The sequence below is a fragment of the Hippocampus zosterae genome, chromosome 19, assembly GCF_025434085.1.
Source record: "Hippocampus zosterae strain Florida chromosome 19, ASM2543408v3, whole genome shotgun sequence".
Lineage (NCBI taxonomy): Eukaryota > Metazoa > Chordata > Actinopteri > Syngnathiformes > Syngnathidae > Hippocampus > Hippocampus zosterae.
The window spans coordinates 7221350-7787730 of record NC_067469.1 but is presented as its reverse complement, the minus strand read 5'-3'; the positions used below and the strand labels follow the sequence as shown (position 1 = coordinate 7787730).

Sequence of the window (566381 nt, the reverse complement as noted above, 5' to 3'; positions counted from 1 at the left end):
AGTTGGACAGGCTTCCTTTTATGCTCCGGCTGGTCCACTTCTAACGGGAAAAATCGGAACAAGCCAGCCAAGATCTAATAGCTTCTTCTTCCACTTCCTCATGCACACGCCTTCCTTTTCCATCTATTTTTTTTTTAAGTGTTTTATCTTTTTTCCCTCTCACCACCTCTGTCATTCTCTGTCTAAACTTGCTTCCCTTGATGAGTCCTAGCAGGGAATCACAGGCTCGGAAGAAAGGCAAGGGGCCTGACAGAGATTGATGTCTGAGCGTTCCCCCTGATTCGCTGATTAAACCCATCAATCAATATGCAGAGGAGGTGTCCAATGCAAATGGATCCAATCAGGCGGAACCCGCCGCTATTGTCTGGCGAGCGCTGACGTCGAGAGGTGGAGGACGGACGGGCACCTCTGCCATCGTCCCAATGGAGAGGACAAAACAAAAAAAAAACCATAAGGATGCGAGAGCCAAACCAGAAGTGCCCAATGAGCACTTGAGCGAAGACGGCCTGAAACAACGCCTTTGTGCTCGCAATTGCTCGGGAAGAAACGGCCCCATCAAACTCCAGCTGCTAATTTCACATCTGGAAAAAAAAGGGACATATATCATCAGGGCAACGTTCTCCTTGTACTGTCCCCCCCATCAGCTCATTTTTTCCCCACGTCTCCATCTTCATCCAATCTTGCAGTAATGGTGCAGCAGGGACCGGGGGATGGTCCCCCCCGCCCCCCACCCCCCACCCACCCTCTCTGGGCTGAGGATGCTCCCTCAGGTACCCAACATGCCCCTCATTTGAATACATCCAGGGCCATTACGTTCTGCGCAATTGTCATTGACATCATATGCGCGCTGCAGGGGGAAGTGACTGGCGACATCACCGGGAGTATCGGCCGGTCCGGTTAAGGACAGCACGGTACAGACAGGATGGGTAAATCCCAGAGGCGGGTCCCAAAATGCGCAAGTCAGAAGTTAAGTAAAGTGTCCTTGGGTGTCTTGAAAGGCGCTTATAAATAAAATGTATTATTATTATTATTATTATTATTAAGTCTCGAGTCTTTTACGTTTCAAGTTTCAAGGAAATCCCAAATTACCGTGGGGTTAACAAACAAGTCGAGCATCAGAGCAAACTGGCGGACTTCTCGGTTTGTGTGCATTCAAAGAAAAAAAAAAAAATGAACCCGACCCAACCTAACCTAACCCGAATGGATTTACTCCTTGAAGGAGCTTTAACTGGGGTCCAGTTGATTCGGGAAGATTATGGATGATTGCTGCCTCAGTATTGCCGGGCGATCGCTCTGGAGGCGCGCCCCTCTCGTCAAGGGAAGGCGACGCAGGGTCATTTTTTCCCATAAATGACACCTGTGTCTCTCCTTCAGCTATAGACTTATTCCTCCTCTTTCTAGTCGGCGGAGGGGTGGGGGGGGCGCATGTGAGGGAATGATACCGTCACACTCTTCCCTCCCTCAACCCCCCCCTCCTCCCCCCTCGCCATCAAAAATGGCTGCCTGGGTGCCAAGGGGACCACAGGCTGCTCTCCCCATCTCCCATAATCACCGGGGCGATGCTCGGATGCCTCCCCCATTTGCATAATGCCATCCTGACACTTTCACTTCCGCCATCCATCACCGGCGGCGTGAGTCCCGCGGCCTGCTCCGTCGCTCCGTCTCTCCCTGATTGCGTCCTGTGTTTATCTGCCCAAGCACAAAAGATTGATTCCCTGCTGTCTCTCGGCCTTATGTTCAGCAGATAGGGATTTTCGCCGAATGATGAAGCACCCAGTCAGCTAATGATAAACAGAAAACACATATTCAAAAGGACGGTCTTCGCCCCCCCAAACCCCCCGCACGCCCCCCCTCGACTTCCCCTCGTCCGCCGCCCGCCTTCCGCCTCCTCAATGCGGCTGCAGCGTGCCGCTCCCGCACTGCCATGTGCGGGGAAGAGAGGATGTCAGGTTAAGGAAGTGAACACACTCTGCAGGGAGTTCAATTTGAAACGCAATTGTTTTCCTGTCAGTCCTTTTACATTTTTTGCTGTTGATTTGCTCCGGGGGTAAGGGGAAACGAAGGACCGCAAGGGGAAGGGGGAGATAGCAATTAAAATAAAACTGTCGTCTTGATGGCTGCTCTTGTTCTGCCGGGCGCGTGCCTGACAGCGGCGTGCTTTTTTTTTTTTTTATAAGAGCCGGCAGATAAAAGCATACGCGAGTGCGGCCCGGTCGCTTTTTTAAGAGGACGGGATTGCTACAAGAGGGCTCGTACCACGCAGAGGCAAAGTGCGTTTAATGAAGCACCTAACAGGATGTTGCGTTTAACCTTGAAAAGGAGGCCAAACGCGTTAGCTGAGCGGTTCTCAAACCGGGGCCCGCGAGCAGATGCTCGCAAGTCATGATGTTGGATCCGTTTCAAAAGCGCATACCGACATGTTGGACCCAAACACATAAAATACCAACGACCACTCACCATTCAAGCTGTATGACACAACACCACAGAAATCTGACATTCCTCCATAATTGATTTGAAAAGGTACATTGTATCAAGAATAACCATATGCTTTTCTTTCTTTGCTCGAAAATAGGCATCTTTTGATTTCCATTGCTATTTGGAGGACCACGAAGCAGCTATGTAAAATTAATGTGACAATTATGAGTCCATCCCCGGAAAAATTACGCCCCGGGACCGGGAAAGTTTGAGAAGCCCTGCGTTGGCTCACCTGAGCAAACTGACTGTTGTGACACCACGGGAGACGCCATCTACACCGCCATCACGTGCCAAGCGTTTGAGCCCCGCCGCACTAAGTCTGCAAAGTTTCACTGGCGATAACAAAATACTATTAGCTGCTGTCACGTACAGGAGAAGAGAGATTATTTTATTTATTGAAATGAGATTGAAATGATAAATCTCCCCTCCCCGCGATACAAGGCTGGGACTCATAAAGCAAGCGCGGGGGGATAGGGATTAGAAAAATATTGGGAGGCGGGCGACAGAAGGAGGGAGGGGGATAGAGAGAGAGTGAGAGAGAGGGAGGGCGGAGTAAGAGTGGGAGAAATTCATAATGCATAATAAAACAAAAGGTGTCGTGGGAAACATCACTGATATTAAAATCAGAGGCAGACAGATCTATATGAAAAATGCAGATTTGAAAATGTAAATAAGGCCGGCCCTGAGGGGGAGGGGGGCGCACGAGTGGTGGTGGTGGTGTTGGGGGGGGTTGATTCACAGATAGCATGACAACATGAAGAGAAAGGCATTTATATGGCGCCTTTGATGTTGCGCGCATCCAAATTTATGCTGAGCTCAAACAAGACTACCGAAAGGCCGCTTGAGACGCTGCATGCTGACATGGAAGCCAACACTTGCAATTCCCTGTTAAGAATATCATTCCTATCGGACCTCACGGATGGTGGGTGCGCGTATGGGGGCATTTTAAGACACCCTAGTATCCCCAATTTTTATTTTATTTTTTTTTAAACTACGTCCTGCACACAACACAAAGGCATTTGCTACCCGGAGGATGGCCCTCACTGCTTTCCTCCAGCTGTCAATCAACAAGCGTGCAGACAGGCTTTTTGTAATATCTCCGCACGGGCACCCTAAAGACAACCAGAGGCCGCGTTGATGCCACACGAATCCAATTTAGACTCAATATGTCTAAGATAAAAATTAACTAGCCCAACTGCAATTCGGGAAGCATCCAAATCAATGAAAAGCTGTGATGTGCTTGTTGGGGATTTTTGAAAATAAAGCAAGCATTTAAGGCCTGAAGAAACAATTTTTGTTCAACTATGATTTTCCACATCGCTTATCTTAAACTGGTTGCAGGAGGGTGCTGGAGCCTGTCCGAGATGACCTCCGGCGAAAGGCGGACTATACCCTGAACTGGTCGCCAGTCAATCGCAGGGTGCAAGACACACAAACATTCACAACCACACTGACGCCGTCACTGAGTGCGAACCGGTCCCACGCGGCCCGATGTACAAGTCAGGCGAGTACACCACTACACCATCAGCGACTATCACAACATGGGATCCTCCAAATCCCATGTTAGTCTGTAAAACTGCCATCAGGGGCTAACGCTTAAAAACAATGCGTGAAAGCCAGTTCATCCAAGAACGAGCCTTGGAATTCAAATGGCTGCTTCAAATCAAAATGGCCGACTCCCTGTTCAATTTCAAGCTTGGGTTCTTGAGACTTTTTGCACGCATCCTGTTATGATGGACATGTCTTGCTGTGCTGTCGTCCGTTGCCGTGGAAAGTGGGAGGCGATTGCCAAATAAACAAGAGAGCGAGACAGCGGTTGGACTGCAGAGATGGCTGTATTTATGGCACTCGTTCCCAATGCTCATAAAACTCAATGCAAGATACTTATTTTCATTCTCAATTGCACAGATACGCATACAAACTTCAGAATTTTTTGTGTCAGGCAGCCCGCAGCAAATGGGTAATGAATATTCAGTATGAAGGTCGCATTGGTCGCATGATAAGACCCCCGACCACAATTTATTTGTAAGAAAAGTCACGATAAAAAGCGCTTCCAACGTCTAAACCAAATGGGAACGGTGTCAGTTGTCGTGTTAATCCGCTTGCGAATCCAACAAAACGGCGGCCACACAACACTAGGTATCGGGGAGCCGCTTCCAAATTTAGCTTCTCGACCAGAAGGCTCGTGGGAGAGCGAGAAAACTCCAGTTGGACGAGCGGAACAGTCAGGAAAGGCCCGATTAACCTTTGTAACACTTTGCTGCCATTAGGGAGCTCTCATGGAGCCATCATTATTCCCATCAATGCCCCCCCCACACTCTTTGCACTGAATAGATAAAAGCTTCACGAGGAGTTACTCCAAGTCTCAATAAGCTGACTTAATAGCTCTTTAGCCCAGCCGCGTCGCGCTCCGTGACCAAACAACGTTGAAACGTTGAAATGTGTACTTATGCGTATACATATGCAGATGCCGCCATTTGTGCGCCGCTTATGGATATGAAGAGCGATCGTCTTTTTTGTTCAACGATTATTCTGTCATCCAGTCAAATATATACTATACAAATGCACAAAGTGATTTTGCAGGATTTTTTTGGAAGGCGGGGAGGCCATTTTAATGATAATTCTGTTTAATGTTGGTTAGAATTGCTCCAAATCATTGACAAAATTAAAAGGTAACGCAAAGTGCTGGAAATGAGTCGAGGCCAATGCAGAGGCTGACCCAACAGTTAATTCATCACATTGCGGGGTTGCTCTCATGGGAATTTTGAGGGATTTTCAACAAAATGGACTTCACCTAGTCCAAATCTTCTTTTGCTAATCCAGCAAACCAAATCTTTTAAGGTCAGATTTGTACGATTTTGCAGCTTTTGATTAGCCCAAATTTGTTCTGAATGGATTCTATGCAAAAAAAATAATAATTACAACCTAACTACTTGAAAAAAAAATTCATACAGCGTAGATGCCCTCACAAGCGCCATTATGAGTTTGACAATTTTGTCCCAAAAAAAGGTTAAGTTAGTCAAAATCTTCCAAATAAAAACATGTAGCTGCTTGAAATTATGATGAACGTTTACATCAAAGTGATTCGAACACAATGTGATGATGACATTACAAAATGTGTTTTTTTTTTTTCAAGAATTATCTACGAGTTTGAACAGAAATTTAATCAAATGAGTCCAAACTTGTTCTTAATAGATGCTCTAAAAATACTCATCTTCTTTAGTATTTGAAATTAGAGCCTGGGATTGGCCAATGAGCCCTCCACCACTGTAAATCCGCCTTTCGGAATGTAATCTTGCGCTCCACTTTTTCCAGCCATTTTCTCGAGCCAAGAGTCCAGACTGAATGCGCTGCAGCTTCTCGACGCACGTAAAACTACAAACAGGAAGCTCTTAAGTGATTAATAGCGAAGCACGCGCCAAGTCATGGACATCTTAGCACTTCCATGTGCGTTTCTGCTGAGGTCAGTCGTCTTGAGCCCTTGAACCCTCCCCACCCACCCCAAACCAAACCCCCCCGCACCCCGCCACTACCCTCCCATCAGCCGCCCCACAGCTGCTTTTACTCAGGACCCTCCAGCCTTCCATCCCGCCGCTTTCTGTTCTCGTGCCAAGGCTGTAATCAAGCCTTCAGCTTGTGGTCACAATCCCCCCCCCCCTCTCCCACCCCTTCCATACCACAGCCCCCCAGGTCCGAAAAGCCACCAACAGACTAAACTGTGAGAGCTTAAAGGGGCGCAAACAGAAGGCAACATGTCGGGTGTGAGCAATGACACAAGGACTGAATTTTTATTTTTTATTTTTTTCATATAAACTAAAATATATCAAAGATATTTGTTGGGTAACACGCTCGACCTCCAAAGATGGCAGAGAGGGACAAGTATATACTTGAGTACAAACAGTGGTCCCAGATGAAAAACACATGCACCTCGAATTCCGTGCATAGCGTGATAGCATGATGCTATTACGGCTTTTGTTATAGAACCAGACCCACATGGAGAGGTGCCATTTAATTATAAATACGGTGTCACCGAGTGCAAGTTGAACACCAAACACTCGATTCTCTTGGCCTGCAGACTGGGTCCACCTTGGGAGGTTGTACCAGTTTCCTAACAGAGGCGGGATGACACCAGCAAGCAACATTGTGGTGAAAGCAATTGCCATTACCAAGGACATCTTTGCATCTGCCGGATCGCTGGCACGTGCTAGGTTTTTCTAGCTTTGGATGTTTTCTTGGAGTGGAAACAAAAGCCTGGAGTGGGGAACCAATTTGGTGTTGAGAGCAGTTGTCATTCCCAAGCACAAGAAGCTTTTTAACTTATTTTTTGGGACAACACGGGTAGTATTGAAATCATGACACCCCCACCATCTGCAAGATCGAGTAGTTCCTCAGACCTGCCACTTTTCCAACTGTAAAAGTAGAATGAGGAGAGACACGGAATGGGTCGAAAGTAATTGTCACTGACAAGTATCTCCTCCACCATTCGCTCTGGGGAATCTGGGTAACCAAAACCAGTAGTTTTCCCAGCTTTGGAAGTAGTATGAAGACGTAACAGAGGCCTGGACTGAGAAAGCAATATTGTGATGAAAGCAACTGCCACTACCAAGCACAGGTAAGCCCCCCCCCACCCCCACTATAGCTCCATCTGGTGGCTCAAAAGTTCAGATGATTTTCCGACTTCGGAGGTAGAACTTGAGTTGTAAAACTGAAGCAAATGAGTTTTTTCGCGCACATGCATCCATCCATTTTCCCATCCCTTTATCCACAGAAGGGTCACAGGGGGTGCTGGAGCCTATCCCAGCAGTTTTCGGGCAGACACAAACAACCATCCGCGCTCATACTCACACCTCGAGACAATTTAGATGGTTAAATCAGCCCTTGTTTTTGGAAGGTGGGAGGAAACCAGAGTACCCGGAGAAAACCCACGCAGCCCCGGAGAAAACATGCAAACTCCACACAGCAAGGCCGGCGCCGCAATGGAACCCTGCACCTGCGCACTACCTCGCCTGTTGCACACCAATGACTTTCCTGCACATCTGCCTGATCTGCTGATGCTCCCTGACCTTGCCTATTGTGTCAATAAAAGAGGCTTTCTGCAATTTGGGTATGAAAAGTGTGTCTGAGCGTGATGCGCTCGGTCGCCAGTGGCACCTGTCAAGGCCCGGTCCGCTCGCGTGCAGGCTGGCCGTCAAGGTCACTGACAAACAATGACCAGCCTCATTGCGCTTCGAGCCGTTTCCTCTGGTGAAACGCTCCCCATGTGATGGCAGTTCGACTCCCACTCCAGAAGATTAGCAGCACGGAAGTCAATGCCAAATATTTGAGAGGAAAGAAAATCAAATAACGAAAGTTGGGTCCTTACTTGGAGAAGATTTCCGGCGTCTAAATATTTGTTTGGCTTCTCAAAGCGAATTTAAATAAAATAGGTTCACTTTATTTTCTAAAGACATTTGTCAAGGAAAATCCATGGCAAGAAATCCGCCCAAATCCTTGGAAAATCCAATAATATTTGCATAGAGCTTAAAACATGCAAAGTCTCGGCGTATGAATTAAGCCGGGAAGGAAAAGCCCTGCTGGTGATGCATTAAAATGGATTGGGGAGACGGGCTCGACTGGTACAGGTAAAAGCCCCGCAGAGACGATTCATCCCGCACAAAAAAGAAAAAAAGAAGGTGTCAATGTCCCTTCAAGTTGTCGCCGTGCCGCCAGATAATCTGTTTGGCAACTCGGTGACCCTCCCCGCCATTCACATTCCATCCCCCCCCCCCAACATTTTTAAGACGAGGACAAAAGAAGGACGTGGACGCCGCACAATGCAGACGTACGCGGAACTGCGGTCCCGCAACATCACGTCCGAGAAGAGAGGCTATGGATTACTTTTTCTGCCTTTTGCTCATGCCAAGGCCGCTGAAGACAATGACAACAATGCGGAACCCAACACCGGAGGGAAAAAAAACAAGCCCAAAAACATAAAAAAAATAACCCCCCCCCCAAAAAAAACAAACAAACATGGAATTTATAGCACATTAAGAATTCAACAGGCAATTTATTGAAGCAATTAATGGTGTCTGAAAATAAGCCGCGTTGGTGCTGAAAGCTCTCAACGAGAATGTAGGCCACTGCTGTTGTGCGCTTTTGTTTTGTTTTCCCTCTCGCCCTTGAGGATCACACTTGCCGAGCTCGTCGCAAAGCTTCTTCGATGCAACTTTTGCCAGGCCACTCCCCCCCCCCCCCCCCCTTGGGAGCGTTGGGGAAAGTTACTTCCCAAATCGAATCAATTAAAGCAATCATAATTAAAGCCGCGAGGAGCAAAGGGTCGCAAAAGTTGTCCACCTGGCTCTTGATCTGCTTTTACTCGCTTCTCAACAAGACTTGCTGAAAATTGTAAAAATGTGAGAAGAGACCCCGCCCTGTTTTTTTTTTAAACAATTGGCTATCCATTGCTTCCTTGACTCACTTGACTGTATTTTTTTTTTTTTTTTTTTGTAGAAAGCATTACGTTCGCTCCCAAAACATTGTCTCGCTTGATCAAGTATTTTAGCTTAGATTTGATGCATCGATTTTTTGGTCTGTATTTTCTGAAGACAGAGTTCTCTGACAGTTCCATACAAATGAATGCCCAGGTGCCCTTCAAAGAAGAAAAAAAACGCAGACCCATAAGATAGTTTGTCTTAGAAACCTAAAATTTGGGAAGTAAATCCTTCATGACCATGAAAAAAAATATAGATTTTTTTCATCGATAAAAACAAGGAATGCGTGCGCATAAGCACTCTGGAAGTCTGCCATTTTTGTTATGTTTTTCATCTCATTTTGGCCATTTTTGGTCTCCTTCCAAAACAAATTTCCTCTCCATATTTTGCCCGATTCTGACCAAATTTAGACCACCAACCAAGTCAACTCCACAACATCAGCACTTCACCAAACATCAGTGTCATGACATTTTGCTTCGCATCTCATTAGACGGTGTGTGTGGGGGTACCTAATAAAACGTCTGGGAAGCATAAATATAGCATTGAATTCTTCTGCAGTTACAGACGTGTAGGTGGTTGCGCTGACACGCCTGCAGGTCGGAGGCCTCCGGGGCGCGCACGTACAGTACAGAAGACGACCGCTGACGTCGCCATGTTTGCCTTGCATTACGCCGTTGTCACTCACGCTCGCATTCCCGGCATATTCCCGCGGTCAGGTGTCGACTTAAAAGCATTTTAACGCCCCCCTCCTGCCCCTTCGGCAATTACCACCATAACTTTGAGGAACTAAGGCAGCTATTTGTCGGCTGTCTAGTAAAAAAAATAAATAAAATAAAACATTGTGTGTTTTTAAAAAAAATGACAAAGGTCACTTCCTCATTCATCATTGAGGAATTACTAAACAGTAAATCTGCCGGGAAAATCTCGGGAAAAGACATATCGAGTCGTGACCCGACCCGTGTGAGGGATTAGGAGGACGTTTTGACAGCAGCCGACTTCCAAAACAAACACTTCGGCCAGGAATTTCACTCAAGATGAAGAAGGAATTTACCTACTTTGGTGCCTGGAGGTGCTTCTCTGAAGCTCAACCACCAGAAGCTCCATAAGGCGGAAAACCCAAGTTCCAAATGCACCCCCAAAAATTGACAATTTGGAGTTATACATAATTATCGTGGAGGAGGGGGGGGGACACCTGAAGTTCATTTAATTCCAATTTCATTCCTGCATCGAAGGGTAAATCTCATTGTTTTCTGTTTTTGCGACCCCTAAACTGCGTTGATGCATACGAAATGAAATCTACAAGGCTGATGATTTTAGCCCGACTATTATCACTTAAGGCTAACATCAAATTGTTCCGTTAACGCTACAATTTCCCCGTCTTGCCAAACTTTGACTATTGTGTGTAAATGCCGAAAGGGGAGTTTATCGACTCAACAGCGTTGTTGTTAAGTGCATGTGCACGTATTTGTTTGCCCACGCGTGGTGTCAAATCGGCTCACGCTAAGCTTTAGTTAGGTTAGCGCGCGAGCTACTACGATCGATGAGCGTGATGTTAAGGTGGTTTGTTTCGCATTGAATGAATTAACTACTGAATACAGTTGTTTACAGTTACTTGGTTTTGTGACTGCGTTGACGTTGCGGGCGTTGATGCTTTATGAGCCTCTCTATTTTAAGTATTCTGCCGCCATGTTGTGACATCTACACCACAACAAACCATCTTTGGGGTGTCAATTATTTGCTAGTCGCAGCAACAATCATTGTACTGAGAATGTTTGACAAAACTCGAACCTGAGCATTTTGCGAATTCATGGCTGAAAGGAGTAACATCGAACAAGGCTGGAGGATTAATGAACAAAAAGTGGAAGCAATAAAAATCTCGTCAAGTGGCTTTCTTCTGTTCCTAAATTCTGACAGTCTTTGTTTTATGAGCTCGCGTTCCTGGCGGCGATTCCGGCCATCCGCTAATGACACCTAGCGAACGTTTCGGCACTTCACGTGTGCCACATTAGCATCGTATGTTAAAAGCTCAAAGAAGAAGAAAAAAAAAATACATGTCCAGTTGATGCCTGTCTGACATGCAGGCGAAATAAATCCGATTTGGATTCAAGTGATCAAAGTGTAATTAATCACGTGGGGAGGCAAATGATGCTTGACGCCGCTCCAGCTGCGAGACGCCTCCGTTTGGTCCCGTGTGGTACCCGTGGTGGATGGGTGGATATATGGGGGGGCAAGGGAGGGTGGTCCACCGGGGGTACATTAAGAGGCTTTGTGCCAATGTCACCTAAATTACAGTCACTTAACACAACAGATGTAGTGAATGTCGCGCTTTATGTCGAGGGAGGTGTGTGTGTGTGTGTGTGTGTGGGGGTAATATCTACATGCATGGAATAAATTTCACCCCCGCGGTATCTTAACAATGTTTTCTCCGTGCGTTCTCCAATTTGCATGTGTGCCGCATCTTCTCCGCTAAACCACCGTGTCGCCGCCGTCACCATCTGCAAACAAGTCGCCGCTATTATTAGCTGGCCCTTTTATGGCCCCGCTGCGGCGGCCTAAAGAATAAATAAAGAAATAAAAAAAAACTTAAACCAAAAAAAGAAAAAGGTAAATGAAGCCTATTTATTTGTGGCCTGGTCCCCCCGCACCCCCCCCCCCCCCCCTCATTTGAAATGAATAAAAAAAAGTGTTTTGAAATGACAGCGCTGTTTTTATCAATGTATGTTCAAATAAAAAAAATCCAAATGTAACGAAATAAAATGTTTTTGTAGATGGGCAATTTAGTAAACTAGTGGAAGGAAAAAAAACATGTAACTAGAAGAGAATAGAATGGGGATTAAAGTTAGGAGTAATGAAATGAAATGGAATATTAAGAGCACTAAAGTGAACATTTAGGGATAAGCAGCGCATTTTATAGAAAATAATTAATGTTACAAGTCTGGAATTTACAAGTATAGTTTGCTAAATTTCTTGGATATTTGCAACCGTTTTCTCTTCTTTGTGCTCGTATTTCTTTCATTCTCTATTTGAAGAATCGTACGACAACACAAACGCAATCTGAGATAAACAGCTTTTTTTCTTTCATGACAATTCTCAGATTTCTTTGACATTCTTCGTTTCTATGAAGACAACATTAGAAATGTACTAGGTTACAGACACAACAGTGTTACAAATTACAGTGTATATTACACTGTTACAAATGACAAATAGTGTCATTTGTAACGGTTTCAAATTCTCACGTTACAAATAGTCTGAAGTTTGCAAACTTGCCAACTTATCCCAGTGACTCTTTCTTTACTTTCTACGACTTCGTTAGCAAGATAAAATAAAAATGATGTCGCCATTGAGACGAGGGGGAAGTCGACCGGGCCATTGTGGAACAGCGCATCCTCCTTTTTTGCAGGTACGGATACAAAAAAAAAGAAAAATGACATTCATCAATTCCGTCAATAGCAAGGCTTAAGCCAAGCAGCTCTGCCGTATTCCCGCCTCCCCCGTAAGTCTTTGAATGCTCGAGTTATTCCCGCATAGGCGCCGCGGAATGCGTCTCATTATGCCTCCTTTGCTGTGCATTTTGTTAAACCAACAGTGCTTGTGCCGTCGCTCTGGAAACAATCCCCCAAACATCCAGGAAGGATCTCATCTCCCGCCGCCGCATAAATACTCAAAGAGATGACACCCTTCAACAGTCTGTAATTGTACTTTACCGGGGAGGAGGAAGAAAGTGCGGGGCCAAATCATAAGCCATTATGCTCCGGGACGGCGTGGCGGGCGGAGCGGTGCATCCGCATAAAGCACCGGCGACAACCTCCAGCAAATTACCCGGCAGGCCCCGCAAGGAGGGGGAAATATCACTAATTGCCCTCCATTCTGTCAGGTCAATTGACTCTAATTGGAAAAATAATAAAAAGCACACTACCCCAGGAGCTGCGAGCGAGGCAACCGGCAGGGTCTCTTTTTTTTGGAAGAAGGGGGGGGGGGTGAAGTGGAAGAAAAAGAGGAGGATGAGAAAAGAGGATGAGGAGGGGCTGGGCATATTCCTCTCCCCCGTTCCCAAACAATTATGGCACCCTCGCCGTAATTACAGGAAAAGAGGGCACGGGTTACATGGCAGGTGAAGCTAATAAAAAGATATGTGATGAGGCATTTACACGCATAATATGCCTCTTCCTGGTAGTCCTTTCAAGCGGCGTATCGGTGGGTACGCGTGATGCGCGGCGGTCACAGAGTATAGGGACAGCTCGGCGGGAAAAGGGCCTGGACACGGCGCTTCGTGTGCACGTTCGACACATTACGGACGCGTTGTGTTGACATGAGAAGTCGCGTTTGATTTTGGAATGTCAACGAGTACATAAAAAGAATCCAAATGACAAGCTGCACATTGAATGGTGCCCTCGTGGCAGTAAACTTTCAGATTCCGGTTGACCGATATAAAAGCTCCACGGCAATCTATAAATGCATAAAAAATATATAGTCGGGGCAACCCTTCTCCTGCTTTCAAACCTCTGAATGGAAAATGGCTCTGAAATAAACAGCCTGGCGCGAATACGCTGCCACCTTTGACTGCCACTGGCGTAGTACGCACACTGGATGGCGCTCTTATCAGAAACAGTTGGAAGTGGCGACAAATCCGCTGAAGAAGAAGCAAACAGAATTTCCCTCACTTCCCTCGAACGTGAGCACCTCTGCCTCCGTTTGGGCCGGGGAAAACAACCGAATAATAAGGATGACAGCAATCGTGATAATAGGGCTACAATAGTGGCTTTGACAAACGTTATAAGATGTGCACCCAGCTATGATGGCCATCTGCCACTGTGGGGGTCCCGGTTCAATCCCGGCAATCACCCAGCAGAAAAATTTGGGCCCGAGAGCAATGGGCCATCTACTTACATCGCCACCCACACTCATGCGCGTGGCATTTTTGGGCACCCTGAGCCGAACTGCCGATGGGTTAAAAGCAGCCAAAATATTGCAGATATGCATATATGTCATAACAATACAGATGATTCTCTAGGGGTGGCTCTTGTCTGGACTCTCGGTACTTTTGAGGAGATCAGCACTCGTATTAGATGTCATTAGATAGCTGCAGGTGTGCCTACGGTTTTGGTTATTCTCCGGTTTTCCCGGAACGCCGCTGACAAATTGGGGCGGCGTGTAAAAGTGCGAAAGCTTCCGGATGACAAAGACATCCTCCTGGGAGAGCCGCGTCCCTCCCTCCCGCGCAACCCGCCCGCCCGTCGGCGACATCTTGCTCGGAGTGGCAAATTCGGGATTATACGGGGGGGAACGTGGCGAGAGCGTCACGATATCAACCATCTGATGAAAGGCCGCGTCGTTAGTGACCGCCTTTGATGGGTTTTGAAATGGAAATAGCGGCAAGAAGGGGGAAAGGAGTTTGAACGTGGAGGAGAGAACCGTGGGGGGTGGCGGCGGCGGCGGCGGCTGGGACGCCGCCTCCCTCTGGGGAGATTAACGCCACACGAGTCAGGCGTGTCAAGTGGGGGGGTGTGCATTAGAAAAAGAAAAAACAGGTATGGAAAAAAAAAAAGAAGAAATGCAGGGAAAAGACAAAGAAAGGCCTTTCTCCTCCTTCTCTTTCCTTCAACTCCCAATGTCTCAGATCATCATCGCCGCCCTTATTCTGTCAGCCGCCCGCTTGATGCTGGCTGTCAGAGGTGCGCATCTCCTCCTCGCCTTGTTTTCTTGCCTCTTCCTTCCTCTGCATATGCACAAGTAGGCATGATGGCGGTGCGAGGTGGTGGGGGCCACCGGAGTTGTGCGCTGATCCCGACACACCTTTTGAGGAGAGGGGTGGGGGGCTTGGGGGGGGGGGGGGATCAGGAAGCAAAAGCTGAGAGGAGAGGAGCTCAGGGGAAAAGCTAGTTTCATGTGGGAGAAAGAGTGTGATGGAGGCGCTCGGGTGGACATGACACATGCTCGTGATACACTCGACGCTTTCATACAACTCAAGTAAGACGCCGGATCACGCCGCCTGTCTTGTTCGACCTGACAGTTGCTTGTTTCATACTAACGGTTGGCAACTGATGTGAATCCATCCGTCGACCCACCTTCAGCAGCGCACTTTCTCATTAGGGTGAGAGACGTTCCGGAGTACAGCGGTACCTCTAATTACGAACGACCCTTCATACGAAATTTTCAAGTTACAAAATGCCTCAACAGGAAAACATTGCCTCTTGTTACCAAAGAAATTTCAAGATACGAAAGGTAAAAATGCAGTATGGGCTGCTACTCGTAGCTCCGAGGTTCCTGAACGCAACATACTTCTTAGCTGCTCTGCCATTGGCTATAACCTAGTCCGGCAATCGCTCACTACGCTGATGTTTGCCTCAGACATTTTCGAAGGATTGTTAAAAGCAGACAAAAGCAAACCTCCTTGGATCAGTTCTTGACAAAACACAAGGCAAAAACCACTTCTGTGAGAGAACATGAACTAGAGGGCAAAAAAAACAATGAGGACGCAGTAAAAAGTTAAATGACCATCATTTTTATCCTTCACTCTATACTTTGTTGGCACAACTCTCATTTATTGTACAATAATCTAGTTGTAACATATTTGTTACATATTTAGATGCATTTTTATGCTTTAGAAAACATTTTATGTCTGAATTTTGGGGGGGCTTGGAACGGATTAGGGCATTTACATGGAAAGTGCGTCTCTACTTACACAATTTTCTAGTTGAGAAATTTCTTCCAGAACCAATTAATTTCATAAGTAGAGGTGCCACTGTATATCCCTGATGACCGGTTTCCAGTTTCAAGGTATACCGCATTTTTTTTAAAACTGCGGTATAAGTGTTCAAAATCGGGAAACCTTTACATGAACCCTCCCCGTCCCTTATTAGTATGAGCAGTCAAGTGACCCGGATGACATTATCCCTCATTTCCAAAGTCAGCCCTTTCTGGAATGTTTTCCGGAACCGCAGCTTGATAGAGGACGGATACGCAAAACATGCTTACAAAGAATGTCTGTTATTGGAGGCATTAGAGAAGACCACCCATCAATCACTCTTAGACAAATTCAAGTTAAGCTCAGTATCTTAGCACAATTATTTTTGGAAATGCACGTTTGCAAGCCGCAACGAGACTTGGCGTGTGTACAATTGGTGAAATGACTACTATAGCCTAGCGACCGGGACTTGCTAGCTGGCTAACAGCTAGCAAGTTGTTCTTTTTTCCACCTGCCCCACTCACTTTTTCCATCTAAGAATATCAGGAGGACATCTGCTGTCAGGCTTCCAGTTTTGTCTATTGCATTCTATCCAAGCCAGAATATTCAAAGAGACTGAATAAAACAAACATTCAAGGATTTGGGCGCATACATTCGTCTGTTTTGGCGTGAATTACACTTAAAAAAGAAACCTCTCTCTCAGTGGGGTTTTATTTTCCGGTAAAATCAAGTTTTTGATCGATCGGCTTCAGTACGCAACAATTCAAGCTCGATTCAACGTCACCGTCAATGAGATATTTCAAGCTCGGCGTGCGGTGGTCACGTGCCGTGTCACCTTCCTGCTGACATGTTTTTCCTGCAACACTTGAAGGCATCGCGGGCCGTTGCATCACTTGGAGAGGCGATGAAAAAGAATGGCTAAATAACGGCCCAGCAGGCGACCGCTCGCAGAGATGATACAACCTCGTAACACACAAACTAATGGCCAGCTGTCTTATAATGAGGCCTGCTCGTTACTATACACCCCCCCCCCCCCAACCACCACCAGCCGCCCCTAACCGCTTTCGTCCCATTGCCATCATCGGCGCGGGACATCACAAAGGGACGCGGGGAGGGGGGCGGGTGGGGGGTGTGGGGGGCATCGGGATATTTCTCGCCCTGAACCCTCTCGGTTAACGAAGCGAGAGTTGCCTAATTAGAGCTCAAAAATTCATGAGGGTCCTCATTAATATTGAATATCTGTTGTGGGCTGCAACTTCAAAATAAGCCCAGGCGTATGCAGATGGGAAAGGTGCGAAGGGAGAGAACGTAAGGTGCGCCGAGATAAAGGTGGCGGCAAGGTGGGAGAAAAGGGCGTCGGGGTGGCAGAGGTAGGCGGGGGGCCGGGGGGGGGGGGGGTGCAAAAAAGGAAGGCGAGGGACGGCGAGGGTTGAGGGGGACGAGATGAGAGGGAGCCAGGGGACCCTAGAGAGCTGTACCTGGAGAAGAGTTGTAATGTTGGAGGACTCTCCGGGGAGAATATGCACGGTCTTTAATGAGGAGGGTGGAGCACGGCGGCGAGAATAACAGCAACAAAAAAAAAAAAAGGGAAAGAAAGAAAAAAGGAAAAAACATTGTGCTCTTAATCCCTCGCTGAGGGGGGAAGAGAAGCTTTCAAGCAGGTACGCCGAGGTATCACTTTTCAAGTCTCCTTCTGCTCCACATAAAAAGATCCACCAACAAGCAGCGTTTGCCTTTGAGATCATTCCGTGTATTCTGCGTCGGATTTAGCGGCGAGGGGGAGGACGGCTGCTCTACATTAACTATATGGCAACCCCTCATTTGCCTCGCACTTTTCTTAAGTCACTTAAGTTTTTCGGGTGTTTTTCTTTTTGGATCACTGCCTCTCGCTTAGGTCGGGAATTAGGAGGGCCTCCGAGTAAAATATGAACGCTTTTTTTTTTTCTCTCCGTCGGGCCCATGTTTCGCCGAGACAGTGTGTTAAAAACTCCCATTTGTCACCCATTAGCATTGCCCATCTGTCGAGTACAAGTGGTTCCAATTTAGTGGCAATCACAGAAAATCTCGGGGACAGGTCGGTCTTGGAAATGGCCAAAAGGAACCGAAAACGGCCTCGTGTATTTTTGTGAAGGCTTCTTCAGGCCTTGTTTGTTGAGCTACTCGTGATACGCATGCCCGCCAAATACGTTTTCAAAGTGAAATTCGCTCCACACCTCAAATGAAATTCAACTTCTCAAGCGCACATGCATTCTTAAAAACTGAAATTTGGACAGCACACTTTTCCATCACCTGGTTCAAATCGTTTAGCAATTGGACAAAACCGCTCGTGACAAGTCTGTCTTGAGCGGACGCTTGGAAACGGCCCAAATTGAGACTAAAATGGAAACGCAGACTGGAGCTGTGTCGAAATTTGTAGGCCAGGGTGACCTGAAGGCTACTCATGTAGCCTCCGATGACCGCCTAAAATGTGGCGACTTTGGACAGGCCTGCATTTCAAAGTAAACTCCGCCCAGTCCGAATGCGGGGTGCGCACGGGTACCTCCTGTTTTAATGGTGGAAGAAAAGTGGAGTAGAGCAGGGGGGCTCCAAAAGTGGGCTCTGAAGCATCCTTTGGTCAGGGATGTTGCCCCGTCTCCATGGAAACGAAGGCCAGTTTTGGAGAATGGATAATAATTTGGGTGGCCGAAGTTGTGACACGTTGCCGAGAAAGTCGGCCTTTGGAGGACACGCCCCATACGAATTTGGACACAGCTTGTAGTTCTTTTGCGAAGGCTTCTCTAGAACTTTCAGTGGATTTCCTCGTGATCATGTCAACCAAATTTTATGAAACTGACTTTAGGGACAGAATTTTTGAAGATCACTTGATCAGAGTTTTGGTTCACGTGCCCACAAGCAAATTACAGTACAGTCACCCCGTCTGATCACAATCAGACAAAATCCTCTCAATGTATTTTGACTCAAGACTTTTTTATCAATTCATGATAAGACAAAATCCTGCTGTGAGGGCTGAATTTTTCTCACTTACCTTATTGGAGTTTTATGTTTTAATGAGGAACGCAAAGACAATTCGGCGCCATATTTTGAAACAAGCGTGCAACATGACGGCAATATTTGGTGAAAAACAGGGAATTTTTTCAAACATCCTAATGTAAAAAAAAGCCAAGTCGCAATCAAACATTTTTCCAGCCAGACTTTCTTTAACACTTTAAAAACTGTACCAAAATCCTGTGAGTGCACAACATGCGTGTGTTGTGCTTACCTGACTGGAACGGGAGTGTCCCTTTAACATGTCCCTCCCGGGCATCTACCCTACAGAATAAACAGATGGGCACTAGATGGGTCCCAAGTGGGCCTCATCGGACCCATGCGGGACCCCCCCCCCCTCGCGCTGCACGCGTGTCTGGAGACGGTAAACAAACAAGAGGCCCGAGCGCAGGTCGCCAGCACTAGTGGGACGCCAACGTTTTTCCCCCTTCTATTGTGCCACACATAGGATGTTATCTAAATAATAACGTCAACATCCCGTTTGTCCATTCACACACAAAACAGACCTTGGAGGACGTCCGAGCCGTCCACGTGGTGGAAACTTGGGAGGCCATTTCCCGGGGCGGTCTGGCGGACAAGAGGGGTGACAACAGGGAGTCTCAGATCCGATGCCGCTTGTGATGACCTGCAAGACATCAGATGTTTTGAGAAGCCGTGACGCACCCGCAACAAACCCCCTTTCATCCCCCTCTTCTTCTTCTTCTTCTTCTCCTTGCATCCATTTGTGTTTGTGCGGTCAAATTTAATCAAGATGGCATCTGTTGGTGTTTAACGTGAGTAATTGTCCTGTACAGTGGCTGCGTGTATAAGTGTGTACATGAGTGCGCGCGGGTGTGCGTATATGCATGTGTGTGTGTGTGTGTGTGTGTGTGTGTGAGGGGAGTGTCTTCTGGCTAATTCTTGCATTTGCCATCCGCTGCATAATTTTGCACCATATGTTGTCGTCCAAAAGAAAAAAAATGGTCTTCTTTTTTGCGGTCTTTTAATTTGAAGCACAACACTTCATTGATTAAAAAAAAACTAAACTGTTCTTCTCACAAATTGAATGGCCAGAGTTTGACGTTGTGCGTCCACGCGTGTGTTGGGCCACATAACAATGCCACGCTAGCAACGTGGAAATGAATTTCCACCTTGACGACAAATCGAGATTTGATCTAATCCCGCCGTGCATCTTCCCCGCACTGTGTGAAGACATGCAGCCTACATGTGAGTGTGTGTGGTCAAATAGCCTTTGTGTAAGCGTGACAGCAGAGACGGCATTCGAGAGTGTGTGTGTGTGCGTGCGTGCGTGAGGCCATTGTGTACTTGAAAGGGATTCTCTTGAGGGTTTTAATTACGCTACTGCTTAACTTGGCAGAGGAGTAAGAGAGCAAAGACGAGCGCGTCATTTGGGCTGAAGCCTCAATAAATCTTCGCCGGGTTCGGCGAAGACGCGCCCGGCGACCCGCCAAAGACCGGCACGGACCTCCCACAGGGAGACTTGGGTCAGCTCTCAAAGCAGGCAGGCACCTGGACCTCCCGGACGCACTCCGAGATGCTCACTTTGCAGCCGCGTTGAAAACATGACGGGCACATGTCAGCGTGATGTGCGCGGGCGTGTGTATGTGTGTGTGTGTGTGTGTGTTTCGTATTTGTGTGTTTGAATGGATCAATCTTGTGATGATCTAAGTGTAATGGTCAGACAGATCGTGATACTGTGCCTGTGCGACTGTCAAAACGTGTTCAAGATCACGTGTGTAGATTGACAGATGTTGATTTCGTGTGTGGCTGAGATATACTGCTTCTGCTTCTTCGTGCGTGCGCACTCTTTTGCCCTCGCAGCCCTCGACTGGAACATCAAAGTGAGAAATTGTGTCGCTCGGCGGCGGCAAGGTTGCGAAAGTCAAGATAGATGCGTGCCCCCCGGACCCCGAGCGCCGCACATCAAAAGTGGCAGTCCTGCTAATACGATCACAGTGGGAGTTCACAATGCCAGCTAACCGGCTCTTTAAAGAGGGGGTGGGGGTTGCGGCGGGGGGCTTACGGGCGGTATGGGGTTCTTATCCGCCATCGCCTGGAAGCGGCGCGCAGGCTCGGTGGAGGCACGCATCGATAAACTCATAAACAAACGGTAATTACCAGGCCATTAGAGTCACAAGCTCACAAACACGCGGCCTCGTAATCCCGCGCGCTGGAGGGACGGCGGCGGCTCGTCGTTTTCCACGCCATCCGCCGCGCTGCAACACCCCAGCCAAGCACTTAATGATTTGTGACTAAGGGTGGGGATGCGGGGGGTAGTAAACAAAGCATTTTGTCATAAGGAGCTTACGTCCTCGATGGAGACGCCAACAAGCGGCCCTTGTTTGAATTTTGCTTCATTTACAGGGAGGATGGAGGCGGGGCGGTCGGGGTCTAAGTTGAGGTTTCATTTGAGGTGGATAAACAACAATTCCTCTCCTGGGACTCATCGGCGGCATTAATCGCTTCGCTGCAAATCACGCCGCACTTCTAGTTCTTCTCTTTGTCCTCACCAGTCAAGCCGAGGCGGCGGACTGACTCGTCGACTGGACTAGTCTGTTTCGAGCTCGACTAGTGGCCAATCCCGGGCTTTGAAGAGGACGCAGACCCACTTGCCGACTGAAATGAATCCATCACCCTTAATTGACTGAAAGCAGTCTTCTATTTCTGTCTGCGATGCTTTGGGAAGTGAAAACCGCCTGGCTCAAAGCAGGATTCTGAACGGTTTCTCAGACAGCAAACACACAGGAGCGGTTGAAAGGATGATTCGGTTTTCGACGATTCTGTTCAGAATAGTGTTTACCGTTGCGTACAAAGCACTTCAACAGACAAGGCACATTGTTTTTCACAACAAGAGCAACTCAAGGTAACGACACTCTCGGTCTTGGGACAAACACATCCTGTCCAAGTACAGGACCTTCAAAATAAAAGCAACCCGAATAACCACAGCTTTGACCGCACTTTCTCGGCGTCTTATTTAACAGTCACACTCGATGCCGAATATACTTTGAGTCGGACTTTTGAATTATTCTGCGATTTATTTTGAATCATTAGACATGACTGAAGAAAAATTTTGAGTCCCTGATGTTGTTCATGCTAAAAGCTGCTTCTCGCACAACCCACGACCAACGAACTGTTGACTCGAAATAATTTTGTGCCTGTCGCTATATTATATTTCAGGCAGAATTCCCAAGCTGGAATGACAAATCGAACGCCCAGCAGGATGCAAGCGGGCCGTGGGGGGATCGCGCACTTCATTCATTATACACAGCCTACAACAATCCCTTGCGCCTTTTTTGAACGCGGCTTTCCTCTGACATTTTGGACATTAATATTGCAGGGAATCCATAAATCCCGAACTCCATATGCCTTCAAAAGGGACTGGTCAGGTCCTCTAACCTGTGTGTGTGTGCGTGTATGTGTGTATGTGTGTGGTCGCTCACCTTCAGTGAAAGATGCCTGAAGCTCGTCTCTATGGTGACATTTCAAACCAAGCACCCCATTGGTTAATTCTGCAGGCACACAAAAAAAAAGTAATAAAATGTTATTTGACTGGAACAACATATCAGCGCATAACACACACACACACACAAAATGCAAATAAACGTCTCTGTTTTGACAAAATGTGCCGATTGTGCACTTTGTGACAGTGGCGCTTTGGTGGTTCTATTCTGGTGTTCTTCAAAGGACGCGTGCATTAAAAATGTATTGTTGTTGATTTAAAAAAAAATAATGCAGTGCTAAATGTATTCGTTTAAAAAATAAAAAATAAAAAAAATACTCCAGCTGCCTTTGATCTGTACTGGGAGTCTCATGGAGCAAACAAATATGTCACGTTGGTTTACATGTTTAGCTTAGCCAGGAGATTTTTTTGGGGGGTTTGTTTTTAAATCAACAATGTCCTTGGGGGTGGTCTTGATATTTTCTTTCCATTTTCAGTTTGAGTTTTTTTTTTACATGCTGTTCCATGACGCTTAAAGTATGTTTTTACATTTGGAACTATTTCGGCATCCCATAATATGACCATTGTCTCTTATATCGTGTTACCACACGGTATTGTGGTTCGACCACCTAACTGGGGCATTTTAAATCTTCCTGACAAATATTTCAGACATATTGTATGAACGCTACGCTCAGTACAAGTATTCTTTCATAGAACCAATGCGTCGTCAAAAGAACTTTGTTGTCATTTGATGGCTACTCTCAAGCTGCTTGCCATTCGCCCGACAAGTCGTTTCGATGCCACGTTCCAATAAAGATGGCCGCAAGATGACATCAGGCATTCAAGCAGCGCGAGTTTCATCTGATTAATGTTAAAGGGCTCCACGCACTCTGGAGGATTTGCATGGGCCCTGTTTTCATCTCCAAAGTTGCACCTTGCGGCTTCTGTCAAGCAGAGAATAGCCGGCGCCAAGGTGTTGCCGCCGCGTCTCATTTTCCCGCCGCTGGCAGACAGATGTTGGCATTTGAGGCGCAACCCTTAAGGGACCCGCCGGAACCTCCTCCGGGTCCAATAGCCCGGCAAATTATATTGACAAACATGCATGAGATTCAGGCAACCTTTTCAGACCGTGCAAACTTTTCAGTGCATTCGACAGGACATAAATATGCTCCGTTTTTTTGTGTTGGTTTTAATAGCTCACCCTGCATTGGCTTTTTCTTTTGAGTTAAAGTCGTAAAAGAATTCACTTTGAAAAAAGATCACGTTTCAGATTTCAGGAGATCCACTCATTGCCTTTGACGGAACATCGGGCAGGCCTTCAGTATTAGTCGCTGCTCCCACAGAGCACGCAGAATATTTGACTTTAAGTATTGTTGTATGCTTTGCTACTCCATGAGTTAAAGTAGAGAGTGATTACCAGAGCATTTAAGCTAATTTCTGTACGCCTGTGTGACATTTTGCATTGTGTGTCTGTATTTTTGCTGGATGAAATAATATGCGTTAGTTGAACGTTTTGCTGTTTCAACAAACTATGCTTGATATTTGTTTTCAATCGACTGAAGCAAGCACACTAAGCTTCTAATTTGGAGAACTGTGGGAGCAAGAGGCATTCAGGAATCCTATAAGAAATGTGTAACACTTTTACGCCTGCGGCAAACAGCATGCTGTATCCAACGGCGTGAGTGACCTCGCAATTTAGCACGCGCCAAATCGAGCCTTCGTACTGTAAGTTGGACTTCACTTCGTCTGTTGTCTGACCTTTTTACAAGCTGAAAGAAACTGCACGAGTTATTTGGTCTTCCGAGATTCATTTCAGCAAATCTCTGTAATAGAAGGGAGTATTTTCCCCCACAACAGCGGTGTCGCATTTCATCGTCCCAAGTGAAGAGGGTTGAGTCTAATCTGTGGATAAGTGTGCTGGTGCGCCTCGTATCGCCCTCTCCTCCCTCCTCTGCGCACCCCCACTGATGCCTCCCTGGGGGATGTCCTGGCTTGGCCGTCAGCTCAGGATTAATTAGAAGAGCTGGTTTTCCCCGCGGACACATTAGAGAGCTCAGTGGCGGTCAAACGGCAGCTGCATTAGCCACGCGGGCTAATACGCTCAACTATCAGCAGGTAATTAATAGCCTCCTCGCCGCTCCTTATGTAATGACTCCGAGCGGAGACGGCGCGCTCCCGCGAGTTTTAGCCGATTGCAAAGTTACGATCGAGCTGAATAATCTTCTGGTTTGTCGGACAGCGGAATCACAGGCTTGCATAGAAGAGACTAAAGCACGAGAAAATGCAAAAATACATACTACTTGTGACTACTGTTTGCAATGCACAGAAAGCATCGCGATGGTAAAATTGGCATCTCGCGATCACGGCGTGCATGATGTCACTCGGGTTGGCTGCGGTGGATGAAGGTTTCCTGACAGACGTTCGATTGTCTCTCGATGAGTCACACTCATTCAGAAGGAAACCTCCTGATCAATTTCAGGGCATGTGTCCAAGAAATATTTTCGTGTCACCTGTTATGACAGATATGTTCATCCAAATTCTAATTGACCTGTAAATCAGGTCCAACCTGGAACTTGGACTTCTTTTAAGGTCTGCGGATCCAACCGTCATTGCGCAACTCCCAGGAGCGGCGCGCACGCAAGCCCCACACCACACGGAGACAAAGTGGGTATAACATGGAGAGGCCGTCACATCACAGCCCCACATAGCGCTCTACACCTTTGCTTTCATCACGCTGTCATTTTGAATTACGGACGGCGGCAAACTGGCAAGGATGAGCGACACGCTCGCAGCCTGGCAAGCTTTCGGCCGCGGCCCTGCCAGAGCGAAAGTGTCTGGCCAAGGGGGGTGTGCGCAAACACTCAATAAACGGAGAGCTGGACTGAGAGGGGTAGTGGGGGAATCCCCAAGCCTCATGTTGGCTGGGAAAACAATGGCCGTGAAACCACAGGTGTCAAACTGGAGGCCCGTAGGCCAGACGCGAGACACAAAAGTCAAGAGGGTGCGCTTGCTCGCTTGTATTGCACACATGCACACGCCAAAATAACAGCAATGCATATGTTACGAAAAACTGAGAGGTTCAGTCAGAGACCAAGGATATATTTTTGCTCAGGTCTGCTCTAAATTAACACACAGGCAAACAATAGAAAGGATCATGGGAGGGATGCAGTTGGGAAAAAAAAAATCGCAGGGTATGAGATTGGCCACCATTTGCATTTCTGCATGCGAGCGAAAGCATTTGAGCCAGAAATAGTTGGCACAAAACAGCCCGGGCAGCGGCCTCGGAGAGCTTAGAGACAGCGGGGGGGGGGGGGGGGGGGGGGGGGCGACATGACAATAGAGGAGGATTAGTTCAATAAAAGAAAAGGTTGCGTGGAAACAAGAGGGGAAGGATGGCGGTACAGTCGGGGGCGGGCGGCGGCCAAGGGGCCTTGCGGGACACGACTCTGGGACAGACTTCAAGCAGCCAGCATGGATCACAGCCATGATTCACTTTGTTGCCTGAGATGTCACTGACTCATTTATGGACTGGCATGGCAGCTCAATCGCTCTCGGTTTTTCCCCTACGCGCAGCCATTTGTCCGATCAAGAGGTGCAAGAGGGACCACCCGGATGCAAATACTTCTGAGTCTGAGTGCAGCAGGCTGATGCGGTTCCACTTCACTACTGTAGGAGGCATACAAGCATATTACAATGCCTTGACTCTACACGTTTATTCCGATCTACAGCAAAAATTAAACCACTGTTAGATTGAAAATGTCTCGTAAAAGCTCACCTGCATTTTTCTCCTTCCGAGGACATTGCAATAATCGTAACACTACAAAGTCGTATGGAAGCACGCCAAACTTTATATCAAACTGAACGAGGTTAGCGAGTGATCACTCAATTAGTTAGGAGATAAATTTGATCAGATTAGATGAGATTTGCTGCCTTTTATCAGCCAAACAAATGAGGCCAACGAAGGAAAGTTGAAGCGCTCGTATCTGGAGGCTAATTGGATAATTGGCAAACGGAAATAAACAAGTAAAAGGGCAGCTCGGGTGAACGGCGTCCACCGGGAAAATAATGACTTCAGTGTGTCCCTTTTGATATTCCTTGACAGCCTGAAGCTGGTCACCTCGAAAACAAATTAACAACAAAAAGTGAGCATGCTCACAGTGCGCAAATATTCTTCGCCAAGACCTCTGACCATTCATTTTCTCAGACGGTGTTCCCCCACCAAATCATACGTGTCCCTCCCCTCCCGCATGATGTGAGGCCTTTAATTTTGGAATTGATGTCTGATTCCATAGAAGTGGACTTGGCTTGCAAAAGTAGAGTGAAGTCCTGCAAGGACAGACAACGGTTGGTGAGCACGGTCAAGTTTTGACTTGAAACAACTGGAAACATCCCGACGCCACTTAATTGTTAGTCTGAAGGTTACCTCCCCCCACCCCACCCCATCCACCATCCCCAGCAGTGTTCTCCCAATCCCGTCTAATACCTCCACCTCTCACCATCTTTCACTCCTTTGTGCCAAACAATGAGTGTAATTCTTCAAGGAAACATGCAATGCCGAGGGTGAAAGGAGCAAGGAGATGGGAGGCAGGGGCGTATGGTAGCCATTATCTTGTTTATTAAAACCTCTGTGCTCGTTGCCGCCTCCACTCTATGCAGCCGACTGCACATATTTCCAAAGTCTGGGCACATGTGCCTCTGCTGCTGTTGGAGGGGTCACCCAAGCTGAAGGCGGGTTTGCGTTTCATGTGAAACGCAACTCTCAGAAGGTGACGCGCATACTAAAAACAAAGTTGAACCTGCAGTTGTAAATACTTGTTTACACTACTTTATACATCAAGTCATATATTCTTCATAATCTGAAAAACAACTGTAATATTGTTAATGCATACATGCTGTGGCGTGTTACACAGGGTTCAATTTTGAGGCCCCTGCTGTTTTGAAATCAATGAATCATTTTTTTTAATCATGATGTCAATATCAATTAAAATAATGTTTTTTAAAATTATTTTTATTTAATCGACCAGCCCTAATTAGCTACACCAGTGTCAAATCCCAGGCCCGGGGGCCAGAGCCGGCCCGCCAGATCATTTTCTGTGGCCCGCGAAAGCAAATCATGTGTGTCAACTTACTCAAATCTGTACCGAAATGTAAAATTATCATGTGTAAGAAATAACGTTGAAATTTCACACTAATTTTGTTTCCCAGTTTACACTCGAACAATAATTGAACAATTATAACTGATTTGACAGATTTCAAACATAAGAATCTATGAATTTGTTGTGTACAAGCAATAATTTTGTGGTTTCACTGTATAACGGTGAAGACGAAACTCCAAATTGGCCCGCGACGAAAATGAGTTTGACACCCTTGATCTACACTATCTGTGTACAATGTAGCAAGACATCAACTCATCAGCCACGATTGCTAGAATTACTGGGCATGATTGTGTTAGCTTTATTTGAGGTACGCGTGGTCTTCGTGTGGCTGACCTGTGTTTGGATGTCTCTGTTCACGCTTGACACACATGGATCCATAAATAACAGTACAGCAGGTTCAAATCTATTTGAAACGGAGGTCAAACCCAACGGGACACTTATACTCAAGTGTCTTGGCTTTCTTATGTCGCGCAGATTTGCAGGAGGCGGCTCCTCGTGACTTGATTTATTTAAGAGGGGAATCCATATGTTGTCCAAATGTTCACCCGCATAATGACTAGCACCCCTCACGCCGGCTGTGGTCTGGGCTTTATCTCATTCCCATACAGTCGACGCTAAACAGTATAGCGTGACCATGTGCGACCCGGACGCTACTGGATGACATTCACTGTAGTTTAACGGCTGCCGAGGTGCCCCGTAAAGCGCTCTTTATTTCTTTACATCTCTTCATTTTACGAGAGAGGCGACACGTGGCCGACATAAGAATGGCACATATCCACCCTGAACTCGAATGTGGGCACACGTGTCTGGGTGTTTTCCCCAAAACAAATTGTGCACAAGAATTAGTTCATCCCATAACTACAGATTATGCAAGAATACACAAGTTGTTGTTTTTTTTCCTCCACCATGTCGGGTCAATGGTTTGTTGGGGTCAAACTAACTAACTAACCAACTGACTAACTGACTGTGAATGAAATGTGTTCAAAGCTTTTACCAAATTACCACAAACTACATTTTATTTCCATCTGCTGGAGCAGCCACAGGTGCAAATAAAATCTTGGAAATTTTGTGAAAATAGGTTTTGAAGATGACGGCTAATCCTCCTACGACCATTCGAATAACAAATACACTAAGCAGCTGCGCACCACAAGTAGAGTCGATTTTCGTGGAATGTGCCAAGCTTTTGCGTAATCCTGCCTACGAACCAACTAACAAATAAACCGAATGCGAACCAAATTTCACAACTTGCGTTTGAAGATTTTAGATAACCGCACTTTTTGCCCCCCGCACCACAGCACAATCAGATGGACCAGGTGGGTCACTCTGCTCCACTTGGCCCCTCTTTCTAATTCGAGTCATCTTGCCAACCAACAAATCAACTAATGACAAGTCAACAAACTCTGAAAAAAATGTCTCAACTAATGTTTGAAGAGTTGTTTTTTTTAATGACCACAGACAAGATTCTTTCCTACCACAGTACCACCTGCTGGACTTGTTGCGTCACTGGCCCACTTTGATGCTAATTCTAACAGTCAGTTGCAGTTAAAAGTGGAAATAAGCCCCTCCAAGTTCGGCAGAAAATCGTTTTGTAGCTTCTGTGAAATCCTCATAAACAACCAGCCACGAAACTTGCATTTTAAGCTTTTGGCGAAATGAAAACAACCCTACGCAACAAGCTTTAAAAAAAAAAAAATCATAAACAATGTTTTACACTCTTGGCATCAGTATAATTAAACATTTTACAAGATACACAAGCTCCCCCCATCCCCCACCACAGTTTCATCAACTGGATCTGGTGTGTCAGTGACCCACTAGGGCCCCAATTCAAGCGTATTTTGACAGTGCAAAATAAAATCTAAAATTGGCCCTTAATGCAAATGGGTTGCAATGGACAATGATGAAAAAAATTACTGGGGAGTCATGCAAACTAATGTTATTTGTGTGAAAAAACCTACAGATCATAGCTTATCAAAGTGGGTAATTTTATGGCCCTTTGCTAGGTTGCTGTTCTCTGTGAAATTGCATAAACACAGTTTACAGCTGCTAAAACGTCCCATTAAAAAAAATAAATCCTTCCATCATACAAGAAACTCATATCCGACGTAATAACAGTGCAAATCCATCCTGAATCCAGATGCACGTGTCTTTCTTTGCGTTCAAGTTCTTTAGCGCATTCACTAAACAAATTGTGCACATGAATGAGTGAATCCTGTCGCTCCAAATAAGTCGGAGGGGCAATTAGGCGACCTCGTGTATATTCCACACCGATGAAAATTCGACAACGCAGAGCAGAAGCTTTTTTTTTGCCTGTCTTTCTAAACGCGTTGCAGACTTATTTCTAATGTGGTCGCGGAGGGTGGAAAAAAAGAATCCGAGTTGCGGGGGATAAGGAGGGGGAGTGCCAATCACTTATTGAGTGCAGCGATGGCGGCGGCTTCTTCATACCATATGTCATGAACGCTCATAAACATCCCAAATTAACATCCTGGTATGTGCGGTGGCGGCTTTTCACAAGAGACTCGCTGGTGTTTGCGTACATGCGCCACTTGGCGTCAGACGCGGTTTTTGCCCGTGACTTGCATGCGCCCTATTGGGTATCCCCGCACACTTAAATTTCATAAAATGACATACACAGCACATAAAAGGAGTTTTACACGCATGCATCGTAGCTCATCTCCAACGAATGGGTCAGGGGGGCGGGGGATATGCTCTAAGGCAGAGGGACCGTTTTGAAGGGCAAAGCTAGCGGCGAGTTATTATAAAAACGGTAATACAATCGACAGTTTGGCTACATTCGGTAACTTTATCTGATTTCTGTCTCAAAGCACAGTTCGACAAGAGACAGACTCGCCGATGAATAGGTGGCGTACATCTCGCTGTTATACGTCTGTCCATTATTTTAGGTTCTGGTACCGGTACTTATTTTGAACAAGTGCTCTGGCGGCAAATATCATCAAAACCGCCGGACAAAGCTTGGGAAAACGACTACCGGACAAGAAGGCTTACCACGCTAGTGCTAAAACATATCACTCATACGCTGGCAGAAAATGTGACCTAGAAAGGTTAATATTCAGACTGAAACCCCACCGGCAGACCCCTGATCCTTAAATCAATGTGATTAACGCTGGCCAGCAAACAAGCATGTCAAAGCCATGACAGTATGACAAGTTGACAAGGGGGGGAAAAAAATGGGCCAGAGCTTAAGGAACGTTCCGTTCTTCTGTGGTGCAAACTGGACAAGCTCGTCCGGAGGAGGTAAAGTCAAATTCAGCAGCAGTGATGTCATTCTTTCAAGTCAGCAAAGCTTGTGACCACAGTTGGAAAAGCGAGAGATTCTCTCTCTTTCTCTCTGCTCAGGCAAAAGAAGGTTTCGCATTACTGCCCCATACGTTGGGAGGATGTGCCATTTTTGCATTAAAAAAAAAAGAGGGTAAAGCAAGGGGAGTAAAAATCAGCAGGTCAAGTCAGAGTTAGCAATAGCATCAGCCTGGTTTCGATGTCCGTCCGTCAAAATATTTTACGACATGAAAGCAGTTCATGGCACATAAAAAGTTTGAGGATCAGTAGTTTAGACAGTGGACGCGACTGTATGACAACATTCAGACATATGCAGAAAGTTGGAATCAAGAAGGATCCAATTAGCAATGTTGGCCTTGGCAGAGTTCTCAACTTAGCGCTCTACTTCACTTACTTTTGGACTGTTTACTTCTCCTCGCCGCCGTTATTAACGTGAGCCGAGCCTCCAAACAAGCAAAAACAAACAATTAAAGTCATGAGTCACAGACGAGTATGGAAGTAATCTCGGCTGCTTCACACGTGCAAACATGGCCGCTTGCTTGTTTGTTTGGAGTTCAGCAGAAAAGAGCGCCCCGTTGCCCAAGGTGCTGCGTTACCGTTGGAGCTGGCCGCGCAAAACAAAGCGACACATACACATGCGCGCAAACACTAACAAACAATTAAGAGCAGCGAGTGAAACCCAATAACAGGGAGAATGACAGCCATCGTGGCCGCTTGACCGAGTTCGCTTCTGCGGCGACTGGTGCGAGGGCACCCTTGCGAGAAGGTGAACCGGACCATATTTGCTGCCATTCCGCCCGCCGGCATCTGTTCCGTGGCTTACATTAGCAGTTTCGCAGCGCGCCAGTATTAGTCATGGGCCCCGGAGTTGTGTAATTCAAACTTAGCAAAGCGTGCCATCCAGCAGCGCGGCTCGGCTTTGCCAGCCCTCCAGTCGAGCGCCGATAGGCTAATGTGGGCTATAATGATGGCCAATTAGAAGGGATCAGCAAGCAGGACATGCAAACACTCCGGACCAGGCGGCTTAGGGCAAATTAGCACCCCCTCGACCCCCCCACACACCCCTTTTGCTAGTTTTATGCTTCATTGTGAAGATAAAGTGATTTGAAGTCGACGTTCTGGAGAGGAATCGCCTCGTATCAGGGGCACCAGAGTCATGGATTGTGTCGGACCACCCACCCTGGTGGTGCAATGTCAGGAATCATTGTTGCGGCCCTTTCGAGTGAATCTAACTGAGGCGATATGTTCCACATTGAAATGTATTCAAACGCACATACATATTGCATATTTAAACAGAATCCATATCACTCCTCTCCCCCCCAAAAGTCAACTAGCTTAATGCTAACATGTAATCTGAAACGCGTCAAGGCAAACTAACAAAAATGAGCAAAGACGTTACTATAATTGTGAACATTTTCGCTTAGGCTAAAGCGTTCTTTAATAGCAACGGATTGCTGTGACGTCTTGGTACCGAGGAACTATGTTGACGTAAGGTGGAGGAGCTTCATTAAGACAGGTGGTCATGCCAATGAAAAGGCGTGCTTGGCTTTTGGCTATTTTGCAGGCAAATCGAAACCTTTTTTTGAGCGGTGTCAAGTACTTGTCGATTATTGCTATTCCCAGTAAGGGCTCGTTCCTGATCACCAACTCGCAATACTCACGGGGATATAATCTCTGTACTCGAAACGACTGATACTAAAATAGCAAAAGTTAGCACATGCAATACTACACAGAATTTGTGGTACTACATTGAAACCACAAAACTCTCAAATTCGGGCTTGCATACGTACTGTAAAATCTTGTAACAAAACAATCTCTTAAAAATCTGCAACACAACAATAAACTGCGACTGAGCGCTGTATCTTTATTATCTGTACGGTGCTCCTGCCTGGCGACGTGTTCGAATTGCAGCCTTGACCCAAAAGTGCATCGAGGGGCCCGCCGGCCGGGTCTTTTTGGTTTATAGCGCGGCGCATTGTAGAAGATCGGCGCCTTGCATCCATTGAAATAATAAGCTGACCCGGAGAGCCGTTCGCCTTTGAGCCGCAGCCAAGCCATCTGAATCCACTCTGCCCTTCAAACCGGGGCTTGTTTTTCAAAGGGCTCTCCAGTATGTGCGGCGGGCGACCATGCCGTGCTCCCAACTCGCCAAAAGGGGCGGCGTTGGCGGAGGTCGCTTTTGGAAAAGCGACGCATCGACATGTCCAAAAAGTTTTGGTCTCTCAGATTGGCGCAAACTCACTGCTTGTCATCGGTTCAACTGGGATAATCGGCTGTAATGGACCACATATCGTTTCAAGATTGTCCGACTGTGAGCCCCGGGCAGAAAAAAAAAAATGGCAGCCGTGGCCAAGAGAGCTCAGATCATCAGTAACAAACAATCACATCTTGGCTAAGAAATTGACATCCAAGTAGGGCCAGGGGATTAAGACCTCAAGGATTTTTTGCATAAAAATCTAATTTGTACTTTTAATCTTATTTTTTGTTGTTTTTAAGGGTATTATTTTAAACAAGTTATGCTTTATGTTTCCCTTTAGGAACTTGCTTTCTAGCTCTTCATCAGATTTGTTTGAAAATGATTTTGCTTAAAATGTCTTTTTTTTTAATTCCTTTACAGGAATTAAAGTTACGAGTCTTTTTTTTTCAAATAGTGCTAAAGTTACTCGGCTGGCACCGGTGACTCTTTGTAAACGAGCTCTTCTCTGTTGACAATGTTGTCGGTACACATCATCAGCGACGAGCTTTGAACTACAGAAATCACAATTAACGGAATCATCGCAAGAAAAAATATAATGCGTCATTCAGCCCTATGTCAGCAAATGTATTTTAGAATCGTAGAAGAAAAAATATATATACTGCAGACTTTTCCGTGGTCAGTTTTCACATTATACAGAAAATTCAGCATTTTATATATTTGTTCCTGCTCATTTTGTTAAAACAGCAATTGGTGTTGTCATGGTTGTATAATTGCCATCACATCGATGCCAATTTCCGTAAGCAGTAAGCGAGCAGAGTTTAGGAGACACGAAATGCTACGGTTTGAACATTTTCAATGCTCGCGTTTGTTTTATGGGTCAGTTTTAAAAGTAACTTTCAACGGGGACTGAGTACTTGGGACAATGGTGCGAGATGTGATGAGCACAAACGGGTGTCACTGTACAGTATTGTGGTTACCCTCTTTAGCTAGCTGTTCGTCTGACCTTTGTCTTTGCCCTCCCGTCGACTTTGTTGCATGACCTGATCCAGTCAGTAACTCCAGGAAAACGATTGGCGTTATTATTGGTAGCTGTCGCATGAAGGGGAAACGCACAAAGCTTTGCGATGCAAGACCAGTCAAAAAATTTTCCACTCGTATATCATGTAGGACGTCGTATAGCAGGCACGATCCAAGGTCAGGACGCGGGAAAAATGTCTTTCGAGGAGACTTATTTATGTTACCACAACTTCTTCAATGCAAGTAGCTAGCAGGAGAAAAAATAAAATGGCAAAGCTTAACTATTTTAATCGAACCAACTTGAACGCAATGTGTACGTTGTAATGGTAGTTCGTCGTAAACATTTTTTCAATAAAATGTCCGGTAACTATATTGTAGGAATATTTATAGATGTAAAAACATGAACAATTAATCCAACGTAAACATGTCAAATATAAACAGTTTGAAGAGAAAAATTATTTCACTAGACAACGACGGCCTTTTCACGATTTTGCGGGGGGAAAAAATCTGTTTATGTTATAAAGGTGTGCCTTGTCAGCAAAATCGGCAAATGGAAATTGAATTACGTGAAATTGGGAGTTTGAAATGTGAATGTTAGACAGGTGGAAACGTAAACAGGGTGTATAGAAAAGCGGTTCGACCTTACCGTTAACTTTGTAAATGACTTGACGTTAAAATACCTTCAATGTAAATGAATGCGATCGAGTTTTACCGCAACTAATGGGGCCACACATCTCTCCACGAAAAACAATTACATACAATGCTCGATATACATACGATGCCATTCAAGGATGCAATGATTTAAAAATGTACGGATTCGATCTGATTCAGTGGGATTAGGATTGAATCATATATGGTGCAGCTGTTGCTTCGATCGCGATTATTATTTAATACGCAACGTGTAGAAGCTCTCCGAAGACCAAACTATCCAAGATAATCAAATTCCAAGAAACAAATCATCAGCAACGTCATTTTAAAATGTGATGATTCGATTGGTCAAATCGAAACAGATTTTCATATTTGAATCGGATTTTGTTGGACCGCAAACAACTAAGAGTAACTTGAACCAACGTGCACATACTAAAACAACCAACTTGAACTGATCCTGAAAGCAAATTTTTAGAGTTGCCCTCCCCACAAATTGAACGTCAACTACGACTCATTCGCCGCCATGGATCTTTCTATTGTTCAGCTGGAATCCAACCATTTACTGCCACTGTCAAGTATTATATATATTATATATTCTATATTATATATAGAGAGTCATATTTGTCAAGTATGTCCGTCTTATGATCGTCTGCAGTGACTTTGCAGAAACTGTGTGAAAGAACCACGGGTGGGACACCGATTGCGTGTAACGGGATTGGACTCTGGCGGTGTCAACCCTCACGTCTTCAGAACATTTGGCTGTGATCGTCTGCGTTTAAGAGGCTCGTCTAACATCTGACATTCGTTTTGACTTGCAAAATGGCCCGTTTTCCTCCGTCTTTGTCGGGAGTCCGTTGTCCCTCGCGGCTTAATGCGACCGATTGCTGACGCACAGTAGCTCATCGGCATCGGAAAAAGGAGCAAAGGACGACGACATGTGTCAGCCAGTGGTCACCTCGTGGGACGAGGACGCCCAGAAGAAGGAGAACAAGCAGAAGGAGGAGGAGGAGGAGAAGAAGAAAGACGTCAGTTCGCAATCTGCTCCCTCAGCACGCTTCTCCTTCAGATGTGGTCTGGCTGATAGTTCACAAAAGACACACACAAACACACACACACACACGCATTGGACACACTAAAGTGTGTCGCGTGTGTGTGAGATGAACTCAAGTAAACTGATCTGAGCCAGCGCAGACAAGAGGGGGGTGGGCAGGGGTGGGCCGCCTTCTCTGAGTGGAACCAGGCCCGCTTCACCCCGACCCTCGATTTTCTTGTCTCACACACACACACACACACACGCACACACACAACGTTCCGTCCAGACGCGTTAGCAGATGCCTGCTGCCCTCTTTTGTCAATTTCACAGCTGCACTGGGCGCTCTTTGGACCACTCGCTTGTTGTTGCTGTTCTGAACACTTGTGGTAAATATTAGGTTATCTTTTATCGTTACGTGTGGTCTTTTTTTTTTTTGTATAAGCAGGCAGAGTCACAATTTCTCGAATCATTTATTGATTGGTTTTTGAAGGTGTGTTTGGATCCCCAACAGCGTTTTATTTTTGAACCCGTGAGGGAAATCAAGGATGATTTGGTCAAGTGAGTCATTTTTAAAAAGTGAAGTGACAAGAAAATTAAAAGAATTTCTTTGTCACTTCATGATTTGTATCCTAAAGTCTGCCTGAAAAGGCGGTACACTGATGTAAATTTTTGACTGACACCACCATAAAGGTATTATTATAAATCTGGGTCGACCATGCATGGCAACTAATTTTGACTGTATATTAAAGCTACACGAGGAACACAAAGAATCATTCTTTTAATTACACGACACAGATGTGTACAGAATATTTTGGTAACTTCGCAGGATTTACCAAAAAAAAAAAAAAAAAAAGGTACTTCCATTTAGATACGCATGGCCGATTTGTAGTATTTTGACACTCAATAAACAGAGGTGTGTAGGGTGACCAAAAATTGTACATAAGATGGTCGTTACTTTCGAATCATAAGACTCAAGTCAAACTTGAAAGTGGTCCTCCAAAATAATTAGACAGTAAATTAGCAAACAAAAAACAAAAAATTTAATACTGAGTAGAAATAGGAATGTGCAAATTCCAAAACTGACTAACTAAAAACAACAATAAATTAAAATTGCGCAAAAATATCTTGAACGGAGGCAAAAAAAAAAAAAGGTTCGGCAGTGACAGCACCCAGGAGGCAAAGGTCTCTCGAAATAACCGGAACGCTCTACAAATCTTGTCTCTCTTTTGAACAAAAACACTCAAGTAAAACCGATGTTGCATTAAAACTATTCTGGCAAGTCCACAGGAAAAAATTTAAAACAAAAAACAATAATAATAATAAGATCCTATGGATGTACTTAATTCGAACATCAGTTGCACATCATTCAACTGTGGTAATCTGCTGTACTTTTTTTTCAGTGTACAATGTATCCCAAAAGCGACTTATTTAAATGTAAAGGGAGTAAATGTAGCATATTCCTCCCAACCTCTGTCCAAATCTTAGAAACACTTTAGCTTTCGCTTTCAAGTGGCATCGTGACCGAAGGAAACCGTCGTAAAAATGCGGTTTTGTTGAGGCTAATTGAAGTCCAATTAAAAGCAATCCTTTTGATATTTTAATGGCTTCGACTTAGCGTGTGAAGTATTTTGTAATCCTCCTCGGTGAAGGGAAGTGATGTCTCTCCTCGTGCGTCAATCAGAAAGCGGGCGTGGAGGCACAATCGTTCTCCAACTCTCGGAGCAAATGAAGCGCACGGTGACATGTGAAATATGTTTATTTGCCTCCCTCGGCACTCCGGCGATGGTGTGATTGTACATAAAACATTTTTTTTTAAAGGAATATGCTTAAACCGCTAGCAGAGCCGCCTCGTCCCCCCCCCCCCCCCCCGCCCCCTTCTTTCTTTACGAGCCGGCGAAAGGAAATAAAAAGCGATATTAATACGACGTCTTGTTTTAACGAGAGAGCAAATCGGGTTGCCGGGGTAATTGCTAAGTGCCCCGATCATTAAGGTCTTAATGCGAGACCACTTCTTTCGGAGGCGGCGCCCGTTTAAGAGACGACGAGTCTAATTGGTGAGTTGTTGAGGAGCACCGGCGCCTCCCCGGAGATCGTTTCTCAAATCATATAGAGCATAATTCTCTTTCAATTAAAAGCTACACTATTCCAGGTTTGATTTAATTGAGTGTGTTTATTCAAATGGTGGGGGAAAAAAAGGGGTGAGGGCGGACAGGAGGAGGGGGAGGATCGCATTAAGGCAGGCCGACCGGAGTAATATTACAAGGCCGGTGTCTGTCTCGGTCAAAATGGGAGCAATATCAGGAATAGATTGCTTGAAAAACAGAACACTCCGAACGACAGGCGGAGGGCCGGGTGCGCAGATTGAATACGCATAATTCAGAATCAGGAAGAACCTGCCGACATCGCGTTTGAATATTATTGGAATTAATTTGTCAGCTGATGCTCAACACTGACTCCTGAGACGGAACGCTCTTCGGAGCGAGGCGGGCGCGGCATAAAGCAAACGTCTTTTGAGTGCAGATGCGTGCCGGAGGCCCGGCTCCCAGCGGAGGTTGGGGGGGTCACGTGACAACCCCGCCCCCCCCGTCCTCCTCCGTGCAGTCCCAACAACCAGCGTTGTCCCACTTAAGTACAGCAAGCGGCTATTTATGCGTCTACGTTAGATACGCGTTTTGCAATAGAAATTTACCGGTGTCTTGGTGAAGCAGCATGCAGCTCATGACTCAAGGTTATTCTCCTACGTTACGTTGCCGGTAAAGGTTCAAAATACAGCGTCAAGTAAATACCCAGTTTTAAGTTGACATGTTTGAAGATAAATTGCGGAAAAGGTGCAAAGAGTATTCAATTCCGGCAATATGACAGACTGCTTTTCACAATTCTTTTGGGGAGGGGGTAGAGGGGGGTGGGGGCGTTAGTCACCACACAGCCCACTACATAAGTGCATTCTTTCACATCAAACTCATCCTTGCTATGCCTCCAGTCGGAAAATGCATCTTTCCTTTGGGCAGTGCACTCCCGAGGGCGCCTTTAGAGCGCCTCGTTGTCCAATGTGATTTTGCTGAGGTCAAGGGGGAAAGGCGGAATCTGGAGGATTCCAATCACAGGGCCAATGAGCATTCACACTTTTGGGAGGTGGGGGTCACCAACCTTCATGAAGATGAGAGCTACTTGGCACCTGATTGGCACTCATTTCAAGCCTTCAATTCACCGAACATGCACATTTTTGAAACGTTGGAGAAAGTGGCACCTGTACGTCAAAAGGTAAAGACAAAAGACTGGATGCTACAAATTTGACCAAGTGAGGATTTCTCAGATCTTCGAGGCAGCTAAATTGCTAAGCTAAGCCTGCCTTACAGCATTTAACGTGGGCGGCGCACAGCATCAAAGTATGACATCTGGGACCGGGGCGTACCTTTAAAGAGGCTACTTGGAGACAAGTTGACACCGTTTCCAATCCACACATCTAATTTTGTACGTACATCCAGCATAAGTTAGGAAACCATATCTGAACGTCTTCTATCCGTCACCCCAAACGCCAACACCCAGCGCATTCCCTTCCCCAGCAGGTGTCACAAGCCCCAGCGTGGCCTCCTGCTCCGAGATAAGCGCACTTCCTGCACGAGGTTTGGGCCTCCTCCATTTGCGCCCGTACGACCGCAGCTCCTGCGTCTTACCACCCCGCCCCACATCCCCTCCGCCCCCCCAGCCCCAAACCTCCGAGTCGCAACACCGGTGAGGACGGAGGTTGCGGTTGCCAGGTGCAGACCTGAGAACCTCCGCCACAGGCGCATCTCACCGTGGCGAACAAACCAGGTCGGAGAGAGGGAAGCGGTTGGGGGGGGGCGGTTTGCAGTCGTTGCAACGTCTGCGAGGCTCGTCTGCCGTGGTGGGAAGTAACCGCATACAATTATTTTGTGACTGAAGGAGATTGTTCAGGTACAGTGGGACCTTGTCTTACAGGTTTTCGTCCTGTTACTGACCAAACTTGTAACTATGCCTCAACGATTTTAAAGCGTTTCTCTGTTTCAGACCAATGGTTAACTTTCAAAACAATTTGACGTGCCCTCTTTGAAGGGTTCACTACGACGACGATGGCAACATTCTACCAAACGACCGAGACGTAAACATCAGTAGGTAAGTCAGTACGATTACGACAACAATGCAAAGAAATCTGTGGCTATTTCACTTCAAATAGTCAGGTTTCGTTAAAACTATGATATGGACATGTGGAACGTGCTGCTTAAGCATTGAACTTAATAAAATATACATATGCTGTGTAATAACTAAATACATTTAAGAAATTGCATACCGAACAAGATAAATCAAGCAGCATTTTTTTTGTTTGTTTGTTTGAACTTGCAGCCTTTCGATTTGCAATGTCAATTTGAATTTGGTTCGGCGATCAGTCCAACGCTCCAGTCAAGTGAAAATAAATAAAAATGGAGCAAATACGGTTTCGTAATGCCCTCGCATATGTGTGCAAGAATGGTCGTACCTTTCGGCGTTGGCCGAAGCGGGCAAAGAGTCAAACACCAAATACAAAATGAGATCAACCTACAGATCACGCCTATCAAACTCGAGGCCCGGGGGCCAGATCTGGCCCAACATATCATTTTGTGTGGCCCGCGAGAGCAAATCAAGCATGTCAACTTTTCCATGATGCTTGCTAAAGTCGCAAGCAAAATGTAAAATTGTCATTTGTTCATCCAGCATTACATCGAGATATTGCAAGCATTATCTCGTTATGTACTCATTACGTTCACGTAAACAATGGCAGGACTAACCATTACTATAAAATTGTGAGATCACAACATAAGTGAAGACTTATTTTTTATGCAGATTTTTTTTTTTAATATTAAGAACATTTCAAAGTCTGTAATGTAGTTTTAATCTTCAAAACAAGGAGTTAAAGAAGTACTTGTACTTTTACCAAAGTCTTGTTATGTACTGTACTTCTACTTAAGTACGGAGGGGGAGCACTTTTACGAACTCCACTTGTCTGCGGTTGCGCTATGCTCGACAACACCAAACGCTTTCCCGGTCTTTGTCATTGTCACACATTCTGGGCTTCCTCATGCTGTTTGGTGATCAGAGGAGGTGCGTGAATGCTGCGGTGGCGTCGGGGAGGGTGGTCTATGAAACTTTTTGATGGGCCCCGGACTGAAACCGAAGTGTAGCTTTCAAAGAGGAAGTTTGAGAGCAAAAAGTTTTCGGCCTTGTTTGTTTCGCTCATCTTGGCACAGCGACGCCCTCTCTTGGAGAAATAAGTAGACACACCCAGCCCTTCCTTTTGGTTGCTGGGGGAACTGGGTGGAGTCTACATTTGTGGTTCATCACACTGGTGTTGACACCATGTGAAAAGACGAATCGCAAGTAATCGGCTTGCTGTGAACTCACATAACTGCACGTGTGATGGCCAACATTTGGATTGGTCTCATGTCTATGAGAATTAGTCTAAGTTGAAACCCTTTCACGCACCCTGTAACCTGATAACATGATAAGCTGTCCATTGTAGTCACCACTGAACCCTGAAAGGGTTCATATGTTTCAAGACAATCGCACACCTATCATCTTCGCGTCAAAGTTCCAAAGGCCTGATGCAGAACTTTGTACTTTGGTCCAGTCCCGAATTTATGAGACTTTAAGTCCAGTCCCAAATGTTTAACTAATGTGCAAATCCAGTACAAAGACCCTAAGATTGGGTCCAAGACTGGTCCCAAGTTAAGTTCCAAGTGTCATCACACACTTTTGAGTTTGGGATTCAAATTCCAAGGTCTGCTGCACATTTTTGGGCATTTTGGTCTCGTCCCAAATTTATTAAGTTCTTTGAATGTGGATCCAAATCCAGTGTCAAGTTCAGAGCTATCGTCCAAAATCTGTCAGCTATTGTCCAAAGTCTCTCAGCTTTGTTCCAAGTCAGGCACCGAAGCCTTAATGATTGTGTGCGTTTGTGTGTTTGATTTGTTGTCTGTTGTGAACTTAAACATTTAAGGAAGTGCATGTATGTGATACATGCACTTATTCGACAAAATCAAAAATCGGCTATTTTGCTTGTCACGTTTATGCATGCTTGGCACATGCATATTGGCCCACACGCACACACAAACACACACACACAGAGGATATTATCTACAGGCCATCTCACAGGCCGTCCCATCAAAAAGAGCAACTATTCCTCCCTGTCTGTCCCCCCACCCCCACCCCACCCCTCCCTCTAAATCTGACACGCTCTCATAATAAGCAGTCTTGCATATCAGCTCCTTGGAAAGAGATGCAACTGCTCAACTGAAGGGAGGAAGGTGGCGGTGGGGTGGGGGCAGGGATGCTGGCGCAGGAAGGGGCGGTTGAGGGGGGTGGTGGGGGTAGGATAGAAAACGGCGTTGACTTCTGTCACTTCATGAAAAATAGCTTCCCCCTTTGGACGGAACTTCACAGGCCACAATCAAGCGGTGCCAAGGCGGCGCAATCGCGGCAAATCAAGTCGGCATCTATTAATAATATTTCTGGGGCTGTGGCGGTGAGTGCCGCGCCGTGTCCTCCCGCTGTCACAGCCCCCGTTGATGGAGCGCTGCCTTTATCTCGGGCCTGGCACGCTTCTGTCACCGTGATAAACAATTCACACACAAATATGAAGAAGGATCCTCCCAGTAGGGCCCTCAACGCACGACCCCCCCCCCACCGCCCAAAACTCCCCCCTCATTTTCTTGATGGGGGGAATCTAATTTTCCGGCTTGGTCTTCCTCTTGCTCTGTTTCCTCCCTTTCTCCCTTCTTCCTGTCACCCACCGCCCGACCCCTCGCACCCCCTCCCACCTCCGCTACCCCCCGCCCCCCACCTGCCGCCCTCGTCGCTCCGGTCCCTCCTTTCTCCTTCTTTTCAATCTGCCTTTCAAAGATATGTAAATGACCCGAGATGGGACCCCAGTGCGTAGGTGGTGTAGCGTGAATGTCAAAGCCCGGGCCCGTGAACCCGACACACAGACACACGTATACGCACACCTATGCTGTTGAGATGTCTGCATGCTAATTCGCTGCATGCAACTTGCTTAGACACGTTTGTAGGTGAAGACGGCAGAGGGTGGGGTGGGGGGGGACTGCGATGGAATTTCTTGGAAGTCACACTTTTCTCGACAGTGGTATCTTGTTTTGCTAATTGAGTAGGTTCCTTGACCAAGATCGTCAGATTACAACGATAATGCTGACAAATTGATGGCTTTGCCACTTTTTATGTTTTATGAAACAAGGCTACATTAACTCGTGGACTGCGTTGAATTTATCGAGACACGACATACGCGTAGAAAGGACAAATTAGGGGTGCACCGATCAATCAGCGCTGATTTCCTCCATTTTTTTTCTTTAATGAAATGAAAACGCCCCCCGCATTGCATCGGTACCGGCCCATCCCTAGTTGTGCCCTAATTGAAATACAGCCAAACCTCCGTTTTCGAACGTCTATGTTTTTGACCATATCGGTTTTCGACCAAAAATTTCAATTTTTTTTTTATGCCTCGGATTACGGACAAAAATCGGTTCTCGACCAAACTGAGCGCACTTGAATGCACCACTTGAGTCCTCTCGCCTTCCTTACATGAGGAAGTGACGCTTCCTCGTGTAGCATTCCATTGTGAGCAGACGTGTTCAATGAAGATTTTTTTTAAGAGCGTGGTTTCGGTTTTTGAACAAATTGGTTTTCAAACAGCCTTCTGGAACGGATTATGGTCGAAAACCGAGGTCTGACTGTCCTATGAATCCTTTTCAGCCTCTCTAAGCCTCTCTAAAAAACAAACACATTCCAGTATTCATGTGTTAGCGTGTGCCTTGAGGGGAGGGGTCACCAACACGGTGCCCGCGGCACGGACCAGATGAGTCGCCTGCAACAACCACTCGAGTCGCCCACGGGCTTGTTTTCGAAAAATAGCACAACTCGCAAATGAGCTACGTCAATAACAATTTTTTCCTACTGTTACTTTTAATCCAGACAATCCAGCTGCGAGACTTCAAATTTAGGACTAAAACCAAGTTTTTGCGATCGGGTCCAAGTCAAGTTGCAAAGTTTCATTGAGGTCTAACGGTGCCTTCGGTTGACTTATAACCCTTTCATACACCCTGTAACTTAATAACACGTCCACTATTGTAACCGCTGTGCCTCAAAGGGTTCATTCATATACTTCACACAAGACTTTGGACTCGCTCAGCGTGTCAACTTAATTCTTCAGGCTTTGGAATTTGGATCTCGATTAATGCTCCAAAACATTGTGACAGGTAGTTGGAGACTGAGTGCTTACTAAACACAGTGTCTTTTTCTCATCATTATCATCATTCCAGAGCATTCGCACCTAGTCTGCGCCTAATTGCCAGCTCAGAATCGCCTGCTGAGGTGCCGCCCTGAGCGTGTCTGCGAGGTAATTGCGTCTCTCTACCCCGAAACATGCAAAGAGGTCCAAATGAGATGTCGCCCAGCGGGGACGGAGACCGCGGTGCTCATGACGAATGATTGATTAGCGCCACCGACAAGTGTGGCGGATGTTGGCGACCAGTGTTTAGTGTGCGCGCGCGAGCGTACGTAGAACAAAGAGCTGAAGTTATTGGTGTGACCCAAAGGTGTGACAAGTGCGAGGTCGCTGTTGTTTGCAGTGGGTGAGAAATGAGACGCCATGGGAAATCTGAGGGGTGACAAATCCGATCCCCCCCCTTCCCCCACCCCAAAAAAAAAATAAGATTGAATTAGTTGGGAGCAGTGATCAACAAGGCACTTCCTTTCCAAATGACCATTAAACTCTGATGCCATGAGGTGTCCACACCAAGGCCAATTTCGGAGTGCAAGATGCACCCAAACGACTGCTTGAAACCAAAACGGAAGAGTTCCGACTCGATCTCAGCCAAAGGTTTTTGTGACTTTTTCGTGCATCCTGTCACGTCAGACATGGTCATTAAAATTCGTGTTAATTGGAAAAACTTTGTTTCCCATGGTACATGCTCTTCATGCCCTCAAAAATTATTTTCTAATCTCGTATTACACTTTTATTATAATACGTTTTTTTGAGGGTTTCTGTCGAATTGAACCAAAATCATCTAACAGAACTTAATTTTGAAAAAAAAGTTACAACTTCTCTACTGAAAACAAACAAAAATAGATTCATGCTGAAAATATTTTCTCTGAAGACTTCTAGGGCGGCTCTGTGGTCAAGTGGTTAGCACGTCGGCTAGGTGTGAGTGTGAGCGCGGGTGGTTGTTCGTCTCTGTGTGCCCTGTGATTGGCTGGCAACCGATTCAGGGTGTCGCCCGCCTACTGCCCGAAGACAGCTGGGATATGCTCCAGCACCCCCCGCGACCCTAGTGATCAAGCGGTTCGGAAGATGAATGAATGAATGAAGACTTCTATTTCTCTCTGAAAAGTAATTTTTCCCACAATTTTCTCAAAATAACACTTTTTTTAGAAAACTTTTTTTTGTTGTTGTTGAAATATTTGTTGTTCTATAAGAGACTAAACGTATTTGTCAGAAAATTAAGACTTTAGAAAAGACTAAATAAGACCCCCCCTCCCCCCGAACAAGGGAGACTTATCAAAAACAAAGGATTTGGGGGGAATAGAACTTTTGAAAATTAAATTTTCCTTCTAAACTTCGGATTTTTTTTCTCTTGGAAAATAACTATTCTTCTTGATAACCATTTCTACTTTTTACTCGGAAAATGACATTTCCCTCCTCCAAAAATGTTTAAAAAAAAATAATGAAATGCTTCGATCACAATTTCATATAATGGTTAAAATTTTAACTTCCACTTAATTGCATTCCGTCTTTTTACCCCCTGTAAACGTTGTTAAATTCAGACTTCAATCTGGTCACAGCACAATTTTTCTGTTATGGCGATAATATGCATATCTTACAGCGCAAAAAAAACCCCCAAAAAAACATTGAGCTGCTTTAAGTCGAGAGACAACAACGAGCTAACGAGTTTGAGTTTTAGTTGTTTGTTGAGTTCTAAATCTGCCAGTGACTTTCAGTAAGTGCGTAGCAAGTGTCAGGTTCGGTGCGCCGCCGCCGTGATCATCGTGCACTCAATCTTGATTTCGGCTTGAAACAAATCCGACTGGTGCGGGCTGTCACCCGGCTTCAAGGAAAACGAGAATAACAAAACATGAAGAAGTGATGCGGATGTTTATTAGCTTCAATGGGGAAGGGGGAGTTGCACACTTGAAAAGTTACTATTTTGTGTCAGAACTTACTTGTTGCGGATATAGCTTAGCATTAAGAGGCGGCGGTAATGGCACTTAAGCTTTGTGGCAAATGTCGATTATATCAAGCGGGCCTGTATTTCCGTGCTTTCATGCACAGCGTGTGGTCGGCGTCAAAATGCCAGCGTTGTAGCGCAAAGCTGATGAACAAAGAAGGGCAAATTGTCGGAAGCGCAATTAACATAGCGCAAAAATCCCAAACGCCATCGCAATGTGTTATTTGGAACAAACGTGACGAGCGCGGCTCACCGGTAAGTGCATTTTTTCCTTTCGGCGTTTGTTCACCTCGTCGACTCACAAAGCACTTTAAGGACGCCTCCCAAATGTCCAAGCTGTAAGAGCGCAAACGCGAGAAAAGGACAAATCGGTACAAAGAAAGAAGACTAAGAGAATCAAACTGGTTGCATACTTAAACGTTAGAAAATGACTTGATTCAAGTGTAACGTGACACATTAGATTTTATTTTATTTTTTCATATCAAGGATTGCTTCGTCTTGTTCGGTTGCAAGTGATTTCTCAGAAAATTGGAATAGAAAGAATGAGATGAAATAAAAAGTTAACTGCATTGTTATACATTTGTTTTTCTTGAAAACTGACTTTTTTTCTCAAAATTATGCCGCAGCGCTTGAAAAATTATGATTTTTTTGTCTTCTTCAAGAATGATCAGAATTGCGTGGTCTACTGGCTAGCGTGTCGGCCTCACAGTGCGGAGGTGCAGGGTTCGATTACGGCTCTGGCCTCCCTGTGTGGGGTTTACATGTTCTCCCGGGGCCTGCGTGGGTTTTCTCCGGGTACTCCAGTTTCCTCCCACTTTCCAAAAACATGCATGGCAGGCTGTTTGAACACTCTAAATTGTCCCTGGGTGTGCGTGTAAGCACGGGTGGTTGTTCGTCTCTGTGTACCCTACGATTGAAACCAGTTCAGGGTGGCCCCCGCCTACGCCCACGCAACACTTGAGGAAAACTGGATTAGAAAATGGATGGATGGATATTGTACACTCACTCTATTTATGACCCCCCCCCCTTCACAAAACAATATTCTCTGCATACTGAGGCACTTTCGTCATTTTTCCCCTGAAGCAATATATTATTAATATATGACTTATCAAATTAGTATGACTTTTTGCTTGAAAACCTATGACTCATATCTCCCTCCAAAATCGCAACTTAGTTCTTGAAAAATATTGACTTTTTTTCTGGAACAATTCATATTTTTCAATAAACACTACTTATGATACGAGATAATGTAGACAAGTGTACATTGTCACTCTATTATATCCCACGTGTTTTCTCACAACGCATACATTCCTCAAAAGAGGACCGGTCGCATAATTCTTATTTCCTTGTTGTCCGGGTCACAAAATAATCCGTCTTTTATGCTCGTCGCCGGCATCCAAGTGCCCTCCGATGCCACTTAAGCTTAGCGACGTCCCAGTCGGGCCTGGCGAAGGATCGACGACAGAGCCAAAAAGCAGATCGACGCGTTGCGCCAGCGTGTGTGTGTTTTAATGACGGTACACAGAGGCAATAATCATAAAAGGCCGGGGTCTCCTCCTGAACGGTAACTTGACATTCGTCTCCGAAAGTAACTGCAGCCCAATGTCGGGCAATTTCCTCCCGACGTGCCAAACGGCGGGGACGAAATGTGGGAGCTGCCATTCTCCATGCATATTAAAGACACTTGTCATCAAGACGTCACCCAGGAGCTATGAGAACAAGAGGCGCAGTTCCTCCCGAGACACACTCGCTCGCCATCAAAACCATGAAATTAGAGCCCAGGAAATATCCTTGTGATGGGAAAAATGCTACACTTTAGTGCATTTTGCATATAAAAAAAAGGGGGGGGGGGGATGCATGTAAATTGCCTGTGCCACAAAGACAAATTGGTAATTCAGGATTGGAATGAAAATGACTCTAAAGTGCAAAAAAAAAAAGGGAAAACGGTGGGAGGAAAAAAAAGGGATATAATGGTGCAGTGTGAAAGGAATAAGGGTTGTTAAAATGTCACATTTGAGATTCCATGCCTTTAGGAATCGAGATGTATTGTCGGGAGGAAATGCGATAATGTACAGGCGGCAAATAAGAGCCGGCTGCACGTTGCCTTAGTCACCGCGCTCCGAGCGACGCCCACCAGTCCAACGATGCGGCGACTCTGACACGCACAAAAAAACCCCCCCAAAAAACGTATACACGGACGGCACCACGTTCCCGCACAATGACACTCAAAGCCCAGATTCGCGGTGAATGTGGACGCTTTGATAGGAAACGCGCAGCCGCCGCCGCCTTCCTCAAATGACCGAAATCCGCGGGAAAATATGTTAATTCAGCATTGAACACGCCTGATAATGTCGGAGCCACTCGGCAGCCTTTCAGCCGCTGCCAGCTCGCAAAGCCACATTCCCACCCCCCCCCACACTTTTTTTGTGAGCTTGTTTGCAAAAATTTGCATATATACCGTCATAAACAACTTTTCCTCCAGCTCCCCTAACACCACTCCAAACCCCTCCGTCGCGACAAGCCCCATTTGGTTTGTGGCAGGAGTCCTCGAGGGCCCCGGACCGACCGCTGCCCCCCAACCATGACAAATGGCCTTAATGAAATTGGACAAGTCAGCATACATGCATAAAAAGGTCTTAAATATTGATAGTGAAGATCAACGTTGCGGTGCATATTCTGCTCTTTAATATTTTAAGTGTCAGACGGGCCTATTGTCTATTACTGGGCGAAGGGGGGGGGGGTTCAATCGCCGTCTGCGACAGCGGACGCTGTCACTATGCGGTGACACCTCCGTTTATTATTCTCGTCAAGGAGCTTTTAAAGAGCGTACCGATATAGTGGACACGCTACATTTGTAGTTGAACCCAATACGTCAATCAAAACATGCTCCTAAATTCAAGCAAGAAGCCAAAACATCATGAACATTCTTTAAACCTTTTCACGCACCCTGGAACCTGATAACATGATAAGCTGCCCACTGGAGTAACCTCTCGCCCTAAAAAGATGAATGTCATTGTTTTAAGTTGCCAGTCGTTTTCAACTAATCAGAATCCTTTGGCACACTTAACCAAATCGGATTAACATCATTTTACAAAAGCCTGTTAGCTTAATGCTAACACACAACGTCATACACGGAAAATACCTTTGATAAAAAGTTCAATAGGAAAAAAACCCCCACAAAAAATCAGGAAGCAAACACCAACATTGTGCGTGTTGTTGGCAGCAGGCAGCCGACTCCAAATGAGGAAGTAGCTCAACCAATGACGGGCACAAACTCACGCTAGACGACAGCGTGGTGTAACTTAGTTCAAATAAATGACTCATCGACTCAGTAAATTGCGAATGCACGTACTGCAAGAGACTATTAATTCACAACGTTGATATTGTATGAAGGCGATTGTAACTATCAACGACACTGCGTTGGGCTAGCATCTAACACAAATAAACATTAAGAGCAACTTGACACGTTATGATACATTCCAATGAACAAAAAACACTCATTTTAAATAGGTCAAATAAACAAACAAGTATCAATATTGACTGACATGAGACTGACATGAAACTTTTTTTCCCCCGAAAGCTGCTGGTTTCATCCTTCAATTGACTTTTTCACTTTTTTGACCTCTTATTAAAGGTTAAGCAACATACTGTATATACATATCGAGCGAGAGCGATCGACAAATGTGAAATAAAAACAGGACACCGGACTATTCCCACTTCCATTACAGTTTCAGCCGTGCGATCGAGGGTTCCGCACTCGGTTGGTCTGACCGCACCATTCAGGAAGTCCAAACGGGGGCATAGTTTACGAACCCCTTGAATGAGGGTCAAAGGTCATTATTTAAGAGTGCACGATAGTGACCAGAGGGATACAGATGGGCTTAATGAATTGTGCTTCAAAAAACCCGTACGTTAAAATAAAAGTAATAAACTCGGGCTAATTTTATTCAAGTCATGTCAAGTCAACAGTATTTACAGATCACTTTCAAACAGCCATCGCTGCATACAAAGTGCTGTACATGGAGCAATTTAACATGCACAATAAACAGTAAGACAAATCGGTAATAAAGAACAAAAAACATTCGTCTGGGCATCTCTGCAATCATCCCAATCGCCCGAATCGTCTAGTTCACCGTTCTATGATATGTTCTGGTTTTGATGTAAAGGTAATTCGTATTGTTTTCATAACAGACGACTTTACGTACATTGTGACGATTGCAGGATTTTGGGACAGGTGCGATACCGGTTCGGCCCCCGTGTGCATGCCTGACGTTGCTCACCGTGGTCCAAACCACTGCTCAGGGAGATGGTGTGAATGCTCTGACGGGTGAAAAATTAAAGGGAAGATTGATCGTGATGTACTTTTCAGTGATATCGTCCAGCTGTAGGACTGTTTCACGCAAACCGTGACATCTAACGCTCATGAAATGAATCCGACTCTAAAAATATTGTGATATTTTTAGCTTTGGCTTCATGGCAGCGCACCACCTTGAGGGCATGCCGCCATGCTGTGCAAAGATCACAGAAATAACCATTATTCAAATGAGGACAGGGAGGGGGGTTGAGTGGGAGTAATCGGCTAATATCCAAAAAAGAAAATCAATTCCACTCCCATTTGGACACAATTGAATGTGTCTAAAGAGGCCAATTATTAAACATACAGATCAGATTCATAATTGGTGTGATTTGAGGGGAGGTGGGGTGATGCGCTTAAAAGGCTAATGCATTGAGTGTGACATGCTAGGACGGGTAGGGGTCGGCGGGAGGATGGGGGAGGAGTTTGGGGGCTATGGCAGATACTTTAATCCTCTAATCCATTTACATTACCAAGAGTGCTGCTATATTTTGTTCGGTTCATTGAGCAATTTTTTTCCTCTCAAATCGGTCAGTTAAAATGTAAAAGTTGATTTCTAGTCATGTGTTATTAATTCTCATCAGTTCATTTTTTTTTGGGGGGGGGGGGGCGGATAATGCGCTACTTTACTATATCAACAAAGCAATTATTTAACGGGACGTTAAAAAAAAAAACGCCACAACCATTACATACATTTTAGGTCGCCGAACAAATGCAGCTAAATTAATCAACAACACAAAAAAAATCTGTAAAATCAAATTGAAATTGATATTTCGTGACACGATTGATTTATCATTTGCCGTATTGACGGAAAAATACAATTTCAAATGAGCACGAATTATAGTTGCACTACAATAAACCGTTGAAATAAAAACAATTATAAATGGAAAATATGAACACAATATTATTAAAATCTATATTTTAAAATATCATTGGTGAATGAGTTGGCCCATCTGTCCATTAAAAATAAATAATTCAATAAATAATCTAATATGGCACTTGAGCACCAAAGTTTGCCCACCCACCCCCATGCGCTTGGTGTGAGGCAGGAAGCGGGACCTGCCGGGCTGATGGGTGGTGGTGGTGGTGGGGTGTGTTCCACCCCAGCCCACCTGGGGAATCATCCAAGCGGGGGCCCATTCTTCCCCTGCAGGCACCCCCTCCACCCATCAGCCCCTGGAGAGTGGCTTCGGTACAGGTCCCTGACACACCGGAGGGATGACCCTGGGAATCTCATTATGCATACAACCAAAGTGCACCCTCCCACCACCCGCCACCACCCTCAGCCGCACCAGAACCGCCGTACCCCAATTCACCGCCCCCCACAGCCCACCCCACTTACCCCAACCGCTTGAGCATTTGCATAGAGAAGACAGAGCGAATAAGGCAATAAATCAGCAGCCTATATTCAAATGCTTTGCGGGGAGATTGAAACCCATGCTGTGCGTACCCCGCCCCCCCACGCACTCTCAGCAACCCTTATCCGCCACCCTACCCCAAATGAATTTCCATTCACGATCCCATTCTCATCAGTGGACACAGCACCGGACACGGCCATATAAATATATTGCTAAAAGTATAACCTCATTGCCCAGGGACGCACGTGTTTCAATATATCAATATAAATATGCTTACATAGCATGTGCCCAAGGCAAACTAACTGGTGAGGTTATGGGTTGTGGGAGGGGGTCCACATGCCCCCGCCGAAGGTCACGGCTCATACCAAAGAGGGTGCGAGGGCGGGAGGGGAAAGAGGTGTAATTTAAATATCGCAATTAATGTCAAGCTTTGGCCACACAAACTCCACCGGCGCCAATTCGCTCGGCCTCCTCAATGATGAAATAGTGGAGCTGGTCCTCACTCTCGCTTGAAATTATGTCCATTCTTTTTTGGGACGGCCAGTATTTCCGCACAAGTCGAATCCCGATGTTGCATGTTCGATTTAGCGATAGGGGTCGACAGAGACAACAATATGTGCGATACGGTTCTCATTATCAAGAAAAACATTCGTTTGGGCATCTCTGCAATTCAACGGCTTTTGATGTTTGTAATTTCATTGAGGTGACTGTTCGAAAAGAGGAATTTCACTCCCTCCTTACTTTGTTTGCAGGCTATTTAAAAAGAGGAATATTTGCATCAGCTATGGACGATGACCTTAAACAAGCGTCGACTGTTTCATTATCTTTTTCCATGAGGTGTTGCTGCAAAAATTAGTGGGGTTTTTTTGGGAGAGGGGGGGGGGGGTGGAATCGTGGCGAGTTTTAATAAAAAAGGATTTGAATATTCAAATGAACGCCTGTGTGATCTTTTGTTTAAGCTTCTCGCCGTCGCCAGTTATTAGCTCACGGTGGCGAAATGTATTGTTCCCGCCCCCCCCCCCTTTTTTTGGACAAATTTCACGTCTGACTTCCGCTACCGAACGAGGCAGAGCGCTTATTAAAGCGTTATTTACATTGACTCATCAACACAAAGTTCCAGCTTGACATTTTCCCCCACAAACTTTTTTTCCCCCCCACTTCTTCTTCCGCTATTGACTTTTATTATAGATTGGCAACGACGCTCGGCGCAAAACGAGACTCGCCGCTCGCTGTTTACCGAGATGTAATTGGCTATCTTGGAGCAGATTTTTTTTCGTGTGTGTGTGTGTGTGTGCATGTGTAGGTAGCACTTCCTCTCCAAACAGAAGTCGTTGCCTGGCGATAATTATCCAAGTGATGTGCACCGCCGCCATTGTTGCGCGGCGATCAAAATAATGACATGTCGACACGCGAGAGGAAAGGATTAAAGCCCTGATGGATTTGTGGTTTTTTTTTGTGCATGAGCAATGTTGAACAATTTGGTGTCGCGGTTAAAAAAAAAAAAAAGGAGGGGGCAAGTTACCCTCTTCATGAGGCGCGTTAAACAAACCAAGTAATAGTGGCAGACTCCCCATTAATTAAGCTTGAAGGATTCCCCTTTCATTCCACGTTTTGTTGATGGGATTGCATACTTCACAGCCTCTGCCCCTTTGATGGCAGGTTTGGGACCAAACAAATTGATTGATGGAGCGTCATTTGCATTTTCTTAAAATGTACCCCCCCTCCCCAACCCCCATTTTTATTGGATTAAAATAGGATGGAAGTTACCGTGCGCCCATTAATTTTGCCCCCCGATCATGGTGCAATCGGCCTTTATTGTTGCCCAAATCCGAGTGCGTTTTAAGATCCCTGATGTTGTTATTCCGTCTCGCTGTGTTCTATTCGAGCGTACGCACAAGCCAGACACCTTTATTTATTTATTTACTTCCTTACTCTCACACAGTTTGAACCTCACCAAGCGTGTGACATGTACGCTTCCTGACCCCTAAAAGACAAAAACAGGGGGGGGGGGGGGAATTACGATGTCCGCCAGGTTTTTAAAACATTTAAAAAACGTACACTTGTGTTTTTGATCGTTTGCATTTGCACACGCTCCAAATGGAAACAACTGACTATTGTGATAAGCGGTTCATGACTTTCAGACATTTTGAAATGACTTTGTGTGAGATCAAGAGAAGACATGAACAAACATGCGCTTCTACTCTGACATTTTGCCTCTGACATGGCTAAATCAGTAGCGGATGTCACATGAATGAGAGCTCAAGAAGTAGCTTTTAGTTTTAAAAATTTCTTGTCGCGTGATTTTTGCTTCACTGTTGGATATGTGGTATTGTTTAATATTATATCATACTAAATCGTCGTCAGTCACAAAACTGTCACGGTTTTTTTCAAGTGTTACATTCCCTGACATTGCTATGAGTATTATTAGGAAGCACAGGCTTCGTCTCTCTCTGTTTCTTCCTTTCATGGTGCTACAGTGCCACTTCAGGCCTGGCATATGAACTGCAGATTTTCATCGTGCGGACACAATAGTAACTTCACGTGTTTGTGGGAAATTTTTACAAAACAGGAAAAAGATTGGATTGGTCTCCATGTCGACAGTGCCGTAGAGATAGACCGTAAAAAGAAATAGCTGAGATAGTAGATAGGTAGAGATGAGACTTTACATGATGTGATAGTGTAAAGCCTAGTATAGAAAGTGAAAACATAATTAGTACAGATGTAGTCGATACAGACAGACAGAAAGACCCATCCACCATCCACCAAAATATTCCACCATTCACAGACAACGAGAGATCAATCAAGTTCGAGTTGATTGTCATTCGGAATCCTTGCTTCCCGCCACATTCCTAACAACAACTAGGGACTATTTAGCTGAACCCGTGTGTCAAAAGAAAATGAAATAGAATATTTACTCGACGGTGTGAATAAAAAGCAGTCGTCACCGGGCAGGAAGTGATCTTGATGAAACTATCAAGCGGCTCGAAAAAGAACGAGGAGAGGAAGGAGGAGGAGGTGGGCAAAAAGGAGGCGACAGAGTGAGAAGAGAAAGCAAGCGAGGAAACGCAAAATGACTAATTAGCAAACAAGACACAGGTGAGAGAACACAGTGGGTGAGGGGGGCTGAAAAAAAAAGGTGGGTGGGGGGTCTTGATGAGGACTGATGACACACAGGTGACGCTAACAATCAGAAAAGCAAGAATCCAATCAAACCACAAAGGAATTCTTGGGAAGACACAATTTCACCAGTTTGAACTTTACTGTTTAACTCGGTCAACATTATTTTTCACTACAGTGCCATCTGCTGGATGGGGTGTGTCACTGCCCTCCACTTGGCCCCAACGTAGAGGACCGTAATGACGGAAAGTGGGAAGAAAAGTTCGCCTCAATTCAATATCTTCCTCCTCAGTTCCTCATTTATGATACTTTTAGATTTCCAGAAATGTTTGACAGCATTCGTATTATGTGGATTTGTTACATTTCGAGACCACGGGCCGGAGACGGCACGGAAAGGCTGCAACACGTCCGCGGCCCTCGTTAGGATATGCGGCTCGAATAATGGATGGATAGACGCCAATTCCTTTAATACGTGTCACAATTTATATCATTCTTCAAATAAAATAAGCGCAATGACCTGAAATGACATGACAGTTGAGGCATTCATTGAACTTGCTTAATTTAATTAGATGTAGTTTATTCCTAAATGTGTTGCTGTGGCGAGCGCCTGACAGTCTGAAGTGTATTTTTGTAGTCAGATGCATAATTTTTTGATGCCATAAGCTTGTGGCGGAAGGGAAAAAAATATATTTTTTAAAAAATGTAAATAAAAGAAAATTTAATTTTAAGAAAGAAGCAAGAATTTGAAAAAAATGACCGAAAAAATAAAACTACTTTTAAATGTTTAAAAAATCCTTTCGATGAATAATAATTGGTGTGATTTTTTAAAAATGCATATTTTTTAAATAAGAGGAATAAATTGTTAGGGATTATATTCCATATTATAAATATCCAAATAGTTCATACAAAAGAAGAGCAACAAATGACATTTTAAGGAATTATACTTCCAAATACATACAGTTCAACATTCAGTGGTGTGTTCATGTCAAACGCATGTACCAGATATAGCAAAAGTGAAAGAAAAAGCCACGCTCAGAAGGACTTTTTTTTTTTTTGGCCTGAATGAACAATCAACTTCCTGCCGGTGCGCTCACTCACTTCCTGTCAGACATTTTCAGAGCATTTACCTCCCAAAAACAAAACGTTTGATCATCGTCTTCCTGGCGTCCTGACACTTGTGTTGTTGTGATACGGTCTGTCTCATTGTTACCACATGTCTCTCTCTCTCTCTCTCACACACACACACACTTAAATCAAGGCTTAAAAAAAGAGGCAAATGTTTGAGGATAATCAAAAGTCACCCGTGACGAGGAAAGAGCAAATGTGTGGTCTCAATTGGGGGCTCAAGGCCTCCGCAGTCATAAACAAAGTGATTTATTCAAACTTTTCCATATCACAATTCGGCTATCTAATTACTTCAGAGGAGTGGGGGGATGAAGGGGTCTGGGGGGCGGGGGGCGAGTGGGGAGGAGGAGGGCCATCATATTCCCCTTCACCCGTGAGTTATGGAAAATCTTCTTTATGAGTGAAGTTGATGGAGGATGTGGCGAAGAGCTGGTCATAAATCCTCAATAATGCAAACGTTTGAGGAATATCTCCAAAATAAAAATGCAAATGTGATTAAGGACGCGTTAGGGCCGTGCTGATACGGCAGCTCCGAGGAGGTACTTATAGGGGGGGGAGAGCCTTCAATAAACAGGCTTGCGTGGATGCCGCCCGCCCGCTCGTAAAGGCGCATATGTCCCGCACGTGTGGCCGGTGGAGGGGGGGAGAGAAAAAAAAAGTGTCGGCCCGACGGTTTAATCCCGCGGTCCTAACGAGGGGGCATAAAGTTTTAGGAGGTGGGCTGGAGTCGCGTCTCGTCGATGCAAATGGGCGGCGGGCGGCACAATGTGAGAGCTTGTTAGTGCACGAGAGGACGCCGGCGACACCTCGTCACACGCCTTTTATCTCTCGTCATTCGCACATGAAAAAAAAGAAAAAAAAATCGCCGCCGATCTGCCACATCCGTCCGGATTAGCATAACAAAAGGCGGGAGCGAGTGAGGGAGAAAGAAGAGGAAGAGGGAAAGATTGAGAGTGAGGGGGAGGGACGCCGTACTGACCGTCCTTCTTGACAAATTCTCAGACGATTATCTATTCTTATTTGGCCCCCGCCCCGCGAGCTTTATCGTGTGGTGAGAGCAGGTGCCCGACGGCCACCTTGAGAATATCCTCGACATCACCTCATCTCGTCAAAACGGGACTCAACTTTTTTTTCAACACTCCTGCCACCGGTTCTCATCGGAAACAGTCAGACATTCTTGCCGCATATTTAAATTTCTGCCTCGGAGGACTGATTTCGGTGGAGGGAGAGTATCAGAACCAAACACAGTACAACAACAAAAAATGTCTTGGAATTACGTACATTTTGCAAAATTCTGCGAACCAACCAACAGTCTGAATGTGTCATTCAATGGACAGATGAATGAATTTATTTATTTCACTTCCTTCGGTTGTCAAAGTCAGCTTGCATTGGGGACAGGTGAACCCGGCGATTCACTTGCTCATTTGCATCATCTACAGCAGGGGTGTCAAACTCATTTTTGTCGCGGGCCACTTTGGAGTTACGTCTTTCCTCGACAGAAAGCGAATTAACTTTTCATCATCACATTGTATTATTATTTGGACACACACACACACAAAAAAAAAGATGGCCTTCGAGTTTTGAAATCAGTCAACTATTTGTTTCTTGTTTGTTCAAATCAGTCTAAACAGAGTCGTAAAATTATTACAAAATCTCAACATATTTATTACACATGACAACACGGTTCAGATTTTCGCAAGCGTCATGGAAGGTGACAATTTGCTTTAGCCGGCCAGATAAGATGACATGGCGGACCGAATCTGGCCCCCGGGCCTTGAGTTTGACACCAGGGATGTACAGGACGAGTGGAACGCGTCGGTGCGACTTCTCAATCACAACAGTTTGACTTCGGATTGTGAGGTTTGTGGCCACGGGATCTATCTGCGACATCCGTCTGAATTAGCATAACAAAGGAAGGAGGCGGGAGACTTTCGACTGTACTTTTTTTCAACAAATTCTGCACTGAATTCGATCTAATCAATTTTTTCCCCCCTAATTTCTGTCACAGAACAGGAGTCGGGCAGCCACCTTGAGAACTTCCTCAACATCTTCTCACCTAGTTGGGAGCCACGACAGAATTATTCCCTTGGAATAAAAAGGGGGGGGGGGGGGGACGCAACTCATCGACTTTCTGTTTCAATCACTCAGATTCCAAACCTTTGCCACCCCCCCACAAGCGCAATACAAAGCTTATTGGGTGGAAAGAGAGTGAAATGGGAAGGCTCTAAGAAGAAGAAGAAGGGGGTGTGTGTGTGTGGGGGGGTGACATTATGCATATGAAAGTATCCTGAAAGAGGGCTGTGATTTATGTATGCATTAGATGCAGATTCCATTATGGGCCAGTGGCTCAAGTGAGATCTTCCCAGGGAACGCTGAGGCCAACCTGATCAAACTCCGCCTTCATTACCGGCCATACGGGCAGGCAGAGCGGGGTGGGGGTTGGGGGGGGGGGGTGTTGAGGGGCTGGGGGTAGGGAGAAGGGCGTATTTACAACCAACACAGACACATGTAAATGCACATACACACATAGCTCCTACCCGGGGGCTGGCGGGGTAAATTGCAATCTGCCCTCGAAGGCAGATTTGCACTGGAGGATCCTGATGGTCAAGGCCTGTCAGCCATTTTACTTCTCATTTCAAAAATGTCTCATGACCTCCGCCAATCCGAAAACTGATGTGGTGTGACAAGTGACACACACTCCAGTCCTGTGGCTGACACTAAGGCGCATCAAAACAAAAAAGAATAAGGACTGCATGGTTGATCGAAATCAGATTAACATGTGTACATTCTTACATCTGTTTTACATACGTGGCTTGCTCACGAGTGACTATGACCGATTCGAATGATGATGACGGTTGTAGTTGCGGGATAGTTGCAGCAACTTTTTGCCTTTCACAGACTTTCCCTTGACCCAAGTTGCCCCTTTCCATGGTGGGTTATCTCGCTCAAATCATTTCAACGGGCGATATCGACTGCCATGAGGAACTGGCATTAGCAGCCTGGTCATGAAACAAATTCATATCAGAAGTTAAGCTACCACTTCAACATCGCTTTCCGAGTTTTCCAGTTACCAATTGGTTATGTAGCTGGCGACGTTAAAAAGTCCAAACGGTGCAGACGAGCAGAATGCTGACGGGACATTCAAAAAAAAGTGCATCTATGAGGCAAAACTCGCAGTGGTGGGAGGACTCAACGCTGCTGTGGAGGAGGAGGATTGTTTGACTTGATAATCACGTGGCGGCCCGCGATAAGGAAAAAGTGTTTTGCGCAAAGAAAACACAGGCGGCGGGAGGGGGGGGGGCACCTTGGCGCGCGACCCCGCCGCCGCAGCCCCGCGTGATTGGGGTCAGCCGGGAGATTCCTCTCTGGCCAGCTAATGTGATTGCATCGCAGCAATCCCCCTAAACGCCATCACGTCTGATCTGCATAGTAATTGGCTGCGCTCTCCTTGGATGTGACCTTGGGGAGGGGGGAGCCGTCACTCCCGCTGCTCCCCTCCTGTATCACCAATCATACATACATATAGAAATATACAGGTACACACACGTGCACACGCTCACACACACATTTACATGCACAATGTCCACGTGGAGGTGGGCCTGGACAGACAAGGTGAGACGCTTGTGTCCTACATGGATGGTTGGGTCCTGAGTGGATATGACAAGATGGTAAGAAATGTAGCCATGTCGCCGGCAAGAAACATGCGGGGAAACATTTTCAAAGTGCGTCGGATTGTTGGGGTTCCTTTATCGGGTCAGCTAGCATAGAAACAAAGACAGAGGTGACACCAGGTGACTGTATAGCGGTACTGCTACTTACAAGTATGTTAATTCGTTACGTGACGAGTATCATGACTTATTTACTCGCGCACCAGATGTATTGTCCCCCGTTACAATGAACTGTAAATGTTTCTAGCCAGTGACGATTTGCACATGCCTCATTGGCGCCCCCTATTTGCAGAAACGTACTACAAGTTCTCAGTCTGGAACACCTCCCCACCGCCCCAACAAAATCCTCTATGGTTCAGTTTTAACGACAGTTTTTTTTTCTGTAAACAGCTGTATGGTTGCCACGGCAACGGCCGTCAGTCATTTCTCACCCCCAAAAAAACCCCAAAAGCAGCGAGGCGTGGCTGCGGCATCCAAAAGCCAAAGAACGGGAACGCCGTGTAAAATAACGTTTGCATCCGTCTTGCCACACCACTTCCACTTCCTGGCCAGCCAACTCTGACGGCACAGCTGCTCGGTGGCTTTCGAAGGAGATGAAGGGGGGGGGAAGACGAAGAAGAAATAAAGGAAGTAAAAAGAACTCACTAATGCATAGCCAAGCTGTGTGCTTGGGCATGCCCTTCACTAAAATCAGATGTCCAATTTGATTTATATATATATAAAATCAGATTTCCATTTTGATTTTATATATATATGCACACACACACACACACACACACATCGCTGTACATATATATGTATTTTTTTTTCAAAGCCTGAGCGGATTTTTAAAAATTAATTACCTCATCAATTATTCCATCTATTGCATTAAGTAACAAATAGCAATATGGTGCAAGTATTATCTTTTGTGGACTTAGGGTCACCGTCCTCGTGTTCTGTATGCTGCAGTATCTATGACTTTGAATTTGTGTGGCTTTACAGGGCGGGGCTGGGACTGGTGAGTGACACGGGAGTCACCCAATGAGAGAGCAGTTGGCTTGGCATCAGTTCCGCGGACACTTTAGCCTCTGATGTATTACTGTTTTTAATTTGTGTTTCGTTACTGTCTTTTTTAAAAAGCAACTGTAAGTGCACCGGCGGCTGTGCTTTGACGTTTTTTTTTTTTCAAATTATTTGAAGACACGCCGAAGGCCTGCTTGAATCAATCAATGCAATCGATCAAATCAATCACCCAGCCCCACAGGGCAGCCATCTTGGAAGCCCTTCCAATGAACGCTCGCAGGTTGTGCGCTGTACGAGATGTAAAAGTACAGTTAAGTTTGGGGTTAAGTCGCTGTTCAAACACGGCCGCCAGCGCCGCTCGTTTACTCTCTTCTCTTCTCGCTTTCCTCGCATCAGCGCTATTTGCGGAAGATCTTAACGAAAGACAAAGAAGCCAATGTATATTTTATGAACGTGCGCCGCCGGTTTATCGGGCTTTCTTTTTTTTTTTTTTAAGTATTATTTGGCGCGTACGCCTTATGTACACAGCACCGGGGCGGCCATGAAAGAGTGCGTCGCCTTTTTTCTTCCCCTGAACCCCCCCCCCCCCCCATTCCCCCGCCCCCATTGTCTCCCCCAACACGATGTCAGCGACAAGGTAACTTGTGGCATTTTCATATGCATTTCAAACAGGCCAAACTTCACAACCCGGCGCGAAGGCTAATTTGCAAGGGAGATTTGTCGTCTTCGCCGCCTCCTTTATTATTTTTATTATCGGCGCGGTGGTGCAAACGTGTCAAGCGAGTGACGAGTTTGTTTTGCTGTAATGATCTGCGCAAACTTGAGGTCTGTTGTGTTTTGTTCCTGAGACAGTTTTGACCTAGTTGGAGTGCTCGAGCGTCCCGTCCCCTCTTCTCGCGTTTGCCTCGCTCATGCATTGTTAAAGAGGCGGGACCACCCAACACACGGATACAGACAGAGAGACAGGGGACGGAGAGACGGAGAGAGAGAGAATTAGGCTGACAGCTAATCGACGCCACACCGGAACATCGAAGGTCCAACGTGATCTGCTCCCAGACCGCCAATTTGTTAACAAGTTTTCCCAGAGGAGATCAGCTGTGCCGGCATTTTGACTGCCAATCTGTTAGCATGCGAGGAAAATGAAGTGAGGTGTAAATGAAACGGCCCCGCTTAACCCAGACAACCCCCCCCCCGCACCCCCAAAATGATTTTTTTTCAGGAAATGACAGAAATAACTTGTCATTTGAGAGTTAAACACTGTTAGGAGCATAACATCGTCGAAGGTTAAGTATTACGTTATGGAGCACGTTACCTTACAGTTGCCTCACAGTTGTGGGTTACGTTTAAATCTTGGCTCTGGCCTTCCTGTGTGGGGGCTAGCATGTTTTTTAGTGTTACCATCAAAAGCCCTGACATGTTTAATTTCACCCTATTTTAAAAAGAAAATCTCACTTTTTGGTGAGAAACTGCTGTTTTTGGTGAACACAATCAACCCAAGTTCTACTGCTATTCATTCAAGAACTGAAAAAGCTTGGTTGTTTTTTTTTTTTCTTCGAGTGAAAGCTTGATTGGTGCTTTTATCGTCACGGACCCCAATATTTAGTGGTTCTCTAAAGATCAGCGAAAAAGAGCTTAAAAACCGGCAGCATTATGGGGAACTTATTTGAAAAGGGAATGAGTTCATGACACCTGTGGGTAAAAAAATAATAAACGAGCACCGGCCTTCAAAACTTTATCACCCTTTTTTTTGGGGGGGGGGGGTGTGCATAAAGTTTACAAAGCATCAATGTGGTGACAAAAGTCAACAAACGAGGCACCCCTCCCATCGCCCCTCCGTTCCGCCCTCCTCGCTTGCCTCTCGCCATGACACCCAACGGAAAGACGAGGCTCCTCCGGAGAGCACGGTGCGCCTCGTTGTCTCCAGGTGACAGATATGTCACCGCAGCTAAAACCCTGTGGCACAATTATACTTCTGTCGGTCTGAGGGGAGAAGGAGGGCGGGGAGGCAGGTGGGCGGGTGGGCGCTGGGTAGTTTGGGAACAGAGTGACTGAGAAGTGTGTGTGTGTGTGTGTGAGAGAGAGAGGGACGATTTACTCCTGGCTTATTCAAAGAGACAGCCCAAGGGATGCCTCTCGCTCTTCTAACAAAGCATTTCTTTTTTTTTCCTTGATTATTGCTAGGTGTGCTCCAGTCAAATCCTCTGGGCCTCAGTCAGTCACCACACCCACCCGATCATCACCGCCGTCACCCCCCCCCCCCCCCAATGCAGCTCAGCCTTTTAAGAAACTTTTTCAAATCCATTCATCTGTGGCGCCAGGTTTAAGGTCACACGGGTGGCGGAAGCCATTTGCATTGTTGATGTATTACCTACTTTTTCTCGTCACACGTCAAGTAAGAGTTATTTGAAGACAAAATGGACGCCCTCAATAACTGGTTGTGCGACGACTCCTGACCAAACGGAGGAAGTCGGCAGATGATTCATCGCATCTGTGTAAATGAGAATATGGGAGGATGTTCTTTTATTTCAGTAGTTTGATTTTTTTTTAAAAAGTGTCCAAATTCATAGACCACGCCCAGGATGCTCATCCCCACACGGCTTCTAAACAATTGTTATGCTGAACAAAATGAACTTTCAAAATGCAAAATGAAGTATAAATACCGGCACTGTAAATCCCACTTCATTGTCTTCCATTTAGAAGACAAAGAAGAAGAATATTCGTCATGGCAACTTGCATTTGGTTCCTACAATAAGAATTTATTGCACTAAAAGGCGCATTAGCCCACCATGATTGTACCTCCGACTGGAATGCAACACAGGATTCTCGTCCAGGTAAGCCATTTTAAACTAAAAAGAAAAAAACTTGAAGGTAGTGATAGAAAGGCTCTGTCGGTGCTCACAATTTATAAATGGAGCATGTAATCAGCAGCTCGTGCTTCAACCGTTTTCTTTCCTCATACTGCCTGACGTACTGGGCTCTAATACTCAGTTTTTTTTTTTTGAGGGGGGGGGGGGGGGGGGGTTGGTGCACCCAAAAAAATAACCGAACACCATCTACTGGTTTGAGTAAAGCAGTGCGCTCGGAGCATATTTTCGAACGCAGAGTTTTGAGGTCGACAAAGGCACAGAATTTTTGTCAACTTTAAAAGGAAAAAAAAAAGTTTGTATTGGGACACAGGAAGGATGACACCCTTTCTGCACTCCTTCCACTGCCCCCCCCCCCCAAGTGACATTAAACGCAACGACGCAGGTATCGGCGACACCGCGTACATCCAAGACAATATGTCTGCCTGCTGTCCTTCCCTGAGAGGCTCGCCTCACTTCAATTTGAAAGGAGAGAGGGGGAAAAAAAAGTGTCATTTTTACATAAATGATGAGACGAGTCGTCCCTCCTTTCGCTCGCCCTCGTACTTCACAGCCAAATCAGCAATTCTGTTGGCAGTGAAGTCGATTGAATTTGACAAATCCAAGAAAGACTTTCTGGAGGAGAGTTTTTTTTTTTTCATTTAATGTTATTTATTTTTTTATATATTTTGGGGTGACCTAATTGCACGCTCCCCATGGCTGCTCCTTGTGCGGTCTCTCCCTCACTCCCTCTCTCCAAACGGCTTCATTTCCACATTCAAATTATTCATCATCGCCCGGATTTATTCTTTCCTTTCTTCACTTTTCATACCTTTGGTGTTCTCTGTGGGGATTTGAGAAGTAGAAGAAGGAGGGAGGAGGAGGAGGGTGATGCATCAAAAAAAAAGTGCTTTTGTTTTTTTTGGGGTGGGGGTATTTTTTTTTCTTTTTTCTTCGCAAGCTATTGTTGAAACACCTTAAGTCTCTGGTGTGTGGCAGGAAGTGAAGTGATAGACAGGGCTGCCCTATTTACAGCCAGATTAAAAGGAATCCGACAGCAAGAGGCTGCTAAATGATGATTGTATATGACATTTAACAATTGATTAAAGAAAGATAAGTTTTAATAGGTGCGGCAAGCTGGCGGCGTGGGCGGCGGCGGCAGCTTTTTAGGGGAGAGGAGGGGGGGGGGGCTTCTTGTCGTCTCAAACATGCCACGGCCGTACAATGGAGGAATAAAGTCATTTAGCACCCAAAAAAAAACAACTTGCGATTGAATTCAGTTGTTAAGACAATGTAGTGACTTTTTTTTGGTTTTCAACAAATCCAATTAGTTGGTGGGAAAAAAGTGAAAGTTTCATATTGGCAGAGTTAAAATGTGTGAAATGGATACAGGAGGCGATTTAAGCACGACCAAGAGAAAGCCTGAATCCGGATGAAATGCAATTAATGAATCGGTTTCTCTCTCTCGCTTCTTTTTTTTTTTTCTGAAACACATACGTTTTAAACCATTCGACAAGTGGGACGGTGGCGGTCAGTTGTGCTCGCCGTGCGGGAATCGAACATTGGCAGCCGAGGCGAAGGCGAGAGGGCAAGAAAGAGGACAAAGACGAGTGGGAAGGGGCACTTGAGTAGAAATCAGTCTGCTAAAGTTTGTTGAACTTGACAACTTCTGTACATTGAGGCGGGTAGCATTAGAAAAGACATTCATAGCTACAGATTTGTCACAATTCTTTTTTAATTTATATTACAGATATACTGTATATATATATATATATATATATATATATATATATATATATATATATATATATATATATATATAATATAAACACAGGTTTACCATAAGTGACATCAGCTAAATGTTTTTGCGATTATTTCCACGTTTACTTTTTCCTCGCCTTCAAATTAAGAGATTTTTTTTCATGATCATTTAAGATCCCAATTTCAAGCTTTTTTTTCCCAGCACCTTGCACTCTTGCGAGCAATGACATATTTTTTCAAAAAATGTCACATAGGCTGCGTATTATAAATAATACATATTTCAACGTGTTATTTCCCCATATCGCGCGCATATATTAGGGAGGCAGATGAAATGAAAGGAAATGAAAAGAGTCTGGAAGAACACTTGGCTTTGCTGACTGATTTGATAAATATTCCACATACTGTATGAGAAATTCTTAACAGTGTTCTAACACACTAACCTAAATGCCGGCATTTAGGTTGGAGCTCAAACAAACGCCTTTTGAAATGAGAATTTTTCAAAGAATCACAATCACTATTTGAGAAGACAACACAGTCTTCAGAACAAAGAAACACAAATCAACATTTTAGCTATCTACGTCATTATCTACGTTTCTCAGAAGATTTTTCATCCAGACAAAGTAGTGACAAATGAGATTTTTTTTTGGTTTCACTTTTTGGTGCCACGAGAAAGTGTGGTTCAAAATAAGATGTATGTAAAATATTTTTTGTGGGCCTGGTCAAAGACAGATCAAGATGTTGCAAAAAAAACAAAAAATCAATCATTTTGCTCATTGTCATTCTTCACGGGAAATCATTTTAGTAACTACCGAGAGATACTATGAGAACATCCATCCATCCAACCGTCCGCCCGTCACGAAAACAAATGCCTGCTAACATCGCGTCGAATTCAAGCTGATGCGTTTCCTGTCTAGTTGTGACATCTGGCACACGTGCACGGACGACACGGCAACTTTTCCAACTTTACCCACCCGGCCCCCTCCTAAATAATGAAAGGCAAGTGCGCATAAATACTGCGGAAACAAACAAAAGTTTTCGGGGGGAGTGCAAAGAGTTTAATGAGTTGCATCGTATTGTGCCGTAAATAGTGCCTCTCGCCGGGGCTGCGCGTTGGCCTGCGGACGCTCGCTGGCGCGTCTGTGAAGTGTGGCGGTGCCCTGTGGGGACGCACACACGCGCATGCACACACACAGACACGCACACACGCGCATTCACAGACACACACACACACCATCCCCGCCATCATCCCCCTCACAACAGCTGCCATGCTGCGGGAGGCAGGCGCACCCCTCGCTGATCAAATCTTGTCCGTCACATTTCCCCTAATTAACGGGCATCTGCTTCCCCCGCGTTTCCCAACACGGCGGCGATGCGTTCTGCCCGTGTACTTGCAATCATCCGACTGGTGCGACCTTTCACCCCCATGCCGGCGCAAACCCCCCGCTCCTCCGCCGCCATTCCCGAACCAGCTGCGTACAGACGCTCGGGTTTTATTTGCCCGAACATGGGCTGAAATGTTTTAAGATGTTATGAGCTATAAAAAAGGAGGGCGGGGGGGATAAGAAATTAACAAATTAACAGTAATGCATGATGCTGTAGTCAATGGTTTTCATGCGAATACGAAATAACCCGGCATCTGGATATGTGGTCCACATTGCAGAAAGTTTGTTTTTGACAGAGATGTTTAAACCTGCATGGAAATAGAACGATAATACAAGTAATATTTATTTTTCTCATCTAGCTAGAAGTGTTGGGAGTAGCGGGAAAAAAATTCTGAAAGTGGACTAGTTTGGGGGCATTTTTGTAATCTGTTGATCTGGGTTTTTTTTTTTTTTTAATCTGTTGCTCTGACTTGGACGGTACTTTTCATTTCTGCGTTACAAAGTCTAAGTTGAGAATGGACTAGTCTTTAAATAAGACACAAGAAAGTTTTTATTCGTTGTTTCGCCGGTAGCCTTGACGGTAGGTATGATATAACAGCAACACTCACGGATGAACTGTGAACAGCCATAAAAAAAGAGTTTTTACTGTGTTATTGTTATTTTCTCAAACTAGCCATAAAGTGTATCGACGTGGTTATCAAATGATAATGATAAGCAATAACCAAGCATGCGTACATCGTGCGCGCTGTAGTACAAGTTTGTATTGGACATTTCAATGAAGAAATTGCTATCGACCGCTAAGCTAGCTAGAACTGTTGAGCGTAGAGAAAACAACAGATGTTTTTTTAAAAATCAGATAATGACAACACGCACTGAGATAATAGAAAGCTGTATTTAACATAAGCTATAAATAAGTCGAAATAACACGACCGCTAGTCTCAATCTTCAAACTAGCTTTGAAGTGGTTTTGGGGTGTGCACTTGAGGTTCTAAGCTTGAAAAATTAGCAACGTTATCTGTAAAATCATTTCCCGAGTAGTTTGACTTGTTTTCAAATTCAACTTTGTCGGCATGATTCAAGACGTGTGTCTTTAGAGTGGACGCTAACGGAAAACAGTTTTACTGGATATTTCGTTAGCCAGGATTGACAGGAGAGAAGAAAACGAACATTTCGATTCAAGTTTTGCATGTTATTCGATTATTTCCCTCTCACACATACACACGCACACGTAATTTCATTATGTAATGTGTCATTAATATTTTTTTTTTTTTGAAGGAATGGCACGTTTGAGTCTTAAAGTATAAAAGCATATTTGAAGAGCATTTCTGGAGATACCTGTGAAAAATATGACCTAATAAAACACATTTTATTGATCGCCGTGACACTATAAAGTGACGTTAGCGCAGTTGAAACATATAAAAAAAAATAAATAGACGACCACAAATAATGGAGTGGATTGACATCATGAAAGTGTGCTTGCTAAAAGCCGGGATTAACACCAGTCACTCTCTTTGTTGAGTGCGGGTGCTAAGGAGTGAGGATGAGTGCGTGTGTGTGAGTGTGTGTGTGTTGGTGTGTGTGTGTGTGTGTATGCGCGCATTCCGTCATTCACAACACAGACGCACCTGAGCAGGCACCAGCTGGCGACGTCGAGAGGTGCGCTCTCATTTAAAATGCATCTCATTAGAAGAAAGGCTTTGCCTGTCACATTGCAAGACGACGACGACTCGAATTAATGATTCTCTCAAGCAAAAGGAAAAAAAAATCTATTAATTTTTTGGAAATCCAAGATATGCAGGATTACAATGAGATATTTCACTTTTTATTGAAAAAAATATATTTGTGATTTGTCGCAGTTGTTCGACCTTGGGGGGGGTGACGCGTGCGCGCTTTCCAACGGAGTCGTCATTGAAGGCTTTTGTTTGTTTGTGTCCATTGTTTAAAAAAAGAAGGAAAAAATTCCCATTTGCAGGCGAAAGCCAAGAGAAATATACTTAAGAGAAAAGAAGTGTTTATTCATTTGTGGCAATTGCGCGGCGCCGCTGCCAAAGAGAGGGGACGTGATGGAAGCTCAGATTCATTAAAACTTAATTAATATGCATCATTATGTAAATGAGGGTGCAGTTAATGAGTTTTTAAAAGAAGCATTCCTTAATTAGTTCACTTTTAATGGCATCATCATTTATCTTTTTCTTCTTTGAAGCAGAATGATGCACGGGACGCGGGCACTTTCTAAAATGCTAATCTACGTTTTATCATCTTGTTTTTTCGCCACCCCCCCCCCCAACAACCACCCTCGGCCCCTCCTCCTCCTGACTCCTCACGTGACACAAATCTTGTCACTAATGAGCGACGTTTACACGTTATAATGTTGCTTTTTTTTTTTTGTTCATGGCGAAAAAAAAAGACACTGCTTTTTTTTTTACGTTTTTTGGGGGAGTGGTGGGAAAGATTACAAATGCGGATTGCTTATCCCACCACCTCGGGGAAAAAAAACAAATGATAATTAAAAACGTATCTGGTCCAAGTTAAATCTAAACCCTTAGGCAACTCAACTTTTTTTTGTACTCCCAATCCTATTTGGAGCTGGTAAAAAAAAAAAATTATATATATATATATATATATATATATACTGTATATTAGTCCTTCCTGAAAAACAACAACTGACAAGGTGTCAGGGAATTTGACGGAGACTTCTGACAGCACGATACTTTGGGGGATAATTGGTCGCTGCCACTTCGCGCCAAAAAGTCGGCAAACTTCCTCGTTTAGGGAGCGCAAAGCGATAATAGTTTGGTCGCGACGTCGCACCTCCGCCGACAACTAAGAACTGCTCCGCTGTCAGCTCACAGTTGCAAAAACAACATGTCTTAGGATATAAATATACAGCAAAGTCTTTCAACTGAACCAAGAGAGTCCAATTAACCCAAAGAAGGAATTAGTTTATGTTGCGCATGAAATATTTGACAAAAAAAATGGCCATGTTGCGCTTGTAGAATGCATACATCGTGTTACGTTAAAAACAAAACGCTCTTAAAGTGGCATTACTTTATGGAATAATATAGTATAACTACAAAAAAGGACACTTCTACTGGCCGTTTAGGATCATGTTAAAAAAAAAACAACTACAAAAAAAATACTGCGTTTTGGCAGCCAATGGAGATCCGTCCATCCATTATCCGAACTGCTTCTCCTCATGAAAGTACGACGTAATCAAACACTTATCAGTGATTTAGCTTCGACATTATACTTGCTGTTTGGGTTTCAAAGAAAAACAATCATCAGTCTCCGATAGCAGCAAAAACGGATGGTTATGATTTCTGGCTACGAGAGACTTGTTAAGAATAGCAACAACCTTTTGAAATCGGCAAGTACGTGTGATGTTCGCATTATGTTACAAACAACGACAAAAAAAAAAAGCCTCGACTTGGACTTAATGTTTTGTTACATTTATATTTTTATATATAGGACTACAACAAAGTGTATCAGAAAAGATTCTTCAAAGAGTACTTCAGAAAAGACATTTTTCCTGAATGTTGTGTTTTTAAAAAATAAAATGTAGTCTGACAGTGGACATACATGTTTTTTTCTTTCAATGCTATTAAAGAGGGAGATCACAAGGAGAGTGATTTTTTTTTGCAAACACGGACAGCAAATGGATTTTTTTTTTTAAAACTGCGGTTTAACTTTTGACAGTGTCTTTGATGCGCAAGCTACGGTAAAAAAAAGTCGAACTACTATGCTTAAAATGGACTTACATGCTGTTCATGGGATCGCAACAATACGCGTTTGCTATAAATTTCTGAAGCTTCAGCTTTTCTTCTCGCATACACACACACGCGCACGCACACACACACACACACATCCGGATTGTTCCGCCTCAGAAGGAATCAGTTGCATCATTCCTCCCAGGGCATTAGCACTGGGCGCTACAAGCCTTTTACATTAACAATAAATTCTTCATGCATGAGGATGGGTGGTAGCGCACCCTCCCTCCCCCCAGCCATAAAGTACCGTAGATAGAAGAGAGGGGACCGCGAGGTCGCCGCCACACCGAGAAAGTTCAAGTCAGCTGTCGCCACTTTGGATTCGTCACCGCAATGGAAACATTCCGTTACCTCAAAAAAGAAGCCAAAATTGTACAACTCTAGCTTGATTTCTGCTTTGTTGACCTTCTATAAAAGTTTGGGCTCACAAGCCATATTTGGTTTTTATAAGTGACAAAAGATGAGCGATATAACCTTCTTCATATGGCAATATTGCATTTTGATGGATTTTGTTTATCACTCAAATGAAATGAATCCTGCCTTTGTTTGTACCACCGGTTCAATAATTGTCTCGGAAAAAAATAAAAAATAAAGCTGCTGCATGATTAAATGTTACCGTAATTGTTTACGTTACATTTTGAACACTTAATCCAGTGACTATTGGATTCTTTTGCGTACCACTAGAGGGGAGCCCGTGACTACTGGTGCTCATACCAGACTTTAAGAATCACTGCAGTACACCAAGTGAATTCCAAAATAAGTGTCAAAAGACAAGAGAAAAAAAGAAAATATATATATATATATATATATAAAAAAGAGAGAGAGAGGGAGAGATTTAGAATTGTTTTTCCCCCAGCATTCACAACCTAACAATAGTGTTGATGATGATGACGATGACCAAGATGAATGCAACAAAACAATGAAAACGTTATTTCAGGAGTCTCGATGATCAAATGATTGAAGGGCAGAACGCTTCATATGTCACCCCGCGGGGCGTACTTTGCCCACTGGTAGCGGAGAAGTTCGTTAAACTAATTTCAATAGTGGCCTCCGTAAATATCACTTTTTTATTTTTATTATTATGATTATTGCGAGCGCCACTCTTGTTGTTGTTGTTGTTGTTGCGAAGAGGAAAAAGCCGCCTTTGTTTCGCTATTATTATCCCCAGCGCTGCGGCGGCTTCTTATAGATGAAATGCAGCAGATTCTCTCATTATTTAGATGTGCATTCCTGTGGAATCAATTCTCATAGACACATATAAATTATTGTTTAACGAGAAGCTGTATCCCATAAATTATTCAAAGCACCTGGGATTACAATATGAGATCAAATGATAGGAAAGAAAGAGCACTCTGCTGGAGGCGGCCCGCACACCAGCCAGCGCCGTCGCCGGTTTGATGTTGCACACAATCTGCTTATGCAGGAATAATTGGGAGGGGGGAACACACACCATGTGTTACGGGGGGGGCATGTTCGGCGGGAGGTAATTGGGCTACCGGACATGGTCAGCAATGTCAACCCCTGACTGGTATGACATTTTGTTTTTCACCTCTCCTCTCATAGAAACAACAAGAAATCATTGCTAGATTTATTCCGAACAAGTTTGGGAGGTGCGCCATGTTTACAACTACATACTGGGGGGGTGAGAGAGAGAGAGAGAGAGAGAGAGAGAGAGAGAGAGAGAGAGAGAGAGAGAGAGAGAGAGAGAGAGAGAGAGAGAGAGAGAGAGAGAGAAAACAGTCGTAATTTTTTTCACGGCCACTCTGGCAGTCTGGGCCAATCCAAAAAGTGCAGCGGCTCTCGAATACGCAAGCAGCAAAAAAAAAAAAAAAAAAGGAAAGAAAAAAAAAAAAGAAATTTACGGCGCGTTACGGCGCCCTGAAGTGCCATAAAAAAAGGGACACTCGTGCAGATAAGCAGGAAGCCATTGTGTGGCGTGTGACTGATGGAGGGTGGTGAGGGCGCGAAGGTGGGGTTGGGGGTGCGAGGGAGGGGTGGGGGTGGTGGGGGGGGGAGTCTTCGATGGAGTCCTCGGCCATAAAGTAAATAATGTGCGTGTCACCCAAGCGCCGAACAGATAGAAGGAGAAAAGATGACAATGATCTGCTCTCACGGCACACCCAGGGAGGGAGCGGGAGGAGGGAGGGAAATGAGGGGTGGGGTGGAGGGGGGGCGGGATGTATTCCAGCGCCCGACGCTGACGCGCTGGCCACATAAGGCTGGAAAAAGTCGAGCATCATTTTTTAGGATCTTGACGGTCTTGGTACATGTCACGGCGGTACTTGACTGACAAGCTGAAATCGTTCTTTGACCAAGATCTAAAAGATTTTTTTTTTTAATCAAATCATTAAAATGAATCGAAAAACAATTCATCTGATGTAGCATGCCGGATGTTTATATTCGTACGAGGTGGTGAATTTTCAGCTTTTAAGCTCCAATTTACTGGTAGACAAGTTGATAGGCGTGTCGCACTTGAAAAAAGTACATATAGATGTGCAGACGGCCCTTTCCTCTGTCTTTGCCGTTTTACAATTCAAGGTGTCATAAAAGCTAACAAAATATATTAGTCATGTTTGACTGCTGATCACTAAAGAATTGGAAAAAAGTAGGAAGCAAACGTCTTCTGGTGAAAGAAGAGAGTGTCAACTTGCTTTTGGCGATTTCTTTGTGTATTGCGCCATCGGCAGACGTCATCCATCCATTTTCCATTCTGTGTATCCCCATTCAGGTGACAGAAGTGTGAATGGATGTGGGACGAATAAAGGATATCTTATCTTATCTTATCCTATTCGTCCGATTTAATTTGTGCGGGGGCCAGAAGAGTACAAAACCGTGGACTGAGCCAGGCTTTTGGATATTCTGATGAAATGTGGATCTATTGACATATAAAATTTGGTGACCGCCGCCGCCTCCCACCAGCCTCTGACAAACTGCCACGCTGCTCCCCGATGTAATTCACTGGGGCCGACTGTAATGCAAGCATTAAATTAGGAACTTTTGGAGGACCATCGGAATTACCGTCTCATCCCTAACTACTGTCATACGGTGTAACTTATCAGGGCTATACTGGAGCGTAAAACTGCGGCGTGAGTTTTTACATGACGATTAAATGTTGACCTAAATACAGGGTTGTTACTGCGACTGCCTCCGCTTAATTTCGGGCTGCCACCGCGCTCTAAACACCCCCCGCCCCCAAACCCGACATCATTCATCTATGCATCTGCAGACATGACAGGGCCCCGAGAGTTTGGCCTTGGCGGAGGTCTGCGTCGCTCGACTTGTTTTACACTGCCGGGACCATTTTCAGAATGTCCCAGTAAAATATGACAAGACAGAGAGAGAGAGAGAGAGAGAGAGAGAGAGAGAGAAATAGGGCGATGTAAATTATTCTGCGGCCGCAACAGGACGACGACTTCTTTTTTTGCTTCGTTTCAAACTGACAGGCACACACACAGTCAAGAAATTTTTTTTTTTTTTTTTCCCCCAGCACAAAAACTTTGCATTTTCCCCTGGAAAATTTAACTTTTGAAGGACCCTGGCAACTACTGTCTAAGTTTACTTCCAGTGGGCTCATCCAAGATTCTTCTATGTTGATCGATGCACACTTTTTTTTCCTGCAAAATTTGAAGGTAGTGCTCTAAAACCTCTCAAGCACCACAAAGCCACCCGTTGCAATTTAGTGGGGCCAAAGCGACGTCAAACGGTGGCGTAATCCATCTTTTTTTTTTTTAATATATAAACGATTTTTTATATGGTGGTTGGACAGAAGACAGCAGACGTGATGTGACCCGAGCGTAAACCCTCGGCCGAGGTCTACGCCGCACCACTTTGAGCACTTGTTTCACTTTGTGGGGAAAACTTCCAGACTGGAGAAACATCCCAATAAAATAGTGCGAGAGAAAGGACGAGACGTGTCCGCTATAAAAAAAAGTTATGAAAGATGGAAATTATTCTGCTTCACAAAGCGCAGGTGCTGAGATACCCACAACAAGACGAAGACGACTTTTTGCTTTACCTCACTCCCTCTCTCGCCCCATTTTTCTCTCTCTCTCTCTCTCTCTCTCTCTCTCTCTCTCTCTCTCTCTCTCTCTCTCTCACACACACACACACACATACACACACACACACTCACGTAGACTTAAAAAAAGTAAGTAAAAAAAACGGCAGCAGCGGTAGCGACGCCGAGCGAACACACAGAGGAAGATGAAGCGAGGACGGGCCATGGGGAGAGACAAACCGACACAAAGATAGGGGAGGAAGCGGGCGAGTGGGAGGGAAACAGGAAGCGAGAGATCACAGCGACGGAGAAGAAGAGGAGCCAAAGATCACAAGAAGAAGGAGAGCGGCGCGCCATTTGCACACGAGAGGGAAACCGGCGCGAAAAAGGAGGAGGTGGGAGGCGACAGGCGGGGAAGGGAGGCCGGGGACCGTTGGGGACTGTCCTCATTCCGGCACCCCACGCTGAGGCTCGGCCCTGGCCCCCATGACGGGTGGCGGTACCATCTCAAGGCTGGATCCCCTCTGAGTATGCCCACACGAGAAGTTTTATGTATTTATTTATTTATTTGGGGGGCTGGTGGAGGTGGGGGGGTTGTTTGTTTCAATTACAAGCGCTCACCCAGGGCCTCGGCTGCTGTCCTCTCGCCGCGTCATCTGGTGTAACTCAGGCGGACGACATGGTCTCGGGATATGCTGACGTGCCATTATTTGCATATTATATGTCGACGGGTACATTAGCGGATACAACGAAGAGGAGGCAGGAGGAGGTGGTTAGCATGAGCTGGGGAAGGAGCGCGCAGGCACACGCAAAATAAATTTATGAGGGCAAACGTGGAGAAAAAAAAAAATTCAAACTGCCACGATGTGTTCTGAGTACAAGGAGGACTGGTTCAACAAATGCGCCAATGTCACACACAGACCGACGATCGCAATCTGATCAGATCCTGTTCCTGTGACTTGATCCTTTGGATGACCGAAACACCACGACGCCTCCTGACTGCAAGGACACAAAAATTTGGTACACCTGTATCCAAAAGGAGTTACCAGTACTCTAGTTTCAACCCCATATTGGCTCAATGAGAAGGTTAATGTATTAGAAACAGCCCCCCCCCACACACACACCCACACACACACACACACACACACACACACACACACATTAGGTGCATAAACAATGAGGATAATAAGCAAGAAATTAATTTATGTTAGCTCTAATAAAAAAGTGGCTTCAAATCATTTTTTGCTCGTTTATAATATTAGTCACGCCAATGCTGGCCATCAAATTAGGTGCACCTACATAAGAGTCGTGATCACATCCAGATGTCAAATCTCATGCGGCAAAATGAAGACCATGAAAATATTCCGCGCCGCTTTGATATGATGTCGTGCAAACCTTGGAGCACATTAAATCAACATTGTGAAATTCATGCCATCAAAATCAAGCATTCTTATCTTTGCAAAGGCAAGAATGTCCCTATTTCGAGAGCGCAGGTGTAGCTAAGTCGCGTCCGGTGAATTTTGGTTGATCCACGAGTGCTTTTGCTCGATGGATTAGGGGTAAAATGTGTATTTGTTCCCTTCTAACTGAAGTCTTTCACTTCCGATAATCTTGACTTCAATTCCGACGAGCCCCCACCCTCTTTTTGGAGAGGGGTGTGGGGGGCGGCCTCGACTTCCTTTGGAGAAGCCTGGCTCTTCTCTGTGCCTTTTATTTGTGTTTATGCATATGAATGGCATACGCTGAATGCCAATGATTAGATGGCTTAAATTCCCCTTCAGAGTTCATATCCTCCATAAAACTGTCCAATTATGTGTGAATGTGTTCGCGAGACTGCCACCAAAGCACGCGCAACAGTGCCCCCTAGTACCCAAATATGCACCGCAGTGTTGTCTTGATATTTAGCGGAAGGGGGGGACTAAAAATACTGAATGATACGTCACAAAAAAGAAAAAAAAAGATATTTTCTCTGACAATTCCGTTTCCTAATCACTATGATCGCGCACACACACACACACACACACGCACGCACGCACACGTACACGCACTGTGGTGAAATTTCCAGCCGAGCACATAATATGCATACCTTGTCGGCGGCGCGGCACAATACCTCGCCGGGAGCCGGTGAGTAATTTTTCGCTGTGTGAGTTCGACGGTAGAGCAGGGGGAGTTATTCGGCGGGCTGATAAGTGCCAAAATAACAGCAGATAATTAGGCCCTTTAGAGTGCGGGGGTGTCTCTTAACAAAGGCACCTGCGTCCCTCCCTCCCTCACCGCACACCCTGTCGAGGCGTCGCTGTGCAACCCCCGACTGATTGTCATTTTTAATCTGCCTCTCCCCCACTGAGGCTTTGTCGGTGGCGGCCTTGTTTGTAAGGTGGCGGCGCTACCTGTACGCGGAAGGCTTGAAGGGGGGTTGGGGGGGGGGGGAGTACGGCATGTATGTGCAAAGGTATGCGGCGACGGAACATGCCATGAAGATGACAGGAATCTTTTCAGACCAACCAGCGATAGGTGAAAATACAAAATAACCAGAGACAATTAAACGTAGCTTTGTGTATTTAAAAACTACCACATCACTTTGCATTCGGATAGTCCACTTAGCTCAATGCTAAAACAATGCAACCCGCCATTGACATGCTAACGGTTGGCATTGATCGTCGTGGTTTGACGGGTATTCCGACACAAATGGTGCAGCAAAACATGTAGATAGATCATTTTCAGTCTCATATATTCTTTGAAAATGACAAATATTGCATCTTACTGAGTCACTTATAGTAGCAGTAGATGAAGAAGCACTAATTTTGTTCGTTTGTGTCGACATGACTGCATTTTACTGCCTCCCGGTGGCCAAAACCAGGCAGAGAAAGGTACCAAATCTGCCTTTGCGTCTCATCTTTTGGTCAACCTGAGTGCTGCCTGGTATGCAGCCTGCCTGTATACAACTACAACTTCAGGACCGACAAGTGCCAAGACTGGGATTTGCAAAACATTGTTTTGCAAAAGAAGACCCTGCAAGAGGCGTCTGCATTTTCAAGAGGTCCCGAAACCTCTGAGGCAGGGTCTCCATTTCTGAAGATGATCTGAAACTTTTAGTTAGATGAGGTTACAAGGAGCAAGACGGTGTAAATGGTCACCACTGTGCAATAAGCATCATACATCCTTGAGACAATATGTTGTCATGAAAGAAAAAAAAAGGAACTACATTCTGACATCTTTTGTCAAATCAATCACAAAACTAACGCAGAACTTCCGCCTACACACACACACAACAGCCTTCAGCTATGGAATGGAGGCAGCAAGTTTGATGTGGTTTTAGCGTGTTTAGAGCCGACAGCCACCGTTCTTTGTCTCAATAAAAGAGATGCTGCAAAACAATACGATAAACAGACGGTTGTTTGCCGGCAAAATTAAAAATAAAAATAAAAAAGATTTTCTGCCCTATTTTGCACCATAATACGAGGATAGGTAGTGAACCACAAAGTTGCGATGGTCCACTTCAAATCAAGTCTGGCCTTGTGGGGCGTTTCAAGGGGTGAGACTACAAATTATTATTTTTTTGTTAGTTTTTTGGTACACACCTTGATGTTTAGTTGGTTAAAATTCTCGACAGCTGTTTTCAAAGTGCAAAATGATAGAAGACTGAACACCAAGTCAGTTCGAGTCCAATTGGATTTCAGTGCAGCGTTTGTGTCCCAATACTTTTGCATTGGCTGTTGAAACTTGTGTTTGCAAATAACGCGGGTCCAATTTTTTTTCGGGGAGCTTGGCATGAACGAAGTAATTTCTTCTAAGCATCTTCCCTCATTCGACAACAAGCTTGCCTCCCTCCCCTTGGCTGACGCGCTCCCCTTTTGTCTTTTTTCAAACCCCCCCCTCACCCCTCCATCTCTCTCACACTCCAATAAAGAAACAAACGGCGTGCCAAATAAACGCAATTCCTCTCCAGTGCAGCCGTCCACATCCCGGACTGTGCCAGAGCTGGGAAATCATTGGGATTGTTTAGCCCCTTCGTACCCACCCCTCGAGCCCCCCGCCATCTCCCACGACTACACCCCCTCAACGCACCTCCCCGCCTCCTTCTGCTCTTCCGCACACACAAAAAAGAAAAGAAGATGCTCGCTCGGTGATCGTCAGAGCCAATTTGCGGGGCCCGCGTGGCACCCTTCCCTTCAGACGCGGGCATTGTGCCTGGCGCTCGCTTGGCAAAGAGGCGAGGAATTATTTTTATCCCCCAAACACGCGGGGCTACGCGCCGATGATTTCCAAAAGGCTCGGCCCTATTGTGCGGACCGTTTCGGGCCAGGTGCCAAAGCTATTATATTGATCTCTCTTTTCTCTTGCGTTTCAATGCAGATTTAGCGCGCCGAGCATATTAGGGGGAATACAATCAAGGCGCAAGAAAGCGGTGGACGAGCGGTGAGCACGTCTGCCACGCAGTTCTGGGACCCGGGGTTCTAATCTCCGCCCTGGCCTCTCTGTGCGGGGTTGGCATGTTTTCTTTCTACCTCCCTCCAAAAACACACCTGCTGGCATCATCGAAGAGTGTAAAGCAGCGGTTCTCAAACCTTTTGGGCCCAGGGATCCCATACAAGGGTAACAATTGAGGACCCCCTCAAAATTAAGAGCAGTGGTCCTCAAATTAACTGCATCCCACAGGCCATAGATTTTAGGTATACAAAATTCAGAAGGTGGATGGACAATCGGACACATTTATGTTTTAAAACATAAAATAGCCACACAAATTTCACATCATTAAGTATCACGACATCTGAGCTATTATTTTTCTTTCCACTTCTGGCATTATAGCTTTGGCATCTCGCCGGTCTCCTTGGAGTGCGTCGCTGGCACACATCGCAGGCGACTTTGGTTGGAAAAAAATAATAATAAACCACGAGACCGCCGATGTTTGCCGAGTCGCGTGGGGGAATATTCCAATGTTGAAACTGGCAGTGTAAAAAGAGGAAGAAGGGCGGGTGGGTAACGAGAGTGTGGCTAATGAGCATGTCTATGAGAAAATGATTTGCTTGTTTCCTGAAAAGGGAATCACAGAGAACGGCTAAATGGGAGCTCTCCGAAGACCCGGGCGGTGGCGGCGGCGGCAGGCCTTCGTGTTGGGAGGCCGTCGACTGGATGTGCCAATGTCATTAGTGCGGAGAAGCGAGCGCTCACGGTAACTGCCGGGGGGGTCGTGTCTGCTTGCCATCAGAGAACGCCGAGGGACAGTCGTTCAAGCACATGCTATTGTGGATTAAAAATTTTATTTGGGACTGTCACAATGTGGACAGACATGGGTTGGCGCTAACGCTAACGCGCCAAAATTATCTACCGTGGGAATGCTGAGGGTCAAGCACACAAAACCATTTTAGGTTACGTGAATGCTGAGAGACTGCCACGGTGCAAATGTTCAAACTAATGCAATGTTGTGACAAAAATATTATTTCTTAGAGGGTAAACGCGAAGAGACATTCATTTATGCTAATCATAATGTTCGTCACAATGTTACTGGGTACATACTGAGAGTCAAGCTTCACACACATTGCAATTTTCTGTTGAAAATGATATTTATTCCGTATAAACTGAGACAAGCATCGTGTCAAAAGTATACACCGTGGGAATGCCGCGACTCAAGCAATTATCTGTTCAAAAAATACATTAATAAATCGCCTTGCGCGCCTGCTAAGAGACAAGCGTTATTGCTGAGGGATTGGTTTTAAGGTTTTCAAGTGTGAATGCTGAGAGTTAATTACTTCCGCTGACGCTCCTGACTAACATTTATGATGGGGAAGGTTGAGAGACACCGTTTACACCCATTCGAATGTTTGCCAATACCGTGTGTTTCCTCACTCTGGGAATGCCGAGAGACGAATAGTCCAACTCACGCTGATGCCATCTTTGGTGCCGGGAGGCTCGTCCGACTGGACGTGCCAATGTCATTAGACCATCAGAGACGCTGGAGCCAAACACAAAAACAGGCAAAAACAAAAGGCTTCCCAAATTGGATGAGGAGTCGGGGTTACGCCAGGCGTTTGGCGTCCTTTTGGGGCCAGCGCATCCTCAGCCCGTTTGGCAGGCGGCGTGCGGCGGCGCGCCGACAAAGCCAAAGCATAGCGTATCAATCAATGCATTGATCACACGTGTCAAACCCCAGGCTGGCAGGACATAAAATGTGAGCTCGGGTTCAACAAGCTCGCGTGTGATCATCTTTTCAGCGCTAATGTTTGTCATTAGCCTTCACCTTGGAGCCCAATCACAGTCATACTCCCACCGGTGGACGGCGCTAGCATCACAGGCTTGGAGAGCTGCTAACGTGGTGCGAACCTGGCTGCCCACAACACGATTTTACTCAGGCGGTAATCAAATGAGTCTCACAAAATAGTTACTGGGCGAATGGCGAGTGTCACACAGTCAAAATAAAGCAACTTCCTGTCAAAAGTGGTATTTCTATTGTGTGAAAGCTTTGAGAGAGGCTTTGTTATTGCAAGAATGTTAAAGGATCAAACATGCTAATTTGACCAGTGTATCAAAATTATCATTTGGCATTGTGTGAAAAAAGAGACACAAATTCATACTATTGCATAAAATGTGTTCAGCGGTCTGGAGACACGGGTGGCCAAGTCAAAGTACCACTGTACCGAATTGGTATGCGGTTCTTTCATTTCACTCATCATTTACATGAGTGATTGACAGCCTTGGACTGGTTTTAATTGGTCCTAGGGGCAAAAAGGTGATGTCACGCACCCGTGGCCTCTGGTCAGCATTCGGCACCGTCGGAATAAAGATTGATGACACTGAGATAAGAAGGGTCATGAGGGTATCACAGCAATTTGAGAAATGAAATCAAATCACGGCGAGAAGCAATTAGCGAGTGCTCCGGCATCCTTGACGAGAGACAAACTTCTTCTTGTTTGGCCTTCCGTTTGTGCCGCGCGGTTTCCAGACAGTCGTCCTGCGCTAATTGAGGTCAAACCGTTTACACGAAGCCGCACTTGATTTTTACAATGATACCTCTCATAAAGTTTTTTAAAAATTCATTACAATTTAAAAAAAGCAGTAAACCTTCCAAATGGGCCTTATTGCCGTTTAATGCCTTTCAAGTGCCTGCGGTAAGTGAGGCAAAGGATTGGATGTCAATACAACAGAGGAACAATGGGATTTTTTTTTCCTTATTTTTAATTTTGTATTCACGCACCAAAGATGAAGACTATGCTGGCTAAACTTGACACGTAAGGTTATTTGAAAAACCTGCTCAAACAATGTAAGCCACGAAGGCGTTTTTGCAACAATGTCAAAAAACAGGCAACTGATATACCATCATGCATGCATGTTTTTTTTAGTGACTTGTCACCAAAGAATTATCACGTCTATGCTAACGCGGAAATTAAAATTGCACATTTCTCCATTACGGGAGTAATACAGTTGATCTTATCTTGGAGTCTCATTTTCACCAAGTAGTAGATTTCCGTTCAGTTCAAAATTATCTTCTAGAAAATACGGATCTCTGCCCATGTGTTCAGACTTAAGGGACACCCCGTAGACAGACATAGCGAGACGGCAGATTTTTAAGTGGTATGGAGGAGAAAATGGGCCAGCTGGCAGTAGCTGAAGTCCAACAAAGCAAGGTCTTCCTGCTTCCTGGTGATCCCACAAGGCTCCTCTGGCTGGCGACCCATCAGAACCCGCACTTCTCTCTCGTCGTTCTAGAGACGGCGGGATGGTTGCTCGGATGGCGGGAGTCGTATTGTCAGAGGAGCGGCATGTGACTAATCAGGAGTGGGCCCGCCTCGCCGTATCGCACCGATTCAAAAGGCCACTGAGACCGAGCGGTAATGGAAAAGCATGATGGGGGCCATCAGAGGGAGTCAACAAGTATTGCGCTCGCTATTGCTTTGCTTTGCATCCAATGGCGTGCGCGGTAATATATCAGCGGCGTCCCTGAAAGCCATCATGGGATTCATTACATAATGTAAACAAGTGATTGATCCCCCTCTGCTGTCAATAATCTGCTTTACAAGTCAAGCGTGTGGGATTTGGGGTGGTGGTGAAAGGAGGAGGGGGTGGGTTGGGGGGGCGTGGACGCCATGTGTCCCCGTCTCCTGCCTCCATCCTTCTCCCACTCCCTTGTTATCTCTTATTTCTCTCGGCGGTCATACGGCACCTCCACACGCGCACATAAAATGGAGGGCGGCCAGGTTCCAATTCAGATCTCATTTGCGGCGCCGCCGGCCCCCTGCCCGCGCCGCAGTCGCCGAGAGGACCCGGGGGAGCCCTATCGCGGCTCTATATGCAAATGCGCCTGCACCTGGGCAACAGCGTGACCATGCTGTGACGCCGAGCTTATTTATGCAAATCTGGCAGAGCGCCACACGAAGCCCCGCGCGCGGATGGCGATGAATCTCCACACGGCGGGCGGAAAACGTGCAAAACATGAACGATATCCTCTGAGGGGGGCAGGACACGAGTATATGGATACGGAAAATAAGGGACGCTCGCCGGACACACGTTTGTGACAGCTCGACTTCAGAATATCGCACAACTCAGAGGTTTTTAATAGTTCTACCTGGTTGCGCTTTATTTGAAAATGCACGTTACCAACGAAATGATGACATACAAGTTGAATTGATGACAAACTGACTTTGTACTTTTCTATCCTTTATTTCTCCCTTGTAGAATGAAAACTACAATAATAATAATTAAGATTACAACTTTTTCAAGATGGCCAAATGTAACTCCAATATTTTTCTTGAAAACCAAAATTTCGCAAAGATTTCTAGGAACAAAAATTTACTTGTTTTTCCAGGACGTTTTTTGTAGGAAAAATAAAATAAAATTGTACTTACTGTAAGTGGAAAATTTTACATCTAGTAATATTAAGAGTTTAAAAAAACTGAAATAATTTGGGGACTGTTTGTATATTTTTACTTATTTAACTTTAATTAATAACTTTATTTAACGTAACGTAAGTAATGACTTACTTCCTGTAAAAAAACTGAGAAGTAGAACTTTAACCTCATAATATTACAATTTTTTTTGTTGAAACACGATGACTTTCTTCTCTCAAGAATATGACTTTTTCCATCATCAAATATAATTTGCTAAAATTCAGACCTCAATGTGATTTTTTTTTTCACTCGTGACTGTCACATTTTTCTCTACAGAATTGACTGAGATAAAAGAAAAAAAATATTCTCATAATATCAAAAGTGCTGGTCTTAAAAAAAAGTCTTGGAAGATTTCTGATCAGCATGGATCTACTCAAAAATAATAAGAATACAACTACGAGTATGATGAAGTATGACCAGTGCAAAGAAAATGACAATAATAATAGTATCATTCGATGATGTACTTATTGAAGTAGCCACTAAGGTCCAATCAAGGCGCCAGTCTACCGATCACAAATTTGAGTCTTAGGAAAAAAAACACAGCATCAACAACAAGAACACACAAGTAGCGCAGATGATCTGTTTACCCGCGTGTCGTCAACAACAAAACTGAGCGTGTCAAGATGGCGGAAGCAGTGAGAACAAAACCAATCTTTGTGTGTCAGGCGTTGCCGATGTCCCGCCTGGGCCATCACAGGGGAAAACACTCCCTCGGCAAGCGAGGCGGCCGCATTAATGTGCAAATGTATGCAAGAAATGCCAAAATGACTATTGAGCCAAAAAGCGCCACTCAAATTGTTGGGATTATGAATAATTACAGGGGTGGGGTGGGGGGGGGGGGGGGTTCATTGTGTTTTTTTGGGGGGGGTTGTTTTTTTTTTCCTTGAAACTCCTCAATTTCGGTCTTAATTGAGCCCAATCCGAGAGCTCCAAAAGACAATCGACATGGTTCTTCAAGAACAGGGATGCCCAAAACCCATTTTAGCTTTGCACTGTTTTTTTTTTCAAATCACATTTAACGTTGAAAATTTGCAACTAATTTCTGACGTCAACTGTCAGTATGGCTCTAATATTCCCGCAAATTCCAAGCTAACCAATTCCCATGTATTAAAATCATCTATAACGAGAGGCTTTTTAGGAATATGTGACAGTACTTGCAGACATCTATCAATCGGGCCGAGTCAAAAAGGTTCACGTCTTTCTGGGGACGAAGGGCAAGAAACCTGAAGAATTAGAGTGACTGATAATTCCTGGGGCAGGCGCATTTAAATCTTGACTTCGGCGTCTCATTGAGTTCTTATAGGATCACGCGCACTCGTCCGAATTTCATCAAGGCGCAACTCCACTATCAGCGCTGACTGATGAACGCAACATTCTGATGATTACAACCTGGAGATGAGGATCATAAGTCTCGCATACATACCAGCATCTGTTCATTGAAATCTACGAGGGCGAGTGGGATGATAAAAAACACATTCTCATCTTTGTGAAAATTCTAAAACAGCTCCAAATCTTTCCACAGCAGGTCCAGGTGCACAATTACAATTGAATGTCCATTACCAATTTTTTGAGTGTCCATTTCAAGTGACACACATGGAATGACAGTGGTTGGGTATCAAGGTCGGGAATCGAAACTGCGCCGTTTTCATGAAAGAGCTCGGAAGTGAACAATAATACGTCCAAAATATAAATATTAATTAGCCTATCCAAGTTGACTTTGGGCTAGAGGTGTGGTACAGAACGTGGGCTGGTTACCAACCAAATGAGATATATTCGGAATTCATAGGCTGCGTCCTCATGTGGCCCTTATGGACCGTATACACTTGTCAAAGTCAAGGCCCGTGGGCCAGATCTGGCCCGCCACATCATATTATGTGGCCCGCGAAAGCGATTCAGGCATGTCAACTTCCATGATGCTTGCTAAAGTCTGAACCAAATTGCTGTATACAATGTAATAAATACAATGTTTGGACAATTCATTATTGTTGACTTCTGATGTCACTACAACTACCGTATTTTCACGACTATAAGGCGCCATTAAAAGTCTTAAATTTAAATGGACAGGACGCCTTATGATGCGGAGCGTCCTTTATATGCGCTGAGTTCCAAAATCTGACTGACAGCTGACACGCTGTTTATATAGAGAAAAGGCGGAAGTGACTGTGGCCAGGCATGCGGGAAAGAAGTCGGCCAATCAGGGAAGGGTGGGCGTGTATATATACATATATGGAGAGGGAGAGAGAGAGAGAGAGAGAGAGGGAGAGAGAGGACAGGCAAGCTAGTCCGCCAATGGTGAAGGGTGGGCGTGTAAGTGGACGCCTCAAGCCAGTACCAACACTTGTATAGAGTGTGGCAATGTGCATTGTTGCAAAACAACTCCGGTTTTGGTTTTTAAGAACCCCTGAAAATAAATTTGACAAAAAGACACGCCTACGAAACTCAGTTCAAACTTAAAGCCACCGGTTATGCTTTTGGCATGCGTGCCCATCTCACAGCAGCGGTGAAAAAACAAGTCAAGCAAATGAACTCTGAGCTTGCCGTTATTCCCGGAGGCTTGACTAAAGAACTCCATTGGCATCAACCGGGCGTTCAAAGTAAAGTTGCGAACGGCATGGGAACAATGGATGATTGGTGGCAAACACAACTTTACAAGGAGTGAGAGGCAGCGCTTGGCGAGTTACGCCACAATACGCAACAACGAGAGGGAACGCGGCGTTTTTGATGGATTACGGTACTTGCACAATTGTTCAATTCTTTCTACACACACACGCGCTGCCACCATGTTTCGCTCTGTTCTTTACTTTCAAATGTGGGAAAGCTTCACACGAGAGAAATGTTGACTTTGCTGTTGCTACTCCTTCTTTCCGCTCGGCAATGCGTAGCAACTCATACTAGCATGTGATGCATTCAATGACAACTGAGATGTGCAGTCCTCTGCTTCTGATACAGAGGATGAGGACTTTGATGGGTTTCTGGGTGATGATTGATCGAAAAACGTGAGAACATTGTACGATGGCTAAATAAAATACACCCGAGCTCAGTTCCGCTTTCGTTGCCTTTTTAAAAACGTGTTTTTAGCTTATCTGTATGTCTTGGCACGCTACCGTATGCTTCAAGCTAACGTGTTAGAGTGCGCGCATGCATGCCGTATGTTTAAGCTGGCGTATGTTTTATCACTGTAAAACTGCGGCCATTCGTACGGTGCGTCCTGTGTATGTGTAAAATACAGAAATGTCACCCATTAATGAGACTGCGGCCATTAGTACGGTGCGTCGAATAGTCGTGAAAATACGGTAGTTATCTATCTATTTGTTGTTCATTGTGTCTGCAATACATGGAGGTGGTTAAACATTTATATGGTTTCACAAAATTCACAGTCATAACAGTCCTCCAAGGGAAACCGTGACTACAATGTGGCCTGTGACAAACATGAGTTTGACACCCCTGGTATACACTGTGGCAAATTTGGAAAGGCCGAGCGACTCTTGGCACCACAAGATATCGGCAACACCACACGTGCGACGCAAAAAATCCAAACTCATCACCAGAAAACCGGAGCCCAGATTGGAAGCCAGAACCTCGAAGCTGTCAGACAGGGATGCAAACTACGACGCAAAACTGGGCTGCCGTCACTTGAACCATGCAGTGGAAAGCCCAACTTAGAAAGCCCGCAGTCCAAGTATGGGGAAACCAGGCGGCAACAGCTGGATAGAAATCGACCTTTTGATTATCTTATCATTTCCTCAGACGGGGACTTTCTAGCTAATGGATAACGGGATAAATACCTGAGACAAGTGTGACCCAAAGAAAGCCACGTCTCCGCGGGTATAATCCATGTTTTCCCCCCCCCCCCCCCCCCCATCAACAGGGGCATCACCTTAACTGCATATTCCCAATCACACTTGCGTTCATTTGCGCGCGCGCTTGTCAATACAAGGCAGCTCCGCTCAAGGGCTGACTGGCAGCTTTGATGCTCGGATCACCGCGTTTCCTGCCTAGCGCCTTCTGGTTCAAAACCCCATTCGACAAAAGGACTCTCGCCGTCCCCACAGGGCGTGATTGAACGCGGCAACGCGCCGTGACGTGGCGCGCAGGTAAGTTGCCTTTAAAGAATGTATATGAGTCCATCGTGAAAGGCACATGAAAGCAGCCTTTGGAGATGAGGACCAAGAAAGGGAAATGTCAGGGATGGTATTAAAGAAAGCACGCAAAAAGGAAAGAGGGAGGCGGCGGCGGTGGAGTAGGGGAGGGGGGTCGTTGCTGTTGTTATTGTGTTTGATGTACCGCTTGACAAGGCAGAGAGTTTAGACGTCCTCATGTCATACAATATGCACACCAGGAGAGGTTTCATTTAAATGCGCGCTCACTCGGAGCATGCGGCGGAGTGCTGGTCTGCCGGGGATTCATCACGGCCTCGCCGATAAAGACTCTCAGCAGATGCCGATCGCTCGCTCGAGGTGAGATTGGTTTCCGAATGGACACTTGTTATGTCGGAACACGCGACCCTGGCGGGTATTACTGCCGCACTTGTGGACAAGCTGGGCCGCCTGTCCGAGGATTGCATCGCTGCTTTTGCTACAAAGCGTTCAAGTGGCCAATTTGGCGGAACGCTAAGTATCTGCTTAAACATGGGGAGGGGGGGCATAACCACAACTGAGAAGAAATAAAATGTTGAAGCTGATAGAGGTCTGATTGGAAGCGGAAACAAAACAGCAAAAACTGAAAGGAAAGGACAAAAGATGAAATGTTACACTAGGATTAGAATCCTTTTGTCTTCTGAAATATTGATACATGTCCATGTTGCCCGCATGGGAGCTTGATAACATACAGCGGTACCTCGACTTACGAACGTCTCTTCATACGAAATTTTCAAGTCACTCCGCAGGAAAATATTGTCGAGTTACGAAAGAAATTCCAAGATACAAAAGGGAAAAATACAGTACGGGCTGCTTATCGCAGCTCCGACTTTCCTGAACGCAACATAATTCTAGCTGCTCTGCCATTGGTTATTCCTGAGCATCATCCTCATATCTCATTGGCTAAGAGGGACCTCTTACCCAATGTGTCTATGTGTGTAGATAGATCGAAATATGTGTATGCAGCGTAATTCGCCCTGGAGGTGTTTCGATAGTTGTACGTAAATGTGAATCATACAGAAAAAGTCTTGACCAGTCGGGCGATCGCTCACTAGGCCTTGGACATTTTCGAAGGATTATTAAAAGCAGACAAAAGCAAACGTCCTTGGATCTGAGAGAAAACATGAACTAAAGAGGGAAAAAAAACGATGAGGACGCAGTTAAAAGTGAAATGACCATTATTCTTAGTTTTTTACATTATGCACAACTCTCATTTATTGTGCAATAATCTAATTTGTAACATGTATTGCATATTACAATACATTACATATTTTGATGCATTTTGATGCTTTAGAAAACATTTATGTCTGAATTTTGGGGGGCTTGGAACGGATTAGGACATTTACATGGAAACGCGTCTCTATTTAGAAAATTTTCTAGTTCAGAAATTTCTTCCGGAACTAATTAATTTCGTAAGTAGAGGTACCACTGTATCCGTATCAATGGTGAGATGTTTGAACAGGTGTACCGAAGCAAGCGGTATACAGGAGTGCCACCGACAGCATAAATGAACAACATCAATTAGCTATTGAGGAGCAATTAGCACAGATGTGCAAACAAGGATTGGCTTTAGGGGTTGGCAGGATTCTTTTAATTTGTCTATTGAAGCTTTACCTGCATGTTTACCTTTCAAAAACATAACACGACACTTCTCAGGACTACTCCAAAATGATTTTATGATTTGATTTTTGGTTAACAGAAGAACCATCTTGAAATGACCCCTCATTTTAAAGGGAATTTCACCTTGGTGAAAACAGCTAACGGCTGCGGTTACGACATGAGAGCACCGCAAGTTCCCCCCCCCCCCTCATGTAGACGTGCTAGTGGTGACGCGGTATGCTGCAGGTGAGGTTGAGCATAAGCTGAATCAGCAAACGGTTCCCGAGCAATTAGGGTGACGACTCACCATGGTGTCCTTGGACAAAACCGCATCCTGCCTCGGTACATTTGCACAATAAATCTCACAAACATACTAAAAGAAGCTGAAATTTCCGCTTCCATTTCCCAACAGGTTACCCATCGCTTTGCTTTTAAAAGAAGCTGAAATTTCCGCTTCCATTTCCCAACAGGTTACCCATCGCTTTGCTTTTATCTCACAGGTGAGAAACGTTTTTGGGGAGTGCAGAAGCGGGGGTGGCGGGGCGGCATGTTGTGGTGCCGGTGGTGGCGAAGGAGGCAGCAATTAGCGCTGAGCTAATGAACTGCCGCTCATTATCGGCGAATCAACAGGGCCCGCGCTAATTACGGCTAGCGGGATGGACCGGTCTGTGCCGCCATGGGCCCTGGGGTCCCTCTAGAACTACGACACGGTGGATTCAACTGCCACGAGCTACAGGTGCTTGCTGATGCCGAAAACACAACATGATGGCGGAATTGACATCACGCGGACAACGATACGAAACCAGAAATGAAGCTCTCCAGCGACCACTCTGTAAAATATTTTCTTAAACCTTCGATCCAAAGCAGACCCCCGCAATTGCTATTAGAATTGCCTGTATTACTAGTTGAATCCACAAATGTACCGCAAAGCACGAATGAGCATTTCAAACACTTAAAACATCCTTAAACATTGATGAATCTTGAACAATAGAGTAAACACCTTACATCTAACCACGCGCAAACCAAACAGGCCGTAATAGGACCCAAACTTGATGAATTACTGCAGTAGTGCAGTCCGGCATAAAACAACAAACACTGGACTAGACAGCAAAGCGCGGGAGTTATGCTAAATCCAAGGCGTCGACACTCCGAGTCTGTGATTGTGGCTTAGGAGACCTTAAACCGAAGGTTCGGGCGACTTTCACTCGAACCCACACCATCTTAAATCAAACCTTCACCTATGACGTACAATTCTTACACCTAAGTCTAATTACCCTAAACCTCAACCGAAACTTAAGGTAACAACTGTCCACGCATCCATTTTCCGATCCGCTTATCATTACAAGGATCGCAGGGAGTGCTGGAGCCTATCCCTGTCACGTCGCGTGTCCGCCAGCAGGTGGCGGGTTTTCTCACCCGCCATCTGCGCACCTGTCCGTAATTTCGGGCTGATTACCCTCCTATATTAATGAGACTCCGGCAGTTCTCCCACTGCCGGAGAATTCCTCACCGTGCCATTGATCTCTCGTGCTAACTCCTCTATTTGTAGATTACTCGTTGCCTTCTTGCCTTGCGGCCTTGACTCTTGCCATTCGCGTTAGTCACTAAATTGAATACTTAGATATTGCCTAATCAGTAGCTCCTCGCACTTTGTTTTTCAGCGAGCGTTTTCAGTTGTTTCCTTATTTCTTCCCTGGTCCTTATTTGACCAGCGTTTTGTGTTTCCGTTTTTTCCCTGTCGGGCTCTTTCTGTTTTTGTCATTAAAGACACTCTTTGCTTTGAGAAGATTCTTTCGTTGTCTGTTTTCCGGGGATCCAATCCTCTATTTTTTCGTTCTGCACGGAGCGATCATTATCGCTTCGGGCAGATCGTGACAGAATTCTCCGGCCACCATGGATCCCGCAGACATCGAAAAAATTTTTTCCGCTCTTTCCCGACAAGAGCAACAGATGAGTCAGCAGGGCCAAGCCATTAGGGAACTCCGTGGCGCGGTCTCCATGCTGGCTCATCGGTCCGATGATTTAGAACCTCGGTTGGTCCGGGTGGAAGAGCGGAGACCATCTCCCCCCGGGGTTCATTCTATTATTCCCGAAGCGCCCTCCTCATATCCCGTTATGACGAGGGAGCCATCGCTTCCACACCCCCCTCGCTACGGGGGCGAGCACGGGCAGTGTGGACACTTCCTCCACCTGTGCTCTCTCATATTCGACCTACAGCCTTCTACCTATGCTAATGACGCCGCCAAGGTGGCTTATGTCATGAGTCTGTTAACAGGTCCGGCGGCATCGTGGGCGATTGCGACCAGTGACGCCAAGCCGAATCTCCGTACCTCGTTCCCCGACTTCGTGGCTGCGTTCCGCCGGGTGTTCCATCATCCCGTGCGAGGCAGAGAGGCAGAGGGCCGGCTACTCGCCCTCCGCCAGGGAGAGCGATCGGTAGCGGATTACTCCATCGAGTTCCGGATCCTGGCCGCCCAGAGTGGATACGATGATCGGGCGCTGTGTGGCCTGTTTCGCCGCGGGCTAAACCCTCAACTCAAGGACGAGCTGGCGACCCGCGACCACAGCACCAACCTGGAGGAATTAATCGACCTCTCCCTCCTCATGGACAATCGCCTGAGGGAGCGAAGCCGGGAGCGTGGAGGTGATCGGTCCCAGTTCCGACGAACACCCACGGAGGAACAGGTGCAGCTGGGAGGCAGGGACGCTGGTGCGGAGGAAAGAAAGCGTCGTTTCAGCGACCGAGCGACGACTGACGGCGTTCCACCATCTCCTCACGCCGCAACCAGCCATCCGGGGTCGTCACCCCCTGCCCACCAGGAGTACTGTGAGTCACGACCGCGCGCGCCCCCCTTCGAGTCTAGGCGAGTCGACTCGCGGCCTGGACACCCCAACAGACTCGAACTCGAGGGGGAGATATTAACGGGGTCCCGGTCGTGGCGGGTTCGGGCTCTGGTTGACTCGGGGGCTGATGACTGTATAATGGACACCGATCTCGCATCCGAGCTGGGTTGTTCCGTGGAGAGGTTGATAGATAGGAAGCGGGTTTGTGATCTTGATGGGCGCCTCCTGGCGGTAGTTACGCATAGGACAGAGCCGTTGAAACTTCTACTGTCCGGCAACCATGTCGAACATCGCCGTTTTTACCTAATGCCGTCTCGCAATGCCCCGATCGTTCTCGGGTTACCCTGGCTGAAGACACACAATCCCGTGATTTCCTGGGCGCGCCCAGCGATAGACAGCTGGAGCCCATATTGTTACCAGCACTGTCTTCAATCGGCCGTCGGGAAGCATGAACGTGTCACGCCCCCCGAGGAGATCTGCCTTGACGGAGTGCCGGATTGCTATCGGGATCTAAAAGAGGTGTTCAGCGAGGATCGTGCCCACTCTTTGCCCCCACACCGCCCCTACGATTGTGCTATAGACCTGCAGGCGGGCGCTCCGTTGCCGACCTCGCGGCTGTATCAGGTGTCCCAACCCGAGCGCGAGGCATTGACGGAGTACATCAACAGCTCGCTCGCCGCAGGTCTTATTAGACCATCGCGTTCACCGTTAGGGGCGGGTTTTTTCTTCGTAGGGAAGAAAGACAAGACCCTGCGACCCTGCGTAGACTATCGGGGATTAAACGAGATAACAATTAAGAATAGATACCCGCTACCCTTGCTGGACTCCGCCTTCGCCCCATTGCAGTCAGCCACCATTTTCTCCAAATTAGACTTGCGCAGCGCTTACCACTTGATTCGCATCCGGGAGGGTGACGAGTGGAAGACGGCTTTTAAGACCCCTCTGGGTCATTTTGAATACCTGGTTATGCCTTTTGGGCTCACCAACGCCCCTGCCGTTTTTCAAAATCTAATTAATGATGTGCTAAGGGACATGATAAACATCTTTTGTTTCGTTTACCTTGACGATATTTTAATTTTTTCCCAGTCACTACACGAGCACCAGCAACACGTTAGGCTGGTGCTACAACGTCTACTGGAGAACCGGCTCTTCGTCAAGGCAGAAAAGTGTGAATTCCATGTCCCCGTCATCTCCTTCCTAGGGTTCATTATTGAACAGGGCAGGTTAAGGGCGGACCCCATTAAGACGCGTGCAGTCACTAACTGGCCAGTTCCGTCCAATCGCAAGGAACTGCAGCGCTTTCTGGGGTTCGCCAACTTCTACCGACGCTTTATCCGCGGTTATAGTCAGAAGGCGCTCCCCTTAACCCGCCTTACGTCCATCAAAACCCCATTTAAGTGGGATTCGACCGCGGATGCGGCGTTCGCAAACCTGAAGGCGGCGTTCACCAGTCCCCCCGTACTACAGCACCCTGATCCTGATCTCCCCTTTATCGTGGAGGTGGACGCCTCGGATTCGGGGGTGGGGGCTGTGCTGTCCCAGCGCTCTCCGGTCGACCAGAAGTTGCACCCCTGCGCCTTCTTCTCCCGTCGACTCAGTGCCGCTGAGTCCAATTACGACGTGGGCAACCGTGAACTGTTGGCAGTTGTGACCGCCTTGCAGGAGTGGCGGCACTGGCTCGAGGGGGCAAAGGAACCCTTTACGGTCTACACGGATCATAAGAACCTCGCCTACCTCCGCTCCGCCAAAAGACTGAACGCCCGTCAGGCCCGGTGGGCCCTCTTCCTTACCAGGTTCGACTTCATCCTCACCTACTCTCCCGGGTCTAAGAACACCAAGCCCGACGCCCTCTCCCGTCTCCACGAGCCTGCGGGGAGGGATCGATCCCCGGAGACCATCCTCCCGGCCCGGTGCGTCGTGGGGGCCGTTCAGTGGGAGGTTGAGCAGCGGATCCAGGCAGCCCTGGAGGGGGTTCAGGTGCCGACGGAGTGCCCAGCAGGGAGGCTATTCGTACCTCCTCCCTTACGATCTGAAGTTCTGCAGTGGGGACATGGGTCCAAGGTGGCGTGTCATCCCGGGGTGAACCGGACTGTGCAACTCGTCGCCCAGCGTTTCTGGTGGCCGGAGCTCCGCAACGACGTGACGGAGTTCGTCAAGGCCTGCACCTCCTGCGCCTGCGGCAAGTCGTCCCATCAGCCGCCGGCGGGACTGCTCCAGCCGTTGCCCATTCCTCCTCGCCCGTGGTCCCACATCGCCCTGGACTTCGTCACGGGTCTCCCGCCTTCCCGGGGTCGAACTGTCGTACTCACGATCGTGGACCGCTTCTCCAAGGCGGCTCATTTTGTTCCTTTGTCCAGGTTGCCGTCGGCGCTGGAGACCGCCGACCTCCTTGTCGAACACGTCTTCCGTCTCCACGGCATTCCACTGGACATTGTCTCGGACCGGGGGCCCCAGTTCGTATCCCGCGTCTGGAAGCAGTTCTGCCGGTCCCTCGGGGCCACGGCCAGTCTGACCTCGGGGTACCACCCCCAGTCCAATGGACAAGCCGAGCGTGCCAACCAGGATCTGGGGGCGGCCCTCCGCTGTGTGTGCCTTCACCGTCCCTCATCCTGGGTCGACCACTTACCCTGGGTGGAGTACGCGCACAACACCCTCGTCTCTTCTGCCACTGGTAGGTCCCCCTTCATGGCCGCCTACGGGTACCAGCCGCCGCTGTTCCCGTCCCAGGAGGGGCAGGTGGAGGTCCCCTCTGTGCAGCACCACCTCAAGCGGGCCCATCGCGTGTGGAAGGAGGCCCGGGCTGCGTTGTCCCGCACGGCGGCCAGGAACCAGCGGATCGCGGATCGTCGCCGGCGCCCGGCTCCTTCATACGTGGTAGGACAGAAGGTGTGGCTGGCGACTAGGGATCTTCGGCTGGCCGGCACGTCTGCGAAACTGGGACCCCGATTTACTGGACCGTTCGAGGTCGAGGCCGTCATCAGTCCGTCTGCAGTCAGGCTCCGGCTGCCGCCCACCATGAAGGTTCACCCCGTCTTCCACGTCTCCCTACTCAAACCCGTGTCTTCCAGTGACTTGGCTCCTCCTCCCACGCCGCCGCCCCCTCCGCGGGTCGTCGACGGTGACCCGGTGTACACGGTTCGTGCCATCCTGGACTCTCGGCGCAGGGGAAAGGGGTTCCAGTATCTGGTCGACTGGGAGGGCTACGGGCCTGAGGAGCGGCAGTGGGTGCCTCGCTCCTGGATCCTTGATCCATCCCTTTTGCGCGACTTCCACGCTACACATCCATCCAAGCCGGGTAGTCCGCCGGGAGGCGTCCATTGAGGGGGGGGTACTGTCACGTCGCGTGTCCGCCAGCAGGTGGCGGGTTTTCTCACCCGCCATCTGCGCACCTGTCCGTAATTTCGGGCTGATTACCCTCCTATATTAATGAGACTCCGGCAGTTCTCCCACTGCCGGAGAATTCCTCACCGTGCCATTGATCTCTCGTGCTAACTCCTCTATTTGTAGATTACTCGTTGCCTTCTTGCCTTGCGGCCTTGACTCTTGCCATTCGCGTTAGTCACTAAATTGAATACTTAGATATTGCCTAATCAGTAGCTCCTCGCACTTTGTTTTTCAGCGAGCGTTTTCAGTTGTTTCCTTATTTCTTCCCTGGTCCTTATTTGACCAGCGTTTTGTGTTTCCGTTTTTTCCCTGTCGGGCTCTTTCTGTTTTTGTCATTAAAGACACTCTTTGCTTTGAGAAGATTCTTTCGTTGTCTGTTTTCCGGGGATCCAATCCTCTATTTTTTCGTTCTGCACGGAGCGATCATTATCGCTTCGGGCAGATCGTGACAATCCCAGCCGTCTTCGGGCAGTAGGCGGAGGGCACCCTGAACCGGTTGCTGGCCAATCGCAGGGCACACAGAGACCAACAACAATTCACGCTCACGCTCACACTCACACCGAGGGACAATTTCGAGTGTTCAATCAGCCTGCCATGCATGTTTTTGGGATGTGGGAGGAAACCGGAGTAACCGGAGAAAACCCACGCAGGCCCGTGGAGAACATGAAAACCAAAGAAGAGTCAACTGTTTTCATCGACTGCTACGTTCAAAGTCGCGTCCTTCCATCACCCAAGTTCCCTTCAAACGGAAACTAGTGCACCATTTCCAACATGGCAAACAAACGTGTTTTCCCAGCAAACACGGCCTGATATCGGGCATCAAACGCCCGCTGTGAGCCCACTGCAGCCTCCTATCTATCCGGCAAAAAAGTTCTAAGTGCATTAATGAGGAGACTAAAGGCGATTTAAGCGAACCACCAAGGAGGGCAAATAGAGAGAGGGAAAAAAAAAAAAAGGATTCTCGCCGTCGAGTCGAAAGAAGAAGCGACCTGGGCATATAAAGTAGCCCCCCCGCCCCCTTTTGCGTTTCCTCCCATAACTTAAGCAGAGATCAGTGGCTAACACTCTTAATCCCAAGGGGGTGCTTTCTGAGCTGTAATTTAAAAATAGCGTTTTAATAACACACCAGTGCTACAGTACATTAATCTCGGAATTAATTATCTCGCCCACCCCCAGCCTATTTGCTTGAAAGCGACTCGTTGCCCGCATTTTCTTGTGTTTTTAGCTCTATTTATTCCACGAGCCAGCGGATAAAGAGATATTTCGCCGAGCCGCTGCCGTGCGTCGCACTAATTACGCCCCTGTACATTAGCGCGCCGGCGTATTAAATATTTAAACCGGACGAGGAAGCGGCACAGGCGGGCCGGCGAGGTGTGAATTTCTTAAACGCCGCCCAATCTAGCACGAGCCATGCAACGTAAACAGGAATCGATTCGATTAAATGAGGGTAAACGCAAGCGTAATCCAAAGATATTGTCGCAAACGGCTCCATTTTGACACTGCGACGCCTCCTTCCAACCCCCCACTCCCCCCCCCCCCCCCCCAACCACCCCTAATCAAACGTCACTCGCAGCCATAGGAAATCAATTCCACGGAGAAATTAAAGAGGACGACATGACGGCGCGAGAGGCCTAAAGGCAGTGCAAATATTCAAAAACAATATTAAAGTGCAATAAATAAAATATGAAGCTTCTTTGGCAATATAACACCGGGGGGCGTCAGGGGAAGTGGGCACTAAATGCGGCTTAATGAAAGACGCTGGCGTTTAAAGGCGCAGTAATCACCGTGCCAAAGGTGGCGCCGTTCAGCCCCTCCGGCGCGAGCTGCACCCTGACAAGCACCAGTGAGTATTCGGGCCACACACTGAAGAAAGGAAGGAAAAAAAAATACATATGCCGGAATAAAGATAGATTTCTTTTGAGGGGAAAAAGAAAAGTCAATCTGACAAGAATGAAACAAAAGACATCATTCTCATAAATTACTTTCATGTTGTGCTGCTCATTATAGTATTCTCAAAAGAGTCCACCTTTTCTTTCAAGAAAGAAAATCTAAAGAAAGACATTATTCCCTTCCGAAACTTTACTCGTGTAACATTACGTCAACTTGGCAACATTAGGGGGAAAAAAAAAATCTATAAAATGATGACTTCATTCTCGTAGGACTGTGCCCCTTTTCCAAGGTAAATACAAATTTTACCTTGAAATTTTACAAAGAAAGTGCCTGATCTTAACGCAAAATTTAAGATTTAATGAGTGTATACGATTTTTTCCTGAATAAATACAACTTTTATTTTTGAAAATTAAGACTGGTCATATGATACTTCTCACGAGATTACACTTTAAAAAAAAGAGACAACATTCTCAAAAATTAATTTGAACCAAAAAAAAAGATCAATGAGCAATCAATAAAATTGTATTACTACTTTTTTCCTCACAAAAATACAACTTTACTCCCCAAATTAACACAATACTTCTTGTTTGATTAAACCTTTTCGTCCTCATCAAACTATTCTTGAGTAGGACTTAATTTTTTTCCCCCTTGCATGGCTCTGACACTCTTTCATAGACAAGCGATCAAGTCCAACGTTGACATTTCTGATTTGTATATGAGGAAGCATGTTCATTTAAAAAAAAAAAAAAAAAAAACATCATTCTTGTCCCCTCCCACCTCCCCTGATGATTGACTGACTGACTGACCTCTATTGTCACGTCGACAGCGATGTCCCCCGCGCACGCATCACTTTGTACGTCCTCGGCTGAACGGCGCCGAGGTGCGCGAGGCGGGGGTGCCCCCCCCGGGTCTGTGTACGGCAGATAACCTTTAAGGAGTTGCGGTTCACGCCTCCTGGCCCCCGGCACCTCGACGGCTATCGCTCCGCGGCATCGCCGCGTGCTAAAAATGCGCAGAGTGGAGGCTCGCCACGCATGATTGATGTCGACTGCGGGCTCGTCCGCTATCGTGCGGTGTAATGCGGGAGATAGCGTTGGAGTGTAAGATTGCGTTTGGGGAGGAAATAGGAAAAAGTGCGCGGCGATAGCGTCCTCTTCTTTCACGTCCGAAAAAGAAATAAAAATCAAAGCCTATCTGCGTGGGTTATACGCAAAACGGTCTTCGACGCCCGTCCGGAGACATCGTCCGCATTTCGATTACGCAGCTTGGAAGTGAACCAGGAGGAAAATTTGGCCTCGGGCCGATGAAATCCGAGTTAAGTGCTATTTAAGTTTTTTCTCGGAGGAGGCTGTACGGAAACAAAACGAACGCAACCACATCGGACTAGAAAGGAAGTCGGATGCGTTTGAAGGATATTTCCGTCCGCCATGTCACTTACCCAGACAGCTTTGACATGTAGCAGAATATGGACGCGCTCGCGCTATGCTAACGTGTCAAAACCGCGGGTACGCTAGCACTACGACTAGCTACAAATAGTTTTAAACGTTCTAATTAGGCTTGATTGAGTTATGAAAGGCGAGCAGCCAAGCACGACAAAAAAGATGATTGAAAAAAAAAAGATGACACCTTTGTTGTATTTTTTTGGGGGTGACACGACGCGACACGGCGTCCTCCTATTCGTTTTGTTTACAGCGAGGCAGGTGGTCGTCAACTCAAGTCATCTCGTCAATCTTTTTTTTTTTTTGGTGCGCGCATGCAGGACTGACTATTTTTTTTCCAAACGGCAAAAATAAGTTGCTAATTTTGCCAGTGCTCTTTCTAGACACTGCAGGTTTAATTGCTAATTGTTAACTGGGAATGAATGTATTTGCATATTAATTAGTTCGCCCATTTGCATTTTTAATTTGCCGCCTTCAAAGGGGGGTGAGATAAAAGGTCGCACAATTCTGAATAATTTAAATAATTTATGCTCCATTGGTGAAAAGGAGGCGAACAGAGAAAGTGTTCCGCAGATATTAACCCCTGAGAGCTTTTACCGAATAAAGCACTCCAAAAATTGTTTTAACAAATCTAATTAAACGGAAAAAGGTCTGAACACACAACCACCCGGAGCACCAGCAGCTCGAGTGTGTCCTCGGGACCAAAACAACGCTAGGGAGTGAGCGGCGGCGGCGACGATGGCGGCGGCGGCGAGGACAACACTTCCTGTCCTCCGTGCGGATGTGAAGGCCCGCGCGACTCCTTTCATCAGTCAGATTGATCAAATATCCCTACAGGAATGCTGATGGAGTTGCCGCTCGCTAATCGGAATTCTCTCTGAAGTGAAGCTGCTCTCCACTGAGCGTCACCCTCCATAAGCAATCAAAGACCGCCGTGCATCCTTGAAAGTGAACCAGGACAACTTGAAGCGATGAGGGGGCCTAATGAATCGCGAGCCGTCCAAACGCAGTCCAAGCACGAAAGCCCGTTGAAAAGAAGAAAAAAAAAGGCCAACTTTTACAGTTTTGCATCATTTTTACACAGTTCTGTCGCTGCTGCTGCTGCTGCTGCTATATTTCTCTCTCTGGTGTTCACGAAGCTAAGGCCGCTTCGAATCGGAGCATATCCACCTTCTAAAATTTAGATTGATCTTTTTCGTCACCAGCGAACGCTTCCTGAGAATCAACGCCGAGCCAAATAAAGCGGGCTTCATTCCAGAGGGAGTTAATTGAAGCCGATAGACACCTGTTCTTGGATGCCACTAAAAGTCACACTTTACACTTTTTACCCCCCTGAGCCTGTGACTTGAATGTTCGTTTTCTTTCTCTTAAGGTGGTAAAGTCCAGAAATAAGCCCAAGCGAATTTTAGCATGGGTGGTTTATTTATTTTTTCCACCATTTTTAATCTGCATGAACCTAGCGCGGACTTTTTCCAAGCAGGCAAGTACCGCGCTGTGGAAATGGGGTTCCCGAGAACTTTGTGCTGTTCTCTGCTGCCCTGGGACCATCAAACGAGCAAAATAAATAAATACAGAAACATCTTCTATGATGAGACTGATCCCGAGCCAACTTTTGCCAGCTCCTCTTTCCTCTGCATCAAGTTGCCGAGTACTTTGCGCAACACTCGCAGAACATAAGCTCCTTCTATGAGATCTTCCTGTGAGTCAACGCCACACTAAAGTCGACTTTTGAAGGCCATATGAGAGTCCACTGGAAAAAGTGCCAACTTCGACATTTTTTGGCGTGCCAATCGTTAAAATCCCCCCCCCCCCACAACCTCCCTCTTCTTGATCGAGGTTCTGAGCTCTTTGTGAGTCTGTCTTGTCTCCGGTGTCCTGGTGATCTTAATTACAGCCCCTGGAACTGCAGCGGAGAGGCCCATTAGAATCAGAAGACATCCAGCTTCCATTATGGGCTTGGCATTTGGTCTTTGTGCCCGTGCTCTTAAATTACACGTTGCCAATCGTGGTAGGCACGGGCGAGACGAGGATGGCTAAGCGATAAGTTGAAGGAGGGGGTGGGTGGCGATGAGGTTTTTTGGCCCGCACTTGCCAACTGTACCCCCCCCTCCCTCCCGTGCCAGTCTTTATCGCCAGATAACTTATGCAAAACAGCAGATGAAACCCATTCCCCATTCACGTCGCGCTGATTGTCAGAGTACGCTCGCATTCCTTTGAGAGCGTGATTGACCGTCTGAAAGGCGACAAATTAGGGGGCCTGCGCTGTCTTTTCTTCGCGTCGGTCGCCAGGTTTATTTGCGGCAGATTCACCCGGGCCCAAAATGAAGTGAACTCAGGCACCCGCTGAATGGGAGAGCTATGATTGAATAATTGATTTCCTTTGTGCGGCCTGTGTTTAAGAGGGATAACTCGAGATCCTTTAGAGTGTAATGATTATAATTACCGCCATGACTGGTCATGTCAAATATGACACAGGAAAGGACTGTTATTAACCTTTATTCTCCACCAGGAGACAAAAAAAAAAAAAAACCTCATGTCGCTTTGCCTTCTGCGTAGGGTTTTTTCCAGGCAGGCGTAGGTTGGAACGCTTGGACGAGCTACTGGTGTCTGCCTGCCAAAAGGTTGACGGCTAATTGAGTGTGCAGTCAGGAGTTAGTGCAGTGTCGGCGACTTGCTTTTGGGATGAGCGGCGAATCTACAACCTACTCGGCTGGAGATGGAAGCATGATCCTCTGTTACCTGAGGTCCTTCGGTTATGCGGATGGGGCGGCGGTTTTTCAGTTTGAGTCAACAGATCAGAGACAATTTTACTCCAGTCTGGAAAGACCATGTCCCTGGCATCAGGCCCCAATCCTCCTTTGTCTGCAGTTCATCATTCGTGGCCTTGCAATGCACTTGCAATGTTCTCTCACGATGAACAGTGGTTCACTGTACATTTAAGAAATCCCATCCAGCCCAGCAGGACATGTGACTTTTTTTCTCTCTCTTTTGGTTTTTAAACAAGACCGCCGATTAGTCTGTCATGCACTCGGCCACGTGGAAGTGAAGCCGCTCATCGTCTGGAGTTGCCTAATGACTTCCTAATTCCTCAGCGAGGCATGAATGTCCTCCACAGCAGGGGGACCGGGCACGGTGGCAGGGTGCCATCCAAGAACAGGTGCCGTGCACCCGACGTCTATAGGCCTCAATTAACTCCCACCGGAAAGAAGCCCGCTCACCTACTTGCGGCTAACGCTAATCATGCTGATTCTGACAGCTGGCGGCGAAGTTAGCTGGAAGACTTGCCTTTTTGGGGTCTTATTAGTTTATTTTGTAGGAAATAAATGCTTCTAAAACGTATACAATATGTGACAACTAAATGTCTGCCAACTTTCAAACACCATGTTCCATTTGATATATCTTGTCAATTGCAATACGCATTAATACTGGCCATTTGGACACTTCAATTATTATATTTTAAACATTTGTCTTTTCTAACTTAAGCTCTTGAAATGCATAACATGGTATACAGTTGACATCAAAACTTACCTTTTAGTTGTCTCATGACCAGCTTTGGCCATTTAAAACCCACAAACATGTTTGAATTCCTTGTCTTGAGCTCTTGAAATGCATACATGGTATACAGTTGACATCAAAACTTACCTTTTAGTTGTCTCATGACCAGCTTTGGCCATTTAAAACCCACAAACATGTTTGAATTCCTTGTCTTGAGCTCTTGAAATGCATACATGGTATACAGTTGACATCAAAACTTACCTTTTGGTTGTCTCGTGACCAGCTTTGGCCATTTAAAACCTACAAACATGTTTGAATTCCTTGTCTTGAGCTCTTGAAATGCATACATGGTATACAGTTGACATCAAAACTTACCTTTTGGTTGTCTCGTGACCAGCTTTGGCCATTTAAAACCCACAAACATGTTTGAATTCCTTGTTGTACACAGAACTGAATCACGTCTTTCTTTCTGGATTCTACACTTGAAATTGTTTTTTGTTTTTTTTCCAACCACCAGTATTGACATCATTATTCAATTTTTGACCAAGGGAGCAATTTTAAGAATTTCTAATTTCCAAAAGAGGCGTTTCATGAATTACTGCACTGCACGAAGGAAAAGTAGCTTCTAATATAAACGAAATAAAATGTATTCACAGCAATAAAACACAGCAACAACAAAACCCAGATAACTTCACCACAAAGCGTGTCAAAAAGGAATTAGACACCAACATTCGAACATTATGTACCCAGTAAACAATGCCATTTATATTATATCCCTTCAACTCAGCAAAAATCAATGACAATATGAGCCGTACATTGGATTGAATCCATGATGCTAATGTTAAAAATACACGTTCACAAAGCTAAATGCTAATTACCATTGACTTGTACCGTATTATACAAGCTAGCATAGCTGCCTACCTGGTGCGAGTTGCTGCGAATGTCTTGAAAACGTCCTCCAGGTGAAAACGTGAAAACCGTCCTACAAACACAAATGGCAGTAAATTTGTGGTAGGCAGTTGGACTAAAAATGACTCTTATCCGACATTTTGTGGCATTGTCGGTATTGCTTACCTCGACGCACTTCTTTGCGTCAAACGTCACCCGAGCAGGTGTACTGCGGTGTTAATATGGACAGACGCCTCCGTGTGGAGAAACCTAAAAAGTACATTTCGAATGTATTTTTGTCGGCCTAAACGAAGTAATGTAAAAATGTAACCTCCCCTCAATGTACGTTATTATTTATTAATTTATTATCTTTGTAAATGTATGTTGTTTGAAATTTAAAGGTGAAAGTTTATCGTCATCTAATTTGAAAAAAAAAACGTTCTCCATATTAAATGCTTGATTTTTTTACTACATTTTGCCTTCAGCTTTTTTTATTTTAGTGCTGTCCCAATAGTTTTACATCCAGCAGCATTAGCCATTCATCATCCCCCGAAGCCTTGTTGGCATCGTGCCGGCAACCAGGGCTGTGGTCGAGGGGCGACCGTGGTGGTGGTGGTGGGGGGGTCCAAATCGCTCTGTCACTCACGGTGGCGCCACCGTCATCCAGTCATCAATCGCGGCATGTAAGCATGCAGCCAACAGATGGAGACCCAGCAGGAGTAACTGAAGGGATGGGGGGGGGGGGGTGCATCGCCCTCAGCTTCCAGCCTCACACATCGTGCAGCAAAGAAGGGCCACCAGGAGTCACCCTGGCCAGGCCCTCCTGCAGTTAAGTCCGAATGTCACCTGTGATTAAGTAGTCCCCAAACTGACGTGGAACAAACTCGAGAACACAAGGTGCTCATGTCCCCGCCACACAGGAAAAAAAAAGAGGCGGGGCCACTTCATCTTGTGCTTTTGGAATATGTTAAAAATAAATAAATCAATACGCTCAATGTCAGTAGCAATAACATAATTAAACACAATAAAACATTTCTGCATCATGATTTATTAATTCAGACTCCTTCTGCTGTGTGTGACTTCACCAGCAGGGAGACCATGATGACTCAAACCAAGGAAACCGAGGATAAAGAATATAGGCATGGGACTATTGGCGGAGGCCTGTCTTACTTTTATTTTTAATTAAAGAAACTAATTTTTTGAAAATCTGTCAACTTTCCAATTCTTTTTCTCACCATGTTTTTATGCGGTCCTTGTATAATTGGCTCTACGATATTATTAGAATATGTTGTGGAACAACAAAATTAATTACTTTGGACGCCCCTAACATGAGAAGAAATAAACCCCCTTGTGCCGGATGGAGAGCTAAAATAGCGATTAATACGGAATAAAGATGTCTCGCTGTCTCGGCTGAGATTTGTAATGATATTCATAAAAGAGACCACTGACTGGGGGCGGGGGGCTTAAAAAAAGTGTTCCTAAGCAACAACAACATACACGCTCACAACAAGCTGCATCTTGGGAAATTTTGACCGGATTGGGACGACACAAACGGGAAAAGCTTTTTCAAAGTAGGCCATCGTTTGTGTGTGTGTGTGTTTGTGTCTGTGCGCGTGTGCATCTAGTCTTTGCAGGCGCAAACATGAGCCAGCTAGCATTGATCAATTAAACATGAGAGCCTTAATAATCAGCCAAAGGTTGAAGCACAGAGCAACAACCCTCATTAAGGATTAACTGGTGCCTTAAGATACGATTGACCCCCACTTCGGAATTTTCCAAGATATGAGCCACTGTTTTATTAATTGTTCACTTTGTCTTGCGAGCAAACGTTTAAGATACGAGCGCCGCAGCGGTGGGAGTGAACTCAACTCACCTCACAGCGAGCAGCATGTCGTCCATGTTCATTCTTCATAGCCATTTAGCATTCCTTAGGAAAAGCTAACAAATGCTGTTGACATGCTAACATTGTCACTCATGGTTTTGAACCCCTTTAAATAGTGGATATTTGACCACAAACAGTGGAGCAACACGTAGATTGAGATAACAGGCATATATATTCTTTAATATTATCATATTCAATCACAGTAATATCACAGTAGCTCAATACAGACTGATATCTGAATTACAGTATACCCAGGTGGCCATGGTGCATACACACACACCATACATTCAATTGAATTATGTCAGTACTGTTTTTAGAAGCTAAAAGAGTTGTACGTTGAACGACTATTTATTTAAAAATTAAAAATAATTCTCGCTCAAAGGAACAGACAAACTTTTCCCAGAAGCAACAACATATACTGGTACTTTAAGAAACCGACGAGTAAAGCAATATACAAGCATGTGGATAGCCGCTGTGTGTGTAAAACTGTTAAGCGTGTACTTTTAAGTGCTGGAGCGGAGAAAGGGCCACTGGAAAGGCTTTGCTGGCATCTTGTGGCTACATGTTCTAATACAAGCCTGGATTCACATGTGTTGCGAGTTATTACAAACGTATACTGTTTATGTATGCACACACACACGGAACTGTATACATATCAAATAAAAGTCATTGTATTCAAACAGATTCATTCAAGTTTATAGAAGGTGAAAACAAGCATATTTTTAAATACTACAAACAGATAACAGATCGTATGCTTCACCACCACTCACCTGCCTTTTACTCTTAAATTGTTCGCGACGGCCCTGTTGGAATAGAAACACATAAAAAACAAACAAAAAAAGTATTCAAATCAACTGCAAATTCAATCCATCCAGATAGAAATACATTTTTTGGATGTTTTTTTTAAACATGGGCATTTCTCCTGAAGTCAGGTGAATAACATTCAGTTAAATCACACACCAAATAGTGGATGCATTTTAAATGGTGCTTTTATTGCAATGTGTTGCATTCCCACATTCATATTCAGATGTTATAGATTTGTTAGTTCAAAAAATAAAAATAAAAATCATGTCCTCACCTCAGAGTAGGAGCAAAACAAGAGTCACGAATAACGAAAACATTCATAAGAATTGTCTTTTAAAAATAGCAAGGGATCAAAAAATGATGCACGAGGTGTTTCGTGTGTACTCGACAAGTGTGACTTTCTTTAGTGTGTGTAAACTTGAGCAGCCACAGACAAAAAAAGTTCCAGCAGTTTTTGTTGTTGTTTTTTTTTTGCACAAATGAGTCCAACAAGAAGAGGGAGAGGGAAAGGGGCACTGAGGCGGCCCACACTGATTGTCTAGAACACCCCAAAAAATAAAAAAGAGATACTTTTTTGTTGATCAAATCACACCTGAACAGATTGGTGGTGGTGGACGGGGATTGTAAAAAAAAAAAAAAGATAGAGGGAGGAAGGTGGGTGAGAAAGACAGAAAAACTCCCAACATGCATACTGTCACTTGTCATATTGTAGCTGCTCCCGTGCCTCTTCTTTACAACCAAACCTTACATGAGGGTCATATCACCAAAAAAAAGGAAAATGTATCATATATTTATATCTCCAATATATTTATTTATATTAATTTGTACAAGGGGAGAAAGTGGAACCTCGGCGCTTGAAAGCGGAGAAAATGCCACCAAAATCCAGACCTGACCTTTATTTTTTACTAATATATATAAAAACTGTACACAAAAGTGAGCTGACGTAAAAAAAAAAAAAAAAACGGTCGAGAGAAGCTCAAAAGTAGATTGGTGCCTGAACACCGCCAGGAAACTTTTTTTCTGGAATGTTCTGAGAGTTTGAGCGGGGAACAAAAGAAAAAAATGAAGCTGATCGAAGATTAATTCTACCAGATTGTTTAAAATGTAGTTGTCCAACGAGAAGGAACTATTTCCATCACTATGATTTTGAATTTCAAACATCAAGAAAAAACCTTTTTGGTACAGAAACAAATGTAGGTGAGACACATGTTTTTTTGGATGATTTTTGCATAAATGTTTGGCAAAGGCAAAACGTCTTTTTTTGCGACAGCTTGACAAATTGTTAAATATGTTGCTGTACAGTGCTAATCATGTATTGTTAATTTTTTTAACAGTCTCAAATACGAAGAAAAATGTTTGTTTCTTTTCTGATAAAAACAAAATGTTCACAAAACCTGGATACATTTTAGGGGGATGATATTTGCATATATGTTTTGTTTTGCATATATGTGCAAAGACGGGGAAATTGTGAATAGCAATGGTAATGGACTCTTTTTTTGCAAATTATTAAAAATATTTTCCAGTCCTAAACATGTCATTTTAAAATCTAAAAGGTAAAAAAATGTTTTTTAAATCAGTTGTTCAAAATAGGAACAAAAAACAGCTTCAAATGTGGCTTTTCATGTTTTTTTTGCCGATATTTGAATTGTCAGTCGCAAAAACATGAAGTTCGTGCTAACCAGCATTTTTTCCACCAGTACTTTGACTAATGATTTAAAACATTGCTGGTTTTTGAAATCAGAATTATTATTATTTTTTGCAATGAGGTTGGCAGCGATGGAAAAAAGAAAATTTGATAAAGCAATCGTAATCATACTTTTTTTTGCTACAATTTTAAGCTGCTCTCAATTCTGCTACCCACTGCTAAGCATGTATCTTGTTTGTTCAAATGCATTATTTTAGTGAAATTCTTTTGATTTAAAAAAAAAAAAAAGCCCAATTTAAACATTTTCCCAATTTGTCATGACTGCAAAAACAAGGTTTGGATTTTTTGGAACTAAGGCAAGCAAAATGCTAACGCTTGTGAATTGACGTGAACGGATTGTGGCTCGGGCAACATGGTGGTTGGTAAGGTAATCGTATGGCAGGTAAATGGAACACTCCTGAGGTGTAATTGCAAACGTGAATGGCTGTTCTTCTCTGTGTGCACAAAGATTGGCCGGCGACCAGTTCAGGGATAGGCTCCAGCACCCCCACGACCCTTAGGATATGCGGATTAGCAAATAGATGGATGGATGGATGGATTGTGGCTAATTCCAGTGAGGTTTTTTAAACACCCTTTCTTTCCTATGGCAAAAAGGTGCATAGCTAATGTTGACTTTGGGCTGTTTCTGTTAAAAGACAGGGGACGCTAACATCGTAATGAGGTTTGCATACAAGATCTTTTGAGGCTTTGTACATTTGGGGGGGGGGGGGGGTTCTGGTGGTGGTTTCTCCACCCTGCCGAGGCTCCACCATCCCACGTCCGCTATGACAATGAGAGAGAGAAAAAGAGAGAGAGAAATACAATATGGCCTTTTTTTTCTCTTTTAAAAGAACCCGTACGACGACGATGACAAATAAAAACAAAGCCAGTCCACACTGCTCGTCGCTCAGTAAAAATCACATTCAGCAGTCGCTATAGAAACCATTCTCTGGCATCAGATACGTGGAGCAGGAAAGGAGAAGATCCATAATAATAATAATAATAATATACAGTATTCATCACACGCACTGATAGTCATATACATACGCATCATCATCACCGAAAGAATCAGAAAAATAAAAAGTAGAAAATCTTTAAAAAAAAAAAAGGACAGAGGCGAGTAGTTATTTACCACAAACTTGTCTTGATGATGATTCTCCTTACTATTATTATTATTCACATTTGTCTATGTACATCATGTTAACAAAAAAGCCTGTACCTTTCCACTGAGCAGCTGTTGCATAACATCCGGAATTTCAATGTGCATCGCTAGTTTTTTGTCTTTTGTTTTTTGTAGTGTGGAGTGAATAGAGGAAAGGATCCATCATCCCTGCAGGAAAATACATCACCCAAGGGACTGGACACAGGACAAGTATTTTAAAAAATATATAGGTATATATATTAATAAACATTCTCTCACTTTGCATGTGCCAGAAAGAAACAAATTCAACAAAAACAAAATGGTTCTTCCGAGCTGTGTGTATGCCCAAAATACCTTTTTTGTTTTTTTTAACAACATGGGAACATCAGATATGGGAAGTTTCAACGCCAAACCAAAAGAGAAGACACAAAAGATGCAAACGCTATCATCAGGGGTGGTACACTTTTGGACTCATTTCAAACAAAACAAAACAAAACAAAACAAAAAAAAAAGGTCAAATTTACATGTCTGATTAAATATTTCATTCTCATTGTTCAAAATTTTTTTTCAAATGTCAAAATCATGAGAATTAACCAATCATTTAATAATGATACGTAAATGAATGAAAGCATTCACATCTTCACTTTTCACATTTTAGTAAATGAGAAAAAAACCTAATTTTGCCCCCCAAATTTTATACACAACATCCCGTGACAACATGAAATTTGCACGTTTTTTTTTTAAATAGGGCGCGACTCTTTTATTTTAAATACTTTTTTAAAGCACAACACATTATAGCCTAAGTCCAATATAATGACATCAATGAAAAGAAAGCCCCGCCCCAAAAATGTGGCCGATAATCTTATCTCTTAAAGTTAAAATATTGTAAAAATAGAGAATATAGTGTAAACATTGGAATTTTATTCAACCAAATATTGAAATTGGCATCAGCCTAAAAATAAAATAAAATAAATAAAACTTACACACATTTCACATTGTCATTTTGGGATGTTGTGAGTAAAATTTTTGAGGATTAAAAAAAAAAAAAGGATTTTAGAATACTGAATACTTTCTGGATGGACTATATAAAATAGTTTTGACTAATATTTACTTTTTTAATGACAATGATTAAGAAAAAAATAACAGCATCTTAATGAACCAATTTTAGGACCCTTATCCCACCGCTGTGCTATTTGGACAAAAGTATTGGGACACATCTTTTCCGGCCTGGCCCAATACTTTTGTCCACATAGTGGTTCAAATAGAAAAATTCGGCAAAGTGGAGAAATGGTCGTCAAAAGGAAAAAAAAAACCCTCAAAATCGTCTCTAAAGTTGTGCGAAAAGAGCATGTTGCGGTTTTGCTAGCTCGAGACTGCATTACCAGAATATAAAAAAATAAAAACTGTATAAAAAAAATTAAAAATAAAAACAAAATAACCGAAGAAGAAACTGCTGAGTTCACAGTGTGAAACGAGGTCCGAAAACCAGGCGCCATGCGCGTCCGGTAAAGAGGAGGATGAGGTAATCGTAAGAAAATCCAAGTAACATAAAAGTGCTCTGAGGTAGGGCGCGGAATGACATCTCATGATGGTGGCGTTCGATTTTGAGGGAGGCAGAAGTGCAGGATGCGAATACCCAGGGCGTGAAAATATCCTAAACAAACCGGTTTGGCCGGCGCGTGAGAGAATGTTTGCCGCCGATTACGACCTCCAAAATACGCACATGATTCGGCGCGGTGCCTGAAGTGCTTCCTTGAAGGCTTTAAAACTACAAAAACAGCCACGTAGGGTTGGGGTATATTTGAACATTTTGCAGTTCTTCACATTTTTTTTTTGAGGGGCAGGGGAACTACTTCCTCCTCGGATACAACATTTTTTTTTGTTTAAATATCAGTATGGTGACTCTGATAACTGTTGCATTTATAGCCTCCTTTCACACGGAGCCGGTGGCCATCTTGGGTCGGTAAAATAGGGCTCAAGTGCTTGTGTCGGATTCAGGGAAAAAAACAAAACAAAAGAGAATAACCGGTGCTAAAACACCCGCGAGACGTGAATAGCGAGACGTTTATGACCCCTTTTACATGAAGGAAGGACCAAAGAAAGCTGCTTTGGTCAATACCAAACAGGAAGTCTGAATTCCATTACTGGTGCCGGATTTAGTCAAATGTCATAGCACCGGTGCTTATTTTGCCTTGTCAGCACCGCGTGAAAGGGATGGTGCCAGGATAGCTTGTTGAGTTTATAAAACGGTGGCTGAATGTTCGTGCCGTATTCAGGGAAATGAATAAACATTTGAGACAATTTTTGCATCGAGAGCTGATGTTTGTTGCCATCTTGGTTAATCGCTGTGTTACATCGAGAGTCCTTAAGAGGGCAGTCAAATCAGGCAAACATAAAAATAAACTCGTTTCCTTGCTTCGACTTGCCGGCACTGAGTGAAAGGGGCATTTTCCACTTTTTTTTTGTCATGAGTCACCCTTATTGTCCTTCCTTCTGTACTGTACAACGCCACACACACACCAGCGTGGCAAACAACACTGATAGGCCGAGTTAGCGCGGGATAGAAAATGAGAGAATCAAAAGAGAGAGGGGAGGCCGAGCCGGCCTCATATTCACAGCTGCTGAGGTGAGGGCTAATAAACACGCGACTGATAAATGATCCCAACAGTTTCTCACGGGTTTTGTCTTCGATACTCGATACAAAAAAAAAAAATAAGAGAGTAAAGAGTTTCAAAATAAAAAGTGAGCAGCATCCCATCTGTCTCCCATCCTTAAAATCGTCACCGTGCCCTTTGCGGGCTGTTGTCAGATCGAGTTAACGATGATGAAGAGAGTAGAGCGACAACGAGAAAAACATAAAAAATTAAAAATCGAATAATCGTGTGTGTGTGTGTGTGGAAGAAGAAAAACGAAGGAGAAGAAGCTCAAACTTCCACCAGGCACTGTGTAGCTGACAAAGAGAGAGCGTCGCAGAACCAGCTGATACCAAGCTTCCGTCGTCACATTCCCGGAAAAGCGAACGGAAAAGCCCAGACGATGGGGGCACCGCCCCTCCGAGGTACTCCCGTGTCCTGATTGGACAGAAATCAGGAAGCAGGTGGTGGGTGATCACTGGGGTGGGGGGTAGATGAGCAGCAAAGACAACACTGCCTATTCAATAGGCTGAGGCAGACAGACAGGTTGTCAGACAGGCAGCTCGCCGGCGCCCTCCCACGCCAGCCCGTCCTCGTGGGCGTCAGCGGCGCGGGAAGTGGGTCCACGCCACCCGCGGCCAGACGCCGTCCATCCATCCTGAAGTTAGCTGAGGCTGTCACGAGTCCAGAGGAGGCGTACGAGTGAAGTGGGAGTGGTGGTCTGTCTGCTGACGGTTTGAGGTGGCTCCGGGGGTCACTCGGTGAGCAGCTGCTGGAGAAGACTCTTCTGCTGGGCCTGGCTGGTCTGGGGGCCCTGTGGGGGTCCGGAACCCTTCTGGGCGGCGGCTGCTATGGAGCCCTGACTCAGATACGAGTCGCCCCCCACCAGGTTGACGGTGCATTGGACGTCGGCAAACACTTGCACCTGCTGCAACTGCTGAACCTGCTGCACCTGCACATGGGGAAAAACATGCTTACAAGTGGACATAACGCACAAGTGATTTTTCAGGCTGTGGAACGCAGGTTCCCCCTAGTGGTAGGCAGAAGAATCACTGCCCATGCAGAGCTCAGTTGTATTTAGGTTTTAAGTTCAAGACAAATTAAATATATATTTTTTAAATCCCCTGGAAGTCGTGTTTTGTTCAGGAAGAGGAAAATATTTCATAATAGTAGAAAATCATTCCCGTTCTTTGTTTCCGACCTGCTGGTCGCCACACAGCGGGCCTACGCCGCCGCCGCCGCCGCTGGTGTTCAGGCCGCCGACAGGCTGCCCCAAGGAAGGTAAGGAGCCCACGCCGGCCGAGCCCCCCGCCATGGACACTGTGATGCTCATGTTGTTGTACACTCCCTGCTGGCCAAACGCCCCTCCCCCGCCGTGCTGCGATGACGGACTGAACAGGCTGTGACACACACACAGAACCAGCAAAAATAAACGCATTGCAGTTTCTGCAGGTGGTAAAATTTGAGGAGGGGGTCATAATTACAACATCTCGGCAGTATTTCTGCAACGCTCACCTGTTGCTGGCCTGCTGCCAGCTCTTCATATCTGGAGACTGGTAGCCAGGGGGTGGAGATTGTTGGAGCAGAGGACTCTGGGAAGTGGAGTTCTGAGGCGACAACAATGGACTGTTGGGTCTGATCTCAGGAGGAAAAGGCGGGTCCAGCTGGGCCATGGCTGCAGGGAAGTCAAAGTAAATGGTCATTATTTGTCTAAATGTGGGCTGAGCCATTTTTCCATTTATTAGAATTTAGTTGTCAGGACAGGGTTTTTTTTTTGTTTTTGTTTTTTGGATATAATTTTTTTGTGGCTCCCATAGTTCCGTGTCTTCTCATTTCAAAGCTTGTTTGGATTTGGAAGAAAAGAAGCAAAAACAAATACATTCAAATCAGGAAATTGGATTTAATCGAGATGGAAAATTTTCCAACGCGGATCTTAAATCGAACCGTAAATATGAGGACGATCATTTTGAATGTAGGCGGTGGTGTTTGTACTGACCTGCGCCCCCAAACTGCTGCATCGGGGAGCCGCCACCGAAGGGAGGAGCCTGCACGCCGCCTAGCAACGTTGCCTGGCTATTCAGTTTGCCGTCCAGGGGGCTCCCGGGGATGGGCGCCCCTCCCGGCATGGGGCCACTGAATTGACCGGGTGAGGTAGGAGGGTTCCCCGAAACCGGGATGTAGCCGGCAGTGAAGTTGAACTGCGCTTGCTGCTGAGGTGCCGAAACGTTGTTGTTGTTGTTATTGTTGGCCCCTTTCGGGACCCTGGCGACGACTGCGGCCGGGGCGGCGAAGCCGGTGCCCCCCATGGGGGCGGCGGAGGCCATGTTCTGTCTCATCAGCATGACCTTCTGCTGGAAAAGCTGACGCTGGCGGTGCTGGATGCTGTACAGCTCCCTCTGACGCTGAGCGAGCATCTGAGCGTTTAATGGCGGCTGGGGACCGAAGACAAAGGCAAATTTAAGACCTTTGCTAAACATGAACACAAAAGGAGGTCATACTTTTATTAAGTTCCAATCAAAAGATATGAAACAGTCATTCCTGAATCAATTCAGTCAGTGGAAACTAACATCACCAAAAATCTACACTTTAACATTGAGTGACGCTGTTTGTATTGAACTATAGAAAAATATGTTGCTGCTTAAATTAAAATATGATCAAAGTCAAGATTCATTGAAAATTATTTTCACAAAGCCAATTCTTCCTAATTGAGAAAAAAAATCAGAGTTTTTGTTATGTAATACAGGACTCCAGTTTCTTGTGTGATTATTTTTCAAATACCAAAAAAAAAAAAAGAAAAAACTATTCCAAACTGTGTGTAATGTATGTTGGTCAATATGGATTTTTTTTAGGTCAAAATGAGAATCTAATATTTGTCAGAATGAAATTCCAGCCACAGATTAAAAAAAAAAAAGAAAAGAAAGAAAGAAAAAATACAACTGAGGAAAATCAGGGAAAATGGTGGAAAGCCCTCATCTTTTGTTGTAATGTGCTCATGGGTTAAATAAAAAAATAAAAATAAAATAAAAGTTGGTACACTCTTCTACTTCCAGGAGCTGCACCTCCATACAGTGTAACAACCTGCAGTATTGAAAAGTGCAGAAGTCACGTTCAAAAGGCAAACGGCTGCACAGGTGGCTCACCTGTGAAGGAATTTGAGGTTGCGGCGCCCCCAGACGAACGGCTATGTTCGTGTGCTGGCCTCCTCCTCCACCTCCTGGGAACGTATTCAGTGCCAGACGGGTCTGGAGCTAAGGATGGAAGGGAAAAGCGAGATATCACACATGGACAGGATAATTTAAGGACCTTAGGAGGGACAGAAGAGGAGGTCAATTAGGCCTTTGTACACTCTGTACATACCCATTTTAGTCCCAAAATGTGAATCGCGTCTTTGCTCTCACCTGCTGAGGACCCTGCAGTCTTTGCTGGAGTTGCAGCCGGAGCTGGTTGGGTGGCAGCCTCGGCTGGGGGCCCATCCCTTGCGGAGGACGGCTCATGCCCGGCCGGAGGCCCGCCACGGCCGCGGGCGCCCCGCCGAGGAACGTCCCCCGGGCGGCCCCGTAGCCCAGCGCCTGCTGCTGCCCCACGGTGGCCAGCTCGGCCGGAAACTGAGCGGGCGGCGTGAACTGGGGGGTGTAGGAGGGCAACTTGGGGTCCAGAGAAAGTCCGGTGGCGGTGACTTGCTGAGTTGGGAAGCTTTGGGGCATGAGGTCATAGCAGCCACCCTGTAGGCGAGGGACAAGTCAAGCAGAGATGTCAGGAACTAAGAGACCACTTGAGAATGGTGCAATTTGTGTGCAAGCAGAAAGCATTCACGGTGTTTCATATTTCATCAGGATTTTTGTTGGTTCCAGCCTCATGCCAAAAAAATGCAATCAATGATTTTTAATCTCTCAAATGTGTGCACCAAATACAGAAAGCCACTTGCTCTTCACTGGGGTTTTTTAGAGGAAAAAAATATCCAGATGTACTTTCCTTAAATGTAAATAAACAACATGCAGATGTGGCAAACACTCTCGGGAGCAACCCAGGCTCCTTCCTGACATACACAACTGCTTGATACTTTCTTGGATCTTTTTCCTTTACGTCATTAGCTTCCCATTTAGACAGGGCTTTGGCGCCATCTTGTGGCACATGACAGTGTTTCAGAAATATGAGCTTCCAATCATCCGGGGTTGTGTGTTAAATTTTGAAGAACAGACTACATTTAATGCATTTTGAAATATGGCTGGAACATAAAACAAAATGGGGGGGGGGGGTGAAACGCTGTGAATAACATTCCAAGGCATACAGTCAGACACTCCGCACCTGCACCAGCTTATCAATGCCCAGGGCTTTGTCTAACTCGGCCAGTTCACTTTCATCAGTGCCGCTGAGGAAGGAGACCAGCTGCTCGAGCAGAGCCTTCTCATCATTCCGGGCCTCGGGCGTGGGCTGCGGACCCAGGACTTCATCCAGCGTACAGGGTACGCGCTGCCTGCTCAAGAACAACAATGCGTTTAGATGTTTTCATAATCGTTGACAACAACGGGGCGTCACCGTACTTGCGGGTGGCACTGAAAACAATGTCCATGCATTGGCACTGCTTTATTATATGCGCGTGTGCGATGCTCACTCTTGGGGCGAGGTGAGGGGCGTTTGCAACGGCGTTCCCAGGGCATCGAAGGACAACACGTCTGACAGAGAAAGAGGCTGGAACTGCGAGTCAGCCAAGTCCAACTTGGTCGGGCCTGAGTGGGTGAAACAACAACAAACAAGTTGGAAAGGGCAACCATAAACAGGGGCGATCCAAAGTAGGCATACAATGTTTAAATTGACTTTTTTTCTCTCGTTTATTTTTTACGGGTACTGCGAACAAAATTTTGAAAGTCAAGAAGAAATAAAGAGATTCTAAAGCTGCATTGTTTGTTTTTTTCTACCTATGTATATATTCATGGCTAATTAAGACTGAGAATGTGATTGGTGGGATGTGCACACTTGTGCAAACATATTTTCTCAGTTTAATTGTGCTTTTCCTCTTAAATATTTTTTTTGGGGGGGAGCAGTAAAGACTACATTAATGGTGGGAAAAATTGCTCGTTTGGGGTTTTTTTTATATACCACAAAACATTGCATTTGATGTTTTGCATGCGCTGTAATCGTCTGTTTGGTTTGAGGCAACGTAAACCTTGTTTATCATTAGCGAGGCTGCCGCTGTCAACACCCAGGTGCAAATGAGCGCCAGGTTATTGTTGTTGCCCCACATGGATGTGACAGAATGCACATCTGCCTCACAGTGATCCCGTGCATGCAACTTGAGATCCACCTCATTGTTTCTTGTTTTTTTTTCCTTCGTTTCCCCAGTGAGAGACAAAATGTGTCAAATTACATACCAGTGCTTGAATTAAATGGATTGATAATTTCTGCCTCGGGGAAGGGGCTGCCGCTGTCTTTGGGGGCCTGGAAGAGGTCTCCCTGCCCCTTTCCTTGGACCTGGCTCGGAGTCAAGGGGCTGCAGAAATCGAAGACCGACTGATTCTGGAGATTGGAGGCTGAGGCGGGGCCGCCATCATTACTGGCTGGGGAAACACACGCAGGGTGCCATTTGGAAGCGTTCACTCATTTCCTAGTCATGAAATGGGGATTTTTATAGAGTGGACTACATCGTTCACAACAAATGTCTACTGAAGTGACTCGGGAGGAGGAAATGAGTGAATGTCCTTATTTTGTTTTCAGATGAGAATGCTTCACAAAATGAATACAAACAGAGGACTGTCAATGTGAAGCAATTGCGGGATGGTCTGGCGGAGGTTCACCGTCATGACGCTACTCTGGTTCTTGTCATATTTGACAGCTAGAATACCCCCCCTCCCCTCCCGCCTCCGCCTCCCATTATCCACACCAGAATTAAGGTCTACCTCTGTTCGGAGTGCCAGGTGGTTCCCTCTTCATGCCGCCGCCGGCGGGCTGCAGTTGGGTGGGCGACTGTAGCTTGAGCTTGGGCGACGGCGAGTGGAGCTGTGGCGACGGCGACTGCAAGCGGGGCTGTGACAGCGGAGACTGCAGCGGAGGCCCAGGGGATTGGAGCTGCCCCGGGGTGTGGGGGGCCGGAGAGTGGAGCTGGGGGCCTGCGGCGGGAGCGGCGGCCGTGTCGTCGGCACCTTGCTTGGCCACACTCTGGCCTCGAGGGGCAGGGGGCAGCTGGACTAGGGTCTCTGTGTCGGAGGCGCCGCTGGACAGCTGAGGGGCAGAGGGTGAAAGGGCAAAGATACGGCGGATGAAAAACGGCAGGAGCGTGAACAGTGGAATTGTGTGAAAATGAATTTAAGGAGATCGAATCGAAATGCAACTAATCCATTTCAGCCCCCAAATAAACCACCATTTTTTTTCTTAGAGCTGCACCGCTACTGCTAATTCCAAACATCATAGCCATAGTCAGCTGACAAAAAAAAGTTACCGCCGAATCTCGGCTATCTCGCCGGCTGTCTCGGCGGCTGTCTCGACGTCTCTCCCCAATGGGAGTCGATTTGGGGCTGACGCAAGCCGGGACGGCCGTCTTGGAGGCGAGGCCCGCACCCACGGCGGCCGTGCACGCCTCCCCGGCGCCTCGCTTCTCCACCTTCACTCGTACCGTCTGCAGGCTTAGAGCCGAGGGGGGAGGGAGGTCTCCCAAATCCTGCAAAGACAAATTAGCTTGCAGTCAACATAGTCGGTGGTGGCTGTCAGATTAGTGCGCAGATATTTGTTGCGGTGGAGGTCGGGACCAAGACAGGATGAGAAGAGCAAATAGTTTGCTTACGAAAATGGCTTGCTGCTCTTGTATATTAAAGAAACAGTTGTTCGAAGGCGTGTCATTACCGCATAACATGTATGCTAATTTGTGTTTGCATGTCTATGGTGTTTCCTGTGATATGTTAGCATCAAGCTAACTGCATCTCATTTCATGTGCGGGAGGAGTAAAAAAAATATTTTGCCAGACGATCTCTGTATCACTCTACTAACAATTGAGGAGAAAAAAAAAACGCTTGAGAGAAGCCGGAATTGTTACTCTCACCTTCTCGTCCGTGTCGAGCAGAAAGCGCAGCAGCTGATGGTCCTGCGGCTCTCTGGAAGTCGAGCGCTGCAGCGCCGCGCTCACCAGGGGACTGGATGGCGGCTCTTTTTTGATGTCCACCTCGCTTCTGTTGCCGACGTCCTCGCACGTGGTGGCAGTGGCGCACGACGATGAGGATGAGGAGGTGGTGGCGGTGGCGGTGGTGCTGGTGGAGGTGGTCGTGATGGCGGCAGGGGTGGGTGAGTCGCTGCTATCCTGGAGCAGTCGATGTAAGATCTTGTGCCGTTCCGTCAGTGTGCTGTGGGAGGCGGGACACTGAGGACCGGGAGGGGGTTTGGGATGAGGCAACGAGGTGCAGTGGACGTCACTCGTGTCACTTCCTGTCCCGTTGCTGTCCAGCGAGTGATGAAGTCTGAGATGAGCCAACGGCGTGCTAGAGGGCAGGGGGGCTTTAACCGAGTCCTGTACCCCTCCCTCCGCTCCAGGCCGGGAAGAGGAGAAACCGGCGGGGGTCCCGGCTTGTCTGGACAAGCATACTTTTGACCCGACCTGGGTGGCGTTGCTAGCGTCGCCGCCAGAGTTTTGTCTGTTCAGTGCACCCGCTGGCGAGTGGAGGCCCGGCACCCTCGGGCTCCCGGCCCGCGACACGGCGGCCGACATAAACGAGGTAGGGGCGGCTGTGGCGGGGCTGCTGAGAGGCGACGGGCAGTTGCCCTGCTGGGGACGCGTCCGGCTGGGCGGCAAGTAGCCGGCGGCCGGGTTCAGTCGTTGCGAGGAGACGCTGCTGTTGCCCGGGTGAAGCCCCGTTGAGGCGGAGGGGGCGGAGGAGGCGGCGGCGGGGCCTGAGGTTTGCTTTGAGTTGCTGCCGGCGGCGAGAACCGGCGAGGGCGCCTGGGCGAGGTTGCCCAGAGTTGGCTGAAGGCTGGGGTTCGAATTTTCCTGAGAGCTACCAGTGTTGTGTTCCCTGGGGACGGCGCAATATTCAATAAAGTTCATCCAGGCAGATAAACACAAAGGTGAGTGTCGGTACCTGTCAATAGTGTGAATGCCCATAATGAAGGGCTGAACGTCCGGGTTTGGGGGGCAGCAGAACTTGCAGCGGGTCTGAGCGCTGAGCAGCGTTCCGTCGCTCAAGGCGAAGCGGTACAGCGGGCTGATGGCGGTGCCGTGGCTCATCACTGGGCGCCAACAGACAAAAAAGTGGACTCAGCATTGGCATTGCAAAGTTCTGTGAATTCTGGGAAACATTGCTTTGAAATTAAGGACACTAAAATAAGAATATCTAAACTTGAAAACTGGCTCTTGTTCGAGAACTTAAAAGCAGTTGAGGGAATACATTTGGCAGCATCCTGACTTTCATACAAATACAAAAAAAATGGCTAAAAAGTCGACACATCCCTTTTCAAATTTTTGCGACGGAAAGAAAACCGAGATTTACCGGTCATTTTCCGCCCCTTTGCAACCCCAGCATACAACGACGTAAATACGAAAGACTGGCTCAAGCGGATGGACTCTCACCCTCATGCAGCAGCTTTTTGGCATGGGAGGGCTCTTTGCCCTGCGACTGGAAGAAGGCGTAGATGCACTTCCGGACCAGGTCCTCCCAGCCGGGCCGGCCTGTCGCCCGCAGAGCACTGGTCTCGATGGAGATGATCTTCCCTGAGAGGACCAACGACAAAACACACTTTGATTTTTTGTCACCCCTCTCCCAAAAAAATCAAATCAAATCATCCTTTAATGCTATTTTCATACAAGGGCTTAGATCATGGGTGTCAAACTCATTTTTGTCACAGGCCAGATTTGAGTAACAATTTCCCTTGGAGGGGCGTTATGACAGAAACCATAAAGAAGTCAAGAATAAGGGTTTATTCATCAATTGTTTAAGTTACTGTAATGAGGGGATTGGGAGCAAGAAAATGCTGACAGTATCAGTGTTATTTATTACAAATGACAATTTTGGGAGAGATTTTAGCAAGCATCATGAACGTTGACAACTTTGATTTGCTTTCGCGGGCCACATAAAATGATGTGGCGGGCCAGATCTGGCCCCCGGGCCTTGAGTTTGACACCTGTGGCCTAGATGAAGATGGTACCTGTCGGGTCCTGCTTGGTGATAAAAGACTCTGTGCTGACAGGCTGGGCACGAGGCATTCGGCAGGCGATGCAGATCAAGCAGCTTTGCACGTCTGAATCAACAAAGTGGGTGACTGATTAATAGAAGAGAAAAAGCCATTCAAAAACAATCGATAAAACAATTGGGCCGTTTCCGCACCATCGCCCTCCTCCTGCATGGCGGTGCGGGGCTGCGACACGGTGAAGCACTGCATGATCTCGTACTGCTGCCGGGCCTCCTGGTTCTCCGAGTCCATCTCGTCGGGCGGCCTCTTCAGCATGCGGCAGTTGAAGGTATGGCTGCTCCTGTGGGCGGACTCCTGAGGCCATGGCGAGCCGTTCACTACACACGCGCGCACACAAACGATAAGTTCATGAAAAAAAGTCATAATAAAGACATGAGGAAATGAACATTTGACTCCTGGACAGTGATGACACCCTCTGTATCTAAACAAATTATGATCCAGGTTTATCCACCCATCCATCCATTTTACGATCATCCACTTTATCCTTACAAAGGTCGCGGGGGGTGTTGGAGCAGTAGGCGGAGGACACCCTGAACTGGTTGCCAGCCAATCGCAGGGCACACAGAGACAAACACTCACACCTTGGGACAATTTGGGAGTGTTCAATCAGACATGCATGATTTTGGATTGTGGGAGGAAACCGGAGTACCCGGAGAAAACCCACGCAGGCACGTGGAGAACATGCAAACTCCACACAGGAAGCCGGGATCGTACCCGCGACCTTTGCACTGTGAGGTTGACGCGCTAACCACGCGATCACCGAATCCAGGGACAGAAGACATTAAATATGAAGTACACGACACATTCGAGGTGGGACGTTCAAAATCATGTCAACTCATCAACGCTCACCCAGACTTTTGGGCAGCAGATTGCGGACAAACTCGTTGTGGTCTCCCACGTGGAGGATGCTGTAGACGCTGGACATCATCAGCTCCTCTTGAGGGTAGCCCAGGTAGCTTATCACATTCTCTGAGACAAAGACGATACGTCCCTCGCGATTCACCACGAAGAAGAAGCCATCCAGAGCCTGGATGCGAACAACACGTCGTTTTATTTAGTCGTGTTCCCCTGAACTAAACAGGGATTCGGTTTACACGGACACGCTCACCTCGAGCAGCATGGGTCCCAGGGCTTCTTTCTCCAGCAGGCCCTGGCTGCTGGAGGAGATGTCGCTCTTCTGCACCGCGTCATCCGGAGAGCGAAGAGCCGCTTTCTCTGCGGAGGCGGGACGAGCACTGAGCGTCAGCAGCCGGTGGTGAAAATGCGGAACGAAACAGGACGTGGAACCGCGGTTTTACCCAGCTCGCGTCGCTTCATCTGTTGGATTTGGTCCACGGTGCTCTTGAGGATGTGGCACTTGTCGGGCTTGGCGCTGAGACTGGCGATGTCGGCCATGTTGGAGGAGAGCAACTCCGCCAGCTCGCCGATGTAGCGACTTTCCAGCTCGCGTCGCCGCTTCTCCAGGCTTGCCGGAAAAAAAAAAAAAAAAAAAACAGCCGACCACGGATTGACTTTTTCAGACTCCCCGATGGACCCTGACAATGGCCGCTTTAACAACCCATGTAACAGTCACCATTTTATTGCGCTTAAAAGGGACACATTGCCCGCGCCGGTCGACCGCATGAAAGCCTGCGCTCAAACCGAATCCCTGACCAGACCAAAAAGACTCACACTTCACAAAGAAGTGAGCCTGTATTTAACATGAGGCTTTCAAACGCGGTCAGAGAAGTGCACTTTTTTTTTTTTTTGCAGCGCATAGAGCCACTTTTGGCAGGGAGCAAACATTCTTACATATTGACATCCCCTCTTTCATAGCTCACAGATTTACTTTTTTGCCAAAGCCACCGCTCCACTGCTGATCAAACAATCAAGCTTTGACAGACAATAAATAAATAAACATCCGTCGACAAAGAGATAGATGAGAGATTGAGAGATAGATAGCTCGAGAGAGAGATCAAGATCGAGACAAAGAATTAACGGCTCTGATTGCTGGCTGCAAGTGACTTCTGACCGTTGTCAACTTCCTGCCATGCGCCACCGGAAGTTAACTTCTGGGCCAAGTCTTAAAAGACGTTTAAAAACGTCTTTGGGAGTGAATGAGTTAATTAAAGGTGACCTCCTTTTAAACTTTTTTTTTTAATTTCAAAGACTTTATTTTGTGAAAATGAGCGTGTTGGACATAGACGCGACTGCACATGGTTAAAGCACTTACGTCCTTCAACGCTCTGCACCGCGTGCCCCACTCACAATGAGCGACTATAATATGTGGTAAACGTGAAAAACAAAACGTGTGAGCGTGCGCGCATGTGTGTGTGTATAAGCGAACGAGGACAACAGCAGCAAAAAGTAGGTCAGTGCATTGGACGGCCAAAACATACAAGCATGGTGGCCCAGAAAGGGAGGGAGAGAGAGAGGGGGAAGGGGTGAGGAGGAGGGCGCAGTTTGAACGCGCAGGTCACTGGTTGCTTTTGGAAATGCGAGCTGGGATGTTACATCAGCTTACATCAGCTATTGGGCCTTAAAAGGCTCACAAGAGCGGGCGCGCTGATTCTGGGAGCTACGAGTACGTTTGTATGTGTGTGTGTGAGAGCGTCCTCGCTTCCACCTCGACCCTTCGGCTAAACTTTGGCTAACCCGTGATCTGAAGAGCCGTCTGCACACACCTTCCCCAGGCCAACATAATCCACTCATGTTGTTAAACACGGGCAGAAGGCTCGGGAAGCAATGAGATGTAAACACGGGAACAACGGAGACCACCGAATAGAATGTCAACTTGGCACTACGGAGGCAAATCTGCGTCAAAATGAGGACGATATGCTATGTGTTGGGCGCAGACATGAAATGCAATGTAAACGTGCGATAGGAGAAATGCACACAAATTGGTCAACGTCCCTTCACGGTCAGATTTTTTTGTATAGAGGAGTAAACATGATTTATGGTACAAAGAAGGTCGGTATATTTTTAAAAATGTAAACTTGCGTCGCAGTTATCAAAAGTAAGTAATCGGATACAAATACATTTTGGTGTATTGAAACAATAATATCAGTACGAAATAAATTAAAACAAACTCATGTGTGGTTTTGGTATTATTTTTGTCCATTTGAGGCTGCCATCCTCACATTTTTTCACTGTCGTATCTAACTGAACGTGTGTGGCTTTAACATGCAGGAGCAGGCCCGGTGAGTGCCGTGGGTGTCAGCTCACGAGAGCGGACAGAGCAAGGAATAATATATAAATGCGGTACACTAAACATGCATTGACGTTAAATATTAAGTATATTTAAAAAATGTAGTCATGATCGACGATGTGAAGATCAAAAAAATTAGACGACTCCCCCGCCGAGGTTTATGAACATGAAATATGGCCAATTAGAGGTGTGTAGATAAATATTCAGTTCATGCTAAATTACAGGCGTACAGACACTAAATGTGAAAACAGAAGAGCAAAGAAATTAAAACATTAAAACATTTTTACTCAACGTGACACCGGAAGGGGTCGACGTGAAATATGATCTCTTCGAGATTACCTTTGCGCTGACGTGTCGCATGGTGAGCCTTTCCTCTTGCGTGACTCGGCCGTGTCAGGGTCCAGGGGACTCTCCCCGACGGCGCTCATTTTCAGTTTTGACTGACCTGCAAAGAGGGTGGCAACAAAGATCGATGCTCAGCAACAACAATTACACATTAAAAAAAAAAATTTTGCTTGGGGAAAGGCTCAATGTCGACTCCAGGTTAGCCCGACAGCACTGAAGAATAACCGCGGTGAGCGACAAATGGAAAGTGATTAAATGTGAAATTCAGACTTGCCTGGGCAGACTTGACAGAAAAAATCATAATATTAATAATAATAATCCATATTATGACAAGGTGTGTGAATAATGAACTGTGACATGCAGTGTGGTCGGCCGCATTTGTCCGAGGACGCGGTGGAAATTCCTCCTTTAATTTATGGACGGGGCAAACAGTTTCGGCGACGGATATTTCAAAAACCACAGCGTGACGAATGAAAACAGTCTACGGAGAGAACGTACGAAAGAGAAGCATATACATGGAAATGTGCTTGAGCTCAATTGCGGCTCAAGGGGGTGGTCGGGGTGGGAGTCTTTACAGGACGCGGGCACGGTGTTAATGCACAGCGGGCACCTTTCTTTTTTTTCCTTTTTTCCCCCGGCGCTGCGTGTTAGTAGCGTGTGAGAGGGGTGATCTGAGGTCGGATGCAAACAAGGCTAGTCAGGAGGGATTAGCGTCGCTGCGACAATAGCTGCTTAGCCCCCCCCCCCCCCCCCCCCACCCCCAAGCCCCACCATCCCTTCGTTCTGCGCCCTCGCCACTGGTGGTTTTCAGGGCTTTGCCGTGCGAGTGTGCGTAAACGTTGGCTTTCTTAAGACATTTCCAAAAGGGTCAAAGCTCAGATATTTTTTTTTTAAACGACTGTATGCGAAGTGGTATCGTTGTTCACACAGAGCAGAGATTACATGCTCGCGGGTTATTAGCGTGTTTCTATGCATTGCTACGCCGCTGAGTGTTAAAAGGAGCACTGGTCTGAAGGATTATAGCGCAGTTAAATTCTGCTAGCCCGTCCGCGGCGTTTCGCGTGGTATGTTAGCGCAAAGGGGCGGCCCGGTAGACCAGTGGTTAGCACGTCGGCTTCACAGTGCGGAGGTACCGGGTTTGATTCCAGCTTCGGCCTCCCTGTGTGGAGTTTGCATGTTCTCCCCGGGCCTGCGTGGGTTTTCTCCGGGTGCTCCGGTTTCCTCCCACATTCCAAAAACATGCGTGGCAGGCTGATTGAACACTCTAAATTGTCCCTAGGTGTGAGTGTGAGTGCGAATGGTTGTTCGTTTCTGTGTGCCCTGCGATTGGCTGGCAACTGATTCAGGGTGTCCCCCGCCTACTGCCCGAAGACAGCTGGGATAGGCTCCAGCACCCCCCGTGACCCTAGTGAGGATCAAGCGGCTCGGAAGATGAATGAATGAATGTTAGCGCAAAGCGCGCAGACTTGAAAATTGAAATGAGATGCTTCTGGTGTTAAAATACACAATGTTGAATTGAATTTTGTTTTATGTTTTGTTTGTGTGCGTTACCGATCCATGCATGTGAAGGTAGCAGTTGTTACAACATGCATTTATTATTGCAATAATGATGCTAACTTCCGTTTCTTGCTATATACAATACAATACAATACATGCTGATTTATATAGCGCTTTCACAACAGCGGCAGCTGTAATAAAGCACTTTACGGTTAGAACTGCATGACTGTTCGTGTTTTAAGTTATGTGTTGTGTTTGTTATTTTACTTTGTTAACTGTTTTGTAACCACTTTTCCATCACACGCTTTGTTGTTTGAAGCGGTTTGAGATGAAAGAGAAGAGAATCAAAGTGTCCTTTAACCAGTGGATCAGAGACGTCATGCTCAAAATGTGCACACGTCGGGTACAAGCTAAGTTTCAAAGTCAACAAGAAGCTGTTCACTTCTCCTGTCCCATGGAAATCCATATCAATTCCAAGCGGCGACTCGCGGTTCCAAATACGCATCGGCGCTCTTCGCCAACGCTCCTCTCTCCTCATCCTCAACTATGTTATGTTAGCATTACGCTAGTACACCTTTGGACAAAATAATGTCTCAGGTGTCAGTTTGACAGTAAAAATCCTCGGCGAGGGGATAGACGGCTTAAAGCAGGGGTCCCCAAACTTTTTCCTGTGAGGGCCACATAACTTTTCCCTTCTCTGATGGGGGGCCGGTGTCAGTTTGTAACATAAACGATCGTAGGGGATCTTAAAAATTTTATTGTTTCCCAGAAAGCCACACATAACCAAATAACCCTTTCCAGGTTCTTTAAAGAAAAAAAGTCAGGAAACAAATAATAACACTATTAATGAAATAAATAATAACTAAATAACCCTCTCTGAGTTCTTCACAGAAAAAACTGGATATTAACAACTCTCTCTTTTTATAGCCCCTTGAAATCCACAAAAAAAGAGTTCTGCCATTTACGAGAACGCCACCTATCTTGTCTTGTTTATGTCTGCTACCGTCTTGTTCACGTGTTCTACTAATTGATCTGAGACACAACTAAAACACTGAAACATTCTATGGTGTGTAAATAACTTTGTAACCTCAATTTCAACCCTATTTGCATCATGGGTCATTTTGCCCCGAAGATCACCTTTGTACTTTTTTTTGTACAGCTTCCATTTCAATATTTCTGCAGTTGGGGACAATCTCGGAAAAGTCATAAAGTTTAAAGTTACAAAATTATAATTTAGGGTTTTTTGGGGGCATTTTTAACACAGTGACGGGTCATTTAGACCCAAGGTCAACAGGAGGGTTAGAGGGCCGGGTCAAATGTGTCCACGGGCCGTAGTTTGGGGACCCCTGGCTAAAAGCAATCACACTTGGCTTCTAAATTGCAAAACTGCCAACGAGGGGGGAATAGGTGCAGAAGAATCCTTCCAAAAGGGTTTTCATATATTTAAGTCTGGTTCAAGCACTTGGGACAGGCACACTAATTTCACAAGTCAGTCTGTGAATTCAAACCCGTCTTCTGGTTTTGAACAAGAATATAAATTAGGCCCACCGGCTTGTTCGGAGCAGATCCACCTGACTCCCCCCGTCCCCTTAACACAAAGAAATGTATGGTCAACGGGAGGGGGGCGAGTGGGGAAAAGACCACCTGGTAACTGCAGCGCGAAATCAACATCGGCGGGAGGGAGGGGAGGAGAGGAGGGAACCTGCACACACACGCTGCCACACGTTGTCCTTATTAATCTTTTCACTGTACGCTGAAAACTTTCAATCGTTCCCAGTTGATGATTTAAGCTCCTTTGGGGCCCAGCGTGACGTTGGGGGGTGGGGGAGGGGGGGTGGCAGAGGGCAGGATGCCTGCCTGGTTTCTATAGAGCCCACTGACGTGCTTATTTACGAACCCGACGGTCAACACACACCACATGTACCCGCGATAGTAACTTGAAGTACAAGGTCTGATCATGTGCAATTAAAAAAACAAACAAGTTAATACGTTTTCAAAGCAGTATTGAAAATACTTTTATTCATATCGATTTCTTTCTTGTCTTTGTAGGAGTCCCGGCCGGCATTTGAAACCGCAAAGTATCGTTCCTTTTTCACAGTGGGGGTATCGCGCTACTTTTCGAGTACTTTCTTACCGTACAAGCCTAGTTCGGATGAGCGTTCCAAGTAGGCGTTGCGAGTCAGACAGTAACGGCGGGAGCTGCGGCGCCGCCCGTGAGAAGTGTTGCTGAGGCCCGCCCTCTAAGATGGAGGCCATATGGAACGCATGCACGGCCCCAAAGCTACTCCGCACCCGTTGACTCCCCCTGCTAGCAGCTCACGCGATCAGTCAACGGACTTATCTTGCCGTTAGCCCGCGATTGATAAGCGACTCAAACGTTTACCGCACGGCAGTTGTTGGGGGGGAGACAACAAAGATGGAGGCGAGTCGAGAAGATCTCGATCGCGACTTTCCCGCCATTTTGGGCGGCTTCGTTGGTAGCGTGAGGTACCTACGGTGGTCTAGGTCACCAGGGGCTGAGTCATGTGGCGGCCAGCTTGTGTCCAGCGCAAAAATGGCGACCGGTCCGTGGAGCAGGAGGTGGGCTTCGAAGTAGATGGGAGTCCAGGAGGCTTACGGTCGCTTCGCGGTCCCTCCGTCACATGGCAACATGGCGGGTGCAGCGGGGAACACTGCACCTGAGGCAGAGGCGGGAAAGACAACGGCGTCAAGATGCTGCATCGTTGTTTAAGTCACACACAAACGTGCCGACGTCAATTTTAACTCTTATATAACGGATTTTCCGGACTATAAAGCGCAGGATTTTTTTCATAGTTTAGGGGGTGCGATTTATACTCTGGAGGGATTTCCGTGTGAAATTATTCACGCGTCATTGTATCATTTCACATTGGGCCGCAAGAGGACGCTCTGGGCCGGAAGCGCTAATATCACTACCTCTAGATTTGGCGGTGTTTTTTACAAGTGACACCGAGGATGAAGATTTCATTGGATTTCGTGACTTGGAGAGATTCTGATGGTTTGGTTAACTTGTTAGGATGTTCTTCATGCTCTAGTTATCGGAATAACTCTTCATTTGTTACGTGACGATACCAGGCACGTTCTCAGTTCGTTTTTTCTGCATCATGTAACGTTAGCATATCGTACATTTATTCAGCCTGTTCTCTCTTTATTTTATTTTTTTAACTTATTCAGTACCAGTTAATTCTAGACCCAGTCAGAAAAGACGTTTAAAAACGTCTTTGGGAGTGAATGAGTTAATTGCCTTTCAAGATGACACGTCTGTTCTTTGTGTTGCGTTTTATCCAATACAGTTCCCGTAAAAATGTGACTTGCACTGTGATGAAAATATGTTTTATTTCTTCTTTATTATGCATTTTGTGGCCGGTGCGATTTACGGAATACGCGAATAGGCGAAATTATTTCCCCCTCAAAAAAATGAATGGCAAACAATCTGTCCGTTTTCCGACGTGCTTATTATAATCCGTGTTGGAGGTGTGACGTCAAATTGAAAAAGTATTTTACAAACGTTAAGCCGCGTACGCATGACTTGTCCCATCTCGCCCATTTGATTGCATAATCATTTATCTAATTAGATAATCGTCGAGCACAGTCATTGTGGCCGCATTTCCTCAAGGCGTCGGCGCACTTTTTATGCTTGTTTATTGAGCTAAGGATAGCAATTAGAGCTTTGAATGCGTGCTTTCTTTCACTTGATAGGAACCCGCGCCGCGTTTTAGATGAACTTTGTGAAGAATTCGCCGTCAAAGGAACAACCTGATTGACACCCCTTGACATTTGGTATTTCGGTGACGTGTACTTCGGAATCAAACGGTACAACTTTTCAGGAGTACTTCAAGGTACCAAGATACTGCCCTTGAAGCGTACTTTCGACTCCCAAGGTACTCAATCTTTCTGAGTACTTTTGTTTTCGAAGGTCTGTCAGAGGGGTCGCCGACCTTTCTGCTGTCCTCGAGATGAGCGCAAAGGGCTACCGGTTTGATACACGCCCCTGAAATGACAAATAAATGACCTTTAATTGGACGTTGTTATTTAGTCATTAACTGCCTGCTTGCACATCTAACTGAGCACCACATGAGCGCACAAAAAAAACAAAAAACAAAAAAAAGGGTTTATTGTGTGTGAAGTCACGCTTCTGTTGCGGATAATGAGGTTAGCCGAGCAAACGCAACTGCATCAATGACGGCGAGCCCTGGAAAAGGTCCGACTGTACGATTGAGTGAGTCTGCACTCTATTCTACCTCGGGCGATTTTATTTTTTTCTGTCTTGAGGGGTTCAAGCATGACGTGAAGTCTCCCTCCAATGCCGCATCGATTTGGATTGATGAGGTGGCCAATTGTCGAGGGGTTTTTTTTGGACTGCGAAGGGAACAAGAGGACGCCCAAGTGTCGCGTTTCTTCATCTCAATCAGAACCCGCACAACTCGCTCCGTCACAGTTTTACAATCGTTTGTTTTGTTTCGGTAAGGTCACAAAGGGGCCACTAATAAAGCGAGCGCTGATAATCTCGGATAAGGACGTAATGTTGCAAAACCGAAGCGAACCACTTGACGCGTTTGACTTTGGCAACGGGCCTACTGAGCTGAACGTGTCCCGAAGCGTCGTCGGCGGGGTTGCGACAGAAATACGGAGACCGCGAGAGTCACAGAAAGGAATCGCGGGCATCATTCCAAATGTTGCCATTCTGCTAATTTGAGAAAAGAAAACAGCAACCCGCGCAAAAGTACTGAAACATTAGAAGGTTCTGAGGTCAAATGAAGTTCACCTGTGCCGCGGTGGTTCGTCGTCGCTTCGTCGTTTACGCCCGGCGCGACGGTATATCGCGAGTTTGTGAGCGAACATTTTTAGCAGCGAACATTATTAGCATCAAGCTAACAAACGACGTTAGAAATCCTCTCGCGTGACGCGAGAGCTTGACGGTAACTTCAAGCAGGCGTGAAAAAGAAACAGCGCGGCTTGCTTCTTATTTGGAGAATGGCGCGAGCCAGAAAAGAGGAGGAATAATTTAGGTTTTTTTTTTCCAAAAGAGTGTTGGAAAAAGAGAAAATGGGGTTTGTGGCCATGTTTTTTTTCTTATATGGCCTCGGTATCATGGCGTCGGTTTACGTGATGTATTGAGGGTCAACTGTCGTGCCTCTTAGGCGCAGAAAGAGAGAGAGAGAGTATTGTGTAAGATCGAATCTATATTTTGTCCCCTGGCCCAGCAGCGCATTCCAACCGTTCAACCACTTCACGACTTCTGATCTTGTTTACTGTGCCGGAGCAGCACATACGTGGAGGCTTTTTCGAGGCAACAATATGTCACGCCGTTGTCTTCAACGGCCCGATCAATTTCTCCGCCTGCCGCCTCGCTTCCTTCGCCGTCCTTTTATTCCCCCCCCCCCCCCCCCCCCGCCTCGCATGCCATCAGTCTCGGGCTGACAATGACGGCCATCGCTTATAAACCGCAGGAAAATAAAGTCGCAAGGGGGCTGCGGCACGCCATTCTTCTTCGTCTTTTGCGGCTTTGTGCTTTTGTGCGTCTTGGGGTGTGTGTGGGGGGGGGGGCTGTCTCACACTGAATCCGAAATGGAGAGAGAGGGCATACCACAACAACACAACAGCAGCAAGCCATGCTACGAGAAACCGATCGTGACGGGCGGGACCCGGGCCTCCGACATAATGAAAACACTCGATAGTGTCCCGGCTGGAAAGTGCGGCACCAATAAAGCCATCAAGCCTTTTTCCCAGGATGGAAACAAAAATAATAAAAAATAAATAAAGGCCAAATGACGCGTTTGGCTCATCTACTAAACAAATAAATTCCAAGAGGATTCACGTCCGAGCCAAATCCGGTGCAGGCGTAGGGGGGAACGGCACGTATGTTTTTCTGCGGCGGTCAAAATAAAACATAATGCATCGATGGCAGGTTCACGCGAGGCGATCATGTGGTCGGGAGAGCACAAGCCCATAGGGGAGAGAGAGCATAGGACACTGGGCATACTGTAGTTATCATATTGCTCATAATCAGAGTCATAGGACACTCATGATAACGCATTTAGACTTCAACTCATGCCTTGGACGCTGGACATACTGCGGATGCTATTTCGTTCCAGCTCGTTCACATCTGGTGACAATGCGATCAACCTTTTTGTGGCCTTCCCCTTGGGAAAGGCGTTGTATCAACTAATATTTATGTCCCCATTTTATTGTAAAAGGGGGACAGAATGAGTCATTTCCACAACGTTGAGAAATTCCCATCGCAATGGGCCGCTATCACATTCAGTATGCTAACCGGAAGCCAAGCTAATGTGTCAAAACTTTAAGCGCATAAACAATTGCTTTTTTTTACTCAATAAAATGTCGTACGACAGTAGAAATACGTTTTTCTTAGAAAACGGTAGCTCTGTCTCTTCTCTTCTCCACTTGGAAAGTTACACAAGCTGATGTTTTGCCTTGCTAATTAGCTTGTTAGCTAGTTAGGAACAAGGCGATACTGTACTGGAATTTTACCGGTTGTAGACGCACCAACTCTCGTAGCGAGTTGCAAACATTCATTTCGTGACAGAGAATTTTTTCAAGTATGCTAACCGGAAGCCCAACTAATGTGGCAAAATTTAAGAACATAAACAGTTGATTCCCCCCCTCCCCCTTCAATAAAATGTTGTACCGACAGTAGAAATATTTATTTTTTTAGAAAACGGGTAGCTCTGTCTCTTCTCTTCTCCACTTGCAAAGTTACACAAGCTTGCTGTTTAACCTTGCTAGTCACCTTGATGGAATTTCACTTGATATAGCCGCGCTAACTCTCGTAGCAAGTTGCAAACGTTCATTTCGTGACGTTGAACTTGTCGAGGAGTAACGGATGCCGCTTTCCGAAATGTAATTTTGTATTGGAACTATTAACACATCTTCCTGTACGCAACAGCCGCACCTGGAAAATTGACCCCAAAAAAGCCGACTTTTCGACAAGGGCAAATTCGTGGGACTACCGACTGCTCTCACCACCAAAGATCAAACCGCTGATGTGAGGTTTCGGTGGGTTTGAAGCAGTCGACTTTTTTATTTTAAACGCTAACCAGCCAAAAAGCCGAATCATACTACATGACTCCAAATCATCATCATCAACATCTTCATTGCCGGGACGTAATTACCACTGATGAATGTCTTCTGCGTTGTCAGCATTTTGTTGCCTTGTATTTGTGAAAGGCGTAAAGACAATCAATTGCTTGCTAATCGCGGGGGATTTACCGGACCGACCTAACATCTGACATAAGGTCACGTAGCAATAGCGTCGCGATTCAAATGTCCCATTCATAACCTTCCAAAGGCTGCTTGAGAGCAAACTAACTAACAGCGGGCGCAAAGTTTTCCATGTTCACGTCCGGCAGATGCCACTGCAGTCCGACTTAACTTGACACGGCACCACGCAGGCCGGAAGCCGCTGCGGGCGATTAAAGCCGCTGAGTCAAGTGTGGCCAAGTTCTGGCGGCGAGACTCGGATGCTGATTGAACGTGTTGATTTAAAAAAAAATAAAAAAAATCATAGTGACATGAAGGGCAGCTGGCCTCCCTGAGACTATGGAGTCAGACTGCTTCCTGGAGTCAAGTGACACACAGGAGAAGCTGCAGGACTCCGACGGTGAGAGTGCTTCGTTTTTGAATGGATGGCCTTGGTGAAACGAGGGCTGCTGTTTCACAGATTTAAAAAAATAAAATAAAATAAAATAAAGGAATAGAACCTCAGATTCTGTGGTAGTCGTATCTGAGTGCATTTTACACTCTTGTGTATGACTCTTCCAAGTAGTAGTTGAAGTACTACGGTAGCATACTTCAGGTTCTTCGGGTACTAGTTTCATATAAGTATGCTTGGGTACTCGTCTAGAACTACTTCAGGGTGTAAAGTTATTGAAGTACTCAGGATGTTATGGTACTCATGTTTAATTGGACCTGAGGTACTAAAATAGTCTTCAACTGTCTTCAAGAGTACATCAGGTTCTAAGGTACGAGTTTGAACTATTTTTTTAATACTTTCTAAAGGTGCTCGTCTTAACCAATACTTCATGTTAGTCTTCACGCTAATGTTGATTAAAAAGCGTTGTGACTTAAACCTTGGCTGGCGACCCTCGGCCACAGTCTACTTCCTGGGAGTCAAGTGACCTGACTGCAGGTGTTCACTGCGTTCTCGCCGAATAACACGACAAGAGCCCGGGCGAGGAGGAACGCTTTGTTTTAAAATGAACGTCCTCGGTGGGCCGGGGTGACATTGAGATGACAAAAACAACAACAACAAAAATCACCAGCTGCTCCAAAGCTCCATCCCAAGAGTAACAGTAAATCTCCCAAGGATCCAAACAACGACTGGACCCTGCGGAGAGATCCACTTAACACAACCTCACGACGCCCCCCAGCCCCAGCTTTCCGTTTGGAGAGATTAGTGTGGAGGAATTCCACAGCAGATATCGCTTACCCACTCAACTTTGCTCACCAATGACATTTTTGCTTTGAGCGGCCGCTCACATAAAAAAAAAAAAACGGGTGTCGGATGAAGTCGCCGTCTCAAGCTCTCGTACACCTTTTTGCGCTGCAGATAGCTGAACACATTTATCTGACGACATCTTAACCTCCAGAGGCCCAGCGAGACACACACACACAATCAATCAAAGGCGCACTTGACAAAAACAAGTCGGCCATATCGCGTCAACACAACCTTTGTCTTGGGCGTCTTTGATAATACTCACTTCAGAGCACCCATTTTAACGGTCTACGGTACCAGTCCCCTAAGTGCAGGAGGCGCTAGGTACATGTCTCTGTGTTTGATACGAATTCCTCGATATCTCATTCTTGACCATTTTACAGGTTCGAGAACGGCCCCGACAACACACGTGGACTCGTGGTCCTGAGGAAAATGATTCCTTGAAGTCTTCGAGTATTAGCCTTTTAGTGCACCACTGTTGTCTCATGAAAGCTCCTCAACTCACCGCAGCATAGTTCTTTGGCACCACGACGCCACAAACGATACCTTTGTGGCTTCGGCTTGAGGACACAAAGAGTAAATAAGATTTGATTGAAACATGCCAAACTGCAAAATTGCAGGGTGCTTATTGTGCAATACTCATATTTTAGAGAACATTAACTAAGTAGACTTTGGGTCGCGTATTTTTTTTTTCTCTTTGTGGGCACCTCGGGTACTGAGCTACTAGTCTTGAAGCGTTCTTTATCAAATAAACGTCCACAACAATCCATCAGTGCCTCTTCAGGAGGCTTTTGAAGCCAATTAAGGTATCCAATGGCTCAATTAGCTGATGCTAACACCATGCCTGCACACATGCAAATGTTGCAAGCGCCTCTTTCTCCCACAGCACAGATTAGCCTCGAACCACAACAAGCCAAAAAGAAGGTCAAGAAGACGAGGGAAAAAACAGCTTAAATTCTGGTGGCAAGGACAGGCTGCTCGGGTGCGCTTATGTAAGAATCTGATTAATTTACAGGTGGGCCAAGAGGAAGGGGGGTGTGGACGTACACGCGCACGGCGTCCAAGCTAGGCAAGGCATCATCCGTGGGAGGCCGCGCTGCAGCGGCCGGATCCCATCGTGGATGTCAACAGCACACAGCAGCCTTTGCTCAATTGGCTTACCTTGTTGTGGCACAAGCAGGCGTCGTCCTCCCGGTGTGCTCTCGCAGCCGCTCCACGGTTCTTGTTTTCCTCCCCCACCCACCAACCCACCTAAGAGAAGTCCGCCGCGCCTCCTCGCTGTTGCGGGGCGTCCAACAACAGCCAGTTAGCCGAGGTAGCTCCAACCAGCTAACTTAACTTGCGTGACGGATAACGTTGGCCCGTTTTTGGGTTGGTTGTCTGTTGCTAACTTTAGGTGGGTAACTTTACACTCGCTCGGCAGTGGCTGACACGTAACATCCGATAAAAAATGATTCGTCTAAATTGGGCTTTTTGTTGTGATTAGCAGGTTGGCTAGCAAGTTGCCATCGGCGTCTGTTGACAAACAAGCTTGCGTGGAGGAGGAAAGGGGGGGGGTGGAATCACACACACGACTCGAAGCCAGCGAGCCTCAACGTCAGTTAGCTTAGCCGCAGCTAGCCAGCTTGGCTAAGCAACCAGACCGCGCTGGACCCCGCTAAAAATCCCCCGTAGGCCCGCCTGGAGTCTTCCAGTCCGCGCTGCTGGTGGTGGTGGTGGGGCGACTCGGCGTGTCACTCCCGTATACGTCCAAAATTGCGCGGGCGTCGTGGTGGCCCAGGTCGCGAAGCCAAGTTGTCACTTTGCTCGGCGCTCTCCGCCATTTCCAAGCTCTCTCGCTCTCTCGCTCCAACACAAACAAACAGGGCTGCGGGAGCGCGCGCGCCGAGCCTGCGTGCGCGCTCATGAGCAGAAGCATGAGAAAAAACGTTACCCGACTCATGTAATGCGTCGAAATATCACGCGAGAATGTTGAATTCGAGACCGTGATTGGCCGTCATTTAACAAGATTATTTTTATTGTACCGACACTATTGAGTCTTAAAATTCTACCGCAGGAATCCAATGTTACATATAAAGGGACTATTTGATGAAATGGAAAGTACCAGAGTGCCTTGGAAACCAGAACACACTTTCAAGAGTGCCTGAGAATCTGAAGTATACTTACAAGTAGCTTACAAAAACAACCTGAATCTGAAGCACATTTAAATATGGTTACCTTAGAACCTCAAGGTCCACTTAAAGATGAGCACCTTCCGACCTTAAGTACACTGAAAAAACAGCTACCTTAGAACATGAAGTACATTTAAACATCATATAAACCTGAAGTACACTTACATGTACGGTAGGACGTTACACATGTTTAACAGACTCGTCCCCTTATAATGCAAAGGTACACTTGAAGACAAGCACCTTCGAATCTGAAGTACGCTCAAAGACAAGGAACCTGAAATCTTACCAATTAGGTATTATGGTTGGTGGATCTCAGCAGCATTTTTGCAGAAAAAAATCTGTATGAGTATCAGCCTTTCTGATGCCACATCGGAATAGGGTGTCGATTTGAGATGAGGCACTCCACTGTAAACACCACTTTTACAGATGCCACGTGTGCTGTGCAGACCGTGTGTGTTATCGTAGTTTCCCAGGTTCAAATAAGTTATCATCAACAGAACGGCGGACATTCCAGACCATGTGAGCGCACCCAGACAAGCGTCCTGGATCGACGGTGAGAAAGTCATTGCTGCGCTTCTTTTAAAGTTTGCAAATGACTCTCATCTTATTGGTTCCCACTTGGTTTCCGGCCCTCTTGATGTTCCGCTACCATTCCCGTCAGGCCAGGATTGAGATGCTTTTGAATTGATCTTTATTAAATAAAATGAAGCGTTAATTAAAACAAGAATACTTCATGTATTGTGAATAATTAAGATGTATTCATTCATGAAATAATTGATTTATTGCTTGACCACACTTGCCATGCAAACTGCCTTTTACACCTTGACATCAGGCCTTTGGCCTGTTTTACTGCCACTTTTCTCCCCTCTCCGACAGAGGCCGAGATGGCATTGTTCGATATCATGCTTCTTCAAAGAAGACTTATTCGTGTGTGGCATCGCTACATGGAATACTCTTAAAAATCCCTTTATGTTTAAGAGTAAGGCGATTAGATCCTGAAAGTAAGGGATTTTAAGACGGGCAACTCCATGAGGGGGAAGAAGCGGCTTTTTCAATGTTCATGTATACAGTTCAGTTTATCCGGGAAAACTTGTATATTCCAGTCACAGGGATGCGGTAACAATGGCTTTCGGGCTTTTCCAATAAGAGTCAATGAGACGTTGATGGGCAGGTAAGATCACTTAAAGAGTTTGAACTTGCGGAGCAGCGGCTGCACTGTTTCTTTGGGGTATGGCTTCAGGGCCAGACAAGTGGGTATATTCTCAGGCTGCTCGATCCAAAGCTTGTGGGCCACACCAGCCTGGGTCAGGCTCTCAGATAAGCCTGAAAGGGCGGCTTCGTCGGGAGCCTGAAAGACACAAGATGAAGTGTGAATTTGGTTCATAGTCTGATGTGGAAACAACTTGTGACTTTCAGCATGTCCAAATCAGCAATCGTCATATCTTATGAGTTTGGGCCACAACCGAAAACCTGTACATGGAATCTTGCTTCATGAATTTAACTCCTTTAATATGTTCTAGTCGCAGGGTTTTAAAAAGGCCATGTTAAGGCTGCCTACATTTAAGAAGAATAACGTAGTTCAAAACAAAAAATATTTCCCCAACAATAACGATCTTTAGTTGTGACTTTGGTTCGGCTCTAGTTTTACTCCCCACTTGTAACACGTTCCTACTAAAATAGAGAAGAAAAACATCAAAATATTATACGGACACAACTCGCAATGTAACATTCCGACAGCAAGCCTATTAAAAAAACAGCCTCAACATTTTTAAAGCAACAAAAACGGCATTAGTTATCAACGAATGATACATACTGCGATGCAACAATGTGTAAAACACCTATAAGGAGGTAAATCCATGATAAACACGTTTTAAATTGTAGTAGGCTGAAATCTATTACTCGTCCGATGGAGTTCGTCGCGACTCACCCCGAGCACTACTTTGTGCATGGAGTCGAGCTCAGCCAGGTAGCTTTGCGTGTCCCCATCGGCGTAGTGCAAGTGGACGGCGGCGGTAGCGGCGTGGCACGCTTGCGTGATGACGGCTCCCAGCGGCCATGACAGCTTGTGGACCAGATCCGAGCGGACCACGACGTACTGGACCAGTCGGCCCGGGGAACCGGCGGCTCCGGTGGCAGCCATTTGTTTTCGCCACAGCGTGTGTTTATTTTCCGGGTCAAAGATCGGGTGCTTGGATTAACACAAATGGTGATGCTTCCCCCTAGCGACAGATATCTAGAATTGCAAGTCGATTAATCTGGTATGTTTAATAAAGCCGTAAAGATGAATTAAAATCTCACACAAACGCATAGTTTTTAACATTTAAAGTGTTTAGTTTTATCAAAATGATCTGGAAAATTCATATTATATCGCTATTAAAAATCTAAATCCGATTATTTTAAAATATAAATGTGGTGAAAGGAGCAAAAATAATTTTCACATTGGCAAATCTGGTGAAAACAGTTGCATTTACAAAATAGGAGACGGAAAAGGAATAAATGTCACAATAATCATTTATTCAGCATACACATTATAATATAAATATAAAACGCTATTTTTTTCTCTTAAAATCAGTGAGACATCATTGTATCTGTGTAGACAGACAAGCATACAAACAAGAGTTTTGTAGTCTACCCAAAAAGATCACCATCCTCATCCTCATCAGCAGCATCATCATCATATTCTTCAATCGCGAGGATGGCGCCCCCTGAAACGGACCGACTAATCTGGCGCCTAACAGAAAAGCAGCTTTTTCTTTTCTTTTTTACTCCTATTATTATTCTTATTATTTTTTTTCTTTTTTTGGGGAACGCACAGAGAAGAGCAACAAGGACTTCTAAACCCCACACACGTCTACTTCTCAACCCCCCCAAACCCTCCCCAAAAAGAAAAGAAAATCTGAATGATGAGCATTTATTTCATATCTTTGATTTCAAGATGCCAATGCCGTTTGAGCATTTCCTCCAAATCCTTAAATCCATCTTGAAGACCTTGTAAAGTGAATTCGGAAATTCGTTTCAAAAACATCTTGCATGGTTGAAGATAACTGCTGACAACGTGCCAGATTTTTGAGAGGGTGGCGGGCGGGCGTGGTTGAGTGACACACAGAGCTAAATGACATCCCCCGTGCTTTCGTTGACACGCCGTTGGCAAAGTAGCGATGCTTACACCCCGAAAATGACCCTTTCAGACAGTCCGCTGGCACGGTCGCTTTAGAGCGCATCATTGTCAGCCGCGAGTGTGCGCACGTCTTGCAGGAAAATGCAAAAGAGCAAAGAGAGTGGATTTTCTTACATATATATATTTTTTTTATTTAATAGCCAGTGGGTGGACCAGGACTTTGGACTGACCACTTTAGAGCGGGTCGTTGTAGCGTTGAGTGCATGCATGTCATGGAGAGATGGCAGAAGAACCAGACACATTTTTAAAAATTCAAATTCAAATTCAATGTGACAGCCGACAAGTAGAATCCACATTTTAGATGTGTAGCAATCTTTTTTTTAATCATTCAAAATTTTCAGTGTTGTTTATGATCTTCTCTGTATTGTATCCAATTTAGAAGAAACTCGTTTTCACTTTACAGGGACTTTAAGTATAACTGTCTCCCTAGTAACATTTTACCATTACTTTTTGACATTTGGACACTTATAGGACATTTTTGGCATACTAGTTGGACAAGCACATGTTACTAGTGGATATTTTGGTCCCACTAGTCGAGTCCGGGACATTATTAGTGTGAGGCATGCCTACGAGTTTGGCCAAATAGCAGTACACCACAAGAGTTGACCAGTCAAGTTTAATTGCGTGCTAAAAAGTGGCACTCGTTTTGGGAAAATTGTACTAGTAAGACACAGACGTCCTTCTAGAAAAAGAACGCACAAGTACATGGACCTGAAGATGAATGACATCATCTCCTCAAGCTGCCAATCATTTATTTCATAAACTGAAGCAAGCCCGAATAGTTTTTTTCCCGAACAATATAGAAAACAAACACTTTCTCTCTCTTTTTTTGTAGTAGTTTAAATCCAGACATTTTTTGAAAGTTTGGCTGACATGCTGCTGAATCCTAGTGTGTTTCTGGCTGCAGGTTTGTGTTTATGTGTGTGTGTGTGCATGTGCATGTAAATGTGTGCATGTGCATGTAAATGTGTGCTGTCAAATCAAAAAGAAAAGTACTGAGCAAACCACTCTTGCCGCTGAGCGTCCGGAAGGTCGATGGCGACGTCCTTTGTCTCAGGAGGGCTGCAGGGAAGAAAAGTGACCACAAAAAAATGTTTACCTTATACTGATGTGTATTAGTTTTACCTTCAGAACTGCGGGGAATTGTAAATATGAATATATCGATGAAAATATATAGTTGATCCCCGGGCCTCCCAAATGTGTTAAGAATATCTAATATGAGATAAATTGTGTTATCCTTTTAATCATTTATTTGAATCTTCCAATAATCGAGAAAAGTTCTACGTACTTGGTAATGTAAAAGTTCTAAGTACACCCTCCCTTCTCACTCTGCCCATTTTCACCTTTTTAACCAACCTTGTGGTCCATGTCAAATGTCATTTTTAACACTGTATTATATATATTTTTTGTGAAATTGTGGACCACTGGAAAATGGTAGGTGGGCCGCAAATCTAATCTGTCTTTTTTTGTGTGTGTGTAATTCTTGATTTTGTTTTTCACTTGTGTATAAGGCTTGAAGAAGGTAATACATTAAAATGATGGAATTAAAAATAAAAAGATTTGATTGGAAACTAGTTAGAAATGTTTTTCAGCTACCTTGGTATTTTTTAATGATATAATGATAAAATAAATATTTTAATCTATGTTGAAATAGGACGTTTTGCCTTGTATTTTATTGATCTTTGTGAGTACTGTACGAAATGCTACATGTTATAAATTTAAAAAAAACACATACACAAAGTAATAATGATTCACCAGATGCGTGACTCTGCTCCATCTTTATCGCCAAATTTCCATATATTTTGATTGATTTATGAACTCCACAACCGAACTACATCAAAACAAACGAATGGGAAAAAATCCTAGTTGAAAATCTCAAATCTGTGATTAGTTGAACATCGTCGCTCACAAAGTGTCGTCTTGTAGTTCAACGGCTGTCCAGCGGAGGGCAATAAACCTCTGTTTAACATCAACGATGGATGACTCCACACTTGCCTCATGATTCCGCTCATAATTTTTGCATTTCCTGAAACTTTTCAGGGTTCAAAATATTCCCTTAGCGTGCACCGAGTCCTATTTTAAGATAATGAAAGATTGATGAAAATGAACGAGGTGACTGACGGATTTAGAAAAGGGGAGTGTGGAGCCAACGCTGGGGCAAATATGAACTCAGAGTGGATGTGTTCTACTGTATGTGACCTCATACTGTCAATGCTGAGTTTGTGTGTATTGGGTGTTGAGGAGAAGAGTGTGTGTGCATGTGTGTGTGTGTGTGTGGTAACGTAATACTACTGAGGGCATAATCCAGCACTCCGAGCATTTACATTACCAAGAGTAGTTGACTTCATTTAGCTCCACCCCCTAAAACGAATTAATGTATTTATGTCTTCCTCTTTTTCTTGTTTTTCATCACTCTTCCCCCTTCCATTTGTCCACACATCCCGAATTATCATGAAATACCCGATAAGACATATCAGCAGAGCGGCAGCGTTACTCCATGCAGTGGAACAAACACCACCACGCACATGCACCCGCTTGTTTTTGTTGACGCCGCGTGTCCTTGTGGGCATGCAAATGCGCTCGTCTGTGTGATCAGCGATCCTCTTTAAGGCACATTAACGAGCACCGCCCCCCACTCGCTGACGTCATCGTCGAAAGCGGAAAAAAATCATTCAAGAGGTGAAGATGAGGATGAGCAAACGACAAAAAACATACAACGGCAATAAACAACAACCACAAAAAACATACACGCATACATGCTCCTTTTGCGTCCCAAAGCCATTCTTTGATGCCTCCTGTTTTAAGTCACAACAAAGAGCAGACCCTGCCCATCAACAGCAACCATCCAATCACGTCGCGGCGAGCAGTTTCTCGGCTGCCGTCTTCGTTTCCACTCTGCTGCGTTTCAAGGCAAGTGGGAAATTTCACACCTCCCAATGCAAAACGACGAGTCTGGGGTGTGGTGTAATCGACTCACTTGATACCACGACATGGGCTACACTATTTACGCTATTTGCTTAACTCTTGGGTGTTTATGTGAAACAAAAAGATGTTTGTGAGGTGAGGTGTTTATTATTTTTTCATTCATTTCAGTCATTTTAAAGGAGTGGTTAAACGACATTTAACCGACTGCCGTAAGTACTGGCATTGACGAGAGAGGAGGCATTTATTTTTACCTCAATCGTTTTATTGAAAATAGTTGATAACAGGATAGATTTTTAAAAATGATTCATTTCGTTTGTCCACTGGTAATTTCACATCATCGAGAGGTGTTTATTTTTCAAGCGCAGACAGTGTCCTTTAAAACACCTTGGCGGCACGTTCCAGTTTGTTTCAATTTAAAAAAATCTTTTTCAGAGGAGGCATGGCGTCTACTAGGAGGGAGGCCATTATTTGAGGAAATGTGACATAACTACACGGATTTATTAGCTGCACTTCATCGTCATCTTTTAAAGGGACTTATTATCTTTACTTTTAATTTGGGGGTTGTCATGTTTCCCAGTTTTCCTGAATGCAGCATTTGAAGTGATGGAACGGCCTGGAGACTCACTGCATGATAGATATTTTTTAATTAGATTTTTTTTTTAAGTTTCACACCTCTCAAGGCAGCAAGAGAGAGTGAAGGCCAATCAGATATGGAGGTTTTGTTCTTCGGGCTAATCGAGCTCTGTGATTGGATAATTGATGACTGGCCACCGCCCACCGGACCTGAGACGCTCTCGCTCTCTCTTTCTCACCTCGTGAACTTCTTGGGTTCTGTGGGAGGGGTCGGCGGTGGGGGAAGAGGTTTGTTGGCGTTCAGCTCGAGGTGATGGAGGAGGAGGGGGGAGTGGGGAAGAGGTTCGAGGCGGCCAGGCTGGGCCGGGGGCGGCGGCGGAGGCGGCGGCGGCGGCTGCTGCTGCTGCTGCGGCTGCAGGCCGCCCCCGGGGCCCACCGGGCCCGAGCCGGCTGCCTCCAGAACCCTGAAACCGGCGGACCTGCCGAATCTGCTCGCTGCCACTTTCTCATTCTTTCGCTTTTGCTACACAGAAAGAAAGGAAGGAGGGAGGGAGCACGGGGAGGACAAAGGGGGAGGAGGGGGGAGGGTTCAAAGCAAAAATCAGGGTGGAAATAATCCAAAAGAGGCAAAATTAACAAGGTAAAGAAAAAAGGGAAAATGAGGAAAGGTCCCAAAGACACGGGAATGTGATCATCCCCCAACTTGGAGCCCGGCGCTGCTTGTTGGGCTTGCGACATCCAAATGGCTTGGAAAGCAAAGTGAGGCGATCAGGAAGGACACAACGCCACACACACACACACACACACGCGCACACACACACACACACACGCGCACACACAAACACACAAAACGACAAAATACACAGTTACGCATCCATGATGAGCATGCGGTGAGGAAAATGGCACTCCCGAAACCCCCAAAGTCATTTAAATCGCTCATCGCGAACAGAACATTTGATTGGATGATGGGTTTTCAGAGCGAAAAAAAAAAGGCTTTGAAAATAATTTCAAACATGTTAAAACTGGAGGAGAATAAAGTAAAGTAAAATGTATTAAAACGTCTAAAAATGTCAAACTTAAGGTCTTACTTGTCAAAATAAAACGGTTAGTTTTTTTAACTAAAAAGTCAAGAAATAACCAAGTAGAAAATATAAAAACATATTCAAAGTAAAAAGTATTACTTGCAAAAAAAGGAAAAATCAAAAAGGAAATATGTTAAAAATAAAGTAAAAACCATGTGAATAAGTCAACAAAATGCAGTCCAGTAAAAGTAGAAAAATAGAAAGTATCAAAAGTAGAAATGATCTAAAGCAAAATGTATTAAAAACAAAGTAAAAAATAAACACGTATTAAAATGAGAAAATTATAAAGACAAAAAGTTCAGTAAAAATAAATATCACAAGTACAATAAAAAAGCTATCAATTTACTGTATCATAAGGAAGCAGTGAAAGTTAGTAAGCTAGTAAGCAAACAAAAAAAGTAAAGCACAAAAAAAAAATTGAGAGCATAATTGGAACTTGAAATATTAAGCACGTATTTGTGACTTTGTGAACTGTTACCGTTTGCGATGACAAGATGGCGCCGTGACGGGCAGCGACCGCATAGCTCTTACCTTGATGAGCGGGTTGATGACGCCAACGTTGGGACTGGCGTTGAACACTTTGTTGAAGTTGCTCTCTCGGTTGACCAGCTCCAGCTGGTAGAACTTCTTGTCATCCTGTAGTGGCGGCAACGAAACGGCTCAGCATCTCACACATCGGCTTCACGGATGCCTTGTCTGCCCTACACGTGTGCTTGCTAGCATCTACTGAGACACATGCTAGCGTGATGTCATAGTGAAGGTAATTACACCCTCTAGTGGCATCACTCGGTATTTCCCCTGAAGGGGAAGATTGACGTGTTTAATTGAGGTCAAGCATCTATTTATTCCAGTTAACTGTCACACCCCCAGAAATGACCCCCCCCCCCCCCGCCCCCCAACACCCCACCCCCTGTGAGGGACCTACCACCAGCTTCTTGACAAGAGATTCCCTCTCGGACACCATGTCCTTTAGCTCGGCGATCATCTGCAGATCTTCGGGGCGACTTTCCCTGTTCCTGAATTTCTCCTCGGTGCCTTCCAGCCTGTCACATAAAAAATAATAATAATTTTAAGCAAAAGTGAAAAAGAAAAATGCTTAGATGCAATTTTTCATCAAGTGTTAAGCAATAACCACAACTCCCGCTAAAGGTTTCATAGTAAGAATTAAAATGAACTCTCACAGCCTTTCATTGGAATTTATCTCCATTCTGTGACAGAAATCGATTAGTTGCTGATGATGAATGTGTGTGAAATGTTGCTGTGTAAAAAGGAAACAGTTGATGGTGATTTAAAAACTGACATTGAAGAAGTATGCCATTTAAATGCCTCCCGTACGGGAAAAGGCACAAAAATCATCAGCGATGGCCTTTTTAAAAAACATATCAAGCGTTTGATGATAAACCATTCATCAACTCCAAGGTGAGCGCTTTATTTACACTTGGACATTGCCGGGGAAGCAAAATGAAAACGTCACACTTATCATATGACAGTGCACGTGGAGTACGGACAAGAGTGAATGTGAAGTATGAGGGGCGCGCACGTACAGAATTTGCAGGGCCGAGATCTTATCCTTGAGGACCTCCTGCGCTTTGTTGAAGTCGGCCAACATGTTGTGCGTCTCTCTGCTGTGGACGGCGTTCAGCTCCGACACGTCTCGCTCGTGACGCTTCTGTAGCTCCTGCTCGTGAGCCCTGAGCACAACAAACACACAATGTTGCCTACGGACACCCATTTCACTAATGATCTATTCAGCCGGTGAAGAACGCTGTCTATGTCTCTCGTAACCCCCCCATGCATTTGATGTGCCGTCACGGCATGGGAAATGAATCTTTAAACACAAATGGCGGAGCAACACACAGACGCACAATCTGATTCTTTATCCTTTTTGAAAACCAACTCAGGTTTCCGCACTTGTAGACACCAGAAGGAGTCACAATGAATTAACGTGGTCATTTCTTATATTCAGTTTAAACATTCTACTTTGAATTACTCTATGCTTTATGAAATACAGACACCAGATGGAAAAATGGCATAGCGAAATTGTAATTATATTTTTTTAAAAACTGTTTCTCTTTTTACCATACGGTACTAGAGCTAAATATTGGGCAATATATCTCCTCCAAATGGTGTCACTCCCAGAGGAACACGACTCATTTCCTCATCTTCTGCATTCATTCATTTATTTCATTACTTTCTATTTTTAGCTCGCTCTCTCTCTCTCTCTCTCTCTCTCTCTCTCGCTCTCTCACACACGCGCGCACACACACACACGCATTACATAATGGACGCATGCTGTGCGCACACACGCGCCTTTTAACCAGCAGCAAGATTGATGAAGAATTCCCATATGACAGAAAAGAAGATTTTCGAAGCCTGACACCAGGAACGTCACAGATGCAACAGAATATCCATCCATCCATTTTCCAAACCGCTTGATCCTCACTAGGGTCGCGGGGGGTGCTGGAGCCTATCCCAGCCATCTTCGGGCAGTAGGCGGGGGACACCCTGAATCAGTTGGCAGCCAATCGCAGGGCACACAGAGACGAACAACCATCCACGCCCACACTCACACCTAGGGACAATTTAGAGCGTCCAATCAGCCTGCCATGCATGTTTTTGGAATGAAGGAGGAAACCGGAGCACCCATATATAAAAAAAAATAAAAACAGGATTTTTGTGGAAAAATGTATTAAAATGTGACAATGCGACAATCAATCTATTTGTTAGCCTAGCAAGAGCGATTTGCGTCGGAGTTAGCACAAAGCTAGCTTGTAATCTGTTTTGTTTAGTTTGACAGGAAGTCGGACAAATCCTTTTTTGAGATCTGTAAACATTTTGCTCTCGACTGCACTCAAATGCTTTATTGGGCTCGTTCTTCTGAATCAAATGTCAAGTTTCGGCATCAGCGAGCTACCTGATCTGCTGGTTGGACTCGCTGCGTATCTTGAGCACCTCCTTGCCTTTGAGCTCCAGCTCCTTGGTGAGGCTGCTGATGTTCTCGTTGAGCGTGTGGATTTGGTGGTCCAGCTGAGCGATGTGCTTCTTCCGGCGCGTCACCTCCTCCTGCAGCTCGGCCATGCGGCCCAGCAGCTCGCGCTCCTAACCGGAAACAAAAGCCTCTCTGGGTTACCAATTAAAAAAATAAAATTAAAAATTAAGTGTACCTGCAAATATATTTGTCACTAAATTACATTTTATGATCTACAATCATTTTTGGGATTATTACAATGACATGAACAAAAACATCAATAAATGAAAGGAAGACCTTCAAAATAAAATACATTTAAAATGATAAAACATTCAGTAATTTTCAGCAATTTAAGTTTTGCATGGACATGTTTAAAAAAAACATTTTAAAAAAAGAATGCTTTTGTGCTACTTCTTTACAATGTGATCAAACATGCTAATGAGAAGTTGACTTTCCAAGCAGATGTGCTGCCAGATGAGACATCTGCTTGCTCTATCGGAACCATTTTGGCTGTTCTTTCCTTTCCGACCCACAAAACATTAATGAGCTCATTTCCTCCCCATCTTCCTCCGTCCAACAATTTCCCTGCTCTTTTTTTTTTTTTAGCCATCTTTCTAAATAAGAAAAAAAAAGGCTTTAATTATTCATCCAATGAGGACATGAGCCAGCGCTTTTGTCTCACTGTGGTGAAAAAAGAATTTGAACATCCCCTCCGATTCATTTGGGACATAATCGAATGTCATGCAGTGCAAGAACTGCATCATACGGCGCACGCGCGTGTGCGTGTCCTTCATTCAAACGCTTTTAAATAGTGAAGAACGCCCACGCTGTGATGACAAAAAATGAAGCATGATTTTTTAAAAGCTATACGCTCATTATCATGAACCAAAAGAGCGCTCGCCCGCTCGCTCGCATGCAGGCTGAGAGCCCAGAGGCCAATTTAACACATTTATGCAAACGGCATTTGTCCAATTAGCGGTGGGAAAAAAAACACACACATACACTGGCACACAAAGTTCTAAAAAAAATAAAATAAATAAAAATAAACAAGGCACTTAAAATGCATTGATCGGACCTGGAGGCGATTTTTCTCCACCGTCTTTTCCAGTTCCTTCTTGGCGGCCGTCACTTCCTGCTGGTGGTTTTGTCGCAGGTGCTCGATGGCCGACGCGTGGATGTGGTTCAACTCCGACCGAAGAGATGCTATGATGACGACGAAAAACAAACAAAAAAAAGATACTTTTTCAAAATATTATTCAATTACTTCCATCTACGAATTACCACTTGGGGATCACAACTCGTCTGTCCATAAAACTTGCCCGCCTCCTACTAAGCTGCAGTAGTTGTTGTTTGAAGGTTTATTATTACCCTAACATCAATGCTCATTTCTGCTAGCACGACAATGGCGTTTCGCATTATGCATTAGCTTTAAGCTAGTAAACCTTCGTTCGAAGTTGTGTTGTTGGTGTTTAAATATATTCGGTTTTATTTCTATTGAAAAGCTTCTTGATGTGGAAGATAAACACACACCATTAGGCACTATTAGTTTAAATATATTTGGTTTTAATTCTATTGAAAAGCTTCTTGATTTATCTTGATGTGGAAGATAAACACACACCATTAGACACTATTAGCTTGACACTTATTTCAGGCCACAGAGCCCACACTGCAGAAAAGAAGGAGGGCAGGATAATAAAAAAGGAGCGTCGGTAGTGAGACGGTGGCGTTGAGGTGTTAGGTGCGCGAGCGTGAAGGTTAATGGAGGATCATTCATCAGTGCTGTCACCCCCCCAGCACCCCAAGTTGGACGCACCTGACATGATTTGGAACCTTCCGTTTTGGGAGGCTGGAGCTCATTTGATTTTTTTTTTTTTTAACGGAAGGACGTTAAAAAAAAAATTCAAATGTGTACAGTATGTAAAATATTAAACCAGCTCAACCATAGTAGCCATTTTTAACAGACGCAAAGCGCTTGCGCGTACCCAGCATGGCCTTGCCCTCATCCTCCAGCTCGAAACGGAGCGTCTGCAGCTCCTGCTCCGACTGCTGCTTGAGGGTCTCCACGCTGTGCCGGTGGGCCTCTCGCAGTGACTGGAGCTCGGCGTGGTGGTGCTGACGGAGACGCTCCTCCAGCTCCTAAAAAACAAAAACAAAAAAACCCAAACAAACAATAAAAATGGTGGAAATGAAAGAGAAAGCTGAGCGGGGTAGCCCAGACCTCAGTCTCCCCCAGCCACTTCTTCCGGTTTACAGGAGTATTCCATAGTCTGTCCAATATGCCCTGGGCCTTTTCCAGGGTCTTTCCTCTGACTAGGTTGTGCACAGACCACCTCACCAGGGAGGCGTCCATCTTAAGTTGATGCCCAAACCACCTCATCTGACTCCTCTAAGCGACGCCACTGCTAGCCCCACCTGGATGACTCAGCTTTTCTGAGCCTTGACAACAACGGGTTTGGGGATCGCCGCCATGACAGGTACTGATCTTTGAAGAAGTAATCATTTCGAAACACTAGTCGCTGATGGAAAATTAGTTGCAGAAGCTGTGACACTTTAGTCGCATTCATAATCATCGCTCGGTGCGCGGTGGGCTTCGCAATTCCGCGTTATTTGCTCTTATTGATCAACCATGGATCTTTTGAACACTTAAATTAGTTTTTAAATCCTACAACTCAAGGCAAACATTCGTAATCGGAGCACTTGCTCATGAACACGTCAGCGTGGAAGAAAGAGTGATTTCAAGGCTTCCGAGCTTGCAAGTGGAACATTCTTACTCAGCACTCTGCCGCATTATGATCAGCTTCACTGGAGGTTTACATGATATTCACTCCTATGTGATGGCTGCACTCCAAACCCTTTTTTTCCCCGCACGGTCTTTATAAATTCAGGCGCAGAAAGAAATCTGAAGAACCTTCAGCGTTGCCCCCTTTCATCAAACCAAATGGTCCCCGTCTGAGATGAGCGAGATGGAGGATAATAACAAAGTGATGGCTCCTTCTCGTACTGCTTAATGGAGTGTGTGTGTGTGGTGGGGGGGGGGGGGGGGGGGCTCCCCTTCCTCTTTTTATGGCTCCCTAGGTGCAACTCACAACACTGCGGCTACTGCACAAACGCGGTGTGTGAAGGCTAACAATAAGCTTCATTTTCTTTTTTTAAAGCACTCACAATTATAAAGTATTAAAAGCTTATTGTCATTTGGGCTACTATGAAACACTTGCTATGTAATTACCACGACGTCTACGGTAGTTTCCATTAGCCACTTGATGATGTTTTGCATTATACGTTAGCATTAAACTCGCAAACCTTTACGAGATGACATTTTACGGCTTGGTTGAACAAAATAATGTGGTTTTAAGAGAGAAAAAAAGCACTCTAAAATTCACCCATCCAATATCCGAACCTCTATTTTATTTCATAAAAACATTTACTTATGTCATAATAAAATATTACGTAAAAAAAAATGTAAGCATTTTGTTTTTTGTATTGTGCTGCCCCTTCTGTTATTTGTGTCTTGGCCAGCTGGGGGCAGTACAATACAAAAATGGATGTACATTCTTTAGTAAGCCATAATAATATTAATTGTTCTTTGCAGAGGATAAAGAATAGCTTTTCCCACCACATGATAGGTTAGGGTTAAAATATGAGATTATTTGCAATACACAATGTGTAATTCCCTCTGTTTTATGTTTGACAGTAAACTTCAACTTCAAAACAAGTAAAAACATTTTTTTTTAAATTCTCATCTATAGAAAACTCTCAAAACGGGTTACTCGTATCGCAAGGTACCAGTGTATTGTATTTATAGTGTGAAATATCTACTTGAGAAGCAGCGGCTCAGAACGTGACTTCAAAGTTTGAGAATGGCAACGGCTGGATCAGTGGAACTAAATTGTTACGGGAGTTGAAATTGTGATAGGTAACGCAGCACACAACTGTGCAGTCCTCACTTCATCTCTTGCCCGGCAACACGATTGTCTCTCTCCCTCTCTGTGCACAGACTTTGGAATGCGATTCCACTTAATGATTATAAAGCAAGCAAGCCAATTTGCTGTCTGTGTTTGTGAAAATGAGAGCGAGCGTGTGGGAGGAAAGAGGAAGGAAGGCGTTTTATTTATTGCGTCTGTTCTCGAGCCGTGTGATGACGTTTGCATTGAATAATAATAGAAATATGGATGTGTACGTGTGTGTGTGTGTGTGTGTGCGTGTGTGAGACATTTTGAGATGATGAATAAAAGGACGCCTTTTCCGACCTCAAGCTTTTACATAATTACTGCTGCTGACGCAACACGATAAGACTGTTCCATTTTTGATTCTGGAGTGAGGTGAGGAGGAACAATTCCGTAATGATGGTGAAAGGCAAATTAAGTCGTCAAACAGAAGGGATAAAATCCGAAAGCACAGTATTTGTTGTTTTTTTTTTCCCATGACTTCTTGTTTCTTGGGCTACAACTCCTACCAGCGCAGGTTCCAGTTCTCTGCTCCTGTTAATATTATGATGTTTTTTTTCTTTTCTTTTTTTTTTTTAAATCAGAGAGTTAACTCGATTTTGGTTTCATTTATATCTGGTGTAATTCTACTGTTAACCACTAGATGGTGGCACACTTATTTGATTTTGAAGAAAGAAGAATGAAAGGGTGGGGGGTTGAAAATGGATGAATTGCATCTGCTGTAATTCTGCTTTTTATGCCGACAGAACGTGACAGCTGTAGGTTGATTTCATAAGGTGCATCTTTTGGCCACAATTATTGACGTATATTTTCAGATGATATATTAAGTGGGTTAGTTTAAAAAAATATGCACATGCATTTGGTCCATATTTAAAATGGCATTTTTGTCGTAAAATCTGGTTAGGAAGTGCCCAGTGCATTGTGCCATTCTCAGTAGGGCTGATGCAAAATTGTGACTGCTTCTATTATTGAAGTTGCCCATCAGTGGCACAGGGAATGTTTTCCCAACACCGCCATTCCGAATTCAAACCTTGATATCTCGCTGTCGCGCGTGCTCGACGTCCTGCAAGGCGCAGCACTGAGCCTCGTGCAGCCGTTGGTGTCTGCGCTGATGCTCCGTCTGCAGCTCGTCCAGCTGCGTGCGCAGGTGCTCGCGCTCCTGACTGAACTGCTGCTGAAGCTGCTGCAACGACGACTGCGACTGCGACAGCTGCATCTCCAGACTCTGCTTCAGCAAGGAGATCTAAAAACAAAAGAGATGGCTTGAGATTCACTTTCAACATTATTTCCAACAGACAAAAGGCAGATTTGTTTTTTAAAATGTTTTTTTTGAAACAGAACATACAACAGCAGCAACCGACAAACTATCCTCCTTTTACAAATACAAAGTTTACTTTAAGTATCGGTAAATATGTCATTTTACATAAGCGAGACTGCTCTAATGCCAAAAGGAAAACAACAGGGAGTGTGCGGTCTAGAATTGTTTTTTTGTTTTTTGTTTTTTGGTATTGTTTCAGAGCGGAAGGGGCCGCACATTGCTAATTCATCAGCACTTGAAACGCGACTAAAAATAAAACAGAAAAGCTGGATTGTGTCACCACACACACACACACACACACACACACACACACACACACACTCGCTCGCTCGATCGCTTCTGCCCCAAATTTGGAGAATGTGCCGTGACTAAGATGTGAGTCACACACAGTGTCAAAAGGAGGGGTAGCATTAGCATCCGCCACACAGAAAACGCGATGCGTCCAACGGTATCGCTCAGACATGTCCACGTACAGACCCACCCTCAGAAGGTGACAATGTTGCGATCCAGAGAACGCATAAAAAATGGTTTAAATTGTTGGACCCCCAGCCCCAAAAAAAGAAAGTCTACTGTCAAAGTAAACATCAAACAAATGCAATTCCACTGCATATTTAAAACATGCACATAGGTTTACCTTCATCAGGTCTGTTAAGGTTAATGCTAATGAACAATGGAAAACACCAGGGCTCATGAATAGCATCTAGCAACGGATATTAAAATAATATATAAAGCATCGCAATGAAATGCAGTGAGAGTTGTGTATCCTAAAAAATACAATGAAGTCATTAGACCGTAATAACGGCCTTCTGAGGGAAACTAACTAAAACGTTGACCGCAGTGAAAATGAGTTTGACACCCTGTGCGCAACATATGAGGCAGTCGCAGACAATTATTGGACTTTAAAGGCCACAGGCAAATTTGCAGCAGTCTAATTTGGCGCCGCGCATGTCAAAAAGTGAGCTTTTGAAAGCCTTTGAATCAAAGCGGCGCATCCTCAAGGCGGTTTGCATAAAAGCGGCGGCTTGACGACTCGCTGACAGCGTGGCGAAAATAGGGGCCGCATTCGTCACGCGTCAGACGGAGGGCGGCCTTTAGCGGCGTAGCAAAACAAAGAAGGAAGCTCCTCGCTCTTGTCGTTTTGCCATCCCATCTTTTTTCCGCCCTATTGATTTTTTAAAATATTTAAAATATATTTTTTAAAATATGGTGTGATTAAATCTGCTCTATCGGCCGGCAAATTGCAGGTGCACGTTAATTTTTCAAGGCCGTCTGCAGTTCACGCTGATGTATAAAAAGTAATATCGGCACGGGACCGCCGATCACCTCTCTTGTTGCAGCGCAAATTTTAACTGTCCCGTCATAAAAAGAGAACGGTGGTGGAAGAGACGACGGGGCGCACCTGTTCCAGCAGGTCGTCCACTTTCCTCTGCCAGCTGTCTCGGGAGTTGCTCATCTCCTGGTCCTTGTTTTGGGCCAGCTGGCTCAAGGCGGTCGCTTTGTCCGCCTCGTGTGCCTCGCGCAGCTCCTCGCGCAGCTTCTTGCATTCCTGCCTGAAAAATGAAACATGACGTGAGCACAACAATCGAAAACCTCCATCCGACGGTCATCCAACCGTCCATCCATCCATGCGTCCGTCATCTATCATTGATCCATCCATCGAGTGTATCATCCATCCATGCAGCAAGCTATCAAACTTTCGATCAGACTAGCGATGTATCAAATGGACATCCATGCATCCCTCCATCCATCCTTCCAGCCATTATTGATCTAATCATCCATCCATCCAACAACCTAGCTCACCCTCCTTCCAATAGTCATCCACTGATCCATCCCACGCATCATCTAACCCTCATGAATGCGTCCATCCATCTTTGATTCTTCCATCCAAGCAGCCGTCCATCCATCAATATATCCAAATGTCATCCATCATTGATCCATCCATCCACTGTATCATCCATCCATGCAACAAGCTATCAAACTTTCCATCCGACTAGCAATGTATCCAATGGACATCCGTGCATCCCTCCCTCCATCCATCCGTCCTTCCATCCATCATTGATCTAAGCATCCATCCATCCATCCAACAACCTAGCTCACCATCCTTCCAACGGGCATCCACTGACCTATCCACTGCATCCATCCATTATTCATCCATCCAACAATGTATCCATATGTCATACATCCATTGCTCCAACATTTGGCCTTGCATCATTCCATTCATCCAACAATCCAACATTCATTGATCACAAATCTGAGCCATCCATCCAATCATCTCTTATGGCACGTTTTTGCTTTTTGTTAAGGCTGACATTTGCCACCTCTCCAAAAGATTATTATTTTTTTTTTTAATTCTGAAAATGTCATTTCCCAACCGCCATTTCCGTGCCACCCGCTTCCATGCACACGCATACATGGCGTGTGCCCGTGCGTCACCTGAGGGTCTCCGTCCACTTCAATTCCAGCTCCAAAGCCATTTTATCCATCTTATGTTTTTCTTCCTCTTTGGTGCTGATCACTTTAGCTTCATGTTGGCGTGTTTGGACCTCGAGCTCAGCCTGCGCCACACAGACACACACACACACACACACACACACACACACACACACACGCACGCACGCACGCGCACACGCACAAGCACACGAACACACTTTAAATGTATGTCATTTGTCCCTAAATGAGGTTTGCGAGGTGCGAAGCGTGGCGGGCACCTGCAAGGCGGTGAGAAGGTTGCTGGTCTCCCGCAGTCGCCCCCTGGTGGCGTCCAGCTCCTCCAACAGTTTGTCCTGCGCCTGTTTCATGGTGGCCATCTGGCCCTCGGCCGCGCCCATCTCCCTCTCGCCACGCTTCACCTCTTCCTGCAGACGTCGCACCTGACGCACAGTCACGAGGAATGCAATTAAAACCGTTGCTTAAAACTTCAACTGCGTTCTTAAAACCAGCCTCGAAACACAAATTTAAAACCCCATCAGAGATTTACAGTACGATCTTAATTTAGAACCCTAACCCCCTGGCTGGGAACCCTTGCTTGAAATCTCAGTCTTGACACCCTAATTTGAATCCAAAATCTTTTTGGGGGAATTCTTAATTCAAAATCATGGCCACGTCTTCAACACCTAACCTTGACTTGAAACCCTAATCGAAGTTTTCAGCCTTGCTTGAAACCCAAGCTTGAAAAACCGTCATTTCTGTTCACCTCATGGTCGGCGGCGTCGAGCTTTGAGCTCATTTCCTCTCTCAGCTGCTCCAGCTGCTGAAGCAGAGCAATCCTCTGCTCCTCCAGCGTGTGGCGCTCTCGCTCAAACTGCTGCTCCAGCTCCTGCACGCGCGCACACAAACACACGAGGATTTGAGTGAAATGTAAAAAGCTGCTACCAAATGGAAGCGACGCCATGTGTCACTTTGGATCTTGTGTGCCGCTCGCACCGTCATTTGCCAAATGTGCCACGTGGCTCCAGGTTTATTTCGGGTTCGGGCTAACGAGCGCGGCTTTGCTGGGGAGCCAGCGGGGGATCGTTCGAGCGGAAAAGCGCGGCCGGAAAACCGCACGGACGCTCGTTGGACCCTCTCGTCGTACGAATCGGCTTCCATGATGGGCCTGCGGGGAGTTGAATGATTTTGTATCCTAGTGCAAGCGTAAAACCTTCTTCATATGAAATTCTAAATCAGATCGACAACCCTGGTTTGAAACACGAGCCCAGAACTGAAACCCTCATTTCAAAACCCTACCCCGAATCCCAAACTGTTGTCTAAAACATGAACCCCATCTTAAATCCTAACCCTGATTTAAAACACAATTTTAAAAACAAAATGTATACCCTTGTTTGAAATATGAATAGGAACATCAACCCAGTTTTCAAACCTGAACATAGACTTTGACTCTTCAACCCAACCCAGGCTTTAAAAAACAATTTATTCAAACCATAACCCTTATGTTTGAAATCCCAACAAAGGCTTCAAACCCGAAATTAAAACCCCAACACAGACTTGAAAACATCACCTGTGTTTGAAACTCTATACTCAAAGCCCGACCCTTGTTTGGAACCCTAACTAAAAACCCTAACCTTATTTGAAACCATAACCGAGGCTTGATCGCCCAATTTAAACACATCCTGTCGACACCAAGCCGACATTCATGTTTTTTCTAAGCCCTGTGCACCAAACTATATCCGTGCTATACCGATGTGTGCATGTGGTGCCGATGATGATGATGATGATGACGATGACATAACACGTAGTGTATGTAGGACGCAAGCGGCTTAAAAGCATCAGCATGAATAACTCACATGTTGGATTTTAATGCAAGTATACGACCCCACTGATGCTAAGTAACTTCAAATATTCATCTCTAAGTACACGCACTTCATGTACTGGATGCTCAGTGACCAGAATCATGCTAGCCGCAATCTTGATGCCGCTTAAAAAATGATTGTTGACAGGAAGTTGAGGGGCTCTTGACCTTTTTATAAATGGGGAGTGATGGGGGTGGGCTGTTGAATGCCTCCTTGACACCCAATCGCAAGCACCCATCGGAAGCACCCATCGCAAGTCATATATTCTTTCTCCTCTGTGAAGAACAACTCATGTTCCCGATTTTCTCTCACAGGTCAAAGTGCACCGCAACTGTCTATGGCTGCATTTACTTGCGCATAATTTCTATCAGCATTTATAAGAATGTGTTGGTCGCCATGACAACGAGCTACAGCGTTAAGTGGGGGTTGGGGGGGGTGCACTCACCGCCAAGAGTCTGTTTTTGTCCTTCTCTGCTCCACTAAGCGCGTTCTCCAGAGCGGCCCGATGCTTCTTGGCCATGTCGTCCAGAACCCGGGCCTGGTTCTCCTTGGTTTGGCTGCTCTCTTCCTCATAGCGAGCTCGCAGGCCGCTCATGTCCTTTTCGTGAGCCGTCTTCTCCTCACGTAGCGTCTGCCAAAACACACACACGCGCTGACACTCGGCGCCATATGCTGCATCACTCTGCCATATTGACAGCGATTACAAATGAGCCGGCGCGGATTCAGAAAGCGTCTCACGCCTTTTCTCGGCTGTGTCCTTCTCAATGACTTGCTGTCTTGGTGAAGCAGCATGCGGCTCAAGGGTAGTCGCAGCCACTGGAAATGATTGTATGTTTGCTGTTTTGAGGTTTAGTCAGAGCACCGGGGCGAGCAGATTCCGAGGATTCACCAGTCCTTTGACGTACGTCTTGGTGAAGCAGCATGTGGCTCATCACATAAGGTTAACTCTCTGTGCCTAATTTTTGAAGCAAATCTTACACAAGTCCGACAAAAACAGCTCGGATCAAAGCGGCACCTTGCATAAAAGCGGCGGCACCGTTTTCTAAGTTTCACCCAATGTTTTGCAGTGCTTTCCAAGCTCAATCTGCGCTCATTTCCATGAATTGTAGCCTTCCGTCAGCGCCTCCCAGAAGACAACGCGGCGGCAAATGTCAGCGCCGGTGGGCCGCCAAAGGCGATATGAAGCCGCCATACTTGACATTCAACATCGGGCACGCGCCGCCGGCTCTTCATGCGACCTTTTCCAAAGATTTGTTTTTCCTCAAGACTGGCAAATACACTTATTGACACTCTGTCACTGCGGCCTCTCACTATTTTTGCCATTATTCAATTTCGCGACTTTGCAATATTGAGGGGAGAGAAAAAGAACATCAAAATTGCAATTTGATTCTTTTTTTCACTCCTCATAGTCAAACTGCGGAGTGTCTACTTTCTGTGATCCTCTACCTTGTGTAGTGACTGCAGCTGCTGCTTGTGCCTCTCGTCCAGCGCTTGGCTCTGCCCGTGAAGCGCCTCTCGCTCCTCCTCCAGCCTGAGCACCTTGTCTTTCAGACGGCTGCGCTCGTTGTCCAGATCGCGCACGGCCGCCTCCTGCGTCATCTGGGTGGCCTGCAGGCTGCTGATCTGACCTGAGGGCAGTTCACACGACCTCACGGTCGAGCTCCGCTCGCACTAACAACGTGGCTGCCAACCCGGGTGCTCCCCATTTTTGGGGGGTAAGGGGGTCTGGGGTCATGGAGTGGCTTACTGGCTTTGAGGAGGATCTCGGTGGCCTGCTGCTGAACTCGATCCCGGGCCGCCTCCAGCTCGCACTCGGCCTCCTTTTGGCGGATTTCCACGATCTCGGAATTCTGCGTCACCTCTTCCAGCTGCTTGCTCAGCTCCTGAGGAAGCGGCCGTGCGCACACGTTTGAATGAATACACGCCCGACACGTCTATAACAAGTCTAATAACTATTAAATTACCGTATTGGCCCGAATAAAAGACGGCCCCAATTATAAGATGACCCTCTCTTTTTCAAGACTCATGTTTGAAAAAAAGACTTTTTGAACACAAAATAATTTTTTATATAGAAAATAATTTCAGTACATCTGAAACAAATGATAACAATATATTTGCGAGAAAAAGCATGTTACTTTGCCTCATTCAAAACTATCTGAACATTTAAACATGTAAACTTTTCTCCAGATTGTCGCTACGTTTCTCCATTTTCTGTTATCTCTTATTATCTTATTTTCTTCTCTTTTCTTTCGTACCGCTATTTTTTATTTTTCTTCTTCGTGCTGCCGCTATTTTTATTTTTATTCTTCGTGACAGGGTTTCACTTTAGCCTGGGGAGTCAAGTTCCGCATTCGCTTCAAAGATATCTGGCGCCATCTAGCGTCGTGAATGGGTATAATGTGTAGACCCCGAATATAAGACGACCCCCACTTTTACAGGCTTATTTCAATGCAAAGAACAGCGTCTTATATTCGGGCCAGTAATATTTGTAATTTTTTTTTAACTTACATATTTTATTTCTTTCATTCGTTTTTTTTCAGGCATCATTTCTGTATTAACTTTAATGATGTTGAATAAAACCATGATCATACCTTGACGGCGTTCTCGGAGGTGGCGAGCGAGGCCTGCAGCTTATGCGAGCGTTCGCGGTTTTCGCGGGCCTCGTCGGTGACGCGGGCCAACTCGGTCCGGAGCTTGCCCAGAGTCTTCTGCAGCGCCGCCTCCTGCGTCTGAAACTCGCGGCGCAGCTCAGCCTCGGTGCGCTTCCACGCCAAGAGGTTGTCGGCCGTCAGCTGCTGAGTCCGCTTCATGGCCTCTAGTTCACGTTCGTAGAAGGCTTGAGCCTTGGGAGGAAAAAAAAACCCTGTAATGATCGTAAAACATGTTTGAGGTCTCAGAAAGGTCACACCGGTAGGTACCTTGCTGAGTTTGGCCTCATACTCTTCCACCAGTCTCTTCTTGTCCTGCTTGAGTTCTTCCACTCGCTCCGTCAGAGAATCCACCTGAAACAACCAAAACAGAATCAGTCTGAGTTCCCTCCTCCAGCTTAGATTAGAGTTTTTACGGCGTACCTCGGCTTTGTGGAGCTGGCCCAGCTTCTCTTGGTCTTTGCTGTAGTTGGCATTGTGGCTCTGGTGGCTGCGGAGCAGCTCCTGGACCTCCTGCCGGTGTTGGCCCTTCAGCTCCTCTAGCGCCACCTTCTTCTCCTGCTCAAACTGCGCCTGCGCCTGGCCGAAGGTGCGCAGCTTCTCCTCGAAGGAACGTCGCATGTCCTCCACCTCGCGCGACATGGACACCACCCGTTGAGTGTGCTGAGGGCCAAAGTCACAAGTTAACTTCTCGAGTGAGGAAAAGCTGAGACGGGCTTCGAAATATTCACAACTACTGGATCTACCTGAGCCTCGGTGCACAGCTGCAGGTCCTCCACCCTCTGCCGGTAGTTATCAAACTCAGCCAGCGCCTGCCTCTTCATCCGCTCATGCAACTCCATGGACTCCTCCAGGGACTGGATGCGTCTCTTTAAGTCCATCTCGTCGCTGATCTTGCTCTTGTACTGCAGAGGGGATACAATAAAACAATAAAGAAACAATATTTTGACTGGAAACAACCACCTTGACCGTTTGTTCAAAATGCAGGGGAGGCATAATGGATTTGGATTGGAGCAGCAGGCCGTTTGCTGCCTAAACGGGTGCCCAAAGGCATAGAAACAGGAATTCAACTGATTCATTGGTCAATCTAACATGTTTGTATCAGTAAGTCTGTGTTGCGTAGGGCTGCGTCTTGGAGCAATGGCTGGGTTATGATATGAATTTGAGCTGCTTTCTGCCTAGATGGGCAGCCACAGGGATGGAAACAGGAGTCTCACCGATTCATTGCTCAATTTAACAGGCTTGTATCAAAAAGGCTGTGTTGTGTCGGGCTACGTTTTGAAGCAATGGATGCATATTGCAATGACTTTCGTCTCATTATTGCCTTAACGGGCTGCCAAAGGAAATGAAACGGGACATAAATTCATTCACTTCTCAAACGTACAACTTTATTTCAATTTTTTTTTTAAGTGTTGCGTCCTGCTACCGGTATGACTGGAAGCAATGAAGGCACCAAAGCAGAGGGCAAAATGAAATCGGGCTGTTTGTTGCCTAAACGAGCAGCCATCGGGAATGAAACAGGAAGCAAGCAGGAATCCCCTTTTTGAAGTAAGGCATACAAAGGTTTGCTGTAATGTCCAACTGAATGAGTAACCATACAGTTGATGTGAATGTATGCATTTTTGCGACCTAAATGGGCAGCCATTGCTATCAAAACAGGTAGAGGGACCCCTGGGAGTAATCAACCAGTCAAGAGAGTGATAAATTTAGGATTTTTGCTGCCTAAACAGGCAGACAGACCAACAGGTAAGTCAACTGGGGTTGCATGAGACTCAAAGAATACTAAAAAAACAACATGCTAAGGCTTTATTCTTAATCACCAACCTAGCTAAGTGCATGGTGGGAATGATCTGGACCTACCTGTAAAATTTTCTCCCTGGTCTCAGAGAGGATCTGCTGCACTTCCTCCTCGTGGGCCTCCTTCAGGGTGGCGATGGCCGCCTCGTGCTCGTCGTTCTTGGTGTTGAGTGCGTAGATCACCTGCGCGAGCAGAATTGACATACGTGGGCGGAACATGTACAACAATTGCTGTTTGGGATTAAACAGGGAAAAATATAGAAATGTCAAAACGTGTTATTTTTTTTAATTCTTTTTGTGTGAAACAAAGAAAATATTTTCATGAAAAAAAAATACATTGGTGAAACAGATGCAGATGATTGTTCTGGGGGGGGGGGGGGGTGGGATTGAATTAAACATGAACAGATTAGACATTTTTAGCCCGTCGACTAAAAAAAAAAAAAAAAGCTACCACCGGCATCATTTTGACCCTTACGTCCACCCCAGAAATAACGCTGGGGAACACACAAGTCCGAATGCCACGGTGAGGAGATTCCCTGCTCCGGTTCGTGAGAAAGAAAGCTGAGTGTGTGTTGGGATGAAGGCAAACGTTATTCAATAATTCAGTATATCAGAATCCAGTTGAACCCCCGCAGTTTTGCACCCACTTACATCACTGATTGTTGGATGCTCTGTTTGTAAGCATCGCTGCGCCGTTTGATTAACCGCTATGTTAATCACCGTACCATCTATGCTTATTTCCTTTAACTTACGTTAGTCACTGGTGTTTTCAATTCGATGTCAGCCTTTCGCTAGCAGACTTTCATTAGACCAAGGTTATTAAAATTCACGAAAAAGCCCTCCCCCCGAAAAAGTCATGAAATTGACAAATCATTTTCGTTAATAATTCTATTAGCTCTGTGGAAGATAATTTAGTTTCACTGTATGCGCTCGTTGATTTCCGCTCTCCTCCCCAGAAGATGAATTTGCGACCGTTGCGCGTGGTGATCACATTTTAATCCGCTAGCGGCGCTAGCTAATCAGGGAGACGGAAGCGGGTGGGCATGTCTCTGCACGGATGCGCTTGGGAATGGAGCGGCTCAGGAGAGGGAAGAAAAGAAAAGCGGCAGCCGCGGCCGGGTTTAACGGAGCAAACTTGTGTGCTTGACTTTCTAATTTCACGCCACTGTTAGCTTGACTTCCACATGCACACAACAAGCACAATTAGCTGGAGCGATACAGACATCAGGATGTTTTCACTTGGCTTTGAACGATATATATGTCAAAGACCAAACTAACGAACACGTATCGAACCAAAAAACAAGCTAACAAGGCCTATGCTTGAGTAAACCAAGCTAACAACTACTGTTTTAGTAGCCTAGCCACAAAATTCGAAACCAAGCTAACAACTACTGTTTTAGTAGCCTAGCCACAAAATTCGAAAGCAAACTGTTCAACAACAAAAAAAAAACATAGCCACCTCGGCCAACAAGAGAAATATTTAGCACCCTTGCTAAGCTCAAGTGAGAACACGTGACAATACTGTCCAGTGTCCAACACTTCAAAAGTTTTCTTTCCTTTTCTATGTTTTCCAAAGCTGATAAAAGTCCATCTGGAACATTTGGCCCGCTGCCTGCCTCCAGAGGCTGGGATTATTTTTAGAACTGAGTGGGAAGACTGTAATTACCTGCACCACAGACAGGTAAGGCAGGAGAGCAAAAGAAGGGGGGGGGTTAAATACTTTCTCTTTCACAGTCTCACACACATACAGTACATCTATCCGACTAGGTTTCCATGGCAACTGGACATAGCCGCCTGAGTAAGGAGGGAAGTGCTTGATGAAGTGGACGTCGGGCGAAGTGAAAGCGAGGCATACGTGACAAAGAACACGTTCGGTGGCAAGCCATTGCTGCGGCCATTTTGGTGGTCATGTTGGAGCTTTAGCCATGCGCTAAATCAAGACCAAAGTTGGTTACTATATAACTACCACAAATGAAATAAATCATCTGAGTTAACAGTTAACAAAATGCACGACCCAACCCACAAACCAATAAAGCAACGAAAGAATAAACCAGTCCACCCAAAAAAAAAAAACACACACACAAAAACTACTGACCCAAAATATTATCATGCGACAAACATGAGCATAACTCTGAAGCAGATCATTTGGTCGTGATGGTCTGTTTAAGAGTCAATGTCCGCCATGGTCGTATGGACACGATGAGGACCAAAATTAGGAACAGTCTGTGTCACTCTGAAATGAGTGAGCAAGAAATATGGTGGTCTGGAACGGTCAGAAAGACTCCAAATGGGATTGAACCTGAACCTTTTTAATTCCAGCTCCATGTAGTTAACTTGAGTTATCTTTGGACAGTGAATGTAGCACTTGGAAAGCATGTTTGTCTTTTGTTCCCATAGGACCACCATACATTCCGAAAACAGTGTGTCCATGTAAAACAGCACATTACAAAAATATGAGATTTTGCAGTCTTATTAACAATTTCAGCTTGATTTTTTTAGGGTGAGGGGGGAATTTTGGAAACGAAATTAGAGATTTTTTTTCCCTGTAATGTCATTCATGTATTTTATCTACAGTTTGTGCCTCACACCAGGAGTGTCAAACTCATTTTTGTGGCGGGTCTTTTCTCGAAAGGTCGTTAATGACTATGAAACTACATCTCATCGCACTATTACATGTACACAACAAATTTTAGCAAGCATCATGCAAGTTGACAGACGATTTTCAGTCACGGGCAACAAAAAAAAATGACATGATGGGCCAGATGAGGCCCCCGTGCCTCAAGTTTGACACCAGTGCCTTAGATAGATTCTACGTCTATCATTTGTGGATGCAGCGAGTAACACATCAGAACATTCAGCATATGGTCACACATCCTTCATGCAAGTGTGTTTCATGGCCTTTGTTGTCGCCCCCCCCCCCCCCTTTTTTTTGCCCGAGTGGCTGATTTTGCTTCTGCCTCTGCGCTATTGCTGCTATGCAAAATCAGGTCAGATGAGTCACCAGCGGCGTGCTGCTCAAAGCTACAAATCTCTAATCCACCCTCGGCCTGATGTCATACACCGCCTGCCCCGTAGGAAAACGCCGTTATGCACGGAGGTCCGCGGGACACTACATTAGTTACACCGGGAATGACAATACGAGAACGTCCGACTCGACGTGGAGAGCAGCGAGGCGTGCTGGAAAACGTGGACGGCAGTGGAAGGCTGGGGATTGGAACACAGAACTTTTGATTGTGAGGCAGACATACCATCCACGAGGGCACTGTGCCGCTCGGCATGAATGAGATGGCGATCAACGCGCGGAGGAAGAACCGCACACAGCTTGGGAAGGCCCGCACACATAGGGCGCGCAGCGCTGACTCCCATTAGCGCTGCCATCAGTTTACGTTGGCAGCGTGTAGCCTGCAGCCTTCGTGTTTTGTGTGTCATCATATGCTGCATTTCGTCAGTGAACAAAACGGCAGCCTGAGATAAACCTGCTGCACTCTCTGGGGAGGCGGGCGGGTGGGGGCGTTGGGTCACATGACAGGTCGCCATGTCGCCTAAGTGCTTTTTAAAATTTTTAATTTTATGACTAATTTAGTCAAAAACATTTTTTCCAATCACAAATTCACCCATTCAGGGTTTTCCTTTTTCAGCTCTATGTTATAATTAGCCAGTCCATCAACATAGCATATGCAAAATAAAATTGTGAAGTGGCTCGAAGACCCTGTAATATTTCGCGTTGAATTTCCAGCCACTGGAATTTTTACCCCAAAACTTGAAACTTCTGGAGGAAACTTATTTTTTAAACTAGAAGTACAGAAAAAGTAACACGTCCTGTAACTTTTCTCATAATTAGAGCAACGTGCTCCAGATAGTCGTGTTCGGCTCAGCATATTAGCGTCGTGCTCGGTCTTCATGCTTGCTGCCTTTTGAGAGCATTTGTCTCCCAGCAAGTAGAACACTTTTTTTGGGGGGGCGGGGGGGTATGTTGTCATGGAAACTGTGGCACTCTTTTGTTGTTGCATATTCTACTTTGACGGAGTCGTTAGCGCGCTGCGGCGCCAATAAAGCGGACAAAGACTCAAACGACGCCTAATTTGGGCTAAAGGAAAAGGGCTAAAATGCTAACGTTAATGCTAAATTCAACTGCTAAGCTGGACACAGAAATTCAACTTCTAAGTACACGATACAGATACTCTATAAATTCAACATTCTTGATTAAACTGCTGAGCTGAATGCTGTGAAAATGCTAAAGATGCTGAATCCAACTTCTTCACGGAATGGATTAGCTAAATACAGTGTGAAAATGCTATGCTATGCGTTGAATTCAATACAAGGCAAAAGCGACAGTCGTGTATGGAGTGCAGAAACTATTGATGACATTTCAAATACCCGGAAGGAATGCCGAGTCATGGTCTGCCACCATTTTGCAGTGACATCCTTCACGCGTTGGCCGCAAAGCTTGCTGACATAATATCAGTGTCTCCTCTTCCATATTCTGTGCTTCCGTTGATATTCAGGTATAACTTGACTGCATCTCCATGGTAACAGGAGACAACCGCTCAAGGATGTTTTGCAGTCTGATTGGCCAATGAACTGATTTCTGGTTAACAAATCAAAAGAAAGAGATGCTACAATGACCCATCAAATCATGCTCACCACTCGATGTGAGCGAGCGCGTGCCAAAGCACGTGCACAGCGGCAGTATCTTAATGAAATCTGACAATGAATTGTGACAATGAGCGAAGAGGGAGATCCTTCCTGCAGAGGTTAATAAAATGCAACACACACACACACACAAACAGGTAGACACTCAAACCGTAATCTCCTCTGGCTTTTCATTCTCCCAGAATGGAGTTTTATAGAGATTAGAAAGCCGGCGCAATGGAAATGCAGGGAGGGCCGAAATATGCGGTTGCCTTTGGACAGTTGTGACATCACTTCCTGCTCTGTGGGTGTGTATGGGGTCGGCCAAAAATTTTTCACCCCCCGGCCCCCCAAAAAATATCCCCATTCATTCCCAATGACAAATCTTCAGCTTATTCAATTCGCCATGGGAATGATTTTCTGCCAAAAATTCCCCAAATACCAAAATTCCACATTTTTCGATATTCATTATATTTCTATTCCATTCCATCGCCTTCCCAATCTATCCACATGATTCCAAATGTGTTCATTCCGTATTCAATAATTCATTTTCCCATTAATGAAATAAGCCAACTAATTATCTTTTTTTTGGATTATGACCAAGTACATTATAAATAAGAAACATATTTTTAAGTCAAATGTATATTAGGGATTTTGTATTTGATCCTTTATAACAAACTAATCTCAAACCAGCACTGTGCATCCAATCAGAATGTGCTGATGTCAAATGCTATATTAACCACAACCATTAGGGGGCGCATTGACTTGCTCTCATACGTCTGCCCCTTCAAGGGGAAATAGGGAAGGATGAGACGCAAGAATACGGTAGGCATACTTGGTAACTGACATTCAGAATGCACCAGTTTTGCTAACGCAACAGAAAACCAATGATAAAGGTTTTCCTTCCACTTTGCTCAATGTTGATTTTTTTTTTTTTACATACTTGGTGCCACATTTTAAAAGCAGCGGATTCAAATTTCAATGACGCCACCTGGTCTGGCAGCCTCCGCTATTCCAATTCAAGTGTCCTGTGCCTCCAACAGCAAGCGTGTGTGAGCATGCGAGACGCCGCCAGACCCCCGGCTTGATAATGACACACTCAAATCCTCCGTGAGTTCCAACCTGCCAAGTATCTTGTCATTTGTTGTTGGGGATCAAAGCCCAGACCTCCCCCAAGGCAAGGCTGGAGGTTTTGGACTAACCTTGAAAGGTTAGAGTCAGTAAGCAGAGGCGTGAAATATTGGCTGCTTGCATTAAACAAGCTCAGAGCACTCGTATTTACTTGGCTGTGTGCTTCAACAGCTCATTGCTATGAAAAAAAAGAGCCAAAAAAAAAAAGCTAAGCTATTCATTATAGCATAGGAAATAGATAAAGGGCATTGGATCACGAGCAAATACAAATCCACACAAATATACACATTATCCATATACACATTATATATACATACACATACAGCCTCTTAACCGGAATTAACAAGCAGTCCTTGCAGCGATTAAAAGTTGAGTTGCTATTTTGTTTACTGTCAAACTAAACATCAAACAAAGAGTGACACGTGTTGTGTATTCAAACCTACTTTCGTCTACATATCATATTATACTGCCTCCCAGTGGCGAAATCACATACACCAGGAGTTGCAATGAATTAATCTAAATGCGCAGTTTAATTATTTATATTAATGTTTTGCAATTTTACCTAATCAGTGTTTTGTTTTTATCAGTGACTTTATTATGCAGGCTTCAATTTTACTACACATCGCAAAACGTTTTTGGGGGGAGGCGGAACAGATTAATGGCATTGGCATTCATCTCAATGGGGAAAGATGACTTGACTGTTTGGCAATTTCCCCGTGACCATTCAAATACATATTTCTTCAGAAACATAAAAACGTGGTGGTAACAGACAGTTCACATATTTGTGTGTATGTTTTTGTTCGGAATAATTGTCAAATTTCATGATGAAAAAAGGATGGTGTAGTTATTTTGATTGCTGTTAAATGTGAAAAATGGGTGAAATTTGACAGAATTCATCCCACAAGCAAAGTTGCCTCCGCTGCTTCCAAAATACCAAAATGAACATGCAAGATAATGTCAACCCATTTTTGCTATTTCTGATTAGTGACTGATGTGATGTGTAGTGTTGTGGCTAATGACCATGCATGTGACTCGCTGATGGATGCAGCATCCCGACAAAACCTTCGGGCAGCACACATCGCTCACTCTGGAGCGACAGACTGCCAACACCATACTTCCTTTAAGAATTGCCCAATTTAAGGATTGTTTGCCCCCAAGGCGTTCGTGCATGCACATGTGCCGTTTGGCGACGTTGACAGCAACACGTGAGGCTGCTTTCAAATTCAGCGTGCATTCAAAGAATTAAAATGTACGAGCACTTGGCTAAAATCGGACGCGTTCTCGTGTTTAAAACTCAGTTAAGCACACGGTGCCATCGATGCAAATTTACGATTTGAGGACTCTACGAATTCAAAGTAAATGCGAATTGTTGTGGTATCTATGAGAAATTCATAACGCCGAGGGTGCAAACCTAATATTTGCACTCCTAAACGGAGTCTGGGGCGGAAGAGTTGGAAGCAGCGGTATGGCATCGCTACTCGGGGATGCAAAAAGGCCTCCGCACATCTGTGCCTTACCTTGGTCAGCTGGGCGATCTTCTTGCTCATTTTGAGGTGCAGGTCTTGGGTATATTCCATGGCCAGGCCGGACTGGAAGGAGGTTGTGGACGTGGACGATGTTGACGATGAAGTGTATTTCCCCTGACCGGCAGGGCAGTAATACTGCTGCCATCCCGACCCAGTCGCCATCTTCACGATGATGCTTCAAATGCTTGATGGTGATGTGGTCTTTAATAATTAAGAAAAAAAAAGACTTTTTTTTTTTTACCCAAACCTGGCGAAAAACATGACGCAGCAAGCCGTTTAAAAATGTCCCATTTTGCTTCAGGTCTTGACGCGGAAAAAAAAGTGACGAGCAGAATTTTAAGCTCCGGAGATGTCAGAGGCGGGCATCATGAACGACGCCGCCGCTAGCGCCCCGAGGTCGGGGTACGGGCGGCTTCACCTGCCGCTGACGAGCAGCGCAAGTCAGGCTGCCGTCTGGCTCCCCACCTCCCCGGTCGGTCACCTTGGAACCCAAATGAGGAGCCGTCGCGACGGATCGGTCCCCCCCTCACTGCTCCGCGGTTACATGGATGTGCGTTGGAGCACGCGTGAGACTGGCGGGTCGGAGACGTGAACGGAGGGACGAACGGACGCAGCGGCAGACCCCCACCTCCCCGCAACCTCAGCTTCCCCGTCAGCCTCCGGAGCTCGGCTGCTGGTGCGCCCCTGTTGCCATGGATCACCTCAACAGTCTGTACTGCGTTCAGGGGCAGTGGGACAAGCGGCGATGCGTTCACTGACAATTACACAAATGAGTGTCAATCGAACCGAAACTCCTCCCCAAGAACAAACGAGGCATATTGGTGATGACGATAACATATTGAGACAAGTAAATTATTTTATTGATTAGCAAAATAAAATAAAAGCTAGAAAGACCATACAATGTTTTTCCGCCTTTTGTTAACTCATAAAAAAATTACCAGCTTACATTTAAAAATACATTTAGAATGTATTCAATATTTCAATTACCCACTTATTCCCTTTATTCTAAACGCAATGCATTTAACAATGTTTTTTTTTGTTTTGTTTTTTCAGGCAAGTCTTTCCCTCACGTTTTAGAAGTTTAATTGATAGGACCAAGGTGCGGCAAAATGCATCAACATCCATGTCACATCCCAGAAGCACATAAAACATTTTCAAGACAGGCACGCCATTACTTTACTTAGCACACAGACTTTCTGTGCCAGAAATATCAGACTTTTTCTCAAAAGAGAGGGAGGCTCTCGCTGCTTATTCAGAAACAGCGTGGGAGAAGGTGTTAAGTCTTCACATGGCGTGCATCGTAATGACATCGCTCACTTTTTGTTGCCTGATGGCGTGTCACAACACAGCGCTTGTTACAATTGTGTGTGTGTGCGTGTGTGTGTGTGTCGCCAAGGGAAATGCGGTGATGTCGCTACCTATCAGCAAATATATCAAGCTCCAACGCCGTGAAGCATGCTGGGAGATGTTCACTCCTGTTGATCTTGCAGCCTCACTCTTTGAAACTCATTTCTTGTCATGGGAAAAAAAGGCACCAAAAATGTTAGCATTAGCATCAGTAACATCACTTTCAGTCGATTTGAATTTTTGCTCAGTCATCCGCTAGTGTATTTCGGTCCATTAATACAATGGTGAATTGAACACATTTAGAAAGGCAATATGACAACACTCACAGGTATGTATTCTTTATCCTCCGCACTTCGTAGTGAATGCCTTCTTGGTGTCTTCATGACATTCCGTTCAAATGCATTTATATTGGCCGTCAATCATGCACAAATTTTTGCCCAGTCAGTATCCCCCACTGCGAACAACAGGGGACCTTTGTAAGTGGGATATTTTGTCAATAAAATGCCGACTGACAACAAAAATACTTTTTAGCTCCAAATGGTATATTTCACCAAGTCGCTATGTGCGTGGGTCCTTCTGGCATGCAGAAAACAAGTCATGCAAGAGTGTCAGAACGTTGCAAAAACAAACAAAAGTATGCGACAAGACTGATGCTACAACTTTAAGAGATGTTTAGAAATTTGTAATGTTGACGCCCACATGGATTTCACGTCAGGGTTAATGAACAGGGAAAAAAAGTATACGGTATATCTGCTTCTTCATGCGTATGCCAACAAAACCCGAAACTTACCGTTTTGGAACCAAGTTTGAAACCCTACGTGTAAAAGCCCAACTCGCATTTACCCTCATTTCAAAGTTGAACCCTTGCTTGAAACCCCAACCATAACTGGGAACCCTAATTTCGGGTTTAAACCTCTAAATTCGCCGTACTGAAACCCAACCCCCCGTCTTGAAACTTTAAGAGGTTTTAAACCGTAACCCTGTTTTTAAAGACCCTCATCCTGTCTTGAAACCCTAACGGACAAACCAATTCACAAAATCAGCAATGAACGTGAGCAAAAAAAAGGAAACTTTGTGGTTCCTCATCTTGCGCTCTTTTGCTGCCACCAGGTGGTGAGAAGGTCACATTACACAAAAGAGCACTGAAAAACCTCGTCATTCGCGCGGAAGTGGGACTCTGCCAGCTCGCGAATCTTTCACACAAATATTGGAAACTATGTTATTAACGACCATGGAAAAACAGGAATTGCACCCCCAAACCGCCCCCACCAAAATATCTCAGCGACTATGCAAGGATTCTTTGTAATACATTTTTCATATTTGTGGTAGGACTAAATGGATTAAAAAAAACGGAAAGGCACAAAATAATAAAATCTCTTTTTTATTGTTGATTATAGAAGTGTAACAAATATAATTTCTTAAAAAGTCTGCAGCGAGTTAATGTCATTTTTAATCCACAAATCTTGATAGAAATGGCCAGTGGCTCTTTTTTTTCTTCAAAACACAATCATAAAACATTTGTCAACAAATGAAAATATTGCATCAACAACCCCCTGCCCCAAAAATAGAATGATTCTCTGCTAATGTTCACATCCCAAGATTGCTGTCACAGATTCCGAATATTAAACACGATACGAGTCGCTCGTCGAACACAATTCAAACAAAAGACGTCAAATATTTTGGATGCGCCTTTTCCGAAAACATCCAAAAGTGCACATTTGTCTCAATCAATTAATTGTAAACTTGATTTCATCGTTTAGATCAAAAGAGTCAAATGTCATTTGTTTCACGCTGCCCGCAAACAAAGATGCTGACGGTTTCCTCATTTTGCCGATGGTGCAAGACAACGTGAACAAATTCCAACGTTATGTGACAAACGATTGTAATTACTTCAAATGTTGAAAATCATACGTTGAAATTAGCAACTGGAAACACGCACACATTTTCTCCTTCCTTGCACAAAATCCCAATTGAAACCCTACTTCTGTCTTGAAACCCTAATCGTAAACCCTATCGCAGTCTTAAAACACTTTACTCCGTCTTCAAATGTCAATTCCATTTTAAAATTCTAATCAACGTTTGAAACACGATCCCAGTTTTAAAAACATAATACAGTCTATAATCCTGTTTTGAAAGTGGATCACAGTTTTAAACCCAACCCTGTCTACAAACCTGACACATGGCTCAAAAATCCTTATTTGGAACCAACACTCGAAAACCTATGCCTGCCTTGAAGCCCTAATCCAGGATGAAAACTGTAATTTGAAGACATAATTCAGTTTTGAAACTTTGATTTAAAACTGTTTTTAAACCCCAATCCTGCCCTGAAACCTTACTTTGAAACCCTAAACCTGTCTTGAAACCTTATTTGGAGTAAAGTTAGCAACGCTACAAACAAAACCAAACAAAAGTTCCAGTTGAAAATGTCGATTCTCCCAGCATGTTTGTCGTAATAGTTTTTTCTCGTTACTTTATGGACATATGGCCATAAATTATGATTTTATGACATTTGGGGTACGAAGGGTTTGGGCTGTGAGAAAGTTCTGAAGAAAGAAACCTGAGAAAGAGAAAACTAAAAGCAGGAAGACAACAAAGTGTCATCATGTTATCCCCATGATGACAAGAAATGAAAAAGTAAAAACAAAACAAATTAAAAAGACAGGAACCCCCCCAAAATGTAGAAAAAAACATCAAACTAAAAAGGGCTGGAAATAAAGATTAACAAAGAGGAATGATAAGATGAGCAACGGACAAACAGAATACACAAAAACGGGACTAAAAAACAAAAAATGGATCATAAATGGACACACACACACTCACACACACACACACACACGGACAAAAATAACCTAACACATGAAAAAAACATTAAACACAAACATAAAAATAAAAAGTTTCAAGGCAGAAATGCCCAAAAAAAACAACAAAAATGACCCAAAATAATAAAAAGTCTTAAAATAACAAAACAGAGAAAAAGCCCCAAAACGAACAAACAAACAAAAAAAGGGTGTGAAACTGAATTCACTTCACATTGGCTTGGTACATTCACACACATTGTCCTGGCATGTCATTTTTCTCTTTGCTATTTTTGTTCCACCCAACTTGATTCTTCTTCGCCACTCTCATCTTTCCCCGAAAAAAACGTACACAGTCACAATAATAATTATAATAAATTAACACAATCAAACATGACAATCAAAAAGTATCACAAATGAATTGTCCTCGATTAATTGTCCACTTTTCAAATGATCACTTTGTTGTATGTTGACTTGCCCAATGTGATCAAATCAACTGGGAGTCGAAAATCAAAACAAAAATAGACCATACCTGTAAGAAACGTTACCTTGAACACTTTTTACTCAAATCTGTCTGAAATTGGCTGTTATGGAGCCATCCGTCCACTGGGTGTCAGTGCTGTACAGAAAATACATGCCAACGTCAAGTGGATGAAATCGGGAAGTTCATTCGGACTGCAGAATGAGTGTGCGGATTTGGGAACCGAAGCCCCCTCCCCCAAAATACGTCCAGCAATACAGTGCAATGACAGTCTGAAGCAAGTCGTATGTGAGGCGCCGCACCACTAGGTGTCAGTGTAGTACAGGAAACTCAGCCAGCAGTTTATCCAGTGAAGGGAAATACTTATGTTTACCAGCAGGGGGCAATAACAACCAATTAATCACTGAGTGCGCCTGTTCTGGTTCAGTGAAACCAGTTCTATCGCGATTGCCACCTCGTTTAAGGCCTTGAAAGGTTGAATTTAGAATTCCTTTCATTTAAAGTAGCTATTTGCAGAAACTGATTAAAATAAATTAATTAATTTATTTTATTTGGGTGTTTTGAGTTTTCCAGGGCCTCACTTGCATGTGTTACTACTCCGTATATTGTGTGAAGGGTTTTAATTACCAAAATAGCTATGCTAAGTTTCCCATTTAGTGCTGCCCTGAGATACGAGTGCCTTGACTTACAAGTTTCCAAGACCCGAGTTGTCAATTAGACAATTCTTTGTCTTGAGATAGAAGAAATAGAAAGAAATGTGCTTAAGATCTCCACCGCGATGAAAGACAATTATGAGCTAATGGCACTAATACATTTTTTGGCTACCCCTACACCCCCCACCCAAAACCCCCCCAAAAACCAACTATAGCACGAGAAAAAAAAAACAGCATGGACAAAACTTTCTGTACAGCCATGTTTTGTGCTCACTTTCCATGTTTGAAGGTTATGTAGAGAGCAGATGCTTTTTCTGTGGTTTCATACTCAATGTTACGGTTGAGCGCAACATTTATCATTAAAAAACATCTTTCAAAAACAATTTGGAAGTTCTTTTTTTGCTGAAATAGGGAAATTCAATTGAATAGGAAAATACGTTGTCATATACAAGCATGGTCAAAATCAACTTGCATCTCAAGGCACCACTGAATATGTTAGCATTAAGCTTGCTGACTTCCGTAAGAAGAAGTGATATTTGTTTAAACATTTCAGTGTTTAAAGTTGAGATATAATTACATATTTAAAAAAAAAGATATGGTCTCAATGTTGCAGCCTTTAACTGTTTGCGGGTCTGGAACATCCTGTATTCAACGCGATAAACACCAGCTAACTGCCCCTGTTTCAATCTTAAAGCTACATTGTTCATTTTTCTCGCCCGGTTTCATTTGTGCGAGCAGCCTGGGAGCGAAGGCACAAGATGAAGAGTGGCTTTTGAGCGAGGGTTATGGGGACGCGGGTTCCTGACCCAACAAGCATCCATCAAAAAGCGCAGAGTCGCCGCCGACAACTAGAACGACGCGACGATGATTGAACGGGGGCCGACAGCCTTTCTCAAGCTGTAGCCGAAGAAAAACATCAAAATCAATAATTTGGACGGTTAGCTGCTTGCTTTCCACTTAAAAAAAAAAAAAACAAAAAACAATGGAACATGATAAAAAGCAACAACAGAGGTCCAAAGACTTGTAGACGTCTTCTCGAGCAGTCACCTGCCCGTGTCGTCATAACAGTAGGAACAGCTGCTCAAGAGGTCCCAGTAAAATAGTTCTGCCTTTACAAACACGTTTGTGGTAGAAGCTCATTTTAGGGCCTCTCTTTCACTAAATTTGAGTTTTATCAAACCCATGACAATCCCAAAAGAAAATGGCATTTGTATCCCTTGTAAAGGCAGAATGTTTGGAGGCAAACCTCATGCTGTGCTAGTTAATACTAGCCTCACAAAGCTACATTGTTAGCATCAAGTCATATCTCGAATTAAAGGTCTGGGTGAGAGCTGTTCTGATGTGCGATTATTTCATCGATATGCTTTCATGTGAGGACAAAAAGAGCCCCACCCTACCCGCCCTCCAAACTTTTTCTTTCTGCTTTTGAAGTGCCTTCCAATGCTACACTGTTGGATCAAAACTGATTAAGTCAAACACACAAAAGCTGAAACGATGACGACTGCGTCTTGTAAACACGATCACAGAAAGTGATGCCACTGAGCAGCGAGTGGAAACATCTTGTCTCTGTCCCTTGAAGGCCAAATTAGTCGTTCCATGTCAATGACAACGTGGCACAGGGATGTCGTCCATCTTCGTCACACTTAAAACGGTGTCAGAAAAAATCCTGTCCTTTCAACGCTCTATGTAAAAGGTCATTGTGGAAGCCAAGAAAAACAACAGGACCACATCTGAGTATAAAAAAACAAAAACAAAAAAAAAACACCCAAGAGAAGACGCAAAAGACGAGTCTGCTCCGATCCAGTTAAATGAAGTGTCAAAAAAGTCATCTTCCAGATGGCAGGAATTCAAACCTTAGTGGGGTTTTACAAGGTTCCCCAAAGTCGTTGCTACTCCACCTCGTTGGTCCGCTCTGGTGGCTCCTTCCTCATGACGGGCAAAGGGTGAGCCTCTGTGTTGAACACCCAGTGCTCCAAAGAGACTTGGCCGTCGTCGGAGAATAGCAAATACAGATACCTGGGGGAGCATGGGTTAGCATAACCGGTTATGGATGTGTCACAATTGTTAAGTATGTATCTTATCAAAGTCATTCTTAACTGTCACAATGTCCATACGGTACTCAAATATATTTAAGCTATTTTCACACGTCATTGTCCCCCCCCCCCCCCCCCACCAACCCCTCAAAAAAATGCTGCATGGATGCCCCAAAATTAAATGCCGTAATATTTGTTCTCCAGCTAGTTTAAGAATGTTACAAATGTGTAAAAATAAAACACAAAGGACAGACCAAGAAGAGTATCGAATGTTCCTGGTAATCTTTGTTAAATTTGAGATATGGGTTCATCTTGTGAGCCATTGCAATATTTAAAACTTTTAGGGTAATGTCACTTTCATGTTTTTTTGATGTCCCATTTTGGATCAGTTATTTAAAACAACCCTTTTGGACTTTTGAAGGATTCTATGGCTTCTAACTGCGAAAAAAGAAACGAATGCTTGTTTTCTTCTGCGTCTTACTTGAGCGTCTCAGCCAGGAAGAAGCTCTGCTGCACGTCGTCGTGGTTCGGCGTGGACCCGTAGACGTCTCGGATGCCGCTGTAGCCTCCCTCGACCTTACAGTGCTGCTCCAAAGCCTGCGGGACAGTGGCTTCAAAGGTCACTATCGGGGCATGTATGAATTTCTATTTGTTTTTAAAGAAGCTTGTGTAGTCATTAGCACACCAGTCTCACGGTCCAGAGGTTGAGGGTTCAAATCCAGGCTTTTTTTTTTTGTTGTTGTTGAAAGTTGGCTAGCTTTATTCAAACCCATGTTCTTTATTGATTACACTGCCCCCTACTGGCAAAGGTGTGCACATCAGCTGGAGCCTACTGAATTATGAAGATGAACAAAACGGCTTTTCCCTTTCGGGGTCGCCACAGCGAATCAGTTGCTTCCATCAGCTACCTTCATGTCCTCTTTCACTACATCCATATACTTCCTCTCGGCCTCCTGCCTGGCAGTTAGGGTTATGGTTAAGACTCAGCATCCTTCTCCCAACCTCTAACATGAGAAACATGCGAACAAAACCGTGTGATCGTCTGGTCCCCCTCCCCCTCCCCCAAAAGCGCCAGTCACTACTTGGGGGATTTTTATTCTTCCTTTGAGAATGGTATTGATGCAAAAGTTCCATTACCATGACGGCTTCCCAGCCCCACTCCCTGTATTTTGGGTCGTGGGTAAATCTCCACATGTACATGTAGGTCTCGATGACTTCGGGCCGCAGGATGAAGTACTTCTCATTTTGGCGCGTGGCGATGGCCTCCACGCCGCCGTCGAAACGGAATGCCTCTGGGCCCAGCTTCAAAGCTTAAAAAAAATAATAAATAAAATAAGCATAGAACCTTGTGGATGAAAATGTCACTCTTGGACGTGGTTGGTTCTCTTTTACCGGTTCTGGAGTAGGACTCGTGACAGGTTCTGGCGATCTCAGCCGCTTGCTCCATCTGGTGGCCTGTCTTGTCGTCGGGCGCCCCGTCGGCACCGAGCGCCACCATGCCGCCGGCGAAACAAGTCAGGTGACCCATCTTATGTTCCAGAAGGCCCCCCTTCCATTCGGCGATGTACGTCAAGCCGCTGCTCGACTTCCTCATTAGGTTGCTCTCGATGGCCTGCAAGGGAGGAATTTAGTAAATTAGCAAGATTTTTTTTTCTAATTTCTAAATTCGTATTCTAGGCAGATGAGGAAGGCCGGCTCAATTCAGCCTATCAAAACAGTTTCGCCTTTCAGTATGTTATTTGGTAGACATTTCAACCATTAGCAGACCCACAAAAAAAGTCATAAGAAGCCATGCCAAAAAAAAACAGATACAGATGTCAGCCATTTTGGTTTGAAGAAGTGATTCAGAAAACCAGCCAAGTTTACGACTGCGTGTGCACCGGCCCTTTAAGAGGAGCCAATTCAAGAAAGACGCCTGATCCACTTTGTGGCGTCTCCACTCAACAAATAAATCACTTTTAATCCATGGGATCAAGGGGGATTACGGGTAAAGTATCTCCTCAAGATTAATGTTGGGTTCAAGATGCCGCGATGATAACGTGCGCGTTTGAGTGTAAGCAGATGAGTCTGATCGGGCTTGCGCGGGGTGGGTTCAGATGCGCTAGGCTACGCTACGTAAGCATACTGCCATCTGCTCCGACTCCCACAATGCATCGCCGCATGGACCGAGGCGACATCAGCCTTTGGACTAAAGTAACTCACAATCACTGAGCCACACGGAGATGTTTGTGAGTGTGTGAAGAAAGTAAGAGTGAGTGACGCGTGTGTGAGGGCGTGTCTTCCCAACTGTATGCTTTGCACCAGGGCCAGGCTTAGCGAACATGAGGATTCCACGCAAAGTTGAAAAATGTGAAACTATACACAAGAAACATGTTTGTGTGAGAGCGCGTGCTTGGTTTTTCTTCTGTGCGTGTGTCTGTGTGAGAGCGCGTGCGTTACCTGCAGGGCATCATAATACATCTTCTTGGCCTCATCGTCCGTTTTGTCAGACATGAGCCAGGCTTTGAGCAGGTACTCGTAAAAGCTGTCGCCCAGTCCGCCCACGGACACATGATCTGCAATACAAGCATCCGGATTAACCTCTTCCTCCTCCATCATCATCATCATCCGTTTCGCTAGCTCTCAGATTAAACTAACAGCGGAGCTCCATCTCTGTTGTGTTGATAGCCATGTCCACTGCGTGCGTGCATGTGTGTGTGTGTGTGTGTGTGTGTGTGTGTCTCTGGTGGGAGAGGGTGTCAGCGAGTGACATGATGATGATGAGGAGGAGGAAACAAAAGGAATAAAAGGACATTTTGATTCATCTCAAAAGGAAAAAGCCGTATCGGAATAAATATAATGTGTACGGTTGGTGTCTAACAAAATCAAGTCCAAGTTAAGATTGTTCTTCCTTTATCTCGAAAACAGCAAAATATCAGACATTTTTAGACAACTCGAAATAAAAATCAAATAAAAAAATCAGCAAAAACAACAGAAATACAAAAAAGCACAATCACCAAATTGGGTGGAGTCATGAAATAACTTTCATTGTTGTGTCTATTATGAGCGTCCTTAGCGGTCGTCTAATGCACCCCTCCCCATATAAAATAAATAAAGGGCATTTTCAGCGATGGTGTGCCGTTAAAACACACGGAGAGAGTGACAGATGCTCTAAATAGAGCATGATGGAAATCATTTGACAAACCAAAGACGAAAGATACTCTTTCAAGGCGACAGCTGCAGCTGCGACGCAGCAGATGATCGGCTCATGAAAATCCAGTGGAGGATTTTTCAACTTTTTTTGGGGGGGGGGGGGGGGGGTGCAAACACCCTAGGGTCATAAATTATGCAGCAAATGCATTTCATGATAATTACGTAATGACTTTCTGGAGCCAAAGAAGCATTAAAGCAGTTTTTTGTAGAGGTTGAAAGTTGCAGTCTGAAGTCAGTGTGCAAAAATAAAATAAAATACAAATTATTTTGATTCTATTTGTCTAAACACTCGGCTCAATGCTAATTATGACAAGAACGTACTTGGGATGAGGATTTTAACGCAAGCTAAAGAGGTGCGAGCCCACTTTTAAAGCATCATCAAGTAAAAGCAACAAAAAGTAAGTCAACATTTAAAAAAAAAAAAAAAGGATGAAACAAATATTCTTATTTGATGCAAGGCCGCTGTGTATAAAACGAGAGCTTGTGTCTCTATGAATAATTAAGCGAGAAAAATAGCTTTTTCTTTTCAACTTGGCGACGCTGAAATACGTCGGAGCGTTTTCTAGAGCGAGTTTCACTCGATTAAAACAAAACAAAACAGTCTTTTCAAGTATTGATGAGGAGGATCGGGAAGATGATGATGGAACCAAAATGGAGCCCCTGAAAGCAATCAAACATTAAATGTACCGACTCGTGGCTCTTATGTCTCTCGAAATGTGCAGCGTAAACATCGGCAATGACACTCAGGACAATGGAAATGCCATTAATCCACTCCAGCAACCCCCCCCCACCCCCACCCCAAATAAAACAAGCACTTTTGTAAGTACTTACGTTGACCCCACTGGCCGCTGTTTGGGTTCAGGTAATTGGGATACAGTCCCTGAGGTTTATCCAAGCGATTGAGAACTTTGCGGATGTTCATCACCTAGGAGGAAAAAACGTCAAGAAATTTCCACGTCACATTTTAAAAAATATATATACTACAGGAAGTAATTACACAAAATATTGAAAGTGATTCCGAGTCAGGTTTCCAAAGAAAATAAAAAAAAACTAGTGCTGTTAGTTTAATTAATGCGTTATCGGCATTAATGAATCGATTAATTTTTCTTATCGCGTGATTAATGCGGCACCACGTCACAGTGGATGCTACGTTACTCTAAAATAATAAAATGTGCTTCAAGTTCGAATAACTGCTCTGAGTGAAAAATGTTCATGTAAAATTGATAATCGAAATTGTTGTTTCAGGAAATATTTGCATTTTCCACAAAGAAAACTGATCCATGATTCCATGTTGATGAGAGCATTAAAATGAGCATTAAATAAAAAATAGAGGACCAAAAAAATTAAAGGAAATTTAGAATAGATAAAAATTTGTGATTATGGTTAATTCTGAGTCAACTAAGAAATTACTGTATACATTTGATCACGATTAAATATTTTAAACAGCACCAAAAAAACTGTTCTGTCTGGAGAATTGGAAGACTTCCTACCTTCTGAGCAAATTCCGGCTTTCCCGACAGTTTGCTGAGGTGCATGAACTCCAGATGCAGCGTTCCGTACTCGGCCAGGATGCTGCTGCCGCCTGACGCCCACGGCCAGTTGCGACCGATTCCACTGCGCAGACACACAAAAAATGGAAACGAGTTGATTTTCGGATGTCCTGGCTTATCCTTCCGATCAATACATTCAGGGAGTGCAACCCAAGAGTCAACTTTATTGTTGAGCAGCAAAATGTACGCCAATAAAGGGACACGTGTGTGGGTCGGATAGTACAAAACTTGTAGTAAAACTTGAAGTTGTTTATCGATTAAAATAGGCGTTAAAAGCCTGGCTCTCTTGGATGATTTCAATCACTTGAGGATTCAACTAGACAAGTTGCCACGGCGATTTGCTCAACAATTATTACTTTCCAAAGGCGTTTTTTTTTTTTCAGCAAAAGGCCAACAAAAGAAAAATCGATTAATTTGTGAATAGCGAAGCGCACAATCAGGCAGACACATTTTTAATCAACAGGAACTGCTTTGTGAATTTTCACATTATCTATAATGACCCCCCCCCCCCCCAAGAAAAAATCTACTCAGTGTCTGTTGTCACGATTTGATGCTTGGAAAATAAAAGCTCACGTGGTCAACTTGGACCTCTCGTTCCGTGTCGGTGCCTTTCACACCAAATAACGAGAAAAAAGGTGGAAGGATTTTAAGAGGCGGCGTGAAAGGCGAAGTGAACAGCCAGACGCAGCCGCGGCATTGGGAACAATGCGGGAAGCGTTTAAGACGACGTGAGAGTTAATTAAGAGGCAGCTGTCAAAACATTTGAAGTGTGTAAAAGTGCTTAAGGAAAGACTTTCTTTGACAAGAACCAGATCAAATATTTCTCCCACTGCTGCAGAAAAATTTAAAGACTAAATGAGCGCGTTATCTTCCTCACACAGGTTCCCCTTTGATGCTTTTTTTTTTTGTAACGTGGAGAACAACTTAACATCTGGTAGCTCTAGCGTTTGTACATAGAAAAGAGGGGGGAAAAAATGCCCAGAGACCACCAAACTGTCGATCAAGAAATCCGGCTTGCTTTAAAAAGGCTTTAAAATGTAACTTTTGGGCTTAAAAGTTCATTGGAAGAGAAAAACGGTTTGCATTAGTCAGCTGGTGTCGGCTTTTAGTCGGTCTGAAATGTGCGAGCCGTGGAGAAGGGGGGCAGGGCCTGGGGGGTGGGGGGGGGAGCAGTAGGTGAACTCATTCATTGCCAGCCGTTTTCAGACTTCGGGCGAGCATTTGGATCTTTCAAGACCCACACGATTTTGTGGTCTGAGATGACAGAAGCAGCGTACCGACCAAAATAAAGATTAGACTCTTTATTTTTCACTTCAACAAAATCAACATTTAAAAAAAACAACAACAACAACTTTGATTTCGGACCAAAAAGCAGACAAAAAAAACTTATTGCAAAACGAAATACATTAAACAGAATAGTGAACTTGACGTCAAGATTTTTTTTGTTTTTTCTGGGTATGTGTGACACCTCAAATTATAAAACAAGATATTTGAAGAGCTTTGAATTGACTATTTTTGAACAAAATTATTTTCATGTACTTCAAAAACCTTTGACAAAGTTGGATTTTATTTCAAATTAGCCTGCAAATTGCTTGATAACTTGATTATTTAATATCCTAAATAAAAATGATTAGCTTTTAACCTGGAACCATAAAAAGAAAACTCATTTTTTCAAATCCCCCCCCCCCCCCAAGGTGGATATGACCACTTTTGCATTTAAGCTCATCACATTTTGCTGCTTAAATATTTTATGTTTACTTGAATTTTTTTTAATATAGTACATTTTAAGTGCCTTTTTTTTGTTGCTCTCTCTCTATATTGCAGTTGGGTCTGGAAAATATCCGTTTCATTGCTCTGCTTCGTATCGAGATGAAAAAATAAAACTTCAGCATCAAAGCATTTCTTTTTTTTTTCAAGTGTCTTGTTTGTCCTTCGCATACGTCAGCTCGTCCTTCCGGCGGATCTCCCACACTGATGCGGGTGCCCACACTAGCTGACAAAATGACCAATCACGGCCCGCCTCGTGTTGCCGAGGGGGCACCCACTGCGGCTCGCTAACCTGGAAAAACAGAGCGGCCAACGTGCCATCTCCATAAATTAGCACACGTCTGTCGCTCCTCTGGAAGGCGCTCCCGCTCAGAGATGAAGTGTTTGTTGGCCCAGATAGACCCCCCCCCCCCCGCACACTCCCTCTCACTTCCACTTTTATTCTCTCCATCGCTCTTTTCCATGCTGGCGTGAAATCTATGGCAACCCTCCTCCTTCTGCTTGGGGTGAGGAAGGAGCATGGCGATGGATTCACAGTTAGCCACTTAATTAGAGACTTTAAATCGTGGCAGCGGTCGAGGGATTTGAGCCTGCAGCCCCCCTCACGAGGCCGCCTTACTGCGCTTGAAAATGGACGGACGCCACTTCAGCTTTGTCAATATGTGGTTTGTGAACATTTCGCGCGGTTTGTCTGTTAATAGATGAAAAGGTGCAACTGAGATGGTGGGAGGAAAAAAAACGGGCAGCAACATCAGACGTTGTCCACAAAGGGAGAACAAATTAAATTAAGGGACGATTCAACATTGCAGTTATGTTCGGTTCACGAGAAAGCAATCATGTTCGCATGTCGAGTGTCAAAAACTAAACAAACTCCATCCAAAACGTTTTCTTTTTTAATTTAGCAAATGACAAAATGCATTTTGAACAACACTTTCCACATTAAAACAAAAAAACTTTTTGTATTCATACCTTGTTAAAAATCTGTCTGTGGGACGGAAAATCGAGGCGCTGAAGTGGGTCAGCCGAGGTTCTGACACGAGCCTACTCGGCCGCGCTAATGGACCCACTCAGTGTCTGAGGCCTATTAATCAAACGCTGAGAACCCAAGAGCTTAGATTGCTTCAGCCTTTGAGCCGAGCTGCGAGGAGCGCATCAGTCAAATAAAGTGACATTTTTCTTTTTTTTTTTACACGCAAGCTATTCAGAGGAAGATGAAGAGCGACAGGAAACTGTCCAACTTCATTACATTTGTCTACACCAACTGAAAACACAATTAAACACTCATAGCTGGAACAGAAACGGGCCTGCCCACAAGCCTCCTTTTGCTAATTTAGCGACTGTTGCTAAATCCAGCAAACTTTGGGCCCATGTCATGGGAGATTCTGTATGTTTGTTTAGTCAAACCTCGTTGGTTTACGGGATAAGTTCTTACACAGGTATCATATTGGTTAACCTGATCATTTTACGGTTAATAGTTGTAAACTTTGGAGCAAAGGTGTTGAACTTTAACAGATTCAGCCGAGTGTGGACAGCCGCACCGCTTTAGCATCTATATGGTTTTGTTTTGTCTTTGGTAAAATACATCTGACTGTAGTCGGTACAATTGTAATTACGAAACATTTTTAATCTACTTTCCCGAAGCCTGTTTAGGATGTTTCGCACCATCTGCTAGCATTAAGCTAGCTGACTTTTGAAAGACACAATTTGATGGTGTGGTGGAATAATTTGGTGTTTATAGACTTCTCTTTTGTTTTTACAGTAAACTGCAGGTGACATTACACGAGATTGACTCGACATCTCCAACTTTGCTCAAATGGATTCTGTTTAGCTTACTAGCAAAATGGACAGGGAGTGAGCCAAATATCGGACAACTTCATGGGTCGATGACACAAACGGATTGATTCGTGAATCGACTCAGATGAGCACCTCATGACTTTTAAGACTGTAGCGGTATTAACGGGTGACAGTGAGCGGCTGACATGCGCCACAATGGCCAGTCAATGTGCACTGAACTTTGAGAGCGCTTTATCAGTGTGCTTGCTAACGGAGGCCACGCTGGCTCCGGCTGATAACGAGCGCTAAATGCTTTCCATGGGATGCTAACCCTGCAGGGGGCCCACCCGCCGATGGCCATCCCGACACCCACACAACCGACACCCACACACGTTTCAGTGTACTTGAGTGAGGTTCAAATTTTTTTTGGGGGGGGGGGGGTGTCGATGGTGCATCAATAGTGCCGAATAGTTGGGTTAAGCGGCGTTTTCCTCTCGGTCAGGGCCAATCGATGTTCACGCTTACGAAGCGGATCTCTTTCAAGGAGCTATAGAAGACTTATCAAGAAGCCGCCGCCTCCTGCGGATCGGCTAATAAACCCATCTCCATTGAACGATGAATCCGCGAGGAGGGAATTTATGGTTATATTAAAATTGACATTTATAGTTTAAAATTAAAATTAATGGGATGATTTCTGGATGGTGGTGGACAGGACTTCCAAAATGTTCCCGATGACACACCAAAATTGGTGCGCTTTTTAGCACGTTGCTGCATGTAAAAGGCACTTCATTTTTTACATATGGCAGCTCTCAAGAATAGATATTAAGCGAGAGAGCTCGGCTGGGCCATGCGAACACACCACGGAACTTGATTTGAAACAGCCTGTTCATTCCCGTGACGGCTGGGATTTTAATTAGCGCCTGACAAATCGCGCCGTGTTGTTTGCCGTTTGCTCACTGGGGCCCAGGGGTTGAATGAGACAAAATGGAGGACGACTATTCTTTTCATTATTGGGTGTTGTTGAAAGAGGTTTGCTATTTTCATCTTTCTTTCTTTATTTTTATTGGGGGGAGAGCTTCATTACATTGGCAACACTAATGAAGAAACAAAGTGGGTTTACGTGGCGGGTCTTTGGACAGTTTGTGCCTTACCTCTTGAGGTTGAGCAAAGCCCAAGGGATTCCGGTGGGCGTTTTAAAGGCCGGGAGCAGTTTTTCACCCAGCTCCACCGCTTTTCTGCGGAAAACCTGCGGGTGACAAGGATGGACGTTCATTCTTCGAGGCAGGCAGAGTGGAACTTGTACATTTTTACGTCAACTGAACTGACTGGGAACTGAATCCTAAAGCCCAACATCACTTTACTGTGAATGCCAAGCGCCGACTCTAAACCAAAGACAAATTAGTCTCGCTTCCTTTCCATGTGGCTGTAGTTTGAACCCTTGCACGTTTTACGTCCGCTATTTTCTACAGTGAAAACCGCAGTGGTCAGCAAAGATCCTCTTCAAGCCTGGAGCTTCGACTGTACTCCAAGTCCCGAAAGAAGTCATGTATGCTGTCAGCATCCATCTGTCATCAAATATAAACACTAGTGTGAGGCGGTCGCTGTCGGGCGTGTGTTTCCCCAGAGAAGGCAGCACACACACACTGCGGGGTGTGTGAAGGACCAGCAAAAATGGAAAAAAAAAAATAGACGAGTAAAAGACGAGTCAGGCGGCAAAGCTCAAGAGGCCGCTTGTCAACAGTAGAGTGGAAACGCCCGTGGGGACGCATCAACAACCATTGCTTGCACGTTTTGCTCTTTGGGTTGCGATGACATAAAAGTACTGCATACGTGAATGGCCTAAATCGAGGTAAATTAATCTCTTTGTGTTCTGTTGCATGTGAGTTTTTTTTTATTCAATGCTAAATATTGGAATCTGCTTTCAAAAAAATAAAAATCGAGATGGTCAGATTTCAACCAAATAGCATTAAAATGACATCTGACATCAACTTCTACGGGCTTTCCGGATACTCAGTTGCACTGTTGATGCCAAATTACCCCGTTGTGAGTATGCGAGTGTGTAACAAGGCGTCAGAGCCCGGTGATTAATGCCTTTAATAACACATGGAGCACACTGCAGGGTAGAATAAAAACACTCGCAGGGAGGCGCAGAAGAATAATTTATACACGCCCGCGTCCAAGGCTATCACGGCGCGTGCCAAAGCAGCTTTAATAAGCAAATGAATTACAACCAGACGGGGCTGCCGAGCTAGAGAGAGACTTGCGATCATTAGGAAAAACTTGTTGATCATAACATTTCACACCTGGACACCCCCGTGTGGAAACATCCACCGGGGGTAATGAACAACATGATGAGGAAGTGCGAGTGATGCTCGGGGGTCATGATGTTGAGCTTTCTTTCGAAAATGAACAAGAAGCATGCGGGACCCTCCACATCCTGGTCACCACCTCTTCCAGGTGCTTCCTTCGGGCAGGCGCTACAATATGTACTGAATGCGAATGGTGTCTTCCCTCTTGCCATCGAGACCCAAAACGAGCGACTCCAAATTCAATTTTTTTTTGCACATCGCGGCGTAACGGTATTGACCATTTTAGTTTCGGTCGCCGATCAAGGTCTACTCATACATGGTTGCATTACATTTACTGTGCAACTGGTCACTTTAAACGGCATGACGATTTTTCAGTGCGCGTTGTCTGTGCTTACATGTCACATCTTTGTCAGAGTTGCTTGTTACTGTAATACAAGTGGAGCTCATACTACCAAAGATAAATTCCTCGTGTGTTTTTACATCATTTGTCAATGTTGATGATTCTAACAGACTGCAATAAACTCTAAAATGCTTTCTGGCAGCTTGAGATGATGTTTTTTGTGATTTTATTGGAGATTCTCACCGCTTTGAGTTTTTACGGCTGACGCGGAGTCTCAAAACGGCGTTTGGAAACGGTCTTTTGTGACGCACCACGGGAACGGCTGGTATGAGTGTTGCGTTGACCTTTGCGATGCACTCGGCTCCCCCGTGCTCCAGCACATACTTAGACGCGCCGCAACATCGCGAGCGCTCTCGTTCATTACTTCCCGCCTCTTTCACGACCTTCAAACGTCGCCTCTCCAAAGACTCGCCACAGGGCAAAACACCACGCCGCCGCCGCCGCTGCCGTCCAACTTCCAGAGGAATACAAAAAGTAGGACGCACTTTTTTCTTTTTTCATCAATTCTCTGCCAGGCTTTAAAAATGTCTTGCGTGTCTCCTGCTCCACATTCTCTGACCTGAATTACGGCTGTCGCTTTTACTTTTCATCCGCACTCTCCTTTTCCTCTTTATTGTCTGGATGCCATTTGAGCTGACCTTCTAATCAGAAAGCATGGAAAGCGAACATCGCATTTATGATCTCGTCCTTCTCAACCCCGATGAGTGACAACCAACCACTGTGCTGTGGCGGGAAAAAAAAAAAGATCCCGTTTCACAGAAAAAAAATATGGCATTCATCGAAATTTGCTCATTTCTCCTCCACACTTTAAATCCCGCCCAGAAACAGACAGAACGAGCGCAATTGTGGTCACATTGTTATGTGTATGGGTAGAAAGGGGGGGAAAAAAAAGGCAATCATGGAGTCAATGGCGCTGAACATTGCCGAAGACGCAACGCCCATTTGTTCGTTGCTAAAAGCGGCGATTTATCCACTTGTTGGAAGCGCGGCGACACACATAATGGCCCGGCGTATGCAGTGTGACGGATCATTTTGCCATTTTATATTACTGAACATTTACATTCATTAGGGGTTGTATTTATATGTGGGATTTGACAAACGGGTCTATTTTTTTTTCTGCCCTCAAGTAGAAGCACTTTTTTTCAAATTAGTGGCAACAAAGTGTAAATAGCACATAAAGGACTTCAAGAATACAATTTCATTTTTTTTTTTCGTTTGGTGAAAATGCTAGCGAGTTCACCACCTTCAATTTAAGAAACATGTCAAATGTGACACGCGTCTAGTGTCTAGAAAGCTCAGAATGTACCGAGTGTGCTTGGATGTGAGACGAGTTTTGTCACACACACCGACACCCACACCCACACATTTACAGTACGAAACAGCTTTGAGCCGTGGAGAAGCCTGCTGTTGCTTAGTACGCTGCGTCAGACTGTCTTTCTCTCTCTCTCTTTCGTCTCTTTCCATCTCAGAGGCTTTATTAGTCTCCTCCAGACCTGCGAGAGACTGTCAAGCCCAAATGAGCATCGGAATTAAAAGCTACAAAGGGCCTGGTGTGGAACCGTGTCAAGGCTGCACCCGTCCGTCTGTGCACGAGCGAATCACTACTTGTTTCGTTTCCCATTCAGGCTACGCGTACCACTGCAGTGCTTGTGTTTGTAGCTAGCCCCCTCAGGCCCCCAAACCTAAAAAAAACAACTTCTCCCTCCCAGACACTTTCAAAGCACACTTTTTAGAGCATTCATTAATGCCCGTTCTCACTCTCTCACCATCCAAAAATGAAAGACTAGCACGTAACATCACTTTGAGGAGAGTGAGAGAATACTTTGACTCGCAGAGTTGCCCAATTAAGAGGCACAGTGTGCTTGCTTCAAGTTACTGGTCACTGCAAGTTAAATTTTCCTGGAAATCTGACACCTAAAACTGGGCCTATTACATAAAACAAACATACAACAAACAAAAAGTCCACTAGCTTCAATGCTAACAACCCAAGAGTCAAATCATCGAAATTAGCTTCTTTTAAATGCTGCTATTTTAAGAACTATGGAGAAGCAGCACATACAAATAGCACACAGGCACTCTCAGGCGTGTTTTCTCTGTGCTCTATGCAAACAATATTAATGGAGGACAGTAGAAAAATTGAAAAAAAAAATAATAATAATCCCGCTCTTCCTCGTCTCACAGATGCTTTGAACTACAACTTTTGGAGGCTCATTTTGGTGGTACACAATATTCCACACTTTTTACTCGTCTTGTGCCGTCATCACAAATAATTCGTAAGCATGGCAAGAGAGCAGAAATGCATTCTGGGACCAAAACATGCTCCGGCGCAGATATTTAAAGTAGCATTTAAAAGCCAAGGCATTGAATCGCAGCGAATCTCTATTCAGAATATTATTCCCTCTGCGCCTTCACAGAACCGACTGCTGATTCGGTACTCCCCCCCACACTCCGCCCCCCGCCTTTTTTAAACACTATGATGATTTACATTTTAAAAAAGTGCCGCATGAGTGGAAGAGCGACACACGGAAGGCTGGTGGGCCGGGAGGGTTAAAGACGGGAGCATGTTTGAGTATTCCGGTGAGGTGTCGGGCAGGGAGCGGGAAGGACGATTTAACAGGCAATTAGAGAGGCGGCATTTAACAGCGCACATTAAGACCGACGGACTCAAACAATCGTGAATCAGAGCAAATACACTGGAACCTTTTAAGCAAATGACAGCGACATGCGTCCAAACAAGTTTTGCTTGGTGTTTGCTTTCCTCCGTCTGGGATTTGTTTGACTTTTCCTGCTTATTAAACAAGCTTTTGAAAGAGCTTTATTCTCAGCAAGTTTTGTTTTTTGTCCACGATCATGAACCTGCATTATATTCAACAAAAATAGATAGTTTGCATTTACTAGTCATGTGTCTTTTTTTGGGGGGGGGTTGAAGTGCACTAGGTTACGGCAAAATAAATTGCTGAATTTTCCGCGCTATGAGGCGCACTTAAAGGCATTCTATTCTCTCAAAAGTCGACAGTGCGCCTTGTGATGCGAAGCGCCTTATACAAGAATAAATATTCTGCATCTAATTTCATGGACGTAGTATTTTAAATGTTCGCTAAAGCGCTTTGTTACAGCTGCAGCGGGTTGCGAAGGCTCGATATCAATAAAGCTGTATTGTTTTTGTTATTTTTTTTATATATATGTATATCTGATTTTATTATTATTATATTTATTCATATTGATAGTATTTATATATTTATTTGTTATAAATATTGTATCATTTACCTTTGCTATTCCGTGCATAAAAGTGAAATGGCAACGCGCTGTTAAAGGCAAACGAGGAGAACAACAGTCAGGCCATTTCCAAAAGCAGAAACGTCAGAAAAAAACATAATAAAATAAATAATGCACGTTTACAGTGGCGGTGGACTTTGATTGACATCCACATTACAAGATGACATATCTATGCGTCTCTCATTCCGCCGCCCCCCCCCCCCGCCAAAAAAAACAACAACTTTAAAACATTTGCCGGGAGCCAAACAGCCTTTTGCCTTGTCAGAAAGTATCACAGCACTTTGTGAAGACAGCGATCGCTTGACAGCGGCTGCATCCCCCCCCCGCCCCCCACCAAAAAAAACCCACTTTACTTTAGAATGCACTTTTAAACAAGTTCAGACTTTTCGGTCAACATGAACTATGCTTACATAGAGAATATTTATTGCTACATGTACCTATTATGTGGGCGTCTCATTACTTTGCATTTTCATCTTTCTTACCATTTCGTGAGCATTGTCTGTGAAATGCATTTTACACGTAAACCTCCGTACTCGTTCACCTGAGCGAGAAAAAAAAGCAAAGTTGGGGGTTGGGGAGGGGGGGGGGTTGTGCAACAAAAGGGGAAGTCTCTATCTGGTGTTGGAGAAGGGGGGTGGGGGGGGAAGCTTTGGTAACAAAGTTTTCTGCCTCCTGCTGATCTTAAAAGGCCAAAAGAGGGCGCTGGACATAAATATTGAACAAAGAGCTGCAAGGCAGTGTCTCTCTTTGACAGCTGCAAAACAAAACAAGATGTCCAAAAGGTCAAATCATCATTTCAGACATGAAACCGGACCGCTTCAAATCTGGAATACAGCATGAATAGAAATGGCTTCTGCTTGGGATTGTCCACAAAGAGATTCTCGTGCAATAGTTTTGGCAAACTCCCACTGGCTCCCAAACAAATGGCAAGAGCAACCAACCCAGTTGGCGGAGATCATAAAAGTGGGCCGTAAAAATGATCCTGTGCTCCAGGAAGAAAAAGAAAATCATGAGTCGCGCCTGTAAAAATGCTAATGATCTTGTATTATTGCACCGAGAGGCCGTGACATGCAGCACAAGGGTGCCCATCCATTTGAGATCCAAACATTCTGGTGGCCCGACTGGGAGCCGTTTTTAATATTTTGACCCAGAGTAATGACCATTATTCAAAAGTGAGCATTCTCGCTTCAGAAAGGCGCCATTTTTAGACTTGGGGCATAGGTGATGATTGAACACAGTTTCAATCCTGATTTCAAGAGAGAAATTACCTACAATAGACTTTTGGCAATTTACTTGGCCCCTGGTCTACGTCTTCCCCTTTGATTTGTTTTGACAGTTAACAGTTTGAAACCCGCCCTACCGACACCGAGATGACTTGAGTGGAACAACACGCACAAGAATGTACATCGTAAATGAAACATGACATAAAATAAGATAAAGACGGGACAGGGAATCGTCCTTTGGCTTTTCCGATGACACCCCTTTCTTATGGAAATGATTCTTTGAAAAATAAGCTCGACAGCATTGGAAATGAAGCATTGTCCTATATCTCGGTTATGAACAAAGCTGACGCTCTGCTGTGTGGAACTGGGGAAAAAATAATATTGGACTTAACAACGGCAACGACAATGAATAACTGTGACACCCGGGAAGAAGCGAAGCAAGGTCAGTTTATTCCTGCCGTTTTATGCCGCCAAGACCGGTACACACGGTAGTAACACAAATAGAAAGACACTCCGAACGTAAGATGCTGTAAGGTCAGCTTGTTATCTATGGGCGTCGCGAGGATGCGGTTTCAGTGGTTGCAGACGGTCAAAATGCATCAAGATGAATAGTCAGTCACAGTTTTGCTTCCAAATATCATTCATCACAAATTTCAGGCACACCTGTACGACTGACTGGAACTGCCGTACAGAAGAAGGCTGATGGATTTTATCTATTCATTCATTCATTCATTTATTTTCTGATCCGCTTATCCTCACAAGGGTCGTGCGGAGGGGTGGGGTCGGGGGGGGGGGGGGGGGTGTTTGCTGGAGCCCATCCCAGCTGTCTTCAGGAAAAAAGCGGGGGACACCCTGAACCGGTGGTCAGCCAATCGCAGGGCACGCAGAGACAAACAACTATCTGTGCTCACACTCACACCTAGAGACAATTTGGAGTGTTCAATCAGCCTGCCATGCATGTTTTTGAAATGTGGGAGGAAACCGCAGTACCCGGAGAAAACCCATATAGGCCCAGGGAGAGTATACAAACTCCACACAGGGAGGCCCCGAGCCGGAATCGAACCCTGCACTTCTGCACTATGAGTTCGACGCGCTAATCACTTAGCCACCTGATTATTTACAAAAGCCAAAACTAATACTAAAAGTAATAAAAACTAAAAAAAAAAAATCAAAACTAACAATACCGCTCTTGAAATTAATCGGCAACATGAAATAAATAACCCATAATAAAAAAGGCAACAACAAAAATTACCGGCTTCTCAGATGTTAAGCCAACCGGTCGGGAGTGTCACATCATTCCTCGTTCCACCGGTACAACAAAGTCACACGACCAGGCACAGGTTCAAACACGAGTCGGTGACTCAGGTTTGAAATTTAACCCGAGCGGTCGAGGAGACTCCTTGCTGTGCATGCTATGCTAACCGCTCACAGTCGCACTCAATGCCGCCTGATGGCAAAAGCTTGCAGCCCTCAGGCCAGGCCCGGGGACACGAGCACTTTTTTTCACGGCTACTGAGCACCAAAGCGGGCCGATCGCATCCGAATGCTACGTTTACTCAACGCTCACCAGTTTCAGGGCTTGAAAGCCGGTCGACTATGCACACACGCTTGACGTTTCACACTCCATGCCAGGGGAGGGGGGGGGGAAGGTGGTTTTAAGTAGGAGCGTTTACCGGAACAGCTTGAAAAATGAGTGCAAAACGCCTCTGGGCCGCCGCGCTACGACACAAGGCCCACGACAGGCCACAACCTGCTGATGCTTTACGCAACTTTGAAAAAAAGGCACGTTGCCACTGGGCTTTAGGAGTTGGTGCAAATAAGACGCGGCGTGACTTAACATTTGTGACTTTGTAGCAAACAATCAAAATTTAACAGTCAAGATGTTTTGAGTCGAGTAAAACCGGTAAAACCTAGAAGAACGTGAGTAGCCCATAATTTATCCCTCAGGATAAAATAGTCATTTTATTATTTATATGTGTATTTTAAAGAGTTCGGGTAAAACGTGATAACGGCGATCTGATGTATTTGAGCGATGACGGTCAATAGCAATCGGCTTGAACGCCGTAATATATTACAGTAATTAAAAAGAAGCATTCCATCGCAACGGCGGCTTGAATTTAAAAGTCCGAACACAGCGTTGAGCTTCTCTCCCGGGTGATTATTTATCCCGAAGAGGATAGATTTAATCTGTCGTGACAATAACAAAGAATTACGACAACGCCAGCAGATTTGTAATCACGCAAATGGTTCTTACCTGGATGGTGTTTATTCGGGCGGCGCAAATTGATAGAGAGTCGCTCTGATTTACAGCGCGGGGCCAGCGTTTTTTGTTGACGCGATTAATTTTAATGATATTGTTCATCACCGGTTGCGCGTCGCGGAACAAAGCGGCCCAATGTGCGCTGCCTATGATAAATACAACAACAGGAATAAAACAATCTGTTCAGTAGGGTTCTTATTACTTTCCTCTTCCTTGATGTTTACATTTGTAAAGATGAAACGGCCGAAAGGCTGAAACTGAGATCCGGTCAAATGCGGGAAGGGAGATGCATATGTCGTTTACATGTAGAGGATTATTACGTGCCCCGCGGGGTCTGCTTTTGGCTCAGTGGGATCTCATTACATCCCGAAACTTGATATCAACTCCCTGCGTCGCCTGCAACCAATCGGACAACAAGATTAGCAGCAACTTGATGCTCGCGGCCGCTACGTTTGAATTAGCATGAGCGGTGCCGGATGGTGTGAAAGATGCATTACGCTTCTTAATCCTCCTGCTTGATGATGAGGCCAAATCTCAGTCCTCTTTGGGGCACACGGCAGATTGGATGCGAACTCACTTAGTGGCCTGCGGCCACTCGGGCAACAAGATTAGGAGAAAATTGATGCCGGCGGCCGCTACGTTCAGATTGCTGGTTTACTCACTCGCGGCATTGTCACGGTCTTCTTCATGACTGCGTTATACTGCCCCCGATGGACAAGTTATGCACATCAGAAGTTGTCAAAATAAATGAATCATGCCGCACGTATCCTGCCCCCCCGCCACTTCCTGTTTATGTTGTCATGGAGGAAGGGCTAAACATGACATCCTATTGGCCTGACGCACCGCATTTGGCTTCCTAATCTTCCTCCAAACTCCCTCTGTGGGCCAAGGACAGATATGACCAGCTGAGAGGAGATTAAGAAAGATATCCAGCAAATTAATTGTCCACACTTTCGGTAAGAAATCCTCACTTGGCTGCATATACGAGTGTGTATGTGTGTCCATGAGCGTCAGGAGGCTAGTTTTTCCCTCACTGCCATCCCGGCAGTAAAGCCAATTTCCCCTGGCGAGTGAATGGCATTTCCTGAGGACAGGAGATAGAAGCTATCTATCGGACCCGCTTTGTAGCGCTCTCCCCTTGAGTGTGTATGCATTTGTGTCAGCTGGCCGTGGTCCGAAGGTTCGGCTTGGAGGGTGGACCCACGTGCTCAGCAACACCACAGTGGGTGGCTTTGTGTTCGCTATCCGCTCTGTCAAAATGTGCATTTTATGAAAAATATATGACCATGAAATGTTTTCGATTTTATGTGACAATGGGTCCTGCTTTTTATCAGTTTCCTTACTTCAGAATTCCGCTCCGACAGTGGTGACATAACCTGAATTCAGAAGCAACAGGCTATTTTCTGTTTTGTTGCGGACCGTCATAACACGCGTAGTTACCTATAAATATTTTCTGAACACGGCTGGAGTTAATAAATGAGCCTGCGCTCGCCTCATCCTCAACTTGATGCAACCGCGGTCCATTTGTTTCCTGCCAACAGCTGCCATTTTGGCTGCACGGTCAATGCCAACATCCCCCCCCCCCCCCCCCCCAACAAAGAAACTGACACTCCAAAGAACCCCGAAACAAGCTGATATCTCCTTTTGAGTAGTTTCCCAAAGTAATGTTGAATGGCAGTCGTCTGCGGGGGAATAAACTCACATTTTATGAGCTTTTTTGGGGGGGGGAGGGGGGGGGGGGTTGGGGGGGGGTCTCTGCGCTTCCCACACTGATTTCTACCTTCCCTCCTGTAAACCGGTTTTATCACAGTGACTATCAGGACGTCTGCACTCCCGCGTCGCTCCTTCTCTCTCTCTCTCTCTCTCTCCATCATCTCAGTCACTTGCCAAGAGCGGGGCCATCTATCGTCAAGGTTTTTAGGTGATTGCTTCTTATTTGTACTTTCCACACGACGTGGCTGTTGTGTGCATGGCGGTATTTCTGTCTGTCTAAGTGTACTTTATGGCTCATTTTTTCTCTCCGGCCCTTGATGCATTTTCGCTTCTTGACAGCGTGATGAATATGTTCAAAAACAAAGTGGGTGGCAAAGTATTGCCTCGGTATGGTCTTGTTAGCGCTGTCAAACAAGCGTTGTTTAGCTTGTGGGGCGATCTAAAATTGGGGTTGGAAGAAGCTGCAGTCATCCTTGTTCTGCTTAATGTCCAGATCACCAGATACTCTCAATAATTGGCCTAAAAATGGGTGAAAGGATCTTTCACTTTTAGTCTTTTAGGTTTTGGAAAATACATTTTTTTTGTTCATCAGACCAAAAACAAGCCGAAACCTTAGCCGCGTGTGTCAGACCAAGCCTGCTAATGGCGAAGCTAACAAAGTAGAGATCTCTGATAAGAGTCATTTGTTTAGTTGGATCCTGAACATCCTTGGACGTGACTGAGACATGAGAGCAGAAACAAGACCAACGTTAGCAGGACAGACAGAACAGAAATTTATTTGTAGCCCTGCTAATGACTAAGCTAACAAATAGAGATATTCAAGAAAAAGTCCATGTCTTTGGCCATAGGGATAAAAATGGTGTGTTTCATGAGCCACAACGTTAGGAGGGCTGTCGATTCCAATTCACATTTTGGACCTAAAATATGCCTGTCGTAGAGGAATATTGGGATATACAGTAGCTGTGGGGAAAGCATGAAAGCTAAGCAAAAGGCAAAGCTAACGTCCTGAAAGTCTTATTTTAGAAGTTCCAACTTCAAGCACAACGGTGACCTTCCGAATATTTTCAATCTGCCCGGCCACTTTTATTCTTCTTCTTCTGTGAGTATGCCAGAGTCGTTAGCCGCATGCTAACTGTCATTTGGAGCCACTGTGCCGAGTGACCTTCATCGGCGGAGAAGGCCACAATCAAGCCGCCGCCGAGGACGTGGACTCTTAAGAAGGGAGGCGTGTGATGCCTTTTGAGTGCCGCGTATTGATTGACTCATTTAAAAAAAAAAAAAAACGTTTATGAGCGAGTGCTGAGGAGGGATAACGAGTGTCACAGTTTGCTCCCACCGTGAGGCCATTACGCATTTAAATCATCCGCTACCTGCACAGATTCCCGTCAAGAGCTTTTTGTCCTCGTTTTTGTATGCCAATCAAGCCGCCTGGCTTTTCAACCACAAGGATGATTATTAATATTATTCGTCACAGATGTCGACATGCAGATGTGGGTCACATGCTGTTGTTGGAAGTCTAAATTTAAAGTCTTCACAGCACTTTTTTCCCCCTCTTCTAAATATCATTTTCCTCTACAGCGGCCAGGATGTTGTTGTATACACCCACGTCTTTTCTGAGGACTTATTAGATTCTGTGTGAACAATGAGAGTTATTTTTACGAGTGCGCTCAAAGAGCTTTTTACAAGCCGCACCGGCAATAACATCGCAGCCATTGTGTTTTATTCATGTTTCAGTATGTGCGTGAATAAACGGGCAAAAAGATAAAAGTGCGAAAAAGACACTCGCCGACTTCTAATTTGTTGTTCTTTCTAATACAATGTTTCCCCACAGGAAATAAATGGGAAATGGAAAACCCAAGGTCTTAAAACGTTTATTAGGCATACAAAGTCAGCTTTTAACATACCGTCATGGAAAACCACCTTGTCTCCGTTGTTTCACTTGTGACTCAAGTAAGTGGCCTTCTTCATCAGATTACACGACAGCAATTTCAAGTTTGTCTGGTCAAAGCAACACTGACAATAAAAGGTGTGGTGGTATGTCCACAATTACCCGAAAAAAGAAAAAATCCACATGGTATGTATGACTGTGCTTCCCCGACTGTTGTTTTATCTGTTTGGATGACCTGATCTGTTTTTTCCCCACCACCACACTGTGCACGTGAAATGCAGATTGTCATAACCATGAATAGAATAAAACACTGACTATTTTCTTCATTTGTAAGTAAAAAAAAAAACTGACACTAATCTTAAGTGCTATATGTTCTACTTAGGGCGGCAGTTCCATTTCCACAGTTTTGTAGACTTTGAGACCTTTTTTCCCCCTTACAAAACATTTTGGTCAAATTCCAAATTGTACAAATGTAGCTGCTCAGCGATAATATAGAGGTAAGAATAAAAACACATCCTGTTAACTGATCTACGATATGTTAGCATTAAGCTAGCGCAGAAGGCTAGGTTGAACATTTTGGTACCAAGCACGATAAACTGTCCACTGTAGTAAGCGCTGTACCTGAAAGGGTTAAATATACACAGTTTATTTTATTTTGTGTCAGCTTTCAAAAACATCTAATGGATTTGTCAAAGGGAGTCTTCCATTTGCTTCCTCAAAGTGATGTTATACGAGTTATGTTATACACTCAATAACTGTTGGATAATAGTTTTCTGTAAAGAACTAATTCCGTCTCTTGTACCAAAAGCAAACCCAAAGTTATTAAAATACGTGTTACTTTTGCACCGGCCCTCCGTGTGTATCACGATTCTGAACTTTTTGTCGGCAGCGGCCGGAAAACGATGCCACGGCTACCGGGAAAAGAGTGTTAACGTCGCCCAACACTGAAACCAAATGAAACAAGACGCATCAAGCGGGATGGTAAATGTTACGTAAATCTTTCTCCACTATGTCATGTATATTTCAAGACCAAGATCACTCTGAGGTGGAGATGTGCAATCTGAGGGCAGTGCGGGGCTGCATGAAAAAAGGAGAAGTAGAAATGAAACAAAAACAGTGGTCACATTTTGGATTTCCGGACCGCAAATTTGACGCGCGCGCCGACAGCTTGAAAATCCCCCCAACACACAAACACACACACACTCTTGCAGCTAATGAAAGCCAAGACGAAGCAAGGCCTCACTCGCTCTCCAAAGACACAAAACGCGGCTTAAAGGCAGAACAACATCGACAATCAAGGCTGCAGTCAACTCTCTGGCGAGTTAGCCTCCTTTTTTATTTTTCTGTTGAGAGCAGCCGCAGCATACCCCGAGGTTTGAAGAAGCTCTGTGGCGTGAGGGTAGGGGGGGGGGGGGTATTTGCAGGCAGCGGAACTATTGATTCTGTAGCGAAAACTTATAATTAATTAGGAACAGAAGCATATCATTAAGCGAGAAAAGAAGAAAAGAAAACATCACAGGAAAAACCCAGCTGATGTCATTTTCGAAGCCTTGTTACTGAGCAAATTTGCTCACATTTGTTTCACCCTCTTGTCATGTCGCTTACTTTCTCATGAACTGCAATAAGGTTTCATGGGTCATTTTGACCCAGGGAATTTGTGCTTATTACATTTTTTTTGGAGTGGGGGGGCGGGGTTATCAGTTTTTTTTTTACAAATAAGTAGTCGTCAATCATTCACCTAACTGTCAAGGAGCTAACTCATTAGCGAGTTTGCATTCTGAGTTATTATTTCTATTGACTATTTATATAAAACCAACCAAAAATAAATCATATAAACTCCATGACCAAAACTTGAAATCAATATTTTGTGTTTTACTTCTCATTGAACCTCCATCATGTGTCAGATGAACTGCTTGAAATATTAACAGAAATACGTGAAAACTGTTTCTTAAAAAAAGGGAAAAAAAGTTTTTTTTTTTTAAAGATTAAACCTGCAAAAGGGTCAGTGACTCGTGAACATTTGTGGTGTCGAAGGGACCAAACTGGAAAAACAACTTATAACGAATGAGTAATTATTCAAAATGTGGATTTCAACTCGGCTGGCTGATGGTTTGGAAAACCTTTTTTGGGGTGATATTTTTCAAAAGCTCATGGTGTTTGTTTTTTTCTGTGTTGGCAAGGCAGCCCTCCGCGTAAGCAGTTTCTTACCTCTTTGCCGGACAGATAGTACGCCGACAGAAGGCCTCCCACGAAACGGATGTTCACCTCGAAAACAGATATTTCGGCATTCTGCGGTGGGATGCAAAGCCAAAGAGAGACAAAACAGAATCAGCCGTGTTCGCTTCGTAGCATGAAATTTGGGAGTCATCCATCCATCCATCCACCCATTTTTCGATCAGCTTATCTTCACAAGGGTCGCGGGTATGCGGATTTCGGGCAGTAGGCGGGGTACACCCTGAACCGATTGCCAGCCAAAAAAACATTCACACTCACACGACGGACAATTTAAAGTGTTCCATTAACCTGCCATGCATGTTTTTGGTATGTGGGAAGAAACTGGATGACCCAAAGAAAACCCACGCAGGCACAGGGGAGAACATGCAAACTCGACACAGAAAGGCCAGGCCGGAATGGAACCCTGCACATCTGCACTGTGAGGCCGATGTGTGAAATACTCGTACACCGTGCCGCCCAAAATTTGGTCGTCATATCTGAAAATTTTGTGGGCATAGCAAAAGGACGTTCGACGACTCGCCCACCAAATTGATCACTAATATTTAAAAATTCAGCCTGTGAAGCTAGTTTGACTTTGTAATGCGACATTTCATAAATAGCTTTATCTATAATGAGTAGACCCACAAAAAAGCCTCTCAAAGTCATGATCCAAAAGACAAAGCATGTCTGCTTTGTCTGCTTTGGTTTGAAAAGGACATTTTAGGGCATTACCGTGTGTCCTTTAAATGTGAAGTTGTTTTTTTATTTAATTTAATTAAGTTGTACAGACTAAAGGTCACATGAATGGTGAAAGTTTTGAAGTGATTGATTTTGCCCTTATTTGATTTCACAAAAACTTGGCATTTCAACACATTTGTGTATACTTAAAAAAAAATACTGGATATATAGTGGAAAGGGAAATTCAACTTCATTGCAGCTCTGTTTTTTTTTTTTTAACTTACAGCCAAATGTTCTTTACCCAACTCAACTCAACCCAATTTGCTGCCTCACACAGATTAGACAAGACAGTATGCTCTGTCCTGTGCCAACAATTTAAATGTTTTCTCCCAGAGTTGCTGATTGCAAAGTTGGATTGTGCAGCTAATTAATCCCTCGCTAAACAAAACAAAACAAAACTATACGAAATGGTTTCTTCCACAATTGCTCAGCCAAAAAGTAGAGAAGACACTGGAACAAAGAGCAAATTAGATTTTTTTTCCCCTAGCTTCGGGAAAGTTTTTTTTTTTCCTTCTTCCTTGGGCTCAAACTTTTTCTTCACGGATTGCAACAATATCAACATGGACCCTGTCGCTATCCAAATAGGGTCGATTCCATATCACTTCAGAAATCGGTACCGACGTAACCAATTTATAGTAGTGACACTTATTTCCGAGCAAAAGTATTTACCCTCGATGCTCAGATGTGTCTGACAGGTGTTGAAAACGTCACTCTGCGGAAGCCTCGTGGCATCATGTCTATTCAAGATTGAAGGTCAAGTGTGTTTTTGACAATACATATAGAGCTTTTTACCACAGCAGCTGGAACAAGCGTAACGGGTAAAAATAATTAGGTTAGCTTTAGTACGCATCGTACTTCAGTCCAGAAGGAACAGGTCAGCCACGAAGTTAAGCACATGCAGATTCATTTATGCTCATTAAAAAAAAAAACTTTAAATTTTGTATTGTCCAGCCGTTTATGATAGCTGTTGTCTATCTATCTGTCTCTAAATTGGGAATTTTTCCATTGTGAGACAAATAAGGGCTTTATTATTTTATTTTATCATTTTAACCTTCATGTAAATTACACAAAAAATCATTTCCACCAGAAGACACAAAACATAAATTTTATTTATTTATTTTTTTGGGTGCACTTTGAGCGCCGTCCTCAAAATGCAATTAAATTATCTGAAGATGAACTGATTCCAGGCTTGGCGCTCGGGTCCAAATGAATAAATATGAAGCCCAATGTCATTATAGTCCCAACAATAATCAAAAATATGATCTGTTCAGGGAAATGCCATTCACGTTGGTTTCTTATGAGTGCGCATTACACAGTGGGCGGTTAGCAAATAACAAAGCTCTCCGGACTGCGGTGTGCTTCTGTTTAGCATTCAGGTGAGGCCGTTCTCTTTCTTCATTTGCACTGAGAGCTGGCGGTGAATTATTTGCTACTTTCGCATTCTCGCTCAGTCGGGCATCGGTCGGTTCTTCGCCTGCTTTGCGCCCCAAAAAAACAACAACCCTCAGACCGAACGCCGCCTGGAGCCGTTTTGATGTTCATTAGGTATGTAAATGAAGGTGTGGCCTTTTCAAGGTGCCTTCGCTCAGCTCGGATCGATGATTCCGGAATTTATTGAGTGAATTATGGACATAACCTTTTGCTAACTCTATTTACTTGATCAGCATTATAAACACACACTCACACGCATGGACTCAACCTCACTCGCAATCACTTTTGCACTCACATACACACGCGAGCCCACACATTTGCGCACACGTACGACTCTTTTGAATCGTTATTGCTTTGGCTGGCGTTGGATTGCGCAGCCATAACGAATGTTTTTGACTTGTGCCAACTCCCATGAGCGCCATCCCAGGCATGTTTTACCGCTGGCAATATTGTGCTGAGACTGATACGTTTAATCATTTCACTCATGATAAATGATGAAATTATCAGACTACTTTTACGGCACTGAGGAAATGTTCATATTTCGAAACGACAAGCCCAAATGTGAAGTCGGCTCACCACGTTGAAGTCCAGGTTCTTCTCCACCCACTCGGTGGCGGCGTCAAAGTCTTCAAACATTTCCATGATGTAGAGCGTATCCAAAGCGTCCACGATGGTTGCGCCTTTGATGCTTCCTGGAAGACAAAAATGCAACCAAATTACTGAATCAAGTCGTTTGCATTCAAAACAGAAATGAAAAGCAATAGAAATCATCAATGATGGTTTTTTTATTCCACATTTTTTTGACATTTGTAAAATGTGTCAGATATTGATCATAATTGCCGCTATTTCCTCGCAAAGGTCAAGGGGGGTATTGGAGTCTATCCCAGCCGTCTTCGGGCAGTAGGCGGGGGACACCCTGAACCGATTGCCAGCCAATCACAGGGCACACAGAGTCAAACAACCATCCACGCCAACACTTGCACCTAGGGACAATCTAGAGTGTTCAATCAGCCTGCCATGCATGTTTTGTGAATGCGGGAGGAAACCAGAGTACCCGGAGAAAACCCACGCAGGCGTGGGGAAGAACATGCAAACTCCACAAAGGAAGACCGGCGCTGGAATCGAACCCGTGAGGTTGACGCGCGAACCACTTGGCCACCAGGCCACGCTGACTTTCCCTGAATTGTCTGAAATTTGTCAAAACCTCTCCCAACGATGTCAAAATTGTCATAACTGCATCAGATCGATCAAAATTTAAAAAAAAAAAAAAAATTGGACAATTTTGGGTGGAACTTCAAACTATTTGAAACTTTTCAGACTGTAACAAGTTTCGAAATATTTGTAAAAAGTTGATGGCACTTGATAACACTCTGGTTTTTTCAACTTGGGCCATCGTGTCAAGAAATCATCGCACCAAAAAAAACAAAAAAAAGGCAAGTGGTGGATCGGTACATATTTACTGATGAGTGAGGGCCCGACGTGCCCTCGTGATTATGCCATCACCAGCTTCGGTTCCGACAACGGCGTGGCGGCGACTCGTCCTTCTTTCCACCTCTGTGGAAGTCTCCGGAGGCAAAAAGCCTCCCCCGCCCCCTTCCATGTCTATTGTCGTGTCACGCCCCTTTCCTTCCCTCTCAATACTCCCCCTGTTTGGCGCTGAGTGTCCATGAGTGTGATACAGATGGCTCAGACAGTGACCTGAATACTAATATTGTCCTTTTCTTTTTGTGTGTGTGTGTGTGTGTTTTTTCCCTCTCTTGCCCCTTACAAAAGGCTTGAATGATTCTACACAAAATTGTAGCAATGCTGATTTTGCAAGGTCACATATTTACTTCTTTTTTGTGTTTCTCCTGATTTATTCCCCTTTTCTTTTTTTTTTTTGAGAGTACAATGCCAGCTCCAATTCCCCACCTTGCTGTCTTTGTATTCAGCACTTGTTTTGTCGGTGCACCGCGGGATGACAACACTTTTGTTGCGTGTAAAAGGGAAACAAGCACACAAATACACACAGACCAAAAAAAAACAATTGTTACGTTTGACTTGAAGGGTAAAAGAATCTCGGGAGGACATTGCGACAGTGGCGTCGATTACAGCTTTTGCAAAACTCAACTGCGGTTCACGGCAGAGATGTGAAAGTAAATTACGCATCAAGTATATATGTCCCCCGCAATTTACAAGGGGTTCATGGGACAATTAAGTTATTCCTGCGGCGCTTACGTAATCCTTTTCTACAAACAAAGCTCAAAGTATTTTCTCTGCCAAAAAAGAAACATTGGTCTTGGCCCTTGTTCTAATGTTGCCTTTTCGCTGCACAATGCCAAGAGTAAGCCCAGAACCGCACATCGCATGAAAATGTGACTGGATACGCGATGGCCTTTTCTACTTCTTCAACCCCCCCCCCCCCCCCAAGCACCCCCCCCAAAAGATCATCTTGAAAACACTCAGCATTTGCTGCGCATGACCCGATATGACTTCTTTTTCCTCTTCGCTGAGCCGTCGCCTTCACCTTCTATTGTGTGGTTTGTACTGTGCCGTCGAATAGATTTACTCCAAGACTTGTCCTTGGATTTTGTTAACACCATACGGAGGTTACACTGCTCTTGAAAAGTGCAACTATTTAACCCTTCAGGGGACCGCGGTTACGACAGTGGACAGATTATCAGGTTATCACAAAGGTGTCAAAGTGAAGGCCTGGGGGCCAGATCTGGCTCGCCACATCATTTTATGTGGCCCGTGTAAGCAATTCAAGCGGGTCAACTTCCATGATGCTTGCTAAAGTCTGAAACAGAATTAAAATGTTCATCTATAATGTAATAATTAATGTTTAAACAATCCATTATTCTTGACTACTGACGTTAAAACTAGTTTGCCATCTATTTGTTGCTCGCTGTGTATGAAATATGTGGAGGTGGTTTATTTGGCTTCACAAAATTCTGTCATAACGGCCCACAAACGGTAACTACAATGTGGCCCGCGGCGAAAATGAGTGTGACACGCCTGGGTTATCAGGTGATGAAAGAGTTAATGTCTTGTGTGATTAATATTTTTTTTGGTTTGTTTTTTAATATAATCTTCACTAAACATGCAAGACAATGCTCTTGACTTTCGACGTTTTCCTTTATACCAAGAAGCCGGTCTTTGTCTGATTCTCTGATTTATTCAAACAGGAACTATCCAAAACAAATCTCAAACAGCCGAATCAGTCAGTGGTACGAAACAAGTCACAGATGCAAAACTTGCCCATGCCAGTTCCACTTCCTGTTATTGTCTCTTTCTTACTTGCCAAACGGCAGTTGTATGAAGACATCCAACCTCTCTCAAGCCCTCGGCGGACAAAAAAGAAAATAGATAAGCATCCGGTGCGGGGTGCTGACTCAGCAGTCAATATCTCATTCAGAAGAAGCGACGCACTGCGTTGTGTTCAATTCATTGCCGTTCCCAAATCAGCTTGCCATGTGTGTGTTTTTTTTGGGGGGGGGAGGGGTCGTTCATGACGCTTTTGGGTGAAAGTGACAGTTCAGCGATCGCTGGCAGGAAGCGTAAAAGCAAGCGGCGCGTTAACCTCGCCACTTGCCACCTGCCACCTCATACTGCAGGCATCAACAGTTTTTTGTGGAGCTGACACTGAAAGGAAACGCAGAGGTTGGATCGAGAGTGCAGTGAGTGCAAGTTTGGTTTGGAAGTGATACATACCGTATGTCCCTCTCAAATTATGACAGGCCTTTTTTAAAACGGATTTATTAGCAGTCTGATATGAATAAACGGATGCCGTAGAGCTCCTTTGGAAGTTGGAAACTTGGTAATTCTGCCAACTAATGTGTTGCGATTTGTGGATTGTTAAAAATGTTTTAAAAATATTTTTGGTTGCAAACAATACACTATTTTTTTAAGAATTACAAAATACAACTAAAAGTAATAAAAACTAAACTAAAAGAAACAATTGAAAAGGTAAATAATTACAATAATAAATAATTACAATACATCTTGTACACTGAAACTTCCCATTTGAACGTTATCCCTTGTCCCGAACACGATACTGCGCTGTGTGAACAAGCGTGCGTCTTTTTAATCACGTACAATTACCCAAAAAAAGCAACAAGACGTCGCGTCGCCGCCGACCTCATTTGCGCGTCGATTAATTAGGCTAATGTGGGCACACAATCAAGGTACATAATGGCATAAACGCGGTGAAGTGCGTGTGTTTTGTGTGTTGCCGTCATCTCGCTCAAGCCTCCTCCTCGCTGCTGGGGCGGAAACCTGAGGGGAAGGCCGTGGCGGAATTACGCCATCTATCTCAATTACCCGCATTGAATATCGGATCCAGGCGTACAATGGCGCGGCCGAGCGGAGGCTGCAGCCCCAGATTCAATGTCACATAACATAACCCGATAAATGACTTGTTTGGGTATACTGGATGGGGGAGGGGGGGGAACATTTTCTCCAACATTGGATGATTATGTGTGCATGTGTCTCTTAGGATGAGATTCAAAAAAATGGATTTTCCGCTGGAAGCAGCAGAGGTACACACGAGCGTGCCATCTCAAACACTGACATCCAAAAATGACATTTGACTTGTTCACTGACATCAACTTGACAACTACATTGGCCACCGCTGACTAAGAGACCAATTGCTGCGTATGCAGACGCCAGTGGAATACGAACATTACTTGGTATCCTGCTAACACATAACGGGAAATAGACATGGGCTAACAAATAGCATCTATGCATACTCTCAATAATATATTCTTTATCCTCGGCGAAGACTAATATGTCGCATGACGGAGCAACGAGTCCAATGAATTGAAGCAAAGAGTGCCAAAAACTGCTTTATTCTTTGTCATTACTGTAAGTTTTTAGAAAGCACAATATTATGGTATGCCGTTTTTTTCAGATTAGAAACAATTATTTTTTGTAGGTGAAGCTGGAATGTATTACAAAGGGGAATAAATCGTGTTACCGCAATTTTGCAATATCTCTATTTAAAGGATGCTCTTGAATTGCACCTTGAGGCTCAAAACCGCCCTCCCCTTTTGAAGAATCTTACTTGTTAATTATTTTTTTCCCCTCACCACAGATGAATTTGCATATTTGCATTGCACATTTTCGTCAACGCAGCTAAAACGCGCCACATTTGCCTTACTCCACGTTTTGACCTTGCAGCCTCGCAGCTCTGCAGTTAAGGCGGATGAGAAATGAATCCGATTCGTCGACACGAGGTTGCTGTTTTGTTTCGCAGCGGCGAGTGACGCCACTCCAAAGACCTTTGGTGGGAAAAAAATTACAAAAAAACAAAGAGCAGCCGCTGTGACATGTTCACCATGGCGGGAGAAAGAAGGGTGGGTCAAAAAATAAATACATAAAATGCCTCTGGGTGTATGACGAATCGAAGGTAGGATTCCCATCATTCTCCTGAACGTCCTTTAGGCGTCAACAAACAGGACAATGCAGGAAATATTACAGCATGGCCTGGATTTGGAAAATGACAAATAAAATAAAGAGCCGGGAGATGTTTTATAGATGATACGGTTGCACTTTGTTTACCAACAACAATATTTGTTTGTTTTTTTTTGTCTTTTTGCATTTTTGTGCCACACATTTTCCCCAACATTTTTAAAATAAGTTTTTACCTTCACCCCCCCCCCCCCCCCCCCCCACTTCCTCTGCATGTTGATTATTACACTTGTCGGGATGGCAGCCACGTTACCGTACACCAGTTACACAGACAATAATCTATAGCAACATCTCCAGAGACAATTGTGCCTCATTCGTGGCGCGTTGAGTAAAGTGTATTTATAGAAGCCTGCTGACAAGCCAAAAAATGCCGCGCACGCAGCCGCGAGAGGACTTTCAACACGGGATGAAAAGCGCATGCCGATAACTGACGGCAAGGAGGGCGCATGAATCAAAAGCTTTGAACAAACTCCACCCCTGCTATTAATATGGTGTGTCAAACAATATTTGAGCAAGAGGACAACTTTGTGTGCCTCTCGTTTAACCCCATCAATGCACTTGACATTCCTCTGTCGTTGGGAAACGGGAAAAGAAAACGCACAGAATAGAGCTGAGAGCCTATTCGATCAACAGAACAACGAAAAGTCTTTCTTTGGAAAAGCAACCGACAGAAGGATAGACAAAAAATAATAATAATAATAAAGCCCAGACAGGCCAACAGACTGACTGACTAGACCAACAGTCCAGTAACTCGACAGACCGAATGAAAGAGCGACTGACGAACATTATTTTTTAGACAGACGACGTGACAGATGGACCGGCCGAGCGACAGACTGACTTAGTCTTTCCAGTTTTAGAGAGACTCAAAGACCTAAAGACTGACCGACACACACACACACACACAGCTCATTTGCCAAGCATCGACACCACGCACCCCCCTCCCCAAATATTAATATATGATAAATCTGACATTTAACGGCGGCCTTAGATGGATGGTTCCAAATGACAACCAATGAGAGCTAATCTAAAGGCCAAGGTGGCCGGTGCTAGTGACAGCAAAGCAATCCTGACTGTGTGTTTGTTGTGTGGGTGTGTGTGTGTGTGTGTGTGCACTGACCAAACAGGTTGCTGGAGTGGCCTTGCTTGGAGACGGGCCGGAGCTCATTGGAACCCCAGGCGTAGCGTCGGTAGCTGTCCCATGCGTGTTTCATCATCTGCCAGGAAAAGGGAGAGAAGGGGGGGAGACACAGACGACACGACGGGGGCATGAGTTGAAGATACTGTATGTGAAGATTTTTGGGGGGGGGGGGGGGCATTTGATATCTGAGGATTTTGGAACAGAAAAAAAATCTGAATGATACACACTAAATAATACAATTTAAAAAAAAACATTCAGGATAAATGTAGAACAATGGAAGTGCTCAGAGTCTGTTAGGTTGCCAACTAGTGGCCTGGCATGCACATGACAGCTTTGCCATTGATGACAAAAAACTATGCCGTGTTTGTTCAATTCAATATTTCCAATTTGACTCTTGCGTCGTGTAGAGATATTTTCCAGATGCTTATTTTTAATCTATTGCATACAACTCAGTGGAACCAGAGATTTCATCTGCTATGGTGTTCATATGATTGCAGATTAAATTTATTTTGGAGGGTGGGAGGGCGGGTGGGCTAAAAACATTGTCTCGGTTTTTGTACATTGACTGTTTTCATAAAGCAATTCTCTATAAAGTTATTCTCTATAAAATGTATTTTTTCTTCGCATTTGTGGTTGTCTGGAACACTGTTTACATAATTCTCCTATGGAAATGTAATGCTTTGGATTCGCTTTCCGGAAGGGATGAATCCCGAAAATTGATAGAACTGCTTAAATCAATGTGATTTATTTCTGTGAGCAAAGCTAAAAATAAAACAAAACAAACCAAAAAAATCGTTGGCCAAATGAAATGGCCAAATCAAACGCGAATTTTCATCGCTGGCAGAGTATTCAGTTGAACTCGGCATTAAAAAAAAAGTATTATATATCCTAGCAACCACCCAGCTCCATACGCAGCCCCAACGCAACGAGCCCCGTCATTCCCTGCTAGGAATCATCTCTTTATTTGGTGGGACTCGAAAATTCTCTCACACCAATCTCGGTTTGAACAGCATCCATGCGCTAAAACCCTTCAAGCCTCCTCCTTCGCATCCGACTCCGGTCGCAAACAACTTGTTTCAGTGGCTGTTAATGAACTGGCCAGGGTGAGACACCGGTCGGACCCGCGGGTCCTTCTATCGGTCAGACACCTGCTCAGTCAGTGAATCGGTTGGTGAATGAGTCAGCCAGGCAGTCAGACAGTCAGTCAATCAGGCGGCCAAGCGGCTTAGAAAATCTCATTTTCAGCTCGGCTAGCTCCTCACCTGTCACACGGTGGCTGCACAAGCCAAGATAAGGAGGTGCTCAGGAGAGCTTCGCTGACAATAATATCGCTAGATGACACGCTTACGGGGGCCCCCACTTCAAAATTTCATAAAGCGACATAGTAAACCACAAGAAAGTGTTTGTCAACAGAACACTGCAAGTCAAGCGACGGGAATACGATCACCATTGTATTTAGTAGGTGCGCATTTTGCATTGGTATGATGCAAAAATCAACTTGTATGCGACAACTCAAACGATTGATGGGATGATGCGGAGAAATATCCATTCTGAGCACTTGGATGAAGTGCTTTGGAAAGAACGGAAAGGGTCGAAGCCAGGGTAATAAAGTGCTAAAATACATTGCTTGTATCGGCAGCCTTTGCGAGTACTCATTATCTTGAAAAAAAGTCTGTCAACGCCCGATACCGATAGCTGCCATCAGTTGTCGCTCATCCGTATTATGGATGACACTTTGCAGTGGGCCTACTGAACAACAATAATGGATTATAATGTCAAGATTAAAGGTTGATTTTTTTATTATATAAAATGGAGGCAAAATTAAACACTCAAATGGAGACAAAACATATACAATATACTGTAAGTACAAGTCCCACCACTGAAAGTTGGCTCGTTTCGTTTTTGAATGGCATTAACGAATGCAAAATTGGTTGTTTCAAATAGAAAATGAACTTGATGCTAAGGCATCATTAGTTAAAAAATAAATAAAATCACATGAATCAACGCAATCCCACGGCTCATCAGTAAAGCACACGTTTGATGGAGAAGAAGAAAAAAGATTAGTCCCACCGGCGCAAAAATTCCTTGCATCATGCCGGCTGAATGGGCTCTGATTTCACACGCCAAAGAGAGGCGCTAACAGCTAACACCCATCCCCGTACGCTGATTGTTATTTGGCTATATTCGGAGACATATTTACAATGAAGCCCCAATATATCATAGTTGTGATTCTTTTGGTGTTGTGTGTTTGTATTTGAAGGTTTATATTTCCGGAATAATCCGAATTTTTGTTAGACGCCTCAGGCACTCGGCATTGTATGTTAGCATTACGCTAGCAATTTTTTTTTAACAAAATATGGTTTACGTAAATAGTTTGACATTTAAATATTCCACGTTTCAGTTTGTTTTATGTGTCACTTTTACAGTGAACTAAGTGGAAGTAACAAATAAGCATCTCGAAGCAAGCACACTCAGCGTATAATTTGGAGAACTGTGCGAGCGAGTCTTGCTTCCTCAAAGCCCCCCCCCCCCCGGAAAATTTCATTTATGTTGAGCCGTTAACATCGCAAATTAAAAGAGGGCCAAGGCATTTTCAAAACTTGACATTGGCCACTCATTTGTTTAAAAAAAATCATAACAGATCCAGGTGCGGATTGGGCAAAAGTCTTTGTGAAAAAGGATTCAATTGACCAAATGCGGACATATTGTGCCCAGCGGCGATAATTGGGCACGTAAAAACTGTCTTTATCCGATATGCATCGAATGGGGGCGAATGTCTCCCCCACATGTCAGCCAAGCAGCCAGAGATGGTGTCCTCCCATCTTAAGCCCGTTAATTAAAGCTAGCGAGGCTGCTAATTACAGCTCCTCGACACGAGAAGGAGGGTCGAGAGCGGCGAGCTCCCTCGGGATCGCTTCAGCCGCCGCGTACGGAGCACGTCGGCAAATTAGCCGAGGATATTCTGAAGGGTGGCAGCTTGAAGCCAAAATACAGCTGGCAGACACCTACACAGAAATTCCTCTGTTCAAAAGCGCAACAGAGAAAAGAGGGACAGGAGTGGGGGGGAGCTCCGCCGTGGCCCAACTGACAAGCATTAAAAAACGTTGACTAGAAGGCTCGCTCACTTCCTGTCGCAGGGACAGTGATGTTAAAAAAAGAGAAAAAAATGAATTAAAAAAATGCAGGGAAGAGACAGAACCAACAACGGATGTCGTCGAGTTTGTATTTTAAGGTCATTTTTGGCTGAAGCACCCAACCCACAATAACATTTTACGAGCCAAGTCAGCTGTGTGGCTTTCCCGTTATCCTGGTCAATAATTCAATACCAGAATTTGGACAATTTGGAGAGAAAATGTCATCAAAAGTATGACTCAAAAAGTTTGAACCACTTGCACTTTTCAATGGGTGTCATTGGAGCCATTTTAGCATTTTAATCACCCTGCTCGCACCAGATCATACCGTTCTTGCCAAATCTTTTCAACATTGCCTGTATATGTCCCAAAAGCTTCGTTAAGGCGACAGTTTGACTCAGAAACAAAGTCAATTTACACTCATTCAGGTCATCTGTCTAGAAAAACCTAAGCTAGGCAAATCTAGCAAACTGTGCCTGAAATATTTGAAAATGAATCGCAAGACTCAAATTGAAAGCTGGCGCAGCTAAACGTTCCTACGTGTTAACGGGTTCACAGTCAGCGTGCTGGCACCTTGTCGCTAATTGGATTACCGGCTTAGGATTCTCCAGGTTGACCACAGCGATTTGGACCCGCTGCTATTTCAGACAAGCTAATTGGCTACACTCTAAAAGGTGCCAAGTTGCTCAGCACCAACGCCACACCAGGTTTAAGTACATTCAAGCCCGATCCGGCCCCAGAAAAGACCTGGTGGCCAACACCGAGTGAGGTCCACTTCTGGTTCTCTCGGGAAAAGGCCAAGCTCGAGGTTGGCTCGCCGTGATTTGGCACTGTTTGTGCAACACCAACAAGCGCACACGTCCACCGTGGCAGATCATTAACCCGCTGCACAAAGGTTGAAGGGCGACTGACCCTGTTTTTCGACTCTCGTTCCAATAATCTGAACGCTTGCTACTGAATCCTCGCTCACTTTGGCTCGAGGGAGAAAACATGCGACGAGGGAGGCTTAATGTAGCATAACGAAGCATTCCGCTAGGACTACCAATAAATACCCCAAAAAATCCCCCCTGCCAGTAGTAATACTTGACTGTACATGACAACTGGGATGAGACAAAATCATAATTGCCATTTGATGTTAACTGTTCTTTTGATGGAGGCGCGGGCACCCGCGGCGGCTCCTCTCTCTCCTGAGGAAAGAAATGCCATCTGCGCTGTATGTTGCACATGTAGCACATTTGACAATAATGTTGACATGAACATAACTTGTTGAATTAATAACAACACAAAAAAACGGAACAAATTTGGGTCTTATTCAAAACAATGCTAACAAAAAAGTATATTCAGTATTTCAAAATAAGGGTTGACAGTAAATACAATTTTCTCTCGCACATGCGCTAACCAACAAGGAAGCTGTACATTTGCTAACTAGCGAAGTCGTGAATTGCAAATTTACCACAGAATCAATCGACCAACACCAACGAAAAAGGTTTTTACTGATATAGTCGAACCCATTGAAAAATTCTGGCCCAATTTATGACTTTCAGGGACAGCGGTTTACTACAGTGGACAGCTAATCCGGTTATCAGGGTGCATGACAGGGTTAATAAGAAACTAGTGCCAATGATGGCTGTCAAACCGTGATTTTATTTTCCAAATTCAAATATAACATCATAGTGATGTTGCACACTAAACTTTTTCGTGTACCGTACAAGCCCATCACAGGCCGATGCATGCTGAGAACTTGGAAGCGTCCATTAAAAGATTCCCTTTGATCGAGCTGGTTAACAGAAAAATAATCCCCCTGCAACAAAAAAAACTCCCTCTTGTTGCATCATTAAAGTCCACACGACGCTTAGAGTGTGAAGTCAGAAAAACTAGGAGACAGATTGATGCTCCATTAAAAAAAAGACGATAAATGTCACATCCACGCGATTGATAAAAATCGATCGGCATTGCGTGTATGCTGTCAGCACAAATTGACACTAATTTGCCGGGAAACACAAGCCGTTCGCCATTTGAGGAACCTTCTTTTTTGAATCATTTAAGCACCTGCGCGCATTAGCCACCGTGGTGCCATATGCAAATCGGTCCCTTGCCGGTCTTTCCCCTGTATAATTACACTTTACAGAAGCGCAGATAGAAGGGTCACACAGGTGGTAGCACGCCCGAGTACTTGCTCAGTGTGCCGGGAGCACAATCTGCCCAAGTGACAAGCGCACTCGTACATGAGGCCAAGTTGAAGCGCAAGCAGCGCGGAAATAAAAGATCCAGAGGGGTGGAAAAAAAGAAGAATAAGAATAATAATTCAAGATCCATTAGCGTCGTGACCACTGTGAAAGATTAATGGCTTTCCACAAACTCAGTCAAAGTACTATGACAACCACACAACTGTATTTATCGAACATTTTCAAGGTGAGCAGAAGGAATCCAAGTAAGCTCACATTGCCTAATATGACCAATTGAAAAAAAATGGTTGGCATCGGCTATTCCGTTCAGTCTCCTCTTTCACTCGACTTCACGGCGACTCGTCACTCGACGCCTCCTACGAGATACAATCTTTGTCGAGGTCTTGCCCAAAGTCCGATTTTGCGATACCTTCTAACGAGCCAATCCTGCAGTGGCCGCGACGGCGGGTGCAAAACCATTCAAATCGCAACCGTCTGATTGCGATTTAACGATGCGGATAACGGCACCGACACGGGGCCGAGGCGATACCTGAGGCGCGACGTTTACACGCTGATCGATATTCGCTGATGGCTGTCTGGGGCGGGGGGGGGGGGGGGGGAAGACGAGGAAGAGAAGAAGAAGAACGGCGGGCAGGATGAAATAAATCCATACATCAGTGGGGGGAAAAGAGAAAAACAAAACAACTTCTGGCAGTTACCGAGACATCGGCGGATGCGCGATGATGACGCTACATAAGATGTTACAATAAATGCTCAACGCAGATCCGGCCAGCAAATTTAAAAATGATCGTGATGATATACGATTAGATGTCAAATTTTACTCATTCAACGCCGGGCATTGCGAAAGCAGAGTTTCGCGTATTTTGGCGCAATCCGACGCATTCTGACTGATCTTTTGAGTCCCACACACAAAAAGCAGAGACATTTTGAAAAGAAACATGTCAAGCAAAACCGTGACTTTTTCCAACGTGCCGGAGTTTGTCTCCGTCATAATCGTCGTGAAGTGCCGAGAGACAGTGCCCGATTTTTATCTTCTACTCAAAATCTGTGCAGAGCTCAAATCCAAAAATGCATGACTGCCACCTACAGGGATATGTGATTCATTAACATCATCTGACAAAAACAGAATTTCATAAACAACCTGGGCAAAACCCTCTTCTATGCCGACCTATTGAAAAAAAATGACATACTGTATGTACCACAGAAGCAGGGAACAGTTGAATTCTCGTGGATTAATACAAACATCCACGGCAAGTGATTTTTTTTTTTAAAGAGTGAGTGTAACCTTTGTTTGAACAAGCAAACCTCATACATTTGCGTGCGTATTGCTTTGCGTTACTGTATCAGATCACAGACACTCAAGTATTGATGTGAACTTTGTCCGTCACGCAGGAGGCAGACCAATTGGATTTGACCTGGCCACTTGACAAAAGACAAAGTAATGAAGACTCTGTAAAAGACGCATTGATTTCCCCCCCCACCTCGACTCTCTGCCTGCATTACACCCACCATCCTTGGCTTGACCTCATCGCCCACTCGGATAACAAATGAACGAAAATACAGTCTTTACTTCAATGAATAGATGACAAGTCCAGTATGAGATGTGACCGGAATATTTAGTGACACATTTGTATATTTAGTCATGATGCTAAAATTCAAATATTTGCTTAGAGGTTTCAGTCAATGCTAATTCCCCTGTTAGCCTGTGAGTGGTCTTTTGCATCAGATGTTAGCATTAAGCTAGCAGACATTGTGGTCAAACTTTCAGATCCCTTCTTTGCAGACTTGAAAAATTGTGCGATTTAATTTGGTGACAAACCACAAAATTGTGAGTGTTGACGCTTTGACATGGAAGACGAATGACTGAAAAGTAGCAAATAAATGGCTCGACAAGTGTGTCCTTCGTCCCCGGAGAAGGACCGTCCCAAACCCTCAACGGTGTGCGCTCAGTGACAGCAGCTCGGATATCACCTCCGGTTGACCCATCATTAACTCTGCCACTGTTTGCTGATCCAGTCACTTAAACACGAGATCAATACGCTTACATCATCAGTCACTCAAGGCTGTGAGTTTCGTCCCATTGTCAAAACACACTGGAACATAGCACACACTTTTTAATTTTTTTTTTTTTTAACTTTCAATTTTACGCACCAGCACCTCGCTTTATCCACTGTCTATTATTTTATGGGGACTGAGAGTTAAAAGTGTGATAATAGAGTCATTATGCCAGATCTCTGGGTGGACGGAATTAGATTCGCTCCACTCCCGACTAATTAAGACACGCATTCAAAAAAAGTAATGTTTCGCCAACTTTATGCCTAAACGTACGAGTCACTAAATATTGGAGCAGTCGTCATTATTTCCACATTTGCATGCCGGTCGCATCTGTATAATTTGGCCATTTGAATTTTAAGGGTGTATTAAGGTAATTTGCACGTTTTAAACATCGAGAATATGAATCCGAGTGAAGACTGTCTACAGCAGGGGTGCCCAAACTTTTTGGACCGAATATCTACTTTTTGATCAACTACCCTCACGGGATCTACCCTTACCGGCGCGCACACGCGCACACACACACACACACACACATACAAATTTAAGATTTACCTGCTTTATTTTATTTTTTAAATATTTTGTTTTAGTGAAAATGAGACTGATTAGTGTGCAGTGTATATTAACACAAAAAATATATTACTAACATGTACAAAGACACACAAATGGTTGTTTGTTTTTTTTCTTCACGACACTCCTCGGATCTACTTGGGACCTGTCTTAGATCTACCTAATGGGCACCCCTGGTCTACAGTATGCATATACACGTATCTATGAACAGAGTTGTTTGTCATATTACAGTAATGGAGCTCACACAATCCTGGTATCGTATTTTCCGCATTATAAGGTGCACCTAAAAGCATTCAATTTTGACAGTGCACCCTATTTTTGCACCCTGTTTTAAAATAAGCCATTCATTCAAGTTGCAGAAAATACGATACCTGAACAGGGGTGTGTAGACTTTTTATGGCACTGTACAAACACCCAATTCATGTTGATGCCGATAAGTGGACCAGCAGGATAGGACTGTGAATCATTCCTTGGCATCAATTATACACGCACAAATTCCGAACCGCCTCTATGTGGCTGCGTTTGACCGACTTCCTCAATAATTTAGCTCGACGTACTTTTTCTACTTCTGTGGTAAGCGGGCATGCCACAACAATGTATCGAGAAAAGGAGGAGATAAAAGAAAACAACAACAAAACTGCGCATCTCAAAGGAGGAAGGAGAAGTCGAAGCAGGCAGATGACACATCGGGTCAAGTCTGGCTTTCCCATGGAGGCAGGCGGCACAGGAGGGGGCAAAAAAAAAAAATCAACCCCTTGAATTGCCGCGAGCGCTTTCATGTGCGGGTTTGTGCCGTCAGCGCCCCTTAACTGTCGGAATCTGACACTAAAGAACACAGAAACGCAACTCAAGCGCCTAATTATCATCTTAGTGAAACAAACTATGCTGTAATGCGACTCCAACATGATCTTTGGCATTCATAGACCGCATGGAAACCTCTTCCCACCACAGCACAGCCTGAGGGCTGCAAGTTAATAAAACAAGCTTATCTGACAGAAACACGATTGTTGTTGACAGATGTAAGGATTACGTCACTTCTATCGATTCACTTTGCATTCCATACAATAGGCTTTTAGGTACAATAGGAAATTAGGCCTAATTTCAACAACTCTGAGCTCATGTTAAAGATGAGTCTCGTTTTATTAGCTCAAGAAATACGATAGCATAAGAGCGGCTTTGAATATATTGAAGCAAAAAAGAAGGAATGTAAAGAATCACCATGTTGTGTGATTACAGTTGAGATATTTAATACATATCAAAGGGATGGAAATTTTCAACAAGTTTCATTCTCCCTCCCCCCGGGTGCATTTTTGAAATGCTGATAACACGCACAGTCTGACTGTGCTACCGCTTTTCAAAGCTCTCTGTCGCGTGGCGTTGCGTTCACGCCCGCCGGCTAACTCGCATTGTTTGCTGATTGCGCAATTACATTTTCAACTTTTATAAATCACTGGGCTAATTATGGGAGGGGGGGGGCAAGAACTTTTGCATTTTGCTCGGCCCCCGCCACTACGGTGCTTAGCCAATAAAATATGCAAGAATAACTAGCAATGCAAGAAGAAGAAGAAGAAGAAAAAACGGAGCTCTCACATGCATGGCAGATTGAAAAATAAATTGCCTATGTGAGTGACAGCCGCTGACTCTCGCTATTAGACCGAATTGGATTTGGAGAAAGAAAATCAACCGGCCATGACCCCCGGTGTGATTGGTACAACACGGATATTGAATATCCCTTAGCGTCTCCGCGCATCGCCACCAGTATGCATCAAATGTTGGCCTTGCCCCTTCAGAAGGCGACGCTGAAGGGCTCAACCAAAAAAAACCACAACCCGACTGCTCAAACTAAGTGTGTTGATGCCAAAATGCAAAAAAAAGCTGACAGGGGCCTGCAAATGACTTGCCGACGTGTTGACTCACAGTGAAAAGGCGCATCCGGAATTTGGAAGCCGGCCCATAGTCTAACATGTTAGATGAGGTTGTTGTGAATACGCACGGTGCGACTTCTGGCCCGCCCTGTATTGCAGATTTTTATTGCTGCTGTCGTACATTTTCCTCTAGTGAACACAGTTGCATGCTAGCGTTTGCTCCGACATCTTAACGTCGGCTCAAATCAAAGTATTTAGTTTGCTCTGCTTCCGTGTGCGGCACGAGCAGATTTTTCCCCTGTTCAACGGTACGCATAATCCAATCAATATCCTCTTGAATGCTAATGAGCTAGCCGCGTTTGTTAGCCGTCACCGAGACGAGACGAATGGCACCTCCACGCCCGGGCTAATCCGAGCGGCCGTGGCAAACGCACGAGGCTCGGTCATTAACGGTCACCGCGGCTCGTGGATTTTACATGCTTGCATTCACACAGAGGCACCCCCCCACCCCTCCTGCACACCCTCGGGTGGCAGAGGGGTTGTGCCGGCATATATCACCGTATTTTCCACACTAAAAGGCGCATTGGATTATTGGGCGCACCTTCAAAGAATGGCGGATTTTGTAATTTTTTTCATCCATTGGGTACGCCGCATTAAAAAATGCAATCTACAATGCCTCCACTAGAGGGAGCTATGCTCAAGGAAACGCCAGCAGAACGATCAGGCATCAGTAAAACTTATTTAATAAAGCAGCGACACAGTTCACTTAACCAACACCAAGTTCTAACATTGACTAGTGAACGAACTTTCTTGCCACCGCTGTTTCCGTCTTAAACTGCGTAACCGATCGCCTTAAGTTTGAACTCTGCGTTGTCGAGCATGGAGACATTTTGGGGTGGAAATATTACCGTAATGACCATACGCAAGGCACATCGAATTTTAAGGCGCGCTGTGAGTTTCGAAGAAAATGGAAGGCTTCTAGGTACGCCTTTTAGTGCGGAAAATACAGGATTTATTTGGGGGTTATGTTCAAGTGAGTGGAGTCATTTGGCGCGAGCCGCGGATGTTATTTAAAACGATGAAGTCTCAACTTACTCTTGGCCACTCTTTTAATGTTTGGCTGTAAAAACAAGCGGCAAAAAGGGAATGCGGCGCGGCGGTTTTAAATGTGGCAGCTTTCAGGGATGTGCGGAGGCGTATTGATGTCTCTCTATTGACATTGCAATTAGCCGGTATTTTAAAGCATAACAGACCATAAGCTAAATATCATCTGAATGCACAAAAGCCGTCGCCGATCTCACTGATCAGGCGTGGCTAATCCGACAATGAATCAGAGCACGTACTTTGTTTCATGAGCGGATGAGGGGCCCGGCTGTTACATTTCGAATCAGCGCTCGGCTTTTCCACGAGAAAGGAAAAGACACGCTGACACGACGCCCTAATGTGCCATTTAAATTTAATAGCGCACTTTGAGCACTTAAAACATTACATCCGAAATGTTCCCAAACGGAATCACCTGCCACGCTTGTGCATCAAAGCACCTCGAAACTGAGCCTGAGGCACGAGAGAGAGCAAGGAGCCGGAAACTATCAAATTTGGGGTACATTTATGAAAACGTTTTTCCACATCTCAACGACGATATTCAACAGATTTGCTGGATTTCAATTTGCGCTCTCCGGAATGGCACTGTTACATAAACGACACAATTTGTAGCTATCCGTATTCAAAAAATGTCATGGGAAACGATTGCGGTTATGAAAGTGTATTCAAGCGTCTGCGTACACATTCACTTTGCGCATTCTGTGAGTTTTGCCAGTCATGCTTGAAGCCGCGCCCTGGCTCTGACCTACAGCGCAAACATTAAATGCATATAATTCATCTCGCTCAGGGGGCTTTTCTAAATCAATGCTCAGTGAGCGAGCCGAGAGGAGCGGAACTATTTCGGTTGAGATGGCAGGCAGGAGCGGGGTTTTGCCGGGTATTCGCTGTAGGCCGGCGGATAAACTCGTCAAAGGTTACGACAACGCCAGAAAACGTCAGCGGGGAAGTTTCGATTTCCTCATGCGGCGTCTTCGGATGCCGGGGGGACAGCGCATAGAGTATACGCAATGAGAATATTTCCCAAAGCAAGACCTATTTAGACCACCCACCCAAAAGTCAAAAAGAAAAAAAAAAACCCCACTGGGCCTTCCATGACCCGACAGGGACGACTGTCACAGTCCACACTGATGTAACGTGATGTGGCATTTCTCCCAGGCTAGCCACATATTTAAGAGCAATATTCATTATGTGGAGACTCTGAACAAAATAAACCCAGTTGCTAAATTTAAAGCTAATCCCAAACACAGTTGCTCAGTTCAAATAAATATATCAAAAATATATATATAATAATTGATTTAAAGATTGATGAGAAGAACTGGATGAAGCACGATCGTAAGCTTTTGTTCTCAAAAAGGGGGCGAAGAAAGTCTGGAGCAGGGTTTATCCATCCATTTCTCAATCCGCTTTTATCCTCACAAGGGTCGCGGGGGTTGGGGGGTGGGTGCTGGAGCCTATCCCAGCCATCTTCGGGCAGTGGGCAAGGGACACACCCTGAACCGGTTCCCAGCCAATTGCAGGGCACACAGAGACGAAGAACCATCCACGCTCACACTCAAACCTCAGGACAATTTAAGAGTGTTCAATCAGCCCATCACGTTTTTGGAATGTGGGAGGAAACCGGAATACCCAGAGAAAACCCACGCAGGCCAGGGGAGAACATGCAAACTCCACACAGGAAGGCCGGAGCGGGGATGGAACCCACGACCTCTGAGGTTGACGTGCGAACCACTGGACCACCATGGAGCAGAGCTCTATTCTATGAACATGTTCCACGGACACACGCGATACAACTTGGTGGGCTACGATGTTCTGAAAGCCACTCCGAGACCCCATACAGGTGCAAGTCACAGCTATTATAGCCATTAGACGATTAAACAGAACCTTTTCAGGGATCAGCTATAACTCTCGCTGACACACAAACACTCACCCGGAGAACAAGCCAGGTCCAGGAGCCAAGGTAATTAGTTCAATGGTCGATACAGAAATAGGGACTGAGAGGCAATCCAGGTTAGGCTGATCAAGAAATTCCATTTCGTGCCCTAAAGGGTGAGCAAAGTGGCCAGATGCCTGATGGTGTGGTGCGCATGCTAAAAGGGCCACACAGAAATACGCCAACTCAAACGCCGATGCTAATCCGACAGCTAATGCTAACCGTAATACCAAACCCTATCCCCAAACACTAAATCCAAACCATAACAATAATTTACTCCTCACCGGAGGACTCATCCCAAATCTTAGCCCGAATCCTAAATTTAACGTTGAACCCTGAACTTCTCACACTTTAATCCTCTCCTAAACAAAACTCTCTCCCTGCAAAATGTAATCCATGGCTACCGACCCGAACTCCTAAACATGTCTTTAACCCCAACCCATCCCGCAAATTTAACGAACCCAATCCCTAAAATGTACTGTTACCCCTGAAGAGAAACCTCACCGCACCCAAAAACTTCAGCTCTAAACCTCATCCCTTCATCCCCCAACCCCACACAGTCAGCCTTCCAGTTCACCGTTTTAATACGGTGCAAGAGCTGAACTGTAACTAGAGTTGAGGGCATGCGTTTATTTTCTTTTCCAGTTAGCCTGAAATCTAATCCACTCCAAGTGGTTCGGAAACCGATAAAAAGCCTTGTTTGCGGCGCCAAATAACACAATCTCTACGGCCACATCCGGCTTTATTATCCCTGTTTATCAGCTGCAAATTTTCTCGGCGAGCCCCCCCGCCGCTGCCATCGCTCTGGCCTCCGGAGGCTTCCTAGAGCGAGGGAAGGAGAGCGAGAGTATTTCTTACTTCTCCCCGAGTATTTCATTTGGAGGTGGGCAAACACATTTGGCTGATTACATGAATGTGGTACCCCCCCCCCCAACTCCCCCCGCCCCAACTCCCCCCCTTACAAAACAAGATGTTTATCCTTCTCGAGGCGTCACACACACCGACACTGCAGGAAAGATAGCGGAAGGTTAAAGCAAGAAAACGTATCGGAAGCCCCGGTGTATTAACTCATCTTGTTTCTGGCACCCGAGGACATGAATTGGGGGGGGGGGGGGGGGGCGGTGACTGTTGCAATGACATATTGTTTGGTAAACGGCATCGCCCGCGTCGACGCTGACAGATGACTGCAATAACGAGTAGCCTTTAGCTTTGTTTAGCAACAAACATATTAAGCTCAAACGAAGGACAGAATACCCTTGGGGGGGTCAAATGACATCAAAAGCTGTTGGGTCACAAAACTTCCAAGGTATGGAACATCCCGACCGGTGGCAAAAATCACAAACTAATTTGATATTTTGTGAACAATAAAGGGGACTTTTTTTTCAATTTTTATTTTTTTGCCGTCAAATACTCCAAAAGATAGGCGGTAAAGGGAGGGGGGGGGGCAACTACAAGTGTCTGAGAGAACACTGTGGCTCATGAAAGGGATGATAATGGTCGTCCAGCCGTTGTTGCCGTGTGTCATTATGTACAAATGAGACAGCTGCCATTTTGATCTGGCAGGAGCCATATAAAGTCAATTAAAAAAATGTGTTGTTTTTTTTTTAACAGCTTGTAAGAACAGCGTGTTAACTAGTTTCACAGGTCAGTTGGTGGCTCGTGTAAATTGTATTCACTGGGCTTTTTGTCCCCTCCAAATATTTTTCCTGTGCCTGAGCAGCAGGTGTCTGACTTTTTAAAAACATTTTTTATAAAAGGTGTAAAATCAATGGGACTGACCCGAGCTTATTGATGCCGCCATTGCGCTGCCGGCGCCTTGTCATGCGATTCCCCCCCCCACCCCACCCCGCAGTATTCAGTCTGGCCGGTCGGAAGAACCGAACGACCTTCCCACGGGCTTTTTTCCAACGGCGCCTTGCTCTTATGAACCGGGCTGAACCCGAACGTCAAGAGCAATATCGATACTAAAGCACTTACCAGCTAGGGTAGCCTCAAAGAAAAGATCTTAGCATTGCTCAAGTCTCCAATCATAACCGCATTTCCTTGCTCTGATTTGCGATTTACTTTTCAGGAAGTGGCGAAGAGGAAAAAAAGCGAAATGTACTTTTCTCGCCTCAAACACTTTGCGGTTCTGAAATTTCAAGAGTTTCCTTTGAAATGATGTCATGCCCTAAGACGCCAAATTAGACTGAAATATTCACACCATAACATTGCCATATTCGAAAGACAACATGTAGTTTTTTTGGAGGACAGCCGCACTCTTCATTTTCGCATCTCAAACAGATTTCGCTTCGGAAATATCTGACGGTTCCAACGACAAGTCGGACAAGCATTTTTTTCCTCTGCGAATTTTCGCAACTCCCCTTAGAGCTATGGCCAAAAACTTTTGTCTGTATAGTGTCCTATCACATATACAGTACACAAAGTGCAGCCGGTGAAAAACTGACGCCCTAACCAAAAGCTATGTTGTTGTTGTCTTGACTTCATTAATATTTGATCAGTATCTAAAAAATAGCCCCGACAGCCAGACCATTTAAGTTACTCTTTACGACAACAACAGGAGCCGCCTCACGAGCGGAGTAACAGCTGCCGCTTTAAGAGTCATGTCGTCGCTGGATGGATGAGCGCCATAACTCTGACAAAATAAATACATAAATAAATAAGTGTGACGCCGCTTCATTTGCATATCAAAAGGTTGATGAGAACATGGAACACCATTTATTGTGACGTACGCAAGCCCTACACAAGTCAGTGCCCTGGCTGCACTTGACAAGGCAACAATAGCCGCTTAAAGTGACGAGAACGTATCCCACCGGGTCGTCAGCAGTGTTTATCCACAATGCGACAACGAGGCGCTCTAACTCGGCCACGCCAACACGAGCTGCCGGTCAAGACGTTTTTTTTGGGGGCGGGGGGGGGTTTTGTATGCCAGCTTGCTTTTCCACTTTGTCTCCCTGACATATGTACATTCACAACCAACAATGAGGCACTCTAAAGCAGGGAAGATTCATTTCTGGGGTGTAGGCACAGTTGGCTAGCTAACCGGATGTCAAAATGCATCTTGGAATTCACTTTAATATGTCATTCTATTGATTTTTTTGTGACTGTTTAGTGTTAAAGTTATAAAGGTATTAAGAGATTATGGCAAGTCCATTCAGTGAATAGTGTAAAAGTGAATTTAGCCATTATGTGAAGCGACTAGGCTGCCAAGGACAAAATGTTGTAATGTGTCGAAAGGCTAATGAGGGAATGGCCAGTTTCCGCCAGATTGCTGTTCTGCAACTGCGCCCAAAAAATAAAAAGTCAACTTTCATTTTTCCAAATGGGATGACATTTGACTCCCAACCCCCCCCCACCCCTCTCTAAACTCATCACTTTCCAGGCACAAGAACCACTTGGAACATTGATTTGACACTATTTTAAGATTTATTGTAAATCCGGGAAAGTCTCACATCATTCTCTCGGCCACGAAACAACTTGACCAGTTTCGTTTATGAGTGTATCACTTGCTCACTTTTTTTTGGTAATTATTGGGCTCAATGATTGAGATGGAATTTCACCACCCCCCCAAAAAAAAAGTCTTGATTCAGTGTATGACAACAATCTCTGATCAACCAACCCATGGAAAGGTCATAAAAAAATTGTTATGCCACACCAAATAAAGTCAGACATCATTTTCTGATTACTATATATATTAAGATAACACTGACGGCATTGCCAATATTTTTTCCCCCCAAGCAATTTGAAATGGAACAAGTTTCTCTGAAACTTAAGCAACTTCAACCCCCCCACACATATATTCGAACAAAACGTTTTGTCAGTGCGGTACTGTAAAATAATTTGGGTTGGACACACGCTCCACATACAAAATAAAGGAAGGCAAGCAACAAATGCTGAGATGGCCCCCGATTAAAACTGGTTTTGCATCGCCACCTTATCGCCTTCCGATGAGACACGACACACAGGTAATATTGAGAGGCATCGGATCCTTCTCTCACTCACACGCACACACTTTCTTAACCCAACCCACGGGACATATTGCGAAAGGGGCAATGCAGAACGACGTGAACATGGCATTGGTTTAAAGCAATTATTGATTAATGGGATGAATGCGTGTACCGTTCAATACTGCAAAGTACTTGGCGCTTTTCGGATGCAAGCAATCGCTGTGCAATCCCGTAAAAGATGCCCCAGCGACAAGTTTGACACGCTCCGGACCCTTCATCCATGCAACGGTTTACGCACGTCGAGGCAGCGGACGTGACTCTGCACAACTGGCGGGTCCGATTCTATTCGTAAAATGTCGATTGTGAATGTAATGTTTAAGCCGGAACAAATGGGGGATGTTTGGAAACAGAGTGCAACGTGCAGGGATAGTCGGTCCTTAACACGAATAAAGGTAAATCATTGCGTATTGACATTTAAGACATTTTTGCATAGAGTTCGGCGCAAAGTTCTCGTCGCTTACCTCTTTGATTTTCGCCCGACGCTCTCTTGTCGTGGGGTCCAGGGGTTCGTGTCCCGTAGCCCCCGGGGGTCTCTGGTACTCGACGTAAGGTAAATCATTGCCACCCTTCCCACCTTGACCCAAACTCTCCTTGGCCACTTTTTCCTTCTCGTTCAAAATGTCCTGCTTGATCTCATCGGGGCGCTTTTGTAGAGTATCCTTGGCCTCCAGCAAGGCTTTTTCGTGGTCCTTCTTAATTTTGGCCAGGACCTTCTCGTCGCTTCCAGCCGAGCCCAATTCACCTCCGCCACCGTCCAGCCCGGTGCGGGTGTTCGTCTCCACGGCAGAGGAATGGAAGAAAACTCCGCTGAGTAGCTTGGACGAGTCGGGCAGGAAAAAAATTGCACCGAAACAGAACGTAATGAAGGCGCTGAACACCAAAAGCAAGATAAATTTCTCCGTCAACTTGAACGAGGTCGAGTTGGAAGACTTCCTATTCGGGGTGGCCGTGAAAGGCAGAAGAGTTGAAACAGGCATGTTGCTCTGCTTGCTTCTGCCAAACAACGACAAAATTGGCTTTCCACCGTTGTTAGAATACGCTCTCGGCGGAGTTTTATAATCCGCTCACAAGTCCACCTCCAAAGTCAACGAGCAGCGAGACGACGCTAGAGAAAGCGCCGATACGCAGCTGTCCATCGCTGGGGAACGCGTAAGCAGCAGTGGCAGAAGACTCTCGGCTCAAAGCGAGACGCACTGACAGGAAAAGGCGGGCCCGCGTTGATTGCCAGCTGCCACGAGCCAATCACCCTTGGACCTGCGATAGGTGGGAAGATCAAGAGGGCGGGGCTTAACCGGCTGCGCATGACGTCGGTGATAGTTACATTATTACATTCCTAAAAAATATTAACTTGAAATAATCACAAACACCTTAAAAACAACAAAAGTCTTCAAATATTCAGTGACCCTGATACAAACACCAACCAGGAAATTTCCAGTTCACCAAGACATGGAAAAGAGGCAGGGGGTGACGGTACGCGATGGGGGCAGGTTATAGCAAAATCCGTAAGATTTTGGAGAAGGTTAAATGAATTTCACCCAGAAAGCCAATATTGCAGACTTCGTTCGTAAATTGTGTAAAACCACATTTTTATGAATGTAACCAGGTGAACCTTACTTAGACGCTTGGAGTGAAGGCTTCCTTGTTTAACTAATGTAGCACTGTCACTTTAAAATACCACTTTAATTGGTAACTGGTTTACCATGACGCATGTTAGGTGTTAATTTTGGACAGATGATGAATTAGTTGAATGGTATTTGTAGAGCACAATATCTGGAGTGGTTTGGTTTGGAGTTTGAAATCTACCACTAGTGAGTCTTGTGAACAGCTGTAAAGCGTCAGTGTTCGCAATGTTATAAGATGTAAATATGTTTTTTTTTTAACTGTGAAATTATATGAACTGTGTTATCTGTTCTTTAGAGGGGAGATCATTTGTGTTTGTCCATGTGCTTTTACACACCCAACACACCGGAACATATCGAGTAAGTGTGGCTGCATCTCAAAACATTGGGTTGTAATGATTATTTGTTCTGCACCAAGAAGTATTGTGGCTTGGAAATAATGTATTTTTATTTCTGTTTCCCTATTAAGCAAACCACTGCTGTTGTCTATTGTGGCGTAATTGTCTTTAATCTGTTAAATTATATTTCTTTGATCCCTTATCGAACTCTTTCAAAATTCAGTTTACATTTCAGACTTTCATCTTAAAGCTGTACAATTACTCATTGTTCAGTCGGGAATAAAGCCCACATAAAAAATATTTTGTGTCCAGCCTAGTCCTTCCAGAGACTCGGCTACATGAAGGCAGTTTTTCACTGAGTTCTCGCGGTCATGTGAGCGTCGGACTTCGCCGTGGTCCTGGCTGCGAATTCCCGTCTTGACATTCCTTGTCGGCTTAACTCTGGGACATTCATCACGCGTCTCTAGCTCGGCCTTCGCCCCTTGTGGTCGGTCTAACTTGTGGCCTGTTGCGAATCAACAGGCTTGTCATGCGGTTAAAAAAAAAATTAATAAACCCGTGGCTCAGTGTTTTATTCATATGTCCACATGTTCTGCGGATGACTGAATTGCTTCGTTACCGTCTAAAGAAAAAATGCCTATGGTCATGTTGTTTACATGCTCATGATTCGTCTTAAGTGAAACAACCGCAGAAAAATCTCATCTTTGAATGCGGGAAAAGGAAATCTGTGGAGGACAGCCACAGTTTTAGTTCACCGTAGCTAACGCCAGCATTCCTGCTTTGTTAGCTTAGCAGGCTACTTCCTGGTTCATGGATGACAACATACTAACTTTGGCCATATTCTCCCCGTTCACATATAAGTCCTTTTTAAGCGCCTGTGACTTGCAACGTTTTTCATATTCTCCCGCCCAAATTCTGACACAACCACCACGACTGGGAATGAACGCAGAAACACCGAAGTGGAATGATTCATTGACATCTGAGGCTGCCTTCAATCTTGGAATGTGGATTATTCATGTGGAAAGGTCCCTGAAATCAATGACAAAGATAAAGCACGCAAGATGCTCATTCGTCCTGTCGAGATGTCGAGCTCCACTAACAATTTTAAGTAGAGTGGTTTATTTTTTTACTCACTATGAAATAAAACCAATAAAAGTAATTTAATTCAGAACACCTACTGGATGTATGTTTGGCGATCCATCAATAAAAATGTGAGTGCGCTTAGTGTGCTTCTGACATTTTTGCGCTCGTACTGACTGGCACCACTTAAGTCATATTTTCAAAGACTAGCACAGGAACCATATAAAACAAATAATTGAATATACAAAACACCATTTGGCAGTTAAGATTAATTTATATGCTGTACGTGCCGGGAGCCGCACCCTTGTTATTATTCAACAAGCAAGTCCCATTGTTAAGTGTATCTGTCATCAAATTCTCCTTAAAAATAAAAATAAATAAATAAATAAATAAAAGACAATGTAGGACACCTAGCCACTATAATGTGCGCTCAACAAGCTAACCCGCTAACCACCCAAACAAGAACGCTTACCTTTGGAATTTGGTACACGGTGAAGGGTTTCCTGGAATCCAGCATCAACTGTAAAATAAAAAGTGAATAAAAACACACCCAGGTTGATGAACGTGTCAGCACTTATCACCAAACACACTTCATTTCACTTCACCTTCTTGTTTTGACGCACGGAGATGGAAAAAAAAAAAAACGTCATCTCCTGATGAGATGCTCGTCTCAGGCTGACAGAAGCCCAACGCCGCCATATTACAATACTGATTCGCGGGGCTTCAAGCTGTCAAAATGGTGGCACGTCGCTCTTATGATTGTTTCTTCCTTTGGCGCGTGGAGATGAAATTAAATGTCACTTGGCATCGGAACAGCGAACACTTTAGCTCCATTTTCAAGCCAAGAGTTTGACCTTGAAGATGCGGCCAATCATCCGCAGTGGCTGTCCTAGCATCGACAGCGCCCTGTGCAGACCCCCCCACCCCCTTGGCGACCCTCTAACACATAAATACACATTAATGAAAAATGCAAATGCACTTTGAGTAAACAGTACACAACTATTTTTGAAGAGACGTTATGGAACCTTGTGTGGCCATATGCTAAATATTTGCACATGCAAAAAAAAAAAAGAAAACACTACTCAGCATTTGTGTCTGCATTCACTTTTCTCCCAGTTTAGCTCCTGAATGGGCTTTGGGTTTCTCCGGACTTAAACACAACAAGGCAGTGGCGGAACGTAATATGAAGCTTTTCACTTTTCCAGTCCAAAATGAAGAGGCAAAAAAAGCCACTTTGGAAAAGTGGCCTGGTTTAGCCCCCCTAAGGCAATGACTCAATAAGTAGCGCATCGACCCCCCCCCCCATTTCACTCAGTGCGCCACATTTCTCATTTGTTGCTATTAAACTGTTGTGACAGCATGTCGCCACCGGCAACCACTATGCAAAATGACGACAGCGATGCAGTGGGAGGGGAAAAAGAAAGAAAAAAAAGAGCAGTTGTGCTCATTCTAGCGGCAGACTTGCGGGAAAAAAAACATGGACGACTTGGATGCGGATCAAGAGAATTTACAAGAAAAGCTGTCAAATTGATTTGCTGTTATTGTCAGCAATTTACCCTCCAACCAATAGAGGGCAGCGGACTTCTCTTTTTTTCAATGAAACCAAACCACAAATCAAAAGACACATCACATCACGTCTGTGCCATTTCCCAAAACATTATTTTTGTCATCATTTCAACTCATTTTTCTGTCACCACGAAGTACCCTGGCCCGTTTTCAAACATTATGAAATGATCTCAAATGGAGGGGAGCGAATAACGAACCGAAATATAGCTGGCTATACTTTAGTGTACAGTAATAATGGGAATATGACCAGCCGTCTCCACCGTGGGTATGCGCAATCAGGCAAAGTGGAGGTGTAAAATTGGCCAGGCAATTGTTACACAGCTGTTTGAATGCTTCCATCTCAAGCGGACTCCAAATATAACCTCGCCCTGATCCCATTTAACCGACGCTCGGGCTCGTCATCCCCCCCGTCGGGTAAAGACAGACTCATTTGATTGGTGAGAGGAAAAAGCAAATAAGCCAGCGCGGACAAAAGCGAAGGTTAAAAGGGGCCCCTCGAAAACGGGATGACGGGAGGGTCGACGAGCAACAACGTACGCTCGTCCAACAAGGTCACTAATTGGTTCCGGACTCTTCCGCGGAACCCGTCAGCAGCCATTTTGAAAATTTTTAATAAGGGTTTCCAGACAGGCTGACAAATGGAAGCGTGACCGCAGCTTTTTTTTTATTGCACTCACTGCCAACAATGAGGCGTTCTAAAGCAGTCATGACAGCGCGCATACTCTTTTCACACACTTTCAAGTTAGACTTAAAAAAAAAGAAAAGAAAAATCCAGCCTAAGCTTTGTTACGCCTTTGTCTATGTGAAGTGCGCATGCTCATGGCCAACAACGAGGCGCTCAAAAGTGATCACACCTGTGGACTATACAAAGTAAAGATACATTTTCATTTGCAGGCAAAGCTAGCTAGCTAACTGCATGTCCCAATTGCACCGGATAGCTGCTGATGCGGATGAAAGCGATCAAGTTCAAGAATGACTCATGGCAGGGCCCAAAATGCAACAACGGGCCCTGTTTTAGCCACGCCCCCTAAAAACAGTTGTCAGTCTTTGGACATATTCACCAGTTTTCTTCAAACATGTCAAATGTATTCAGACTATAAACAATCCCCCAAAATATGAGTATACTTCAGGCCGACTTGACTTTAAGGTAACACCCCCCCACCCAAAAAAAATAATAATTAAATATTTGCCATGGCTTATTAACGATCTGGAAACTAGATCAGGTGGTCCCAGCGCAAGCGAAAGGATGCGCTCGCATCGCAGCTTTAATTGTGATTTCACTTTGCAAAGCTTCCCTCCTGCTTAGCGGAGTTTATTTGTGTCGATTCTGCCTTTCAAAAAGCACCGCTGCGCGGAAGCTAAATGCCCGTCTTGAGCGCAACGCTACTCCAGAGGTGCATGGAGAGCAGTAAACTGTTGCTGCAATTACTGCATTGCAGTTGATCTTCAACAAGCACCCGGCAGGGAGTAACATGTTCTACATATATATGAAAAAAAACATTCTCTCTCTCTCTCTCTCTCTCAACTCCTCATCCTCCTCCTCGCAGGTAATCTTTATTCATGCACACGTCTCATCCTCCTCCTGCTGCCGCTTCCTCTTCACCTTCGATGATTGCAAAGAACGTCAAGTGTTTGTGTGACGGCCATCGCACGCCAAACCAGGCTGATCAAGCGTGCCCGACCAATAAAACGCATTCAATAGCAACGGTATTTTTTAATATTCTGCTTTCACAGAGCGACGTGCGTTCCTCTGGAGAGCTGAGCAAAAACCTACTTGATTTCGACTGATATCCGACCCAAACTGGATGACAGCTGCGCCACCATTTGGCGTCGCTCATTTGTATATAATGAATGCCGACTATATCACGCTTCATCATTCACTAATTTTTAAGTAACAGTTTTTCTAAACTCAACTCCAAGAGATGCAGCATAATTAAGAGCAGAGAAGGTCCCCAACTAATACTGTATTCCACCCCCCAAAAAAAGACTATCGACTGCTGAGACGCGCTTCACTCGAGTGACGTTGCTACAGTACGTGCATATTATGGAGCAGCTTCCGGACAAATACAAATTTTCCGCCGTGTAGAGCCATTTTGATCTCCTTATGGAGAATAAGGTATTTATTAAAATCCCCTTGTCTCTGATTTTTGACATGTCTTATTCCATTGTGTGTGTGTGTGTGTTCTCCACAACAGGGGAAATAGCATGCATTAAATGCAACAGACGGAAATTTAAAACACTGGAGCATCTTATTTTTCTAAATCAAAATTTGTGGAGACAAAGCCCACAAGCATCCTCATTCACATGATTTTCACATTATTGAAAGTGAGGTAGTGCATTGTATACATGTCATCATCAAATCAGTTTGTTCAGTCTGTCAAGTGGGTTGGCTGCAGGGATTTTGAAGGTCCAGCAGGTGGCAGTGGTCAGCGACACAGTATCAGTACAGTATCAACACAGTGTGTCATTGTGTCGACACGCCTCATGAGGCCTCATGTACCCATCACTTGCCCAAAAGGTAATGAGTCATTACCTTTTGTACAGCATGAGGAAGAAAGAGGTTAGGTCAAAAAGGTACCGGTCGTCTGGACTAGGTCTGATTGAAGTAACTCCTCTTTCTAATTGTCTTTGGATGTAGTGGCAATTTTTTTTTTTTTAGGAATGTGAAGTGAGTGCGTTTTGTATGCGTGACAGTGTGCCTCAGCGAACGGCTTCATAATTTGAAGTGATGGCAGTTCTCAGATGACGGATTGCTGTCAACAAAACTTTTTGGTGCAGGTGCTAAACTGGGGATGACGTGTGTGTGTGTATGTGTGTGTGTGTGTGTGTGTTTGTGCGTGTTCTTTCTTTCACTCCCATCATTTACATATGTGTACAAACAATGTGACAGCGATAGGAAGACTTTAATGACGACCTCGGGGTAAACACATTAATCAGAGGGCGGGTTGGAGGCAGCTGTACTCCACTAGACGCTTTGCGGTGTGTGAGTGTGTGTGTGTGTGTGGACAGTAAATGGATGGATTTTTTTGTGTTTGGATGATTGCATATTTAGGTGTGTATGAACGACAGTACAGGATGGAGAGATTGTTGGCTCAAAGGGGGGATTTGTTAAGTGGATGTTGGGATGGTAGACGGCTGAGTGGGTAGATTGCTGGACGTTTGGAAGCATTTTGGTTTGGGTGGATGGAAATCCGGAAGGATTGCTGCATATTTGGCTGGATGTTGAATATGCATGTTGATGTATGCGCTATGCAATATGGAGGAATTGCTGAACCTTTTGGGTGTCTCGTGGGGTAAAATTGTAGTTGAACGGGGTATATCAGAGCTGCTGCAGTCATTAGTGAGAATTTCGAGTTGTACTCCTTTCCTTTCATGGTCTTTTTGATCTTTTGATTACCATCAAGTCCAACACGTCAGTGATGTTCTCATAATGGGGCGCCTGCAGAGGTGGGCGTGGCCTGTTTGCACTCGTTTGTTATCAAAGGATGACGACCGTTACCGCTGTGCCTCAACACATTGCCCAAGCAAGTCAATTACATTCCATTAACTCATTATACACGTCTTATTCTTATCAAATGTGATTAGCCCCCCACCCCCGATTTTTTTTTTAACCATTACTAGTTGTGTTAATGCAAATGTAATGAAACTCCCCCAGGGTGGGAATTCCTGTCTGATTTTGTCATCTGCAACTTCGGCTTTTTTAATAACAATATACTGTTGGGAATAAACTGTGCCTTTTGGCTTTATCTAACCCTATTGGACTAATTGAAACTCATTAGAAGAAAATATTTTTTAATGCCAATATGGGGGGGGGGGGGGGGTCATGGCTGGCTCGTTTGCATAAAACAAATCCACCCCTCAAAATTGGCCAATTTAACCACAGTGAGAAAAATGCTTTGAAAAAATTGTTCTTTGCCTTTTGCTAGCGTTTTCTGTTGGTTCTCGCCTTTTTCCGGGTTCTTTGTTACCAGCCTTTGTTGTACTTTTTCAGTCTGGGTATTTTTTGTTTTATTTATTTTTCGGAGGAATCTCAATTCTGACATCTGTGGCATTGTTTGTTCAAAAAATATATCAAAAATATCTGGAAAATTCAAGCACTTGTAGTCGTGAGCAAGATTTAATAATCAGATAGCCAATTGTCGGGGTGGCATGGCTTTGACAAGCAGTTTGGTAACAAGGACGATTAGTGTCAGGTGCGGGTAACGCGGGAACGCCCAGTCTCCAGCTGGAGACCAAAAAAAAACTAAGCAAACAGGACGAACACTTGGGAACTGTCCAAAACATTGAGAAAAAAATTCTGGCATCCTGTAAAGTACCTCCAACAAAGCAAAGCAAATAGCAAAATGGTCAGGATTGGAAATGCTTGTTGTGAATTCTAATGAAGAAGCAATTTGAAGGAAGGAGGTCTGGTTAGGGGGGGTGGGGGTTTAAAAGACGCAAAGTAAACCAGAGGCAATCCGGAGATATTGAAAAGCAGAGTTGCGGAGAAAAGCGGATTAAGAGATGAGAGCAGGGGGAGGTGAATGGTGAAGGTGAGGACAGGTGCAACATCCTGGAAAACGAAAACAGGAAGTTGACGTCAAAGATGTACTTTTACTCTGAAAAGGGACAAATAATTGTTTGGAAAACAAAAGTACCATTGAGAGTACAAAGGAGAACAATTTACAACCCTTGCCCATTGCCCAGACATACGGGAGACTGTTCGCATGGAGGACACAACCAGCACTTGCCAGAATTTCCTGTCACATTTTAAATTACATACTGTATGCCAATATCACACAATGCAAATTAATTCAGCAGTTTGTACTAAGCACCATAAGTAACTTCCAGCACATACTGCCAAAAATCCTTGTCAGATCAAATCACACTGTAGACTACACAAATAAAAATTCTCAAGAGACACCAAAGTTTTTTTTATCAACGAGGAGAAAAATATATACAAACTAAAAAGTAATTTCCAACAAAAAACAACCCGCCCACCCCTCGATACAGGAGATTGCTGTTACATCAAGGACATAATCAATAATTACCAAATATTCCCATGGCTTCTTTAATAAATTGTTTGTGGGGATTTTTGCTTAAGAGCACCTTCAGTAACCTCAGATTTATGTGATTGTTTATCACACAAGCGCCACAGTTGATGAGCGCTTCGTCCAACTACCGGTATTTTTCATGTCGGCACCAGCCTTTACTTGCCAGAAAGTCCTGGCAGCTCCTCTCCTGTTTTTATTTCAGTTTTTGTTTTTTTGGGGAGCCTTGAGTTAAAGGTTACTTTCTGATCTGCTTTCCCGCCTTAACTTCCTTCTGCGCCAGCTCAATGTCGACTTTAAATGTAATCTATTGTGCACGCTTCCATGCTTGAAGAGCTCCTCCAGTCACCTCCACAATTCCACCATTAAAAAAAAAAAAACGCTTGAAGTGGAAAGCGTCACGCATCTGCCGAGCCTCAGGCGGAGTATTTAGTCGCCATTGAACCGATATCAAGCTCATTCTCTGAGCGCACGCCTTCCTGCCTTGGGTGCTGTTATTTATTTTTTATTTTATTTATTTATTTATTTCAACATAGCACAGCTGTCGGCACTCCAAGTAGCCACCGTAGCTCAATGTGCTTCGCATCATCCATCATTCAGTACTTGCTAGAATTACTTTTCCAGCTCCTTGTGTACTTTTCATGCGCATTTACACGTTTAGGAGCTCATTAGGTCCGCTTTCAGAAATATGGTAGATTGTTGTAACGTGTAGGACACAGCCAGCATTTGTCAATTTTTCTGACTGTACTTTCTTTTGCTTGCATTTACAGTACATCGTCCTCTTAACTTGTCAGACATGTTCTAGATTGTTGAAACATGAAGGAGACAGGAGGTGGTTGCCAAAAATTCCAGCACTTGTGCTTTTTACATGCCAAAAAGCTCTTCACAGACATATGAGAGATTGTTGACACATGTAATACACAGCTGGTACTTGCCTGGGATCAACCTGGAGTGACATTAGTGTAATTTTAATTTTTAATTAAATTCCATTGCTTTAAAGCACAGGAATAACTACAAAGAAATTCAGAGTGTTGGCACAAATAGGATGCTGCCATTACCTTCTAGAATTTCCTTCAGTCTCTGGAAGTGGGTCGCTTTTAATGTATTGTGGTTTTAATGTAAATTTCAGGAATTAAGGACAGTTTACGTCCATTTGCTGTGGGGCATTATGTTCCAGATCACAAAAAACATTTTAAAACGTATAAATAGTACTTAGTAAAGCATTCCTTAATTGTTATTGTTCTAGAAATTCTCTAAATAGGATGCGCGCTTCAAGCGTTTTGCTACTCCAAGTTGACGTTTTAACTCCAAAACTGATACATAAAAAGTTCAACCAAACAATATTGTCTTCGGATGAAAGTCTGCTAGCTTAAGGCTAATAATGTGAAACGCCACACGCAGGCTAATGGAAATTAGCATCGATGTTAGGACTAGTATTCAACTACTACTTCAAAACACACACGAAAACATACACAAAAAAAACATTCTTCAGAAAAAGATGGATTCCTTACATTTTTCTTTGTTTTTTTAATCATGCATGAATATAGAAGATCACGACGGCGTCTTGTCAGCGGACGTACTGCATTAAACATAAGGGTATTCCAGGTGCTGAATTAACAACGCTTCAAGCTTATACATTTAAAAAAATAAATAATAGCCCTGCCGCAATAATGGCGTCGGCCAAGGCCGGAACAATGCGCCGTGACGCGGGACAATTAGCTGAGGGAAATTGGCGAGGAGGAAGGAGGCGGTTCATTTCCTATGCGGACAAATGAACAAGCACAAGAACAAGCCTTCCCAATCTATGCATTTGGACGCCAATCTTGTCCTGGGAGATTGATTGTTGCTGTCTGAGCAGACATCAGGATGTTGTCAATTGTTTTTTGTGTGTGTGTGTCGCATTCATTGAAAGAACATCCTTATTCCTGCTTAAGAGCTGCTTCAATAACTTCACCGATGTACGAAGATTGTTGGACGACGGATTCCCAGAATGCCTACACTGCTACTTGTACTGTTTATTTTTTGGTGCAGTCACATAATTCAGCGCTCCTTTTCTAACCTTCCAGACATACAGAAGATTGCTGTCCCAATGAGGACAAATTCAGTACTTGCCAGAAAAAATCTTGTTGCTTCTTTTGTCTACTTTTTTTGTTATCCCAGTTCAACAGCCAGAACTCTTTCTGCAGCCTTCAGCCAACAACATAGAGATAAAAAGCGACTGTTGTCACATGTCAGACAAAAGAAGTACTTGCAGAAGTTCTTGTCACAAAACTTTAAAAAACAGACTAAAATGAACCGACCTCCCAGACATCACAAATGGCCACAACCTGTCAGAAACTCCTCCACCTCTTTTGAGTGTGTTTGTCCATTGTCCTTTTGTAACTTCACAGATATTTGGCAGACTGGTATCACATGTAGGACACAGTCATTACTTGCCAGAAATCTTTGGTGTAATTTTATGTGCGATAGTTTTGGTAAGCTTGCAAACATATGGCATGTATAGGACATAGCAAGTATTTGCCAGAAATTTCTTCAGTTCCTTTAGTGATTTTTTTTTGTGAATTTGTTTGGTAATTTTCGTCAAACATAGGACACAACCAGTACTTGCCAGAATTTCCTGCAACTCCTTGTTTTTTTTGGGGTGCATTTATATGGTGCGGAGGATTGTTACCACATGTAAATTTGATCTCAGCTCCAACGGCTGGCTTGACTAACATATGAATGTAGATTTGCTTAAAGTACATTCAAAATGCAAAAAAAAAAAAAAAATGGGGGGGGGTCGAGGTGATTTGAGGTTTTATTTTTGGTGGCAATGATGGACCCCTTACCCCAATAAAAGCAGGGAGAGGGTGTTTGCCGAGTTGAGGGATTTAAAAAGCTGTGCCGGTGCAGATTGCATCCGCCGTCACCTTATCCCGACTTTGATCATTTTCCCCGGGAGAGCCGATACATTTTGAATCCTCGCCGGCTGTTTTTCCACCCGTTATCTCATTTTGACTGAAGGGTGAAAATGCTTTTGCCGTCAGAGGCCTGACGTGTCACCGTCTGGCCTCGCTATCGCACAAACAACTGCGCCAGTTTCTACGGGAAATCCAATAAAAGCAGCGACCCCCCCCCCTCCACCCCCACCTTTTCATAAATGTCTTCAATCAACCCTTTTTCATCAATCAAAGATTTCCCTTTCTTTGATGAACGCCATCCATCGATATTCTACAGCGCTTATCCTGAAAAGGGTTGGCGGGCAGTTGCTGGAGCCTATTCGAGCTGACTTCAGGCGGAAGTTCAGACGACACCGATTTTTAAGCGACAGTTTTTTGTTTTGTTTTTTAAATGCAGGAAAATACGTATTTAGAGTTCAACTCAATTCAGTGTAGTACCACATTTTTCCCCCAATACATACTGGGCAGCACAAAGGTCAACTTGAAGAGATGCAGCATAATTAAGAGCAAAAGTGACAGTGAAGGTCCCCAACTAATATTGTAGCCCGCCACAGAACACAGTATTGTTGTATGCTCTGTGTGAATGTGCTGTTGCTCCATGCGTGGAGCGATATAGAACAGCTATGCTACTTTTCCATTAGCCCGCTAATAGTGTTTCACATTACATTTTAGCATTAAGCTAACAGGTTTGCATGAGAAAGGATTATATGGTTTGGTTGAACATTTCCGTGTTCAAATATACAATGTTTATTTGTTTTGTTTTTCGGTGATTTTGTACTTCAGAAACCAAGACGGCATGTTTTCATCCACAATTTTGATTGGATTTTTCTACCCTCCCTGCTCGTTAGCGCCTTGCATTTTGTGTCTCCGTTTGCCTGTTGAGTTATTATTCACCGTGATCCTTCCATCACGTCTGGCCTGAAACCAAATCATTTTTCTCAATAAAACCAAACCGTAATTGCAGCGTTGTGTATTGCAACCGATGACCGCACTCATAATGTCTTCCTAATGTCTTCATCATGTCGGCCCCCCTCCCTCCCCACGTACCATTTTTAATGCGATAAACAGAAGAGGAGCAACATCATAATAACAAAACAATAAATAACACTACTGCTCCACTGGCAGGAAGATGAACAGTAATTATCGGGAAACAGCAGAGAATTTCGCAGCGGGATTATAAGTAAATAACTTGAGGGGAGGTGTGCGAACTAATGACATTCATCACTTCCTGCCAGGCGACGGCCTCGGGCTGAAGAAAAAAAATGTTGCCGTGGCCTGGACGGTGCAAATCAACGCCAACGCAAAGGGAATAAAAGATACGCTACACGCAGGGAGCGCACACACAAATTATATTTGAGTCGGAAAAATTGAGATGTCGCCTCTCCGCGAGTCAAATGCTATTTTATGGTACGAAATATGTTTTGAGTTCTCCATTTGAAGTTGACTGAAAAACCGACACATGAATCAAGCCAATTAAACATTGTATTCTACCTCAATACAAATTAACGTAATTTCCTGAAAGAATTTAATCCCAACGGACAACACAGAAGTCAAGCTAACAGAAATTAGCATCGAGCATAGGCTAATTAAAGTGCAGTGGTCCAAATGGTCTCAAAGCATCTTTCCTCATTGAAACAAATGCAAATACCATTAATCTGTTCCGGCCACCCAACATCGTTTGTGTGCAAATACGCATCGCTTAAAAAGTTACTAGTTGCCATCCTGGTGAATTAGCATTAGCATTAATCTGTAATAATTAAATGTTCTCATTTTCATCTGAGAAAATTTCTCCTTGAGGTTGAAGATGCATCGCGATCAAGCAGGGTTCACTGTTGACACGATATCGTTGCATGAATTCCTCTCTCGACCTCATCCGAAGTTTCCGGACCGAATTAAAGTGTCCCGGAAGCGCGTCCTTGACGTGACGCTTGATGTGGCGGCGATGAGCCCGCGCGACCTGCCAAGTCATTTATGGCGAAAACGGCCGCCTCGGCAGTTTTAGGTGTGAACTGACGTCCGTCGGAATATTAAAAGAAAATCGACGAGCGGCTTCTTTATTATTCTTTATTTTATTTGATAGCACTCGATGTGCACTCGCAGGAAAAGATGCACTTGGCTTTCAGCCCAGCACTGGGCGTGCGCACGCTCATTCGCTCTGATAAATTGCTGTGAGGAAGGCGTGTGCGCACGAAATCGTGTGAGGGCAAGAGAGTGTGAGAGGTTAGAAAAACCTTTCCCAGCTGAACAAGCTTTTTTTGATTTAATGTCTCTCCTCCTCTCACACGCACACCCTTGCGGCCGGTCGGTCAATAAAGTGTTGCACTTCACGCTAATTAAGTCATAAATGGTTAATGTGAGTTATGTCGGCGTGCACGGCCCACCGACGCGACTCCTTTTCGGGACCCTTCAAAGTTCCTCAAGGCGAACGGGAGACTTCGACGACAATTTAGCGATTTCATTCTGACGTCCAATTTTTTCGGGGGGTAAATATTCAATTCCGACGTCATGTATGGATTTACGTAAATATATTCGATTGGGCAGGGGAGGAGCGATGAAGCCTTGGCAGAGGTCTCGTAGCGCCGCGCTTTAATCATGCATCGTTTTAATTGCAAAGTCACACGTTTAGCGCCTTCACCGAACAGAATGTATTTGTTGACAAAAATCGAATTACGCGATGCCTTCAATGACCCTCACACACTTTTCGGTCCAAGATCTGTTCTGAACAAACAGGGCACATTTTCGCAAATATCAAAGACCAAGTCATTGTGTTAAAAAAAACACGCGTTGTTTCACTTGCGACGCGCTTGAGGAGCGCGACGGGACGTCTAATGACATGAAGGGCGCCCTTGAGGAGGACCCACAATGCATCTTGCACCCACTTGTTTGTTTGTTTGATGCCTTTGGAGGCAAGCACGCACACAGAAGCTATGGCGAGAGAGAAAAAAAAAGATGACAGCTGAGGCGAAGGAAAAGCCTAATTACCACTGGCATCTTTTTATTTCATCCTCCTGTGCCGGCATGTGTGTTGATTCATACAGTCTAGCCTTGGCTTTCAAAACAAGAGACCAATCGCCGAGACTTTAATATGCTGGGAGTCAAGATAGTGTGTCAAACATCCTCCATATACACAGCAAGAAAAAAAAATAATAATAATAATAATTTTTTTTTAAAAAAATAATTAATTAAATGAATGACACGTCAACCACTTGACGTTTGTGAGGAACTGGCTGGTGGAGTTCTTTTGAGTTACGACACTACGAGAATGCCAGCGCCCTCGATGAAAAGATGACTTTGGTTTTCCTAACAATGTCGGCGAGGCGACGACGACGAGAAGGCGAGATGACGAACAAACGAAGACAACAAACAATCCTCAGCCCTTGCCGGCGGCGGCCACAGGCGGGACAGCGAGCGGCTGCTTAGCAAATGTCAGGCTGAGCCGACATCAATGGTGGCGACCTGTCACCCGGCATGAATGCGACGCGCCTCATGTTTTATTCACCAGGATGGCAACAGCAACAGCGGTAATGTGTAAGCAAGTCAAACAATCGTGAGGGGGACACACAAAAACACTAAAACAAAATACTTGACTGCTACATGACCAAGGATATTTAAAAAAAGAAATAAATAAAATTTGGGATTTTTCATTCTAGTTTTCGATTTCATTTTTACTTTAATTCGGTTTTAGAGCATGTTTGATAGTTTGATTTATGAAGTGGTTTTTTTTTAACGCTCTCTCTCTACGTGTGGTACTGCGACGTTCATGCTCAAATTGTTGCTTCCAGACTGCACAGAAATGCTACCTAGCTTTAGCTTTAATCTAGCGGACTGAAAGGCTAAACTATCTGGTTGTTTTAAATATTTGTATCTTTGCTCCTCTTTCTAATATAAAACACACGGACATACTGTAAAGATGTTACAGCTCCTCTCTGTTCATCAGTGCGGCACTAAGATTAGTTGTTGTAAATTTGCTATGCTCAACAGATTGAGTCATGATCTACTGTTCGGGACATGTTTGGCTTTGGACTAGACAGAAATATTTTTGGTAAGTTTCATATTCTCCATCTGTCACTCTTGTGCCCTAAAAAGAGAATCAGTGTCGCTGTCATACCCATCGGTTCCTCTAATAGTGAGTGTGGAAACGAGCGTCGAGCTTTCCAGAGGTCAATTATGGCCGCCCATCAATTTTATTCGCACTTTAATGAAGTGCCGCCGCGGGTCGTAAAACAGCCGCCGGCCGCCTCGCGCATCCGTCATATTTATGGTCCTTTCAGACTCTGCCCAGGCCTCACCTTTTTTTTTCGGGGGGGGGGAGATAGACGGCGATGACGGCGAAAATGAGGGAGGCGGGCAATGTTAACTTAATGTGGCACATCTCTATTTTTAGTTTGAAGGTGTGTTAGGAGGAAGCGGTTCAGATGAAAGACTTGCAGGTCCGCCTTGGGAGACAAGTGGAGTCAAACAACAAAGTGAAACAACACTAAAGTCGACACGCTGGACTAACTCGGGTTAAAGTCACTCCAAAGAGAAATCAGAGATTTGTTTCTCAATCCATTGGAGTGGTTTGAAGACAATTGCTAAAAACGTGCAAAGACCGAGAAGGATGCTATTGCATTTCACTGTTCTTCACCGTTTTGAGTTTTCCAGATATTCGGGGGCGTGGCTAAATCTCCCCTCTGTTAAAAAAGACTTGAGCGCCTTTGCATCGGCGCTGCTGTGAAACGCGGATAGAGAGCGAGTTAAGCCTACATCCCGAAAATATAGCTACCATTTGAATAGTCCACAAGAGTGGATTCATTAGAGTGCGTCGTCGTCTGCTGGAAGTGCGCACATATCAAGCAGAGAAAATGAGAAAGAGAGGATTGGGGATTTTAACAATTCTTTTCAGTATAACTTGACAGCCAGGCGTATGGGCAGACTCTTCAGGTCGGCGTGGTCATTTTAGAGTGCCTTATTGTCCCGGTGTGGGGAAAGCCCTGGTTGGATGTATTCCAGCCAATGGAGGCTTTAAGGTTAAGCTTATGTTAAGTCAAGTCAACGGTATTTTTAGAGCACTTTCAAACAGCCATCGCTGCATACAAAGTGCTGTACATAGAGCGATTTAACATACACAATAAACAGTAAGACGAATCGGTAATAAAGGCGGTAGAAAGCACCAAGCAGTAAAATCAAGAACAAATCTAAGTCATGCTGAGTCGAACGCCAAAGAATACAAGTGAGTTAAGGTAAAGTGTATGATTTAGTTGGGGTTAAATTTAGGTAAGAGGTTCAAGTGGGGGTATTATTTAAAGTGCCCGCGAGAGGAATGCAAGTGTCTGGCATGCGGCCCTCCAACAAGAAGATAGAGCAAAAAAAAAAAAAAAAAGAAAGAAAGTGGAGAACAAAGAATGGTGCAGTGTTGCATCATTCATGTTCACCTCCTCCCCAAGCGAGCTCCCACTGTTAGCGACGTGCTCTCCTCCCGCTCAATTTTATCTCATCCGTGCACTCCCGCCAGTCTAAATTTAACACGCCTTGGTTGAAAATGTTGATGCTCACAAAGACAACAAAAATAACAACAGAAACCTATCGGCACCTATTCTTTTGAGCCGACTCCGATCCGACTATAGCCCCCCCCCCAAAAAAAAACCCACAGTTGGTGACTCACACCCAAACATTGAGCTACTCGACCTGTGGATGCACTGCAACGCGAAACAGCGAGCCCACATTGGCTTTTGAGGCTGCACATGCGGTACATAGTACTTTTCTAAAACCACAAAAATATTGAGTGACAGTCAAGGACGAAACGGCAAATGAAAAAGATTATATTCAGGTTGACCTAAACTTGATTTCTAACGTCGCTGCCGTTGTGACTGGTTTCGATTCGAATGCCGCGCGCGAGTCACCCGGCAGTCAACAGGCGTCGGTGTCGGGAGCCCGCCACAGGCGACGTGTAATCACACGCCGAAGAAGCGTGTCTGAGAGGCAACAACATCTCCAGTGGAAGCGTGAGAGAGCCTCCGGTGTGTTAGCGGAACACAAACATCCAAGCCGCAAAGACACGAACGAGCTCATAACTAAAATAAACTCCACTCTCTTGTTCTCACAGCACGAGGGCCAACACACCCTTTCTTCCGCTCGTCGCCAAGTCTCGTACGCGCGCTGCCGGAGATAAAAGTCGGACGGGGTGCCGGCGTCTCCGCGGGGGCCGCGTTACCGGCGCAAACCTCATTTTCGCCGCGCTCAAAAAAAGCCGACCGGAACCGCAACGTCGGGGTTGGGGCGGGGCGGGGCTTTGATCCACGAGTGGAAAAGTTTCTTGCTCTCGGCGGTCAGCGGCAAAATAAGATGTATCATATCGCAATTATAGAAACCATCAAAGTGCAACGTAACTACGAGCAGCTTTGCCGCAACATTAGAAGCCCAGAGTGAGTATTGATCTTCGAACAAGACAAAGAACATCAAACGTGACAAAAATATGGCCTCTACTCACCGGAGATGCTTTGTCACGATCCGTGTTGGTGTTGACTTGTTTTCCTGTGTTCCTTGTGTCACTCGATCAGCTCCCTCCAGGCACTCATGTCTTGAGCAGGTGTGTCATGCTGGAGCCTATCGCAGCTATCTATGGGCAGTAAGGATTCTGAAAGAAACAAATTAGTAGAAATGAACACTAAGTCTCTATTATTATAAATAATAATAATAATAAAATCACGAAAAACACCTTTCCATCACTATGTTTCAATTCTCTTGCCAACATTGACATGCAACTTCGCTGGCTCATTGGAGCGACGTTGTTCAATGGTTGAACATCACACGACATCCTTGAGGGGAAAAAAAAAAATCCTGCTTGCCACTCATTAATTCTTTCCGCACTGCCGGGCCTGCTGTACTCTCGTGTGCACACACACACACACAAATTCATGTATACAAACACACTCTCAGGACATGTTTGAAAATACACGTACACGATGTCTGCCGGCCCACGAACACACTTGAAGCACACGAGACTGCGTTTGCGGCAGCCTATTTAACGGAACGGAATCTTCGGCTTATCCGAAGATTGTGAAGGCTTATGCAATGTCATTCTTGTTGCGATGCTATCGGCTTGCCGCCCGCTGTTATCCACGAGTGATCGCGTCGTTATCTCAATGTTATCCCTTTGTTATCCGGACTTCAATTTTTTTTTTGGGGGGGGGGGGGGAGATCTTACATTCTGTGGAGTTCTTCCGTTTCTTTTGACATTCTGTAAATGTCAAAAGAAACACTGAATGGGATCTAAGTGTTATCAGTTTTTTTTAAAAAACATTTATTTTTGGGGGCTAGAGTCAAACCTCAGTTTTCGAATGTCTCTGTTCTCGACTAAATTGACCAAAATTTTGATTTTTTTTTTTATGCCTCGGATGACGACCGAATTTCGGTTCTCGAACAAACTGAGCGCACGTGAATGCGTCACTTGACTCCTCTCGCCGATCTAACACGAGGAAGTGACGCTTCCTCGTGTAGCGTTACATTGTGATTGACGTATTCAATAAAGTTTTTTTTTTAAAGAGCGTAGTTTCGGTTTTCGAACAAATCGGTTTTCAAACAGCCTTTGGGAACGGATTATGGTTGAAAAACGAGGTATGACTGCATTGTGCAGATGTTTTTCAGCGTTTTTGTGTGTTATGTTTTCTGGATTTGGTTTAGGTTGGTTTAGATTTATTTTTTTTTATTTTTATTAAAAAAATGATTTTTTACAAAAAAATTTTTTTGAAGATGTTCAACAAGACGTTTAAAATTGTTCAAACTATTTTCTGGATGATATCTGGATTCTTATTATTTTAAATATGATTTCGATGGAATCGGGTTGTTGATGTTACAGCGCATTTAGAAACCGCATTTGTGATATTCACCCTTTCAGGAACGGCGGTCACTACAGTGGACAGCCTATCATGTTATCAGGTTACAGGGTGCATGAAAGGGTTAAAATTGGCTGGATGAACTGAAATCTTTGTGAGATAGCCGTTATCCAGATGACATACACTGTATGTCATGATCATGTTTATATGAGGGTTTTGCGGATGTCACGTGGGCGTCATAGCACAAAGATCCGAGGGCGCGCGTAAGTCTGTCACCGGTGATAAATGCAGAAGGAGTCAGTGGAACGAGCGTAGCGTACAGCGAGAGCCCGAGGACGTAATTATATTGTCATCATAAAGTCATGTGATATTCAATTACAATGAGCCTCCGGTGAAAATCAATGGAGTCACAGAGGCTGGAAGAGAGCACAAATTAGTGGCAGAAGTCCATCGAGCCCTCACAGGAGACGACTGGATCCGCCTTTTGGAGTGCTCGGTCGCCGCGGAGATGCCGTCCGCCGGCTTTCGGCGTGGAGATCATTAAACGCCAATTATGACCCCGGTTGGGCCTCGCTGATAGCATCAAGAGGAGGCTGACCGTCTGGGCTGTGGCCTGGCAGCCGGTCGCCATGGAGACGCCTCCAGGGTGACACCAATCATGACAATGATAGAAAGCAGAGCAACAGTATATATTTTTCGTGTCAAAGTTAATCTTGTATGTTTCTCCGTGGGAGGAACTAAAGCGAGATCAAATACATTTTCATGTTCATCGTAATCAATTGTATGTTTATTGTCATCAAATTTATGAGAGTGGTTGTGTCTATAACCATCAATTGTACATTTCTGGTCCACGGTTTTGTTTTTGTTTTAAATTCTCATTAGCTGTGTGTTCAGGGTCGACAATTATGTGTTTCGAGTCATTGATTGGATGAATGCAGTAAAAAATTTTAATGGTCAATGAGTATATGTCTCTATCGTCATAAATACAAGTACGGAAATAAAACAAGCAATTAAGACAACAAATTACAAAGATTCCAAGCGCCCAAAATGATCCATTTGTGAGCAACAGACTTAGCTGGGATCAAGCTTCCCTCGCCACCGCTAATTGGAATGTGCGCCGGGCTATTAGCGTGTTAACGCTCCCATCTGATAAAGGTCAAACGCCCCCGCTTTCCAGAACAGGAAGCCCAGAAATACGTGTGTGCCGTGTGTGTCCCCGCACTCATTAAAGCTTACCTTTGGGCTTTTACGAGAAATGCCTCGCCTCTCTTATGGCATACTGGGAGTTGACCTCCCAAACAACCACGCATGCTAACACACGTGCTAACACAAGCCATTTGATAACGCATTCACATGTTTACATGCGCACACGTTAACACGCACACATGCAAAGAAACGATCATTCTAACATACGGGGCCATGCTAACACACTCTCAAGCTAACACACAGCTATGCTAGCAAACACCCATGCTAACTCACAAACCAACGCTTAAAAAAAAACAACATACTGTGACTAACTTGCTAGCACATTTTTGCGAACAAAGCTTACATGCTACATCACACCAAAGCTAATGACCCCCCCCACCCCCCAAAAAAAACAAAACAAACAATTTGGACACCACACTCCCATGTTGCAGTGTGCTTGTTAAGAGGCAATCATCAAGTGAGTGCAGGTTTATGGAGCCTGGCGCACACCCACCACCACACAGCATCTGTCACAGCTATCGCCCTCACCCCACTGAGCTTGGACCAAGTGGATTTTGTTCGCTGGCCAGCAGTTCACTCGCCTGAAAAAACAACAAGCGTTTGATTTTGGCTTCTTTTGGAAAAATGACCCCGTTTCCTTTCTTCTACAGGACATCTACGTTTTCTTTTTGTTCTTCATTTATACATGTGTAGAAGTACAAAAACAGCAGAAGTATTTCAAAAGAGCCTGGTAGAAGCAAGTTGAGCTAGTTGGTGGACAGGCAGGTAGGTTAGAGTTGTTCGCATCCTTTTGCTAGCTAAACCAAAAGCTACAAGACGTCGTAGGTTAAAACGACCTTTGAGCATTTTGGGTGAAGCCATTTGAATTCTGCTCCCCTATTGTGAGGAAGAAACTATTAAAAGCTATTTTATGCTCGCGTTTGGCCTGTCACATGAGCTGCTTAGGATGATTGACAGGCGGGGGGGTAGGGGGGTGGGGTCAACGCGCTTTATCAGCGTCGGTAGAGCAAGCATAGAGCAAGCATGTTTCGAGTCATTAAGGTCCACAAATGGGTTGGCTGATAGGCTGCAAATGGCATGAAAGCCACTTCCCAGCACCCTCTGCAAATTACTCACATTTGACAGAGGCGGAGGATGTCAGAACGTTAATCTGTGCCTTTGTCGTGGCACATCTTGCTAATGCCAGCCTTTAGCGCCATTGTGAGCAACCAACGCAGTCGCTGACGGATTGCAAATACATGAGTGACATTATAGCCCGGTCAGGCAAGGCCGGAAAGTCCTTTCCTGATGACCTAAACACTATCCGAAGGATGAGAACCTCAAATCTCGAATGGGATTTTCAATTCATCAAACACCAACTGGATGACATCATTAGCTATGCCATAAGAGCAACAAGCACAAGAACGAGGACGCCGTCTTCGGCGTCACATTTAGAGCTGAGCCTCATAAATATTTGAATATTTGCGATACCCGGGTGCGGATATTGACTTGCTAAAATGAGTCGTCTTCCACCTGCCAATAAACTACAATCATACACACACACGCACACACTTGCGCATGTAAGACAGCCCCGTGTAATTTAGCAGCTGCTTGCTAATGGAAGCTCATCTTTCAATATAAATGTTAATAATCTGTGATGAGTCTCAGGCTCAGCAGCACATGAGGGCTTTTATCGGCCATTCGCGGCAGCATTACCGTCATCATTTTTTTTTTCCGATTGCAAGAACATGTCAAACTCTTTTATCTCTTCTCCTTGGCCACTTTTCCTCGTCGGGCGCCGAACAACGGACTTAAAGGCATAAATAATGCAGCCAATGAGAGAATGAGGAAGGAATGACAGACATTACTTTGCCCGTAAAATGGCCGCTTCAAGGCAAAATGGCAGCCTTCCCCTGCCTGACTCTGATGAGTCATCAAATTGAAATTTAAGTTCAGGTCAACTTTTTGTCAAATGTTGCTTCACTTTCACACACTTTTTCAGGGAAGGTGGTTTGGTTCAAACTAAATTTCAAGAACAAGTGCATCTTTGGAGGACCCTTGGAAAATGGCAGACATATTTCCTTTTTTTTGTCATCATACACAAATTCCAAATTTCATATTGCCAAGTGGAAACTGGATGCTGATTTGGAAATGCACACACGCACTCACAAACTATGGATTTCATTCCTGTGCTGTTTCGATCACTGCAATATAATTCAGCACTTGTTGCCGAAACACACTGCAGGTTTTGTGTGTGTGTGTGTGTGCGACGTTCCTCTCTCATGAATAAATTGACAGCTTTGCTGGTTATTGACTGTCTCAAGTGGGAAGAAGGGAGAGGCAATTCCATGTGTGTGTGTGTGTGTGTGTGCGTGTGTGTGGGCGTGCATGCATGCAGTTCTTCAATGTTTGATTTGTTGTGCATGTAGAGCAGCAGAAATAAAAACGCATTTGAAGGATGCGGTTTATCCGATTGGCGGGTCAAGTGTCAATGTGCATCCATGAATGTGAAATGTTTACGGACAATGTTTTTTTTAATTTTTTAAATAATAAAAAATATATTGAAGAGTTGATTAAAAAAACTCATTTGCATCTGTTGATTTTGTGTCGTGTGAGTGTGTGCCCTCGAAGCTCCCTGATAAGGTCTATCGGGGGTGCTGGAGAGGAGGGGATTGAATTAGCTAACGAGCTAGTAAGCTAGCAAGCTAATTGCCGAACCTAATAACTATTTAAGCAGACTTGATCCATTTTTTTTTTAAATAACTAAAAACGTTACCTCTAAGGAGCATGTACAAAAAATGTAAAACTGTTAAGTCTTGAAACTAACAACGGCGACTTTGTTTTCCTGAAAAAAAGTATTCAATGCTTATACTTGGCTTGTAAAGCTATAAATCTTTCCAATTTGCCATTTGGAGACCTTTTAATTAAACGTTGGCCAAGTGATTACATGTGACCGCACAGACACACACACACACACTGGGCAAACTTCCTGGTCACTGTTCGCTGACTGAGACCATTTGCTCAACCCTAATTGAATTCATTAGTTTATTTTGCTTGTGTCCAAGGAGACCGTGTTGCTGTTAATCACCGGGCTGGCTCAGGTGTGTAGCATGCCATCTGAAAATTCTATTTTGATATCATCGATGGATTTATTAAAAAATTTGGTGGAAATATATAAGACTGTATTAAAGTGTGTGTGTGTGTGTGTGTGTTTCCTTTATCTCACTAGGAGCTGCCAAAAAGAATCATCAACACTTTTTATAAAAAAATAATACATTTAAAGCTTTCGGGACCGGCGACTGACTCTGAGGGCACATTCCGCCGCACTGTGACGGAAAACCAAACAGATGTTTTCTTAGCAGAGCGCTTAAATATTCAACACATACTTCTTAATTCAGCGTGCAGAGTGCCAGAGTGTAATTAGCACTTGAACAAAGTCACTTGGCATTAGAGGATGATGCGGTCCCTTGTGTTCAAACATCTTTTTTTTGGGGGGGGGGGGGTAGTGCCACCCAGGCGGAAATGTTTCAGTGTGTGGACAAACAGCGGATGAGCTTTGCGGCGTGCGGCTTCACAAATATTACATCAAGGCGAGCGCACACATGACACGTGATGCATAATGCACAAGCCTGTGGTGTGCCAACTGCGTAAGGATGCCCATCGCAACCATGATGATGAACCAAACAGGAACTGAGTTGTGTGGAAATTGTACTGTAGCTTTTGCTAAACACCTAAGAAATGTTTAGCCAAGATAATAATGTCAATCATTTTCATTTTATTAAAGCTTTGTAAATGAACACTAGATGAGGTTAACGATGTGCAGCTAGCTAGCCAGTGAACTAACTAATGTCCCGAAGAACTTTACAGACCACATTTTACACGTTGTAGCCTCAAAAACTAGGCAAGGTTTGTGCAGCACATCTCGCTAGTTAGCTAACTATCCAACTAACCAATGATTGGTTGGAATAACTTTCCTGTTGGAAGACAAAATTGACCATGTTGTATACTTAAAAAAATAGAGGAGTTCAGCAATCAACTAACAAACCACAAAAACTACAGGCGTGAACAAATTACCTGTTGAGGATCAACCTGTACGAGGTCAGCGGTGTGCAGCTAGCTAACCAACCACCAACTTGTCATTGTGAGACAAATAAAGGTTTTCTTATCTTTTCTTGAAAACCTAATTCACACACACACACACACACACACACACACACACGTCTAATCAATCGACTAAGCAGCATACAAACCAACAAAAAATACTGCCCTCAGGAACTTCGTACTAAGGAGTAAATTTATACTGTAATCATGCGAATCAACAAACCAGCTAAGCAACCAACAAACCATGTGACCAACCAACCGACAACTTCAAATCCTTGCCTTTTGGTTCCCTAAAGACCAAACTCTGCAATTTAAACACCCGCGCCCTCCCAAACACACACAAAGACCAGCGATGCATAATGCACAAGCCTGTGGCGCGGCAATTGCGTGACGGCGTCCACCAGCATGATAAATCATCATGATGATGAGAATATTTCACATGTGGGATGTTTCCATGCCACTTTCACTTGAACTAGACTGCCACTCCATCACTACCTCCCGAGAGGAGACCTTCTTTTAGCTTTCTAGGGCGCACTGGTACAGGATCGCGCAAAAACTCCAATCTTGAAAATGGTTCAGTGCCTTACTAAGAGCTGCTGGTTTGGTTAGCAACAGGGAATAGCAATACACGCATTGGCTTGATGTCATCCCAGTTAAAATCTGCTGTTTTTTTTTTTTAATCCCCATAGGGACAAAAGGAGCCATTTAATCGAAGTTACGCTCAAAGACGCACCCGTCGACTAATTGTGGAAACAAGTTGTGAATATTCCGAGGGTGGATGCGGTACTTTGTGTCTACGGAGTCGCGTGAGAAAAAAAAAATACAGTAGGAATGAATGCAGTCATTATCCCATTGAATGAATAATTAGGCGAATGAATGAATAATTATCCAAATGAAGGAATAATTATCAGTTGTATTTTTTTTTTCTGGCTTTCATGTGCCAGGTGGCCTTCAGCGCGACTGGCATTAAGTCCCGCGAGAGATGGAGCTGCGAATCAAACACAGAAGCGCCCGTCTTTGTTACTGCAGCTGATGAGGTGAGGAAAGCTGCATGTGTGTGTGTGTGTGTGTGTGTGTGTGTGGTGGGCGGGTGGGGTGGGGGGGTGCGCTTGTCAAAACAGGAGAGGTGCTCGTCAATGAGTGCTGCCAGTGGATGGGTGGAAGGCATACTGACGACTGGAAGCTGCTGTGGGCGGATCCAGCTTCTGCTGGTGTCCCCCTTTGAGGGCCTGGAACTACTCTAGCCGGTTGTCTATTCGAATGGCTCGGGCAACGAGAGTCCAGGTCAGCAGGCAAGTCTTAACAGCAGCCCCTTTGGAAAGACATAAAGTGCCGTGGCATTCCACCTGCTGCGCAGCAAAAGTCGTGAAGTGAATGGCACAGCCAGACAGACTCCTTCCCTTGATTCAGCTCACTATCGGATGAAACGGGGTTCGAGGTCTTATGGAGTGTCTGTGAATTCGCTGAGGGAAAGTTACAAATCAAGGAGTCTCTAGCCCATTCTTGCCATGGGCCACACACGCTCGCCCTGACCGCCAGGTGAGAAATCATAAAAGGTAACTTTGGCTCGGTCAGTGTGGAATGCCTGAGGTGATAGTTCCCCCCCCAAAAAAATTGGACAGTCGATGATAAATGACTGCCACAGTCCTGGTTCTCCTGAAAAAACTCAGGAGAAGCTAGCCAGGCTTCAGATCCTGGCATAGTCGATGGAGCGGACCGGGGTTGTTGGGACAGGCTGAAAGGGTTAAAAAAGCACTTGTTTTGTGGTACCAATACAGTTCTTTTCAAGAAAGTATCAAGTCGGTCAGGAAACTTGATATCGTTTTTTGCGAATTGTTTCTTTCACCTTCCAAAGGGTTTAAAAAGTTTGAAAATGTCTTCATTTGTCTTCAACCTTGTTCCGGTCGCTGCATTGGTGCTTTTATTTTTGGCTCTTAAGCGTTCTGCTGACCGCTGCACAAGCTTTTGTCATCCATCGTGGCTCTGTTATGTCTAATCTGCTTTTTTTTTTGTCTTATCGCGGCTAATTAGCGGCCGCCGTCGAGTCATCCGCGGAGAATAAAAAGATGGAGCCTTTGAACGCTTCTCTATTTAAACTTCATTTTTTGGTACGTGAGGAAATCTGCCATGAGAGCGAGTCAAAGGAAGGAAAGTGTGACATTTTTGGTTGGAATTGCGAGATGACTGAGATCCTGATGACTTGACAGCCGCCCTGTGTCTCCATAATGGATGATTTTCCCGCCTGGTTCCCAATTTGTCATGCCCCCCCCCCATCAAAATAAATTCTCCGTCAGTTTTTGACACTTTTCTTTCCAGCAGGTGCTCAAGTCAAACAGATGTTTAGTGTCAGCCTGAACAAGGATGCACCGTAGGGAGGGAAGCCAGCAGGGAGGTCTCAGAAAAACATCCTGGAGTAACAGGCACAATTAATAATCTTGTGCTCCAAATACCTGAAAATTCTTTCAAGGGGTGAGCATCCTGGCAAAAGCAGATCGAACCACAGTTTTTGTGATCAATCAATTCCAGAAAGTCTACGACGACTAGTCAGGTGTCAAATCCAAAGCAATATCTCCCATAGGAAATAATGTCAATCTATTAATTCGTTCCAGTCACCCAAAAATATCAACAAAAATGAAATTTTCAAGAGAATAACTATAGAAAAACAACAGACGGCAAGACATATTCCACAATCCACAATCGGAAAATAAACCAGTTTCATTGATAGACAAGTATATGATGACAGGAGATTTGAAAAAGTCTGAATGACGCAGGCCCAAAATTGAACAGGAAGCTAGCCCTGTTTGTTTGAAACAGCCATTTTGAGGCAAATTCCAATACTGGTGATTTTTTTTCCAATTGAAAACAGGTATGCTCGACAAATGGACGATATTGCAAAGCTTTTTTGGGCGCTGCCTGGCTGGCATCAGAGTATATAGATCCTTTCGAGAATTTACAGGAAGAAAGGGCCGCTTTCAGCTTTAATGCTCTTTGTGATTTAACAAGCGTCTGCAACTTGAGCAGCACATGTCAAAATCAATTGTTCGGCATCAATCTCTTCCGAAAGCCAAGGAAGCGGTATTTTTTTTTAAGCATTTCAGCAAGTCGGAATAAATTCGCACAAAAGACAGAAACGACAACACAAACGTCAAACACTTTTTTTACCACGTCACCGCTAATTGCGGCAGTGAATTCTCTTAACTCCTTGAACAGGGTAAACAGCTCCAAAGGATTGGAGGATCTGTGTTGACGTGAGTTGAGGAGCTTTATGAGACCGATATTGTGCTTTGCCACCATCTTGTGGCATTACTCTGACAAGTCACGATGTTTAAGTAAAGTGAGGAGTTTCATTTTGGGGACGCAATTTTATGGGATCCTGGTAGAAATCAGTTGAGGAACTTTGATTGGACAAAAGTAGGGCTTTAACTGCCATTCTGTGGCACACTGAAGCCAAGGGGTTAGGGTTCATTTCGACAAAAAGTAGTGCTTTGCTGCCCTCTTGTGGTACTTTGGCACTAAGGAACTATGAGTTGAGGAGCTTCATTGAAACATTGTGCTTTGCAGTCATCATGATAGAAAACGAATGATGATGTTTGGTTTTGAATAATACACACCTGCATCAGTGTGAGTGCATGTCTGTATGAGAGAGAGAGAGAGAGATGGAAAAAAGTGAACAAATGAAGTCGAGAGTAATTAGTGGAGCGGCAAGTCACAGCCAATAAATCAAACTGATTGATTCATCAATCACGGTCTGATTGAGACAGACATTTGCCCACACAAATAAAGTCTTAGCGTTTAAAGGATAGGTGTGAATCGGTAGAGAGGTGAGACATTTTTGGGGGATTAAAAAAAAAAGTGTCTGATGTGTTGAGACAAGCATGCTTGCTTCAAGCCATTTGTCTCTCCGGGCTTGGAGTTTACTGTAAAACTGTCAAAAACAACGACAAAAAAAGAATCAAAGTATATTTAGACACCGAAATGTTCCAATTGAAAATATAATACAAATTAGGTGAACAAAAGTCTGTTAGCCTAATGCTAACATAATGGTAAACGCCATAGATGGGCTAACTAACATTAGCATAGACGTTGCTAAATCATAATCGGTCAAACCACTGCCATTTGAACATGCACAGAGGAGCAACGCACACAAGCTGAGTACACGACAGTGCTCGTTGCGAAGAAGAGGAAGAAGACAATAAGAGGAAAAAGAAAATGAGGAAAAAAAGCTAGACGCGCAAGAAAAAAACAGCAGATGAAAAAGAAGAGGGGTGAAAAGGAAAAAAATAAGAATTCAATTCTGAAGAGGTTGGACTTCACCTTTTGATAACTGGACATTTTACCCGTCAACGTGTTGTCAATCATCTGTCCAACGTGGCAGTTGGCAACAATGCTCCCCAACTCCAATGTCCCTCAAAGTCAGGCTTCTTGCTCAGTGTGACGCCAATGTACCCACTTCTTTGATGTGTTTTTTCTTCCTTCGCTGTCATCTTGCTCAAAGCCAGATGACGCCACCCACTCTCATCGCCGAGGGCGACGCCTGTAGCCTGGTGGGACTCCTACTTTTCCTTGTAGTCAAGATCAAGACTGTCTTCTTCTGAGATTTTCCTTCTTTACTCTTCAGATGGGGGACGACCCCATTTTTTTTACATCGCTCAACCCCAACGGGTATCGGGATGGCTACCCCCCCTCCAAAAAAAGGTTTTGATTAATATTTCTTCCCCATTAATAATTAAAACAAATTTACTATTGCAACATTTTCTGTATTGCATTTATAACATACGTATCGTATTATTATTCTCCCAACAATGCAGAACTCATATGCATACATTATATACATATATATATATATATTTTTTTCACCAGCAAGTATTCGTCAGCGAGATTGGAATGAGATAAAAACATAATCCAGAGGACCGCGTGTTTGAAAATGAGATCATGTCTCTCATCCATCCATTATTTTAATCCGTATAATAATAATAATAATAAAAATAATCACAGTGCAGTTGATGATAATATTCACACTGCCACCTCCTCAATTCCAAGACGCCATGAAAGATAGCCGGCGCCTTTGACGTTTCAATTAGTTTCAAGGACGCCCGATAACCTTCAACGACATCATCGTCGCCGGCTCTCGGTCACGCTCCAACGCCAGACGAAGAAAAGACTACGATGAAGGTGAAAAGGTTTCTTGCGGCTAGCTTCAATGTGGCTCCAAATTAGTTGACACGAAAGAGATTCATTGTGATATCTGAAAAACGACAGAATGATTGGACCGTTGAATACGCGCGACATTTTGTTTATATTTCATCGACATGATTTGCACAAGTTTGCATAACAATAGAGCAATTATTGTCGTGATGTTACATTTCCATTTCCATTTTCCTAGTCCAAGAAAAGTGTGACCAAAAACCACGATCGATCGTGATTTGACACCCGCGTAAAGTCGGCCTGCATTTTCATATTCTCCGAGGTGGATGTTTTACGACCGATGTTATTGCCCTTAATTTTTTAATATCAAACGTTGCTTCTTCTAATAAAGTATAAAGCGCCAATTTTTGTTGCTCCCACAAAGCAAATGTACTGGTATTAAATGTCTCTCTTTTTTATTGCACCCATGAATAATACAAAGGGTCCTGGCACTAATAAGAACAAAAAAAAAGAAAGATATCAAATATAAAGAGTAAAACGATGCCGGTCCCGACAGCAGAAGATCTAAAAAAGTACTTTTAAATATTTGATGTTCACCCCAGTGGACCTCCATTTCACAAGGAAAAAACACATGTATGAAATATAAAACATCAAATATGAATCCGGTGCATAAAAAAGATGACAATCTCAGACACAAATTTGTGGAGCATCCATATGTCATGAATCTCCCAGCTTGACTTTTGGTGCTGCTGTTTTGGTTAGCAACAAATTTCACAGGAGGTTCAAGAGTGTCTGAATGTCAATAATACCAATTTGTGGGGGAACAAAATGACATCATTTAAGTGAATGGTGACCAGGCGAATTAAACTTTTTTTGTAGCGCGCACACACACACACACACACACACACACACACACACACACACACACACGCGCGCGACTGAGTGTCTATTTTGTGCTACAGTCAATCAGTGACATTCAAACGTGACCTTATAAAGAGACTGTGAGACACATCACTCGGGACCATTCCCGAGGGGCAACATAAATCCCCCTCATCTGTCAGACATGTGTAGCGTGTGGGTGTGTGTACGTACGTGCGTGCTCTCCAGAGTGCCGACATTCCACTGCGAGCTAAACCTGACATTGTGATGACATTTTCCTCCCTGCTGCTTTGGTCCCACCTGCACACGAAAAAGACAAAATAAATCAACAACCAACAAATAACAGGGGATGTAAGATTTTTTTCACTTTTGAGATCAATAGCGTTTTAATGGCAAAATGCTGCAGATGGGAACCTGGTCTGCTGAAGCAAAAAGAATTGACAAGTCTCGCGGTGAAATGTTCTTTGGTGGCCTCGCCTTTTCGTGAGCAAATATATATTTTGATTTGAGATGAAGAGGGGACCACATATGGCGCCCTGCGGGACACCTTCCGGCAGAGGGGGCAGTTAAGAAGGAGGAGGAGCAGTCACGCTACATTTTTCTCAATGCGATTTTTGTGGCCAAATGTGGTTTCATGTGTGGGCCAAGCTAACGTGTCGCCTCGCTACAAGTTGTTTTGGACTTGAAGTCAAGTTGCTGCTCAGATAACCACGCTTGGTTTGCTGCTGACCTTTTCATGAAGCGGAACAAGTGACACGCCAGATACTGCCGCTACACACTCCATATCTTATCAGCCTCGGGCACTCGCACCTCCTGCGACATCTTCCTGCGCCTGTTTGCAGAGATTATATAAATAATAATAATAAAATTGAAGTGAGCACAAAGACGATATGGATCGGAGTGACCCGCCACCTGAGCAGGCCAGCGTCATCCCAGAAAGGGGTCATGAGAGCTCATATCACAGCGGAAAAAGACACAATTGATTCATTTTTTTACTGTAACAGAAGCTCAAGAGTTCAGAAATTTGAATTTCATTTATCACATTGGACATAAAAGCAGGAACTTAAAGAGAAAAATTCTAGCACATAAAGGAAAGTCCATTCTAAAGACTTTGTATTCCTTCAGCGTAATGAAGATCCGCAGCGTTTGTTGACAGCGGAATCGGGATTTTAACAGACTTATGGGGTGGGATTTGAACTCAGGCCTCACAAATCCAAAGACAAATGCAATTCGGGAAGAACGTGTCAAAGAATGCAGGATTTTCATTCTGCAAGACTCCTGGTAGGCTGTAAGATGTAATTCCAGAAAAGATGGGGAGAGCAGGTGGGTAACTTTTGTCCTAGTAAATGAATCCCATCCTTGTGTCAATGCAAATTTCCCCAACATCTTTATTAACAACGTCATGACCTTTTCCCGCACGGTTTTCATCAGCAAACCCCGACGTCATCCCATTTCCACGCGCACCAGAACAATAAGCTCCATGGTGGGAAATATTGACCGCGGCAAATGGAAATGCTAATGGGGGAGTCCCTGAAGCCCAGAGGTGTTCTGCCTTCATGTCGAATGGAGATGAGGCTAGGGGGGCTCAAGCAGGATGAGCGGATAGAGAACAATAGATTTTCCAAAACAGATAAATGGAGAAGAAACCCAAATTAAAAAAAAATAAAAAAGGAAAATAAAGAGGCAACAACGCCTAACAGAATATTTGGGTTTGTCATTTATTCCTTGGGAAGAACAGGAATAATTGTACAGAGCAGAAACTGGGATACAGTATACAATTGCTGAGCATAAACATTCAATTGTCGACTGTAAACAGACCATTGTTGAATACACACATGAGAATAGTTGCCATAAACTTACAAGTGATGAACATCAACATTAAATTGATGGCCCGATAAACAAGGACCATAAATGCACGATTATTGACTGAAACAACTTTACAACCGCTGATCATAGTTGTGAACAGAAAAATACAAAAGAGAACCTTGTGCGATGAGCCACTTTCTTCTTCGCATGATCTCCCCATTGCCGCGAGTAGCCGTTCCGTTTTGTAAAATTTCCGTGTGTGGGATATAAAAGAGGCTTAAAAGATAAGCACGGCGACGACACCTCGCGGTCTCCTCATTGCGCTAATTATCACAAATTACCCGGTCGTACTTGCCTTGAAAAGGATCGTCATTAACAACAACAGCACAACACTAAATATAAAAAAAAAAAAGAAAAAAAAAAGTCCGCCATTAAGTGCTATCATCGCTAGAGTGCAAGCTTTACCAAGGTCAAGTCGGCCCACTCGCAACCGCTAATGAGCTTCTGGACACTAATTATGAATTAAAATAACCAGCACATTGTGTCAGTATGAACAAGTTGCTTCATATCAGCACTGGTGCCAAAATTAAAAAAAAGCAGTGCCAAGTTGTCATCAAATAACGACATTTATTTTATGCCACCCGCAACTAATGACCATCAACAGACAACTGAGGATAAACTTACAATTGTTGGTTATGAACATAAAATTCAGAGCCATAAACATAAAACTCAGTGCCCGTGAAAACACAATTATGTGTTTATGGCAAACTGGTTTATGTTAACTTATCTAAGTATAAATATATATGTCGATTCTAATGCAGAAAAATGTTGCTTGGGCAGATGGAATGCTAATACTAAACTCAACTTCTGAATGCTAATGCTAAATGCATAGCAGCTTGAATGCTAATACTAAACAATGCGCTCTGTAAACTTTTGAATGCTATATATATATATAAATATATATTAGATATAGATATGGCAAAAAGGCTGACTGAGGTCATAAAGAAAATCGTCTCTGGACTTAAGATGCTAATGCTAAAAAAATGCCGTTTTAAGTTCTTTGAAATGCTAATGCTGAATAATATAGCAACTGTGGCCTCGTGATGCTAATGCTCAAAATGCTGTGGCACTGTGTAAAGAAGAAAAACAACATTTGAGTCAATTTTTGTCCTCATATAATACTTCTCACATTTTAGTAGTGCGCTCGTGCGCTGAATTGACTTCCTGGACGTTTAGCTAGATATCAGCGACATGGAAGAAATGCTCAAATAGCTTTCCATAGCCGAATATCGAGTCCCTCAACATGGCGCAATGGAGTGAGCTTGTTACTCCGTTTCAAAAGCACTCAAGCACACCGACAGCGAAGTCAGTGGCACACACAAGACTGTCTCTGCTCATAAAAGAGCTTCTCGTCTCACAAAGGTTATCCAGTCCCCCAGCACTGTGTCAGCTGGTGCAACGTCAGTGAATTGTTGGAATGGGATGGAAAAAAAAAAAGACCAAAAAGTCGGATGTCGCACGCTCGCCATCCACAGCCCGCTGGAAACGTCATCAGGCCACCCGGAGGAAACCTCGGGAAGTGTTTTGACGTTGACACTGGATAAGATGTTGAGAGACGGCAAGGAATATGGGTCACACTCCCGAGATGAGATCTTGCCATATGCAGCAAATGACAAAATGCCGACTGGAATGCGGTATAGAGGGGCTTTGCATGTATGATAAACGTACAGTTGGCAACAAAAGTTGACCAGAATCTAAAATTCCAACCCAAATTTCTTGACCGTGAACATACAATTGCTGACCATAAACACACAATTGTTGGCCACAATTTTTGACCACAGACGTGCATGATGACCAACCACATGCGCTACTTGACCATAAACACACAATTCATTTTCATTCATCTTCCGAGCCGCTTGATCCGCCACAATTGTACGAACCGTAATTATGCGGAGCTGAAACGTAAACAGAGTTGTGGAACTGTAGAAACATACAATTGTTGAACACGAAAAATTGTCGAGTTAGAAAAACAAATTCATCACGTAAGAACAAAGACTTTTATGAGAGGGGATGGGGGGAGATGCAACATTACCAGAGCAAAAAAACTTACGCCCATAAAATTAAATTCTCTCGCTGTTTCTCTCATGAAGATGTTCAACGAGCCATTTAAAAATTATTTTTGTGGTATTGTTTGCAAGTCCTTTCCTTTTTTGAAGGTCTGATAATGACTGAAGTCATTAACAGCAGTGATTAAAAGGGATTATGTGAAATGGCATTTCATTTTCCGACAAATTGATGATTACAGTCTTCTTTTTTTGTCTCGGTATTGTTCGGACTTCTTCTGTGAAAGACTTTTTGTCACTGCTGGCAGGTTTTGTCATTTCCATGCAAAAAGTGTTTTGTTTTTCTTGGAGAGGCTCCCAGCTTGCATACATTAGCGTTAATATAAAACACTGCGTGCATCTTTTTCACAGCGGCTGGCAAATAAAGAAAAAAAAGAATAAAAAGTATGTTTGATTCATTTTGTGCTTGCTTGTCAAGCCATTAGCAGCCACACGTTCCAGTCAGCTTGACAACGCGCTTGCAAAGTGATTGTGGTGGTGTTTCTTTTTTATACGCAGGTCTGACATTTGCATACTGATTTACATTTGGTTGTTTTGGAAAACGGGCTCCCGCAGCATTTTGTCAGCCTGGTGATATTCAAGAAGCAAATTGTTCACATTTCAGTCAATAAAGCAACAAAAAAATATATGACTGAATGAAAACGTGTTTATTTATGCTGAGCAACAAGGTCCACACATGACAGCAGCATTAGCACCAGCACCATGCTGTGGCCTTACTTTTTGTGAGCCTCTTCTAAGAAAACAGTAATAAATTTGCGCTTTGAGATAGAAGTGACCCGCTGTCTGCGTTTTTCAAGATAAAAACCGTCATTTGGGGCATTTTCTTGTTTGACTTGAGAGCAAAAACTTGCCATACAAAAACAGGGATTTATTACAGCATTTGAGATGTTAATTTGTCACGATGACGGATTTAAGTCGCGCCCGCCAGAAGGAGCTGTGATTAATTCATCATGATGGACACACGGACGGCTTATTTCTTTAGATTCCATTTGATTATTATTAGTTTCTGTAAAAGTATAATATTACAATGTAATTTCAGAAAAATTTAATCGACTTCTATTTTTCTTCTGTCGTACGGTGTTCCACAGGGTTCAATTTCGGGGCCACCGATACATGCTTCCTATAACAATCTGGCTAAAATAGTTGCTAGCACCTCAGCACATATCGCTACAACGGTCGAGGGAATGCTTCTCAAATGTGATGTCATCTCACTTTTGGTCCTCTAGTAATGAAAGCATTTACACATGACAAGATAACAAGCACCTTTCCCAAATGATAGTTTTTCAACATGTAGACAATAACAGATCAATACTGGCTCACCGACATTACGTTGAGCAAAACATGATCATGAGCGACATCTTCATTCTGCCCATTGGGCCGGAAATATTGACGCCGCTTTAATTTCCTTGCAGCGCCCCTGCGACCAATCCTCACGCACCGCTTGGCATTAAATTGAGACCCGGATGAAAATGCGCTGCGACGCGGCCAGCTCATTTGGGATTCCCGCCTGGCAGTGCCGCGCATGAGACACATCAGATGGCCGAGGGGACGGCGTGGTTACTGATGAGGCTTTACCGACGTGATGCAAGCGTCCTCATGCATCTTTCATCATGAGCGGCTGCCATGTCGTACGTGGTATGCGACAACGAGTCCAAGGGCGGCATTAAAAAAAAGTACGAGACGCTACCTTCACTGTTCTGCGTAACAATACCGTTCCGTCAAAGGTTGAGGAATGCATGGAAACTTAGGAGCTTTATGAGCCTAGAAATGCTAGACACAGAAATCTTATATGATCAACGAGGCCGCATATCCTCACTGTCGGGCAGATGATCCAAATATGTCCATTGATATTTTCTTTTACAAATCGATACTGTTGGTTTGTCCCCATGTTGTTTTTTCTGGTACAGTAGTAGCTCAAAATCAAAAGACTGCAGGGGGGCCAAAAACATCTTTTCCCTCACAAACTTCACGGGGTGCCATCACACGTCCAGAAGGGAAGGCACGTTCTCTCGTATGCAGCAGACGTGCTGAGCTAAATGCTACTTACATTAGCATTCCACTCTCTGCATTTACAGGTCTGGGTTGCAGATGCTTTTCATGTCGCTGAGCACGAGGTTCCGGTAGCGTCTTTCTAGGTGCTGCATGAAGTCCAGGTAGTCGCAGAACCGGAAGCCCTGGATGGGTTCCTCCTGCAAAGGCAAAGTGAACATTGTGCCGATTACAACTGAATACGAACGTACATGCAAAATGCTAACTGCTATCTCCCGATTTCATAAAACATCTTAAAAAAACCCAATTTGAAGATGATTTAGCTTGATCTCATTTTTGTTTTTGGTATCTGAAAAAAATGGCAATTCATCAGGGGTGTGTCAACTTTTTATAACCACTGCATTGTAATCTGCGGTACAGGGACATTAAAATGTTGAACTTAGTTGCATTTTCTCAACACGCTTCGATGCCTTTCGAACACAACTGTTGCTGTCACAGCTGTGCATACAAACTTCCCCACATCAGATTTCCCGCAGCTAGTGAGCGCACATCCCACCGCCGCGTTCGTACTTCTCGCAGCGGTGCGTGTGCAACCCCCGAGGCTCAGTATCGACGCCCCACGGTGGTTAGTCAGCATTTGAGTGGTTAAGTTCCTCCGAGCAGACTTAGAACAACTCCAACACGTTGTCTGCCTTCTAAATTTTTAATTTGGATGAAATATAGATATTACTCCTTGTGAGACGGGCCTAGTGTGTGTGTGCGCGCGCGTGTGTGTGTATATATTAAAATCCGGCCTTCACGATGTTCCCACAGACATAAATGACGAGGACAGAGATGATATTGCAATATCGAAAACTTAATGGTTCAATTCAGGATAAGGACCGTGCAAAACCCTCGAGCATGCATGCATATACAGTATGTGCACGCTCTCACACTCACACACACACACACACACACACACACACACACACTGAGTCTCTCTCAGCAACGCAATCTGATGTTGGCGCTCATTAGGCGAGCGTCCCGTAATAAAGCCGGTCCAACTGCTTTTTTATTCACAGCAAGTGGGCGGTGGACGACCCCGACGATGACGATGCCGAGCCAAGTCTTCATTCTCAAGTCTTCACCCGACCAAGTCCCGACACTGAGCACCCGCCCCATGACAATATACGGCCAAAGCGGAACACATCTCCGTAAGCCGCATTTGTTCACGCCTTCACACTTGTACTTCCTGGGACGAAGCACGACAGACTCGCAAACAGTTCTCGGTTTCTGGTGCCTCACCTTGAGGAAAACCTGAATCCAGCGGGCTTGCGTTTGCTGCAGCAAAAGTGGCTGAAGGTGCTTGAGGACGGCCAGGCAGGCATACACCTGGTAGTCGGCTCCCATCAGTGTGCATATGCACACGTAGTGGCAGATCTCAGGCCAGTCCAGGAAGTTCCAGAAGCACTGAGTCAGCCAGTGGATGCATATCTGTGTGTCAAGATCATAAACTTGGAGTGTTTTGTTTCGGATTCGCCCACAAGGGAAGACTGCGATTCATTGCTTGAGAGGAAATGGCTAATTGGACATTGTCACTTTTGTTGCATTTTGACACAACACAAAATGGACACTAACAACTATATATTGCAGGTAAGCATACACAAGTACAAAACATCTCACACACACACACAAGCACACACACGTCTGGAGTGTAATTTAAGACTGTGCTGACTCGGAAGCATTTGGAGAGAAGGAAGGAAGGAGGCTTGGCTGGCTGGCGGCGGTGTTGAATATTGAAGAGGGATTATGGGACGTGGTGACGAGTGGACGCATGCTCGCTGTTTATTTGTATTCACCAAACACCACGGCCACTCGCTCATTTCAAACCCAACCCAGGCTTGAAACTCAAACCCTCGTTGGGAAACCCTTTAATGGGACTTGAAACTCTACTTTTAAGCTTCACGGTGGCTTAGCTTTCTCCTCCAACCTTGTACGTCTAACTGATACAAATCTTTTCCTCTCACACGTGCGTACGCACGCCTCCTCAGGTGCGTGGGAGTGTTTGAAAAGCGATGGCGAGTTGAAGGCAGAGAGGCATCCGGGGAGGGGGCTTAAAGAGCAGGAAGACGAGCTGAATGTTAAGTTGTCATCTTTGGAGTCTTGAGATACTGAATTGTCACGCGAGGAGACAACGGAGGACGGCGTATGAGGGGCGGCTGAGCAAGGAAACCGGGGCAGGATACGAGGACACATAAAAAAAAGGGCATGACCTGCGATGGGGTGAAACCGGACATCCGGAAGGCGGCGTGCGCCAATGGAAGTTCGTCCTTCAGCAGCATCTCCACGTAGTGAGCCGAGCTCCAGTACAGCGGGGACATTCCCGACTCGGCCACTCGGACAGCAAGGTCCACCTGCAGCAACGGTGGACCAAAGTGATATCGGCGAAGTCTTACTGGGTTTCCATCGCTTGCGATACGAAAGCGGGGAACTCACCAACGCGTGTATGTTGGCTGGCCAAATGAAAGCAGAAGTGAGCACAGAGGAAAGATGGCGCAGCAGCCTCAGAGATCGCCGCCAGTCCCCAGACATCATCAGGAAGACCGTCGACGTCAACCAATCGTGGCCGGGATAATCTTTCTGGCCAGTGACTGATGTGCTGACTCAAGGATTAGCGTTATTATCGTTATTGCAAAAGCAAGTGCATGTTTATCAATGCAGACTGTCGATATACGACTGGAGAGTAATTGAATCCCACCGCCCCCCGCCCCCCCAAAAAAATAAAAAAATCAACAGGTAAAATTTTGTCGGCTTATCTGCTTGAAACAATTTCCCCAGTCTTGAGTGCGAATTTGAAACCCGAACTCAGACTTGAAACTGTATGTTGAAATCTGAAACCCGCACTTGAAGTTTTAACTCCTCAACATTTGTTTGAAACCTAAATTTGATTTTTGAACCCCTGGAATCTGAGCCACATGTTGAAATTTGAAGCCGTGTTTGAAACTTTAACCCCATGCATGAAACTTGGAAAACTTGAACTTTTTGGGAACGGAGACCGGGGCGTGAAAATATTGTGTATGAAAGTCAACCTGGGGATCTCGGGGCTGTTTTTGCGTTCTGATCATTTTTTTTTTACTGCCAAATAATGTAATAAGGAGGACAAAAGCGGCGTTTTGTTTGGCGGGGACGCCGGCGGCTAAGTGGCAGATAAACAACGAAACAGCACTTTGACTGCGAGCGACTGCCTCATCAATCTACAATGCGCTGTCAACTTGCCACGGAATTCCAAATGAGGCGCGGCGCCGCCGAAAGAAAGAGTTTTCATCCCAAATGCAACCACATCAAGGCATTTAAAAAATAAAAACCCTAATAGGATGGCCTCTTCCCATGAGAATCTCAACATCACTTTGTACAAAACCCTCCTTTCAAAACCCAACGCAGCTTCACAACAGTGATGGGAAACCCAACTTTGAATGTCACACTGGGATTTCCAATCCTCAACCTGGTTTGCAACCATAAACCAGACTTGAGACTCATTTCTGACACGAGGGCCCGCACTGAAAACCTCAACCAGTCTCGAAACCCGAACCCGTGTTTGAAACCCCGTCTCCTCTCCTTGCAAAACTGACAGCTCTTTCCTTTCAACCCAAGAGGTCCCAGGTTAGCCCAGTAAATCACAAGACTTATGAAAATAATATTTTAACTTCAAACTAATAATTGGCAAAAGGATACGCAGCGGCGAGGACATTGGAAGCCTCCGCCGGGACAGGAAATTCTTGACGTGTTTCATAAGGAGTGTCAGGTGGCTCGCGGCATCTTTTTGGCGGAGCAGCTTGAGAGCGACGCCGTATCTGGAGGAGAATTTTTTTTTAAAAGATATGTGCTCAAATGATGTATTCAGTACAAATCATGAATATGTTTGAATCACCATAAATACCTTTTAGTACATTTAAATATGTCTATAGCAAGTGGAGGAACATCGCTGCAATTAGGTCCTTCCATTTCGCAGGTGGTCTCATGACTAAAACGTCATTAACAGCAAATAATGCCAATATTTCAGATTTATATGTTAGCTGAGGGGAAAAAAATTAAATGAAAGGCAGAGCTGGAAAAATACAGCCCAAATAAGCGGTCGAAAAGTCAACGAGTGCTGGTGTGTTGGTAGTGGCGCCTCACTGCGGAAAATTTAGCATATGGGCAATTTCTTTTTTGCTCAAGCACTCCCTTTAGGGCATTGGTGTCAAAGTCAAGGCCCAGGGGCCAGATTTGGCCCGCCACATTATTTTATGTGGCCCGCAAAAGCAAATCAAGCATGACCCCCCAAAAAAATTATTTTTTTTTAATCACTGGATCACATTTGGGGCGGGGCACTGGTTTCTCTTGAGCATTTGGTGCCCTCAAGTATCACTATGTATACGAAATTAAAGCGCTAGGATACCTCAGGCAGACATCCATGCCGAGCATTTCCACAGGTGACAGCGCCACAGTGTCCGCACTCGCCTCTTGTGCTGTGATGACAATTACAAAAAAAATACAGACAAGCAGTGAATTACTGCCCGCTGCTTTAGAGGCCCAACAGCAGAAATCAATGTGTCACAACCCATCCGTTTGGGATGCATCCAATCGGCGCCGAGCGACGCTAACTGGTATGGGCCATAAAAACGCATCAAGTGCACGGCAAGCTCCTTTGGCTTTAGGGATGGAAAGCTTCCGCAACCCGGACCTGTGCGCAGGCAAGACAATAAAAGGGTGGGAGGGTGACATTTTTGGGTGAAAATTGTTTTTGTGGTTTCCTGCCATTACGGAAAACTTTTTTTTTAAGTGCTCTTATTACGGCATTGCTTCGCAGTGGAGGAAAAGCACAAATTACAACATGCGCGCTTGATTATCGGAATGTTTTTCTGACTGGGCTGGCCTCCCTCAAAAGAGCATCAAATAGCTGCAGCTCATTTCGAACTATTCAAATGGATGGCAAAGCAGGTCTGCAGTGTTGTGGACTTCCTGTGCCGCGCCGCTAATAAGATGCCACGTCAAAAAGCTGCTCCGGGTGTGGCGGCCCATTTTCAAAGAGCAGCGTCCGCCTCCAAGCGCGCGGCTGGCGAGGAGGGCTGATGTTGACTGACAAAAGGTTAATGCTCGCCAAATGGGTCTGCTCTCGGCGCAAAAAATGAGAGTGCTCAAGTCTGGCTGAGGCGCCGGGCTAAGAGCCAAGACGCACAAGGCACGCACGCACGTACGGGCTGTTATTTGCAGGGATCTAAGTAAGAACTGAGGCCTGAGTGGGCATTTGTTTAGCAGGAGACGTGGAGGTGTACCTAATTAAGTGGCCACACAAACCCCCCGCCGTCCGTCCGTGCAAAGTTGACCACAGATGCTCCGATATCGGGATTTTCATTTGCGAAAATTCGGCGGACGACGTGAGAAGTCTGCAACTAGCACGCAGGTGCCGTTGGGAAATGCAAACGTGCGGAATTCGAGCTGGGAGATGCGATAATTAACGACATCATCATCAGTGCGGTCGGTTGTTTAACCGCTGGCTAGTAAACAGTAACCCGCTGACAGCCCTCACTGGTTTCATATGACAGAAGGTCAAATAATCCATTTCATATTGCATTTTTTTTCATGTTGGATTATTTTGGTCCTTCGTTGTGCCGGTTACTAAAAGTGCTTCAAACAATGCGTTTGTATTCGTGTCATTTTCTCTCTACTTCTGTGCGCTCCACCTCTCCGAGGCAGAATCTCCTTTTCCCACCGAGGCATGTAACGTTGTCTTCGCATAACAGCATCAGCAGCGGCAGGCAGTGAAAGAGCATAGGTGTCCAGAGAACAAAATGCGTGCCTTGCCGCGCTGCCCTTTAGCCACCTTTCTCACGTCCGACTTGTCAAGAAGAAGAAGGAGCGGACCGGCTGAGCCGGCGTGTTGCCACGTGGCACTCACTGACCTTTGTTGTGCTCAGGCGGGGAAAAGAAGCGCTCCGCGGAACATTTGGACAGATGGTACACAACCTTCTCCAGAAGGTCAGCCAGCACTGCAGATGAAAACAAGCACACACACAAATCACACGACCACATAAAGAGGCAAAAGAACAGCTTTGGGGAAAGAAAAAAAAAATGAAGCCGCAAAGTCCTCATCATCTTACCTGTGGCGGTCAAGCCGTGGTGCCCGGCTGTCATAACTTTATGGTAAAGTCGGCGGCACGTCTCCATCCAGCTGTCTTCCGTCGTCGCGTTTCGAGGGGACGTCAGGAAGTCGCGCAGCTCGGGTTCTGGCAGGTGAAAGCGGGGTGTCAACGCCCTTCTTCGTGCAGCAGCTCCAATCACACGACGGGAGTCTCACCCAGCGGGTTCTGTTGGGTTTTTGGTGGGTCCAAAGTGTAGCAGGTGGGTGGAGGGAATGACCAAAACATGGGCCAGGGATAGGGATCGTCTCCCTTCACGGGGATAAGTGGAGACCAAACAAGATTCGGTTTGAAAACAGCTGATTAGATGGCGACCTGTCAGTAGAATGGAATACACAACTAATTGCATATAATTCGGCGATTGCTAGGAAAACAGAATGCAGACAGCTAGTTGTGAAAAGTCCTTCATCTCCACTTTTGCGTAACAAAATGAAATTTTGATCTAGATTCTGCCTCAAATTTCCTTGGCTTTCCTTTATTCTCTGGAGCGACTTATGTTTGAAATTATTATATCATTTCACGTTATTTCCACATTAAACCGCAAGAGGGCGCTCTAGGTCTGTGTTGATAAGTCAACGATGAGTCTAATAATAATAATAATAATACATTTTATTTAAGCAACGTACAAGAGGAAGCGCCTCATCCCCCCCCCCAGCCCCTCCCAACACTTCACACCCCCCCCCCCAAAAAAATCACAATTGATCATTTTTTCCAACAGGAGGCATAAAGAGAAGAGCCGTGAAATTTGACGCGAACGCTCTCTTTGGAGGGCCCTAACCGCCCTCCTCCCTGTTCGATATGTGTCATATCCTCTCTGTGAGCTCCATTTGAAACGAAACCCTGTTTTCTGTTCGCCGAGATGAGAACTGAATAACTGATAACCAATCCCCAATAACGAAGTGTTCTCTGTCATTACGCACACACACACACAAAAAGTGGGAAACACCAATAGCCGAGACAATTGAGTGGATTTGACTTTTGGCGGTTGAGGCTGACCTCCTGCAAGGCCCGAGGGGGGAGTCTCCTCTCAGATGGTCCTCCAACAACGGCGACGCGAACCAGCGTGTGGTTCCTCTCCAGCGACGCGTTGTCTAAAATGAAGCTCCTGGGAAGAGGATATTTTGACCACGACACAAAGAGAAGAGACACCGTTTCATATTGTTGATGAATAAAAGATTTCGGAACAGTTCCTCATTCTTGGGCTCGCCTCGGTTGGATAGTTTCACAGTCTTGGTCTCGCATTTTCTTTCAATGTTGGTCTTGATTTTATCTCACTTTGGCGGTGTTATCTCATTCACTCCCAAAGACTTCTTTAAACCTCTTTTCAGACTTGGTCCAGAATTGGCTGGTACTGAATGAGATAAAATTATGGAGTGGCTCTCAATTTTATTTTTCACTTCCTCAGTCTTGGTCTGAACGAGGTTTCTACTTTCGCAGTCTTGGTTTTTAAGTTTGACAGTTTGCTGGCCTAGTTCGCTCCTCAAATCTCGACATTTCACTTTGTCTCAACTTCTCAGTGCTTTTTTTGTCCTGACCGCAGTCTGACGTTTCCTATAGTTTGTCTATCTTGGTCTGCTCTCGCGTTGCTGAACTTGTCGGTTGATGAATAATTCTCTGGAACCTTTCAAAGCCATTCTGAGTTTTTAACGGGGGAAAAAAATTGCCTGTGAAAAGTCCAATTACAGACTTTGAACGGAGAATGAAAACCATAAATGAGAGCCGCTGCAGTACATTACCGTGGCGTGAGGGAAGCTCGGTGTTAACGCCTCTCGCCGGATCTGTGAATTCGCCAATATGAAATGCCTTTTAAGGCTGAATGCTAACTGCTTTCGTTCCAACCTCCGAAGCAATTTGGACTTGGAAAATTGGCAATAAGGAGGAGACGATGCGTTCTTTTGCAAAGGTCTACTCACACTGGCCACGGGTGATTATCCGGAGCGGCTCATAGAACGACACGCATTCAAATGAAATGTGCCTGACAAGACGTACCTTGAATTTGTGGCAGGCCGCAACTGGGTTCACTTGAAGTGAAGAAGGCGGCAAATAGGAGAAAAACAGTATTTTGGCGGATCGTGAAGATGATGCTGATATGTGTGGGGGGCGGCGTGGGAGGGGGGGGGGGGGTCGTAGAAATGAACAAGCTGTCATGTCACCCGGCGCACGGACATGAGTCGTCATTTCGAGGCCATTTACATGTACATGGGCCGGCTAAAGGCAGTCGTCATTAGTATGACGGATGGTCTTGGAACATTCCAACTTCCTGTCCGCTTTATTTCATCTTATCTGTGACATGCAGGCAAACAATTTCTCCCGCCTGGCTCTGGTTAAGTTTAAAAAAAAAAAGGGTTTTGTCACATTACAGCGGTGAAATTGAAAAAAAAAGTGTAACGAAAAACGTTTCAAATACAGTGCTGTCTTGACGTACGTTAGCAAAGCCCCCTCAGGGTAAGTAGAAGGGGGGGAACATTTGCGCACATCGAAACGTCAGACTCGGCAGCCTCCAAATGTTTCACACAAAGCCTTCAACCGGACGAGCGGTGAGCCTGCTGAGCTTTTGGCATTTGCGCTGCGAGTGCTCCTTTGGTTCGCCGCGACTCTCCGCGACTAACCTTTTACACGGACGCACAAGTGGACTCCGCTCAAGTGATGTGGCCACGCAAGCGAAACGATGACGAACAATCTAAAGCGGATCCATGAATGGCAAAGTCAACTCCACTACAAAGCTACCTAGTGACTGGGTAGCTTTTTTTTACCGTCGCCTTTTATATCATTTCACAGACGGACTAGAGGTTTATATGCACGGTAGGTCAGTTCCTACCCATCACCACCGTTCCGGTCAGCCGTGTTGTCCCTCTGGCTTTGCAGCAGCACGGCGCAGATATTGTACTGGCTCTCGAGTAGCAGGAAGGAGTCCAGGCTGGAGCACAGCACGCTCAGCAGTCTGCAAACAGCACGCAATGACAGGATTTCACGCCCTTTGGAGAGAATCAAGTAATAATCACAGGCATATATTCTTTATCCTCTTCCATTACTGCCGTTTACTGCGTCGCTTACAGTCGCTGAGCAAGACTCTCTAATCGTTAATCGTTTCTTTTTTTTTCCGACCAAATGTCAAGACTGGGCCTTACTTGTTATGATAGTGTTTTATAAGAATATTCTAGAGTGCTGTTTTTTGCAGGGGGTATCGCTGGAAGGGATTAATGGCACTTCAATTCAGTTTAATGAGGAAAGATGACTTACGACAAAATTAATCTTATACAGTATGTCACAGCACCACTTTGATATGGGATCAGGTAAAATGTCCTAAAAAAAAGGACATGACACGAAGTCCTGGCACAGAGCGATAGACAAGTAAAGCGGCAGCACAATGTCACACAAACTGCGCTAAAGTGTCAGACCGGGTACCATTCACGCCGACAATCCTTGTCGATTTCCGACGAGTCATGAATGTCTCCGGGAAGCGGATTAGTGAAGCCAATTTTCTCCGGCAGCTTCACTCGCGAGCTTTGTATATAAAAAAGAAAAAAAAAAGGAAAAATGTGCGGGGAATCCCCGCGAGAAGCCGTCATGGTTCATTTTCAAATGCTGGTAATGATGCCCGGCTTAAGCATTCTGCTGAGACTCGGCACAAGCTGCGGAATAACGACGACGCTTGGGCTTTGCATTTTACAAAACTCGACGCTCAAACTACAAGGGGTCCCCGTCAACATTCTCAGTCCTTCACCTGACCCGCTTGGTGCTGCGGCATGTACGCTGCAGAGAAATAACATTTGCTCGCCACATGACCCCGTGAATGCACAACAGCAAATTAAAAGACAAAACACGACTTTATCTAATGGATTGTCTGTGTTATCTATTGGCCGTTGACCACCAAGCCTTCCCTCTTCCATCTGAAGAGCAAGCGTACCTAATGATGTGTCCCCATGAGCATACAAGACGCCGTTGTTCCTATTTGCCAAAGTGCGGGACGGAGGCCTGACCGACATGCACTCTCAGTCCGCCTGACAGCCGCCAAGCGAGAGGCTGCCCAGCTTGTCAGGCTCGACGTCCTCTCCTCCTCCCGTTTGAAAGCAATGCTTCCGGAAGCCGACCTGTTAGCGCTTTGTCTGACAAGCTTCCGCCCTTACGTGTTCCCCTTACTCAGAAGTCTGCCGGATATCTTGCGGTAGCTCTAACTTTTCAAATCATACGCTATGTTTGCAAGCGTATGCTTGACTTAAAAAGTCCGCTAAAAATCCAGACACTTGAGGCTGTTGCGCGTAGAATGGGATCATTTTTCAATTGTGAGCGTCCCGGTCTGGTATCCCAAGACAGGCTGAGCGCCTTTGGAGCGTACGATACTGATAATTCCCTTTTTACGTCTACTTTAAAATGACATTGCTCATCCTCGCTACGTGCGGCGTGCAAATAAATAAATAAGTACATCGTAACGGCCAAATTTACGTTCCGCGCCAGCGCACGCGCACACTCGCCACGCGTTAATCCATCACCAGCGGGGAGGGCGTAGCGATCGATGCAGGCAACGGGCGAGTGCCGGTTGCCATGGCAGCAAGCGGAGAAGACATTTGGGCTCTTCATCTTCGTCGAGAGGCTTACTTTTATGGGATGTTTCAACACAACAGCAGCATATTAAAAAGACAGCAGCCGAGCACGAGATGGGCAAAAAAAAAAACGGGGCCTCCAAAGTCAGAACGAAGGAAAAGCGCCATCAAGCGCGGAGCCAATTTGGTGACTCTACTTTGAAATTGCAACTTAGAAGTCGACCGACTTCATATACTGGATAGCAAAAGAAGAGCCGTGACACTATTATAAGTGGTTGTGTTTCTTCAATTCGAGGGTCCCTGAATGCGGCGTGCCGTCACTTAACAGTGAGCTTGTTGGCGCGCCGCTGCCCCCGTTTTTTGATGCGTGGGGCTCTCACCTCAGGCCAAACGCGTGCGACTGCTCGTAGTGGAAGAGCGAGCGGATCTTGGCGCTGGAATTCACGGCAATCAGCCTGTCAATCAAGTCCTGTGGAGCACAGCGGGAAGCCATGAAGGTCACACATTTACGATGTATCAGGCGGGAAGCGCGCGTGTATGTGTGCGGATTTAAGAGAGAAGCAACAAGTATGTTGCAGTTCCAGTCAGCGTGAAAAGCGCACACATGCACTCAAGTGGATGAAAGAGGAACCGTAGACAACTGTAATGAGTGGCGGCAAAGCATGACTACTGTCAGAATAAATAAAATACAATACAATACAATACAATACATTCTGATTTATATGGCTCAAATCACTTTACCATAGTTCCTGAGCACACAAATGCCACCACAAGATGGCACCAAAACATTTTTCCTTTGCTTTTTGACAATCTCTTCTCTGTGTGTGTACCCGCGTGCTAGCCCACTCACAGGCACAGAACTTGGCACTTCCCTCAGCATGTATTCACTCTTGTTGGCCAAAGGTTGTCCAAACAGCAGCTGCCACACGGACTGAGAGGACGACAGCAAGTTGACCAGAGACAGGAAGGACTGCAAGTACACGCAGAGAGTGACCCAACCAAATCGGGTCCAAAACAAGGATCAGAAATTACGGCCACAGCAATAATACCATTTAAACCTGTTTCAGAAGCATGAGGTCAATCTTACCAATAGTTCTTACAAAGCTTACGAATATTTCGGACATGCAAATGTGTCGGTGTTACACTGTGAGCGCGACAACCGCTGCTAACAAAGACATTAAGAAGTCTGTTTTAATTTACACATATTTAATGTATATTTTTTAATGCATTTGAAGCGCGCGGTGGCGGATCCTCGTATATGTTAAAAAAAAAAAATTTAGTGGATCGTTTTCCTCAGTGTGGGGCATTCACTGTACTCTGATATAAGACTGACCTTGTCTCAACTTACTCCCAAATGTACTTGTCAGTGTGAAATGTGGGCCTGTTTTGCTAGACCCAAAGCGGCGATTGTTTTATGAATGGCGGAAAAACAGGTGAACAGGACCTTCTGCCATCCTGTTTGCTGTGCATGTCAGTCTTTGTCACTGGATAACACTGATGAGCAGAGATAGTAAATATGGTAATCCTTCCCTCGAACACAGGTCATGGCAACTTATTCACTTATGATGGTTCTTATATCTATTTATTTTTAAATAAAATTAATACATATTAAATTATATATTTATCTATATTTATACTGTGTGCAGTTTTCTGAAACATTTATTTATTTTGTGCATGCAACACTTTTTTCTTCTCTACCCCCCAGAATCTTGCTGCTGTAAACTGCAAATTTCCCCAATGTGGGACAAATAAAGGTTATCTTATCTTCTTTTTGGAACATAAACCCCACGATAAACAAGGGACTACTGTAAATAGTAATTGTTGGATCAATTAGATCAGGGGTGCCCATTAGGTAGATCGTGATCTACCGGTAGATCTAAGACAGGTCCCAAGTAGATCTGAGGAGTGTCGAGGAGGAAAAAAAAAAAAAAAAAACATTTGTGTGTCTTTGTACATGTTAGAAATATATATTTTTTGTGTTAATGTACGCTGCACACAAACCATCCAATCAGTCTCATTTTCACCAAAAAATAAATAAATAAAAATAAAAATAAAATAAAGCAGGTAAATCTTGAATTTATGGTGGCGCGTGATTACATCACCGGAAGTTGTTTGCGCTCAGCAGTCTGCAATTGCAGCTTGTAATCAGAGCTGTTGCGCTCCAACTTTTATCGTCATTATTCTCATTCAGAGTTTGCTTTGTGTACAATTCACCGAGGGCAGGGGCAAAGAATAGGACTATAGGAGGGCCCAGGGAAGCACTTTAACACCGTACGTGTGAGCTACGATAGTTAACGGGCTGCAAAAGTCCATCGCATGCCTCAGTTTCAGGCTGTTTCTCATCATGGCGTGCATGTGTGCGTGCGCCAGTAAGGGTAGATCCCGGGAGGTTAGTTGATCAAAAAGTAGATCTTTGGTCCAAAAAGTTTGGGCACCCCTGAATTAGATCATTTTGGTACAGTTGTTGGGAGCCACGGAGTTAACTATGAGCACCTTGAGGCAGCGCCTGTCGATGGGTTCCATTGACGTGGGTTCAGGTCGGACCACCCTGACATCCTCATTGCCGCACTCCAGCGCCGACCACAGCTCCAGAACCAGGGCCCCCACATATCCTGGCACGTGACAACACAAGGAATTGGGGCATATTGTGTCTGAGCTGCATGATGCCCCGGTTATAACAAACCTGTTTTTCAGGGGTGGTCCTGTTTCATACAAATGAGCCACTGCTAACCCCACCCTCTCTTCTGCTGGGTGTACAACTGCTTTGTGTTACCATGACAACTGGGTTCAGGCTACAAGTTGTAACAGGCCAGACTCAGAATCAAAATAGCCGTTTTTGTTTTTGCCATATTTACAGCATTACCGCCACCTACAGGACTGGAGTGGAAATACACTCTCTGGCATGTGTTGCCAAATGTTCTTGCTGCAAACAAACTTTGTTGGACAGACGAAACAAAGCTGGCACACACACGCCTACCATTTGCAGTGTGGTCGGTCGTACCTGAGCGCTGCAAAGCCATCGCGCCTGTCCCCGTGGCTGCCACCTGCGTGACCATGACACCATAGCCAAACTTCTCATGACGACTCACCTGAAAGAAAAAAATAATAAATAGGGAGAATTGGGCAAATGACATGTATTCGAAAACAGACTTGAGAGAAAACGTATCAGTGGAGCGTTTAATTACACGGCAGGTTTCAAGTGTGGGCGTTGGCCCTTGGTTTGTTAAAAATAATCACGCTCCTTAATTAAAGTGCAAACCAAACAAGGTAAGCAATTACAAGCGTGACTAAACAATGGCGCTAAATTAAGTGCAAGCGGTGGGTGAGGCTAAGCGATTTGCAAAAGTTGTGCTCGGAATTAGCATAGCTGCCGACACACGGTGTGAATACTAAAGAGGACAAAAAAGAAATTATTAAACTTTGATTCACACAAGTGCGAAGCCTGAAACCTTATCCGGCTCGCTTATTTTTTAACTTGGATCAACCGCTTTTATGACGACGAGACTCAGCAACTGGAGCGCAAAAACTCAGTAATATTTAATGTCGACGTTTGACATAAACGGGCTATCACAAAGGAGCATTAGAACTGTAATTCTAAACATTCAAACAAGTGCTGCTTCAAAGAGCCGTGTCAGAGATTTTTTTCTTCATATACAACACGCTGAAAATATGCTAGCTATGCCCACGCCCCAAAAATGCATCTTCCCTTCAGTATGCTGGTGTGCCCGCTTTAAACGCACCCTTGTTGTTGGCCGTGAGTGCGTGCAAATCACGGTGAGCGAGGACCTGGGGCTCCTATCTGTTTCAACAATGATTATTACTTCGGCTTTCTTCAGTTCTATGCGTGTCTACATTTTTTTTTCTTGGAGGATTTTTTTTAATTTATCGCCACATATTGATCACATCATATGGGGATTTTTTTTAAAAGCTAGTTTACCTGCAATTTTTTGTTAAAGCGAGAGAACATGTGCGAGATGCACTCCTGCATGGCGCCGGTCTGATGAAGCAGCAGCACCCCCTTGGGTGTGGCCGTAAAGTTCAGCAGGCTGTCCAGCAATGTCTCTTCCCACATTTGCCTGAGAAGTATGAATAGATGTTTAAAAAAAAATTTGCAGAACTTAGGTCCAGTTGAGAAAGTTAATAAATGCAATAAAATGCCACACTGTCAGAGGGTGTCAGCGTGGATATTGAAATTTATTTTATTGCCATCCAACAGGCATAAGTCATTAAGAAGATTGCCTTTAAATGTCAATGTAAGCTCACCGGTCACAATATTAGGTCCAGCAAATGTAATAAAAGAGCTTTAAAAAAAAAATCATAATTCAACAACCTTTAAAACAGAATAAAGCTCACTTTACGACCAAAAAGGTCAGGGAAGTTTTAAATGTTAATTCAAAATAAAAACTAAAGTGGGTTATTGATAGATGATGTATGAATACAATGAGTTTTTGATCATCTTTATCAAGGAAGAAAATTTTGAAGCACCTCCGGTTGGAAGATTAATGGTAAAAAAAATTGGGCAGATTTCAAACAAATCTGATCATTAATTCAGTGTGTACACTTGGTGACATTTTTGATTGGCGGCTGTGAGATTTTTCTCATGCCAAATATGTGACTTATTGTAAAGACTATGTCCTGTATCTTGTGTGCTTTCTTACAGATGTTGCAATTTCTGCGTAGACGTTGCAAGATTGTTTTCAGGTACTGGGGTAGGAATCCTTTCAGACAAAGAACTGGTCTGCAAAAAAAACAAAAAGGAATTCAGTTTGGATGCAGACAGGATATGAGGTCGGTGGCATCGGACCTTCCTCCAGGCGGCGGCGGCAGCTTTGTGCAGGCTGTACGCTTCCAGGACCTGCAGGCCCTCGCAGCTCTTGCACATCTGCCCGCACACAGAGATGAAGGACCCGCACACAGCACGGAGCGAGAGGATTTCGCCCTCGCTCGACGCCGAGAGCTCCCGTTCGAGCAGCGTAAGGGTGAACCGGAGCAGAACATGAGCGGCGGTGCTTCTGCAGAGTGGAAACAGAAGTTTAGCTCAGAGTCAAATTTTGTGTTTTATTAACGACGTTCTGCATGCATCGCGCGACGGCGACTCGTGTAAAATTCATCACGCCGACGAGGCGGATGAAAATCATTCCCAAAGTGCAGGCGCCTCCGCGTTTGAATGAGTTCTCGAGCGCAAAGCTCAAAAATGCATGCGCGGGACATATTGAGTAATATATCAAATGAACGCTCTTGAGTCGTTTTCGGTTCACTAGCCGTTTCCCCAAAATGCTGTCGCATAGTGAAAAACATGTTAATGTTTACTGGAAAAAGTCACTGAACTCCATTTATAAACATAGACAACGTGATCTGGAAAGCTCTTATCGAGACCTTTAATTTGATGTCTGACTCAAGATGTTGACATTTACCAAGCCCGTGCGTTGGCAATACTGTGTCACAAAAAACTTATTGACGACTGGATTGATGACTCACCTTTCGTTGTGGCCCACAAGCAAGTTCTTGTCATACAAGAAGAGAGCCAACCCTCTGTCTGTGTTGACCATTCGAGCCAGGACGTCCGCGATTAGAGGGAGGGTGGCTGCCGGGCACTTCAGTTTGGTCTGCATAGATTTTTTTTTATACTGAATTACAGTGCTAATATAATGAAAATGGATATTATCTCTGCAATTGATGAGGATTTTACATCTGGCACTGTTTCCCGGTTTTCAGACGACAATTCACAACGCCTCAATGTGTAATTTTGGGGACGTGGGATGCGAAAAGACAAAAAAAAAAACGAGGCAGACGAATACAAATACAGTGGTACCTCTACTTATGAAATTAATTGGTTCTGGCAGAAATTTGTTCATGAGAACATTTTGTAAGTAGAGACGCGTTTTCTTTGTAAATGCCCTAATTCGTTCCAAGCCCCCCCAAAATTCAGACAAATATTTTCTAAAGTGTAAAAATGTATTCAAATATGTAACAAATACACATTACAATTAGATTATTGCACAATAAATGAGAGTTGTGGATAATAGAAAAAAACAAAGAATAGTGTAAAGAATAAAAATTGTCATTTAAATTTTCACTGCGTCCTCATCGGTTTTTTTGCCCTCTTCAGTTCGTGTTCTCTCTCAGAAGTGGTTTTTGCCGGGCGTTTTCTCAAGAATTGATCCAAGGACGTTCGCTTTTGCCGGCTTTTAACAATCCTTCCAAAATGTCCAAGGCAAACAGCCTAGTGAACGATCGCCCGACTGGTGAACACTTTTTCTGGGTGATTTACATTTAAATGTAAATTGTTCAATAAACATACAATTTACATTTACGTAAAACTCTCAGGAATCTCAGGAATCACGAGGACTCTGCATCAACATTTATCTATCTACACAGACACGTACGGTAGAGGTCCCTTCTTAGCCAATGGGATCCCCGGAAGATGTTAGATAATAGCCAATGGCAAAGGAGTTAGAAGTATGTCACGTTCAGGAAACTCTGAGCTGCGAGTAGCAGCCCATGCTGTATTTTTTTTTTTACCTTTCGTATCTTGAAATTTCTTCCGTAACGAAAGACAATATTTTCCTGTTGAGGCGTTTCGTAACTTCAACATTTCGACGAGAAGAGACGTTTGTAAGTAGAGGGTACCACTGTATGGGATGTGGGGAACAGACAAGAAATGAATGAAAAAGAAAGAAATTCCACAAAGTCACCTGGCGTCCACCGAGGGCCTGGATGACGGGCGCCATGAGAGTCTCAACGACAGGCGCCTGGTGGAGACACTGGTCAGCGCACTCGGTCCTCTCACACATGGCGCTCAGCGTCGCTATCACCAGGGCGCTTGGGCACAGCGCTTCTGACCAAAAAACAAAACAAAAAACAAACAGACACGTTCAGTCAAGGAGTTTGAGGACACTCTTGTTTGTGGGATCTCTCTTCATGTGGGAATCGAATACAACAGCTGACTAGGCCTGTCGGGAGACAACAGGAGACAGGCTGAGGACAAGGTTACCAGATAAAAGATAGCACCGAGGAATGCTGCGAAGGGTCTCGATGTTCCCGCACTGGCCGACCGCTCGCTGCACTCTTTGTCATATCTAGCTAAAAGGTGTGCGTGTGCACGCACCTGCGTGTGAGCTATCGCTACACAAAGGCTGATGATGTTGGTACATGATGTTGATGAAAATCACCACCAGGTCCGTCAAAGTGACTGGATCTGGAAAAAGGAAATGACTCAGTGAACAACAATTAAAACGCAGGGATATGATTGATTCACTTGTACTTTGTCTGAAGGCGTAAAATGAAGTTACACAAACATGAGGCCATTTCGTCCACGCCTTTTTACAGCGGGTGGGGTTGGGAGGTGGCATCTTTAAAATGGAGTTACGCGTCAAGCGTTGATAACCGGATCAATTCTCAAACATATTTGAAGCAATATAAAGTGCCTCGGGGTGTACTTTTTAGGAGCTCCAGAGGCTGGTATACGAAATAGATTGGGAAAAATAAATTGCTATAAATTTATTCACCTGGAAAAATAAATTGCTTTATTGAATGTTTTGGGTGCATATCTTGTTTTTTTTTTACGTGTGTTTTTATTCAAATGTATTTCTGACTGCGCAATATTTGTAATCTCTAGTTATGAAGATTATCGGTTGCGTCAGAGGTGAAAATCCAATGCCAAGATTGTCTTTCCTCTTTGGAATCAATAAATACAAAACGATCAGTCACAGGTGAGCGCGCCTTGATACTACGATACGGCCTCAATAAAGCTGTGGGTGCAGACAATGAGTCGTAAGTTTATTACAACTGATTAAGCTGTCTGGATGCTTGGACTGTTATGTAAAATTGGCCGTGTCATGATTCGTGAGCTTATAGGTTGTAAATGAATGAGGCCGCAGGTGAAAGTTTCCATCCTTATATTCCAAAACAGGACGTTTTTTCCCCCGTTTTTTTACTTCTTCAAAGCAACACTGCAGAAAATGCAGGAACATTAAGATTCAGTCGATCGTTTGGCAGATAAATCAGATTTCGTGAACAGGAATCTAAGAATATTTTCTGCCGAGGGGCTGTAATTCTGATTACATAGATCAGGGGTGTTAAAGTAATTTTTAAATTATCGATTACTTTCTTTAATTTTGATATGTTCAGAAAGCCGCAACGGGAAGCGTTCACCTTTCCGCGCCGCCGCTTTGATGGGAAAGAGCTTCCGGCCATTGGCGTAGAGCAGGACTTTGCCCAACACGCACAAGGAATGGACGACCACGGCGTACCGCAGCTCCTTTCCGCTGTAGACGCTGCCAATTGGCGAGCCTGAAAGACAATGAGGACATGGCACAAGGAGGCGGGGCTAGATTATATGGCCTTGGGATCAAATTTATTTTCCCATTTGCTCAAATTAAAAAGAAGAAAAAAAAGCTTGCCTCTTAACACCGTCACATTCATTCATCTACGAAACAACTTTTTCCACTCACCTGAGCCGTGCGGTTCCTCAGAATGGATCCGAGTGCAATGCTGGCAGCATTCCAGATAAAGGAGGCACTGCTGCACAGCGGCCTCCATCTGAGAAGATATTATTCCCCAAAAATGATCACCTCTCCGCAATTGATAACTCAATATGAACACCCGCATTCAAATTGGTATTTTTTATATGGTGCAATTTACTCCATCGTGGGAATATGTTGCTATTTTACTGACAGTTAATTTACAGGCCGTAAAGGGAGGGACTCGGCAATAATCCTCTTTTAAAAGGCGCGACAGTGAGCTGGAGGATTAACGAATCACTTCTTCAATGGCAAATTCTCTCCGTGGAAGCGGCGAAAGCATAACGCGATCCGTTCCGACGACGCCTGCTAACGTGTTCACATTTGGCGACAAACGCTGTTTGTGGAAATAATTATGAAATGATCATTCGCTCACCAGATTTTTGTATTTGCTCTGGAGGAGCCTGAGAACCAACGTCCTGCTGTAGGAGCCATGCTGAGAACAGACACAAATGACATTCAGACGCCCATAAATGTGCACGGTACATCGCGCCCGTTCGGTTGCGACGCCCACCATCAATTTTGTGAACCAGGTGGCTTGAACATCCAGCAGGGCCAGCAGGTCAGTGGGCCCCAAAACTTTCTCCGGTGAGGAGTCCCCATGGAGAGACAGGAGGGAGAAGGTGCTCTCGATGATTTCTTCCATGTACCTGAAGGCGAGCGAGAGGATCGGCGCATAATCTCGGCATCGGAAAACAAAGCGAGCAGGCGTGCCGGAGGGGGGGCGGGAGACTCACTTTTCCGGGTGACGGATCCAGAAGGTGGTCGCCTCCTTTTGGAAGTCGTTCATCAGGCGCATCTGAGTGCACAGGAAGATGAGGTTTGATTGACATGTTATGTTGCAGGCAAATGGAAAAATTGAATTTTTTGCTTAACCAGGCAGGAAATTTTTATGTTTTTTTTTTGTCATTTAAAAGATCAACTTGGTGACAAAATGGCAAAATTATAAGGCAAATTGCTTTGCCAGGAAATGACATTTAAGGATTTACATTGACAGGCTTGTACATACCTGTTTAAGGAGAGAGCTGATCTCGGGTCTGTTGATGTCCAAGACGGCCGCGCCGCTCGGAAAGCTCAACTTCAGGGACAAAAAACTGGACTGCACGCTTCGAGCTGAGCAAGAGACAACAAAACAAAAGTTATTAACGTGAAGACCTCCACCGAGGCCAAACAAAGTGTACTGTAGTCACGATCCGTAACTCGGGTAACAACTACAGACCATCTCACAAAGTTTTCATCAACAACTCGCACCACGATACTTTTGGGCTGGGCGGCAAAGACCGAGAAACAGCACCGAGCACAGGTATGGATGAAATTAAATGAGCGGCCTACCGAGGCTGCTGTAAATCTCCCGGGTGACGTTCAGCGGCAATGAGGAGAAGCTCTTCGCGAAGAACTGAAGAACGTGGTCCTGAAACGACAAGATGCCATATCATTTCATTCAACGTGAATTTGGCTGTACTGGGCAGAATGGACTTTGTTCAATCACAAACATTACATTTTTGATTTCAAGTTTTCCCTTTTCACTTGTATGGGAAAAAAACAACAATGGAGAAGAGAGTAAATCTGTGACATATCACAAATGTTGCTAAGTGAACGGCGGCGTACACTGAGCTCGGCGTCGGGCTCGGTCAGTGCGGCGCACAGGTTCTGGCGTAGGCGTGCCCAGACCTCACAGCTAAGCACGTCAGAAGCCGGCGCGTGACGGAGCGCCTGCAGGGCCTCGCGGCGCACCTATCCACACACGCACACACACACAAAAGGCATACACATTTTTAAAAATAAATAAACCCATTGCAAATTTAAAGTTGATATTTTTTTTGCCTTCTTGCAACTGACAGAGGTTTAATTTTTTCAGAATAAAAAAGATCAAGTGAGAATTCTTGTCTCTGTGAAGGCCGGACTTTTTTAAAATTTATATTGTGTACATTTTCACCTCTTTGGGTTGACTTGGATCTAGTTTCTCAGCCAAAGCCTGGAGCTGCTCCTGTCGAATGAAGGTGTAGCACTGGAGAAATGGATGGAATAATAAATCTTGTTACTGCTCACACGGACCCTGATAATAATAATACACTTTACAAGCACGTGTGACACCATGGTAAAATGTCCTCTACTACAGGTTAAAACAAGGATGTGTCCTTTTTTGAAATTACCTGATTGAAGGAGTCTCCACTGTCTGAGCAGTGGTCAGCGTAGCGGCCATGCTGCATCTCCTCCTCCTTCCGTAGCTGGTCGTCATCAAAGCTGCTGAGTAAACGCTCCGCGGCAGCAGTCACCGTGGCTCTCAAGGTCTGTGTCATCTCCTGGTACCTGATGATGACACAACGTGCCAATGTTAGCACTTTCCTAAACACACGCCGGTATGCGCAGGTTGGACTCACTGCGCTGACGCTTGGCTGCGGCCGGTCGCTGTGTGAATGAGGGCGTCGTGACACGAGTCGACGGCGTGTTGTCCATCTTCACGGGACAACTTCCCTAGCTCCTTGTCCACCACGCACCCAAGGGAGGTCTCCACACGCTGGCGCAGGTGCTGGACAAACTCATAGCTGGGGAAAAGTAATTTTTACAAAGTTATCCATCTATCCTATGCATTACTAGAAAACCACTTCTCTTCTCATGAGCTCACTTGTGGAAGTTCTTGTCGGTCTCCTCCAGGTGAAGAAGGACTTCCTCTGCACTTTGGGGCGTTGGAGCGCCAGAGAGTCGCTCGTCGATGCTTCTCAAAAACTGCTTGAGCTGAGCTGCCAGCTGCTCCTCCTCTTCGGAAGACATCTCTGTTGCAAATGAGAATTCCCCTGACACATTGAGTGATTCTAACCTTTGCAAAAGTCGAATTTCTGGTGGACCTAGGATTGATAGATATAGCAAAGCTCCTCAAACCTAATGTAGCAGGTACAGCCATATGTTGGTCTCATCTATTTAAATTAGCTGTATATCAAAGCTAAATGCTTCCATGTCTATCTCAGCATGTTTTCGATATCATGGACATCCAGGTCCATGCACTCTAACACTTTTTGTCCTCACTAGTAAGGCGATTCAGTGCACTTGCACGACGACTATAAAGAATTTGTTCCCCACAACTGTATGACATTTTTGCATTCAAATATGGACTTATACATGTTACTTGTAGGGTAAAACTGTGCACTAGTTGACACCTGCCTGCTACCTGTGAGGCATAAGATGTTAACTAGTAGAATTTAATAACTGGCCTGAGTAATATTCACAAATAAGACAATTCGGCCCACTAACAGAATAACTAAAACACTAGCAAAGGCGGGTAGGGGGGTAAACGTAATGAGTAAACGGAGGTCATTATCGTACTGGAATAAATGCTACACCTACTTTCCAGGCTTGAACAAATTCTAACTCAGCTCAATGTTACTTTCCACCGCAGAGAAGTAAGCGACAAGACAACACAAAAATAAATAAACCTACAAATACGCCGTGTGGAAACGCACCTGGCTTGCCTTTGACGGATTCTCTTCAAATTAGTACCTCAATCAGCCAGGCGCCATTGCGTCGCTATGGAAACGTCCGTCAAACCGCGGAGCATTGTGGGAGAGCATAACAAATTTCGTGCAACGTTCAAGCAACGGATTACAAAGAAAGCGCGAAATGCGTATGATTCGTCTACCTTAATTGGAAATTAAAACAAAACAAATATATGTCAACTATTCGGTTAGCAGTCTTATATTGGTATTAATTAGTCGCAAAAATGAGAAAAACGCTGCCATAATGACGACGCACTGATTTTCTGAGGAGACAGCGAATGCGTCATTTCTGCTTCCGACACATCACGTGACTCTTTGTTTTGCTCCTTCTTCCGGGGTTCATTCAAGCCAAAAATCTCTGCTGGATAAATCGGCTGTCAAACTGCATTCCAAACACGTTCGCATCAATATATTATGTAGCAACATTTGATTAGCATGACGGAGCTCTCATTTTACATGTCATCGGGCAAACACAACGTTGCGTTCGTAAACTAACTCGAAGGCCAGCATCGCTAGAATTACTTTTGAGGGAAAGCATGGCGGCAGTGGACAGCTTCCATTTACTGTACAGGGAAATTTCCCGGTCGTGCGGCGGTTACCTGGAAACGCTCGCCGTTGTGGGCGCTCTGTACACGGCCAGCAGGGCTGTCATCCTGCTCAGGGACTGCTGCGTGCTGGTCAGGGTGCATTTCCTGCCCAGGATGATCCCCGGCAGGAAGCTGAGGCAAACATATGGAGACTGGGCTGTCGTGTATGGTAAGAAATAGCATCGCTAGGAAAAATACTTCAGTAAAAGTACAGATTGTTGTTTTGTTTTTTTTTAAACGATTTTGATATAAAGGAAAACACCTAAATTAAAATTGAAAAAATATATATTTTCATTAACAGAACCAAACTAATTTTTTCATTGAAAGTAAATAAAATCTGTCATACAGGCCTTTATTTACCAGATAGGACAAAAGTGGCATTAATAAGAAATTACAGTTTTTGCTCAGAAGGACATAGAACTGACTGTCATCTGTATAGCAGTGAAAGGGGCAGCAAGTACAACGAACACCAGGGGGCCTAAAATTGAACCCAATGGGGGACACCATGACAGTGTGGCAGGACAAGACTCAGAGCAACCAAGGATAACACAAAACTTCTGTCTGCCAAATAGTTTAAAACATTCTGCTGTAGAGCACTAACGAACCACTAATTTCCTCCTGGTGCTGCAAACGAGCCAACAGAACACTGGTCCACCATATCAAACGAAGCAGTCAGGTCCACCAAAACGAGATACAAATACAGTAGTCTCCACTAACATTAAAAACCCATAACAGGGCTGATGCTGTCATACAAAAAAAAAGAAACAATGCATTCCAGCAACTCACCATCAACACCCCTTTCCAGCCACTAATCCATATGCCTCCCATCAGGTGCATCAGAGCCTGTGGCGCAGGCCTACGCCGAGGAGCTGGCCCAGCACGGTCTCAGCATCATCTTTGTCACGTACGGGCGCTCCAACATCGCCGACTTTGTCGCAAATCTCTCCCAGAGCCATGGCGTGGAAACGATCCTCGTCCACGCCGACCTGGGCTGGGACAAGGCGGCCAGCAAGGTCGTTGTGGAAGCCCTGAGGGGCAAAGATGTGGGTTTCCTGGTCAACTGCGTGGACGAGGCGTGCACGTCACCCCGGGTGCTGGTGGAGATATCCGAGCAGAGTCTGATGGAGGTGACGGCCAATAACGTGGTGGGCGCCACGTTGCTAACCCGCTTAGTGCTGCCGGGAATGCTGGAGCGCGGGCGAGGGGCCGTGGTCAACATCTCGTCCGCCCCCTGCTGCATGCCAACACCTGGGAGAGTGATGCTCAGCGCCGCCACGGTGAGAACAAACATTTACCACAAATAATATTAATATCGTATTATATTCATATTTGCTTTTCAGGGCTACCTGGATCAGTTCTCAAGATCTCTCCACCTTGAATACAGCGCAAGAGGGATCTTTGCTCAAAGTCTGCTTCCATTCCAGGTGTGTGATATGTAAAAATGACGTGAGGAATTTCAATGAAAGTACAAGAAAGTGCAACCTGTAATGTAGAACACTCACTCAGGTTGTTTTGATCCAAATCCTTCCAACAATTCTTGGTTGAAATTTATTTATTCTGTTTTTTCTGAGGCATTATGTTAAGTACCGGGCTAATTAATTTATTGGAAACCATCAAGGAACATAGCAATTAAAGATCAAAATTTGCCCGTATTTCATTGGCAAATTGACAATCAATTCAAATAATTATAATTTTATAACTGGAATGAAAATAAAAATATGGTGTTTAACACCCAGGTGGCCTCCAGTAGTCAGCGCCCGGCGTCGTCCACCGAAGGCTGGTTGGCGCCCACGCCGCAGGTTTATGTCCGCCACGCCATCTCCACACTCGGCGTGTCCAACCGAACCACCGGCTATTGGCCGCACACGCTGCTGGTGGGCACCCGGCGTCTCTCACACAAACACGTGTTTTTTGGATTATTTGTGATCGCTAAATTGATTAATTACGTTTCTTTTCTCCCCAGTATGGATTGATGAGATGCATCCCGGAGTGGACTTGGGTTTTGGGCTGGCGGGTGTTCATTGGTTAAAAGTGGCTCGTCATAAATTGTATTGTTCATCCTTCAGACGTGTAGAGAAGAACATATGAGGTGGTAAAGTTGTGTTGTAGCCTCTCACGGTCAAACGGGCGGCCAAACCTTTCCATCCGACACACTCCAGTAGCCTGGAGTTGCCGCATCAAATGACTTTTCACTTTTCTGCATGAAATGAGCACTAAAGTTTTCCCACCCTTGGTGTAATATGTACCAATATTTTCCCTTTTCAAGCTGCTTTTTGGCTCTTGGTGAAATTTCTCGTGAATCATTTCCACGGGCTGGCCCGTACACGCTGACCGTGCCAGTAACTGGAGTTTGTCCAGGACTCGCTGTTACCGCCTCCTTGGACTGTTTGTGCTGACTTGGCACTCAAAATAAATGCATAAAAGGTACTTCGGATAAAATGGTTTCTTTATTCAGACTTTTGGATCTGTCTCAAAGTGAAACGAGATTAAAAGAGTGTTTGGATGAACACAAGCTGAAGCAAAACGACTTACCCTTTCACGAACGACGGTCAGAAAAGTAATACGAACCCTGTTCTTTCTCCCACACTATCGAGAAATGAGACAAAGGTCACTTTGAGGAAAACAAGAGTCAGAACTTTGAAAATTTCAAGCTTTCATTGAAGACTTGGCCGTGAAAGCTTTTTTGTTTATACAGTGGCGCGACACAACTTGCCCTTCAAGTCCGCTAACTTCATGCTAACACAAAGGGAAAAGCATTAGACAGGCCAACATATAGCATCCGTATGGCGCTGTTATAATGCTTCAAGTAACAGCAATTTGAACACAAACGGGGAGCAACCTAGAGATGTGGACAGAGAATCTAAAAATGCTCACAGGCATATCTTCTTTATCCTCCGCAAAAAAAAACAACAAACGGTATTACGAGAAATTACAGAGTCACTAAAAATAGCTGGGTAGAACTTGTTATAGTCCCACCCGGTGGCCATGTCTCGCATAGCACAATTAGACAGAAACGCATGTATTTTCTGATTTATTTGTTATGGTATTGTTTTTTTTTAAAGTACAACATAGACTGCAAGTTTGATTCAAAACACATTCCAAACATTTTGGTTGTTTTTTTTTTTTTAGGTTGGCACGGACGAGTCGCATTTCTGTTCATTTCAATTGGGAATGTATTTTATGTCAGGATAAGGGGCATAGAACAAAAAGGAATAATATTTAAACAACAACAACATTTCATCTGGAAAGGGATTCTGCTAGTTTAATGCTCACAAATATTGTGAAATGCCATCTCCACAGGCTTATGCAGATCAGCATCAATGTCACAGCAGTTTTAAAGCTTCAAACAACTGCTACCTTGCCACACACAGAGCAGCAACACATACAGACACAGCATACAACAATACTCACAGGCATTGATATAACAGTCCGCTTGCATCAGGGCCAGTTTAGGCAGACCAAACACGGCGCCGTAGGCCTGCTTCCAGAAGCTTCCAGGCTTCTGCTGTTCGAAGGTTTATTGTGATGCGTAGGACGGAACCCTCCTGATAAGTCAGCACCGGAACAAAACGACGGGACGACCACACGCTCACTGTCTCCCAACGAGCGGCCGGCGTTCCTCATCTTCTCTATCGTCGGTATGTTCACCTACACGGACACTTCATTAGGTACACAATCTAAATACTTTGATGCAAATCAACAAATACAAGCGCTAGATGCGAAAATTCCGCCGTGTGAAGATTCTTTACATTCTTTTCATTGAGACTGTTGACGTTTGTGCAACTGTATCATCATGAGAACCGTTCCTAATATTTCATCCCACTCGTGGTGCTAATAATCATAATAGCTTTTAATCGCATTTCAGTGAAGACAAGGATGTTTGCAAAAACAAAAAAAAAGTGAAATTAATTCCGTTTTAGCATTAAAGTTTGTGATTTTATTGACTTTAGATACCTGTGAAAGATTTTTCAAATAAATTACTGAAATTAAGGTAACCAAAACTTAATACTAATGTAATGGTATAACTTGACTCGATGGGATTTTGTGTGTATGTGTGTGTTTGTGTGCGCGTGTGTGTGTGTCCGTCACTTGCAATCATCCAAGGTTAAGTTCTGGCTTACGAACAGATAGAGTTGTGTGTGTGTGTGTGTGCGTGTGTGTGCGTGTGTTTCAAGGGTAGATTTACACACACTCACCAGCTGTGACTGCAATCAGACAAGTTTTTCTTTCTGTGACCTTCGAAGACCCGTGCTGCCGTCACAAACATGGCTACAAAATGCAACTGGGACCTATGTAACCTTTGTAATAAACAAAATCTATCATAAGAAGACCTTGGTGTGGGGGGGTGGAGTGGCCGGGGGAATCATACAAGTGGAAATTTTGCATTTGGGGCAAACAGCGAGCAAAAGAAAAAAAAATCCAAGTAAATTACTTTGCTAACCCAACTTTTAGTTGTGACATTTTTTGTACCAATATTGTATTAATATGATGAATTCTGATTTTACAAATAATGATGTAAATTTGGCGTACATTTGACGTCCGTTTATATTTTTTTGCCAATCATGCTGTACAATCGATGCAAATGTGCCATCTATTCATTCACATTCAAAGCTCCGTCAGCACACATTTTGACAAAAAATTGACATACATTTGATGTCTATTTAACATTCACATTTGTTTTGCTTAAAAATATGATTGGAACATTTTGTTTGTAACATAACGGTCCACGGCCTGGTGGTCGAGGACCACTGCACTAAAGGACAAGTTGTCATCTTGTTTCCCGATTTAGGGAGCGTGACAAGCATTGTGCGGAAATGGGCGAATGGAATCTCTTGGGCCGCCTGCTGGACAAAGTGCAGTCGCACTCCACCATCATCGGAAAAGTCTGGCTCACGGTTCTCTTCGTCTTCCGCATCCTGGTCCTGAGTACGGGCGCCGACAGGGTCAGCTCACTCGAAATGGACTTGCTACACGTTTAATGTTGTAGCCTAAGTTCTAAATAAGTTTTATTCGAACCTTTAGAACAAATGTTAGTCTCGCAGCATTCTCAGAAATGTTAATGTATTTATTTTTTAATAGCCATGAGCATTAATGTTTTTTTTCGCCATTATATCAAATAAATAATTAGATATTTGCCAATAAGTACAAAAGACATTGTTGGCATTCGTGCTAATGGTGATTAGCATGAATGCTTGATTATCAGCATTCAAACTATACTGTACCGAAAAATGTTTTGACATTGAATAACTTTAGCTTCTGACGGAATTAGCATTAGCACACAACGTTCATCTCTCAGATTTTGTAGAATCTGTGTGTAACCGAGAACTGGAAATGGTGTGACTTGACTTGCGACTTGCTGAACCCGTTTGACTCGACTTGAACGAAGACTTACGACTGACTTACACAAATCTGACTCTGTCTCGCTAACGGCAAGTAGATGTTAATTAAAATGACGGATGGGTGTGTCCCGTGCTGCAGGTGTGGGGCGACGAGCAGTCGGACTTTGTGTGCAACACGCGACAACCTGGCTGCGAGAACGTGTGCTACGACCACGCCTTCCCCATTTCGCATGTGCGCTTTTGGGCCCTGCAGATCATCGCCGTGGCAACGCCCAAGCTGCTCTACCTGGGATATGTCCTCCATGTCATTCACGTCGAGAAGAAGGTACAGTATTGTGAAAAACGGAGCTATTAATCACCAATATTAATAGCTTCAATGTAAATAAAACACAAATTAGCTAATAGCTAACAGCTTCAGTACAATGGATTTTATTCACCGCATGGATATTTTTCTGTCAGCTTTCTCCATTTTAAATGAAAATTTGATTTGGAGGGCCTTTAATGCATTTATTTTCGTCTTGGCATTGGCACGATAAGGAGTAAAATGTCTGAGCATGGCTTCCCCATGTTCGCAGTTGAAAGAGCGCATGCGGAAGCACGCGGAGCTTGACGACCAGGCTATGTTGTTCCTTCAGCGTAGCTTCAAGATGCCAAAGTACATCAAGAGCAGCGGAAAGGTGCGTAATTTACAAATACACAATTAGTTATTTGGCCGATTTTCTGCTTTGACTGGCGAGCAAAAATTTCTGCTATGGTGAGCGCTGGAAGGTGGCAACAAAGTTATTCACTTAAGTCTTTACACTATTTAGTTTAAACGGTGTCAATTTGAAAAAAGCATAAAGCAAGACGTATTTCAGCACGGCCTAGTTTTTGTTGAAATTGACTGAACGTGATCCACTGTAATCCTGCTTTTTATGCCTACAGAAAGGGATGATGTGGGTTGATTTTATCATGTACATCTTTGGCCATGATTATTAATGTATTTATCCATCTATTGATTGTATCGATTTATCGTATCTCCCGTATAGATTTGTTATATTTCCTCTATGGATTCATCTTGTGTCTTATATCAATTTATCATATCTACCGTATAGATCTACTGCTCTGATCTATGCATTTCCTGTATTGATATCGTACCTCTTGTATCAATTTATCGTATCTAATGTGTAGATGTATGGTATCAATCAGGGACGTAACGAAAAGTCATTTTAATCGGAAAACTGGTTTGGGTTTAACCAAACCCAAACAAATAGCTACATTTTAAATGTCCTGTCATTGAATCATATCATACAGAATCGGATCGGAATCCCACTGTATCCCACCGAATCAAATTATTTCACTTGAAAATGGACCGTTATTGAGTCATATCGCATATATGGAGATGGAATCGAGCTGCACACTCCTAATATCCTTCCATTTTTCGTAGGTAAGCATCCGGGGACGCCTCCTTCGCGCCTATGTCCTCCACCTGCTGGCCAAAATCGCCCTGGAGATCGTGTTTGTGGTGGGCCAGTACTTCCTGTACGGTTTGACGCTGGACGCCCGCTACGTGTGCTCGCGCTCACCGTGCCCCCACCAGGTGGACTGCTTCCTGTCCCGACCTACCGAGAAGACCATGATCATTTGGTTCATGCTGGGGGCCGCGTTACTTTCGCTGGCCTTGAGCGTGGCCGAGCTACTCTACTTGTGCGTCAAGGCGGCCAAGGAGTGCGCCGCCCGGCGGCGCGACTACACAGTCACGCCCGTCACGCCGACGCCGCCCGCATCTCAGAGAAAGGCTTACATGCTGAGAGAAGACGCTGTCACACAGAACGGAATCAACGCTGAGCTGGAGATGCAGGGACGTAAGTTTGGGGTCAATGCGGCCAATGAGATGGCGGGGAAAGGGTTGCTGGGCAACACAGGGGAAGTGCATATCTGAGCAGGGTTTCCCTGTGCCAAAGTATGCCAAAGCAAAAAAGTGCGGGTGTCCAACAATTTTCACTGCCAAAAGTGTTGAAAAACCTGCGCCGACCCCGAAGGGTCCGACACCCATGTTTTTTCAAGGTTTGATATTGATAACAGTGGGTAAAGTGTGGGCAGAAAAGCATTTTCTTGGGGAAAAAATTGAACAGCTGTAATCATTGACAAAATCATTTGGCTTTGATGTTTGGCATTGTGCTGATTTGCTTCTGTTTTCTCAATAAAGTTTCTGATTCAATGCATTTCAGTGGCAAATATTTTGAACACTGTTTAGCATTCTGCTCGCCTTTACAATTTTTTTTTTCTATTAAAATATAATTTTTTGCACTACTTGGTCTCAATGCTCATTTCTCCATTTTTTTGGAATGTTCATCTCCGAGCATTCTACAAAATGATTTTTGGGGGGGTTTAATTTAGCAATTAGCTTATCTATTAATGCACGTTTTAGCATTTGCCCAATAAGTTGAATTTCATATACTTTCGCAGTCATATTGTTTCGATGCATTTGCGCAACACGTAGAAATGTGTGTGTGTGTGTGAGCGTGTGCCGACAGTGATTAAATTGTTGCTGGTGGGGCTGTGCCGTTACCTGTCAATCATTACAGCAGGGCCCGCCCCCTCCACTTTCACTGGCAGTCCAAAGTGTCAGAACAAGGCGGGGTACCTGTTTCACCATCCAACCAATCAACGCGGAGTACCCTGTATTTGAGTAGAAGTAGTACAAACAATGGAAATTTAAAAAATACATAAATATATCCATACAGGTACAGGTACAGTCCTCTGGTAAAAGTAGAAGTACTCGTTCAATTTCTTGATTGAAAAAGCAGTGAAAAGAATGACAGACCCTGCACTGTACTTCAGTACAAAAGTAATATTACATTTTGTCTGTCAGCACTTACAATACCCATTTTGAGCACAGAAAAATACTTGAGTACCACGCTGAGGAATTTGTACTTCACCCCCCTCACACTTCAGCCCAACTCCAAGGTTCAGCTCAGTCAGCATTCGGCCGCAGCGGCAGCAAGTCCACAAAAACGCGCTCATCAGGTAAGATGACAGCAGCAATGTTAACAATGTGATATTTTTATTTGTATTTATTTGGGTGGGGATTTTTACTCGTGAGAGTGATTTAACGCCGTTTGGAGCCTTGTGTCACTTTTGAATTCACTGATGTCGGTTTGTATTTTCATCTTGATTTCGTGAACTTCACACAGCTGCTCTCGCTCCCTTCACACGCGCTCTGTAGTGGAAGGTGCGCCAAATGCTTTGGAAATGTTGTTTGGAAATGCTTTTTTTTTAAAAATTTTAGAAATCTGATGAAAACAAAAGTCAAGGTAATTTTAAAACTCATTCAGTACCAGCCAATTCTAGACCAAGTCTGAAAAGACGTTTAAAAACGTCTTTGGGAGTGAATGAGTTAAATGCTCACTTGAATTTTCTTTTTTTTTACTTCCAAGTTAAATGATACAGATAATTTTATAGCGCTTTTGTAACCGTTACAGCTATGACATGATTGAATGAACATTTAACAAAGTCATTCTTGTTCAATAAGCAATATTGTTTGATTCCAGAATTGATTCCAGAATACCAATTAACCGTCATACTCAAAAATGGGAGACTGGGATTTCTTGTCAACCCTGCTGGACAAGGTCCAGTCGCACTCCACTGTCGTTGGAAAGATCTGGATGACGGTTCTGTTCCTGTTCCGGATCATGGTCCTGAGCACCGGCGCCAACAGCGTGTGGGGCGACGAGCAGTCCGACTTCATCTGCAACACCAAGCAGCCCGGTTGCGAGAACGTCTGCTACGACTGGACCTTCCCCATCTCGCACATCCGCTTCTGGGTCCTCCAGATCATCTTCGTGGCCACACCTACGCTGGTCTACCTGGGCCACGCCATGCACGTCATCCACCAGGAGAACAAATTGCGCGAAAAGCTGGCCAGCCCTGGCGGTCCGCGCCACCTCAAGTCGCCCAAGTACACCGACGACAAGGGCAAGGTGACCATCAAGGGGAACCTCCTGGGGAGCTACCTGACCCAGCTGATTTTCAAGATCATCATCGAGGCCGCCTTCATAGTGGGTCAGTATTACCTGTACGGTTTCATCATGGTCCCCATGTTCCCCTGCTCCAAGAAACCGTGCCCGTTCACCGTCGAATGCTACATGTCGCGGCCCACCGAGAAAACCATCTTCATCATCTTCATGCTGGTCGTGGCATGCGTGTCCCTCCTGCTCAACGTGACCGAGGTCTTCTACCTGCTGTGCAACCGATGCAAGGCCAGGTCCAGGTCCAGAGGGAGGTTTGCAATTAACTCTGTTGAGAACCCAGCAGGGCTTATAAATCCCAGGTGGCCCACGGTCAACGATGCACTGATCCAGAATAAGAAGAACCTGGACTTGGAGATGGAGACCAGTCAGAGTCTTGGGGGGAGTCTGGATGGAGCCAAGGAGGAAAAGCATCTGATGGGCAACCACTAGGACTCATAGCATGTTATCATGCCAGCAAGGATCTTGGTTTTGCGTTTGATGGTATTCATTTTGTATAGCTTTCTTTGTCCAAATGTACAAATTAAGTGCAGCGCGATTGTTGTTGCATTGAGGTTCATTCTTTACTCGATGGTTTTTGAGTCTTTGTAACTTATGTGCTAAATACAGTCGACAGAATAATGATAATGGCCTAAGCCAGAGTCTGATAGGGAGTCTGGACTCTGTTCGGAAGAACCAGCGGCTGCTGAAGATCAATGCTTAGCTTTTCTTTTATGGGATTGATTTTGTATTTAAGTTTGAAAGTGACCGTTTCGAAATGGGCGGGATGATGAGAATGATAACTGCGATGAGATTTGACGGCACAGGAGACTTGTGGTTAGCACAGCCGCGTCACACTTCTCAGGGTGGCGGCAAGGACTGTTAGCGTGTTAGCATGCTAGCCGGTAACTTCACTTGACTTTAATGGAATTTATTTTGTGAGTCCAGCCCCCCTTTCTCAAAATGTAAAAATCAAGTGCCATAATGTCACTGTATGTATGTCCATTCTTTGTTCTGATTTTTGATTCTAAGTTATTGTTTCAGGCGTGAAAATATACAAAATAATAACGATCATGATCCTGGATAGTGCTTGTTTCTATTTGTTTTTGTTCCAAGTGGTGCACGCCTTGTATGTTTTTAGAAAAATGATTAAAGTTTGATACAAAAACTGTTAGCTGAATTTATTATTGAGTGAACAATAAAAATATATATTTTTTAATTCATACAAAATGGTTTCTTGAAGCAGGGACTACCACTACATGATAAATATTTTTTTTATAAATGATGATCATCAGGAGCAATTCGAATATCATAAGTATATCATAGTGCCATATTTAGATGTCTTACTGAGGTTATGAATGCGCTACGCATGATTAAAGTTTCATTTTACTCTACTCATATGGATGCATTAAGTTGCATCAACGTAATTCAGTTTTCTCGATATTTATTTGCATGAACCCTTTTGAGCATAGCAATTACTACGTTATGAATTATGGGAAACCCTATAATTGTCTAATCCCCTCCACGTATTACATACACAGCGCACAACGGATTGATGAATAACTAGTTTTAAAATTAGAAATAAAGAATAAGGACTGTTATTGTAAATTACATATGGCTATTTGAAAATCTGGTTCAGACTTTAGCAAGCATCAATGAAACTTGGCATGCTTGATTTGCTTTCGTGAGCCACATAAAATGATGCGGCGGGCCAGATCTGGCCCCCAGGCCTTGACTTTGACACCAGTGCCATACAGGGTCGCCACTGAGGTTGAGTCAAACATATTTATTAGTGACATCTATTTTTTTAAGTGCTTGTGACAGTTGCATTCTTAATCTGAATTCATTCATATCAAAGCAATTGTATTAATTATATATGAATCTTTTCTAATTATATAGAAATCTTTTCTGATATCTGAACATGATATATCGTATATTGTTTTCGGTCCATAGTAGCATGATATTTTTATGATTTTTCTTCAATGTTTTTGTCTAAATTGAGGTAAACACTTTTTTTTAAGTAACAATAAATCCAGGAAATATTTCCTCGCCCAGCATTTGAACAACTTCAATTGATTGACAAGTTTATTTTGGACTTATCAAAAAACAATTGCTGACGGCGTTGCAACGCACCCCATAAATTCCAGGAGGATACGCTTCTATCTGCAGTTACGTCACATTTCAAACTATAAAATGAATATTTTTGTGGGTGTGCAACATGTGACGACGATAAGGAGTAAACACAACAAAGTTGGACTTTAACGCAAAAAGCAATTATTAACCAACATAATCTTGTCTTTTGCCAGCCTAAAAGTCTGTGCCCTTTTTCCCCCCTCTTGCAACATGGCAACGTGACTAGCCCCCCTCACAAACACACGCACACACACACACACACACACACACACACGCACGCATAGACACTTGTGCAACCTGAACCCAAGTTGAAATCAGCAAAAACATCTCACCTTTGCTTTGCTTTTTTTTCTCCTTGGCTTTTTTGCGATCAGCGTTCAGTAGTTGCACAGCACAGCCGGGGAGCAGCACGAGTCACTCGTCCAATCCTAGGTAAGCAATTTCCTTTCATTTAATAAGCGAATCATAATAAACTTTTCTGACAATTTTTCTTTCCTTAGCGCACACTGACCAATGCTGAAACATTCCAGCGCAGTTCAAAATGTAAATAACAAAAAGTGCTAAATATGGAAAGAAGGGTGAAGGGATGTGTTATGTATATATTATATAAAAAGCATTAAAAATGTGATAATGTAGTGTTTTTGGTACATCAGAGATGTAACAATGAGAATGACTATAAGAATTGTGTGTGTGTGTGTATATATATATATATATATATATATATATATATATACACTGTACATATACATATATTGTACACATATATTCATACTATGTAGAAATGTTTTTTATGTTCAATGAATTATGTTCAGTTCTACTCCTATTACGACCACGACTATGTTTAAAATCATAAGTTACACAATTTGTAACATGTTTGGGTCAAAGGTTTTCTGGTTGTTGTAATAATTTTTAAAAATTTTTAAAACTTCGGCAAATGTTCTAAAATTGGCTTCCCTTGATATTTTATTCATGATTATTGTATTTTTTAATTTAAAAAACTGTTTGACCATGCTATGTAAAAGTTGGAAGACATATCGATCATGAGTGGACGCAAAAAAAAAAAGGAAAATCTCAAAATTTCAAGTTAGAAATAAAACACATTAATTCTGCCTTTTTGTTTTGAAGCTGACATTTTTGGCTCATATTTACCAGCGGCAAACTTTCCATATATTTGAAGCACAGATACTTGACAAATATGTTAAATATTTGAGTTGTTTTTATTTTTTGTCCGTTGCCCATGACCTGTGCATTGCAGCTAAATTTAATGTCGCACCCAAAAAACTAACTTTATAATTAGTCCAATTTGAAAATTCAGCCCCTGATGCCTGTTGCACTCAGCAACATGAAACTAACAAAAAGCTTTGCGTTGGTGGGGAGTGCCATCGAAATGTGAGATTTTGCCATTGAATGCCGTAATGTTGTTTTTGTGTTTAAAGTGTGGTGAATAAGATCGAAGATGGGCGAGTGGGGATTTTTGGCAAAGCTGTTGGATAAAGTGCAGTCGCACTCCACCGTCATCGGGAAAGTGTGGCTCAGCGTACTCTTCATCTTCAGAATCATGGTCCTGGGAGCCGGGGTTGAGAAGGTCTACACCGCTTCTTCTTCTACATCACTAAAACATTAAAAATCCTCTTTTTGTAGACTTGATGTTTGCCGATATTGTGCCATGTACCTATTCAACAGCTTCCTGAACTCTCAAATTTCTGAATTAGCTCCTCGGGATTTTATCGATGGGGTGAAATAGATTTTGTCTTCGGGTGTTTTCTGGGTTTGATCCAATAAAGAGTAAATTTAAGGTGAAACATACATAGTCCAGTTGCCTTAATTCTTTGAGGACAAATTTTGATGTTGATCTAAAGATTGTTGGGAAGGGGGAAAAAAAAGGAAAATATTAGTGTTTCCAGAACAATTAGAGCTGTACCATTATTCTGCTCTGTGTTTAGTTTAGTTACTTAAAGTTGAGAGAGCCTTCGCTGCTCCGAGTCCTGCTCTGCCTCGCTGTCGTATGGTGTTCCACAGGGTTCAATTTTGGGGCCCCCGTTGTTCTCATTCTGTATGTCTAATGTTTGCGCGTTTGTTAGTTCCTTCATGTGCACAACCACTATTTGGAGGACAGGAGTGGAAGTAACTAAATGGCAATGACGATCCGTTCCAGGTGTGGGGGGACGAGCAGTCGAAGATGATCTGTAACACCAACCAGCCGGGCTGCAAGAACGTGTGCTATGACCACGCCTTCCCCATCTCGCACATCCGCTTCTGGGTCCTTCAGATCATCATCGTGTCCACGCCCACTCTGATCTACCTGGGCCACGTCATGCACGTGATCCATAAGGAGAACAAACTACGTGAGAAACAGAGCAAAAGCAACTCCTCCATGCTAAAACTTCCCAAGTACTCGGATGACAAAGGCCACGTGAAGATCAAAGGCAACCTTTTAGGGAACTACATGACGTCCATCGTCTTCCGTATTATCCTGGAGATGGCCTTCATCGTGGGCCAGTACTACCTGTACGGCTTTGTCATGGACGCCCAAATTGTGTGCACGCGAGCGCCCTGTCCGTTTACGGTGGAGTGCTTTATGTCGCGACCCACCGAGAAGACCATCTTTATCATCTTCATGCTGATCATGTCCTGTGTATCGGTGCTGCTCAATGTAGTGGAGATCTTCTACCTGGCGTGCTCGAGAAACGCCCGGAGAAGAGGCAAAATAGCCGGCGGAGCCCTGCGGGGGCCAATGAACGGCAGCGAGTTCGTCAGACCGTGAGAGACTGGTCAAAATGGCGAGCGGCAGAAGAGAAATCACAGGAAAAAAACTTGAACCGTTTCATGCACCCTGAAACCTGATAACATGTCCACTGCAGTAACCGCTGTCCCTGAAAGGGGTAAAATAGCGTCACAAGCGTGACTTCAAAATAAGTGGTACCTTGTTTTATGAAGCGATTTGTCACACACTTTTAGGGCTGAACAATTAGAATAATAATAGAAAAATAATCTAAATGCAGTTTTGTCCCCCCACCGCCATATTGCGATTGCGATTTCATATGCATTTTTTCAAGGTACTTATTCAGTATTTTTCAACACAAGCAATCCCCTCTATTCTATGTTTTTTTCCAAATCAGTGGCATTATCATTTGTGCCCGGCCATACTATGCAAATCTACTTCAATAACGCTTTCAAAAACTGGATTTAACCCTTTCATGCACCCTGTAACCTGATAACATAAGGTGTCCACTGTAGTAATCGCTGTCCCTGAAAGGGTTAATTTAATGTTACCCAATTAAATGAATTTAGATGACATTATTCTGCTCATGGACCCAAAAATGACTGTGAATGATTGTAAATAGTAAATGTAAATGTAAATAATGAAAGAAAGTATGAATAAATACACAGTTTTTATAACGTGCATTTAAGATGAAGATAACACACACTCACACACACACGCTCATGCTTCTTTGTGTGTGCTTTCATTTCTTTGTCTGTTTGTATCTATTAATAAACGGCTGAAAATGTAAAGTGTTTTTGATCAGTGTTACAAACGTCTCCATTGAGAGAGTTCAATTCGTGTTTGCTGGCCACATCCTGTTTTGATATCCATGCTGGTGGATTTAGCCTTGGATTTTACAACACTTTTATGTGGTCATTTTTTTTGTTTTGCTAGTTATTGTTTTTTGGTCCAGTTTGTTTTCATAACACAGATGTTATAAACGACCTCAAAAATGAAACGACGTATTCTCATTATTCCTTTTTTCTCCTTATATTGCTAACAGTACAGTCTCCAGCAGAGGACGTTTCTGCCTCCTCATTCCTCATCCAGCTCTTAATATTTATATTTACAGTTCGCTAGTGAAGACTCTTCATCCATCCATCCATTTTCTAATCCTCTTATCCGCACAAGCGTCGCAGTGGCTTGCTGGAGCCTGTCCCAGCTGTCTTAAGGCAGTAGGCAGGGGACACCCTTAAGTCACAGCGCCACCTTGTGTGAGTCAGAAATATTGTTACAGCAATTTAATTATATATATACTAGCTGGTTCGCCGCCCTCTGGGCGGCTCATCAGCTAGTTCCTGCGGAAGGCTGGTAAGGTGGGCCTTCGGCCCACAAAAGTGTTGTGCTTGGTTCAACTTTTTGTTCATCTTCATTGCTTATCGCGAAAATAAAGATATGTTTAGCTCTACTAAATAACTAACAATTTCATTGCAATGCTTGTGGATAGACAACATTTTTTCGCTAAGATGCCCGCGCGATCGTAGTGAGCCACTGCCTGAGCGGCGCAGTGGCGGCGCGGTGAAGTAGGTACGTTTTGAAAAGGGACAGACGGAAGGACAGACCGCATGCGGGACGACGCGCAATATATATATATGTGTGTGTTTGTGGGCGGCCCGGTAGTCCAGTGGTTAGCACGTCGGCTTCACAGTGCAGAGGTACCGGGTTCGATTCCAGCTCCGGCCTCCCTGTGTGGAGTTTGCATGTTCTCCCCGGGCCTGCGTGGGTTTTCTCCGGGTGCTCCGGTTTCCTCCCACATTCCAAAAACATGCGTGGCAGGCTGATTGAACACTCCAAATTGTCCCTAGGTGTGAGTGTGAGTGCGAATGGTTGTTTGTTTCTGTGTGCCCTGCGATTGGCTGGCAACCGATTCAGGGTGTCCCCCGCCTACTGCCCGGAGACGGCTGGGATGGGCTCCAGCACCCCCCGCGACCCTAGTGAGGATCAAGCGGTACGGAAGATGAATGAATGAATGAATGTGTGTTTGTGTGTGTGATATTTTTTAAATAATCAATCAATTTGTGAAAATGTACCAAATTTCCCATGTTTAATTCTGTCCTCTAGCAGTGGCCTTTTTGTTTCGTTTTGTTTTTAATGTATTGCGTTGTATAGCGCATTATGGCTGGGGGTAGTTGGGATAGTGTACCTGTTTGATGAGATTCTTGTGTGATTGTTTGTGTGGTTAATTACCACAAAAGTTTTGGGTGCCACACACGCTCTTATATAATATTTTTTACAATACAATACAATACAATACATGCTGATTTATATAGCGCTTTCACAACAGCGGCAGCTGTAACAAAGCGCTTTACAAAACAGTTAACATAAGGTAAAATAATAAACACAACACATAACATAAAACACAGACAGTCGTGCAGTCCTAACCACTTTTCCGTCACACGCTTTGTTGTTTGAAGCGGTTTGAGATGAAAGAGGAGAGAATCAAAGTGTCCTTTAACCAGCAAAAACACAGCATTGTTTGTTCACCGACTGTGCTGGAGTGGATGAGATTGGTGAAAAAAAAAAAATTAACTCACAGGCTGCTCAAGGCAGGGTGATCGACCCTCCGTGATCTGCTAATGGTTCCTTTGCTGGTGCCAGGCAGGGCATTGCCCAAAAACCTGCAAGTCACAAGAAACAACACAAATCGATAAACGATCATTTTATTTACTGTATTTATTTGGCATCCAGCTGCGTCTGGATCCACAATTCACCTTTGACCCGAAACATGCTCAAGAGCCATCTGCGGAAGATATTCTTTTAAAAACGATTTTGCAGGAAACCACAAGAGGGCGGCATAACTCCACTCAAAGTCATAATTGTCACATCGGCTCGGGTCATTGACTCCTTTGTGAACTCTCGGGCGGACGAGTTGGCGCAGATTTGTCTTTCTTTGCACTCAAGAAAAACATAAATATGTCTGCGCTTGTCCTCCAACGTTCGTGGATATCTATTTCAAGCTTGAGACATACTTTCACTCAGGCAAGGCACTGTGATATCAGAACACGCAGGCAACGACTCGTCTGCTAAGGGAGTTTAAAAAAAAAAACGTAAATAGTTTTCTGTAGTGTTTGTGTGCACACGTTGAATGATTGCCTCGTAAAGCCCGTTTAAACATACTGTATTTATAATCTGTTATGTCAATTAATGACCAAACCAAACATTTGCAAGTTCTTTACGTTTTGGATGTAGTAAAACTGATCCTCGACTAGGTTGACGCGACCCCAAAACGTGGGTCGCAAACAGCTAGTAAAACATGACATGTTATTTGAAGACATTTTTTTCCCCGAACCCTCCAAAAAAAAAACATACAATATTAGTTAAGCATCAGGAAACGTTACTCACTTTTGCTCTTGTGACTGGCTATTCCAGAAACAAATACAGTGCAGCACGGACCTTCCTTTTCCCTCTCTAATATCTACATGTCAATATGATCTTCAAAGGTTGGCTGGTTTATCTTCATTAAACAAATTTTACACTTATGTGAAAGTTACTAATTTATAAGTGAGTTTAAAAAAAAAATCGGCTAAGCAAAGGCACATGCTAACTGCTAACAGATGTTGTAGTCCCTAATGGTAACAAATGTGAAATGTCTTCAGAGGGTGAATAGTTTGACTTTACTTGAGCTGTATTATAACATGATTATTAGAAAAGTTACATCTGCTCAAACTTTGCCTAAAAATGTCAACATTTCTAAGCCTGGAACCCAATTAATAGCATTTCAAAGATTTTCCACAAGAAAAATGGTTTTGAAATGGTCTATTTTTTGTTCCCAAATATTGCCACAGGGCTGTTATTTATTAACAGTACGGCTGCCCAAAGACGAGGCTGTTTATGGTCCAGTGCTCCTCCGACATGTGTGAAGCGCAACTATTAACAGGATTAACAGTTCTGAGAATGGATGGATTGGGTATACACCATTGTGAATATTTGTACATATAGAGCTGAACTTCTCTTTAACCTTTTTGTTTCACTTCCTGGTATGGGTCTGCCATGGTGTCAGTCCAGTGTGTTGCGGTTTCATCCTTCCGCCCACTGCCCTAAAAAAAATGAAATCAACTTCCTGTGTTCTCAAAACACACATTGGAGACGTGCGCGCGACTGCTGAAAGGAGTCGGGTGACGGATATGGTCATAGTAGCGAGTCAAGTTGAGTGTCACGATGACTCTCTGCACGGCTGACAGAACGTTGTAGTGTGTGAATGACATCCCTCTCAATTCCCTCATATGCTAATTAAGACGCAATGACAACAAGTATGCATCAGCGAGGTTTTATATTTGTACTTGGTCTGCATTATTTGCGTTAAAACGTACCGTTTACATTTATGGCCTAAATTTATTATATATGCCTGTGCCAAATATCTGTGTCACAAAAAAAGGGGGCGGGGGGGATAATGAAGCTATCAGCCAATGATTTGGAGGTTAAATGCCTTTCTGCGTCATGTCTGACAGGCGTTTGAGTTGGCTTTCATGTCAGCATGATAATCAACAATGTCTCGGGGCAAAACAAGGCGGGGCAAGGCAAAGGAATGAAAGATTTAAGAGAGAACAGTCTCGCTTGGATGACAAAAAGGGAGTCAGTCCAAATCAGCAAGTGTAATCTTTCCCTCAGTAGCAACTCGTTCCAGACTCCATGACCAAAAACAGCACCGGCGCGTCATCATTTTGTCACCGTTGAAGCCGAATCATTTTGGGAGTTGATGACGTGGCCAAAGGATGAACTTCAAGCAGACTCAGATGAGTCGCAACCACCGATGACGTTTGAGGGTCAAAAAGAAAGACTTTATTAATAATTCAGATTTGGAACAAGAAGAGAAAATCTTGCCACAATATTTTTTTTAAGTCGATTAAGAAGTTGCAACCAAAAGGCTTGTTTTCGGCAAATGCCGATCAACCAAATGTCACTACAACAAATCTTTATAGTCTTATAAAAGCGCCTCAGAGCCGTTTTGTTACTTTCGCAGACCGTTGAGTTTTACTAGACTCCTGGCGCGCCTTGATCCGCCTCCAAGTGACATTGTGGGCAAATAAAGTGTTGTCTGAGGAGAAGGGGTTCAAAAGTCAGCTCCAAAGTAAACATAAAACTAGAAGGGAAACTAGTTCAGGGTGTGCTGCGCGGACTGCCAGAAGACAGCTGGGATAGGCTCCAGCTCACTTGCGACCATTGTGAGGATAACCTGCTCGGATAATGAATTGGATGGGAAATAAAAAAAAGCCTAACGGACGCTAACAGGATCTTTGGAGACGGGAACCACATCTCGCTGGACGCGTCAACCATTTTTAACCCTTTCATGCTAAATAACCTGAAAACCTGCTAAGCTGTCTACTGTAGTAGCCACTGTCCCTGAAAGGTTTAAGGAAGAAAAAAAAACAGTTTTTGTTTTCAGCTTTTATCATCCAATCCTGGAATTCAACGTCAGCATCTTTTTCTCGGTCTGACAGGAGAAAGTTTGCCATGGAAGGGAGCTGTCCAGACTCGTCGAGTCAGGAGGTATGCGGGAACCTATCCCACTACCTCCGCCTCCGCTTCCCTGAGGAACGCCACATTCCTTTGCAGCTTCTCCGTCCACATTGGCAGTGACATAAATCACCAGCTCCACCATTAATTCCCCGAGCATCCGAAGCAAAATCCCACGGTGGCAGCGACAGCACAGTAAGCGACGCTCAGACACTGGAAACTGGTCACTCATGAGAAACTAGTGGAGGTGCGAAAACTCGAAATGGTCTTGAGTGTTGACACGACTGTCGGATTGGGTCATCAGAGGTCAAACGTGAGCTGAGCTATCATCGCCAAATCTAGAGAGGCGGCGATTGGTGGGTGCACTGGGAAGCGGTCACTCTTGAGAAAATATCTCAGCTATATGCAAGCTTGTGGGATCGAACAAAGCAGCCCTCGGAATAACTCCCAAGATAGTTCTCACACTTGATGCCAAGAGATTGCGGGATGCCTGCGACTGCCTGTCAGGAACGTCCAGAAACACATCGACATGGACGTCCGTAGGCATGGCCGTGCTGACGTCGGGCCGTTCAACTGTAGGCCGTACACGCTGGGGCCCTCGGTGACTCACCTCCCGGCGATATAAGGAGGAGCCTCGACGGGAGCGCGGAAACCAGTTGCGCGACTCTCCCACTGTGATTCACTTCCAGAGCTGGAGCTCGTTGGCGTGAACAGAAGCACAACAAGTAGGACTCCCCCCCACTCCCTCGCCTCTGCCCCCGCTTGGCCAGCCGGGACCCTGCTTCCGCCAGGAACCCCTCTCGCTAGATAACTGACTTGGAACTTTGGCGTGCATTCCACTGAAGGAACCAGTTGGACGGGATTCTGGGGTTTTAACAAAAAGGATTTGCGTTTTGACTTGGTGCCCAAACGGGTTGGCCGTTCAGTCGGGACGCTTCTACCCGCTCGAGGACTTGCAAAGCCGCCAGCGAAAAAAAAATCTTGGACCCGGCCGAACCCCGGACGCCGTCTTTACCAGCTCCTTTCCCCCCCAGGTAGGCACTATGCAAAAATTAACATCAAAACCAGCAGACATTGCAACAGCTCCTATCTCAGTGCTCCTAACTTCTGAAATTGTTGACCCCCCCTTTTGCCATTTTGCACTTTTTTCAATCACTCTGCATCATGCGATCGATCGGTGATCAGAAGCGCCGCACTATTGAGCGCATTTGTATTGCCGATGACTGCCTATGCCAGGGGTAGGGAACTCTGGTTCCTCGAGAGCTATAATCGTTCCTGTTTTGGATCCCTCTCTACGTCAACAGACCTGATTCAAAAGATCAGCTCATCGGCAAGCTCTGTCGAAGCTTGAAACGATCATGATCAATTGAATCAAGTGTGTTGGATACGAGAAAGCTCCGAAACAGGCGGGCTCTCGAGGAACCGGAGTTCGAAGGCCCTGGCCTAGACTCTGCTTTCACCGTAATTCCTAAATCCTATCCAGTATGTCGTAGTCCAAGTCCTCCATCTTTTGCGATACTCTGGTCCCTTGATTTTTGATTCAATTCGTTCCATGACCAGGCTCATCACTTCATTTAGCTTACATCGAATCCATTTTTGGCCATTGAATTGATTCTGCACTTTAAGAGTCAAGGTGCCTCGAATGAGAGAGGTTCCTCATGGACTCGGTCCATAAAGATGATTCTGATTCCAGAGAAGATTCCTCCGTTCCCGCTTCCCACATGGCAAACGGCTCCATCTACCAGCTCATCGAGGACTGCGAGGCCACGCACAAGGCGCTCTACAAATTCTACGCCGCCGTCATGATCATCATCGTCATGCTGGCCTTGCCTCTCAACATGTCAATCCTGCACCTCTTCATCTTCAAGTTGAAGTTCTGGAAGTCCAACACCAACAACGTCTTCCTGTTCAACCTGGTGCTGGCCGACATGCTGCTGCTTTTCAGCTTGCCCATCAAGGCGTACAACTACATCGAGGGAGAGCGGCGGAACAGCAACGACGCCGTGTGCAAAGCAATGCTCTTCATGCTCTTCCTCAACCGCGGCGCCAGCATCGCCTTCCTCACCGTCACGTCCATCGACCGCTACTTCAACGTGGTGAACCCGGGCCGCAAGAACCTGCTCAAGGCTCTCAAGAAGTCGCCGCACATCTCTATTTTCATCTGGCTCCTGCTGCTACCCCTCACCATCCCCACCATGCTCAAAAACTTCGACTGCTGCAATAGCCACAAGAGCGACGGAAACCAGGAGGACACCCTGATCAAGGTACGAGGACCCCCGGGTCTAGAGGTGAAAAGTTGCCATGCAGAGACACCACGGGGCATTTTTTTTTCACCTTCAGTCGGGTGATTTAAATCTCAACGAGCGCTCTCTGTTGTATTAACCCTTTTCATGCACCTTATAACACGGTAAGCTGTCCACTGTAGTCACCGCTGTGCCCGAAAGGGTTAAAAAATCCGCGAGAGATGAACGGCAATATAGCGGCGGAAGGCCGCAGCGGGCTTTGGACCGTTCAGTCTAAGCTTGTTTATAAAAGCAGCTCATCGGGCTCCATACTTGACGTGGAGTGCCAGTCTATAAATAAAACGGTTAGCTCAGTGGTTAGCACTGTGGCCCCGAGGGTAGAAGATTTTACATGGGATTTCGGCTGCTACTCTGGCTTCCTGCCACATCCCCCGCCCCCCCAAAAAAAACATGCATCCACTGATGGCTCGAAATCGCTTTCTGTGTTTACACAAAGAAAACGTAAGTCGGCTTCAAGTCGGCGAGCGAACCATCTTGAATATTTATAACAAATACGTGGAGGAGATAGAAGTCTCTAAATTGCCCTTGATGTATCGAGTATAAACGTACATTCGACGAAATCGTTTCAGTGTTTACAACCAAACGGACGCAAGTCCAAATTGATTCCAATATTTAGAAAAACACACGCTGTACGATTGGCACATTGAAACTCGCATCACATAAGTGAAAGTTAGGTTTGTGGAACATTTCAATCAATTTTCTAACGTGTTCTTTCCATGAAGAGCCATTTTCAGACCCTTTTTTTAACCTCACTTAAAAATGTGAAGAAAAAAAAATAGAATAAATCAATAAGTACCTGGGGATTGAATCTATGAAGTGTGAAATGACGTATAAATATGTCTTTGGGAGTGAATGACATTTAATTCAAACCTGATTGGTGAACTCAAAGTATGTTGCTTCCAGACTATGAATTGAATTTGATTCACCTCTATCAAAAAGTGCATTGTGACTCTCCTTTCCCACATGCGATGGCATTGTAGAAAAAACAAATTGCTAAAATTAAATCCATCCATCCATTTTCTACTGCTTATCCGGGGTCGAGTCGCGGGGGCAGCAGCTTTAGCAGGGAAGCCCAGACTTCCCTCTCCCCAGCCACTTCTTCCCGGGGAATCCAGAGGCATAGTCTCTCCAGCGTGTCCTGGGTCGTCCCCGCAGCCTATACCGGTGGGACATGCCCGCAACACCTCACCAGGGAGGCGTCCAGGAGGCATCCTAATCAGATGCCCAAGCCACCTCATCTGGCTCCTCTCGACGTGGAGGAGAAGCGAATGGGTTAATGTTCCATTTAAAGTTGTACTGTTGCTTGGAAAGGGGGTCCTGACGGTCGACTCTCATCATTTTTTTCCCCGTGTGTCAGGACTTGGTGGACAGCTTACGAGAGGCGGTCTTCTTCACGCAAATCGTCATCCCCTTCGTCATCCTGGTCTACTGCACCGTGCACATCGTCAACCGCCTGCGCAAGAAGACGGTGGGCGACAGGACCAAGCTGAGGAGGGCCGTCTTCCTCGTCACCGCCGTCATGGTGGTCTTCTCGCTCTGCTTCCTGCCGTGTACCATCGCTCGGGCGGTGCTGCTGGTGGCCCGCGTGCAGGAGTGGCACGAATTGTACCAGGACAAAGCCACCGTGGCCTTCGACGGCCTCATGGTGCTGTCCTACTTGGACTGTCTGCTGGACCCGCTCGTCTACTGCTTGAGCAGCACCAAGTTCAAGGCGCTCTATCTGTCCACTTATTTCCCCTTCTTGCTGAAGGATGGGCCGCTGTCGATGGACAGCTCCACGGGGAACACCACGCCCAACCCCAAACGCAACAACGTCATCTGAGGGACGCCGACCAGTAGGGGATCTGCTTTGAACTCCGGCCACCATGTGGACTTCATTCAAAAAACTGTACGGTGACGTTCAGCGGTGCAGGGGACGAGAGGTTTGACATTCTGGATTTAAAGGTGGAGCCATGTGGTTTTCAAAAACCAATTATTGACTGACTGAATGAAAACATGTTCTTCGGCAACACGTAACATGTTTCCTGTCTCCGGTGGCCTTTGGGGCACACTGTATTTTAAAAAAAACATTTTTTTTAAATCTGAGTTTCATACTTTCCCCTCTTTGCTTCTATAAAAGCTAATGACAATGATTTCAAAACTAATTTTGCTTTCTTTTTTTTTTTAATTTCAAATTTGGTTGATTTCTCCTGATATCAAATGTTTTTTGCAGCATATTTCTTTTCCAGTATTAAATGTCATGCTCCAGTCCACTATATTAAAATTTAAAAAATTGACAAAAATCCGTTTTTGTCCAAAATACATCATCTGGTTCAACCAGAAGTCTCACCTGAAATAAAAACCTTATTTTTCCGAGTGTGCTGCAAAAATCTAAAGTCTCACTTCTATGAAGCACCTTTTTCTAAGTTGAACCACTAAACTAAATAAACCAAACTAAATTAACACCATGTGTCTCCCACGATACATTGTAAACACTTCAAGTAAACAAGTTATTCTGTGGAGTATTGGTTTCGAACATTCCACAAAGCGAACTGTGTAAGCAGTACAGAAAATTCTTTTAAAAAGCCTTTTTTTTCCTGAGGAATAATCTCAAAACGGCCCTACCTCAAATTTGGAATTATTATCTAATGTAAAGACACGTGATATAAAATATATATTTTTTAATATATACAGTACATTCGATATCAACAGAAGGTGTACCTAAAAGAAAGTGTCCATTTCGGTATGGACAACCCAGAAATGTCCTTTGACGAGCCTGATGAAATCATTAACAACCCCACATGATGTCACACTGCGTGTTGCGCAGTAGCTGAAGGTCCTAACAGGAAGACGACTACTATTATTCACGTCATTTTGTCATAGCTGATTTCCTTTAGGGGTAAACGGAGGTCAGGTTTCACCCAGAAGGGAATAAAAAATGTCAGATCCTGAACTCTTGACGTCCTACAAGGCTGGTGTATTAAAAACTACTGGCAGGAATGTCATACACATTTATATATATAAAAAAGAAAAATAAAAAAATATATATATACAATATTTTCGGACCTACATTAACAACATTAAATGATGATCGCGGATTCAAAAGAAACGCCGGTATATTTCCTACCATGGGGGGGAAGCAGTGGAAACCGTGACATGAAGCAGTCATTACCTGGAATATGTCATCGCCTTGATGATGTCATCCCAGGAATGGTCACATGATGCATCCCATAATGTCAACAAGGTGGAGAGTGTGTGCGCGCGTCCATTCATCTAAAAATAGATGACAGACAGGGTAAGATCACTGTGATTCAATTGTACGTCAATGGTTTTGTCTACCTTTACAATATGTTGCAATAACTCTGTGTGTGTGTGTGTGTGTCATCGATTAACACTTCACAACATCTGGATGGAAAAAGTGGAAAAGCATTTCCAGTCAATGCCAAAGTCGTGTACCGCAAGTGCGGGATCCACTCCAATAAATGCCGGGCCGGAAATAAAGATCTACTTTTGTCCAAATGGATCATATCATTATTCAATTGAAAAACACAATATTTTTTCCAAGTACTGCAAAAATACCAAACTTAAAATAAGCACTTTGTTCTTCCAAGTGCATCACCCGCAAAAAAATTTTAAAGCCTCACCTCAAATAAACCCCTACTTTTTAGGTGTCATCCCCAACAACAAAGGCCGAACCTAAAATAAACATCTGCTCTTATCTTGTCACCCACTTCACAATAGAGACGCCTCACGTCAAATAAACACCGTTTTCAAAAACAAATCGACAATAATAATAAACGCCTCATATCGAATAACATCCTTTTCCCAAGTGTGTCATTTACTAAAATAAATACCAGACTTAAAACAAAAGCTTCTCTTTCATCCATTAAAAAAAATGAAGCACCTCAAACCAAGTCAACATGTTATTTTTCCAAGTGACTTTTTAGGAATACTTTTCAGGCCCACCAAAAAAATTAAAAGCCTGACCTCAAATAAGCCCCTTATTTATCACTATTATTATTTTTTTGTATGCGTTACAAACTAATTCTGTGGGAGATTTTGTAACAAAGGGGTTTACAGTCATCTAGTGTAGCGTGGTGTCATGGTTCTTGGGCGCTGGCAGGTCGTGTCGTGTCACAACAACGATCGGACACGCGGTTTTGGTTTTGGTTCGATGGAGGAGATGAAGCTGAGAATGACAGGCGGGATGTTTCGCGGCACGCGAACTGAAGGTTGATAACTTTGGAAAGATAAGCGGGGCTTTTTTCCCCCCCCCGACCGAAAAGAAGTGACCAGTTTCTCGCGGCCGATCTTCATCGCTAACCGATCTCGCGGCGCTCAAGCAGGAAGAAGAATAGATGAGATTGCAAAACAAGGTTTGTGAGCGGCACGTACGTGGAAGGAAGCCGTAAGGCAAACGACTTCCTGCTCCCGTGAATGCGTTAATCTGCGCCATCTTCAAACTGTTCTTGTTGCCACGGCAATTTGACAAAATGCCTGTGAAGCAGAGCGACTCACCGGCTAATAAATGATTGCCATCTGAGTCTTTAATCATTGGCTTTTATCGGACAGGACTTCAGCAAAGAGCTTCTCTTCAAACCTCGAGAGCACCCGCTATAATCAAATATGTGCCGCATCTCCAATAAACGTCTTTTTTTCCCAAGGGCCTCAGTCATTCTTTGTGTCAAGTGAAAATCATTTTATTCACGTTTTTTAATCCACTCCAAAAAAAAAAAATATACCTCAGGTCAAATGTTCAAAAATGGATGGTTTCTCCCACGTGTCGGATTCCACAGCAGCTCATAAAATGCCTCAACCTAAAGAAAATCCACAAACTGTGTCGAATACAAATAAACACCACCGAACAAATTGCTCCTTTGTTCCAAGTGCATCACTCACTCCAACAAATAAACGCCTCACCTCACATCAACAAAAAAAAAAATGACACTAAAATCATGCCTGACACAAACAAAAACTAATACCTCACATTGAAGAAATTATTTCAAGACTGTCTTCCACAACACCAAATTATGACCTCAGCTCAAATAAAAAAACTGAGTTTGACAAATAAATGCCTGCTTGCGTCAATCATGCCATCCACTCCAACAAATAAACACCTCGCTTCAAACAGACACCTCAGATCAGTCCAAAATGTGTCATCTACGACGACTAATAAATGCCTCACTCCAAAGCCGATGACAAACTCCCCGCTTCAAGTATCAACAGACACCTCACTTCTAAAAAGTCATCATCCACCGCAACAAATCAACACCTCTCACCATAGAAACACCGATGTTTATCAAGTCAGTCATCCGCCAGAAAGAATAAACGCTTTCAACAGCAGCAAATGCGGGCCTCACCTCAAATAAAGACAAGATCTAGAACAGCGGTGTGAAACATACGGCCCGCAAGGAGGTTTGATCAGGCCCACAGGATAATTTAAAAGCAATTAAAATGCATAAAAGACACAGAATGAATGTTTTTAATATGGTGCAATTCATGGAGTATCCGCTAGGGGGACACACTGGTTTAATCAGAGTAAAAGACAAATTGTTTTGATCAGAAAAGAAGACAACAGCGGCCTCAGTCTGTCCCTGAGACAGACCCGACACGGCAGACGCTATCAAGGATATGTGAATACCTTATTCTTAACACATTTAATACCACTCTCTTTATTTAGTAAGGTGTAGGCAGGGATTACATTTAGATTTTATATGCACGTTTGCAAATGGTTTAAACATTCCTTTCTTTATAAATCTAATTTAATATTAAAAGTGCATTACTATATTTTTCAATACCAATTACTTGTTAAAGTTTGTACAATCAGTGGGATCGGTTGCAATGCATATTTGTGACTGATAAAAGTAAATTCCACATTTGTCGAAGGAAATCTAAGGAGCTTCATGAAATGTTTTGTAAAAGATCTGTTGATTAAATGTCAACATTTTCCGAATGTTCTTGTGCTTCTTTAGACCAAAACAACAGAAATATATTATTTTGGTTATTTATACTAGAGTATGGTATAATTATAATGGTCTGGCCCACTTGACCGCGACCGAGATCGTATGTGGCCCACAATGTGAAATGAGTTTGACGCCCCCTGATCTAGAAGAACCGTGGATGCGTTGGTGGGCTTCCGCAAAGCAGCACATGTGCAGACATGAGTGATTGTCTTTCCTGGCCACCTGAGGAATTTCACATCTCTTTTCAGTAAAGAGTTCGGGGAAAACGTGGTCGACTTGTGACGCATCCGTTCATATCAGTGGGAGTTTGAATGTGTGGGGAAAAAAACAGAGCCAAGCCGAGAGAATGCAGAGTCAGAGGAGACCTGACTTGAAACCACACCTCCAAACGTGAAGCGCCTTCGCTCACTCAGCCTCTTTTTGTGGGGGCGGGGGGTCAGGGGGGGGGATGAGGAGAGGACGGCTTGGCTCTTATGCAGTCACTCATCTGTCTGGCTGCATTCGCCACCTTTGAGCGCGGCATTTACTAACCGAGCGCTTCCTCGGAATGTGACTCAAACTAGACCCGACTCGTAAGGACACAGTGCAATTTGACGAGAACCAGCGGCGGGGACGGACGGGGGAGGACGATGCGAACCAACGCTTCGGCCGTGGATAGCAACTTGGACCACTGCAACGTTACCAACGCCGTGACGTACAACGTCCTCTCCGGGATCGTCGCGGGACAGTTTGCCCTCGGCCTGCCTCTCAACCTGTCCGTCCTCTACATCTTCATCTTCAGGTAACTCCCATCACTCACAAAAAAAAAACCCAAAAAAGTTGATTCCTGCCCTCATAACAATAAAAAGCTCACTTCTAACAAACACCTTGTTATTTGTTAACTGGCATTGAAAATGCCACACCTCAAATGGACACTTGTTTTTTCCACTGTCAGCCACAAAAACAAATAAACATCCCTCACTTTGAATAAATGATATACTATAATTATGTACTACAACAAACACCTCACCTCAATTTGAGACGTTCTCCCCATGTTTCATCCGTGAAAATAAATGCCTGACCGCAAGTGCACTTTTTTAAGTGCATCATTCACTACGACAAATGTCGAAATAGATCAGACAAATACATTTTCCCACGTGCGTCCTCCACTATTAACTGTGAAGAAACACTCTTTGTTGCTGGAAGAAATACCTCACCTCGAATTGACACCGGCTTTTTTTTCCCCGACGCGTGCCATACAAGAAAACAAATAAATGCCTGACTTCAAATGGGCATCTGTTTTTCTAGTGCATCATCCACGACAACAGATAAATGCCTCACCTCACAAAAAAAATAAAAATATATACAGTAATTGTCAGCCAAATGTGCACTACATCAAATAAACGCAGGGCTTCAAACAAACATATCCTTTTTATGTCATCCATAAGAACCAAGAAACACCGCACCTCAAATAAACAAATGCCATCTGCAACATCGCAAAAAAATAAAAAACATTCAAAAAAACACCTCGCTTCAAATTAACACCTGCTATTTCCGAATGCCATCCGCAACATCAAAAAAAAATATATTTTTTAAAACCTTACTTCAAGTTAACACCTGCTATTTCCGAATGCCATCCGCAACATCAAAAAAAATGTTTTTCCATTTACAAAAATAATAAAATAAACACCTGCTATTTCCAAATGCCATCCACAATATCAAAAAAACTTTTTTTCCCAAACATCTCGCCTCAAATTAACACCTGCTATTTCCGAATGCCATCCGCAACATCAAAAAAGTTTTTCCATTTACAAAAATAATAAAATAAACACCTGCTATTTCCAAATGCCATCCACAATATCAAAAAAACATTTTTTTTCCCAAACATCTCGCCTCAAATTAACACCTGCTATTTCCAAATGGCATCCGCGACATTAAAAAAATAAATAAATGCTTCGCCTCAAATTCAAACCACCTTTTAAAGAGACTTTTTTTTCCAACTGCAGAAAAATAAAGGCTAATACTTGGGAATGAATTAGAAATTCAAATTTTGATTGATTGGGATTCCCTTTCTTCTTCTGGCCCCTGCTCTTTCTTCCGCTCCTCCTTTTTGCCCATGGAGGTTCAAGTTCTGGAAGAACAAGAGCGTGTTTCTATTCAACATCGTGGTTGCCGACTTCTTGCTGGTGGCCTGCCTTCCCGCCAAGGCCTACAGCTACCAATTGGGCCAGAGGCGCAGTCCCAACACCTGGATGTGCAAGGCCATGCTCTTCATGCTCTTCCTCAACCGCGGCGCCAGCATTGCCTTTTTAGTCACCCTGTCGCTGGACCGCTACTTCAACGTGGTGCATCTCGGGCGGAGGAACTTTGTCAAGGTATTCTTTCGGGGACGGCGGCGACTACGGTGGACGGCTTATCATGTTATCAGGTTACAGGGTAAAAATCGACTCTCTTTTGCGGATCGGTCAAGGTCCTGAAAAAATCTCCAGAAATCTCGGTGGTGATCTGGCTGCTCCTGTTGCCCCTGACCATCCCGACCATGCTCAAAACCTTTGAGTGCTGCAACAGCCACGGTCGAGACGTTGAGACCATTTACCATGATGTCACCGACACCTTCAGGGAGGTATTGAGCCGAAACACGTTCTCATAAACACAATCGCTACAATTATAAAATCAACGCTGCAAATAAACATCTTACTCCCCCCAACCCTCCACCCCGAGTGTATCATCCACTACAAAAATAAATGCCTCACCTCAGACAGACACCTCGGTTGTGACTCTGCTGTACAGTCCGAAGTCCAATCTGTGTCTTTCCTGATGGTTCCTCTCGACTGTAGGCGGTGTTCTTCTCGCAAATCCTCATCCCCTTCATCATCCTGCTCTACTGCACAGTGCGCATCGTCCATCGGCTCAAGAAGAAGACGGTGGGGGAAAAGGCCAAATTGAGGCGAGCCATGTGCGTGGTGATGTCGGTGGCGGTCATCTTCTCCGTCTGCTTCCTACCGTGCGCAATCGCCCGAGCGGTGTTGCTAGTCATGCGTCTGAGAAGATGGCAGGAGGCCGAGGACGTGGTGGTGCAGGTCTACGATACGCTCATGGTGCTGTCTTTCATGGACTGTCTGCTGGACCCACTGGTGTATTGCTTCTGCCACTCGGGCTTCAAGGATGCCTACCTGGACACTTTCTGTCCGGCATTCCTGCACAAGAGACTGCGCAAGGCCGAAACCACGATGACAACAACGACAACGACATCTGCAGGGAGGAGTCTTTCATTGCCAATGATTGAGAAAGTACAAGTATGAACATTATTTAGGGGTTTGTCTTTGAGGACAAATTGCATTAAACAAGGGCAAATTTGTATGTGGGTGTGTGAGGAATATATTACAGTACTGATTTAAGCCAAATGATCCATCTGCCAATGGACAATTTGACTCAAGATGAGAAATCTTGACAAGTCAAATTGCCCGCTCCCACATGTTGTTAGTATGATGTATTAAAACAAGTGTACAGTGCTACCAGGAGAAACGAGTGAATTGATTTACGATATTTTCGTGAAATGAGCTGTCCTTAACTTTTTTTCGATATATTGTACCGCCCTACATATATTAGTTGTGGAGGTCTTCGTAGTTTATATTGATGTATTCATGATTGCATTTTACTGCCCCCTAGTGATCAAATCGCACGCAACAAAAGAATGCACAACCGATTAATTATGCACAAACTGCTACATTCTTTACACCCTATTGAATCAGATTATTCCAATGTGTTTATCCAAGTAAAAATCACAGTATTATTTTCCTTATTTATAAAACATTGCAAATTTTGGGTGTAACTGATGAACGGGATTTCCAATGAGTTCAATGGGGAAAGATTACTTAAAATACATAAAGGAATTAATTAACCTCGTAGTTTAAGGCGGCACCGTATTCACACAAATCAAATTATGGTATTTGATTCAAGAAACCAGTAATGAAATATTTACGAGTTAGATGAATTAAAATTAAAGACACAATATAGATATCAGGTGCGCACAAAAAGCTAATTTGTGGCCACGGTTTAAGAAGGCTGGGAAATTTGTGGCTAATTATGTACACGTGATTCTCTGTTTCCTTTGGTAATACAATTCCTGAAAAGCTAAAACGCATTAACATACTTTTGTCAAGTTGTCATTGTGGCACGTACCATTTAAATACTGCAAACGATCACATATTATCATGTCGACAGCTAGAAAACGCGTTAGGTGTGTCGTCAGTGTGATTGAAGTCGCAAACTTACCATCAAGAAGTCAGCTTATCAAGTACTTTCCCCCACTTAACATTAACTTGTTGGCAGCTTCTTGTACAAATGGACGTGTTCGCTCAAAGGGCTAATGTTCTTTTTTTCCCCAAAAAAACTATTAATTTGCTTTATTGGTGTGCCTGTGGGGGGAAGGCGCGTGGTGAAGGGATAAACAAACGGGTGTTCCCATTTTCCACTCGGACACAATTTAAGGAAGCACCATGTACAGGTCCTGACCTGTGCGACCATAGTCAATAGCCTTGTTTCTCACCCGGAAGCATTTTAGTGCGAGACCCAACCAGAAACAGCACGTTGCCATGACGACGGTGACAGTCCCCTGTCAAACTGGTTTCTTTGGCTGGCTTTTACCTTCCCGAAATATCATCATTTAATCTTGTGTACTTTACGTTACATCTTGTAGCGATGATTGACCTATTCTTCGTTTTTTGTTGTCGTAATTGCCACTTACACTACCTTTCAGCAGCTTGCCGATAAATTATGACATGTGTTGATGTTCATTACGTTGATGGCAGGTGTTCAAATTATACCCACTGTCAAGAAGTTCAGGACTAATACACGCGTTGAATTTATGAGAGAAGTGAAGCAATACAGCACGGGAGATGAACTAAACCGCTCCTCTGCTGCCCTCTGGCGGCTATAAGTGGTCAACTATTCCCCATGTTTGGCAACGCAGGAAATGCTCTCACCCTGATGTGTTTAATTTCCCAACAACAAATTCAATACATCTTTATTCATATCGCGCTTTAACAAGAGCGCAGCTGTTTAAAAAAAGCACTTTCAGGGATATTTAACATAAAATAACAAAAATAGAACAGAACATTGTCACCTAGGCCTTCTCCTTCTCCTTGATTCCTATTGGACAGGAGACTCCAGTCCCACCTAGCCCGCAGTAGCCGCCCGGGTTCTTGCTCAGGTATTGCTGGTGGTAGTCCTCGGCGTAGTAGAAGGGTTTACCTTCCGCGATCTCTGTTGTGATGCTTCCGAAACCTTCTTTAGTCAGAACCTGCACAAGCGCACACACACGCGGCAACAATCAATTTTCTTTGCGGGGTGCAAACTGTCCGGTTATCTACACCAAGGAGCCTCTGCTGTCATTATTAGCAAAACATCAAATTCTTCATTTCTGCCCAGTTAGACGAGGTCAAGGTTGACCATAAAACTATCCTATGTCTGGTACAAAACAAGATTTTATCAACTGTCTCGAGAGTGGCTTTTTGTAGATGAGATAGGACGTCACTTGTGAAGATGTATGAACTAACATGGACGCTGTGTGTTTATTAATTTGGGTGTAACACGACCCATTTGCATGTGTTAACATATTAAGATGCATCACAAAATAGTGGAATACAGATTGCATTGAAATAGTAAAATATGTTTTTAAAATGTGAGCTAATTGATTTGGTGTTGTTCTTAGTGGATGTAATTTTTTTTAAATCAATAAATCACTCTTTTTCGGCTTTGGAACCTTTTCTTGCGACGACCACAAATCAAGGCAACAAAAGCAACAAAAATGTATCACAATGTTGTCAGGAATGATTTGACACGTCAAATAAATAAATAAATGAACTCAATTTGTGTGTGTGTGTGTTAGTTTTGCAACTCAAGTGACTTCAGCGGGGGGGACAGATTTAGGACCCAGATGGTTTGGCAAGAGTGTGTGCGTGTGTGTGTGCATGTTTGCGATGGGCCAACTGCTCACACGCACGCATATACATGCATACACACAGATGGAAGCAGGAGGGGGAATTGAAAGGGGGCGGGGCTGTACAATCTGGTGATAAAAGAGAGGAAACCAAATGGCGACGCTCACCACATAGCCTCCTATCAATTTGACATCAAGTCATGACCAAACGATCCCAGAGTGGCAACGCAATGGGATCGGTCACCACAGACAATGTCGTGCGTACCTTCTGGTATTGATCCTGGGACGCGAGCGCCTCCTCAAGCTGCTGCTGGCCGCAGGCGTAGATGGCCGAGCGGTACGGCGTGCCCACGTCGTTGCCCTGACGCATACCTGGACGCGCACACATGATGGGTTTTTTTTTTCTTTTGTTCTAAAAAAAAAATCTTAAGAAATAACGTGTAGCATTGGGCGTGCATATCGTACCTTGCGTCGGGTCATGGCTTTCCCAGAAGACTTTTAGCAGGTTGGCAAAAGAAATCTGGTTTGGATAAAAGACCACCCGGACCACCTCGGCGTGGCCCGTCATGCCTTAACGCACGATCAAAGTTAGACTTATGTCGCATGAAGGTAAAGTAAAACGGCCGAATAAAAGTGTGTGTTTTGTGTGTACCTGAACACACTTCCTTGTAGGTGGGGTTAGGTGTGGAACCGCCGGCGTATCCAACCTGAGTGGAATAAACGCCTTTCTGGAGCCAAAACTTTCTCTCTGCCCCCCAGAAGCAGCCCATCCCTGCGGGACACCAACACACACACACACACACACACACACACATACACACAATTATGGGAAAAAAAATACAAGGAAACAAAAAAACCTCCATTTTGAATATACTATTGTGAGAAGATGTTTACTAGATCTTCGGATCGACGCTACTCACCGAAAACGACCATCTGCGTATCTTCTGGGAACGGTGGCGTGGTTCTGTTGCCGTTGACGTCGTGTTTGGCTGAAGAACACGTGAAGAGCGATTACACGCATGTACACAATTTGCATTATCCAAAAACACACACTGTTGTTGTACAATATATTGATTGTTACATTTCGACATTATCATTTACGTCGACGTGTTGCCTTGAGCAACTAGTGAAGACTGTAAGCCAAAACACACACATTTGTACACACACTGTGTTAGTTATGCATAAATTTCGCATTTATTTTCCGTGCTTGGATTTAATGTTTACCAGATTTATTTTTTTTCATATTTGTATTTTAATTTTTCATTTGCAAAATATTTTGTGTTTCAAATATAATATCCGGCTGTTTGTTTTGGTTTTTTTTTCTTTTTTGTTGCTCATATTTACTGAAGAAAATACCAACCACAAAAAATAATGTGCTTATAAATAATGGTAATCGTTATGAGTATCAAAATTTACATGTGTCTGGTGTGTGTTCCCAACATAAGATGCTTTATGACAAGCATGCACACACACTATGCATTAGTGCTGCTCTATTTCCATTCGGGCTTACGTGTGTGTGTGTGTGTGTGTGTGTCAGAATCGGCCAATGAGCATTGAGCAGAACAGTAGTTACATCCCAATCGACTTCTATTCATTTTTAAACATTTTAGGTTGTTCTAAGGCCGCCATGCACTGCTACACTACAGGGGGCGCTGGACTTTAGCCTGTTTTACTACCGCTTCCCTCCCTCCCCTCTTCCCCGAAATGGCGATGAGCTAATCCTACTGAGAGATGCTGCGTTGCTCTGTGAAAGTGCAGCCAATTGAAGCAATATTCCTGCCATGGCTGGGTTCTGTGTGAAAGGCAAAAGCAGATAAATGGATGCTCTTCTGTTCCGGCTGTGATGCCAGTGCACATCTATTCATGGAACGCCAACACTTAGTAGCCCCACTCGTACTGAAGAGGAGCGCGCCGCGGTGCCAACAGGAGCGGCTGCCAGATTAAGGCTGACAGCAGTCTTGTTGTTTCCTACACACTTGCACACACACACTTCCATCCAAAATACTAAAAATAAAGAGTACATATCCTGTACAAGCAGATGGATGAACGGGATGACAGTCCGCAACGTGTCAGCATTTTGACAACACTTTGCCAAGACGGTGAATGTGTCGTGATGTTGAATGCAGTTTATTATTTTTCTGTCTGTGTTAGCAAAGCTGATCATAAGTTAACAGTATTCCTAGCATTATCTTCTCATTATTTTCAATTAATGTTGGCTTATGCTGTCGATGTGGGAATGGGTGATCTTGCCGTGTTTGGCCTGGTCAGTAATTACTATCATGCATTAAGTGGAATTTTGGTGGCTTGGTGATGAAATGCTGAATCGACCAGCCACTGGTGGCACCTTAAATAAAATAAGTCGAATTGCTTCTACACTCTTTGGTTAAACCGAACCGAGTACAGTATACAACATGTCTCTCACCCTGCCTCACCCTGGCACCCAGATTTTGGCCTGGTTTACTGCCAATTCTCTCCGTTCACCAGTTCTCATTCTAGGCTTAGAGTTAAGGTTTGCAACTTGTATTGTATCTACGTCTATAAAATTTCATTACCGCAAGATATAGGATGGAAAAAAATGTGTCATAATTTTTGATCCATGGGTGAATTTGGACGAAAGCATGCCACTGACATGTTTCAGGCGGACGGATTCATGTTTCCTTTAAATAGTGGCTCAAGCACCACGGTAATGTATTTTTTTTAACACAACAACGCAAAAAAGTCATTTTCATTGTAAATCGAATTCTCGCCGTCAAGCATTGTTACTGTTTACACCTAAGCGAATACTTTGCGCATGCGCAGCATGTCTGTCGCGATTTAAACTTTAAAAACTAGGTTTTTTTCAATTATTTAGACATTATAAAGACTGTTGTTGGGGTTTTAAACCGTCCGTCTATATCTTAACTATATCCGCTTCAACAAATCATTGTAAGCGTGTTTCTTCCCGATACTGTAGTGAGCGAAATACGTGTCGTCATTCCGAAACTGAGCATGCTAATGCTAAGGCAGTGGTGACTTACCGGCCACTTTGATAGCTTCAGTCCGGCCGGGTAGCGCTCTATCCGGGCTTGGCATCTGAGTCTTGGAAGCCATGTCTCCCATTCGACCGTTGGCAAAATGTCGCCAAATCAGACTTAGCCTATAGGCAGAAGAGGAAACCATTGGGCTCGACAAGCCCTGTTAACCGATAACGCGGTTAGCGTAGCTACGCAACAGCCAACGCGTTACCCAAGTCACGCTTGTGCAACAACACGGGTTACTTCCCATGGATTAACAACACACACGACAAATTATGGAATTTCGTACTCCAATTACAATAAATATATTAAATACCTTCCCAGTGTGAATTATTGATGTCTGTGCTGCTTTTTCCGCAACATAAATAAGATCATACATACTTGACTTAGTTTTAGACTAATTAAAGTAATTTTGAAAAAACTACGTTTACAGGCCGACTTATTCACAGTGAACTATAACATCATAATCGAGTTGAATTGTAATGTTAATATGAATATTTTGTTCAAACGACAGTGTCGTGAAAGAATTCCTAATGGGAGTTCGGCTTTAATAGTCTAATGTGGTTGGCTGCACTCTGCAGAGCAGTAAATTCCGACGCCAGCTTCAAGCAGCTATACACATATTCTTAAATTACCTCTTCAAATATAATATTTTTTTAAAGTGAAGAATAATTACGGCTTGGCTTTGTAGGGTGTCCCTAATAAAGTGGCCAGTGGGTGAATTCGGGACATTTCGTGAAATTGAGTCTTCTGTGTTGTTCGGAACGACAGAAAGTAAAAAGTGTCTCCTTAATGATCATGACATTTCATGCCGTGTGTGGCTGCAGTGGCGCAGTCCGCCTCCCATCAGCCAGTCTGCAGGCTTGACGGGGGGTGGATGCAAGACGAGACCATGTGGACCACTGCTTGTCCTTTTTAATTCACGTTTGAGTGACTAAAACGACGATGCCGGCGGGGGGGAATGTGCGTTGCAGTGAAACCAAATTGCAGTCTCCTATCTCTACACACCTCAAGTCCTCCACTCAATAGCAAAAACAATACACAGCATCCCCTTTTTTTTGCGCCATCGCTTTCCTCACATCAGTAGCTCTGAAAGGCCACTGAATATTTTACTGTGTCATATTTTGGGGTCACACGCGTTTCCATGGCTATTTAGCTCCTATTTGACTTGCTCGTGTTAACACACACACACGAAATAGACTGGGCCCTCATTGAGCTGGTACAGAGGAGGATGCAAAGGGGGAGGAGGGTGCAGAGCTGGAGGCTGAGGATGTAACAGAGGACCACCCCTACCCACCCTCTCTCCATCTGACTGCGCCCAGCTCCTCATCATCATCCTTCATCCTCATCCTGCTGCAGCCTCACGCGCCCCTAAAAACATGTTAGGATCTACTATTCTCGTTGGAATGCCTCGGGAGCTTCCCTGGACTCAGTTAGGGATTCGAGAACGACAACAACTAAAGGATGCAGGTCCGACGTCCACATCTTTGCCCCCCTCTCAGCATCCTCAACTCTCCCACCTCCCACCCTGCGCAGGGCTCCAAGGACCGGGTTGAAGCGCTCGATCGTCGGACACAAGACTACCCAGCAACGGCCTCCACTCCCATCGCTTTCAAAAGGCATCCATGCGGTAAAAAAAAAATAAGACAAAAAACGGGAGGGGGGAATCAAAACGTCTTGTTTCCATTGTACTTGATGTTGATGATGATGCAACCATATTTCAATATTTGTCTTTCTTAAACCTTAATTTTAGAGCTGCGCCTTACGAATAATAAAAAAAAAGACGCAATGTGGGGTTGTGCTGTGCATGCGCAACTTGTACGAGACTGCGCATACGCCCTCGTCCAAAAGAAATGCGAGCTACTGAATTACATTGAACGCACCGCAAGGGCCATTTAACATCATTTCATCGCCAAAACCAGACCTGCAATTTGCGATTCTGTTATAATCTAATTGATTTCCATGGTTGTCAGGTTTATGCACGACCCCCACAAAAGGCAGGCAAGCCCCCCCCCCCCATCTCCGCTCCCTCCCTCCCCCCTTCTGCAATTGAAGCTGCTGCACGCTATCTGGGTCATTAGCATGTGATACTGCAGTTTCATTTGCTACAAAAATGCTGCAGGAAGTCCGTTTTTTTGGCGGGGGTGGGGGGGGGGGGGGGGTGACATGGGCGATGATGTCAAGTCCCAGCATCAGCATCATCGTTTCCAGCCCCCCGCCACACACACACACCACCTCCCTCCCATCACCACCCCTGCAGCCCAGCCATTAATGCAGCGCTCTATAAGAAGGTGCATTATGGCTACTGGATAATGGAGGCTGAAGGTTTTAATGGGCCAAAGTGCTGCCTTAAGGGCCATTCCGCTGCTTTTCACCTGACGCCTGTACACAAAAACCTGCAGCGTTTGTGCTCCGCGCCGCATCGAATGCCAAATCCGGGGTCGAAAGACGTTAATTTCACACCCGCGGGGGGGTTCTCGCGACTCTTGTTGCCATTGACATGAAAGGATGGGATTTCGAGACTGAAATGAGAATGGACCGCATTAAAACCAGCTCAGCGTTAATTCTTCGTTTGACTTGTGCGGGTGCTTTGTGCAAACACTGAAAATATTTGGCGCGGTAGTCACAAGGTCAAAAGTGAAGGTGATGGGGGTGAATGCAAGGAGGGATGCGCTGGAATTAAAGAGTGTACAATGTTGGTGGTGGGTGGGGAGGGGGGGCTGCAGGAAAAGTAGGCCAGCCGATGCAGTCGGCAGTCACGTGAAAAGTGGGTCGTCTCTCGTCGTGTTCACAGCGGACCTTGATTTAAATGTCCATACAATTAAGGCACGCGGTGAATGCCAAGAGAGAGGCCTAAGAACGACAACAGCGCATTCGTAGCATTTCACATACACACACATGTATGCATGTAACCGAACGGATATACTCAATTCGGCAAGTCAAGATTTTGATTCATAATTTGAAAATATTTAGGATGGTTTCCATGTTTTTCTTCCCTCAATGGGCACGATCTCGCTCACACCAAAATGGAGGGCAGCCCATTTGCGTGGTTTTACTCATTTGGAGCTCACAATACAATGTTTGGGTCTTCACGGGTGTGCAACCTTTTGAGCACAAAAGTGACATTACAATTTTCAAAGGGACAGACGTGCATCGATGCGGTCAGAAATATGTCTTGGGGATTTTTTTTTTTATACTTAGAGCCTACATTAACAAAATGTATTGTCATTTTTAATAAACAAATACACAAATATTGAATACAATACACTAAAAACATTCTTTGTACAGTATGTCGATATTTTAATGTCCTTAAATGTTTGAATACAAAATAAAGGAAAAACTACATTTCATAATTTCTTTTCAGGGCTGGAAGGCAAAAATATTGCAAGAAGTATCGCAAGATTAACAACATTTCATGTGGCATGTGAAGAAAAAATATAAAATATTTTTTTTAAATCCCTGCTATATTTTTACAATTTGTTTGGGTTTGTAAATTGAAAAAAATTAATGCATTTCTTTGTGTTCACTTTTAATGCTACATGTAACTGGCTCCACAGTGCCTCCAGTGGTTATATTGATAACTACACAATTCAAGTCTAATTGGTTCACTCGCTTCAGTCTGTCGCGAAAAAAGTATTTGCTTCAAAAATCCTTCATCCAAAACTGTTTCCTAATAATAGAAAACACAATTTGAGTCATTACTTTTTTTTAATTAAAAAAAATATGCCATGTGTATGTGTAAACCTGGGTTATTAATTTTGTGTTCAAAGCAAAATGCTCATACATTCAGTTCAAGTTCTGAATTTGTTTGGTGCGCAAATTGCCTCTTTTCAATTCAATGTGGGGGTGAGGGGGATACTTATGATTTATTGTGTTTGTTTGACCAAATAAAAAGACCCCTGATACATAAACAGCCAACGACTCTTTTTTTCTGTGTGCCACAAGGAGCAAAGACATCAAAGCACATTGATATTTTGGTCCAACTTTTGAAAAGAAAAATAAAAAAAGGTGATGATGCCATCGCTAGCAAGAAAGGAGGAGCCCTTCTCCTGAGAGAGGGAGGAATGTGTTTCCTAGCGACCGGATGGGGCGATTCAGAAGAAAGCAAAACTTAAGTCGGATGTAAGTCGATTAAAAAAATATATATATCCTGAATCTATTCGCAGCTAAATCGTTGAAAGCGACATTAACGAGGACTTTTTGGCGAATTGGTTTCACCTAGAAGAATATTCTCAAGGTTAAAAACATCATGTCAGAGTTATTCCCTTGAGGATTTAACATTCAAGCAGTCGCCATTGCGTTATGAACGCACACACAAGGAAAAAAAAAAAAATCGACGATCGTCACAAGAGCAGCGTCAAGATGAAAGTTTCATTGAACCACGACTACATTCGGGTCATTTCAAAAGTGAACAGACTCGCGGACTCTGGAGCAAACAAAATAGATCGGAGATCATTTATATTGGAAACTTGATCCCCCCAAAAAAACGCAACCTACAAAAAAGAATCGCGAGTAATATTAAGAATAAATAACTCTTGTTTTGGAGCTGAAGCCCTATTTTAGAATTACCGGGAATGAAATGAGGTCGCTGCTATTCCAGGCTAAGAATCCTGTGAAGAAAAAAAAATACAATGGAAGTTCGTCAAACAACAACAACAAAAACTGCATTCTGAGCCTTGCAATAAAAAAAAACTGCAAGTAGAAATCTTGAGAACCTTCCGCGGTTGTCAGTGGAAGGAGAATCCGGCTGCAGGCAGGCCGCCGCACCATTGGCTGATGAACTTGAGGACGTCCTGACACTCCGGACTATGACTCGTCTAATTAAAAAAAAAAAGCATGATTTGAAATGAATGACTGCTGCCCCGTTTTTGAAAAAGGCTCACGATCGTTTTAAAAACACGCTTCATGCCCTTCGAAAACGTACGCGTTTGCTCATCTGACCTTCGCTCACCTTGGTGGTCATGAGGAATCGATTCCAGTCTTCTTTGTTGGCAGCTTTTCCCGCCGACGAGAACTCCATTTTGTTTCTTAAAACGGGATAGCCTGGAGGTGGGAAGACATTTTGAAGAGTTGACGACTTGGAGCCGATGGATGAAACGTTTGCGCGTTTGCCGTGTTTTACCGGTGAGAACGCAAGGCGGCGAGCGAAGGCCGCTGTTGGAGTCCACCAGCGATGCTTCGTACGAGTTCCTCTCGTCTCGCGGCAGGACCTGCTCCAGGCGACCGTACACGGCCACCGTCAGGACCCAGTTGCGGATCTCCTCCCGCTGCGGGTCCTGTAAACCCGCACGCACACTTTAGAAGTGGGGGGAAGGGCGGGAGAGGGGGGCATGAGTGTGTCGGGGTGGTGTGGTCCTTACAGGAACACAAGGCTTGGGGGGAAGGGGAACTTCAAAGGGGATGTCGGTGTCGGTGAAATCCGAGTGATCAAGGGAGTCCAGCGTCCCATCGGTGATGGCCTGGCACAAAGCAGTCCACGTAAATAACAAAAGCGTAATTCATCTTATTTGATGTTTAGTTTGACAGTCAACTCCAACTGGAGGTTGCAGTAAACAACCCAGAGCCTTTTTTTTCTTCTAAAGTTGTTAAAGTTCTGCCAAATTGCTGCTGATTTTACAGATTTGCAATTTTTGTTTGAGCGAATATTTTGCAAAGAGGAGCCTCACGTCACACACGTCCAGGAAGTGGTTGAGAAAGATGAAGGCCATGTTTTCCCAGCCGGCCGCCTGAAAGGTAACAAGGAGCAAAACGTGTAAGCGGGGAAGAAACCTTTGAGAGAAATGTAGGGACACACTCACCCTGCAGGCCAGGCCGGCCTCGTAGAAAGCTCGGTCTGCAGGGACCATGTCGGTGTGACGTAGCAGGGACACGGATAGTTTGGCCGAGATGCTCGTCTGCAAACAACAACCTTTAGTGGGTTTTTTTCCCCCTCCTATTTGTTTCTCATGTGACTAATAGAAATCAAGAAAGAGGATATCTGACATCGCAATTTCGTGCAGATGCTGTGAAAAGATGAGTGGTGCAGAGCTCGGCAAGTACTGACATTTGCGATCATGAGTCCTGTCATATTTGGTGGATTAATTTCGCCAGTTTTTTTATTTTTAGTATTCATTTTTTCGATTTATGTAATAAAATAAGTGTAAAAACTAAAATTAAATTAATCATAAAATAGTTTAAAAAAATAGACCAGCATTGAAATTGAAAAAAAAAAATCAAGGCTTTTTTTTTTTACTTTATTGAAATTGACATGCCATAATATGTTTTTATATTTCATTCACAAGAAAACATTTTACCGATGGATTTATTATTTTTTTATGTGTATTTTATTTGATTAAAATACAAAAAAAATACACTTTGAGAGCCAAAAACAATACATACTCATTGAGCAATTTTGTTTTATGTTGAATTTTTGGGACATCGAACTCTTTCCAGCATTATCGCCCAAATTCTTACATTTTTGTTCCCCAAAAAATTGTTTCACGTACCAGCTCCTCTAACCCAGCGACAGCGGCTCTGGTGGCGTAGTAGTGCGAGATCAGCAGCATCCGCTCAAAGTCCTCGTGGGCCGCAGAGCTCTCACCTGCCGACTTGGACAAGTTCTCACACTGAAAAGAAAAGATGTGGGACGCTTGGACTCATTTCTCAAAACGATGACAACTGCTGACTTGCTCGGCTGCTACCAGCTGCAGCAGAACGTCGCGGAGGTCGGCCCACGTGCGGTACGAATCCGGAGCCTCGGGGAGGTGGAGCATATCGAGGAACAGCCGCTTGTAGATGTTGAAGTTCTGCGGAGAAGACAACGAACGGGTGAACGAATGAAGCAACTCGCACAATCCGGCTTATTCTTTTTTTTTTTTTTTTTTAAACCTGCGGGTTAGGCGGCGCTCCGTGTTGCACGTAGAGCTGCAGCGCCTTGGGAGCGCAGCCCTCCTTGATGAGATGCGTGGCGTACAAGGCCACGTACTTGTGAAGGATCTTAAAGTTCTGAAATAAACGGCAAGTTGGGTTACTCCCGCGGACGAGCCACTTGCCGCGTCGGCAATCTTCGGTTCACCTGCTTGGATGCCGTGTCCAGACATTTGTCCCACTGGCCTCTCTCGGCGTACATGTCCAGAGCAGCCATGACGTCGATGCCCACCAGCTGAATTGGGGGGGGGGGGGGGGACACACACTGGTTAGTTACTTTGTAAAGCTTATTCTTGTTTTTTGTCTTTTTTTTTAACAGTTCCACCCATCCATTCATCCATCCATCCATTTTCTAATCCGCTTTATCCTCACAAGGGTCGTGGGGGGTGCTAGAGCCTCACCGAGCTGTCTTCGGACAGTAGGTGGGGGACATCCTGGAATGTGGGAGGAAACTGGAGTACCCAGAGAAAACCCACACAGGCACGAGGAAAACATGCAAACCCCACACAGGAAGTCCGCAGCGGGATCGAACCCACGACCTCTGCACTGTAAGGTCGATGCGCTAACCACTCGTCCACCGGGCCGCCACAGTTTCACCCCTCACCCAAAATACATTGAACCTTAAAACAACTCCGTCTTTCAACCCTTTCATGCACTCTGTAACCTGATAACCTGACAGGCTGTCCACGCTGTCCCTGAAAGGGTTAACACAACACATCCCAACAGAACATGGGGCAGAGCGTACTTACGGAGTCAACTTTGCCCTGGTTCTTTAGGTGTTCCTTGTATTTTTGGTCCACGTAGCTCTCGTACCTGTGGGCGATCGAGAGAGTGCGTGTGTGTGAGATCGACAGAGGGTATGAGAGTGAGAAAATATGTGGATCATACCTGGGCTCCAGCTCCTTGGCCACCCTCTTGGCTTTGCTCCACTCCTCGCCCTCCATGAGGACATCGATGGCGTCCTTGATCTGGCCCACGTGTAAGTACTGCTCGGCGGCCTGCATTGTGACGTGCAGATACATTATTAAAATTTTAAAAATTAAATTAAAATTTAAAAAAAACTTTCAAGGTGTGCGGATGTGTGAGGGGGACCCACAGTGTTGTACTTCCGGAGCTGGGCCAGGCGAGGTCCAACCACCTGAACCACCTTCACGGCTCGTTCCTCACCCAGGAACTTGATTGACAGCTCGGCGGCCTGGGCCGCACAACAAAAGGCTCAAATGCATGACAAGCTCAAACACACACACAACATTCACATTTGCTTTACTAAACATGACAAACAGGTCAGTCAGTCACATTTGAACCTCGTCGATGGGAGTCAAAAATGCTTTTCAAGCTGCGCGGCAGGAAAAAAAAAACCAAATGAAACAAACAAAAAAAAAAAGCTCCAGAATTTTTTTTTCCTTCCGTTTTGTCCATACGCAAATATTTTTTTGTCGTCAATTTTTTTTGCTGTTACCTTGATCCAGCACTTCTCCATCAGTGCGGCGTTGGGGTCGTCCTTCATCTTCAGGTAACATTCCACCGCCCGGGAATATTCGCCCGACTGCTCCCACTCCCGAGCCTGTTCCAGTAGACCCTGAACACCTCTGGAAGGACGCGCGCAAAACACATCAACGGCGTGGTTAACTAGTCCAGTTGACATCAAGTTTGATTTGCATCTGCGCTCACGCCGGCCGAGCTAGCATGCAAGCCATGATGAGCAGAAGCCATATTGGGCCCTAACGTGAACGGAAGAGAAAAATAAAGTCGATACAAGAGTTTGGGAGTTTGTGAAAAGGAAATCACTGCCTACTTTCGTGGGAGAGCTGACGCGGAGGCATGAGACGCACAAAAATATCCAATATTAATAACATAGACACACAAATCCCCGCACAAATCCCCGCCGTCCCCTAAAACCTCCGTGATCGACTTGGGACCAGTCCGTGGGAACCCCCCTGATGTAAATGCTCAAACATCAGTTCACATAAGTTTCCACTTTTTTTTTTTTTGACTGAAACTGAGACGCGAATGGAGAAGAAAAGAAAATACTTGGCATTGTTCATCCTTCAGATAACCTCTTCGTTCCTTTTAAGAAGGCGGAATGCGCCGCATGCCAGAGAAACCAAAATCGGCAAGCGGAAGTATTCAGTGGTGACTCGCTTCAACAAAAACACACAAAAAAACAGCCATCTTCCTCCACGGTTTCCATGGGTAACGTTTGATGTTTTCTCCCACCCGTCGTCAAGGGGAGGCGAGCTGCCAAGTTATTGCCAGTTGGGCCGAGCTGCGGCTCTGCGGCTTTGTGCGTGCGGGATACTGACGCTCGTTCTTTCTCGTCACCCCCGGAGACTCAAATTCTTTTCAAGTCAACGTCTCTCGGCGTCATTAGACGTTGGGGGTTGATGATCGGATGAATCCTCGGTGAATAAGAGCAGATGTTTTTGCTCCATGGCAACCGGAGAGTGGGGGGTGTGGGGTGTCAGCGGAGGAACTGTGACTACGTTTACTATAATGCCATCCGAATTGGTGGAGAGTGGCAGAAGATATGGCGAAGTCCTCAGCAGCTCATTATTTTGTGTGACGCTAGTTGGCTATGCTAGCTGGCTACACTCGCTGGCTATGCTAGCTGGCCAAGCTAGCAGGCTAGATGGCCAATGCGACCAAAAGCGCCATTTTGAACACCATATTTGAGTAGTACAGGAGGAAAAAAAAAAAAACAAGAACAAAAAATGTGGATACGTGCCGATACTGTTTTTCTCAGTGAATCGAAATACTGGCAAGGGGGTGTGAATGGTGATTAATGAATAGACAGATGTTGACTATTTCTCCCGACGTTTGTAGGAGGCCCTCACCTCATTCCCTTCTTGGTGGCCTCTTTCTCGTACTCCTCCTGAAGAAAGGAGAGCTTGTTGGGCAAGTACTCCTTGCAGATGCGCATGGCGTCGCTCCACATGTCCGCGTCCTGAGCAAACACAACAGGAACGCGTCAATGCCGCTCGGACTTTCAATTCTGGGTCATGTCACCAACTGAAAGATTCTGGGAGTCCCTTTTATGTCCGCTAAGCTAATAGCAACTAGCATAAGACTCCATATTCTCAATTGGAACTATTTAATGGATGCTTTTTTATTCTGTTGGATGTGGATGAAGGTACTTTTAGGTTTTATGCCCCGCCCACACAGTATTTGCTCGTCTCTGCCTGGCAAATACGACAATATGCAACTCGATGGACTAAACTGGATTCAACGACATCCACGCACACATTTGTGCACCAAAAAAAAAAGTAAAAGTTGAGTAAATTCCACCTTATAGTATTTGACAGCCAGGTCGGATCTCTCGGCTCGGAGCAGGAGGGCTTCGGCCTTCTGGTAGTCTTTCTGTTCAAAACACAACTTGGCGTGTCCCACAAGAACCTCCGGGATGCTCTCTGGATCATGGCTCTCGGCCACGCGCTGCGCGTTGATCCAATCTTTGTTGTGCGCGTACCTGGAAAGTTACAGAAACTCGCTGACTTTTTTCTTATCGCCTTCATATGCCAAATGTGATAGGCGGAATTTTATTCCCAAAAAAATGTCTTATGTCTGCTTTGCCGTGTCATTCAGGTGGCTAAATAGGATCTGCTCGTACTTACATGTGCACAGCTTCTTTGGGCTTTCCCGCTTTAATGAACTCCTGCTCGGCCTCTGAAAACTTGCGCTGGAGAAAAAAAAAGGGGAGCCTTTAGTAGTAGCAGGACAGAGATTTAACTCATTCAGTACCAGCCAATTCTGGACCAAGTCTGAAAAGACGTTTAAAAACGTCTTTGGGAGTGAATGAGTTCATGTCGTAGCTTCACGTGTACCTCATCTTCCAGGTACATGGCGTGCTTTAGGTGGATCTCGGGTATCTTCTCCTTGCTGGAAAGACGAGCCAGTTCGAAGGCAAAGTCGAATAAGCTACGAGAGCAAAACAGAAACGCATTGTTTTATTTTTTGGGGGGGGCGGGGGGTTCGTAATGAGTCTGCCGCACGTGTCGGCATGGCGCTCACAAGCTGTTTGACGCCGACTCGATGCCGTATTCCAGTAGGCCAAACTTGATGAGCAGCTTGACTGCCGCCTCTCCCCCCAGACTCCGGGCCCACAGGTAGCCCACCTGCTTCTGAGCGTTGGGGCCGCCGTGGCTTTTTGCAATCTGACACCCACAAAAATAAAAATAAAAATACAGAAACTGGGTCACTTGGATCACAAGGCACCACTGTTTCTGCGTGTAGTGTCGCAAAAATGTGTACCCTGTACGCATCCTCCCACATGTCATGAAGTCGGTACATGTTGACGGCAGCTTTCCAGTCTTTAGCCTCCATCAGGTGATGTTCCGCTTCTGAGAACTTGGCCTCAGCTTCCAACTCCTGCAGCCCGCCCCCCCCCAAAAAAACACAGCGTTGTAACAAAAAGTTTTTATTAGCCCTGGATATTTGTGAAGCTCACCTTAGCCAGGTGGAGGTGCGTCTCGGTCAGCAGGTCGGGATGATGTTTGGCCACCAGGCGGACCACGTCGTCGAACATCTGCTTCTTCTTGTACATAGTGATGGCCAGGTCCGTCTGGTTCACTGTGGAAAACAATCTGAGGGAAGACGATCATTACGATTAGAAATTAACTCACTGCGTTTGGGTTTGGCATTTGATGAGGGCAGCCAGACAAAAATCGCACATCTTGAGAGTCACTTGGGGGGGAAAAAAAAATGAGCTGAAAACAGCCGCTTCAAACCAACATGGCTGACTACCTCTCAGCCTCCTTAAATTTGCCGTCTCGCTCCATCTCCTGAGCCCGCTTCACGTAAAGCTCGTTGACTTCCTCCTTGCTCATGCATTTCAGCGCCAACTGTGTGTCACCAAAAAAAAAAAAAATAATTATAATTAAAAAAAAAAACTTCATCTTTATTGCCACCAATGACATTCATTCAAAAGATGAACGAGCAATACCTTGTGCGCTTGCTCCCAGCACCCCGCAGCCGTGTACATGTCAATGGCGTCCTTAATGTGGCCCGCTTTGATAAACAGCTGCTCGGCCACCTACGGAATGTAAACGTATGAAAAGAAAACTTAAAAATGAAACATTTCTGTTTTATAAATTGCAAATTAGCTCAGCTAATTTTGAATTTTATGCCAGATCCGCTCCGGGTTGCTTTGCTAACAAATTTAATTGCAAATGCTAATTTAGCATTTTGAGCTAATCACTGTCAAATCTCATTTAAGGCTCCTCGATCTTCATTTATTGAGTTTAACGATCAGCCTTAAATTCATGTCACACCAATCCGGTTTTGATCCAGATCTGATCCACATTGAACATTTACATTTCATGTAATCTCTCTTGTAAATTTTTGGGGAAAATTGTTATGAATCAGAGGTTGTTATTTATCAGATATTCCCAGGAGGAAGATGTCATGTGAAAACAGGTTTGCTCCAGATTGCACACGTTTAAATTTCAGTACAGAACGGAAAACGTGCTGACGAAATAAAATATAAACAGTTCAGAAGTAGGCATGACGCGGGTGAAGTTTTGTTCTCACGCGAACGCCAAGTTGGATGAACTCGTGATGGAACGATACGAGAAATCAATGCAGCAAACGCGCATTTTTGCGCTTGTGCCAATTAAAAAGTGTCACGTCATCCTTTCCCTGACAGGTGCGCGCACGCGCGGCTTTATTGTTCTAGTTTGCAGAGAAGCACACTTTTCCCGCAGGCGGCAGCGAGCTTGTTATCTTAATGACTTTGCCAGAATGTGCCCGTGGAGCAAACGGTAACGCAAATAGACAAACTATTTTCAGCCATGCAGAGGCGGCTCCGGTGAAGCTGAGCTCATCACAACCGGCGTCCTGCGACGCTTTTATTCCTCTCTTTTGCCTCATCTTGTTTCCGCTCTCTCCGTCAGCGATTATTCACACCGCTGTGACAAACTTGCGAGAAACGCGCAGTTGAGCCCGGAGGCTGTCGACATGTTTGAATTATTACAATGGCAGTTAACATTAGCGCTTTGTTACACAAACAAAATTAAAACTGGGGGGTGGGGGGGGGCGGGTGAATATGATGCCAAGTAGTTCCTTTTTGCACTCACCTCCATCTCCTGCATGGAGGCGTAGTGCTGAGCGATCTTTAGGCAGTAGACGGCGGCCGCCGGGTCCTCGTTAAGCTCCAGGATGTGGACGGCTTTCTTCCACTGGCGAGCTGCGATGGCCGCCTCCACCGCCTTGATGGAGCAGCTGCAGTGAGACGGAGGGGTTGGAGCAATGTCAAAGTGTGTACGGGTTGTGCAAGGAAGCATTTTGAGAATCTATAAAGGAAGAGAATGTATGGGCCAATGATCATCAACAAAAAAATATATTTTAGCAGTTGTAGTTTGCAGTCCCAATCAGTGAGTGGATAAGATGGTGCACATATTGGGCCAAACAATGCATTGGTTGCCAGCCAATGGTAGTGTATGTTTAAAAATAATAATCATTATAAAAAAAAACAAAAAACAAATACATGGGATGATGAGCTTGGAAAAAATATATATAATAATCGGTTATTAAATCTCAATATTGAATAAGGGGATAAAAAGTAATTCAGGTCTCATACAAAACCTCTCAAGTGTGAGGCACCGTGGCCAGTTTGTTCCTCCTCACGATGCTAAATTGGGCAACCAAAAGTTCTCCCGAAAACTGCAAACTACAAGCATTAATGTCCATCGTTTTTTTTTCTCTCATCCTCCCAGCTCTCCATCTGGCCACAAAAGTTCTCTCTCTTCACTTCAGACCACTTTACCCGGCCTCGATGAAGTGTGTGATGGCGGCGTCCATCTGTTTCTGTTGGACCAGGTAGTCCCCCCAGGCCTCCTCGAGTTTCACCACCTCGGCGGGAAAGGAGTGGCGAGCCAGCTCCACGGCTGTGCCGCGCAAGGAACATTTGGAGAAAAACATTCCGCCATTTGCGTGCGCCCGTGTGAGAGACGACCGACTGACTGCACCTTTACTGAAAGCGGCTCCTTTGCAATAGCACTCCAAAGCTCTCTGGGGGTTGCGCGTCTTCTCGTACAAGTCGCCAGCCTAAAATAAATACAAAAATAAAACATATATTTTTTTTCCCTCCAATGGGAAAATAAAGAAATCCACCCATCCATTTTCAGATAGGGTCACAAGGGTCGCGTGGCGTGGCGTGGCGGAGCCTATCCCAGCAGTCTTTTGGCAGTCGACGGGGGACGCCCTGAAATGGTCGCCAGTCATTCGTAGGGCACACAGAGACAAACAAACATTTGCGCTCACATTCACACCTCGGGGACAATTTAGAGTGTTCCATTAACCCGCCATGGATGTTTTTGGAATGTGGGAGGAAACCCGGAGGATACCCGGAGAAAACCCACGCAAACTCCACAGGGAGGCCGGAGCTAAAATCAAACCCTCCACCTCTGCACTGTGAGGCCGACCCGAGAACCAATCGACCACCCGGGCCGCTGAAATAAGTAAAAAATAAACAAAAAAAAACAATCATACATTTTACAATTGGGGCGGCCCGGTAGTCCAGTGGTTAGCACGTCGGCTTCACAGTGCAGAGGTACCGGGTTCGATTCCAGCTCCGGCCTCCCTGTGTGGAGTTTGCATGTTCTCCCCGGGCCTGCGTGGGTTTTCTCCGGGTGCTCCGGTTTCCTCCCACATTCCAAAAACATGCATGGCAGGCTGATTGGACGCTCTAAATTGTCCCTCGGTGTGAATGTGAGCGTGGGTGGTTGTTCGTCTCCGTGTGCCCTGCGATTGGCTGGCAACTGATTCAGGGTGTCCCCCGCCTACTGCCCGAAGACGGCTGGGATAGGCTCCAGCACCACCGCGACCCTGGTGAGGATTAAGCGGTTCGGAAAATGGATGGATGGATGGATGGACATTTTACAATTGGAAAAAAAATCTACAAAAATCAAGACACCTGGGAATTGTTTTGAATTCGCAGCCGACTTTGTCCGAGAGGCGATTTGCGCCCTGACCGGGTCGCCTTTTCCGCAAATGACTTAGTATGAGCTCAAATCGTATTTATGGCTTATAACGGCAGCTGTTGCTTGGTGTCGACGTAAATTGATTCCATCCCGGTGCGATTACATTTTTTTTCCAGGGCGACAAGAGAACAACATCAAGGATCAGCACCCGGCTACCTGCTCGTAGTACTCGGCCTTGACAAGGCTGGCGGTGATGCGGCTGACGGAGTCGCCGTTGTTGGTGATATTGGGCCGGCTCATGGCCAGGCGGGCGGCTTTCGCCGGCAGCCCCGCCTTCAGGTACAAGTTGATGGCACCCTGGTCGTCTCCCTCGCCCTCCTTCACCTCGCCGGCCTTCTCGTGCTGGCCCGTGTCGGTCAGCCACTGGTAGTAGTTCCCACGGAGCGTCTCCAGTTCCGGGTGGCCCTTAAGTTTAGTCAGCGAAATACAAGTCAAAGCCAGTCGGCAGCAGCTGGATCCGAGTCCATCGGGACCGAGCGCTAAGCCTACCTTGGCCTCGGCCACGGCGATGCATTTGTCCCACATGTGGAGCTCCTGGTACATCTCGATGGCTTCATCGATGGCGTTCTATGACATCACACGACACCAGGGCGTCACGCCTCGGACTGACTCGCTGTTCTCGAGTCTTCCGAAGGAGCCGTGCTAGCAAACCTGCTCCACGTAGTGCATCTCGGCCAACTCGATGTTCTTGTCCAGCATGGCCATGCGCACTTGAACTTGGTAGAACATCATGCCATCACCGCCCTGGACACACGACGACATACATGACTTAAGCTTTGGGAAGGCAGGATTTTTGGGGCCGCGTAGCGAACGAACACACGCGACAGGTACCATTTCCCTTGAAACCTTCTCGGCTATCTGGTTTGTTTGGTGGAGGTAGCGAAGAGTGGAGACGTCACCCAAGGCGGCGAAACACCTTTCCGCAATGTGCACTTGACGGGCTTCGAGAGCCAGATTGCGGAGTGTTTTCCACATGGCCTCGGTCTCAGGTGACATCTCCAGAGTCTCGAGGAAGGCCGTGACACTGCGGGCAAATGCAAGCAAAACGCACGTAGCTGAAGCTACGGGTGAAAGGCTCTCGAAAAGACGTACGGCGAGCGAGCGAGCGTACGCTCCATAGTCGCCGTAGTTGACCGCCGTGCCAAACTCGATGAGGCTCTCATCGAGGGTGTACGTCACCGTGTTGACGCCTTCGGTCACCAACACGTCCGTCTTGCCATCCGCTCTTTCCAGATCTTTGATGTCACCCTGCCAGTCAGAAAGAGAAGACGGAGGAAAGGAGATAGGTTTTTTTTTTTCCCCCAACAACCACACGGTGGGATATTTTAACTCATTCACTCCCAAAGACGTTTTTAAACGTCTTTTCAGACTAGGTATAGAATTGGCTGGTACGGAATGAGTTAATCACCGTATTATTTCTTAACTGCAAAAATGAATGTGGCAAGATCGAACGTCATTGAGCACATTCTGGTGTGCATGAGTTGGCCACCGGGGGCAGTATGATTAAATTGTAAACAGCGATTCATCCTCACGTTCACGCTTATGACCGAGTTAAAGTCCCGATGCGATTCCTGTCACCTTGATGGGGAACATGGTGATGCTCTCGGGGCTGTCGATGCTGTACCAGATGCACAGGTTTCCGCGGTTCTGGGCCACCACCACGTCACTGCCGGGCACCCACTGGACGTAGGAGCAGAAGCTGAGCAGCGTGCTTTTGATGCCGCTGTCAATGTCATAGAGATGAAGCTGCAGAGGGAACGGCAAAATGTCTTAAGTTGTACGTAACGGGGAAACTTGTCGACCGTCTCCTAAACGCGTCGCTCGCATCAGCCTGACCCGCAGCTTCTTGTCGCGGAAAAGCAGCTTGCAGCCCGTCTCGTTCAGCTCCAGCCAGTCGACCTTGGAGTCGTGGCTGATGGTTCCCAGAGTGCAGCCGGCCTGCAGGTCCACTGAAGAGAAACGGGTGCATCTTTAATCAGATGGATCTTCTCTCTCGTTCAAGCTGACCGTGGGCCACGAGATGGGAGAAACTCGCACATACCAACAGCGATGGTCTTCAGGTCAACGAGGTAGGCAAGCTTTTTGTTGTCTTGGGCTCCTTTGTGCTTCCTCTCGTTGATGCGCACGCTGAACCACATGGACATGTCAGATACGAAGCTTCCATACTTGCACAGAAAGTGTCACGGCTCATTTTGTGTCCTCATTTTAGAAAATATATTTTTGATGTGGTGTTCTTTGACGCTAAATAGAGATGGACATTGACCCCAAGAAAAACCCAAACTTGAATCCTGAGGTTTCTGCACTATTTCTTTGGAAACAGGTTTACAACGCCATCTAGTGTACAAAAGGGGAAGGACAACTTTTAATTTTAAAAATATTACACGCCGCTTCCCTGTACATCATGTGCCCTCGCATCACACTCGTAAACATATTACACAATCAACTTGTCTGTTGATTTTTCACATCTATGGCGGATGTTAAGTCTAACACGTTTTAAAAGTGTTAAATTCTTCAAACTACATCCCTACAGGACAATTACGACATTTGTGAAGTTATTTTTAAAAAAATATATATTTTTTTTATGTTTTATTAGTAGGAAAGTACCTGATGAGGTGAGGGCTCATAAATTCAGTTCTGACGGAACTCAGCACCTGGTTGTCACCGTACTCCACCAGGCTCAGCTCGCCGGCATTGAAAATCATGCACACCTGCAGCAAAAAGCAATTAAATCAACTCTTGTGTGACTCAAGTGATTATTTTTTTGTCTTTGTTCATAAAAGTTAACAGCGGCTATTTACCGAGTCATTTTCAAAAAAGAACTTCTCGTTTCCCCCACCGCCGGGCCACGGCACCTGAAAAAGAAGGCAAATGAATTAGAGAAGCCAAAAATAAAAAATAAAAGTGAATTCTTTTTCTGCACAAAGTAAAGCGCGTTACCTCGCTGAGCTTGTTGGCCAGCATGTCACCCAGCAGGAGGGTGTCGGACGTGTGGGCCACCAGGTAGCGGTCCTTGCCCATGATCTTGACTTCCTCTATCTCATAGCCGTAATACGACTTGAGGACCACCTGCGAGCTCGTCGACAGGTTCCTCACGATTACCTGGAAGGGGGTCGGGGGGGGGAATCCAAGGACCGGTGAGCTCAAATGCGGCGCATCAATTTATGGATTGCACATTTTTTAATTGACCTGCACTGTTTATTCAAAAATAAATCCACGACAATAAAAATATTTGTCAAATGAAATGCGGCGATTATTTGTGCATACATATGAGAGAGAGTAGAAAGAGCAGTCCTTATTGTGTGATTTATATTTATGTTCATCATGTTATTTTTAGCTGGCCATTTGGATGAAAAATATTTGAATGTGAAATCAAGTCATGTGGCAAGATTTTTTTCCCCCCCACATCAAGATTTTTTTTCTAAATACGTTTGTGTTTTTTGTTTGAATGTTTTATGGGCGGCATGGTGACGAAGCGGTTAGCGCGCCCGCCTCGCAGTGCAGAGGTCATAGGTTCGATTCTGGCTCGAGCCTTCCTGTGTGGCGTTTGCACATTTTCCCCCGTGCCTGTGTGGGTTTTCTCCGGGTATTCCGGGTTTCCTCCCACATTCCCAAAACATCCGTTGCGGGTTAATGGAACACTCTAAATTGTCCCTGAGGTGTGAATGTTTGTTTGTCTCCGTGTGCAACCAATTCAGGGTGTCCTCCGAATATGATTAGATTTTAAAAGTTTTGTATTTTGTGCGCCCTGCTAATCCAGGGTGAGCGAACCGAGACGTTCGCCACCCGCTGTACCTGGCTCAGGCCCACGTAGGTGACTTCAAACTTGTTCTTGTAGATGCTCCTCCTCAGGCAACAGTCGAAGAGCTCCACCCCCCCACAAAGCGTCCCCTGCCAAAACAACATGCACGTTCTATTCACTGTTTCCCCCCCCAACATAAAATGACCTCACAAGGCTGAGTATTTACAGCACAAAGCCGAGATCCGTCCCTCTTCCAGGCCAAGCTGGTGATGGTGTAGAGGTTGGCGATCTCTTTCGACTTGGCCTCGTCCCACACGCCCCTCCGAGGTGCCCAGTTGAACACCCGAAGCCTGGACAGGACATGGCACAATTTGCATAGAAGCTTTGCCATTTCGAAAAGGGAAAACTAACTTGATAAAAATGATCACAGTGGTAAGTCCAGTCCAGTAGCGACTCGGCTATGTTTGCCCCGCCCCCACAACCTGTCGAAGCTGCCCAGTACCACCGACTGGCCGCTGGGACTGCTGGCGGCTACGGTGAACTCTCTCTCGCTGCGGTCGCGGCTGTAGTCGAAGGTCTGAAGGATTTGACCGTCGCGGCTGTAGGCCACCACTTTCTTGTCGCAGCCTCCCACCACCACGCTGTTGGCGCCCCAGGCGAGGGCGTACGGCGGGCACACATGCGTCAAAAGCTTCCCCTGCGGAAGTAATTGAAATTCAAATTTGCCTTGAGAAAAATATTGATGAGATCTTTTGCTCAAGTGGTACCTCGTGTTTTGACTTGTCCACCTATCAGCAAAAAAGTTGAAGCTCACCTGAGATTCACCTGAGCCTTCGTCGTCAAAGAAGTAGCGAACAACATTCCCGTTTGCGTGGCCACACAAGATGCCTTTCCCAGAAACACTGAGCAACAAGACAACAAAAAACAAAAACGCATATTAATCACGATTTTTCCAAAAGGATTTTCGGGGGGTAATAAATAAGAATAAAAAGATTTACTTGGACGCCAACGAGACCACACAGGACTCTGTGCCATAGATGGGCGACGACTTGTTTGTCTGAACGTTGGCGAGGCGAACCTGTGAAGCCGCACCAATATTCAGAAACAGGATTACTAATCCTGGCCTACGTCTATCATAAAAACAGACAATTTGTTCCCTGCTGTAAAATTTGTGTCAATGTCACTCTTACCTTTCCATCCATTAAACCATAAACGATAGCATGCTCTGCAGGCCAGAGCAGGCATGTCACAGAACTCTGAAAAACATCATCATTCATAATTAAGGATCCCCCCTCTACCGTCACCCGTTGTACACACATGCGCATATTGTTATTAAGAAAAGGAACGAGTAACACAAAAAAGAAACACAATGAATCTTACTGTCTGGATAAATTTGTTGCAAATGGTTTTCTTGTCCCCCCTGCAAAGCAGAGAATTGTTTAAGTACATGCACAGAAAATTTGACACATTGACGTGATGTTACCAGTCCTCTCCGATCCTGTACACATAAATTATGTTGTCCGACTGGCCTATGGCGATCCTGGTGGAGTCGGGTGAGAACGCCAAATCGTTGACCACGTAGCTCTGCTTCCCGTACTGACAAGACAACACCGTTCAGCTGTTAAGCATTCATTTGACCCGTTTGGTAATGCGAGTTGAACTAGCCAGTGTGTGTATATTCATGTTGTGAGAGCAAACAATAAGGTGGCAACAGGTGATAAAAGGATACCTTGGAGTCGATGGGCTTAGTAGAGAACTTATCCCTCCTCTCACCCTGCTCATCGTAAAGCAGCACCACTCGATCCACAGTGCAAACAGCAAGTTTGCTGTTATTCGGGGCCCAGGCCATGCAAGTCACTTTGGCCGAGGCCTCCTGGGGAGATAGGAAAAAAAGGGAAAAGATTATATTACGTTTCAGTCAACATGCTATTTAACAGTTTTAAATGTTGAAAGTATTGTCCTGTTGGCTCAGGAAGGATTTATCATTAGCACCAACACTAAATATTAATGTCGATTTAAGCCTTGGCTGGCAAGGTAACTCGGCGGTGGCCTCGGCCATCCATTATGGAATTGTCTGCTGGTCAGGCAGCATCTCAGCCCGGGACAGAAAGAGACTTGAGCGACTGGTCAGGAAGGCCAGTTCTGTCCTGGTTGCTCCCTTGACATTCTGGAGGAGGTGGGCAACAGAAGGATGCTAACTAAGCTAAAAGCTATGATGGCCAGTCCCTCCCACCCCCTCCAGCCCGCCCTGACAGCACTTGGTAGCTCCTTCAGCCAGAGACTGTTACACCCGCGCTGCAAGAAGGAGAGATACCGACGCTCGTTCCTACCGACTGCTGTCAGGCTGATGAATAAAAAATAACAATCATAATAATAATAATTAAATGATGTGAAGGAAAATTGTACATAGTACTGCGATTTATCCATTTGTGTTCATATTGTATTTAATTGAAAGATGTTTGTTGTTTTTTTTTCTCTTTCTCCTTTCTTCTTTCTACATACATTCTTGCTGCTGGAGGCTGTAAATTTCCCCAGTGTGGGACGAATAAAGGATATCTTATCTTATCTTAATGCAGGGAGTGCAACACTGTTATTTGACAGAACATCTGAAACAAATTCTAATAAGAAAACCAAATTACAATCGTGATCAAACACGAACATTCGTGGATGTTTTGAAGCAAAAGACTGAATTTTCCACTCGTTCGCCATTTTCAAATTCAAAATTCAGGGCACGGTTTAGCATCGTCTAACTTAGCTTCTTACCTGAGGTGTTAAAAGCGTCTTGAGATGTTTCAGCTGCATGTTTAGACGTCAGGCGTAAGCTATCGCAAACCGAAATAGCGTCGATATAAATATATATTTTTTCTGTACTTAGTTGCTTTGGAGGACAAGCTTCGGGCTAACATCTTGCAAAGTCAACAATTTGGAGAGCAAACAGCAAGCTCGGGCATCGGTCGCTGCGATAGGGGAGGCTGACTTCATGGCTGACTTCGCTTGTCCACACCATTTTGCTATGGGAACAGTCGCATTCTTTATGACGTCAACGTGAACCTTTTGAGAAGGAATGGGGATTGTCGTCATTCTGTCAAAAGAAATCTACTGAAACACCGACCATAGAAGAATGATAAACTAGTGCTTTAGGCGATACTTGTTGTCTTGAATATTCGGTGAATTTTTAAAATAACAGTTTGTCCCCTTCGAAAAGATAAACATCCGGGCTCTGTTCTCTGTCGCTGAATGATGACGTTTACAAGAACGCAAATCGGGCTTCTTGAACAGTAAACAAACTGATCTCCTTAGTTACCGTTCGGACGGGGACTTGTTGTGCCTTTAAAGCACGGAAATTCAATTCGGATGAGTGTCTTTGTCGTATTTAAGATGAAAGTACATGTTCACTTATATTCTGAATAAAGTGGTCGTTCAATCGGTGATGTTTCCAAACATGCTAAAAAGAGAGTGAAGTGGGCCGCAGATCAAATGTTTAAAACAAAATTGATGGAGGCTTCCAGGTCATGTTTTGTTTGTGGTGTTAAATGGTAGACAAGACTATCGAATTTTGATTACGGTAAGGAAAAGGAGTGGAGATGCCGGGGATCGAACCCGGGGCCTCATACATGCAAAGCATGCGCTCTACCACTGAGCTACATCCCCTTACGAATATACAGTGAAAATACATAATTTTAACATAATAGATAACAGCTTTCACGAAATGTCTAAAAGGGAGGGGTAAAGACATCATCGTAACATTAGTTGATAATAGATTTGTATGGTTTTCAGTCATAACGGTTGGAATGCGACCAGACTTGGGGAAGTGACCACAAACACAGGGAGGGACATCATGAAAACTCCACATTAAAAGATTGGAACGCTGAACCTCCCGATTGCGAGTGAGACATGTTTACACTCGTGCCAAAATAAAGAAGATGAACCTAAAGGTAGCCATGACACGTATTTTACTTGTCGAAAGGAAGCAAAAAAAGGCACGACTTAAGCAGTCAGGCAAAGCTTTAATGATGTCACTTGTGTCATGCATGTTCAAAGGACGGCACCGTTCCATCATGTGCGAGGGATTTTGGCTGTTTCCTGCTATATGTAAACGAATAAGCTATTCTTAAAGGTATACTATTTTTTATGAGTAAAAAATGCCTCCCAAGAAAGGCAAAGGAGGCAAAAAGGAGGGCAAGAAGGGGCGCAAGACGCCCAAAACACCAGCGGAGCCCGAGCCTCCGCCAGAATTACCAGAGGAGGTGAAGGCCCTCATAAGACAAGTTGAACAGCTCCAAAAAGATGTGGAGACAGAAATGAAGGAGAGGAACAAGTTCCAGCTGGAAGTGGACATGCTCCGCACCTTCTGGGAGGTGACGGGCCAACAGCTGGAGGAGACCAACGCCGATTATGTCAACCTGTACAACGAAATCGAGACGGACGAGCTCAACCACCGACAGGATATCAAAGAGTACTTGGGAGAAATCAAGCTCTACAAGGAGGATCTCAAGAAGCACCAGAAAGATTTTGAAAAACATGTGCTTAAGGTCGACGACATGGAGGTCAAGCCTTACGAGAAGGAGCGTGCCGAGATGATACTGGACGAACAGCTGGACATTGAGGACACGGTCAGCACGCTGAAGGCCAAGCATAACGAAGAAATGGCCAGGAGAGAACAGGAGATGAACGAGAAGCTCCTGCAAACGGAGCAAAAGTACAAGAAGAAACTGGAGCTCCTCCAGCATGACCTGACCAACAAGGAGAAGACCAAACTGAGCGAGAGGGAGTACTATTGGAGTAGCCTCATCCACAGTCTGCAACAAGATCACGACAAACGCTACAGCGAATTTGACGCCTTCCTCAATGAGTGCAAGAAGAAGGACCTGCTCCACAAGGACAAGCTTAGGAAACAAATCCAAGTCTTTGTCGCCACTGAGGAGAACAAAAAAGAGCGCGTGGATGGATCGATGGACGTCAAGATGCTGAAACAAGAGCAAAAAAAAGTCCAGGCGCAAATTATCAAAATCCGCAAACTCTTGAGGAACCCCATCATGAAGAAGCACCCCAACGAAACCGTCAAACAGCTGGAGCTGAAGCGCTTGAAGCGCGACTACGACGCGTGCGAGCAGAGGGTCAAGCAACTCCAGCGGGACATGGACGAGATGCGCGCTAAGTTCCCCGAAAACATCCTGGACATCCAGCAGAGAGCCGAAAAGGAACACGCGGAGCTAAAAGCCAAACTAGCCACGCTGACGGAAAAAACCCACAAGCTCCAATCTCTGGTTTGCTTGCGACTCTTCGGTATCGACCTCCTCGCCACGGGTGGACCCGTGATCCAAGCGGTGGACAACATGGACTCGAAGGAGCAACACTGGAGCCGGAAAACCAGACTCAACCAAACGGTCACCTGGCAGCTGCAAAACGTGAAGGAGCTTCTTCTGAGAGACGTGGAAACCGCCGTCAAGGAGAGGACGGCTCTGATTAAACTCATCAACGAGAAGATCGACGAGGTATTCCAAGCCAAGATGAAGCTCCAAAAAGTCTCATGGCAGCTTGAAGCGGCAAAGCAGTCCGAATCCGGGAAAGGCGTACAAGATTCCGTTCCACTGCCTTTGGAGTCGCCGCTCTACCTCCTGGATGACCGGCAGCCAATGGGCGGCCTGATGGGGGAAGTCGTGAGGATCGCGTGCAAAAAACCGCGGGCTACCTCGGAAAACAGGTTAAGTTCCTTGATGTTTGATCCGGTACTGGACAAGCAGCTGAGGAACAGCAAGGAGCTCCTGCAGAGTCACGCCGAGGTGGCCACCAAGAGGAGGACGCAGCTCATCCTGATTTTGAACGACAAGACGCACGAGCTGCACGGCCTTCATCGCAAAATCAAAGAGACCAACAAGGAGCTGGAGAAGCAGAAATTAGCCTCCGACCGGAATCTGAGCGTGAAAGGAGCTTTGCTGCAGCGCGCCCAAATGTGACGAGTATTGTGTCCATCTGGTCGTTTTTCCCTTATTTAAAAAAAAAACAAACAAACAATAAAACATAACAAAATGGAGGAATATATTCATCTTCCCCTGTATGTTCCCATATTAAAGTCCCTAGGAAAAATGTTTTCTAAATTTTGACACGCCACAGCAAAGAACCCCTAAAACATCCCAATTTCACTGCGGCAACCCCCCCCCCCCCAGCTACAATTCTTGATTGGTGGCTATTTTGATGAAGGTAACATTAAAAGCTGCACCGTTTATATGCTAGCATCACAAATAGACTGAAAAGAGAAGAACATTCAAGAGGTGCCACCTACAGGCCAGGAGGTGAAACACATGCAAAAAAATTCTCTATTTTTTAATTTGGTCAAATTGCAGAGCAAACACTTAGATGGTCAGTTTTAATTCGGCCAGCTTATTGTTTCAAAGAAATGTATTTTTGTCGTTTTTTATGATGAAAGAAAAGATGTCCGAACTTTTAGCTGCGGGCTGACCATAAAAATGCTAACAGGTTAGCAAAGTGCCACTTGCCAAACTTTCTTTTTCACATGACACAGAAATAAAAATTATTTACACTTGAAACACATGAATAAAAACATGTTAGCAAGCCTGTGTCTTTTTTTTTTTACTTATTTACAACAAAAATAAGCATTTTTTGTGGTTTGCTGATGATGTCATAAATGACCAAAATGTTGGCTGTGTCTTTTTGTTTTTCCTCCAATACTGTTTGGAATGAGCAACATTTACACAGTTTAAATGTCTAAAAACTCATCAAGTTTAAGCTCCGTTTTAGCAGCGAACTTCAAATTGTGCTCTTCGGCAGCGTAAATACAAACATGACTAACAACAACAACAACAACTACTCTGACTAATGATCTCAAATGTTGGAAAGGTTTCTTTTCCTTGCGGTTTCCAACATGATAATGGCTCAACTGAAAAATGCTGGTTTGGTTACAAATGGGCGATCGGTTTTGCATAGTGACATTTAACATCATTGCCATTATAATGACATCGGTTTGGGGTCGAAAATTGGGTTGCCACTTCTGAAAGGTGGGGAGAAAAAAAAGGCTCTTCCTCAAGGGTCTGCTGTACTTCTTGTTCAAGGCACAACACGCTCAGGAATGTTCTAGAATGTGGCATTGATTTCAGAATTGGGGGGGACAATTTCATTCAGGAGTAGATTAAGATTCCTCTGACAAGAAACTGAAAAAACACTGTTTTGTAATGTAAACAGAGCGACGGCAACTAGCTTAGTGTAAGCCGTGTCAAAGGTGGAAATGACGAGGGCCTCTTGGAATCGCTTCTATTGAACAGGAAGTCGGCCATCTTGGGCTACTTCAACTTTGGGAAATTTAAGGGGGGGGGTGCAGCTTCGTCAATCAAGACCAAATTGGTTGGACCTGTTCTTGAAAAGTGTCAAGTACCCTGAAATTGATCAAGAAGTCGGCCATTTTGGTTTGAAGCAGCCATTTTGGGGAAACTCCAGGAAATTCATCCAGATGAGCCCCAATCAGGCACGATATCCTGGATGGGTGACACCAAACTTTTTTTTTTTGGACAGATTCTAATTTGACCGTCATTTGCAAGCCCCCCCCCCCCAAAAAAAATACTATAAAATAAAAAAAACGTGCGTGGGGCCGTTCATCACTACTAGTAGCTCTTAGTGTTTTTTTTTTTGTGAAAGGATTTGGGATGCCGTTGCAATGATAATGTTAATGGCAACAGAGAAAACCTGCTGGCACAGAGCAGATCTTATGACTGTCAGTAGGGCTACATGGAGCTCCTGGGAGGAAAAGTTCCGTTCCTTTACAGTCCGTTGTAGTGGTTCGGTCCATTTGCTGGTTGATACTTTTGTTTGCAGTGAGTGGCACAAAAACAAGCAAAACAAAAGAAGTATTTGGGAGCAGATTCTGCATGTCTCTGTAGAACCAGCGCACATGCATTATGATTTAAAAAAAAAAAAAGCATGCACGTTAAAATTTCCATCAGTCCCTGGCTCACAAAGGAGGTGATGAGGAAAGTGGTCCGTTCCCCTCTGAACGGCGTCGCGTCATTTCCTGCTCATTCCCGGGAAACAAAACAGCACCGTGTGGAGATGAGATGGAGGAAGAAAGACGCGGGAGGTCCACAGAAGAACAACAAGAAGCAGCTTTCCGTAAAGGAGGGCCAGCAGGTGGGGAATCAGGGCGGTGGTCCGGTGCGAGCCGCATGGGAAGGAAGGGGGCTTGCCAGGGAGGAAAAAGTCGTTCATTACAACTCAGAATCAATAAAGAGACTATGGAGATAAATCACATGCTAATCTGGGTTATAATCCTTTTGGAATTTTCATGATAGTCCGTTTATATTTAGTTTTGACTTTTGAGAGCATTATTTTTTTCTGTAATGCTTCGTTTTTTTAAAATCTAAGGACTATTTGCCATGCAGAAGATTAAAATGTGATTTTTTTAACCAACACGAGCATTAAAAAAAAATCTAATACAATAAACAATAAAAGCATTTAACTGGTCTTCTCGGTTAAGCTTACAATAAAGGCGAAAATACAACCCACATTGATGAATTTTAAAAAAAATGAATAAGGCTTGTAACATTGAAGCACTGTCAATTGAACAAATTATTTTCATAAAACAAAAAAAAAAAGAAAAATTAGACAATAGACAATAATATTAATGGTGTAAATGATAGTGTACCTGCTTGCTCTCGTTGATTGTCATCGTCCTGCGGGAGGAAAGCACATGGAGCGTATTCGTTATCAAACGCATGAGGGGAACGTATCTACCGAGTTGTTCACGTGCACACACACACGTCGTTATGTTTCAATTGAATAATTGAAGCACGGCATTCAGTCAGTGGAACGAACGCAAGGACAAGCTTCGTGAAGGTCGGCGGCGAGCAGGCAACGGATCACACAATACGAAGCGGCAGCTCTTACGAGTCATTTCGAGTCGGGCAAACTCTTGCGGGGCTTCTCCTCCTCTTCCTCCTCTCGATGCTCCGTCGTCGCCGCTGGCTGGGATGAGGGCGACAACCGGGACTTGGACGAGGGCGCCGGCGGGGGCGGCATGGGCAGCGGGATGGGTGCGCTTTTGTCGTCTGGGGTCTGGGCGCCTCCGCTAAACGTGGGCTGGCCTATGATTACCGTGTTGCCTGTTTTTGAAAATCAAAATAAAATCTCTTCAATAAAATATCGGGGCCACGGTGTGGTGCGACATTTCGGCATATCCAGCGTAAACTCGTCAATTACCGTATTGGCCTGAATATGAGATGGTGTTGTTTTGCATTGAAATAAGACAAAGTGTGGGTCGTCTTATATTAGGGGTCTAGACGTTATTCCCATTCACGACGCTAGATGGCGCCAGATATCATTAACACGAATGCTGAACTTGACTCCCCAGGCCAATGCGAATCCCTGTCACGAAGAATAAAAATAAAAATAGCGGTAAGAAAGAAAAGAGACGAAAATAATAGAAGAGACAACAGAAAATGGAGAAACGTAGCGACAAGCTGGAGAAAAGTGGGTCGAAGATCGGCCAGGTTAACCAGTTATGGTGTAAACTTCACTATGCTTTTTCTCTCTTGTTTCAGATGTACTGTAATTATTTTCTGTATACAAATTTATTCAGTGTTCAAAAAGTATTTTTTTCAAACTTGAGTCTTCAAAAAGAGGGGGTCGTCTTATAATCAGGGCCGTCTTATATTCGGGCCAATACGGTATCTACCATCCAATCTATGGCGCAGAACGCTCACCGTTGTCCTGCTCCGCCTTGATCTGCGCCTCCAGGTCCTCGGGATCAACGTACTGGTAGCTGTCGTCCTCGTCCGGCGGCTTGCACTTGCCGCAGCAGAAGCAGCAGCAGCAGCAACAGCAACAGCAGCTGAACAGTGTGCAGCACAGCACCAGAACCTGCACGCAAATGCCATCAGGTCCTCGGTGACGATCGATCATTCTGATTGGCTGTTATCTCCCCAAATCACCGATAGGGAGTTTATACATATGCGGATGAACTCGTGCCCACCTTGAACCACCACTTGGACATGAGGAAGTAGTACTTGACGCTTTCCTCTCCAAACTGCTCGGACACGTACAGTCCCATGGAGCCGTACTGGTCGTAGATCTTCCTCTTGGTGTCATCGTTGAGGATTGAGTTGGCGTTGTTGATCTCCTTGAACTTCTCTGCCGCCTCCGGGTTGTCGGGGTTTTTGTCCGGGTGGTACTTCAGCGCCAACTTTCTGCCGGCAGAGGAAAAGTAAGGTTTCGAGCTCTGGGGAGGGGGTTCAGTTCAGGGATAGGTAAAGTTCACGTTTGAAGTCAGGGTGTTAAGAGCCTGACGAGCCGCCATTTAAAGTGCAAAAGAAAATATAAAATATTTTATAAATATTAATTTAAATATTTAATAAATTAAAAATATTTATAAAATAAATAATAAAAATGAAAATATTTTGTTTATATTGCACTTAATTGAACGGTGTTTGTTGTTTTTTTTTTCTTCTGTCTTCTTTCTACCTACATTTTTGCTGCTGGAAGCTGTAAATTTCCCCAGTGTGGGACAAATAAAGGATATCTTATATTATAGTGGAGAATGGGAGTGGAGTGGGCAGTACCAAACTTTGCTCGGGTTGAGTATTACGTCGTCTTAGCCTTTGTGAATTAACATGCGCGCTCACCTGTAGGCTTTCTTGATGTCCTCAGCCGAGGCACCCTTCTCCAGTCCTAAGACCTTGTAGACGCTCTCCCCCGCCGTGGACATCTTCCTCTGGGCCCGCGGGGCGTGGGGGTTGGCGTGGGCATGGGCGTGGGGGTTCTGGTTAGCCATGGCTCACATCCACTCTACATGACCACAACAACACAAACTTATTTATTGGAAACCCACTGATGTATGTGCACTGCTTACACGAAAAACATGGCTGCCAGAAGAGAGGAGCTACAGTGGACGCCTGCACATTTTTTTTTCTTCCTCAAATGGATTTGTAATCTGTTATATGTGGATTTTCCCAACCATGAATTCTTTATCTATCGCAAAGAGCAACTGGCATTGCTGCTGGAAGGATTTGACCGCTCATTTCCATCCTCAAGGCATAGATTGTTTTGTGTGTATCAAGAAATGAGCCCAGGGGAACGCAAACATGGCGTCAGCCGCCAAAGACGTGTTGCCCATTTATTTCTACATCATTACAAATGATATCCAGTTCCAATATTTACGAGAGCAAAATGTTTTGAAATTTGCGACACCGATAGAGCTCTTGTATTACTGGTCGTCAGAGCGTGTGCCGAATGAAGTAGCCACCGAGTGTATCTCACACACACACACACACACACACACACACACGCGTCATTAAGATAAGAAGATTACCGGTACGTTTTGCTGACCTCTCACTTAATGAGCAGGTGCATCAGCGTCTGGTCACAAGGTCACAAAAAACACACACAGACAGACAGACACACACACACAAAAAAAGGTGTCATTCAGCCAGAAGTGTGGCGCGGGAATTCCTGGGCCGCTTTGCCCTCTGAAAGCGTATCAGTCATGAAAAGCTGAACTGAGAGAGAGAGAAAGACGACAGATCAAGAAGGCTGTTGTTTTAATCAACCCCGTGGCACACACACACACACACGCCCAGATGGCTGTGCTTACGGGCACCAACAACTAATTTAACATCATTAATGTGCTCTTACTACTACTATGCAATGCACCAATTAATCAGATAGATGACAGGGAGCGGTGCATTTGTATGTGGTTGTTTTGAGTCTTTTGAACATTTGAGCAGCTAAATTTAGCTCATTTTGAAAAGCAGCAAAAAAAATAAAAATAAAAAAAGATATCCAAAGAAATATTTTCTAAAAATAAACCTCAAGAACCTCCACTCTTAACAAAATACTAAGACGTTCCGTTATTAGAGGTGCAGAGTCACCATAACAGCCCAGAATTATATGTACAAATGTAGAAAGGCTTAATCTCTGCTGTTTTATTAATCTGTTGGGCTCATGCCATTGAGTCACATTGATAAAATTCCGACCCAGATTTTTGGTGCTTCTAAGATGCAAATATTTTCAAGGGCTCGCCATGCTTCACCTGCACAACGCTTAAACAACAAAATGGTCCAATTTAAGCCTTGAGTCTCGAAATCCTTCATAAATCAGGTGACTTGTATTGCTGAGTTCATACAAGTGTACTGTTCTTCATAATTTTGGCTCACTTGTTCAGACAAACAAGGTGATTAAGCGCCTACTTGAGTGGCTTTCATAATTAGGTGCTGCTGATGCTGATGATTGGCAGATCGACGAGGCGGGGGACGGTGCAGCCTGCCTGCGAGGTGACAAAGCCTCAAGGCTCGCCCGATTAATTAGCTCGTTGTGATAATTTTGAATCCGTTATAAGCACGAATGGCTAACCTTAAAGATTCCACCGAGGGGTAAATTGTTGACTAATGCGTTGGAAATAACTGTGGCGGACAGATTTGACGCTGGTCATTTTCGCACATGCCCTTGCCTGGCTAGACCTAATCCTCCGGCTAATGTTAATCTCCCGGCACGTTGACAATTATATACTTTCTATTATTCCCCCTGAAGACAAATCACTGTTAGTGAGAACTTCAATGCAGTATGGTGATGATACTTGTATAAATAACTATCCGGGTCCTAGATGGTACCCAACTACTTTTGTGGTACCATCTGATGGTCCTACCAAACCGGTTTAGAATCGTTCACAATTAAACATTCACCCGACTAAAGTGTGCGGTAAAACCGCCAGGAAGGATTGTTGATCAAATGTTTTTAAACCAAAAAGTATCATCTTAAATTCGACAGACATCTCAACGTTAGGCGCCTTTACATCGTTTCTTCTCACCGGTGGCATTAAAGTGTCGACATGGATATTCAACAATAACTTAAAACAAAAACTAAAATAATCGCCACTTTATTTGTACAAGCCAGTTTGAAGCGCAAATGGAACTTTAACTGTCACGATTTTTAAAAATATTTTTTTGAATGGAAAAGGCCTCTCCTCGACCGGTTAGCATCATGCTAACTAGTGTGTTTGGGTGTGCGTGTGTTACCTGATGTTAACTGTGCGCGGTGTGTCTCGCCAGGATGCTACCTGGATCATCTGGTTTAGTGTCCGGACACCCAGTCATGGGCTCGGTGCCGCGCGGGGAAGGTCAGCCGGGGTCGAGTGTTCATACGGCGGCACCCTTAACCGAACCGAGTCGGTGAAATGACAGCTCGCTCTCAAGATCTTTCCAGGGAATGACGTCGTGACGCGTTCAATGTCACAACGGAAAAGTTCGTCACCTGCCACTCGTCGCATTCGCTGGAGTTCAAAAATGAGCGAAAAATAAAAGACAGGTGGAGATTAGAATTAACTCCAATGTCATTTATAGTAGGGATTATCAAATTAAAATTATTTTCCTATGACAAAATAAATTAACTAGAATCAGGGATAGTTGCCACCTCGCCCGCTACCCTCACAACAAATGCTCAACAAAATGGATGCAAAAATATCTCGCGGTAATTTGTGTAATTAATCCGAGAATTACACATTTTACCTGTGAATTCGTGTGCCTTTAAGGGGCGTGGCTTATTATTTGACATCAGGATCCTGTCCTGCCCCCTGCTCCTTGTGGTTTCTTTTAGTGTTTGTTTGACATAGTTCCGCTCAATCTATACCTACAAGTGATTGCATTACAAATCCTGTACAGTGTTGATTATAAGATAAGATATCCTTTATTTGTCCCACAATGGGGAAATTTTTTTGTATTTTGGTTACAATAAAAAACAGTCACAAAATGTTAATATCATTTAGCGTTAAGATGCCTGATTTAAACGACTGTCCATTGCCATAATCACCAAGCAGCAAACACAATCTTCATGCCACCGAACACATTTTTAAGTGTCAGATTACAACAACAATACAAATTGTGATAGGATTACTATCATTTTATTTATTTTTGCACGATACAAAAACAGTCTCCAACACTGCAGTGACAAATCTTCGATGCTAACCTTTGCCTCTGGTCTGTCACAATGCTACATATAATTGACAGTAAAACCCCCAAATCATCTAAAAACGCGACTTCAAGATTATGGGATAATGTAATGTTACACATTTAACTGAGATGAAATACATCACAGAAGGGAGGGGGGTGGGGGGTGATTTCATCCAAATCTAGCAGCAAAGTCTTGTTGATCAAAGCAGCATTCTTCCCCCCACCCGAGGGGGCCCTTTAAAAGAAACACTGGTCCCAAAATAACTGACGGCAGGAATGACTGTGAAGAAGAGACATTTGTTGTGTGACATTTGTTCATGTTGCGACAAAAAATAAAAAAAATAATAATCTAAACGACTTACTGTGGTGCCAGTCTATCGTCCAAGCACAGTAGCCAGCAGGGCCATTCGGATGTACATGCCGTTCTCGGCCTGGCGGAAGTAGGCGGCCCTCGGGTCAGTGTCTACTTCAGCGCTGAAACGACCACAAAAAGTCTGGTTGCATTCTGCACTGACTTGCATTTGATTGAACTTGCAGGATGACTCAAGTATGTATCCAGCGTTCAGCAACATGTCAACAATTGGCAACGCAGAGGAGTAACGTATAGATGTTACGTTACAGAGCGAAGAATACTCACATTTCAAAACGATTAGAGAGCTAATGTGATTGCCGCGAAACATGATGAATTTGGAATCAATCAAAACCTGATTTCGTTGACTCGGGGCATTGGATGCATGACGACCATCTTCTTCTTGGCCCCGGTCATGATGTGGGGGCTGAGGATGAACTGGCCGAAACACTGGGGGGAGCCATATTATTGTGTCCACATAATTATAAACAACACCGAATGAATTAAAAATAATAAATAATATATTGATTAATAAATTGATTGAACTAAACAAGTGAATGAAATTGAAAAGTGTTGTCGTACGGCCTTGTATTCCTCTTCGGATGCAAACCGCTCCTTCTGAATCCTGGTCATGTAGAGGACATCGGTCTCGGGCAGAGCTTCTTCGATACTCTCAAACTCCTCCTGTGAGCGACATCATCGCTCCGTTGAGTGGTCCGTTCCCACGACGTTCGGCGGCAAATCTAAATACAAACCGACCTGTTTGATGCCCTTTGAGGCCACGTAATCGATGATCTCGGCGGGCATGTGGAGGTTCTTGGGGGCCACGTAGCGCAGCGTGATGCGGTATTGGGTCAGCAGCTTGGCCAGCGAGTGGACAGTGCGGCCGTGTTTCAGATCGCCGACCATGGTGATCTGGTTTCCGTGTCAAACGCAAACGTTAACCACCCGCTTCCTCTTGTATGCCGGGTACTCGAGGAGGGCGGCGGCGATGCTCACCGTCATGCCGTTGACTGTGCCCAGCTCCTCCCGGATGGTGAAGACGTCCAGAAGAGCCTGGGTGGGGTGCTCGCCTACGCCGTCGCCTGCGTTGATCACCGGCTTTCTGCAATGGCGGGACACGCTCTGAAGAGCACATTGAAATTTGAACCGGTTTAAAAGTTGAGTAAAAACAATTACACACACACACACACACACAAAAAAAGGCAGTGCAAACAAAGCCATGTGGATAATGCGAGAGCTAAACCGATTTTTTTTCTTCAATTGACAATTAACTCATTCAGTACCAGCCAATTCTGGAGCAAGTCTGAAAAGACGTCTAAAAACGTCTTTGGGAGTGAATGAGTTATTGCCGTACCTCCACAGCGCCAGGCGTAGGGTGTCGCAGTACCAGAACGTCGGCGTAGCAGCTCATGGTCTGCACCGAGTCAGCCAGCGACTCGCCCTTCTGCGTGGACGAGGTGGTCTCACAAAAGTGGACCACCGAGCCCCCCAGACGCTGCATGGCCGCCGCAAAAGAGCTGCTGGTGCGGGTGCTCACCTCGTAGAATATGGAGGCCATCACTTTGCCCTGCGGGAAGTCGGCGCAACAAACGATCAACTAACAAGCGCACAGAAAATTTTCAATCAAACTACAGTGGAACCTGGATGGATTTTTCTTCCCCCCACAGTTAACAACCAACTTGTTTATGTTGGGTGTAATTCCACTGTAAACCACTAAATGGCAGTACACTTGTTTAGTTTGAGGTGGTGCAAATCTGAAAGAAGAACGAAGGAGGAAGTATTTCGTGGCGAAAGGGGTGATTAATGGACTTACCTTGAGTATATCCAGACTCCGTTCCTTCTGAACCATCAAACGTAACGTGTGTGCAATGTTGAACAGGTGAGACATCTAAAACGGACGACAAACATTGCAAAATGTTATTCTCAAGTTTCATGTATCTTCAAAGTGCCGACGTGTCAATTTGGACTCCCGGGGCCTACCTGCTCTTTGCTGAACTGTCTGACTGACAGGACGTGTTGGCCCACCAGGGGCTGCAGCAGAGGGGACATGTGGGCGTGGGGAGGCTGGCCGGCGGGGGTCTGGCCCGGCCCGGGTTGGGGGGACAGCAGCCTGGACAGCGGAGGCGGGTGGCTGTAGCTTTCGGCTACGCCCGAGGGCGGCGGCATGACAATCTCTGCACATTCAAGCAAATTGTACTCGTGATTTTAACTGCTTGTTGTAAGGTGTCCTTGAGTTTCTAGAAAGGCGCCCACAAATAAAATGTATTATTATTATTATTATCATTATTATGAATTATAACGACAGGCATCCTTTACGTTGAATATGAAAAAAAAATCATTTAAAAAAGGCTTCCCCTGCTATTTCACTGTTCATCTCAGTTTTATAAGAATAGAAACGCTTTTGAGTATGTCAAAGTAGTTGTTTTATAATTACCTTCACATCTATGCTACTTTGTTAGCCTGTCTATGGTGCTTTGCATTATATGTTAGCAATAAGCTAGCAAACTTGTATTTGGCTGAAATTATAGTGTTTAGTTTTATCATATGAAGTAAAAAAAAAAAATCTGTTTTATATGAAATTTCAACTTCAAAAAAGACATGGGAAGAAGACCCAGAAAGTAAATCACCCCATTTTAAAATTACAATTGCAGTATTATGAAAACTAAAATGCAATGAAATGAAATGTCAAAATCTTTGAAAGCCTACCTGGCGGCATTCCCGGGTCGGAAGAGCGATGGACACGCGCGGGCAGCAGGTAGCGACTCTCTCCGGCCGAACGTCGAGGGCTGGCGGCTCGAGTTCGCACCAGACCGTCGCGAGGAGGGGTCGGGCGAGGTCGCTCGGGGGTCTAACGTAGGCAAACGACACCTCACATCAGTCGTGCGCACCACTTTACGTACAGTATGTACTGAATTTCTACTCCTCACCATTGGGCTTTCTGGGGAAAGGATCGCAGCCACTGGCCAGGTCTTCACGTCTTCACCGTAACCTGGGGGCACCAACACCTGACAAATACATATAGGTATGATCATTCATTTTGTAGAGCCACAAACTACTGATTTTGTGGATCCCTCGGGGTTCGGGAACATTTGTGTGAGAGGCGCCGAGATAGAAAACAAAACATCGATCTTTACCTGTCCATCAATGTAGGCCACCTCCCCTCGCAGGACCACACGGCGAACTTTACCCTTCACCTTCATGCCTTGGAACGGCGTCCACTTGGACTTGGTGAACTGCATGGCCTGTGGAATCACCCACTCCTGCTCCAAGTCCACCTGGTCGGCAGAAGAACAACAAACGGGAAACCAAAAAGGGATGTTCATCACGTTTTAGGACTATTTAGTGAGCCTTTTTTAACTATTCGTATATACCTCCACATAAGTGTTTTCCTGCACAGGCAGGTTAAAGATGCGGCGCGGGTTGTCGTGGAGACGGCGGATGATGTCGTCCAAAGTCAGACGCCCGTCGCTGACGGCGGTGAGCAGAAGCGGCAGCATGGTCTCCAGGCCGGGGTAGCCAGGAGGAGGATGCTCGCTGTTTTTCTCTTCGACAGAGTGAGGAGCTAAAAAAAAAAAAATCTTCACACTTTTGCCAATTCAGATTTTGATCGATTTTTCGATCGTGAGTCAGTTTCTGGACCGTGGTCTGTGGCGAAGCAGTCGATAATGTCCAGGTTCTCCCAAAGCGCATCCATGTCCTCCCGGGAGCCCAGCATGGGTCGCACCTGCGCTCGCCCATCGCCGATCTCCGCCACGTTGTTGTCGCACAGGAACAGGTGATGCGGTGCCACCTCGCACGTCACCTGGATGCCCTTCTGCTTGGCGGCTCGGATGATCAGGATCTGAGTGTAAAGGGGTGGAGTGAAAATAAAGCAGCACCAGATCAATTTTATTTTCGCTCTTAGGAAGATTTTTTTTTGTTCATCGCTTGTGGCTTCTTAATTAAGTGCTTTTGGTTCCTTGCCCATAAAAAGGAAAGCATCATCTTACCTCCTCCTTCTTAGCCACGTGGCAGATGTGCACCGGTCGCTGGTAGAGCTGAGCCACCATCAAGATGGCGGCCACCGTCTGCTTCTCAGCGTGTGCCACGATGGGAAGATGCTTGGGCCACTTCTCAAAGTGCTTCCAGGAGAACAAAGTTGCAAATTTTGCACATGAGTACGGCCGACAGACGATTTTGAAAGATCATCTATTTGCGATTTCTTTTCCGCCACTTATATTATATTGTGATGTAAAATGCTATTGTTTTTTTTCCCCAAACACAAGCAAAAATGTCATCTGTATTACAATCAACAATTGCATGTTTTGATTTTAGGCTGACAGTAAAATGAATGCAAGCAGGTCAATTGATGGCGGTGCGAAGCGAACCTCCATCCAGAGTGAGACGTTGTCCATCTTGAGGGTCGAGTAGGTGTCGTTCAGGTACATCTTCAGGCCAACAGCTTGACTGGCAATGGACGGCAGGACAGCCGCGTTGTCCGAGGCGGCGCCCAAATACAAGGCGTAGTCGCAGCGGCAGCCGGCTTTTGCGAGCTGTGACGGCGCACAGCGGCAACGGGAGTAAGTCACACAAATGCGAGTCATAAGTAAACCTTGAGTCTTTCATTTCAAATTTCAAGCAAGTGACAAGTCTAGCTCGCCCAATTTTGTGAAGATACTAACAATCCGTCGGCGGGTCTCATTTTACAAAATCTGTCGCACCTTCTGTATGAGGGCCAAAGAGGTGGCGTCAATGATGGAGGGGGAAGTGTTGGGCATGGCGCACACCATGGTCAAGCCGCCTGCCAGGGCGGCTGCCGTGCCTGAGGAGAAGTCCTCCTTGTAGGTGGCGCCAGGATCCCGCAAATGGACGTGGACGTCAATAAGGCCTGGGTGAAAAAAAAACAAGGCGAGAAAATCAAAACAGCTGAAAACCATTGACACAAAAAATGTAAGCGTCTTGTAAAAGTCATATCATTATTTTTATAAATGATTAGAAACTAGGAATTTTATTTGGACAATTTTCATCAGCCTCAAACAAATAAAACTAAAACTAAATCCAAATTGGTGGAGCCCTAAAAATAAAACGAAAAAATACCATACCATATGATTTCCATTTTCCACACCTATACAAATGTGCAAATGTCTAATCTCAAATTCCATATTTGCATCGAAACTCACCAGGCAGGCGGACCAGCGTCTGTGATGTCATGCTGTCGATGTGAGTCTTCACCGGCGGACTTTGACCAATCTGACGGAGAGCCTGCAAAGAAACATTTCCTAAAAACGTCCCTAAAAGTAACACCGCATGTCTCGCGCCGCGATAAAGTCCGTACCTGAACAAAGAGTTTGGTGCATTTGATGTCAATAATGAGCGGCACGGAGTAGTCAATGGCCATGCGCCTTGTGCGGTAACCCTTGGTGACGAAGGAGGAGAGGCGGCGCCCCCCGCTGTTCCTCATGGAGAGGTTCACCACCAGGTCAAAGTGATTCTCCTCCAGGTAGTTCATGATACTGCGCTGCTTCTCCTTGTTGGGACAATCGCTGTCGTCTTCCTCGAAGGGCCAGTCCACGGCCGTCACCTGGCAAAACACGGACCGGCTCCTGTCGGGTAAGTCTCGACACCACAGAATTCAAATATCGAACGAGCAATCTTATTCCAAATAGCTCTGGTGGGTCAACTTACCTTGACGCCGTGTTCCGTGTAGAAATCAGCGGTACCCAGACTGGCATAAAGGTCATAACCCAGCATCTCCAGAGCCTGGACCGTGGGCAGAAGCTCGCTCTTGTTCTATAAGCACCAGCAACAAAACATAACGTCTCACCAGTGACAACACGCTCAAAGAGTTGGCTGGTGCTGCATTCAAGACTGGTGGGAAGTCGCAAATTGGAGCTTTAAATTATGACATTTTTTTTTGTACCTTGTAGCTGCCAATGGAGAGCAAAATGTTCTTCTTGGGAATCTTGAAGCCGGTGGAGAGCATGGCTTTGAGGTAAGCCTCGTAGCGGTTTTCGCCAAAGCACGCCACCTCTCCAGTGCTGGTCATCTCGACGCCGAGCACCACGTCGGCGCCCGCCAACCGGGAGAAGGAAAACTGCGGAACCTGAGAGGAACACCCGCCATTGCAGAGAAAGAAGAAAAACAAGGATGTGGGTGGGGGGGCTGGGAATAAGAGCTTACCTTGACCCCCACGATGCCCTTTCCTCTCATCAGTCCCACTGGCTCCACCTCCTCGCCCATGATGACCTGCGTGGCCAGGGCCACGAGGTCCACGCCCAGCGTCTTGGACACAAAGGGGAAGGAGCGCGAGACCCGAACGTTGCACTCAATCACCTTCAGCTGGTCGTCCTGGCACCACAAAGACATCCAACCAAAGACGATTTTTAAACGTCTTTTCAGACTCGTTCCAGAATTGGCTGGTACTGCATGAGTTAGTGATGTCATGGAAATGATATAACAACGAAAGCACGCAAAAATGAGTGACGCCATTCATTCCTTCAAAAGAATTAAGACACCGCATTTGCATGAGGGCCTCCAGAAATCTCGTCACCTTCGCAATGAGCTGCAGATTGAAGGGTCCTGTGACCTGCAGTTCTTGCCCGATGGCGTGGACGATCATCTTGATCCTCTCAATGGTCTTCTGGTTGAGATCCTGAGGGGGCGTCACCAGCGTGGCGTCGCCGGAGTGCACGCCGGCGTTCTCCACGTGCTCGGACACGGCAAAAGCGATGACCACGCCGTCGCACGCCACCGCGTCCACGTCGATTTCCTATTGGATCAGATAGCTTTACAAACCACCGCGACATGAAGCCGTTTACTGGTCCTTGGGCCGTTCAGTACCCCCAGAGGCTGAACAGCAAATTTATATTCCACGAATGACAATGGTTACATTCATTATAAAGTGAATTTGTTCAAATATGGCTTTGATAGTGGTGCGAAAACGGTTGAGGACGGCCGGCTGACTGAGAACCTAATTTTCGGCCTCACCTTGGCTTCCTGTATGAACTTGGAGATGACGACGGGATGCTCCTTGGACACAGCCACGGCGTTGCTCAGGTATTTCTCCAGGTCGTTGTCGCTGTACGCCACGTTCATGGCAGCACCGCTCAGCACATAGGACGGTCGTACCAAGCACGGGTAGCCCACAGTCTCGCAAAAACTTATAGCGGACTGTGGAGACACGGAAGACATTTGCGTATCGTGACAAACGTTGAAGGCTTAAATTGCAGGGGGAGAAAGCGAAAGGTGGCAATGTTACCTCGGTATCAGAAAGCTCTTTCCACTGCGGCTGGCTGATGCCGATGGTGTCCAGCATTCTGGAGAACTTGAACCTGTTCTCCGCCGAGTCGATGAACTCGGGCGAGGTTCCCAGGATGCGGCACTGCTGGCGGTGCAGCGACATGGCAATGTTGTTGGGCAGCTGGCCTCCCATGGAAAGGATCACGCCTTCCGGGTTTTCCATCTCATAGATATCCATCACTACCTGAGAGCAACACGGACGGCAGAACAAATCTTGGGTTTTTACCTCTAAAGCAAGACCTTATTTCTTGAGTACGTGTCGATCCATCATGCATGGAATCACACAACCGAGTCCAAAACAAAAAGGCACCTCAAAGGAGATTTCGTCAAAGTAGAGGCGGTCACACATGTCGTAATCCGTGCTGACCGTCTCGGGGTTGTAGTTCACCATTATGGTCTTGTAGCCCATCTGGGAGGGGGGGGGAGAAAGTCGATAAACGCATCAATCAAACAGCTGTGATGGATTATATGAGTGGTGGCGTTTGAGGAGACGCACCTTCCGGAGCTCCGTGATGCAGCCCACAGCGCACCAGTCAAATTCGACGCTGCTGCCGATGCGGTAGACGCCCGATCCGATCACCATGACGTGCAGGTCGCTGAAGCTCAGGTCGTTCTGGGTGGCGTTGTAGGTGAGGTACAGGTAGTTGGTGAAGGCCGGCCACTCCGCCGCCACTGTGTCAATCTGCTTGACCACGGGAAGGATGGACCAATCGTGGCGCAGCTTCCTCACCGCCAGCTCGGTGCTGAGGTCAGGACGAGACGACAGATTTTGAACTGATTTACCATATTGGCTTGAATATAAGACGACCCCCTCTTTTTCAAGACTCAAGTTTGAAAAAAGACTTTTTGAACGCCAAATTCATTTTTATACATAAAATCTGAAACTAATGATTATAACAACACATTTGAGAGAAAAAGCATGTTATTTTGCCTCATTCAAATCTCAATATCTGAACATTTAAATGAGTAAACTAAACTGCAATCACATTCGTAAATGAATGGCTTCTGTTTTTTGAAATGTAAATGACATAACTTCTCCTCAGCTGCCGGTTAACCTGGCCGATCTTCAACCCCCGAATATAAGACGACCCCCAATTTTTCAGTCTTATTTCAATCCAAAAAAACCCACACAGTCTTATATTCAGGCCAATACGGTATTTCTTCGTGTCAAAAAAAAAAAAAAAAAAAAGACAATGTTTGAACCATGACCACCAGTAATGTAGCTTTCACGCCGTCCTCACCTCTGGACAGCAAGTGCGATCTGCTTGTCCGAGAAGCCGAGCTGCTTGGCCCTGCGCATCACCTCAGGCGGCATGAGGCTCTCGTCCTGCACCGCAGACTCCAGGGAAGTCAAAACCAACCCACACTCACAGTTCGGACTTTTGTTAAACATCGCTCTCACCTGGTTATACATCTCCAGCAGTCGCTCGTGGTCCGTAATGGTCTTCATCTTGTGCAAGAACCAGCGGTCGATCTTGGTCAGTTTGTACAGTTGGTCCACCGTGTAGCCGGCGCGGAAGGCGGCGGCCAGAACAAAAATTCGCTTGTCAGTGGGCGTCTGTAGTTCCTGTGAGCATTGGTTGGAGTTAAAGTACAAATATTTGTTCGTGTTAGTCTTGCTTTCACTTGGATATCTGGATTTTTGCCAACGGAAATCGGAAGCCATACGAGAAGGCATTCGCGATACCTCCGTCGTCCCTACGACGTCGAGCCGCTCACCTGTTCAGACACCGGCTTGATGGTGTGGTCAAACCCGACGCAGTTCTCGTCCACCATCCTCAGAGCCTTCTGGAAGGCCTCCTCGAAGCTGCGGCCGATAGCCATCACCTCACCTGGATAATAAACGCGTTAAGACAGCACTGTCGTAATACTGCACATCCCAATTCGGAACGCCGTCTCCTACCGACGCTCTTCATGGAGCTTCCGATCTTGGTGGACACCCGCAGGAACTTGCTCAGATCCCAGCGAGGCACCTTCACCACACAATAGTCCAGACTGGGTTCAAAGTTGGCCGTGGTTGAGTTGGTGACAGAATTCCTGGGTTTGGGGAGACCACACACATAAATTAATGTGAAAGGGGTCTCTGTGTGAAACGGGCCACACGGACGTCATCTTTCCCGTCGTACTTGAGTTGCGGAAGCGGGATCCCCAGGCCGAGCTTTGCGGCTACGTATGCCAGCGGGTAACCTGTCGCCTTGCTGGCCAGGGCGGAGCTGCGCGACAGCCGGGCGTTCACCTCGATGATGTAGTACTGAAGGAGGTGCAAAATGATGCAGGTGGAACATCAAAAAATCTTTTCAGTCAGCTTGTATTTGTTATTATTATTTCTTTATTGGAATTCATCTTTTTTCTTGGGGGGGGTATCCAAAAGTTAGAGAAAGAACACACGCTACATCCATGTCGAGTGTTTTACCTGGTCTGATTCGGGATTCAGCGCATACTGAATGTTGCACTCTCCCACGATGCCAAGATGGCGGATGACCTTGATGGCGGTGTTCCTAAGCATATTGTACTCATGGTTGTTGAGCGTTTGACTGGGTGCCACCACGATAGACTCCCCGGTGTGGATGCCCAAGGGGTCAATGTTCTCCATATTACACACCTGAAAAGGACAAAATGAATTTTGGAATAAAATTGTGAAACGCGTTTGGGATGCAAATCAGTTCAATGCCAACACAATCTTTGATTTGAGCAAACGGCAACAGGCATCGAGCTTCGACTCACAGTGATGCAGTTGTCGTAGGCATCGCGCACCACCTCGTACTCGATCTCCTTCCAGCCCTTCAGCGACTTGTCCACCAGCACCTGCGAGGTGTGCGCGAAGGCCGACGTGACCAGGGCGGTCAGCTCCTCGCGGCTGTTGGCGAAACCCGAGCCCAATCCGCCCAGGGCGAAGGCCGAGCGCACCAGCACGGGATAGCCCAGGCGCTCGGCGGCGGCCACCGCCTGAGAAGAGACGAGTACAAAGAGTCAGGAGTCAACCCTTACCACTCCCCATACGCGATGCCGCTTACCTGCTCGACAGAGAGGGCCGCCTCGCTGGGTGCCACGTGCTCGTTGATCTCCTCCATTTTCTCCACAAAAATCTTCCTGTCCTCGGTCATCTCGATGGAGGCCACCGGGGTGCCCAGGACCTTCACGTTGTATCTCTCCAGCACACCCAGCTTGGTCAGCTCCACGCCGCAGTTCAGAGCCGTCTGCCCACCGAACGTCAGCAGGACGCCGTCTGGCCGCTCGTTTTTAATCACCTTGGAGTGAACGGGGGCTGTCAGTGTGCTGCAAACGGCTCAACTTGGGACCATTTTCTACCCTCCTCCTCTCCCTTTTATTATTTTGGTATAATTCGAAAAATAAAGGCTTCACGTCGACAGTGACATACCTGAGTGACATATTCCGGTGTAATGGGTAGGAAGTAAACTTTGTCTGCAAGCCCCTTGGAGGTCTGGACTGTGGCAATATTGGGGTTGATCAACACTGTCTGGATGTTTTCCTCCTTCAGAGCCTTAATAGCCTGATAAGAAAAAAAAAAAAAAAGACAGGCTAGCAGAAATTTAAAAAATAAATAATTAATTAAAAGCGCTGCATATTAGAAGTTAGAAGAATTGTAAGAATAAACCCCAGATGACAAAAAAAATGGTATGTTAGGGAATCACCACCTTTGAAAATCAAAACACACAAGAGTCCTGGTTCCAGCTGAGTGCGGTAACACCAACCTGAGAGCCCGAGTAGTCAAACTCGCCAGCCTGGCCGATGGAAAGTCCTCCGGAGCCCAGGATGAGGACTTTCCTCGGTCGGTAAATCTCTTCGAGCTTGGAGGAACGCGAGTAGGTGAGATGGTCCATCAGACGTTGTTTCACTGTTGAAAAGAAAACGGGGAAACGTGTCACAAGAATGCTAGCTCTGGCTGAGCACAACGGCCTTAAAACTAAATATTTTATGCCCGAATGAGTTTTTAAAAAATGTTCGTTTCTGTCGGTTGGAACCCTCCCTCGAAATAATCAATCACTAATAAATTACAACTGTTGTTCAAATTAACATTCCCTAAAGGGCTCTTTATTTATTTATTTTTAAATAGTGAACCCGCGCTGAGGCAGCTATGGAAAAATATTTGCAGCTTGCAAGCACATGCCTCAGGAGCAAAAATAATAATAGGTTACCGGATTTGTCAGTATTGCCCTCCTTGTAGTCTCTGACAGCGTCGAGGAACACATCAAACAAGCCCACCAGATCCGTCGGGCCGGCCATGTGCTCGGGATGGAACTGCACACTAGAGCGGAAACAAATATGTTGAGCTATCATTCAGGGGAGAAGATTTTTTTTTTTGTTGGCGTACCTGAAGAACGGCTGCGTGTTGTGCACGATGCCCTCGTTGGTGTGGTCGTTGGCGTTTGTGAAAAGGACGTCCCAGTCGCTCGGCAGCGTGTCGGGGTCCACCGCGAAGCCGTGGTTTTGACTGGTGATGAAGCAGCGGTCGGTGCCTTTGTGGAGGCAAGGCTGGTTGTGGCCACGGTTGCCGTACCTGCCACATGAATAGAGTAGTACATTCGTAAAACTAATACAAGATGGGGAAAAAAATATTGGTTAAAAATACATTTTAACCAATTGTAGGAAAATGCAACTCATAATCCTGATAATTCAAAGGCCGTATCTGGCCCGCGAGCTATACAATCACCAACCCTGGTCTATTGACATAACACCACAAGGACATGCTGCGAGTTGTCATTCCGCGAACATTTGTTGGCATTGGTAACCTTGGACGCCCCCCGATAAAACAGCCGTCGCTTTCAGAAGCGGCTCATCTCGCTTTGTTTGCTCGGCCTTAATGAAAACACGGACGCACAGCTGCTGAGAGCGACGACAAGACGCATTTCACACCAGGACTGAGTGGAGCAGGTCACAGAGGACATGAACGGGGTCGCACGTCATTCTAGCTCAACAACCAAAAATGTAACAACACCTTTGGAGGGGGGGAGAAAAATAAATAAATAGTGCCGTTATGCATTGTGCACACAAATAAAGATAGGTGGTAAAGTTTACAACTGATCAGAATCTCGAATGGCCCAATGTAAGATGCAGTGAGTGCCCAACTAAAGAAAGAACCCTGCGCTATCAATTGGTTACTGACTTCATTTTGTAGGTCCTTGCTCCAATGACCAAAGAGAGCAGCTGGTGTCCCAGGCAGATGCCGAAAACCGGCTTGGGGTCATCCACGTTCACCACCTTCCGCACGTTGTCAATGGTGGCCTGGCAGAGAAGCGGATCACCGGGACCATTGCTGATGAACAAACCGTCAAATTCTGGAGCCGACAAAAAACAAGAAAATGCATGAGCAATCAACAAGGGCTGAATTCAAGAGCCCGGAACGCGAATGTCATGTAGACCTGTTCTGTCCAAAGGGTGGTCCCAGGGTACAACAGTGATGCGGGCCCCTCGCTCGGCCAGGCAGCGGATTTGGTTGTATTTGATGCCACAGTCCACCACGGTGATCCGGAGACTACCGCCGGGGTTGAATAACTGCGGCTCCTGGACAAAAAACAAATAAATGATTGAATCACTTTTTACATAATTTATGGCCTGAAATATGGATTAGTGCTAGGGACCAACCATGGTGGATTTTTTTTTTTTGGGTGATGCCAATACCAATATTTGGCAGTAAAAAAAATCCAATAAGCAATATATTGGTGCATCATAAAAACAAACAACCCCACCCCTCAAATAAACTAAAAAAAAATTAATAACTTCTTTTTTGGTCACTTAACACTCGCATGACCTTTACCTCCAGTATTTACTATTTCATGAAAAAATCAAGAGATATCAGCTTATTATTTTGAAAACACGGAATATCAGCCGATATATCGAACAGGCCAGCAGATAAATCACTTCAATACAATTTGGGACGCAAGGAAAGCCATGTGACCCACAATGCAGTGCATCAAGATGGAAGACTGTCGGCTCCAATAATAACTTTAAATGATTTAGGTGATCAGGAAATGCCTTACCTTCATGGACACCTCCTGGACCAAGTTCCTTTTGTCGGGATTGTCAAAGGGAACGCTGTCCTCTGGTGTCCCCTCCAAAATGAGTTTCCCCAACATGGTCCCTTTCTCGCGGATTTTTTGGGTCAGGCAGCGGGTGTCGATGCCTTGGAAAGGACACAACAAGCTCAAAGCAAATCTTAGCATTAAATATGTAATTATTCATGCATTCACCAACTCCCTTTGTCAAGACTAACTGACTGACTTCTGTGACTTTCCTACCTTGGAGTCCTGGAACTCCTTGCTCCTGGAGCCACTGGTCCAGGGATTTGACTGAGCTCCAGTGACTCGGACACTCTGACAGCTCCCCGATGATGAGAGCAGCGGCGTGGATCTTTGACGACTCGAACCACTGTGGAAAGGAAAAACAAAAACACAGCAACAACGTGACACTTATGCCTTACAAATATCTTCTGCACACAAATGTGGCGTCGTCTTTCAGGACCTTGCTGAGGCCGAAAGCGCCCTCGTCGTCCGCTGGTACGCCGTAGTTGCCCACCAACGGGTAGGTGAGAGTAAGCAGCTGGCAGCGGTACGACGGGTCGGTCAGGGCCTCGGGGTAGCCCACCATACCAGTCTGGAACACTATGAGGAAGAAATTCAAAAGAATTGGTTAGGATAGCTGAACTTCTCGACTCTATCCCTTTTCTATCACATTTGTCCTGGATTTGAAATGAAATTAAGGCCAATTTTACAATGCTTCCAATATCCCATGTAGTCCAAAGTTGCTACAGGACGTAAATGACACATCTCGTCTCAAGAGTCTCGACGAAAACAGTTTTTACTGAGTTTCTCAGGAGAACCAAAATATTAGATTGAGCTAACAGTGAAAGTGTCAAACCACTGCTATTTAGAAGCATAACAACAAAACATGCTGGTAAATCAATTCCTGTCTCCCAGTAACAAAAGTGTCCCATAATTGGCATCATGTTTTGAGATTGTGTCGCAATGTGCCAAATGTAGTCGGTCACTTCAAGCATGACGCAGATGTTGACGCTCGCTCCAGTACATGTGGTGAATTAAAAAGAAAAGTAAATAAAATAAAAAATGGCAAAGCAGAGCACCTATTAGACGAGTTCCAGCAAGTCAAAAGACAGGTTTGTCAAGGTGACTTCGTGGAATATAGGTCAACGTGTACTGGCAGAGACAGTGGGGGACACGCTAGGACATTTTACTCAATACAAAAATGGGATGTTCATGGTGAACCTTTTTCCAAGTTTTTCTTTTGCAGACCCCCTTGGCCACCCCAGGTACCAACGAAGGATAAAAGTCTAGGTCCGCCACTGGAAGCGTGGCGAACAAAATATCGAGGAAAATATTAATTTTGTTGAAAAACAAACGAGGCCAGGTCTCACGTACCAACTTCGCCAGAGACGGATACTTGAGCACCAAAAACGTTGCCCGTAAACCGCGTCCCGTCCTCCAGGATCAGGGTGGCCGTGGTGGTCTTCTCGGACATCTTGGTTCCACTTCTCGGTCGCGTCTAGTTGCTGGTGGCCACGAACCGGCGGTTTTCCACGTGAAACTTACAAACGGAACAAAGATGCTCCAAGTAAGGGGGGGGGGGGGACGGCCGCCCGGAGTCGTCTTCGGTGAATGTTAGAGGCAAAATGGTGGATAAAGACGTTCAAAGGGATCGGAGAGGCGGGGATCGATGAGCGCTTCGTTTGGTTCGATCTTTGCCGCTTTGCGAGGGGATCCGCAGGATGCCAAGGATGTGTCCCACGTGTGCGGCCGACACAGAGTAGGAAATCGGCCCGCGGTTCGAGCCGTTCGAAGTCAAGTTGGATATCGTATTTCCGGTATAGATTTTCAACATAAAAGCACTCCCCCGTTTTACTCGCCGAACATCTGGTTGAGGTGAGCGACAATTAATTCTACTTTATTCAGTCATTCCTCTTCTATCAACAGTCATTGCTTTTGTGGATTCTAAACTTTCATGCCACAAATAATAACTCACGTATATTTTTTAAACCCGAGGGAATTATCTCGTACTTCTGCTACAACTGGCGCTAGACAAAATGCTTTTCTCGCATGTCGTCACCACGTTTCGTCATGGAGGGCGGGGCTACTACTCAGCAACAACCGTATGGAAACGATTTCCTTGCATCTGGAATTGTTGTTTTTTTATTTAAACATCTTCCCATTTAACGAAAGGGACAATAAGAATAAAATCACGATTACAATCGTCATTTAACAAACAATTGTAAACAAATCCTGGATGAATGTATTATCATAATGACATGATGATGTTTCTTGGGAGCCTCCAAGGCTGATGAAGCATTCCATCACCAAGCCACTGAATTACAATACAGTATTCAATTAACGTTGACTTAATACTATTCCAGCTCAGGCCTTCCTGTGTGGAGTTTGCATGTTCTCCCTGTGCCTGCGTGGGTGTTCTGCGGGTACTCCGCTTTCCTCCCACATTCCAAAAACATGCATGGGAGGTTAATGGAACACTCCAAATTGTCCCTAGGTATGAGTGTGAGCGCGGATGGTTGTTTGTCTATGTGTGCTCTGCAATTGGCTGGCAACCAGTTCAGGGGGTATCCCAGCTACTGTCCAAATACGGGTAGGGGAGGCTCCAGTGCGCCCGCGACTCTTGTGAGGATAAGCGGCGTAGAAAATGGATGGATGGATTAATGTTCTTCAAATTGGTGGCGACCATTTGCATGACGCAAGCAGCATTGCTAAATCCCCCCACAGCCGCACGCTTCTTCGGCACCCCACCCTGACGTGTGGCCCACGCTTGGACTTTTGGACTTGCCCTGGAATGTGCTTTAGGCAGACACCTAATCCACAACAAACACAGTAGCTAAAAATAGAAAAAGTCACTCAGTTGGTCAGATAGATACTTCAGAGGTCTTTGGTCTCTGCACAGCGTGGTGAGGCAGTGGAAATAACTAATCGTCACCCAAGTGAATTTGGATGATCCTCGAAAAGCTTCTGGAAACTTCGTCTTGTGCTTTTTGTGTTTTTGACTGCATCACCATTTGATGAACTTTGCCCCTCAGGCAGTGGGAAGTGCGGCGGGTCGCTCAACAGGCGACGGGGGTTTGAACATGGAGAACCTCCAGAAGCAGCTGGTGTGTCCCGTCTGCCTGGAAATGTTCTCCAAGCCCGTTGTCATCCTGCCCTGCCAGCACAACCTCTGCAGGAAGTGCGCCAACGATGTCTTCCAGGCCTGTGACGACCTCGCTTTGCTTCTACTAACTAATAACGCATCAAGCCATTACATAAGCAACAAAAAATGCCTCCAGAGAATTCTTTTTATTTTATTCTTTGGGAGGGATGGGCAACTGGCGGCACGTGGGCCGCAATAACACCAAGAATGTCCCCTTGATTATTTATGTATGTATGTATTTATTTATTGTTTGTTCATTTATTGCAACAAACGAACCAAACAGCTTTAAAAATAAGCTTGTTGACTGCAGTTTTAATTTGTAATATCACCAATCGCCACTAGATGGCAGACATGAATGCTGCCCTCTGCGACAATGTGATTAGCCCTAATAATCTGAAGAAAAAAAACATCGCACTTCAATAACATGAACCTTTTGAGCGAATTGTTTTTTGTGAAAACCAGGTCATGACCAATCACGGCTTCGTTTGCCAAGGTCACATGACAAGATTCAGAAAACAGGTGCTAGCCGCTTACATCAGGCTACTACCATTTTGAAGAACATTAATTAGACACAATGTAAACCTTACTGGAATCTGCAAAATATGAAATCGATACCACTCCTCCTCACTCATGTCATTTTAATTGTATAGCACCATGGTAATAATTAGGGTACGCTACCTCTGACATTGCAGTCATCCAACCCGTCGTGGCAGTCCCGCAGCTCGACCAGCTTGGGAAGCCGCTTCCGCTGCCCGTCGTGTCGCCAAGAGGTGGTCCTGGACCGCCACGGAGTCTACAGTCTGCCGAGGAATCTGCTGGTGGAGAACATCATTGACACGTACCGGAGACAACAGGACTGCAGGTCGGCTCCTTGAGTAAAAGCTGAAAAAAAAAACAATCACATTCTGGCGGAGTGACTAAAGAAGTCAGTAAAATAAACGTAGTAACTACAAGAGTAAAACTACAACTCCTTACAGACATCATTATTCCTCATCGAACCGACAATTCAAATTGATCTTCTGTCTGTATGACAGACAAATAATATCATGATCTGCTGTGTCACCAACTCAATCAAGTGGAGGTTAGATAGATGTAATAACCGATAGTGCCGCTAGAGGGAAGCATTGCACCGTCTTTTGTTTACAATTTATTTCTCGTCACTGTTGACATTTTCTGAAGAATATTTAATAATCTACTCAAGAATCCTTTAGATTATTTTAACTAGACAAAAATCCTTCCTTTGGCCTCAAATTCTTTCATCCGAAGTAAATACTAGAGCAAAATGTGATTATCGGTAAACGAAGAACGTGTAAGATGAAAAAAAATGTTTTCAAAATTAAAATGAAATGAATACCCATAATACCACATGTCATGAACAAACTCCATCGTGTAATTGGTGAAGAAACAACATTCCATTCGCAAAGGATGTGCCCTGTAAATATTGTGACATCATTGAAACATTCTATGATCAATACTGTATGATAATTACCGGGAGTCTTACTGGCCTGTTTAATTGTAGTTTTGACGGCAAAAAGTTGATGCAAAAGTGTAAAAAAATAGCCTTTCTCGTGTGTGTGTTGTAGTCACAGAGTGATGATGATGAGGATGTGTGTGTCACGTTCACGCTGACTGTCTTTGCAGATGGGCGCCGCCATCCCATAAGAGACAGGATTGTTCTCATTGGCCATGCATAACACATCACATTGATTCAAATGTCCTTTCCCCTCATCTTTCTCACAATATAAGCCCCAAGCCAATGCAACAGATGAGAGTTCTTACATTGACACTCCATGACCAACTTGTGTTCTTGCCTATTTTTGACAACGGCGCACTGAATGGAATCTTGAGCTCACCTTGGACTTTCTGTCCGGACAGGATGTCCAGCGTGAAGCCGGAGTCGCTGATATGTGAGGAGCACGAGGACGAGAAGATCAACATCTACTGTTTGTCCTGTCAGATGCCGACATGCTCCATGTGCAAAGTGTTCGGATGCCACAAAGAGTGTGACGTGGCGCCGCTCAGCAGCGTCTATGTCAGACTCAAGGTAGCAAACATACACAATGGAACATAATAGGGGGGGGGCGGGGGGCACTGTGGAATAATATCGGATATGGTGGGATCCAATATAGGGGACCCTGTGGAACAAAATGGGACATAATTAGGAATATCAAGGGACACGATGAAATGAAACAAAGCATGATGAGGCATAAAGTATCTCGATATAAAAGCAAGCAAGAACGCCTGCCCCCTGCTGTCAAATACGGAACGTAACATCCGCAGTGGTCTGAGGATCAAACCCTGAAGGACGCCACTCCCCGGTCCAAACTCGGAATGAGTAACTGAAATCAAAGTACGGAGAAAAAAACAAAAACATGACGAATGTGACCAAACATGAAGATGTAAAAGGGGAGTTGTGAAGGTCAGTGGCGATGAAGTCACACACAAAGACACAAAAGTTTGCATGTACAGATGGCCGCGTTGACATTTGGCCGCCGTCGCGCGTTCTGATTCATTCAATCTGAATTGGAGATGAAGACGGCGCGCAACATGATGACGAGCCGAAAACAGCCGTATAGAATTATTATTGTCCTCTAGGGGCGCCAAATGAAATGTGCAAACTTTTTTTTTTCTTGGGGTGTGTGTGTGAATGTTTGCAGACGGAATTGAGTGACAGCATCGCCGGACTTGTTGCCAGCAATGACAACATCCAGGCTGCCATCACGCACATGGAGGGAGTGTGCAACGCTGTCCAAGTAATACACACACACACGCACACACGCACACACACACACACACACACACACACACACACACACACACACACACACACACACTAAATTGTGCATTTCCTTCTGGCCTACTAGTACAGACATACAGCTATACAAGGAGACAATTATAACTCCTCAGCAAGCTGCAATCACATTAGTCAGTCTTCACAGAGGATAAAGAATACATGCCTGTTTTTTTCAACCATTCCCGCCAACCCTTGTGGTCAAATATCCGTTGTTAAAAGGGTTTTAACACAACATACTCTGTAGTTTCTATTTGTTAGCTTGTCTGTAGTGTTTTGTATTAGCTGTTAGCACGACGCGAGTGGACTTGTATCTCATATTTATGCACCAAGCATGTAAGTCAGGTGACTCGTATCTCAAGGCGCTAGTGTATAAATTTGTTCTCAGGAGAACGCTCGCCACAGCCGCGAGGAAATCACCAGCCAGTTCGAGGCTCTGACGGCCATCTTGGATGAGCGCAAGCAGCAGCTGGTGGGCCTAATCACCAAGGAGCAAGACGAAGAGCTGCAGCGTATACGGCAACTCATCGGTGAGCATGGGCAGAGGTTGGAGGACAGGAGAGAGCTGGTGGAGACGGCAGTGCACGCGGCGGACCACACGCACGCGGCGGTCTTTGTCCAGGCCAGTCTTCTAAATACCTAGTCGTCTGTCCATCTGTCCATGCCATCATCCATCTCGCTGAGTCACAAAGCAGTAAGACACATGCTACGTTCCATTGCTTTTCTTCATGGTGTCACAGTACCTTTGGCCACGTGTTGTGCTGAAAGTTTTGTACTCTTGTCCAGGTGGTGTCCGAATGCTTTTGTCTCCACTAAAACTTGTCCTCAAAGTGTCTCAGTACTTTTGCCCTTGTGGTGTCTCAATACCTTTGTCCTTACAAAAACGTAATTGCATTCTAATGATCTCTCCCCCAACACTTTTGTCCTCATACTTCATTTTTCTGTCTCGTGTGTCCCGATATGTTTGTCCTAATTGCATCCTAAATTTTTCACCTGAGTGGCGTCTCAATATTTTTGTCCTCATGATACTTTTTATTTTTATCTTTTTTCACAGAACGTCAATGTCATACTGGACAAGTAAGTTGTGTCTTTTGTTGTATCGTGTAGTTGCGTCGTGTGTCGTGTTGTGCCGCGTGAGTGTGTATGCATCTGTGTGTGTGTGCTACATTGATGTCACACCGGGGTTATAATAATTTTGGATGACATCACTGTTGATTTTGTTTTGAATATTTTTTTTTAAATTCAGTTAGTTCTTAGTTGTTTTTTAGAACAACTTTGATTATTTTCAAAAATGCTTTATTTTGGATTTTATGAGTTTTAGCGTTAGTTTTTAAATACGTGGCGAATTTGTCATGTGCAAGATGTAAGAAAAAAAACCTCTGTGTGTGTGTGTGTGCTGTCAGGATGTCGGCGTGCGCTCGTGATGCCAACGTCCTGCGGCCGCAGCTCTCTTTCGACAACATGAGCCATTTCGTCATCGACGTGGACGACATCGCAGACATGTTGAACGACATCCACTTCCGACACGGTTTGGACACACTACGCATCACGTTGCCACAACGGTGCTTTTGGGATATGAGTTACCTCACATACATACTGTGTGTGTGTGTGTGTATGTGTGTGCTGTCTTACAGGTGAAGACGACCTCGAAGACGACTCCGAAGTGGACTGACAGTCTCCACCCGCATGCTGTGAGCCGAGCAGACAAGCAGGTGAGATGTGCACTCGCTTTCAAATGGCCGACGTCCATCCTTCTGTTTTATTCTTCAAAAAAAACAAAAAACAAAATATGTCAACCCTCAACCTCCATTTCCTATTTTTTTCCCTTCAACAGGTCCCTGTTCTCCATGAGCTTCCTTCACTCCAGGAAGTCCCTGACGAGGTCCCTGCATTCACAACAAGGGTCCCCGATCTGACATGGATTTATCATGAGGTTTTTGCAGTAATTTGACTTGTCGTCACTCTTTGTTGTATAATTATTTTTTTTTGCATATGCACGTATTGTTAATTAAAAAAAGACATATATTCTTGTTTCAAACCAGGTTCGAGACTCTCACTTGAATCTTCCATGTTTATTTGAAACAACCACACGCCTTTGCTTTCCGCTACCTTCAGGCTAACACGGGCCAAGCGACGGATACTTGAACACAAACAGCGCGGCAACACATGCGGATAGACATCAAGATACTCACTGGCATATATTCTATGTCCTCTTAGTAAACAAAGATGATTGTAGCTTATTGAGTCTCTTGTAGTAGTTGCGGAAGTCTTTGTGTCATGATGTAGTCACACACCAGAAGGCAGGGTAATGAATTCATCATGATACATAAACGGCTTGATTCTTAACCGTTTTTATTAATGTTTTTATCAAGGAAAATATTATCTATAAATATTTTTCTTAATAAAAACAAAATTTTTGCAATGGGGACTGGGGGGGGGTGTAATGGATTAATAGTACTGTATCTCTATTCATTTCAGTGGGCAAAGATTTGGTTATGGGATGAATGAAACTTTGACACAGAACAAAAATCAACATTTGAGTGAGCCAAGAATATCTAACGTTTTATTACAAAATAGAAATGACAATGTGATAAGATTCAACAATTTTTTTTCCATTTTCTAATGTGAGTACAAACAATCAAGGACCAAACATTGTCGGTGGAACAAAGATCATGATGACGTCATACGCCATCCGAGAGACATCGTCAAGGTCACTCGCTGGTTTCAAGGTGTCGCCACTTCATTCTACAAGATCACTAAAATGCTTCTATTATTTACAGTATTTCGCTAGTTTTACTACAGTGGTTGCGTGAAAGCGCAAGTAACGTCAGAAAACCTCACCACCCTTTTTTACTTCCCGACCTCGTCGAGCAATTTCTGGTTGACTTGCGCTTGCAGCCTCTGCTCCTCCGTGCGCGCATTGTGGATCATGTTTCTGAGGAGGTGAAAGGTCAGGTCGATGGAGAGCGGGGCATACTCCCTGCGCGTCTTGAACTTGACCGGCTCTTCATCATTTCTAATCTCTTCTAACTCCTGGTCATCATCATCATCATCGGTCCTCTCTTCCTCCTCCCTCGGCATCCGCCCGAGGAAGAGCCGGGGGACGCCAAAGCCCAGCAGACGGCCAGTGGTGATATCGGCGCCGGTGGCCACCCTGAGGAGTGTCTGGGCCGGTTGAGGGGTCCGCGGGCGTCCGGCGGAGGAGACGGGCGGCGGAGCGAGCAGGAACGACAGCAGGAGCGATGAGAGGAGGAAAGAGCAGAACTTCATGTCTACACATACACACAAGAAAGGATCATTGATTAGCTTGATTCAGTCAAGTAAGGTATTGTTCTTACCAAATAAAGTTACTGAAGTACTTTAGCTCACTAAAGTTTGGTCGTAACGAAAAGGTAAATTAAAAAAAAATATATATATATATATATATATATAAATATCAGAAGAAATGGATAACTTAAAATACTAATTGGATTTTTAAAAAATGCGCTACAAAATATATTTTTTAAAATTGAAAAATATTTCAATATATGTAATAAATTAAGTCAGAAAATGTCAACAACTGGTGGGAAAGGGCACACTATTAAAAGCCGGAGAATGTAAAAATATTAAGATAAAATAAACTTTTTTTCATTGAAAAATATTGGGGGGGGGTTACTTTTGTAGAATTTTGCCACATCCGACCATCACTACCCAAATGACTATGAAACAAATGTTTTGACTTTTGATTTCAAAATACATCAAAAATCCTGACTTTTTTTTGCTCAAAATGCTGCCACTTTGTATCTTCTCATCAAATCCATTTATTTTAGGAACATGCAAACAGTTGCTAGGATCTTAAATGTTCTTTTTTTTTTCAGTTCGACTTAAATTACACTTTCTTTTCCAACGTGATAAAATTACAATATGCGGGCGCACAAAAAAAAAGCAAAAAACAAACAAAAAATAGCAGCAGCTTACTTGTGATGTTCCTCTTGCTTGTGCAGGCTCGGCTTTCCACTGAGGTGCGCTGAGGGTCGTGTGCACGATGGATGGTCAGGACGCCGGGTTTTATACGCACGGTCAGTGATGTCACTGGCACTGACAAATATTTCCCTCCCCGCCACCGCTCACTTTGTTCGCCTTGACACTTACGAGAGCACATCTTGGCTACATATTATATTTTCGGTTACAATCTAAAAGATGAGCTGATTAAACACGTGACGTGGCAGCCTTTTCCTGCTCAAGTGTTGATTCTCGCTCACACGTACGCAGAATCTCACTTACTGATCCACACTCATGCACACAAAGAAATCAGTCTCACTATTATTGTGCCTGGCAAACATTTACATAAGAGCACTTAAAAGACAAATTAATTTTTCATCAGTGAGATGATGTGTGTCCGAGTACATGAGCGTGAGTTTGAGTGTGGAGCTGTGCTTTAATGGCTTTAATGGGCATTTTTTTCTTCTTTTAAAGGATTGCTGCAAAACCTATTTCAGGTAGATAATATATATACAGTATATATTTTTTATTCACATTGACCTCTGTCTATATGCAGTATTCACAGTGTCAGCAATTGTCAAAGACGACCATGAACACAAACAACTAAAAGTTAAGACGGTTTTGTGACACACGAACCAGGAAGTGAATGTGTGCGCGTGTAATTTACCGACTGCTGTCAGGCTGATGAATAAAAAATAACAATCATAATAATAATAATTTTTATCCATTTGTGTTCATATTGTATTTAATTGAAAGATGTTTGTTGTTTTTTTTTTCTCTTTCTCCTTTCTTCTTTCTACATACATTCTTGCTGCTGGAGGCTGTAAATTTTCCCATTGTGGGACGAATAAAGGATATCTTATCTGATCTTAATTTCCATACTTATTTGCCTTAAATGTGCCATTCAGGCATGGAGCCGTGAGTTCGCCTGGTCAAGTTGAATGATGATGAGCAGCGGTCACATCAACGACAACAAACAAAAAAAGTAAACAAAATGGTGGTCGTGGCGGATCACGCGGCGTTGGCCTTCCAGGTCAAGTAGGAGTTCCAGGCCACGGCCACTACCTGGACCACAGCCAACCTGAGAGTGTCACAAAGTTCTTCAAATTTACAACACTCAAAAATAAAAAGATTTCTCCCGAATTGATCATTCGTGGGATAATTTTATCCTTAGAGGAGAATAAGGGCAAAGTGGATCAATGGTGGAGTGGAGTATTAACACAAGAGCCTCCAAAACTAACACATACCATCGAGGTCAGTTAAGACTATTTTGTGAGATGGATTTTCTCCATGAGGTGATCAAGGGCATTATGGAGACCGTGAACTATAATTCATAATTCATTACAAAAATGGAGGCACGGCAATGAGATCAGCCAACATTGCCATGCCTGTTGATTTATCCTAGACGAGATAACGGGCCAACTGCAGAAAAGTGGAGACTGTGGATTATAATTAAATTTCTGGAAATAACGCACGGCATTGAGCTCAGCTACCATTACGATGTTGGTTGTTGTGTGAGACAAATTTGATCTGTGAGGAGACAAAGGGGCAAGGTGCACTAAAACGGAGAACGCGGAGTACGATGCTGACCTGTGATGCAGTGGAATGAAGTAGAAGTTGGCGATCTGCACCGGCGGCCACAGCTGACACAAAACACAAATTACACATCAACAACAACGTTGACTTTTAAATCAAGGAAATGAAATGACTGAAAAAAAACTTACATAATAATTGGAGATAAGCGCGTCTGTGTAGTCCTGTGATGACATCACAATAACAACATTAACACACTTACACACACGTGCGAGCAAGGTGCGCATGTCATGCTGTTGAAGGTCACGGCGTGTACGGGAGAAAATGAAAAGTTGAGCATGCAAGACTTTGCTCACAGTGTAAAACATGTTTCTAATTATCACCTGACAGTTTCTATTTGTATTATTTTCTCGCGTCACTGCAGACGTCAACATGATTTGAGAACGGCGAACAATGTTACAACGAGGCGGTGAAACGTTGCGTTCAAGGACGGGTCTTCACAAAAGGCAACACTGTACCCGTTATTTCGTACGCAACTGTTTCCAACAATCCGACGACAGAAGAGGGTTTAAATATTTGGAACGGCAGTAATCTGAATTATTTTATGGGTTGGTGGCTACAGTCTGCTAGCAATGGGTCCAAATGGGGGCAGTGAATCACCAGTAGATTGAGCTGCGGTGAAAAAAAAAAGCTTACTTATGATATAAAAATTACTGCTACCTACAGTGGAACATTCATTCATCTTCCGAGCCGCTTGATCCTCACTAGGGTCGCGGGGGGTGCTGGAGCCTATCCCAGCTGTCTTCGGGCAGTAGGCGGGGGACACCCTGAATCGGTTGCCAGCCAATCGCAGGGCACACAGAAACGAACAACCATTCGCACTCACACTCACACTCACACCTAGGGACAATTTAGAGTTTTCATTCAGCCTGCCACGCATGTTTTTGGAATGTGGGAGGAAACCGGAGCACCCGGAGAAAACCCACGCAGGCCCGGGGAGAACATGCAAACTCCACACAGGGAGGCCGGAGCACAGTGGAACATGTCATGATTTTATTTTATTTTTTTAAATGAGTTAGCTATTTAACAGCCAAGTAACTCTCCACAAACAACCACTGACACCCATGTCACTCACCAAGCAGGCCCCAATTAAAAAGAGTAAAATGTGAGGATGGCAACCCGAGGGGGCAAAAACAATATGTGCACCTCCCATGTTTAAAAATGCAAAATCAAAATTTAACCAAGCTCAAATAAATAAACTCTCCAGTCCTGAAAAAAGCTTGACCTGCGTCGCGGATGATTGACGGTAACTTTGTAATGTGCATTACCGCCACCTAAAGGTCTCATGTGGAACAAATCGAGTATTCGTCTGTGAATATCAGCAGAGGCCATTTTCCGGCAGTCAAACATCAGCAAAGTGCGTGTTATTTCCAAGAGCGCCAGTGTGTGTTTGATCAGCATCCTCTTTGTCATTTGCTCAGTGTCCCGCGTGACATCACCAGTCACGTGTCCCGCCTCCCAGCGTCAATAATTGAGCAGAGCACTGTTTAAACGGCTGGCATACAAACACGCTCACAGACACACACACACACACACAATTTAGTGTGAGCTAACACTTTTGTATTGGCTGCAATGGTGAAGTTACTTTAGTTTTTTTGGCATGATTACAAAGACAAAGAGTGACAGGTCATAAAAAAAGCGACGGTGAAAGGAGTTCAGCAAGTTGTACTGTAGATGAGACGCAATGTTAAATAGCCACATTATATCGGACGACACTATTTGGTCAATACGTCATGGTGTTCTCGTGAGGCTCTGGCATCGAACTTTCTGTGAGGAGTTTGTTCCTTCCGTGCTTATGTAGGTTTTTCCTCTTACGTCAAAAACATGGAATTATGGAGTAAGTAGGTAGAAAAAAAAAGATGACAAATGTCTCACCCGGCGCAGTTTGGCGACATTCTGCTCCACGCTGAGCCCGTTCAGAACTCCTGACAGAGACAGGAAGGCCCCCAAGAAACATGGGGAGAAGCACAGCTGGACACAAAAAGACAGAAATGATCATTTGTTAGGGTGCTATTTTGATTTGATTTTTTTTAATTGAGTTCAGCGTGATGAGAACTTCTGACCTGATCAATCAGCATCTTCTTTATGGCCGCACTCTTACTTCCTCCGACCACCAGGCGGTCCAGAACTTTGTACCAGCTGCCGACGACCGGGCCCTTCAGACAGGAAGCAATGTTTAAAATGTCAACAACTGTGGAAAGGGGATTTTTACATTGTCCACTATTTGCAATAAAAATCCCTATATGGTAATTCGGGAGTATGGACTGAGATTCTAAACCTAGCCTGGTTACCAAGGGTCGTTAACCTCATTTTCAATATGCGTTGCAAAGTTAGTGGCTCGGGAATAATTCCCAACAGAGCCAAATGTGAACACGCACGGGCAGGGGTTCGGACCCTCACCACAAAAAAGAATCCAATGCTCATCATCTTGGCGGTGCGCCGCGCATCATGTTGAGCGAGTCCACGTCGCTCGATCAGCTGCTGCGAGATGACGTCGCCCACGCCCACCAGAGAGCCTGCACAAATGCGCACCGGCCTCCACATGAACAACAAAACACCACAGGTGAACTTACATTAAAATACTTTAAGATCATGAGTCCCGATTGCCCCGCTTCACCCCGCTATCTGCATTTCGGTCTGTTTTACTGCCGCTTCACTTCTTGTCTTCCACTCAAGTATTGTTGATAAGGAATCTGTGGACTCAATCTTTACCAACATATTGGAATTGCTTGAGATATCTTAACGTCAAGAAATCACAGAGTGTTTTTGGGACTCCCGGTATAGTAATGGGATAACCAGATTTTTTTTTTTTAACTGTAAAATGTCATCTTTGCCACATAAGGAATTTTGATCTGATGATAGCCAATTACAGGATGATTCCATTCCCCTCAGATCCTCACTACTTATGTACCGGTACAATATTTTCTGTATTATTATTTTAAACATGTCATTAGCCAAGTAGCATAAGTGGCTGAACCATTTTTAAAAGATGTTGGAAATAAACAAACAAACAAAAAATACAAATTCAACAAACAAGAGTTCAGTCAGAGTTAAAGGGACTGTCTATATAATCAATTTTTTAATATCCCCCCCCCCAAAAAACATATTTGAGCCAGAGCTGTAAAATACTATGGCGCCATCAAGTGGTCCAAAGGTGTACAACATGAGGACTGAACTGATAATTTAAAAAAATAATAATAATAAGAGCACATTTCTGTCAAAGTAATTATGAATCTCCATATTTTTCCAAAATGTTTGGAGTTCATATGAGAGGACTGGTGCCATGTCAGACTCTGATTATGACGTGTAACAATACTTTTATCCTTGGAGAATGTTAATCTGTGGCGCAGCCGCTCAGCAGTTGTGTACAAATGTGCGCGCATGTTGCGTTCAAAGTTCTTTCCCCTTTGTTGACTCTCTAAAGATCATTACTGTAGAGGTGAAAGTCAAGGTAGGTCTGCATTTCTCCGTCAGTGTGCAAGGCAATGTTCTCCTCACCTGCCGTCACCATCTGTACCGTCCAGGGGTGCCTTGCCATCAGGGCCTGGTAGGACCGCAACAGGCCCGCCATCCTCACTGTCAAACAAAAGAACACAGAGCAATAACATTGTCATTAAATGCGTGCTTTTTGGAACAAGTGACACTGGGGGGCGGGATGTAGTTTATGAAATAATCTTCTGCACAATTTAAAACATTGTATAGGCGACAAAACAGATATGCATATCTTAAGTACAGGTTCACTTATAGTGCAGCTCTGATGAAATAAGTGTTTGACTAACGCTAAACTGAGGAGAACACTTAATTGAGGCGTCTCAACGTGACTCCAGTTAGTCTAGGCTGCAAATAAGTGACGTTACGTCGTTTATTCCTTCAACTTGTTAGACTGGTGAATAAATACATTCACTGCAATGTAGGCAAAACTTTGATTTAGCGCACACGGTGTTCGTGTGACAAACGAGTGTTTGCAAAGACAATAGACAGACTTTAAATGTTGGTGTTTCTGAATGACATGTCGGCGTCACTTGCAGCCTCACGTAAACTGGAACGTCACGAGGCTGCACCAGAGCGTCGCAAGTGGGAATTCCATCAATGGCTGCACGAAGCAAGTTTTATATTTGGGTATTCGCTCTAAATGTTCAAATGACAAAATCAGCACTGCGTTGAATAAACGTCATTAAAGTATTGAAATGTTTACGTACCTCTCTGATAAACCTCACTCTGCTTAGGCTGATGATGCGTTCAACGGTCTCTGGCAAAGTCCGTCGAATCCCACTTGAAAAAATTACAATGGAACACTTTTATTAGTTGTAGAATATTAAATGCCACAACTATAAAGCTGTCCGATAAAACAAAAAGCTGTCCGAAGCTTATTCCGATACCGACACCAACAGTCGGTACATTCGGTGGTTTTATATTGAAAGTAGAAATTCAGTCTTTCGTAGAATTCTAATGCAACACGGGAAATTCTCATTCACAGCAAAAAAATAATAATCTTAGTTCTTAACCTGAGCGATAACATATGTAAGAGCGCCTACCTTTAAACACCGGCACTTTTAATTGCACAACACACGCCGCTGTAATTATTTCTTACAAAACTGGAGGTCCACACGCCAAGGCGATCTTCGTCACTTCCGCTGTATTCGGAAAGTGTTCTGCCCCCTGGTGGACAATATTGAAGATTTTTAAACAGCAGTCTTGTCAAAAGAAAATTAATTTTGAGTTTAATGGTGAGCACGTGACAAATAAAACAAAAATATTAACAAAAAAAGGTTTTATTTAACTAACAATTCAGAAGGGGTGAATTCCCTTCAAGTATGCTCTGGTCTCATATCTTTGCGGTCTCACAAAAATAAATGCCATCATATAAAATATAACATAGCTTGTGGCTGTCAGTCAATTATAAAATACGATTAAAACCTTGAAAATGGTAGCAAATATGTTCGCAACATGTTGGCATTCCAAATAATGGAAATTATGTAAACGCAGAGAATAGAACATTCAATTTCAATTTTGGGTCAATACTGACAGGCATCAAATAAAAAATAGCTGAATTAACACTAATAACCATCAATTTGTCACAAAATGTTGGCTCATGGGAAAATGTTGTAAAAGTTCCAAATCTCACAACAATAACGAAAGGCACCATAAAATCTATTCAACACATTAAAAGTAAACAAAAAACAAATAGTTTAGTAATTCACGTACAAACTATTTATAATTTTTCAAGTCAGTAAAATTTTCTGAATTGCTCCTTAAAGTACAACAAATAGGCACTGGTAAATATTCAAGCAATTAGCAAATGCTAAATGCTAAAAGAACTTGCGCTTCAAGACAAAAGAAGACCGTTCAGGCTAGTCCACTAAAAGAGGTAATCCGGGGTTGCTATGGTAAAGAAAGAGATGTTAACCTCCATCATAAACAACTGCGGAATCCACGTAGATTTAGTTGAAAAAGTCTGGAGATCATCTAAATTCTCAATGGGCTGGACTAAAGAATGGAGCCACCTACTCCCAAGATGAAGCCCAATGTACTGTAGATTGAACACAAAAATTAAATAAAGTTGTCCCTTTTAAAGTCAAGTGCTGTTTACATAATCAAAACAAAGCATGTGTACATGAATACACATTACTTGATTTTTTTTTTAATCATTATTTGTTGGTATGCGTCTTGTGGACCTGGGAGGCGCGGCGATGTTTTGCTATCGAGCCCCCGTCACAAGTCCATCCCGTCGTCACTTTCACACCAGTCGGAAGGGGCGTCAGTGCCAAAGTAGCGATCGCCAAAATTACCTGAGAGAGAAAGACACTTTTAAAATGTGAACATAAAGCAGCCATCACGTTATCGAGGTTTTTCTTTTCTTGGGAGTCTCTCACCGATGCCGGGGATGATGTGGAACTGGTGGTTGACCTCCTTGTCTACGGCGGTGGTGATGATGCGCACTTTGGGGAAGGCGTAGGCCACCGAGTGGACGCCCATCTCTGCCATGAGCAGCGAAAGCAAGAAAATCTTGTCCTCCGCCACATCGTGGTCCTTTCCACATCAGCGCAAACGTCAAACGTAGAATACAACAAAATATTTCACAACGTTCATTTGTCAACATTGCTCGGCTTTTTTTTCCTCCTGCTTGGTGATTCCCACTTCCGAAACAAACCCTCAGTTAGGTTTCTTCTTTGAGGCGCAGGTGCTTTCCCGTCCTGGCTGGGAGTATGAAGCACAATCAGCAAACTCACCAGCAGAACCCTGATGGCCATGAGAGCCGCGGCCCCGGTAGACACGGTGCTGTCCATCAGGATGACAAAGTCCTCGCTGAGGTCTTTGGGCAGCCGCAGGTAGTGCAGCTGCACTCACAACACAAAACTTATCTTATTTTAATCATTCAAAATTTGATCTGAAGTTGATAACAGAATACTGTACAATGAGGATATGGCGGTAGTGGTGGTTCAGAGGTGACGTACCTCAGGTTCACCTGTGTTGTGGTTGGTCTGGATGAGGATTTTCCCAAGTCGGATGTCTTTGCACACAGCCATGAGTGCCTGCTCCATGGTCTCGCCTGCCCTTAGGATGGACACGCCTGTGATCTAAACACCAACACGATTCAAATCTGGATGCAGCTGTGAATGCGGATGCTTGTTTCTCGATATTTGCCGCGACACTGGCTGCCTACGGTTTGTGTATTGGTGCCCACGCACTGACTGGTGACCAGGCCGTCGCTTGGGTGCGGGTGGGACCGTCTTTCTGTCTATTGACTCATCCAATGGTCACCTTTGATCTCTCTCAATTTTTTTTTCTCCAATATATGCATGAAGGAGACTTTTCATTTTTGGCCCGTGTTTGGACTACGCTGCAGCCGTAACCGAGTGTAAATCACAGATATGGCAAAAAATAAAATAAAAAAAGGGGGCTGGAGTATTTTTGACAGCCACGAGATGGCGCCATTACATCATCCTTTATTGAAAAAGAGCATTTAATACAGAGTGCAACTTAAAAGGCGAAAAGCATTAATAGGGATGTTTTCATTCATTAATATTATCCTCTTTCAGTGTCTTTTCAAGCACGTTAAAACATTTTTCTTGAATTTTTGATGTAATGTTATGAAAGACTTCTTTTAACAATTATAGCGAGTCTTCTATGAACAAATCATGTTTGAAGTGAAAATCAAGCCATAATTCATGGGGGGGGTATTACATTGCGGTGCATGTTGTTTTTGGGAAATGGCTGGACTCATTTTCACCATTCATGCTTCTTTTGCTGTTATCGGTCACACAATATTGCCAATACGAGCGGCAATGTCTACTGCATCGCTGCAGTGACTATTAGATTTCCCTCTAAAGTTTTAATGAGGAAAAGAGTTACTTACTCTTTTACCGCTCAGCCTCCTGCCGTGGTAGACGCTACCCTGAGGCGTCTCCACAGATGCAGGCTGGAGACCCAAAAACAAAAACAACAAAAAAAACAAGCAGTTATCCTTGCTGCTAAATGGGCAAATAAAGACACGTAGGGAAACAAACACCGACCTGGAGAGGCAGGAAAGAGAGGGCGTGTTCAATCAGGAGCCTCATTAATCTTTTGGAGTAGAAGACAAACTCGTCACGGTTGGTCTCCTTGTTCCTAAAGAAGAGATTAGAGGAGTGGGGTAGTCAAAAAGGACAAAAGGTGATCTTTGGCCAGAGCGCCAGCTACCTAATGATGGTGTGCATGCCGCGCACCTGCGGCGAGCTCTTCAGGACGCTCAGGGTGTCGGGTAGCGGCTGACCTTGGTGAGCCGACGCCAGAGCCGACCTGAAAATGACATACATTATCTTTCATTAAAAAATATTTATATTCATGAACCACTAAGTGTCTAATAATGCAATCCTGTTAGACCGCTATTTTATTTATTTAGCCAAATGCATGTCATAGACACCTGGAAAGGTTTTCAAATAACGTCTAAAATGTCTAAATATTATTGTGATGTCATGTTGCACCGTTCTGAGCACGCAAAAACACAATCGACACGAAAAGGAAAACAAACAAAAACATCAGTTAAAATTACAAGATTTCAAGCAAAGGTGAGCTAAAGAAAATGGCTGATGTTAAACTTAAACCGAGTGAGTAGCCCGCACTAACCGTTTTCAGTGCACATATGAAGCGATGCGACACCCTCACAGTGGATGATTATTATTATTATTTTAATGTAAGTAAGATGTGAGCTTACGTTATGCTCCAGTGGTGGTGACCACACATCAAGATTACTTAAACATCATGGAGTCTAAGTTTAAGAAAAACAATTCACTGAAAAACAAGTCCAACCTGGGATTGTTAGCTTGTTAGCAATGTTAGCTTGAAAGACTGACATGAGATTTTCATTATTAGGAGACTTCTAGTTTGAAAAAATATGAAACGCAGATCGCGTTCATGTCGGGAGAAATCAATTTGAAAGAAAATCTCTGCCACAAATGGATGCTTCGGCGACGAGTTGAATTTTTGGTTTCAACAGCTGTTTGAAACCCAGTTAAGTGACTTGGTGTCAGCTTTCATTTGACAAATTTTAACGGGAGAGCAAAGCCAGAGTTAGTACCTCACTGTGATCTCACGCTGTGATGGTCACGCAGCCAGGCAGGGTGGGTGGGCCGTGCAAATACGCACACAAAGAAAAGTGTACTCAAGTACTGCTTGGTGGAAGTTGTGCAGAATATTTGGCGGTACCTTCTCCAGTTGACTGTGTACATGCTGAACGATCAAATCCAGCGCCACAAAGTTGTCGCCACCTGTGGCCCGGACACAAAAAGCATCTCATCACACCATTCCCCCTTTTTCAAAGTCGCAAAATAACCTCCAGTGGAGTTGAGCGGACCTCGAGGCACCACAATGTCGGCCAGCTGCACGGTGGGCTCGATGTACTGCTCGAAAGCCGGCTTGACAAACTTGTTGTACTGCTTGATGATGCCGCCGATGTCCCGCCCGCGCTGCGACACGTCCCGCTTCAGCCGGCGTATGAGACGGATGTCGGAGTCGGTGTCCACGAAAACCTTCATGTCCAGCAGCTGGCCCCGCAAAAGATTTGGCAACATGTTCACTTTTAATCACAAATTACAGACATATTTGCACCGGATTTCTGGCCATGGTTAATGACCGTATTTTCCGCACTATAAGGCGCTTTGGAGTATAAGGCGCACCTTCAATGAATGGCCTATTTCAAAATAGTTTTCATATATAGGGTGAATCTCATCTTGCCAATATAAAGAAAAATTAATCAAATCTAAGGGGAACAAAAATGAAGATTAACAACTGCTTTGTTCTCTTTAAAAAGTGATCCTGCCAAAATAAAAGTTTAAAAAAATAATTGAATAAATGTGCAAAAAATGAATTCTGACGACGACGGGGAACAAAACGAACAAAAAAATGAGGTGTTGCTGCGCGGCCAGATAGAAAGGCGCCATCGTGTGATTTGTATAAGGATCCCCGAGGCTGGTGTGCATCTAATTTAGTCGCGCAATGAGCCAAGGACGTCGCGCATACTGCAAATCTAATCATGCCGCCTGCCACAAGATGGAGTGAGACAATTTAAGATTGAATTACAGCTGTGGTGTGTTGTTGCAAATATTCTGGCACGAGCGTTTCAGTTCAACACGAGCGCAAATTAAGCTAAGCTAAAACTTGCGACTCATTGGAGCAACAGCACTGCTGACTAAATGTTAGTGGGAGTGACTGTCAAATATCGATGAAGTCATCGAATAGTGGATGTCGACTCCCCAAAATATAGAAGTTGTTCAACCTTGTCTATAAGTGGCGACTTATCCAGGTCTAGTCAGGTGGAATTGAATCCAGAAAGCGGATGGATCTCAAGGGACATGACGCTGGTCTCACTCGTCGAGTAATTGGGAGCGTGCAAGTGTACCTAATGAAGTGGCCCACGAGCACCAAGGCTTTTGCCCAGCCGTGCGCCTCATTACCAAATCATTCCATTTCCCATCTCTGCAACTAGTCCGCACGGATGTCCACTAAACGCCATTCATCACCGCCCAGACGCGGGTCGTTATTAACTGTGATGGAGGAAGATCCCCTGGGAGGCGGACGGCCTTATCGCCACGGTCCAGCTCACAAACCGCACACGCACGCAGACACGGTGTGGCAGAACAACACACCGCTATAAAAGAAGATAGCTTCCACAAAAACAAAAAAAAAAACAAACAAACCTTGAGCAGTTCCTTGTTGGCAAAGGCCAGTATTCCCTCAAAGATGACAACATTGGCGCCGTACACAGTTTTCTGGAAAGGAGAAGAAAAAAAAATGTAGTCATAAGCAGTGAACGTTATGCATTATTGTTGTCATCTAAATTTACAAGCTGTGCTTGTTTGGTAGAATTTTGTGACGCGTCTGCAAATACAAGTGTTTAATAAACTCACTCCCAACTGAAGAACAAGAATAAAACGTCTTTCGAATTCATTTATGGTTTGATTTATTTTAGTGTAAGGTGGAGATATAATATTTCTGGATAATAAATCTGATATTATTTATTGTGACGCAGATTCATTGCTTGGGTTTGTTGAAAAAATGACAGGGGATGAGGACCTAGAAAAAAAGTAATCGCATATTAATGAGCGGGGGGGTTGGGTCTTTTTTTTTTTTTAACGCACTGTTCAGATTACAAAATCACTCAGCCACTAAACCCCTAAATCAGTGTTTTGGGGTTTTTAAAATAAAATTCATCCAATGTGACAAAGAGTTGATACCGTGGCTCCAAAGAGAAAATGGCGGTGAGCGCACAACGCCATCAACAGCCAGTTCTCGATCAGTGTCGCGTGGGAGTCGATAAAGCTGACCAACAGCGCGCAGCCGAGCAGAGACAAAGCGGCCGGCAATCTTGATGTGAATTATAAAAAAAACGATGAGCGTTTATCGACCGCTATATATATATATATAGAGTGTGTGAATGCACCCTCTCCTCACACCTGATTTAGTGCGTACTGAACACGTTCAACCGTGACCGCATGAACCACAGTGAAGTTCCTGATGGACCATAGCAGCAGAAGAAGGAGAAAAAGAGAGCATGCGGCACCCTTAAAGGGAGATACGGGGGGCTTTTAATTACCAGCAGCCGCTCCAAAGCGCCCATAAAAGGATTTGTGAGTGCGGACAGGCCATTTCCCATGTGGCATTGTGCCTTTCAGCCATGAAATTACATCGCCGAGAAATAGATAACAGTCGTCGCTGCAGAGTTTGGGCGCGCGCGCGTATGTGTGTGTGCGCGAGGGGAGCTTTGCGCGAATGCTATGATAATTAGCACATCAATGGAAGAAGTGCTGTTGGGATGGCTTTTTAAATCTGTACACGATGTTGGTGACACGTTGGGGAGCAATGATGATTAGACTGACTACTCTACAAGTTATTTTGAAATAAAAAATGTTATGTTACTGACTTTCTATATATAGGCAGTCGTAATGTCAAAGTGTAGATGAGTAGAAAGATTCACTTTCGCCAGCACAATTAGTATCTGTGTGTCATATGTCTAAATTGTACATTTTAACAGATCTTTAGAGCCACACCTCACCAACACGATGGAAAAGATCTGCTGAAATGCAATGTTTTGATGTAAATGGTCAAAAATGAAAGTTGACCAAAAAAAAGGATGTCCAAAACTGACGAGCTTCATTGAAACCATAAATGACAACTGACAATTTTGACAAAATCAAGTGGCAATTATTAAAAAATATTTCCTTAATTCAATGAAAATATACCGTTGAAACCCCACAAAAAAGTAAGCAAAAAAAAGACGACAATTTGATGATAAATTATCAAAAAATGAAACATAAATGAGGATATTATTTAGACAGATTAACAAAGATTTCTGTGACCCCCCCCAAAAATAAGCTATTTTGAGGGGAGAAAAAAATCATTACTTGGAAGCCAACAAGTAAATAAAAACAAAAGGGAAAACGTTTAGAAGAAATGTGATTTCCATTAAAAAAAGAAAGACATTTCTGAAGAAGAATTACAAAACGGTGATATTTTGATGACAATTTTGATTGAACACTAAACACGACCAATTTTGATGAAAATGGTATTTTATGCGAAGGGGTGGGGGTTAAAATTGCCAAAAATGTTCAATTTCTGATGAAAAACGATTACATATTCTTAGCACGCGATTGCAATTCTTGAAACACTTTTTCCTTAACTCTCTCTGCAGCTCTGAACTGTGTTTGAATGTGAAAAATGACACATGTGATCCATACCCATTCTTTGCGTCTGGAGTGAGACGTGAAATCATACACGGGCACTTTGATGCTTTTGCCTTTCTTCAGCTTTCGCAGGACATTGACCAGCAGTTCAAAGTCGAAGGCGTCCGGGTGGTCGAAATTGTACTCGTTGTTGGCTGCCAGCTCCTCCTCTTCTTTGGTCAACACCTTGTGTTAAAAAAAATAAAAAATAAAACACACACACACACAAACTTATTTGGGGTCACCGTGCTGACTTCATTTAAGAGTTGCACAGGTTCGAGGTCACATGAAAGGTGGCACGTTTTCAAATGACTTATCTTGGTCTCATTGCTTCTGTTACATTTGAACAGGGATGTGTAAACTTCTCCACATTCGATATGACACACGCCACCTGTCGAGTACCTTGTAGAAGGAGTCCATAGAAAGCAGAACCACCCAGGGAACATCCAGCGCCTCGATGATCTTATTGGCTACGGTTGTTTTGCCGGAAGCACTCCCTCCACACAGACCTACGGAAAGACAAGCACTGACTTGAATGGAAACTCTTCATACAGCCATACTAGAAGACTTTCATGGACTTGAATAGAACATTAACTCACAAAGGGGAAAAGGTAAAAAAATAAAACACCTGCAAAGATGTCGTACAAATGACACTAAATCCAATGCTACTATAGCGATTGTGTCATTATGATGCCGTCACCTTCCTTGCGATGACCACTGCCGAAATCATCAAAACAGTCATATAAACAGACTGTTTATTTAATCTTTTTTTCGGATTAAAAGACAAAAGTGCATTCTTTCGAGGTTTTATACACTGATGAACATCGTACAATAGACCCGGCAGCAGCGAAACGAACCGTGAACATGCCTGCTTGCGTGTACAGTGCTTACAAATATGGACACGGCTTGGGGGAGGGGGGGGGGGGGGGGACACAAGCAGGCACAGGAGAACATTACTGTACGTTATTTGAGACACGGTCACAGTATTTTTACACAGCACTTAGCATCGTGGATGAGCTGCTGCAGCGCATCAGCATCTCGCTGCCCAGCAAGGCCTGTAAAGTTCATTAAGGTTTAATGACGCAGACACCGTCACCCCGAAGATGTTTCTAATATTTTTACCGAACAATCTCAACTCTCTCACCGATGACAAAGGCCTCCTTGAAGGTGGTCCCGGTAACATTGTACCAGGGTGGCCTGCCGGCTGTGTAGATGGTCCTCTTGTTGGTTCTCAACAGTGGGGGCACAGTTTGGGACTGGCTGGTGGTGCGTTTTTGGTGTGACAGTGATGGTGTCAAGGGGCAGCAGCGAGGTATGCGGCTCGTGAGGCCGTCCAGGGATTCGTCGCCACTTCCGCTGAAATATAATAGTTCCCCAGAATGTGAAATGGTAAAGAGTGAGATTTTTTTTTTTTTTTTGTATTCGGTGCTTGGTGCCATCAGATATGCCCAATGTGCTCAGAGCGACCCCACGCTGCTTCTTTGCAGGCATTTTTGTAAATGGGGCAACTTCAGGTTCCACAAAGCCTTCATCTTCATTAAAAAAATGTGTTTACATTTTTTTTGCCCAAACTCACGTTAATGGATGAAGGCAAAAACAGTTGAATGTTGAGGATTATAAACTTTGTGGTACCTGTTGCCGCTGTTCCTGTGGAGGCAAGACAGGAAATCCGCTTACTAAGGGATCTCCTTCCTTAAAAAAAAAACCTCCACAAAGGTTTTGCTGTCGGTGCGCTTGAGGGGGAGGACGGTGGGATGGGTGAGGCCGACCCTCCCCAGGAAAACGCAACGATGCCCGGGAGGCAGCTGACAGTAGGGTCGCAAGTCGCATGAGTAAGGCTGTCATCACGTGGCAGAAGATACAAGAAATCATGGACTTCCGGTTCTGTGTTGTCATCAGGCAGACTCCATCAATTCACGGACTTCCTCAACAAATGATAGAACATGCCCAAGACTGGCTAACGTAGAGTGTCAACCCATATGTGTCATAGGATGCACCGACACATTTAGACAGGCAATATAACCATGCTTGCTGTCATACATTCTTTATCCTCAGCGAAAAATGACTAGTATAACGACGAAAGGAATTTTATTGTAATAGGACAACCGTTTTGACGATTTTGATGAAAAATAAGTTACAATATCGGGAGCTAATTGTGTGACGCCAATTCTCACAGTTTTCCTTTTCAAAGACGTCAGTCACTCCTTTTAGTCCAAATGATGTTATCTGCTGTTAGCAATTTGCGGGGAGCAAGCAAGCCAACCAGCCACGTTAGCCTGCTTAACTCACCCAGCCTGCCGTTTCGGCTCCATTACGGCGCCGTGGTACAACAAATATGCGACGCTTTTCTCACACGTCGTCCCTACCTGTTGGAGCTGGACATGCTTCTGTCGAAGCCTTTGCCGCCGCCACGGGAGGGAAAAAACAGCTCATTCGGTTCCGTCTGGCTCGACTTGGGATTCATGTTCATGTCTGCCACAAACGGCGCGGAACCCAAACTGGGTGACGTCATGACGTACAAGCGTAGGGATGAAGTGTACTTCAATTGTCGTGGGGTTTTTTAAATCTTGAGATGAGATTGACTGAACTTGACAATCGGTGAAAATGTGTGTCTTTTTGAAAAACCGTTTATTAACACCAGATATGGGACGTTTACGTATGATTGACAAGAGAATGGGAGTTTTAACAAGTGGTTTCTCTGAAGTGTTTAAATTTACAATTCTCTCGAGAGGTCATGAAGGGGCCATTCACGGACGCCTTCAATGTGCACTAATTGAGTGTAGTTTTTTAAATAACCAAAATTATCCAAATTATCCAGCAAATGTAATTCACACAGCACGGCGTGCTTCACAGATCAATTTTATGTATTTTCAAATATGAATACAAAAGCACAACATTCTACTGACCAAAATCAAAATAATACAGTAATTAAAAAACTACAGTGAACTCTGATCACTTTTTAATACGAGCCGTAAAAATATATACAATACAAAACATCAAAATATATGACATGACTCTATAAAATATAAAAGGAAAATCTACGTCAGGCATAAATTGTCATTTACTCACATAATACAAATAACAAATAAAGGACATCTTATCTTATCTTATAATAAACCCAGTTGACTTTTATTTAAAACTGCCGGGGACGTATACAGTGCACACAGAAAAAAAAACTACACGTTTAAGACAAAAATAACAATAAACGTCCCATGTGCCCAACAACAGCAAGTATGAACTGCATTGATTACTACAGTTTCCATCGATCAAACGATAGAAGGATCGACTGTGTATTAAATTGAAATATCATAGCATGGGTATAATGACTGCTTTGGGTGAGACGTTTTTCTAAATATATTGGATTTCTTTTTTTGTGGCCTAAAATCATGAATGAACGTTAGGTGCATGGCGCTTTTTTATCACTGCGTAAAATGTGTGGTTAATGTGTACGCTTCGCAAAAAAAAAATATATATATATATATATTTTCCCAATCGGAAGTCTGCTTGCGCGCTATTGGACATGCTGAGCAGCACTGAAGCTTGACTGGAACTATTTGTCACGATGGAAAACCCGCAGTGAGTACTGTGCTTGCTCATGATCAACTGCAGCCCAATTTATTTAAAACAAACAAAACAAAAAAAATCTGAAAAAAAAGAAATAGTGCCTCAGTCATCCCGTACGCCCCCTCCTCCAACCAAAACTCAGCAATGAAGCTTTTCCCCCAGCACGCCTCCATCACCTCGAGGACTTGCCCCTGCCTGCGCCGCCACTGATTACGTCGTTGAGCGCTGTCGAACCCGACCAAGTGAAACCAACCGGACCCGGCAGCACTCGCAGACCAGCTCCCCTTTCGACAGAACCTCCTCCTCCTCCGCAGCCCCATGGATGTAAAGGCGTCAAGTTCAGAGAAGTCTCAGCTGATCCACGACAAGAACCGCAAGACCTACTGCGACCGCGTGCACAGGTGGGGGGAACAACGAAGGCACACATGCTCGCACTCGCTCTTTACGCCCGGCTGGGCGTTCATTTGCATGCGTGCACACCGGACAAATGATTGAGCATTAATAGAAATATGATTATTACACGTGCGGGAACATATCGACAGTAAAATATTATATCGAATTGAGTGTGTCAATCGACGCAATGCAACAATTTGGTCATTCAGAAGAAAAACATTCTCACATTTCAGTGTGGCTTCAAAATGAAATATAAAATAGTGATGGTATATAATAATAGTGATGATTATTTGTCACAATTTCACTTGCAGTCATTCCATCGAACATTTTTTCCTGAGCTTCATTTTTTTTAAATGCACACCAGAATTTATTTTTTTTTTGCGTAAGAAAATACTTTTAGTTTTGGTTCTTTTAACGAATGAAAATGGGCCTTCAACAGCACACCGTAGAGTGGCCTTTTTTTTCCAATTCTGTAGTCATTCACGCCATCAACCCTGAAAAAACCCACTGTATTAATCGCTTAATTTTCAGTATTATTGTATTATTAAAAAAAACTAACAAAAAAGAACCCAAAAGAGACTCCGGGACGCGTGCACGCCTGCGATGTGCATCTGGTACCACAGTTCATGCACCATTTGCAACGTGCACGGCGCGCGCGCGCGGATTGACATACCGACAGCTGCACTTTTTTTTTTTGCTCTCCTAGGTAGAAATGTTGCGTGTGTTCTTCGGTTTTCTTTTTGAATTTCAATATCGTCTGCACGTTTGACATTTGGATGGTGATGAGGAGCCATTCCAACCGCACCCGACTTCAAAGAATCTGTGACGTTGCGGCGGCAAACATACGAGAGTGCAAAATGTTCTGCAGCAACATATAAATAAACACGTTCACCTTTTAGATATATATTCTGATGGTTGTACCAAGCTACAATTTGTCAAACAATATTATTGGATGATAGCGTTTTCTTCTGCTTATAGAAAAACGGCTAACGTCCTGTGCACACAGTTTAATTGCGGTTTTGAGAGAGTGAGAAGATGGTAATGACAATCTATCCCTGCCTCTCCCCAAAAAAACAACACAAAAAAAGTTGTGTTCAGGGAAAAATAGCACTCTATAATGTCATATGTTCTCGAAAAACAGATCGATAATTAAATAGCAAATGAAAGAATTTGATAATTTCTGCATTGTGATTTAATGCTGACATCCAATTCATTGTGCCGCTCCATCTCGTGTGCCCTCCTTGGCCGCAGGGAGGCGGTATAGTGCAGACATGCAGACAAATGTAGAATACTTTTTCTGTTTCGCCTGTAGGTGACTTAGCAAGATGCTGTCATGTCTTTACATTTTCATAGAGGATAAAGAATATATGCCTGTGAGTAATACCTTATGCAGTGTTCATATTAAGGACGTGTGGATACTCTCGCTATATATTTTGTATTTAGCTAGGGAAACAAAAATCGGACCATAATAGAGGGAAACACCATTCACACTCAAGTGTGTGTGTGTGTGTGTGTGTGTGTGTGTGTTGGGGGGTAGAGGTTCCATGGTCATGACATGTTTAATGAGGTGGAATAAATCTCATTTGGACTTACTTGAGATAACCACACCACCCCACACACACACTTCATATCCCACAGAACCTCCATGATAAGATTTGAACACACACACACATGCACACACACACACACACACACACACACACACACACACACACACACACACACACACACACACACACACACACACACACACGCACACACACACACACACACAGGCGCACTCACACGCACTCATGAACGCAGCAATGTGTGTGTGTACAGTATTATACGAACATGTGACAGTTTGTGGATGGAGTGCCGAAGCACACACAAAGAAAGTAGCATGAATGTTAGCTTGACTGGTTAGCATCTGCAACCATTTGGAGAGTTCAAACACAAAAGCAGACATTTTATTTTTGGCTTTCAGGTTAACTAACTAAAAGTAATATTGAAAAGCTCATTCCAAATGGTCCTGTCATCCATGTATAGAGGGCTCCTTCCTTTTAGCAATTACCCACAATGCACTACCGGCGGCCATATTGGAGGGCTGTTATACAATACAATACAATACATGCTGATTTATATAGCGTAAACAAGCCATCCATGAATTTGTGGGTAATTGCTAAAAGGACGGAGCCCTCTATCCATGTTCTAATCCGTTTTATCCTCACAAGTGTCACGGGGGGTGCTGGAGCCGATCCCAGCTGTCTTCGGGCAGTAGGCGGGGGGGACACCCTGAACTGTTTGCCAGTCAATTGCAGCGCACACAGAGCCATACAACTACCGTTGCTCACACTCACACCTCAGGACAATTTAGTGTGTTCCATTAAGCTGCTATGCAGGTTTTTGGAATGTGGGAGGAAACCGGAGTACCCGGAGAAAACCCCCGCAGGGACCTAAATGGCATTATGCTTTGCAAATAAAATAACTATATGAGTGTGCTATAATTACAATCTATTGACCTAACCGTGAAGCTTAATTTAATTTAATGCAAAGTTATGACCAAATTATGCATAGGAAAAGCCCAATGAATTGAAAATGTGTTCATTGCTCAGAGTACTACAAAATACTGTAAATAGTCACACAGTCAGTCAACCAAATAACCAGTTCATCAATTAGCCAGCCAACCAAGCAACCAGTCAGTCACTCAATCATTCTGCAGTTCTTTCTCAGGATCAAGCGAGCGCATTCCCGACTTCCCGTTCAAGAATGGCGGCGTGGCGGGCAGCGTGGACCTCAACCGGCCGGCCAGCGCTCACTGCCATCACCGTGCGGCGCCGGCAACGAGCAGCGAGGACTCCGGCGGCAAAGACACCGTACTGGCTAAGAAGAAACTCTACGTCGCGTCTGCAGTATGCCTGGTCTTCATGATTGGTGAAATCGTTGGTAAATAACGGACGGTGTTAGCTTGTGTACCTCTCACTTTCTTGTAGCGATACACTAGTGTGTGTCGTATGTGTGTGTGTGTGTGCTCTCAGGAGGTTACCTGGCCCACAGTTTGGCCATCATGACTGACGCGGCCCACCTCCTGACCGACTTGGGCAGCATGCTGGTGAGCATCTTCTCCCTTTGGATCTCCTCCAGACCCCCCACCAAGAACATGACCTTTGGATGGTACCGCTCAGGTGAGGTGAGCTAGCACAATTGGCAACAAACATTCAATGCTTGCACAAAAAATAAATGTAGAAAATGATGGTGATACAATTTGGTGCCTATTAAAAGAATGAATCTGGATGTTGTGTGTGTGTGTGTGTGTGTGTCCTCCCCACCTCACCCCCCACAAATTTGGCTTGGATAGACTCTAAATGAAGCCGATTGCTAACGAAAATGGACAGATGGCTAATGCTAATTTCGGTCTGTGTCTTGTTTAGAGATACTCGGTGCCTTTTTCTCCGTCACGTCCATCTGGATGGTGACGGGCGTCCTGGTCTACTTGGCCATAGAGAGGATCGTACGCAACGACTACGAGATCGAGGGACACGTGATGCTGCTCACGTCCGCCTTTGCGGTCGTTGTCAACATCCTGTGAGTTGACGACATTCCTAAGTAGCTCGGTCGGAACGTCGCACTAGTGAAGCTAATTGAATTTTGTTGAACCTCGCTCAGCATGGCGTACATCCTGCACCACTCCACCACCTTCCACGCCCACGGCCGTGGCTACCAGCACATTGAGGACGATGCCCAAAGCCCCCCGGCCCCACACGGCCACGCCCTGGGAGGCTCCCACGGCAGCACCAGCATACGAGCGGCATTCATCCATGTCGTCGGGGACCTGCTGCAAAGCATTGGCGTCCTGGTGGCCGCCATTGTTATCTACTTCCGGGTTAGACCATATTAATTTTTTTTTATACAGGGGGCACCGTTTAGCGCAACCGAAAGGACTGATGACTGATTGTATAATAGTTCATCCGTCCATCAATGTTTTAAAATCCGTGGGTGTGCTGGAGCCCATCCCAGCTGTCTTCAGGCAGTAGGCGGGGGACACCCTGAACCGACACAATGACACCTAGGGGACAATTTGGAGTGTCCAATCAACATGCCATACATGTTTTTGGAATGTGGGAGGAAACCGGAATACCCGGAGAAAACCCACCCCAGCACAAGGAGAATATGTAAACTCAACACAGGGAGGCAGGAGGCGGAATCAAACCCTGCACCTCTGCACTGCAAGGCGGCATGCTACCACGCTGCTGCCCTGAGAATGAAACGATTATCCAATCGATAATCAGTAACTAGTGGCATGTGACACATGACGTTTAAGTGTGTGTGACAACTAATTGCTTATGTTGGATCTTGGCAGCCCGAGTACAAAGTAGCCGATCCCATCTGCACTTTCCTGTTCTCCATCTTTGTCCTGTGCACTACCGTCACCATCCTCAAAGACGTCTTCAGGATACTCATGGAAGGTGGACATACCTACGTCGCACTTCAGTCTGGGGGGTTGGGGGGGTGGGGGATACTCACAAGTGAACACTTGCCCCCCTTTTTTTTGCAGGTTCTCCCAAAGGGATAGAGTTCAAGTCGGTGAAGGAGGTTCTGCTGTCGGTGAAGGCGGTCCACTCGGCTCACTCGCTGCACCTCTGGGCGCTCACGCTGGGACACACGATGGCCTCCGTACACCTGGCTGTTGGTAAATAGCAACAATTAGTGGGAATTTGTCCCCCGCCCCCCCAAAAAATCTAGTGAAAGACGAAAGCAGGGTTACAGTACAGTGATGACTTGTGATATGAGAAACCGCCGGATATTTAAACGCATATGGTAGAGCAATGCATGACAGGAAGAAAATATAGCCAAGCAAGGCATACATTCTTTATCCTCTGCAAAGAACAAGCAATATTATTGCACCTTCCTGAGTCATTGAGAGTGAGTCTGGAGGACTGCATTAGACTGCCCCCGGTGGCCAAGTAGGGCACAACTAAATGAGCAGCACAGTGAAATAAAGTATCAAACCTTAATGCAGAATCAGATTTTTTTTTACAGTCTATTCGATTATATTACTACGAGGAATTTAACAATATAGATTTTTTTAACTGGCATTGTCTTCATCTTATCTTGGAACTATTATTATTATTTTATTTTATTATTTTACAGTCAGTACAATCGCGCTGGCGTCAGACCGAAATTTTTTACCCAGAAAGTTCACACGAGTGTTTTTTTTTTAAACAATTTATTGACCAATCAAAAGTGTTGATGATGCAATGTTAATGACTTTTAAAAAATCATTAACCTGTAACCTGATAACATGGTAACCTGTCCACTGTAGTACCACTGTCCCTGAAAAGGTTAAAAAAACTTTTTTTTTTAAACGGCGTGGTCACAAAACCAATTTAAATACAATCTCACGGCACGACTGTACTGTAATCCTGTCGCGGTTTCTTGTTTTTTTGTGCTGTAACGTACTGACCATGTGTCTGATTACCCGCAACAATCCAGACGAGGCCGCAGACACACAGTTGGTCCTTCAGGAGGCCACGGAGCTTCTCCACACCAAGTTTGGCTTCCACAGCGTCACCATCCAGGTGGAACGTTACCACAGCGACATGCAAACCTGCAAACACTGCCAGGACCCCTGGGACTGAGGCCAGCCTACCCCGCTGAATGTCCATCAATGTCTCAAAGCAAAAACAGTCACCCAAGTCATTTGGGTGACAAGCTGATCTCACAACCCCCAGCCCTCACCCTAAATATGAAATGTTCCTAATTGAAACAAAAAAATATCGACGACATACCGTGTGGCTTGCTGACACCTCTTATGGTGCTGATGTCATCGACAACGTGGGTCCAATCAACTCATACAGCACGATTCAAATACTGTCATCAGTATCGATCCAAATTGGATAGTACGATAACCGGTATGGATGAGTAAGATTGATCATAACTGCTCGCAATCACTGCCTGCTGGAAAATCCACTGCCATTTAATGGGAAAAAATGTTAAGATGAATAATTGTCATGGCCTGGTTGATTTTTTTTCCCTATAAAAGGGCTCGACCACATTAACGTACATAAACCTTTTTTCTGTTTGTTTCTTTTTTTATGCCGGTCCGGTGTGCCTCATGAAATGTCCATTTATGTGTGATGCAATGCGATATATTTGTCCGCAAGTGCAATCGAAGCAAGCAATCCATGATAGCGGTTATTTGTCGTCTTGTGGTCGGCGCATGTTGCGTGTTTGTTTGTGATTGATGCTGCATAAATACAATTGAAAAATCATAATTTCATTAAAAAAAGAAAAAAAGGAATAATCATTCAAGGTACCCTTTCCCCCCTTTTAACACGTAATGGTACATCCCACAACTCCATGATGTCCGGAAATATAGCTTTTAGCTGCATTTGAGGGAATTTTTAAATTTTATTTTACCAAAAAAAGGACTGTTTTTTTTTTTAAATTGATCAATACAATGAATGACATGACCATGCTTGCGTGCTTGTCAACTATGAGTCTATATATTGTGCTCAAGTGCCAATCACACACACACACACACGTTTAGTGAATGTAAAGACCTTTGTGTGTTTCCAATTTTTGTGGATGCTCCGTGTGTTGTGTTGTCTGTGCAAATATTTTGTGTACATGAGTAAATACAGTTTCAACCTTTTTTCTGTGTGTGATGTTGAGGTGCTGTCATTTTATTTGTTATTTTATTATTATTGTTGGTCTAACTTCACAAAATAAAAGACTGCACATGATGGACTGACTGGTTTCAACGGCAGCACGTATAACACAGTTTCGGCACACCTTTTTTTTCTTTTTTGGGACCCACCGTGGCTTATTTATCAAGCCCACTCAATGAACAAGCACAAAATCATGGTCAGCTGATTAACTCATTCAGTACCAGCCAATTCTAGACCAAGTCTGAAAAGATGTTTAAAAACGTCTTTGGGAGTGAATGAGTTAATCGTCGGGGTGCTACTTCAACACGCAGACTGCCTAATATGAAAAATGTGCAGGAACACAATCTCAAATAGACAAAAATAATACCAGCATCACACATGCATATTTTGTACGGTTTAAAGCTCCAAAATATGTATAAATAGTAAAATATGAAGATGGATGAATGCAGGCCACGACAAAGATATCTGGGAAGTATTTTAAACTGAGGGAAAACCCCCCACAAAACACACCAAAAAAAAAGTTGAGTCAAAGGTACCCACCCGTAAGCTAGCACAGAGCAAGCTGTAAATATGACAACAATTTCCAAGAGCCGATATTCAAAATGTAATTTATTTATTAAAACAATCAAGTGAATAGAAAAATCCATCCTATTTACAGCCTATTTTCCCCATAAGAAAAGTTATCATTTGAAACATTTTTGTCGAAACGTTTGTACATTCTATACACTGTACAAAAAGCCGATCGTTACTCTTTCATGATCATAGATTAGGACGTTCATGTACATCCGGACAAACTGAATCGTAAAGGCTCGCCGTTGTCTCGAAACGCAATTGTCAAAAGTGGGACGAATACACTTGTCATGATGAAGCTACTTTCTGTTAAAAATATCTATACTAATATATATATATATATATATATATATATACATACACACACACACACACACACACGCGCGCACACACACACACACAACAATGTCGGCAAAATAATGGTGCGTTCAAGTCATGCCGTTGCTGAAGACTTCAACTCATTTTTTGTTTTTAAAAAATGTTTACACTTCCTGGGTTGGGATAAAAAAGATCAAAACGCGTCACTGAGGTCATAGAGGAGCCTCGGAGGGGATGTTGTGTGCAATGTCATGGGGGACGTCTTGCAGGGAATCCGGGGGGATGTCCTCGGGGGTATCCTGGGGCACCTTTTGGGGAGCCTCTAAGGGGACGTCCGGGGGCAGGTCTTGAGGGCCGTCTGGGGAGACGTCCAGGGGGCTACTGCGGACCCGGTGGATGAGGTTTTGCACGCCTTTGCTGTTCAGGCCCCTGATGCAGTTGAGGCGCACCAGGCCGGCCTGACCCCCTGACGCCGTCCACGTGTGGCAGCTCAGGTTTGGATTCATACGGACCTGAGAGGAGGCGAGGTGTGGGAGTCGAGGACGGGCAGGGGTGGGGGGGGAATCAAAGCTATCAGCTGATGATGTTTTTCACGAGATGCAAAGGCAACAGGAGCAAATTTCAAGGTGGAAATATCGAACAAAACTCATTCTGATACGCTGGTCAAGCTCCAATTACATTCACATATCGTTTATTCCTGTGATTGTTTTTATTTTAGACAACCAGCTGGAATAGTTTGGGATTTTTTTTTCAATATTGTTCATTTTTATTTAGTTTTCATTTCCAATTCAGCTTGTCTTAATTTGTAGAGCAGGTTTGATAGTTTAGTTTATTTTTAAATGCTTTGTTTGAAATGCAATAGTTTTAAAAAATTTTGTTTTAGTATTAGCTTTTTTTAAAATGTATTGAGTATTTGTTGAGTGGAAGAATCCTGCACTCGCCTTTTCTTTCTGATCCTTTTTTTTTTTGAATGAAAAACCTTGTAGCGTTTTGTCCCACTGAGCATCTATTATCACCTCCCCGGACTCCTCCCCCCACCTCATCCTCTGTTTCAACTAAACACATCGAAAGCCCCCACGGCAGCCGCCACCTTCCACCGGGGGTGACAGTTTTCTTATTTTACACATCATTACACACGCGCGTGCACACCAGGAATACGAGGCGGCTCTTGGTCCATCGCTCCTGGTGGACTTGATCTTTTCATGCACCGTGCGAGTGTGTACGTGTGTGTGTGTGTGTGTGTGTGTGTGTGTACCTTGTGCAGCGCGGCCAAAGGCATCACGTCGAAGTTTAGGTTATGTTGGAACTCTGTGTTTTGCATTCGCTTCCACAGGCGTCCCAATTTGCTAAAACACTTCTGCAAGAGATGAAAGAGGACAGTTAGGGTTTGAATTTTTAACACTCAACTTGGGTGTTACCATTTTTGGGGTGCTCTGAACAATCCTGTTATGGCCAGTCACAAATTTTAGATAGGTGTTAGAATTTAAGAGTACAGTATCCCCTCCCCAACATTTGGGTGGAATTCTTAATCCTCTACATGGATTTATTGCTAAAACAAAGGTAAAACACCATTATGTTTTTTCCTAAAATTGTGCGTGGAATTTTTAACGCTATTTGTATGGAAATTGTCCTCTCCTCTTATATTTTCAGCAGTAAAATAATGGCGGCTATTTTAACAAATATTTACATATTTTTTTAATGGCATTGGTTACACTAAGATTTTTCCCATAAAATTTGGTGGGATTTTTATTCAGCACGAGACTAAAATTGTTCACAAATATTTTAGAGGAATTCGTAACACTCCAGGACTTTTCCCCAAAACGGGTGTTGATATTCTTAACTACACAAACAACTTGTTACAAAATAGACATTGGAAATCTTAACATTAGAGTTCATCAGCAAATGTCTTCATTCCTAACACTCAACTTAAGACTTGTCCCCCTCCACCCTCCCAAAAAATCATCAGCCACAGCAAACTGAAACTCAGTCAGTTCACTTAAAATAAAGTAATAAGTTCAAAGAAAAATCCCCCACTATCACTTTTCTACCTTTCTGTGTGCGATGTGCGCCCACTCTCGACAGACAACGAGGCGCTCTAAAGCCAAAGAGAAGAAGCATTTTTGGGGGGGGGTTTGGGCGCAGCTAGCGAACTGCAAGTCGCAAATGCTTCAGATCACCATTCATGTGAAGAAAGGTGCTCAACTGCTTAAGTTACATAGCGGGAGATGAGGTGTCACACGATGCGGTTTTCTCTGGACCTACCATGTTGTTGTCGGCGTGGTGAAGGTAGTACTTCCTCTTGGCCTCTTCGTACGACTCGCTGGGCATCGATTCGATGTCAGCCTTGCCGCTGCTATGACTTCTTTCTCCCGCCGTTTGGTCATCTACCTCCCTCTCATGCTCCCGCACTTCCTGTTCATCCCCGTTAGCCTCCGCGGTGGTTTCGTGAGGCTCCATCGACGTCAAGTAGACAGGCTGAGGACAAAAAAAAATTAGATGGTGGGTCTGTAACAAATCATCCGCGACAAACGGGAGTGGAGGGTCCACTGTAAATGCGCAGCGGCCAACTTACAAATCTCCTTTCCACTGTCTTTTTGACGTACTGCGCGCCGTCTAACAAGGGCGGTAACATGCAGAGGATGACGTCGCCGACCATGTCTGACGTCAACAAAGCGTTCAGCCAATCAGAGTACGAGATGGACTGCAACAAGAGAGAGGAAATCATGAGTGGGCTGTATGACGTCATAATCCACCCATCCATTTTCAACACGGCTGAACAGGGTCGTGGGGGAGTTTGCTGGTGCCTGTCCCAGGTGACTACACCCCAAAATGGTCGCCAGTCAGTTGCAGGGCACATTGAGAGATGAACAAGTGAGAACCGATCCCACGCTGCCCATTGTCAGGAGAGTGAGTGTACCACGACGCCATCAGTGACTTTGACATAATCATATGAAATATGAATAATACAAGAGGACAAACCCAAACGGTGGTCATCCGGGGTACAGCATAGTAAGAGTGCATTAGGTGGTCACAGTAATGGACTCCGTTTGTTGTGTTGCTGGAGAAGAAAGAGACAAGATAAATGTGAATAAACACAAGTCCAAAAATAAGCATGGTGTACATACTTCGTTCAAGGAACCTAAAATGGCAATGCTTCACATGAAAAAAAACAAAAACCACACAAAAAATGTTTTTAATCCAGCTGTCAAACTATTAACAAATTATTGAATGACTTTGTTTTAGGATAAATGTTGGCTCTTAATTTTTTTCTCTTCACAAAAAAAAAAAACAATCATAATGCGTTTCAAATTGTTACCTCAACTTTCATAAATAACCCTTAAATGTCAATCCTTTACAAAACCTGACACATTGGTTCCTGATTATTAAAAAAAAAGTCACATTCGTGATCAAAAATGTCATTTTTAATGCTCATCAATGAGACTTTCACTTTTACCTCGAATGCCATCTTAAAAACAAATCTTGTTCATATTTATGATGTATATTTCAAGCTAAAATTCTTTAAAATAAGAACCAATATGGATTAACAATATTTGTAAGAGGACATTTTTCAGCATGTACAGTATATATGAAGGAGTCACATGACAGGAAAAAAAAAAAATGAGGGTGTTACGCTGCAAAGGCGCTGTCCTGGCACCACATCAGTCCTGCTGCATTGGCGGGCCAGCAGATCTCATTAATCAGGGAACGTTTCTGCACCGTGATTGGCCCGTAGAGCCTGCGCAGATCCCACGTCTTCAGGAGGCGGTCCTCCCCGGCTGTCGCCACAAAATGTCTGACACGAGACAGCACGGATTCTTGATGCCATCGCATTCGGCACGTACGACGCCCATCACGTTGAGGTCGTCCTTACCTGCTGGCGGGACAGAATCGGAGCGCTCGCACGGCGTGCTCGTGGGCATGGAAGCATTTGTACGGCAGCAAGCTGGGAGAGTCGCGCGACTCCTGGACGCGCAACAATGCAGATTTGGTGTTCAGATCCCACAAACCGACCATACCTTTGACAGAGAGAAAACATTTCAGACAAATACAGCTTCATTAATTGGTAATGTTTTTTTTTGGGGGGGGGGGGGCCCACAAGAAGACTTTATTTTCATGTAGTTGATGTCGCCATAATTTCAAAGCAAACATGGTGAAGAGGCTTTTAGCTGTTATGCCGCAGGCGCATGGAAGTTGCCCCCCCCCAAAAAAATTGTACTTCTGTCTGTGTACTGAGTGACACAACAGTAATGCAGTTTCCAGCTCAGATTAAAAAAATAAAAATAAAATAAAATGATGAGACACTCTACCATCATAGAAGCCGAGGGCGATGATGTCATGCGGTTTGACGGGCAGCCAGTCCATGGACAGAACCTGGCCACTGCGCCCCAGGCGAGGAGCGTTCAAGGAGCCCAGCTTCAGGGTGACCACAGGATCGGGCTGTGTGGGGAAGGACACGGGCGATGACGTCAAGAGCTGGAAATAGGGCGTCATCAAAACAAGAGTTGCCACTCGCTCACCTTGTAAATGCAGACTGGCTGGCTGGCGTCGCCTACTAAGCGGAAAATTAAATCAATAAATACATATCACATTTAGTCAAATGTTGAAAAATACAGTCTTCATTTTTTTTTTTTTTTAAACTCTGCCATGTGAACGTGCCGTGTAGCTGCACGTTGGTTCGGAATGACTGACAAGGCTGGCGAGAGGAGCGGTGTAAATTTCACAGCTTTGCAACTCGAACAACCAGCCATATAATGCATCTTCTTTGTCATTTCAATTATAGATCCTGGTCTGATGGGAGGGGGGGGGGGGGGTAATAGGAGCAGTCAATTACTCCAAAGCTGCCTTGCGCCTTTTGTCTTTGACACCGCCCCCCCTCCCCCAGCCTCCCTTCCTCCTTGCTGTCACGCCTCATTCATTCATTGGGACAAAAGCATTTTGTAATTATCTGCCGTGAACATCGCTGCGCGTTCGCGTCGGACCCCCACACACTTCACATCAGACCGCTTTCAACTGATCCCAAATCCCAGCAAATGAGTTACAAGACGCCTTGGCAACGAGGATGTCATTGCCCCGCCTTGTCTACTCTCTCCAGTTCGTGTTGACATGATGACAAAACTTGAGAGCGACTTGACAGATATTCTCTCTCACTCCCTCTTTCTCTCTCAGGACATTAATTCAGGAGAGTGTAATATTCTCCGTGTGTGTTTATGGAGTCAAGCTAATGCGCGTAAGCTACGCATGGACGCGGCAAGGTGATGGGAGTCGCTCAATGACCCGCTTCTACGAAATAAAATGGAAAATAAAGGCCAACGCGCCCTTAAGGAAGGAGGGAGGGGAGAGGGGTAGAAAAAAAGGTTAAAAATGTCTGACTTTGACTTTACATCCTAAGTGTTGTGCTGAATATATATCGCCATCATGCATTCACACAAATGCGACACTAAACGCGAATCGGCACACCGTTAAATACCCGAGACATTAAACGTCGTCAGAGTAACGCTCTACCCGCCCCCGAGCGAATCAGTTCATTGAATATGTGATGTGGGCCCTGCGTGTGATTGACGATGTACTTTAATCTTTACGTTGACGATGAAGATGTATAATCTTCATACACGCTAGGAGCAAACAAAAAAATTAATTAAATTAAATTTTGACAGTTGAAAGCGTGGGCAACACTGCCCTTTGCTGGACAAAAGATGCACTGCGGTATAGGCAAATCAAATGTGGTAAGTGTGGGGCCCACACACAGCCATAATTTCATATATTTCATTTTTTTTTCCGAAAACACTTCATGTATCTTATTAAATAATTGCTTCATGTATTTTCAATATTTCCTATGGGTGGGAAAATGTAATCGCGCATGTACCGCGGAGTGCTTTTGTGACTGACCAGAGTCTGGGTGTTTTTGGCTGCCACGCAGGGCAACGGGGTGGGGGAGGCTGTAGATGGTGACCACACACGTGGAGGTGGCGACGGCCAGGAGACCGAGTCTTGGCAGCACAGGAGCCTTGAGAAGATCACGAGAAACATTCTGATCATTATGCGTGGATGTATTTACTCTATATGTGGACTGTTTATTCAAACAACGGAACTCCCAACACCTGCTCTTACCTCCTTCTGGGAGGTGGGCGGCTCCCAGCCTCCTGATGGACACCACCTGAGGTGCCAGACAAAACCTCGGTCCAGGACGAGGCCGTACGCCAGGGCCGGCTGGGAGTCTGGCCTGGACATAAACAGGAAATGATCAAGATTTTTGTCCCATCAATACAGAGTCTCAGACATGAAATCCATTCATCCGTTTTCTGATCCGCATAATTCTCACACGGGTTGTTGGGGTGTGCTGGAGCTTATGCAGGCTGATTTCGGGCAGTAGGTGGGTTACACCCTGAACCTGCTGACAGCCAATCACAGGGCACACATAGAAAAACAACTATCCGCGCTCACACTCACACCTAGGGACAATTTTTGAGTGTTCAATCAGCCTGCCATGCATGTTTTTGGAATGTGGGAGAAAACTGGCGTACCCGCAGTAAACCCACATAGGCCCGGGGAGAACATGCAAACTCCACACAGGAAGGCCGTAGCCGGAATCGAACCCCTGCACCTCTGCGCTGTGAGGCCAACATCCTCGATCAATCCAGTCGACCACCGGGTCTGGGATTTTATTCATTATTTTTGCGCGGGTTAAAATAGTGACCACAATGAAAGAATAAAAAAATTAGCTATGGCCACACAATACAAGAAATAAAGTTCATAGTATCTCGAGGAAACTCTAAAAATTAAAAGTTCATAGTAAGCTTGATAAAAAACCCAGACCTGGTGTTGTATTCCAGCGTGCCCACATCCCACAGTTGCACTAACGCTGTTCCAGGATAGGTTTTGTGAGAGTAATGCTGGTCCTCCATGTCCTTGTGGCAGGCCAAGGCCAGGTACTGCGAGGCTATCACATTATCGGGCGTCGGGCACCACTCCATAGCCCACACCGGCCCGCCGGTATACAAATGCATGTCCCAGCACTGCGGGTGGACGGGTGACGATTCGAACCTGCACAAAACGCCCAGAAAATGTGTAGAAATAGTTAATTAGCGATGGTTATCCTGCATGGAAATCAGCGATAGGGGAGTGTGTTAGCGCACGTCCATAGCCAGTTAAGAAAAAAAAAGGGGGGGGGCAAAGATGTAGCCCACCGTTTGCATTTGATGAGGTAATTAATCAATGGTGTCGTTTGTAGATTAGCGCAAGTACGCAGTTGCATGGAAACATCGTACCTGTTGAGTCTCTGTAACGGCGCCTCCTCGTCACAACCGTCCCGGGACACTTTGAAAGCAGCCGAGACACACTCATGAGGTAGATAGGACTCCAGTTCACTGCAGGAAAACACACGGCAACATGACGTTACTTTTGCAAATTGTGAGGGGAAAAAAAAAAACTAAACAATACGGCTGCTGTCAGACGGTGAAGCACCTGGAGGGCACTCGATGCCAGACACGAGAGGAGGGCAGCCACTCTGGAAAAACCCAGCTGCTGAGTTGCTCGTCACAGCTACAAAACACACACAAAAAAAAACTTTTTCAGGCATAATAAGGGGATCATAAAGATGAGACAATCAAGACTTACAATTTCTTGTGACTGTTGACGGTTTCCAAAATCGCACCGATCATGAGGGCGGGTATTTTGAGGATTCGAGCGGCCTGGAGGAGAAAAGAAACTAAATGAACTTTTGATCTAATCTAAACGGTGTCACGCAAAAGCACAGAATTCAGACCATGGTGAACATTTTGTCATTTACCAAATATGGTCACTTCCTGTTCAAAGGGCTACAAAGAGGTAGACAAAAACGTACTCACGCTGCCACTGTATTTTTCATCCCGATAATTGACGGTGGCCTCTTCTTCTTCTTCATTTTCTTCTTCATACTCGTCCTCCTCCTCCACCTCGGCTTCCTCAACATTCGGAACAAAGTCCTCGTCTTCTGAAGCGTTGCTATCCGAATATTTTCTCTTACGACCTTTGCAGCCTAGTGGGGCATCAAAATACATTTGTTTATAAAAAGAAAAATGTCCATAACACGTGGTATTTTCTCACCGTACCTTTTTTACTTTGAGACTTTCTTTCTTCTGTAGTTTCCGGCGCTGGATTGGAGATGACGCCACTGGTCACGTTGGAATCTTTGGTGAACTCTTCTTTCACCATCGAGTGAAGGAACTTCATTGCCCTAAAATGTTTTTGTCATGAGAAGCACAGACTGGCATCAAGCAAGGCCCGGACTTGCTATTTCTTTATTTCCGTGCAGATGGAGATCATTGGTTCATTCAAGCTTATTTCATTCTGTATATTTACTGTGTGGTCTTCTTGACCATTTGATGAGGCCACAAAGCAAACAAAGCGCTAAGAATCTTTGAACCAGGTGCAAACCAACTGGCTGGAAAGTTTCAATGCTTAAATAAACTTCATTTCGCCATCACAAGTTATCACACTGTCAGAGCCGTGACTCACATTTTAGCAGCGGTCCTCCTTGGGCGTCCTCCTGGTTGCAACTCCTCAGGTTCTTCTTCTTCTTTAATGTTCTCATTGGGTGCGACAAGCTCTGCATTCACGATTTGCTTCTTCACGTATTTTCTCTTTGGTTTCGGCGTCCCATTCTCCAAAGACCCTTCGGTGACGGGTGAGGGGGAAACATTCGCTTGGGCCGAGAGGTTCCCATTAGCCACGTGAGGTGACGTGCAGACGTCTGCACTCTCCAACGGAACCTTTCTTGGCCGTCCTACTTTCCTGCCAGGAGTCTTCCCGGGTGGCTTTGCCACTGTGGCCACAGCCTGGGGTTTCCTCGCCAGCAGTTCTTTGTCCTTTGGGTCCTCATTTGTTTCGCTGGTGTCATAGTCAAGATATCTGGAGTTCTTTTTGCGTTGCCGACCTCTGGAGCTGGGCGTTAAATCATATGAGGAATTGGATGGTGTCTTTTGACCTGTGAGGGGAGCGATGTCATCACTCCATTTAATTTTTCATGGGGACATATAGGAAATTCACTTTTTAATGTTTGTATACAGATAGCTGCGTGTCTGGAATTGATATTTAACTATTTTATCCTCTGAAAAGGATGAATCATTAAAAACGGCAAATTGTTTCTGAATATTCAAACCTTGCTCAGGGTTAGCAACATCCTCCGGCACCGTTTCCTTTACCATTATCTTCTCAGATGTTCCGTCATGTATGTCTTTTCAAGTCAGCTGTGCAGCTGTTTTGAAAACAAGCCAGTAAAACACAGACAAACGTAGGAAGGCTGGGTTACAAACCCGGCACCACAGAATTATGAGACAGACATCCTTATCGTTTGTCCATCATGCTGACGACCTAAAAAGCTCCAATGCAGGTCCCAATTTTAAAAACAATACTTGTATTTACGCAACTGGAATATGTCAGTGGACTGTACCTAATGTTGTGGCCGCTGATAAGGGGATACAGGTCTGCATTAGTTCGAGGCAAACTTTTTGGGAAAATAGAGTTACATCAGCCAAGGTTTCTGCACTTTAATACACACAATACCAGGTAGGTAAGTCAGGTAAGAGTACATCTTTAAAATGTATGAGTGAGGTCAAAATAATATCCTGGGGGTATGCGTTCAGATTCGCAAACCAAATACCATTCATCGATCTAACATTTTGGCATCTTCAACCTTCCTCTGAATGGTTCCATTCAAAAAATAGAACTATAATAAGAAGTAACATATGTATTTTACTTTTCATTTACTCTTTCCGTCAGGCATGCCCTGTCACGCAAGCGGGGTTAGCACCTCACGGCTAATGCTAACTTCCCGGGCCGCCGACAATGTCCTGATTTAAAATGCTGTACGTGTCGACACACAATGCCACTTAAGCATTTCAAAATCCGCCGAATACAGTTATTGTTTAAGACTCACCCGGTGGTATTTCCGTCCGCCCTTTTGGGGTGGCGAAGGCTGACTATCCGCGTCCGGATCCACGATGCGCCGATCTGAACATGTGGGTTCGAGTCCCCCACTCGGAAATTTGAGCAACGCAGTTAATATGTGAAATATTTTAACAATAACCGCATATGCTGTAACACTGCGACAAATGTCAACATTTCACCGAAAATAAGCATTGTAGGCAATTGTTTTGATTGTAACTCGCATTCAGCTTCCTTCAGTCCGCCATGTTTACTGGAAGGGGAGGGGGACGTCGCCGCCTGTCGAGGCAAAGGAGAACTGCATCTCTTTATCGGGTGGCGCTACAACACGCATGCGCCAAATGGAGACGCGTACTCGTGGACATTTCGTTCTTTTGTTTTCCAAGAGCACCTTATTCGAAATCCACAGGTCCACGTACTTAGCGTCAGTCATTTCATTCGCCAGAAAGTATAAATGAAGTGTGAGCAAACAAAAAAAAAAGTAAAATCAGACTCTCTTATTCATTGATAACAGTCAACTTTTACTACATTTTAAATGAATTTACAAACGTTTCGATCTTAATTTTTTTGGGACTGATTCCGAATCTGACCTAATTTTTTTCTCTAGCACATCAGGTTTTTGTAATGATAATCCCGTAGGTAGTACAGTACAGTAAAGCAAAACATTTAGTAATATTTAAAATTAAGATTCAGGTTCAGCATCTGGTGGATTTTTTTCCTGGAACACTGAAAAACCGTTGTGGACCACCGTTCATATTATTACGACTAACAGTTCAAATTGTTGTCATCTATGATGCTAGAAGTGGTGGTGAAGGTGGTACAGGACCCGGGTCAGCGACTCTGCAAAGCAAAACACACACAGAAAAAAAATTATATATATCTCCTTGTTGATTTACACAAAATGTTGTCCTGAGAATAAGCCAAAATTCCCCTCAAAAATGACTCCCAACACAGCTGCTGTGTTCCGAATCACTCCGCCTTCACTCCTGAATCTCTATACTGTACACGGATGTCATATGTGGACATTTAGTCCACTAATTTCTATTTTTTTAATCTGTCTGTTGTGATTAGGGAGTAAGAAATGAGAGAACAATTCCAATCAGAGCAACGGTGGGGTGGGGGGGACGTGAAACATACGCGAGTGGGGAAGATTGCCGGAAGTTAGCAGAATTCCTCGCCAGGTCCAGTCCAAGTCTGCAAATACATCAAGGGAGTCGATCAAAAATGTATTTTAAATTCCATCGAACTGTGCGTAATGTCCAGCGGCCTACAATGATGATTAATATACTTTTTAGGAGGAAAAGCTTTGCCTTGTTTTTAACGAACCTTTGGACCTATTATTACAACTTCTCTTGGTCACGATAGCGAAACTTGGGGGAGCTGAGGATTTTTTATTTTTTTTTAGGTTTGAGTACATTTTGAGAACCACCGGCACGTGATGAAGAATTTAAAACAATTACCAAGTGTTGAGACAATTCTTCAGTCTCTGCTCCAGATCTTGACCTCTGCGAGAGTTCCATGTCTGGCCTGGTCGTCAAGAGGGATCACTTTCAGTCTGATCCTGGTCTCCGTTCCTGTACTTTTAAATGGAGCATTCTGGTCCTTCTCTGCAGAATCAATATCCTCGGTTCTGAGGCTAGGATGTCCTTCAAAAGCAGTCTGGGAGGAGTCACTGACTCCTGGTCAATTTGAGTGGCCAGACCGGGTGCTTAGATAATCTACTGGTAGGGTCTGTGAAGGTTCTGCTATCCAATAGATACAATAGTCCACGTGGTGGACGCCTTTGAAGGCAAAAGCAATCTCTTCCAGGATGCTCTTTGACCTTTAAACAGTTCCCATTAAAAAAAAAAAAATCACACGTGAATTTCTGTTATAGACATAATTATATTCTTAACAGTCATGTAAGTAACAAACATGATGATGATGATGATGATGATGAAGGGGGAAGTGTCACTCCATGGAAGGTGCGTCCTCTTCCGTAAAGGCTTGAGCCAAGTCGCCTTCCAGCGGACAGACCTTCCTTCTTCTCTTTACTCCGCTAATCGAAGCTTGAAGCTCACTAACACTGCTGCCGCTCCCATAATTGGATTCTTCCTTGCAGAAGATGCTGTCCAAACCCGCTTGCCTCTTGCGACTTTTCAGAATGGCTCGGAAGTGCTCCACCACGTTGCCGTCGAACAGGGCGATGTTCCTCTTCACCACGGCGACGCTCGGGTGCCACTTGGCCACTAGACTCTGCGTCTTGGCCCAGTAGCCCAGCAGCTCCTTGATTTCCGCTGTGGGAATGTTGTCGTTCCAGCTTGCGTCTTCCTCCTCGGAAGATACGTCCCTGGGAACCCCTTGCTGTTGAATGTCCTGGATGTGGTTGTTGGAAAGCACCAGGGTGTGCTCTTCTACCAGCTCCTCCACGTCGTCGCTGTCGACCTCCAGGCCCATGAACTTGCCCAGTGACACAATCTCGTCCACCACGTCAGTTTCCAGAGCGGGATCCGGCTCAAAGCCTTCAAAGAACCTGGGCACCATGGAGGCTGGCCAAAGCTTCCTCCAGGACAACTGCACCGTCCTCCTGGTGACTTGCTCCCAGGCTTTCTCCAGGATGGTCAAGCAGTGGAGGATGTTGAAGTGGTCCTTCCAAAACTCTCTCAAAGTAAGGTTGGTCTCCATGGTCACTTCAAAGCATCGTTGGAAAAGTGCCTTGGTGTAGAGCTTCTTGAAGTTGGAGATGAGCTGCTGGTCCATGGGCTGGAGCAGAGCTGTGGTGTTCGGTGGCAAAAACTTCACCGTGATGAAGTCGTGGTCGCTTCGCCAGTCTTCTCCCAACCCCATCGGATGAACCAGCGCAGCATCCAGGACAAGAAGGGCCTTGAGTGGAAGATTCTTCTCTGTCAGGTATTCCGCCACGCTAGGAGCAAACACTTCCTTGAACCACTCGCTGAAGAACTGTCGAGAGACAAGCGCTTTGGGATTGGCCCTCCACATTACGCTTAGTTTGTTTTTCTGCACATTGTTCTTTTTAAAGGCTCTCGGTGTTTCCGAGTGGTACACAAGGAGAGGTTTGACTTTGCAGTCCCCGGTAGCATTAGCACAGAGCAGCAAAGTCAGCCTGTCTTTCATGGGCTTGTGTCCTCTGAGGCTCTTCTCTTCCCGTGTGATGTAAGTCCTCTTGGGCATTTTCTTCCAAAAGAGTCCTGTCTCATCACAGTTGAACACTTGCTGGGGTAGAAAGCCTTCACACCCGACAAATGACTGAAATTCCTCAACAAATTTCTTGGCACCTTCTTTATCTGCGCGAAGAGTTTGCCTCTTTCTGACCACGTAGTGGATCCCGCTTCTCTTTTTGAAGTTTTCAAACCAGCCCCTGCTCGCCTTGAAGTCATCTGTGCTGTCTCCAGGGCTGTGGCGAGTCAGGTCGCTGTACAGCTGCCTTGCACGCTCACAAATGATTGGCTCGGATACTTTTTCACCCCTTGCCTGCCTCTCTGTGACCCACTGAAGCAGAAGCTTCTCCACATCTTCCATTAGATAATGCCTCCTGCTTGTAAGTGTTTTAACTCCTTTTGCCACATCGGCAGCTTTGATGGCTTCTTTCTTTTTCAAAATAGTAGATATGGTGGACTTGGCCATATTGTACTGAATAGCCAGGTCGGACACCCGTGTGCCACTTTCAAATTTGGCGATAAGTTCTTTTTTTAGTTCTATGGTCCTCATTATGTTTGTTCGCTTTGGCTTATTATGAACGGAACTCTTTTGGGGTGGCATTTTGAACAAACTATCCATCCCAATTAAACTATTACACAGACCAGCAAACCCCCCCCACCCCCAACTTAATTTAACACAACTTCTGCGTTTAAATGACGTCAGCTTCGAGAGCTTCACGATTGGCTGTTCGGAAAATAAAGATGGACGCCTCCGTGCTCAGTCAACACTTGGACATAAACAAACAATAAAAACCCTAACATGATCAATAAATAATTAATTTCACGCTTTCGAAAAGTAATGATTAATATTAAAATAGTTAACTGTGATGAGAGCTCCACATTTTGTCAACAGACGTTTTGCGTTAGCTCCTGTTAGCCGCCGACTATATAGGACGATGCATAATACAGAGTATGTCAACGCGACAATAAAAGCAATTCTAAGATAGCGTGAGTTAACATCGATGCTGTGATGACTTAACGGGCTAATTAGTTTAACTTACGTTCATAACGCCACCGAGTTCCCCCAAGTACGTATCAAAAGTCATTGTTGGAGTGCCTCCCGCCATCTCATTTTCTGCAGCAAGAAAGGTTCAATTCATGTAGGGCTGAACCAGGCATAACTTGTCTACGTGATCAAATGACTAAAGTGTCTCCATCGTTGCAGCACCTACTGCTTTTTTCGTCTTTGTCCCTTACTTCCTCAGATAGTGCATAACAAACGTAATTGAGGAACATTACCGCCACCTGGTGGAAAAAGAGTGTATCGTAAGGGTTTTGTGTCATTTTTTCTGTATAGTCTTCTCCCCAATATTTCACGTTCCGTTTTATATTCCAAATCAACATTATTTTTTTAAATAAAGACTCCTACAGACGTGAGAAAATGAAATAAATACAAGGTTGCCCAAACATTGGGCATTGTTCAAAGAACACAACATTGCCTATCACCAGCATTGAGGTGGCAGCTTCATGCTCTGAGGCCGATTTATTCTTTTTTATTCAGATGGAACTGGGATATTTGTCAATAAGCACGGAATTTAGAATAGGTCGATACAGGAGTCAGGATTCTGCTAGAAAAAAATCTGGAAAAGCCTCCTTGAACAGCGGAACATTATTTCTATATAATCAGAGGTGGTGTCAGCATCATGCTTTGAGACTATTTTTCTTGAACTGAAACTGGGGGCTTTGTCAAGCTGAACGGCATTATGAAAAGTTACAAACACCGGTCAGAGTTAGCGCAAAACCGCCAGGTGTTTGGCGGAAAACAAAAACGCCAGCAAAAGCCGACTAGAACATCTGAACTTAAATTAGGGTTTATCTAGGGGCACCTCAAATAATGACAGGTGTGTGCTGACTCCCATTTAACATGAGTTTGAATGCGATGAGTTATTTGTGAGTACAGCCACATCCCGTTATACAGTCCAGTATGAGGGTGTGGACACTTTTGCAACAACATTCTCTCTGTTTATTACTACTTTGTCTCCCAAAAAGACAGGACTCATTCATTTAATTTTTGACTGAGTTGTACAGGTTAGTGGTGGAGAAAATTTTGAGGTGATTTATTGTGGTCTCATTCCTCACAAAAAAATTGACATTTGAACAGGGGTGTTAAGACTTATTCTCTTCACTGTAGTCCTTGAATACTATTGGTCGAGTGACAACTGCACATCAATTGAAAACGTACTAGAATGTGAACACTAGGGATAATCAGCAGGATTGTGTGTTACTCGGCATGTGTCGATACATCTATATAAGTGCGCGTGTTGACAACTCTGCACTGAGTTGGAAGGGGGTGGGGGAACGGTATGGTTGGGTGTGTGGTATGAGTGAACTGGCGAGGGTGGGGTGGGGGGGTTAAGGTCACGCTTCTGGCCTAAAAAGGCGAAGGCGAATATCAGCCGCTCTCAGAATAACACAGCCGCCACACAGCCATGACATGAATGTGCGCCGGTGCGCTTTGGAACGTTTCGCCAAGCAAACCGGAATCAAATGCGCATGTGAATGAAAATCGGGTTCAAAACCGGACTCACGCCATGTCAAGTTGTAACGGCAGCTGGGGAGGGCGAAGTGACGTCTGTCTCACCCAGATCTAAATCTGTCGGGCCGGAGGGAGGGCTTGCAGTCAGCCTCGCACTCCGAGCACCCTCAACTTAGTTTCCTCCGTCTGTGTCCCCCCTCATTGGACTCTGAGCCAGCCGGAACAGCTTTTGGAAGAATTCAAAGGGATTTTCAATTATTTTTTTTTTCCTTTCTTCAAATAATTTTAGGATTAACTCGCAAGCAGGATCCATCTTGTTTTCATGGCAGCGGAATCTGCCGCCGACACTTTGAATGTACAGCAATGACTGAAGCAGAAGGTAAAAAGTTTGTGTGACAGGTTGGGCCGCTCGTATGTGTGTGCGCGTCTGCATGAAGGGTAGTTAGCATGGACGTAGCTAAAAATATGCTGCTATCATGTATCATCTATTCGTAATGTTGCCATGCTGGTGCATGGCACATTAACACTGGACACTTTTCATTGATTGGCATTGATGGTGTAATTGATTGTCTTTGATGGTGATTATGATGTATTATTTGACTGTGTCTGATTGTTCTTAGTGGCACCGTTCAATAATTTCATTTGATGAGATCCCTCATGGGATCTTTGATTGTGATATGGTTGCTCTGATCGTGTTTTTGAGGAATTTTCAGCGCACACCAACTTTTCATTGATTGCCATTTGGCAGTGTCGTTGATTACTCCTTGGATGTCGTCTTTGATGGCTCATCATAGGTCGTTAATTTTTTCTTTGGTGTGTCACTGATATAACCTTTGTCCCTTTCTGTGTGTAATGGTGTCTTGGAGAGTCTCCACCTATGTCACAGACAGTGTCTTCGATTATGTCTTCTTATGCCATTGACGCCGGCCGGGGATGTGATGCCTTTGTGCGTCTTTGGCGGTGTCTTATTTTTATTTATGTCTGATGTGTCATTCCTGGTGGTGTTTTTGATTTTATTCAAACATATCTTATTTATTTTCCTTTTTGTGTACTTTTATTTCCGAAGGTAATCGATTGAGAACAGATTTACATTTGCAATGCCCACCTGGCTGCAGAAGGCAGAGTAAAACATCAAGAAACTAGAAATAAGTGTAAACAAACATGTTTATACCAAATTACAAAGCGACATAGATATTGCCGATCGTTTTTAGTTGCACAGCTATGCTGAACTTTTCACTGATTGGCAATGATGGCGTCTTACATTATGTCATATTTGCGACATTTCCAAATCCATACTCTTCCAAGCTTACAGCAGCTCAGTCCAGGCAAGTTTGCCAACTAGTGGCCCGGCATGCACATTACACCAAAGACAATTATGGGAACGAGTTAATAAGGAAATGTTGCAGTTTTGTCGACTTGTGAGGGGATGAGACAAGCCAGGGAAGCAGAGAAGAGTGAAAATAGCTGCTGGCCTTAAAAGGACACCTCCAGCATGGATGAATAATCACACCACGGAAGGACAAAGAATGATTCACGGGTCAGGTTCAAAGGTTGGAGGGGGCGAACACTTTTTAAAAGGTCCGGAGACACTTTGTAAATTAGGACAACTTTGGGGGAGGAGACCAAAAAAAAGAAGTTGTTCCTGGGTCAACTTTTAAGACATACAAGTGTAATAAGAAGTCAATAATACTGAAACTTCTTATACCGACTTGTGTACAGCTGCAATGAATCTACAGCTTTAGGAAACCCTACAGATTAGTAGATTTGTACATATTAAATATTCATACTAACTACTACATTTAGGATGACTTTAAAAACTAACACTGTTTGTGGTGTACACTGCTTGCTGGGTTAAAAATCAGGAGTCACATTTTTTTTTTTAATATGCATTTATGTCGAGGCAAAAAAAATAAATAAATTTGTTTTTCTTTCCAAAACACTGCGATTGCAAACATGTTAGCAAAGACATCCACATACCTTGAGTAGGTTGAGTTGTTGCGATATGTTGGCGGGGCCGCCATATTTGATGTGGCGGATCTGCCTGTGAACCAAAGCAAATAAAGGCTTTGAATTTCAGACAGGAAAACAGATACAAAAAACATGTACGTGTTTTAATGAGGAAACATACATTTTATTTAATATTCTCAGTTGTTCATTCAACCTTTGCAAGCATAAGCAAACAAACAAAACAAACAAACAATAAATGTGGGCCAATTTTACTGTTATTAGTGGAAAAAAAACATCACTCCAATGCGCTGTATGTAAAGATAAAAAATAAAAAAATAATACCACTTTCTTCACCCAAGTAATGATTTGATTCGACTTGCTCGTAAATTTAGTGGGGACTCGAATTGACTTGCTTACGTTATACCACGGTAACTTTGGGAACTGTTTGAAACTTCAAGTTGAACATTTGAAAAGTACTCATGACTTGCACATGAGCAACGTACTCGTACTTTCTGTTGAACATTTGTCCCAACCAGCGAACACTACCACAAAATTGGGGCTCCCAAAAGTGTCAAAGGATAATGCTTAAAGCTCCAGGATGGTTTCATATGGCGTCCTTCACATCAAAGTACAGTAAAAAGTAATGAGGCCTCTTACAAGTGTGTGTCTGTGTTCTGTACTGTGTTGTGTGTGTTATGTCGAGTGCCGCTAAGCCTTGTGAGTCAGCGATGGTTGTGCCAACGCGTGCTGAGCCGAGTCGACAGGTGGCGGGAGAGATCGGCTAACAGCCTCGCTGTCGGTTTGTTAGCCCCCCCCTTGCTCCCTCCATCTTGCCGCTGTTGCCTTTTACACTGATTCAACTAAATGTGTTCAATTGTACGTCCATAGACATTCAATTTTGTGTTGTTATGAGCACAAAGAGATTAAATATGAGGTCAATATCGTACAATATAAGTGTAAAAACATTTGACAATGTAAAGATGGAGCTGCATGGGCATTTGCGTGTCATGCTAATAAGGTGCAGGAGTTGTCTACAAATGAAGTATGATATATGGTTCATTAGAAGTTTTAGACATATGTAAACATCTCACATACATTAGAAGTAAATATTGAGATTTCAAATGCCATTTATGAATTGAGAGTAATAAGTAATAAAAGAATGACTGCTTGTTAGCATGATAAGCTAACTAGCCAACGCGTAAGCTTCATTGATGCTCAAAAAAAAAAAAAACAAAGCTTGTATTCTCATTTCTCTTTCTTGAATATTTAGTGATTTTAATGCATCTTGAACTGCATTTATGATTAGTCCACATCAAACTGTAGATATCGCAAAATGGAATGTGCGCCATCTCCATTTTTGTTGCTGACATCTGTAATTCCGAAAGGGGGATATCTGAAAATGAATTGTTGAGATATGTGAGTACAAACTCCCATTCACGTGAACAGCAGAAGTGCCACAATTTTTTCTAGCTGCAACTATGCTGATATCTGAAATGTCAGTTGTGTATCGCAAGAATATTGCCGCAGAGTTCTGCAATATTCTTTTTGACTCTGCTTCCCAATATTGATTCCCGTTGAATCGAAAATGTAAAACTGTGTGTCGAGTCTGTCCAGACAACAACTGAGGAGTGTCGACGAACACGTGCTTACCTCGGATGTTTCTCCTTAGTGAGGTCGTCCGCCAGCACCACCACGATGGTCATCGACGGCAAGACCGTCGACGCCGGCTCGCCGCCCGCCGGCGGATCCAAGCGGACTTTCGCCGATGACTTTTACTTGACGTTCAGCTCTCCGCTGGCATGGATCCTCGTGACGGCACTCGTGGTCACTTGGTCGTGCGTTTTCGTCATCATGTTCGACTTGGCTGACTACAAAACCATCTCAGGTGACCACTGATTAAGTTCATCATTTTCTGTGTTTTCAAAACAAAACTTTTGACTTCTCTGCCATTACACGGGGAGTTTTTAAAAACGTTTTGGCTCAAATGCCGCACAATGACTTTGTGTTACTCACTGGCGGGTTAGCAATAGCCGAGCACCAGTCAATTCCTTTCTCAGAGATTTAAAGAGACGATTTTGTAGACAATGTGACACTGGGTGCTTCTTGCTTTTAATACAATGTGACTTCCTGTGTGTCGTCTTCTCTTTTCTGTGGTTGAGATTCATCAATAGAGATTCATGAGAGGGCTACTTTCACTTTCTGTTTTCTATTCACAAGCATTAAGACAAAAGCTACTAGAACAGCTCTTTTCTCCTTCTTGTACTTCCCTGTAAGCAGGTCCTGGCGTCAGGAAGGTTTTAAAGGACTCAGAGCGCCGAGGCAAGATGACCCTTACAGCGACTAACCCCTTCTTCCTGCAGATTACCCCCCCCCCCCCCCCACTACTAACCTCCTTGAGTGCACCCCTAAAGCTTTCATTTGTGTCAAAAGCCTTTGAGGTATGCAGTGGTGGTTCTTGAGAGTTCAAATGTGATAAAAATCTCATATTTGAACTCAGGTGAGCTTGAATAGGCACAAAAAGACAAATCAAGCTCCTCTGAACACAGCTTTTTTTTCCAGTAGCATCTCTATTTTATTTATTAGTTTGGCATTTTGGCTGCGGGAACACGGTCCGAAACGGAAGCAAGGGGACGGGATTATACGTGCTGGCCATTTTATAAAGTACACTTGCATTGTCCAATGGTAAGGATGGTGGCTTGTGATATTTTGATTCTCTTGTTTAACTAAATAAAGCAAGCGGCTTTTTTTGTGTGTATTGGATCACATTCAACAGTGTATGTAATAAAGTGACCAGTGAGTATGGTAGTATTTCTGGATGCATTCAAATGAAATGAATGAGCACGTCAAACCTAGCCTCTTGTGCTTTTAATGAATGTATGTCAACAGGAATACCCTCGACATACAACTTTTCCATGCAGTTGAAAGGGACATTGACAAAAAAGTAGAAAGCCCTCGAGCCTGTCAATCAAATGCTTACCACACTTCCTTGCAGGAGGCCTCGGCAGGATTGGCTCGGACCCGACCAAGGCTGTAAACGATGTGGTGGATAGAGCCACAAACGCGTTCCACGCCATGTTGAAGTTTGCCGCCAGCCTGGTTGCCCCCGACGAAGATGATGGTAATACTTTTGATGGAGAGTGAGCACTGCCGTTGTCTGTCTCCATTTTACTGATGCTTTTCTTTTTTAGGAAATCTCTATGCTGTGAGGAAAAAAGGTGAGCGTGAATATTTCACACAAACACGAACTACTAGTTACAAAGCGAACTCAAGATGACATCACTGTGGTTGCTGGCAACGCTTTGGCCTCACCGTTAGACCTCGCAGTCGTGTTGTTTTTGTCAACGATAATGAAATTATTTCATGAACGCTCCTTTTTTTTCCATGACGATAACAAGACGACGACGGGTTTAATGTGGCTTTGATGACTAAAATATGACGAGACCCATGTGAGTTGTTCATGAGACGAGATTGGACGAAACAAAAGACTAAATCCTTTTTGAGTTTTTGTGGCCTAAACCTATCACGAATAGGAATGACAAAAATGCGACGAAAACTAATGAGCATTTTTTTGCCCAAAAGACTAAGACAAAATCTAAAATGGCAGCCAAAAACAACACGACTGCGCAGCATTATAAACTACCGAAAAGCACAGTTGTGGATGGGGCTGGTTAATTAATCGACTTTAGTGACCAATTGAAGTTTCCTGCTCTGGAAGATTTTCTTTCAAAGTGGCTTCTGTCACTCAAACTGTCTCCTCACTGATGTGCACATTTCAATTTGCGGCCATATGACCTCCAATTGTTAATGTTATGCATGATAGCATCATGACATATGTACCTATGAACCGTCTCAAAGCGACAACGTGGTTGGAGGAGGTTGGGGAGGAGGAGCGAGTGGAGGTGAATCTTAAGAGGAGAAAAGGTATTTGGTGCTAAATTCGAAGTGCTAACTGTTCTGTGATTGTGTCATTAACTGTGAAGGGTCCATACACCTCCTCTTTCGCCCCAGTAACAATAACAATTGTGCTCGACAGACCTAAAACACCCTATGGCTTTCTTCTTATGGCTTGTTGCTAACCGCTAACCCGCTAACGTGGTGCTGTGTGCTCAGACTGAATATGTGTGCTCATTTTTTTGGTCTTCTTTTTGTGTTCCAGGGGAGTTTCTACCATCCCGACGTAAAGGTGCGTGCGTACGCTCGATTCGTTTTTGAGCTTTTGAGTAAAGAGAAAGTCAAGCCGAAACAATGTTCTCATTTGTCAGCATGATTTTTCTTCAAAGTGTTTCCCCAAAAATTTGCGCTGATTAAATAAGCAAAAATTAAGTCTTAATGAGAAAAGAAAAAAGATTTGCATTATCAAAAAAAAAAAAATCTGTGAAAAGCCTATTTGCTATCAGGAGAAATAAAGCAAATCTAAAATGGAGGAAAGACAATAAAAGTGATTTTTTTCAATTAAGTCATTTGCTTTTGACACGAAAAATCGATTACAATCGGAAATGGGATTTTCCCTTAAATTTCTGCCAAATGTCTCCATGGTTGTCGAAGTCATCAAGATGCAAGCGAAGAAGTCACGGCCAGCGGTTGAAGTGGTCCACGAGGATGAAGAAGAGGAAGAGGAGGATGAGGGCTATGAGGAGGAGGAGGAGGATGAGAAGGATGAAGAGACATCTGACGGGGAAGATGAGGAGGAGGAAGATTATGAGGAGGAAGAAGAGGCAGCTGATGCGGAAGATGAAGAGGAGGATGATGTGGTGGATGAAGGAGTTGATGATGATGAGGAGGAGGAGGAGGGAAGTGAATCAGCTGAAGATGAGGTGAAGGAAGAAGAAGAGGAGGAAGATGCAGTCGGTGAAGGAGTTGATGCCGATCATGAGGAGGAGGAAGACAATCGGGATGAAGCAGCTGCAGATGAAGTGGATGACGACGAGAAGAAGGTGGCTCCTGCTGAGGAGGAGGAGGAAGAGAAGTGGGAGGGAGCTAAAGCCACTGTAGAGAGGAAGGAGGAAGAGGAGCAGGAAGTCACTGCTACCGCTGAAGATGAAGCCTCCGAACCTGAAGATGAAGAGGGGGAGGAAATAGCTGCTCAGGATGAAGATGAGGCCGCCACACCTGAGACTGATGAAGATGACGAAGAGGAGGAGCAGGCATTGGCTGCTGAGGATGAAGATGAAGCGGATGAGGCGGCAACACCTGATAGTGACGAAGATGATGACACCACAGAGGATGACGAAAGAGAAGACATTGCCAATGAAGTTAAGGCGGAGGAGAAGGAGGACAGCGATGAAGATATCGCAAAGGATGATGAAGACCAGGCATTGGCTGACTCCTCAGATCCTTTGCTTCCTTCCAGTGAGGAAGACGAAGATGACCACCGTGCTTCTGTCGCCGATGAAGGTGACGATGAAGATGAAGACCTCAGCCAATCAGACCGCACCGGTGACCACAAACCCAACCGTGTCACCGGTGACGAGGAAGCCATCCAGGACGAAGACCTCGGCCGCCTTGATTTCGGCCAATCGGAGGGCTTCGACGACCACAAACCCGATGATGTCACAGATGACGAGGAGCAGAAAGCTGAAGGAATTGCATCGCCTCCCTTGGATGAAGACGACGAGGACAATGAGGATGCCGCATTACCCCCAATGACCTTTGGTGAGGAAGATGAGCTCGAAGATGACATCGCATCAGAGCCTCAGCAGGACGGCGATGAGGAAGACGACGATGAGGAGGTTGAAGATAATTCGCTGTCAGGTACAGTTGACATTCACGTTCCGCTCCATCTATATCTATTTATCTACCCATTTATTACCCTTCCAGTCGCCGTTCCGCACGTGGCTGTGGAGGAGCTCAGCCCCCACAAAGCAGAGGAAGAGGAGAAGGATGATGACGAAGAGGAGAAGGTGACAAAGGCAGAAGCTAAAGCGCCTGGAGGTCAGCGAGGAGACGTGGCGACAAGTATGATACCTTGAATTGGCATAAAGACTCGAAAAAATGGCTGGGTTGTCTTTCTGACTCACTCGTCGGGTTGATTTTGAGGAGATTGGGTTACTTTTACGCAAGTTTGGGTTTATTATTTTTGGCACAGTGGATTGGGTTGAAAATGTCGGTGTGAAAGTTAGCAGCACTGCTTAACACACCTCCACTGGTAGCTCTAACTGGGTCGTTTTTTTAAGCCTTTATGGTTCAAAATCTTAACCCAACGTGCCAGGAATAAATAACCAAGCATCGGCTCGGTCCTTTTTGGACCCAGTGTTGGGTTAGCTATTTAATTCCACATCGATTACTTTTCACCCAGCAGTTTTAAGAGTGTGACTTATTTCTACTCTGCTGTAGTGCCACCGTGTCCCTGCACAAGCTCAGCAAAGACGCGAGCGTCTGGCGTGACAAGTGCCAAGAAGAAAGGTTGGTCCACGAGTCACCCAAAATTAGTCCTTTGCCCACTTTTTGGGGCTAACTGAGAACCATAAGTTGACGTGGAATGATAATGATGCAACTGTGTTGTTCTGCTTTTTGCCATGTCAAGAATCGAAACCAGTGAAGATCACAGAAAAACCAAAAAGAACAGGTAATTTTTTTTTTGCTTTTGTTTTCTTTTTTTAAATTCTGAATGTTACAGTATTTTTTATGGGGGCATAGATTTTTTTGTTTTATTTGTTTTTTAAAATTCAGAATATTACTGTATTTGTTTTTTTGGGGGGGGGTATTATTCTGAATAATGAATTTTTTATTGCAGTGCCTTTTAATTCATTTGAATCGAGTTGAACTGAATCTACATCGTCCTTCGGGTAAAAAAAAAAAAATCAAAATGACAAGTGATTTCGACTACAGATAGTAGAATGTAACTTACGTGTGACTTCGCAGCTTGTTGTTTGGATGTTGACGACGTGTCAATCATGCGCGGGTTTGCTTCGCAGCTCTTCCCAGGATTGCTACCCTGGAGCCCAAATTGAGACGGATCAGGAGGATTCCGACACTTTTCAAAAGTATGTGGAGATGATACGCAGAGAGGACAGCTTTCGATGTGCTGTTTCTCGTCTGATTCCATTTGTTCTTTGTCCTGAAAAAGCCAAGAAAGAAGAAAAGAGTAAAAAGGCCAAAAGAGGTAAACCAATCGCAGATGGGGTTCAAGAAGATCGGATTTAAACTGTCTCAAGGACAAAACCGCAGATCATAAATTAGGTGAACCCAAAAAAATTTAACTGAACCTGTTGCTGTTCCTATCTGTTCATTAGAAGCACCTGCTGAGAAGGAGAGTCCAAAACCAGCACAAGTGCCCGAACCAGTGCAAGACGGTACGTTGGCACTTTATAAAATTATAGTGCAGAATGTACATTATATACAAGTACAGTACTATAAAGATGATGTCTATTTGTACATAGAGACCCCGTCTTTTTAAAAAGCTGTCAACAAGAGCGACTGACGCCATGTTATGCCAGGCTAATTGGCGAGCCATTTCTCCACACGGTATAATTATTCATTTGGTGGTTCTGTTGCATCCAGTTGGTGCTTGCAGACCGGCACCGGTCTACTGTCCGTCCCCGCCCGGCTGGTATGGTAAGTGTTCAACAACTGTGGATAGAGTGGATCTACGTTCCCTTCACCTCCAAATATTTTGTTTCGCAGTTCATCAGATCATGACCGACACCCCGTACCCGCCTCCGACCGGCTCAGGTAACCCCCTTCGACTTCCAGTTCCCTTTACGGCGCACTACTAACGCGACTTGAGCCCTTTATTTTTACTTGCCAGGTTCTTCTGCTCCGGTTCTGACCGCTCATCCCATCCACTCGCCACCGCTTTACCATGCGCACCCGATGATGGCGCCACTCTACCCGCACTACCAGCACTATGCACAGCTCGTGCCACCTGTCATGCAGCCACCACCTGAACCAGTCCAGCCATTCAAACCAGTCCAGCCTGTACAACCAGTAGAAACAGTCCAGCCAGTTCAACCAACCGAACCTGACCGGCCTATCCAACTTGTACAGCAAGTAGAACCAGTCCAACCAGCTGAACCGGTCCAGCTGGTGGAAACCGTCCGACCTGAAACCACAGAACAAGCACCGCCCACTCAGCCCGAAGTCAAGAAAGGTGAGTAAGGCTACGGGCAATTTAATTTAAAGAGCCTGGGGAATGTCACATGTCAAATGTTTCCATCTTAAAAAGAAGAGAAAGCAGAACTAGAAGCAAAAGCTGAATCTGAGGATGTCGAAGAAGATGTGATGGTATCATCTGCAAAGAAAGGTCTGACACTTGCCTTTTCTTGTTTTAATTCAGATTTTCATGTTCCAATTATCATGTTTATTTATTCAAGAAGCCAAGAAGAAAAAGATAACGAAGACTGAGGATGACAAAGGTCCATCACCACTTTGACATTGGCTGAGAGGTTTTGCGGCCACTTCATTCGGTGCATGTCTAACCAACTTCCACTGCTTGTTGTCTATCTCAGATGATGGCGAGCTCAAAAAAGACAAAGCTGTGTCTGCAAAGACAGGTGGGTAATTAACGATGATCCTTCGGTGTTCCCATCGTTGGAAAAGTTACTTCCAAAAGTAAGACAGCAGTAGAATATTATAGCCTAGCCTTCTGAAGTATGACATTTAATTTTAATCCACTGACGGCCTTCAACGAGGAGGCAGTGGACAAGAATAGCGAAAGTGTCGAGTGTGGGTGAAAGACGGAGGCAGTTGATGTTACAGAGGTGAAAGTATGCTGAGCGGGTTATGATTTTTTTTAACCTTTATTTACCCACATAAGGCAACTAAAAACAGATTCTCATTTGCAATGTCAGCCTGGCAATGCTTTTTTTTCTGAGAGTGAAATGAGACTGTGCCGTCAATTAAGGTAAGGGAGAACGGTAGCGGGTGTTAGGTCTGTTCACAATTCGCAAAGAAAATTTGCGGAAAATATTGGCAATGGAAAAATGTTAAATGAGTAACAGAAGACGCTCAGGGACAGAGCCCTGGGGTACACCAGTGGTAACAAGGGAAGGATACAGCAGGGTATGAGGTGGTCTTAAAGACTGTGCTTCAGTCAGATAGGAGAGAAAAAAAAAGGTATTTATGAATTAAAAGTGGGTGTTTAACGATCACATTTTTTGGGGCCTTTTTCTTTCCATTCAGCTGTAAAAGCGCAAAGCAAGAGTGCTGCCAATCCCCCAAAGAGAGGTAACCCGATCTTAAGATTCTGGTTGCCATGGTGACCATGTCACTTCATACCCATCAGGATTCTGTCTTTACCTTAGAAGCCACAGAGGCAAGGCGGAAGAGAAGCTCCACATCTGCTTCAAAGACAGGTCACTCATTGGCTCTCGGTCTTGTGATTTGACGTCATCACAGCAACAGATGTATTCATTTTTTTGGTCACTCTTAGATGATGTCAAGGGCAAAAGCAGGATTTCCTCCCCTACAGCCAAAAGAGGTAAAAGTAGCGATGTTTGACACTCAAATAAGGCGTGGTTTCAACATATTGAGCGGACACAAGTGATTTTAAATGTTCGCCTCACAGCAGGTCCAAGTCAAAGTCCCAAGACAGCAGAAGCACCACTTCAGCCAAGCAGGCTGAGGGGCGGACTGCCAGACACGTTGACGACAAATGTGACCGACGGGCATGGCAAATCTTCAACGTCGCAAACACGTGAGGCTGCTTGTCAAAAGACAAAATGGCTGTTTGGGCGCGATTGACTGACACGTGTGATTGCTTTCTTGTTCCTTTGTCATCAGCCAAGACAAGAACAATGTTACTGAAAAGTAAGTTAAATACATGTGAAATTCATGATAGTTCATTTCATTTCACAAAATGAAGAATGAAAATAAGTTATCTCCATATTTTACTTTCACATTTTACATTCACATTTGAATTTGACCTGAAAAGGTTTGCTCACTCCTGTTTCATATCATAAAAGACAACATTTCAATTCAAACACTTTATTATCGCACCACTGATTTTATTCTACACTATTGCTGCCGACAGAGACCGCAATTTTTTCCCCCTCATCAACAGGCAAAGCCAATCGGGCTGAGGAAAAGGAAAGGTCCTCGAAGGACACTATAGGTTAGCAACAATGTTGAATTAAATGACATTTTGGGCACTTTATGATTCACATTTGTCTTTTGGTTTGTATTTCAGACAGAAAAGATAAAGAACAACACCAAGCCAGTAAGTGTGGAAGCCCTCCATTACCTCACAATGTCCACTCGTGTGACCAGTGAGACTTTTTTCACCTCCTCAATATTGCGATTAAATACTGTACATGATCATTTCCCCCCCCAAGGTCCTCCCATGCATTTTGTTTTTTGACTTCCACAATCAAATTAATCTGTACTACAATAAACAAGATCGGAATTAAATCAGTTGTTCAGCCCTAGTAGAAAGTAAGCTAAAGTTGTGCAAATCAAGTTTCCCCTCCACCCTAATATTTATTAATGATTTGAAAATAACTATTAATCAGTGCAACTGCTATAACAAGAAGGCAACAGCTTTGCCCCCAATGCACAAAAAGTACTCAAAAGGATTTCATGTTCATGTTTTTTGAAAAAAATAAATAAACGTGTTTTAATGCTTGTTGTCATCAGAGGGAGGAAAAAGAGCTTCCCATAGAGCCTGAGGTATTTGCTTTGTGTCTAATTGTCTATTTTTTCTTTTTCCTCTCATCAGCACAATATGAAGATGAGCTGTAACAATTTGACTTCTTTTAGCAACGTAACACTCCCAAATATTTTCTTCTTCTTGAGTCTTTTTTTTTTTCCCGTAGCAACGCTCCGTCTTCCTGAGTGTTTCCACACATTTGTTACCATACATGCCCCTCTCATCAAACACCTCCAAGGCTGGGGTGGGCAAATTTTAGTGCTCATGGGCCACATTTGACTTTTGGATCCAAAAGGTGGGCTTGGACATTTGTGGTGACGGTATTAGGTTAAAAGATAAATAATAAAGTCAAATATGTGTGAATAAATCAGAAGAGTATTTTCAAAACAAAATCATTGTCAACAATTACGTATTTAATAAAATACCCCTTTTTTGGGGGTGGGGGGCTTGCCCATCTTCTGCATTTTAGAAATCAAATATGGCCCCCGGAGTACAAAAGTTTGTCGTTGTATTTGCACTAATTTTTATGACTTGACATTTTGACTTTTAAAAGCTTTGCAGCATGCTCAAACCACAACACGCTCGCCTCTTCCTTCATGTCTGACTTCTTGTTAGCGTGTAGCATCGTAGTTCAGTCTGTTGTATTGTGTGTGCCTCCTGTAGAAAAGACAGACGATCAAACTGAAAAAAAGAAGAAATCAGGTTAGTTCAATACAGTGAACCACTGTTCATTTCCTGTTTTTTTTTTTTCAGGCCAAAGCAATTATTTTTTTACCGAGACACCACTTTTTGGCATCTCGGTGCCAAGAAGCTATGTTAAAGTGAGTTGAGAAGTTTCATTTAGACAACGAAGTGCTTTGTTGCCATCTTGTGGCATCTATATGCAATTATAAATGTTTTGGACATCAATTACTCATGGGTGGTGTCCATTAAATATGACAGTTTACCATCCTTGCCACCGCAGGGCACTGTAAGCCCACAATCATACCGTTTTCTCCTTCACGTCCTGTTTTTGCTTTCAAAGTTAAACGTTCCCCTGTGTGTGTTTTCAGGTCAAAGATACTTCCAGTGTGTTTATGTACCCGGAAAAAATGCGCAGTACCCCTTGCGACCCTTCAGCCCAGCGATGCCACCCGCCCTCAAGTCCCTACTGGAGCAGCAGAGGGCGCCCAAAACATCGGGGCAGTAGGGCAGCTACTATCGCAACCTACCAAGACGTCGCACAGGGGACTTGTTTCCATGCAGAGCAACAAGGACTGAAATATTGACATGTATTTATTTATTTTTTTACCAACAAGGCTGAGCTCCTGGGGTCTGTTACTCAAAACAAAAAACAAACAAAAACCAAATATAAAACAAATACAACTGAAGGGCTACCAATAGTTTTCTTTATGGGGCTGCATCACTTGTTGCTAGGCACAATTTATATGACAAATGTCTAAAAAATTGTTTCGACATGTGGCAGACAACCAAAATATCCCGCAGAGTAGATCAAGGACAGGGAGGGCTAGCATATACAAACATATAGGCAATTTCGAATGCATTCTAAAAAAAAGTTCTAAAAAGAAAACACAATTGAAATGCATTTGCTTTCAAACAATTACCTGAAGTCATTTTCTCGAGTCATGTGACACATTTGTTGCTAGGCAGAATTCAGAGGGCGCAAATCCATCATTTTGAAAGCATGAAAATCTGAAGCATAATCATCTTGAAAGCACACATCCCAAACAAATTGTAAGGAAAGTGAGCTTTTTCCCCTGCAACTGCAGCACCATCTGCTGGATCTGATGGGGCATTGCACCGTTTGCCCCGAATACAAAACATTATACTTCAATGTAGTGGTTCACTCTTTGTTTATTTAAACTACTTTTTTAATCTTAGTAGTTTGTGTCTAAATGTTAGCATTTCAAACCCCAGGAGCCCCGCCTCTTTTCACACCTGCGCCTTTGCCTCTGAACACATGCTGACAATGCTAATAATAGCTGGTCCTTGACAAAATGTGGTCATGATCTAACATTCATCGGAGCCTAGATAATTACATCTCAGCTAATTCGCTAAAATGTAACCTGAGCTACTTTTGAGTTATCTGAGGTTCAAGCGAAATATTGCATTAGTATCATGAGCATCCTACGTGTGGAGACAGAAAGTGTGCGTTACCGTGACCAACTCCGGAGACCGATCGTGTTTATCAGTCAGGGCGATCGATGACCTCATTTCTTCAACCGTACATCAAAGCAGTACGTGCTGCCATCTGTGCTACGAAGCTAGCGTTAAGCGTTGCACACGTCGGCTATGGATGTCTTACTTGATGACGAACGAAAGAAAGCGAGTCTTCCGAGACTCGATTCTGAAATCAGATTGGGTTAAAAAAAAAAAAAGTTCAGTGACCTCATTGTGTTGGCACTTAGCATACGTTAGCATACGTTGCTACGGCTGATACTACAGTTGCGCATGGTCCGAGTCATGTAGTTCAGAGCTGAATTAGCCTCAGCTTTGAGTCTTAAGACGTGCGTGGACTTGATGACAAAAAAAATTTGACAATTCAAATTTATCAATTAGCATGTTACTATCTTTTATCAGTCGACTCTACTTTATCAGCAACGAGAGAGTTTGGTAAATGTGCTAAAAAGGTTTTTATTGTATTTACATTATCAAGGTTGGTATTAGCACCAGCTAAATAAATGCTACATGCTAGTTGTTGCATTTTTGTGGAAACCAATTTGGGATGAAGTTATAACCTTTATCGAGTTAGCATGGAGCTAAAAAGCATGAGTTAACCACTCAGCCACTCAGCTAACGAGCTAGGTCGCAGGTTTGTAGTTGTGATGTTTCATGTTGTTTGTAGGTCACAAAAGGTTTTGGGAATTTGAGGGCTGTCCTGTCAACATGGTTCCACATTTGTTCTATAATATTAATTATTGACAGTAAGGTTGGAGCCTGTGACGTGTGAATTCAGATGTGAATACTTTTTGCTTTTATTTAATTTCAAGAGTTTATACAAGTTTTGAGAGGAAGCAGGTTGTTGCACAAAGTTATGTTCCTTAAATATGACTCACAATCATCACAATTTAGTACACCTAATAATGTTGGTCAATTTTCATGAGGAAAAAAAGGCATTGAATGGTCATATTACAAAATTAACTAACACGGTTGTTTTTTTGCCACTTATTCACTGAAAAACAAGATCGGTGATGAATTTGAATAAAATCATAATTGAATTCAAAACCATATTTTGGTGAGTTATCACATCATTTATATATAAATTACTGGCTTTGTATTTATGAAGCAGGTTTATTGTCATTATTGTCAAGTGCAATACAGTGATCGCCATTTCAAAAAAAAATAAAATTAAAACGGAGGCGGTGTGTGGCAAACTGCGTCAACCTTTATTTGTGCATGTCAGCAAAATGGAGGCCATTTTTTCCAACACAAACGCGGCACCAACGTTACCGCACCGAACGTCGCTTTGCTTTGATCCGAGGTGCAATCGCGTGTAGTGAATGCGAATGTGGCCCTGCGACTGGCCGGCGATCACCTCAGGGTTATCCGAACTCTCTCTCAGTCACCTGGGAGAAGCTCCCAACTTATTTGCAACCTCAGGCGAGCACAAGCAGACAGACAAAATAAAGTGTCATTCGAAATCCGTGAAGCTCAAACACTTCAGGATGATTAAAAAATAAATAGAGGTTTGTTGACTTTGGCAGAGCTAAACAAACATTGTCAGTGTAGAATCTGAATAATAATCATAATAAGAACACTCAAATGGCCGCATGCAGCTTTTACATCATCATCAATACAAATCATATTTGACACACAGTGAATCATAACTGCTCATAATGACGTAAATATCACTATGGAAGTTGATCCCTGCCGGCCACTTTATTAGGTACACGGTCAGGTGACATCCAATACAAAAATATTAACGCTGACTTTTGATTGACACTTCCAGAGAGCTATTCATTAAACAATAATATCCTATTGTTATGGTTGCAAAACTACACTATTATACATTTCAAATATTATTATTTTTTTACTGATGTCAATCACAAGTGAGCATTATCATCTCTGTCAAGACTACTAAAAGTCAAATACATGTAAAAGAGTGTGAAATATGCTTTGCTAGTGTTTATTAACAATCACAATTACGATTATTTCCGGTGCATGTGGAAGACATACAAATAATTTTAAAAAAACAAATAAATCAAAGTCAAATAAAATCATTCCGGGTTTAGGCTGGATTGCCCCTCTCCTTTTTTTGTTCTACAGCAACAAAGCGACCCATTTATGAAGAACAAAATAGCTGCCTACGATGCTGGCCTGTTGCAGCAAATGTGAGGAAAAAAATAAAAAATAAAATACACTACTGTCACCGGTCAACGTCACGGAGAACATTCAAAACGCTGAAATATTCCAATAATCGTTGTTAACTTTCTTAAAATAAGCAAATGCTTGTGTCATATACTGCACATAAATTAAAGTCACTGAGAGGTGATCAAGTGTTTGCATTTGTGATAAAAGCGTGTTTCCTGTCGTTCCGGACATACATTTTTTCAATACTGCGTTAAATGTGAGACACACACACAATAATATTTTTTTTAAAAAGCAAACCTTCTTAAGAAAATGTGGAATACTGAAAAATGTGGGTATGATAGGAACGTGAAAAGAGTTCCCAACATGCGCTTAATAGGTTGAGCAGTTTCAAGTTGCAATAATTTGAATGTAGCAATCAGAAAATACTGTTCTCAAAATAGAGAGAATCACTGTTGTTAATCTCCGGTCCTGGTAGCCTAACTAGAAGTTAACTCCTGACACTAGCATTAGTTGAATTTAAAGGAGTGTAAAACGTGGTAGAAGTAAAACTCTAAATTCAGATGTTTGCCATGTGATGGATATTAAATAAAACGCTTAATTGTCTGCTAGTAACACTCGACTGATAAAACTGCAAAACTGAACAGGTACTGCAAAGCATAATTTAGAAATTGTACGTCATCTGTGACCGCATTTTAGCCGTGTGCCCCGCCCCCCTAGATTAAAACCACAAAGAGAACAGAAATACAAAATTCGTGATGTACAAGGAGTACGTACTATGTCTGAGCTGAATTTATTTCAGAATTTTTTTCGGTATATTGACCACCATTTGAGCATTGGTTTAGTTTAGATTGAAACGACGGTCATCTCCCCGTCCGCCATTGACTTAACGATCCGGAACACCACCGCCATAAGTGAAATTCGTGACATCGTGGGTATGTTATTTTAGCGTTTACGGAACGATACAAAAACATTTGAACACTGATAATATATTAATAGAGAGCAAAGTGAATGAATAACACAAAAAGAATTGTACAAACAATTTTAGAAATGCGTACTCACACCTGCAAAGTATGACGATGACGACGATGATGATGATGAAGCTGCCCTAAAGCGGTACATTGCCGTTTAAAAGCTGAAAAAAAGGAAAATAACTATTGAAGGTTTTCCACCATCACAACTGCGCATGAAGATATTGGTCACATTCCTTCCGAGATGGTTGCTTTTTTTCTTTTTCGTTTAGTTTCCAACTCCATCAACGCTGTGTTGAAACTGCAGTGTACGGCTCATGTCCCCGCGCACGTTCCCAACGCGGAAGTGATGAGCAAGACGAGCAGCGCGCGATGAGTCTACCAATAAGAAAACAGCCAATCAGCGGTTGAAAAAATAATAGCGACGCTCTCATTGGATAAATTAAGAAAATATGGTATTTTATCGTGACACGTGCAGGAAATTGCTCAAATGGCGAATATAAAAATAATCTAATTTAGGAAATAAATTGGGGAAAAAACTGTACTGTGAACCTTGATGGATGGAGTTTTACTGCATGTAAAATTTCCATACAATTTCACCAGGGTGTTTATGACGTTGAAAACTGGATGGATAGATGGATTAATGTTTACGAAGTACGAGGAGTACGTACTAGATTATGGTACAAATTTGTTTATTCAGAATTTTACATTCGACGCTATTTAGGATTGTTTGCTGAGCTATCTTATCTTAACTTTGCTAGTGTTCTATGGTACCTGCATTTACTGTTTAAATTTGGATTAAAACAAAAAAACCCCTACTAATTAGATGGAGTACATATGTACAATATTTCAGGCATAGATTTGAACTTTTTTGCTTAGCTATGTTAGCATTATATAGCTAGCATGTGCTGTGGCACGTATGCTAGCATTTTAGACTAGATTAGAACCACAAAGATGATTATTAATGTACAAGTAGTGTGTTCTACGTTTTAGTATCACAGGACAGAAGAAAAACATACTTTCAGTCACTTGGATCATGATTAATTTGAATAATACTTATTCTCTTAATGACTTAGTCGTGAATTATTATTGATTTCAACACTTTGATTTCCTGCTCACATATTTGGGTCATGTGACATTTTCTGCTTGAGGTCATTGTTGTTGGAAATCAAAAAGGAGGTTAATGTTACGAGAGATGTTGATCAGTAACAAATCAAGCTTGGTGTCATGTGTTTTTTTTCCATAAAGGGAGGTTTGCTGGTCTGCCTCGACGTCCGTCTTGCTCATTCATAAAATCCTGGTACAAAGACGTCGGAAAAGCTTGCATCCCAATTTCCATTTGTCCCATCACTTTTGGGCGCGGGAATCATTCGAAGACCACGACTCAGAAGTCTGAATTGGACTTTTGTGGACTTGGCACTTTACAAAGAAACACGGAAGTCCACCAAGGAAGTTGGATGTGGAGTAAACCTCTCCCAGGAATCCACAGAGAGATGTTCACAGCGGATTTTCCAAGAATTTCCAGAAGGTTTGTTTTTTGTTCTTTGTTTTCAGTCCAGCGAGAGCAGCGGCTGCATGTTGTCTTCATCACATTTGGCCTTGTCAGGTCGCTTTAAGATGCCGGGATCCACCACTGACTGGGATCTGGAAGGTTAGCAACATGCTATCATGTTAGCATTCAATTGATTTTTGCTTTTCGTGTTTTTTTTTTTTTTTGGTGCCAGTACATGTCACCTTTTCATGGTTTGGGGCGAGAGGTTTTTGTCCACATCTCTGTGTAGGTCCTGGACAGAAAACGCATAAGCATCCGGTCCTCCGTCCGTTCCCACGTCTGGTTCCGCATCCTCGTCATAGGCGTGCTCCAGCAGGGCCCTGGCCCAGGTGCCCATGTCGTACGGCGGCATCATCCCGCCCAGCTCTGACGGCAAGATCTCCGGATGCAGCAGCTGATGGAGGCTGGTCAGGTTGTTGCCGTGCATGAAGATCTACGCTCAGAACAACAGCCCAAATCCATTTAGCAAGGCTCCCAAGCAAAAATTTACAAATAGTCGACGCCACACCTTCCCTATAAACGTTCTATTTTTATCTGACGTATATTTTTACGCCATTCCACAAAACTCGAAACCACAGGATTTACTCACCCGCTTCCTGGTCTTCTCCTTTAGGAAGGGCCTGATGACGGTGTAGAGTGCGTGGATGTACCATGGCTGGTTCACAAAGTGGATTCCTCCAAAGCGGGCGGGAAAACTGTCCTGTCGCAGCAGTGGGAAACGCACAAAAAAAACAAACAAAAAATCAAGAGGTGTTTACTTCACCTTTTCATGCACCCCTGTGGCTCTCTCTCTTCGGCGCTCTCAATATTGCTTCTCTCTCCACGCAATCATCTTGTTCTGTCTCAATGTCTGCCACGTCGTTATTCTTCCTAATTAATGATGCCAAAAATAGGACGACCTGTACTTTTTCCTTTTCGCTTTGAACTCGAAGCAAAAAAAAATTAAAAATAAAGGTACGTTTAAGCAACCGACTATAAATTAGATTTTTTTCCCCTCTTCAATAACTCAACACACCCCCTCTGATACTCCTTAATTTTGTATACCAGCATGAAAGTTTTGTAGCACTAACAACGGACGTTATGGCATCGTAACAACAGGAAGGTTGGACGTAGCCCCTTCCTGTCACGTTAAGAAATGACTTGAATTTGCAGTGATGCTGGATTCAATTAAGAGATGTCATCTGGAGTTCATGAGGAAATGATCGCTGCTACTTTCTACTTTCTGAGATGATGCTCGGAAGGACAACGTCAAGATGGAGACAACTGGTGCTTTGTCGGCTTCTCCCTCAACTTACTTGAGTGAACCAGACGTCACTGAGAAACCAAATGAAGATAACACACTATTTGGACTCGATTTAAACAATTTGATGGAACAAATCCGTTTGCAAATGAAGGTCGGTGTTATAGAAAGTGTTTCTTGCTGGCCCTGCGAAAGAAGTGGACGGGTTGGCCCTCGAGGAGGAAGACTCCGCTTTGTTTGCTGAGTCACCTGCCTTGTGGACACATGCAAACAGCTCACCGCGGCGAAAAGTGACTCATGTGGGTCGACACACAAAAGCATGTAAAAAAAAATCATAATAAATAAAAAAATACACAACAATGCTAGACGATGTAAATGTCTTTAAAGATCGGGACTTGGCAACCAGTCATTCCAATTCCTGTCAACAATTGTCCAAAGGACATTTCACTTTTTTATAAATACACTGGATCACAAATCTATTTTTGGGGATCTTTGCTTCAGGTCAGCGCAAAGCTTGACAAGAATCCAAGGTGACAACATTCAGGAAAGTCTCTCCACGAGCACAACACAACCGGGTTAAGAACTTCGAGCAAGTCATAAGGCGGAGTTGCTCGCAACAGAAAATCAAAATCTTGAGTTCATTCACCGCCACGGGCGCTATGACGTTGACCCATTCGATCACACGGAACAAAAACGTACATTGCTGACCTGATTTTTTTTTTCCGAAGTCCAGGGCAGCTTTCATTTTAAAGCCATTTAGTAAAAAGCAAACTAAAGCAGCTCTTTTCCCTGCAGGCTACACTTTCACCCATTCATGCACCCTGTAACCTGATTACATCATAACATGTCCGCTGTAGTAACCGCTGTCCCTGAAAGAGTTAACTCCACACAAAAAAAGTGCTTCAAGGTTTTTTTTTGTTGTCGTTTGTTTTTTTTGGCTGCAAGACATTTTTGTTCATCTTTGAATTTGATGACAAGCGACAGTAGGCTATCCTACGATTAAACATACACTCCTGTCAGTTTTAAACCAAGCCACCTGCGTCTCATCACTTCATCCCGAACCGTTACCCGCTGCCGTCCTTTTGTGCGTTTGTATCACTCTCTCCGAGTGATCCACACCCTTGCACTACATCGTCAACCCTTCATGCAGCCCTGTCCTTGTCTAACCTGTCCTGCTAAACCGGGGGTGGGCAACACCCGGCTCCAGAGCCGCATGCGGCTCTTTAGCGACATCGAGTGGCTCCCTGGAGCTTTATAAAAAAATGTTTGAAAATGGAAAAATCTTTTGATATAGGGTAATATAGCTCAAATCAGAGTTGCAGCTCCGAAAAAGGAGAGCTGTGGTGTTGTTGTTTTTTAAACGTACACTTTATTTATGCTTTTAACAGTCTCGAGAAACACAGACAAATCTGCGTCCGACTCCGTGACTTCTCTCTTCTCGTTCAACTCGAGAGGCGTTCAAAGACAGCCTCCGAAAAAAAACGGAAATTCATGATGCTACTGACGCTACGAAAAGCGAAAACAATGCACCAAAAAAAAAATTAATTAAAATCAAGCGAGGAAATCACAAAATAAATTATATGGGGGTGTTTATGAACACACAACAAAGCAACGAATAACATAAACAATTCGGAGACAGTCCAGTCTCCGACATACATACAGCATATGTTTCCTTCACTGTAAATTTTATAGAAGGCTTTTATTTTTTTGCGGCTCCAGACATATTTGGGGGGGGTTTTCGGTACTGTATGGCTCTTTCAACATTTTGGGTTGCCGACCCCTGTGCTAGACACCTGATCACACAGTCTGAGAGCTCCATACACCTCCGTCTCATTCATCTCATCATTTTTTGCAGTTCATATACACGAGTTTTCTCACTGTCCCACCCACCTGTGTCTTATTTGGGCCCTTCGATTGTCTCTTGTTAGCCTAACTCGCCTCTCTTCAACCTCTCCCGTTGTTACACGCATCCGTGCATGGACAACTTGTGTCCAATCATTGTATCCTGTCATCATCAGTCTGAGCTAATGTCTCTTAGCCGCGTCTTAGCCTTTTTCCCCACCAGCTGTGTCGCATCTGCGTAGCGACATCATGCGTAACTATCGCTGCCTAATCGGTTGGGGTGACAGTTGTTCTCATCTTGATTATTTTTTTAAGAGACATTTTGAATCGTCAATTACGATTTCGGCGTCGCTAAATGGCTCTTGAGGACTTGGCAAGACGGCAGCTGGTTATGCAAAACTAATAAATGAAAGAGCAGCGGAGCGATGCATAAAACATCTCGCACACACAGACACACACACACATGCGCGCACACGCAACAAAGGCGAGCCCATCTGGAAGAGAGGCCAAAGCAGACAGCCAGGCAATCGTGCCGGTTGCCGTGGAAACGCCGGGAGGGTGGGACGTGCTTGAGAGAGCGGGTGGAGGGAGGATGTCGGGGTACAACAAAGCACATTGCATCAAGCAAGTGGCCGCATTTTAAAAATGAGGGTGAATGAATGAATGGGTTAAGCCGTGTCAGAAGACGTCAGCATCTTCTCCAGCTGCTGAAGACAAATGAGGGAGGGGCGGGGGGGGGGGGGGTAGGGGGAGATGCTGAGAGAGTGGGAAAGCTAAAGTGGGAGACAAAAAGAAAATCCCTCAAGGAACTGAAACACAAGTTCACGAGGCATTTGTTGTCAATTTGACAGTAGCTCAACGTATAGCAGCTAGCATGCTAGCATTAAAAAGAGCCAATGAAAATTGACCTCAATCATCTGCCTTCCTGATCATTGGGGGGAAAAAAAACACAAAAAGAACAAACACACACAAAAAACAAAACAAACCTAGACAGACGGAATAGCACCGGTACCGAAGGCCAATTTATTAAAAACCACCAAGTGAACGTTACATCTCTAGCTAATGCTAATTACCTTAGATTTGTTTTTTTCTTTTCAACAATACAAAGACAGGGGGAAAAAAAGTATTTTCAGAGATGTAAAGTGAACATTCCGTTGAGGTTTCACTCCCATTTACCATTTTTTAATCCTTTAACAACGTTGTAATCCTGCGGGATTATGACTGGATTGGGTTGAATCTCGCACACTCTTCACCTGCTGCAACTCGCCGTGGGCGATATTATTCATAATAATCATTACGTGTCGCAATAAAACGAGACAAATTGATCGGCTGAGTGAGCGCACAAGCCAAAAATGACGGGATAATAAATCACGACGAAAACCTTTATATCGGTGGTGACTAGCAGTTAGCACATTCACCTTGCAGTTTAGAAGTTGTGAGTTTGAATCCAGGCTATGTGGAATGTGTGCATGTTCTCAACGTGCTCGCGAGGTTTTTCCACTTTTTCCACGAGAAGACAAATAGGAGGAGTGCAATCTGGCTGCTGTTAATGCAGAGCGGCAATAAACGACTGCGCTGGCGATCCCAAGGCATGTGGCCTACATGCTATTTGATGAAGACAACCGATTTGCATGCCGCAGCAACGTCACAGAAGAAGAGAATTCATCTAAAATGATTCCCGCTAGTCATGTGACCATTACCATTACAATCTGCTAGCATGCGCATTAGACGACCACATCAACACGCTAACATGCTAACTACTGGCGCTCAAGTGACGATCGCAACATGCTAACGTTGTAATATGACTTCGACTGGAAGCTGCGAAAGTGGACAAGAGCCAAACCCGCAGCCTTCGTCTCACCTGCAGCCCCTCGATGGCGAGCCGGAGCATGCTGGGCGTCAGCTTGGAGGCTTGCTTGAAGGTGAAGTTGCTCCAGTCGATGACCAGGATGAATCCGTTCACCTGCAGCTCAGCGTCCTCGATCATGGACTCCAGAGACAGCAGGATGGACCTCAGGATGTCCACAAACATGTACCTGCCAATGACACATTTTGAAATAGCAAAAAATGCGGGTGGTCAAGTACACGGTAACCCAAGTCTACCTGCTCTGGTCCCAGTTGGCGGCAAAGAGGAGCAGGATCTTCCTTCCATGTCGGTCCAGGTTGGCCAGCACGCCGGGGAATCCATCCTTGAGCGCCTGCTTAATTCCAGGGTCAGTGGCCTTCAGGTTCTTGAACATGTCCAGGTTCTGCTGTCTGTACTCAAAGTACTGGGCCAGCAGCCTGAAAGCTTCAAAATGGTTAAACTTCCTGGCTCGCAGGAACCTGAGGATGAAGGCGTCGTCCGTACGCAGGAAGCCGATGTCCGGCCGCGTGATGATCATGTCGCGCACTTCCTGGATGTCCTGGTGAAGGGTCTCCGGGTTTTCCTTCAGCTCTGCTTTGGCCTTCTCCAGGGTGGCCGCCGACAGGCCGGCCTGCAGGTGAGTCATCTCGGCAGGAGCCACGTCCAAAGGTTCCCTCACAGAGACTCTCTTCTTCTTCTTCTTCTTCTGCGGAGCCTGCAGGGCAAGGCAAGCATTGAATGATGCACAAACCAAATGAAACACCGCAAGTCAATTCAACATATCATATAGAATGGCAGCAAAGCATTTTTAAGTCTCAAATAATCTCTACATTTCACTTCAACATAGTTCCTTGGCACCAAATTGCCACAAGGTGGTGGAAAAGCACTGTTTTCGTAAAAAGGATACGCAATTCACATCAACATAGCTCTTTGGCATCAAGATGCCACAAAAAAAACAAGATTTTTGTCTTAAGGAAACCAAATAAATGCTGGCAAAGTAATATTTGCATCTCAACAACCCTCTCCGACTAATTTGGGCATAATATCCTTGACACCAAGATGACGCCAAAGCACTATATCTGTTTTAAAGAAACACCTCAACTCATGTCAACTTTTCACAAAGATGTCACAAGATTCCATCAACGCACCACTTTTGTCTGAATAAAACTCCCCGATTCACTTTAACATAAGATTCTTGGAAACAAGACGCGCCAAGGTGGCGGCAAAGCACTCCATTTGTTTAAATTCAATTCCTCAAGTCATTGCACCAAGATCATGGAAGATGGTGGGAAAACACTACTTTTGTCAAAAACAAACTCTTCATGTTACTTCAACACAGTTCATTAGCAACAAAAGGACACAAGATGGCGACAAATTACAAAATACTTTAACTTCTTTAACCAGACCACAAAAACAGCGACGTTTTTAGCAAAAGAGCGAGGATGGCTTACCCCCCCCCCCCAAAATAACCATAAATAGAACAAACTTGCGACCTATTTTTGCACCCCCTCTGTATTTACATCCAAGACCATTCAGTGCTTTGTAGACCAACAATTAAAATCTCTTCTTTAACTCCCGAAGCCAGTTTACAGCATGTGTGGCGGCTACATCCAAATGCCAACATTTCCGAGATCTTGCTGCTGCTGCTGCTTCACGCCATCAGAACCATACGTGAGCGTGTGTGTTCTGAGAGTGTGAAGGAGGGAGATGACGGCATCACCTTCTCCCCCACGGAGGAGGCCAAGCAAGCAATGCGGCACCAGTTCTGCAGCACCTGCTACATCACCGACACCCTCATCTGCTTCATGGTGCTGATGTCTCTTCTTCTTCTCTTCTTCTTCCCTCCCACTCCTTCAAATAATCCAAGTTGTCCGGGCCATTTGCACAGGTGGGTCCGGTACGCTCCGTTTCCCGGTTTCTGTTGTGCAGCGGGGGAGGTTTTAGGGTGGGGTACGCCACCAGGATTAGTGTCTGTTGGTCTGCGCTGCTGCCGTCTGTTTCGCCGCCAGAGTGAGTGACAACAAGCTGGGCCGGTGGGGGGGTGGAGGATGAGGCGGTGGTGGCGGCGGAGGACCGGGAGGAGGAGGAGGAGGAAGAGGAGAAGGATGTTGGAAGGGAGGAGGAGTAGAGTGAGCACGTGCAGGACAAAAGAAAGCAAAGAAGAGGAGGATGAGGATGGTGGTATAGACTTTGTAGCCTGAGGCAAAATGTCATCAGGTTTGGGTGCATGTGTTTTCTTGATTTTCGCTGCTTTTGTTTCTCCATTTTGTCTACAAATGCAAAAAAAAAAAACAATAAGGAAAAACCTTTCTGTACAGGCCTACAATAACAGAATTGCATGTCATTTAGAAATGGTAAATTTTTAAATCGACAATTTTAACATTTTTAGCTCCTCTCAGGGTCCCAATCAAATTAGATGTGGAGAATATATATACATGTATGCCTGTGCGGTCAATCGCCTGGCAGAGGTAATCCTGCAGTACTCTTCCATACCGGTAGGTAGCAGCAGCAGCTAGCTAATTGCCTTGCCAACCTACCTGTCAATTATTTATACGAGTGTTTTTCAAACCCTGGACCGCATTTTCACCCACGTTTTCAGAACGCTGATCTACTGGGATGTCAATTATGACGCCATCAAGAGGTGGACACGTTAAATCTGTGTTTTTCAAACTTTTTTGAGCCAAGGCACACTTCTTTCATTGAAAAAAAATTCACGGGTGGCACACGGGTTGAAAAACACTGCGTTAAATGACAATTTTGAGGACAACTAGCGCCACTAACTGGTCACTCCCTGACAAGGGTATTAATAGAGAGAGATTTAAAAATAAATATCGGATATAACTAATATTTTGCTATTGTGCAAATCCCAACTGCCGAGAAGCAGGAATCCCAAAATATAGGTTCGAAGTCTGTGCGCTTGGAGAGTCAACTAAAAATTGAATAAAAACGGCCTTGCAAAGGAAATTAATGATTGGACATGGGGTATATTGGAAAAAAACGGAACTATAAAAACAAGTTTGAAGAAATGTAATTTGGGGAGGGACTGGCCTGTTTCGTGTCACTTCGATGATAGGCCTGAGGGTGTCACCATCGCACCGGAATGGAACACGGTTGTCAGTCGCGGTTACATGGAAGTTGCTTCCGGAAAGTTATCTTTTTCGACCTGGGTTGGTTTGTAACTATCTCGGGGGTGGGGGCGTATTTAATATTTGGTAATTTGTAGAAAAAGGACTCCCAAAAATTCACACCAGTTTTTGAAACTGCTTGGAGCTATAAGTGACAAAGTTCGAAAACCAGGACACTTCAGTTCTCCAACACCCTTCCCTCAAAAAAACCCCCTCCCCTTTCCCTCCTCTTTCTGGGGTAAACCCAGTGACCCCACATACTCACCAGACAAGCAATGGGGGGGATGTTCAGGATGGAATGATAGAGGCAGAGAAGGTGGGTGCAGGGATTTAAGAAGAGGGATTAACAGCAAAACTTCAACTCCAAACACCCTCGCCTAGGGCGGTGGGCACACGCACGCACGTACACAAACACACAACTCACACTCATGATAAAAAAAATAATTAGGGCCCGACAGAAAGCCGACAAGTGAATTTTGAGTGCCTCATTGTCAACCACGAGCGTGCATATGTCACCCAGAGAACGCCAAATGAGGGAGGAGGGGGTTAGGAATTTTTGTGTCAAGTCCGATTTGACAGCCAATGTGTGGACTGGATGGCCCCTTGAGACCGTGACGATAGGATCTATTCGAGCAACATGTTAAGAAGGTCTGCGATTGGCTGGCAACCAGTTCAGAGTGTCCCCCGCCTAAAGCCCGAAGACAACTGGGATAGGCTCCAGCACCCCCCGCGACCCGAGTGAGGATTCGCGGTTCGGAAAATGGATGGAGGTTAAGAAGGTGTGCCTAATCAAGTGTCTCGTGAGTTCACTGACGGGTGTGTGACTGTGAGGTAACGTGCGAGCTGGTTAGCCGAGTTTATGTGAGTGTGTGCGAGTGTGCATCCTCGCCCCAGCCCCCCCCCCCCCCCTCCACACACACACAGTTGATAAAGGAGTCCATTCAAGGCTGACAAACAACAAATGAAGCATGAGACAAAAAGTGAGAGACCCCCCTCCAACATCCCCCCCTTCCCAGTCGGTCTCCATTATGGAGTGTGTGAGACTTGGCAGGGGGGTAATATCTCACGGGAGTCCCTAATGAAAAAGGGCTTCATAAGCATGATGTTTCCTCCCTCCTCCAATAGTTGAAAAAAAATTGGTCATTGTTCATAGTAACAAAAGAGGATATGCCAGTAGGACAGGAAAACACGCAAAAAGTGCACACACAGACAGATAAAGACGCCGTGATTTGGCAATCAAGATGATTTTGCAACATGATTACACAATGGAGCTAATTTCACAAGCAATAAATGAGCAGGTTCCACTGGAGCGCCGTTCACTCACAGGAATCAACATGTCGATTTGTAGTTATCGTGAATTCTTCTTGGACTCATACACTACACCGTTTAACAGCAGATTTGAATTTGAGAAGTCTTTATACTCACAATATTTTTGAAACCGATTAAAAAAAAATGCCTTGACTTTTTTTTGGAGCATATCAGGTTTTTGAGCCATTTTCCTTTTTTTGTTATTAAATGTGGCCTGTTTAAATTCATAAAACAAAATTTTAAACTTGCATTTCTATTTTCTTTATTAGAGAAAATAACAATTCCTGACTTATTATTTTAAAAAAATATATTTTAATGAATAGTTAGTGACAGTTTGCATGCTAATAGTTAATAGGACATAAACAATCATATGTAAATGAAACATTTATGCATATAAATCATCTTTTGATTGCATTTATCTTTCAAAAATGTTCAACAATCCAGATAAAAGTGCAGTTGGTATCACTTGGTTGTCATGGATAAAAACTTGCCAGTTGCGGCTGCAAGTGAAGTTGATGAGGGATTCGCTTGAGTGTGTGGCTAGCTAAATTACAAGTAAAAAAAAATAAAATTACATGGACAACACTAATCTTGCCGAGCGCAGACCAAACAGAGCTTTTACAAAAAGGGATTAGCCTCACACCAGAAGGACGAGGTTAGCTCAGGTCAGGTTGATCAACTGTAAACTGCGTGACTGTAACAGAGTCAAAATGCTTTTTCTTTTAAATGTTTCTCAAATAAAACGACAATACTGTCAAAACCCACCCTACAGAAACATTAACACGTACTGTATACCAGGCCAACAGTTGACAGTGTCTCCTGGGGTCAACCTCGGGTCCCCTACATTTCACAAGATACCAAAATGAACCTTTGTGGCCGTTTATTAAGGCTGCACTGAGTTTCAAACCGAGTTTATTGCTCGGGATGCTTTATTTTGTAGGAAACAACACTCTCAAAAATTGTTTTTTTTTTTGTGGTTGGAAGTGTACTCCATAGAACTTTTCCCCGCCTCCCCAAAAAGTGGCCGCGCAAAGAGAGAAAAGAGACAAGCTTTGTTTGCACACAAGAGCGCTTCACTGATGTCACTGTGGTGATGGCTGCCCCGGCAACAGGCCATACTCACCCGCCAGTATGCTGTTACCACGGTTACGCCCTGACCAGCCGAGCAAAGGGATTGAAGGATCAGGGTGGAGGGGACAGGGGGAGCAAAGAAGGTGAGTTTCTCACCATTCATCATTCATCTTAACTTCTTTTTTCTTCTTCTGACACTTTCTGGACATTCTTTTGGGGCTTTTTGGAAGTTACACATGGAGCAAACGGATGTTTTGAAACGAGGGACTTTCAAACGTTAGGGGGAGGAAGTTGAGCACAGGGGTGGGGGGTTGGCCCACAATAGCGCTGGAATGGAGCTGAGAACATTCAAAGCAGGAGAAGTTGAGAGGGAGTAAAGGGGGGCCAAGTCAAATGAGGCCAGTGCCTGCCCCCCCGCCCCCCACGCCCAACTTATCAGACAAACGCTACATTATACTCATGGATAACTAAGAATCTACAGACCTAATTGAAAAGAAAACACGACAATTATGCGATTCAGCTAGCATTTTTTAAAGAGCAAAACTTGAAATCAAGTCAACAATTGTCAGCAATGAGATGGTTTCAGAATTCAGAAGACGACAGAATGAAGTGTCAACAATCATCCACTTTTTACATTCATTTCAACTGTGCAATGCTCATGCTTCAGCAATCATAGTCAATGCAATTCCCTAGCAGCTGTTTTTCATGGTGCATGATGTTTGTCAGGCTCGCATCATCCGTGAGTATGTGTGCTCCAAATTCGGAAGCAAATGGGGAAAAAGAAAATCTCGAGAGCAACTTGGTGTTTGAAGAAGCCCCCCAAGCCCCCAAAAAACAAGTGCAAAATGGCCTCCCAAAATAAAATGCCAGACTTCCTGTATCCTCAGGAATGGTTTCTTAAGTCTTTTTTTGTGGGTCTACTCATGATAGACTGTCTACCAAATTTCATCATGTTAAATTAAACTGGTTTCAATAAAATAAATCCAATTTGATGCCTCAAATATGACCCTGGCTTGGTTGCGCCAAACCTAAACTGAATACAGTTTCTTGAGACTTTTTTGTGGATCTACTCCTGTTTTCAATTTTCCACCCTAAACACTTTTTTTTTTTCGCAAAACAAATTCACAACTTCTAAATGACTAAAAAAATGATCATTTTCATAGCAAAAAGACTTCCTATTTCTTTTCAGGCACGGCCTCTTGAGACTTTTTTGTGGTGTACTCATGACAGACATGGCAACCAAATTTCATGTTGCCAAGTCTGAAAAAAATTGAGAGGCACATCAGACAATTTTGGGTCATCTTACTATGATTATGGCGGTATTATTATTCTGGTGATAGTGGCACAGAAACAAATACGTGCTGAAATCCATAAATGGATATCAAAGAAGGTTACTGGCGAGACTGTGACGATGTTGTCGTGCCCCCACGCAAGCGCCGTAGCGAGCCTGGTCCAGGTGGAGCATGGAGCACAACTGGAGGATCTTACACTCTCCCTGGCATGACGGCCTGCCATCGTAACTAACCGTGAAGTGAGCAAAGTAGGTGTCGAAAGCGGCGTTGGGCGGTAGCCACAAGCGCACAGCCAGTTGCAGAAGATTAGGCGGCCGCAGGTCCGGCATCCCAAACGCTTTTGTCATGATGTACTCCAGCTTCCAGTTGGCTCGTTGCTCGAGGTTCGCCTCGGTCAAGTTGAGGAAGTATTGCCACAGGTCCTTTGACATGGAAAAAAAAATAGGCTTACACGGAATGGTGTAATAATGTGACGTGGTGTTTTACAAGGGTGCCTGTCAAGACTTACCAAAATGCCAAAGTCTCGTTTGTCATAGAAATACAATCGCACCGCTGGGTTATTGGAGTACGGCTCCGAAAAGCTTCTGATAGGCGTTACCGCCGGAGCCACAAACACAGAGTTCACAGGTGAATCTACCCCAAAAAATATATATATTAAAAACATGCATCATTAACTGCTATATGCACCATCCATTAAAAAATACAAACATTTTAAAAATTCATTATATATTTTATCTTTACCAAATAGACAAATCATGCAACATGTTTAATTGATATATTTAATGTCATTTTGTGATGTTATGAGGACTTCAAGATGGCGTCACGAGTGTGGCTGCCTTTACAGCAGCTCCGATACTTTTTGCTCTCCTACTTTCTTACTTTCCTAACTTTGCTGCTGTAAATTGGGAATTTCTCCATTGTGAGACGAAAAAAATGTTTTCTTGTTCTTATTAATTAATGCATCATATAATATTGCCTGGCAATATACAGTCTGGGATGCATTCCACTGGTTTTCTGGCCACTTTATTAGGAACACCTGCTCATAAGGCTCAGTAAAAAAAAAAACCCTCAAAAGTGAGCATCATCATCGTCTTACTTTTTAATTATACGCTGTTGACTCATGTAACGAATGCTTTAACATATTTCTGCGGTCACCTTTGGAGTCCAGGAGCACCATGATGCTATCTTTATGCGTGTGTCCGTAGAAATGTCCCGCGATCACATGACTGTGGCGCCGAAAGATGTTGAGCAGCTTCTCGTTGTGCTCATCCCTGATGGCCGTCACGTTACGGAGCGAGGGCAGGAATCCCAGCGGAACGTGCGAAATTATATACACCTGATAGATCGACACGTCAATCACAAGAGGAGCGCCGATAACGAGAACCCGATAACATGATCGGCTGTCCACTGTAATGACGCCGCTATCACCGAAAGGGTTAAATGACAACATCGAACCTTCTCCATGTCGTCGCCCGCCTTTTTCAGCGTGTCATCCAACCACTCGTATTGTCCCGCCGGGTCGCTCATGTTGACGGTGGCGTGGTTGGGGCCGTAGTAGAGGATGCTGTTGACGCTCACCACTCGTACACCCGGACGAACCAGCTGGGTGTAGAAGCCTCCTGTGGACACCAGCACATGAGCGAAGACTTTACACGTACATAAAATGGCCAGAAAGCAGAGAAAAAATATTTCATATGACGGAACAGGAGGATTTTTCATCGTAGGGGGCGCAGAAAAGTGGGAATGGCTTTCATGCATTAAACTTTTTTCACACTAGGGGGCATTTCGCCCATGTAGGTTTTGTTGTAGAGGAGTTTCACTGCAGTACAAATTCCACAAAAGTAACACACACAGTGTGAAAAAAAAAGAATTTTAGTGAGATAAGTTAACCTCGTGAAAGAGTTTTCAATGCGTCGTCTTGCAACCAGGGGCTCCAAAGGCGGGCGGCTGCCTTGTAGATGTCGTTTGTGGACGTAGGCAGTTGATCCTGACAACATACACATAACCGTATATAGACATGCTCGGATTCTGAATCTGCCGTGTCGGCTACCTGCGGCCAGTAGTCATGGTTCCCCATGGCGGGAAAGACGCTGACGTTTGGGAAATGTTGTCGGATGCTTTGTGTCAAGTTGCTAATCACTTCGATCACCATCGACGTGGACAGCTCGCTTACCGGAACGTGAGGTGGACTGTCTCTGTAGTAGTAACGTAAATCATATTTAAAAAATCATAATCATTCATTCATTCATTCATTCATCCATTTTTTAAAAAAAATCATCCAAAATGAGGAATAGGCAATTTGACGCTACCCGGTCCAAATGATGAAGTCGTTTGGTTGGACGAGGCTCTTCATGTGCATGAAAGCCGACTGGATGAGGCCGTAGGGCGAGTCGCACAAAAAGTCCCCAAACGGACCGGCATCGGTGGTGGGCTTCCCTTTGGAGGAGAAACATACTTTGGTGGGGTCCGGCGCCAGGTGGTAGGTGGGGTCCAAATGAAGGTCGGTGATGTGCCAAAACCTTCCTGGTGTAGGAATAATTGGAAAATGTACTTTGGAGTGAAGACAGCACATTCAGATATATCCAACACACACACACACGCGCACGTGCACACTTTAAACGACCCCCTTCCCCCAAGATGGCGCCCGAGTAGGCAGCCATTGGCAAGTGCTCTTCAAGAGCCTTGCTTTTTTGTTGTTTTGGTCTTTTGTTTTGTCACATGGTGTTTGCTGTTTCGTCGCGTGAACCTGATGTGGACTGTTTTCAGCGTTTTTTGGCCACGACATTCGTCAAAGACGAAGAATCTGTGCTTGGTGGTTGCGCCTTCTCGGCAGCACGCCTGTACCAGTAGATTTTGATTGGGAGGAATGTCTGCGACATTTGACTGTCGTTGCTGGACAGCCCCCGGGGTGCTTGTGTTTTTTGCGCCTGTAATGGGCAGCACTTTTCACAGCCCCGTTTTGTTCAGTGGAGATGTCGGCGCTGTTAGATAGTCTGAGTTGGTGCGGCTGGATGGATGGCTGCGGAAGTTGAGGATAAGGAGAGGGGCGTCGGCGCGGAGTGCTGATGCATATTTGGAACTGAGAGTCGCCGCTTGGAATTGAAATGGATTTACATGGGACAGGAAAAATGACCTAATCTTTTTTTCGTCAATGGATGCTACAGCTTCTTGTTGACTTTGAAACTTAGCTTGTCGCCAACGTGTGCACATTTTGAACATGACGTCTCTGATCCACTAGCGAAAGGACACTTTGTGATTCAACTGCTTTAAACAAAGCGTACAAGGGAAAAGTGGTTAGGACTGCACAACTGTCCGACGTCAGTTTAGTGTTGCGTTTATTATTTGACTTTATGTTAAACTGTTTTGTTAAGCGCTTTATTACAGCTGCTGCTGTAGTGAAAGCGCTATATGAATCAGGATGTACAGTGATCCCTCGCTATTTCGCGGTTTGTTTATCGCGGCTTCAGTGCATCGCAGATTTTTTTGTGACTCGCTGTTGTTTTGCAGCTTCTCACGGACCATTTGCGGACTTAAAAAAAATCACATATATATATATATATATATTTTTTTAAACCTGTACAGTATATGTTTATTGGTTGCTACTCTCATCTCCAAAACGATGATCAACAGCTAATTCAAATATTAAAGTAGTACCACACGTCAGTGCCGACGGTTGACGATGTCTTAATCGCACTAATGCCTCTTAACAAGAGCAAACAAATGTGTTACGTCTCTTGACAAACCTTATATGATGCCTGAGAGGCATAAACACACACGAGCCATCTGCAGCACATCAGCACTTGATATTTGTCTTGTTTTGATTGCTCCACGTGTGTGAATCAATTCGTTGCGGTTAACGAAAGTGTTTTCATTTGTTCCTAAACGTCGTCCCGTGTGCTGCTACCTCAACGTAAGAACGTCTGATTTTTTTTTTTTTTGCACACAAATTGCATGTTGACAATTTCAGTTTTGGGAGGTATCACGACGACTCACCTGCGTCCGCCGGCTCGGTTCCTCTTCCGGGCGGGGCCGCCTCAAAGCGAACGGCGGCGCACAACAGGAGAACAAAACAGACGAGTTGCGACGTCATGTCGTTCAATTGCAAGAGCTTGACTCGGAATACACGACAAAGGTCGCTCAACAACTCGTGTTTGTTGACGAGCAAAAGGCGGATATTGGAGTGGTCAGCTTGTCACGTGACTTTGTTTTTTCAAAAAGACGGGGCGTGGTTTCGTTTGATTGACGGCCGAGCGTGTCGTGGACGAACATGAAACGCGGAACTATGTCGTTCAACCTGATGTAAATTGTGTTTGACGTGTAACTGTACAATTAAAAACAAAAAAAACATCGTTATACCTTCTTGTTTATTTCCTTGTTCAAACTTTTAAACTGTCAATTAATGATAGGAACAGATGAGAAGAGTCTAAAATTTCTCCGTGTTTTATTTACCACATTTGCAAAGAGATCAGTCCAAAATGTCATTTTTTTCATATTTAAAAAAAAAGACTTGATAAAAATAAAACATGTGCAGCTTGCTTGAGGAGGAAGACGATGATGAAGAAGATGTGCAAACGTTGGCCTCTATGCCTTCTCGTAGGTGCGTACGGCGTGGATGTCCTCGAAGGTCAAGTTCTGGATGAGGAAGAGAAGAACGTCACTTTTAAAAGTTTTTTTTTTAACCCAAGAAACTTCATCCAAAAAATGAAGAACATTTGGAGCACCAAATTTTCTGCTTAGGAGGGAATTAATTTCCAGAGCTCCAGAAACATGAATATGAGATTATTATAGGAAGACATAAATGTGTATTACAAAATAAATCAGGTAAATGTTTTTTAAAAAAATCACCCATTTTAGCAACTAAAATAAGATTTTATTAAAAAAAAAAGACTATTCTATAGTATTGTAATACAGAGTTTCGCCATGTCAATTTACAACTTTTTTTTTCTTGAAGAAATCAAATTTTTCTCTGAAATCTCACCATGACGAGCTTGCCGTCCTTGATCTCCCTGACAAACTTGGTCTCCTTGCCGTCCCACTTCTGCACGTGGACCAACTTGTCTCCGTCCATGCTCACTGTGGACTAACGAGCAGATGACCGTCAGCAACAAGCGCCATTTAAGACTTCTCAAACTTATCAAGGTGGAGGGGGAAACGTTTTTGTCTTAAAGGTTAAGACGCCAGGCTGGAAACGCCAAAGGCCGGCTAACGATTAGCATCTATGTGGCGGTGTTACCGGCGTTTTGAGCAATGGATATTTCAACACATATGGTGGCGCAACGCATGTAGACAGACAATATAACAATATTCAGGGAGGTTTTCTTTCCAAAAGTTAACATTCAGTTTTACTTTTGTACGGAGGTACATTTTAAGACAAGTAGCTGTACCTTTTTTGTGCCAAGTTATCATGGGGGACAATTTACAGTGTTCCATTAACCTGCCATGCATGTTTTTGGAATGTGGCAGAAAAACGGATAACCCAGAGAAAACTCACACAGGCACGGGGAGTACATGCAAACTCCACACAGGAAGGCCAGAGCCGGAAATTAACCCTGCACCTGTGCACCGTGAGGTTGACGCACTAACCACTGGGCCACCGGGCCCCAAATTTTTCTAGTTTAGTAAAAGTAATCAGGATGTAATTTCTCTGACTAGTCTTTTTTTTTTTACTCCATTACAGTTCCTCAAGTCAGTATTTGCGTCTCATGTGCGCTTCCCAAGCATTGCTAGTTGCGTTCCTACCTTGCAGTTTCTGTCGTCGGCGGTGGTCTCATCAAACTCCTCCCCCAGCTTGAAGGAGATCTCGGTGTTCTTGAAGGTGCTCTGCGTGCGGATGGTCACCTTGTCGCCCTCCTGGCTGATGATGACGGTGGGCTTGGTCACGTTGCCCACCTGCCGGGTGGCGAAGCCCACACCTGGGTACCGATAGAAGCCTGTCACACTCTGTTTCTCTTTCCCTGCTCCGTATGTTTGAAGAGTAAAAACTACAGCAACATCGATGCTAATTTCCATCGTCACGGGATGACAAAAAGGCGCTGTAACCCCGTTGTCCACATGCTGGTAGTCACATTGGACTTTATTTGTTTATTGTCTCAATGACGTGTTTAGCATTCATAGCCCACACTGAGGTGCTTTCTCTTAAGCGGCCACATCAAGTCAAGATTGTATTTATTTACTGAAAAACACCGTAATTCCCCCATCCCATGAGGCACACTAAAGTAGACATACCAGCGCGAAATCACATGGTGCCTGTCACCCCCCCCCTTTCTTCTGCCTCTCCATGCAGTTCGTGCACTCACGGCCAACAATGAGGCGTTCTAACGCAGCCATATCAACGCAAAGTTCCAGTCCACACACTACCCGTCATTTGGGATACATTATTTATTCTGCCTTCTCACCACGTTATGTGTGCACTCGTGGATGTGACACGGCGCTCTAAAGAAGCCACACCAAGAATTAAAAAAACAAAAAAAATTACTCCCCATCCCACCTTCAACAAGGCGCTCTAAAGCAGACATGGCAACACAAAACCACACACTGGCTGTGACTTCTTTTTTCCCTACACACTTCAACATCTTTCTCTCATGATGATCGTGCATGCGTCGCCAACAACGGGGCGCTCTAAAGCGGCCATGCCAGCAGAGTATCCAACGGGAAAATGCATTTTTCCGGGCGTTGACACACAGCTAACTTGCTACACTGATGTCCCAACAGCACCGGACAACTGCTTATCCTTTCTCCTCACGAGTAAGATAATTCAGCATACTAGTAAAGCGACTGTCTTACTAGTAGCCTTTTTTTTTCACTGCTGCGTGGGATATTTGCACACCTCTAGGAAAACAGCAAGTTGCTTGTAGGACAAAAATGCGCACTAGTTGACAACTGTGTGCTACTAGTGCATTCCAAAATTAAACTAGTGAATATCCAGCGTCTCACTAGTAGCACGAGTGCGACTCACCGAGCGCTTTCATGTACTCATCGAAGTTGTCGCTGTCCACCAGCTTCCAAGTGGCACAGAAGGCGTCGACCATGTTGGAGGTTTTGTGTGCGCTGAGCAGGCTGAAAGTCTCACAAGAAGTGTGGGGGGCCCCCTTTAGGGCTCTTATTCGGGGGCTACATTAGTATGCCCACAGGTGGGCGGAGCCAAGCGCAACATTGGCTCAGGAGACGTTTTTTTTTTTTTTTTTAGCCGGGGCAGTCTTTGGCACGAGAATTTGGGTCATGGTCCGGTTTAACTCTCACAAAGGATGAGTCCAAACAGCCCCTAAAAAATATGAATGTTTGCATTAAAAATAGAAATAAATATATATTACCATTGTGAAAAGTGTGAAAAAAGTCTTACTTAGCTTTTTGTTTGAAAAAGACATTTGAATCAAAATAGATGCAATGATAAAAATGAAACACGACACTGTTGGGGTCCATTGGTATGCAGACAGGTGGGCGGGGCTCAGCTCCTCATTAGCTCAGGAGACTTTTTTGCTCTGCTGCCATTGGTCGAAAAAAAATGGGTCACAGTCCAACTGGACCTCCTGGAATGAAAATGAAAAGTCCAAATTAGCCCAGTGGAGTGATTAATGATGTCATTAGCACCATTCAGACTGAAGGGGGCGGTGGGGTGGGGGCGGCACGTTGAAATGGGAAGTTATGTGAAAAGTTGACAAAAAGCTCAGCCTTTTATCCTGGAAGAAAAAAAATCGCCTTTATTCTCAGGAAAAAAGGGACTGCGGTGTATTTCCCAAAAGTATGCCTTTTGTTTTTGAAAAAAAATAGGACTCCATTTCTGTAATTAATAGGCCTTATCGACATTTTTAAAAAGCAGTTAAAACATTTTTTAGGCAACCCAGTTCAGAGTTTTCATGAAAAAATACATGCATTGATTCAACATGATTCATTTGTTTTTAACCATGGTGATTGTAAAATTCGTTCTTGATTGTGTTTCTTGCCATGTTGAACATTTTGGTTACTTACAATTAACTTCCGTTATACTTTCTTAATTTCGTAATCTATTTCACAGTAGTTTTACTTAAGAACATTTTCTGCGTGCGAGTGTATATCACGCACTCGGGCGTGATAGCTTTTGTTCGACGGGTCTTTGTCATTATTTGACTCCGCCCCCCCCCAAATAACTGTCACTTCTTGCTCAACAGAAACGCTAATGGCACAAATATTCTTCATTATCCGGACACGTTGCGTTTTAATTATGTTACTAAAAGCGAATCTGGCGTGAAAATTGGAATAATTGAAACTGTAATAGTCTTCCTCTCTCTCTCTCTCTCTCTCTCTCTCTCTCTCTCTCTCTCTCTCTCTCTCTCTCTCTCTCTCTCTCTCTCTCTCTCTCTCTCTCTCTCTCTCTCTCTCTCTCTCTCTCTCTCTCTCTCTCTCTCTCTCGCTCTCGCTCTCTCCGCGTACAGACGTTTTGCGCAACACCTTTGGCGCCCTCTGCTGTTCATTCCTTGCTATTGAAAGGTCCCTCAAATTTAAGTCATGCAATCTGAATACCGTTAAACGCAATTTGAGTGCTATTCACATATTCCTGTTCAAACATTATCTTACAAAAAGAGTGTAAACGGCCCCACATTTAATTTCGTTTCCTTCATGAGTCACCATTTGTTCTGTGGATGTTGACGTCACGCGAATACCAGCCCGCCAGCGAGAAGAAGACTTAAGTCTGTGGTCACCGTATTTTACCGTCAAAGAAAATGTACACGGTTATGTTTTGGAAATTTATATGTAGGTATTTTTAGCTCGCAGGCGCTTTGAGGGCACACCCAGGCGTCCATTATTGCGTGGTAGCTGCGTGGCAAAAAAAAACAAAAAAAAAAAACGCCTCAACATACAGTACAGTACAGTACGCACGCGTTGTCATCACAGGACAAAAGATGTTTTTACCAAGGCGTTTACTGTATGATGATACCGCAAAGCGGCGCCTTGAGAAAAAAAATGGATGCGTTTTGCTCCGGTTTCCTCCCACATTCCAAAAACATGCATGGCAGGTTAATGGAACACGCCCTATGTGTGATTGTGAGAGCGAATGGTTGTTCGTCTAGGTGAGCCTTGCGATTGGCTGGCAACCAGTTCAGGGTGGGATAGGCTCGGGGACGCCCGCGACCCTTGTGATGATAAACAGACGACAATATGGATGGATATCAAATAATATTGGAAAAATTAAATTCTGCAATCCCATTGCGCTCAACCAATGGTTGTCGGCGGAGGCGTGGCTATGCAAACGAGCTAAGACGAAAGAAGGACCGCCGACGTCATCGCCGGCATTGCGAAAGACGACGTGCCGTAGTCTGAACCGTACGCCAAAGCTGACCCAGGCACTTTCTGTACTCTTTACATGGCGTCGACATGCCCCAAGTGTGTCAAGCCGGTGTTTTTTGGTGAGTGGACCAGTGATTGGGGCTGGATTTTTTATGTCCCTTCACTGTCGTCTGTAATTACAGTGACGTCCTTTTATCTTATGGATTTTAATGTGATTTATCGAGCAGACGCTGCTTATCAATCATTTTGAATATGATACTATTACTTTGCAACCAAACTTTTATTATATTCCTATCCAGAGAGAGATAATTATAGTATTGCCTTTGAAAAATACATGTACAAAGCAGACATGTAAAAAGCAGTACACAGCAGTGTCTCTTGGACATCGTTTCTGGCGGATAGTAAACTATTAACGTATGAAAATAAATAAAGAAAACATACAATCTTCAGTCCACCAATGCTAATGAATGACATCAGTGTCACTGCATTATAAATGTATGAGCAGTGATATTTGAATAAACAGTTGAACAATACACATCGACAGACAATATAACAGTCGATATTCTTTATCCTCCGCTAAGAACGACAAAGATTGCTGAGACCAAAACTGTTCTTTCTTTCCATTGTGACTTATAATCAAGTAATTGATGACAGTGAACCACTCTGGCAGGCTTCCTGCGTCCCCTCAGGACAAAACAACTTTGTGGTCTTTTTGAAATAAATGTTGTATTGAGACTTCAAAAGGCGTAAAAGTGCAATTTTGTATGAGGTAAATAAAGAGCACAAAAAAGAAATCTTGAGTGAATTTTTACAATGTTTGACGGCAACGTGTGTGTGTGTGTGTGTGTGTGTGTGTGTGTGTTCACAGCGGAGAAGGTTTCTTCCTTAGGCAAAAACTGGCACAAGTTCTGTTTGAAATGTGAACGATGTAACAAAACGCTGAATCCTGGTGGCCACGCTGAGGTACGAGAGCTTCAATCTGGGCCAGGATATATTAAAAAAAATTATCACTCATAATTTTACATGTGGCATGATTAACATCTGACATAATTTAATGTGTGGTATAATTGTCAAGTGATGTCGTCTAAAATGTGAAATACTTCACAGCATGAGGGGAAGCCATTCTGCCACACACCGTGCTACGCTGCCCTTTACGGACCAAAAGGTGACTTTTATTGCTCACATTTTTAAAAAAGCATTGTCAATATTGCTATTATTTATATGTGTGTATCAAATAAAGAGTAACCTATTTGAATATGTTTCAGGAGTGAACATCGGTGGAGTCGGCACCTACCTTTACGATGCTCCCACCAACGAGGCCCCGCCAGCTGTCCCCTTGGTAACCAAAGCGCGGGAGGAGAAACAAGTCGCCTCTCTGGGACCAGAGAAGGGTGAGAAATATGTGGAGTAAAAATAGAAGGAACAGGAAAACTGTGATAGTATAGCAGTGAAAGAAGAAAAATATGCGTATGTATATATTTTTTGTGTAACTCCAAAAGGTGCCAGTTTCTCTGGAGGGCCAAACGTCTGCGCCGGTTGCAACAAGGCAGTCTACTTTGGTGAGTGCACTGTAGGGTCGGGTCATAGTGTTGGGGTCCATCCTTCAAGTTATGTATTAAAATTAAACCGCTATGTCTATGGTTAGAAAAGTTGAATCAGTAACTGTGGTAACCATGTGCATTTGTATGTGGACAGCTGAGAAAGTGTCATCTCTGGGAAAGGACTGGCACAAGCCGTGTCTGCGCTGCGAGAGATGCAGCAAGACTCTGACGGCCGGCGGTCATGCCGAGGTGAAAGTGCCGTTTGTTTGGTTTTGTAAGAACCCAAAGAAGTGATGTTTTTTTTCTAATGTTCATTTTTCAGCATGAGGGACGGCCTTATTGCCACAAACCCTGCTACGGCGTACTGTTTGGACCAAAAGGTATGAAGCAACATTTTTTTAAGGGTGGCTACTCCCAACTGTTGCTTTTGTCTGCAGGTGTGAACATGGGAGCTGTGGGCAGCTACATCTACGACAACCCCGAAGCTCAACACTGAACACATGAGAAACAACAAAGCTTTGATCTTGAAAATCTCCTGACACTTAGATCATTATGTTCTATTTCTAAAGCCTTTAAAGATCATTATGTTCTATTTCTAAAACCTTTAAGTATTGTTTTGACAGAAAAAAACTGGGTATGTCAATGTATTAAAAATAAATCTATAAACAAACAAGGGTGTGTTCTTTAGTATGAAAGAAACAAGGAAAAATAATCATCTGCTCTTCTTTGATCGAACGAAAAGTTAAATAGATCTACAAAAAAGTAAAATTATGACAAATATGTAATCTTAAAATATTTTAATTGCAGTCAAAATAGGGGACGGAACTGGCATTTTCGTTGCCAAAATTTTCAAAATATTTGCGCATGTCATTGTATATGAGGAATGCCGTGTTTTACTTAACAATAATTCACTGACAATGTTGCAACACTTAAATTTAACCTGACATCAGAAACTCGACCATTCCATTTGTAACTTGAACTGATCCACGAGTAAGATAATTCGAGTTATTTTGAAACCTCACAAACACGTGAGTGTGTTTACTTCCGGTTCGTATGGTCGCTGTGAAAAATGGCGGAAGCTGCCTTCAGGTGCATCGAATGTAACGAAAAGGCGGCGGAGTTGCACCGAGATTACACCAACGGGATCCTGAAGATCACGTTATGCGTGCGTTACATTGTAATACTGTTACTATTCAGTTGTTTGGCTTGTCGCCATCATTTTTCTTGTGATAACGCGAGCGAAGATAAAAGTCCGTTGCGATAAAGCAGCTCATCGGAATTAGCTACGGCAAAGTTACGAACCACTCGGGAGCAGCTCTTTAATGTTTTTTTTTTACCGATTTAATAGCACGTTCGCAACCGCGTCTCTGTTATTGAATTAAAATACAAATTTCGGCCTTCGGTTGTTATTCGATTAAGCATTTCTGGTAGCTTTGGACAACGGCTTGTTCTAATTTACGCACAAATGCGGGAATTGTGTACAGCGTCGTAAACCGAGGACACCCCGTGTTACTCTACTGTTGTGTGTCGACGCTTCTGTTTTCATTGCTTTCATTTCATGATATGATAACATGCACACGTCTGTGAATCTCACACACGTGAATTACACAATTCTTTCATTCATTTAGACCGTTTCCCCATGCAGTTGCTTTCAAAATTCGGTCAATACCCTTCCCTTTTTTGCCAAACCCCTACTTAACGGAAAGAATGAACAATAACATGCATAAGACCAGACTTGAAGGCAATTCCACAAGGGGGCGCAATTTCCCATATCAACGGCAAGGACGACATCATAAAGTGAGGATTTGCCTCGTTTCCGTAGCTGCTTCCAAAGTTCGCCATACCCGACCTCGACATCTCATATCAAGACAAAATATAAAATCTTTTCATGTATTACACATGCTATCCTCCTAACTAGAGTCCATTCCCATTTTATCTTTAGGGTTCCTGCCAGAAGCCAGTGGACAAGTACATAGAATACGATCCAGTCATCATCCTGATTGACGCCATCTTGTGCAAAACTCAAGCCTTCAGACATATTTTGTTCAACACGAACTGGGATGTTAGTAAATAAGAATGGAAATTGGAGCATAATTATGTATTTAGTGAAACACAAGCACTCGTGTGACGTCAACTCGTCGTCAGCCATTACTGGCTGATCACGTGACGACTCGCCTTTCTCGTCATGTTTCCAACACTGTTGTACTTTAAACACACACATACTCAATATATCAATACATAAACATTTTCCTGTTCGAATGTATGCTTCAGATTGACTAAAAGTCATGACGTTCAAGTCACCACTGCAAAGAGTTGAGTTGCCAGAGGATTTTCAATCTAAAATGGTCCACTGCTACCCTCTGCTGGCCGTTTGGCCCATTACACCCCTCGAAATGCTTGCAATTTTAAGGGCCAGTACATCAGGCCCAGATTACCCCCCGCCCCCACATAACTCGATTTTGGCACTGAATGTTTTCTAATGGATTTCTGAGTTAATTCCTACACACAGTCGTTGCCCACCAGATCCACTGGAAGCTGTGCGTGTTCTGCCTGCTGTGCGAGGCCTACCTTAGGTGGTCCCTGCGGCACAGTTCAGAGTCCAGCGATGACCCCGCCGACATCATCAGGTACACCAAGGAGTGGGAGTTCTACGGCATGGTGGCCTTGGCTGCATTGGGTAAGACAACCGGATCAAACACAGGAAGTCGGAAATAATCTCGCCCCCAACACGTCCACTTTTGAAGGCTTGGCGTTACCCTGTCTTCATGTTTAGAGCTGTTAGCCTTCTGCGGCGGCGTGTTGTTGGTCCTGAAGGCGGCGGCGGCGATGTCGTCTCGTGTATGTAGCGACAGTGGAGTGGGCATGGATCTCCATCTCCTCTTGCGAGCGCTGCTGCTGTCCGGCTACGGGAAAGTCCTTCTGGTGCCCGCCGTTATCTGGGAACACGACTTCCTGCCGCTCTGCCTCGGCTTCATCAAAGTTTTTGTGCTCACATCCAACATGCAGGCCGTCAGAGGTCAGTGATTGCGGCGTGTGTGAAACAATGAGAAGAATGGTGGTGTACAGTTTTTTTTTGGTCCATCATATCCTACAGTGATCCTGAACTGCAGTAAGAGGTTGGCGTTGTCGTCCGTGTGTGGGGGCCTGCTGTCAGAGACGATTGCGGTTTGGATGTGCCAAACCGCAGCGGGCACTTCGTTAGGTGATCACGTTTGATTGAACCTCCCTCGATATCAAATTGTACAAATGCCTTTTTATGATATTTAAGTTTTTTTGTAAGGACTGACGTTTACTAATAAAAGGAAGGCTTTTATTACAGTGTTCACCATTTGCCATTCCTTTGTGGGGGTGTACCGAATGTTGAGGCCCAAGCGGGTGAATGAAAAAAAAATGGGGTGGGGGGATGGTAGAAAAAAGGTGCGTTTGAGATCAAATATTTGAACCTTGTTGGAAAGTCCACAACTGCGAAGTCGCAGCGCTTTAATCCGACTAATCGGATTACTGCAACAGGCTATCGCAAGTCATTTCGTGTTTATTGGCAACACGAGGCAGTAAGATGACAAGAAAGAAGTTATTGTAATAAGCATATCCTAATTGCATCATCGAGATAGGCAGAAGTGCGGTTGCGAGGCAGATGTCACAGGGTTCAAGGGTCACTGAACAGACTTCACAAAATAACGGCCGTTAAGACTGAACATTGGAGGAATGTAATTTTTTCTTTCTCTATACGGTATATTCTTTCATAGTGGCACATTAGCGCCTTGTCACCAGTTGCTAGGGAGATTTCATATGGCTTCATTGTAGCTGCAGAAGATACTAGATTGATTTTTAAAAAAAAATATTTTAAAATTATAGAATTGATTTTGAACCACTTTTTCTGCCTTTTACCCCTTTTAATCAAAGATGAAAATATAAATAAAACATTGTTTTCATTAGGTGTTAAAATATCACACGAGCAGGCGCTAGGCAGATTTCACAGGTGCCATAGTCACTGTACAAAATTAGATGAAATATTTTATATTTGGTATACTTTGTATTTATATTATAAAAGAGGTCAGGTATAAAAAAAGGTAAAGTATTTTTAAAAATATTTCCAACTAAGTGTAGGAACATTTTTCAAATATATTCCAATTATTCAAAATCAGTCCAATAAATATGTCACCACAGCACAATGATACACAACATGAACATAAACTGACATCTCGAAAAGCACCGTGACGCGACGATGACCATTCAACTAAGCGCACACTCCACCGCCGTGACCGGAGCGGAGCACCTCGCATGGATTTGCTGCGGCAGTGCAGATTACGTTAATCTGCTCTAATCCGCAGATGGCCATGAAGCCTTGCAGCGCAACACAAACGTGCGCCTTTCTCTCCCAAATACCACTTTTTTAAAAAAAAAATCAATTCACTCACAACTGCCTCCTGCAGTACGCTGATTATATTCAACCACCTCGTAATCCATGCCAGGGAAATGCAAAATCGCTCATTTGCATACTCACGACACAAACCCATGTCACGGTCACAACAAAATTTCTGCTCTATGAAGTATGTACCCAAAATAGGTTTGGTATCATGCCTGTACCCAGCTAGTGAATTGGTACCAATACTTTGGGACGCAAGTGGAGCAGTTACTTACTGATACGACGGTGGGGTGCCAAACAGAAATGCAATTTTCCATAAATATTCTATTAAATATAGTGTTTTATTTTTAAATGATAATTCATGTAAGGTAAAACTACTATGATATCAAAATGTGCATTTTTTAAAGACTTTTTTTAATAGAGCTAATTAGCATTTCGCAGCTACCCTTTGAATATTTTGCATCATCCAATATTTATGGACTGAAACATGATTTTACAACTGATAAAAATAAATACTGAATGAAGAACTTTCCTTTACATTTTCAGAAGCATTTTTTTTTTGTTTTCTGTTGCTACACCATTTGTGTTCCAATATCAGTTTAAAGTGTTGTGGCACCATCATCGGAATAAATGTAAAATACAACCAATTTCCTTTGAAATAGTAAAGATCCACTTTAATAACAATGAAAACAAATGCATTGACCCATTTATGTGTGTTGTGCTTATCGGTAGTTCAGAAGTAGAAGTGCCTGTGGTGGGAGAGGCTGCGGTTTCAAAGCCTCCCAAAATGCAAATCGAGGCATTGAAATGCTAGGCGAGCAGCGATGCGTTCAGGGAACAGCGAGAAAAGTAGGCCAGAAGACGCACACAGAGGAGGAGGACCTCCCGCACCCTCCTCATGTAGATTCGTGTGTGTGTGTTTTTCATTTTTAAGCCTTTTGTGGAATAAAATGCTGAAAAAAATGTGTGGAAAGATCTGGAATCCTTTTATTAACTGATATCATCCAGAAACGCAAACACGGGGGTTGTCGTTTACAGAGGAATGACGAGTCGAAAACAACAGCACCCAATGAAAACCTTCATTGTACGATTCACCATGTCGCAATTAGGAAGCGTAATGAACTGACAAAAAAATAAGACATTTTTCCAGAAAAATGCTACAATCCGGAAGCACGGCGTTGTGTGCTAAGCTAATGTTAGCAGCGGGAAGATTTGATTTAATGTTCATTTTTTAAAAAGCGTCACTTGTGCATGGTAGTAAAGCTTACAGGTGCGGAGTATGATTTAATACCACCCATTCATGATGTCATGGAAATGTTTGAGGCTGTATTGTAAGACTTTTGTGCTACAACATGACAAATGTCAATTTATCGACGGGGCGCTAAAATGTTAGCATCGAGTTGCTGGTGTACAATTTCAAGCATTCTTGTGTTGGTTCGCTAGTTGTTGCATTTTCTGTGTTAAAAAGAATATTTAATATGGAGCAGCCTCAATATACTTGGACCAAAGTATGCTACAGAGCGGAGGTGAAACGTCAAGCTAGTGAGGTTTGAGATTCATTTCCAAGCTCAAATCCCCAAAAAGTGGAACAATGTCATTGCTTAACCAAAGCCTCGCGATATACAATACAAGCAATACAATTCGTTAAGACCGAGCTAAGATACACAAAAACAGTTCACGGAGCATAAATAGCATGTAGCATAACAGCATATAACCACCAATGTGAAAACCGACCGGAGAATGATGACAGTGTGTTTCAAATTTTGCATTGTGTCTTTACAGGGTGAGTAATTTTGCTTTGTTTAAATTATCTGGTCGACGACTTATTTTTTTTTTCAACACTCGTGAGACATTTCAAAGTGTTAAAATGCTACATTGCCAGTGCGGTTAGCTTTAGCCAGAAGCGTGATTAGCCTGCATCCCGTTTTTAGTCACCACTTGATTCATGAAGGCACTGGTAGTGAAGACATCCGATGTCAAGTGTGCATTGTTATTCGGATTTCACTGCTATGACTTGTTGACTCATTTATACGGGTGAGACCAAAAAAAACATTCAATACATTACGATATTAAAGTGTTTTGGATATGATACTGATAAAGCTGCATTTCAATATTCCTTGATCATTCGCTGTTGTTTTCCAGTCAGTCACTTCATTAGGTACACCAGTGAATACATTTCTCAAAAATTGAAGACAGAGCGACCATTTTGTGACATGACCCAAATAAAATTGTGACTTGTGTTGTATGCACAAATAAATGACGAACAACCAATCGCGATGAAGTTGCGTACTTGTATTGGATCAGGTGTAGCTAATGAACCACTGAGTTAACAAAATCTTAGCTCTGCTAATATCGCTCATTAGCATAAGCTAAAGGCACAGCTAACCCTGCGCTACGTTATGGACATTCTTGGATATTTTTTTTTGTACATTTCAAAGATGTAGTTATGGTCTTGCCAAGTGCCACGCTGTCTTTGGTCATGCGAAATATACAGACATCGATGTTCGAAACGCGACGGTTGGCGACGCAAAGACAAAGAAAAACGCAGTCAAGCACGAGTAGCATCTGCACCGTCCAATTAAAAGATGACAAAAGAGAACAAACGGACTGTGTGAGTGCGATGTTCAGATGCTAACTATGAACCCGCAACAATTTTTCATTCTTGTGAGCACTTCAACAAATTTGTTCTAGTGGTCCGCGACAGTCTGATAGCTTTCGTCGAAAATATTCGCGGGATTTTGACATTGTCGGTATGACGACATAATCTACTCGGAAATTTCAGAAGGCCACCTCGTAAAATCATTCCTCTCAAATTGATTGAATTCCCGATACCTTCACTGGAATCGTAAATCATAATCCCGGCCTGGTTGAAAAGCATACCATCCAACCGAAAACTTTTAGGTGGCATTCACAAGCAAACAAAACTGTGCTAACAAAATGCTCGTTCGGTTTCAATTTTTAGCCCGACTGGTGAACAAAAAGGCCACCTGGTAAGATCACTCCACAGTTTTCCTCCACAAATTCTATTTCTGATGTCACAGTCCAACGCTTTGCTACGCTCAAACCGTAAATCTTATTTTTTTGCCATTTTCACACAACACTTATAAGTACCCCCCCCCCCCCCTTATCGTATTATCATCCCTCTCGAGATCGTCACGATCGGTTGGTTAACAAATTCATTCTTGGCCGCAAACCTCCGAAACTTCCTGGGGCGGATATTGTGTGTGTGTGTGTATGTGCGTGTGTGTACTCTTTTTTTTAAATTTTATATTATATAATAAATAACTTTGTCCATACATTTATATGTAAACCCCACCGGATATAATAAGTGACCGGCTTAAGTTTAGAATAAAAAAAAAAAATTCTAACATACATACAGTATATTCAGATTTTTTTTTTTTTTAAAGTAAACAAGTCTGATACGACTTCATCGAGTACGATGAAGCTCCAGGCCGGGCCCCTTGCAGCATGAAAGTTTTGACTATAGGGGGCGCCACAAGGGCATCACATTCCCTGGTGCAAAAAAAAAATTACCACGTGGAGGCATCAGATGGTGACGCGAAAGGACTCCCAGCTGTCATCTTTGCCGACCCCCGCGTCGTTTTTGCTCCCTTCCTCCGCCCCGATGCCGCCGCCGTCGGGGTTCTCGCCGGTGGGCGTGGCGCCCGGCTCGCCGTAATACTCGTCGTCCTCGTCAAAGTAGCCGTTCTCCATCATGCCGAGGCCGGAGGCGGCGCTCAAGTCATGGCAGCTGCCCTTGTACTCCTGGATGGACTCGTGCAGCGACCAGAGCTGACACAGCAGCGACATGTCCTGTTGACGCAAGCCCACCTGGAGGGCGGCGCCCACAAAAATGAAATACTTTGGTTGCTCGATCTTTGCTTCCATACATCCTGTAACCTCATCACATGATTAGCCGTCCACTGGAGTGATCGCTTTCCCTGAAACGGTTATTTCGAATTTGAAAGTACGACTAAAAATGTTGACTGTGTGTAAAATTTAGAAGACGTGTTTAATTTTACTTTACGGGGGGGAACTTGTTCAACGTTTTCTACGTAATCACGTTTTAGTACAAAGCTAACCAGGAGAGATGCTTAGGCCACAAAGCACGACCGCTTTTATTGTGCGCTTTACAAATGTTGCTCAAGTGAAAAACATTTTTTAACTGACTTTTAATGCCAGCACAAGAAAACTTAAAATGTACAGAATTGCCAAACCCAAAAAAAAAAACAAAAAACAAATCCCATAGCACAGTAGGGCCAAATCCAGGTGATTTAGCAAACTAGCTAGTTTTTTTTCCCCCGGTGTTATATTTGGTATATTTCAAGACTACTGCTAGAAGGAATATATTTTGTCGCTCATGACATTTTTTAATGCTCGTATAAAAGGGACGTTTTTTGTTGTCATGAGTGGTCACAATTATTACATTTTTTGGGCATACCCGCCAAGAAAATGTTCAATGCGTTAGGTCATGTCGCCATTGTGAACTGAGTTCACAACTTGGCACAGTTTATTCAGACCCAACCAGTTTGCCGCGTGGAAACTTTGCCATATTAACCAGTCGACTCTTTCAAAGTAAATACCGCGCACTGTTTGTTGAACTAATGACAGCGCTGCTGCCATCTTGCTTTTGTTTCTACCCGTCTGAGGGTGTCAATCAAAAGGGAGCTTCGTTTTCTTGTACTTTTTTTAATGACAGGTAATATGACACCGGCTAACCTGAGCGCCACGTTTCAACGTTACTTTGCCCGCTTGCCATCCAGCCGACAAATGTGCATTGTTTGACCCGAGGTCGACTGTGTTTGCCTGAGTCAACAAATCACCGGCGTGCTAGTCGGGATTTGTTCGAATCACTATCAGTAAACTGGGGAGTGACCATTCAAGAGTGCAGCCGCGTGTCAAACAGATAAAACCTAAATAAGAATTTTAGCAGCACACGTATTCCCGCCCCCTGGCAAAAGAGATGATGTTTTCCGTCAAGTGACCGATTGTTGTCGGCGGAACTACCGAAGATGACTTCACGAAAGCCGGTCTTGGCTGCTGATCGGGAAAAACCAGGGCCGTAGGCAAGGAAGCGATGCGGTGGGGTGTTCTACTCGACACATTCTTTTGTGCGCTATAAAAGCATGCCAGGTCAAGTTGATCATGGTAATTGTACAACAATTACATATTCAGAAGAGCTCGAGGCTTCACTTGCGTCGACGAATGCCACACGTCATTTAGAAAACATACAAGTTTGAAACTTGTAAACAGACATGAATTTAAATGCTAGGCTGTTTTCTGCAATAAAAACTCTATGCTACAATAATTAGGGAACCTCCGTTATGGATTTTTTTGGTATTTAGCAGAATAAAATTCTGTCCAGTTAAAAAACAAACAAAGAACAAAGAATCAATCAAGTAACTTTGTTTTTAGTCTCTTAACGCTTACACCAATAAAGATGTCTTCCACACGCAGAACAGTTGTTTTTTTTGGTTATTCATTCATTTTTGTTTAATTTTACAACCTGAACAAATATTGGCCATTCTATTTCTTTATTTACTTATTTGTTCATTTTTTGGGGGGGAGGGGTGAATGTTATTACCTTTGTATTATGTTGGAATGTAAAAAAACAAAACAAAAACGTAATCGTTTGCCCATTTTAAAAGCCAATAATTTAAATGACCAATTAATCGGTCGGCCCCCAAATATTTTTGACTCACTTCAATTAAATCGAGAGTTGAGCAACTATTCATTGGCACTTTTAAAAGTTGCATTTTGGCTTGTTTCAGGGAATGAGCTGCAAATTAACCAACATTTTCAGACGATTCCAAAATGGACAAATGAAATCAATAATAGTGTTTGGGCTACGTTTAAAAAAAGCTTTGTGATATAATAATGTTTCTTGAGAGCGTCTGGCATTTAAATCACTTGGCAGTCACATAATCACAGAAGACAAGTCAGTTGCAAGGGGCTCGAAAGAGGTTTGAAAGTTGCCATTTGTTTTGATCGAGGTAGTCAACGGCACACAACGTAGAAGCCGAATTTACTGTTAAATACCACTAATAGCAAAAAAGATCACGTAAAGCGATGAGAGGGTTGTATAAATAAACAAAGCACGAGGTGAAATCAAAATACACGTGATAATCAAGGGAGTCTGCCTCCACAACGTTACCATCTCTTTCCGCAGCAGAGCCAGGGCGGCGTCCAGGTTGGCCGGTTTGCTGGCCAGCAGGCTGTCGGCGTTGTTGCGTCCTCGGCTTAAGTCGTCCTGTATCATCGTTTTCTTCATGTACATGCGCTCCATGTCCCTCCAAGAGCCGCCGCTCGAGTTGAGCAAACCGCTCAGGCTCTTGGGCAGCGGCGGCAGCCCGTCGATACACGCCATTCCGCCCGCCGAGCCGTTGGCCGACTTCCCGTTCATGGCGACGTGATTACAACCGAGTCGAAGGTGGCGAATGTCACTTTGATGAATTTCGCCGACGGGCGCTTTGTGTTTTAAAGAAGAAAGCTGCTGTTAAGTCCTACAAAATAACCAAAGTGCGATAAACTACACGTCGCCCCAACACTAACAGCGTCGCTTCCCTCTCGTGTTGGCTCTTGCTGCCGACGCCATGTCAAGTCCAACTGGGGGGACGAGGAGAACTTCCGGTCTACGATTCAAACATCAGAACCGTCCAGCTATCTACGCAAGAGTCAAATAATATATTTGCGTATGTATGTTAGCTATTCTTTCAGAGTAAGCAACCATAATTAGTCAATAAAATGTCCCACATCCGTGTGATTAACTTTGCGAGGAAATTAAAGTACTGGAGATTTTATTTTGAAGTAAACTTTTCTGCCTGTTCTTGTTGGTTCTGTTAAAACTGACGCTGCAACAAAAGTCAACTTCCTGTGCTTTTAACATTAGCTGCAGAGAAAAGAAACTGTTTCAATTTTTTTTTCTCATTCTTTATAATGTTTTTAATCATCATCATTTGTATTTTTTTCTTATTAAATCACATTTAAATTTCATTATGTCAGACAGTATGGATAAAAAAATTAAACCGGAGGACAAAAAAAGTGGTGCATTTTAATTTGTGATCACCTAAATGAATTTTGCAAGTGTTTTAACATGATTTAATCCACCATGTTGAATTAAATCAATAAAACTGTTGTGTGCGTGAGACAATAGTACAAAAGACAGACGGTGTGCTTCAGTTCCAGCCCCACCAGCAGGCCCAGGCACCACAATAACAGGACAATATTGTTGAAAACTGTACACAAATCATAACACGCACACGCGCGCGCGCACACACACACACACACGCACACACACACACACACACACACACACGCACACACACAGGAGAACTGAAAACTATTCAGTGGGGAAAAAAAGTCAACCTGCTTAAGTTACAACCTACCAAACATGACATCATTCAAGGTGACAGTATACCTGATATCGCTATCATAATACACTAAATGAATGCATAATTCACTTTGACACATATTTATGTCCTGGAAAGCAAAACATAAATCCTCACTTTTCCGAGCCATTAACTGCATCGTGTCAAGAGGCTAATGCAGGACCAACTGTTTCGAGTGTATGTTATTATTATTATCAGTGTCCTGACACCAAAAGGATTAAGCGGGTGGGAGAGGACCCCCTGTTGGGGATACATGCAAATCCCAGAAGGTTTCTGCTAATCCACCGCAATAAAAAGAACAATTTAGCATCAGTAGCTAATAAGCATTAAAAAAAAGAAAAAACATTAAAAGGTGGTCAAATGTGACCACTAAGGAGCATAGTGAAATAAAAGGACTTTCAATCATAAATAATTGGCAGTTCTTTATGTACCAACGCTAACTCAGGATTTTAAATAATTAGTTATGCATCAGAAGTTAGACGCTACCATACGACTCTTGAGCCAGCTTCTTAGCATCTTTATTATTCATGTTCAGCAGCAGCTGTTTGCCCCTCCTTCATTATGCACTGAAGGAGACAAGGAGCTAAGTTTGCACTAACAGCTGCTAGTTAGCCGCTTACTCAGCGCATGCTAGCTTGAAAGTTTTTTATTAATGTTTTAAAATTATGGATCAGAGCAGGAATATTCTTCTACCCCCACCGACTAGAAAAAGGAGTATTTTTAGTGCGTCATGAGTCATTTCACTTCTTCCATCTGGACCAGCAGCTGGCCTTCTTCCACTCTTGACCTCTGACCTTAGCCCTCCCGCACGACTACGCCCAAGGGAGCGGCGCTTCACTTTTTCCAAGACAACTACCGCCAAGGGAATAAATATAATATTTAAAACAAAACCAAAAAATATATAAAAATACGACGGTTTTGCGGAGTCAAGCTAGCACAAACAAGCACTTAAAAATACAGACCGAATTTAAAATATTTTATTCACATTTCAAACTGTAACCGTGTAACATAAATACACAAACTTGTGCAAACATGTAAAAGCTATATTTGGTCACATCATAAAATCAACGGGAGTGAACATGGCACCCATTCAGGCGGCGAGGCTTCCTTAAAATCTGGTCGCTGAAAAAGACCAAGTAAAAGCCATCGTGCCACTTGCAAAATGTGTCTCTGTTGTCATCCATAAATGGATGAATTTTGGGCTAACTCGTAGATAAAATGACAAAATATTATCAAATTAGGACGTGTAATTTACACCTTACCTTGAACAAACAAATCTCTTTCAGGTTAACTGGACAAAAGTCCATCCTACCTTCGAAAAGGAATTTGTAGGGCTCTCTTTTTCAATACGCGTCTTACCTCTTGTAAAGTAACAAGTTGGGACTTGAGCCTCACAAAAGGCTCAAAATATTCAGAATAGACGTCGCTATGATGCAGTGCAGAAACCGCAAGCACGATAACGAATACATTTGGAATAATTAATACCTCTCTTCGAATACGTTCCTCAACCATGTGGGGTCAACAGAGGCAGGAGTCCAGGTGCTCGTTGATCTTTGACTCCTGCACACTGGCCTGACACACGGGACACGTGACCATCGCCGGCGAGGACGACGAGGTGGCGGCGTGGCTACTCGTCGGCCCCGATTCCGTGTCGTCTTTGGTCTCCACCTTCAGTCTCTTGTTGAAGCCCTCAAAGACGCCGGTCAAGTCGTTCAGCGGTCGCTTCTTCCACTGAGGAGCGTTGGCAACGGCGTTCCCCGACGGACGCTCGAACGGCGGCGGGGACGACGTGGCTTGATGGTTGTTGTGATGAGGATCCGAAACGGAAGGAGAAACTAAAATCTGTGTCGGTGACTTTGTTTTACTTGGTGAGTCGGCCATGAACGAATGATGCGTCGACTTGCCGTTGAACAAAACATTAATGGAGGTCTGCTTCAGTCTATCTGGTTCTTCGCGCTTGCCGCTGCCAACGCTATGACGACCAACACCGTGGCTACCATTGCCCATGGCAAAGTTGCTCCCGATGCCGTGACCACCGACGCCGTTTTTGTCGCCAACGCCTTGACGAGGCTTTTGGATTTTAACCGGCGATCCGTTAATGTTGACAAACACTCTGGTATTAGCAACTGATTTCTTGGCAGGTGCCTTCAGGTCCCGCGGCGCCGGCTGTGTCACCGCGGGAAAGACTCGAGCCGGGGGCGAAGGCGGCACGAGTTTTGCGACTGCGGAGGAGGCGGGGCCAGCTGACATCTTCAAAGAGGACGAATTCCCGCCCAGGACGAAGCCTTTGCCGCTGAATGCGATCACGTCCCGAATGTCCCGACTTCCTGAAATTGACAGATAATTATTCATAGTTCAATAAAATTAATACTTTTTTAATTTCGCTGTATTCGTCATACCAAAACATTTGGAAGCATGCAGCTGACCCCCCCCCCCCCCCAAAGAAAAAAAAAATCAGAACACTACCTGCTGGCTTTTCAACAGCGGGCATCTTTTTGTTTTTTTTGGCCTCCTTCTTCTTGCCGTAGCCGTCGGGCTCCTTTACCTTGGTGTAGGTGCCCCCGCACGTCCTCTGGTGGTCCTCCCACCAGGGGTCCAGGGCCGAGGGGGCCCGATTCATGGCCCTCTTAACGAAACCCAAGTAGGGCTTGCGCGTCTGGCACGGCCCGTTGCAGCGCCACCAGTGCTGGCGGTACACGTCTACCTCGTCGTTGAAGTTATGGTACACCTGGCAGGAAGGGGGCCGGGGGGGCTTCCATTAAAGCAAGAAAGAATTGCGTGAGGGAAGGGAAGCGAGCGCAGGGGCTCACGGTGATGTTGGCGCCGCTGTCCTTGTTGATGCGGTTCATGTGCTTGCAGAACTCGGGCCCGTGGCCGTCGCGGTCTCGGTTGTTCTGCGTCACGAACAGCAGGGCGTGGATCATCTCGTGCAGGAGCGTCTGAACAATACACACCAGGCATTATACAACAATCCATACATTCATTCATTCATTCATTCATCTTCCTAACCGCTTGATCCTCACTAGGGTCGCGGGGGGTGCTGGAGCCTATCCCAGCCGTCTTCGGGCAGTAGGCGGGCGTCACCCTGAATCGGTTGCCAGCCAATCGCAGGGCACACATAGACGAACAACCATCCACACCCACACTCACACCTAGGGACAATTTAGAGTGTTCAATCAGCCTGCCATGCATATTTTTGGAATGTGGGAGGAAACCGGAGCACCCGGAGAAAACCCACGCAGGCCCGGGGAGAACATGCAAACTCCACACAGGGAGGCTGGAATCGAACCCGGTACCTCTGCACTGTGAAGACCACGTGCTAACCACTGGACTACCGGGCCGCCCAATCCATACATTATACAATTATATCAATATATGATTATTACACATTTGTAAAGATAGCGCCATGAAACACCCGGCAAGGGGTGGTCAAGAAGGATATGCGAGCCGTCGCGGTGCTCTCACCTCCACCAGGTCTTTGCGGGGTCTGAGCTTGAGCAGCGGCTCGCTGAGTCTGATCGAACAAAGTCCGCCGCGACCCTCGTAAGAGCACACGCCGGCACACCTGCGACACCACACAGCATTTAGCATCACTGATGCAACAACAGAGGATTACAGGATGTCACTTGAACATTTAGCGATAGACGTTAAAGACCCGGTGAAGTGATTTCTGACATTTTGCTTCAAAATACAAAACCTGTTTGAAGAGAATTGCTTCAGCATTGTTAGCTTGACCGTTAAAGTGCCTCATTGTTGGCCTTGAGTGCACGGAGAAAGATGAATAGGGGAGGGTTTTTTTTTAAAGTTAGGCTTTATAGTCATGATGTGGACGGAGACTGGCCACTTTAGAGTGCCTCGTTGTCGCGGTGTGGATAACCCCTGTGAGTCAATTCCCGTCACCGTCGGCATTAAAGTAGCGATACAGTATATGCACAACTCACAGGGTCATCCTGGGGCTCCACTTGACCTCCACGCCGCTCAGTTTTCCCCAAAAGAACCTGTCGTTGAATTCCAGGAACATCGCACGCACGTCCGGGGTGGGGTCCAGAGTCTCCCACGACGCATCCACGACTGATAGCGGTCTTTCGGGCTTCCAGGGGACGAGCGGCCGGTCGTTCGCGTCATTGTCGAACTGCTCCTGAAGCTGCAGGGCAAGCGCATAGTCGTCATCCATGTTAACTCTGAACCCAGGGCCTTCGAAACGTGACACCCACACTGCAACTCTGAGAGCGCCTGTGGAGTGTAAATTCCGTGGCCACTTATTGTCAAATAAGTATTTTTAATCGACAAACTAGGGAAATGAACGACTAGCTGAGTTGTTTACGATTGCCGCCAGTATAGCCCTGAAAGGGCGACTTGATCCGGGTACTGATTTCAAAATAAAACGCCTTGTCCAATAATTGGGGTGAGCAAAGTGATGTAAGTAACACTGTGCCATATTAAAGTGTCATCATCAAAATATTTTGGGATTAATTTAAAAATGTAGTTCTGTATTTTCCGAGTAAGTGTGAACAGTCCCAAAATTCTGAAATGTTACACTGACAGTACCACGTACACTTCTGCTTTTGAGTCTAACTAGCTTGATAGAAACGAGCTTCCGTATGCGGAAGTGAGTGGGACAGTTAAAAACAATAATAACACAATAATTAATAACACATCATCCTGAAAAATCGTTTTATGATCAATTTGCAGACACAAATAAGCATACTTTCCTTGAAATTTGATTCCTCGTGTTTTAAAAATTGATTATTCTGGGCCAGCCTTTTTCCCCCCGATCTCATGACGTACGAGGGTGTCACCCTGCTTCCTGTTTAGGTTGCGAGCTGCCATGAATCATTTGAACCTCGAATGACTCCTTTTCTGTTCGTTTTAGTGTATGTTTCTCAACAATTTTGTCAAAGGTTGTAACTTTGTCACAATTTAAGATGTCCGAACCGGGAAACAGACTCCGCAGGTTGCTGGAGTCGCCTAATTTCGACCCACAGAATTACGTGAAGCAGCTTTCCCAGCAGTCAGATGGCGATCGAGACCTTCAGGAGCACCGGCAGAAGATCCAAAACCTGGCCGACGAGACGGCCCAAAACCTGAAAAAGAACGTCTACAAGAACTACCGGCAGTTCATCGAGACGGCCAAGGAGATCTCGTACCTGGAGAGCGAGATGTACCAGCTGAGCCACATCCTAACGGAGCAGAAGAGCATCATGGAGAGCATCACCCAGGCGAGTGTTACCACGAGAAACTAAAATATGATGTGCTAGCAACTTTACCTACACAAAGCATGTGCCCCTAATGCAGGCCCTGTTATCCACCGACAAGGATGAAACCTCCAAGGAGATGCAGGCCGCCTTCCCTAAGGAGAGTGAGGAGGTGAAGCAGAGGAGCCTCACTTCCCTTCTGGAGAAGGTGGAGGGAGGCAAGACCATCATGGACACCCCCGGGAGGCACCTGGTGTACAATGGCGACTTGGTGGAGTTTGATGTGGACAACATGTCTCCCGTCCAGAAAGTACACGCCTTCCTCATGAACGACTGCCTGCTGATCGCCACCTGGCTGGCCAACCGGCGCGGGGCCGTAAAGTACAAGTACAACGCTTTGTACGACCTGGAGAGCTTCGCCGTGGTCAACGTGAAGGACAACCCACCTATGAAGGACATGTTCAAGATCCTCATGTTCCCCGACAGCCGCATCTTCCAGGCGGAGAACAGCAAGATCAAGAAGGAGTGGCTGGAGATTTTGGACGAAACCAAGAAGAACAAAGCCAACAAGGAGCGCGGCAAAAAAGAGGAAGAGAAGACGCCGACGTCTCCCATTCGGGTTGAAGTTTCCACCAATCCTTTTGATCAGGACGATGATGACGAGCAGGCTGAGGTAAGGTTGCAAAATCACGTTCATATTTTAAATTGGAAACTTCACATTGGACATCTGAATGTAGGGTGGAAGAGAAGAAGGCTCAAATCATAATTCAAGTTGCTCCGCATTAATCAAATGCCATGTAAACGGTTTGTTTACTTCTGGTGCCATCGGACATTTTATCACCCAGGAGTACATGTGTCATTGTGGTGTAAATGCCTCCTGTCAAAGAACCTAAAATGCAGTTTTAACGGAAAATATTCCACCTCTTTTCTACCTGAGGTGGAGGAGAATGTGGACCTCGGTCTGGAGTGGATCCAGGAGCTGCCCGAGGACCTGGACGTGTGCATCGCCCAGAGGGATTTTGAAGGTGCCGTGGACCTGCTGGAAAAGCTCAACGAGTACCTGAAGGAGCAGCCGCTGACGACCAAGGTCAAGGAGCTGCGGGCCAAGGTGGACGAGCGAGTGAGGCAGCTGACCGATGTCCTGGTTTTTGAGCTGTCCCCGGACCGCTCGCTGCGTGGCGGACCTCAGGCCACTAGGAGGGCGGTGTTGCAGCTCATCAGGCTAGGTAATAAAGTGACCCAAAAGAAGAAACCAGATTCAACAGCAAATTGACAGTAAAATGAATCGATGTCAAGATACGAAATTAAAACAGCGGCAACACGGCATACCTAAAAAAACCGAATGTTCCCAGGCCAGTCCACCAAGGCGTGCGAGCTGTTCCTGAAGAACCGCGCGGCGGCCGTGCACACGGCTATCCGGCAGTTGCGCATCGAGGGCGCCACGCTGCTCTACATCCACAAGCTTTGCAACATCTTCTTCACGGGCCTGCTGGAGACGGCCAAGGAGTTCCAAATGGACTTTGCCGGCAACACGGGCTGCTACTCGGCCTTCGTGGCGTGGTCCCGCTCGGCCATGAGGATGTTTGTGGACGCCTTCAGCAAACAGGTGAGGCCGGTGGTCCGCAAAATATGGCCTGCGGGCTTCGTTACGGACCGCTACTTTCTTAAATCGGACCCGTCAATCACATACATGATCAACAGTTCTGGAACATTCGTTCCATTAAATTTTTTTTGGTCTAATCAATGACGATGTCGGGGCGTGGCGTGAAGGTGTTTGACAGCAAGGAGAACCTGTCGACAGCGTCCGAGTGTGTGAAGGTGGCAAAGGAGCACTGCCTCCAGCTGACCGACATAGGCCTAGATCTGACCTTCACGCTGGAGTCTCTGCTTGTGAAAGACGTGAAGGCGGCCCTGCTCAGCTACAAGGACGTCATCGTCGAGGCCACCAAGCATCGCAACTCTGAAGAGATGTGGAGGAGGATGAACCTCATGACGCCGGAGGCTCTCGCCAAGCTCAAGGTGATCACGACTCGAATGGTAACAGTTGGATCAAGCGAGGCTTGATTGGTCTGACCTGGAGAGGGAGGCAAGGATGACGTCATCGAAAAGTGACTGAAAAGTCCAATTCTGGACCAAGTCTGAAAAGACGTTTAAAAACGTCTTTGGGAGTGAATGAGTTTTAATTCCGCAACGCTACATTACTGTAGTATGGAGCTCACCCATGACACGCATCAAAATAATTATCGATAGAAGGTTTTAAAATACAACCGGCGTTTTGATTCCCATCCGTAGTGTTGACACGTCTGTTGTTTAATTTATTCTCTTTTTGGGGTGGCGGCCATCGGCATGCAGGAGGAGATGCGCGCCAGCGGCATGTCGACGTTTGACGCGTACACGGGCGCAGATTGCTGGGTGAACCTGAGCTACACGCTGGTAGCCTTCACCAAGCAGCTTCTGAGCTTCCTGGAGGAGGCCCTGAAGCTTTACTTCCCCGAGCTGCACACGGTGCTGCTGGAGAGCCTGCGCGAGATCGTGATGGTGGCCGTGCAACACGTGGACTACAGCCTACGCTGCGAGCAAGACGCCGACAAGAAGGCCTTCGTGGTGCTCAATGCCGCCTTCCTGCACGACTGCGTGCTGCCTGAGGTGGAGCGCCGCTTTGAGGAAGCCGTGGGGAAGCCCGCCAAGCAGCTGCGGGAACTCCGCAAGAGCACCCGGCCCGTCAGGATCAACCCAGAGAGCACCACGTCTCTCGTCTGACTTATTCTGTGCTTACCTTTTCACCCATCGGACTTGAATAAAAGGAACGAAGGGGTGGCGTATGCAACCTGGCTATCAAAGGGCAGTACTGCATTGTCTTATATACACAAATTTAAGATTGTCAAAACTACAATGAGGACACAAGTCCTTTGCTGCCATCTTGCGGCGTATATAGGAAATTACATTTAATCTTGAATGACATGAGATTGACCAGGAGGCAGTTTGGCCCTCAAGGCGGGTTATTTAAACTAAAGAGAGCAACACAACAATTCTGCCTTTACTGATGGACATTGTCACATTTTGATGGACAATGTCTGATAGTAGTGTATACGATATCAAAGAATATTCTTGCATCATGTGACAGATACAAAAGACGGATATGAAAAGGTATCAATGCACATTTAAACGCTAACTGCTATACTAGTTTTGGACCCATGCACACGGTAATAATTAACATCTTTTACAAATATTTGGGAATGTATACATTGCACCATCATCCTTATTTGTTCCCCTCAAAACATTTAAAATCGACGTGTTTATTACTATGATCAAATACCCCGCGTTTGATCACTACCCTGATTCTAATTGGCATCACCGTGACCCATTTGTGGCAGCGTCAACACATCCAAAGCCAAAATTACCTTTCCCCTCCGCGAATGACTGCACAAGTGTGTCAAATGTACTCCTTGCGCGGCTAATTTTAGTCTCCTACTCACCGCACACGATTCCCGCCTCGTTATGATCGCTTACGCTGAGGGAAATCTGCGCCGGGAGCAAATCGGACCACGCTCGAGTGGAGGAATTCATTCAGGGATGTGTGTCCGGGGATTACTCATGTGTTGCTTTCACATGCCTCACTTGACACAAAAAGCCATCACGAGAGTTGTAACAGAAGAGTCGGAATTTCTCCTCTGCATGGCACACATACAGTCCAGTAGCGAAGAACCTGCAGTCAGATATACAGTATAGATGACATCAGCATCTGGTTTGTGGTATGAAATAGGGACACGGTATCAGGTGTTAAACCTCACACATGAAAAAAGTGGAGTAGTGATTGCTTCCTGGGTGACTGTAAACCACACCTAGCATGCAACTGCATCTGAATTTTGGGCTGTTATGCTGCCGCTTCCCCATGTAGCTTCCCTCCTCGCGGAGTTGATAAATACCTGTATAAGATTTTCCATCTCCGAGTGCACGAACTTCTGCAAAAAATATATATATATTTTGTTGCCGTTTATGCAGAACAGTGACATGTTTTTTTCCATTCATAAAAGGGGCTGACCTTGTTTTTTTTTTACTCACGTCTGATTTGTAGGAGGCGGCCCGGTACTCAGGTGGTTAGCACGTCGGCTTCACAGTGCAGAGGTACTGCGTGGGTTTTCTCCGGGTGTTCCGGTTTCCTCCCACATTCCAAAAAACATGCATGGCAGGCTGATTGGGCGCTCTAAATTGTCCCTTGGTGTGAGTGTGGGCGTGGATGGTTGTTCGTCTCTGTGTGCCCTGCGATTGGCTGGCAACTGATTCAGGGTGTCCCCCGCCTACTGCCCGAAGACGGCTGGGATAGGCTCCAGCACCCCCCGCGAGCCTAGTGAGGATCAAGCGGTTTGGAAAATGGATGGATGGATGCATGGATGATTTGTAGGATTTCAAATGTGAAATAATCTTCAGGTAACACCTCAGAAGACAGAAACCCGCTCTGTGTTCTTTTTCAGTGTGGTTTCTCCTGTCGTGTGTTCAAATCCTGCAGCCATCCATCAACGTCTGCAAAAGCAACACCCTCCCCCTCGCTGGCTGCGCGCGCATGCGCACGACCCGCCTGCCAGAGCGCTGTCCGCAGACGTTCGGTGCTGGAAGTCTTTGCACCAGGACGCGATGGAGGAAGAACTGAAATGTCCGGTGTGCGGCTCCCTGTTCAAGGAACCGGTCCTGCTGCCCTGCTCCCACAACGTTTGCCTGCAGTGCGCGCGCAGTATCAGCGTTCACACGCCGGACGGGGAGCCCGCCGCGGCCGTGCAGCAGAGCCGCGCGTCGGCGGTCAGCTCGGACTACGACTACCTGGACGTGGACAAGATGAGCCTGTACAGCGAGACGGACAGCGGCTACGGCTCGTACACGCCGTGCCAGCTCAAATCGCCCAACGGCGTGCGGGTGTTCCCCGCCCCGCAACACCCCCACCAGCAGCAGCGGCTGTGCTCGCTCACCTGCCCGCTTTGCCATCGCAGCGTCTCCCTGGACGAGCGAGGGCTGCGCGGCTTGCCTCGCAACCGGCTCCTGGAGGCCATCGTGACGCGGTACCGGCAGCATCGCGCCGCCTCCGTCGCCTCGGGGGCGGCCAAGTGTCAGCTGTGTGACCGCAACCCGGTGGCCGCGGCGGTCATGTGCGAGCAATGTGACGTGTTTTACTGCAACGCCTGCCAGCAGCGTTGCCACCCGTCCCGCGGCCCGCTCGCCAAGCACCGTTTGGTCCCGCCGCCTCAGCAGCGGCCGGGCCAGGCGGCCTCCTGCGCGGCCGCGGGACAACCGCCGGCGACCGCGCGGAAGCCGGCGACGTGCGCGGAGCACGAAGCGGAAAACTTCGTCTTGTATTGCTGTAACTGCCGGGCGCCCGTATGCGCAAAGTGCGCCGAGGAGGGACGGCACGCAAAACACGACGTCAAGCCCATCGCCCTCATGTGGAAGCAGCACAAGGTACGCCGGGTCGTCGTGCGGGAAAGGAATGGTGGTGCTCGGTTTACCATTGAGTTCCTACGTGGGTGACGTAACCCAGATCCGTGCGAAAATCGCAACTTGCCGTCGTTTTAAAATGACAAAAACAAAATGGAAACTCGCCGTTCTGCAGTTTCCTCTTGAACTAAATCCCACCCATTAAGTAGAGCAGGGGTGAGCAACATCTAAAACAACCATATCTATCTAAATAGTTATGATGAACAACTCCGTCTGCGGGCGGCCCAGTAGCCCAGTGGTTGGCACGTCGGCTTCACAGTGCAGAGGTATCGGGTTCGATTCCAGCTACGGCCTCCCTGTGTGTTCTCCCTGGGTCTGCGTGGGTTTTCTCCGGGTGCTCCGGTTTCCTCCCACATTCCAAAAACATGCGTGGCAGGCTGAACACTCTAAATTGTCCCTAGGTGTGAGTGTGAGTGTGAGTGCGAATGGTTGTTCGTTTCTGTGTGCCCTGCGATTGGCTGGCAACCGATTCAGGGTGTCCTCCGCCTACTGCCCGAAGACAGCTGGGATAGGCTCCAGCACCCCCCGCGACCCTGGTGAGGATCAAGCGGCTCGGAAAATGAATGAATGAATGAATGAACTCCGTCTGCTTGCTAGCGAGCGACCGGTTTATGTTCACAGTCTGTTACCATGGCGATTTACCGAATTTCTCGAACCCGACTCTTTTCACTGGCTAATTCCGACATTTGTCTCAACGTGACAGACCCTGTCATGTGACGTTTTTTGAGTGTTTCAAAGAGTCTCTTAGTGTGGGCGCTTTAGAGCGCCTCATTGTCAACCATGAGTGTGCGCACGTCAAGCAGAGAAACACGAAAGAGCTTGTGGTGTTTCAAATTCACGAGACATTTTTCATCTTTACAGTGATTCTTAAGTTAAAAGAGAGGGGGGGGGCTCACCTTCAGCGTTATGAGGACATAAAATTTGTGAATATGCAATATATTTTTTCTTTATCGTATCCATTTGTCACTTTTACCTTCCCTTCCCTAATGGTGTCTTTTTGTCTCTTCCTCATTTTGCGCCCCCCTTCCCCCCCAAGTAGAGGCCCCCCATAAATGGACCATAAAAATCCCATCAGGGGGACAGTGGGAGAGGGGTCGTCTCTAAGCATCACATGAATAAGATATGCTCATTTATACAACATCCAATCACGTCTTGGTAGCTCCACTGCATTTGGTCCGAATCCTACATTTCAAAATTCCTATTCTTGGGTTTTTTTCCCTCGCCAAATAGTTCAAATCAAGCAAAAATCACAAATTGGTTCATACTCAAGCTTCCGCGATAAAAAAAATCTCTAATTTTCCGAGGATAGATGTGTAGAAGTAAATCCAGCACTTCAGGTTGTTACGAGATGCTGTTACCATGGTAACAAGAGCAGAAGTGTGCCCGGTAAAGTTCCAGATGGCAAGAGCGAAACAGGTCAGCCTTACTCGCCTTTTACCTCGGAGGTCAGCATCTCACGCGCACACTCCACTACTCTGTATGGACTTGAGCACCTTTCTTTGAGGCTACTGGCGTGGCGGCTTTAGAGCGCCTCGTTGTTGAGAGGGTGCAAGAGTAGTGTGGTGGTGGGGGATTACAGTACAATAACTCAAGGCAGTTCTGGCGGACTCGAGCACTGAATGTAGGTTAATGTGCACTCTGTTGCACTTCCTTCCTCTTGCTCACAGCCTCCACAGTAAACACTGTGTGTGAGTGTGTGTGTGCATTTATGTGTGTGTGTGCATTTGTGTGTGTGTGTTTGTGTAAAAGCAACCCACCAAATTTAGCCCAGCGTGTGTATGATTTATTTTGGGTAACTCTACGGCAGGCCTCGTAGAAGGATACGCCAGTAGTGGAACAATGAGCCGTGGGCGTTTCCATGGTTACGTGCCAGCCGGAATTTGAGCTCCCCGAAAAGTACTAAGAGTTCTACCGAGGGACTCGCAGAGTGATCTGGAACTGGCGCTTTGCTTCGTGTGTGGATGTGGAGGCGCATTCCGAGAGGAGGACAATAAAAAAGAAACAGATGAGAGGATGACGAGGACAAAGGGGCAGAGAGCAGATTGTTTTTGACCTTGCGCCTGCGTGCGACGCGCTAATGCCGTAACACAGCTGTCGCCGAGGAGGCAAAAAGCCACACGAAGTCGAAATTGCGGATTCGCTTTGACGGCTTCCGATTCACATCTGGATTTGTATTCTGGAAAATTGACTTTTTGAATGACCGTACACAATGCGTTGCATCTCGAGAGTGACATCGTGATGCAGTATATAAATAAAATTGTCCGTTTTGAACATAACAGGCTGACATAATTTGAGCAGTGTCCACTCACTCAAACGGAAAGCAGAATAGCAGCACAAACATGCAAATGAGGAGAAATAAAAGTGGCACGGGTGAGGGTCGTAAATGCACCCTCCTCCTCCCTTGCCGATTGCTCCGGCAGTCATTTTGACATTGAGGTCAAGCATTTGGGAAGGGCGTCGACAGCCTTTTGTTCTCCTCCCCGTGGTCATCCATTTCGGCTCGAGGATAACCCCCGACACCTTTCCACTACTACCCGGACTGTGCTTCAAGTTCCGTAGAGCATGAAGCACTGCCGATGTACAACATCTTCATCTGTGCTGGTCCACATGAGAAGATAAGATAAGATATCCTTTATTCGTCCCACACTGGGGAAATTTACAGCCTCCAGCAGCAAGAATGTATGTAGAAAGAAGAGAGAGAGAGAGAAAAAAAAACAACAAACATCTTTCAATTAAATACAATATGAACACAATGGATAAATCGCAGTACTATTTACAATTTTACTTCACATAATTGATGTTCACAAAATGATGATTCACATAAAAGATGATGGGATGTGACTGAAAGGTAAAAAAAAAAAAACCCGGTTGAATAAATCAAACACACGCCACATGAGGCAAACTCGACAATCGAGGGGAAGCCCCTCATCATCCGTCATTTCGCTCGTTAGCAAAGCCTTGGCGCGCAAGCCGGCGCGGGGCCCCGACAGCTTGGTGGGCCAGATGGTCTCCACGGCGACGAGCGCTGCCTGCCGAAGGGTGCACTTGATTTGTGACTCATCAAGTCATCCCGGCGCGCACGGGGAGGAGGGAGGGAGACCACCCTATAATGCGTGTACGTGGTCGGATGCGGGATTATCGACTTGGCGCATTATGGGCGTACGTAAGGAGGGGCCCGATGATGAATAAAACATGAAAACCCATATGTGATGACTTGAGTCCCTCTCCGAGGAAGCAGTTAATGCTAATGAGTTTTGAAAATCCGTCGCTAGCATCGACTGGCTGCGTATGGCGTGGAAGTATGTACAGTGGACAGGGATCAGGCAGGCCGGCGAATAGCAAAAAAATAAAAATAAAAAATCATCATTGTATAATTGACGCCTATTACGAATGGGGGATTAAAAAAATGAATGAATGAATATATATATACACACAGAAAACACACACACACATATTGGCCCGAACATAAGACGGCCCTGATTATAAGACGACCCCCTCTTTTTCAAGACTCAAGTTTGAAAAAAGACTTTTTGAACACCAAATTAATTTGTATATAGAAAATAATTACAATACATCTGAAACAAACGATTACAACTATATATTTGAGAGAAAAAGCATGTTATTTTGCCTCATTCAAATCTTAATCTCTGAACATTTAAAATGTAAACTAAAGTGCAATAACATTCGTAAATGCATCATAACTTCTCCTCAGCTGCAGGCTAATCTGGCCGATCGTCGACCCACTTTTCTCCAGCTTGTCGCAACGTTTCTCATTTTGTTATTTCTTCTAATATTTTCTTCTCTTTTCTTTCTTACCGCTATGTTTTATTTTTCTTCTTCGTGCTACCGCTATTTTTATTTTTATTCTTCCTGACAGGGGTTCTCTTTGGCCTGGGGAGTCAAATTCAGCATTCGCTTCAATGGTATCTGGCGCCATCTAGCGTCGTGAATGAGTATAATGTCTAGACCCCTAAGATAAGACGTCCCACAGTTTTTCAGTCTTATTTCAATGCAAAAAACACCGTCTTATATTCGGGCCAATACGGTACTTCATTTCGTCAGCCGACGTAAAGGGGTGACTCTTGTCAATTATATGATTCCCAATGAGATGTTCTGACATGTTTTCGGTCATATTTTTGCCTTGGCTGATTTTGCGCAACTGATTTGCATGTGTGTCGACGACGTGTGCCTGGTGATAAAGTGCAATCAAAGTCGAGCATCAACTGGTTTTTACGCTTCTTTTTGTGTGGGGGTGTGTTTCGAGTGGAGGAAGGGGGAGGAGGTGGATCATGTGGGTGGCGCCACGGCGGACTTGATTTATCACGTGTGTGGGCATGTTTCCCTTTGTCCTGTCTTTTTTTCAATGAGAGGCTCAACCCCCCCCCCCCCCCCCCCCACACAAAAAAAAAAGACGCAGCTCGACCTCTGTCCCGCTAGTCATCTATTTTTTTTCTTGCAGTGTCAACTCTCGCAGGCCCTCAACGGCGTCTCGGACAAAGCCAAAGACGCAAAAGAATTTCTGGTTCAACTCAAAAACATGCTGCAGCAGATCCAGGTAAGGATGTCATAAGATGTCTATTTTTTTTGGGGGGGGGTGGGGGTGGAGAGTATTTATGTAACCATATTTTTTTAACTCATTCAGTGTCAGCCAATTCTGGACCAAGTCTGAAAAGACGTTTAAAAACGTCTTTGGGAGTGAATGAGTGAATAAGTGTGCTAGCAATGCACTCGCGCCGCAGCAGAGCGAACACGCTGACCTTGCTGTCGTCGCCCGAGGAGCGGCGAGGCCAGCGTGAAATCGGCGAGGCGTGAAAAGTGCACGTCCTGTTTTGTCTGTGCAACATTTGCAGTTTTCGTCTGTTGAATTCAACCAAGTCACGTGGCGGATTAAAACAAGTCATCTCAAGGTTAATTAGTCCCTTTTTGGGGGAGGGGTGGGGGACGGACGCGTCGTCCTCTGCGACTGTGAGCTTCACTGTCACACTAAGTACACGTTTAATCCGCTTTTTACTCAATTTTTTGTACGACGACAAGCACCTGAATTACGACTGGTGGAAGGAGGATTAAAATGTGTTACGCAATAACAGCACTGTGCCATCAATTAAAATAAAGGAGACTCTTTCAATAAAGAGATTTTTAAATATACTCCCCAGCTCAGACATTTTTAAGAGCCTGGAATGAATCCAGAAATTTGTTGCTAAATGCACCACAAAAATGCATCTTCCCTTTAGATAGTCCACAAGTGTGGCTGCTTTAGAGCGCCCTCGTTGTTGGCCCCGAGTGGGCACGCATCACACGAAGAAAGATGGAAAAGTGAGGAGCCGGGATTTTATTTTATTTTTTGGTAAGTCCAACAACCGGTGTTTGGACCGCGGCTTTGGGCTGCCGAGGGCGCTTTAGAGTGCCTCGTTATCGGCTGTGAGCGTGCGCGCGTCACACAGAGAAAGATGGAAGAAAGATTTGATAGGGGAAGGGGGGGACACCTACACCCTGAAAAATATGTGGCCACTTGAGAGCGCCTCGTTGTTGATCCCGAGTGCAGAAAACCAGACACTAGAATACATACAAAAGCTACCCACACTAACCCTCTCATCAAATTCATTTGATGCATTTTTTTTTCATAAATGTGACTCAGAATTTGAGTTGACAGTCAAGTTACAAAAAGCCAAAAAGAATAACCTTTTTTTTTTTTTGCTTAAATGTCGCTTCGGATTAGGATGTCTAAACGTTGCTTTTGCGTGACACAGGAGAACGGCGTGGAGTTCGAGGCTTGCCTGGTGGCTCAGTGTGACTCGCTGATCGAGGCGCTGACCCGACAGAAAGCCAAACTCCTGACAAAAGTCACCAAGGAGAAGGAATACAAGCTGAAGGTAAGGGTTTTTTTTCTATCATTCGTCACAAACGCTATTCAAAATCTTTCCGGCCGCAAACAAAGACGATTGATCCACGACAGTCTGGAGGGAAAGCGATAAAATAAACACTGCAATTTGATAGCACATCCATTTGACCGGATGCGAGGTAGGCAGAAATCGATATTTAGGTCGCGTCAGTGACCGACTCACATGCCGCCATTCATTCATTCATTCATTCATTCATTCATTCATTTTTTCTATTCTACTTACTGTAAACCAAAGCTACACATAATTTTCTCAAACCAGACATAAACAAACTCTGTTCTTGATCGTCGACTCAAAACCTGTGCTGATCTCAAATCCAAAGCAATGCAACGTCGGCATCGACTGGAATTTTGCAGTCTGTGAAGTGCCCTACAAAGCTGAATTTCACAGACAAGCTGACAACAGCAGTTCGCTCAAGCACAAATCTAAAAAAGCAGTTAAACACCCCCCCCCCAAAAAAAACCTTTCTTTTATAAAACGGGGTCAGAATTCTGCACAGTCCGGTTGCTTATTTAATTTTGTCAGTCCAGAACAACCGATTCTTCCCTGTCAAAAGCGTCCAGCTGTTCTTTTCGCACTGAAGCCTGACACAACTCCCACGGAAAATCTCTCCACAGAACCGCGTTGCCACCAAACTTGGATCTGCGCTTCAGCGTTACATAACAACAAGCCTTCCAGGCTGGAAAATCTATTCTCTCAAGAGATTCTCATCTCTTTTGTCCCCCCCTCCCTCCCACTTCCCCCAACAACATGCTCAAGTCGACTTTGATCCCTTTAAAGCAACGCGTTCGTCTTTCAAACTCTCACCAAATTATTTTGGCGTGATCACATTTCTAATTGGAGTTGCGTTTGAAAAGGCACCGCACGATTGCCTCGGAGCTCTTTCACGCCGCTCGCAATTGTCCCGCTGACAGGTGAATAATCAAGCGTGATCCCATTAGCCGTCAAATTAACGCGCGTGACTGCGGCTAATTAACATCGCTTCTCATTTTCCGACCACGCTCGTTAATGCGGCCATGAAATGAGAAGGACTCTCAAAGATAGCTTTTTTAAAAAAAATTCTTTCTAGCTGAAAGATAACAGAAAAATCGAAAGGTTTGTCTTACTCGTGTACAAGTGGATCAATTTGCTCAACCGCGCAGTCTTTACAAGTGCGCCGCTAACCTTCACAAATAATTAGCGTCAAAGCACGCCATAACATCCTCCGACACCGAGTAGGATTTCCCATTCGATATGCAGAAACAGGCTTGCTTTTCTACCTCTCTCAACTCCTCGCTGGCTACACTTCCATTGTCATCCATCAGGTGGCGCGCGACCAGATCACCCACTGCACCATGAAGCTGCGGCAGACCACGGGCATGATGGAGTACTGCCTGGAGGTCCTCAAGGAGAATGACCCCAGTGGCTTCCTCCAGGTAAGACGAATGGCCCGGATAGCAACAAGAAAAAAAAACTGCATTCGACTGTAAATGACTCAGTAACTGCAATAATATTTGTCTTTTTTTGCCGAGGATAAAGAATATGCGCATTGGTATATTGTCTGTCTTCGACTTGGTTTTGGAGTTTTAGCTAGAGCCTAACGGTTATGCTAACACTGATTGCTAGTCACAAGGGTTCTTACCCTATTTTCCGCACTACGGAGTATAAGGCGCACCTTCAATGAATGGCCTTTTAAAACGGTTTACATACATACGGCGCACCGCATTATAAAGCGCATAGAATAGAAGCTACAATAGTGGTTGTGGTTGTGTCCTGCATCCACTAGATGGAGCTCCGCAAAATACAATATAATACAGCTTTATTCATATGGAGACCTGGCTGCGGTTATGTTATGCATCCACTAGATGGAGCTACATAAAATGGAATACAATACCGCTTTATTTATATAGAGCCTTCACAACCGCTGCTCTAACAAAGCGCAGTACGGAACATTAACGTCCAAAAAATCAGAATAGTGATCCACACATAAGGAACATCGGATTATAAGGCGCACCGTCGGATTTTGAGAAATTTGAATACTTTTAGGCGTGCCTTACAGTGTTCATCTTGATTGTCGGCGCTTGTTGACCCCCCGCACCCTCTCCCCACAGATTTCGGACGCTCTTATTAAGCGTGTGGCGTCGTCGCAGGACCAGTGGGTCAAAGGCAACCTGGAGGCCAAGGTGGGCCCCGAGTTTCAGCTCACGCTCAACACCGACACGCTCCTGCAGACCATCCTGCAGCTGGATTTCTGCCAGGGCAAAGGTACACAAACAGAATCCGTGTGGCCCTTTAAACATTTCTTCCTTCAGACTGTTTCTGTACGACTCCAAGTAGGAAGAATGACGAGCGAGCATTGTTTGGCAGCCTTTATGACGCACCGCCATATTCCAAGTGACTGATCGCGTTCTCCCCGTCAACCGCCAGATCCCAAGATTGAATTTAAAGCTGCCTGTTCGAATCACGCTCTGAATGATTCATATTTGGGATGACCGCGCATTGCATTCTGAACATTTTCCGGGACTTGTACGGCAGACTTTTTGACGCTAGTGTGTGCATTATCCTCAAAATGGTATTTCCAGACGTGCAGGAAGGCCCCTTATTGAAACAAATTCAGCGGCAGGCAGCGGACAGTGCTGAAACTGATGCCGACGCACAAAGTTCAGGAGGTATTATTTCCACAGAGTTGTCATCCCCTACCTCCTTTCCCGCCATCCCCACACCTCCCTAAGCACTCCCGGTCTAGCCTGGTCCCGTCCCCGACACCCACTCACGCATGGTTTGTTCTATTCAAGCAAAAAAAAAACCTGGGGTTGGCACTTCCCTCCTCTGGAACGCAGCGAAAAGAACCGTCAGCACAGAAATTTATAGCCTCGAGTGGTCGTCTGTTTCGCTTTTAAATACAAATTGGAAGAAATGTGTAAGCCCCGCCCCCAAATCCAAAAATGCCGTGGGAGAGAAGAAACAGAACCAGCATGGCTATAAATGCAAATTTGATATCTTCATATAATGAATCACGACGTGCTTATTGTTTGTCTCGACTGCTGCACTTCCCTCTCCTTTCAAGAAAAAAAATATTTTTAGAAAATGGTAATTATGTTCAGCACTCCCCGAAGCATACGTGGGAGGTGAAAAAAAAAGGATATTTTTAGATTATTTTCTTTCAAGTTTGAATGTGTTTTACCACTTCATTGTGGATACGGTGACGAATGGTATCTGATTTTTAATCCAATGTTGATTACCGCAGAGGGGTGTTTGATACCGCTTTAGTTTGACCACTTCCGAGCACTCACTAAGGTACTTTCGATACATCAAATTTCCGATAACATAGTAAACAGATGATTTCTTAAAGAAGAGAGCATCGCGCCAGCTACGAACTTGATACCTTGAAATCAAACCGATATTGGCCCGATATCACAGTAATTGGTATCGGTCCTCGCCGAAAGAAGAATATAGAATATGGTAGGAATCTGGTTTTGCAAGTTCCTCCGTGGTTCACACATCTGGTATATATTCCATTTGTAAAACAAAACAAAACAAAACAAAAAGAATTTTAAAAAATTAAAAATCTATTGGCCATATCGGCATGAAAAATCACGTTTGTGTTCCTCCTTCGCTCATTCCCGATTTGTTTGCCCTATGAATCGACCCAATTTGAGTCCTCAAAGCAATGTTCGTAATCCTCCAGAGTTTCCTCGTTTATGCCACCCAAATATACCGGATCAGCCCGTTTGTCTTTGAACCGGAAATGCAATGAGATACCAAACGATTATTCGCACCCAACCCCACCCTTCCCACCCTCCCAGTGGAGGCGGGACCCTTGGTGCCGCCGGCTCCCCTCCTGCAGCTGGAGAAGAGCTGCAGCGGCAACAACAGCGCCACCCTGGCTTGGAGGGTCACCGGGCCCCAAGCGGCACCCATCGAGGGCTACATTCTGGAGCTGGACGACGGCAACGGGGGACAGTACAGGGTTGGTGACGCGCTCATTCAGAGGACACGCTCGGTTGATTTTCTATTCTTGTGACGTTCGGCTTTATGAAGCGTTTGATTGCGCAGGAGGTGTACGTGGGGAAGGAGACGGTGTGCACAGTGGACGGCCTCCACTTCAACAGCGTGTACAACACCAGAGTGAAGGCCTACAACGCCGTCGGCGTGGGGCCCTACAGCAAGACCGTGGTGCTCCAGACCTCCGACGGTACCCAAGTTGGAGCTAACTACTTCCTACTACACTTTTCATAACACCTACCGCCCCCCCCCCCAAAAAAAATAAAAATGAAGGATCAATCAGTGCTTTTTCAAGCGGATGAGAAAATAAAAAAAACGCAATCATTTATGGCAGACGAACCGATTCCGACCACGGATGGCGTCTTTTCACACCAAAAACTGAACACCACCGTTGCCATCAAGCCGCCAGATTTTGCTTTCATATAAAAGTGGGTTGTTTTGAGTGGGTTTTTACCCGACATATGTTTCACCAAAAACATGCCCGTTTTCAAATTTAAAAATTGCAGACTATTTCTTTTTGTACTAAATTCGACTTAAGACTCAACAGAGCAGCTATAAGCTCTATCAAATTGGGTTTTTGTTGGCTGCTGAGCCCGCACGCATCCCAATTGCTTTTCCGAGAAAGGACGAGCGACACACAAAATAAATCGAGGAAGCCGTTATCAGTTGCAAAACAAAATATAATTGCAGCCATTATTTGTGTGCTCGGACTCATTTACTGGGCACATCAGCTTTCACGTCACTTGCCAGATGACAACGGCACATTCGATTTCTTGAAGACACCAAATGTGTCTCTGACGTTACCGCCCGCGCTCCCAAATGTTCCGCCAGACAGGCTTCGTTGACTCACGACAGGCGCCAGACTCGGATTTTCACTCCTCCGCGCTTTCTTGTCCCCTTTCGGCTAAAAGTAAACACGACGCCGGTTGAGTCACCGCCGGCTGAATCACGACTACGTCTTCCTCCACAGTGGCTTGTTTCGCCTTTGACCCCACCTCGGCTCACCGCGACATTGTCCTGACCAACGAGAACCAGACGGTGTCGTGTAACAGCTACGACGACCGCGTGGTGCTCGGGACCGCTGCCTTCTCCAAGGTGAGGTTTTTAACCTCCCCCTGAGGAGGGTTAGGAGTTAATTGCCGGTGTTCAAGAGCAGTTTATACAAATTAAAGCAGCTTATCGGAGTTGTGGTGCATGGATTCAGAACTGTATGGCGAGTGCTGTTAATTGAGTCGACTTCTTTAATTCTTGGGCCTTGACGGAGGTCGACACACATTGTCCTCGAGAGGAAATCATGTCGCCCGCTTTGATGTTAGGGCATCCACTACTGGGAGGTGTGCATTGATCGCTACGACAACCACCCAGACCCGGCGTTTGGCATCGCCCGCATCAACACGGTCAAGGACATGATGCTGGGCAAGGATGACAAAGCCTGGGCCATGTATGTGGACAACAACCGCTCCTGGTTCATGCATAACAACTCGCACACCAACAGGTATGGACCGGATCCATCCGCGGGTGTTGCGACCAAAACTACAGGACCGGCGCGAGACCCACAAGAGATTCACGCTTGGCTCTTTTGTGCAGGGCGGAGGGTGGCATCACTAAGGGGTCGGCGGTGGGTATCCTGTTGGATCTGACCAAGCACACCCTGACATTCTTCATCAACAAGGAACAACACGGACCGACGGCCTTCGAGAACCTGGACGGCGTCTTCGTACCAGCCGTCAGCCTCAACAGAAATGTCCAGGTGGCCCCTCTTTGAAATTAATTCCCGATATTTAAACCCCGAAGCCAGTTTTACTTAGCGCTGTAAAATCCGGGAGGTGCGTAGGTCATCAGTCAACCCGCGAAAAAGCCACCGAAAGTATGGATGAGTTTCTCATTTACTTGTCCGTCTCCTTCTAGGTGACCTTAGTGACGGGCCTGGAGGTGCCGAGGGACCTCAAACAGTAGACGACGCCTCCGCTGAGGGCCCCGCTACGCATGTCGACGGTGCGGTCGTCGCGAGGTTTTCCCAACGCGTCTGCGTCATCGCCTCTCATAGATTATTGTTGATGTAACTTCAAGTCAGCGTTCCGTCAGCCACACCTTGACGTGGACGGTTTCCTTGCACTCGTCGGAAGGCCGCGCGCACAATTAAGCAGACTGCACGGCCACGTTTCATTTATTTATTTTGGGGGGGGGGGGGGGGTCTTTTTGCATCCAGATCCGACGACGCGGTGCCTTGCGCAGGCAAACATACGAGAAAAGCATTTTAAAGGTGACGGCGGCGAAGGCTTTTGTCGGCTTTCAATCAGCGACGTGGGTTGTTGCCGAAAATAAAAAATATTCACGGGCTCCACTAGGGCTGCGCCGTCACTTTTGTCTTCGTGAGGCAGTTTGTGTCATTTTCCTGCCACGTGATGACAAATCACAACCTTTATTTTCGATTTCGTCAACTACGACAACGCTTGCTGTGTCAGAGAGCTCTCAAACTGCTCAATTGGAAATTTTGAGAAACTGGATGAGAGCATTGAAGAAGCTTTGCATCGGCTTGAGCACACTACCCGATGAGATGTAAGGGGGGGACGAGCGTCTTTCTTCCTCAAACAGCATCAGTGATATGTCTGCGAGGGGGTGGGTGTAGCAGATTTCTTTCCCAAGACAAAAAGTGAATATTTAATATACAACGCTGAGAATTTTTTTGGGGTCACCTCGTGGTCATTTTATAGCACACTCTCTGCAGCGTTGCCTTGAATCGATCAACAGCGGCACCGGATAAGATGTGCCGCTGCAAAAAAAAAAAAGATCACTGTGACACGAAAGAGAACACTGAGCCACTTTGCTATTACCCGCAACAAGTTTTCTTCTCATTGAACCGAATTGTTTCGAGTTCACACGAGAGTGTGCGAGACCGCGTACATAATCGCAGCGTGGATAGGATTGGAGGAGTGACGAAGCGTCGCCCGGCGGTCCTGTCTGTCTGTCGGACGGTGTAAATAACAAGAACTGCGCTCCTCGGCCAACTTCGGAGACTTACAGGGGGAGCGGGGTGGATCAACCAAGTTTACAAAGTCCTCTGCTGTATCTTGCTGCGTTGTAAATAGCCTCCTGCATCATTTCTTGTTTACTGTCAACTGCTGTGAAAGCTCGCCCTCAAGTGGCCGCGGGAGAAATTACAGCCACTCCGGCATCCAGCCACACTTGTTCAAATGCACGCCGCTCAAGAGCCATTGCATTCCACTTTAATATATACACACACACACACACAAATCTTGTTCAAAAGTCTTCCCACAAGAGTGGAACATGCGCCACATTTCGCAGATTTCACTTTCGGAAAGCGGCCCAGATTCTATGATCCAAGGGCGCGTATTTAACGACCGCCTTTGTCAAAGGGCTCGAGCGAGAGTTCCGATGTTTGTGACAAGAGCCCGAGCCTGTCTACATGCCAACTTCTTGCTTCTGACGTGTGTGTGTGTGTGTGTGTTGAGTCTTCGCGTGTGTTCCTTTACCTCACGCCCGCCCGCCCGCCCATGAATGTCTTAAAGCGTTACATATTTATTTAAAACTATGGTTCTGTATGTGAGGGGAGGGAGTGCATGTCGGGATATTTAAAATTATTTATTGAGCAAGTATGATAAAATGATAAAACATCTTTTTTTTTTTTTTGTACGTCGCCCTCCTTCTTGAGTTTGTTCCACGTCCAAGTTGCTGCTGTTTCTATTTCAAAGTGTAAATACAAAGAGCTGAATTCGCATTTACTTCGTTGTTACTATTCATTCTTGGAACCGAACCACCTCATTTCAACACCCTGCTCCTGCCAAGCTCTGAATGTTTTGTACGACTAAATGGTTTGTATATGAGCATAAGACAAAGACAAATACACACGCAAACAATGTCTTCTTCTTGGTTGTTTATATTTTAAAAAACAGGAGAGAAATAAATTACCTGTGATGAAATAAAGACAAGTACGGTCTGGTGCGTTTTTTGTACTGAGCAGTTCACCTCCCTCATCACAAAAATGCCACCCCACCAAATATTAACTGAAGTCGCGTGAGGTTTACTGATGTCACACATGACGATTTCAACTTTTCCGTTTGACTTTGGCATCGTTTCGAAATCCGGAAATGTAAATCATTGGGACTTTGGAGAGTTCACTTCAAGCGAACTGATTGTTCACCTTTCTATAGTCCGTACCAGATGCGATCTCACCTGGTTTTAGGTAAAAGACGCCACCTAAATGCAGACGCCGCCTTTGTCTTCCGAGTTTGAAGCCTTCCTTCCTTCATGCGGAAAAAGAACAGATTCTCCTGCAGAAGCACACCAACAATTAACACACAAGTCCCTCCGGATGAATAGGCTGGCGTCGGTACACAGCCCACCTCATTTGCGTCGCACCGTGGCCTTCATGGTCTGGACATCCTTGGGGCTGAGGATCAGAATCCCGTCCTTGAAGCGGCCCACCTGACCGGTGGGTGCTGACGACGAGCCAGACGTCGGCGTCTTCTTCTTGTTGTCCCTGCTGGAGGCGAACACTCACATTAGCGTCGTCTTCCAGCATCATGTGTGCAAGACGAGTGAAGTGGTGCCATCATAAGCAAAAACAACGGCTGAAAATAATGCTGTCATATGCATGCCAGGCCAGTAGTTGGCGATGTCATTTGTACACGCAACTGTTCAAATACACTAAAATTGTTCTTGTTTTTACTCAAAAGCCGATGACGTACGCTTTGGCGCAAGAACATTATTGAGGGAAACTTTTTTCCCCTAATTTACTATTTTAAGTGAATATAGCTTTTTTTTGGACAGCACATTTCAAAACAAAAAAAAAAAATCAAATCCCTTGAAAGCAAACATTGTCATACCTTGGATTCTTCTTCTTTTTCCTCAGGTCCTACAAAACAAAACAGCACATGGACCACACAGCAAAATTTTAAATGTCATGTTTTTTTTTTTAACTTTTGGCCATCTTGAGGGTCCTACCGACTGCACTTCGTTTTTCGCCGCTGCCTTCTTGTCTTTGATTTGCTGCTGCAGCACCTTGTAGTTCAAATAGTTTTTCTTGGCAGGCTACGAAGGCGTCAACATGAAATCAGGCGGTGGGTCATGTGGCAAGCACCAGCGAGTTAATGGAACGCTGAGGTCTTCCTACCCGTGCGCCCAACATGATGGCGCGCTCCTCCTCATAGACTCGCTGCTGCTCCTTTTTGTAGCCCGTGATGCCGAAGCGATGCACCTCCAGTCGAGCCTAACACACACACACACATACAATGACAATATAAATGAAAATTACACAAAAACACATTTTTTTAAAGAAAGATAAGATCCCTTACCTTTTCCAAACTGACACCCTGTTGCGGAGCACTCTGCTTCTTCGAAGTCTCCAGTGGCTAGAGATGAAAAGAAGATCAGCCGGAAAACAAACAGAGCACCAATTGTTCTTATTATTGTGTCCATTGTGGGGGAGAAAGTTGGACGTAAAGAAACTTACAATAGTTTCATTGACAGTGGGCATCTGTGTGATCTTATTTTGTCTCTTGGCGGGGTCCTGGAAGCTCACCACCTCCACCTGGCTCACCGGCTTGACAGCTGGATCTGTGATAATGAGATAAACATGTGTGCATCTTTGGATCTCGTGGATTAGCCGCATGTTTTTTTTTTACTTTGATCGTGGACAGTCACATCCAAGGACTCTTGTCCTCCAACATGGTTCTCATCGAAGCTACAGACATTAGCAGCATCTTCAGGAAGGGCTTTTTCCTCATATCTTTTTTGCTTTTTCTTTTTTCTTTTCCCAGCTCCACTTCCTGCATCGACGTGAACAAAAGAACACATCATAGTTAGCTTTATTTCCAGACCAATTCGTGAATCATCATTTGTGAACTTATCAAGTATTCACGTAAGTGTGTGTAAAATAAATTATTGGTTGTAAGAGGCATGTCAAATTATAGTATAAATGACACTTGTACAGTGTTAAATTTTATTCTTCGGCCAATTAGCTGGGATAATTTTAAAGTCTATTGTACGTTCATATGTGTACACCATTTATTTTTGAGGAAAATGAGATACTATCCACCTATTTCAGTCCACATTGAGTTTTTTGAACTCCCAAAATAATGTTTAACTTTTACTATACACATATTAGTGAGCTGGCACATTTTATCTTGTTTAAGGCTAGGGGTTAGCTTCCAATATGCATTTTAACAGAGAAAGCCATTCATTTCGAGTCTGGTTAAAACAGCAAAGGACGACGAGGAAAGCTCTTATAAATATTTATATTGACATAAAACAGTCCCACGTCTTAGATTTATCAACAAATACGATGTATTGTTAGTTCCGTTAGCGAGACAAATCGTAAAAGAACAATGGAGTTAACAGTTAACAATTGCCTACAACCTAGCAACTTAGCTACACTTACCGAAATCGTATAACGAATCCAAAACTTGTTCCAGAAAAGCACAATCCTCGTCAACATTTCCATTCTTGTCGGGCTTCATTTTAAGATTATGATACAAGGTTAAATAAAACACAAATAGTCACCGACTCGTCGTTCAATACGACAATTTTACAAAGCAGCACGCGTGGTTAGGAATGGTGCAGTTTGACGCTCTTCAGCCACCGTAGTTGCGTGTCAAAATGCCGGAAGAGGCAGCTAACGCCCATGTGAAGTTTCTCCTCTGGAAGCTGATATCGCCTTTGGATATTATCAGTTGAACGGCTCGTAAAAAACAATCAAAAGCCGAGGTGGATGCAGCGTGGCTCCTCGCGTGAGGGAGGATGGCATCCAAAGCTGTTTACACGGTATGTAAACATCTCCGATAATCGTGGAGATGAGGCTAACCCACTCGGGTTGCATGTGTGACATTTGACATTTGACTTGGTTCTCCATTTAGCAGCCCACGGGACTATCTGTCCCAGTCATATTCCCACACTCAAGGACATAAATACACGTTTGTAGTAATGATACGACGAGTCGCATTAACACAAATATGTTGACATTACTGTTTAATATGCGCTTAATCGTTACGAATATTTGAATTGAATTGAGACAGATAAATGGAGAGAATAGATTTTTTCCCCAAATCGAAACTGTGTTTCCGATGTGTCCATATTTATTTACTGAACTGAGAATTGATTGCCTGTTAAAAGTAATTCTTTTTCAGTGTGAAAGCCTATATTGGCACAATATTTTAAACTCATGTGAAATTAGTCGTACATATACTATATATTTGTTTTAGGTTTCATTTGACATTCCACAGGGTTTCTGTTTTTGAACCAACCCAACAAATCTAGAGATAATGCTTTCCACTGCGGCAGTGACAATATTTCACAACTTGTGCATGTATTAGAAGACGATATGTTTTTGTACGTTTGTATTGTCTCTCAATTCTCTGGACAGTACTGACTCGGTTGTGTTGATGGGAGCTGTCTTCTTCATTGGAGATAATACTATAAGTGGAACAATGCATCAACCCCCCCAGAGCTAATGTATATTTGTTTCCTGCGTTCTGTTTTGCAGCGCGGAGATCCAATGCTGAAAAAGCGAGATGACTTCGAAGACATGCTGGAGGAACGCCGGATCTCCAGCGACCTCCGATTTGCCGCCAAGTGCTTCATGCCCGTCCTCTATAAAGGCCTGACGCCGTGCACGCCGGAAACGCTCAAGAGCACCACGCTGCACTCGGATCCCGTTAACTATGTCATCCATCAGGTACATACCGGTACTTAAATTTCTGGACTGGATTACAGATGTGTCTGAGCATTACAAAAAAATAAACAAACATCGGACTTTTTTCTCACAAAACTAAAACTCCTCATTTGAATTATTTCTCTCCTCTTTGATTTTAGAAAAGGCAAATGACAAGTACCTTGATATATTATACATTCCTTAACAATCATCCTTAATTTTCTCCAAGGTTGCCAAGGAGACGGGCAAAGCGTTGGAGGACGTCCGGGCCGAGGCTGAGGCCATCTTGGACGAGATGGCTCACCGCCTGCAGCTCAGCACGGTTCGATTTTTCGCCTTCATGCTCAGCAAGGTGTTCAAGACGTTGTTCCGGAGTGTCAGCGTGAACGAGGAAGGCATCCAGAGAGTAAGAGCCTTACATTCTAATTAATCGGCCGATTAATTTCTCGTCTGAATTTTATTAATAATAACAACAATAATAACAAAGCTAGCAACCCTTTTTATTGTTAGCTCCAGCAGGCTATCCAAGAGCACCCGGTGGTTCTCCTCCCGAGCCACCGCAGCTACATGGACTTCCTGCTCATGTCCTACATCCTGTATACGTATGACCTCTCCCTGCCCGTCATCGCTGCTGGCATGGGTATGTTGTAATAGCTTACACGAGGCCTCGTCGAGTAAACAACTTACACTCTCCCTGTGTCTCCCCCCCCACAAGACTTCATGGGGATGAAATTTGTGGGCGAGATGCTGCGAATGTCCGGCGCTTTCTTCATCCGACGCTCGTTCGGTGGCGACAGATTGTACTGGGCCGTCTTTTCCGAATATGTCAAGACCATTGTCAAGGTCAGGAAAAATGTGACTATTATCACGACAATTATTTTGTTTTCGTGAAAATGTTTTTCATTTTTGGACAGTGTCAATTAATGTGAGCTCACGGGATTCGTTTTAAATGTATTTATTTCGGTTGTGTTAATTGCAATATTGAGGGGGGAAAAATTGCAAATGTTGTAGATCCTTTTTCAAAATTATTCAAGGATTTAATGATTGACATTGGATTTTTTTCAGAATGGGTATGCTCCCGTCGAGTTTTTCCTTGAGGGCACGCGAAGCCGAACAGCCAAATCTTTAACGCCAAAGTTGGGTAAGAAGACGACGAAAGGAGTGGGAAAAAAATAAAGTCATATTCACCAAGCATTTCCAAACGTTATGGCGTGCGTTCTCGGCAAGGTTTGTTGAACATCGTGATGGAGCCCTTCCTCAAGGGCGAGGTGTTCGATGTGTCCTTGGTGCCGGTCAGCATCAGCTATGAGAGGATATTGGAGGAGGCGCTCTATGCCCGGGAGCTTCTCGGCGTTCCGAAGCCCAAGGAGTCCACGTCGGTGAGTCGCTCGCGTATTCTCAATTGTTGAAATAATGTATTTGTGAATTCAGAAGTTCAGGTAAAAAATACTACTTTAATTTAAAATAAGGTCAAACAACTCACCCGATGTGGTCATGGCGAAGAAACAGGAAGCTGTTTTCAGGACAATACTGCCTTCTAGTGGCATATCGTAGGCATTGCATAATACAATTTTCCTTGTAAGAAATAATGCAAGTCGAAATCATCTGTTTGACTGTTTTACCTTTTCTGCCAGGGTCTCTTTAAAGCCAGGAAGATCTTGCGGGAAGACTACGGTAGCATCCATGTTTACTTTGGTCAACCAGTGTCGGTCAGGAATTTAGCCCACGGCCACGTGGACCGCTGTCAGTTTAATCTGACGCCCAGGTAACAAACGAAGAACGCATACATACAGTATGTCACAAAATGATTATGTAGTTTGAACTCAAGTTTTTTTGACTATCCAGAAGCGTATTTTATTTTATTTTATTTTATTTTTTTAAGACACATTCCTGCAAGGCCCAGAGAGGAGACAGTGCACTTTGTGAACAGCACCGCCTACAGGCTGGTGAGGGCGCAGGAGGAGAACTCCGTGCTGAAGCCGTGGGTCCTCCTGGCGACTCTGCTTTTGCAGAAGCAGGAAGCGCCGATGACTCTGGATGAGCTGACTGAACGAGCAGTGTGGCTGCGGGACCTTTCCCGGCAGTACGGAGCCTTCCTCCATTGGCCCGGTACAGTGTGGTGCATTGTCGTCATGGTGACAATGAGCCGTTTCATATGCACACAAACACAAAAACGCAACAAAAAAGACAAGTGGTTAACACTCACAAAACAAAGTACACATGCCTAATGAAAGACAAAATAGGCTATATAAGAACGCCACTTCAAAATACATTATACACGTTTGAAGATAATTCGAGTTTATTTGACTGTCTTTGTTTGAATTCCAATGTTCAGACCAAATGCATCCATCTGAGGTGGTGTCCTCCAGCCTCGCCCTGCACGGAGGTCTGGTGAGGATCTCAGAGGGGCGGGTTCACCTGGAACAAGGTTTGTTTGGGATCAGTGTCCACTCATGTATTGGGAGACGCCTCCGAATCAATCGATTCATCAATCAGGAGTTGCGCACTTGGGAGTGAAATCTGTTGAGTACACAGCCATGAAGCAGTGGTAAATGGTGACGAGTGCTTGTTTTTCCCCTCACGGTACATCACTGGCATACATTGATGAACAAAGTTATATTTCGTTGAGTTAACAGTGACATCGGAAAGCTCACGCCCCATTTTCGTCACTCCTTAAAGGTGGACCGTGTCCCAATACTTTTGTCCCCAGCATATATATTTTTGTAATATGTATATTTTTTTAAAATAAAGGCTCACTGTTTGTCATGACACAGCAGGAGCAGCCGAGGCGGCCTCCTCCCCGGAGGAGCAACTTCTGAGCCGGGCAGTGCTGGTGCTCTCTTGCGCCTCCTACAGGAACCAGGCGATACATGTTTTCCTGCGACCGGCGCTGCTCGCCTTGGCCGTACGTGCCACCTCTTCCGCGCGAAAAGGTGAGTCACAGTCACAACGTGACTGCTCTAATATGTATATTAAATATGATATTTGCTTGCCTTGATTTTTTTTTAAATGTATTATTACAGTGGAGGTTTTCGACTGCTTCAGATTCCTGAGGGACGTCTTTTCGAATGACTTCATCCTGTGTCCTGGAGCCACCGTACATGTCAGCACCACAGACGAAGATGGCTTTTGTTTAATTTTTTTTTAGTAAGGTGCACTGTTTTGGTTGTAAGGATTTCGAGGAGGCTTGTTACCTGCTGGAGAAGACCGGAGCACTGCACGTCACCCAGCACGACGTGGCGGTGACAAAACGGGGGCAGAAAACCCTGGACTTCCTCACGGGCGTGCTGGAGCCCTTCCTGCAAGGATACCTGGTGAGTGACGATTGATGAACGAGCTTGTGCACGGGGACCGTGAGATGTAACAACTTTGCTGTCTGATGACGCGGTGAAATTAAAATGAATTATAAATTGGGAATAACAATAACACATTTTATCGAACACTCAATTATAAAAATACTCAAATGTAATTAACATTAAATGGTACAAATTATTTTATTTCCTAAATGTCAAATTCAAAATACAATTTACAAAAAAAAAAAATCTAATTTAAAAAACTGAATTAAAATCCCTCTTGGAGTGTTTGTGTTGTTGAATTAAAAAAATTAAAATGTTAATATATTTAAAAATCCTTTGGGATTTGCATTATAAATCAGAAGTGTATTTTAAATAAAAAAATACAAGCAAAATTAAAAATAGAAAATCAATTATAATTTTAAATAAGACTCAACAATTTCAAATAATTAATAAATACAAAATGTGTAGTTAAATATGAATTGAAGTTCTACAAAAAATTACATTCATCAAAATGTTAAATATATGCAAAAACAAAAAACTGAATTAAAAACCAAAATAAAATTAACATTGAAAAAGAACAAAATTAAATGCAGTTTTATACGAAGTGTTGTAGTTCCACTGCTGTTTTGTGTGCGCAGGTGGTTTGTCGCTTCCTTTTGGAGTCCGCAGAGGCGCTGACGCAAAAGTCGTTCATCCCTGCCGTCCGCCAGTTTATCATCAAACATTTGCTGCAAGGTCGGATAAGTTTGTTTTGTATACATTGAAGTGAATTCACATTGACGTGTCGCGTGTTGAACGTCACCGTGTGTTGTTGTGTCGTAGGGAGGCTGACCCAATTGGAGGTATTGTCGTCCGACCTGCACAAGAACGTTCTGGCTGCTCTGCTCAGACTGAGTGCCGTACGGAGGTGCGTCAGTTTTCAACACTTGTCTGAGCACAATTTGGAACAAGACAAATGATTAGATTAAAAAAAACAACAAAACAATCGTAAAGAATTTTAATTTTTAAATATATATGGTGCCCTCTGCTGGTCGGAGTGAGACATTGCACCCATTGTACTGCAATACAATTTATTTAAAAATCGTTTATTATGAACGAATAATCAGTTCGTTTTCAAATTTGTCACCAATTTTCAGAGCGGAGCAGGACACTCTGAGGGTCAACAAAGTGAAACTTCAATCTATGGAAGACGCTTTGGGTGAGATGAAGAAGCCTGTTAGCATTCGAAGAAGTGTGAAAAGAAATGAACCCCTCACCTTTTGTGCAGGAGGGAAGCTCCCGCCTCCGAACGTTGCCACGGCTCGCCTGTAATGCTGCAAATCTTCACCAAAGGACACTATGGACTCAAGCGTACCATCCAAACGACTTGAACTTGAATTTATGAAATATGGGATCTACTCACGTTTTTGTGTGTTTTGTAGACTAACAACTTTCCCGCTGGTCAATTATAAGCGCTTTGTTTGCTCAAAGAGGGTTGCACTTAGAAGAAAGTGGAGCCACGTTTACACTAACATATATTCAACTCTGCCCTTCTTGTATGCCAAGAAAGTTTAAAAGCGTTTTGTGGTCAACTGAAGGCCAACATCTCAAATGTGTGGATTTACCTCAAGAACTAAAACGCAAACTTCTGCACATCTCTCTTTCCAGTCATATTTTTTTATTCAGCTTTTTGTACTTTTCACTAATGTGCGTGTGTTGTGTGTTCCGAGAATGTCAGAATTAAAGTCTTGACACACATATTCGAAATGGTGAGCTGAGCTTTACTTAACACGTGTTTAATATAAAACGATAACGCCTTCAAATGTCTTGATGCACAATGTAATGAGATCCAATACAAAAATGGCGTCGGTTTATTGTATGGGACGAAATATATCTCACCACTAGGGGTCACACTTACCTAATTTTCAGCCTCGCTCGCTCACTCCAACACACGCATAGCCGCCACCTTGAGATGCCTCTTCCTCGAAACCTGCTGGGATAACTCTTGAACTCCAAACAGCGATGGCAGCGCAAAGCCCTGCTGTCGACTTGGACTTTTTAACCACTCGTCTTTGTAGTTCACTCTTTCTCTCCATGACATGCACACACTCATGGCTGCAACGAGGCACTCTAAAGCAGCCACATCAGCACAAAGCCCTGGTCTACAGTTTCCTGTCAAATTAGACTGAAGAAAAAAGAACAAGTTACGTGTAGTTCTCAGTATTCTCAGCACTTTGAACATGTAATATATTTGGAAACAAATCGCCAAATTCACTTCGGAGGGTTCAAGTCGGGCCAGGAGGAACAGCGACGAGACAATCCAACGTGGTGGAGACACACATCAGATTTCCTCCCCGTCTCGCTGTCCATCTCACCTTTCTTTCGGCTCGGAATTAATCATGTAACGTAGTCGGGGAAATAATGTGACATTTCCCCATAATGAGAGCAACGGGCATAAGGGTGGGAACGTCGGGCCCTCCGTGCACATGGATTGACATTTTCCATTACCTAGTCAAAACGTACATGTGTGTTTGCGTGTGAGCTCACACCCTTTTTTTTTTTGTCTGACCGGTAGATCATCCATCTTGTTATAGCCATATCCTCACGTGCCTGTGCGTGCGTGTGTGTGTCGGGAAGGTGAAAAGGAATGATTTATGTACGGGAGTGGTGCTGGAGAGCTCTGCGTACAGCAAGGCCTGTAAATCCTGATAAAAAAAATACTGGATAGAAGCAATTTAATGCCATCAATCTTCACACGTGCATTCTGTGATATATTGGCAGGTGTGTGTGTGTGTGTGTGTGTGCGTGTGTGTGTGTGTGTGTGTGTGTGTAGGTTTCAATCCGAAGCCAGCTGCATGAGTAGTTTCAATGTAATGTTAGGGAAAGCCAACAAACCTTAAAAGTACAAATCACATCATTATAGAAATGTCTCTTGGATGCCAATTATGTAACTGGGAGCAATTTTGAGTGAAATTAACTGCAACAGGAGCTAATTGGGATGGAAAAAAAATCTGAAAAATACGTTTTTTCCGTGAAATAAAATTTGTAATTAAATTTTTTTTCAAAAACAAAATTACCTGAGCAAAACGTTTTTCTCTCTTTCTTGAAGCTTCTATAATGATGTAAATTTTTTCTCAACATTTCCAAATAGCCGCAAGCAAAATTAGGCTTGAGAAAACTGACTTTGACATAATAGTTTGTTAAGTGAAGACTAAAAATTGCGGTCGATGGAACATACAAATCATGTACGTTCCATGACAACTTAACGACCGTCAGTTTCGTGTTTTTGACATTTAGAAATCCTCAAACAGCACGTTAGCCATAGTTGCCCACCCCCCACCTTTCTTTTTTTGCGCCTCTCAATCTCAGCATGAGGAGCCAGCACAAAGTAATTATAACTTGTGTTGATCATTTCATTTACACGACGACACACAAACACACACACACACGAGCGCACAAACGCCACCACAGTGTTGATTTGTTTTTCTTATTTTAGAATTCAACTTCCTCCACATCTCATTTCCTGACTGACCAACACAACCTCACGTGGATGACAATTTCCGTTGCCAATTTCCGACGTGCACGCACACTCAAAGGCGCACGTGCGCGTCGCATGTTATGAAAAGAAGCAAAGCGGCGCGAGTGTGGAAAAAGCAAGCCGCAGTTGTCCTCTTGAAGACAACAGATGAGAGCGTCAGATTTAACGCAGGCTGGCGCTGCCGCCGGGGGCAGCTGGGAAATTGTATGTGCCAGCAACCACTACAAGACGCCGATAAGAGCAGATTTGTTCTAAGGAGGCAATGACGGGGAAAGGTTATCGCGGAGAACACTTGAACTCGCGCCCTCCAACCTAATCCACGCGGATATTTTTTTGGATCTGTGCTTTCACGCGCGCGCGTTCAAATTCCATCTGTTGACATGAAAGTTGTGAGAGAAAAAAAATTACAGTTTGTTCTGGCATTCTCGCGGTTCAGCACCCGCAGTTTCATCTATTTGTGGACACAACCTTGCCAAGTGTTAGCTTATAATACTAACAGACATATATTCTTTGTCTTCTGTGAAGAGTGACTAATTTTAATACAATTCCTGGGTCAGTGTCATACTTTTGATCGTCTTCCTTGTTTGTGTGTTTATTATATTGACCCCGGGTGGCCGTAAAAAAGATTTAACTTTTTTTTTTAAGTAGATAAAAAAAAAACATTTTAACGCCATATTTAGTTTATGGGGATTTTTCGTTGGTGTTAAAACAAACAAACAAACAAACAAACAAAAACAGCCATCCATACCACAGATTTATTATCATCAATTCTCATTACTTCACGATAGATACTTTTTTTGTTGCTGCAGTGCTGCAAATTTTTTGTCAGGTAAAATATGCGTCTTGGTTTGACCAAAGATTGGAAAACACTTGGTCAAAAGGCCGAGTGCCACATGTTCGTGCACACACATTCTCTCCTATGTGTATGTTGGTAATTACAAAGATAGCCGCCCCCCTCCAAAAAAAAAAACAAAAAACACTTCCAATTTATTATACTTTGATATTATTTATTGTATTGCAGGTATGCTCATTTACTGTGTAGAAGATACATGAGAAACAACAGGCCAATTCAATCACTTTTTAAATGAAAATGAATCGAAGCGAGTACAATTTGGATTTGAAACTATTTGGTGTGCTCGTGTGTGTGTGCGCGTTCTCGACGTGTGTGCCATTTGTTTGCATTATGTGCGTTATGACAGGCGGGGGTGGGGAGGTGGACGTGATTCTATCGGATTGTAATTGCGCAGCAGCTGTGGAACACAACGTCTGCGCCGCTTTCTTCTTTCCTCATCATCCTTAAAAAAGTTAAAAAAAACAAAACATAAAACTCCCCACCCCCCATAAAACTCACTGAGATAACTTCTGTAATATTAGCACCGACAATCAACTTGACATAATCCGACAAGACTTTTTATTAGTTTAATTTGCATGTGAACCAGAGTCAAAAGATCACATGCAAGGTGGAGCAAAGCAGCCCCAGATCATGACTGAACACCGAAAACCAAATGATGGATAGTTGTTTTGAGTTGTAGCCAAATATTTGAGCTCCCGGCTCCAGTTTATTGTCAAAGTAAACATAACACATAGCTTTGCCTTCATAAAGTTTGTTTAGCTTAATGCGAACAAACGATCCAAAACGCAATAGGCCAGCTAACGAATAGCATCAGCGTCGTAGCCTTACAACCACTTTGTGGCAGATATTTGAACACAAAACGGGCAGCAACACATGTAGACAATACCGCAACACTCACAGGAATATATTCTTTATCCTCAGCTACGAACAATTAATATTAAAGGCCTGACCAATTCGTTAGTCGATCGATTTCATTGGCCCATGTTAAAATTTTTATGAGCAGCATAAATATTCAGTTTTTTTTAATGTATGTATTTATTTTACACTTGAACACAATTTATCACACCACTGTAATCCACTGCCGCCTGGTGGCACACACATCAGAAGGAGCAGCGCAACTTCCATTGAACAGAAGCAAAATTTCTTTATATTCTGTTCAGTCATGTGATTGTTGTATTGTTCTTATGCAACTAAACTAAAGAACTAAAACAAATCACTTTGTCGCTTCTATTTTCATTTTGCTTTTGGGAATTCCGCTGTGAGTCTCACACGTGTGTGTGTGTGTGCGTGACACTGCCCCCTGACGTGCACCCTTGAGAGCCGCAAACAACAATGCCCTCCACTAGGAGTGTTTAAAAAAACAGCAAGATAAATATGACATCAGCGCATAAACCACGTTGATAGCCAGCTGCTCGTTTCGCTGTTGCTTTATGAACTTCATCTCATGAGTATTAAAGTAAGATAATAAAGTTCCCTGATGAGGACATTTTGAAAATGCTGACGCTCTTTAAACCGCAGCATGTGTTTGTTAAATAACATCAAATGCGAGCGACCAGTCGTGCTATCGTTTAGGAGGGCGTTGGCGTAAGCAGGAATGGATTAGCCTTCCCCATGATGTCACTGCAAGACGATGACATCATTACGTGAATCAATGACGAAAGCGAACAACGCACACACGAGAAAGGGAGACGACACAATATACATTTCTGCCTCATAATTCGACGTGTGTTCCAACAACTACATCGTGTTGTTTTGACGACGACTCGAAGACGGACGCGTGTCGAAAAAGTCCATAGTGTCGCTTTAATGCCGACGACCGCGTGTGCGTGCGATGAGGAAAAGTGGCGTCCGTCAGCACGTCTGGGATTGAGTCCATGTGACGGCGGCCGTCTGCTCCCTCTTTCATCTCTCGCCGTCTTCTCAGCTGTCAGCACGCCGCTCATTGGTCACGGCTCCATTAGGCTCTCATCATGAATAAATCATCTCCATCTATTATGATTATTCACTTTGGCACCGGGTTGTCACTCATCGATTGGCTGCGAGCCCGAGAATCCCGCTCCTCCCAACCTCCACATTCAAGGAAAACGGGGTAAATTGATCTTTGGTGAGAGAAGTGGAACATCAGAGGATTCAAATCCGTTGCCGCAGATTCCATGACCAAATGGACTCATCCGTGCAAGTCGGGAATTGCAGGTGCAGTTCGGCGCGAGAGAAAATTGCTATCATGATGTGCATACACACACACACGCACACGCACACACACACTGTATTTTCAACACTATAAGGCGCACCTTCACTGGCCAGGGCTCGATATGAATAAAGCTGTAATGTATTGTATTGTATTCCCTTTAGTGTAGCTCCATCTAGTGGATGCATAATGCAACCGCAGCCACTATGGTAGCTTCCATTCTATTTCAACGGTTTTGAAATCGGCCATTATTTGAATGTGCGGCTTATACTCCAAAGTGCCTCATAGTGCGGAAAATACGGTGTCGACATATTTATATATATATTTTTAACCAAAACACACAATGGGGTTCGATGTAAAATAAATCACATGACACATTCAAACTACGGGGTTTTTTTTTCAATTAATAGCGCTGAAGACGCTTCAACTTTTGCCCACGCGGAAGTACATGTAACGACATCGTGAAATGTCCTATATATGCTATCTTTTCCTCCAACTATGTTTCTCATTAAGGCCTGTCTCCTCACATTTGTCATAGTGGCTGCTCACACGCTTTGACACGCACCACACACACACACACACACACAAACACGCACGGATGGATGGATGGAGAGTCTCCAATTTTGGACCGAAATAGGACACATCATTGGCTCTCAGGGATTGTGGGGGAGAGAAGGCGAGAGGATGTGAGGGTTGGCGGTTAAAGTTGAAAAGACTGTTTGATGAAATGCGGTGTTGACGTTTCTGGTTTTGGATTTCAATAGTGGCTGTAGGTTGCTTCACGTTCGAGTTGTGTTTCAAGTCGGTTTCTAGGTGTAGTTCTGCTCTGGGTGACATTTTAGGCTTGGGGAAGCATTTTGTACTTTGGATAAATTTGTGCAGAACAACCACGTCAACAACCTTGACATGGCGAGACACACGTCAGAGCGTCGAAATGGACAAAGAATCCAAACTGTCCAAACAACAACTAAGCATAAAAATGCTTTGATGGGAGGACAATGCGGCTTCTGATTATCATATCAATTTCTTTTGCGGATCAACGTTTCGGCCTTTTTCTGTCTATCCTCCTCAAGTCGAGTCCTCGCTGAAAAGCGAAGCAATCAAAGTGGGATCATTTTAATATTCATGTGCACGCCCTTAATGATAGTGGTGTGTGTGTGTGTGTGAGTGTGTGTTTGTGTGTGGGTGGGTGGGGGTGTTGAGGACACCTTTTCAGTTTAATGGATACATCTAGTTTGCCTGACAATGTCACAGACAGACAATTATTTTGGAATATGTCCATAATGAAGGGTTGGGCCTGACCGATATGGATTTTGTGTCTTACATTTTCAGGTGCTAATCTATTAAAAAAAATCAGTTCTTAAAACCAAATATCAGCTGATAAGATTATCTGGCCGACAAAACAGTCGGGCTCCAAATATGTCGCGAGATGAGAGAATCTTTGTCGAGTTCTACGCCACCACAAACACAACAATAAAACATATATCCCAAATATTGCTAAACATTGCATTGCTGTTCTTAAAAAAATTTTTTTTTGGCTTGCTTGCTTTTTCACAAATTTTCATTAAAAAAATGCGAAAATACCGAATACGTAATTTATTTTTGATCATGATTATCTTTGCAAAGTTAGAATCTATGTACATAAAATAGGTAATCTTATACATAAAAACGATTCGGCACAGCGATTAAAGCTGTGCCTAATAAAGTGGCCCACGAGTGCAATTTCGTGCAAAGTCAGGAAGCAAAAAAGTGAAGCCCCCGTGACACTTTTGATAGCATACCTTGATTTTATTTGCTTTATACAGACACGAACCGCAGCCGTAAATGTACAATAGCAAGATTGTCCCATCGTTAAGAACCCGCCATTATGATTAAGAACGGTTGTTTTCATGCAGCTCACGTCCCTCGCCTGTGTGGTTTATTTTTTTAATTTAGATTTTTTTTTTTTTTTTTGCGAGTGTGAGCATACCTTCTGTGTTGGCTATGTCTGGCGGTTCACGGGAGGGGATGGAGGGCGGGGCGATCACGTTCACAGCCTCTCGATGTCGCGGTACTTCTTCCGCAGCATGGACACCTGATCCCGGAAAAGCAGCGGGTCCAGTCTCATCTGCGAGTGCAGCAACGGCATGAAGCCCAGCCAGCGACTGAAGGCGTTCACGCACGTCTGACGCTCGGCAAAGTGGTCCGGGTCGGCCCACCGGGACGCCTTGGAGCCCTTTGGGGGCGGACCCAAAAAGATGGCTCAAGCTGTAGTTCGAGTTCAGATTTGGCTCATAGTTGCTGTGTAGTTTTTGCTTTGGTTTTAGTTTTTTTTTTTATTCTGGTCTATTTATGCCTCTGACCAAACCCACAAAACATTCATTTCAACGCCTGGCGGAATCCATGGCGCTCCTCTGAATTTTGTCTATATGCAAAAAAAAAATGATATGAATGAAGTCAAGTAAATTGACCGGCGTCTCATTTAAGCCATTAATTACTCGCTACATTCTGCTGAAATATCACATACCGCCTGTGCTCAACACATCAATCATCGTGCGACCCCAAAAAGTGTTTTTCGCAATGATTAAAAACCATACTGCACTCTTATTGCTTCTGCAAGAAAAGGAAGTAGTGACTGAAATGGGCGATAACCCTGATGACATCATAATGACATCGTCCCCATTCGTGCTGTCCACAGGGCATACGTTGTAAAACGTTGTCGTAATCCCCCCCGAGAGCGATAGCAAAAAATATATTTTATTTTTAGGAGGGAGGAGAATAATGTTGGCCGTTTGTGAGCTTACGTTGGGGAGACTGCTTGGTGTTTGAAAGAAATCATACGTTTCAAAATTTGCTCCCCATGATGAGCGCGTCGGAAAAGATGAATGGCGACGCTGGATTCCCTAACAGCGCTCATCAAACATGAAGACAGGAAACACTTTCAATTATTTCCTCTTTTATCATTTTCATGCCGCTCGTGCCATCGTCCCTCGGGCTTGTCATAAGAATAAAATAATTAACGCTTCAAGAAGTGACGAGCGTTACCCGGAAATGGCAAAAGTCTCACGGATGATCCTAAAATGGCCGCCGCAATGCAAAATGGCAGACTTGCTTGTGTCTTTTCTTTTGCGGGTTGCAAATGTTGCCCTTACTTGGCTCATCATGGTCTCCTTGTACTGTTTCTTCTGCGTCACCTTGACGGGCGCTTGCTTGGTGACGGCCGATACCAGGAAGTTCATCAGGATGTCCTCGCAGTTGGCCATACGGTCCACCATACTTAGCAGGTTGCTGGGCACGTAGCTGCTGAACAGGTAGTGGTAGTACCTGATAGGGGGCGCCGATGCTACTTATTAGCATCGTCGTGGATGTCTTTTTCAGAACGACGGTTGTGATATTATCCGGCCTCGTACCTGTGGTAGAAGGCGGCCCCGGTGAGCACCATCGAGTAGTCGTTGGTCCATTTGGACGTGTAGGCCCAGCAGGAGCGCGAGCCGTCCCAGTAGTGGCTCCGGGCGGGATAACCTACGATACGCTCCGGAAAGGTTTGCCACACGATGAAGGCGAAATCCACCTGGAGGAGGGGGGGGGAAATACAACATTTCCACATTGAGGAAAGCACGACGCCGTCTTGTTCGTATGCCAATTAGCGGCACCGGCAACATAAATGTCGATGTTGATGATACTTCGGGGAGGGCGGGGCGAACACTAATACACTCGTTAGACACCCGTTGGACACTTTTAGGTACCATTAAGTACTGCAGGACTATTTATTGAGGTCCGGGAAAGTATCGTTTACCAGCCTACCTGCTAGCTCAAGCAACTAATTGTGTTTTTCATCCATGATGAGGACAGAAACAAGATGTTCACATCATGCTCACTGACATGCGCGTTAGGATGGTGAAGATTTCCACATTCCGTTTGCTATTTTACACTGCACCAGCTGGCCTCGACTAAACTTGCGCCACCACCCCCGCCCCATAAAAAAAGACGCGATTAGCAGCCCAAGAGCCCCCAAAAAAGGGAATCAATAGCTGTTTGGACATTATTTTCCTAGCCTAAAGGCCAAGACATAATTTTGTCACCTGTGCCTTTCAGACAAAAATCACAGCGTGACATTGGCATTGACCTCACAACAAGAAGCAGTTTGGCAAAGAGTCAATAAATTCATCAGCAATGCGCCTTTCTAGTGGTTCAACAAAAGCACCCAGTTGCAGTTTACTGTCAAACCAAACATATAACAAGGAGAATCAGATCAACAGAATAACACGTTTGCCTTGCGCTAGCTTCATGCTAACACACAATTTAAAACGCCACTGACAGGCTAACAAATAACATAGTCAGCCATGGTGTTATAAGAGATTATTCAACACAAATGGTGCAGCAACCCACGTAGACAGAAAATAGCAATATATGCTTTATCCTCCGCACCTAATAAGGCAGCTTCGTGAGTCACTTACAGTAGATTTGCAAAACTTTGCTTGTGTCTACATGACCGGACCATATAAAAGCTGCAATGAATGAATTAATTTTCACGAGTCAGTCTATGGCAATTGTTATTATATGCTATCTTATTATATGTTATTAAATAAGATATCCTTTATTTGTCCCGCAATGGGGAAATTACAATCAGCTAAGCTAGCAGATTTTCATCATATGATATTATATGGTTTAGTTGGTCATTTAGGGGTTTCGATACTGTATGTGTCAATTTTACAGTAAACTTCCACAGGAGGTAACAGAGATGGCCAGTGTGAAATGCCGTATAAAAAAAAAAAAAAGAGCTGAAATTGAATCATCTCCTGCCATCTGTGCGCTGAGCAGACAATCGAAAAGGTTGCGGCTGCCACGGCGGTGATTGAGACGCGTGCGTGCTGTGTAATAATTAATAAGGTGCTGCACTTTTAATCACGTCGCCATCCGAGATGAAAACGTTTCCGATAATGCCACTTGGCATGTGTGACTTCACCACCGCGGCGCACGCTTGCCACTCCTTGTCCGTCCGTCTCCATTAACGACAGGTGTGACGTGGCGGAAGCGCTGAAGGATGACATTCGGAAAACTGTGTGTGCGTGTGTGTGTGTGTGTGAGGGAGAGATAAGACACTAATACATTGATTCTCATCCACTGTGCAGCGAGGTGTGCCAACAGAAATGATCCCATTTCACCTAATTGTTCTGAAAATCATCACTTGTTTACGGCTAATAAATTCAATAAATACAGCCGTCGTCATCTATCTATGCCAGCGACGATTAGCCACAACTGGAAAAATGACGTCTCCTTCCAGTCGATGGCAGTATGTACAGTCATCATCCATCCATAAACAAACAAAATGGTAGCTATTGATACGACCGAGATTGGAATCCACCCCCAAAAAATGTCGGTAACCATTTATTGATGGCACAAGATGATGGCGAAACGGTGAGCAACTGCTTAGCACGTCCCGAGGTATGAGTGTGAGCGCGGGTGGTTGTTTGTCTATGTGTGCTCTGTGATTGGTTGGCGATCGGTTCAGGGTGTACCCAGCCTAAAGCAGCTGAAAGAGGCTCTAGCATGACCCTTGTGAGGACAAGTGGATCAAAAAATGGTTGGATGGATGGCACAAGATGACGCCAAAGCACTTTTTTGGATTGGACAAGACGATAGCCTGACTAAAGTTTCTTGGCACCAAGATGGGATCAAAGCAATATTTTGATCTTCAAAACCGCTTTGGCCTGCAAATTGGTTTTTCAGCAAATAACAGAAGACATGTTGTTGAAGAAAAAAAAACCAAGTTAGCTCGATTTTTTTTGTAACCACTAGAACAATGTCTAGACTGCACTTCTGATTCATTTGAATGCTATCTTCATTGACAATTTTTTTTTTCCATTTGTAAAATGTTCCACTGCAGAATCTGTGCCTTGGCTCTGTCAATGTTTGGAAACACTGCGCTAACAAATGCTGGCAAGGCCAACCCGGATGCAGAGATTCAATACGGCCAGTGTATTGACTGTATATCTCTTGTGGCTTTAAAGGTGTCACATAAAAAGGAGTTATGTCACAGTTCATACGTGCAAAGCTGAAGGCGAGCACATACAGTATTATCAACGAGACTCATTTATGCTCCCCGGCCGCATGAAAGTACGTCAGGTGCTTGCGTTCACTTATTCCGTTGTGCCACTGTCAAGGCACCTATGGACAATTTAGAGTCTTCACCTGAAGTTAATGTCAGTCAAAAATACGCGGAGGCATGTATTCTTTATCTCCTGTAAAGACACTGTTCCCAAAAACTAAAATCCCCACATGGGACACCTTTTGAAAATGTCTCGTTGCTTGCACCGCACCCCTCCGCCAGTCATGAGACAAATTCATCATGAGAAAGTTGCATCCGAAAATAGCAAAGTTTTATTATTCAAATGGGCTTGATTATCAAGTGGCCCGGCCGCGCGTGATTCCATTCCGCTCGGCGTATTTCATCTCCTTTTCGCCCAAATCCCCGCGCGCCGCCTTAAAAGGCCAATTAGGGCGACGGCTTATCGAGCGCAACCGAGATTCTCTCCGCGTCTTTCCTCCTCATCCTCCCATCTTCCTCGTCCTCCATAAAACAAGCCGGTCGGCAGCGCATAAAAGTTTAGCCGGCCGGTCGGGATTGTTTAGCCGCGCCGCCAAGTGTAATTGTCTCGCCATTAGCGTGGAAGAGGTGAGCATTGACTTGTGACGATCAATAAAAACTATTTGCCAGTTTAAAGATATGTCGCGTATGTCGGGCTTGTGCACGTTCCATTATGGATGGCTTGGTTTACTCAGTTCTCCTAATGACTCTCCAAGTGACAAAGATTTAGATTTAATTTGAATATGCAATGGTTTTATTTTGGTTTGTTTTGTGTTTTTTTTTCCTGCAGCTAAAATGCTTTAGCAGTCAGTAATAAGACAATTTGTCAAAATCTCAGCTCAATCAAACATAAAATTTGCTGTTAAATTGCCCTGAAAGAAAAAAAACCCACCACCACCAACAACAACAACAAAACCCTCATATTGGGTTATTTGTAGCCGTGCAATTTTGAAGGTTTCATTTTTTTTACTTTTCAGTTCCAAAAACGTGGACTTTACCTCTTACTAAGGAAATTGCAAGAAAGAATGTAATAATAGTGTTACACGATTAAAGTCCAAACAATATCCCCCACCCAAACATTTTTTTTTAATCTGTGAAAAAAATCAACCAAAAAACCCCCCAAAGCAACTAACTCAATATATTTCAATTACAAACAGAATAGGAAAAATGTAAACGCTATCCAAGTTTATAAGCGGGCCAAATCTTGATTTCATGAAGTATGGTGGCGAATGTGAAGTGGTGAGAGTCGGCATGAAATCAACATAACGAATGTTTTCACTGGTGGCGCTTTGCTCCGTTTTCACTTGCGCCTCATTCCCATTCCAAACAACGTATTTGGAAAGGTCCTTTGGAGGCACACGTGCCCCCGCCCAGACCCCCCCCCCCTCCACCCCCATGCACCCCTGGCTCCGCGGTCAGCACACTGCTTGCTCGTGGGTAATGAATGGCGTTCATGCATGCACATGGACTTGAATGCCTCATTTCACCGGCGATCGATAACTCTGATGCTGCCACTGACTCGTGTCGAAACAACGAACCAACTTTGAAAGTGTATTTTCAAGCAGACAATTTATTCAATTACGGTAGTGATTCTCAGTGTGGGACAAAGTCTCACTAGTGTTGTGCAATCGCACACAAAAAAAAATCACTGCCAAAGCACAGTTCAGTTGTATTTAACTTTAAAGTCAATATATTTGCCTTTCGTCTGTAAACATTTTGACTTGAATATCATTTTAACTGAACTAAAAACTCTTATCTGACAACCCCGGCGCAATTTGTCTTTAGCCGCAGGTGTTTCTTTTCAAAGGCCGCCAGTTGAATAGAAGTACAGTGTAGCGAATATTTGGGAAATATGAAATATAAAAATAATATAATATAATAGAATGTGTTAAAACATATGAGCAAAAGAGTTTGACTCACCTCATTGGTAGAGAGAACCGAGTCTTCATCCAGACTGAGGATGGCGTCGGTGATGATGACATCGTGCGGGTAAAAACGACTACTCATCGCCTATACAGAATAGAAAAGATATTTTGAGAGGGTTAAAAAATTTTTTTTTGTGTGTCGGAGATTTATTAAATATTTTTGGGGTGGTTAACAAAAAGCCTTCAGGCAGAGTAAACAAACGGAGCAAAATATGTTTATTCCGGCTACAGCGTGTCCATTGATCACACGGCCGACTTTTATTTTTCTTTTTTTATGTGCGTCAGTGTGTTTTTTTTTTCTTTTTTAAATGCTAGCCGTGGTCAATTTTGACCTAGCAAAGCGCGCAGGGCCAGGATCCATTAGCTGCTGACGATCTTATTGACTTATAATTAAAGTGTGAATTATTTAAGTGCTCGCAAAAGACCCGCAGCCGCACGGTGCAGGGACTTTATCGGGAAAAAAAAAACATCCACGCTGGGATTAGAGGTTGAACGCAACATGATCAAACCTTTCAGTCATGACATACTCATCATATTTCACATTTATGGTTCTTATGGAGCACTTTATATGCAGCGATGGCTGTTTGAAAGTGCTCTATAAATACTGTTGACTTGACTTGACTTTTAACGTGGCGGTGACCATATATTGGCTAATAACAGCTAATATATATATATATATGTAGCTAATTACAGCTGCGGCTGTTGTGAAAGCGCTATATAAATCAGCATGTATTGTATTGTAATAATAAACTTGTTCCACTTAGTCTGTCCTTATTAGTCCTTTCTCTCTGACTTGGGTTTCCCGCACGGCTGTACCGCCAATGGGTGTCTTTGAAACATTGGACGGAATAAACGTCAATCATTACAGCAGCACGTAAAAATAGTCAAAATATTGGTCCCGGTAAGTATTTGAGTTTTGCTCATAGGGTGTGCGCGAGGCATAGCGGTGAAATTTGATGACTCGCACTAAAACGGGAAAATCGAATAAATTTGTCATCTCCACAAGGTCAAAACTTGACCAAAACGTCTTGTGTGTAATAAATGTCCCCATTTAGTTCAATTATCACGACCTCAAAGCATCATATCATATTTAACGTTAGCCCTGTGGTGCTCGCATTTTAAATCAATTGGCTGAAGGCAGCAGAGTTACGTCCCCCCCCCCCCCCATCGGCCAGTGTCAATGCCTCAACGCCTTTGGTCCAAGATTAGATCCCAACGAGATCTGGGCCAGTTCAATGGTCTCCAACCTTATCTTTGCCCCGCTCGCCTGGCAGCCATTAACTCGCTCGCCATACATGCCCACCGCTGCGACTCTGAAGGTGTGTTTTTTTTTTCCCCTGAACGCCACGCCGCGTAGTCGCTATTAAATTCGAGAAGCCAAAGACCACACACAGTTATCCGCAGTCTCATTATACAGCTATCCAGATGTATATATACATACATCTATACGCAGTCCAATAGCAATTGTGAGCACTTTAAGCAAAGGATGGAACACAACAGCTGCAGCAATGCATTTTTTATGACAATATAACATGAGTCCCAGTCATATCTTGTTTATCTTCTGTGAAGATAGATCGATAATAATGGTTGGTGCACTGATGAGATGAAAGGAATTTAACCATCTTGATGAGCATCATAATCTCCATGAACCACTTTTTTGCCATTTTAAACATGTACGTTCATCCCCGCCCACTACTTGATTTTTTCGCCTTTCCTGCTCCCTGCGCACGTCATTTTCTGCCACGCCTAAGGAGGCAGGATGGATGTTTGAGAGGGAGCCGTACGTAAAAGTCAAGCTCGTGGACTCAGACGTGCCGAGTTGAGCTGTGATTGATGACGCTGAAATATGTCCGCCCCGCACCGCTTCGGCTGATAATATTGATGTGGTGGGCTAAAGCGCTTGCTCGGCATGTTCAACCTGACTCGATATGATTTAGCGTTCGTATCCCTGGCGGGTGGGAAGGTGAGGGTCATGTTGTGCTTACTCAGGTTGAACGGAAAACAGACGAGACGCTCGATATGGAATTCGCCGGAAATATGCAACAAGCTGCCACCCCGTCATAGCTTTCTTTTAGGATCAATGTGTTTATGGTCACCGGTAATGTATAACCTACGCTATATTTATTATCATACAGATAGTGGTTCTCAACCTGGGGTCCTTGGGGTTCAAGTGCCATCGCTTGGGGTCCGCAAAGTAATGAGCAATAATTAATGGCCAAATTTGTCACTAAGTCGACCAACATTTTCATTTTTTTTCGCTCCACTGAAATATATGTAAGGGGAGAGCGAGAGAGAGCGAGCGAGCAAGCAAGAGAGAGAGAGAGAGATTTTGTGGCGTATTTCCGATCTAGGGCGCACAAATCTTTATCCGTTGACTCTCTGGGAAGTTTTAAAAATGCAGTAGCTCCCCTTCAAATGCAATATATAGGACCAAGGTGGGGAACTCCATTTCAGTCGCATTAGCTCTTAGCATGGCGCACTTTGACAAGTTTACCATCGCTGAGGTGTTCATGGCTACACGTGATAGTTACGTTGAATCGATGGTAGGATTCTGCTGTGTGAATTTTCTCTCCTGGACCCAAAAAAGGTTTGGAGAAGCCGTAATATAGAAAAATAGTGTCACCTTGCTCTGGATGACGGTGAGAGGCACACTGGTGGAGGGCCACTTGTTCCTGGGAGGTAAGGGCTTGTCGCTGTTCCATAAAACCACAATCTACAGCATCCAAAAAAGATATTTTTTAACTGAATGCTATACTAGATGTGTATCATAAATGCATTTAATTATTCATGCACAATGTCATAGTATAATTATACTCCATATGATACTGAAACTATACCGTACCTATGTCATACTATTTCTTGCATTCCACTTGTAAACTTACATTGCATACACTTTAAACCTTTACTACACAATACTTTCTCCATATTATAACTGGACTACAGCACATAGTCCATAATGTGTGCTTTTCAGCGTGTGGATAAGTGACATCGACAAACGACAAAGCGGCCAGGCACCCACCTGCGCACAGAACTTGGACTTGGCCACAGCGATGATGAGCTTCAGCACGGGAGACGGGTGCGGCTGCAGCGGACTCACCGTATGGATCACGCCGGTGAACTGCGGTGGGGGGCTCTTCCCTATACGCGTATAAATGATTGAACAGATAATTTTATCCATTGAAAGAAAAAAAATGTGCATCTGCAAATTGGTTTGACTGATGTCTATATTTGAATTTTTACAATGCATAAACATTTTTTTTAGAATAGACATTCAATAAAAAATTTTAATGACACTATTTTAGGGGGAAACAATGGAAATTAAATGCAACAGATTTTACATGATTCTTAATAAATGCTTAGTGGGGTGGATAGTGTGTGTGAATGTGTGTGCGTTAAAGCTGCCATCTGTCTTTCTGACACACACGCGCACACACTTTCTGCTCGCATGAGCACGCTTGTTAAATCCTTCACTGAACTGGTCAGGTTTTGATGCCCTCCGTTGGCGCTGCCAATCAGCGCCAATAACCCAAAGGTGTCACGTTTGTAAGCAGAACCAAAACGAGCGGAGCCAAACTTGAAGCGAGCGCACTGAATGAATGAGCCGCGACGTCCGGTGCGATGGCTAAATATACTCAAAGGAATTGAGGGTGGAAAAAAAAACGTTTTTGGCATTCATTTGCAAAATCTGGACGTCATCAGTCTCCAGTGTGTGGCAAAAACCAAGAAAATGAAGTTGACTCAACATTAAGTTTCAGGTCAAGACGAGTCATAACTCGAGTCTGCTGCAATAGCTGCTTTAGAGCGCCTTGTTGTTGGCCATTAATGTCAAGGGTGACAAAGGCGGAAGAGACTATAGGGGAAAAGAAGGTGGACACTTGATTGACAGTGTGTACCAGGGCTCTTTACTGGTGTGACCGCTTTAGAGTGCCTTGTTGCTGGCCATGAGTGCACGCAGAGAATGGTCTAGGAGTGAGAAGGGATGTGAAAACAAATAGGCCTGACTTGACCACCAATGTGTGGATTGGGGCACTGATGTGGCAACTTTAGAGTGCCTCAATGTCAGCCATGAGTATGTGCGCATCCCAGAGAGAAGGCGGAAGAGCGAGGGGGGAAAAACAAGTCTGACGTGACAGTGGCCGTCATGTCGTAACACGAGTCCTGCACCTCTGAGGAAAATCTGCTAACCATCAAACCCAGCCGCAATCTAATACAGATGCATATTTCTGGACTGAAGGGGGTGCAAGAGAACCAGCATAGCAGCTCGTGCAGGGCACATGGTGTGCCAGGTGTTGGCGCGCCTGTTTGGGAATACTTGCATCCTCACAGAAAAGTGGAACTGCAGTGCTCTTTAGTGCTGCTCTATCCATTTCTCTGACACTGACTGGATCTCAGGTGGGCTTCGATATATTTATGGAAACGCCTGCTCTGCCCTCTGCTTTGCTCTGAAACACGAAGGTGGGTTGGGGGTAAGATCAGAATTAGGCATGATCTTGCTTATCTGTGCTAACGGCTAAAACATGGAAACGTAATAAGTAAAAAAAGAGCATTTTCTGACATCATCTATGAAAACAAGTGCCTCCCTTTTGTGGGCCTTACAATGCAACCTGGAAAGTTAGAATAAATAAAACTTCCATAATGCCCAACACCACCCTTTTCTCCTCACCTAGCATGGCGTAGTAAAAGGGGAAGCGTGCGGGGTCGGTGGAGTACTGTGGGAGTGCATAGAGGCCACCAGGCAGGGAGTTCCACATCAGACGGTTTCGGGAAACGACAGAGTCCACACGGTCTCGGATTATCTGGATGGGTGGGCGATAAACAAAATAAAAATGGAATGTCACGTTATTACACAAGATACACCCCCTCGTTTATAGATGTTGAGATACAACTTGAGATCCGACAAACACGGACGACGGCCCCCGCGAATGCCAAAGAGAAGCTGCTCTATCTGTCACGAAGCGCAAGACAGACGGTAGATAATTGAAGCCCTTCAACAGGGGCAGGGGGTGGGGGTGGGGAGGGGCAGTGCTCACTCCCAAACATGAGGAATCCATTAGCTGTTTAGTCCGTTGTGTCCGTTGGCCATGTTTACAAAGGTCAGCCGCGTTGGCGGTTGCGATGCTAGCGAACCCTTTGGGGGGACTCCACGAACCTGACATTGCTCGGCTAAGGACCGCAAAATAACATTTGACATGTTTTCTAAACTCTGTGACCACTCGGCTTGCATTCAAAAACAAACAAAAAAACAAACATCCGTACTTATTTATATACTAACATGTTTTTGTTCACTTGACTGTGTTAAAGTAACGCAAGGAAAAAAAACATCTTTAGAAAGCATCGCAAACGTGCGCTCCTACCTATTATGTCCGTCTAATCACTATCTCGCCGACGAGCAAATGATGAAAGTGACACACTCACAGCAGTAAAATTAATTTCTACAAATATACATCAACAGGCCTCGTAACGCAAATGAATCATGCGTAGTAGCAAATCAACCCCGAGTATTGGCTCCTATGGTAGCTTATTATGGTCTGTTGAACACAACTAGAAACTACACAATGGTGACGACAACAACAACAACTGCGATTTTTATACAGTACATTCGCCTGTGGAAGTTGCAAAGCTTTCTTTTCGAGAAAACGTCCACCCACACGAAAACCTTGACCCTTGCCTCTCTCTCTCTCTCTCTTTCTTTCTCGCTCTCTTTCGGGACGGATTCATGGAGGCCCGCAAGCAGACGCAACGCTGCCTCACACTTGCTGGGACCTTGCGTTTGCTCGTGCAAGCGTTACACTTAAAACTGGACAGGGACTTAAAAATGTGTTGTGCTTATTCTTTGACATGTCATTTAAAAAATATATAATTGAAAAAAAAAATCAATTGAAGGCCGGTCGGTGATGGGAATGTAGACTTCCTTTGTTTTGGTTCTATACATAATATATTCTAAATGAGATGTATGCTAACTTTTCACAATAATGTATTGTCGTCAAAGCTTACAAAATCTGCACTTTTTTTTTTAAGGCAAATACAAAAAAAAGGAACATCTCAGCCATATGTTCTGATGAAACACATTCAATGGAATGGTGTTGCGGTATGAAGCCGAATTTTGTGATGGATTACAATGAAAGTTACAGAAAATGTTGAGCTCGAGTGCTCAAGGGGCAGTCAAGTAACTTTGCGCGTATCGCAAAGTTTAAAAACTGTATTTCATTACGTTATATAAGCACGAATAACTTGTTGTGGAAGTTGATCGGAGAGGTGAAGCAGAGCCGGCGGTCACGCTAACTGTGTGGTGGATTGAATACAAGTTTTCTGACAAAAGTGAAGAGGTGAACGTTTAGTACCTCCAGAGTGGTGAGGACAATTTTGGCTACCGAGGAGAAGTAGGCATCCCACAGGAACTGACTCTGCTGGCGCAGAACCAGGATCCTGTCACGGCCTACCGAGCGAGTCATGGACGGAACCTGCAGGATGGACCAAGATGAAATTGTTACGGATAAAATTCGAACCCCGGGTCGTCAATACTGCGAGGCAGACATGCCAACCACTAGCACAATGTGTAGCCCTTTCTTGGAGAGAATGCAACATTTGATTGTCGACAATACAAGCGACTATTTTCTTCCCGTCTAATGACTGCCGTTGGTGTTTGCTTGTGTGTGTGCGCGGGCAGCGGCTGCCCCTCGACGTACTCAACAGTCAATGATGTAATTGAAGATAATGACTTTTAAATTTCTCAGCGGGCTAGCAAGGTGTGAGTAGTGTGTGTTACAAGTAATATATACTTGTATATTATTATATTAATATAGTATTAGCACAATGCAAATATATTCATGCATTTTGTCAGGCCCATGAGGAGGGGTGGGTGCAAGGGGTCTTCAAGAAAGCACCCTGCACCATTATTAAGTGCAATATGAATCCAAAATAAATAAGGTTCATGCTTTGGTCCTGAACGACAGTCCCAGGTGATGTCTGGTGAGACAAGTCGGCTGCGCCCTGGACACATCGCCGGTCAATCGAAGGGCAAGTGCTGTGTTGATAAGCAAGCATTCACACTCATCTTCTTCATCATGGAAACTCCCACACAGAAAGGCCGGAGCCGGGATTTAAACCCAGAACCTCGGACAGTGAGGCAGATGGGTTCACAACAAGGTGACTAAGTAGTAAAACAGCTAAACACTAGATACCGAACCTCAAATATGTGACACGTCATTACATACATTTGGGCAAAAAGGAGTCTTTAGTGATCTACCTGCCGTCTCCTACACGTGCCAACAATCTCCCACAATTTTCTATCGTCTATTTTTTAGAAGGTGGTCAATCGCCCACCACCTTTCTCCCGACAAACAAGCAGATGGCGGGAATGGAAACGGCGCCGGTGGCAGAAGTGCCGAAGCCGACGTCTTCAAGATTTACTGCCGAGTTGCCTTGCAAATTGTCTGAAAACAGCCTCGCCGTGTCCTCTTCTTGGCCCATAAATAGCCGCCGGATTACGATAAAATGCATGTGCGCGTGTTTAATTGGCAGCAGCTGGCGGCAAAAACTGCCGCAAGATGTCGCGAGATGCCGTTGACATCACAGTCAGTCTCTCAATACAAGGAGATAACATTCAGCAGCTAATTGGCTCGTTGGCTAGCTGGCGAGTTGGGTTGTGATGTCGTGGAAAAAACCTTGGTTCAAAACCAATTGGGATCATTCAAAACTCATTGCCAAAAAATTAAAAACTCATTAAGTAAGATAATTATGATTAATAATAATTCAGAACTTTGGAATGATTCTTCCCAGGACATCATGACCCAACTCGTAGCTAGCTAGCGAGCTAATTAGCCGCTGAATATCATTCGAAAACAGTCATAAATTAGTCATCATCTAATTTAAAGGATGCTTGATCTCTCTCTCTCTCTCTCTCACACACACACACACACAGGTATGTTTTTTTTCCTCTTTCTCGCGATCCCAGGAATGTAAACATCAACACACTCCGCCCTGCGGTGCTAATTAAAGGCGCCAGAAGGTAATCCAATTGCGGAATAATCCGTTTTAATCCGTGACAACACTTCCTGGCTGCGAGTGGGACCACAATTGAGCGAGAGAGCGTCTTGGCTGTCGTCGGACTGATAATGGAAAATTCCCAAACGTCCGCATGTGCCATCTCGGCATTCCGCGGGAAGGTGTTTGTAAAAGTAGTCATCCAAAGTTTTTGTCAATGCAACTCGGAATTGGAGCATTCTGGTCTTTGGCGCAAAGGGATCCGGACCCGGGGGTGATGACATTTCACTCTAAATGTCAGACGGAATGTTTCCAGCACCCATGGGTGTCGTTTGGAGGGTTAGGGTTAGTTCCAATTAGTTTTCAGAGAGGTTTTAGTTTTAGTTTCTTTCTAAAAAGCTGAGCTATAGTTTAGTGTTTATCAGTTTAGCATTAGTTTTAGTTTTTTTAATTTTGTGAATTTGTGTGTTAAAAAAAAAGTATCTGTGAAAGCAAGTACCTCATGCTAACTGTTAGCCGTCCTATGGTATTTTGTAGAGTTTGTTTGCATTATGCTAAGCAGATTTTCGTATGGCAAAGCTCTGTAGTTGTTTTAAATACGCAATGTGTCTTTGCTTTATGTTTAGTTTGACTTTGCAAGCTCATTTCAAGTCATTCGCCTCAAAACGTAAAAATGATTGCACCGCCGATTGATTTGACTTCTGACCTGCAGCAGCAGCCTCTCGTCGCCGAGCACGGCCGCCTTCCTCCAGTCGATGACCTCGGAGAAGGGAAGCTCCCAGCCGTTGCTCAGAATGACGGGAATGCACGCCGCCTGCCAGGAAACATGAGACAACACATACACATTTTTCTTTTTTGCCATCAAAAGAGGAGATAATTACAACGTTCTATAAAAAGACACGCCAAAGTTGGGGGAGTAAAAATCCCACGGGATTGACGTCTGATGTAGAGGAACCGCCAGGGATCGTCGACGCTCGCTTTCCTCCTCTCGAGTGGCTTCGGAGGCCATTTTGTGGAGTGATGACTGTTGTGAGGACATTTTGGGGAAATTCCCAAGATGCGTAGTCAAAAACTACTTTCCCTAATTTCTATCTGGCGTAGATTGATTGTGAGCTTTCACTAAGCCACACCCCCAAAAAGATGGTCCAGCCAACCAGAGCCCAGCACAGAACATACTGTATGCCCTTTGAGGATGTTTCTCTAGGTTGTTCTCTCTCTATTTTTTTTTTCCTACAACCTCTTTGCATCAGATCTCAATTCGTTTCTTTCCCCAAATGTGGATTTTAATCATGATTATGTCAGTAGACAGAAGAAAGCACGCACCTGCAGCGCCTCCAGGAAGCGGAAGGAGCCGAGGCGTCGACCACGGGGCACCAGGCAGAAGGTGGAGTTGTGCAGCAGCTCCTGGTAGTCGAACCTTCACAAACACCAAATTTAAAAATGTTTTTTCATTCCAGGAACATTTTTTTTCTTGTGGATTATTAACATTATATCAGCTATCACAGACGTGGACTGTTCTATGACAGTTCTATGAGAGTAGCAAAAAATACCTTCCAGTTGAAAAAAAATGTCACTTCAATCAATAACCTGGACGTAAACATCATGCACAATATAACACCACAGAATGAATGAGGTATTTGAGAAAAATTGTTGCTGGTGCCTGTGAGAAAAATTGTTGCTGGTGACTGCACATACCTCAGGTCAAAAGTTGCCACCATTTACGTTCCCTTTAACTGAAAAAAAAAGATCAATCGCCAGCCTGCTTTCTCAAAGTCACTTTTCAGCAACACATTCTGTGACTTTACATTGACGATATAGGTGTGTGTGTGTGTGTGTGTGTGTGTGTGTGTATGATCGCAGGGCTGGCCTGGGGAGATTTCAGATTGCCACCTAATCTGTCTGGGGATCAACTGTCCCCACAACCTCACCAGCAGACACCTGCATGCTTGCGTTTGTGTGTGTGTGTGTGTGTGTGTGTGCGTGTGTGTGTGTGTGTGTGTGTACATGTTCATGCCGCAGAAGAAAAGCTAAAAAATAAGATGTCAGGCATCCAGCGCGTCACCCCAAGGTCGCTCTGAGGGGACACGCTGACAGACGATAGCATCCCCACCAAACCCCCTACAATCAAATATGTCGATTGGCTCCCGCGGGTCTGTTGTGTTCGATATCAAAGTTTAATTTCCATAAACACAAGCATGGGTGGAATCATTCTCATATCGCCTCGCGTGTATTATAGGAGCCTCATTTTATTTCACGTCAATATATTGGTTGAGTTTTGTTGTCACCTAAACCCTATTTGATACTTTCTATTTTTTCTATTGGTTGCACACGGAGAGATTTGGTCGCACCCTTTTAAAATGTTTACAACAGACAAATCGTGCAGCCTTCTGTTGCCAAAATGCAGAGCGGGTCGCGAGCACCTCAGCGAGCGCAACTAAATGCGGAACAAGCCGTCCTTTATAAAAAAACAAAAAAAGTGGAAAAAAGTGGAAAACAAGTATTTGCATGCACAAAATACTTTTTTAAAAAATTAAAATGAACTACACACAGTAAAGAATGAAATATAAAAATACAAAATATCCAATGTCGAGCCCTTTGAATGTCAGACTATGTCACGTGTCAGTTTTTTTTTAAAATAAGGATCGACTGATTTTCAGCCGGGCCAATTGTCTAAAATAAATAAATAAATAAAAAAGTGAGGGGTGGTGCTTGGTAATCGTGGATTCAATTGCGCTGAACATTGCCAAAGACGATTTATCAATGCTGAAAACTTTTGATAAATCATAAACTTGGTGCCTTGACATCCAAGTTTACTGAGCTTGCCTTATATGTTGAATCACCTTTACCATTTGAAAAGCCAATAATTAGTGGAAACAAAAATGCTGTGTCTGAATTTAACTGAATTTAGTTTTTTTCCCCCCCTGAATCCATTTTGTGACCGTGCGTATTTGTTTCCAGCGCTTCCTTTCATCTGCATGTTTAATTAAAGCGCGGCGCCTGCAGTCAGACTTCCAATAACGATCTCTTTAATGGCGGCATGCCGTGTAAACTATAAAACGCATCTCAAGTAATTACTGCAAACAGGAAGTGGACACACACACACACACACACACACACACACTATCAAGTTGAAGCTTTGCCCGACATGCAGTGGCTAGTAGTCCCTTCCAGGTATAATTGTTTGTGTGTGTGTGTGTGTGTGTGTGTAGGTGTGTGCTGTCACACACACACACACACAATCATACACAAGGGGACTAAAAACAAACAACCGCTGTTCATTAAACAGTGCTGAAAATGTTTGCTCGTTTCTGCAATTTAAAATACAAGCCAGCGAAATGGGCCCATCAAAGGAAAACACGCTGCATCAGAAAAGCAACAGCAGCAACACAAAAAAATAAAAAGTGACTTTTTGCTTTGTTGTTGTTGTACATTTTGCTCTATTTTCTCAGGGGGTATTCATGAGGGAATTACATGTCAGCTGTACTGCGTGCCATGACAAGGATGTGCCGTACAGTGAAGGTGCAATGTATTGATAGGCAAAGAAAGCGGAAGAGGAGTGATGATGCGGCTGATTTGCGCATGGTAAAAAATGCGGTTGTGATATTTGCTTGGTCATTGTTTGTAACCATCCATCCATTTTCTATACCTAAATAAAAATAAAAAAGTAAAAATTTTAAAAACTCACGCTAAACGGGATCAATCACAGATCAGAGTCCATCGCGATTATTGTCCATATTTGGCTGACTAGCATGCCAAGAGTCAATGGCTGTCACGATTGATTTTTCCAATCAATTATTTTATGGATTACTCGGGTCAGCAGTGAATTAGGTGTTATCGCACATATTTTTGACACCGATTTTTGGGGGGATTTTGTTCCAAGCGCATCAGGTTGAGATGTTTTTATTTTCTTTTTTTTTTCCAATTTGACCCATATAAGCGTGCGCGATTCGGATTTTAACGTGGGTTGTAATTTATAGCAAAGATGTCTGACAAAAAAAATTCCACCTGTTGCTGAACCTGATCATTAATTCCTAAATATTACTATATATTATAATATACAATATGATTTCATTGTTATTATGAAAACCAGATGTGCTAGAGGGGCGGGGGGGCTTCATGGCAAATATTTGTCGACCTATTTTTGTGGTCGACTTTTCTGACTCTCGCCCCAGCCATACTCAAGTGTCTCAGTCGGATGTCGGAATCGCCCCAAATTCTTGATCTGGCGGGTAATGAGAGTACTTTTTAAAAAAATTTATTACTCAATCAATGCCGAAAATACTACACTAATGCCGACTTGTATCAGCATTCCGACACGTTAGCGGTCGGAACTGTTCAACTTGATGGTCTTCTGCATCACTTAATGGACGATAACTTTTGTGTCAGTGTCCTTACACGAAACAAATAAATAAAGATGTTTTCCCAATGGACTCCCACGTAAAACATCTAAAAGCTTTCCGCTGTTAACCAATCAGCTGTGAACTTTCAGGGTCAGCGTCTTCTTGACTCGCGGAGGAATCTCGTTCAAAGTGATGAACTAAAAAAAGCTAAAAAGCAAGTTTTCCTTTTCTTTCTTTTTTTTTCCTCCCTCCCCGCTGCCTCTTTCATACACTTTGGCAGGCGTCATGTTGACATTTCCAAATCCTGGTGAGATTTTGATGCCGTCGAGCAGAGCCCGAACACGGGGAAAGCAACAGGCGAACGATGTGAAGAAAAAAAAAATGTCAGAAAAATGAAAAATGTAACGAGGTGCATATTGTGGTGACGAGCGTAATTCATTATTGATGAACAGGAAACAGAGACGGCGAAAGCCGGAGGCGTCGGATCGACAGCGTCGCTCTCGTTTGGCCGCAGAGTGATGAATATCAGCCCGGCGTGCGCATTTGTCCAATGTGTGTTTGTGCGTGCGTGTCGCCGCCGGACGCATCCGTTCTGCGGGTGAGCAATGAAAGGCGAGAGACGTCATCAGTCCTGCTATTGATTTTGCCGCCCCCGTGCCTAATTGAAGCTGTTGGGCCACACATAATTGAACATGGAGCTCTCCGTCACTCCCTTCTCGTTAGCGCCAAAACAAAAAAACACTTTTTTTTTCCCCAGGGCCAAGGCGGGGGCCATTAATAGCCGCCCGAGTGAGGCTCGAGTCTGAAGGTGTCACTGTTGTGTTTCTGGACACACTTTTTTTGGTCCTTCATTTCAAGGTCCTGTCATCGGGAATTCGGGGATTTGTTGTGAAATACATCAAACATGTTTGATTATCATTGGTGAAAACGTGCAAAGACGAAGACAGCTATGTAAAGATAGACCGATAAATTTTCCATTTTCCGATCCGCTTTATCCTCACAAGAACGCGGGGGATGCTGGAGCCTATCCCAGCTGCCTTCAGGCAGTGGGCGGGGGACACCCTGAACAATCGCAGGGCACACAGAGACGAACAATTATCCGCGCTCACACTCACGCCTCGGGACAAATTTGAGTGTTCAATCAGCCATGCTTGTGTTTGAAATGTGGGAGGAAACCGAAATACCCGGAGAAAACCCACCCAGGCCCGGGGAGAACCTGCAAACTCCACACAGGGAGGCCGGAGCTGGAATTGAACCCGGTACCTCTGCACTGTGAGGTCGACGCGCTAACCACTTGCCGCCCTCACCATTTCATTTTCTTTTTCATGAACATTTTCCACTGGCGTGCCAGCTTTTAGAGTGCCTCATTGTTGCGGTGTCGTGATTCGTCTGGATAAATTCATGCAGAATAAATATGTAGTTTTGTGAAGGTACCGTATAAGAAAGATGCTCTATGAAGAAGCATCCACTTTCCGGCCAGTTGACTGTCGAGGGGAAGTGGCTTGAGCGAGATTCAGCGAACACGCCCACAGCTTTTGACAATTTGCCATTTTGAATCCTATTCGATATGCTTGCCAATTATTATTATTTTTTTCATCCCTCCAGTTTTGCAAGGTTGACAACACTCTTCTCTCAAAGTAACCCTTTCAGGGACAGCGGTTACGAGGGTGGACAGCGTATCAGGTTACAGGGTGCATGAAAAAGGTTACGGAGACACTTATTTCGAATTTCAAATCAATTCTCGCTTTCATATCGGACAACGATAATTGTAACGTTATCACGTCTCGAATCGGAGTCTTGCGAGGGGACAGCGGTTGCTTTTGCATGTCATTGGGCCTACAATTAGCTGCATCTCCAGGAGGCCGCTCCCAAGTGTTTAAAGACAACGGCAAGTGAAACATTACATCAACTAACCTGCGGCATTCTCCAACTCGACACAATCTGCATATACAGCACATACACTGTGTGTGTGTGTGTGTTGTCACAGGCTTTGATACGCCCACCGTCCACTGGGGAACGAGCGGAATATTCTGCAGGCCAGGTGGTGGGCGGGCGGCCTCTTTTACAAGCTTCCCGCAGCTGCGGCGGAGACAACCACCCGTCGAGACAAGAGCATTGCAGTCGCCCCGTCTAAATCAATACGCTCATCAACTCGCACCGCACGGGCATCCGCGAGAGGATATTTCTGTCTGGATTGTGAAGAGCCATTTGTTCCGTGCTTTCGGTCCGAAATTTGTTTCGAAACACGGGATGTTTTCCAAACAGTTGGAGTGATGTGATGAAAAACAGACACAAAGTTGGCTTTTTTTTTAAAACTTGCTGCTGCCCGGTGTAGTCGTTGCTAAAAATCAAAACACCTGCGGTGGTCACGTAGGACTGACTTTGTCACCCAGTGGATTATCTAAATCCAACCAAAAGCGAGTGAACATTGCCAACTAGGAAGTCAACTCAATGCCGAAGTGTTGCTTTACACAAAGTCTGAGAGACTGGAATGTAGTGCCCAACCTTGGTCCGATCTATTTTTTTGGGGGGGTTATTTTTTTTTTAGATTGGTCAAGAGCTGATTTCAGTGCTGCAATGCGCTGCTTGATGCACAACTGCAGCTGGAGAAGTGGTGCAAGCAAACAGCGTTGATTAGAGAGTCACAAGTCTTCCACTCATGGATTCTTCATTTCTCAGACTCGGCGGCCATGATGAGGTGGAGCGCCGTTGTGAGCGTGAGCGTTCGTGTGTATGTGTGTGTGTGTGTGTGTGTGTGTGTGTATGGAGGCAGTGTATTAAAAGCCTGAGCCAGCAGCCGGTGTGTCCCCCCCCCCGCATTCCCCCACCACCAACAATCTACCCAATTCCCCTCACTCGCCTCCTCCCGCTATAGTGAATCCATTCCTCACACCTCTGGCCTCATTTCAGCCCTCCTATTTCCAAGAAATGATTGTCTGACTTACACTTAGAGGCGTTGTGTTTCCGTGTGTGTAATTTATTTATTTTTTATCCTTGTTCCCCTTTTGTTGCTGCTGTGCTTGTTGCGGTGTCTCTTTCAAAGTCAACAGAAGACTGAAAGCTTCATTCTCGAGACAAAAGTTGGCACGGCAACGTCCTTTGAGGACATCAGAAGCCCAGTGTTACGAAGGCAAACGCTTTGAAATGCATCACGTGGTGTTGAAACGTTAACAGGCGGGTAAAATTCCGATAACTGACTAATCGGCCAATCAATTTAAAAACAGAAAATGAATATCATAACTTATTTTTTAGTACCCTATCACGAACAAAAATAAACATGAACTACAGACAGAACTTGCTTGACTTTACAACAAAAAGAAAAATCGGCTAATATGACAAAAACGACACAAAATGAGAATGAAACTGAATGTCAAAAATAAAACGCTATTGTCACATTTTTTGTTTAGCGGTAAGATTTTTTTCCTTTTGGTAAAACGCATGCCTGGGCGAAATAATAATTTGAGGAGCGCTCATCCACGGAAATCAGGAAACCTCCACTCTCGATATTTCTGATGGCTAGCAACACTCATGCGAATTCTGTAGGCCCGAGCATTAGACACACGTATAAACGTCCACCGGTAGCGGCGCAAATGTCGCATACTGATTTCCTCCGCCTTTGAGAACCACGTTGGAACAGTGTCACTAATCCAGGCGAGGACGAGAGCCTGCGTTTACACTCGGCAAGGTCTTAAGGAGGGATACGATCTGAGCTTTCAAGTGAGTATTAGCCCAAAGCCTGGCGGCGGGGTCTCTTTCTTCCGAAACCACTCGAGAGTAAAAGCTGCATTGTTTGTGTGATGTCGGGAGATAACGGCGACGGGCGCCACTGAAGTCTGAAGTAGAGATAAAAGACTTGAGATTACCTGGGCGGTGGTTTAACGCCCTGGCAGTTATTACCCAATCCGTGTTGATTATGGCGGCAGATGATTTTCGGAAAGACAAAACTATAGATCAGGTCAGCATTTTGATTTGACAATACTGAACAAATACGGCCGAAAAAAATAAATAAGCCTGTTTTAGACTGGACGGTTCAATTTATACAGCAGCAAAATAGGGGGAATTTGCACACGGTCCTAAAGACGTATCCCATTCGGTTTCATAGAGTCCACTCGGTTGCACGCTCGCTAGCGATTCTCGTTCCTGAGGCTATTTTCAATTTCCAGGCCCTTCTTGCTGACTTCAGGGATCGAAAAGATCAGTGGGATTCACTTCGAGGCACCTGAGCATGACGTCGCGATAGACGGCGGCAAAACAAGCCGCCGGATGAGTCGGTCCTCTTTGTAGGGATCGTGGGCGAGATCACATAAAGACCGCAGATGTCTCACTCAGGCACAAATCAAACAAAGTGCGGACAAAGGCCAGAAGAGGAAAAAGAACTCATCAAAGCCCGAGTGGATTTCAGCTGAGCTGTTTCAAACTTTCAAGTTCAGAAGAGATTTGACATGTGGTGCCACGGTCGAGAACCATGAAATAAATCCATATTTATATTTGAAGTATAATACATATATATTTCTTCAGATTCTCATTGAAGCACCTTCATTAAGCCCAAAAGAGAAAAGACTTCTTTCTTTTCGACAACGTTCTCACCATTAAGTTCCTCTTCGCGCCGAGAGAAGTGGAAGGTGATAAGATGCTGACCCAAGATAAAACATGACTTTGCATCCCCACATTCCAGCCCCAAAACAACAAACCCACCAAAAACGTTTTTCCTCCTTTCATATGATTCATTTGTGTTTTATTTCTTATCGCAAACTTGAGGCTGATCTATTTTAGATTAAAAACTCATGATAAGATAAAATAATTCACTTGTTTTCATGAATATAAATGGCAAAATGTTACCGTACACACATTATTTGTTTTTTCACCTCATAAAACGCCCCCAAAAGCGTTTTTGCAACATTTTTTGCTTGTTGGCCACCTGGTGGTCAGGGCACCCTTACATGGAGACAGTTAGTAATTTTTTTGCTGAGGATAAAGAATACATAAGCGGATTTATGAATTCTCAGATTGTTTTTTTAAATCATTTTGACAATATCTTTTGCATTATTTATTGTTTTGTCATTTCTGATGTGTTTTTGGGTGGGGGAGCAACACTCGTTTTTTTTTTGGGTGGAAAACGCATATTCCAATTTTTTCCGGTCTTCTCCAGAATTTTGAGGGTTTGAAAAAAACAACAACATCCATCCATTTTCAACACTGCTAATCCTGGACAAATATTTTATTCACTATAATTGCCTGGGAAAATTGTTCTATTTTCTGTCTACATGTGTTGCACCACCCAACATAATACATGTATTTCATTCACTATCTTTGCCCGGGAAAATTGTTATTTTATGTCTACCTGTGTTGCACCACCCGCCTATGGTGTTTCCCATTACTTGTTAGCATGAAGCTAGCAAAATTTCCTAAGACAGAGCGATGTGACTTGGTTGAATATGCATGTGATTCTCTTTGTTTTATGTTTATTCTGACAGTGAATTTTCACTGGAAGCGGCAATAAACAGCTTGAAGCGTCTCTTTTTGAAGAATGGCTCACTATGCTAAACTGCTAGCTACTTGAGTTTCACGGCTCGTATCGAGAAAATTTGCAACGCGGCTCAACTCGTATCTCAAGGCGCCGCTGTATAGAACTCTGTTACTTCCCACCAATGGCAGCTTTCACTAACTATAAAACGCACGTATAAAAAGAGGCATCACGAGGAGACTGGCAGACACAAAAGAGAAGTCGAACATCTGACAGCGCTCATTCGTCAACCTGATTGCACAGGAAACGTTGGTCATTTGGTGGGAAGGTGAGCAAATACTGTACATGTTGGGGAAAAAAAGTGTCTTATCATGAACTGAAGTATAATTTTTGTTCGGCGTAGGATGAAGTGGACAGCTGCATTCCTGGTCCTGGTCATCGTGGTGCTGATGGCACAGCCCGGAGAATGTTTTTTGGGACTCATTTTTCACGGCCTAGTTCACGGTATTTTTCTGATTATTTACGATAGCACATTTTCAGGTCTGTTCCATGTTCTAATCGTTCTTGTTATTTTTTGTTTGTTTTTTTAGCCGGAAAGTTGATCCACGGGTAAGGCTTTGTATTTCTTTGATTGTTGTCGGCATTTGGGTTTCAATTGTGCGGTTCTGTCGTGTCCAGGTTGATCCACAGGAATCGCGGCTTTGAAGAGCAAGAGGAGCTCAACAAGCGCTCGGTGGAATTTGTAGCTGACCAGCAGGCTATGAACTGAGATTGTTTGCTTGCATTGCATGCGGTGTTGCTGTTTGTATTTTTTTAGCTCCATAGAAAATGCTTGAAATGCACAACGAAGTGAGGTGTTGCTTTATGCAATGTGAAATAAATCTGCAATTTCATTTCTTCTGTCTCTTGTTCTATATATATTTTTTTAATTCTCGGTCTAATATGAAGAGAGTCTTAAGAATAATGTCTGATTAAAAAAAAAATATTGACATGCACAAGTACAGTGTTAGCAAATCTGCATGAATAAAGACAATTTTACCGGGCTTATGTTGCCATTAAACAGGAATTTCAATTTCACTTTTTTTTTTGATTAAGAGAAAAGAATTTTGATTGGAATAAAAGTCAACACTAAAAAAGAAATCTACAGAAATGTAATAAAAGTGTTCTTCCTTTGTCGTAGTGTTATTTTATTAAAATTGATTTTCATGTATATTACATTCATACATATATACATACAGTATATATATATGTATATATATATATGTATGTATCTATCTATCTATCTATATCTATATCTATAAATATATATATATATGAATAAAATATTCAAAGGCATTCCATTGAACACAGCAAATGTTTAGATTTTTTCTTTATTTGTTTTTAATATTATTCGTAATAATTGGTATTCTTTGCAGTGTGATTTAAGCCTCCTGTTGTTTAAAATGGCCAACTTTCATTTTTTGGACTTTTATTGAAGATGAAAAGACTTGTGATGGCTTCATTGTTTTTTTGTTGTTGTTGTTTTTTTCCTTCTTTCTTTATGAAAACCACTCATTCATTATCCACTTTGTGGAGGGTTTGACAATATGCATAAAAAAAGCCATGAATTATATATTTTTTTAATTATCTTATTTTTACACGCAGAAATGCTTATGCTTTCTAATGCTACTATTTAACAATGATGTAGATTTATTATTTATTCCAAACGCACAAAATAATCGATCACAAAACTCCTTCTGATGGCTTTACTTTTGTTCTTTGTTTAAACAGAACACCATTTTTTAAATGGCTTATCTTGTTTCAAGATATTTTTTAATCCAATGTCCCGGGTTTGACAAAGTTACATTACAGTGAAGATTAATGTTAAAACATTAATTTTTTTAATTGTTTTTTTTCTTAATTTATATGGTAATGCTTGTACTTTGCAATTTTTCTAATTCCATATACTGTATTTTGAACTTTTTTTTTTTAACCGACAGATCTGAGTCCCATGAAGACGACGGGCCAGGGTACGAAAATCCACTTCCCTTCCTTAGTTCCCAAGCATCAATCTGTTGACGCTTGATAAACGTTGTGACACGACCACAAGCAGAACTCAACCACTCAAACGCCCGATGGTGCGAGATCTTCACCAGACATTCTGCGCTTGACCAGAAATGGTCAGAGATGCAAAGCCCGCCCATTTAAATGAAAGCGACGGACGAAAGCATTCAAAGATCACACCGCCGACTTGACTGTGTTTGGTGATTTCGCTCTTTCGGAAGGTAAAGAGAAAATTTATAAAATAATGATAGATTGACATTTTTTGGGGGGGCGGGGGGGGCGTAATTTCATTGCTGATATTCAAAGGATGCACTTAACTAATGTGTTGTTTGAACTTCTTGTCTAGTGTTTTGTTATTTTTCTGGACGATGAAGTTGGTCACGCTCTTCCTGGTGTTGTCGCTCGTGGTGCTCATGGCCGAGCCTGGCGAGTGTTTCTTCAAAAATCTGTGGAAAGGTGCCAAGGCGGCGTTCAGAGCAGGACATGCGGCATGGAGAGGTAAATGCCTCGTTTATCCTTGAAATGATTTGATACATATAATCATTCCATGCCTATGTCTTTTTCTGTTTCCTTTTTTTTTTTGTTTTTTAGCTCACCGACAACAAATCCGTGAGCAAAGGAGGATTGCTTGGTAAGCATTCGGTGCAATCAAACTGTACTCATAACTAGAAATGATCATTTGGGTCAAAAAATAAGCAGTTTTGAAATGATCATTTTGGTCGAAAAATAAGCAGTTTTGCCAAAACTATGAAAGGTTTCAACATTTTTCATTGGAACAAATGTGCTGACAACCAGCCAGTAGAGATTAAGTGGAGTCAAAGCGGTGAGTGACGTGGGTGGCGCTTTGAATCACGATGTATTAATTAAAGCCGACAAAATAGTCAAATATGTTCAATTTTGATTCACTCCTCCGTGCCGCCATTGATTCAGTCATTTTATCTAAATTGAGTAATACAGTAGTGAGCAGCTACTGAACGTAGAAGTAAAAATTCCAAATGAATGGAGATAATCTCACACGTGGTCTCCAAAATTTTCAGCCAATTGAACCCATTTCGACATCAAAATGCTCAGTTCACGCATTCACGACAAGATAACAATCCTTAACATCTTCCTCTTTCTGCAACCAGGGAGAACCGACAACAGAACCCGCCGCCACAGCAATACGTGCCCGTCATCGTCGAGGACTGAAAGCAATATCCAAGTTGAAGACATGGAGCTCGCTGCAAAACCAAAATTCATACGGCTTGCTGGCAAATGATTTGATTTCATTTTAAAGGTCTTGACGCTCATCTGTGCCTTGCTAAATAAAGCAAATACGAAAAAGAGAAATAAGGCTTTTTGTTGTATACAGTCCTTCGCTGCCAGACATTAAAAAGCACAGGGAGACAGCCATTTTGGTTGACATGGTCATTTTGGACCAACTTTTCAGGAGTCTATCAAAAGCGATCACTCATCTTGGGAAATATAAACAGAATATAAACTTACACAAGGTTGAGATACATGTTCAATTTGTTCCGTGCCCACTTTTGGAAGCCAGACTCCTTTAGTCATACAGACAAACCAAGACAAATTTTCCTCTACTCCCGAAATAGACTGCAATCATGGTTGCTATTTTTTACACAGAGGATAAAGAATATATTCAAATATTCAGTCCTTAAAGCGTTATTTGACCACCACTACTTGTTTGCCTGTGTATAGCATTTCATATGCTAGCATGATGCTATCGGACTTTAAGGTTATGTGGTTATTATAAAACTCGCATTGTGTAATTGTCACGATAAAAAGTTGTTTTTTGTGGGGGGGAGGATAAAGAATATATACACGTAAGTATTGCTATATTATCTGATGAACCCCACTCCCCTGTCGCGCCTTTTCAAACATGCCCTTCTACGCTTAAAAAGGCAGAAAAGGGCCCTCTTTTGCAAGTGCCACCAGCCAGTTACCCGCTCTCACCGACAGCCCAAACGCAAGAAAACAAACAGGCAATGAGCCAGGAGGAAGTAACATTTGCTTTGTGCGCTGGGCTGGAAACAAATGGACTGGAAATGAGAGAGGAATCGGATCCTGGTGGTGTGGGGTAGCTGGGGGCAGGTTTATATTGGGGTGGTGGTGGGGCGGGGGTTGTAGTGGTTCGGTTTAATGTGAGGGTCACTTGTGTCATCGGCGCTGTTGTTTACTGAGAAGCTCTCGATGGACGGACATGGACACACACGCGCGCGCATACTACACGAGCAGACTGAGTAGTAAATAATAGACGAGGCAATACACACACACACACCAGCATCAAGGTTAAAGACGGGTGTGCATGTAAGCAGAGATCTCTTTATCAACACTAAAGACGGTGGTGTGGACCCACCACTATATTACCACAACATGGTAAGGTTTGACCTTTAAGTGCAAAAAGCTGCCATGTTGTTTTCTAAGCGCTGTTGCTAAAAATGTCCAAAGAAAAGCCAGACACAAAACAGTCCGCTCAAAGTTCCTGCTCAACGTGAGCGCATACATCCCCTGCCAATCAAAGGCACGTTAATGGCGCGCCCGTTAAATCAAACGCTAACAACAACAAGACAAGAACAATATGTTGGTGCTAATGAGTGCGCCGTCATTCAACTTGCTCTCTTTTTCTTTTCTTTTTTATCCCCCACCAACAATCCGTCTGTCTGAACAGTCCGCAATTATCATGTCGGGCTGCTGAATAGAAGTGGAACTTTTGTCTGGCACGCTAATGTGCATTACTGCATTTATTTTTTTTAATTTTGGGTGGCAGTTATTCAAAGCCAAGGGCAGGGTCGGACTCTGTTATTAGTCTGAATGACTAATTTGGTGCAGTTTTTTTAATGCAAGTAAAAAACAAGAGTAGAATAAGACGAGAGTCGCTCAAGGTTTGATGCATGGCGGTACCTTGAGATAGATCTAATTTCACGAGTAACTAGCGATGAGGTTCATGACCGGTGAGGCACTGATTCCTCTGGAGGTACATAAACAGTAAAAATATAAACGCAAAAGAGATGAGCCTACAATTCAATGTTGACTTAAAATGAAACATGCTTCAGTAATACATCCAATTAGTTCAAAGCAAACATGGTGAAGCAGCATTTTGCTGTTATGCTGCACGCAAATTGAATAAACTGCCACCAGAAGTCAAGTGTAAATGCTTGGAAACCTTGGTTAAAAACTATGGGTGTTTAAGTTTTATTTGATCGAATTCACATTTATAATGCATTTAATTCATATTTCAAACATGCCTTTTTAAAGATTTTCAAATATTTTAATATTTGTTTTCTAAGAATCCTTTTGAAAAGGAAATGGCTCCGAATGGGGTGCAGTGCAGTTCCACGAGCTGCAATTTAACCACAGTTCCGGGTGTTTATACACACGTCATATTTATGTTCGGCGCAGCGTCTGCCCTCCGGGCGGGGTGACATCACGGTAAGCGGAGACCTGCGGTTTGCGGCGGGCCAATATTAGTTAAGTATTTATTTACCAATGCAGCCGGCGGCGTCCCGTGAATTATTCATCTTCCTCGCTCGCGGGAAGTCTGTTGGCAGCAGAAATGAAATCAATGTAAAACGATGACGGGTGGCAGACTGCGGCAGGTCGCCCACCTGCAGTATCTACGCTAGCTGCCCGTGTAAAGCGATCGGGTCTGCTGATCGCGGGGAAACAGAGTCTTTCCCTGGGCGGTGGGGTGGGGGGAGAGAGCCGTCTCCACCGTCCGCAGCTGTCAAACAGCGGACATGGCGGTAACTTGGTGCGTTTTCTCCAACATGAACCTGCTCACCGCTTAGCGCAACCTCTGTCAACAGCCACCAGCACTTCAGATGGAAACGCGACAAAGACGCTTTGGACGTGGCAAGACGGTGGTGTGACTCTGGTTTCTTCCCATGAACAGATGAGATTGCTTCACGGGAACTCACATGAAAACTTAAAAAGCCAACATTTGAGATGCAGCAGCAAAAATAACGTTTTTGGCAGATACAATTCTTCAAAAATAGGCCTCAAACTTTTACATGCCACTGCCAGTTGAAATTAACTGTCAAACTCGACATAAAGCAAAGAGACTTACACTTTACACTTACACAACCCCGCAGTTTGGAAAATCCACTTAGCTTAATGCTAACAGACAATGCAAAAGGCCATACGCAGGCTAGCAAATAACATCATGTGATAGTATTATAACCCTTTTCAGCAACAACTATTTGAACAAAAACAGTGCTGCGACAGAGGTAGGCAGATAATATCAAAATAATCACAGGTATTATTTATCCTCTGTAAAGAGTAGCAAATATGTTTGCATGAAGAAAATAATACGTCCACCTCACAGTGCAGAAGTACAGGGTTCGATTCTGGCTGCGGCCCTCCCTGTGGGGAGTTTGCAAGTTCTCCCCGTGCTGGCGTGGGTTTTCTCCGGGTACTCTGGTTTCCTCCCACATTCCAAAAACACGCAGTCTGATGGAACACTCAAAATCGTCCCTAGGTGTGAGTGTGAGCGCCAATGGTTGTTCGTCTATGTGTGTCCTGCGATTGGCTGGCAACCGGTTCAGGGTGTTCCCCGCCTACTGCCAGAAGACAGCCGGGATAGCCTCCAGCGCGCCGGCGACCCTCGTGAGGAGAAGCGGATTAGAAAATGGATGGACGGATGGATGGAGTTACAAGCACGGTGGCAGAATGAATTGAACGCATATGTCAAGGCACCACTATATTAAGCAATTCTTCCATAATCTCTCCCTACTTCCACATGCCTGCTTGTGTTTCGCATCAATCACTCAGCCCCCCCGTTTTCGCCACTTGAAAATCCTCTCCAGTCCGATGGAGACAAACGGCCGCAGGATAATTGAGCACTAACACGAGCGCTGACGAGATGAATGAAGACAGATGACGATCCCTCTCTACCCGGGACGTTTATTTTTGGGGGAGGGGGGGGGGGTTGCACCTCACAGACAAAGTCGCTCATGGAGCTATTTTTTTCTCCCCTTGTCTTGCCAATTTATGCACTTGGTGACTTAAGTTCGACTGGAGTCAAGTCACATGACCGAAGTACGCCACACTATGACAAGTATGCGTCGTTGCAAGGGAAGTATAGGGAGGACGGCGAGCGGTCCGGAAAAGAAAATTGAGGAGTGCGTTTTCAATTATATTCCGAAAGTGCAGCGCCTCGAGGAGACACGGGGAGCAGAGAATATAGGGACGATCCATCACGCCGACACTCGGCTAGCACTGTCTGAACAAAACACACACACACAAACAAGGGGTGTGAAGTGAGACTTCTATTTTTCGGAGGGATAATGTAAAAATAAGTGTTTTTAGTTTGTCAAGACACAAATGCAAATTTGTCCCCCATCGACAATGGGGGAAAACATTGATTGAAAGAAGAAAAATGTGATGGTCGATAACAGAAGCAATTCTGAGATTTGGATTTTAACCCGCACTTTCGTCTTTGGCCATTTCCCTGCTCTTTGCAGTGATTATTTCTGTTAATCGGAGCGCGGCGGCGGATAATTGACCCGGCGCCAGTCCCCCACCAACCCCCCACTGCTCATATTCAATTCATAAAGCCCATTTCATTTATTTTCGCTCCCCGCTGATTGAGATGATGATCACATTACATCGCTCCGCCGGCCTCAGAAGATGAGAAATGAAGATTTAGGAGGGAAATTGATGAGTCACCTTCCTCAAGAAACACCCTCAAAGTTTTCAAGCAGCACACATACTTAAAGGAGCATTCTTCGAGATTTAATTGACCGTCGGAGAGCTTGGAAATCAAACGAATGGACCTTGATGAGGAAAGAAGGCTTCCCCTTGCATGACTGAACCTTTGAGACTAAAATATCGATGTGGAACAGATTAATTTATTGTTTGCGTTTGTTAAAAAAATATATGGGAAGAGGATCTTGGGGAAAAAAGAATAATCACGTAAATCTCAATAGCGAAAAAGGGGAAAAAAAAAGATTTTTCAAAAATGTTGAAGCTTTACTCATAACGACTAATGTCGTGTTGCAATGCACAGCCACATGGAAGGCAGTCAACCAGGAGGGGAGGGAGTTGGGGGTCACACTGCCAATCAATCAACCCGTAACGCCGGAAGGGACGCTGTCAATGATAAAATTGAAATAAACAGAACGGTGACAGCCAGTAAGGGGAACGACAGCGCATCTGCTCGTCCGATTTGTCCAATCAGATGTTAGCGGGCGCCGCCGCCGGTGAAGGAGACAACAGAAGGGGGAGGTGACATGCGGGGGGGGGCATGAAATAGAAAGAGCAAGTCAAGTTAACCTTGCGCATGTGTAACCTTCAGCATGTCAATCTCAGGCGTTCCTCGGCACCGCAGCGGCTAGCTTGATTTATCGGTCTAATTGGCAGCGGGATGAAGCTCATCGATTTATTTTCTCGAAGGGGCGAATGATCAACAAAATAAATAAATAAATAAATAACTTTAAATGCTACAGTCGTAAATGTAATGCTTAGCAACGCTACTGTCCGACTCGTACCTTGTTGTACTTCTGGAGGCACGGCGCAACCGTTCTGAAAGCGTAAACGGATGCAAATTGCGCCGTCTGTGAAGGCTGAAATTGTCTCTCACTTTCAAAAAGGAGTCTCCCAGGCGAAGCTCAGCCAAGACTACGAATTTGCAAAGTCGGCGATTTCGACAATTATCCGTTAATGGCAAAAAAATAAATAAAAAATCATGGCAGAGTTTGAGGCCAACAGATTTAAAAATGATTGTAAACGGCTTCTGGGCATGACACATCCTGAACTGGCGAACTGAATGAAATTGTTTTTTTCCTCCCTTTACACACGTATTTGTAATACATGTTGATACTGTATTACGCGCACGTGTTTTTACGTCAATAAATGTTTATATTGTATTATATATATCGTATTTGGCGGCCATTTTATTGGAAATGGTTACAACAAACTTCTGTTTGAACATACAGATCCCAACTGCATTGTTTTGTGTGCTTCCCGAATACTGTACCGCGCACAACATAAATATCCGCTTGTGCACCAAAGGTCCCGGCGGAAGCTCTGCTAATATGTGCCACCTGTGGGGTCACATCCCATTTGTCAAACCTTTGGGTGCCTGCCAGCACAAGACCAGGTTGCTGACCACACACTTTTGGGAACACGATGCACGCGCACGCACGTACCCGCACACATGCATGCACGCCATCTGGGCAAAGCTCAGGTAAACTTAACTCATTCACTCCCGAAGATGTTTTTTAACGTCTTTTCAGACCTGGTCTAGAATTGGCTGGTACTGAATGAGTTAAAAAAAGTGGTACATTGTTTGCTCGTGGAAAACAATTCGAAATGAAAAGTGACTTTGAGATCTCCAACCTGGGGTCATTGACCTTTCTGAAACTCAAGCTACTTCTTGGGTACTGAACGAGCTCTTCTCAAGAATCATATCAGATGTAAAAAAAATCAATTGTTGGTCACACAGCACGTCCCAGATTGGAAAAACAACACGTAGAGTAACAATTATCAGCACGACGCTGTAAAAGTGGAAGTAGGAGATGTGGCGGGTGGGGGGGGGGGGGGGCAACACAAACAGATAAGTGCCAAGGTGGAGGTAGCGCTGTTTGGTAATTGGGCCTAATTGTTGGAAACACTGACCCCCACGAATTAGTCATGTGTACACAATGGTATAATCTGATGTGTGCCGCTGGAAAGGCTCGGGCCACATCTAATTATGTTCTCGCTATTATGCTTGGACCACGCATACACACGCACACACACACACACACACACACAACACACAACACACACACTGTGACATTTAAATATCAGTTTAAGGTTAATGCGTCTCCCCAGCAGACGGATAAAACCCTCCTCATGTCATTGGGCTCGAGCCACATTTACAATGACAAAGCAAGCAGCCATGTGAGTGTAGCAGGGACAAGTGCAATTTTAATTCAAGTCATGGTAATTCATATTTAGGCTAAGATAATGAATTGTTATTGAGTTTTTAAAAAAAAGGCTTTTATTTTTAAGGCTTGACTTTTACGCTGCTGATGTCCGAGTGTTGCCGAGCAGCGTTTTATTGGCCCTGAGATGTGAATATAAACTTGCATTGTGGTTTACTCATTGCCATTTGTTGAATGACTGAAAGTTCAGAGCGCAAGACATTTGTTAAAGAAGGTGAAAAACATGACAAAATTCAAGTATTATCTCCCCAAAAAAATGATTGGTCATATTTTTGCGTGCCTAGATCGGATTACGGGGGTTTACACCATTTCCTAATGGAAGTATTGCTTTGGAATGCGCATTATTCGGTTTTAGTCAAACTTCCTGGAAGTGATTTACTCCAAAAAACGGAGGTTCATTGGTACTCGTTTGGGTAAATTCCAGAGTAATGCTGCATTTCCAACGGGTAAACTCCTCCTCACAAGTTTTAGACTAATGACGTACGTGCATAATGGTGAAATATCGGTCGAGCGGGCAGCGCACGCCGGCATCCTGCTTTGCGTCGGACTTGAGTGCTGTTAACCAAGCCGCCGACGTGGACTTTCACGCCTCGGAAATTAAATCATCAGCCGAGTAGGCGGCCCGGAGCGGAGTGGAGCCACCATTAGGTTAATGAGCTGTGAAATGAAATGCATTCCTTCACACCCGTACCCGCGGCCCACCCGCACACACATGCCTAATGAACTTTACTCCGTCGCCATCAATTACCTGCAGCCTCACGCTTTTACTACCTGGACTCAAGCACCGAACAAGACCGCACTTAGCAGCAGCATGTGCTGGTATTTATTATTCGGCACATAAAGCACAGGAAGTACAAATTAATTAGGATGTTCTGAATACGGAGTAGACCTCCCCCAAGGCCTTTGAAGCCTAGGGGGAAACGTAATTGCACACCATTGGACATGATCCAGTGGAGATCTTATTCCAACAATGCTAAAATATGAGGTCAGCATCGTTTCGTCATCGCTTTCGTGTCATTACGACATTTACTTATTTACGCTTTAGGTGCTATTTGGGCGTAACATGACACGCACGCGCTCACACAACACACACAAAACTAAGAACACTGGAAAATACACAGACACGTGTGGAAAGGTTACTCAGACCCGTACAGGCAAACATACACACACACACAGATCCCCGCGCAGTTAGCTGCCAGGCCAAGCAGCGCGATTTTCAGAAGCAGAGCAGAAGGGGAACAATTGTTTGGACAGCATGCGAGAATGTGAGAATAATCCTGTCATCTGGACCTCCTCTGCACATGTCTCTTAATCTCATACACACACACACAGACACACACACACACACACACAAGTCAAAGAAAGCAAAACTGCGAACTAGGGCTGAGCAATTCATTGATTTTAATCGAGGAACGAAGCGACGACCCACATAGGCGCATACACACATATTCAGTGTCTCTCACTTTAACACTCACACTCCTGCTCTCGCTCGCTCACAGAGACACACACTTATACACTTTCCGCACACACACTGTTTGACCCACTCGATCACTCTCTGAAAAGTCTGCCCACCTCTCGCCCCCGTTGACGGGCGAGTTCTCAGATTGTTATTGGCACAAGTCCGGAGAGGCGTCTCAAGAACACAGAGCGGACGTTTTCTTCAGCGAGGCTGTCGGCTTTAGACGCTTCTTAAAATGATCAAAGCAACTGGGGGGGGGGGGGGGGACTCAGTAGGACGGAGGAAAAAGTCAAAGGAAAAATCCTTTGAGCAAAAGAAGATGCTATGAAAATGGGTGTGGGGGGGGGGGGATTCGGTTATAATTATCATGGCCATGAAGGAGGCTCCACGCAAGTGGACATTTTAGGACAAATGCTAAGCATTAAAAAAATACAATAAAAAAAAAATACAATTTGTTAACTTTGAAATAACTTGAGCCCTGTTAGAAAGTCTCACCAAGACTTGAAATCCGAACATGCGCACAAAACCAACGTTGGATTGAGGCCTGAAGTTGATTTGTAACGTTCAGCCGCAGATCCACGATCAGATCCTTGGAATGTTTTACCAAACGAAAATGTCAAAATCCACACCTCATTTCAAACTTTACACCTATCTTTAAAAAAAAAAAAGCTACTTCACACCACGCTTTAATCAGCGTAACCGGCCAACGAGACTTCAGCTCCTCTGTCCTTCATGCTTCTGAAAGAAAAAAAAAAAAAAGTAAACAATGAAGAAGTAAGCGCGCGGAAGCTGAGAGGACGCGCCGCCCCGTCTGACAGTTCAGGCGGTACGGCGCCAAACCGGCGGGCAAATTACGACCGGTCGACCGACGTCTCGTCTTCAGGTGCGCTTAACAAGCATCGCTTCGCGCGCACCATGCAGGGCAGATATTTATTTATTTTTTAATGTTTGCAGTCATGTTCTCATTCCGCGAGCATCAGTCACATTTTCACACTGGTTTATGTTCGACCTTCATGTTGCGCTTCAGAGACAGGGCTAGTGATTCAATTAAGCATTATGGTAGGGTTTCGGTTGAGGTTAGGGTTTCAAGCTTCCAAGAGAAAACAAACAAAAAAAAACCCCCAATGTTGACCTCGTATTTTAGCAGTGGAAAAGGAGATCTTCAAAAAAGGCAAAGTAAACCATTCCTGTTGCAAGTGTAACGTGCGGCGGGAAGGCCTACCCTATTTGTCACGTCTGTCATCTGAATCTGCGCGCGGCTGACACCGACAGAGACATTTTTGACGGCCAGCGCATCCGAAGGGCAAAACATCCAAACATCCAGATTAACGTGTTCGCCCCCAAAGCATTTTTATTGGGCCGACGGCCTGTTTACTGCCGAGTCTGTCGGGATGAGTGAAAGCAACACAGGCGGGCTTCAAACATCGGCACGGAAAGGATGGAAACGATGTCCCCCCCTCCTCCCGCTTGCGGCGTGAACCTTAAATCACAACGTGAGCGACCAGGTTGCTTCTGGCGTAAAGACAAGGTTTAGGTTTTCAATCTGTTTTAGATCTTTGAATGAGGCTGAGGATTTCAAATTAGGGTTGCACACTGGGGTTAATGTTTCAAACGTTAATCACGAAATGAATTAGCTAGGTTAGCATGCGCAGAATGCCAACGGAAACTGTCATGACTTCAAACTCTCATTTTAAATATTCATCCAAGTTTTAATACTACGTGTGTCTCGAAGACCTACTATGAAACCTTAACGCAGACTTGAAACCACTTGCGTGGCCGCTTCAGACCGCCTCGTTGTCAGCCATGAGTGTGCGCATGTCACGGGGAGAAAGGTGGCTGAGCAAGGATGAGGATTTTTATTTTATTTTATTTTTTCAACTTGACAGCCATTTGTGGCCGCTTCAGAGCACCCCGTTGTTGCGAAGTGGAAAAGCTCAAGAAATATGCTCGATGTCGTAGCTTCAAACCAACATTTTATTTTAAACATATTTTCATATTTACTTACCGGCAGTACCTACCGGAAGCATTTAAGAACTCCGAAGGTGCATAAATCAGTGGCTAAAAAAAAATAAATCACATCAACTTCCAAGGGGAAAAAGAGCAGAGGAGCAGACGGAGCCTTACGGTAACACGACATGAAGGCTGCTTAATAATATGGTCCAGCGTAAATAAAAGAACGTGCGAGTGCTTTTTGCCGGGCGTCCCGGGATTCGCCGGGCCGCTCCTCAGCCGGTCCGCTGTCAGTTGCGGTTGCTCACCCAGCACGGGCCTTGGCAGTCACACTGGCTAGGTTGCGCTGGGACAGCGGAGACCGTCAAAGCACATGGTGTGGGACTTTTAATGGAGGGATGGCACGCAATTCTTTTTTTTTTTTTTAATCCTTGTTCTTCACTCAAAGACATCAAAACCGAACAAGTGATATGAAATTAAGAGTGTGTTGACAAATACACAAACCACTGGCAAAAAAAAAGTGAGTACATCCACAATGGAAAATGTTACATTTTGTCGAAATTTGTCAATTTTCCTTTCCCTGAGACCTTGTAACACTCGTAGGTGTTACAAGGTCTCAGTTGCGAAATGGGAGCAGGTGTGTTAAAAACTGGTGTGATCAGGCTCACACTCTTTCATACTGGTCACAGGAAGAGGGTGAAAGACTTTTTTTCATTATTCGGGACTGTTTGAGCTCCACAGTAGCACACTTTGTTGTCCTCATATCTCGCGCAAGAGTGTCAGTGATGCTAGTGGAACATCTTCAGTCAAAGATGCAGGCAAACTCAACAGCTTTTGGTCCGAATAGGACTCTTGGCACTGTTCTGTTATTGTCCTCAAATTTAACACACAAAAAAAAAATCCCCTCTTTCTCAGTCATGCTTCTTCCCGCTCTGTTGCCCAAAAGCTTGGCGTCGTGAGTTAGCATCGCAAAGCAGATTCCTGTCGATAGCTCTTAACCAAGCGCCATTGCCAAGCTTCGATTTGCCGTTAACACACTCCAGACAACAACAAAATCAACAGCGGCCAATTAAGTTCCGGTCCCTTGGGGAGCTTTTCATTAAGCTAAACGAGGCCCGACGCGAGGCTCTTCATTGGACAACAGGACGGATGTTATCGGAATATTGCCGACAATAATGCCAGACAATCAGTTACCGTAAAATCTATGGATCGAAGAAGGGCAAACTTACATGAAGCAATTTTTTCTCATATTTTCCTAATAGGTTTGATGCGTCATATAAAAAAAATAAATTAAAAAGCTTTTAACATCAATCATCTGCTTGAAATTAGCGATGTTGTCCTGCACTTTGTTTAGTAATGATGGGTATCTTTATTCTTCTTGCCGTTGCAACTGCATGACGCGACATGAGAAGACCAGCAAATCGATGACTGATGTTAACATTATGATTTATCGGGACGTTTTTCAAAGGCAACTCGTGAGAGCAGCAGTTTGTTGATCCCAGCTGTGTCGCCTCCAGTGTAATATTCATGACGCGCCTGTCTTGCTCTCGCTCGATGTCATGTTCCTTTGTTCGCTCTCATTACGGCGCTGTCCTGAAAATGACAAGGTACAAGAGCGTTTCTTTTCTTTTTTTTTTTTCTTTTATATCACGCACCCATTTCATGTGAAGTAACAGAAGCGAATAAAAAGAGGCATTATCGGTAATGGAGGTTTTGTCAGACTTCCAGCATTCACTTCTTGTTGTGTTTTTACAGTCGTGAAGCATTCACAACTGTCATTTTGGGGGGTGGCAGGGGTGGGGTGGGGTGCTAAGTTTGTTCGCTTTTTCTTTGCTTTTTTTGTGTGGTTAAAAAAAATGACATGAAATTCATGGCTATTTTGACTTTGATTCGGCTTTTCTGCATGAACATTGCCTAAGGAAAAATGTCTGCGTTTGCCATTTAAACAAACAAAAAAATCTACTTTTACAAAAGTCCACTAACATTTGTTCTGCAACCAACAGATGAAAAGTGAAAATGTAAAGGCAGTTTTTTTTTAATTGTATTTTAAATTTATTTATTTATTTATTTCGGCGGGGGCAGGTGGTGAATTGAGTCGGATGCTTTTTTCCTGCTTAAAGCTAATATTATTTATAATAATAATAATAATTTTTTAAAAACCTTTTCCTTTTCAATTTTTGTGAATTGAAAATATGTTTTGGGATTTGTGGATTCCAGGTTAAAGTGAATAATTTTTAGTGAGAGTATTATAAGTTAAAATACATGAAGCAATGAAGAGGCTAACCTTGTTTTTATAAGCGCGACTCATCCATTTGTCATAAGTTCTTCGCGTTGTTGAGTAAAAGACTTTCTGGGCAGAAAATGAGCAGTCCAGGACGATAACGATCAGGACAACAAAGTCCCGGCTGGAGCGTCGGTGCGGTCTATCGAGGGGCCATTAGCCTTCTTAAACGGGACAGTTTATCAGCCGGGATCAGACGTTTGTCGATTCCCAATCATCTGGCTGAATCGATTCTCCCTCCCTCACCTCATCTCACAAAAACTAAAAACGAAAAGTCGGTTCCAAAGAGAAGCTCCGTGTTTGGATAAATATTGATTGTGAACTGGTCCAGATGACGTACCTGAAACGCCCGTGTGCTATTTTACAGTGTGATGTTTTTTATTTAGTTTTTTTTAAACAAGGAAAATTACATTCAATACATTAGTACATTAGAAAACTTATAGTATTACCATAATTAAGGAGGATAAAGGAATAAAACCAGTTTTGCATTGAGATTAATTCATTTCGACTACTGTACTTCTGTTGTGCACGATTGAGCCACCAGAGGGAAGTATAATACAGTCATGATGATATGAACGAAGAAGAGTTTGTTACAAGTAATGTCACTCACTCAGTCAACCAGTTTAATAAGTGTTGTTTTACGCAGAGGATAAAGAATATATGCCGTTGAGTACTAGAAGAGAAGCGAGTTCAATTGAATTCATTGTCAAAATGTTTTGCTCGCAAGTGAATGCAAAAAAGAAAGTATTCAAAATACATTACTTATCTTGAAAAACTTGTAAATCAACACAGTAGAAACAAAACCACTTATAAAAAATAATGTTCCACGTTCAGACGGAGGTCAAAAGGGTAATAAATAAGGCCTGAATCACTCCCTTTCCCCTTCTAAAATTGTTGCTCTTCTTTGTAAGTGAATGTGTTCATACGACCCTGTCATGTTCTTACAAAAGCCGTCCATCGCGATCATGTTGAGTGATCGATGTGGCGTCGTTTGAGTCGCCAAAAGCCAACGTTTGGCAGCCCCATTTGCACCAATCATTATCTCGGCCATTAGCCGGCATATTAGCTACTGCAGGCGCGTCTAAATCAGCAACATATAGACTTACCATCACACACACACACACACGCACGAAAGCAAAGTCCATTAGTGCGCAGCACACAAATCAAGCAAGAAATAGAAACCCGGCGGTGAAAATGAATATATGCAAAATAGACTGAAGTTGCTTTTAAAACGTCAATCTCGTAAGGGCGTGGATTTCAGAAAGAAGATACGGTCAGGAAGGAAAGCAGGATGCGATGTCAACAGGTAAACAGAGATGCGACGTAGACTTGAGTGAAGACCAAGGAATCGTGAAATCACAGGAGAAAATGCATCAAAATTTAAACAATTTATACTTTGTGTGTCAGTGAGCAGAGTAAAACACTACTCAAACTATATTTTGTTCTAAAATAGCTTTCTTCCCGGAGCGTCAGGTAATTTTGACTTTTATGTAGTCTGGTGGAATTACTTTTACTTTAATTACTTTTTTCAATTGTAACGGCAGGCGATTTTAACATTGACGTAGCACATACGGTAAAACTAGGTGGAGTGGGTAGTGTGCTTTGGGGAACGCCATTGGTTTTCTACTGTAACGGCAACTGTGACATTTATGTACAACACCGTTTTCCGATCTTTAGAACCGAGGCACATGTTTTACAGGAGAAAAATTCAATGGCACACCAAACAAAAATAGCACAATAAGGACACTCACTGCAAACAAAATGTCTACACAGTCCTGTTCAAATGTTAAGTTTGTCATACGAAAATAAATGAGACCAAGAAAAAGATTTTAAAATCTTTTCCAATCAACTCCACTGAAAAAGAAAAATTTGAGAGTGCAAGCACAAATAAAGAACTTGCGCAAGTGTGCACACCCTCATAACGAGAGATGCAGCTATGGCCAGAATGAACCAATCACATTGACACTCGCGTTAAATGGCAGTCAAAAACAAACCTGCCACCAGTTAAAGTTTCTCTGCTTAACTTTAAAACCAATTCAGCGTGCTCTCCAAAGCTTTTCCTCACATTTACTCGTCACACCTTCCAACAGGCGTCATGGTCCGCAGACGGCTTTCACAGCACCAGAAAAGTACAAAAGAAATTCCAAGGCATGAACCATGGACCACATTGAGGACTACATTCAAATCTGCCAATATACTGTACATTTTGTGATTTTTTATTTTTTTTGTTGTCTGTTAGCGTGCGGTGAGATTTTTTTCGAACGTAAAAACTGCAGTGATTCAATCAAGGATGGGAAACATTGGTCTCTTGAGTGCATTTGGCGCATAGACATTTCACCCCCCACCCCTAAGAAAATGGCCGCATAACAGATTTACTTAGTTGTTTAATTTCACACTTGATGGGTGGGCAGGCACTCCTGAGCCACAACTATTTGTACACAAGCAATTAAAAAGTCAATCTTGTGTAATATGTCCCCTTCAAGAGGCTCTCGACAAGTAATGATTCTCGAGGGAGTCTTCTTAAGAACAATGGTGTTGGCATGCGGTTGTTTACCGTGGCTAAAGTGGTGAGGCAATTTTATGGTAGATGGCAAATGAGCTGCATGTCGTCTCCATTGTACACACATACACGAACACACACAGAGTGGACTTTGATGTTAAATGTCGGATATTTACGCTTCAAAGCACTTCAAAGACGACGACTCTTCAATTTTTGTGCTTGATGCCGACGCAAGGTCGTCAGCTATATGGTTCGTTGATGGTTCTGCGCTGGCTCAGACAAGAGTGATACCTCGTGGCACTAATGTGTCGCCCGTCCTTGAGTGGCGGTTGCAAATGACAGCCATTTTCTAACCCAAAGGCACAGCTGGAGAGGCTTTTTTTTGAACGCAACACATACACGCGGGCAACGACGGAGAGAAAAACGAAAGACGCAATCCGCTCTCCATACCACTGACAAGGCGTGTTTTAACACAGGATGCTCCACAACTTTGTTTTGATTTATCTACCTCTTTTCCTGCTTCTTTACCTTCAGTATGTGTGTTTGTGTCTTCCATCAAGCAAGAACTTTTTGTGTATTTGTCGATGCCAAGAGTATAACGAGCCTTTCAGTGATCGGGATGGTTAAATACTACATTTGTATTCAATGAACTCACTCACGTGTATCAAACGGGTGTCATTGTTTGCTAACATGCACCAGAGATCCACAGAAAGACCAAAGCCACAGAGAGGAAGATGAGGCAAGTTGCACAATCTTTAGAATGTCATTGTGGGCTCTATTCATTAGTGTGAATTATTCATGCCACAAAATCTGAATGGGATTGTTAGCTGTGCTTTGTAGTTGGATTTGAAAAGGACAAAACGAGCACACAGATGAGCCTTTTTCTTTCTCCCCCCCGCTCCACCTTCCCCTCCCTGGATGGCTGTAGCTCTGCAGCTTACTTTCGGGGCCGTCGGCACCATCTGGCTAGGCCTTGCCAGCGCTCAACGGATCCCGCGGTAACACCACGTGATCCGCGGCGTCTGTTGTTTGACTTTAGGGTCAGCTTCATGTTGATGTTTAGTCGGGGTTTTTATGTACGTGTGTGTGTGTATATATTTATATATATATATAGTGTGTGTGTGTCGACCTCACTCAGCAGAAAGCACATATGGTGCCATTAATATGAACACATTGCTGACACATTGTAGATGCACTAGCACTGCAAGCAGAGTCGATGCCAATTCACGTGTACAGTTGGTCCTGATCGAATAGGATAAAAAAAAAAAATTAAATACACTGGCCGATATGATCCAACGGTGTATGTTAGATTACAACCGGATAAATTACGACCATGTATATGATGACAATGAATATAAACATGGTGGTTGATATGACGAGTGACACTGCTGGTTTATATTAGAATTACATACATAATGACAATGTATAGCATCGGACGAAATGTTTATTACGACAACATTATCTTGCAACGATGTATGACGGCCGATAGTATACTATGTCGGTGTATTACGTCAACCGATATATTCACACGAATTTGCCTCGAAGTTGCCTCACCAGCATCTAAGTCCCGGCCAAAGTGCTGGTACTTTTTTTTTAAGTGTAATCGATAAGCATAGTTGTCAGGCAAGCAAACAAATGATTCCTTGGAAGTGAATGACTGACCGTTAGTACTTTGTCTATTTAAAAATAGAAAATCAGCAATGTCGATAAGCTGACAGTAGAATTTGGGGTTCAACTCAAACCACAAACTCAAAAAAAAGTGCACCATCTGTGTTCCGAGACATAAAGCAAAGCGTCCAGAACCAAAATCAGACATTGGAAGGCAACCCGGGAGCAATCGCCTCACTTCCAAAGTGAATTAAGCTAAACAAATTGTGATTAGTTTGGCGCCATTTGTGCAAACCATTTCCACTGATGCTGCTTTGGGCTCATTGAAGTTGATTAAAAACAATAGAATGCAACCTTTCCAGAAACCCCGTTTAAAGAACGATGAATTATTTCGAGTGCAAACAACGCGATACGTAATACAATGTACACCGACATCACATAAGATTGCTGCGCGTTTGCAATAAGGCCAGACAGGGAAGTTCCCGGCATCGTTTTTCAACTCACTTACTGACCCTCATATAACGGTAACAATAACATTTGGACAGAAGTTGGATATTGTCTTGTATAGCATGAAATAAGATAAATGAGTGAGTGTATGGGGTTGGGTGGCTCTTGGGTTGTATCTGCCAGCTGTGCTCGGCGCCACCTCTCTAATCCACCGCAGAGGAGCCCGGAGGCTTTCCAGCACAATATCACATTTTCATAATGAGAGCCAATGAGGCGTAAATCCCTGCTGGTGCACTTTTACACAGCCGCACAAGGCTAACGCCACCGAGCATTTTACTTCTTAATGTGAGCCCGCCCCCGCCCCCCAAAAAAGTTTTACCTGTGCACCAAGGAAGATGCATACATCTGTTTAAAGAGTGTGACATTTGATTACGAATGCCTTAATTGTCCTTAAACGAAAGTCATTGGCTTGCATAGTATGTGAGGCTAAAAGTCATTAAAAAAAATCACATTTCTTAAAAATGTCAAAAGCCCTCCCTAATGGTCTCAGTTCGTGAAGGAGAGGTTACATTTGATAGAAGTGGCCTTATGAGGAAAAAAAAAAAACGTTTAAGCCCATTTGTAAGGGGGATATCCTCAAAAAGTTGAGCCCAAAAAGAGAAGGCCGCCATTTTAGTTTAAAGCGGCCATTTTAGGTTCCATATTTTTTTATTTATTTATTTATTTATTTATTTATTTTTGCCTTGGCAGAAGTGTGAGGGAAACTCATTCCCATCAATTATTAGTCAATAAAACATGGATGCGCATGACAAAATTAAACATGTAATCATTAACGTGTAGAGTTTCCCAAATTTAGTATTTCTTGGCCATGGCCGGACTTTCCTGGACAAACAAGACAATCTTCTCTCTCATCTCCCACTTCTGCTATCCCATCTTGCGCGGCGAGAATGGATCGCGACAACGCACCTTTACTTCAGCTCAACTGGCTGGCGCAAGGAGCGAGAGACAAAAAGAAGCAGGGAAAAGATGGAAGATGACAAAAGAGATGAGGGTAGAGAGGCGGCGATGTGACGGATGGACGGAAAAGAAGGTTGTGATGGAGTGGAATTTAGACTGCGGCAGGTAGCGGAGAATTGAGTGCCAAGGCCCATCACACTTGAGAAAAATGTCCATGATGTGCAGGTTGTTCTCCCGGATGGAACAAATAGTTTTTCGGGGGGGTTGTTTTCAACTCTCTGAGCTGTTGCAACTCCATATTTGCAGTGAACACCGATCAAAGTTCACCATTGTCATTTTTGTTTTCCTCCACAGAGGAAGCAATGCTCAACTATTTGTTGCAAATGCCACGATTTGCGTATTTTTCACGTATTCATCTCTTTAAGATGCCACAATGGCTAATAGGAAAGGAGTAATTGGTGTCAAGGAAGTAAGGTTACACGTCCGTATGTGGGAAACAACATGTTGGGGCTAGAGTAAAGATTTGGATGACGTAATCGTGCTACGTCGCGTCTATGTCAAAGTCACTCATTCTCCTCGCTTAGCCGGCTTCTCTGGAAATCCGAGCTAACTTGCTTCGCGCCAGCTACGAGCTGCGACTGGCTAGCTAGCGCTGGTGAAAGCCGCTGTGGCTTCTCTTCACCTCCATGGAGGTACAGAAGCAACATTTGGTTTGTGGACATGTCCTTGAAATTCAGTGAGGTTAATTCTGATTCATTTATAATATAGTTATTTTCCGTTGACATGGATTTTAAACGACTGTCCTATTCTGCTCCGTCTGTTTTTGTGTTCAGCACCAGCTGGAGTGGAGGGCATTTCTCTTCAGCGCCGTGCCAGTTTTCTCGGTACCAATAACAAAGCCTTGCACAGTTGGACTACCAAGTTGCCGACTCTCTGTCGGATTATTGATCTCGCTTGCTGTTCTGCTCAAGAGATATTTTTGAGACCTCACGCTCATGGTCGATCGTTTTCCGGTAGTTCCTTGTTTTGGACGTGTTTTGGTTTTCCCAGTTATTCTTGTTTGATTTCAGTTTTGTGGGTTTGGATTTTCCTGGCTCTTTGTCACCAGCGATTTCTGTTTATACTTTGTCGGTCCTTCATTTTTCAGTAGATATTTTTGTTTGATTATTTGTCTTTGTCTGCATTTCCGAACCGTGTCAACGTCAACCAGCATTTTATTGCAAATTATTTTGAGGCCCGCCGGAGAACCACAGCCATAGAAAGTAATGGCACAACACAAGAGTCAAAGGGGCGCTATTGTGATAATTTACTGTTGTGTTCCTTCCTGCAATTTCGTGGGCATCCACTCTGAGATTGTGAATGAGACTTCTCTCCACGATGACCCATCATGTTTTTCTGCTCCCCCCGCGACACCACAGCAGCAGAGGGTCATGCAGAATGAATAGCAATCTATGTTTGTCTTTCAGGGGCCAAGAGGGGAGCATTAACCTCCATTCATCTGCTGATTGGCCGCCATGACACCAGATCAATGTGGCTGTTTTTGCTCGCCCGGCAGCCTTGGCAAAAAGCCTTCGGCGTATTGACAGAGTCCTCCCGCCACCCGAGAAGTCCACCGGCTGCATGGCGGGCAGGAAGAAGCTCTTAACTGCCCTAAAGGTGGAAATTGCAAAAATCCTCACATAAGCGCTTAAAACCCCCTACTAACGAGGAAGTGAAATGAAATTGTGTTTGCCGGATTGCATTTCTCCATTAGAATGTCTAATGAGTCCAAATGACATATTTATTTATTCCTCAGTCGGGCAACCGGATGAGCATCGCGGGAACCTATTCAGATCATTTTCCTTGGGGTCAATACGCAAGTCTTGATGTGGATTTTTTTTTTTAAAGAACTTGTGCAACTGAAAATAGACTGATGAATCTCGGTCTGGAAAAAGAGTTCCAGACCGGAAAGGAAAAAATGTATACTGAATGATAATTAGTACGTTATTCTATCTGTGATGTAATAAAGCTATTTTGGTTTTTTTTCAGAATAAATGGAATAACACACCAGAAAAGAGCCAAGAGTGTCATGATCCTGTCCTGTTTCATTTGTTTTTTGCAGCTGGAGAGTGGGTGTTCCCTCATGAGCTGTACCTGACACTAAGGGTGCCTTGTTACCAGTTGCCTATATATATTCCGCTTCAAGCAACTGGCTGTCGGATTATTAGCCTTGCTCTAAGTATCTTTTCACGTAAGTAGTTTATGTTACAGTTTCTATTATCGCGTGTTGGAGCAATTTACGTTTTTCTCGTTCCTTGCCTTTTACAAGCGTTTTTGGTTTGTTTTTGCCTTTTCCTGGTTCTTCATTACCAGCGTATTTTTGCCAACACCCTTGTCTGTGCCTACGTTTGTGGAATACAATTCTGTCCTGAACATTCCAGGCACCTTATAAAGAGGGCACTTTGCTCTTTTCAAACATCCAAATAATAACTAGCTAAAAATAATATCAAACCAGACGTATGCATTCTTGTGTGATACCACCATTAAGTTGAAACTAAAAGGGCTCAAGAACACAATCCTGGAGCACGCCGCCGCATCAACTATCCAGTCGTGACTTTCCCTGGATCTCCCATCCCGCCCGCCCAACATTTCCTCCCACGTCCTGTATGTTTCATTATGCTGGTGGAATTGTCACGCTCATCAAAGTTGTTTTAAAAGTGTCTCGTCTTCTCTCTCTCTGGTGGGCAAGTGGCAGTGTGTTATTATCCCTGGTGCTGCTCTTCATCGGTGCTCGCATCAAAAGATGCACTTAGACAGCAGCGAAAGCTTTTTCCACGCTTTGCCTCGGCTTGGCAGCATGACTGCAGAGAAGGGAACAAAGCGGACGACTGGAGGGGGAGGATGAGGAGGAGGAAGGATGAAGGGGAAAAGGCACAGCGAGGGAAACGGTCGCGCCATCACGCTGACCACATGACCGCCGTTGACATTTGCTTTTATTATCTTTTGCCACTTTTTCCCACCCTCCATCATGCATCTTGACTGCTGCAGCTGCCAAGCGCACAGATGTGACAGCAGCTGTGTGTGTGTGTGTGTGTTCATCTTCTTTCACGCTATAAAAATGATGCTACTTCTTGTCCCTCTTTGGGCTACTTTTTCAAGTCAAAGTCTTTGACTTTGAAGGCTATTTTGAACAAAGTAAAATGTAACCCACCGCAAAGTCAACAGATTACAAGAAAGAAAAATACCAATTAAATGAGGACAAGATTATCTTGTGTTTCCATTCCTTTGTGATTTTTCAACATTGCAAAAGCAACAAAATATCACCACGTACGAGGTATGTGCTTCACTCATTCACTATCATAGACATTTCTATTTAAACAAATTGTAAAGATGACCAGATCCCTGAAGATGGCGCCGTTGCATCACTTTGGATTTGAGATCAAAACAGCTTTTGAGAAGAAGATGAAGACTAGGACTAGACTAAGACTAGAAGTTCGAATTGTCATCTCGATGATGAGGGAGAGAAACGCCAATGGAACTTGGAAGTTGGACAAGTTCCGGCACAGTCACACTTGGACAGAGTATGAATACGTAAGGTTTACACTGAGCATACGTTGAGGTAGTTACTACAAAGTGTGTGACGTGATCATGGGAAAAGGAGTGAATGGCAAATGCCAAGTAAAAAAAAAAACAAAAAAAAAACGCCACAAACGTTCAACCAGTGAGTCAATGTCGCTCTCTCAGCACTCACTCTATGTTATCATTGAGCACAAAATCCTCTGGTCCTTGAACTGTCAAAAGGCTCTCAAACGGCTGGCGGTAGGCTGAAATCTGCATGAAGCGAATGATTTAAAAGCCATAAATATTTAGCAGAGGTCACCAGGCCTCACCCGTAAAACTCCACATGAGAACAGACCCGACGATAGCTGAAAGTTGACAAAAATGAATTTGGACCAGCTGAGCCAAGTAGTCTGATGGCTCTTTTTATCTTGAATAACTTAACATTCAAAAATGTTAATTCGACAACTACTTTATCGCGCTTACATACTGTACATGTTGCGACCTAAGGGGAAATTCCTTTTCCAAGTGGACAGCGTTATTGCCACATCCTCTATAAAGAAATGATCTGTAAAAGAGCAAACTCAAATGTTGTTCACCGACCTCATTATAGTCGCTGTGCATTGATGTGCGTAAACAGCACCAACCCGGCTGCCAGTCACCACTTAAAGATTTTAAAGATCAGGAGGCTGGCACTATTTGACTCTGTCCACTCTGCCATAAAAACAAATCAAAGGGCAGCAATTTCGCTGTACCGGGTTGGTTACTCAGTCTATAGCACCAAAACCCTCATTGTTGTGAACCAAGGGTTGACATCAAATGTAATTCCCATAAAGGGCTGACTTGACTGTTTCTTTGATTCTGAAGCACCACGTGAGTAATATAAATAGAGCAACAACACCAAAAGGAAAAAAAAACACTAAAAGCTCCAGAGTGTGAAATTGGGATCCACTTTCATAATAAAAAGCTATCAGGCCGCGAGAGCAAATGTGCTAATTACTTTTAGTGAAGGAGCCTCTGAAGCGCACTGTGTTCATTCGCGCCTCCGATTGATTAGCAGCCTCTCACACTTCGCGTCACTCTTTTATTTTCTGTAAAACTGATTTTATGAACCGCGGCGGCGAATCAAGTCATTTATTTTTCTGCCATTAAGGACACAAATGCGCCAATGCACTTTTGTGTTGTGTTTTCATTTTTGGGGGGCTTTGCAGTCCCTCATAATTACATGAGTGCGTGCGTAAATGTTTCCTACAATTTACTACTAAAGTCAAAAAAGTAGAGGAAACACTGCAAGTGAAGTCTGACATGCGTTTCATGTGTGTGTTTGTGTGTGTGTATAGGAGAAGGAAGAGGTAGAAGTTGTTCTTACTTTGCGTATTCTCGGTTGTCATGATCGCAGCGGGAGTCCTTGTGCTTCTCCCAGTCCTTGCCGTGCTTGCAGGTGGTCAGCAGGACAATATCGTCCCCGTTGTGGATATGATACAATGCGTTCCTAGTCTCCGAGCCGATCCCCGTCAGGTAACGCTTCCCTTTGAACACCAGCAAGTAGCGCCGAGAGGACGAGGAGGAGATCGGGGCAGCCGCGCCATTCGTGCCCCAGGTGCCACCCATGCCCCCTACTTTAAGTGGGTGGTCTTTGGAGAACAAAGGGATGGAAATATCAAAGTTGGGTCGGAAGTTGGCTACATTGGCACTGGCCTTGGCCAACATGGCCTGGCCCACCTCAAATCCCAGATCTTCTGTGTAGTCCGGCCAGGTACCGGAATAGAGGTTAAAAATGAGGTGGTTTCTGCCGTCGTTCCATGTGGGCAAATTGTGGATACGTGTCCTGGCGTTCTGAACGAACTGGGGCGACAGACGGTCCCTGTCCAGAGTGTCCACGGCCAGGATGAACAAGCAGGCCTTCAGGGGGTCTGCGGTGTGGAAGCGAGACTCCTGGATGGAGGACAGGATCTTACGGTACGTAGCTGAGATCTCGTCGCCCCTCTGCGGCGGGTAAACGTAAATGCCGAAGTGTGGCTGGCAGCGGGCGAAGTCGAAGCAGGTTTCCATGCGGCAGCGTTTGTTCTTGTAGAGGTTGTCGCGGACCGAGCGCCGCTCCCTGGGCGAGCTGTGTTGGTGGTGCACCTGAGGACCGTCCTCCTGAAAAGTCCATGGAAAAAACACGTCTTCAAAGGATGCTTTTTACAAGGATTTTTTTTTTCAAAATATAATTCCGACAGAATTTAAGGGTGCACGCTATGTGCATGGGTTATTTTGTTACCGTGGCCAGCTGGGGGCAGTAAAACAGACAGATACAATAACTACTGTTCATTTAACGTTCATAATGTTAATTATGAATCCCACCAGAGTTCTAGGCTGCCCTTCCTGGAAGCACCAGCCGATCGTATTCTAGCAGGGCATGTCCTGCCTACTACTCAAGTGGAATGCATTTTGTAGCTCCTCTGTCACCTAATCAATATGGTACTAATATCAGGCATTCTTTACAGAGGATAAATAATATATGAGTGTGAGTCCTGTTGTCTACATGCAGGTGGTACATGGTGGTGGTCTGAATGAACTTAATTTGTCCTGTAAACATTGGAATGTACATTTCCAAATGTTCAATGTTTCATTTATCTAACTTTCTATTAGTCTGACAGTTGTCCTCAATGTCAGTTGCAACCTTTAATCTCCATTTACTGTACCTCCTGTTCTCCTCCCTCCAGGTAGGGCCCCAGCAACCGGGTCAATTCAGTCCAGTGTCCGGGCTGGTTGGATGGCCCCCTGCGAGGCAGTGGCGGCTTAGAACTAGCCCGGTCCGCTTCTTGCCTCTGGCTGTAAGGCTGGTGCTGGTCGTAGTCGGGGTACCGGGGCAACTGGTGTTGGCGGTACCACCGCTGCTGCTGCTGTTGTTGTTGCTCAAAGTCGGCAATTTGCAGAGCCCACATGTAGACGAGGAAGAGAAGAGCGACCCCCACAGACACGAACAGGTACCGCTTCTTGGCCTGCATGTGTGCTGCGGGGGGAGGTGAGAGGAGGAGGTGGAGGGTGGGATCGGGGAGAAGGAGGAAGGGTGGGAGGAAGGGGCCTGCTGAGGTGGACGGAGGAGTCGGGCTGGGGGATGATGAGGAAAGGGGAGGCCAGTGGGGAGGTTGTCTCAGGTCAGGTGGACCCACTTGGATGTCGCCCAAGCCACACCATGGCGTTGTGGGATTTGGAGTCACTGAAGAAGATAAAAAAAAAAAAACCATGTTCAATTAATATCATGAATATCGTGTATGCTTCTCATTGGAAACCTTTTTGCAATGTGTTACAAATAAACTGCTGTTTGTAGGAGTTTGACATTTAGCTTCGACCTGGCAAACCCAAATTCCACAATCAGCTGTTCATTTGAAAACCAAGTACAAAAATAAACAATTAGTTGGATTAAATATAAATATCGCGACTGTAATGGAGCAGTCATATCATGAGTGTAGACATTTTCCAGTTTTAATTTTCTATAGCTATCGCTAAATATCTTTGACTATATGTTATGAACATATCCGATCGACCAACCAAATCGATTGCTGTTTCAAATGTGTGCCGGGTCAAAATATGAGTAAGAACTCTGAGAACAAGCACCATGTGAAACATATTTTGCAAACTTTAGTTGTATTAGATCTCATTGAAATAATACTGTGGTCCCTTGTGATAAAAAATGCCACATTTTTATTTTCTCTCCTGTGATGTTTTTTTGTAATAAATTGCACACTCGATAGATGCTTTATAGTATTTATTTTTCTGCAAACGGGCTGAATACTCTCAATTAGTTCATCGTAGTTTTTGCTCCATAGTAGGTGGTTAAATATTCTCAACGCAAAAGTTATATTTAGCGGCGCTGACGTCACCGAAGAGTACATTTTTAGAGCCTACCTGTTTACTAGGGTAACACCTGTGGTCGCGGCAAGGCTGGATGCTGCTGCTGTCAACCCAGCAGACGGCGCGTGCACCCCCCACCCCCTCCCTCGCCCCTTTGCACGCACGCACGCGCGCACCTAACCAAGCAGCAATTAACGCGCACGCTAAACACGCACGCCGCGTCGGGATCCGCGGAGCAAAGCCGCCGCCGCCGCCAGCACCACCACGACACGCCACCGCTCCTTCATCCGGCTGTTCAACTTTTACTTCTTTTGCACGCGTGTAGGACAACAAAACGAGACTGGACGCGTGTCCACCCCGCCGGCATCGACACCGTCTTCTCCGCCTGCATCCATCCACACGCGTCCATCCCAGAGCAACAAAAAAATAAATAAAATCCAAACTCGTCACTTTTTGGCCGGTCGAGTCCTCATCCTCGTCAACGGCATCCAGAGAATCCAGTTACTGGATTCTTGATTGACAAGGCAGCGCAGATTGCCTCGAGGTAAGTGACCGCTGCGCACATGCGCGCGAGTACTCTTTTGGATCGGCGCTGCAAACATCACCAACCTACCCACCACCCCCATTCCACCACCCCCCCCCCCTCCTCGAAGCACGTGTGCAGGGAGACGGGAGGTGCGATGCGAGTGAATTTGCACCGTTTTTGTGTCTGACTTTACTTCTTAAAACACTACGGCCCTCTCGACCAAACTCCGTGAAGATTTCTGTGCATTTAAGAGTGTCTGGCAGGTTAGCACCGCTTACATCGATGATGACCAAAACGAGTTGGCGTTCTCATGTTATCACCTTAAATGTTGATAATGAAACCGATGATTGGGAGAGTGCGTGCCATTTGTCTTATGCGCAAAAAAGAAGACTTTCTCGACTTTCTTGCAAGGTGATGCATAGGTAGGGAACTATCTGGAAGGATTTTTGCATCAACTTCTATTTATGGCCTTATTTATTAAAGTTTCAGTCACTTCTGATTTAAATGGAGGACAACCGCTTCACAGGTTCAACATCGCCCTCTTGTGGCGACTTCGTTGTAAGGCTTCATCAGGGTCTATGGTGTGCCACTTCATTAGGTACACGAACAATTGCATTGATGAAGATACGATTCACAGTGGGTTCGTTTCTGTCCTAATATATATATATATATATATATATATATATATATATATGCTACGGTAAAATGATTAGACCGTCAGGGATTGCCTTCACTTGTGGGGGCACAGCTTCCTCTTGCTACCGACAGATAACGTTGCTGTCGGCCTCTTTGCAACCTTCATGAACACATTTCAAATGAATTATGGGAGATTGCTGCACAGTACTTGCCAGAAATCGCTTCACACTTTATCCTGTCATGTTTCGGACACTGCCAGAAATGTCTTCAGCTTCTTTTAAGAAGAGTATG

General features: G+C 44.5%; 38 protein-coding genes, 6 long non-coding RNA genes and 1 other non-coding gene across 75 annotated transcripts; 21 read left to right on the top strand and 24 right to left on the bottom strand.

The window, feature by feature from the left end:
- The first annotated feature begins 105862 nt into the window (after positions 1 to 105862).
- LOC127592221 (uncharacterized) lies at positions 105863 to 106241 on the top strand. The gene is made up of 2 exons (XR_007960081.1): positions 105863 to 106028; positions 106062 to 106241. It is a non-coding gene; the product is annotated as an uncharacterized LOC127592221 (long non-coding RNA).
- Positions 106242 to 109173: 2932 nt separating this feature from the next.
- ncoa1 (nuclear receptor coactivator 1) lies at positions 109174 to 136143 on the bottom strand. The gene is made up of 22 exons (XM_052052704.1): positions 134598 to 136143; positions 127459 to 127641; positions 123461 to 123566; positions 121233 to 121399; positions 121043 to 121149; positions 120784 to 120961; positions 120069 to 120251; positions 119890 to 119982; positions 119315 to 119455; positions 118827 to 118974; positions 117797 to 118760; positions 117200 to 117418; positions 116661 to 116982; positions 116136 to 116321; positions 115379 to 115493; positions 115072 to 115240; positions 114165 to 114488; positions 113907 to 114014; positions 112763 to 113198; positions 112282 to 112441; positions 111968 to 112166; positions 109174 to 111718 (listed from the first exon to the last, which is right to left on the bottom strand). The coding sequence occupies exons 3-22, from the start codon at positions 123547 to 123549 to the stop codon at positions 111521 to 111523; spliced, it is 4506 nt and encodes a 1501-aa protein (XP_051908664.1). The 5' UTR covers positions 123550 to 123566; positions 127459 to 127641; positions 134598 to 136143; the 3' UTR covers positions 109174 to 111520.
- On the top strand, positions 125133 to 318778 carry LOC127592222 (uncharacterized). 2 transcript variants are annotated; one of them, XR_007960084.1, is made up of 2 exons: positions 125133 to 125156; positions 317966 to 318778. It is a non-coding gene; the product is annotated as an uncharacterized LOC127592222 (long non-coding RNA). The 2 variants fall into 2 exon arrangements; XR_007960082.1 differs by lacking the exon at positions 125133 to 125156 and adding an exon at positions 301499 to 301522.
- ptrhd1 (peptidyl-tRNA hydrolase domain containing 1) lies at positions 136366 to 137762 on the bottom strand. The gene is made up of 2 exons (XM_052052784.1): positions 137535 to 137762; positions 136366 to 136955 (listed from the first exon to the last, which is right to left on the bottom strand). The coding sequence occupies exons 1-2, from the start codon at positions 137745 to 137747 to the stop codon at positions 136785 to 136787; spliced, it is 384 nt and encodes a 127-aa protein (XP_051908744.1). The 5' UTR covers positions 137748 to 137762; the 3' UTR covers positions 136366 to 136784.
- On the bottom strand, positions 138101 to 168348 carry fam184ab (family with sequence similarity 184 member Ab). 2 transcript variants are annotated; one of them, XM_052052715.1, is made up of 22 exons: positions 167610 to 168348; positions 160393 to 160512; positions 159279 to 159437; positions 158956 to 159195; positions 158803 to 158886; positions 158476 to 158727; positions 157632 to 157767; positions 157331 to 157512; positions 156330 to 156515; positions 154789 to 154911; positions 154304 to 154465; positions 154029 to 154150; positions 152995 to 153145; positions 151308 to 151520; positions 148316 to 148469; positions 147409 to 147536; positions 146280 to 146464; positions 144910 to 145056; positions 144291 to 144408; positions 143897 to 144001; positions 142523 to 142806; positions 138101 to 139847 (listed from the first exon to the last, which is right to left on the bottom strand). In XM_052052715.1, exons 1-22 carry the CDS (start codon positions 167778 to 167780, stop codon positions 139766 to 139768), a joined length of 3504 nt encoding a protein of 1167 aa, XP_051908675.1. In that variant the 5' UTR covers positions 167781 to 168348; the 3' UTR covers positions 138101 to 139765. The 2 variants fall into 2 exon arrangements, with proteins under 2 accessions (XP_051908675.1, XP_051908676.1); XM_052052716.1 differs by lacking the exon at positions 142523 to 142806 and having other exon boundaries at positions 167610 to 168341.
- On the bottom strand, positions 174074 to 243237 carry man1a1 (mannosidase, alpha, class 1A, member 1). Its single transcript, XM_052052740.1, has 14 exons — positions 243134 to 243237; positions 227602 to 227649; positions 224554 to 225346; positions 207230 to 207326; positions 201238 to 201353; positions 198487 to 198567; positions 184361 to 184455; positions 179610 to 179733; positions 178951 to 179044; positions 177367 to 177482; positions 176320 to 176539; positions 176065 to 176237; positions 175409 to 175524; positions 174074 to 174910 (listed from the first exon to the last, which is right to left on the bottom strand). Exons 3-14 carry the CDS (start codon positions 225067 to 225069, stop codon positions 174784 to 174786), a joined length of 1875 nt encoding a protein of 624 aa, XP_051908700.1. The 5' UTR covers positions 225070 to 225346; positions 227602 to 227649; positions 243134 to 243237; the 3' UTR covers positions 174074 to 174783.
- Positions 243232 to 256618, bottom strand: LOC127592224 (uncharacterized). Of its 2 annotated transcripts, XR_007960087.1 has the most exons (4): positions 256519 to 256612; positions 256002 to 256088; positions 254079 to 254438; positions 243232 to 243280 (listed from the first exon to the last, which is right to left on the bottom strand). It is a non-coding gene; the product is annotated as an uncharacterized LOC127592224 (long non-coding RNA). The 2 variants fall into 2 exon arrangements; XR_007960086.1 differs by lacking the exon at positions 243232 to 243280 and having other exon boundaries at positions 251967 to 254438; positions 256519 to 256618.
- Positions 259714 to 285138, bottom strand: tbc1d32 (TBC1 domain family, member 32). 6 transcript variants are annotated; one of them, XM_052052712.1, is made up of 35 exons: positions 285018 to 285138; positions 283554 to 283701; positions 283309 to 283473; positions 283081 to 283237; positions 282864 to 282935; positions 282536 to 282661; positions 282260 to 282338; positions 281937 to 282040; positions 281665 to 281726; positions 281442 to 281577; positions 281304 to 281363; positions 280859 to 280946; positions 280560 to 280697; positions 279514 to 279603; positions 279101 to 279243; positions 277884 to 278011; positions 277210 to 277417; positions 277064 to 277143; positions 276343 to 276481; positions 275407 to 275494; positions 274899 to 275017; positions 273256 to 273375; positions 272786 to 272874; positions 270683 to 270805; positions 268861 to 268969; positions 268023 to 268116; positions 267826 to 267951; positions 267628 to 267714; positions 266124 to 266193; positions 265418 to 265536; positions 264182 to 264336; positions 263959 to 264099; positions 262991 to 263179; positions 261765 to 261906; positions 259714 to 261478 (listed from the first exon to the last, which is right to left on the bottom strand). In XM_052052712.1, the coding sequence occupies exons 2-34, from the start codon at positions 283697 to 283699 to the stop codon at positions 261787 to 261789; spliced, it is 3870 nt and encodes a 1289-aa protein (XP_051908672.1). In that variant the 5' UTR covers positions 283700 to 283701; positions 285018 to 285138; the 3' UTR covers positions 259714 to 261478; positions 261765 to 261786. The 6 variants fall into 6 exon arrangements, with proteins under 6 accessions (XP_051908672.1, XP_051908669.1, XP_051908674.1 ...); XM_052052709.1 differs by having other exon boundaries at positions 259714 to 261906; XM_052052714.1 differs by having other exon boundaries at positions 259714 to 261906; positions 273256 to 273336.
- Positions 284742 to 287444, top strand: hsdl1 (hydroxysteroid dehydrogenase like 1). Its single transcript, XM_052052772.1, has 5 exons — positions 284742 to 285174; positions 285837 to 286282; positions 286346 to 286429; positions 286742 to 286879; positions 286969 to 287444. The coding sequence occupies exons 1-5, from the start codon at positions 284955 to 284957 to the stop codon at positions 287032 to 287034; spliced, it is 954 nt and encodes a 317-aa protein (XP_051908732.1). The 5' UTR covers positions 284742 to 284954; the 3' UTR covers positions 287035 to 287444.
- Positions 286540 to 315836, bottom strand: LOC127592218 (uncharacterized). Its single transcript, XR_007960078.1, has 8 exons — positions 315687 to 315836; positions 310139 to 310239; positions 303189 to 303267; positions 301765 to 301848; positions 296799 to 296894; positions 292896 to 293005; positions 287538 to 288653; positions 286540 to 287408 (listed from the first exon to the last, which is right to left on the bottom strand). It is a non-coding gene; the product is annotated as an uncharacterized LOC127592218 (long non-coding RNA).
- Positions 288537 to 292548, top strand: LOC127592208 (gap junction Cx32.7 protein-like). Its single transcript, XM_052052773.1, has 5 exons — positions 288537 to 288643; positions 289795 to 289948; positions 290484 to 290669; positions 290920 to 291021; positions 291771 to 292548. Exons 2-5 carry the CDS (start codon positions 289820 to 289822, stop codon positions 292263 to 292265), a joined length of 912 nt encoding a protein of 303 aa, XP_051908733.1. The 5' UTR covers positions 288537 to 288643; positions 289795 to 289819; the 3' UTR covers positions 292266 to 292548.
- gja13.1 (gap junction protein alpha 13.1) lies at positions 293228 to 294786 on the top strand. Of its 2 annotated transcripts, none has more exons than XM_052052774.1 (2): positions 293228 to 293353; positions 293878 to 294786. In XM_052052774.1, the coding sequence occupies exon 2, from the start codon at positions 293917 to 293919 to the stop codon at positions 294784 to 294786; it is 870 nt and encodes a 289-aa protein (XP_051908734.1). In that variant the 5' UTR covers positions 293228 to 293353; positions 293878 to 293916. The 2 variants fall into 2 exon arrangements, with proteins under 2 accessions (XP_051908734.1, XP_051908735.1); XM_052052775.1 differs by having other exon boundaries at positions 293299 to 293353; positions 293890 to 294786.
- Positions 296787 to 299313, top strand: LOC127592213 (gap junction Cx32.2 protein-like). The gene is made up of 3 exons (XM_052052779.1): positions 296787 to 296898; positions 297903 to 298051; positions 298622 to 299313. Exons 2-3 carry the CDS (start codon positions 297923 to 297925, stop codon positions 299228 to 299230), a joined length of 738 nt encoding a protein of 245 aa, XP_051908739.1. The 5' UTR covers positions 296787 to 296898; positions 297903 to 297922; the 3' UTR covers positions 299231 to 299313.
- Positions 304202 to 309309, top strand: LOC127592205 (12-(S)-hydroxy-5,8,10,14-eicosatetraenoic acid receptor-like). The gene is made up of 3 exons (XM_052052769.1): positions 304202 to 305718; positions 306378 to 306948; positions 308345 to 309309. Exons 2-3 carry the CDS (start codon positions 306406 to 306408, stop codon positions 308807 to 308809), a joined length of 1008 nt encoding a protein of 335 aa, XP_051908729.1. The 5' UTR covers positions 304202 to 305718; positions 306378 to 306405; the 3' UTR covers positions 308810 to 309309.
- Positions 313418 to 317282, top strand: LOC127592204 (12-(S)-hydroxy-5,8,10,14-eicosatetraenoic acid receptor-like). The gene is made up of 4 exons (XM_052052768.1): positions 313418 to 313710; positions 315031 to 315283; positions 315379 to 315531; positions 315746 to 317282. Exons 1-4 carry the CDS (start codon positions 313559 to 313561, stop codon positions 316208 to 316210), a joined length of 1023 nt encoding a protein of 340 aa, XP_051908728.1. The 5' UTR covers positions 313418 to 313558; the 3' UTR covers positions 316211 to 317282.
- msraa (methionine sulfoxide reductase Aa) lies at positions 317903 to 322098 on the bottom strand. The gene is made up of 6 exons (XM_052052780.1): positions 321867 to 322098; positions 319770 to 319838; positions 319502 to 319621; positions 319315 to 319419; positions 319115 to 319221; positions 317903 to 318210 (listed from the first exon to the last, which is right to left on the bottom strand). Exons 1-6 carry the CDS (start codon positions 322006 to 322008, stop codon positions 318034 to 318036), a joined length of 720 nt encoding a protein of 239 aa, XP_051908740.1. The 5' UTR covers positions 322009 to 322098; the 3' UTR covers positions 317903 to 318033.
- Positions 322099 to 323327: 1229 nt separating this feature from the next.
- On the top strand, positions 323328 to 325313 carry LOC127592219 (uncharacterized). Its single transcript, XR_007960079.1, has 2 exons — positions 323328 to 323493; positions 325228 to 325313. It is a non-coding gene; the product is annotated as an uncharacterized LOC127592219 (long non-coding RNA).
- Positions 324009 to 343526, bottom strand: ift172 (intraflagellar transport 172). 2 transcript variants are annotated; one of them, XM_052052703.1, is made up of 48 exons: positions 343248 to 343526; positions 342214 to 342357; positions 341968 to 342080; positions 341865 to 341904; positions 341675 to 341740; positions 341483 to 341562; positions 341299 to 341386; positions 340967 to 341181; positions 340711 to 340834; positions 340538 to 340633; positions 339683 to 339844; positions 339544 to 339597; positions 339350 to 339453; positions 338787 to 338872; positions 338582 to 338694; positions 338324 to 338491; positions 337857 to 337993; positions 337577 to 337769; positions 337397 to 337489; positions 337235 to 337312; positions 336902 to 337150; positions 335732 to 335810; positions 335530 to 335650; positions 334841 to 334985; positions 333709 to 333798; positions 333510 to 333607; positions 333214 to 333349; positions 333018 to 333134; positions 332778 to 332920; positions 332591 to 332684; positions 332381 to 332445; positions 332055 to 332235; positions 331604 to 331713; positions 330229 to 330358; positions 329866 to 329964; positions 329658 to 329767; positions 329519 to 329582; positions 328918 to 329004; positions 328731 to 328847; positions 328544 to 328648; positions 328349 to 328468; positions 327662 to 327757; positions 327530 to 327589; positions 327224 to 327322; positions 326986 to 327139; positions 326815 to 326906; positions 326579 to 326680; positions 324009 to 326473 (listed from the first exon to the last, which is right to left on the bottom strand). In XM_052052703.1, exons 1-47 carry the CDS (start codon positions 343284 to 343286, stop codon positions 326591 to 326593), a joined length of 5244 nt encoding a protein of 1747 aa, XP_051908663.1. In that variant the 5' UTR covers positions 343287 to 343526; the 3' UTR covers positions 324009 to 326473; positions 326579 to 326590. The 2 variants fall into 2 exon arrangements, with proteins under 2 accessions (XP_051908663.1, XP_051908661.1); XM_052052701.1 differs by having other exon boundaries at positions 324009 to 326680.
- Positions 343527 to 344063: 537 nt separating this feature from the next.
- Positions 344064 to 344135, bottom strand: trnaa-ugc (transfer RNA alanine (anticodon UGC)). The gene has a single exon. It is a non-coding gene; the product is annotated as a tRNA-Ala (tRNA).
- Positions 344136 to 344285: 150 nt separating this feature from the next.
- On the top strand, positions 344286 to 346636 carry LOC127591856 (dynein regulatory complex subunit 4-like). Its single transcript, XM_052052094.1, has one exon. The coding sequence runs from the start codon at positions 344627 to 344629 to the stop codon at positions 346439 to 346441; it is 1815 nt and encodes a 604-aa protein (XP_051908054.1). The 5' UTR covers positions 344286 to 344626; the 3' UTR covers positions 346442 to 346636.
- Positions 346637 to 346793: 157 nt separating this feature from the next.
- On the bottom strand, positions 346794 to 353714 carry dnajc5ga (DnaJ (Hsp40) homolog, subfamily C, member 5 gamma a). The gene is made up of 7 exons (XM_052052095.1): positions 353501 to 353714; positions 351113 to 351275; positions 350464 to 350677; positions 350195 to 350351; positions 349380 to 349594; positions 349138 to 349165; positions 346794 to 348674 (listed from the first exon to the last, which is right to left on the bottom strand). Exons 2-5 carry the CDS (start codon positions 351259 to 351261, stop codon positions 349383 to 349385), a joined length of 732 nt encoding a protein of 243 aa, XP_051908055.1. The 5' UTR covers positions 351262 to 351275; positions 353501 to 353714; the 3' UTR covers positions 346794 to 348674; positions 349138 to 349165; positions 349380 to 349382.
- Positions 353715 to 354356: 642 nt separating this feature from the next.
- cad (carbamoyl-phosphate synthetase 2, aspartate transcarbamylase, and dihydroorotase) lies at positions 354357 to 372049 on the bottom strand. The gene is made up of 46 exons (XM_052053621.1): positions 371901 to 372049; positions 369455 to 369620; positions 368541 to 368680; positions 368318 to 368447; positions 368060 to 368202; positions 367442 to 367583; positions 367186 to 367357; positions 366394 to 366579; positions 366218 to 366327; positions 365774 to 365916; positions 365440 to 365571; positions 365075 to 365308; positions 364785 to 365006; positions 364474 to 364662; positions 364187 to 364311; positions 363964 to 364097; positions 363780 to 363892; positions 363463 to 363627; positions 363302 to 363387; positions 362557 to 362803; positions 362371 to 362469; positions 362020 to 362244; positions 361749 to 361931; positions 361312 to 361530; positions 360942 to 361109; positions 360682 to 360864; positions 360447 to 360551; positions 360097 to 360342; positions 359942 to 360023; positions 359483 to 359649; positions 359150 to 359314; positions 358772 to 358903; positions 358422 to 358623; positions 358154 to 358344; positions 357917 to 358057; positions 357710 to 357787; positions 357489 to 357630; positions 356763 to 356956; positions 356596 to 356670; positions 356137 to 356349; positions 355779 to 355904; positions 355539 to 355694; positions 355362 to 355463; positions 355135 to 355229; positions 354793 to 354904; positions 354357 to 354710 (listed from the first exon to the last, which is right to left on the bottom strand). The coding sequence occupies exons 2-45, from the start codon at positions 369552 to 369554 to the stop codon at positions 354805 to 354807; spliced, it is 6702 nt and encodes a 2233-aa protein (XP_051909581.1). The 5' UTR covers positions 369555 to 369620; positions 371901 to 372049; the 3' UTR covers positions 354357 to 354710; positions 354793 to 354804.
- trim54 (tripartite motif containing 54) lies at positions 370893 to 376051 on the top strand. Its single transcript, XM_052053627.1, is given in 8 exon segments — positions 370893 to 371280; positions 371915 to 372084; positions 373098 to 373266; positions 373880 to 373975; positions 374402 to 374658; positions 375417 to 375541; positions 375648 to 375725; positions 375848 to 376051. Coding segments are annotated over 7 exon segments (1041 nt in total). The 5' UTR covers positions 370893 to 371094; the 3' UTR covers positions 375686 to 375725; positions 375848 to 376051.
- mpv17 (mitochondrial inner membrane protein MPV17) lies at positions 375631 to 384195 on the bottom strand. Of its 2 annotated transcripts, XM_052053626.1 has the most exons (9): positions 384123 to 384195; positions 383787 to 383859; positions 383086 to 383163; positions 381988 to 382103; positions 381651 to 381743; positions 381463 to 381558; positions 379719 to 379751; positions 379585 to 379637; positions 378425 to 379075 (listed from the first exon to the last, which is right to left on the bottom strand). In XM_052053626.1, exons 3-9 carry the CDS (start codon positions 383156 to 383158, stop codon positions 379006 to 379008), a joined length of 534 nt encoding a protein of 177 aa, XP_051909586.1. In that variant the 5' UTR covers positions 383159 to 383163; positions 383787 to 383859; positions 384123 to 384195; the 3' UTR covers positions 378425 to 379005. The 2 variants fall into 2 exon arrangements, with proteins under 2 accessions (XP_051909585.1, XP_051909586.1); XM_052053625.1 differs by lacking the exons at positions 378425 to 379075; positions 383787 to 383859; positions 384123 to 384195 and adding exons at positions 375631 to 375777; positions 383622 to 383767.
- On the bottom strand, positions 376563 to 378210 carry uts1 (urotensin 1). The gene is made up of 2 exons (XM_052053624.1): positions 377971 to 378210; positions 376563 to 377285 (listed from the first exon to the last, which is right to left on the bottom strand). The coding sequence occupies exons 1-2, from the start codon at positions 378152 to 378154 to the stop codon at positions 376864 to 376866; spliced, it is 606 nt and encodes a 201-aa protein (XP_051909584.1). The 5' UTR covers positions 378155 to 378210; the 3' UTR covers positions 376563 to 376863.
- Positions 383787 to 394300, bottom strand: si:ch211-243j20.2 (uridine-cytidine kinase-like 1). 2 transcript variants are annotated; one of them, XM_052053623.1, is made up of 16 exons: positions 394151 to 394300; positions 392929 to 393140; positions 392187 to 392293; positions 391800 to 391970; positions 389763 to 389834; positions 388421 to 388610; positions 388273 to 388334; positions 388145 to 388161; positions 387268 to 387366; positions 387102 to 387195; positions 386945 to 387007; positions 386043 to 386165; positions 385818 to 385925; positions 385461 to 385617; positions 385263 to 385376; positions 383787 to 383859 (listed from the first exon to the last, which is right to left on the bottom strand). In XM_052053623.1, exons 1-15 carry the CDS (start codon positions 394294 to 394296, stop codon positions 385300 to 385302), a joined length of 1698 nt encoding a protein of 565 aa, XP_051909583.1. In that variant the 5' UTR covers positions 394297 to 394300; the 3' UTR covers positions 383787 to 383859; positions 385263 to 385299. The 2 variants fall into 2 exon arrangements, with proteins under 2 accessions (XP_051909583.1, XP_051909582.1); XM_052053622.1 differs by lacking the exon at positions 383787 to 383859 and having other exon boundaries at positions 384297 to 385376.
- Positions 394301 to 395473: 1173 nt separating this feature from the next.
- Positions 395474 to 401359, top strand: slc30a2 (solute carrier family 30 member 2). Its single transcript, XM_052053586.1, has 8 exons — positions 395474 to 395749; positions 398443 to 398666; positions 398759 to 398905; positions 399152 to 399305; positions 399387 to 399603; positions 400081 to 400186; positions 400276 to 400410; positions 401214 to 401359. Exons 1-8 carry the CDS (start codon positions 395667 to 395669, stop codon positions 401357 to 401359), a joined length of 1212 nt encoding a protein of 403 aa, XP_051909546.1. The 5' UTR covers positions 395474 to 395666.
- A 1623-nt stretch (positions 401360 to 402982) lies between these two features.
- On the bottom strand, positions 402983 to 431156 carry gtf3c2 (general transcription factor IIIC, polypeptide 2, beta). 4 transcript variants are annotated; one of them, XM_052053583.1, is made up of 21 exons: positions 431153 to 431156; positions 412416 to 412464; positions 411773 to 412241; positions 411367 to 411491; positions 411124 to 411293; positions 410894 to 410967; positions 410741 to 410818; positions 410545 to 410643; positions 410093 to 410320; positions 409388 to 409499; positions 409166 to 409283; positions 407797 to 407831; positions 407587 to 407716; positions 407151 to 407295; positions 406911 to 407072; positions 406259 to 406337; positions 405852 to 405980; positions 405542 to 405754; positions 404535 to 404636; positions 403335 to 403791; positions 402983 to 403285 (listed from the first exon to the last, which is right to left on the bottom strand). In XM_052053583.1, the coding sequence occupies exons 2-20, from the start codon at positions 412459 to 412461 to the stop codon at positions 403492 to 403494; spliced, it is 2814 nt and encodes a 937-aa protein (XP_051909543.1). In that variant the 5' UTR covers positions 412462 to 412464; positions 431153 to 431156; the 3' UTR covers positions 402983 to 403285; positions 403335 to 403491. The 4 variants fall into 4 exon arrangements, with proteins under 4 accessions (XP_051909543.1, XP_051909542.1, XP_051909544.1 ...); XM_052053582.1 differs by lacking the exon at positions 431153 to 431156 and adding an exon at positions 413193 to 413466 and having other exon boundaries at positions 412416 to 412511; XM_052053584.1 differs by lacking the exon at positions 431153 to 431156 and adding an exon at positions 413193 to 413466 and having other exon boundaries at positions 407797 to 407828; positions 412416 to 412511.
- Positions 415151 to 416719, bottom strand: LOC127592661 (tigger transposable element-derived protein 1-like). Its single transcript, XM_052053599.1, has one exon. The coding sequence runs from the start codon at positions 416717 to 416719 to the stop codon at positions 415151 to 415153; it is 1569 nt and encodes a 522-aa protein (XP_051909559.1).
- On the top strand, positions 418915 to 434635 carry LOC127592647 (probable serine/threonine-protein kinase kinX). Of its 8 annotated transcripts, none has more exons than XM_052053576.1 (27): positions 418915 to 419252; positions 422490 to 422705; positions 423813 to 423938; positions 424009 to 424035; positions 424977 to 425003; positions 425366 to 426571; positions 426638 to 426751; positions 427154 to 427222; positions 427344 to 427385; positions 427735 to 427803; positions 427887 to 427922; positions 428053 to 428112; positions 428321 to 428374; positions 428444 to 428491; positions 428568 to 428909; positions 428985 to 429062; positions 429133 to 429174; positions 429268 to 429312; positions 429941 to 429985; positions 430063 to 430113; positions 430191 to 430238; positions 430326 to 430454; positions 430541 to 430567; positions 430821 to 430871; positions 430947 to 430976; positions 432069 to 432107; positions 432458 to 434635. In XM_052053576.1, exons 1-27 carry the CDS (start codon positions 419237 to 419239, stop codon positions 432592 to 432594), a joined length of 3174 nt encoding a protein of 1057 aa, XP_051909536.1. In that variant the 5' UTR covers positions 418915 to 419236; the 3' UTR covers positions 432595 to 434635. The 8 variants fall into 8 exon arrangements, with proteins under 8 accessions (XP_051909536.1, XP_051909535.1, XP_051909534.1 ...); XM_052053575.1 differs by having other exon boundaries at positions 426638 to 426775; positions 430329 to 430454; XM_052053574.1 differs by having other exon boundaries at positions 426638 to 426775.
- A 789-nt stretch (positions 434636 to 435424) lies between these two features.
- clvs2 (clavesin 2) lies at positions 435425 to 445443 on the bottom strand. Of its 3 annotated transcripts, none has more exons than XM_052053589.1 (6): positions 444877 to 445443; positions 443422 to 443867; positions 443180 to 443354; positions 438826 to 438936; positions 438419 to 438669; positions 435425 to 438328 (listed from the first exon to the last, which is right to left on the bottom strand). In XM_052053589.1, exons 2-6 carry the CDS (start codon positions 443808 to 443810, stop codon positions 438235 to 438237), a joined length of 1020 nt encoding a protein of 339 aa, XP_051909549.1. In that variant the 5' UTR covers positions 443811 to 443867; positions 444877 to 445443; the 3' UTR covers positions 435425 to 438234. The 3 variants fall into 3 exon arrangements, with proteins under 3 accessions (XP_051909549.1, XP_051909550.1, XP_051909548.1); XM_052053590.1 differs by having other exon boundaries at positions 443422 to 443864; XM_052053588.1 differs by having other exon boundaries at positions 443422 to 443879; positions 444885 to 445443.
- Positions 445444 to 449183: 3740 nt separating this feature from the next.
- Positions 449184 to 454164, bottom strand: smpdl3a (sphingomyelin phosphodiesterase acid like 3A). 2 transcript variants are annotated; one of them, XM_052052065.1, is made up of 9 exons: positions 453954 to 454164; positions 452270 to 452483; positions 452011 to 452155; positions 451851 to 451947; positions 451416 to 451579; positions 451116 to 451296; positions 450469 to 450593; positions 450021 to 450382; positions 449184 to 449973 (listed from the first exon to the last, which is right to left on the bottom strand). In XM_052052065.1, the coding sequence occupies exons 1-8, from the start codon at positions 454048 to 454050 to the stop codon at positions 450050 to 450052; spliced, it is 1356 nt and encodes a 451-aa protein (XP_051908025.1). In that variant the 5' UTR covers positions 454051 to 454164; the 3' UTR covers positions 449184 to 449973; positions 450021 to 450049. The 2 variants fall into 2 exon arrangements, with proteins under 2 accessions (XP_051908025.1, XP_051908024.1); XM_052052064.1 differs by having other exon boundaries at positions 449184 to 450382.
- A 220-nt stretch (positions 454165 to 454384) lies between these two features.
- Positions 454385 to 457084, bottom strand: LOC127591832 (fatty acid-binding protein, brain). Its single transcript, XM_052052066.1, has 4 exons — positions 456916 to 457084; positions 455700 to 455872; positions 454939 to 455040; positions 454385 to 454592 (listed from the first exon to the last, which is right to left on the bottom strand). Exons 1-4 carry the CDS (start codon positions 456986 to 456988, stop codon positions 454542 to 454544), a joined length of 399 nt encoding a protein of 132 aa, XP_051908026.1. The 5' UTR covers positions 456989 to 457084; the 3' UTR covers positions 454385 to 454541.
- Positions 457085 to 458984: 1900 nt separating this feature from the next.
- LOC127592507 (cysteine-rich protein 2-like) lies at positions 458985 to 461349 on the top strand. The gene is made up of 8 exons (XM_052053292.1): positions 458985 to 459340; positions 460090 to 460184; positions 460329 to 460386; positions 460487 to 460612; positions 460721 to 460780; positions 460917 to 461011; positions 461085 to 461142; positions 461200 to 461349. Exons 1-8 carry the CDS (start codon positions 459298 to 459300, stop codon positions 461256 to 461258), a joined length of 594 nt encoding a protein of 197 aa, XP_051909252.1. The 5' UTR covers positions 458985 to 459297; the 3' UTR covers positions 461259 to 461349.
- A 445-nt stretch (positions 461350 to 461794) lies between these two features.
- arv1 (ARV1 homolog, fatty acid homeostasis modulator) lies at positions 461795 to 464089 on the top strand. Its single transcript, XM_052053287.1, has 5 exons — positions 461795 to 461927; positions 462705 to 462824; positions 463286 to 463439; positions 463536 to 463778; positions 463857 to 464089. Exons 1-5 carry the CDS (start codon positions 461832 to 461834, stop codon positions 463976 to 463978), a joined length of 735 nt encoding a protein of 244 aa, XP_051909247.1. The 5' UTR covers positions 461795 to 461831; the 3' UTR covers positions 463979 to 464089.
- Positions 464090 to 467534: 3445 nt separating this feature from the next.
- On the bottom strand, positions 467535 to 471753 carry fam89a (family with sequence similarity 89 member A). The gene is made up of 2 exons (XM_052053289.1): positions 471283 to 471753; positions 467535 to 468959 (listed from the first exon to the last, which is right to left on the bottom strand). The coding sequence occupies exons 1-2, from the start codon at positions 471529 to 471531 to the stop codon at positions 468675 to 468677; spliced, it is 534 nt and encodes a 177-aa protein (XP_051909249.1). The 5' UTR covers positions 471532 to 471753; the 3' UTR covers positions 467535 to 468674.
- Positions 471754 to 473478: 1725 nt separating this feature from the next.
- sprtn (SprT-like N-terminal domain) lies at positions 473479 to 478020 on the bottom strand. 3 transcript variants are annotated; one of them, XM_052053282.1, is made up of 8 exons: positions 477962 to 478020; positions 477788 to 477866; positions 477664 to 477696; positions 476458 to 476660; positions 475982 to 476081; positions 475327 to 475455; positions 474983 to 475244; positions 473479 to 474843 (listed from the first exon to the last, which is right to left on the bottom strand). In XM_052053282.1, exons 2-8 carry the CDS (start codon positions 477794 to 477796, stop codon positions 474035 to 474037), a joined length of 1545 nt encoding a protein of 514 aa, XP_051909242.1. In that variant the 5' UTR covers positions 477797 to 477866; positions 477962 to 478020; the 3' UTR covers positions 473479 to 474034. The 3 variants fall into 3 exon arrangements, with proteins under 3 accessions (XP_051909242.1, XP_051909241.1, XP_051909243.1); XM_052053281.1 differs by lacking the exon at positions 477962 to 478020 and having other exon boundaries at positions 477788 to 477923; XM_052053283.1 differs by lacking the exons at positions 477664 to 477696; positions 477788 to 477866; positions 477962 to 478020 and having other exon boundaries at positions 476458 to 476893.
- Positions 477180 to 480940, top strand: exoc8 (exocyst complex component 8). Its single transcript, XM_052053279.1, has 6 exons — positions 477180 to 477735; positions 477812 to 478384; positions 478649 to 478937; positions 479064 to 479317; positions 479482 to 479730; positions 480064 to 480940. Exons 1-6 carry the CDS (start codon positions 477442 to 477444, stop codon positions 480469 to 480471), a joined length of 2067 nt encoding a protein of 688 aa, XP_051909239.1. The 5' UTR covers positions 477180 to 477441; the 3' UTR covers positions 480472 to 480940.
- Positions 480941 to 482156: 1216 nt separating this feature from the next.
- Positions 482157 to 495824, top strand: LOC127592495 (tripartite motif-containing protein 67). Of its 2 annotated transcripts, XM_052053278.1 has the most exons (12): positions 482157 to 483159; positions 487655 to 487750; positions 488943 to 489065; positions 490397 to 490507; positions 491183 to 491336; positions 491654 to 491740; positions 492878 to 493041; positions 493128 to 493266; positions 494047 to 494171; positions 494393 to 494571; positions 494664 to 494826; positions 494985 to 495824. In XM_052053278.1, exons 1-12 carry the CDS (start codon positions 482344 to 482346, stop codon positions 495030 to 495032), a joined length of 2205 nt encoding a protein of 734 aa, XP_051909238.1. In that variant the 5' UTR covers positions 482157 to 482343; the 3' UTR covers positions 495033 to 495824. The 2 variants fall into 2 exon arrangements, with proteins under 2 accessions (XP_051909238.1, XP_051909237.1); XM_052053277.1 differs by lacking the exon at positions 491654 to 491740 and having other exon boundaries at positions 482168 to 483159.
- A 1132-nt stretch (positions 495825 to 496956) lies between these two features.
- c19h1orf131 (chromosome 19 C1orf131 homolog) lies at positions 496957 to 499632 on the bottom strand. Of its 2 annotated transcripts, none has more exons than XM_052053285.1 (9): positions 499477 to 499632; positions 498722 to 498865; positions 498550 to 498653; positions 498392 to 498448; positions 498211 to 498306; positions 498042 to 498128; positions 497924 to 497952; positions 497441 to 497580; positions 496957 to 497368 (listed from the first exon to the last, which is right to left on the bottom strand). In XM_052053285.1, the coding sequence occupies exons 1-8, from the start codon at positions 499553 to 499555 to the stop codon at positions 497442 to 497444; spliced, it is 735 nt and encodes a 244-aa protein (XP_051909245.1). In that variant the 5' UTR covers positions 499556 to 499632; the 3' UTR covers positions 496957 to 497368; position 497441. The 2 variants fall into 2 exon arrangements, with proteins under 2 accessions (XP_051909245.1, XP_051909246.1); XM_052053286.1 differs by having other exon boundaries at positions 497441 to 497577.
- A 73-nt stretch (positions 499633 to 499705) lies between these two features.
- gnpat (glyceronephosphate O-acyltransferase) lies at positions 499706 to 505677 on the top strand. The gene is made up of 17 exons (XM_052053280.1): positions 499706 to 499859; positions 500578 to 500769; positions 500975 to 501151; positions 501256 to 501385; positions 501461 to 501588; positions 501811 to 501886; positions 501973 to 502124; positions 502380 to 502510; positions 502628 to 502854; positions 503081 to 503173; positions 503520 to 503678; positions 503769 to 503848; positions 503919 to 504059; positions 504680 to 504776; positions 504864 to 504948; positions 505178 to 505239; positions 505309 to 505677. Exons 1-17 carry the CDS (start codon positions 499836 to 499838, stop codon positions 505350 to 505352), a joined length of 1998 nt encoding a protein of 665 aa, XP_051909240.1. The 5' UTR covers positions 499706 to 499835; the 3' UTR covers positions 505353 to 505677.
- A 6278-nt stretch (positions 505678 to 511955) lies between these two features.
- On the bottom strand, positions 511956 to 565831 carry LOC127592494 (exostosin-1). Of its 2 annotated transcripts, none has more exons than XM_052053274.1 (13): positions 565379 to 565831; positions 563776 to 564293; positions 562458 to 563230; positions 527898 to 527991; positions 527281 to 527388; positions 524933 to 525052; positions 523255 to 523387; positions 521611 to 521729; positions 521215 to 521304; positions 518587 to 518676; positions 513989 to 514149; positions 513731 to 513902; positions 511956 to 512814 (listed from the first exon to the last, which is right to left on the bottom strand). In XM_052053274.1, coding segments are annotated over exons 1-13 (2565 nt in total). In that variant the 5' UTR covers positions 565380 to 565831; the 3' UTR covers positions 511956 to 512628. The 2 variants fall into 2 exon arrangements, with proteins under 2 accessions (XP_051909234.1, XP_051909236.1); XM_052053276.1 differs by lacking the exon at positions 565379 to 565831 and adding an exon at positions 564983 to 565126 and having other exon boundaries at positions 511957 to 512814.
- On the top strand, positions 521130 to 521960 carry LOC127592506 (uncharacterized). Its single transcript, XR_007960140.1, has 2 exons — positions 521130 to 521270; positions 521563 to 521960. It is a non-coding gene; the product is annotated as an uncharacterized LOC127592506 (long non-coding RNA).
- On the top strand, positions 536541 to 537271 carry LOC127592505 (pleurocidin-like peptide WF3). The gene is made up of 4 exons (XM_052053291.1): positions 536541 to 536706; positions 536782 to 536882; positions 536969 to 536987; positions 537057 to 537271. The coding sequence occupies exons 2-4, from the start codon at positions 536783 to 536785 to the stop codon at positions 537145 to 537147; spliced, it is 210 nt and encodes a 69-aa protein (XP_051909251.1). The 5' UTR covers positions 536541 to 536706; position 536782; the 3' UTR covers positions 537148 to 537271.
- LOC127592504 (pleurocidin-like peptide WF3) lies at positions 538468 to 539753 on the top strand. Its single transcript, XM_052053290.1, has 4 exons — positions 538468 to 538642; positions 538768 to 538919; positions 539013 to 539052; positions 539549 to 539753. The coding sequence occupies exons 2-4, from the start codon at positions 538790 to 538792 to the stop codon at positions 539607 to 539609; spliced, it is 231 nt and encodes a 76-aa protein (XP_051909250.1). The 5' UTR covers positions 538468 to 538642; positions 538768 to 538789; the 3' UTR covers positions 539610 to 539753.
- Positions 565832 to 566381: the final 550 nt, after the last annotated feature.

Bases quoted from the DNA above. Each gene is read 5' to 3' on its own strand.
- ncoa1 (XM_052052704.1), bottom strand. From the start codon at position 123,549: ATGAGCGCCGTCGGGGAGAGTCCCCTGGACCCTGACACGGCCGAGTCA. The intron at 118,975-119,314 runs GTGAGAGTCCAT...GTTGGCGCCCAG, and splicing joins CAAAAAGCTGCTGCATGAGG to TGATGAGCCACGGCACCGCC. The intron at 114,489-115,071 runs GTGCGGAGTGTC...CCTCGCCTACAG, and splicing joins GCATTGATAAGCTGGTGCAG to GGTGGCTGCTATGACCTCAT.
- ptrhd1 (XM_052052784.1), bottom strand. From the start codon at position 137,747: ATGGCTGCCACCGGAGCCGCCGGTTCCCCGGGCCGACTGGTCCAGTAC. The intron at 136,956-137,534 runs GTGAGTCGCGAC...TGTGTCTTTCAG, and splicing joins TGCACAAAGTAGTGCTCGGG to GCTCCCGACGAAGCCGCCCT.
- fam184ab (XM_052052715.1), bottom strand. From the start codon at position 167,780: ATGGCGACTGGGTCGGGATGGCAGCAGTATTACTGCCCTGCCGGTCAG. The intron at 148,470-151,307 runs GTTTGAATTCGG...TTTGTTTTTTAG, and splicing joins CGCGACAGCGAGATATCAAG to GAGCTGGAGGAGCGTCTCCG. The intron at 146,465-147,408 runs GTCCGATCAATG...GTTTCCGGTTAG, and splicing joins TGGAGAAAAATCGCCTCCAG to GAGCGCGAGCTGCTGGGCCG.
- man1a1 (XM_052052740.1), bottom strand. From the start codon at position 225,069: ATGCCTGTTTCAACTCTTCTGCCTTTCACGGCCACCCCGAATAGGAAG. The intron at 207,327-224,553 runs GTAAGCGACGAG...TTTTCCTGGCAG, and splicing joins GTCGGGCGAAAATCAAAGAG to ATGATGAAACACGCATGGGA. The intron at 176,238-176,319 runs GTAAAAGAGAAC...ATTTTTTTTAAG, and splicing joins CGAGTCCTACTCCAGAACCG to CTTTGAAGCTGGGCCCAGAG.
- tbc1d32 (XM_052052709.1), bottom strand. From the start codon at position 283,699: ATGTCTTCCGAAGAGGAGGAGCAGCTGGCAGCTCAGCTCAAGCAGTTT. The intron at 267,952-268,022 runs GTGAGACTCCCG...TTCACCTGCCAG, and splicing joins AACCCAACAGAACCCGCTGG to AACCCGAGCTGCGCGACTTC. The intron at 266,194-267,627 runs GTCAGTGAGTGC...TTGTCATCACAG, and splicing joins CCCGCCTGAGCACAACAAAG to CACAAGAGGCGAGTGCGGAC.
- hsdl1 (XM_052052772.1), top strand. From the start codon at position 284,955: ATGGCGGCAGTGGACAGCTTCCATTTACTGTACAGGGAAATTTCCCGG. The intron at 286,283-286,345 runs GTGAGAACAAAC...TTTGCTTTTCAG, and splicing joins TGATGCTCAGCGCCGCCACG to GGCTACCTGGATCAGTTCTC. The intron at 286,880-286,968 runs GTGGGCACCCGG...TTTTCTCCCCAG, and splicing joins ATTGGCCGCACACGCTGCTG to TATGGATTGATGAGATGCAT.
- LOC127592208 (XM_052052773.1), top strand. From the start codon at position 289,820: ATGGGCGAATGGAATCTCTTGGGCCGCCTGCTGGACAAAGTGCAGTCG. The intron at 289,949-290,483 runs GTCAGCTCACTC...CCCGTGCTGCAG, and splicing joins TGAGTACGGGCGCCGACAGG to GTGTGGGGCGACGAGCAGTC. The intron at 290,670-290,919 runs GTACAGTATTGT...CCATGTTCGCAG, and splicing joins TCATTCACGTCGAGAAGAAG to TTGAAAGAGCGCATGCGGAA.
- gja13.1 (XM_052052774.1), top strand. From the start codon at position 293,917: ATGGGAGACTGGGATTTCTTGTCAACCCTGCTGGACAAGGTCCAGTCG.
- LOC127592213 (XM_052052779.1), top strand. From the start codon at position 297,923: ATGGGCGAGTGGGGATTTTTGGCAAAGCTGTTGGATAAAGTGCAGTCG. The intron at 298,052-298,621 runs GTCTACACCGCT...GATCCGTTCCAG, and splicing joins TGGGAGCCGGGGTTGAGAAG to GTGTGGGGGGACGAGCAGTC.
- LOC127592205 (XM_052052769.1), top strand. From the start codon at position 306,406: ATGGCAAACGGCTCCATCTACCAGCTCATCGAGGACTGCGAGGCCACG. The intron at 306,949-308,344 runs GTACGAGGACCC...CCCGTGTGTCAG, and splicing joins AGGAGGACACCCTGATCAAG to GACTTGGTGGACAGCTTACG.
- LOC127592204 (XM_052052768.1), top strand. From the start codon at position 313,559: ATGCGAACCAACGCTTCGGCCGTGGATAGCAACTTGGACCACTGCAAC. The intron at 315,284-315,378 runs GTATTCTTTCGG...GGATCGGTCAAG, and splicing joins GGCGGAGGAACTTTGTCAAG to GTCCTGAAAAAATCTCCAGA. The intron at 315,532-315,745 runs GTATTGAGCCGA...TCTCGACTGTAG, and splicing joins TCACCGACACCTTCAGGGAG to GCGGTGTTCTTCTCGCAAAT.
- msraa (XM_052052780.1), bottom strand. From the start codon at position 322,008: ATGGTTTCCTCTTCTGCCTATAGGCTAAGTCTGATTTGGCGACATTTT. The intron at 319,622-319,769 runs GTGAGTAGCGTC...GGTGTCCCGCAG, and splicing joins TACGCAGATGGTCGTTTTCG to GGATGGGCTGCTTCTGGGGG. The intron at 319,420-319,501 runs GTACACACAAAA...TCGTGCGTTAAG, and splicing joins CTACAAGGAAGTGTGTTCAG to GCATGACGGGCCACGCCGAG.
- ift172 (XM_052052701.1), bottom strand. From the start codon at position 343,286: ATGCAGCTGAAACATCTCAAGACGCTTTTAACACCTCAG. The intron at 333,350-333,509 runs GTAGTCAGCCAT...GTCTTCCCTCAG, and splicing joins AAATTTAAGGAGGCTGAGAG to ATTGTTTTCCACAGTGAACC. The intron at 332,685-332,777 runs GTGAGCGCCATG...TTGCTCTCGTAG, and splicing joins GAGTCGGCGTCAAACAGCTT to CTTATTCGACTTTGCCTTCG.
- LOC127591856 (XM_052052094.1), top strand. From the start codon at position 344,627: ATGCCTCCCAAGAAAGGCAAAGGAGGCAAAAAGGAGGGCAAGAAGGGG.
- dnajc5ga (XM_052052095.1), bottom strand. From the start codon at position 351,261: ATGGCTAACCAGAACCCCCACGCCCATGCCCACGCCAACCCCCACGCC. The intron at 350,678-351,112 runs GTGAGCGCGCAT...CTCTGCCGGCAG, and splicing joins GACATCAAGAAAGCCTACAG to AAAGTTGGCGCTGAAGTACC. The intron at 349,595-350,194 runs GTGAGCGTTCTG...TTTCAAAAACAG, and splicing joins CAAGGCGGAGCAGGACAACG to GCAACACGGTAATCATAGGC.
- cad (XM_052053621.1), bottom strand. From the start codon at position 369,554: ATGTCCGAGAAGACCACCACGGCCACCCTGATCCTGGAGGACGGGACG. The intron at 366,328-366,393 runs GTACGCCAACAA...TTTCCGCTCTAG, and splicing joins AACACGCAGCCGTTCTTCAG to TGTGCAGTTCCATCCCGAGC. The intron at 362,470-362,556 runs GTGCGTCTCCTC...CCCCCCTCCCAG, and splicing joins GCATCACGGAGCTCCGGAAG to ATGGGCTACAAGACCATAAT.
- uts1 (XM_052053624.1), bottom strand. From the start codon at position 378,154: ATGTGCTCTCGTAAGTGTCAAGGCGAACAAAGTGAGCGGTGGCGGGGA. The intron at 377,286-377,970 runs GTAAGCTGCTGC...GTGTATGTGTAG, and splicing joins AAGCAAGAGGAACATCACAA to ACATGAAGTTCTGCTCTTTC.
- mpv17 (XM_052053625.1), bottom strand. From the start codon at position 383,158: ATGGCGGGCCTGTTGCGGTCCTACCAGGCCCTGATGGCAAGGCACCCC. The intron at 381,559-381,650 runs GTCAGAAGTTCT...TTTTGTGTCCAG, and splicing joins AGAAGATGCTGATTGATCAG to CTGTGCTTCTCCCCATGTTT. The intron at 375,778-379,584 runs GTCAGCATCGTA...TTTTTTTTGAAG, and splicing joins TTCATTCCACTGCATCACAG to AATAAAACAGAAGGATGGAC.
- si:ch211-243j20.2 (XM_052053623.1), bottom strand. From the start codon at position 394,296: ATGACGTCACCCAGTTTGGGTTCCGCGCCGTTTGTGGCAGACATGAAC. The intron at 393,141-394,150 runs GTAGGGACGACG...ATTATATTTCAG, and splicing joins AGCATGTCCAGCTCCAACAG to CGGAAGTGGCGACGAATCCC. The intron at 388,335-388,420 runs GTCCGCTCAACT...TCCGGGCCACAG, and splicing joins CGACATTGTGGTGCCTCGAG to GTGGCGACAACTTTGTGGCG.
- slc30a2 (XM_052053586.1), top strand. From the start codon at position 395,667: ATGGATGTAAAGGCGTCAAGTTCAGAGAAGTCTCAGCTGATCCACGAC. The intron at 398,906-399,151 runs GTGAGGTGAGCT...TGTCTTGTTTAG, and splicing joins CTTTGGATGGTACCGCTCAG to AGATACTCGGTGCCTTTTTC. The intron at 399,306-399,386 runs GTGAGTTGACGA...AACCTCGCTCAG, and splicing joins GCGGTCGTTGTCAACATCCT to CATGGCGTACATCCTGCACC.
- gtf3c2 (XM_052053583.1), bottom strand. From the start codon at position 412,461: ATGGTAAAGGAAACGGTGCCGGAGGATGTTGCTAACCCTGAGCAAG. The intron at 407,073-407,150 runs GTAAGGACGACC...GTCTCGTGTCAG, and splicing joins CGATTCTGTCCCGCCAGCAG to ACATTTTGTGGCGACAGCCG. The intron at 405,981-406,258 runs GTTTGTCCTCTT...CTCTTGTTGCAG, and splicing joins CCCGGATGACCACCGTTTGG to TCCATCTCGTACTCTGATTG.
- LOC127592661 (XM_052053599.1), bottom strand. From the start codon at position 416,719: ATGGAAGATGTGGAGAAGCTTCTGCTTCAGTGGGTCACAGAGAGGCAG.
- LOC127592647 (XM_052053574.1), top strand. The intron at 425,004-425,365 runs GTGCGTGCGTAC...TGGTTGTCGAAG, and splicing joins TCTACCATCCCGACGTAAAG to TCATCAAGATGCAAGCGAAG. The intron at 430,455-430,540 runs GTGAGGCTGCTT...CTTTGTCATCAG, and splicing joins ATCTTCAACGTCGCAAACAC to CCAAGACAAGAACAATGTTA.
- clvs2 (XM_052053589.1), bottom strand. From the start codon at position 443,810: ATGACTCACCTGCAGGCCGGCCTGTCGGCGGCCACCCTGGAGAAGGCC. The intron at 443,355-443,421 runs GTAGACTTGGGT...TGTCATTGGCAG, and splicing joins GCCAACTGGGACCAGAGCAG to GTACATGTTTGTGGACATCC. The intron at 438,329-438,418 runs GTGACATGTACT...CTAACCTTCCAG, and splicing joins TCGCCCCAAACCATGAAAAG to ATCCCAGTCAGTGGTGGATC.
- smpdl3a (XM_052052064.1), bottom strand. From the start codon at position 454,050: ATGACGTCGCAACTCGTCTGTTTTGTTCTCCTGTTGTGCGCCGCCGTT. The intron at 451,948-452,010 runs GTAGCCGACACG...GTATGTTGTCAG, and splicing joins ACCATGACTACTGGCCGCAG to GATCAACTGCCTACGTCCAC. The intron at 450,594-451,115 runs GTGACCGCAGAA...TTTTTGGGGTAG, and splicing joins GGTGCTCCTGGACTCCAAAG to ATTCACCTGTGAACTCTGTG.
- LOC127591832 (XM_052052066.1), bottom strand. From the start codon at position 456,988: ATGGTCGACGCCTTCTGTGCCACTTGGAAGCTGGTGGACAGCGACAAC. The intron at 455,873-456,915 runs GTGAGTCGCACT...ATCGGTACCCAG, and splicing joins TGAGTACATGAAAGCGCTCG to GTGTGGGCTTCGCCACCCGG. The intron at 455,041-455,699 runs GTAGGAACGCAA...TCTGCTCGTTAG, and splicing joins CCGACGACAGAAACTGCAAG to TCCACAGTGAGCATGGACGG.
- LOC127592507 (XM_052053292.1), top strand. From the start codon at position 459,298: ATGGCGTCGACATGCCCCAAGTGTGTCAAGCCGGTGTTTTTTG. The intron at 460,613-460,720 runs GTGAGAAATATG...TAACTCCAAAAG, and splicing joins CTCTCTGGGACCAGAGAAGG to GTGCCAGTTTCTCTGGAGGG. The intron at 461,012-461,084 runs GTGAAAGTGCCG...TTCATTTTTCAG, and splicing joins CGGCCGGCGGTCATGCCGAG to CATGAGGGACGGCCTTATTG.
- arv1 (XM_052053287.1), top strand. From the start codon at position 461,832: ATGGCGGAAGCTGCCTTCAGGTGCATCGAATGTAACGAAAAGGCGGCG. The intron at 463,440-463,535 runs GTAAGACAACCG...CTTCATGTTTAG, and splicing joins GGTGGCCTTGGCTGCATTGG to AGCTGTTAGCCTTCTGCGGC. The intron at 463,779-463,856 runs GTCAGTGATTGC...CATATCCTACAG, and splicing joins CAACATGCAGGCCGTCAGAG to TGATCCTGAACTGCAGTAAG.
- fam89a (XM_052053289.1), bottom strand. From the start codon at position 471,531: ATGAACGGGAAGTCGGCCAACGGCTCGGCGGGCGGAATGGCGTGTATC. The intron at 468,960-471,282 runs GTAACGTTGTGG...GCCGCCCTCCAG, and splicing joins CTCTGCTGCGGAAAGAGATG to GTGGGCTTGCGTCAACAGGA.
- exoc8 (XM_052053279.1), top strand. From the start codon at position 477,442: ATGTCCGAACCGGGAAACAGACTCCGCAGGTTGCTGGAGTCGCCTAAT. The intron at 477,736-477,811 runs GCGAGTGTTACC...CCCCTAATGCAG, and splicing joins TCATGGAGAGCATCACCCAG to GCCCTGTTATCCACCGACAA. The intron at 479,318-479,481 runs GTGAGGCCGGTG...CGTGGCGTGAAG, and splicing joins TGGACGCCTTCAGCAAACAG to GTGTTTGACAGCAAGGAGAA.
- sprtn (XM_052053282.1), bottom strand. The intron at 475,456-475,981 runs GTGAGAGCACCG...TGTATTGTTCAG, and splicing joins CCCGCAAAGACCTGGTGGAG to ACGCTCCTGCACGAGATGAT. The intron at 475,245-475,326 runs GTGAGCCCCTGC...CCTTCCTGCCAG, and splicing joins ACAGCGGCGCCAACATCACC to GTGTACCATAACTTCAACGA.
- LOC127592495 (XM_052053278.1), top strand. From the start codon at position 482,344: ATGGAGGAAGAACTGAAATGTCCGGTGTGCGGCTCCCTGTTCAAGGAA. The intron at 490,508-491,182 runs GTAAGACGAATG...CTCTCCCCACAG, and splicing joins ACCCCAGTGGCTTCCTCCAG to ATTTCGGACGCTCTTATTAA. The intron at 491,337-491,653 runs GTACACAAACAG...TGGTATTTCCAG, and splicing joins GGATTTCTGCCAGGGCAAAG to ACGTGCAGGAAGGCCCCTTA.
- c19h1orf131 (XM_052053285.1), bottom strand. From the start codon at position 499,555: ATGAAGCCCGACAAGAATGGAAATGTTGACGAGGATTGTGCTTTTCTG. The intron at 498,307-498,391 runs GTAAGGGATCTT...TGTGTGTGTTAG, and splicing joins AGGGTGTCAGTTTGGAAAAG to GCTCGACTGGAGGTGCATCG. The intron at 497,581-497,923 runs GTATGACAATGT...GTTCGCCTCCAG, and splicing joins AAAAAGAAGAAGAATCCAAG to CAGGGACAACAAGAAGAAGA.
- gnpat (XM_052053280.1), top strand. From the start codon at position 499,836: ATGGCATCCAAAGCTGTTTACACG. The intron at 501,887-501,972 runs GTAAGAAGACGA...GTTCTCGGCAAG, and splicing joins ATCTTTAACGCCAAAGTTGG to GTTTGTTGAACATCGTGATG. The intron at 504,777-504,863 runs GTCGGATAAGTT...GTTGTGTCGTAG, and splicing joins CATCAAACATTTGCTGCAAG to GGAGGCTGACCCAATTGGAG.
- LOC127592505 (XM_052053291.1), top strand. From the start codon at position 536,783: ATGAAGTGGACAGCTGCATTCCTGGTCCTGGTCATCGTGGTGCTGATG.
- LOC127592504 (XM_052053290.1), top strand. From the start codon at position 538,790: ATGAAGTTGGTCACGCTCTTCCTGGTGTTGTCGCTCGTGGTGCTCATG. The intron at 538,920-539,012 runs GTAAATGCCTCG...TTTGTTTTTTAG, and splicing joins AGGACATGCGGCATGGAGAG to CTCACCGACAACAAATCCGT. The intron at 539,053-539,548 runs GTAAGCATTCGG...TTCTGCAACCAG, and splicing joins GAGCAAAGGAGGATTGCTTG to GGAGAACCGACAACAGAACC.
- LOC127592494 (XM_052053274.1), bottom strand. The intron at 518,677-521,214 runs GTGACACTATTT...TATTCTGTATAG, and splicing joins TCACCGTCATCCAGAGCAAG to GCGATGAGTAGTCGTTTTTA. The intron at 513,903-513,988 runs GTACGAGGCCGG...GCCCCCTATCAG, and splicing joins GGGGCCGCCTTCTACCACAG to GTACTACCACTACCTGTTCA.